The following is a 491,489-nucleotide window of genomic DNA, read 5'->3' on the forward strand; positions in this document are numbered from 1 at the left end:
GAATGAATGTGTAAGACGGTCCCAATTCCCTCCCTGCTTTTTGGATGCTCTTTCCTCTATTCTCATAGCTAAACTTGAGGGCATTGCTCTACAAACAGATTCCACCTGCTTTTTTTGGGGGGGTTGGGATTTCAACCTTTCAGATGTTTGCTCATGATGACAAAAATTGCTGCTTTATCCATACCTCACTCACATTTTAAGTCTCCTTGAAACCGGGTGTTTGATACAGGCTGTCACTGTCCAAGGGTTCAACATCCTCTTTCTGCAAGTATAAATCAAGGGAGGACAAGTGGCAGGTTCAGTGTTGAATGTGCAGTAGCAGAGATGGGTGTGAGGAAGGAGCAGAGCTGTGGCTGGTGATGCTGAGGCAGGTGAGGACAAAGCTGTCTCCAGGGCTGGGGGATCCCATTCCCAGAGTTTCTCAGTCTCCCTCCTTTATCCAACACTATTACAGCTCAAGTATAGCATTTCTTGGTAGTCTTTCTTTCCCCACATCCCCAGTGCATTTGCCTCTCCTGTTGCCTTTCTTGATCTCCTTTACTTATATCCCAATCCCCACGATGAGCTGGAAGCAGCCAGTGTCACGTGTGTACGGCACCGTGGTGTGGGAAATCAGCGCTCTGATAAGCTGAGAAAAGCAGGTACAAACAGACAAACAAAGCTGTTTATGCATTAGCTTTCCCACTGCCTGGAAAATGGCTTTCTGATATAAAATCCTGGGTTGTTATCCATTTATCTTACACCAGCACGCACACCCCACCTGAGAGTCGCTGTAAGAAGACACCATAAAAGACAGCTCTCTTCCTGCCTGGGAAATCAAGAGATTAACTTTCATTATTCCCATTAATAGGATGCTCTTGCTGTTTTCCGTGTAAGACACTGGAGGATTACCCAACACTGTTTCATTTAGAGCAGCTGTCACAATTAATCCTGTAGAGCCCGCACCCGCACCACCTGATAGTGGTTCCTCCCATCTCTGCAAAGCAAACTCAACCCTTTCCAGGGCATTTATGGGACACCTTTGAGGAAAACTTGTGTACGTTCACCTCAAGAACCTGACTCCCTCAATGTGAGAGCTGACATTTGCATGCAATGGCATAAGCCAGCAGAGCTCAAACCCCACTGGATGGAGTAGATGGATGTACCAGTGTCGGTACATGACGTGAGTGCTGCATCCCTCAGGTGCCCCAAGTGTGTATAAGAAATACCCCATTTCTTTAACAGAGTTGACTTGTCCAAGAGAAGCTTTAGTCTTTTTTTATCTTCTGTCTCTCCCCAGTGCTGATGGTGACTTTGCAGTTACCCACCTGACCAAGGCCCACCTCTTCTATGATGGGAGAATTAAGTGGATGCCTCCTGCTATCTATAAGAGCTCCTGCAGCATCGATGTTACCTTCTTCCCCTTTGACCAACAAAACTGCACGATGAAGTTTGGCTCCTGGACCTATGACAAAGCCAAGATAGACTTGGTGAGCATGCACAGTCATGTGGACCAGCTGGACTACTGGGAGAGCGGGGAATGGGTCATTATCAATGCTGTAGGCAATTACAACAGCAAGAAGTATGAATGTTGCACAGAGATCTACCCCGACATAACTTACTCCTTCATTATCCGGAGGCTGCCACTGTTCTACACAATCAATCTGATCATCCCCTGCCTGCTGATCTCCTGCCTGACTGTCCTGGTCTTCTACCTGCCATCTGAGTGTGGAGAGAAGATAACCTTGTGCATCTCTGTGCTGCTGTCCCTCACTGTGTTCCTGCTGCTCATTACAGAGATCATCCCATCTACCTCCTTGGTCATCCCTCTGATTGGAGAGTATCTTCTCTTCACCATGATATTCGTTACCTTGTCTATCATCATCACTGTCTTTGTGCTCAACGTGCACCATCGCTCCCCACGCACCCACACGATGCCTGACTGGGTGAGGAGGATCTTCCTTGACATAGTCCCACGCCTCCTCTTCATGAAGCGTCCCTCCACAGTGAAAGACAATTGCAAGAAGCTCATTGAATCCATGCACAAAATAACCAACACACCAAGGCTTTGGTCGGAGATCGACGTGGAACCCAACTTCACTACCTCATCTTCCCCCAGCCCTCAGAGTAATGAGCCATCACCCACCTCTTCCTTCTGTGCCCACCTCGAGGAGCCAGCCAAGCCTCAGCCTATGTGCAAGTCCCCTTCTGGGCAGTACTCTGTGCTGCACCCAGAGCCTGTACAGGTGACCTGCTCCTCCCCACAACCCTCCTGCCACCCCTTGAGTGACACCCACACCACGTCCGTCTTGAAAGGCAGATCACTGAGTGTTCAGCAGATGTACAGCCCCAATAAGGCAGAGGAAGGGAGCATCCGTTGTAGGTCCCGGAGCATCCAGTATTGCTACCTGCAAGAGGACTCTTCCCAGACCAATGGCCAATCCACTGCCTCTCCGGCATCCCAACGGTGCCACCTAAATGAAGAGAAGCCCCATCACAAGCTCCCTCAGTGCAAGTGTAAATGCAAAAAGAGCGAGGCTGCTGGCACATCAGCTCAAGGAGGCAAGACTCACAGCGCCAAAGAGCAGCACCTCGTGTTGATGTCCCCAGCCCTGAAGCTGGCAGTGGAAGGGGTCCACTACATTGCAGACCACCTGCGAGCAGAAGATGCGGATTTCTCAGTGAGTATGATTAAATACGGTTAGATATAAGGAAGAAGTTCTTCCCTGTGAGGGTGGTGAGGCACTGGGACACGTTGCTCCATCCCTGGCAGTGTTGAAGGCCAGGCTGGATGGGGCTTGGAGCAATCTGGTCTAGTGGAAGTCATCCCTGCCCATGGCAGGGGGTTGGAACTGGGTGATCTGAAGGTCCTTTCCAACCCAAACCATTTTATGATTCTATGCTAACTTAACCTGCTTTCCTGGGGTGAGTCAAAAATTACCTGCCAAGGAAGCCCCACCAAATGTGGGGCTCTACAAAGAGTATACTTCCTGATGCAGGCTCAGCCATACCTAATATTGAACACACTGGGCACCATAAGCACAGCTGGAGGGTTTGTCTTTGGGGTCTTGGCAAGCACATGGGGCAGGAGGGTTCAAGGCTTCTCTAGAACAACAAGGTTTTCCAGCAGAAAATAGGAGTAAAGTGGTTGTTTGGTAGGAAGGAAGCAGTTATGATTGCGAGCAAGACCTAAAAAGCAGGCATCTGGGGTGGGAATGCAGCAGATTTACTCTTTCCAGAGAAGGCTCTGGCAGATGGGGAGTTCACACTCTGTTTTTCAGTAAGCATTGACTCTGGTTACTGAGCCCAGGGAAGCAAATGCCCAAAATAGGATGTGGGAAGCGTGTAGTAGCAGGGGGACGTTGCAGGGTATGTTTAGCTCTGTGCGATGCCATTCCTCCTTAGTGGACTTCCGCTGGAGCAGTTGGCTCTGTGGGGGAAGGTGGGTGGACAGACAAATTTCGCACTTACTCAGGGGTAAATATGGCTACAAACAGAGAAGGAAAATAGAGGCTGAAGGGGTTTCTTTTCACGGACATCGTGATGCACGTACAAATACCACATCCTTCACACCTCCCCTGCAACACTATGGATACGGTGTGCTTGCTAATGATGGCCGTAAAGAAGGAAGCCTCAAAAGAACCTGAAGTTTGGGTTCTTACTAAAGAAAAGCCTAATGTAGCTTTTCCTAGAGGGATCTATCAGCAAAAAGGTACTTTTTCAGCTGTGCTTAGTTTGATTTTCTCAAGATTCAGAGTCAGGGCAAGTCACAGAGCTTTTATGCAAGGCTTCCTGGGCATGAAGAGTGTCTTTCTATTTGCATTTTTCACAGCACTGAGCACTTAGCAGCAGCAACAAAAGACTGAGTGCTACTGTCCATTTATATACTCTTTGGTATATAGTTGGAGAGGCCTCTGTCCTTTAATGTATTTCACTTCACAACATCCCTTTGAGGAAGTAACTGGTTCTTCCTCATGTTGAGGAGGGACAGCCAAAATACAGAGATGAGGTGACCCTTTCAAGGTCATAGCACAAATCTATGGCAGGATGGGCTGGGAATCCGCATCTTCATTAGCCGCTAGCCCAGCATTCTGTGCTAAAGCACTTCACAAGCACGTTAGGACTGCAGGAATTAAACTCTACTCTCTCCTCCTAGCAATAATCACAAGTAAACCCACGGAAGTCAGTTGATTTTTACTCACTTATTTCCCCATGGTGCAAATGGAAGATTATTACACCAATAATACTTCCCATTTCAACTGATTCTCTTTAAGCAAAGCTTGTTGATATCATCAAGAGTCATTGAACATCATGGGGTCTTTCCTTATAATCCATGATTGCAATTTTCTTTAAAATGAAAGCAGTCTTCAGAAGCCACGAATTTTCATCTTATACCTTCCATTACTCTTCCCTCTTGAAACGAAGCCATTATCCTGAAAAGAAAGCTATTTACAGCACTGAACATCAAAAGCAGAAGAAAAGGAGCTGTTCTGAGAGCTCTGACTGGCCTCTTACTCCTGCCAGCCCAGCCTGTAAGCAAAGGCTGGGCTGGCAAAGGCACCAGGAAAGCATCCAGCAATGAGCAGAAGGGGTCACCCCGATGCACCAGGCTCCTCGGGGAGAGCCTGCAAACCTGCCCACGGTTTTCTGCTCTCTCGCAGCAGTTGTAGTAGGCACAGTGGGCACAAGCTGGGTTTTCAGACTTGGGACCCCACTCCAAGGCGATGCTATTTTCGTTTCCCAGATCCAAGTGGGAAAGGGCATTTTTTCAGCAGGTGGAAATGACAAAGAAGCAGGAAACACAATGATCTGGAATTTAAATTTACTGCAAGGAGCAGAACGGACCTAATAAAATGAGAATTTATTGGGGAAAATATAAACCAGCACTCAGAAATGTGCTTTCATCTCAAAATCAAATTGTGGCACTTCTTCATGGAAGCCTTCAACAAAGCGATCAGCAGGCACCTCTGATGCAGCTGCAGCCCTGAGACGCAGCTCGCTGTCTCTTGGGTAATGTTTTCAGAGCCATGCACCTTCCCCGAATGACAAGAGAGCTTCTTTTGAAGTTCCATTGCCACGGGGGCAGTGCTTCTAAATTAAAAGTAAATAGCTCATTTAATGAAGTGCTTCAGCGAAGGGAAACCGGGCAATGCAAGAGGCAGTTGTTTGTTACAAAAAGAGATCTGCAAACAAACGCCAGCACAATGGTACACAGGGGAAAATGCAAGACCAGATTGTCCCAGCAAATGATAGAAATGCCATTAGGAATTAATTACAGACTGAGAAGCAAAACAAGTTGCATGTCTCACATTAGCCAGAATAACCAAACACCAATAGCACCGTCTGGAAAGCTGCCTTGTCCTCATGCCTGTGTGCATCTCTGGACTAATAAGAAGACTTTGAGGATAGCTTAAAAATAACATGGGAGAGAATATATCCGAGGGGGATGAAATATGGGATAATCTCACTGGTTTATTTTTAACAAAGCACAATAAAACCCCTTGGGACTGCTCTAATCTGTGTTACAGACTCTGGGTCCTGGGGATCGGATGTCACCTCAACCCTCCGCTCAAATGAAGGGGCAGAATGCTCTCTTCCCACTGCTCAGCCCTGCAAGGAGCTGGGCCAGGGAAAAGCAGCAGATTCCTTCACGTCTGGGGAGTTCAGGGTGGGGGAATCAGCTGGTTCCTGCCCCTGATCCTTTCTCAAATGTAGTTTTGAGTGAGCTTCTTATAAACTAATCAAAATCCAGCTCAGGAGTTGGAGTGGCAGATGTTGACGGCTGCATGGATGCTGGCAGAGAGGCCCCTGCGGATCGTGCTCCACATGAGGTTCTGGACCACAGGGAAATGCTGTCAGCAGGCAAAACACACCGCAGAAATCCTGATAATGCTCCTTTCTTCCTCCTCTTTGGTTCATTTTCATTGTCTCTCCATAATTTGCAATTTCACCCTCCTGTGCTCTCGGCCTGAAGCTGGATATTGATTTTGCAAACATCTGATGCACTCCTAAATGTCATTTCCAAGATGGGCTGGGTATTTCTGCATAAACCATTACTTGTGAAAGCAAATTTCTCTTGAACTTTTCAAGCTGTTCCTCTTCTCTCGTTCCCCACTTCCTTTTCTCAAAGAGAAACTCATCTAGTCTTATTGCTTTGCATGATTTAGCACTTATTTTTACTAGCACAAATACTCAGGAAAGCTCATTTTGCCAAAATGGGACACTATTTACTCAGTCCAGTTTCCCAGTTGGACATCAGACGGTAAATTCCTGATGTTCTTTACACACTGGTTGCATCATGAGATACTAATTCCATAAACACAGCCACCCAGAGCTTGCTTAGCTGCCCTTCTCATGTGGGATTTTAAACATCAGAGACTCCCTCCAGCGTTCAGCAAGTGATGAATACATCAGAAAACGCAAACAGCAAAGGGGAATTATGCACTGAAACCTTTTTCTTGAGATGAGAGAATTCCTTTTGATTTCAAGGGTGATTATTTCTTTTACTCACTCTATTATAGATGGATGTGCTAAGGGCTGTACAATCATTAAACAACATGGTTTTCACCAAGTAGATAACAAGCTTCAAGATGAAGCTCTATTTGCTTACCACTGTCTATTGAATAGCAAAGACCTGCTTAACTTGGTGCTGGTTTTCAAGGGAATAAAATGATCCATTGCATATATTTAACTTGATTCTTACACTTCTGGAAAATGTAGGTATTCCTGAAATTTAAGATGCTTTGTTCAGAGAACAAATTAGGGGAAAACTTGGTAAGTTCTCCTGTGTGTGCCTCGTTTCCCCATTTACAAAGCTGCTTACCAAGCCAAGGAGCTGGAGCAATCCCAGGTGATTTAAAGGCTCAACCAAGCAGTCCACATGGCAAGTAATAAGAGGTGTAGTTAAAGAGCTCATTCTGCTGGCCTTGCTTCAGCTATATGCTGCCTGCATTGAGGCACAGAGTGATGACAGGCACGTTGGAAGATTCATGGTCCATTTATGAAGGGTTCAGCACACCAAACTGAGGTAAATGCACTTCCCTTACCTGCAAGGAATAATTTTCTTCGCTTCATAAAATGCCACAACATTGGTCCTGGAAGCCAGGGTTGTATATTCTCTCCCTCTGACACATTGTGGTTTCTCTATACAAGAGATAGGAAAACATTTAGTGGTGCATCCGTGACTGACAGAGAAGGCTCATGTGAGTTTCCAGAGTCCCTGTGTTGTGCTCAGAGCTTGTTTGTTTGATGCTTGACAGATCATAATATTTTAGGAATGAAGTTGCCACTAGAGCTGGGAAAACATCGTCAGCTGCAAATGTCTATTTCACTGACAATTGGATTGTTTCCATTACCAAAATGGATTTTAAGCATAATCAGCACTTAGGAATCATAGAATGGGTAGGGCTGGAAAGGACCTTAAAATCATCCAGTTCCAACACTACATCCTTAAAAAAAAAACAACCCAAAATCAAACCAGGTCTCCCACAAATGAATCATAGAAGAGTTCCGGTTGGAAAGGACCTTAAGATCATCTAGTTCCAACCCCTCTGCCATGGGCAGGGTCACCTCACACTAAAGGATCATGTATTATACCTACTCTTCTGGGCTACTCCCTTATTATTATCTCTGAAACAAACCTGTTATCGATGGATGAAAAAGCCTGTACCATTGTTATTGTGCCCTGCTTCCACTCGTGCTGCAGCTCTGGGCAGGGGGAAGCCACTGTTTGCTCACGGTCACAGGCCAGTAGGTGCAATTGAGCAGCCCCAGCCTTGGCTTTGCTGTCTTCTCCTTACACCACACTCCTCTCCTGCTGCAATCACAGCCACCAAAGAGGTTGGAGCTAGCTCCTGCTGAGATAGCTTCCCAAAAGAACCAGGCAGTGTGCCAAAATTCAGCCCTCGGCTCTATTAATCACCAAGTGATCCATTGTAGGAGACTATAATGGGTACAGCCATATCAAAAATCCCTTTGCCGTCTGATCCGTCCTCATCCTGGGAAAGAAATTAATAACAGCAATGTAATGAAAGAAGTTTTCATATGTATGTGGTTTCTTGCTTGATGAGATAGCCATTTACAGTTCCTGCCTGATGGTATCAATAAGCACTAGACCTCCCCTCAGGGGAATTGCTGGAAAATCCTCCCACAGCAAGACGAAAGTGGCTAAAAAGCAGGGCGAGGATGACCTCTTCCTCTATTTGCTGGTTCTTTTTCACTGCTTACACACCCAAAGCTGTAAATCCCTTCGCAGAAAGGGTTTGGCTCCCTTAATCTGTAAGCAAATCTATTTAGGAGCATGGGGAAACGCAGTGATTTCTTTCCCCCTCATCCCACCCTCCCTAGCTTGAATCTCAGCCCCAATTACACACCCAGTTACAGCTGCTGCTCATGGAAAATGGGATAGTGAGTGTGGGGATGGGCTTGATTATCCACGGGTATATGTCCTCCCTGGGGGACCGTGAGCAGGGTTTGCAATTGCACATACACACCCACACAGCCTGGGAATCTGTCTCCCACATCAGTGATTGATGGAATAAATCTGTGCCATCATATAGGAGCACTAAATGTGAGACCTTCCCTCCTATTTCTGGACTTAAAATGAAAATATCCTATTTAGGAATAAAATCCTGAAAGTTTAATCTCAAATCAGCGTTAATAATTAACCTTTAATCTCTGTATTCCCAGGTGAAGGAAGACTGGAAGTATGTTGCAATGGTCATTGACAGGATCTTCCTTTGGATGTTCATCATCGTGTGTTTGCTGGGAACTGTTGGTCTCTTTCTCCCACCATGGCTGGCAGGAATGATCTAAATACAACCCCAGAAGGAAGAAAATATATCCCATTCTATGGATTTTAGTTACCTGGAAGGAGAGGAGCAAAGAAATGGAGGCAGCCCCTTTGAATAATTCACTGTGTGTCCACGCTTGAGTTGCTCCAGAGCTCTCTGGGAGTACTTCCCGAGGTCACATCGTTTTGCCAAGCCATTTTCATCTCCTCCATCTAATTTAGGGGAAAAATTCCTATTAAAGTCTGTACATAGCATGGTGGCATTTATTGGCATATACTCAGCAATGTAAGAACACGAGCTTGTTCCCTAAAGCAGCACATCAAGAGGCTTCGCATCGACAAACCGGCCCTCGGCAAATTAGCTCCAGTCATCTTCAGAGGTCTCGGTGTGCCCTGCCCTGTAATTCTGCCCTGTGAAGCTGAAGTGGTTCAGGACTGTGCGTCCCTGTATGAGTCATTTTATAAATAAAGCTCCAGGTTTGGGATACCTGTGCAGGATGTGGTCTGTGGTCAGCTGGGAAAGATGGACAGATTGGAAAGGCTGAAAGAATTGCTCGAGGCAGCTCAGCCCCATTGGGACTGCAACTGCACAGCAGTTGCAGGCTTTACAGCGACAGATTTTACCTTGGCCAATGCCCTGCAGAAGCCGTGGGGCTGTAGCTGTGTGAGAATGGTGCAAATGAAAGGAGGGTTTGGAGTTAAGATTCAGACCATGTTGCAAGCACATTTATGCTAGGAAATTTCCTGCATCCAAGTTATGGCTGCTGTAAAATAGCAGAGAGTCACCCTGAGATGTACAACCCTTGCTGTAGGTGGGGAATGGACTTAGACATGGTAAAGCCACAACAAAACTCCTGGCTGGTGTGTTAGCATAAGAAGGAAATGTGCTATTATACGGGGAAACCTAACAGGACACTTGGGAATTCAGAATGTCCCTTTGCAGAAATTACAGGTATTATGGCCTTAAATTTGATCAGTTGTTTCAGCTGCTCTTCCCAGCTTTATCCAACTAAATTAACCCGTTTGCACATCTTATCCTTGCTTTGGGAGCTGCAGCAAAAAGGCAGGGACAGAGGGAGGGGAGGATGCTGGAGCCCTGTCCTACCTTAGGGAGACATCAGTGCATGATGGCAAAGCTGAGCCAGATGTGTAGGAAAAAGGCTGGAGGACAAAGGGTGAGCATGGGCTTCATCCACCTTGTTTGTTCTCTCATTGCATTTACAATCACAGGAGAGTGACCCCACTGAAACAGACCTGAAGTCCACTCAGCTCAGCATCCCTTCTGTTTGGTACTTACATACCCACTGTTCCCATCCTTGTTGCTAGATGCCAAGCTAGAACAGCACAGCAGCACCTAGCCCAGCATCTCCCTTCAGAGATCTCATAGGCAGAAGAGGTTATAAACATTAGACCACACTGTGCAAGCAAAGGTAGATATATATATATATAAAAATATAAATACATATATAAAGCATGTATACATACTGGGAGCTGCCTTGACTGCATGACTCAAAGCCCAGGCTGAGAGCTAAGGGGCTTTAGGCTTCACCCAGTATCTTCTCCAAGGGAGACCTGCCCAGGCTCATGACAGTAATGTTGGAACAGAACCAATATGGCTTAAAGAGGCTTCTTTGAAATACAAGTTACAGTGCTCGGTCTGAACAGTACAAAATCAATGCAACCATCAGCCTGGCTGGCCTAAGCAGTACAACCGACCTCTGTGTTCCCAGACTCAGCCAAGTGTTTGGAATCCATACAGCTCACACTAAAACAGAGTAGCTGTGGTTTGGGCTAGTTCCATGAAGAGCTGGTGCTGGCACACAGAGGCAGGATGAGGAAGCCAGAGCTGGTGCTCCTCATTGCTTGTTTTCAGAATAAAGAGAGGCTCGGCCTTCAGAGATGCTAATTTATCCCTTTTCACAGTCGGTGAGTTTGCTTATGGCGATGAAAGGAAAACAACCAGCCAAACATCTTCAAGGTCTAGTGCATAAATGTACCAAGGCAGCTGCAGTCTGCGACGCGGGGCCGCATGCCACAGCGGGGCTGCGGTACAGTCTGTGCTGCAGACAGGATTCAGCAGCAGCCCAAATCTGTGCTCACATCTGCCAGCAAACATGGGCTTGGGTAGCAGTGGAGTGGTGGCCAAAGAGGAGCAGGGATGGGGACCCACAGAGGTGAGGGTGGCTGCATGGTAAGTGCTGCGGTTGGACCCCTGCCTTGCAGAAGAGAATGATTTGGGGGTAGTAGGAGAACTGATGAAGGCTTAAGGATAGATTTAAGAGTCAAATGTATAAGGTAACATATTGGGCTATCAAGCAGGGCTGTGCTTTGTTCACAGCAAAGGGACATCTCAAAACTTCACCTTTTCTGCATAAAGTTATTGCTGGTGTGAACTGCAGCATCTCAAGGGGAGCAGAGCAGCACCCCATGGCAAGGACATGAAACATCAGAACTGCCCTGCCACACTGGAGGAGGAGGAGAGAGCCACATACATCTGCTCCATTAGCACATCAGAAATAGCAGGTGTGATTAGGAGTGCTAAGGATATGGCTGTGTCCCTGAAGAGTGAGTGCCACTGTGGGATCACAGGGTTTTGGCTGGATAAGATGGGAACTGACAGCTCAAACCGGTTGCAAAGACATTTGGGAAGAAGCTTGGGTAATGCAGGTCACCGGCATCCTCTGCTGTGCTCTAGACCAGTACTAACATCATAGCATTTTTCATAGAGAGGAAACTCTGTTTCTTCTCATGTGGTGTTAGTATCCCCCCAGTTTAAAGTTTAAATAAAGCCTTACCTTCTGCTTCTGCTATGCCTCCTTGTAAAATCTGAGGGGAGAACACAGAAATCAATACCTACCGCTCTTTCTTAGCCAGGTTATTCCACCTTGGGCACTGTTAAGAAGGATGCTATCCCTCCATAGGATTCAGTGATGAGAAACTGGAATAAAACTGGGCCATGAACCAGAATATAACTGTAGAATGATGAATAATTCTGCTATTCCAAACCCATGAAACACAAAGAGAGGGGATTTTTAGCATATGAAAGACTCCAGGAAAATGTATGCAGCAGCACTGTTAACATTTGCAGTGCTCCCAGCTCAGAACTGATTCCCAGGACTTGGCTGAACAAGCTGACATCAGAAGAGTGAGGAAGCAAGACTGGGATGCAGCAGGAGCTCTAAAACTGTCTTGAAAAGACCCAGAGCAAAGTAACTGGTTTTTAAGGGTCCGGGAATGCAACTACTTGTGAAGGAGGGATTCTGTTCTCACCATAGTGTTTCATTCCCATCAGTACAGCTCCACTGGCCATGAATGGAAGAAGACCAAAGGCACAGAAACCTGACTGTAGTTATCTCACCACCTTCTTCCTGTTTCGCCCTACATCCTCTCTCCTCAGGTTCCTTTATGCTCCCTTTGCCTGGGTCATCTTCCCAACCATAGGGTACACAGGATGTTTTCCCTGCAGCTGCCTGGTAGGGTGATCCATGTAGTGCCCATTTCCCCATCATTTTCAGGCCTGTTTTCCACCACATCCTCTCATTCTCCAGTGAGCTGATCTGCATAGGTATCTGAGTATCACCTCCCTGTTGGATCCTGGAGACATGTATCAATACACTGGCCTCAGGGAACTACATAGAGACAGGCAGAAAGATGCATGTGTGAGATTCAAGATCCACACACAGGACTAAAGAAAATCCCTCTATAACAGCCCCACCTGCCTTGACAATGCCCATGGGCTCTTCCCAACTGCAGTGATGCCCATTTATGACACGATTTCTGACATCTATTAAACCTACCCAGGATGGGGTTTTTTTGTTTCCAGCCCTTTAAATCTGGTCAAACCAAGCTGCAGAACCCTGGGGAAAGACTTTTTCTAGCTGCTTGTTAGCAGTGTTGCTGGTTCATCCCTGTAGCTTACTCTTGAGACTCATTTAGGACCTTAAAATGATGCTTGTAGCAAAGTAAAGAATCTATCTCCGAAATGTCCTCAGCCTATGGCAGAATCCAGCTGCACTGGATCAGTCAAACTGCAGAAGGGATCAAAACCCCCTAATTCATCCCAGTTTAAGGACTGGAAAATAGAAGCTGTAAAGAAACTGAAGGCACGATGCCACATCCTGCACTGTGTGCAACAGAAAGTCTCTGTGACACTGATTATTTAAGGGCAGTTATAAGAATGAGCAAATCAGAACAGGGGATTTGAATGGGGACTGAACAGAAGGGGAGGGGAGATGGCATTAGTCTGCAAAGCTGAAGAAATGTTAGGAACTTGTGGGGTTTCACGGGGACTTGTTAAATCTGAGCACTGAGCTTCACTCAGGTTTATCCAGAAAACAGGTTTAAACCCAGAAAAACTGGGTGCAAACTTCCGTTTGTAGCAGTTAAAGCTTTGAGAACACAAAGTCCCTACTTAAAAAAGATCTGCAGGAGAGGGTTTTAGACTACATCGCTCATGTTCTTAACTGCAGTTTGCATTAGAAGGGATAAATAGGGCCAGAAAAGCACAGAGCATGCTAAAGAACAGCATGAGAGGGAAAACAGCGTGTACTCAGTGAAAAGTGAGGGGTATTAGCGTTCACAAATGGTTTCTGTACTCACTGACAGAAGAAGGAACTGCAGCTTGAGCTGGGCATCTCCATCTCCACCTTTACATCTGCATCTCCACCTTTAGGGCTGCTGCATTTCTCCAGTTGCTGAAATCTTTTTTTCTCGCTGTTTAATATCATCCTATGTTCATTGCTGGAATAGGACACTCTCAGTGCCTAAAATCTGTCTGCAGAAATGCTCCTTGGCTTCAAGGAACTGGGTCACAAAGCGCTTGCACACAGGCTCTGTGATGGACTAAGTAGCCATGACTTCAAGTAGATAAAACCACTCCTGGGACAAAGTTTAGGAACATAAATGGGCAAATCCCTTGTGCTAATCAATAGCCCTTCTGGGACCCAATTTTGTTACAGTCTGACCCTTCATGCTGTATCTGAAATAATCAGACAAAAGCAGAGCAAATACCACATGAAATTCCACCAAGTAGATGAAATCCCAAGGCAGGCAGTGAGGTGATGTTCGTAACTCTCAAAAGCAGTGGATAAAGAAAAATAAAGGAACCCTTTACTAGATCTGAAGAGGCAGAGCAGCAAGTTCGGAGCTGAGTATTTGGCTGCACTGATTTAAATCAGAAAGAAAGCAGAATTACCTGAGAAATACAGACATTCCACATTGCACTGCTTGCCTGCCCCAGTTTGTGAGGAAGGTGTTTCATAAGAACAGGTTTAGGTTCTGCTGTGCAGGGTACTCCTTTTACCCCCTCCCTTTTCCTTCCCACTGCTTTGCATCTGCCAGTTATCACTGCTATTGGGTTTTATATTCAGTGCTAAATTCAGAACTGTTCTGAATGCAGCTAGGGTAGGTTTATTTTCAGAATGCCTTCATTTTACAGAGAATGAACACCTTACAAATGACCTGTATAAACGGCAACATCTATCACCCCAGAACACATATGCAGGGTGTCTACCCTACCAAAAGCATCTCTTCCAAACGCCATGGTCCCAATGCGCTGTATACTTCAGCTCCTCCGACCTCTCCATTATCTTCTGGCTGGAGCTTTGCCTGCAGCAACACCTAAGCTAGAAAGAATTCTATTCTATGTGTCAAGGCAATTCTGGGAAGCTCCAAAGTGAACAGAAATGTTACTTCTATCAGAGTAGTATTTGTATGCATTTTCCTATACTTTCCAAAGGGAATTATGTCATACTGAAAACATTAATTCTTGGGAGTGTCTAGAGAATGAACATACATTAAGCCAAGGACTACTTTAAATACTTACAGGATGCAGTAATCACATTTTTATGTGACTTTGCTGATATGTTCCAAAGTTCCTTTAGCAAAATTCCTTAATTCTATGGGATTTTTCCATAATGACAAGAAAAAAAAAATCTGGATTCAATGTCTAAACAATCTAATTTTCCTAAGGTTGACCTCTTTCTCTTTGGGATTTATGTGACAATCTACTTTCTAAACGTGGCTGCATTTGCTATTAAGTCCATAACCATATGGACTGTTAAGTCCATAACCATATGAATACTTAGCTACGAGTCTGCATGGAGCTACAGAAATTGCACATCCAAACTATGTGCACGATGCTCCACTTTTTTGCCTCTGAACATCTCTGAAAAACCCAGAGTTTTGGCTTCATTCTGCTTTTGCAAACGATGGAATATTTTGTTCCTCCAGGTCTAAATCGGTTGTTTGGGAAGCAGGGGCAGTTTGCAAGCAGTTTAACCTAGGGATTGCGAAGGAGGAGGTACATTTATATCAGCCTCTGTATGGGTTGTTGTAGATACACATTAGGCTGTGGCTCAGGCAAGGAAAGGGGCGTAACACGGCAATTACCTCCATGTCACACAGATAAAAGTCAGGCTCAGAGCTATTCAATATTCTACCTGATGAAATGTAAAGCAGCTGCTCAGAGTGCAGGAGGGAGAGATGGAGAAGGGCAGTAGGTTAATCTCCAGCTCCTCTCAGAACACGACTCTGCTCTGCCTGATCTGAGGCTTTGCTTGACGGTTACCAAGCCCCAGAAAATGAGGCTTAACTGTATTGGTCACATCGCAGGAAGGTTATCACGCTGTCTGCAGCACTTGTGTATATAACACCCCTTCAAGGAAGCCACCAGTGTTTTGCCAATAGCAGAATCAGTCTAAATGATGCTAGGCTTTGTCACCTTGTGAATCAACAGACAATGCTGTTTTGCTCCAGTGGATTTGCATCTTTGGGCACGAGGTGCTGTTTTTCCCTGTGCTGGGGACCCAGAATAACAAATGACCAAAAGAAACCACAAGCAGACAAATGGGCAGAAATTATCTGTTATTTCTGAGCATTTCAATACATTATTTCTTATTTTCTTACAAGTCTGTCAGCCTCTGTCTGTGTCTTTGTCTTTGGGACATGCAATGTGAGCTTGAACTGCTGTTGTCCACACTGAAATTCAGACGGATGACTCCTTTGAACTGGTGGCTTTAGTGTTTGATGGGCTTGTCCATGTAGAAATGATGGGACATTGAAGAAACACAGACAACACATCTGGTGTCTTCAGGTTCCTGCTTCTCGTGGAGTGCATGGAGCTTTCACCCAGAGCTTTCCAGGTCTAAGCAATGTCTTCAGCTGCCTCCACACCAGCCGTCAGGGGATGAAATCTGTGTGTGGAAAGGAGATGAAGCCACTGAGCAAAAGAATAAATCAGTGTCGAGTACTGAGAAGAACTGGCATAGAATTAATTCTTTTCCCTTGTAAATCTTCATTTTGATGCAGGTGTTTTTCTTCATTGCCGAGGTCGTTGTACAATTGATATGTATGTGTAGGAACTGAGGTATTGCTCCTTTCTATCCACCTGGGGACATTAAGAACTGAAAGTACCCTCATGATCACTCTACTTGCTGACTGCTGCTGCAGTTATGTCTTCAGCTATGAAGGATGGCTGAGGAGCAGTCAATTGAATTGGCTTTTATCCCTATGAATTGCATGTGAATCAACCTGCTTGCTTTACAAAGGAGGCTTTCATAGGACTGGCAGTGCCTGAAGGACCAGCAAAGGGCTCTGCCTCGATAAAGAGAAGTTACCATCTATGAAACAGCAACTTTTGTACCAAGATAGTCAGGACTTACCTCTCCTTTCTGCTCCATAACATCCAGAGATATCACAACCCCCTGGATATCCAGGCTGCCCAGGCTGCCCTCTGACACCGGGAAAACCTTGAGGACCAGCATTCCCAGGATAACCCTTCGGACCTGGTTTTCCCAGCACAACTTCTCCTGGTGGGCCTGAAGAAGGAGAAGCACTGTGAGCTGTAGCACATCTGATTTAGCTGCTTCTGGGTAAAACCTCTTTGGTGTTTCCTCCATCCTACATGGTGGTTGAATTTCTGAGTGTTGAACCCCAGTAACTAAAAGGGCTTATTCTTGATCGTAAGGGTGCCCAGCTTGGCTAAAAATGGAACCTGGCTGTGAGAACCCAAAGTCCACTTACGAGCCAATGCTGAAAATCACCTTAACGCCAGGATCAATCCCAAAGTCATTGGTTTTTATGTATTTACACATAAACGTGTTTTCAGCTAGAAAAATTTAAATACAGAAGATTGTATTTGACCACATTCTCTTGGCATTGCCTGGCTTGATACCAGTGGCAAATCTCCCACTGATTCCAAGTAACAGGGATCAGGATGAAGGAGTACACCAAATCTTAGCAGATTACTCGAAACCCCTTTCACAAGCTGGATTTTCGGAGTTTCTTTTCCCTGATCATCTGGTCTTGCATACAAAAAGGCAGCAGAACTAAAACTCCCTGGATGTGTCTCATATCTTTAAAATACATCATTATCTGGGAATGGGTACCTGAGTGCAAAACTGCCTAGAGCAGAAAAGAACCAACCAGGATGGTGCCAACAGCGTTGGGGTGAGAAGGTCGGTCTGCCCCACCATAGTGGTCCTATGGCTGAATGATGCTTTGAATCTGACAGCTGGTGAGCTCCAGATGGTCCCAATGGGTCAATACAAAGAAGCTGTATTCACTCTACCTGTTCTGCCTCTGGGTCCTTGGATCCCTTCCTCACTGGCTCCAGACATCCCTTTTTCTCCTTTGGGCCCTGGGGCACCTAAATGCAGATAAAAGGTAAGTGTCTCTTCACTGTATTCTGTATTTCACCCTGAATTAATGCTCCTGCAGTCTCCCCACCGGGCTCTTTGGTGTTGAAGTGGAGTCACAACCCTTGGCAACACAGAGAAATATCCATTTCTTTTAATTTTGTGTGGGCATCTACTCTTGCTTCCAGAGTAGCTATTCGCCTGTGACCAACAGGGCTCCAGCTAGCACTGATTTGCAGCCTGATATGAGTGAGAATGGACCTTTGGCACAGAGAAATTCATAGCACTGGTGTTCGTGCACTGGCCTGAGTGTGAGGTCCACTGCCATGCTCTTGACATGGGTCAGACAAATCACAAAGCTGAACTGTCCCTTCAGCCAGGCACTGGTAAGTCAGGACTCCTGGTTTTGCATGAAATTGCTCCTGAAACCAGCACATCTCAGAGAAATGGGTGCATTTTGACAAAATACTGCTTTTCTTATTTTAAGATGGAACTATTTTGATCAGCCATGTCCTTAGGACTGTTTTTCAGTGAGATCTGTCTTCTCCCATCTCCTTGCTCGACAGGCTGGAAACATCTGCAGGTTCTTAATTCCCTTTGCTCTTCAGTGATGTTTTGATAAGTTCTGCAGATACCAGGTAAGACTGAACAGTGACAAAGTAAGGAGTTAAACAGGAGGCCTGTAGTTACTCAGAGGTGTTAGGATGCTGTTGTTTTCAGACAATTACTTGAGCCGCTGACAAACTTTATCTGCAAATCCAAGCAAAACGTATTCCCACCATTCACTCATTCATGTGCAATAACTGATGCCACTTCCTGAGATTACATTAATCTATTTCTTTAGTCATGTGTGAAGCTTTTGTTGTTGGAACTACTGCTCCAGAAACCTACTTCCACTTTCAGTATCACTTCAGTTGCCTTACGCCTTCCTTCAGTGATTTCTAAGACTCATCGTTCCTGCCCAGAGGTGGTCTGTTCTACCACCACATGTTCATCCAAATGGCTGCTTCTTTTGCTTTTCAGTACAGAAACCCTCCTGCCCTCTAAAGTGAAACTCTCCATCCCCCCAAACCTACATAGGGAAGCAACCTGGCCTTTCTGAAAGCAGAGCTTGCAGGAAGAGTGGGCTGCATCTGTCTTCTCCCTGCTCTTTGACCTATCTAACTTGGGGTTCTCTTCCTAGAAGAGAGAAGTCCAAAAGGACTTGTCTTTATACTTCACACTTTTAGTGCTTGAGACACTGTAATGTTTAGTACCAAAGTATAATAAAAAATGCTTACAAACGCTTCTATCCATACCTCTTTCTCCAGGATACCCATCTTTGCCTGGCTGTCCAGGGATGCCGTTTTCTCCTCTTTCTCCATTACTCCCAGGGGGACCTGGAGGACCTGGCGGTCCTGGCTCTCCTGCTTTTAACCTTTCTTCCCAAATAGGAACTGGCTTCCTTGCATGTTCATGAATGAATGAGTCAAATTTCAACACATGAGCTGAGAAGGCAAGACAGAAAATGAATATTTCCTTGGTTGGGAGATTCCAAAAAGAGACAGAAAGGTTGTCAAGGAATGTTGTCTGAAAAGGTACTTTAAAATGAACAGCTAGTGCTAAAAAGCTGTCAGTCCAAAGCCAGAAGCTGAAGAGGAAGATGGACAGCTGAGTCATGACTTTGCTGCCTGACCTTGGGCAAACTACTGCTTCTCCTTGTGCATCACAGCACAGGAGCTGTACCAAAAAGGCCTCATCTCAAGAGGAATCAGCACACAAATCACCAAAAGAATAACTTCCTTCAAATGGGTTTCAAGTTTTCCCATTTAAGAAATAAAGGGATCTTCACAAAGGATTTTCCAAAGAAGTATTTCACAGATCTCTGTGTTAATGCCACCTAATAAAACCAGCATAGCACCGGGAGCCTGCGGTGGGACATTTGTTATGTGCGGTGCTCAGGATGACACATGGATGGAGGAGCTCCCAAGGTCAATACTGCTTCATGCTGTCTCCCCTTTAGTTTTGTTCACTGCTGGAGAGGTATGAACACATTCAGGAGCTGGGCTGGTTATACTCACTTTGGATCATCCGCTCACAAGCCTGACTCACGAGCTGGTAAATTGTGGCCAAGGACTGTGGTTCCCCCTAAAGCAAAACATTGGTTTTTAATGAAAAAAGAAAAGGAAGCATTCATATCTTCAAACAAGGCTGGGGATCACCAGGCACGACTGCTTTCTGCCCATCCTTTCTCTCAGCTGGAGTTTCAGAGCTATTAATGACTGTGAAATGCAGCTTTATTTATTTAACATGAAGCTGGGAAGCCGTAAAATTGAAACTGGGAAACGTCAATAATTGCTTTTCTCCTGCACATCAAACAGCCCGCATTGACTCTCAATAACAACCAAAGCTACCAAACAAGGGGGAGGAAATTTCACTCTCATGTCTTATCAAAAGCAGATGCTAAGTCTATAACTCTACACTCTGTGATATGTAAAACATTTAATATGATCAGATATTACAACATCCTATCTTTGTCTAAATCTTTTATGAATATTGATTCTTATTCTGAATAAATCACATATAAAGGGGTTTGGAAGCTTTAGTGATGTAGGGAAAAGTGATAAAAATGCCAAAAGCTGCTTAAACTATCTGTGACAATTCATAATTTACACATTGCGTGCTTCCAAAACCAGCTATGAAATGCGCAGCTCTGGCTGGATCACTGGGCAGATTACACAGGCTTAAAACATTAGCTCTGCACAACACCCAAGGAGGGGGGGCAGGAAAATTGCACTGCAAAATGAACGAAAAGAAAAGGAAAAGCTGGTGGGAATGGAAGGAGAATATTGTGAAAAGTGCCAGTGCTGAGGCATTCCCTTGAGACAGAAGAACCTCACCCCTGCCTGAAGCCTAATTCACGAGTCAATCTCAGCAATGAGACTCAGACTCCTAGCAAGACACAAGGCTTCTTTTTAACCAGAGGTCAGGATGAGAAACCTTCTTTGTGCAATAAAATAACCTCCAAAGGCAGTGTGGATCTCCTGAGCATAAAGGCTCTGTGCTGGGGCACAGCAGAGGGTTATTGCCCAAGTCCCCACTTATGCAGCGCAGAACAGCTCAGTGAAGCCAAGTGGTTTTGTTTTTCCCTCTCAGCAAAGGATGGGTTTCCAGTTGGCATTTCTTCTTCATGACCACAACTGATACTAATGAGCTCCTGACTGCTGCAGGGTTATTTCCGTCCCAGCAGCACAGCCTATGCAGGTGAATGAAAGGGTAACAGGCCACAGGTACAGGAAGCTGTTCAACACTACAAAGGCTTGGTTTATATGTGTGAGCATAGCTTGCAAAACAGGTTACCCCATCCACACATTTGAGTGTAGGATACGGAAGCAGTGATGTCTAGAATGAGAATAACTCACTTTCTCTCCTCTTTCTCCTTTTGGACCAGGCAGCCCCTATGAGGAAAGAAAAGGGAAAAAGCTATCTAGGGAAAAGAAGAGCAGAAGAAAACAACGATAGAGTCAGTGGGATGTGGGTTGTATTGGTGGGACATGGAGCACAAAGTTTGTTCCCCACACTATCTTTCCCTTGACCTCATGACTGACTAGAAGAGCTTCAAGCTCATAGGAATATTTTAGGTTCAATTTAAAGAGCCCTACTGCTAAAGCAGCAGCTGGAGCAGTGGCAGAAAGCACCATGAACAGGGATGCAGAAATTCCTCAATCTTAGAACAGATTTCCCAACACAGGAGGTGGTTTTAATATCTGAGAAGAAGACACAACTGACATTTAGACCTGCAGTTGCTCCTATAAACCCATCATTGGCTACTCCAACTCAGGTCTGATTTCTTCTTTATTATAGGCTCTCACACCAGAAATCTATTTGGGTGTTGGATCTTATGTAGCTTTGGAATCTACAGAGAGCAAACAGGGGTGGGATTTGTTAAGCGCCTTATCAAGAGTTAAGCATCATAGCCTTTGCATATCCAGGTATCTGCTTAAGAAGGATGAGTGTGAATTCAAACTATTCTTTGGACTCTGAGGAAAAGCTGCTGTGGGAACAGCTTGTTCCACTCAATTGTTTCATGTCCTGGCCTTCTTTGAGACCTAAAACCAAACACTTACTGTTGGTCCAACATCACCCGGGGGTCCCTTCTCTCCACTGCTGCCTCGGGAGCCTGTCACTCCTTGGAAACCCTGCAGACACAGAAGTCTGGTTACTTCCTCACTTTCTTCTTCTTCTGCCTAAGGCTGACAACACCCTGCAGCTCCAGGGGCACCAGCACTTTGAGTTTAGAGGACTCTAGCAAGGGTGTTGGAGCCTCAAGGTTTATGGTGGTGCCTTGTCCAGGCATGAGTCCAGTTTTAGGAGTATATTGTAAATGACTCATAGTCACTTCATTTCCTATTGCTGCATCAGTTATGCTCAAGCCAGCACAGCTGAGTTTTGCCAACAAACTCCAATGTATTTTTTACCCTACAGGCTTTAGATTCTTCCCTGTATATTCATATTTAGACATAGCCTAGAGGATAAGCTTTTCCTTCAGTCTCCTAATACCATACTGTTCCATTCTTTATCCTTTAAGACCTGTGGTTGCCTCTAATACTTTACAGCAGTAACAGCAGCTTAGAGAGTAGGAAGTGCCTTCTTTGGGCATCTCTTTGTGAAGTTTCTGTGCTCTTTGGAGCCATAAAGGGAACAAAAAAAGGGCCAAAACCAACCAGCAGAAATACTTTCTTTTGCAATGTCCCAGCTATCACATTTAAGCTCAGTAGAGATGAGCAACTCTTTCGATTGCTGAAAATGAAAGGAGTTTTGAAGGCAGCACCAGAACAGCTTCAAGAGCCTGCTCTGAAGGCTGCAGAGCTGAGGTTCAACCCTGCCAGCCCCACATGTAGCCAGGATGAGCAAGTCAAAGGTAGGAGCTAAATTCAACCTTAGCTCCCCTAAATACCTAACCTAGAACAGCCACTGTGGGGTTTAATTCAAAGGCAGCAGCAAGCAATCTCCATCTTATACTCTTCATGCCTTCCAATTCCTTATCTTTGAGAATCAGTAACTATCAGGTCCACCACCCATCATCTACACCCGTATTTGGTTGTTTCCTATATAAAATGTTCCTGTTTCACAGCACTTGGCAGGTTTGTGGTGCCTTCAAATTAGCAGATGGATGTAAATCAACAGATCTAAAGGTTCTGTTATCCTGGGCACAACAGAGCCCTAGCAGCAGATACTGGAAACTGTGGGGGGGGGGGGGGAACCTTTCACACATGCCTGCATCCTCCAGCTCCTGCTGATTTCAGTCTAACAAGCTCATATATCTCAAACTCAACCAACACTTGAAAACAGTAGCACCAGGAAAGCAAAAATAGCAAATCAAGGATCTCTTTGCTGGGCCAAAACTTCCGTAGAACTTGGCAGGAGGAGGTTTTTCTTGTGCTGATGGTGGCAGAGAAATGGGACATCTGCTCAATGTGCCAGGAATTCCCTGTGATACCTCAAGAAGAGGTTTTGCCCTGGATGGCAGCTTCTCATCAGAAACCACAAGCTCCTGCTGAGGAAGAGGTTTCAATATACAGCACTCATAGCGAGTACTCACCCTTGGTCCAGGAGGTCCTGGAGGCCCAGCTGTGCCCTCTAGTCCCCTCACCCCCTGCAAAGCCAAATCCATTTATAAATGAGAGGGTTCAAAGGGACTTAGCAAGCACTGAGGTGGGTTTTCCGTGTGTTTCTTTTAACCTCTGCACTGAGTGCATGAAGTGTCTGCTTACAGCAGAATATGGGGCACCCATGCATGAAAACTGAGAGGTGAGGTGTTTTACCTTTGCACCTTGAAGACCATCCCTGCCTGGAGCTCCCTGCACACCGGGAATGCCCTGTAAATCAGAATTGCTGGGTAAAGTTGGCATCTGATTATCATGCCCTACTTCACCTTGTAACAGGGGACATAAGAAAAAAGATGGAAGAAGAAACAGCCATTCACTAAACAGAGCAATCACTGTTATCCCACCTTTAATTCCATTCCATCTAGCTTCCAGGTTGGTCTATCTTTCTAACACCAATTGACTCAGTTTCCCTTGGGAGAGTGATGACAGTTTCCAACCAGAAAACAGCAGCAATGGCTTAAATCTTAATCTTGCTTAAACTAGTCACTGGGAAAAATGGGGGAATTTTTGGAACAACTAGAAGGAATGGTGTCTACCTGCAGGCCAGGACTTCCAGTGTCTCCTTTCTCTCCTTTAATTCCTGGTGGTCCCTTGGATCAAACCAGAAGCACATAGTTAAACACATTGCAGCATCCTTTAAGGCAAACCACATCCTGCTGCTCCACATCCACATCTCAGCTTACTCCTGCTGTCTGTGATGTTACAGAGGAATTTACAGCCCCAGGATGTGCATGGGGGTTCTGGTGTCTCAGATGTGCACACAGCACATGCTTCTCCTGTACTCCTTGCCAAGCAACAATGAGCATTGCAAAGAAACATGCCTGAATACTCCATTGGGCTGTTTTCGTTTAAGACACGTTAGGGAGAGAGTGGACAAAAGAGTCTTTTGCCAGAATGACTTCGTGCAGAGCCTTGTCAGCATGAAAACCTCATCATCTCTCTCCAGTGCAGCTGCCCAGCTGTTAGCAAGGATGATGTGAATTCACAGCTCACGTTTTGGGGGCTCTGCTGAGACACCCGTTGCTGAGATGCTTTCTAACCGCAAAGAACGAGTGACAAACAAAGCAGTCACATACCACAGGACCCTGCACCGTGATTCCTTGGGAACCTGGAGAGCCTTGCTGGCCACTAGGACCCTCTGGCCCTACTTGTCCAGGTGGGCCTGGTTCACCCTGAAGCCAAAGACATGAAATCAAACATAAGGAAAGAAAGCAATGAGGGCCTGTTCTCCACATGGGCTGCATTGTGTGACCTGGGTCAGCATGAACCATCTACAGGATTCTAGATGAACTCAGGATAGTGAGGGAATCTGTAATAGCCTCAGGTGTCTCTGCATTTTAGGTCCAATGGTTTAGTGCATCTTTCAAGCTTGGAGGTGCTCAAGGCCAGGTTGAACGGGGCTTGGAGCAAGCTGCTCTGGTGGAAGGTGTCCCTGCCCGTGGCAGGGGTTGGAACAGGATGAGCTTTAAGGTCCATTCCAACCCAAACCATTCTGTGACTCATGGGATAAGACAGCAAAGCTGCAGATCGTGCTTTGCAAAGCACAATTCACCAAAACAGCAGGTTGTTCCCTTTGTTCAAGGTGGCCAGGGAGTGAAGGGAATTGTTCCTTAACCCATGGCTGAGATCTGCATCCATTCTTATTCCCTCCTCAGTCTGGAGACTCAGATCCAGCCATTCCTTATGCTCGCCTAGGGGCTGCTCCTGAAGGCTTTGTGTGGTTCTTGCTCTGCTTTGCTTCTCACACTGCTCTGCCCAGAGCAGTATCAATCTGTCTGCTTTGGAGGCAGCCAGAGCAAGCACAGCACAAAGGCTGACCTTTTCCCAGCAAGGCTGCTTACAGAGGACATTGCTGATCGCATACATTGCATTAACTCAGCGCAATCAGGCTCACCACCTCAATTTCCAAAACCCAACTGAGCATTTAAGTAACAATAAGTTAGTCCATCTTCCTCAATGCATTGGTACTTAAGGCTCTGTTTGGTGCAGTGAGGCAGTCTCCAGCCTGAGTCCAGCTCAGATCAGGAATGAGCACATCCAGCTGCACTAACAGAGGAGTCTGCGCTCCTGCAGCATCCCTTCAGCACAGCCTGAAGCAAACAAAGCCAGAGGTAACGCTGAGTACCAGCACTCACCTTGGGTCCTGGTTCCCCCTGCTCGCCTTGGGGTCCTCTCCTCCCAGGGCTGCCCTGCCAGCAGGACACAAAGCTGCTGTTAGAAGCATCATAGTCTTTATCGCAGTGTAACCAGGAGACTAGGGGCAGAAGTCGGTGCACTTTGCTGTGCACAGTGAAAGATGTTCCCTGCCCCAGAGAGCTTGGAGAGATGAAGACAAGCAGAAAATGAATCAAGTCACCCAGCAAATGTGGAAGAGGAGAGATGAAGTTTCTACCCGTTCAACCTCCTCTCTCTAACTCCCCCAGTGAACCCATGTTGCAACAGCATCATACATGAACATGGGAACGCGCTCAAGAAGAAGAGGTGTTCACATCCACAAACCTTTAGGACTATGATGGGTTTTATATCACCCAAAGAGAGCAGATGCATGCTGAGACGGGACAGCAACCAGCTCTGGGGAGACCTGGCTGAGCTCTGCATCTGCCTAACTGTATGATGGAGGGAAGAAACCAGTCTTCTGGCACTAACCATGATGTTATCTTTTGACATCTTAATCTGAAAGCTGCTATTCTGGAAGCTAAAAACCAATGGATTTGAATGAAGAGGCACAGGCAGGGAGCTTTGGGAAAGGTGCTATCAGAAACTCATTTCAGAAGTCAGCTGGACCTGGTCTAAACCACTCCTTAAGGACAGTGATAATCACAAGGTGGGACACAGTCTTGCTAAGTGGAGTTGTAAAAATAGCTTCTGTAACTGCAGGAAATTACCAAGGGTTTGGTGCTGTGAGGAGGAGGGTATGTGTCAAAACTGCATTTTCTCTAATGCTTCAGGAGCCCTGCTCTGCGGAGCTGTTTAAACCACAGGGCAATGCAAGCTGGTCATTATGCACGTAGGATGTGGAAGCAAAATGGGCTGGTGGAGTGTGCTGTTAATTAAACTTCCACCAGAACGAGCACTTAATTCCTCTGCAGCGAGGCTGCTGCCCCTTGCAAAGCCTGACACTGAATTCAATTACACCACAGCAAGGAGAGAGGTGATCTGAAACCCTTTCACTGGAGGATGGAGGCTAATGTGTATTTCATGGCTGTTTTCCAGGTGAAAAGCACCTGCACTGGTTGAAATGGGCTGCTCTGGTGGGCAGGGTTCAGCTGCCTTGTGCAAGTCAAATGTGTCAGACCTGCTTTGGGGACGGAGAAGATTGCGAAGTCTCCTCTTTCTCTATACACTGCCCACCCACAAAGACGCTTACAAGGCTCCCGTTTAACATAGAAACCAAATAGGAAGGTTTTATGGTGGTTTTTGTTGTGTTTACAAAGAGTTTCGGAGCCTCCAATCCATGAAATCTCTGCAGGCACTGGGGGTGACCCATCCTCTCCTAAGAGGATTAGTGCGGCACCAGGAGCTGCTCAGCCTGTTCCCAGCTGTAGCTGTTGCGTTGCCAACTTGCCATCTCCCCGTTTCATCAGCATCTGAAATCTGAAGGGCACCTCTCAGCCTTGCCCTGGTACAAGCAGGACATCCCTGAGATCAGATCAGGGGAAAAGGCCTCAAGTTGCACCAGGAGAGGCTTAGGAAATAAGGGATATTAGGAAAAATCTTTCCATTAAAAGGTTGTCCCGCACTGGAAGAGGCTGCCCAGCGCAGCAGTGGAATCACCATCCCTAAGGGTATTTAAAAGACGTGTAGATGTGGCACTTGGGGACATGGTTTAGTGGTGGCCTTGGCAGTGGTGGATTAATGACTGGACTCAATGATCTTTAAGGTCTTTTCCAACCTAACCGGTTCCATGATTCTATCACCTCATGGAGCTCCAGGATCATCATACTCATGCCTGGAACACCCAGACAACATGAACTCAAACCACTGTGTGCAGTACACAGCACGAAAGGGTGAACTTACGGGGGGCCCTGGAGGTCCTGGTAAGCCCGGACGGCCTGAAGTACAAGAGCAGGCAGGAGCTAAGGAAGGGCAGGTCTCCTCATCCCTCTGAAATGAAAGCAAACCGATGTGGCATGAGCAGCTCGTAGCAAGGGCAGGCTGGATTTACACAGGTAACGTTTGCAGTGCTTCCAAATTCAGTCTTTCAGCTGGAGAAAAGCAGAAATCTCTCCTCCACTGAGAGATTGTTGTGAGCAATGGAGTGATTGATCTTTCTGTCAAGGAATAAGTTCAGACAAAGAAATATGAACCAGCCCTGCCTGAAATTTAACATACGCTGGAAGGTGCTTGTCTCCCTGCTAAATATTTATCCTCCCCACAAAGCAAGTGTCTATATTGAGGAGAAAGTCAAAAGGATGAGCAGGAGGATGCTGTGACTCAGGGCTGAGGTGGCAGCAGAGCCATAGGACTGTCAGGGCTGTTGCCACAGGTGAGGTCAACTGCACCAGGAATTGGAGTTCTATTTCCTTCTGAAGCAAACACAGTTCTGTTCACTTCGAGAAACACACAGATGTTATTCCCAAAAGAAAAGGGGGTTAAAATGTTTTCCCTCTTGAGTCTATTTATTTGCAGTGTCACTTGAGTGCCATGGACTCGTTCCATCATCCTTCATGTCAATTAGTGGAGGGGTCCCTCTTGTCTTACCAGCGCAGGGAGATCGCAGCATCTGTCTTCCTCTGCCCCTGTGCTGCTGCAGGCGATCTGCAAAGACTGCAGCTGGAACTGTGGGAGAAAGAGAGTTTGACAGGGAAGCAGCATTGGCACAGATGGTCCATCACCAAATCTCATGGCATTCAAGTGCTACAAATAACCTTCAGTGATAATCCGACAGGTCTCTGCCATGTGATTCCCAACTGTAACTGTGCCCCACAAAAGCCAGAGCATCAAAGTACCCCCAGCCACTGAGTGCTTTACAAGCCTTCAGGTCTCAGTGCCTTGCTAAGCAGGACAACAGGACAGGCAGCCCCACGCCAGCAGAAGCCAAGCTTCCAATTTACACACAATCCTGCAGTAGCAGGCAGGTTCTCACGTAATTGGGCTCCAGCATCACCAAAGTGTGAAATCAAGCTTTGCTTCAGCCCCCTTAGGGACACAGAGGTAAGAGTCAATGTGGCAGCAGCAGCTCCCAGGACAGATGTGACCCCAACCTGTCTTTCTCAGCACATCCCTCACAACTGCCACATCTTCCTGTTCTGATTAACAAAGGACCAGACGCTGCACAAAGCCAAACCAAAATAATGAGGCAGAGATAGAACCTTTTACTTCCCTTGACACCATTTCCCATCTTTGCTTTTTAATTCCACTCCATGCATTTAACAGCGAGCAGCCCAGGGAGTGTGACATGCAGCATACAGATCCAGATAAGCCCATAAATCAAGCAGCATTTAAAGATAAATTAAATCAGGTTCTGTGATACCCAGTAATGAGACACTGCCTTCTCAAGGGCAGCAAAGCTGTGGAAGATGGGAAACTCTGCTGCACTTGAAAGGCAATGGGAGTAGGAACAGCATGAAGATCATTACTTAGCTAGATCTGTCTACTAAGCTGTTAGCAGGGAGAATTGGGAGGGACAAGGAAAGCAGATTCCTGCCTTGTTGGCCACAGGCTGGTGATCAAATTGCCATAGGATTTATCTAGGAAATAAGTAAACAGTGCTTGGATACCACTGTCCCCTGCTTTATTATGCAGCTGACCCCATATCTTACAGGCAATTCCTGTGTCCACGTTTTTCCCCAGTATATCCCAGCTTCTCTCTTTGCAGTTGGGGAGGTATATGGGACAAACTAGTTTTTACTGAGCTGCTCTGAGGCAAGGGAAGCTGTAAATAACTGATGTGCTGTTTTCCCCTGGACTTCTGGAGCTAAAAGCAGAGCCAGGGAGTAAAAGCTTCACATTAGTCATGAAGGATTTCCTACAGCCCCATTAGCACATTGTGAGTGATGAACTTGCCCCTTATTCTGCACATATTTAACACTCCTCTTTTGTGGAGTAAATAGGACAACAGGCTACCAGGTGATCTCATACCTGTATGCGATCTATATATACCATGTTGCTGTATAACAAGGGGTACCCTTTTGCCCTTAGGACAGTGCACTGGGCTACCACAGGGCATGACACTGACTTCACGCTTTCCCTTATTCTTACTCTCATATGGAATGCGATGCAGACCCTGCTGTGTGATGCAGCAGGGACATACCTGCAGGCTGGCACTGAGGGTTTGAGTTGTTTTTCAAGTAGCAGCTGACAAAAAAGCCTCTGACATTATTTTCCTACCATTTACATACAGATAAGCAAACCCAAACACGCTGTAGACTGAGGCACATCCAGCCCTGTTGCCTTTCCTGATAGCCCTCACTGGAGGCTGACATGCACAACCTTCCCTCGCAGAAGCAATTCCCAAACCCTCCTGTCTGCTTCAGCATCCCAGTGCAGGACCTGCGCTTCCCGCATCCCCAGAGGATGCAGCCAGCTGAAGGCACCTCCGGGGACACGCTCATGCTGCTGCCTGCAATCACAGCTCTCACACAGAGGTGGGAGGCGAAGGGGGAGATGCATGAGCTTGGCAAGCTCATTAAAATCACAGAGATCAGCAGGATCAGGACACAGTCGTGCGTCACAGCGGCGTTCGGAGGCATTCAGAGTCAGAATGATGCGAGATGGCACTCCTCCCCATCTGCCCACCTTAGCTCCAAGCTCCAAATCTAAGCCCTCCCCATCTCCAACACCACTGGGGACTCACCGGTGCGGACCCACTCCTGGGTCCTCTGGTCCTGGTCACTTTTCCCAGCATGATGAAGCCGGCGGTGGAGATGCTGCCCATGGTGTTGATGGGTTTCTCGGCTATTTTCTTGCAGTCCAGATACAGTTTGATCTTGAAGTGGCTCACGGACACATGTACCTGGGTGGTGGGTGGAAAGAGAAGGGTTGGAGCTTCATGAGGAGGTGAGGGAGTCTTTTACTAGACAGTGATGACTTCTGCCCTGTTTCCTGCCTGCTGCTGGTACTGGTGGTGTGGTTTTAATGAGCAGACAGATCAAGGGGGCTCGGGAACAAGTTTCAATATGTGCCACGTCTGCTGTGCAGCACTGCACTTTTCCCTGACATTCCCCTCACCTCTCCTTAGGAGAAGCCTTTCTGGAGCTGTAGTATTGAATAATTCAGTTTTCAGAACTAGATGAATAATGGAACTGTCTACAGATACTGAGAGAAAGTGCTTGCTGCTTATTTGGGTGGAATACCTTTGCTTCGAGGACACAGATGGCCAACCCCCCCCGTTATGGGTGATAAGGCGGCTTTATCTGAAGACTATATTCTTCATTCTATTCACCAAAATCCCAAATTCTAAAAAAGATGTATTTTTCAAATTTTCCTTATTATTAAGACCTAAGTTTTGGAGTTTCTGCGGGGAAAGGGAAGCAACCAACATACGGAAATCATATTTTGAACATGGGATGAACCTTCTAAACTTGAGCATATCAAATAGGGTTGCCGGTTCCCCAGCAATCTGGATGCAAAGCATCTCTGTATAATCACTCCTCACTTTGAGCTATTCACATCGATGGCATAACACTCCCAGCCTGGAGTGAGATCGTGAGCCACATTCCTCCCTCTCTTGATAAGGACCTTATGAAAGCTCCCATAGAATATCTTCTTCACTTCCTGCTGGTCGAAGGAGACTTCCTGTAGTTCAGCTTTGTAGTCATGGTTGAAATAGGTCAAGGATTTCTTACTGGCTACAGGGAAAAGAGGACAAATAACAGCTTAGAATTAAAAGGGAAACTTATTTCACCCACATACTAATAATAGTAAATAAATAAGCTTAATCACAGTGAAAGACTTCATATGTTATAATGAATTACTTCTATACAGTGGGAAAGAAAAGAAATTTGGAAAAATAATGTGTTACAAGTAAAATAAAAATGAAAGCATGTCTTTTCATCGCAGTAGGCAGTATTTAAAATGCAAGGCTGGTAGCAACAACAAAGCGTCCCCAAAAGCTTTTGCTGTATAACAAAACCATAAGAAGTTTCCAAGTGAATGCATGCAAATACCTGAATTGAACGTATTCAACAAGAAACCTTACGGTCAAGGTTAACACCGAGGAGAGGCTGGAAGTCCTCATCTGTTATTAGCCACACGGCAAAAGGCTCCTTGGGGGTCTCAGGCAGGAGACGCAGGAGGAAGCTGATGGTGTGCTCGGGTGGGATGGCAAAGAGGTGGATGTCACTGGAATGAGACAAGCCAAGCATCAGTGGCTTATAGCAGCAAAAGCCAACAGGCAGCATCCTACAGAGAGGCTCATCCATTGTGTTTCTTGGGCAGGGTGGCCTGGAAAGGCTTCACCCCTGGAAGATGAACATGATAACACCAGGAGAGAGCCTGGTCCCTATTTTGGCATCCTCTTGGGGCTGTTGAAGCCTGTGCTGAGCCCTCAAGGACATTCCTCTCATGCTGGGAGGGATACCCAGGTGGAGCAGTGGTGTCAGTCCATCACTGCCAGAGCTGCCTTGGGGAATGCTAAGACACAGTGAGTGCAGCCTTGATGCTTTTGAAAACAGAGCCCAGTGGTAGCTTACAAAACACCCCTGACAGGCTCCAAAACACTCCTCCAGGTCTCCCTCTTCAAGAAGGAGGAATAATCATCATGTATCATGCAGTAAACCTTTAAACCTTGGCAGAAATCAGTGTAAGTGCCCTTCAGGGGTAAGCACAGAGCCCACAGAAGGTGCCCTCTGTGTCCCCACATTCCTGCTGCAGAACATGGGCTCAGTGCTGGAGCTCAGGACCATGCAGTGATGCCCATCAGGAGCTACTGACACAACCCAGCTTCCTCCATAGCCGCTGCTGAACCCATCAGAGCACACTGGGCAGGAGCAGCAGTGAGAGGATGCAAGGCAACGAGGAAGGTCAAATTGGTTATGCCTGAAATACATCTGTAATCTGAAACAGGAGACATTTGCATGGGCATATACACAACTCATCAAGCATCTTTTCCAGGCTGATTCATAAGTAATGCTAGGTTCTTCTTCCTCTCTCTGTTTCTGAAGGAGTAATGTCCTTGGCAAGGCAGACGTACCAGCTAAACAAAAGGATTTGCCCATGATTTAGACCAAAGAGTTCTCTGAATCTCCCTCACTCTGTTTACTCTAAGGAGCTTTGCTTCTTTAACTAAGATTAAACCGAGCCAGTGCCTCAGTTATTAGGTTTTAATCAAAGTAGCCCTGAATGTCAGGAGTCACATCATTCCTGGTTTATAACAATTAAAATGAATGAGGTCGTGGGACTCTGTAGAGAGGCTTCATACACAACCAGACAGGGTCAAATCACAAACTGGAGTCAGTGGTTATTCCCTCTCATCAATGCAGACTCTGCTCCCACCTGGTCCTCAGGGTGAGCTGAGTGTCTCTGAACAGGGTGAAGGTACGGGAGCCACTGAATATGAATGGCTCCATAGCTACGCCTTTAACGGAGGCATATTCCTTCTCTACTAAGCCAAAAGCTTCCATCATATCAAATCCTGGAACAAAGGAAAACAGCAAAATAAGTGATTAGTAATTGAAGAGCAGGTAGAATTAGCCTTTAGCTAGCACTGAGCGGGCAATAGGAGAAAACACCATAGTGACACAGCAAGCCAGGCTGTGTACAGAGATCTGGAGTGTGCTCCGCAAGTGGTAGCCAAGGGAAATAGTTTGTGTCTGTGCCCTCTGTGTATATTTGCTGTAATCTCCCCCTCTGGGAGGAAAGATAAAGACTTTCACAACTGCATTTGCAAATCCTCAGAATGAGAAAGACGTTACTCAGACTATTCCTCCTTTTCAACCAGATGCAAAACTATCATCTTCAAAAGGCATGGATCCAGTCCAGTAATCGCTAGAAGGGAGAGAGAATCATTTTGCTCTGAAATGCCTTCTATGTAAAAGCCAGAAAAAATCAGAAAGAACTTCAATACATGAACGTTTCCATTTCTCCCTATTTTCACAAGACACCCAGGGGTGACCTGCCTTCTGTGGCCCACAGAGAGACTCTCGCCTGACATCTCTGACGTCCCTCCCTGGCTCACTGCAGCTTCATTTCACTCTCCAGCTCATCATTTAAACCTCGGAGTCATTTCCTCATTTCAGTTTCTTGTTCAGCAAGACAAGATCTTGCAATTGGAATTCTTTCTTTTTCTCCTGGTTTATCTGAGTTTGCAGCAGGCTGGGATGAGGATGATAGCTCATTCTTTACCAAACGGAAAAGCTACAACTTCATTTCAAAGCAGTGCTTTCAGTCTGGATTCCTTCACCCCTTTAATGCTCTGCAGTTTCTTGGCTTGAGGTTTTACTTTGCCTGGGGGTTGGTTCAGGGTGCTTTTTCCAGCAGTACCAGGGAGTTTGCCAAAAGAAATGACCTACTTGAGAGCCATTTATCTCCGATATGGAGCTGCTGGCACTGTACCTTCCTGTAAGGCATACAGGAAAGATTGTAGAGACTGAAAACAAGGCTTAACTTCCATTTATAAACATACTGTAGTATGATTGTATAGTACTGTGAATCTGCTATGTAACGGTTTCAGTGAGCTGCTAAGGAAATGGGCTATTCCTGCCACCTCTGTCAACATTTGTTGTGGCAGGAGAAATGGGAACTTGCTATCCCAGCAAAGCCCGTGCGGCCTTTGGGTACTAAAACCCAAAGAGTACTTTGGGTACCCTTTGGGTATTTAAACTTCCTGAAGAGGATGCAGAGGTGATGGTGGTGAGAGTTTTTCTTAAGGAGCCTCCAAGAGTTAGGAATTGAAATCCTCTTCAACAGCTGTTTGAAGCTTTGCTTCCTTAAGCCCTGAAGTGAAAACCCTGGCATTAAGTTCTAACAGCTGAGAGTACGAGCTGGTGCATACCTATTCAGTTAGTGCAGGATGTTGTTCTACGTGGTAAAGGACATGTTATTTCCCTTCCCAAGCTTCTCCCCTTTCCCTTAGGAAATTCCCTCCCAGTTCTCCCCTTGCTCAGCTCCTGCATGTTTCTCAGAAGCAAAGACCAGGTTGTGTTTTCAGATTCACAGCCCAGCACCACTGAGGCTTGACGTGCTACTGTACCTCGTATGGAGCCTTTGGTTGAGCTGATGGTGGGGCAGGCTGTGAGAAGGAAATAAAAGGGAAAAACTGTTAGGGAAATGGAGACAGTGAGGGATTATGGAAGCAAAATGAACACAGGTCCTCTAGGTAGAGCAATGGAAAAACATAGCCAAACTTAGACCATTCTACAGCTTAATTCAGAGCTTTAACCTTGTTTTTAGACATATGAGGAGGGCGAGACAATTTATGTGTATGCAAACATAAAGGTTGTTTCTTGGCTTGCCCATCACAAAACCAGAAGTACTGTCTTTCATCATCAAACATCTTCACGGTCGCTTTTGGCTGACTCACCTGGCACCTTACCATACAAAACACAAGGGAGCATCATGTTCTGCAAGTTCCTCTTTAAAAACAGACATCAAACCACTAATGTATTATTTTTAATAGTCCTTCTACTGCAATGTGTGCCTTAGTGGTGGTGTAAAATAAAGGAAGATTTCTGCAGCTCCGAATGTTGTACCTGAAACTCAAAATGCTCACAGCAAAACTGTCTGTCTTAACCTGAGAGTTTGGCTTTGGAACTCTTTAGGGAAACACAAAGAGTTTGGGCAAAGTTTTACAGTCTGAACGTCAGAAATTCCCTTGATGAATTCTCTAAGATCCCACAGGACAGAAAGCAAAGGCAGAGAAGAAAAGCCTGCGATGTGAAGCTGGAACATGAGGCGCTGTGGTTAAGAGCACTCTCCATTTATAAAGCTCAGGTAAAGGGGTGCTTTAGAAAGCAGTGCACGAATGCTACTTTCAATTATCTGCTAAGAAGCAAATCCCAGGCCATGGATGCCAGATGGAGCTGAGACAAAGGGAATGCTTGATGCAGAAGGAGAAATGTCCCTGAAAATCAAGGACACTCGACAAGATGGGCTACTTCATAAAAGGTTTTCTAGGTCATCAGTATAACAGAATCTTATAGATCATTATACTGAGGTTTCATTATAGCCTTGCTATTGCTATTCTTCAATCAACGGCATTTCATACCTCCTCAGAAAAGCAGAGCTTCCCATTGTCCACACCTAACTTCTGTAAAATGAGTAAAAACATTAAAGAGGGTGACTTACCCTCCCCAAGGCACCCGAGATTGCCAAGTCTGTAGGAGTTTCAATGCCGTTCTTCATTATCAAGACATACAACAAAGAAAGGGCACCCAAACCTATGACTTTGATGGCTATGGGACTGCTGAAGCCAGGAGTTAAACCACAAAGACTTACAGGTTGCCATGACCTCTGTTATTCAACCTGATGAATGATTTTATAGATAATTATACACCATGATTCCTTTAGAATTTGGTATAAAACCACTGAAGGAAATCAATAGAAATCATTTTAAAAATCAGTTACTAAAACTTAAGCCTCAAAAATCATCTTTGAGCTTGACTAGCCCCTGGTTGTGGAGCCATGTCCTGCATCCAGGATTGTCTGACTTATACCTGCAAGCTACGCACTGCTCTTTCTCTTCCCTTCAAGAAACAAGCCAGCTTTCCAAAGGTGAAGCACTGCCCGGAATTAAAGCATGACAAAGTAAAGAAATCCCCCCAGCATGATATAAGCAGGCTGTAAACTCGCCCATTTACCAGGTACGTGACTTTCTTGCTTGGGTCTGATTTTCTCCACCTGACCCCTGCCTAGGCCCCAGTATCCCTGGAAATTCTCACCTCCTTCCCAGGCTGGAGGCACTTGGAGTGCTCACAGCTCTTTGATCCGGCAATTCTCAGCTTAGAGGAAGAGTATCAGAGTGAGGGTAAGGATCACTGGCACTTTGCACTCCTGCTTTGAAGGCTGGGAATCCTCCTGCCTTGTTGTTCTCTTTGCTTTCCTCCCCACGTCCCAGCCAAATGCAATTATTAAGCGTATAATAAACATCCGTGGGTTGGAACTGGATGAACTTGGAGGTCCCTTCCAACGCAAACCATTCTATGAGTCTATGATGATTCAGACACCTGCAGCCTCGGACCATTTATCTCAATAATGTGGTTACATATAAACGTTGGAGTCTCACTGCACATCGAACAGTTTCCCAGTGTTATTACAGATTGTCTCCACATCCTCAAGAAAAGAGGTACTTTATAAAACACACAAAATTTAATATCTCTTCTATTGCTTCTTCAGCTGCCCCAGCCAAACAGCTATATTCAATTCTACAAGGTGACTCACCAACCTTATGGGAGGATTGTTTTCTTCTTCAAAGTTCACAGGACTTTTCCACTGTGATTTCCTCACTAAGCCACTTGAAAACTCAGTCTGATGCGTTCTCTATTGGGTATAAACTAAAGTTTTCCCATCCAATCTGCCTTATTCTTCCCTATTGGCTTCCCTCGATCAGTTTTGTTTAAAATCATTTCCAATATGCAGGGAAAGCCAGTGCTGCTGCAACGTCTGTATTCTAACATTTATTTCTTAACAACCTTTTATAACCCTGTTAATTCAACATTCCTCGCTAATCCATTTTGTACTTTGCTTTCAATCAGCTGTGAGAACATATGCTCATTAAATTTAATAAGGGACATTACAGGGACCTTTCCTAAACCAGGTCCTTATTCCCTTTGCTCCGTTTTGGTGAAGCTGTGCAGAACCTCTCTAAAAACGCTATCAGAAGTGAGGCTGATTTTAAGCAGTTGTGTGGTTTCTGGCTGTCCTTGGACAGTCCCCAAAGGCATCTGTCAGGAGATGACATACCCACTGCTGCCTCCTCTGCAGAGCCCACGGGCTGTGATTTGCCACTGAAAACACCCAACACAAAACCAAAGCAAGACTTTATAGGAGACCATTTACCCTCTGTTTTAGATGGAATGAATCCTCGTATTGAAGGGAATTTAGACAACACAGGAGCTGAAAGAGAAAGCAATGCATGCATAAGCTTGAAACTCAAGACTGCGATGCCTGGCTCAAGACCAGGATGTTACCAGCCCTTCCCAGTCATGCTGGAATTGCCACTAATGCACAAGAGTACAGAGACTGGGGTAGGGTTTTCCCTTTTCAAAGTTAGTCATCTACCCAGCTGAGCAAAACCCCAGCCTTGGCCACAGCTCAGGGCAAGCAACACATTGCTGCCCCAATAAGGATTGCCTCAACACCAATAGATGGAAGGTTATGAGGAACATGCCCATTGTGGCCAATATACTTACCTGTCCGTCCCGTTGTGGATGTGATCTCACTCTCTCCTGTGTAGTGGATGGCAGAAATGGTCACCCTGTAGGCTCGATCAGGCAGCAGCGGCTGCAGGGTCACGCTGCTGCTTTTGCCAGAAGCCATGATCTACAATGGGGTGAAGAAAGAACCCAACGTGTGGGCAGGCTTCCCCTTGTAGCTCTTACTCATAGCCCAGAGTTACATGGAGGGGTTCTTGTAGGGAGTCCTGGAAGCCTGGCTAGGCATTGCCATTGGACTAGCGATGTCCAGGGAAAGAACATTTCCCTACATAAAGACCCCAGTATTCCCCACACAAATGCAGTAAAAGTGCCTTATAACATAGTAATTAGCCTGAGTAGAAAATCAGTGTTCTAAAAGGTTAATTTTATCCTCCCTAAGTCAGAGGGACAGTAGGTTTATCCTCTACTCCTCTGCTTCCAAGAATCCCCCATCCCAGTTCAGGGAGGAAGGAAAGCTGTGTTATTAGCAGCTCTGATGGACACAAATAATCACAAGGCACCCTGGAGGATCTCTTCACAACGCAACACATCCGCAATTCAGGGGAAGAGATTTGGTGCTGTAGTCCTGCAAACCCACCATCCTGAAGGTAAACCCTACTGGAGCGAGCAGAGCTCCCCTGGCGTGAAAGCGTCCCCTTGTCCCTGTGGTCCAGTGCCTGTCATGTACAAAGGAGGTGGAGACTCACTGTTTGCTGAGCACCAGCATCAGACACAGGGTGGTAGGTGATTCTGTAGTGCTGTATGCGGCCCTCGGGGGGGGTCCAGTGCACCTGGAGGCTGGTGGGGGTCTCGGAGTCAATGAAGAGGTTGGTGGGTGGGCTCCGGGAATCTGCAGTGGGGATTAAAGATGAACAGCATTAAAGGCGGGTGACAACGCCTATGTATAGGGCCAGCAGCACTTGCTTCCAAGCCTATTTCTGAACACTTCAGTGCTCTGCTGGGCAGTTAACCCATGCTCAGAGCACAAGCTGTCACCTTGGGGACCAGGCAAGAGAGAAACCAATTCTGGAGGGATGCGCTTTGCCCAAGTACAGCACAGTACAACTCAAGCATTCAGCCATTCAAAGCCTAAGAGTCCTGGAAGTATGACAAAAAGATCCTTTTCTTTCCCTTTCTTTTTTGCTTTCTTTTACCTTTGCTTTTTTCTTTCTTTTTTTCCTTTAACAGACAAAACTAATGGATACCTTTCATAAAGACCCAAACTGCAACCAAATTTCATCAAGGATCTGGAGACACACTAAACAGCTTTATTGCCAGTTCAACCTGGATCACACAACAAAGTTAACCCATCATAATTTCTAATACTTTGCATATTTTCCTTTCTGTTTTACAGTGATGCTAAAGAAGCCCCAGAGCAGCCAGCACGCAAGAGTTTGCTCATCCCACAGCCTTGAGGAGGGCATCCAGAGCAATTTTAATTAACATGGAAGTCTTAGACAGAGAAAAAGAATCATTTTACTCAGAAGAGACTAAAAATGATGGATGAGCCCTGGAGACAGTCAAGGACACACACACAGGCTGTGAGATTTCTTACTGCAGTTTTACCTGTAAGGCTCTTCTGCCCACCCAGCAAAGTGTAGGGTGACCTGAGGGCACAGGTTGAACGGAGATCATTTGCATCTTCATCGATCTTCTTCCCTTTTCTGTATAAAATGAGCTTACTTTTCCTTAAGCTAAGGACTGCTAGCAGCTGAATCAGGCTGGGGCTGTTGCTGGGCGTCACCACAAGGTAAAGTGGAGAGGAAGACAAGTGTGGGAGGTAAAATCACTGCGACAGCGCTGTTATTAGTGCCCTGCTACACGTCTGCATCTCTGCCGGCTGCACTGGCTGTTTCCTTCAGCCGAGGTAAGGGAGGACTCAAAGTGAAGTTTAAAGGGGAAGTTAGGGGAAGTCTTCTGAGATGGGTTTATTCTGGAAAGCCCCAGGCCTGGCAGAAGTTGATGGCATGGATTTGACAGCTGTGGAAAGGTCACCTCCTGAAGCTGCCCAGGAGGATAGAAGCCTCTCTGACACAGAGGACACCATCTGTGTCTTCTATTACCTCTTGAACCTTCCATACGAGGAATCTGGCTTGCTCTCGGGTCTAACCAGCATTGCAGGCACATTGTCAAACAAGGGTAAAACCCTGGATCCCACTCCATCAAACACTCATCTGCAATGGTTATATAGGGCACGTTTTCCCCTCGCCACCATGGGTCGAAGCTTCTTTCCCCCATTTCAATCCCTTTTATTTGTAATATATGCTGTGCTAGGAAGAGTTCATTGAGGAGCTGGATAAACTTGAAGGCATTTATCAGCCTCAAGCTGCTGCTGACATAGCTTAGCTAGAGGAATGGGGCACATAAGCTCTTTGTAATCCACTTCAGTGCAAAGTCAGTCAGGGTGGCTCAGCCCAGCTTCACCAGCAGTTCCCATCCAACATCTGTTTTGTTCTTCACACTAAAGATGGTAGGTTTTGCCCAAAACAGTAAGGTTTGAAGTATAACCCTATCCCAGAACTTCCCAGAGTCCTGCCTAGTGCCACATCTTCCCATACATCCATTGCATAAGCCTAATCAATTCACTGGCATCCACAAGTGCCCAAGATCAGCACTGCTACCTGGAAACTCAGCCATCCCTTTTCCTGTGCTACTCCTTTCCTGTGGGCACTTTTTCCTTTAAACATTAAAACCAAAGAATCACCATCAAAGGCATTGATTGTAGATGCAAAAATTGGCCCTGGGGAGTGGCACTGATTCTATTGGGTGCCCATAGCATCTTAGAATAGTTAGGGTTGGAAATCCTCAAACCTGATTTCTGTGAGCCCTTTGCTTTCTTCACGCAGCAAGGCAAAGTCTGACATCCCCAAGGCATCCTTGTTCCTGAACAAGGACAGCAGCTGACAAGCAGAAGTCAAATTGCTTTCCATGTCCCACCGGGGTGCCAGCACAGCCAAGGACTGGCTTGTTCGAATGTGCCTGGAAGGGCACCATCGTGTGTCATTTGCAGTGGGCTGAGGGAGCAATTCTGTCATTTGTAATTCATGGCTTGAAACAGCCATTCATTTTCTAAAGCCTCTGAACAGCTCTGACTGTCCCTTTGTCATTATACACCTGTAGGATGCTTCCTCTTTTCTGTTTTTTACATCAGTATGTAGCTCCTAAGTCCTTACTTGAGGTGGCCTTCTGTAAAGAAATGCTATTGCTCCTCATTATTAATAAAACCTGAGCTCATTTCCAGATTGCCATTTATTCTGCACTTCATCCGCTCAGCACCACCCTAAATGGGTTTATTCTGCAAAGGAGGTTGAGAGATGGAGGGGGAGAGGACTGCTGCTGTTGAATAAATTGCATTCCATTCACAGTAAATGCATTCCATTCAGTGCCAACAAAGCCATTACACAGGCAATATTAATTAAGAGGACCTCTGGGAGTGCCACTTTTTAACCTCACATCCTGCCTGTACAAAGCAAGGTTTAGATAATGCTTCCAACGCAGTGTCTGCTGCAGGATTGTCTCTCATTTGTGTAAGTGCCCTCAGATGGAGCACAGCTCAGCAATGACGTAGCTGGAGAAATCCTCACCCTCCTTAAGAGATGATATTTGACTAACAGGAGACATTCATCATGCAGCGCAGTGACACGTTCAGCTGAACGCCCTGCAGAAAGCCAATTCATTTGCACCAGTGCACTACGCAGAAGGAAGGAGGGGAAAGCAATGTATTCTACATGAAACACATTGCAAGGGTGTCAGATGCCTGCGACAGGCACCAGCCTGCTTGTGCTTGCCCAGCCTTTTGTCAGGACCAATTCAGAACACTAAGACAGGAGGCTAAATATGTCTAGCTCTTCTCAGACATTCAGCTTTAGGTTTTCAGAGCTGGAGATGACCAGATCTGCGGTCTGTGATGGGTTCTGAGGTGTCTTATACCCTGTTTATTACCCTTAGGCTGTGGATACCAAGCGCTGGTTACTTACTGGTCCTGTGCTGCACAGAAACGGTGTCACTTCTGGCACCATCTTTGTAATAGGCCCAGATGGATATTTTATAGTCAGTGTTCTTCTGCAAGCCTGGCAGGACAGCAGTTGCCACATTTCCAGCAATGGAGAGCTGCAGCGGGGGAAGAAATGAGTCAGTCGAGCTCCCAGCCATCCCCAAGCTAGTCCATGCCATCCAAGTGTCTGGCTCACACATTACCCATAGGCACAAATGAGTTAGCACTGGGCTTCAGGGACAAAGCCTACTGTTGGGGGATGCACACATCAAAGCAAAGGCAAAATTCCAGCCCTGGTTAATGCAGAGAAGATACCCATTCATTGCATCCCAGTTGTAGTCAGCAGCTGCTTCAGTGCTCTGACACAAGGCAGTCAACCTGCCCAGAGCATGAAATCCCTTTGCTCAGTTCCCATCTTTTAGGTATGCTGAGGGCAGAAGCCCCAATACACCCCTATTCCAGCCCAGGTGTGAAACGCTGCATGAGACTTGTGTATTTAAACTTCTGCTTGCACTCATACTGAAAATAGGGGCTTGAGATGGAAGAAGTCACCTTGTCCATCCCGTCCCTCCCTGCACCAGCTCTGTCCCTGGTCATTCTGCGTGATCCTCACTTGAACCTCATCCTTCTTGAGGACCAGTATCCAGAAGGTGCTTACCAGCACTGAGGAAAGCAGAAGTTGGTTCTCCTCTCTTAGAAGCCAGGTTTAAACACTTGAGTATCATCTTTGACTTTTCCATAGCTCCTTGACATTGTGGGCTGGCGATCCTCTGCAACCCCAGATCTTTTTCTACCAAACTGCTTCTTAGCAATTTGTTCTGCATCCTGGATACCTGCAGTTAATTATTCCTGCCTAAGCTTAATACTTTCTGCTTGTCCCTATTGAATTTCATCCTTGAGATTTTCCAGAACACTTCTGCAATCTTCCAAGAGCCTGTAGGGCTCCATCCCCCCGTCCCTCCTGCTTCCAAGCACTCAAGGTGACTGCTCCACTGAACAGCGCCAGACCTGGGACAGAGCCTGTCTTAGTCCATAGGCTCCTTCAGCTGGGTGATGAGCTGTTTAACTGCTTGAGCGCAATAACCTGCATAGCTTTACACCACCCAAAGTCACTCAGGCGGGTTCAGAGCCATCAAGCAGGCACAAAGCCAACCCAGGCTCCCCAGTGCTGTGTGTGGGTCCATACCTCCTGAGGCTTCTCTCCACTGGCCGTGCTCCACTTGATCTGATAGACAACCACATCGGGGGCAGCGACAGCTTCCCATTGCAGTCGGAGGCTGTTCCCAGAGAGCTCGGTGACCTTCAGCGCCCGTGGTGGGGGGACCTTTACTGAGGGATGCAGAAGGAAAAGGAGCTGGAGCGCGGGCACTGACAGCGCCTTGTCAGAGCCAAGGTGGGGAGCAGATGGTTGGGGAGCAAAACATCAACTGGGCAGATGTCTGAGAGCAGCGTGTCTTTCACTTCCACACACCCATATGACAGCAGCCATCAGGACAGAGAGGGATAAATTATTTTTAAACCCCTAATTAAGAGGGATTATCTCATTTGAGGAGAGGACACGTTATCACGCCGATGTTGTAAAGGGGAGAGGGCGAGGAGGGCTCTCAAGGACACAGAGGTTAGCGATACATCACTCTTTGCTTCCTTCCTTTAGTCCTTCCACCTTGTTTTAAACATAACACAGTTGGATATACTCCACATGCAAAGAACAAGAGTCATTTGGGCTTTGTGCAAGGGTTTTGGCCATGACCTGCTGGGACTGGTGTTCAGAGCATTCCTGTTCAGACACACACAAGCCAGTTTTGTCACCTTTTACTGACACCAAAAGCATTTCCATTCCCTACTTACAGGTGGTAACATTGCCAGTAATGGGAAAGGAGTCCCCTTCATCATACGTAGATCTGACACTGATGAAGTATTGAGTGAGGGAGGACAAAGGACTCAGGACAGTGGATGTCACAGTGCCAGGAACCTCGACCTGCGGTGGAGGAGTTGTGTGAGTATTGTATGAAATGGGATGGGAGAGTTGGGCTTGTTCAGCCTGGAGAAGGGGAGGTTCTGGGGAGACCTTATTGCAGCCTTTTGATACTTAAAGGAGGCTTATAACAAAGATGGGCACAGACTTTTCAGGGCCTACTGTGATAGGACAAGGGGTAACAGTTTTAAAGTGAAAGAGAGTAGATTCAAACTAGATATAAGGAAGAATTTTTGACGATGAGGGTGATGAAGCACTGGCACAGGTTGCCCACGGAGATGATAAATGTCCCATCCCTGGGAACATTCGAGGCTGGGTTGGGTGAGGATCTGAGCATCCTGATGTAGTTGAAGATGTTCCTGCTCATTGCAGGGTTGCTGGACTAAATGACCTTTAAAGGTCCCTTCCAACCCAAACCATTCTATGATATGGAGAGGAGCTGCAGAGGGATTAGCACACGGATGGTGTGCTACACCATCAGAAGTGCCCATTTCAGAGTTTAGCCACTGCCAGCAGAAAATGCAGTCTCTCTGAACCACGCAGCTGAAGGAGAACAAGGCAGTATGGGACCTCCCAGTTTTCCTTCCACCAACCCCATGAGGACTCACCTCCGCAGCATTGCTCCCTCTGCTAGAAACATAGCTGACGTGGTGAGCTTTCACAGCCGGAGATGCAGCCTCCCAGCTGACCCGAACGGATGCGTGGCTCAGCTCCGAGAAGCTCAGGTACCTGGGAGGACTCAAGGCCACTGCAACAACAGTTAGTGACAGCATTCCGAGGTTTCACAGCCCACACAGTGGCAATGCTATCGCTTGCCTCCTTCTGCTCACTGCTGTTCCCACCTTGAATTAAGAGACTAACTCACCATGCAGGGAATTGTATTTATGTTGTTACTGTACACGCCTCTGGGTGTCATGAAAGGCTGCCTGGGCTTTAGGTGAAAACACAGCCACGTAATTCCCTTTTCCTCCCCAGGCAGCAAAGACCTCAGGGAACAGCTTTTTCAGGAGTCCTTTTTTACCAGGGGAAAATCATTCCTTACAGCTCACCATGTAATTAGAGATCCCCTCAGGGACCAATTTGAGGCAGGGAAGAGGCAGTGTGTTTACAAGCCCCATGCACAATATGGGAAGCACTCACTAACACATCTTTCCTGCCTTAATATTAACAACTCAGGAAGCAGCAGCAGCACTTACGGGTGGTTTCCTGGATGCTGGCTGGATCACTCGCATCCTCCCCATACATCGCATACACTGCGATGGAGTACTCCGTGCTGGGAGACAGCCCATCCAGCAGGACCTCCGGCTGGGACACCTTCACCTGTTAACAGAGAGATGGTCTGAGTACCCTTCAGCTCTAGGACACCTTGCCAATACCCTCAATAGACCAAGACATTACAGCAACAAGGTTATACTAAGGGACTTAGTATATGGGAGCTATAGGGATGCTGGGGAGGGACTCCTCATTAGGGACTGTAGTGACAGGACAAGGGGTAACGGGTTCAAACTGAAACAGGGGAAGTTTAGATTGGATCTAAGGAGGAAATTCTTTCCTGTGAGGGTGCTGAGGCACTGGAATGGGTTGCCCAGGGAGGTTGTGAATGCTCCATCCCTGACAGTATTCAAGGCCAGGTTGGACAAAGCCTTGGGTGAGATGGTTTAGTGTGAGGTGTCCCTGCCCATGGCAGGGGGGTTGGAACTGGATGATCTTAAGGTCCTTTCCAACCCTAACTATTCTATGATTCTATGACTTCTCTACTCTGGGACTTCACCACTTGAGTCGGTGATCTACAGTGGTCAGAGCCCTGCCTTTTCTCAAGGGACACATTGAGGGATATATGACCTTTTAAACTAAAAGAAGGGAAGATTCAGGCTGGACATAAGGAGAAACTTTTTGCAATGAGAGTGGTAAAATACACAATTTACAATGAGGATGGTTCTTATATTCAGGCGGCCCAGAGAGTTGGTGGATGCACCATCCCTGGAGCCAGTCAAAGCCAGGCTGGATGTGATTCTGAGCAACATCTTCTGAGTTGAAGGCGACCCTGCTCATTGCAGGGAGTTGGACTAGATGAGCTTTGAAGGTCCCTTCCAACCCAAACTATTCTGATTTTATGATTCTATGATTCTCCTACCCTGATCTTGCATAGACATGCAAGTCTCACACAAAACCGCTGCTGTCCGTTCTGGGTTGGATAAGGGGGCACACGAGGGATGCGATCCCACTTTGCTCAGACACATGGAGAAGAGGCCGAGCTGCCTGCTGCAAGCAGACCCATTGCAGCCGGGTTGCTGCCACCTGCCGCTGACACAGCCCTGCCACAGCTCTCCTGCTGCTCTCTGCTCGCTTAGAAACGCTCCCCAGAGACACTCAGGAGTCTGCACACAGCGGAGCACGGTTGTATGAGAGCCTGGGAGCATCTTAATGCTGGGTTTGCAGACATCCCATAGCCTTGGAGCATTGAGCTCTCACAGTGAGCAACTGCAGAAATGTTCTAATATAAACACAATTAATTAAAAGTATTAATAAATTAATAACAACAAACCATCACTAATTGGTCTGTTTTGAGAGCCGTCCTGTGATTGCTCCTATTGATGTGCATTCAGGGGTGGGAATCCAAGTCAAAGAGGCAATATGTCCCGTCCCCCCCCCCCCGTTATTTTGGATTCATATCTTCAGCCTACACATATTCCAGCTAATTCATTGAAATACACACGACAAATGGTTCTTAAGGGGTTTTAAGGGTTTTCCGTTCATCAAGTGTTGTTTCATCCTTATGCAGTGCCATGGGTCTGCTCTTAGAGGTCAGCCAAAACCACCCTAATGAATTTTCAGTTAACTTCTAAAGATAAGCACAGTAAAGGCATTTATGTACAGCCTCAGGGATAAAGCAATTGCATTTGGGGCTGCAAAGAAGAGAGTTCAGTGCCTGGGTTTCCAGGGCCCCATGAGACAGTCAGTTGTCTCCTATGCCTTTATTTCCCACGTGAAACGCTCACGTTGTATACCCCTTTGAGACACACCAGAAAATACAACCCTTCCATGAAAGACTTTGCTGGCAATAACAGTGACACATGATACCAATTCGCAGAGGTTAGAGCTAGAACTGAACGGCCCAGAGACAGAAAACATGATATTGTCACTGTTCTCATAAGCCCTACCTCTGTTGTATAGTCCTCTGCCCCATCAGGGGCTGCGGAGCAGAGCACCAGGTACTGCGTGGCTCCCTGGGCTGCCTTCCAGCTCAGTCTCATACTGTTGTGGCTCAGCTCAGAGACGCGTAGGGAGCGAGGGGAAGACAAAGGCACTGATAGAGAAACAAGGCAGAAAGATATCTTCAGTGTGAGGTCCGTGACAGCTCAAACCTCGGAGGAGACGTGGCTTTGCAACAGCTACCGCCGGTGGACATCTAATCCCCATCTAACACAGTGGAGCAGCCACTTGACAGAGAACAGGTTTAATTCACTCGGATTAACCCAAGGATAAAAAGGCAGCAAGGGGTTGCAAGGTTATTTCTAGCATGGGGAGTTACTGCCACATGAGTGGTCTCCTTTGCAAGGACCCCTGAAGGTCTCTGGTCCAACTTGCTTCTCAAAGAGCAGGTTGCTCAGGGACTTGTCTGGTCAAGTTCTGAACATCTCTACAGATGGAGATAGCTGTAGACAAACTGAACTTGAGCAAGGGGGAAGAATCCAATGTCAGGCTCCAGTATGAGGTGGCTGCAAGGAAAAAGCTTTGTTCACTTATACATGCAGCAGCATGTATAATTCTCTCTACTCACGACCTACATGTGGAGGTGACGCCTCTCAGCCCATCCCCAACAAGTGTATCATAAACAGGAATCACTGACACCACATACTCCGTGTGCGAGGTCAGATTGGAAAGCTGCAAAGAGGAGACTGCTCCTTCTAAAATCACCTGAAAGCAGAAAGAAAGGCTGTCAGGAAAGGGATGTTCTAGCCACTCTTCAGCAAAGCAATGGCCTTTCCTAGCAAGCATGGCTTCTCTGCAGCAGATCTGTACCCAGAAACAAGTAGTCTTGTTGCCTTCTGTATTTTGTGTAAGCTAGCATCTCCCCAGAATAGACAGCTAAGAGGCAATAAGCATTGCTGTCCCCTAAGGCTGGGATCTGTGCAAACACCATTCACAAGACTCTAACAGTGCTCTCTGAATGGAAATCCATCAACAATCTGGATTTGCTTTTCTATGTCATTATCTATCACAGGTGAGCATCCTTGGACAGCTCTGTGCACCTGAGTCCTCTGGCCCAAAACAGATGTTTTAAGGAGGGGATAACACTTCATGAGATTAAAACCATCATTGTCATAGCTTGCATTATTTCTAGCAAGATATTTACCCCGTTTCCTCTTGTGTCTGGTCATCCTATGAGCTGACCACATTTTAGGTGGTGTCCCACCAGAACCACACCTCCAGCCTCATCTTTTTGTCTACTCAAGCCTAAATTCCCAGGCACCACCTGGATGATACTGCAGTCCTAGGTGTCCAAAGCAAGGTCTCTCACCTCTTGGGACATGCCACCCTTAGAGGGATAATACACAACCCGGTAGTTCTTTGGTGGTCTCGGAGGAGGACTCCACGTCAGGTGCATGCTCTTGGAGGTCACAGCTGATATTTTAAGGTCAGTTGGGCTCAGCTGGGGGCCTGAATTCACAGGGCTCTCTTTCACAGCGCTGCCTAGGAGTTAAAACCACAGTTACTTTCTTATGCCCAGACTTCCCATGCCAAATGTACTTTCCAGCTCATAAATATGACTGAGGGTTTCCAACCCGTGTTAGTGTCTCCTTCCCTGTAGAGCATAGGAACTGTTCCAAACACATATTTTACAACTGGGCATCCAGAGAACACAACTACTCCATAGAGAACAGGCTGTGCATTTGCTGGGTGCTGGGAATACTTTTCCAACACAAGTCTGCACGTTTGCCTGCATCCAAAAGATGACCTAGCGTTGACAAATCATGAAAATGGTCAAAATCAACAAGCACAAGTTAGTTTGGTTTCATTTTTTTGAGCAGCCCATTTTTGCTTTAGCCTAATCTGCGCTTTGAAAAATGTCTGATTATACCAAACAAGCACAAATTAATAAGGATGAATCAATTTGTTTAGGTGAATCTCCAGAGCATTAAAATAAAAGCACGCTTGAAAATTAGACTGTTCTCATTCTCCTAAGGCCAAGCTCAGAGCAGAGGGAAATGGAAACGTGTACACAACATTCCTCCTGAGGATCTAAGCTAACATCTGGAGCGGTTCTTCACTCTCTTGTTCATCATACAGGCTGCTTTCCAGCAAAGGAAAGAAATGGGCTGTCTGGGTTTAACTTGAAAATGCCTTGGAGATCCATCATTCAGAGTGTAGAGAAAATAAATGTGTCTAGATGTTTTAGCATCTCCTCTCCCTACCTCCACTTTTCCTCCATACACACTCCCTAACATATTCTCAAATTAGCTCTTTCGCTTTTCCTGCCTCCTCTTTGTTGGAAGAAACTCAGAAAAGGAGATGGTTACAACATATTTCTCACACCATATGATAACGGAAGAGGGAAAAGAAGTCTCCTCATTCCCAGAGTGGTAGTTATTAGGTGATTATATCCACCAAGAGTTATCCAGACCCCTGTTAGTAGGAATGGCTGTTGCTTGTATTGGCCCACAGGCCAAAAGCAGGCAACTAAGCCAAGAGCATCAGAATGGAAACATCTACCAAGTAGCATCTCTATGTGATGTGTTAGAGACAGGGGGGAGTCAGCAGTGGATTGAGAGTGCAAGAACTGCACCCATAGGGTCTTATAGCAGACAAGGATCACAGAAGAAACTCCAACACATTGATGTGGCAAGGACCACTGTCAGGCAGCAAGAGGGCTGAGCAAGGAGATCAGCACTGGAGGAGAAAAGTCGGATGGTGCAGCCCACGGAGGGAAAGGGTCAACCCTGATGGCGAGGGAGGTGGATGGAGAGCAGAAGGAAGCTCAGCCCTCACTGAGGAGGTTTCACTTCACCTGCGTTTTCCCTGTTGCTCTTCTCTCTGATCCTGGTGCACAGGACCCGGGTGAGTTTGCCAACCAGCGAGCTCAGCAGCGGGAAGTCCAGCACGTTGTACACGGTGAGCTCCAGCGGCTCCGACGCCACTTGTCTCAGCTCTGCCTCGTCCGCGTTCTTCACCCCTGCAACCAGAGCAGAGCATGAGAACACTGCCCTGAGAGGAGCAGCCCTGCATCTGTGTGGCTTGTTCAGCGGCAGGATGGGTCCATTGCCATCCTGCTCTCCAAGCAGAGCCTCTCCATCATTCCACCTGGGTGTCTGAGAACAGTCTTGGCCTTTCCTGCAGCCACCGCCTCAGTTCAGCCTGGGTTGGGCTCTCAGTTCTGTGCACACAGAAGATCTTGTGTGGCCTGGAGACAGACCAGTGAACCCTTCTGGTTTTTTGCCTCCTCATCGCTTGCCAGCTTTGCTAGCAGGAAGGGAGGTGTTTGTCACCCTAAGAGGCATGTGGCATAAATAGGGGAAGGAATGGATGAATGAACAACTTTGTGTGGACGAGATGCCAGCACTCCCCCCAGAGCCTGTTGTTCCTCAGAACATCACACTGCGTTTTGAGAGAGTCAGGGGTAAGCAAAAAACAATCTGTTTAGCAGGACTTCACCATCACAGAGCATCTCCATCCTCATCCTTCTGCTCCTCACCCTCATTAACCCTCTGCAGACCAAACTCCACAGCATACAACTTATTTTGCTTCCCAATGCTAGGCTCAAGGCTGCCCTAACATTGCCAGATGAGCATCCCGCCTGGTTTAAGAAGCCCAAGACCATTATCTTACCAGCTTTGCTTGCCTCCATCCCATTGCTACAGAACCCTATGCAATAAACCCTTGGCTTGTGTGTTTTCAACATAAATTTGCACTTAAAGCTTTGGGGATTGTAATTTTAGGAGAGTTTTCTATGTAACTCTATTGCTCATGTATTTGTCCCTAGCAGACTCCTGTACTCATCAAGGACAGAGCTGCTCAAGGCCATCTTACTTCTAATTATTGCCACTGGATAGTGAAGAGCAGACAATGCTATTCAGAGAAATGGCAAGTTGTGAGAAGCAGTAATTGCAAAGGAGGTCTCCTGCTGTCCCAAATACAATGTTCTCTTGCCTAATTCCATAGCTGAAATTTAGCTGCTCTCATGGCACGGGTCTCTGAGGCTCACAAATGTCTTTAGATGAGAGGTGTGGAATCTCTCCTGTGAATTATGGTTTTTTCTAAGCAAACAAAATACCCTTTGAAGACACTACCTGTGCTGAATAAATGAGTTCATTATCAGCTTAGTTACACTGTAATAAAGTCCTACTCTCTGTCTTAGTTTTACTGCCTGAGGATGCTTCTATCAAAGATGAGGAAACATAAACTTCAATTTAAAGAAGATCAAAGGTATCATCCTATCACAGAACCACAGATGGGTTTGGGTGGGAAGAGACCTTAAAGCTCCTCCAGCTCCAACCCCTGCCACGGGCAGGGACCCCTTCCACTGGAGCAGCTTGCTCCAAGCCCCTGTGTCCAACCTGGCCTTGAACACTGCCAGGGATGGGGCAGCCACAGCTTCTCTGGGCACCCTGTGCCAGCGCCTCAGCCCCCTCACAGGGAAGAGCTTCTGCCTAAGAGCTCATCTCAGTCTCCCCTCTGGCAGGTTAAAGCCATTCCCTTTTTCCTATCACAAAGTAGATTGACTTTGTCCTATAGCTTATAGGCGGCTGTGATCTTACCAATGGCAAATATCTCTATGCCCAGGTTTTTCAAGGTCTGAGCAGCCAGGTTAGCATCATCCTGGGATTTTCCATCAGTCAAGAGTATCACCAACTTCTCAGCCTCCAGCCGGGCACCAGCATCTGGTTTCAGATTCTGCTCCAGGACGTGGGTCAGTGCCAGACCTGGAGAGGAGCAGAGATGGATGGTTATCCTTTTCTCTGCCCGCAATGGCCTCGGTCCCCATGGAGAACATCATCCCGTGGAAACAGCTTTCCCCACTGTAGCCACATGCAGCATTTAGCAGAGACCTGCGAGATGGAGTTACCTGTAAAGGTGTTGCCTCCTTTGTACCGCAAACTCCTCACAGCATCCAGAACCTGGTCCCTTGTAGAGTAAGTGCTCAGATCCCACTCTGTGCGGGGATCACTGCTGTACTGGGACAGCCCTGCGAAAGGCAAGAGCCGTCAGCTCACACAAGCCAAGGTAGGCTGCAAGAGGAGACCCACCTGGGGGATGTGGTGTTAGGGTTGCCATGAGAAGATGTCACAAATAAAGAAAGGGAGTGGGGATGAGCAGATCTGGTTTCTATCCCCACTTCTCTGCATGGTCCTTGTCATGCAGGCAGTTGGGTGGTGCATCAGACTGGGTACAGTGGTACTTGCCTATGTAGTAATGCTCTGAAATACTTTATAAGGTCTAAGGTCTTAATGTTAGGTGGGGTCAAACTAGTCAGCTGCAAGGAGTGGGAAGAAACTCAGAACTGGAAGCATCACTGTTCTTGGCTGAACACAAAGCATCTCCAGCACAGCATTGCCACTGCATCTGTCTATGCAGAGCTGTGAAGGCTGAGCACCTCCACAAAGGTAGGCAGCAAACCCCAAATGTAGCTCAGCATCAACACCCAGCTTGGTGCTGCCCAGATGTAGCTCTGTTCACTGTGCAGCTATTGCTAACAGCCACTAGAGGCCAGAGCTTGCTACCAGATGATGCTCTCAGGAGCAACAAGCAGGACCCCAACCTACAGGAATAAAAGCTCCTCAGAGAAGCACATAACCACAGGAACAGAGACCCCTTCAAACACGGACTTCCCAAGGTCAGGAAACAGGAAAGTCTCCTACCTACTCTTATCTTGTCTTGGCCAATAGTGAATGGGGAAATCAGATTGCTCAGAAACTCCTTAATGAGCTTGAAATTGTTGCGCCCGATGCTCCAGGATCCATCCACAAGCAGGACAATATCAGTCATGGCAGATGTGTCACAGTGAAACTGGGAACCTGGGAGGGGAGAAGGCTTGATGTTGAGAGAAGCAGTCGTAAAGGAGGAGAACCAGCTTCAGTTTTAAGACAAAAAGCAAATCTGCAGTGTAAGGCCCCGTCTGGGTGGTGGATTGGACCAGCTGCCACCCTGAGGCATCCCAGCATCTTGGGAAAACCACATGGCAAAGGGTAACCCATCTCAGTACCAAGAACTGGAAGGATGTGCAGCTGCATTCCTGCCAAGAACGGGTTAAAGCTGTCAGGAAGTGTGTGCCTAACCCAAGCACTACTCTGTGCTCGCTGTCAGCTCCATTACATCTCAGCCCCAGCCCAGTGCTTCCCTTTTATGTAGCCTAAGTCTCCAGGAATTGCAGGTGATTGCTTCATTCCATTCCATCACAACATCCCCCCGTGGGCTATAATTATTCTGTGGCTTTATATTAAATCCAATCTCTCTGTAAAAACCTGCTGGCATCACAGATACTCAAGCCCTGTTTTCTCCCCACCCCAGCCCTGCAGCTTAGCAAGGGATAAGACAGGACATGTCACTGGTCAAATGCATCTTCCTTGAGTATTTTTCAGATGGGGGATTTCCATCTTTGGGGAAGAGAAATGGATGATCCCATGTATTCAGTGGGCTCCAGAAAGGTCACTCTCCTGTCTTTTTTTCACAGCCATGGGTTCCTATTGGTGTTAAGAGGACAAATAAGGATGCTCTGGCTAGTCCCATTCCCACTGCTTCAACAGTGCTCTGAGCCATCTGCCTTGTTATAGTTTCAGCTGATGAATGTGAAGGATCATGATGGATCAGTTATCCAGTTATCAGTTGAAGAACAAGTCCAGAAGGAGGAACAGGTTGGGTAATGATTTTCCCCTTCCCTTCTGAAGGCTTGGAAAGGTCAATGGCTGGAGGGGGTCTGTTGATGTATATGGACTCTTATGTGGATCTGTCAGAAGCAGGGGGAGGTGGCAACAGGAAGGGAGAGAATGGTGGCAGACCAATAAGTTAAATCATCTGGAAGGACTTTTTGGCCTAGCTCCAGTTTGCCTTAAAGTCTGTGATGTTCTACAGAGCTCCAGACTTCTCCAGTGACTCCTGACAGCTCCCCAAGGCATGACCTGGTAACTGAAAGCACCACCAGCAGCACTGTACTACTAAAAATCCTGGTGCTAGAGAGGGGTGGAAAGCTGGCATTCAGTGAACACGAAGGATAACAGTAGGGAAGAAGGAGCAAGACACGTTTGAAACCCCTCTCACCTCTCCTCAATGAATCCTTTGTGGGTTTTTCTCTCCCCAGCGATTCCCGCTCCGGGCTCGCAGGAGTGCGCTGGGATGACTTTGTGGGGATTGGTGTTGCTCCTGTCGCACTGGCCTCCACACTGGGCTGGTTTCTTGGTGCTTCTCCCAAGCCCTTTGGCTGAATCCCCTTCTGCCTTTTCTTCTCAGCTCTGTCCTTTGCTGTGCTCCAAAGAGAAACATCCCACTGTCCCTCGTGCGTTATCCCCATGCAACCTGCTCCCCTCATCGGCTGGTTTAAGCCCCATTTGACAAAGGTGTAGGGGGTTCAGAGAGGATAAAGTCCTACAGACTTAATGCAAATAAATAGCTAGATAAAGGAGATCATCTTTGTTGATGCCTCTTAGAGGGCTGTACGTGAGTTAATACTAATATTAGAGTTAACATACACAGAGTAATAACATACACATAAAGTTAATAATAATATTAGTAGTGGATCACATCAAAAGTTTGTCCTTGCCATTATCCTTGATGATTAAAAATAATCCATGTTTATAAAGTAAAACAGGGGAAAACACACCGTGGCACCTAAAGCAAGTGTACTGTCAGTGCACCCACCTGGCTGTGCCAAGACTGTGGTCAGGGCTGGTGGGGTGGCCTCTGCCACCCCACTGTGCTCAGCTGCTGGGTTCCCCAAAGAGGTGAGGTTCTTTCCTGAGGCAGCTCCTGAGTTCCTTCTGTTATTTCTAGACTGGGAGGCGTTTTTGAGCTCCTCTACTGTAGGAAGACCAAAACCAGGGAGAGAATCAATACAGACTGGTCTGCTTCACAGCCCATTCCTCATCCCTTGCGTCTTCACCATCCCTCCCTTTCCAACCTTCCAACCAAAGCATTAACAGGCTCTGATTGCTGCACAGTCTACTCTGCACATGACACCAAGGGCCTCAGGAGCTCTCTGAATGGTAACTTGCAGCCCATTCTACTTACTCACAAATTTCCTCTTGGCAAACAGGGCTTCCTGGGAGCCATTGAGCACGTAGACCTGCAGTGTGTACTCCTTGGTAGGGCTCAGCCCCCCCACTGTGGCTTTGGGAGTCTTGGTTTTCAGCATGACTTCTTGCTCCGAGTCCCCTGGGGTGGGATGGAGGCACAGTTCAGAGCTTGTTAGTGCTTAAATTTAAGCTGACAGTAGTGAAAACGCTGCTGAAATGCAGGGAATGTCTGCCCAGGAACCTCAGTCTGCTCCCATTTGTTTTAATTTTGTGGAGCTCTGTTTTTTCCCAATCCAGAATTGGGAATATTGAGGAATTTTATTAAATCCATACTACATGGCCAAAGTGGAAAAAACAGCTCCCACCCAGCATTTGTTAGATTCTCACAGCATTGCTGAGTGAAAAAACAGGTCTTCAAAGGGTTAACACTGGGCACATGGTAGTATATATTGCTTATGAAAACATCCAACCAAGTGATGCATCCAAAGGAGCGTGACCAGCGGGTCAAAGGAGGTGATCCTGCCCCTCTACCCTGCTCTTGTGAGACCTCACCGCCAGCATTGTGTGCAGTTCTGGTGTCCTCAACATAAAAAGGACATGGAACTGTTGGAACAAGTCCAGAGGAGGCCCCGAGGATGATCAGGGACTGGAGCACCTCCTGTATGGAGACAGGCTGAGGAAGTTGGGGCTGTTCAGCCTGGAGAAGAGAAGGCTGCGTGGAGACCTCAGAGCAGCCTTCCAGTATCTGAAGGGGGCCTATAGGGATGCTGGGGAGGGACTCTTCATTAGGAACTGTAGTGACAGGACAAGGGGTAACGGGTTCAAACTGAAACAGGGGAAGTTTAGATTGGATCTAAGGAGGAAATTCTCTCCTGTGAGGGTGGTGAGGCACTGGAATGGGTTGCCCAGGGAGGTTGTGAATGCTCCATCCCTGGCAGTGTTCAAGGCCAGGTTGGACAAAGCCTTGGGTGAGATGGTTCAGTGTGAAGTGTCCCTGCCTATGGCAGGGGGGTTGGAACTGGATGATCTTAAGGTCCTTTCCAACCCAAACTGTTCTATGATTCTATGATGTGCCTGAGATCATATGTGACAGTGAGAAAGTGGTTTGGTGCCTCCAGAGGTCATCACCAGCAGCTGGGATTCATCCTCCTTATCCCAGCCACTCTCCCTGTGCTGTCCCTGCAAAACCCAGTGCTGGGACCTGTCCTGGGTCTGTGATGCCTTGACCAGGCAAAACTGGGGGCATTTCTGTGTTAGCAATGAACAAATGGAGTGCGGCAGCCCTGCAAAGCAGAAGCCAGCTACACAAAACCAATGGGGAGATTCAAACCCCTCTGATTAGGGAATATCTACAGAGACGGATGTGTTTCTGACCTGTCATCCCTGTGCTCATGCCTAGGGCTGGAGATGGAGCTCCCCAGCCGGATAAGAGGGAAAGCCTCAGGCATGTGCTCCAAGTGGGGATTCCCTGCATTCCCGGGATGCTCATTGCTCTCTGAGGCTCAGGGAAGAGCAGGGAAAGAATGAGAAACCTCCTGCTCCAGCCTGGAAACAGGTGGGGGCTGAGCTAAAAGCGGGTGGATGATCACAGGAGCTCTGCCGCACGCTCTCCTGCCTGGCAGCTCCTTCTCCAGCTGCTGGAAGGGCGGCAGTGATTGGAAACCGAATGCCAGCCAAGACTGAGGTTGCCTCCAACCACACTGCTCCTTGCCAAGGCACGTCGTGCCCTTCCATCACCATCGGGTTCAGTGTTCAAAGTCAGGGAGAGCTGGAGTTTGTCCAGGATAGGGAGTTAGGGTGAACCCCACACACATGGATCAAGGACTTCCCTTCCCCTGTCCCTGTAGGTAGGGGGATGGCTGAGAGGTCTCGTAGAACCAGGCACTGAGCCTTCCAACATCCTTCTTCTCACACAGTCCCAAAAGCAACACTTTCTGACTAAGCCTTTCCCTTGGGATGAAGAGAGCTGAATTTCATCTCTGTCTTGTGAATGAATGACAGAGGGGCTGTGCCTGTGGCATTCTGGACTGCTGTCGTGGTGGCCAGAAAGGCTTTGTGTCTGTACTGCCTGCATAGCCCAGTGGAAAGTTTTGATGTAGGTGATCAACGCTTGAAACCAGACCAACCAGTGAATAATTCCCACTGCCTTATCTCTATAACCTCAAGGTCCAAGTAATGCTCTTACTTAAGTCCTGTTGTCCACCAGTTAAAGGTGGAGCTCAGACCCCCTCTCATACACAAATCTCCACTGGGTCTGATGTCCAATGCATTAGCACATACCTGCCATGGGCTTTACCCGAACCTTGTAGCCACTGATGTTCCCTTCAGTCTCTTTCCATTTCATCTGGAGCCTGTCTTCTGAAAGGACAGTGAGTTTCAGCCGGCCTGACCCTGGGGAGGAGGAGAAGTGTCTGTGCTGTTATTACGGATGCAGTTCCTCCCTCTGGATATGCACCCAGATGCCATCTCCTCTATGGAACCCTTCACCATCCCATGCAAGTCGGTCCTGCAGCTCCCCTGCAGCTCTGCCATGAACCTACAGTGAACAATGGCAAATCGGCAGCCTCCACCCTGTGTGAAGAGGAAATGGGACCTCACCCTGGAAATGGGACCACTGCAAAGAGGGAAAGCAGCCTAGCGCAGAGGTGAGGGCTTCCTCTGCACCCCTCACATCTTGAAAGTCTCTCCTGAGAGCCTTCATTCAGAATAGTTTGCTTCAGCAGATGTGTTTAGTGTGAGCATCTGAAGTGGGAGGGCAGGAATAGATACAAGGGCTCAGGGAGGCTCTTCACTAGGTTTGGGCTGATGAGAATACAGGAATTCCCCAGGACGACAGATCACATAATTCTGCATAAGGATCAGTCCAGAGGCAGCCCCAAGGACCTGCTGGGGGTTAGAAAGGAAGAAGTAAGAAAGAAAACGTGATAGAGTGTAAATAACAGTTCCTAGCAGGCCCATAACTCACAGGCACCAGCATGGACCAGTTTGCTGCAGGGAGCAGTAAACTAAATGACAAATCCTATGGGAAAAAATGCTATCAGACAAGGAGGCAAAAAGAAGAAAGAGCACATTCCCTTCTCATCTCCAGACTTCACAGACAGCTATCGAACCCAGCTGATGTCTGAACTCATGTGTCACGCTCTGAAGCAATGATTCCTTGGTAAAATGCAGCTGTGCTCTTGTACCACTGTCACCACATGAAACTTCTCCACTTGACTGGGTAGAGAATGGCAACTCAGCACCTTTGCCTCCGCGCCTTCCTGACACAGCACCTTTCCAGCGGGCTGCCCCGATTTGCAATGAGCGAGCACATCCTTTGCCTGCAATGATAAACATCCGCACTCAAATGCCCCCCTCATCTGTAGTTGTTACCAATCTCTTTACCATTACTGATAAGAAAACAGCTTAGGGTGACCCAGGGTGCCCAGCTTGGTGCTGGCAAAGTGTTGCTCCTCAAGTCCCTAATCTGGCCTTGCATCGTGACCGTACATCTCCTGACATCTTCGCCATGAAGTCACAGGGAAGCAGTGGGCGCTGGAAGTGAGGGCTGCTTGTCTCAGCCCAACATCTGTGCCTTAACCTTTCCTTGCAGAGACTTCCTGCGGGCTGCCCTACAAGCAGATAACTATTTTGGGAGAACAAAGCTCAGATTCACATCTCATCCCAGGCAAATCTGAAGGGGAAGGAAGAAAACATTGGGAAGAGGGGTGAGGGGCAAAAACAAATCCCAGAATCATGCCAAAGAGCAATGGTAAAAGATCATGGAACAATGAAGGGAATTCATGGTCAGATTAAACATGGAGCTGTCTTCTTTTGGCCAAGTGTGGTCCAGCTCCTTGGCCATCACTCTAGGAGCTTAGAAGCTAAAAAGGCAAAAATGTCCCCAGACAGCTCAGAAAGGACAGCATCCTCTAAAGCACCATTATATGCTGGATGCAAATGAATCCCAGTGCCATGAAAGCTCCACTGTTTCCCTGCCCTGTGTTGGATGTGTGCTATTTGATGCTGTAACCTTGCTCTTTGGTCCACAGGGAGTTAAGCCCAGTTTTAACTGTGGCAGCTGGTGTGGAAGATGCACAGCATGGAGCCACATCTATCCAAGCTCTGAAGTGCCATCACCTCTCCAGAAAGGTTCAAACACAATACGAAAGTGGTCCTTCAACATCTTAGCTATAGGTATTTTCTGGCCATTCACGGTGCTTTTGGAGTGCTATATGCTACAGGAGGAATGTGCCTCGTGTGCTTTCTTGTCCAGATGTGACACCATGTATCATCATATACATCCAAAGCAATAGTTTCAGAGAGCAGGACATGATGTGGTGAGTAACAGCAGCAACACCCTTTTTATTCCTATTTCTCAAGTTCCATATCACATAAGCACCCTTCACTGCTTATACAGGCTGAAATGCACCCCTGGTGTGAGGGAGCGGCAAGCTGAACTGCTGTCAATGATGAGGATGGGCTTTACAGGGTGGGGAGGGATCAAGATAGTCTCCTCAAATGGCCCCCCTGATCTCCCATTGCTCTCTCTGTGGAGGAACAAGCTGTTTGGAGCTTCACCAACAGACACCAGCGCACAGCATCCCCTTGAAATCCCGTGTGTGATTGGGAGCGTCCCTCAAGCGCGGTGCCAGTGCCAACGGGAAGGGCTTGAGCCAGGGCTGGGCTAACCCTGGTGACAGCCAAACCGTAGGGAACTGCCCGGAGAGAGGAGAGACAGGCTCCTTACCTTGTCCCGCATGACCCCAGACACGGCTCACCACAGGCAGGCAGGCAAGAAAGAAACAAGTGTGAATCAGCATGGTGCCCAGGACCTACGAGAGGGCAAACGTCAGGAGGGACAAGCAGAAGTTACACTTCACTAGGTCTAAACAGCGTTTGCAGTCCTCACTTAAGAGATCTACAGCTCTACCCATCACTGACAGCACTGGAAGGGTGGATGGAGAAGCACACATGAATCCCCTGCAACCCCTATATATTATTTTATATTCCTGCTCTCTCCAATACAGCCTTGGACCACTAAGTACTAAACTGTGATTATAAACCTGAGAGAGAACAGTCTTTGGATGTCTTTTGATTCCTCTCAGCCTGCTTGGTCCTGGAGATGGACACAATGGGTGCTGGGTTCTGCTCTGATGATGGAGAGAAGTAACATTGGCCAAATCACTAGACAGACATAGATTTCAGACCAATTCTAGTTTAAATCATAAGAAGCAATTCTGATTGTCGTTACCAAAATCAATGCAGGTATGCAAACACACAGCACCCTTCTCACATCCCTGCAAGGCACACACTGATTATAAGGGGGAAAACATGTAGAGGAGCACTCTTTGGTGCTGTGCCACAGATCTAATGACCTTGCAGGCACTGTGATAAAGCAATCACGCAGCAGGAGGGATAACACAGACGGAGCAGAGTTTATGTGTCAACAGTTTAGAAACAAGGGGGTTATTTCTGATTTCACAGTGGGTTTCCTGAGCAGTTACATTCAGGACCTGTTGGGATGCTTTGGTTTTAACCTGTTCACCTGCACAGACTGGAAACAGATGTGGTTATGGACTTAATGATGGCAGAGGATCCGTTTGACTTTGAAGTAACCTCTGCAGCATCGATAAAGCTGGCAGCTAAGGATACCCAGCCTACGGACCTCACGGCCCTTCCGTTCCCTTTGCTGGCCTAGATTTCAGTTTGGGTCAGGGTAAAACCACCCCATTGGAAACAGTGCCCCCCCCCCCTTGTCACAATCTCAACACACCAGGTTTAAAGCATGCTGCTGGCCTTTCACAACGCATCATTGGCATCTGTCACTTTTGTGCTGCACGTTTCAGCCTCATTGCTTTTGGCAGAACCAGACCATACACCAGCTCCCTCCATCACCATCTGCAGCGACATTTCACTTCCATTCACTTTGATGGACAGGTATTTAGAGGCTTCTGGCAAATGCCTATTCCCCTTCAAACACGTCAGCTTTTTAGCTATTGCAAGGAAAACTAAATACGCACATGAGTGACCCAGCCGTGATCTCCTGGGGTTTAAATCAGCCCTGAATTGCTGTAAGAATGAATGGAAAATGCACAGGTTGTAACAGGGAGGTGGTAAGCACCCCGCTCAGTCTGTGCTAGTCTTCTTGATAGAAGATCAGGTTATACACAACAACTGCAGTGTAACTGAAGCCCTTAGCCATGGGAAACACTTGCTGTTCTTCCCCAGTTAATAAATGAAGTCATTGCTTATAATAAACAGCAAACCTGTTACAGGTGGGTTCAGGAATGGGACTGAGAGCAAAGCCTGCCCTGGCTGCAGAGGGACATGTGCCAAATGACAGCAAGAAGCCTGTGTTTTTGGAGAACTCCAAAGTTCATTCATTCCATTCCGCAATGCCAAGAACCGCTCCTGATATCCCCGCAACTTCCCCATGGCTCTGCAGGTTAATGGGGTGCCAAGCTCTGGCAAAAGCACTGGATTGTGCATGAGCCTTTCATGTTAATCAGGGCTGCGTGGATCTGAAGTCCAGTGAAATAAACACGTGGGCTTCTCCAGCCTGCACTACACCTGATTCAGCCAGGAGCTTCCACCCTGATGTGTCTATGAGGAGGAGTTCAGTATGAACCCGGATTGCATCCAGTAATTGCCCAAGGTGTGGACCTCTACTGTGACTAAAGCAAGGAGCAGGGACTTATCTCTTCTTCCCATCTCAAAGGCAAACCCGTTGCTGTTTTGCCTTTTCTCCAACTTCCCTTTTCCTACCCAAAAAGTGGGAATTACAGATGCACCTCTATGAAAAGGTGCAAGATACACGGCTGGAGGAGCTCTCTCATCCTGGCCCTGCAGACCTTCCCCTCCACAGGTTACCTTTGGGAGACCCAAGCCCTAACTCTGGGTCTCTGTGGTCCTTTCCCATCTATCTCTACCCTCACCAGTGCCACCATCCAGCCAGGCTGGGCTGTGGAACATGGAACCAAGGTGACCACAGTGGTACCAATGGGCCCACTGAGGACCCTCTCCCATTACTCCCCTAGGAAAGGAATTTGGAGATAGCAACACATGGAGCATGTGGTAATTCCATGAGCTGGAAAACTGGGGGGGGGGGGGGAAACACGGGATGGGACACATCACTTCCCACTTTGCCCCAGCTGTGTGTTAAAGGGGGATTCGGAGGTTAAAGCGGTCAGAGATCCCCTTGTTTGCACAGGGGATCTTTAAAAGTAGTCATTTTAATTAAAGAAAACAGAAAACCATGCAAAAAAAAAATAAAATCCCTTGTTTAAACCAGCACAATTCAAGTAGGGATTTGGGGGCACTGGGAATGATTCCCACCCTCCACAGCCACAGTCTGGGGACATCTCCTCACCCCAGAGGCCATCCCCATCTCCGCACAGAACTTAGGCACAAGTTTCACTTCCAGGCTGAGCCTTTTCAGCTCCCCACAGCCCAAGCAGCAACATTAGCGTGATGCAGACCCACACCACACCTCCAGGTGGGAAACCCACCCCAGACAACGGCCATAGCTACGAACCCTTCCAGGTACCATCCTCTCGGGCAGCGATATCCCACAGGTTTTATACCATTGACCACAAAATAGAAGAGAAAAACCCCAAACAAACTAAGGAGCAAAGTGCATTTCCCGCAGAAATCACCCCAAAAGCATTGCTAAAGCAGCCCTGGCAATATTTAGACCCGACCTGCAGCGAAGATGAGCCTTGAGGCTACTTCACCATAAGAACCCTGCCACCCCATGCAGCATCGCCTGCGCCGCCCCAAGCTCCAACTTCCCAACCCCTGCTCTGGCGATGCCCCAGACCAGCACATCCCTCCTGGGCATCCCTGCAAACCGAGCCCCAAAGGGGAATGAATGAGCCACAGACCTCAATGGGGCGGCTTTTCCCTGGAGTGAGCCGGGAAGGGCGGCGGATCCAGCTACATTCTGAAAGCCCGGGAGAAGCAGCCCTGGCGCCTCGTCTGCTGCTCGGCGTGATGAGAGATTTCACTTCCCAGCCGTCAGGAGGGGTAAGGAAGGGGAGGGAGAGCAGGGGGAGAGGGATGCTCCCACCTCCTTCTCACCACGCAGCAGAGAGCGCTGCTGGCCCCTATGTGCGGCTGAGTAAAGCGTGGCTGTAAAGCGGAGCGCTGCTGCTATGAAAAGCGGTGAGACGAGCTTTCAGAACTAACACTAAACGCACACTTAGGAAGCGGCAGGCATTGTTCCTAGAGCGCAGCAACAAGTCCTGGCTCCCTCCCACTGTCAGCCTCCCAGGGATGAAGTCAGCCCGGCCCCCAGCCACATCCACATCCCATCAGGCGCTGGAGAGCCCGGCCTTTGCACCGAAGGCAAATTGCATTTGTTGGAGGAAATTGAGCACATCTGTAAGGTTTGCAAGGCCAGAGGCTGATTCACGAACTGGAGCTCGATGGGGCTGCGGGATACAGCCCTGAGCGCTCCCAGCATGTGGTCCCCAGCCCCTAGGAGTGCTTTTGAGAGCGCCCAGCTCCATGCCAAAACCTTTTCAGGCAGACTTCATCCTCGTTGCCAGGAAGGGAACAAGTGGCAGAGGAATTTCTCATCACAGAGGCCAGATTTCCAGCTGCATCTCTGGGTCAGCATCAGTTTCCTATTGCAACAGAGCAAGCGGCAAGAACCCCCCAGTCGCCGTTCAATGGGAAGCACAAGGACCTCTGAAAGTATCAAATTAGATGGAAAAAAATCAATTACAGATTCCAAGCATTTTGCATAATAAGCAAACATTTGGTATTTGCTACAGTTTCGGTTTAGAATTCAGTATTTAAAAGCATCGCAAGTACAGACTAAACAATGCCAGCGAAAGGAAACACTTATGTCTTACTAAAAACAAAACATGGGAGCAGTTGGCACCCTGTACAGAGGGGGTTGTTGTGTAAACGTCTCAGATTACCTCTGCTGTGATTCCTACTCCATTGGAGAAGGTGCTGAGATTTGCTACAGTTTGCTTGGGAGCTAAGAGGAGGTGAGAAGGAAATAGAAGAGATCAAGGAGAACACTTTCCTTCCAAGGAATTCAGATCCAGAGCTAAGATTCACACCCTGTTTGCATCAGAGAATTCTGGGGCTGTTGCCAGTGCTTATATTCAGGTTGCTGCGTTCCAGCTTACCTGTCCCAAGGTGCCTGCACTATGCTATAGAATCATAGAATAGTTCAGGTTGGAAAGGACCTTAAGATCATCCAGTTCCAGCACCCCTGCCATGGGCAGGGACACCTCACACTAAACCATGGCACCCAAGGCTCTGTCCAACCTGGCCTTGAACACTGCCAGGGATGGAGCATTCACAACCTCCCTGGGCAACCCATTCCAGTGCCTCAGCACCCTCACAGGAAAGGATTTCCTCCTTAGATCCAATCTAAACTTCCCCTGTTTCAGTTTGAACCCGTTACCGCTTGTCCTGTCACTACAGTCCCTAATGAAGAGTCCCTCCCCAGCATCTCTATAGCCCCCCTTCAGATACTGGAAGGCTGCTATGAGGTCTCCACGCAGCTTCTCTTCTCCAGGCTCAACAGTCCCAACTTTCTCAGCCTGTCTTCATACAGGAGGTGCTCCAGTCCCTGATCATCCTCGTGGCCTCCTCTGGACTTGTTCCAACAGTTCCATGTCCTTTTTATGTTGAGGACACCAGAACTGCACACAGTGCTCCAGGTGAGGTCTCACGAGAGCAGAGTAGAGGGGCAGGATCACCTCCTTCGACCTGCTGGTCACGCTCCTTTGGATGCAGCCCAGGATATGGTTGGTTTTTGGGCTGCAGGCGTACACTCCCTGCTCATGTTCTTTTTCTCATCGCCCAACATCCCCAAGTCCTTCTCCGCAGGGCTGCTCTGGATCTCTTCTTTATACAGTCTCATGGCTTTGACTTAGCTCAAGCCCAACACTCCGGGTTAAACCATCACAGACACCCAAACCCTCCCTGAGCAGCAGCACAGGACAGAGCTTAAAGGCAGATGGATGCTCCTTCACCTTGTGACTGAATGGCTGGAAATAACTCTGTGTGGAATGACAAGGGCTTAAAGCACTGTCTGGTTTCACTTTGGGGCTGGAAGGACCCCAGTGGATTATCAGTGCAAGCATCTCGCTTGGACCATGTGCTCCAAGTAGTCCCATCAATCTCCTTTGCACCGGCGATGGGGGAGCACGCGTCCCTTTATGCCATGGAAAAGCAGGCAGCCAGCAGTAATGCAATCCTGAATCCACAACTGACACCCGGTTTTCCAAGGAAGTCAGCTCCTGCTTGAACACAAATCACAATTACTGCTTTTTTTTTTAATGATTTGGGACTTTTATGGCTTTAAGACTTGGTTGCTGGCCAGAAGAGCTGTACTGAAGGACCTGCCCCAAGCAGGAGTGCTGGAAATCATCCTGCTGCATGTCCAGCGTTGCAGGCTGATTGCAAGCAGGATGCTCTGTGAACTGGAAAGCAAGACGCCACCCCAGTTTCTTGTTATTACTTGTTATTCCATGTTCAGTTCACTTTGCCATGTTATTACCTGTTATCTTCTGTTTAGTTCACTTTCAGGGTAGTCTGCATATGAACATAGAATCATAGAATAGTTAGGGTTGTAAAGGAACTTAAGATCATCCAGTTCCAACCCCCCTGCCACGGGCAGGGACACCTCACACTAAACCATCTCACCCAAGGCTCTGTCCAGCCTGGCCTTGAACACTGCCAGGGATGGAGCATTCACAACCTCCCTGGGCAACCCATTCCAGTGCCTCAGCACCCTCACAGGAAAGAATTTCCTCCTTAGATCCAATCTAAACTTCCCCTGTTTCAGTTTGAACCCGTTACCCCTTGTCCTGTCACTACAGCCCCTAATGAAGAGTCCCTCCCCAGCATCCCTATAGGCCCCCTTCAGATGCTGGAAGGCTCCTTCATTGCTTGCAAGTGCAGCCATCCTGGGAGCAGCAGGGACCAGGAGCACTGGATTTTGGTGGCTTTCACTCATTTCTGTTCCCTCGCAGAGTCAAACCCCGTCCATGACACGTTTCCTCTTGGGCAGACATTGGTTAGGGTCTCTCCTTTCCCATCACTTGGTTGGTAGCAGCCTGTGATGCCTGGGACGCCTGCTGAGGTGAAGCTGGTTAATGAACTGAAGCATCATTAGGGGATGGGGGCACAGAAAGCACAATCAAAGTCCCACCTTTCCAAGAACCAGCTGGGAAGAGCAATCAGTGCTGGCTGCGAGCATGGCTAAGCCAAGAGACTTAAGCCCTCGACTGTCTTTACAAGGAAGCATCCATTACTGGGGTCATTTCCTTATTTGCCTGACAGTCACAGGCACAGCTTATGGGGCCATCTGGAGAGCACGTTGTGCTCTTGGTAGACTGCACAGGCAGCTCAGGGCTGCTGAGACATACTCACTGCTTGAGACCAAGCTTCTTGCTGCTCCCCAGCTTGTGCCACCCGCCTGGCAGCTTGGGTGGGTGAATGGCTTGCTCTCAGGCTTGGTTTCCTGATGTGCTGCCTGCTCCCATTGGCATGAAAAAGACCTCAGGGTCAGGTAAAGCCAAATATTTCAACATCAAAATCTGAGACTTGCCCATTAGAAGGAGTTTATTTGCAAATACATTCAAGTGCCCGGCTGCCATTTCACAGCGCGTGGTCCCTCCCCACAGTCCCTCCTTGCTCAGTGGAGCCTCCTGCCCTTCCAGGGGTGGGACAAAAGACTCCTGTGCTCATTCAATGGCTTCCATGACTTCCATCACGAGGGTTCGTGGTCCTGTCATGATGAGGCTGCTGATGGTCGGATAGTCCAGATGCAGCACGTACATCCCATTCACTGAGAACACAAACTGGCACACCTGCAGGGAGAGGAAGGGCTGGTTGCTTTCATCTGATGTCTTCATGGCACCTCCTGCCTGTGACCGACTACAGCCAGAGGCTGCAACACAACTTGCTATAAAAGCCTGTAAACCCTAAAGCGCTCCCACTCCATAAGCCACACTAATAATCACTGTGCTACAAGCACTATATCATAAAAGAAAGGCCAAAGGGATTTAGACTGTGAGCTAACAGAGAAAGAGACTCATTTGTGAGCAGTGGTTCACTTCACAGATGGAAATAAGGCACAATATTAACATCGAGCAATTTGGGAGCAAATGAGATTAGGTAAGGAGAAATTAACTGGGCTCTTGAGTAAATGAAGCAAATTCATCCACCCCCTTCCAATCCTGCCTGAAGCAAACAAGGAGTCACACTGCCTCTGAAGAATCCCATTATTCCAAATAGCTGTGTGACTTCAGGCTTACATCAGCTTGTAGAAATTACTCCTACACTGTTGGGGGTTTTATAGGGAACTGTGAAGCTCCACACTTCTTTCATTCATGCTTAAAACTCAACCCACAAAACCCAAACGTGCCTGGGTCTAAAATGAGCTTCAAGACCTCAATTCATTTCACCTGGGTTGGAAATACTGGAAGTTATTTAATGAATCAAAGCAAGGCATCAGCTTCAGGTTATTGAGCATTTATGTACATGGAAAAGAGCTCCATGAAGAACTACATCTAGCAGAGAAACACAAAACATTGCATCTCTGCTGGGACAGCAGGTGACTGGGGGTAAAGCTCTGCTCCTTCTGCTTCACTGGGGTTATGGGTGGTTACTGGGAATCCTCTGCTTTGTTTTTAGCAGCTCCAAAGCCTACCACAGGGACAGCTTAGTTTTGACAGGGTGTTTTCAGCTTCAGCTGCCCACAGGCACATCCAGCACTGAGCAACCACAGGCAGGGCACTTTGCCTGCAGAGAGCATCCTCCCCTCCGCCTCTCACAGCACTGCCAGAGCTCCATGTGCCGACTCAATCGGACTCATCTCCACTGCAGGAGGGGGGATTATCACAGAGGACATGTTTGTGTTCAGCCCCAAAGGCTCCAACATGACTTAAGTCCTGCCTCCTGTTCAAGCACCATGAGTAGCGAGTACCTTCATCCCCGCAGCCGCGGCGGGTCCTCCTGGGTCCACTGCCTGGATGTGGCAAGGTCTTCCTCCTCGGACCACGAACCCCCAGCCCACTGCATCGCCCACAATCTACAAGCAGAAGAAAAGGGGTTTAAAAACCAAGGGGCAGGGTGAAGAGAGGAGACACAACAGTTTCTAGTGAGATGGAGATGGTCCTAACCTGTCATGGGTGGGAGAGAAGGGGCTGTGCACCCAGTGAGATGCAGAACCATAGATTAATTGCTCTCTGCAAAGCCTTCTGATTAACCTTTCCTGCCAGCAAGTGCAGAAGAGTGAAGCACAGGCAGCGTGAAGCTGAAGTGCAAGGCATGTACCAAGAGCACATTGAGAACATTTCCACAGCATGCACAAGGTGCCTTTTCCTTGGCACAGGGCAGCATTTCCAGGGTGGAAGTAGCCTGTTTCCTGTAATGCCATGGCCATCTGATGGGGCTAAAAGATAAAAGGAATTCCCCAAGGCCTTTGCACATCACCCATATAAATAAATAACAGCAACTGCACAGCTAAGCAGAAGGAAACGAGCCATGAAAGGCCCAGGCTGGCAGAGTTGAAGGGCAGGGCAAGAGCACTGAGGAGGAGAACGGACAGCACGTCCTCATACATGCCACACTGATCACCAGCTTTACTTTTCTTGCTCCTTCCCATCAATTCCCGCAGCACAGTTAATGTGGGAACCTGATCCACAGCTCCTCTGTAACCCTACTTGTGCCAAATCACTATGGCAAGGCAGCCCTCACATTTCCTACCCTGGACACTGGGATATTCCCCTTGTCAAAAGCAGGCAGGAAAGGGCTGAGGAATTCTGCATGAAACCAGACAAACACAATAGGATCTGCAGGGCAGAAACTGTCTTATTACATCCACACCCAGCGCCCACCAGCCCTGCCTTAACTGGTCCTACAGCTTTAGGAATCAATAGAGAAGCAACAGCCCCAGGCTCAGGCTGTCGGCAGCATCCTGGAGGTTCTGAAGCGTGGTTATTTTGTCCATGAAAAACACCCATCATAAGAAAGGCAGGAGTGGCCTTTGAGTGCTCCCCGATCAGTGCTTCTCCATCAGATGCTGATGGATCATGGCAACACACCTGATCTGCAGCAGGAACATTAAAGCTGTGCATCAATCTGGGTGACACAGAGGATGTCAAAGTCCCAGCTCTCACAAGACTTGTCAATGCTACAGTTTGCATGGAACTGGATGAAACACAAACGGGAGGTTTTCTGTCCAGGAAACATTCTCTTTCCCCATCTCCCCCTTACAATATACATGAAGCTAAAGCGGGGGCTCCACATGTTTTTACCCACAGGGCTACCTGAAGACACCAACCCAGTGAGGCTCACCAAGGATGCTGTGATGATGTGAAGTGCAATCAGAGTTTCAGCACACAGAGGTCAGAGCAGCAGAGAGAAAGCTATCAAAGAGACATCACTGAGCTCAGTGCTGCTGCATTAGCAATACCATCCGCAAGGGTCACTTACAGTCAGTGTTTTCTTGATGTAGGGGGCCCCAGGGGACAGGAGCTCTTCGTTGGTGACAGGTCTCTTTAACACTAGAGCAGAAGGTGACAGATCCTATCACAATCAAGGGTTTCATACAATCAAGTGCATAACAAGCAGCCTGGGGGTTAACACGGGCTGGAGAGCAAATGTTAGAACCAGCCACAGTGACTGCACACAGGAACCTTTGCATTCATCTCAATGTGCTCCAAAACACTCGCACAACATTCCACATCCAGCCTCAGAGGTGAGGCTGAACCTCTCTGCTTGCAAGCCACCACGCCAACAGTGACTGCATTTGGATCCGAGGCTCAAGCTAGCCTGTGCCATGAAGGAATAGGTGTGCAAGGATGGGGCAATGCAGGAGTCCACACCTGATTTGGGGTTGCACTCAGCCACAGGAGGGAACACCAGTGTTGGAGTAGTGCTGAAGTAGGGGTTGGAGTTTCCTGCAAGGGAAGTGATGCTGCTCCTTCGAACCGCTGAGACAATCTTGATCTCCTTGTTGGTCTGCACTGAAAGAGGAAGAAATAACAATGACCAAAGGAAGGAACAGAATGGATTCAAATAAGAAACTTCCCCCATGAGCCTGACCCACACCTGAAACGTGGGCACACTCTGAAGGTGGTATCTGGGCTTAGAAAGAATAGAACTAGCTTCAACAATCAAGAAGGGTAAGTACTTTTCCTGGGATGGGGAGCTGTGACGGAGACCACCACCGCTCATAACATCCACTATAAACCATTGCAATGGGTGGGCACCCCACGGGATGCCTGGAGGACTGCTGCCCCTCAGCTCTGGGATGCTCTACTGCAGTCCTTGCTTTGGCACCCCTCCGCAAACACATCCCAGTTACCAGAGAGAAAGCTGGTGTTGCCGGGCTCCGGGTTGAGCTTGCGAAGGCAGAAGGGGCTGTCCGGGCTCTCAGAGAGGGCACGAGAAGAGTTCTCATTGAGTAACTCTGTGAGACGGCGTCGCCGCCGAAAGTTGATCCAGAACTGGTAGAGGAGGTCACTGTCAAAGAAGTGATGCCTGTTGGAGACTAGGAGAGAACAGGGGAGGGAGAGGCTGAGGGGCTGTGAAACATACACAGTAAATACACCGAGGGACCCCGGTGAATTGCTTTTAATGCCCCTGTGTTCTACTGCAGGTTTCCTGCCTGTTTGAGGATGCTACCTGCAGGAACAGCAGGGCCACGTCCCCAAGAGATGCCACCTCCCAGGGGTGCACCACTGAATCACAGCCCTTCACGTGCCCCTGTCCCAAGACATCCCGAGCACTCCCTGCCTTCTAAATGGGAAGGTTAATTCCTGCAGATGGGTGTGATCCCCAGCAAATGGAGCTGGGGATATCATCCATGTCGTATCCATCCATATCATATCCATCCATGTCATATCCATCCTCACAACCCAGCCCTCCAAACCCAGGGACGGGTCCCAGCCCCGCAGCCAGCGGCTTTGAAGGAGTGAAGTGCAATAGCTCAGATTTCAACTTAAAGCCTTCGTGGGTGGCGGCAGATTGCTCCGATTTCAAAGGTCACCAGCTCCAAACATAGAACTAAAAGGCCCCATTGCCATCTCTAAGTGGGCACTTGACCAGCACTTGTTGCATGACATGAATGGGGATTTGTTCCTAGAACAGCTTTGACAAAATACGCTCATCTCTTGCTTTCCATCCCGGCTCCGGCCCATGGAGCTCACCGTGCTGGATGATCCCATGCTCCAGCAGCACCCGTCCCAGCTCCACCGCTTCCTTTCGGTTCTCTGCTTCTCCCTCCTGGACCAGCCAGTCGATCATCTCGCAGCCCAGGAAAGTCCTCTGGTACTTCACCGAGTTCTCCTCTCTCACCTTCAGGAATGACTCTTCCACACTCACCAGCCTGGCACAGAGGTGGGACAAGGCTCCCGTGATGCTCTATAGCCCTTGTCACCCCACAGGGGAGCTGCAGGCAGATGAAGCAAGGCCAAGGGAAGCAGGCAAAGCACTACAGCCAAAACATTGCTGCCTGGGAGCAGTGGGGAGCGAGGGAGAAGTGCAGAGCTGCAGTGTAAATCTTCATCCCAACAGAAGAAACAGCTTCAGCTGAACCAGTTCGGCTGCGGCCCTCAGCTAAAGACCGCAGGAAAGCAAACAACTGACTGCGTGCAACAATCCGAATGGATGGAGGAGGTGCGTTCCACAGGTTCGGTTTGCAGAGCATGGGAGAGCTGAATCCAGTGTGTCCACGAGAGGGAGCAGCGGGCTCGGCCGTGGGATGCGCTTGGATGTTCCCCGGTCCCGCGCGGCAGCTGCACAGCGAAGCAAAGCACAAGGGATGCACATCTGCAGAGGGGCAGGGAGAGACCAGCATTCACCAGGAACAATCCACACAAAGAAAGCATTCCCAGGAGCACCGGGAACGGCCACGGGACATGTCCATCCCAGCAAACTGCAGGCTGCACCCTAGTACTTCCCTGTATCAGATCCCAGAACTGGGTTGGAGCTCTCTAAAGCATCCCTGAGTTCAGAGCACGGCTCCTGCCCCAGCCCCAAGAAGCTGGCTGTCCTGGAGCTGTGACAAGGCTCAGGAAACAGCACTTCCCAATGCTATGGCATGGGGTACAGAGAAGGAAGAGAAAAGCCAGCTGTAGCTGTGGCTCCCATCTGCAGAGCATCAGCAGCAAGCGCAGCCAGCACAGCACATTCCCAGAGCTCACTGCTCAGGGTTGTGTTGCAGGGGAAGGGCTCACATACTTCTCATAAAGACTCTGTCCTCTCAGGAACACCTTCACATCCTTCGTGAGAGGGAAGGTCCCGTCATCCTTGCGGAAGCGGTACAGCAGCTTCGCATCCTTGTAATCCGAGTGCTCGTCGCAGACTGAAAGGAGTTCAGAGCAGGGAGAAGAGGTGGTGTTAAAAGGTGGAAGTTTGCATCTTCTTAACTCTGAAACCCACGATTCAGGTGTCACTGCAATTGGGAACTGAAAGCAAAAACCTTACGGGACAGTGCTCATAGGAAACCAAAGTGCTTTTGTTGTTTGAAGAGTAATAAGAGATAGAACAAGAGATTCAACCTCATCAGACCTTTCAGAGGCAGCACAATGATCCTCAGGAGATGATTACCATCTCCTGGATCCCAGCAAAGAAGAGGGCAAACAGTTTAGACAGCCCATTACAGAGCACTTAATGCTGCAGGTAACCAGCAGCCCTGCCTTGCAGGACTAACAAAACCAATGGGTCACAAGGCAAGCTGGAAAGTCAACTTGTGTGTCCTGCCAGGGCTTATCACTGAAGCAGGAGGAATGTGTCTGTGATAAGCAATCAAAGCAGCACTGGCACCCAGTCTGCACAGCTTTAATTATCTAATGGATTGATTGGAAACTGTGGGCTGGAGAGATGGGGAAACAACCAGGTTTGGGTGTTAATGGTTAACTGAGAACTCCCTGCTTCGGCTTTGTGCTTTCCTGATAAAGCACAGCAGCCCTTTATTTTTATCCAAGGCAGTTTAATGTAAAGGGCATTAACCTCGGCAAGCAGCAGATGGTAACAGAGTGCCTGCATTGCAGTGGTCAGAGGCAGCTATTTCTAGAGAAGAGGCTGCATTTGGTATGGTTGTCATCTGCCTCTGTCTCCCCAACTGCATCCTCTGCAACTACCGCCCAATCCAGGCTCATATCCCAAAGCTCAGCTCTAACCCTTCCCAACGAGGGCAGTGCTGTCCCAGCCCTGTTTGATAATCCAGGACTTTTGTTCCTGATTAAGCCTGACGATCACATGGAGAGCAGCAGTTCTTTGCCAATCTGAAGCCCTTGTTTCCTGTTGTTATATCAGGAGCAAGGGCTGGACCTTGGGAATCGCTCCGGAGCTCAGTGACAAGCACACACCACAGCACGTGGCCCAAGTTAATCCAAAACTGCCGAAAGTTCCAAATAATCTTTGAAAGGAAAAAAATGGCATCACACCCTTAAATCCCAAGTGAGGCATCCCTATAGGATTGCTGCAGCCCCACGTTTATAGGCACCGGATTACTTTTTGCTTCGAGCGATGTGGATTCCACACCCTTGCTTGTCCCACCTTAGCATGGATGGGGAAACTGAGCATCATTGGACTCTCATGGTAAAAAGAAACTGATTTCCCTGCAGATTTAAAGCATGTGTTATAACTCAGCTTCCCCTTCCACCCATTTCACTGGTGCAGAGCCCAAGTCCCTTTTCTTGGGGCACGGAACTGGAACATCCCCTAAAGCAACACAGATCCAACCCCATACAGCCTCCTGTCTGCCCATCATCTCCCAAGCTCTTCAGGAGCCTTCACCCAATAGAAGGGTCATGAACATGACCTGACCATGCCTCCATATCCCAATGGACAGACATGGTGATCAGATACACGGCGTCACACGATACATGATCAGATACATCAGACACCCACACACCGTGATGGATGATGTAATGGTCCATCAGCTTCTGCATGAGGCGGATGCCCGTCTCTCGGTCCGGTGCTTCCTTGTGGTCTATGAGCCAGTCTGTGAGCTCCTTTGCCACGAAGCAGTTTGGGTACGTCCGGAGGTGGTAACGTCGGTCCTTTATGAGCTTCCCATCATGAAGGCGAAGCCTAGAGAGAAACATTGAGCACAGGTGGTGATACAGAGGAATTTGGGTCTAACAGCCAAGGCTCTGATCATTGGGAACTTCTGGCCAGCACCCAGTGACTTATAAATGCAACCAAACCTCCTGGCTTTGCAAGACTGCCTCAGTCTTAGGAGCCCCTCCATCATCCCCTTGTATCTTATCACTACGCAGGTCTTAGTCTGGACCGTACATGTCTTTTTGTTCTAAATGAGCCTCTAAAATATACATGGCAGCTAACTGAAACAGAAGAAGAGCCAAAATGCAGGAAAATTAAACAGTAGACGTATATTTGTCATCTTGGCACAATTCTGCATCTAGGTCTCCTTTCCCATCACCATGAAAGCAGGAACGAAGATGCCCCCAGGATAAAGTCTTAGACACAGCTCAGGGTGGGAGCAGCAATGGGAGCTCTCATTTCTTCTGCATGCACCAGGCAGATCCCATGCACTACTACTGATCCATCTACCCACTAATCCAACAGCGGGCAACAGTCCTGACATTTTCTGCTTCAAACTGGGACAGACTGGGTCAGAGTTTACCAAAGCAACCGCCATCCTGTCCTGAAAACCTTGATGTTCTGGCAAGCCTGTGGCCATGATGGAAAGATACATACGGGTGAAGGTTACTCAGGTGAGCATGGCTTTGGCTTTTAAAAGAACCTTTACAACTGAGCAAGCCACAAGGCACAGAGCTCTGCTGTGTTCAAGCCAAAGCCAACCCAACTTGGAAGGAGATCTGTCCAGGAGCCAAACTTTTGCCCTGTAGTCATGACTGTTCCCAAACACTAACCCTGGATAGTGCTCAGTGCATGCAGCAGGCTCAGAGATACCCATGGAACATCTCTGTGACTCCAGCACGTTTCTGGCTTCAGATTATTCATTTCAATTCAGTTTTGCCCTGGGCCAGTCTACTTTACAAAGGCAGCAATCACTGCAGCCTCGCTTCATACGGAGCCTCAAGTCATAGAATCATAGAATAGTTAGGGTTGGAAAGGACCTTTAGATCATCTAGCCTCTATTCTTTTTGAAGGAGTTACGTGGACAACAGTTTCAGGCACCATGAGAGGTTTTAAACACCCTAAAAATCTATCAGATAACAACAGATAATCCGTTATTGCAGGGGTTACAAATAGTAGGGTCTCAAATGTCGTTTGTTTGGTGAAGAGTTAGTAACTTGTTGTTATAATTAATGCTTAGGCTACTACGAGCCAATATAACCCTAAACAGGCAATTTCAGACCTCCCTGGTAACTAAAATCCTAACCCAAAGGCTGAGGCAGAACCAGCTCCTGGCCTTGCCTTTGCCAGACCTCCCTCCAATACTGATGTTCATATCCAATATTTCACTCTCTTTTCCTGGAAGCCTCATTCCCACAATTCCACACATGGATTTTACCTGAAGCGAGCAGCCCACAGGCAGCTGCCTGCTATTTTTAGGGATTTTAGCTTTTTTCCCTTCCTTTATTTCATGGTCCCCTGTCAAAATGTAATCAGACACAGCCAGCAGCAACTGCAACAGGGAGGCTCCCACCCTTCCATTCCCCAGCTACGGGAGAAGACAAAGTCATTTATTACATCCTTTATTTCCTTTGTGATCACAAGCCAGATGCCACCTTAGAGGCGTGTTTGGTAGAGATAAGACATGTAGCAAGAGCACTCTATGCCTATCAAGAGTCTGCAGAACTCTATAAAGACTATATATGTACATACATATGTATATACACACACGCATACTCGTATCCTCACCCACAATAGCACACAGAGCATAATCACAAGAAGCCTGAATAGAAACTGGTTGAGAAAACGCTATTTCCCCTGTAGGGTTTTTTTTTCCACCACGTTTCAGAACACTGCATAAAATGCACAGATCTTGTTGGGGTGGCAGAAAGAACAGAAAAGAAAACTGATTTTCAGTAAATAATGCTACTAAAACCCAGGATTATTGTTGGTTTAGATGCACGTATTCTGAAGCTATTCCTTTGGGAACAATTGCAGGACAGGGATGAAACACTCAAGCACCTCTGGAGCAGCAGTGCTATGGTCCTTGATGGGCTGCTCTGAGTTAGAGCCCTCTTGCTGCAGAGCTGGGGCAGGGAAGATGCAAAGCTCCAGTGTCCTTATGGGCTTTTCCCTCTCCTCTTGTTTACTGATTCCCATCCACTACAAGGAGGCCAGTTTATCCTTCAGACACTGAAGGACATAATGCTGGCTGTGGAACTGACACCCTCTACAAACCAGCCCCTATGATGCTGCAAAAGCAAAGCCGGTGAAAACCAGGGGTTCATAATTGTGCTTGCAGATTGAGAAGATACAAGGATGCACAATGCAATATTATGAGGGTTCCAGAGGCCAAAACCTATCTCATGTACACAGGAGTCCTTCAAAGGGGGAGAGGGAATAAGAAAGGCAGAATAATTCAAGGACAAAATGCTCGCTGGAACAGGAGAATTGACTCTTGCGAAACACTCCTCGCTTGGCAGCAGTGAGCTGCTTTCACATGCACTGGATAACCAAACCGTTCCCCTGTCAAGGCCACTCCAAGGACGTCATTACTCATCCTGCGTAACCTTGTTGAAAGGGAGAATCACAGCAGTGTAAATAGAAGAGGAGATCCAAACAAAGTAAAACGAATCACAAACCCCCAGGGAATGGAGTTGAAATCACTGCAGCCCTTTCAGGCACAACTGCCCTTCTCCTGTGGTAGAGCAACATCTTCCCAGCAGTGTTATGGGTGTCCACTGCTGGAAAGCAACCCAAGGAGCTCCTCTCTTGGCCTATTCCCATCATGTAGTTTCAGAACAGTCTGAATTGGAGCATTTGCCAACGCAAAGGGATTTCTTGTATTGGGAATTTGCTATTTTACTCTATTGTAACTGCACACAGCCAGAGCAACCCCTGAAGCAACAGCTACTCTGCACCAAGAACACACACATGGCTGCTTGGAGCAGGAATGTCTCCCTAGGATGCTCTCCATCACCTCCTCCCCATGTAAACAGACCCTGAGCATCTCAAATGCCAAGGTGGGATATTTCAAGGATATTAACTGCACCCTCCCCCAGCAGTTAAGAGCAAACAAACGGCCCTGGAAAGATGCAGGACCCAAAGGGCCTTTTCTATTCCTTTCTTTACAGCAAAATAACCCCAAACAACCCACCCACCAAACAATTCAGTGCTGAGTGAAAGGCAGCAACAGCCACAGCAGCCTGTCTGCACAATACCTGCTTGGAGGGCACATTCAAGCTGCAAATAGGCTCAGCAATGCCCAGTTTGATGCACTCCCAGTCTGCAAAAGCACCAGTATATTCTAGGGGAGAAGAGGGAGCTTTGCAGACCTTTGCAACCCAAAGTGCTTCAGAGAAGTTTTGCTTTCCTGCTTGTATCTAAATGCATGTGTAGGAAAACAAGACAAATCTGAGCAAGAAATCCCAGCAAGCAGCAGTCTCCTTCCCTGTCCTCACTGTCCCCAGCACTGAAAAGTTAATAATGAGCTTTTTAAGGTCATTCTGATCATAAAGTCTTGGCTTCTGAGTATCATCCATCAGGTGACTGCCACATGGAGCAGCGTCCCACGACTCCTGCAGGAAGACATCCGCACTTCAAGAGATCCAAGCTCACCAAAGAACCACCAGATCCATCGTGGACCAAAGGCTTTTGGCCGGGAACGCAACCTTTGCCATGGTCAATCGCATACTTTTAAGTGAGAGCATCAAAGCATCAAAGCGTAAGCACTGTATTTACCAGTGTCCCTGAGCATCCAAATACAACACTGGGCACCTTTGACACTTGCAGACAGCGGCTGAGATCAGAGTTCTGTTCTTCCCAGGAGAAAACTTCCTTCTGCTCTCACGTTTTCTGCCCAAGACATACATTTACCAAGTATATTTTCTGTTTAAGAGTGATTAATGCAGCTCCACAGAGCTATTAGACAGCAGCTGCTTCACTTGACCATGAGGGATATACCCAGCAGAGAATACACAGAGCAACTCAGGTTACAGCAGGGTATGAATTCAAAGCTCCAGAGTATCTCGGTGCAGATAAGCCATTTGTTGCAATTAGGAGCAATTAATTACAGAATGCCACCCAGGAACACACAACAACCCCCAGTAAAACCAGTGTGATCTTCATGGGAGTTTATAGGTCTGAAAGAAAAACACCAGCAGGAGATGACTGGAAGAATGAGCCCAAAACAACAGCCCTATGAAAGCCAAGACCAAACTATCAGTGGCAATTATCTCCATCTATCTGTTGGGGAGAAACTCAAGCCCCAAACCTCCTCTTCCCCACTCCGCTCCATGGACCAGAAAGCAGCATCCCCATGGATGTGAAGGGACCCTGGCCAACCAGCATCCCAAAGCACAGTCTCTCCTCGGTTCCTTTAGGCTCTGTTTTGTTCCCAGCCATCCCCACAGAGCATTCCCTTGCTTGTGCAGCTATTTCTGGCTGGGAAACGCATCCTGACACTGAACACTCATCCTTCTGGCCAAAGCAAACTCAAAGGGATTTGCAAACTTGCTGGGAAGCCAAAGAACTGTAAAGATGAAGCAAAGGTTTGTTTGATTGAACACACCAGAGGGGAGGCAGGGCAGGAAGCAGAGGACAGGGAACAACAAATGTTTGAGGGTTTATGTGGCTACAACAGCATTACTTGCTGACCGAGGTTTGCAGAGCCAGGGCAGATGGTGAGGCTCTTTTACAGGCTTCTTTATTCCTTACCTGGGGAAGGAAAGGGGAGCACAACACCGAGGTTCAGCCTTGCCCTGTCTGCTGCTGTCTGAGTCATCGCACAGCCTCTCTGCCTCAGTTTCCCCTACTGGGCATCCAGGGACATTCAAATCACAAACTCCTCACCCACCAGGCTCTAAGATCCCCGAAACACAACAGAGTCAAGCACTCAGCATGCTCGGCATCACTCAATTCTCCTTCCAGCCAGAGGAGCTGCAAGGGAAGCAGGAACCCAGCAGCAAGTTGGTGTCCATCCCTTCACCTCCCTCCTTCCAGTCTTCCTGCACTGGGAACAGGCTCCTGCCCAGACCAAAGCAGATGTGGCTGCCCTGTGCCCAGCCACAGGACCCACCCCTCCATCACTGTGAGCACTGGGTGCTCTGGGGTCCTTCCATGGCATGCAGACCCAAACAGAGCTGAAGGTGAGAGCTGGGTGACATCCATCTGCTCCTCTCCATGCAACCAAGAGCTTGAGTGTTTCAGGAGCAGGTCAGGGGCACGAAGCAGTTGAGGCTGCCCCAGGGCAGATCAGGTCTGCTCCTGGTGCTCTGGTGTTTGCAAAACAGCACCAGTCTCACAGCATCACGGCTGTAGCACACACCAGCCTCTGAGGTGAGGGATCTCGCCTCACCTCTCCACTTGTAGGTGCTTCCTACCCCTCCTACCACCCTCCCAGCAGACATAACCTGCATTGGGTTCACCCTGGGGTAGCAAACTGAACCGCTCGCTCCTATTCAAGCTTGCAACAGGCTTGGTCTGAAAACTCCTAGATTTTGGGAGCTCCCCAACAAGGAAGCCCCAGGGCATTCCAGATGCGATGGGGGAAGGATGGGTACCCCCAAAACTACACACATTGTGTGTTTTCTGCTCAACTTCACCCCAGTCACACTGATGGAAAGATATTGCCTTCCCTCACAGATCTCGCCTTCCTTCAGGCTTTAGCATCCTTTTTACAGGCTCAGGATGCATTCACACTAAGGAGTGAAGTTTCCAGACAAATACTGGGAGGGGAAAAAATGAATTATTGTTGTTTCTCAGAAGCGTGTAACATTAGCACCATGCTTATGAGAACTACCATAGTGTGCAGGATGCTGGGAGAGCTCTGTTCACAACCACATTTATTATACCCACTTCTCCTCCCTGCAGCCACAGCCACCAAAGGATGGGAAAATCCTAATTTCACCTCTCTTGCACTGTAACTAAAGCGATGCACATCACCCACATCAGCTGCTGCATCTCCTCAGCAGTTAAATAGAAGGATATATAGGGAAGTTAAGTTCATTCTCAAAGCCTCACTTATAATGTAGGCTCCAAATCCTGCGAAGGCAGAAAGCTGATGCAGCCTCCAGCCCCAACACAGCTTTCCCAGTCGCTGCATGAGGAAAACACTTAATTTTGGGAGCTAGGACAGTAATATTAGTGAAAGGCAACAAGCTGGAAGTGTGGCTAAACCATCACTGTATCCTGACAATCCAGCCGCTTTGGACATCAGCTGTGTTTTCAAGATGGGGCCTTAATCCTTAGTTGGATGTTATCAATCCCAGTACAAATAACAAAGCTAAAGCTAACATGACTCACTGAGAATGGACAGCAGAGTGGCACTGAGCTAATATTAGGAGTCTGATGCTGTCACACTTGGGCTCTGGGCTCTCTACGTTATTCAAGGATATAGTTCCTGTTTCCCATCCACATCTCAAACCAAAGCAGGGCGGCACCAGATGCAAACAAGCAAACCCTGCTCAAGAGCTAGAAAAGCCCATAGGTGTATGCTTAGAAGCAAGGGGGGGTTCTGACCCCAGGTACACAAGGAATGTTTTCCCAGCCACAAAGGTTTTCTTGCATAGAATATATTCCTATATTCATAAGAAACAAACCCCCAGAAGCAGCACAAGAACTGGGGCTATAAATATATGGAAGTTGGGTGCCACCGCATCAGGTTCTGCACTTGAGGAAAGATGCAAAGGGAACAAAAACCCCATTGCCATCAGAACCCTGCTGGTAGTCCCCTGGAGGTGAAGGGCAGGAGATGCCCTGAAAGGAGCAGCGGGATGAGGAAACACGGGAAAGGACCTGGTTCACCACTGGGTTGGTGGGTGAAGGATCAGCGGATACTGGGGAGAGGGGGAGACACCAGCGATGGGGGGAAGAGGTTGCTCAAGGATAAAGCTTTGAGCCTCCTGCTAAAGGGGTGCAGCCCTGCCCCAGCCTGGAGAGCCCCATCACCTCCTACCTCAGCTGCTCTCCAGCAATCATCACCTCTGCCCTGTAGTGCTGCTCCGTGGCTTTCTTCTTCAGGCTGCTGCTGAGGCTCTCCATGCCGGGCTGGAGCGGGGGACATGCGCCGGGGGCCCCGCGCATCCCATGGGATGCGGGATGAGGAGATGCGGTCCCCCAGCGTGGTGCCCAGCCCGGCTGGCAAGGTGCAGCCTGCAGCTGCTGGCTCCAGCTCCCTGCTTCTCCTTCCCTGTCTGTGGTCTCTGGAGGAGGAGCCTGCTGCAATCTGATCCCGGCTTTCCTGGTTTCTCACCCCCTCGCATCCAGCCGGGCTGCAGCCGGGAGCAGGGAAGGTGCAGGTCTGCTTCCAGGGCACGGGGTCCTTTTGCTTGCTCTGTCTTGATGACTCCAGCAGTCTCTGGCCATGCACAGGCTGTGCGATGAGTGGTTTGATTACCAGTAAGGTGGACAAAGCACTTCCTTAGGCTGTGCCTTCCCCATGAAGGGTTCAAGATGTGCCATTCCCCAATGCAAGCCATGGGGCTTGTTCCCATCCTCTTCCCTAAGGGCTTTCCATCGCTCCCAAAGCGAGCTGCATCCAACACCATGGCCAACACTTGCTGAAAAGGGTGCTTGGAGCAGTTTGAGCCCTTCCTCGTTGAGGAGCCATGGCAGGGGCTGGATGGAGAAGCACAGGCTGTGAGCAGCAAGAGCTGGCCCTCATGAATCTGGTTCCAAGCTGTTTGCATGGTGCTACAGCCTTCAAAACCTACCTCCAGGCACTTACACCTGCCCCAGGTGCTCCCAGCCGTTTCCATGATGTGAGATGCCAGAGCAGACCTGAAGGTGATGGCGTTCAGCAAAGCAGTAGGCAGAGGAATGGGGATGTGGAGATGGTTAATTACATCCATCATTACCATTGGATGCATGTGCAATTGCATTTCCATTAGTTAAAGTAGGAGTGAAAAATACTGCCTGGCATAGAGACCTAAACATCAAACATACAAAAGAGGGGGGAAACCCACCAAAAGAGGCCCTGAGGAAGAAGAGGGCGAGGGAAGGAAAGGAAATTCTATCAGCTAAGGAGATTCTGCTTCAATTTGAAGCCGAATAAAGCAGCAGTAAAGTAAATGCTGGCTTTATTTAGATCATCTTTAGCAGCAATTCATCAGCAAACAGCTACTTAGCCAGTAGCTCAGCAGCACAAACAGACACTTCCAGGCTTACAATCCCCTTATGCCATAGCACTGCTCAACCAAACCAGCTCAGGAGCACAGTGGGAAGCAGTAAGCTGGTACCTGGGACCACACGGCCTTGGCACCCCCAAACCAGCTCAGTGTCCTACAGCACAGGCCTTCCCAGAGAGGGTACCATTGCTCACCTTAATAGGTGGGCATAAGAGACATAACCATAAAAGCATAACCGTAAGAGACATCAGTACTATTGTCAGCAAGCGGGCATCCAGGGTGTGCACTGCCCACCTCCAGAGAGCCGAGTACAAAGCAGAGCCGGAGCAAACAGATAGAAAGTGGGAAAAGAGCTGGGGGCAAAGCAAGAAGGAATCATGGAATGGTTTGGAATGGAAGGGACCTTAAAGCTCAGCCAGTTCCAGCCCCCTGCCATGGGCAGGGACCCCTTCCACTGGAGCAGCTTGCTCCAAGCCCCTGTGTCCAACCTGGCCTTGAACACTGCCAGGGATGGGGCAGCCACAGCTTCTCTGGGCACCCTGTGCCAGCGCCTCAGCACCCTCACAGGGAAGAGCTTCTGCCTCAGAGCTCAGCTCAGTCTCCCCTCTGGCAGGTTCAAGCCATTCCCCTTGGCCTGCCCCTACAGGCCCTTGGCCAAAGCCCCTCTCCAGGTTTCCGGCAGCCCCTTTAGGCACTGGAGCTGCTCTAAGGTCTTCCCTTACAGAGCCTCCTCTTCTCCAGGAGAAACAAGGAACAGGCAACACGGGATAAAGGCACTGCTGTAGCTGGAGGTACCTTGTTCTTCCTCTGGCCAGCATCACCACTTGCTCTGTGCTGACGGAGCAGCAGCAGCAATGTAGTTATTGGGGCTGAACCCATCCCGGTCTCAGTGCTCCTGTCCAAGCCAAACAGGCACTGCAGCTGTGTGGAAGCAGCAGCGGTGGGCTGCACCAACAAGGCTGCTTCTATCCAGGCTGCCCCGGGTCCTGCTGATCACGCTGTGCTATAAATGCAGGAGAACAGGCTCCCCTTGTGCGCCCAGGCAGCCTGGGGCAGCTCTTGGAATGCCTCTGCTCCCACGTTGCCGATGCTGGTCTGTCCGTGCCAGGTCTTTAAGGTGCTCCCAGGACTTGTCCCTGCTCCCCGCTGCAGAATCCTTCATTCCTAATGGGAACATGTGCCAACTCCTCCAGCCCTGCCCATCCCATCGCTCCCCATCGCAGCACAGAACAGGGCACTGTCATCACCCGCATTGCTGAAGCCCCTCATCCCTCATTCCCCATCACTCCACAACGCTGACAGCATGGCAGGGTTGGGAAAAACAATCCCTATCCCTAGGTAGGCCTCTCCCACTGCCATACATGCAGGGATTAATTAGGTTTACTTATCAGCTAGATGTACAGATGGAAAATGCTATTCACAGCATGGCATTGGGGTCACTGCATCTGGGTCTTCTCTACCGAGGAGCTGCAGTGTCTGAACTTCCCTGTTTCAATAGATTAGTGATTTGATTCATGAAATGCTCAGAAAAGACAGAGGCACCTCTGTGGACAGCCAAGTGAAAATGGTTAAAGGATTTCTTTATCCGTCTCCTTTCTTCCCTAGCAGGGCAGGGAGGGAATTAGATGAGTTGGGTTTTAAGTTATAAATACATAAGAGGTACAGAGCTATTAGTAAAGTGCTCCCTTCCTGCAGCAGCAAGTCAGGAGAGGGCACAGAGAACACCACGAGCTGTCACAGCCATCCCTGTCAGCTACTGCAATATGCGCCTTAGTCCTTCCCTTCTCCACTCTCCTGTCCTCCCCACGGCACCTCAAGCTCTGCATCGCAAGCAGGGAGCTGGAGGAATCTCCCATGCAGGGCAGGAGGGTTTGGCAACAGGCTGAGCTTGTGATTTTCCCTGCTTGGAGCCAGCGAACAGGATGCCACCAGCTTGGCTCTAGCCACCAGTCACCGCCTCTCGCCCCACACATGGAACGCGATTGGGCTTCGAAACACAAACCAATCCCCACAGCCAACATCAACACAATCAAACCCCCATTTCACAGGGTCTGTGTTTCCTCTGAGCATGAAACGTCCCCGTGCTGGCCACAGGAAACATTCCCTGGGGTCGCTGCTTGTCCCTAGCAAGGTGTGCTCCCCTTGGAGCTCAGCCAGCCTTGTGTAGGAGCCGGGCTCTCCCTGCTGCTTACAGCAAATAGGTTTCTATTTGGCTGCAAAGCTCAGAGTCCAGCCCCGGGGCTGTTTGCTCTTAACTCACTGATGGCAGCACAGCAAGTGCTGGAGGCCACCTCACACCCAACACCTCCATGGAAACCTCACATCGGGGATAGAGGGGGGGGTCCTGCGTGGAGATGTCACATCCAACAGCACCCAGGGGAATGGTCTTGTCGTTAAAGCCAGCCTTGAGCTGCTGCACCCCATGGATGTGTGCTGCACCATAGAAACTCCTTAGTTTCTGTGTTGGAAGCTGGTAATGGGATGGGACAGCAGCATTCCTAGAGCCCCAGAAGTTTGGGCAGATTTATTACCTTCGAGTGGCAGCAAATGAGCACGTTATTCAGCAATTCCTCATTAGCCAGTTATAAACCTGAGCTGGAGCTCTCATGTCATTGAGTGTCCTTCATTTTGTTCCAGAAAATAAAGGGGGATGTTAGAGCAATGTGGATCGCTTCTTCCCAAGGAAAAGAAGCGCTGCTAATCCCAAGCAATCAAATGCAAGTCGAAATAATTTGGCTGGCTTCAAAACAGCAAATAGAGGGATCTTTGCTTCCCTTAATGTTAAACAATTACAGCTCGGTTGTGGTTCGCCAAAACTACAAAGAATAGAACTTGAACTTGCAATAAAGCACCCCAAACCCCTGAAAAAGGAGATTCTCCCACAACTGCACTGCTCCAGGAGCTGCAGCCTATAAAATCACAGCCAAGTACTCACCTTCATGGTGAACGAATGAAAGTTCTCATTGGGAAATAAACCCAAACAAAGAACAAAGAACAGCAGCAACAAAAGAAACTCTCTCATGCCACAAGCCAGGGAACCTGCGTCATCCTCACTTCCCCATTCCTCAACAGCTATTAGAAGGAACATGAGAGACTTGGAATAGGCCTTAACTGGCAGCTCCTGTAGCAGTGTTTGGGTGAGACTTTGAAGGCCAGAGGAGTTTGATTCCTTCTGTTCACCGTCAGGGTGAGGCTCTTCACTGTGGTCTTAAGATCAAAGTAAGGTGGCAATTCTAAACCCACATCTCTCCCAGAGCAGAAACCCTGAACCTTCAGAGGTGGGAAAGTCTCCAGTCCCATGCTGCAATCGTGCTAATTGCATTACAATCAGCCTGCGCTGACACAGCCAAAGGAACTGCTCCTGGCAGGGCGAGTGCGATCCTACCACTATCCATTAAAGAGCTGGCTCTTGCTATTCCCCATCTGTATCAAGAGTGATGGAGACGCCAGCCCTGTCCTGGCTCTGCACCATGGGTCTGATGCCTTCTTGTTGTAGAGAAAGGGCTGTTACACTGGTTTGATGGCAAAGGGCTTTCAACCTGCCATAGAACCTGCATTTGGTACAGCTTTAAACTGCCTCCATCCAGCCTGGTGTGCAGAGGAGGGAGAGCTGTAGTCCTACAGCAGCAAGTAAAATCAAAGGACTATGTGTGTGTGGATGGAGAAGAGGAACTCGTGTCGTGTAGGCTTAACACAGCATGAAAGTCAAAGGCAGAGAACAGGATGGGGCTGGAGATAAGCAGGTACAGGAGCAGGAACACATTTCTAACGCTGCATCCAGGTATTCAAGCCTTCCTTAAGCTGGGCTCCTTCAGCAGCCATGCACGGTAATACCATCCCCTCTAGAGGAAGGAAGGAGAAGTGAGGCTCTTCCCCAGCAGCATCCCTCTGAGCACACGTTCCAAAAGGAGCCGGTAGATGCCCCAGTCCTTCATCAGAACCAGCGCAAAATCTGCACTGGGACTGATCAGGAGGAGCTTCATCCCAAGGAACGCATCCTGCAGAACCCAGATTGTTAGGAATGCACAAGCAAATGGATAAGAGGGAGCACGCTTGGGCAGGGCTTAAAGGGAAAGACAAAACTCGGTTTACAAAGCGTGGAGAGCTGATAGCACTGGATTTTCCTGCTTGAGCAGCGGGCATGGTTCCCTCTTGGCAGCCATGTAACCGGACTCGGTCTCTCCCACTTGCTCTCGGTGATTACAAGGAGGCTTCTCCTCCGATGTCTTCAGTGTTTATTTAATGTTTTCCAGTTTTACCCAGTTTAAATGCTGCCATTGTGGCAGTGCTGGTGAAATTCGGACATAAAGCATCCTTTGGGGATAGAAAACCACAGTGGTTTCATCTATCCTAACCCTAACACCAGCAGAGGAAGCTGCTTTCTTTTCCTGCATCACTGATGAGATGCAATTCTTGCTGACAGAGCACAAAGAGCTGGAGCCAAGGCAAGCAGGCAACATGCCTCGGCCTCCTTGTGAATGAGTGACTTAACAGATGATGAATGATTGCACTGCACGAACATCGGAGCTTTGGGCTTTACAGCTTCCCAACAGGACAAGCCAACCCCAGCTCACCTTCCCTTTCAGTTTTCACCCAATGGCTGCAATCTGGAGATGGACTTTTGCCGAGGGTTCGTAGTGATAGGACAAGGTCTGGTCTAGACTTCACTTTTTCGCTCAGCTTTTGCTAATGGCGCTCAGCTTGAAATTCAGAATGCACGTTACTGCTTTCCATAGTATTCTGTGTATTTCTAGGCCACTGGCCTCTACATGCTGTCAGAACAGAGGCCAAAACCTCCCTCCAGAACCAGATGCTGAAAGCTTTGCATTCAACTCACAGAGCAGCCCATCAGGGGGGTGCTATGATGAGAACAGACACAGCGTTATCAGTGGAGCGATGCTACTCAAGCCAAATGTCTACTTCTTGTGTGTAAGCCTCAGTAAAATCACTTCTACAAGGCAAACAGGATTCAGTCCTGCTGACCAAGAACATACTGGAAGATACTTCAAGTTTACACAAAGCTCAGTGCAGTCAATCCTCTGGAGTACTCACGTGGCTGCTTGGCTGACGAAGGGAACTGGAACCTGATGTTCAGCACCACCACCAGCTGAATGATTCATCACAGGAATCACTCTTCTTGGAAAGGGAAACTGCTTTAAAAGTGACCTTTTCTCCTGTGCTAAGTGCCTTCATAAACAAGTAAAGACCTCAGAGCACATAAATCTACTTGAAACCCCTAATTTCTGTATTTTAGTTCGCTTTAAATAAAGGAGGCAACCAATGTTGTCTTAAAACTGTTCCCAACTCAAACAGATCTCAAATCAGCATTTAGAGTATGAAATGCCAATGAAATATAAAGATGATACATGTGGTTTGGGTTCTGCTGTCAACACCATCAGTTTCCTTTCTTTCTTATTATGTCAGTGAAGAATATGCACATCAGGATGTACATTTGTGCTGTTATTGTCAGTCACTCTCCTCCAACATGACAATTCCAATACTTTCCTACTTTCTTCATTCTGAAGCATCCCAGTTTGAGTTTACTCCGTGCTGCTAACCACAGCAAGAACTAACTTACTTCATTCAACAGGCCACATAAGCTACAACACCACATGTGGGTTTCAAGTTAACTGAAGTCTCCTGAATAAGGGCTGAACACCGTTGTGCTCCGTTTCTCTTTGCTTTATTATAATGCTCTTTAAAAGCTGACACTGCAGTTCAAGTCTGGTACCACTCTACAGACCAATGAGTAGTGTTCACTGAAACGGCCATTCCTGTGAAAGTCACAAAAACACAGCAGGAAGATTAAAGATACAGTATTCCATACTGACCAAGCTTCCATGGGTGTGACAATGACAGAGGGCTCTACCAGAGGTCACTAAAGCCACTACAGTCAAACCCTAAGAATGGACATTGAAATGCTGCTTGATGCCTGTTTAAATCCCTGCTCAAGCCTTTCTTTCAGTACTGCCAAAGCAAGGTGGGAGCTAAAACACCTCTGTAGGCCACTGCTCTCCAAGAGGACAACTGTATCTTTAAATGTATCCTGGATTCAGCAAGAAAGGATTTACCTACGCTTGTTAAATTATTGCACAGATCATTACACTGATAAATACATTATGAATCCATGGAATGTTACACAGTCTGGCCTGGAAAAATCAAAGCAGCAGAATCATCCTGGAGGTATCAACCGTGAGGGAGAGCTGGCCAAAGACTTCTTGAAATGCAGTAATTCTTAACAGGTTTCAAGAGAGAAATGAAACAAGTTTAAAGTAATCCCTAACTCTTGGGATGAGGCTCCTGGCTTGGGGACATTCTCCAAGACTTTCCCTGCTCTGCAAGCAGCACTTGGTTTGAATGTCATGAAGTTTCTCTTATATCAGACCACCTGCAGGAATCCAACTACTCTGTATTTCCCAAAGTTGAAGCCATACTAAGGAATAAACCAGTCTGAAACACCAGAGAAGCTAAACCAAGCACCACAATGTCCGATTGTCGCAGTGCTCATTTCACCTACTGCAATTTGCTTGTAGGACTTACAATTGGTAATGCACAGTGGGGGACTGGAAAGAAAACGGGAGTAAAGTCCAGTAAAACAGAGGCTTTACAAACAAAAATGCCTCATTTCACCCTCTCCTCTGGAAGACACGGGAAAATACTCAGACAGGTCATAAAAAAATACCCATCTGCCTGTGAAACTGAGACCAGCTGGGGTAATAGCTTTGCAGCTGCAGTTATGTTTTATACCATTTTACTGGTTTTTACTATCTTCCAGTACCACCTTTCTGGGTTTTGTGGCATTTTGTTGCCTCTCTACAGCACCGCAAGAAGAGAGACAGCAACTGCTCTGCCCCTGTCTCCTCAACACGAAGACAAATCATTACCCAAAGCTTCTGCCTGAGTAGGGCTCTGGCTGTTTAGGTTCATTCAGTACATAAAGTTTCAAGAGACACAAAACTAAAACCAGAGGAACCAATGGCTCATGCCAATCCCAGCTGCAAGTGATGAAAATCAACCAGCTCCCCCTTAGGCAGGCCACGCAGCTGAGCAGAACGCACGCATACACATCGCAGTTACTGGATGCTGATTCACTGTTGATTGAATGGGCTGAAATAAAGCTTACCCCGCCATGAGCTATTTCAGGAGGTTTATGAAAGTGTAATAGCCATACACAGGAAGCTGGATCAGCTTCACATCACTCCAGACAGACAGCAGCAGTGCAACCCATTGGATAGGTTTTGCCATCACCGCAACACTTCACAAAGACAAACCGTTGGCCAAGGACCAGGCAGTGCCACTTCCCACCATGCGGCACTTGCTCCGAGCACATGCATTACAGCTTCAGACTGGGCAGCACACAAATGACAAGTAGGCAACAGAGGTGTATGCATCAAAATACAAGGTTACGTTTGACATGCAGTTAAGCTATGACAAAGGTATACTCGGAACTGGAGGAAAAGAAGAACAAAAGCCTTGTTTTCCAAGTCAGGCTGTAAACATCTGCACTGGTACCCACAAGCAGCATTGTAAACTGAGAGCTCTCACTTCCAAAGGGTCAGCGTGGTGGTGAGAACATGCCTCGGATGGCTCAGCCTGGAGCAGTGCCTGGGTCCTGCAGAGACCACGCTGTCAGGAGAAGCAAGGGGAATAAAGAGACATGCCAAGTCTCACAGGACAGGGCTAGAGAAGACTAGAAAAATACTTTGCTCACCATCTGAAAGATCCTACTAATAGAAATACAGAATGAGGCTATAAATAGAGCTACTCCTACTTAGACTGAAGCCTTTAAAATCTGCTACTTTTGAAGCGATTCATAATTTCCCTTCCTTTCAAATCTCTTCACATTACTGCAGGCTCAAAAACATCCAAGAAGAGGAAAAAAAGAGATGAAGCAGTACTTAAGGAAACTTTGACAACTTAAGTTGTTTGCTTGAACAAATTAACTCATTTTAAGAAGAAAAGGCTTTTTTAGGCATCTATCAAGATCCACAGTAGAGAACTCCATGCTGGTATCAAAGCAGACTAGGCAATGACATAATGATTTGAAGTTTCCAAGTGAGCTGCTTGTTTCTGGGCTGGGTGTACATTTACAACCCACCCCAAAAATAAAATGGGATACATAGGACATCTTTGTCCTTATAGTCACAGTTCTTCTGTAGAAGTTATGGCTCGTTTCATGCAAAGCAGTTTGTGGGGTCAAAACAGAGACATAACTGAATCTTCTATTCCATTCCTTAATGCTGACAAGGAGTTTCTGGAGTTCCCAAAATAGGGTTTCTTTAACAAGATCCAGGAAGAAAATGTGGAGAAATCCAAGACAGAAACTGAGATAGTTTGACATATTAAAGATTCATTTGGAAAACATCTGCTTAACTTAAACTTTACTATTGAAGCCAGACATCTACTCATCTTGAAGGGGCTTGCTGCCAGCCTCTCTCCTCAACGTCTTCATATTTTCCATCTATTTTTTATTACGGGAATCTCTTCTATAGATCTGTTTCACTGCCAAGTTGCCAAACAGACGTCCAAAAGGCTGTGAGCAGCAGAATGATTTCTATTTTATCTCTTTTGATAAAAATGATGGGGAGAAGGAAGAAAGACAAGAATAAAAACCAGACTATATAAAATAGTCAAACTGGGGGAAGGAGAACACCACAGACTGGCATTTTGTCTGTGTAGAAGAGCTGCACTGCACAAAGTCTTGACCCATTGAACAAGAAGGGCAGGTAGAGCCATTCTGGATATCCCTTGATAGCTCAGGTCAGAACTATGAGTTTATACAAGGAATTATCTAGCTCTAGATTCCTTATTAAGGGGAGAAAATAAGATTTAAAAGGCTAAAAAAGAACCCTCAAAGTTTAAAAACAAAGCTCCAATAGAAAATAATCTTAATGGCCATCTTGAATTGCCAGACTAAATATAGTCACAGCAATCCGTAAGGCATTTGAACTACATCTATTCAACTGCAGCTTGTTATTTAATGGATATCTTTTCAAGACAAACCCTGTCCTTCCTTTGCATTGAACACCTCAGGTCATCTCAAGTTACATGAGGACTGGATGAACACCTATTAACCTATACATGCAAGGCTGTGCCATGAAGATGTGCTTGCACTGCTTTCTTCCCTTTGAACATTCATGTTAAGAAAGTCACTGTACCCAGCTTTGACAGCGCAAGGAGGATACAGTCAGCACTGGGCTTAAAAAAGGGAGAGCCACCTTTATGCAATAAAAGATTCAGATGCTACTTCTGTTTTTCTAAACCAGGACAGAAGAAAGGAGAATGAACAGGAAGCACAAAAGTAACAGATCAGTAAAGGTCAACCACAATACTCCAGCTGCATGTAAAACCTTCTCCCCTCCATCAGCCAGCACAGCCTCCCTTTGCTAGCTGTGCAAAACAGGGTTAACAGAGTTCTACCAGTTCTGGTTATCCCACCCATCACCAGCTGAAGATGCCTTTTTTGTTGCCTTAGGAGGTTTTCTGGTCTTGCTCTCTCCTCCTGCGTTTTCCCAGTTGGTTTCCCAGTTTTCCCAACTATCGCTGTTACTGTTCTTGTTGTTGGAGACTGTTCCTGAGCCCCACACGTCCCAGCTATCGGAGCTCTTCTTCTCTGTGGAATTGTCCACATAGGTCCAGCTCTCACTGCTTGGAGATTTATGAGCTTTTGGTGGATCTGAGTTGCCGAAGGTCTCCCAGAAGCTCTGATCTACAGCATTGTTCTGGTAGCTCTCCCCACCACTGTTCTGGTAGCTGCCTCCCTCTGGGGGTCTGTTATGGGGGAAAGAACACCAAGAAGGTAGAAATAAATCAGTTATGACAACCATAATAAATGACCACAAACAAAGCAAACTCTAATGCTCCTGCCCTTTGCTTAAACAAAACTAGAACTAAATATATTGCTCTGAATAGCATAAGCTTTTATTCTAATTCATAGATTTTTAACAGCCTTAGTAAGTGCAGGATAAGGGGATATGCACTTGGAGTAACTTTAAAACCAAGCCAGGCACTATTTGGTTCTCAGTTTAACAACTGTCATGAATTTGGACTGAATTCCTCCCATATCACAGGCAGAAGGACCACTAGCAAAGACAGAATCACCTCTTCCCATGTAAAAATTACGTGCTATTACTGTATTGCAGAGAATATATAGGTGATAAAATTACATGTTTAAAGAGACAATAATAATACCTGTCAGCATTATCATCTGGTTTGCCGGAAAAGAAAGTGGTGACATCTCGCCATCCCTTACTCCCAACTCCCTGAACCTAGAGAAGAAAAAGGACATTCCATTCATTCAGAGTGAACCAACACCTCTTCCAAGCCCGACAGCAGAAGCCACACCACATTCCTCCACTTGTTCAGATAAAGAGAACACACTGCACCAGTAAATTTCACTCACAAGTCACTACTGCTCTTGGTGGGCAGTTTTGTGATTGACGTAAAGAACATACACTTGACAGAAATGGGATGCTGGAAGACGTGAGAAGTTGGTCAAGTTCAGCTTTGTCACCCATCACTGTCAGTAGCAGTCAACAGAATTCTCTCCTAGACTTCCCTGTCAAAAATGCTGGAATTATTCCATACATAAAATTAAACTTAATGACAGCACCAGTGTATTGATGTTAAGATTCATGTAACTAGTATGTATATTTCTACTGTGCTACAAAACCATTTTCATCCTGTTCCAGTGGTATTGTTTCACTGCCCACGTAAAATAGGCCAAAAACTGTGCTCTAGAATAAACAGAACTGCTAGGAGAATCCTTTGGGGGTTATTATAATGGACTGGCATTGGACTAGAAACACAAATTCTGAAGTGACAGCCATGGAAGTTACTCTTCTAAGTCACAGATACAGAGGACGAGTCCCAGCATTCAGACTAAAAGTTACTTTAAAAAGAACAGGTAACATCACTTATTGCATTCAAATATTTCCAACATTTAAAGCATTACGATAGAGCTTCCAGTGCTGACTTAGAAATTAGAAGTGTTAGAAGTACAGACCCTCCTAAGTAACACCATACAAGTCACCAAAACAGCTATTAGCTTGTGCAGGACTTCTGCACCTCACAGCTGGAGAGAGCACTTACCCCATTACCAAGCAATGACAGCAAAAGATGACAAAGAAAAAAGGTAGAGCACATTAGTAAGTTTAACTGTACAAATACAACACAAGCTGTCTCCATATCCTCCAGCAGACATTTTCGGTTGGTGTCTGGGACATTGGCTGCCTTGTAACTCCACATCATGCTCTTGGGGAAGCTACTACAAGGACTACATCATACCTGGAACAGCTTTATAACACCCCAGCAGAAGTACTGAATGTTACACTTCCAATATATCTGTATTTAACAAAGCAGAGACTAAAGCTGCATTGTTAAGAATATGGAGACTGGCTTCGTGCGTGTGGCCTCCTTAAAAGCAGGGAGGCCACTTCGTACCTTGCTGGCCAACTGGGATACCCCCACGGTGACCTCCTCAAATATTTTCCCCTCTTTCACCTATGTGAATCAAAGTATTAGTAATTAGTCATAAACCAAAGGTATTACTGAAACCTTAAGACAAACTTAGTTGTGCTTAACAGCTATAACAGAAAGTGTAAAGACAAAACAAACCAAACTGAAAGTGACTCAAAATATAGGAAAACTAATAAAGTTAAGGAAATTACATATGAAGTCCATTGACCTATGATGGAGTGAACCTCAGTCTTCTGAAGTTTTTGAAGGGAATTATATAGAGAGTTTGAAGAAGGTGCCACTACACTAATTCTGACCATAAAAACACCAGTACAAAAGTATCTGTAAATGTGGCATGTTATAAATATATTAAATAAAAAGATTTAGTTTTGAGAGACTAAAACCCTGTTATATCCATTATATCCTCTATTTTTTTATACATGCTTATTCAGATATTAAAACGCTGATCAACCAGAGTACAACTGAACTATTTGCTGTTTCCTCTTTGCTACTGTGCTGGTGTATGTAGGACAGAATGACACACTGGCAATCCAGGCACTTGTGACAGGAGGAAAAAGATCCCGCCCTAAGTGAGCATAACCATGTTCTGCAAGTAATTTACTAGTTCCAAAGTTACCTTTTCCTGTGCAGGTTTGAGAACATTTTCATTTAATGTCTGACCTAACTCTGATGCCTATTTAAAAGCAAAACAAAAACAAAGTCAGTTATAGTTTCCTTAAAAAAAACCCCAACCAAGCACCAAAAACCACAGCCAACATCTTCTGCAGGCTCATTTCTCAGCAGTATCTCCAAAAACACATGAAGGCTGCAAGAGGTTTGATTCAAACAAGCAGAATGAGCTGAAAAGCACACACAGTACAGTGCTGCAGGAAACAGTAACAGAAAATACATGAAAACCAGATGTACACAGCAATAGGTTGTTGGAGATGCTCAGAGCCCAAGCAAAGTCTGACCTTGCACTGGAAGCAGAAGCAATGGTTCAACCAGCAACAGCCTCAGAGATGGGGCCCTTGCTAATCCCTGCAGCTGAGTATTTGGAAGAACTGACCTCATCCACCCTCATTTTTCCTTACTAATGGGATTACTTGAAGAACTAGATCTTTTGGGCCAATTTTTCCTCCATTCTTGTGTCTTCTAATGCTGTATTGTCATCTTTAATAACAGCCCCATTGTTTCTAAGCAGTACAGAAGAGCCAAGGCTGTGACAGAAGATTTTTGCAATCTTTACTTAATGATCCAGGTTTGCAAGGAGAGAAAAAACGATGAACTTCAGAAACCTATTGCAATGCAGAACAAGATGTGTAAGGATACTGTACTTACACTGACAAGGACAGCAGGGATTGCAAGTGCTTCATATGAAATCATTCCTTTCCCTACTACCATAATAAGCCTTTGACTGATGGAAGCTTTTCTTCAGAATTGCCATATTACACTGCTTACCTTCTGAATTAGCTCAATTGATTCAAAAGGGCCAGTATCCTTGCCTAAACATTAGCAGAGGCTGATGAGGTTTTGTTTCCTAAGGGTTTATATCTTATTGCTATCATTGCTTAGGGTGCGTGAGCCTTCCTGTTCTTCCTTGGAATGGAGCACCTTGAACATCTTCCCTCCATAGACTCCATGGTGTCTAAGAAGCCTTTCTCTTTGCCACAGAGCTTCTAGGATCTCCCCTCTAGTCAACCTCCATTATCGCCAGCACTTCTACTCCTTACCAGTTCAAAAGTCATTTGAGAAGACAAAGGCAAAAGGTAACCCCACTTCCCCCTAGTAAGGAATGCAAATGCAAATCACATAAGGCTTGTTTCCATTGGAAGGGAAGTGCTAGAAAGGCTGGGAAGTGCTTAGCAAAAACAAGGGCATTTTTGACCTTTGAAAAATCCTTCACTCTGTTAAACCTGGCAAACTGTTTATGTTATGAAGAGTGTAATATACCAAGACTAAGAGCTAAGAGGAGTCATTGCTAGAATTAGGAAGACCTCTTTTACTATCCCATTTACTGAACCACATAATTTTATAAATATGGAAAGATCTGGGTACAATTGTGTTTCCATCTGTACCACTTCTTCACCTTTACTACTACCGAATTCAGGATAGCATCCTAACCACCATTACAAACACTGCGTTAACAGGACACTTAGTAAAGAGTCTGGCTTCACACATCACCCCAGGGGAGTTCTTGGTATCCTGCATTCCTGGATGTGACATGCAAACAGAAATCCTGAAATCCTATCCAGTTTAGCCTATTTTAAGTCAGACTGAAGAACTATTACTGTATGAAACACACAACATTGTTCTGAACAGGTTGGACTTAAGGCAAGAAAAGAAAAGACAGCTCAAGAGCAAATGCACATATTCAGCACAAACAGTGACAAGGAGCCCATGCACAAGAATATATGTGAGGGTGTTACCGGCTCTGGCTGCTGCTTGTAGCCCCAAAACTTTACCCAGACAGCAAAAGAGAAAGAGCAAGGAAGGTAGAAGCAGCTTTTAGCAAAAACTTGGCAGCAATTTTTCAGGCAAGTTAAGTAGCACAAACCTTTTCCACCTTCAACATCTACTGACAAGACAAAGAGTGAATGTGTTTGCTCACTGGACATCCAACAGACTTTTAAACAATTATTACATCAAAAAGATGTTCAATCTCTTCTACAGGGCAAAGGATCAGATGTTTCAGGAACAACGTTTAGGCATCAGTAACACAGCTTAGGGTCTAAAGCACTGTGTTGCTGTGGTCCTTGTCAGTACATGTGATGAGCTTTCACACCTAATATTGTATTTAGGTTTGCTCATAACACTAAAGAAAGAAGAGGTAGCTAGAAGGGAAGCTGCTGCAAGGAGTGAAAGAGGAAGATCTGTATAACACTTGTTTTTTTACATAAGCCAAGCAGCGAATACTTCAAAGCTTTTAAGTGGCAAGTCTGGGTGTTTTCACAGACAGTTTTGTTGCAAAACATTCAACTTTGCTATCTGGAGTATTAACACAATACTGCAAACATCTGTCTGAGCACCAATACCTGCATTTCACACTGGTTTTGAGCAATACCATCCTACACAGAGCAGAAAGCATGCCAGGCTAATGCTCTACAAGTTAATTTCATAACAATATTAAGCAGTTCATATTTATTATACATTGTTAGACTTTAGCAATGGCTTGCATTATGTCACTAAGAAACCTACTTCAAGTTAGGGAACATTTAAGGTTCACAAACATAAAATACGGGTATTTGAAGCTTGCAAGCATGCAAGAATTAAAGCGTTTCATTGTACTGCCTCTCCAGTACACCCAACAGTTACACACAGCAGAGCAGCACTGTTTATTTCTTGCTTAATTTGATCACTGCAGTTCCCATGCAATTCCCATGGAAATCAAAACGAGAGCCTAAAATTACTGTACACTACAAAGGAAAAACACAGTGGTCTGTTCAGGATCAAATCCAAATCAATCAGTGCAGGCAAGTACGTGACATTTAAAGCCAGTTACAGTCAATAAGAAAGAGCAAAATCTATAATCACCTTTTGACTTGCTTGAGATCCAAATCTGGTCGCCTGTGAAAAGGAGAAAATATATTCAAGTTTACTAGGAATAAACCCCTTGCTTTTTAAATACACACATGTAGAAATGCTGCATGAGCCTCTCCAAGATGAATGGAGCTTTGCCAGAATTTCACAGCAAACAGAGGAGATCCATATGACGACCTCTGGCATTCGAGATTGCTCTGGGGAAGCATGGGTCTTTCTCAACTTACAACAGGGGGAAGAAAAAGCTCTTCAACACAGACTACACATCTCTTTCCACCATCATCCAGTGGATGAATTAACACAAATATCCATCCAGAAGCATGAGAAACAGTTAAGGCAAAGATCTGCACTCAATATGCAACCATTTTATATGCCACAGGCAAAGATATACAAAGAGCAGAATTCAGTTTGCACCGATAGTACTTTTAAAGGCACAACACTACTAAAACACTATCAGAACCTCTGAGTTTACAAGGATTACACTGAAATACACTGTTTACTTACACCCTCTTTAGCAGCAGAGGCAATTTTGCTTGCTCCAGTTGTAAAACTGCTCCACCCCTTTAAAGAAAGCGAGAATGCTGTAAGTTATATGTATAACTTAAATATATATACATATATATTATATATATAATGTAGTGAATAACCAGGTGCTCAGTATTACATGTTGAATGAAGTCAAAATGTTCTGCAATACACCTTGCCCTGTAGTCAGAAGAACTACTCACCAGGAACAGCAAAAATTATACTCTCACTTAACTGTAACACAGCAGCGAACTTCCATTATTTGTGCAAATCAACTGCAATTTGAACAGATCTGACTGCTTCAGATGATACTCTTCTGTAAATGGCTACATGAAAAAAATTCAGCCTCACTATAATCAAGGCCTTAAAATCACACTGTAATATGCACCTGTGGTCACAAGAGGGCATTTGAATCATAAGTTTCAAGGAGATTCTAGGCTCAAGTAACAGTTGACAGTAACTGGGGTAACAGTGACATCTCTCCTTTGCTGTCTTAGCACAGCTGGGATACGTTATAAACGTGGTTTCTAATCTGAATTCTCTGGTCTACAATCTATCACATAACTAGAAAATGAGCAGACCAGTACAAAGCATCCTATGGAATCACCTGGAATACTGGTCAAAGGCTCAGGCATTACCTTTGTCTATTGTGTTCTAGAGAAATTACTGTATTTTTTAAAACAACAGTGGAACCTAGTGTACGTATTTAGACAGATGAGGCTCCACAGAAACCTACTGGCCAAAAACCCTGGTAGAAAACCTTACTGTATTCCAAAGTGATTCCAAATCCCAAATAGTGGTTAACACTGCCACTCTGCAGCCTATCAAAGCCCCCTGTGTCCCTGACTCCCTCTGACTTTATCCTCATTTTCCTTCAACAATGCATCTTTCTCTATCTCTACTTCAATCATGACAACTGTTCAACCATATGCTGTTACCTCTTCACATGCTGTCACAGGCATTTCAAATGTTTTCATCACTGCTCAAAGTTCTTGGCACCCCTCTACACACACATTTCAGTCATTTTCCACTGAACATACCTAATATGGCTAATCTATTTAGACCGCTGCCACCCTAACTGCTATTCCCAACAGGTAATTACTTTTATCTCTCCAAGCCTTGTGGAGTATTAGTTCTTAATCCATTTCTATAGCCTCATTTATTTATTTGTATGACTAATACCAGACACAATTCCTAAGGTTTGCTCAAGTTTCTCCCTTCATTTTGCCCTTTAAAGTCCACCACATCACCTTCACTCTTTGAGGAAGCAACCAATACTCTGCATCTCTCCGTTATCTACCTGCAGCTTTCAGTTTCTCTTCTCCATTTATATCCTCTCATAACAGGGGACAGAAGAAAATAGTAACTGAGGTCACTTAAAGCAATTCCTTACCGAGTACAGTGAGGACATAGCATTGTTCAGGAAGTCATCCTCTTTTTTTGGAGGGTTTACTGTGTTGCCGAACCCAACATAGCGATTCTCTTGGCCACTAGCACAAGGAAATGAATAAACAATGTCTGTATTAGCATGCATTCATTAAAACCATTAAAAGAAAACTGAAAAGCATGAAAGAATGGCAATTGTTTAACAGGCTTTAAAATACACCTGGAAAAAAAAAGTCTTATAGTACCTAGCACTCAAAATACAAACCCACTCACTTCAAAGATGTAACAACAAGAAGGACCCACTGGGAATCCTTGCAAGTTAAAGTGTCCCCTAAGCAAGTTAATGTGGCTCAATAACTCCCCAGGTTTAGTATCAGAAGTCTGAGTAAATCCTATTAAAGTGATACATGAAAATGGGAAAAGGAAAGAAAGAAGAAAACGGGGTTAGCTTTACAAATACTCCTGTTTAACTCAATAATATACTGAATACACTAAGAATTTCCTAGTTTGGAGCCCACCACAGTAACGTTTTGAGTTACAAGCTCTTTCTTCAATGCTATCAGAACATTCTTGTTATACAAATGTATGAAGAGGCACTTTCCTTCCTTTTATACTTTATCATATATGACCAACATATTTTTAATAGCAAACAAGATGTGTTAACTAGTGAATGAGGATCACAGCTGTGTAGCTGCAGTACAACATTCAAGTCTTTGTTATGCTGGAGGGCCAGGCACCCAAAAAGTGAATAAATATTGCATTACCCTTGGTAGGAATTGACATCATCATTTAACCAGTCTTCAAAAGCCTTGTCAGAAGAGGCAGTCGCAGTCTGAGATTGTCCAGCATAACTACTGAAAGATTTAAGAATCAAACTGAGTAAAGCAAAACTCCCTAGCTCAGTAGTGCAGCCTGACACAGATCACCATCATCCAGGGGCAAAACTGATTATTTCTTTCATCTATCAAGTAGCGAACTCTAATGCAACCAGTAAAAGCCATTGGAGTATTGAATGAATAAAGCAACAGTAAACCTGGACACAGACAACACCACTCAGACTACAGGCAGCCCTTGGACATGCTGGATGATGGCCAGGCATGAAGCACTTATCCACTTGATTTCCAACTGCTTTTATGTTAACTTGATTCTTTAGTACAGCAAATAACAAAGACTACATGCAAAAGCAGAACAACAAAAGAGCTCTGGTCCAGCTTTGATGCTCCTATCAGTAATGAGCAGCATAAGGAAAGCTCTGCTACATGATATTCCTTAACTTCAGCAGAAGAAATGCTTGTTCAGACAACACCATCAACCGAGTAAAAGCAGCAGACATTCAAACATCAGAATAATTTTGATCCTGCTGTGGCTATGCCAATATGAGATAACAAGAATACACACCGATGAGGAGAAAGAGATGTTTTAGGCTGAGGTGGGGTCCAGTTCCTTGCAGGAGAAGTTTCAATCGACCATTCCTTGCCTTCAGCTACTGTAGCTACCTAGAATAAGTAGGAAAATGATCAAGAATGCTAGGTCAGAGTTTTCATACAAGTTATACACTGGTCCTGGAAAGCAGACAAGGACAAGACATTTTTCACATCTCCTGCCATAGATCCATTCATTTGTTTTCACAAGAAACCAATTTGCTTCTGCATCTGTAGAAAAGCTGAATTAAACATTAATTTTATTTCAGGCAACTTCTTCAAACAATTGTGGTTTGAAGAGGAAATATTAGATTAATAAAGAGAGGTAAGCACTAATCCCAGAATGACTGGAAGAGGTGGATTTACCCTAGCATATGTCAGCTAAAACACATACACACTTCTAAGTGTTCTCACTGCCTCCTTTAAAGAAAGGCCCTGAACATCATCTCTTCAGCCCATACTGCTTCTCCAATCCCAGTTATAACTTCAGCAAGTTCATATAAAACTTCCAAAGGCCTTGCCACAAAAACACTAGAGTTCCTCTTTTTACATACTAAAGAGCCTACAGCACACAACTTAGGAATTCTTGCCCTTCATCAAGCTACTCCACTTCAGCCAACCGTCTCCTGTTCATAGGAACTTCTAAAGATGCAGAGACAACACACACAACTTTAAAGCTGCAGGGATACCCCAGCAAGCACAGAATGTACCTTCTTACCACTTCCATGGCAGGGTCAGCATAAAAATAGAGTTACCTTTGTAAGTCTCTTTGTAAGCTGTTTGTAATTTTGGTTTTGGAAATTCTAAACCTCTACAAAATGATAATTCCACTACAATTACCGATTTATTTGGTTATGAGCCTGCTAGGGTTTGCCATGTTTGTTACTACATTTACCATTTTGTTACTACATGCACAAAAGATTTATCAGCAGCCACTTCAGGTAAAACCATACTGCTCAAGCAGTAAACTCCCTGCTGGGGGTTGGATTCACTGCAACAAACTGCAGCAGTGAAAAACTGAACCATCTCAGCTAAATGCAGAAAAGAAAGTTTCTAATTGAAGCTCTTACAAGAGCTGGGAAGAAGCACTTCAAGACTTCTTCATTTCAAGAACCACTGCAGAGGCTGCTACTTTCCCTCCTCCCTCTTCAAAAACAAGCACTTACAAAGTACTTGGATATTTGCAGTGCACAACTGGACTGACCTGATCCCTAAAGAGAGCTGCAGCTTTGCTGTTGTACTTCTCTTGCATTGTCCAGCAGGGATCATAGTCATCCTGAGACTCCAGGAACTCTCGGAATTTGCTATTACCTCCAGCCTTCATCTTCTCCAGCTCAATATCCTTCCACTTGTCCATGGTTACAGAACGTACAAAACTAAAAAGTCAGAAGGGAGTGGTAGAAGTGAGACATCATCCTGAGGAAGACTGTTTTAACACGTGTATCTTAATCAATTTCTTTCTTGCAGTCACTAAAGAAACACCTTTAGAATGTCCTGATCTCGGCAATTTCATTTTTTCTTTCATGAAACATATGGAATAGTTCCAAGCTCCCATTTCCTGAGCAATTTCTACTTACTAATGAGCTTCAAATCCCCCCTTGAAAAGCAAAGCACATACTTCTGAAAGCAAAGCATGGCCTTCTTTCTTTAGTGACTTCCCTTCTGGATTTTCTTTCCCTTTCTCATTTGAGTAACTACCCCATGCTCTGCCCCTATTGCGTCTATACACTGTGAGTCTGCAACACATCAACAGTTCTTATTCCGCAGATTCCCATCTCAGTTGATTTTATACACTTGTATACCCTTACAGACCCATTCTATAAACACACTGTGACTTTTTGTACTCAACTCCCAAGCACCTCTAACACTGCTTCACTTTTAATCTATAAAGGCTATACAAGATTAAAAGAATAGAGTATAAGGACTAGTGCACTATTACCAAACCTCAAGCTGAAGCTAGAAACATTGCTTTCTAGAACAGGGCATGACATAGCTGTAGTGGTGGAGCACACACCCCAACTGATTATAGACAAGGCACCGAGAGTAAAGCTTGCTTTGGAGAGGAGCATGAAACAAAACTGCCAGTGAAATGTTGGATTTGAGACACCCTATACCCTTTCTGTTCACAGCCGTAGTGCATCCTGAGGGAACACAAGTCAGTCCATGTCTGGTTGAAAGGCTCACCTGAGGTGAACTCCCAAGCCTCGGTGTTTTCCTGAGCACTCCAGACAGATCCAAATTCCATAGGTCACACTCACCCACTGGGGGTTAAAGGCACCACACTCAAAACAGACCTGTGAGAGAGCCAATAGTTACCTCTAACACTCGCCCATCAACTCCTCCATGTGAAGTTTACACAGTGGAGCTCAAAAAGTCCATCAGGAAAGCATTACACACAGAAAATCATTTCAGAAAGGAGAATTCTTAGTGCTTGGAAACACCTTCCCTGACAGCATAAGCTTCCTTCAAGTATTTATTTATGCTGCATAGAAATACTCATTAACTTGCCTGACTTGAATTACAAAAATTACTGTGCCAGTATTAAAAACCAGGGAGGAAATACAGATGAGCAAAGTGAAGTGAATGAGCAAAGAATTCAACTGTATTTCATTTCCATATTGCCTTGAAGGAGGAGAATGCGACCAAACTGAATTCTTGAGGTTTCCTTGGCAAAAGAAAGATGCAACATTTAAAGTTCAGAACATTTATTCAGTCATGCTGCAGTTTGGCATCTAAACAGAGGTTTTTCTTAAAAATAGCTCTATTGCTCATACAGAGCAAGAAAGTTCTTACGACTGGAATCATCATTTAACGTTTAATGCATTGATACAACTAAAACTGAACCTGCCCATGGGCTATCACAGTGAAGGAAGTGTATAATCAACTACTTGAAATAGACCATTTTAATTAAGCTGTGCCCAAGGTGTCACTTGTTCAACAGACTCCAGGGGTTACAGCATTACTAGAGCATCTGAAAGATCTGTGCCAAATTCACAGTGATTTATGAGTGACAGCTACTGGAACTACAACAAATTGGTGACATCCAACTTGTTACCAGTAGTTAGCCATACTAGTGCTATCAAGACTGCAGCATACATCTGGAGCAGGTAAAAAGAAAATCTATAAAACAAATGTAAAGAAGATTATGCTTTTCTCACATTGTTCTCATCTTGTGCTCTGACTTCCTTCAGAACTTTTCTTGTTCTTGGACTCGCCATGATTCTACAAAGGGAGAAAAAGAAACCCAAATAACTAAGTCATCATCAAGGATTTGACACTGACAAGATGGTTAGTACCTTACAAGTATATCTCTATGAAAAAGAACTAACAGAAAAGGGGATGGGGGTGGCAAACATAGAAACTCTTCTAGGGAATATGTTGTATCAAAATGGATTCTTACTTGATGCTGCTCCCAGACCCATCAGGTTACCAACTGAATTCTAAGAAAATAAGGCAATTATTGGGACCTTTTACACAAAACAGAATTCCAGTTGCAGCAGCCAGGTCTCACTGGCAGAACACATCATCTTACTCTGAATTTATAAAGCACGGATGGCAGCAGCAGGCAGAAGTGTCAAGCCACAGATAAAAGACTGCATTGAGACAAAAAACGTGATTCACACGCAATACACAGCCTGGAAAACTGAAAGTACACAAACCACTCATGATTAAAGGAAATACAGTGTAGAGTGCAGCATAAGGCTGCAATTCAGGTAAGAAATGAATTAATACTTCCAACTAATTTGACAGTACAATACGGAATCACAGATCCACAGACTGGTTTGGGTTGGAAGGGACCTTAAAGCTCATTCAGTTCCAATGCCCTGCAGTGGGCAGGGACACCTTCCACTGGACAGTATTTAGATTAATTTGATGTAAGTATCTTCTTCCTTTTTACTTCCAGTCCACCTCTTCATTTCTACCCCAGAAAACAAACTTCTAAGACACAGAAGTCACCCAGCTGACTAGAAACAGCACCAACTACTAAATGTCAGCTTATTCATCAGTCAAGATACCAAACAAAAAATAGCAGGTTGATGTTTACACCAAATACTGTTCTGAGAGGCAGAAATGCCTTTCTGAAAGCCTTTAGCACTTGCTCACTCTGCTGTTTGACTAAACAGTCACAAGTCCTGCAATTATCAAGAGGATTCATAATCTTGCAATAATTTTGGGAGGTAAATGATTAAGCACTGAATACAACTGCTGTAACCCAGCAGGGGATGGTGGGAGAACATACCTTTAATTAGGAAAGGAAGGCTGTTTTAGGAAGAGAATTGCTACAGATAAGAAAACATTCCATTTGTAGGAATGTGACCAGTTCTTTGACAATTCTAAAGCAGAATTCCCAGGAAACACAACCACAGCAGTACATAAAGAAAATTATATGTACCACCAGCTCAGCCAATGCGATTCAGAAGGGAATCAACATTGTACCTACGTATTATCACTGTTAGAAGCTAAAGTTATTTGCTGCCTTTCATTCAAAGCACTTCCTCCTTCCTGAATATCTTGTTGACAACTACTTCATTCTGTATTATTTAAGAGAGAGTGTTTTCACTGATGTTTAGAATATGCTTCCTTTCAATCTTAGTTCATTTGTGTTAGACAGAAACAGTTAAGTGCTGTAGACTGAAAAGGTTACTGTAATTAAAGGTGAGTAAAACCTCCCAGTCATCCTGTACCACATTAAAACTGAACAGAATTATTTTTATCAGGAATCAAATGGAATTTGGGCAACTTCCAGAAAAAGGGAACAAAAGCGTGGCAAGAAACCCTTTGTATCATGTATCACTTTCTCCCACAGCATTCCAATACTTTATTTTTACATAACTTATTCATGTGCATATAAGGAGGGAGACCACACTACACATAAAATGTGTTTGCTCAGACCCTACACAGACCACAGACACACATTAATTGTAGTCCACATCTTCAACTCCTATATCTGTCACTGTCAATATAAGGGAAAAATCTTCCCCAGCAGTACAGAAATGAAGGAAATAACTCAGCATTAGCAGCCAGAGACACAACTGTGAACACTTCGGACCCTCCTCTCTGCCACATTTGTTACATTCTCTTTGCATGCCAACTCCCCTTCCTCAGGGCTGTGTGTCCCCAGCAGCTTGTAAACTACAGCCAAGTTCCAAGGCCCCTCTCTTTGGCTGGCTGCTCACTCCCCTTTCCACTATCTTTCCTTTACCATTCTTCCTCCTTTTCCACAGGTTTGCATTCAGGATAATAGAGGCAGACCATATGCAAAGGCCTTCTAGCCTCACTGGCACAAGATCATGGCTACAGCTGAACAAGAAAACCTTTTCCACTCCAATTCCGCATGAGCCAGGAATTCCATCCTACAACAGCCAATACCCACATCACTTCAGTGCTTACAGACACCCCGAGTTCCAGATGTCCTGACTTCAAGCTGACAAAGGAAGCGATTCCCTTTGGGCCTGCAGTAACTGCTTATTTTGATAAAGCCTTTTACAAGAAAGACATTAGCCAACTGAACACGAAACCCATTCCAGATGCACCAAGGTCCCTGATCAAACCACATCTGTCTGGTGGGAAGGCAGAGCTTCACCCACACCACGTCATCCAAGAAAAGGAAGGGGTACCTACAGCCACCAGCTTCTCTCCACCACCAAAGCATTTGGAAATGAAGGAAGGAAAGGAAGGACAAGGACAAAGTCACATTCTAACCTTTCTGACAGGTTTCTTTACACGTGCAGAGCGTATTTTCGACTATATTTGCCCACAAACTTGTAAGTGATCAGTCCATCACAGTTTACCACCCAAAATCTGAGCCCTTGCAGCTGACTGGGCACACAGCCACCGTGCTGTTTAAGTTTCAGGGGTAAATACTTACACAACAACTATTCGGAGACCTTAAACATCCATCGTTTATATCTGATGTAAACGGACATCAACAGCAGAGAAAATGTTCAGCTTAGGAAGAAGTTTTCACTGAAGAATATCAATATTTTGAAATCAAGATAAACATTTTCAAGTGTTCCTGGGTGGAAACTTACAGCTTCACACATCACACCGGTGGAAACTGACCTCTCACACTCCCACTTCCTCAACCATCAGTTTCCAGAGAAAAAACTAGACGCGCCCAGGACAAGCTTCCATGTTAGGAATGCTAAAAGCAGGCAAAAAGGCAGAAGTGGCACTTTTAAGTGGAAATGAGGTAGAAAAGGCCTTTGCTCCCCTGCTTCAACAGGAAGCTCCCACGGCAGGAGATCCACGCCGCCAGCCTGCGGAGAGCTCCGCATGCCGGGCATGAAGATGAAGCGGGTGACGTGGGCTGTGCGGCTCCCTCTGCACTCACCACGGCAGAGCAAGGCCGCAGAGGCCTCGACCCAAACGCCGCCACTCCACTCACCTCCACGCGAGCAGGGAACGTTCAAGCTCAAATACACACCAGAGACCAGTATCTTTTATAGCCACGCAGGTGCGGACACGAACACGCAGAGCCGCCTTACCGAGAGTCGCACGGGGAGCACACAAGGGATGTTTCACGCACACCCGCGACACCGGGATCCGAGCCGAGTCCTGGGGGCCTCCCTCAGCACATGGCCGGGCGCCCTGCTAGCACACCGGCCTCTGCTTCTATAGAGCAGCGGACACAAAGATGGACAGAACGGGACCGACGGGGAAAGGCGGCGGTGGAGCCGCTCGGGCCTCGCCTCGCCTCGCCCCGCCCCGCCAGCCAGGCACCGGCAGCTCCCGCCTCCCCCCCCGGGGCCCGTCCCGTGTGCCAGCCCGCGGGGGCCCGGCGCTGAGGCGAGGCTGGCGCGGAGGACACCGGCCCCGGAGCCACCCCAAGGGAGCGGCGGGGCCCCGGGAACGCACCCTCGCTCCTGACGCGGCGCCGTCCGCCGGCTCCGGTCCCGGTTCCGCCCCGCGCCTCACGCACGGCGCAGCCGCGGCCGGCGACGTTGCAGGGCTGCGGGGGATTGTGGGTGCCGGGGTTAACCCCCTGCGGCCCGGCCCGGCCCGGACCCCTTCCACTGGAGCAGCTTGCTCCGAGCCCCTGTGTCCAACCTGGCCTTGAACACTGCCAGGGATGGGGCAGCCACAGCTTCTCTGGGCACCCTGTGCCAGCGCCTCAGCACCCTCACAGGGAACAGCTTCTGCCTCAGAGCTCATCTCAGTCTCCCCTCTGGCAGGTTCAAGCCGTTCCCCTTGGCCTGTTCCCGCAGGCCATTGTAAAATCACTGTTCTAGCTCTGAACGAAGGTTGCCCATAAAGGTGAATTACATCAAATTACGGGGTCTTTTCCAGTCCGTTCTTCCCATGAGCTGACGGGGTTTGCAGCCGAGGCCATGGGCTGCTTTGACTCTGAGCAAGCCGGTTGGGCGCTGGTCTGAAACCACAGCCTATTCCAGGGACAACACTCATCCATCGTTCCCTAGGGATGCATCCCGATGGGGTGAAAGGGCTGGAAAGGGGACCCGGCGCTGCTCTACAGGGCTTGGCGGCGTACACCAAGGGAGCGCATTTGTTCTAATATCTTTTTAGTCATCAACTGAGACCCAGAGCAAGGCTTTGGCGTTTACATATGAATCCCACAGCGACAATATTCTGCTCACTTCAGTGCAACTCCTAGTCTGAGCTTCGCTCTTATTAAGTAGGCTATTATCTTACTATCAGCACAGGGAGATTAACAGGACCCATTTTCATTACCATTAATGGTAGCTACAGGCATAACCCCCTTGCATCAAGGGGAAGATAATGGGCCTTTAAATGTGCGAAGGACAGAGGGAAGGGAATGAACTATAAAGCAAACACAGCTTAAATCATTTGCTTTTCCTGTTAAGGAGAAAGTGGTCTCTTCTGATAAGCACCATTATTTCCTGGTAAACACAAGCCAGTGGGCAATGAGGTTCCCATTATAGAGATGCCGTGTTACAGTGTCTAATGAGAAAACTAATCTCCTTTTCTGTATATATTGATAGTGCAGTGATTGGCGTTAATGGCTGTTCTGCAGCGGGTCTAGAAGGGTTCGTGTTGCATGTTGTGCTCTCAGCCTTGGGAGCAGTGTCAGGAGCGTATTTCATCCATTGGGGTCAGGGCCAGGAGGCTGCTTCCTCCCGTGGTCTTAATATACCCAACATGCATGTTCACACTCTGAAGCGTGGCAGCTTCGCCTGGGATCAGGATTGCTGTCACCAAAGAGATGCGAAATAGTGCTTCTGTTTTCACTATAATTTACCCGAAATCAGGAGTTATCATTAAGATGTACAAACACCAGCAAAACCCTACATGAGTGGAGGCTGCAGGATGGGACAATCTGGCTTTCAATAGGAATGAAGGGAAGCCGCAAACATTTGCCTTTCTTAGCAAGCACATAAATACATGCCATTCCCAGGCAAGTCCAGTTTGCTTGGCTCCCGGAATTTGGGATAGGTGCATATCTCTCTTCCCATCTCTGCAATGTGTGACAAATGTTTATCTGGCACAGACAATGCCAACAAGAAACATCGACCGACCACCATTCTATTCCCTACTTCTTTCCTTTCTCTAGTTATGAATTTATTACAGCTCAAAACTAAATTACATCTAATTTTAGCACAATTGCCATTGTTAGAATTGTTATGCCCACTCTCAAGCACATATGAAATGTGAAGATAAGGGTAAACCAATAAAACATAAGGCAGGAACAGTCTCTTTGGGCTGTTTTCCGTCTTGAGATTTTCCAGATAGAGTTCTACTTGGCTATGTGAGTGTTTAACCACAGTCAGCCACGCAGCCGCCCTCTCACTCCCCCCGGGTCCCAGAGGGATGGGGAGGAGAATCGAAAGAATGTAACTCCCACGGGTTGAGATAAGAGCAGCCCAGTAACCAAGGTATAACACAAACCACTGCTGCTACCACCAATCATAATAATGATAAGGGAAATAACAAGGGAAGAGAATACAACCGCTCACCACCCGCCAACCGATACCCAGCCCGACCGAGCAGTAACTTTCCGGGTAACTGTCCCCGGTTTATATAGTGGGCATGACATGCTGTGGTATGGAATACCCCCTTGGCTAGTTTGGGTCAGGTGTCCTGTCTCTGCTTCCTCCCGGCTTCCCCTCCTCCCTGGCAGAGCATGAGGCTCACAAAGTCCTTGGTCGGAGTAAACCTTACTGAGCAGCAACTAAAACCATTGGTGTTATCAGCGCTGTTCCCCAAAACCACAGCACTGCACCGGCTACTAAGGAGAAAAATGACTGCTACTGCTGAACCCAGGACAGTATGGAAGGATAATGCTCCAACATGGAAGGGGTGGTCCAGTTTGAGAGCACAGAAAACAACCAGAGCCCAATTCTGCACAGATTTCATGAACATGTACGTTGTAATTGCAGTGAAAAAGGCTGATGGCAAGCGAAAGCCTATTAAGATAACCTACCTAGTGTGTGATTTGGCTTATAAGTTAATGATTTGGAATGACAGCTTTGAAACTTCTTAGGTAAAAATACCCTGCAGCAGGATTTAAACCAAAGAACATTCTTTTGCACTTGTAACTCTTCTACAGATTTCCCAAACCCTTTCTAACCTATTAATATGAGTTGATTTTGGCTATTAAATAGTCTAATAAATAAAGTGGCATTACCACTCAGTTTCAATTGACAAAAGTACCTGAAAACCTCTCATGAGCTTCAAATAGTAAAGGAGAAAGAGAAACAACAACCCCTATTTTGACTTGCTTATTGACACGTATGTGGGCTGAATACATCACTCAGTTCTAGCAGCGCTTGTCATGGACTGAGGAGCTGTTGGGTTTTATTGCCTTCTTCCTTCCCAACACAGCTGAGATTAGCCACTACATCAGAGTAATGTGCAAGATGTCACAAGGCTTAAATTGAGGGGGAACAAAAGGAAATGTAAAGACTCTTGTTAGATAAATCTATTTGATAAATCTATTTAATAAATCTGAAGAGTGAGGAGCAAGGAATGGACCTGTTTGCATGATAAATGTCACCATTCAAGTTCCGCGTTGTCATTACCTATGATATATGTAACTGTAACCATGTGAATAATAATAACGCCCCCCAACTCAGCCCTTTTAGCTCCATGAATAGAATAGTCCTGTTAAGTGATGGGAATGTGATAACACCCTTTGCTTGGAGGGGTTTGTGGTGTCTCTGTGTCGCATGCTCTGAGTAGCAGCCTGTGTAAGCAGGTTGTCACCCAAGCCACCAAAGGCTCCATCTCATTCTCAACTTCATGGCCTTGAGAACTCAGAATGACTCCAGGGTTTGTCTTATTCTTGTAAATCTCAAGAGAAGCTCATTCCTACCGATGTTATGTCACATAAAATCATCATTAGGAAAGTAATACGTGAAATATCTCCTGCCATGGCATGAAACATCACTTGTTACTAAATGTTTCTCTTTTATTTTGCTGAATAAATAAGATTCATTTTTATCAAATACAGCATCCAAGTCTATTGGTATTCATTGCATTTGGCAGCCACAGCACAGCAGCACTACCCAGCTGCAATGAGTATTGCCATTAGGTTGTAGAAATACCACATGTACTTCATAAAGTAATCTTATCCCTCTTGTTGCACAAGGGAACATTACTTTTTGCTTCCTTTTCAGCTGAGAAACCCCTGTGTAAGGGCTTTTCTGATACACGTCTGCAGTTAACGTGGCACTAGCCGAATCTGAAACTACATCTAATTACCTGTAGAGGTAATTATGAGTCATTACCAGTGAGACACACAGCCCTACTGGTGTTCAAGAAGGAGAAACTAGGAGGGAGTTTAGTTCTACAGCTTACAACAAGGAGTCCTGCCTACGCTATGGATTCAGTGGCACTGATTTTCTCATCCAGCCCTTCAAAGCACAGACAGGATCAGGACAGTAATCAACCCCTGTCCTTCCACTGCATATTGATAGGAAAATCACTGCTGGTTTGAGCTCCTCTCTGCAGCTGGGAGGGCACTTTGATGCGTTTCTAATGTCAATCAGGTTATGAAGACATCCTTTTGCTATGTTTCTCCACTTCATAGCTGGAAAATCTTAAGCAGATGCTTGTATTTAGAGACCCCATCAAACCTTCTACCTAGTCTTTTTGTTAGGAATGAGATAAAATGTGGGAAGGTTTTATATGAGACAGCAGGAAGCTTTTCTTGTGGTATTTAACCAGCAAGCAGACAAGCAAAAGCTTTCATTCAACAAGCAGCGGTTACTACACACAGCTTTAATTCTGTGTTAATGTCTCATACATGTGTAGCACATCACGGTTTGTACCATTGTCAATCAAAGCCATCAGAAGTGGCCACCTAGCATGATCTGGGCAGGGTGAAAAAGCCTGGAAGTGCTGCCAGCTGCCTGTGTGTACCCTGTGGATACTCAGGATGAACTTTGGGAGCCTGCTTCAAGTGGCTTATCTCCAAAGCAGTTGTCTTTCTAAAGTAAATGGGTGCAACAAACGCTCCTGCAGCCTGGTGGCATCTGACACTGCTGACTTCTTAATGCCCATTAGCCCGCACTGGCTGGGATTAAAAAAGGCATCACTGAAAACGTGGCAGAGAAGCAGCTCTGGTTTGTGTGTGCACGGTTATGAGTAGCTTCTGACTACACGTTTCATACCTGCATTGGGGCTGTCCTTGTATACGCTGGCTCCCGACACCATATACTCATGCATACACTGCTGTGGGTGTCCTTCAGAAGACACTCTAAAAGAAACTTGCTATTGATTCCTTCTCCATCACATCACGTGAGACTTGTTAAATTGACTTGAGGGAGTTCATAATCATTTGAGAGGAAAAAAAGGTTCCTAAGGCAATGGGGAAGCAGCTTGTCCAATTGAGAGCACCCTGAGCCATGAATTGGAGACTGCTCTCACCCTTGGGGCTCTTTTCTTTTTGGCCCTATCATTTGAGAAATGCAACTGTTGCATGGAAACCTTGAATAATCACTTGGTATCAATACCCAGGGACCTTGGCAGCTGCCTTGAATTGCTCCATGGTCACACTGCCTAGTGGAATTGCAGCTGGAAATGCGGCTGCAGTCATGCCAGCTACTCGGATTGCATGGGCTGAGATGCTGGGGTGTCAGCTGTGACAGCCCGCTTGTCCTCTGTGTTAACCCTTCGGGCTCTCCCTCCTCTCCATCCAGGTTATTCCTATGAAAGCACCCAGGAACACTGACATGCAATCCCCAGAGCTGCTATGGCCCTGATTTGAGCAGCTCTTCCCAAAGTAGTTCAGTAGCTTCATGTTCTGGGTCTCCATGTTGTAAATAAGACAGACAGAGGAGGAGGGGAGGCTCTTTGGTGCCCAGGGGAGGTGTTGGTCCATGGCGCGAGGAACCCTCCTCAGACTCACAATAGTGCTGGTGGCTTCCAGGCTGTTTCTGTCTCAGTGCTTTTCCTTTATAGTCACAGAGGAGTAGAAAAGGAGCTCTTTGCAAAGCTGCTCGTGGATGTTATGGCAGGATTGCCAAGGCATCTTTGTAAAGCTGTGGAAGTGTGAATTTGAACCTTGACTCCACAGTGAACGGGTACCTATGTGTTTGATGCAGAGGGAGGAACGATATCAGTCGTGTTTCCTTCCTGCAAGCCCTCAATCACACAAACAAGGTCTCTGTATCAGAGATGTGGACAAATTGTTCACCTTGCTGTTACCCTGATGCGGCAGAGAGCTCAGTGGCTGCGTTCCACCTCTGCCATCCTCCACGAGCTCATCAGAGAGCACTGAGAATGTACTGTGCGGCTCAGCAAGTTAATATGAGGGAATTACAAATGAGGAATGCAGATGATGGTGGCGGACAAAAGCCTGATTAGGAGCTGCCTCCCTGCAGCATCCCAAAGCTTCCCAGGGATCAGAGAGACAGTGACATGTTTCACACACCAGTTCTGATAAATTTTACAGGTTGCCCTGGGCTGTGGGGAACCATTTCAAAGCACAGAAGCCACTGAGGTTGCTTCTTCTCTTGTGTGATGATGAGAACAATTTTAAAGGCACTGCTCTTTGCTCTCTCAGGGCTGTTCTTCTCTGCAATGTATTCACCAGGCTGCAAAAGGAGGGGAGGAGCAGAGTGTGGTTCCTTTGGACATTGCTTGCTGAGGGTGTTCCAGCTCAGTTTGGGCTCCTGTGCCTCTCTGGTCCCGCTGGAGAGAAGAAGGACATGTCTGTGCTATTGCCATCTCCCTTAGGTCTCCTACTCTGATAGCCTTGGCTTCGCTGGCTTTGGTCCCAGAGCAGCTAAGCTGTGTAACAACTCTCTAGTTATTAGCTTGGGGTAATGAAAGGTTTAAACAATGACAAGTTTAAAATTAGAAGGTCAAAACCTTGCCCTTTTTCCCTTCTCTCTCTCTCTTTCTAGCTAGTTCAGTAACCCTTTCCTATAGAAAAAGTCTTCAGTGAGACATGGGAATATCACAGAGTCCAGTTCTTATAGCCAGGCCTGGCTGCCCCAGGTGAGCAGTGGCAGCCTCTGCTCACCAGCAGCGAGGTCCTGTCACTGTGTCCAGCATTGCTCTGTCGAGGAGGCAGAGCAGAAGCTACTGCCCTTTCCTCCTCCCACCCAGGAAGATGCTGTACCCTGATCCGTTTGCACCCATCACATTTTAAGGACCCACAGCTCAGCCACCTCTTAGGTGAAGATGTTCCAACTGGTTGTGCTGAAGGTGGCCCCTGTTATTCCCACTGTGCACCATGGAAGGCTGCCGTCAGTTGCATGACAGCGGGTGGCAAAGGGGTTTACTTCTAATTCATGTTAGAGAAATAGGATGTGACATAGGATGTGATGTGCCACCTTGGGAGGCTGCTGTCTGCACTGGGTGAGAGGAGCAGGCAGATGGTTAGCTCTAAGGCCATAATGAAGTGCAATGGACACACTTTGCCTTTTGGAAGTGGCATTGATAAGGTTGGAGTGTTCTGACACTGCTGCAGTTGCTCAGACCAATCTAAAGGCATCGTGACCCAGGTGAGGTTATTAAATGGAATATAAGTGCACCCCACATGTATCATGGGCTCTAGGACCATCAACAGCTTCCAGCAGCTGTGACAATGACAGGGTTTGGGCTGTGAAGAGATGTGTCCCCAGCTCATGCTTTTAGCCCCTATTGCTCATCTTCATCTGTCAGAGGGAGGAGGCTGCAGAGATGAGAAATAAGGAGCTGTGGTGAGACACTGGTGTTTTGCCTCAAGGTTGCAAACTTTGTTTCTTGGTTTCTTCTGAAGTAAACCTGTGTCTTCTGGAAGGAATTTGGATGCAACCAGCCAGGAACGAGTGATAACAAGGTTAATCTCCCATAACAGTGCAGTTGGATCCATGAAGCCCCATCAGCACAAGGAACTTGGATGGGAAGAGGTTCCTAATTCAAGCACGGGCTGAGAACAAGGATGTTCAGTGTCTGGAGCATCATTTGAACTCTCAGGGTAGATGCAGCACTCATTCAGGAATGTGGATGGCCAGGACTTCATACTGTGTTTAGGAGATGCTGGTGGCTGCTGTGGCAGTGCCAAGCCAAGTGCTGCTCTGTGGGGGTGCATGAGGGTTACTGTTGATACATAGCACATCAGTGATGGCACTGCATTTTGGCAGCCTCTGGGCTGCCTCATCCCATGGTGCCTTGTTAATCTACCTCTAATTAAAAAAACCTAACTTAATTCGGATCTAAGACCCATATGCTTTATTCGCTTAGGTCCAAATTCAGCTAAGTTGTTATTTCATCTCACAGAGCCTGCAGATGTTTTAATTAGCCTACAAAGAGCAACCAAAACCCCAAACCTGTTGTGAGATGGAAACTCAATCCACCTCCACTGGTGTCCATAACCAAAAGAGACTGGAGACCAACACTGATGCACGTGTCCAGCGTTCAATGTGAGTAGCCCCAAGTGGGGCTGCTTGGTTACATGAAGGCAGATCCTCTCCTGCTACCCCAACACAGACAAGGAATCATCTGAATGAAGATCATAAGATCAGGCTCTGGGAGTTTTAAGTTTCTCTTTGAAATACAGTCTATGTTATCCCTGTGGTTTCACCCCTCTCGGTAAGCTGAGGAGGGTCAGTGTGTATTCTGCTGGCTGCACATGGAGTCCCAGCCAGCACAGGGTTACCTTCTGCTTCTCTTATCAAGATGAAAGTGCAGGTGGAAAGAGCCCTGTTTAAGTCAAGCTCAGCCTTTCACAGTGATACCTTCTGCTGTTTCACCGTGTCTCCTTTGTGGTACAGCTGACTTGGAAAACAGCCGTGCTTACGGGAGGCTTTCAGAAGCAGGAGGCAGCACAAGCGATGCAGGAAACCTTCCGAAAAGGCACAAAGGGCCGGTACTAACCCGCACTGCTGCATCCCAGCCAGCCCCCGCTGTTCGCAGCAGCTTCCAGAGCTGGAAACAGCAACCAGCAGGACCCAGCCTGCTTTGTTTGAGCTCCTCTTGTAATTCTGATGTCGGGTGGATTGACCCTCCAGTGCAGAGTGAGGCCTCCCTATGCAGGTTGTAAAAGGAATGTTTCATCTGCATTCATGACAAACTAAGCTGCTGCCTCCACCATCCAAACCCATCTTCCTGGGAGCGCAGTTACTGCCAAAGCTTCTTCAGCCCACAGTTTTCCCAGTGGAGTAAATTGATTTCTTCTCTGGGTGTATTCCTTTCACCTGTAATAAAGGGTGGTTTATTGTATCTGACTGCATTAACTGGTGCCCTGGTTGTGCACAGCGCACAGGGCAGAGAATCGATGTACTTTGCCATTGAAAACCGGTCGGATTTGTGGGCAATGCGGAGTCTGTCTCCTAATCTCAAGCATTCAGTTTGCTTGTTTGTTTGTTCTGTTTCCCCCCGTGGCTGATTTGAATATCAATGATGCTGTTAATACAAGGCTTTTAACATTCATAGCGCTTTAGGATAAATCCTGCTGCCCCGCGGTGTAGGCAGGGATGCTTTCCTCGGTCATTTCAGCTCCCGTCTCCTCCTCGCACCTCTGAAGTTAGCAGTGTGACACACTTGTTTAAAAGGGAAGTGGAACTGGTCACTCACGGGGCGAAGCTGCACCCCTTTGGAGGCAGAATCGTAGGATCACAGCACGGTTTGGATTGGAAGGGACCTTAAAGCTTCATGTGTTGCGCTTAAACATGAGTCGGGACAGATCGAGACAGATCACAGCACATGGTGTGGTTCCTGCCCCTTGGCTGGCCAGAAGCGAGTAGGGCAGGAAGTGAGCTCTATCGAATGGGCCCTGCTTCTCCTCCTGGAGAGAAGGAGGCAATGCCAGTGGCTCGGGTGTGTAAAGGAGGCGGCTGTGTGCTCATGGATTTACTCTGCAGGTCACAGCTGAAGTAGATGGACATGCTTTCCTACAGATGAGGTGCTTGGGGACGGCTTCATAGATGGTGCTCAGGTAGAAGCTCTTCTTGGAAGAAGAGATGCTCCCCTACATCCCTGCTATTCAGCCATGGTTCATTCACAAGCCTGGACGTACACTTCAAAACACCCACAAATGTGCGTTGTAAAGAACTCCTTGTCTTATCCCCCTTTCCAAGTTTATCTTCCATGTGTGACAAATTTGATGGGAAGAATCATTGCATTTTAGATCAATTTTAGGTAATTTTTAGTGAACATGCCAGCACCTGCACGGGGAGGAAGGTGATGGGCATTATGTGGAAGGGGGAGAGGAGCTCCCCATTCCCATCGCTTGGGATGCCCCATAGGCTCTGTGTCCCGTAGACAGCCCCCATCCCTCCAGGGAAGGCGAGGGAAAACCAGGCTTGCCTGCCTCAGCCTCTCGGGGGGGGCCTCGCCGGGAGCATCCCATTGGCACCCCGGGAGCATCCCTCCGCGCCTGCGAGGGCAGCGAGCCCCCGCCCCGCCATCCCTGCCCGACTTCGGCAGCGCAGCCGCGCCGGAGCGTTGCCCTTTTAAGCTGTGGCCCCATCGCCTCCTCCCCGGCTCCCGGAGGGGCTCCGGATCCTCCGCGACCTCCCTCCTCCTCCTCCTCCTCCTCTCCTCCTCCTCCTCCCCCCGCGGCAGCTGCGGGCCGGGGCTGGGGCGCGGGAGCCGGGAGCCCCGGGGCGAGCCGGGCTGGCCCTGCCCGCGCTGCTCGGGGACCATGGGATGCTGCACCGGGCGCTGCACCCTCATCTTCCTCTGCGCTTTGCAGCTGGTAAGTGGAGGCGCTCCGCGTTAGAGGGGAACGGGGGAGAACGGGGGGTTCGGAACAAAAGCCCCCTCGGGGATGGTAAAGGCTCCGGTAAAGGCTTCGGTTCTTCGTTACTTCATCCCGGAGGAGGAAGGTGGAGGGATGTCGGGCTGCGCTCTGAGGACGCGGGGCAGTTTTGGTGCCTAAAACTCGGAGAAACGCTTGGGGAAGGAAAGAGAAAGAGAAGTTTTCAATTCGTAAGTTCGAGGTTATAAAATAAAACTTTTAAGCAAATTAAATGATCCCTGCTGGAAGGGAATCCCGGCGGTGCTAGAGCAAACCAAACTTCGGAGGTAGCGAAACCCACCGGTACCTTCAGCCCTGGTCATGGCCAGCTGCAATAAAGGACTGCCCGCTCTGTGTATCCCCATCCCCCGGGGGCAGCCTCCGAGTCCTGTCCCCTGTGTCCCCCCGGCTCCCCGCTGTGTGTCCCTGTTCCCCGGGGCTCTCCTCCGCGTCGCCCCTCCCCGGCTCGCCGCTGTCTCCTCGCACTGGAGGGGTTTGTGTTGGTTTGGAGGGATTATTCCCTCCTTTCGGGATAAAGCGCTCATAAACACACAGGGATTAATACCGGAACAAAGTCCCGGTGCGCGCCGGGCGCGGGTCCTCGGGGCATCTCTTTTTTTGGGGGGGGGGGAACAAAGCTGCCGGTGCCGGAGCACCCCGCGGGGCTTGGGGGGGACCCTTCTGGTCTCAGCTGCTGGGCTGAGCGCTCCTCCAGCCTTAAAAAGGAAATGACAGCGCTAAGTCTCGGCGCTTCGTTTGCTTCTTCCACATTCGCTCGCTTTTGGGAGGAAAGGGCAGGCTGCTCCCTGTGAAGTTGTGCTCAGCAGCGAGCCCGGTGCCAAGGGGTGAGGCTGGTTTAAACTCTTTGTTTTGGAGCTGCTGGCGCTGGCACCCGAGCGTTTTCCGCATAGGGATGGTGAGCAAACACAGCGCTCGAAGCGGGAGAGGGAAAACGGGAACCTGCGAGTTTTCCATGTCAACAACCATCAGCCGAAACGTGAGGGGGAAGAGGGTGGGAATGCGACCCGGGGACCTCCGACCAGCCCGGCTGGAAGATGCAAATGGAAGATGTGAGTCGTGGTTAAACGAAATCCAGACTGGTTCTTGCACAGAGTCTCTCTGGGCATATTTATGAGCAGGATGAATGGCCGGGGAGTGCATTGAGCCTCCTGGATTAGTTCTCCTGATTTTTCACCCGTGATCACAGAAGAAAGATGCTGTTCCCTGTTGTACATGGGAAACTGGCATCTCTGCACTTGCTGTCTCTTAAACCCATCGTGGTGGCATCCTGCTTTAAAGCGCACACACACTGGGAGAGAGGGGGGGGGGGGGGGAAAGAATAAGAAAGAGAAAAAGCCAAGAGCTGCCGGTGCTGTTGGGGTTTCTGACGAGCGTGGGAGTTTGCTCGTATCCAAGATACGGGGACAAAGAACCCCCAGCATCTTATTTTCCTTAGGACCCTCCTCCTGGAAGAAAAGAATCAGTTTGGCTCATTCTGAAGCGAGTTGGGATGCCGAGGCCGCAGCGATTTCCCAGGGCACTTGCTGGGTGAATGGGTAGAGCTGGAAAAATGTGAACTATGGGGAAGGGAATTCCTGGAGCAGCGCTTTGCTCCGATGGGCGTGAGGTCAGGAGGCACTGGATGCTTCCCAGCCAGTGCTGGGGTGAGGGTGGGATCCAGCCTGGCGCTCTTCTGTTATGGTTTAATTCTAAGCAAACTTTGCCTGTAAATCATCACATCACATCCACAGCAGCCCAGGGACCTGCAGGGCTCGCTGCTGCTCAGGGTGGGTCCTGTTGAGACAAAACACTGAAGCGATCAGGCCAAGAGCATCAATAAATTATCACGACGTGAACTTCCTTTGTTCCTCTCGTGTCTGCTCGGCTCCATTTGATACTTTGAACCCGTCACAGTCTCCCCTGCTTGTTGCCGAGCTCCAGGTCTCCCACTGCCAAAGTCCCAGGGGTGAAATCCCGGCTCCCCTCTGCCTTAAAGAGGGGAGAGGATTTCAGAGCTGGGATTTCCCACTTGAGTTTTGTTCCCAGTTCAGTCTTTCCCCTGTGTTTCTTTCCATGTTCTCATGCCTGTTCCTCGAGGCTTCACTGGGGCTTTTCATAACGGTGAATGGAAACATGAAAAACACCCCCAAAATTATCACAGTAGGAATTAACAGTCGTAGTGCTTTGCAGAGATTGCTTTATTATTAGTGGCGAGTAGGTGAGTGTGTGGGGAAGTGTTCACAGCCTAAATGGGACAAAAAAAAAGGTGGAAAACAAACATATTCATCATTGCTCCCAAAGAAAAAGTTTGTGATCCAGCCGGAGAGCAGGGGCACCGTGTGAATTGAAGGAGCTGCTACACAGCACGAATACCAAGTAGAGCCTCAGCCCCCATGGGCTGAGCGCTGGTGGCGCAGGCAGAGCAGCAGAGAATGCATCTGTCTGAAGGAAATCAGGGCTGACTCCCCCGTGGGTTGCTAATCAAGGGGGGAGGGAAGGCTGGAGCTGGAATAAATAATTTGCCATGTTCCAGTTTTAGGTTATTGTTTCCTTGAAGCGTCCACATTGGGCTCTTGTTTTGCTGATGAGCGCTGCGGGGAGGTGGCGAGAGGGCTCGGCTCTCCCTCCCCCTGATCCCAGTGGAGGTCACTATTCCTGATCCTTCCCTTGTCCCCAATTCACCCGTCTTCAGTAGAAGTTTGAGTGGAAGTTGCCCAAGGTCAGGGCTGCCCTGCAGATGAGCTCATCCCCAGCACAAAGGAGGACCCTCAGTAAGGTGATGGGTGGTTGTAGCGCAGTTGTGCACCCAAGGGTGCTGTTACCTCCCAGTTCCTGCTTTGCCCCAACGCTTCTGCTGGTTTTACAAGAGCCTGCAGGGACAGGCCAAGGGGAATGGCTTGAACCTGCCAGAGGGGAGACTGAGCTGAGCTCTTAGGCAGAAGCTCTTCCCTGTGAGGGTGCTGAGGCGCTGGCACAGGGTGCCCAGAGAAGCTGTGGCTGCCCCATCCCTGGCAGTGCTCAAGGGCAGGTTGGACACAGGGGCTCGGAGCAAGCTGCTCCAGTGGAAGGGGTCCCTGCCCGTGGCAGGGGTTGGAGCTGGAGGAGCTTTAAGGTCCTTTAAACCCAAACCATTCCATGATTCAGGCGCTGGTGTTAACCATAGCTGATTCCCAGCCCTTGCTCATCCCTTTTGGCAGCTTTGTAGTAAGAAACATGAGCAGAACTTCCCCGAATCCTAGTCTTCCCTAGGAAAGCACTCAGGAATCTCTAAAAGACCTCTCCAGAAAGGGTTAAGAAATGTCTCCTATAGAAATCAGGTTGAAAAAGCCTCGTCAAGGGCAGGATTTCTGCACCCCAGTGGTATGACAGCGACTGTCACACCCAGCAGGGCTGTGAACTGGATGGGTCGTGGTGAGAAACCACAGCTGAGGGCTGGCTCTGAGGCAGGCAGATATGAAATAATCATTGATTTGCTTCTTTCCTGTCTGCTGGTGTGAGGCTGCACCCACACGGTGCCTGTGCTTGTGTCTGTGTCTGTGCTGGAGCAGTGGCTGCACCAAAGGCAGTGTGTGCATATTATTTCCACGGAGCATGGAAAAACTCCCTCCCTCCCTGTGCCCTGTCCCAATAAATCAAACAACTGCAGTTTCTTTACATTCAGCCCGCTGATGGAGCGCTCAGATGCCAAGCAAAGCCTGGAGACAATTTTACAGATACATTATAAATCCCCCTAGAATAAGAGCTTCTAATGGAAAAAGTGACCAATCCTTCAACCCAGCGCAGAACACGGCGCCCTGAGACGGGGCTGCACATCGGGGCTAACCCAAAGTAACCATATACCTTTATTTATGTATTTCCTGGTCCTCCTTTCTCCCTCTCTCCCTTCTCAGCGATGTCTTTTTAAGCTCTTACAGAAGGGGGTGACCAGTGCTGGGAAGTATTTGGAACCAGCATTGATGCTTCTCTAACGACTCTCTTGCAGCTAAAGCGGCTGTGTTAGTTCGAGCGAGGTATAAAGTGATGGAAGGCAGGCAGGGTGAGGGCAGAAAGGGAAGGATTGCATGGCAAGGCAACACCTGGGCAAAACCCAGGAGTATCTAAAATAGGTGGGTTCAATTGGATGGGCACACGCGGGCTGCAAGAGAGAGGCTGGAAGAGCATCTTCCTGTCCAAGGAGCATTCATAGAGTCACAGAATGGGTTGAGTTGGAAGGGGCTTTAAAACTTATCCACTTCCCACAGGCAGGGACCCCTTCCACTAGAGCAGTTTGCTTCAAGCCCCTGTGTCCTTGAACACTGCCAGGGATGGGGCAGCCACAGTTTCTCTGAGCACGCTGTGCCTGTAAAGACGACTTGCTTGGCTTCCTCTTCTCCATTGCCAGGACTTTCATAGCTGGAGGCAGGCTGGACAGAGCAGGGCCCATCTCTCCCCTCCCCTGCAGCTGTCTCCGGAGCCGGGGCAGTTTGATGGGTGTCCATAGGGGGCATTGAGCTCACACAGCTGAGCACAAAGCATTGGAGGAGGAGGAGCAGGTGCCAGGGGGATGCGCTGTGTCCCTTTGCTCATCGCCCTGCTCAGGACCCCTCCAACGTTACCTTGTGCTCTCCCCAGCTGTGTATCTTCCCTATGGTCTCTGCTTAAAGTATAACCCCTCTAGGGAAGGCTCTGTCTCTCGTGCACCTAGTGGTGGCTTGAACCTTTCCTGAAGTCTTGAACAATATTCCAGGCTAAATAATACCATAAGTGTGCAGACTCCCCTTGACAGATGCTGTCTTCTCCGTGTCTGTTCCAGACAAAGGAAAATTAAAGCTGTGCCAATAATAGTGCTCTTCAGCATTTTCCACTGGAGCTGACTTTCAGTGCAAACCTGGGGATTTGACTAAATGAATATTTTCAGGAGAAGTATCTGCTTTCCATAGACAATTCCGAGTTTTTCTCCCAAGTTCTGGCCAGAATATTTTGGCCAAGAGTCAAAAATGTGCTGGCAAATGTGCACGGTGCTGGCAAAGACTTTCCAGTTTGGAGCTGTGGTGCTTTCCTTCCAAAAAGTGGGATTTTTGCATGAGATTTTCCTTGGTTTTTCACTCTTTTCCCTGAGCAGCTGCAGTCAGTGCTGCTGCAGCCCAGTGGTCTAAGCCCAAGAGCAGCACAAGGGAAAGAGGAGCTTGGGGAACACGTTTCAGACGTGCCCCATTGAAGATTGTGCCCACATCCATGTTTCCCATTGCAGTGGCTGAGATTGCAGATGACTCACAGGAACCACATTGCTTTGTGTCCTCTAACCAAACCCATTCCGACCAGGAATGAAGCTTGGCACAAGCTAAGCCCAAAAGCAGCTGAGGGCAGGGTGGTGTTGAACTCAACTCTCCTTGGAAAGCCAGGGCTTTATTTCAGCTGACACAGCAAGTTTTCCTGACCACTCTCTGATTTCTCCCAGCTCTGCTCCTTTGCCTTTCCCTTTTCCCTCTCTCCAAGCACCAGAGCCATGCAAGAGGAGAAGGAGCAGGTTTTTCCCCTATGGAGAACCTCTCCCCCTGGCTGGTGTGGGGTTAAGGGAGCTGACGTTGCTCCATTGTATGCTAATAATACACGGAAACTCGGATCTTGTTGGCTGGGGTGCAAAATGGAGTTCTTCCAAGAATCTGCTCCAGGGGCCCTCAAGTAGGAACTCTTGGAAAACAAACTGGATAACAAAGGCCAGATTGTGAGTGCTTTTCCTCCAGGAAAACCCTGGAATAGCCCATTGCATTTCAAGCCCTTAAGAAAATGCATACGATCCAGCGAGCAATAAGTGCCTCAGCTGTAGCCTTCCCTTTGCCCATTAACCAGACATTGGGTTTGGGGTCAGTAGAACTGAACCTTTCTTATCAAAAGAAAACCCCAAACAACAAAAACCAGAGTTTATTTGTGATTTAATGCCCTTTTGCAGTGGGGTTCCCCTTGTCCCCACTCCTCCTGGGCTGCAGTAGATGTGATGAGCTCACCGAACTGCGCAGGTTGTGTCTCTGTGTTTAAGTTTAGCAGAGAGTTTCCAACAACGTGGAAACTTTTGTCTCCAAAGTTCTTCTCCCATTCCCCATCTCCAGAACACAAGAAGGGAAAAACAGGACATTTCTGGGCCAAAAATGAGAATACTTTGGTGTTTAGCAATGTTTGCTGAAGGTGATGGGGAGGTTTTTGTGCCAAACCCCAATATCCTGAGCTTTTTAGGAGTATAAAAGGTGAAAAGTGTTACTATAAAGTAGTTGCTTTGGTGTTGGTTTTCTCTTTGGAGTTGTATGCTCTGGAAGTTCTCATCTCTGATGCCATTGTGTCTCCCCTAAGCCCAGCTTGTGTTGGGATTTGAGGGGAGAGGTGCTCAAAGGGAAAGCACAAGCTTGGATGGTGTTGCTGCAGGGTAGTTGAGTTGACCCATCCCACTCATAGACCAGTGGGTTTGGGTATTTTTGTTGTAGAAGGAAACTCAGTGAATAAATACCCTGCAGAATTGCCACTCGGAGGTATTTCATTATCATTCCAGATCCTAATGTTACCTTAAAGTACATGAGGTTTCAGAATACGAGTAAATGACTTCTGCTTCCCTTGCTTATTGAGCTTTGATAAGTATTTTATTGTCTTCTTGCTATGGATAATAGCAGGGGTTACAAAAGCAAGGAGTAATAGTAGTTAAAAAGCAGGGAATCAGTAGTAGTAAAGTAATGATAGCAAAGTAAGTAGTAATAGTAGGGATGAGCAAAAACTGAGTGACTGAAGTACCTGTCAGACATCTCTGAGCTGGGATTTCAACACAAGTGCTGCCTCCCACCAGCACGTTGGGTTTGTGGTACATGTTGAACACAGCAAAGCCAATGGTGATGTTGCTCTGGCTTCTCCCCGGGGGAGCTGAGCTCTGGGCCCACATCTGAACGTCCTTGTGAAGTGAAGAACAGCAGATTTATTTAGCTGCATGTTCCGAGGTTTCACAGACCAAAGAGGATGGGACAACATCAGTAGCTTCTCCTTTGACTTCGCTGTAGGTCATTAACATCCGCTGTGTTTTCCAAGGGATGCTTTCTGGTCTCACTTCCACAAGGACTTCATTGCCATTTTCCTGCTGTCCGGGGCTTGTTCTCAGAACAGCTGCTTCCACGTCAGGACATCGAACACAAACATGTTTATCCGGGAGGCGCACATCCCAGATTTTCTCTCAAAGGTGAGGATTCATGGAAACGAGGAGAGCGGCTTTCCTGGTCCCTCTTCATGCTTCACCCTGGGTATTGTTTGGGTGAATCAAGGTCCAGTAACTGAGATGCTGGATTCCCTGGCACCTTCCAGATGAAATGAGGGTGGTGGAAGCAGTGACCTCCGCTGCCATCTGCCACGGCTGACTGAAAATATACTGTGGGAACCAAGGCAACAGCTTGTCTTCCTCACCTGCTTGGAGAAGGCAAACACAAGGAGTTGCTGTGCCAGCTTCCTTTGCCACCTTTCAGTGACTGTCCAGCCCTGCAGGCAGCTTCCACTGGCTCTCCAGGCCACCAAAATACCTCTTTTCTTCCCTCTTTTGTTTTCCCCCCTCATTTTTCCATCCAGAACCATCATTGCACCAATGGAGCCAGCACACAGATCTCCACCCAGGCCTTGATTCTCAAAGTGTCTGAGCACAAGTTCCTACCACTGCACAGTGATGGGGGGCTGAAGCCTAAGTGTGTGCATAGGATCCAGCCTTCATGCCCTTTCTGCCCTTTGGGGCAGCCCCTCACCACACAGAGGAGACAAGGATGCAGCCGAGGATCCCACTGATGAGATCCCTGGGGATGGGATGCCATGGGATGAGCCAGGGCCCCTCATCCCAGCTCGCTCCATCCCACACCCGCAGAGCTGCCCATGAGCTCAGTCTCACAGGTTTAAGAGGACACTGCTCTGCAACAGGGTCTGTTTTCCAGTTTTCCAAGTCTCTTTCCCTGTCATTGTGCCATCCCTGGAAGGTCAGTCCGGGATGGCACAGGACAGACTCCTTCATTAATGAGCACTTGGGCAATCAGTCACCTGGTCAAAGATAGGAAAGATGAAGAATTGGATATTACTGAAGATACTTGGGTTACAATTCTCCTCAAGAGCTAAATACACTTCATAACAGATGAATCCGGGTGCTCAGGTGAATGCACAGTTACAGCAAATACACAAAGCCTGGGAAGATGCCTCCTGTGATCCCTCTCTGGGTAACAGGGACCTGTCCTGTGTCTGACAACAGTCTTGGACCCATTAAAGCATCCGGTGCTGAATTCTGTTTTCCAAGTGCTATTCTCTGGAGGTGGTTTGTCTGAAAGCACCGTTTCACCTGCACAGGGAAGGTGGCACAGAGGACACTAACGAAGAGGATGGAGCATTTTATTACCACATAGAACTTACAAAATACGGAGTGTAACCTTGTGCGGAGTGCTCTGTATGGTGTGTTCATCCATCACGGATAAACAGCCTCCCACGGTTAACAGTTTGTCACTGTCTGTCTTCAGCTCCACCTGAAAATTATCTGTATAGTAGCCAGCTTAATACTACTGCTATGGTCCAGATACTCAGGAGTGTCCGACTCCATAGTGCACGGTTTGGGAGCATCCTTTCCTCCTTTCTGAGATGCTGGACTCTTGATACTCCATTGCGAGGGAAATGGTCCCACTTTGGTGGGAGCACCACTTCCAAATGCTCCCGAGGACCAGGATGTAACCATGGACACTTAGAAACCTTGTCTGCTCCCTGAGAAGGAATTATTGAATGAAGCTGAATGGAGGAAAAGGTCCTGAATCAAAGACCCACCTAAACAGGACATGAAAGAGTTGGCCTGGCCTGACTGACTTTGGCCTTCACGTAGAGACCTTTAAACCAGCTAACAGGCTCACAGAGGTAAGGTCTAGGTCCATAGGTGAATTAACATTGTGGAGAATGACCAAGACCTAAGTCTTGAGCAGACTATTGCATCTCTTCAGAACACAAAACACCTTGGAGATTCTGGACCAAACGCATCTTGTTCAACTACAGCACACATCTTGTGCAGCTCTTCCGTTGGAGGACAGTGAAGAGAATATCGAGATCTCTGGCCAGATTTGAAGGCTGAATTTAGGTAACTTGCAATATGACCTGAACTACTGGCTGCAGAGCCAAATCAAAGCCAGTTCCTCATTCCCCATGGCTACTGGTAATCCGTTAGCAGCAGATTTCCCTGTGGGAGATGGGAATGGGTTCTGACAGGCACCTGGCCCTGGCCAGCTCCAGCAGACAACGTGCTTTTTGTGATCTCCTTGTGGGAAAGGCAATGCACCTGCTTCTATGGTGGATGTACAGAATTAGGGGAGAAATCTGATTATCCTCTTTACTCAGAAATGCTAAATATGTGCAGAATACAGCCTGGCTGATTAGCTGGGAGCTTGCTGGCTGTGGAGCAGGGTGAGGGTGTTGGGAGAAGCGTGGTGGAAGTTTGCAGTCCCTTTGCTTTCCGAGCATGTGGAGAGAAGTGAGCACGGAGGCTTGGAGATGGGATTGCCAGCTCTAAACCACGTTATAAAGCTGGGGAAGGGCAATTCCTTCTCAAATGTCTGCTGCTTTTTAGGCTTCTGGGTTTTCAAGTTTCCCATCTCATTATCCTGAGAGGAGACATTGGAGGGAGGGATGGGTCTGCCTCGCTGCGCAAACAGCTGGTGTGAGCCCTGCATCTTCTCCGAGGTATCTGTTCTGAACGCTCTTTATCTTGGCTTTGTGCTGACACAGGCAGATTCTCAAATGCTCTCAGAAGCCTGAGGAGATGGGGATGGTGGTTGGTGCTGTGAATGGCGCTGCTTTGTTTGCACTTAATGGGCTAGAAGAGGTCCTCTAGCCCCAAAATCTGCGCTGCTTTTCCCAGAGATTCAGAGGATGTCAGGCAGATGCTGGCCAGGTGGAGGGTGGTTCATGCATCTCGAGGTACTAATCCCCCGGTGGGATTACATGCACCCACCAAGCAAACCAGGACCCTGTGCAGGAGGGCTGCAGGAGCCACATCCGTGTGAGGTGTGTTCTGGGGTCCTACAGACTACACAAGCCATCAGAGCAGAGCTGAAACCTGGATCTTCTGGATGTAATGAGCGCCCACAATGCACCTTCATCCCTCGCTCCTTGTAGCCATCCTTCCTTATGTCTTTAAATAACCCAGTGTGGCTTTTAGTCCTGACCTTTTCTAACAGGTTGACTTTCCTGCTCTGAAGCCCCTGGCCATGCTCAGTGTGCTCAGGATCAGTCCTGCTGTTAGTTGAAAACATTAGCAATGAGAAGCTACAGAAGCGTTTGGGCTTCCAAGGCTGCCACTGAAACAGCTTAAAACCGAGTTGTGTGACAGCCTGAAAGAATAGATAGGATGTTATAAAAACTCTGCTATGGCTTCAGACAATAAAGACTGTGTCTCCTCTCTGACGAATAATAGCTCTTTGTTTTATTCCTTAGATGACAGGGCTGTTAGAAGTGCTGAGAACTATTCCAGTGCTAAATATATGGCTGTGTAATAAAGGCTCTGCAATCTATGAACTGGGACTCAATGGATACTTGAGTGAATCGTCTCAAGTACAATGAGTTTCTGAGGCAGCTCATGGTGACAGGAGGTGGAGGGGCACTGAGCTCCACTGCAGGTCACTTAGCCAGAGGATGCTTGCCGTGCATGAGATGCAACCCGGGGTTCACGGCTGCCAGGTCTTTATCTTGTGGTGGCTTCCATGGCCATGTAAAGTTCTTCTCTCCCAGATTTGGAAAGTGACTTGCAAACAAAGGGCGTTTCAGATGGAGCTCCAGTGTTTGGTGGTGAAACACTGCACAGATTGGCCAGCAGGGATCCTGGAAACCCAATCCTGGCAGACTCGATGGGAATGAAGCACTAAACCCTCATTCAGCTGATACCCAGGGCTGAAATCTCAATGGGGGTTTGCTGCACCCCATCAGAAATAGTGATAGTCTGGAGCCTGCTATGATAAGAAGGAAAATGCTGCTTCTTACAGCTGCAGCGTGGCCATGCTCGTGGAAGAGGTGACGCAGAGATATGGTTATCACTGGTCTGGAGTTCACCTCGGTCTTCCCAGGTTTAACTTCTCTGAAATGACTAAATGAAGCAGTAAGGATCTGAATTTCCATACCATGGATTAGCACTTTTCTATTTTAGCTAATCCTTGCAGACTGCAAGCAAGGAGATCAAAAGGCTTGGAAAAAACTGGTCAGAAAGTTTAGATAGGGAGAAGCCAATGATACCATCACTCCAGGGATGAGGAATCATCTCACAGCTCTAACAAGAGTGATAGAAGCAGGGAGGCAGGCCTTTGGTGACACAAGCTAATAAAGGGCAAGTCTTTGTCCCCTTCTGTAGCTGGAGGGGATACAAGAGTTCAGGAGTGCCCCATGTCTGAGCTGCTGCCCGTTGGTTCAGGCTCCAGTCCCTTCGAGGTCACCAAACTCTTCCACAGTGGAGATGTGGCCACTAAAGGCTTGCTGCAAATGAACTTTGTTCTCCAGAGCTGCTGAAGTGGCTTTAAAAGGGGGGGGGGGGGGGGAAGGAAGGTGAAAAAGAGAAGGGGAAAAAGAGAAGGAAAAGAGAAATTCAGCTTTGCTGTTGAATAAACCATGAGGCATTGAAGTCAGCAGGGGAGGGGCTGGGGCAGCACTGAAATGAAGGGGACACAAATGTCACACAAAAAATGAAGCTCAGGAGGGGCCTGGCCATTGTGTGAGGCTCTTGGAAACTCACTTGGAGAGTGGGTTGGTGGGAGGCCAGAAGATGCGTGCCCTGAGAGAGACTCCACTGGCCTGAAAAGGCAAACAAATTGGGTAGCGCAACGGAGGGGAGAAATCATGCTCCTAAACTCAACAATGGCCGAGTGACACTGGGTAAACAGTTACATATAATAACGGCACTGTTTGGCTCAGGCATCCTAATTGGGAGGCTGGGCAGCATCCGAGGAGATCTCTGCCTTGCACATTTTCCCTTTATAATGAGGAAGATTTTCCCTCCCCTCTGAAAGCCTCCCCCCCGGTCCCATTTAACAGCAAACTCAAAGGCCTGGTTTCATTCCGCTTTCCCACAGCAAACTCATCCTGGCAGGAGCTGCATTAAGGAGGACAAGCAGAAGATGATAATAAATTGGGGACTTGCTCCTATTTCACCTTGTGACAAATCTATCCCGTGGGGGACATGGGGAGGGCGATAAGAGCATGGACAGGGCTGCCGCTTTGCTTTTGACGCTTGGTCATGTGGAAAATAACCCCATTCTAGCCCTCACTCAAAAGGGCTTTCCTTTAAAACTAGTGCTTTTTAAAAGGCTCTGAACTCTTATTTACACTGCTGGAAAGGCAGCAGCTCGCCTCCATCAAAGGGAACGTCACGGGTCTCATTTCATCATCCAACTGGAGAGCAAAGGCAAAGGGGATGACACACAAAAAGGGACACGGTCAATGCCATTAACACAAGTGGGAGAGCTTGTTAAACCTTCGCTTTTCTTTGGCATGATACTGCATTGCTGATAAATCCCCGATGAGAATCTTTGGTTTCATGGAACTCCTCTCAAGTGCAGCGATGTAGGGGATGGGGAGCATGGAAAACCCCAGGGCTTAGGGACTTCTACCCCAGCTCACTCTCACACTTTGAAGCTGAGAGTCCCTGCCTTCAAGCACTTATTTCCAGCACTCAGTCTGGTTTGTAGATGGGCTCTTACCCTTGAATGACCACCCACAGCAGATTGCACTTCATGAACCGTCAAATGTGCATCTAAACCTTTCACCGTCTCCATCCAGAGGTATTTACTTCTCTAATCTGTTTGAGCACTTCACGTGTCCCTGTTTTCTTGCTTTTATTGATATAAGAAAACCAGAGCTGGCTGCCTCCCCACAGTGCTCATGGGGAGGTTACAGCTGATGAAGACACCCAAGGGTGGGCACCCTTCCTCGCTTGGGAGAGCAGAGGGAGCTGTGCTGCTGTGGCTGTGCCAAGGGGCCGGTGACAGCTCAGGAGTCACCTTGGGTCACACAGAGTTGGCTTTGCCTCCTAAAGTGGCTGCAAGAGTGAAACATCCCCAGCTTGCACATCTGGAGGGGGGCCCCGTGTGTTACCTGTGATTTCTGAGGTAATGAATGGATTATTTAAGTCCAACTGATTTGCTTCCAACGGAGCAGAATCAGAAGATGAGACTCAATAGTGATGGACTCATTTTTTAGCCCCTTTGAGGCAGGGAAGGTTTTTGTGGGAATTGGGGTTATTGGAAAATGCCTGCGATCCCCTGAAATCCGTATTAGTACCAAAACAGTCAACACTGGTTGTGCTGCCGTGTGTGTGAGCTGGGTGTCAGTGCACTGATGTGCGGATGCCTCCATGTTATGGCCATGGGATCTTCCCTCCTGCTCCATCAGAGCCAGGTTTTACAGAGCCCTTCCTCATGTGGCTGAGCTGGACATACACTGTGCCTCAAGCCAGCAGATGCTCCAGCACTTCACTGAATGAGGGTTTATGTCTTTCTGAAGGAGATGCTGCTGCTCATGGCATTACAGTGGGGCAGAATATTCATGTGTAGACACCAGCAGATGGAAAAGGAAAGGGAAATGCATCCCTTTGGCTCCGTATGTTTCTCCCCCTGACCTCCCCTCAACAACTTCACAGCTAGGGATGAGGAAGCAGAAGTGCTAAGAGCACTTCTCTGTGTCCTGGTGGGGGAGATAAAGTCTTGCTCTATGGAAAAGGAGCTTCTTTGTACAGGAATTACCAGTGGCAATTTCTGGGTGGCCCCTGCTGCAGGACGATTACCAATGGGCTTTCCTTGTAGCAGCAAAGCTGCAGCAAGACCATGGCAGATCCCCGTTTCCTAGATTATTAATAATAACAAGATCGTTTTCTCTCTCCCTGATTTCTCCCCCATCCTGTGCTCCCCTTTTCAATGCATTCTCTTCTCTGGCTGCAGACTCGGCACTGCCACCAGCCTGATTTGTAATGTAAATGGGCACCCGGTGGAACCGCGACCCGCGAGAGCACCGCAGGGCTCTAATTAGAATTGCCATTAAACTCCTTCTGTTTCCGAAGATCCAATCTGGCCCTGCAGCAGGAGCAGGGGGGAAGCAAAGCACTGCTACGGCTCAGCTGCAGTGTCAGGGAGCGGGGACTCAGCAGCTGAGCACAAACTGAAACGGGGTTCCTATGGAGGAAGCTTTGAGTTGTTCCAGCCCTGGCATCCTTCCTCACCCCTGTTGTATGGGCTTCTGTCCGAGGATCCGGCTGGCGCAAGTGTTCTACACGTGATCGATTTGTGACCTCTTTAAGGGGATCAGCTGCTTGAGCTCCCCGTGCAAGGTGCGGGAAGGAGCCGGGGGAGCAGGATGGGGCTGGTGGAAGGTGCAGAGCAAAGGGACATCAAGCAAAGGGAAGAGCAGGGAGGGACCCCACAATAGATCAGCAACACAGAGAGCATGTGTCCATACGTTCCGGGGGTCATCCTGCTGGGCCGAGTGCCGTGCTGACACACAGACCTAAGCGTGCTACAAGGCCACCAGGAAAGCTTCATCCTCATCTTCCCCTGAACAAGGAAAGCCAGCTTCAGGTGGCTTTCTGCAGTCGCTTGGCCTTCAAAGAGGCATTTCTGTAGCTCAGGGTGCAGTCGACCCTTTGCGAACAGAAAGCAACCGCATGTGCCAGGCACGAATTAGACTTGCAGGAGGTACCAAATGTGACCAGGGGTTCATCAAACTGAAGGCAGGGGATGTTCCTGGTGTCACTTGGACACATTGGGTCTTTCTTGGGCTGTGTGTGGACAGGAAAAAGCTAACGCTGAGCTTTTCAAGCCTGAAGCAAGAGCTCCTTCCCTGCTTGGGAAGCTGCCAGTAGCATGTTCAAGGCCATAATTCAACTCTGGGTAACCAGAGGCAAAGCAAAATTGCAGTTTGCAGTAAGTGCCAATAAAAGAGCCATAACTTTGTCTAAACTGGGTGAGTGCAGCTCGTGTCTCGTGGGCTCTATGCACCCTGTGAGCTTTGGTCCAAGCCCTGAATGATTTTAAGTCTTCTTAATGCACTTGGGAGTTCATGGGAATCTCTGAGCTGCTCCCAAACTGCTGCTCCCACATCCAGAGGGCTCCATCAGGAGGAGACAGGCTGGGCAGAGGTGGTGGCTCTTTTAGCTAGGCAGATGATGCTTATGACAGCACATTCAGCAGGTCTATAGGATTTATTTCCTATATCCAGCAACCCCCTGGCTAATTCTAATGTATTTGTGCTTTTTCCTTGCATCCTTGTCATGTGAATGAGCCCAAACTTTGGACACTTTCCTGGCTGCAAAGTGGCAGGGATCAAAGGATAGAATGAATGCCCTGTTGGTAGGAAATAAATCTATTAGAAAATTAAATTCCTTCTGATGTTCACCACTGCTCTGCCTCACAGCCTTTTATAGTGTTTAGATGGCTTCATAAATGGTGGCAGGTCTCCTGAGGGAAATGGCTGGTGAGTTAATGGCACATCTTTAATATACCTCACTCAACAGGGAAATGGGAGAATGTCCCCCCCAGTGCTAACACTGCCACACCAGGATGCTGTGTGTGGAGAGAAACAAGGATGTTTGCCCACAGTCATCAGTGTGAGATGGGTTAAGACAGAGCAGCAAGTCCTCCAACAGGCAAGGGACTGACTCAAGTGTGGAGCCTGAGCTTGGAATAAAGCTGTGCTTTATGGAGCATCTGGTGGATACAAATGTCAGGCACTTGTTGAAGAAACTCATTATGTCTGTTGCAAATACAGTTGTGCCCCTTCGTCCCAGTGCCCCCCTCTCTCTGTTACAAAGCAGGAGAGCCAAAGCTGAGCTGTGAGACTGAGGGAGGAGAGAAAAGCTGAGAGGGGAAAGGGGGAGCATCATAGGCACAACACATTAATTATGTTTGGGGAACTTACATTTGAGTGTTGACACAGGTTACAAATAAGACAAGTTTGGCATTCCTGTCAGAGTGCTTTTCTGCCTGACTCACAAAGGCACCTGCTTATTAGTTTAACCTGATTGCTAATCTCAGCAATCAGCAATCACAGCAGCACGCAGTACTCAGATGCTGTCAGGAGACACAGGCAGGAGCGAAGGGACCGGAGCATCTCCATGGCTGATGCTGCTGCACGGGCACTTGTCTGTGTCCCTGAGCTCTGAGCCCTGAGGTGGATGTGATCCAGGAAAAGCAAACAGGCCAGAGGCTGTGTACAGGCACAGGCACATAACTGACCCTGACTTAGGCAATACAGGGTGATAACTGTACTGAAACATTCCTCCTCAGAAGCAGGCTCTTTCCTGGGAGCTGTGTTCTGAGCACCATTCAGAAAGTCAGTGCTGGGCAGCCTTTGGTTAGAGGCTATAGGGCAGGAGAGGAGCTGCCCCACTTGTATGGGATGTGCCATTTGACAGGGACCATGGACTCCCAACCCAACACTTGGAGTACGAAGGTACAAGAGGTCTGTGTGTTAGACTGCTTGTGCACACCCCATGTCTTCAGCTGAGTGAGGCTGGTGGCTATATGTGATGTACCAGGAAACCTCAGTCCTGCTGAAGCTGGAGCCTCGACTCCAGACACAGACAAACAGACTTCTGCACTGCTTCAGTGCCAGTCTCATCCCTTCTGTTCAGCAATGATTGTGCCTTTCCTGGAATGCTAAGCAGCATTCGGGCGTGTGGGACTGAGTCATGACATATCTTTGCAGCTAGGATGCTTCCAAAAAGCATCAGCAGCAGAAAGCAAAGGGATCAAGCTCAAAGCAGTGGCACTCCTGGGAGCATCGTTGCCAACACACAGAATGATGCCAGGAGGGGAGAATCCAGAGCACAAAGGAGGCAGACCTGGGGGGATGAGGAGGTGACGGCTCAGTGTCACTGTGTAACATCAGGATGCCTTGGGCTCCAACAGAGAAGTTGTGCCTAACCACACGGAAGAGTTAAGTCTGCCCAGGCTCTTCCCAGGATGGTACTGGGCTGGAAGCAGTGCTGATCCTTACCTATGGCATGGTGCAGTCTGAAAGCTGTGTTTGCTGCAGCGTAACACCCTGCAGCAGGGAGCAAGCTGATATAGGGCTCACGCCATCAACAGGGGCTTCTCCAGCTGCGTTTCGGGGGCCTTTGGTGGGCACTGGTCTTCCAGGCCATGCAGTGCCCAGAGTTTGCTCCTGAAACATAAATGATTTAAAGAGATGAGGTCTGCTCTTGGAGGCCTCTCCAGTGTCTGTGTGAATAGAAGGGGTTTCAGCAGCTTCTGGGGAGAAACCAGATGAAACTGAGTAGAGAATGGGGCTTATTGTATCCAGTGGCCAGAGTGACCAGAGATGTCTGAGAGACAAAGTGACAAACAGAGACCTCCTGTGTAATTAGTCTCTTGACCTCTGTGCTTCGTTGAGGGATGCTGGGAAAGGAGCTGTGGATCACAAGGCCCCAAGGAAGGTTTCCTTGACAACACTTACTGAAGAAAAATGAGATCTCATGAATGCAATGGGTACTGGCATGTGAGGTGCTGACTCTGGAGGAGACCAGGACATGGCACCTCACACAATGAGCCCTTCGGGTGGGTGGGGGGTGAAGTAGCGGTTCAGCAAACTGCTTTTCCAGATCAGCTTAATTAAAAAGCTATTACAGCCATTGACATTTACTTAGAAATGCAGCCACTGTGGTAAGAGGGGACTCGCTCTTGAATAACTTTTCTACCACAAAAGCTTCTCCACCTTGAATAAGCACTGGCACAGGAGGGAATTTGCTGCTTAGTGCTGGTAGTTTCACCACATTGCAGCTTGGGTTTAGGATTCTTTACTTTGTTCCACCATTTACAAATGCAAAGCAATGGTATAGAAAGACTCTGAATAATACATCATAATCACCATAATCTATCTATTTATAATATGTCATAATATTACCAATAATGCCAACCCAGTAATAATAATAAACAGAGCATGCGGGTGGTGGGTATGGCCAAACTTTAACTGTATGGAAGAACCAAAAGCAAAGGTATTTGTGTTCAAAACCTAAATAGATACAGTTTTTAAATGATGCACTTGAGACTTTTTCATTTCTTCCTGCTGTTTCAACCAGCGGGATTTAAACTTCATCCTTAGATGATGTCTCATAGGAATAAGAGCACTGTGACTGTCCTGAGCTCAAGCCAGCATCCATTGCACGGCCAAAATACCTCGGGAAATGAATGCAAGCTTTTCCTCAAGAAAAGCCCCGTGACCTCTTTCAGGGAAAGTCTTGGCTGCTCCGATGGTGTTTGCACAGGACACAGACAAAGAGCATCTTCTTAAAAAGCAAAGCCAGTTGGCAGGAAATCAAACGCTGAATCAAGGCACCGGGAAGCAGCATCATGGGAGCGTGGTGGTGACCAAGGGCTGGAGCTGAGGCTCTTCCTCAGTTCAGGCTACAGAGGCAGTAAATACAGGGAGTTAAGCTGCACATCTTGTCCGTGCTGTGTATGCCACTGAACAAGGGCAGTGCAGGAGCTGGAGCAGTGAGGGTATGTGTCCTTAGAGCAGGGACAGGCAAGGAAGAGCAAAAGAGTTTTCAAGTTGGGTTTTTATAGGCCAAGTGGAAAATTGCATCAGTTTTGGGGTAAAAGAGTTTTTCTTATTCTTCTTTCTTTTTTTTTGCAATAGGTGCAGCCTTTCCCATTTACTCCTTTTATTCCACCCTTGAAAACTTGTTTCTAAGGAATCCCTTATTAAAGCTGAGCTTGGAAAGGGTAAAAGCAGGCTTGCTTGCACATGGATGTGTGTGTGCAGGTAGGCAGGACATCTTCTTTGCCTATCTGTACCTGTGCCTGGGCTTTCTGAGCATCCGTCCTGCATCTGTCCAAGGCGTGTCAATATCTAGAGTGATATTTGTTATTCTGTGTCCCAATTGATTTCAGAACTGCAGTGAAAGACACAGATCCAAACCAAATAAGATTAAAGGCTTTGAAAGCTTAATAAACTAAGAAGAGCAAATCTAGCTGATAACATGGCCTTGATAGTGGGCTGTAAAGGACAGGGAGGTAAAGAACTGCAGGCAGCAGACTTGTTTGTTAGCATCCCTCTTCCTTAGCAGTATGGAGGCACAAGGGCAATGGGTTGAACTCTTCCACTTAGCAGCATGATAGGAGACAAAGATGAGGGGATAGAAAACACTTGAGGGGCCAGAATTCACACAAACACCCTAGTTGAATCCACTCAGAATGTCCTGCTGGGGACAACAGTGACACTGTCCTTCCAGAGCCATGGGAAACACAACTGGGATGGTTTGAACCCCCCAACAAGAAACTGTTCCACATCCACAAGACCTCACTTGGAGTATTTGAGACCTCTCTTGGAGTATTTGAGACCTCACTGGGAGTATTGTGTGCAGTTCTGGTGCCCTCAACATAAAAAGGACATGGAACTGTTGGAACAAGTCCAGAGGAGGCCACGAGGATGATCAGGGGCTGGAGCATCTCCTGTATGAAGATAGGCTGAGAAAGTTGGGGCTGTTCAGCCTGCAGAAGAGAAGGCTGCGTGGAGACCTCAGAGCAGCTTCCAGTATCTGAAGGGGCCTATAGGGATGCTGGGGAGGGACTCTCCATTAGGGACTGTAGTGACAGGACAAGGGGTAACGGGTTCAAACTGAAACAGGGGAAGTTTAGATTGGATCTAAGGAGGAAATTCTTTCCTGTGAGGGTGGTGAGGCACTGGAATGGGTTGCCTAGGGAGGTTGTGAATGCTCCATCCCTGGCAGTGTTCAAGGCCAGGCTGGACAGAGCCTTGGGTGATATGGTTTAGTGTGAGGTGTCCCTGCCCATGGCAGGGGGGTTGGAACTGGATGATCTTAAGGTCCTTTCCAACCCAAACTATTCTATGATTCTATGATTCAATTTTGAGATTTTTTTCTAAGACCATTTACCTATTCTGCAATGGGCTCCATCAGGCAACGCTCCCCCCCAGGTACAGCTTCCCCCTGTGGTGAAGTTTTAATGGTGTAAAGACGTTGAGCACGTCCTGCCATGTTGGCTTACAAAGCCTTTCCTTGCTCACTGTGAGCTAAGCGATACACTCTGTCAGCTGCAGAACATCATCTCTGCCTTTCTTATCTTTCCCAGCCATATAAGTGAATGATGGCCCAACAGAGAGCTTTGCCTTGTTCAGTTTGCCTGGCTAACAATTGTTTCACATGGTTCTTTGCTATTGTGGTTTCACTCAGATCAGCAGAAACGTGGTTTATTTCAAGAGAGGGAAGTCTGCCACAACTATTATGAGCTTAGTACCGCAACAAATCATTTCAAGAATGAAAGGTAAAAATGTTCTATGGGCTGGAGAAGCAAAAGGAGCAGAAGGAATCCTGGTTTTAATGAGAATAGTCATAAAGAAGAAAAATGTGTCCTCCCTGATGGAAAGGACCTGTCAGGTTTGGATGGGTTGAAACCTGTGCCACAATCTGTGAAATTTCTCTTTACAACCAATCTCTCTAGACTATAATAGGCTTTCTCAATGGAATGGTGTGAATCATCATAAAGAATGCTACAGCACAGGGATTACTCTGCAGAGACTTTGCAGCAGCAGCAAGAGATGGCATTTCCCTGCTCAACAAGAGGGATCCAAGAGAGGTTCAGTACGAGGGTGCAGATGTATCAATACCCATCAGCAGGGCAAGCCCTGCCCCTGCCGTTTCTGAGCCAGACTGAAGGCATCAGAACTGAAGAGTACCACCACATTCTTCACATCCCAGCCCCAAACTGAGGAGGCTCTGGTGGCAAATATCCATTTGTGAGAGGAAAACACTTCTCACATACATGGATGCCCTGATTGTGGAATGGGAAAACACATGGCAGAAGGCATGGGTAGGAAGGATCTGTCTTTCTCCTTCTTTTCAGGGCCTAAAGGCCAGAAGCAAAGCTGAGCACAGACAACCACAGGGTGTTATCTCTGTGGAACACCCCCATTGTGTTCCCCCAGCTAACTGATGCTTGTGGTGCTGGCTTTTGGGCACAGACTCCTATGTTAACATAACACACAAAGCCAATTAGATGCCTGATGGGATGAAGCGGTCGCAGCCAAGTGACCCATTGCCAGCCAGTCAGGAGGCAAAATGTCCAGATATCATTAAGGTATGTGCCTTAATCCCCTCCTGAGAGATTAAGCATTTAACCTATTACTGCTGTTTCTGATGAGATACAGCAGCTCTCCTGTGCTCAGGGGGTAGAGCAGTTCGGGTGGTGAAATGAGCAGTGCTTACCCCATTCCAGCCTCACATGTGGATGTGCAGCACATCTCACAGCATCCTCCAGCTGGTTCAAATGGCTCAGAACAGGGCAGTGTGTGTTGCTTCAAAGGGAAAACTAATTCCTTTGCAGAAGAGATGCGGTGACTGCCTCCGTTCCCTCCTTGCTCTCTCTGCCTCCCTTTGCCTGTGAAGATGGATGTCAGAGAGGGAAAGCTGTGTCCCACTGCCCTGATTGATCTCCCTTAGCCCAGGCTGCTATAGATGTCTTTGAAATACAGATTCTGGTTGAAATTCCAATGTGTTGTTGAGAATTGCAACACCTTCCTAGCCCAAAAGAGGATTGAAGGTGATTTCCCCACTGATTTAGGAAGAAGGAGGAATAATGGTCATTTAATAGATGTGACTTCCCTCATCATGTGGCTTGACTGGGACCTGCAACCACTCGCATCCATAAATGCTTTAGGCCATTACAGAAGCTCCAGTGCTTGCTCCCTGGCTGCCCTTTAAAAGCCAAGCCAGCGAAAGATGTCCCACAGCTGATTGCACACAGCAGAGTGGGATCACCCATGGTTAATGTCTAATTAGTAGTTAAATTAATATTGACTATCGATGGTAAATGGTAATGATTTCTGTAGGTGAAAATAAATATGAAATGTCATAACGCAATCTCAGCGTAGGACTACTGCCCTGCTCATTGCAGGGGGTTGGAACTGGATGACCTTTAAAAGTCTCTTCCAACCCAAACTGTTCTGTGATTCTATGCTTCTCTGATAATTAAACACACTTTAAATCTTACCCTGGCAAAGAACTCCCCTGCTGTGCCTTAGCACTGGCTGGTCAATGAAGTTTGCTTGTCTGTACTGTGCTAGTGAAGACAAGCAAAAGGAGATCTCTGTGTGTAAGGCTGGGCACTGGGGAAAACCTACAGGAATGGTTTTGCCCCCTCTACTCCCTGTTCCTCTTATAGACATGGTATTTAAAGGCCGTGGGGATGTAAAGGCTACAATGAAATTCCGTGTTTCTTATGCTGTTTCAGCTGTGTGTGTAACACAGCGGTTTAGATCCAGTGCCCAGGTGTTGCCTGATGCGCCGATGATGGCTACAGCTGAAACCCACATCTTTATGCAAATGGGATTTCAAAATCAGGGCCAGCACTTTAACAGCAATGGAGTTTTATTTCTAGAACATGGTATTAGGCTGGAATCGTGTTATTAGTGCTGGAGAACAAAACGGCCTGTCCTGGAAAACTGATGTGTGTGCAGAATTTCTTTACTGGATGGCAGCACTTTCTGTGGGGTGAAGGTGGAGGAGAGAGTTTCCTCCTTGCTCTGACTTTGATGGATGTATGCTGGAGAGCAGAAACATGAGAGGTGTCAGGAATGATGGAGCGATGCTGAAGGCTCTGACAAATGAGCTCTTGAAAGTCCTATTGCTGCTATTTCAGTGTTATCAACCCTCTGCTCACCTCTGCCCACTGCCAGGGCCACCTCCCCATTGCAAAGTGCACAGGACACTGGAACTAAGTTAGATGCCTTAGCATCCCTGTTGGAGGAGAGCGGATGAGTACAAAGTGGAAGGGGGGGACATGTACACGCATGTTCTGTCCTACTGACCTGGTTCATAGGCAGTAAATTGCTTTGGAATGGAGTGACATCTTCAGTTGCTGCAGTGATTTGCTCAGGAAGCTTGTCACAACCTTGAGAATAAACAGCATGAGTCCAGAAGCTGTAAATCTCCTTTTCCTTCTCCCTTCCAGCTTGCTGCATTAGAGAGGCAAGTGTTCGATTTCCTGGGATACCAGTGGGCCCCTATCCTAGCCAACTTCCTCCACATCATCATCGTTATCCTCGGCCTGTTTGGCACTATTCAATACAGACCTCGCTACATCGTGGTGGTAAGTAACGCCTGTTCTGTTCAGAGCCATTCACACAGCCTTCACTGATGGGATACAGCATGTGATGAGGAACTGAGTAAAGCCCTTGGGAAACCAGGCACGATCACTGCAAACAGCAGCAGGAGGTGCCTGGCTGTGCTCAGGAACACACTGTTCATTCACTGCGCTGCACTTCCACTGTAGTTACATCTAACATGGAAAATTATTAGTGGTACCAAAGTAACACCAAGACACTGCTAGATGCTGCACAAATGCATGGCAGGAGCTCTTCCATGCCCTCCAAATCGCCAGCCCTGCATCTGTAATCAGGCAAAGGACCATCTGATACAGGAAGCAAATAAAAGAGCAGGATTGCAGTGCTGGCTCAGGGCATCTAACAACCCCCAGCTAGATCGCATATAGGTAAACTAATTCCAGTGACTTCCTGATGTTTACTGCTTCTCTCTGTCCCCCCGCTTCCTTTTTAGTATGCCATCTGGACTGCGGTTTGGGTCACTTGGAACATCTTCATCATCTGTTTTTACTTAGAAGTGGGAGGGCTCTCAAAGGTGAGTAGATACGATGTGGATGAGTGGCCTGGGTTAGCATCAAGGGCAATGAAGTTTGGCTGTGAGGTAGTGGAGGGGTGGTGCATCTCCTCTGGATGCGGCCTCCGAGGTGATGTGATTCCCCTGTCTTAATTCTTCCTTCTTAAATCCAGAGGTATTTATGCATGGCTGTTGGCTAGGGGTGCTGTGTGTTAATCTGTGAAGCTCTTTGAAGACTGGCTAAGCCAGGTATTGCTGTCTGCTTAATGAGGGCTGAGCCAGAAATAATACAAATGGGAGGCAGACCCTAAATTAAGCAAGCAATGAATTACCCAGTGTTGCTGGAGCTTAGCAGACTCGGAGTGATTACAGGCTACAGGTTCATTTTGGAGCACTCTACATCTGGCCTAAATTCCAAGGTCATAAATCTAAGTTGTAGTCATAATTGGAACTGCACTATGGGTTTTTTTTTATCAGGCAGACAGCAAGTCATGAGTGACAGCATAAATCCTTTGCAGATAAGAAAATGTAACTTCCTAATTCCTCAATTAATCTCCATTTCCCCTCTCAATTATCCATGGGAAGTTTGAGGGAGTTCTTGCCCAAAACAGTGATTGCTGATGGTCTAAAAGCTCAGCCTGAGAGCATCTCGGTGGTGGCTGTGACCAGCTGAGAAAGAACTTTATGTAACTATTGAAACCCTCCCTTTTGCTTGATAGCCTGCTCTGGGAGCTCCTCTGACACCCATGGTTTGCTTCCAGCCAGCTGATCACTTGTGTTCCCTAACCCCAACCTACCCTACAACACATTGGTTGCTGTTCTGCCCTTCAAACAGCACAGCAAACCCCACTTTCTCTACTACAGAGGAGCTTCAACTCATAACCTCACTGTGTGCTGTGGCTTGTTTTAGCAAAGCCAGCACATCACAGAATCATTATTTAGCCCCACCGGATGACACTTGTGACTGGGGACTGTTTTGTGCAATAGAATTGGGCCGCAGTGTACATTGTTATTGTCTCAGTGGGTTCCCCTCTAGAGCTGCAATGAGAAATTCATGCTGTTAGTTTGGTGGCAGCTGGCAAAGACAACAGAGCAGTTGTGTTTTACAGCCTGGCCTCTGTTCTACTGAGTTACTTTCATTTAGAAAGGCTGTCTTGTAGCATGATGCTGCTTTCTCTTCACCCCTTTAAATGAAGATATTTGGGTCTTTTTAATGGCAAAACAAAACCTGACTTCTACATGAGAACAAAAGATGCACCTGAAACAGGAATTCAGGTTTCTGTAGGACAGCTGGTGCTTTGCAAGCTGGGCTCAGGGGTAGCATTGCCACATCTCTGGGAACCTGATCCAAAGGCAGAGTCTTATTGATCTTGGTCTTGGGATCAGACCCCAGAAGGACGCTTGGGCTTGGATGAGCAAGTGTTGGGCAGGCTCTTGGAGGGAGCAAGGGCAGAGTAGTATGAGCCAGGGGGTTACAGCAGCAGTGCTGCAGAGGAGAGGAACCTCTGTGTGCCCTCGGGGGCCGTGGGATGAAGCTGTCCTTTGGCTCCTAATAGGAACTCAGAGTCAAAGCTTGTGATTAACCTGGCAGTGAGCAGGCAGATCGCACATGTTAGAAGAGCAGCTTTGGTGGAGTGAGGCTGGTGGAGCTGGTCAGGTAACACTAACTCATAAGCTGTTAGACTAGTGAATACGCTGTGGAGAGGTTTGGACAGGGCTGTATTCTCATGCTAGTCCCTTAAGGGGCTGATGGCTCTGAGGAAGGTCTTTGGTTGCTGTTTCCTCTGTGCTTCCTGGTGAGCCTATGGGGGAGTAGCATTCCCACCAGCCCTGCGCCCACCCCTGTGTACTCCTGACAAGGGCAGCCTGCTGGGGAGGTCTCCGTCAGCAGCCAGCTAATTCACAATGACAAATGCAGGCATGGCAGTGAGCTAGAAAGAATGGAGTTTGTTAACTTGGCTGGTGACAGCCCAGTGCAGCCGGGACAGGTCAGAACTCAGGCTGGGGGGGAGAAAGGATTCAAGTTAAAAACCACTTGTTATAACTATCACGAGTTACTGTAATCGAAAGGGAAAATGCTCTGTGAATCTCTGTGAATCCAGGCTGAGAAAGTTGGGGCTGTTCAGGCTGGAGAAGAGAAGGCTGCGTGGAGACCTCAGAGCAGCCTTCCAGTGTCTGAAGGGGGCCTATAGGGATGCTGGGGAGGGACTCTTCATTAGGGACTGTAGTGACAGGACAAGGGGTAACGGGTTAAAACTTAAACAGGGGAAGTTTAGATTGGATGTACGGAGGAAATTTTTCCTGTTAGGGTGCTGAGGCACTGGAATGGGTTGCCCAGGGAGGTTGTGAATGCTCCGTCCCTGGCAATGTTCAAGGCCAGGCTGGATGAAGCCTTGGGTGCTATGGCTTAGTGTGAGGTGTCCCTGCCCATGGCAGGGGGGTTGGAACTGGATGATCTTAAGGTCCTTTCCAAGCCTGACTATTCTATAATTCTCTGATTCTATGAATCTGCTCTCTACTTCCTGAAAGAGCTAAACTGACCTGATTTCTATCTTTCTATCCTATCACTTTTAGCTTGCAATCTTTTCCTAGTAGGGAGTATGAAGTTTGGCACAGCAGATCTTCATTAGGTGGCCAAAGACAAATGGATCAGCCTAAGTGTCTAAGCAAGCACCTCCCTGTTGCTGCAAGGGCCTCCCTAAGCACGTAGCCTATTGTCAGCTTTCCTGTGAGTGCTTTGCCAATGATCAGGCAAGAGCTACAGCAATCTGGATCTGAAGGGCTGCTGCTCAGCACTGGCAGAGGGATGGGGATGTGCCTCCAAATGGCTCTTGGCAGTGTTTCCTTGCTCTGCTCATGCTTCCGAGCACACTTGCAGTATGTGGGGGAAATGCAGGCTCTCTGGAAGTGCTGTACCACTGCTCCATGCTGGGGCTCACAGCTGAACTTCCACGTTGCTCCTCCCCTGCTCTATTCCTGTTCCCTTTTTATCCATCTGGCCATTTGGTGAGCTGAATTGTCGGGAGCTCTCTCTGAAGTTTCTAGGCTGTGCTTGAAATAACACGTTAAGCTTCCCCTGTCTACTCGAGTGTGAAACAGTCCCCCCTGCACCCCCCAGCCTGAGTTCATTATTAAAATCCTACTGTTAAGACATATGAGCATCTGTCTGTCCAGCTGCCACGCGACTGCCTCCGCATCGTGGACTTGAGAAACGTTCCGAGAGGTTTGTGTTGTGTATTTCAATGTATTCCTTTGTCCTTTCCTTCTGGAATTATTCATCTTGGAATGGTGATTTGGATTTTTTTACCCTTCCTTTATATTCTCTCTTGTCTACACAGTGCTTTGATCTGAATCCAGAGCCATGGTGGTGGTCAAAATCCTCTCTTGAGATGGAAGCAGCCCTTATTAGTCAAGTGAGGGGTTGTTTGTATTCCAGAGGATATGGACGGGATCTTGGGATGACTTTGTACCTGGAGAAAGTACTCTGATAAATGCATGTGTAGTTACAACTGTCCCTCAACTCCATCTAAATTTAGGCACTGGAAGCCTGGGATTTGGCCTTTAAATGCCATGGCCTTGTCACTGAGCCTGCTGAGACAAAGGAATCACTGCTCTGTTGTCTCAGGCAGTACAGCTATTCAACACATGGCTGAAAGATAAATGTTTTCTTTCCTATTATGATAAGAAATGTTTCCAACTGAAAAGATTTCAGATGATTTTGCTGTCAGGCTCTGGGGGCACCCATACAGGGTTCAGTTTGTTTCCAGAGCTCTTATAGTGCTGGCTTGCTTTATATAACTAAGGCAGTTCAGGGCGAGGTGGTTCAGAAGGCTGTTAACACCAAGAAACAAACCCATCTCTGATGGTGCCCCTTAGAAAATCATTTCAGAACAGCTTTCAGAGAGCTGTTTTAGCAAAGGAACACAACTGGCTCTGTGGGTGTCAGAGGTAGGTGTGAGTTTCCTCCTGGGACACAGTGGGATGAGGCTGGGAGTGGAAAATAGGCTCTGTAAAATGCAGGTATTCCAGTTTTAGTGCTGCTGTCTTCCTTCCCATGTTGCTGGCAAATGGATGGCAACCAGGTGCTACAGCAGTTCAGAGGGATATGTGATTTCAACATGCTCCCGAGAAGGAGCTCATAGTCCTCTTTGCTCATGTTTCTCTTCAGGCTGAAGGTTAAGGAGGAAGTGATAGCCCTGCAAATAGCCTGCCAAGAAACCAGAGGGAGCACAGCTACACAGGGATCACACTCTCCCAGCCGCAGGGCTTGCTCACTTCTGGGACTGATTAACATCTCCCAAGCCTCCGCCTGCTTTGGGGAGGATTTAGTGGGCTTGGGCTTCAAATGTGTTGCAGAAAGGTGTTGGGAAACTGCTGTTCCCTGAACTTCCTTCCAACGGGTTCTTTTCTCCTGATCTCAGTGTGTCTATTCCATAGTTTCAGTTTTCAACCATCTCCAACAAAGGAAGCTGGCAAACCATAGGAGATATCTGGGCATTGTTTTCCCAGTCTCCCAGCAAACACTGAGGAGGAACTGGAGGTCCATGAAGTGATCTCCCTGAATGCTCTTTTATTGTAACCCATCAGCACAGGTATCCCCTGAGGACATCCAGCCAGGAATGGCATTGCTTGCCTTGTTGAGACACTTCCATCCATGTGCCTGCAGTCTTCCAGCCACATGCTTGTTCAGGACAGTGTCTCTGTGGGCCTGAGGGCATCCACAACGCAGTGTGCAATCAGTGTTCATTTTACATCTGTGAGATGGATGGCTCATGGGTGTGAATCCAAATGTGCTCAGTTTTTCCATTCTATTCTGAAGTATATATATATATATACAAAGTTTGTGCAGAGCTGGAGCATGATTGTAGGTAAAAAGCCATAAGTGCTGGTTGGGACCTACTGTTCCTCCACTTGTCCACCTCCAGCCCAGCACTTGCTTTGCTTTTCCAGGCTTAACTCCCAAGCAAGTTCAGCTCCTGCAGCAAAGATAACCCAGAGCCAATTCCATAAAGACTGGCAAAAGGGAAGTTCAGGAAGGAAAACAGCCTGTTTCTTACTTTGCCAAATACACATGGATGCCTCTGTGAGGAGTCGAGAAGGCACCGAAGGGTTTCTGTGCATAAGTGAAGCAGAAGGTTTGGGAAGGCACCATCTGTGAGCTGGGAGAGGGAAGCCCTGGGGACTGAGGTTAAGAGTAGATGCTGCAGTGACCTGTGGAACAGCTTGCTTTCTGTGCTAATTGGGGGAAGCCCCAGGCAAAGAGACAGGAATTGAGTCTCCCATAACCCAATTGGCTTGTGAGAGGGAGAAGAACACAGCAGACTGGGGAGCTGGCTGGCTCCAGGAGGAAAAGCTTTTGCTGGGGAAGATCCATGTGTCTCAGAACATGCAGACTTGGGAGAGAAAGAATGAGCTCTGCAGAAAAGATGGCATTTGGTGGGTATGTGAGAGATCTGTGGGCCAGGGAAGAGCGATGCCAGCAGAGGGGGCAAGCCAAAGGCTCCTCTGCCAAAACCGGGAGAAGGTGGAAGGGGAAGCTGTCTCCAGAAATGAAGCTGGTGCAGCACCTTGCACTGTGTGCATTGTCCTGTAGCTGCTAAGCTAATAATGATCCCCTTTAAAATGCACACAGCTCCCTTTAAACTCCCAACTGCTAACAGAGTTCTCACTATTGTCTTTGCTAATTCAGGCTGCCTTTGCACTGGTGCCGCACTTCATCTCTGTGCCCTCCTCCGTGTAAAGCACATCCCATCTGCTGTGCTGATTGTGTCAGGAGTTTGGCAGCTGCCTTCTCACTTAATTGTCCACATTGCTTAGCATGTGCTTCCTGCAGCAGATCTGAATCACAGCTCTGCAAAGTGGTTTGGAGTAGCTGTGGTGGAGCAGAGGCACCTACACAATGTGCATAAGGAGGGGCAGTTGGTTGCTAGTCACAGGTTTTCTGCCCTTGTAACTCAAGCTTGTCCCTGGATACCAACGTGGACTGAGCAGAGTGCATCTGCAGGACTACCTGGAGAGGTTCCCTGTGCTGGCTGCAGAGCCAAGTCCTCTGCAGGGGGTAATTTGGAGCAGGAGCCTGGATCAGATGCTCTGAATCTGTTTCTCCCTCTTGATTCTACTGGGAGCTGCCACATGAGGTTTCTTTCCCATGTTAGGAAGTGTGAATACCCCAGGTTCTGACTGCTGCTGGGCTGGGAGATGCTTCTTACCACCCCTGGCAGTGCTCAAGGCCAGGCTGGATGGGGCTTGGAGCAATGGTTAGAGAGGGTGTGTATATCCAGTACCTATTTGTACTCTGTAAAGACACATAGAATTTTATAACCTATCCTTCAGAATCAACCTTCCAACCCCTGGCTTTGCTTTGTGGACAAAAGGGGTCCTTGATTCCACATCAAAGTGACCCAAGAGAACTACTGAGGCACCCAGCTCTTAGCACTCCTCTGTGAAGTGGTGCAGCCGAGCTGTTCAGCCTGTTTGTCTTTTACTGTCTGCAGGGAGGGCTCTGCCGTGTCCTGTAAGCTCACAAAAGCTCTCCCAGGTATTCCAGCCAGTCCTGCTCTTTTCTCAGGTGTGAGGAGTGTTGTCATTTTCCAATGACCTGCTTGCAAGCCAAACTCCTGTGGCATTTCACTGTGTAACCCCCGTGTTGGCATGGTTTAACTTATTCAACTGGCAGAGATGAGAAGAGCAACACAAAGAGCCTCTCCCTGGGTAGGGATGACAAGGAACAGCTGGGGAAATAGTTACAAGAAGCTGCAATCATCACCTTGAGGTCTGCCCTGCTGGGTAATGTGACCTGAGGCTGACTGTGTAAGATCAACAGGAGATGCAGAAGCACCATATGTGATGAGTGTGGAAGGAAACTGGGCAGAAATGGTACAGGAACTTGTTAGATGTGCTAAAAGCTAAGAACAGAGGAAGATCTGTTGGGTTTTGAAACTCATTTTGGGGTTATTAAGTTCATGTTCTTGAGTTCAGTGTTGAACCTGTGCTGGGAAGAGCATACCCACTGCACATGATTCTGTGACAAGACACTTAATGCTGCCTTCTTGACCTTTTTCTTCCAGATTTAAACTACCATACCCAAAACTTGCAGGTGTAGGATCACTAGCAAAGTGGTTCCAATGATTTAATATGACCTCCATCTGACAGCATGTCCGATGCTCTTGTAGTAAATGGAGATCTCTTTGCAACTCTTCTCTTCAGGACAGTGAACTATTGACATTCAACATTTCCCGGCACCAGTCATGGTGGAGTGAAAATGGTCCTGGCTGCGTAAAGAAGGAGGCTTCAATGTCTGGCATCAAAGGGCTGGATGGCCATTCCTACATCTCTGTGATAGGCTGTGCCTTGGAGTACCGCTACATCGAGGTGATGCACAGCTCCTTCCAGATCCTGATCGCGGTGAGTACATCACTGAGAGCACTGCTGGGTACCACTTGTGCAGGAGATGCTGTCTGGCTGGGGGTATTTTTATCCAGGCACAGAGGCTGGCCCATATTTTCCACCCCATTTTGTATCATCTGATTGCAAAACCCTCTGTAAATGTTCTTTTTGTTTGTTCTCCTGTTCTCTCTTATGAACAATATTGCTGGAAAGAACTGGAAATGGATACCAGCAACCTAACACCTGAAGTAATGCACCGCATGCAACCTTACAGTAACAAATCACTCTGTATCCCTGCTGTGTGGGAGTTCATGTTTTGAGGACAGAGACCCTTCTGAAGAAGGATTTCTCTTACTCCACGTGATGAGTGGCAGAGCACATACATGCACATTTGCTGTGAAGAAATAAAAAGGAGAAGTTCCTTGTCTCCAGAGAATGAAAGAAACTCTAAGGCAGCAGAAAGCAGTGCATTTTCTGCTGACACCTCAGATAGATGCACTAAATGTTTTCATCAACTTCCTTCATCAGTCTTCCAGAGGGTTTCTTAAGTGCTCTGCAGTAATTCAATGTCCTTAACGTTCACTGTTCAGTAAGTGCTTCTCACTTGTCTGTGAAATTAACTGAAACAGAATGGCCATTGTCCCCCTTCCTGGGTGCTCCTGCATTCTGTAGCTGCATTAGAGTCAGCAGCCCGTGTCCTCCTAATCTGCTTTGGTTTGTTACTTTGTGGTGAATGACTTTAAGTACAAACGGACGTGGACTGGTGAAACGTTCACATTTGAGCTTTGGCTTAAAAAGGAAGGGTGACTTGCACTGATGAAATGCTGAAGGATAACAAATAGAGGAATTCCAAGCTTTCTGGAGTGCCAAGTACTTCTTTGCACGTTTTTAGTACAGCTTTCCACTGTCTTGATCCTGCATTTCCTATTAGCTGGAGTGATCTGTGACCCAGTGAACTGCAGGGAGAGGGGGAAGACTGCAACCCCTTTCTTGCCATGTCACACACGAGGCAGACAGAGAAGCTCCTGTTTCCTGAGTTGGACGGGCTCCCTGGCGTGTGTGCTGGCTGTTAATGTTTGGATAGTTCTCCTGCAGGGAAAATGATCTGCACTAAACTGTCAAGAGCCACTTCGATGCATGTGTATGAGAAAGGCGCTTTTTACAAAGGCCTGTAGTGACAGGACCAAGGGGGAATGGCTTTAACCTGCCAGAGGGGAGATTGAGGTGAGCTCTTAGGCAGAAGCTCTTCCCTGTGAGGGTGCTGAGGTGCTGGCACAGGGTGCCCAGAGAAGCTGTGGTTGCCCCATCCCTGGCAGTGTTCAAGGCCAGGCTGGACACAGGGGCTTGGAGCAAGCTGCTCCAGTGGAAGGGGTCCCTGTCCGTGGCAGGGGTTGGAGCTGGATGAGCTTTAAGGTCTCTTCCAACCCAAACCACTGTGATTCTATCTAGAATAATAGAGCCTGTTGTCTTGTCTAGAGGTCAAGACTTTGAAAGTGCAGAAGTATGTCACTGTTAGCATTCTTCTGAACTACCTGAGCGCAATGGCAGAGCCCTTGTGCCCTAGGCTAGCGGTTCAGACAGCAAATGGTCCTGAGTTTGTTTAGAACAAACCTCTGTTTTATGGCAGGTTACTAACTAAAGCACACGGCCCTGAGCTAAGTGCTCACACTGATATATAGAAGCATCTCTGGGAATGTTTTCTCCTTTGCTTCTTCCCAAAGGCACATGACAATATTCTTTGTGCATCTGCAAAACAACACAAAGGGCCAGATGGGGAGACAGAGGAGGGAGCTATAAGATAAAACAGGATCTAGGTAAATATTTTCTCTCTCCTTCTAAGACTTAAGTTCCAAGTGGATTTTTGAATCCCAAAACAAGGGAATAAGACTAAAATACTTGTATGCAAGAAAGCCAGATGGGCTGAGCTGTGCTGAGTGAACTCAATTTCTACCTGCAGGAAACATATTGAAACCCCAGGTCTGCAACTCCTGCTGGCTCTGAAATGCTCAGAACAGCAGGAGTTAGTGGGAGAAATAGAGCTTTTCCTCCCTGCTTTGCTGAGGTAAGGAGCAGACAAACCTCCCTGCCTTCTCACTCAGACCTTGCCTGGGAAGAAGTCAGCCAGTTCTCTCCCTTTTTAGTCTCTGAGGGTCAAACTCTTTGATCCCTGCCAGTATCTCTTTCAGTTCTCTTTATCCCACGTTAAGGCAGATTTCATTACAGGCTGCTGTCCTCCCCGGAGCGCCTGGCGGGTGCTGTGCTGCAGACAGGCAGGGACACCAGATCGATAGTACAGAAACCACAACCACCAACCTGAAGGCTCAAGGGATGCAGAAAGGGACATGACCTACTTCCCTCCTTGTCTGCCATGCATTTGAGACTGGAATAGTCAGTTCCCTGTTAAGAAGGGCAAGGGACAGGCAAAATGGTGCTTTATGTAGTTTTAGTTTGCTTTGCCTCATGGTTTTAGGGGTCGTTGGTTGGTGTATGTGTGTGGTGGGGGGGGTGTTATTTTATTCCAGATATGGCAGTGTGAAATGCATGCTCTTTATGCAGTGCCCAGCTGTGGACATTGTGGTTGTTTTCTGGGATGCCAGTTCCTTGAGGCTTTTGAGGAACTGGAGTGTGCCATATTGTGTACTTGGGGTAAGGCTCACTGAATTCCATCCTGCATGCCAGAGGAGAAGGAAAGCAAACCTGAACCCATATGGTGAGCGCAGCATTGGCTGTCATCCTGACTCCTGCTGACTGTAGTATCCTGCTCCTGGGCATATATTTGAAGATACATAAGGTCTCCGTCTGCTTTTGCTCAGAGCTTGTCTGTACTCCTTGCAGGCAAAAGCAACCCTTTAATCTGGAATGTGATCAAACTTGGGCATATCAGTCACCGTGCATGATACAAGTAGCTGCAGGGCCAAGGATGAAAATCTCTCTCCGTGCTTTAGCACAGAGATTGTTGGAGGAAAAAGCTTATTGTAACAACATCTTATAGTCTATACTGGTACAGAAATGTCACTGTAAAACTAATCCTCCCAACCCAATTAGGAAATGCAACAGCAGCTACTCTGTCAAGAGAAGAAATCTGCTTTGTTTTTAGCCCAGCAAGGATTCATCCTGCAGCTCCCTGACTTGCCAGCCAGCTGGGAGAGGAGTGATTTCTAGCTCTGCAATACCTGGCATAGCTCTGGGCTGTCCATATGGTAGTTCTGGGAGTGGGGAGGGTTGGGCATTTCCTGAGGCTCTATTGAATGGGATGGAAATTGGAAATGTCTTTCCAACAGAGAGAACTCATTGCCTGCCTGTCTGCTGTTTTCAGTCAGACTGACAGGTTGGAAGGTTCCCAGGGAGGCGGCAGCACAAGCCTTGACAGCAGATGTTATGTGAGAAGCAATGTGCAAGTGATGCTTTGCTGTTGGCAGAGGCTAGATTTTCAGTGGTGGTAATTGCATCCGAAGAGTAAAGAAGGTCAAGGAATCAAAGGATTCTGATTGCCTCTTTTTAGCTATCTGGTCACAGGAGCTCTCTCATAAGCTGGCTTTTTGCTTTCTTGCAGCAGAGATCTCTTCATTTTCCCCCTCTCACAGTGATCAGAGCACACACACTTCATTAGCACTGAGTAGAAGTGAAACCTAGAATATACCTGCCCTGAAGGAGGAGACTCTGCACATATTCTCTGTGGTGGAAAAACCACTGGCAGAGAGAAAGATCACAGAATCTTCGCTAGGACAGATGCAGACTAAAACTGAGATCTTACACGAGCAGCAGCACCTCCTGCTAAGCTTTGCCTTCCCATCCTTCGTGTACTATGCATGCTTGCAGCCAGTTGGTCCCTTTCTGTAGATCCTGCTGTAATTCAGTCTTTCTGGCTCCAGCACTTCAGTGATGCTGCTCTATAAACACTTTTCAACTCGCTATTAAGAAGTTAACTTCAGATGACTGAGGGACACAGGGATTTATAGACTTATTTCCTCATTCCCTTTGAGCACACTTGTCTCTTCCTGTCTTTCCTGCTGTTTATTCGCCTGCAGAATGCTTGGGACATCCCAGCTTTGTCCTTTATTGTTCATGTGTGTTCCCAGGCTGTCTGAGAGACTGACTGAACACACCTGCCTACAACATGTGTTCCTAATAAAACCCTAAATCGGATACTTCTGCAGCCTGGAGGAAGCTGGTACTGAACATGCAGAACAAGTAAAGAAACAGCAGCACAGGCTAAATCCCAAGAACATTCTTTGGGGAATTAGAGCAATAGCTTAGTGTCATTTTACATCACTGACGTTTTCCCTCCTCTTCCACCTCCCCTACAGAGCTTTGCAAAATCTAAGAGTTATTGCTATTTCCCTGGGAGAGCAGAGCTTAAAACCTTCTTTCATACAGAAATCAGCAACCAAGTGGCACTTTGAGCAGGAGTGAAGTGACTGCTAAATTCTTGGCCTCTGAAGCTTTCAGTTCTACCTTAATAACTGCTAAACCTGGTGATGTTGGGGGCTTGATACATCTTCATCAAGGATGCAGTCAGAAGGGAGCTGCTGGTGCCTCTTGGAGCCTGCCCATCCCGCATTCTAGCAACTCTTCCAGTGAAAATGAGTGGACAACAGGAGCAGCATTTCTCCTCTGCAGCTCTATTCATAACTCATGCAGAAGATGAGACCTGGGGAGTGCCAGGAGTTCATTTCATCCCTGAGGTCGTAGGTTTAGTTATGATTTAGGTCAGCCCCTATAACAATGCAATTCATGTTTATGTTGTACGCCTCCTCCCTCTTTGCCACTGAAATTCTCCTATTCCGGCCAGGTCACAAGAGCACCAAAACTTCTTTGAATAAGAAGTGCTATTAAATAAACAAGTTTGTATTGATGAAGCACATGTGAAAAAGGAATGGATTAGAAAGAGAAATAAAAAAGAACATTTTGGGTGCCTGTTATAGAGTATAATAACAGTCAATGGATTTAGGGCTAACACTTTGCATGGCTGTTAAGCCAAAGTTCCTACTCTGAGGCATGATGGAAAACCTGGGCAAAGAGAAAACCTTCCTGGATTTCCCTTGGAATCGGGGCACATCTTCAAGACAGAAGCAATGGGGAGCAGGCTCGGGGGCTGTGTCAGCACCATGGCCAGATCTGCCCAACCCTCCCAGCCTGCCACAACTGCAGGGAATGGGAACTCTTCCCGGGATTTCTGTCAGCCAGGCACAAGCGATGGCAGAGAAGAGAAAGCTCTCATTGTTCTGATGGGTTTTCTTGTTTTTTTTTTTAATCTGAGCAATGATTCTACCCAAGGCCAGGTTGGAAACAGGGGCTTGGAGCAAGCTGCTCTAGTGGAAGGTGTCCCTGCACTTGGCAGAGGGTTCGAACTGGATGAGCTTTAAGGTCCCTTCAACCCAAACCATTCTATGATTATACTCAGTGGCCATTGCAGGTGGCCTTCTGGTTGGCATCACACCCAGAAGGACTTATCTTTACATGCTGACTGCTGTACCTCATAGGAACTCAGCATGAAGCAGCCCTGGTTTCATGAATGCACAGCAGGGAAATGAGTGGGCCCATAGAGCCACCTCTCCTCCACTGAGGATGTGATTCCATGAGGCTCACCCAAAAGGAAAGGCAAGTGCCAGCTTGGTTTCCACATGACTATAGAAAGCAGTAAAGGAAATACAAGGTTTAGTGATGCTACGAAACCATTTCATTTCCTCCCAACAAGGTGTGTGTTGCCAGGGAGAGCTGGAGAACTCACAAATGCCTTTATAACTCCCCAGCACAAATCTCATTATCTGCCTTTTGCTTTCTGGTGTGATGTATTTTTACTGTCATACTAAAAATGAATGGACTCTACTTTTCAAGCCCCACCATGCATCATTCTGTCTTCCCTCGGAGTGAGTCACTGCATGTTACATTCTAACTCTTGTTCAGAAGAACTGAGCTCACAGTGGAAAACAATTAAGTCTCACAATAACTTCCCTAATGCAGTTACTGTCAACCGAGATCTCGCTAAGTGGGGTGCTATGTAAAGATGTGAAATGAAGGATGGAGAGGATATTTGATTAACAGGAAGAAGGAGAAGCAAAAGAAATCCCTGCTGGATCTAGAATGCTTAACTCCCATAGTACCACAAGTTTGTTTCTCTATTCAGGCTGAGTAACAACTTGCTACTGAAATGGAATGAGGCAGTTCGGATGCTTCAGAGCTTCTACAAAACTACCAGTTAAGGACAGACCCAGCAGGCTACTTTAAATTGCTTTTTTTAAATGTTCACTCTAGTTTTCTGCTCTAAAGACTGCTCTGAGCAAGGGGTTGACATGAGGGCCACACCATGGCTGTTATTAGAGGCACCCTGTTGTTTTACTGCTCCTACCCTGTTTCTAGCTGCTTCCCAGGAGGTTGCAATGTACTGCTAACCTACGCAATCTATGACTTAAGACCACTGCTATCGTTTTGCCTGGTTCTCACTGTGCTTTGGCCCATTTACTTTGCAGGCCCAATGCTTGATTAGTCCATGCAGAAGTGTTTATTCTCCAAAATAGAACCTTAGAAACTGGAAACCTAGAGTAAGACTGGGATTTCTTTCCAATGAAGTTTTGATTTCTAAGCCTAAGTTACTACAGACTTCAGTGTCTCTGAACACTGCTGCCATACATCACCATTTTTATGATTAACCACATTTCTATCTTAGCGTGCATACCCCTTGTAGCAAGAATACAGAGCTGAGGAGTGCTTGTCCCTGGACCTTGGCTAATAAAACCTACCCCTGTATGTGTCTGTCCTGTACGTAAGCATCTATCTAACATGTTACACAAGATTTTGTCCTGTATCCCCATCACCTCTTACAGAGAGTAAACTTAGTTTCAGTGTCAGCAAAGCCAGCCCATATTCTTGGCCAATCCTTCCAGCCACAACAGGCTGCTCCTCTGAAGGTGAGGGCGGCTCTTGCAGCATGCAGTGTGCTCCCAGCAGTGTCCTCCCTTAAGCCTACACCTGCCTTAGAGCAAACAGGACTTGGCTCCACCATTAAAGTAATGCTGCTAAGCTAAGGGCGAATATTGGCTGTTGAAGTCTTGCCCAGTTGGTTTTGACTGGCCTCAAAAGACTGAAATGATTTCTTCTCTCTCTTTTCCAGCTGGTGGGCTTTGTCTACGCCTGTTACGTTGTTAGTGTTTTCACAGAAGAAGAAGACAGCTGTAAGTATTCCCCACCAGATCCCTTGGCAAAGGTTTTATTCAATTCTATCTCTCTCAGATGTTTGTCTCTGAGGACTGAGTTGCCACCAGACTTCTTTCCATCTCTGCATCTACGTGATATGGCACTACCTATCTTTCAAGGATTAACTGGTTTTACCATGAGATTTTTTCTCTCCATGTCATGGGTTAGATGCTGCAATTGTCCTCCACTTTCAGCACCAAAAAAGCTTAGTTTTGGCTTCTTATTCAGGCTCAGCTTTAGAGAAACTGGGCAGCTTCTGTTCTCAAACTTATATAGTTTAAGAATAGTGCCACTATTACTGTTGAAATTAAGAGTACCTACAACAAAGAATACAGCTTCAGTAGGCACCTGCTGAGTATCATATGCCACAAGCTGCAGATGAAGCAGAGCATGAGATTTCTTGCCAAGGACCAAGCTGACCACTTAATTTCAAAGCAGAGGAAGTCCTGTATTTGAATTAGAAGGAGGAGGAAGGAGCTGACTCCGCTGGGCTGGGTGTACGCACCTCTTAAGTGTCTCACATTCACTATGACGTGTCAGAGAAGAGCAAAGAGAGGAATCACTTGGGTCTATGCAGACATCCATAACCTGGTCCTGGATTCCCTTGCCCTTCTAAAACTCCCTTTGAGACCAATAATTTCAGAAACAAAAGAATGGATGCATAGGGTTCAAACAAACATGAAGTCTGGTTTTCTTTAGCAATGTGGTGGGTCTAGGCCAGTTTACCCCAGGTAAGGATCTGATCCAAAGGCTTTCAATCCAAGTATAACTTCTTGAAGACATTCATTAAGTTTGTGCAAACAGCTTTGGTGTTTTAAAGAGCAGCTGGCATGGATGTTAGCTGAAAAACAAGAGCTTTGGGCTGAATGTCTGAAAGTATGTGAAGAAATGTTGATTTCAGAGGGGCGAGATGAGCTGCATTGCTTATCTGACTGGTCCTCAGGTTTTTCTCTTCCTGAATTCATTCTGCTGGCTCTATGTATCATTTCTTTAGAGCTTGGCAGTGCACTTAGCAAAGGTGTTACATTGCAAGTAGTATTTTTTAAATAGCTCTATAGCTGTTCTATTAGCTAACATATATTAGCTCAAAGAGTTCTGAGCCCCTCTTGAATAGCAATAACATGACAGAGCTCATTCTTCCAGTAGGGCTCTGTTAGGAGAGGCAGCCTCATGGAAGGAAGCAGTATCTAGAAACACAGAAGCTGTTCCTTTCAGGATGCTTATTTCTTCCCCCCACTAACAAATTCCTTTTCCCTCCCAGCTTCCTAGCTTGGAGTTAAAATGCCAGCTTGAATAATTAACAATGACAAAGCATCAATATTTCACACTCACAGTGGTGGATCCTTCCAGTGACCCGAATAAATTTGAGCTGGGTTTTAATTTTCTCTTCCATTTGTGGTTTCCTTTAAACATCACTTTGCTGTGCAGCAGGCAGGAATTCTAAGTGCTGAGACACATTCATCAGGAAGCTCAGGCTAACGTGATTCTCATAAGAAAACACAGCAATCGGGATCTCTTCATGCTGAACTGCGGGCAAGAATTCGTTAGGTGTGCTAATGCACTGTAATATATTGCAGCAATGAACCCCAGTTAAGATCTTTTGGAAGTGACTTGGATTTTGAGTGCTTCCGTAGTTGAGTGCTCAGATGACAGGAGTTTCGTTTGTTTAAGGTATTAGCCCGTTACTGAAAACGGCAGTTCTTTAAGGTTCCCTCATTCAGACATCCCACAACAGAGGTAATACAGTTAATACATAGTTAATAACTGGGGTTTTATAACTGGACACTCTCTTGGTTTTAAAATACTCAAATGTTTTCAAAGTGGCTGAGAAAAGGTGACAAGTCTCACTGGAACTACTGGGGAATTATCCCCCCAGTTAGCTTAAAAGCTGTATAGATTTCCCCCATTAAGAAGAAGTTCTTTACTGTGAGGGTGGTGAGGCACTGGAATGGGTTGCCCAGGGAAGCTGTGAATGCTCCATCCCTGGTGTTGTTCAAGGCCAGGTTGGAGAGAGCCTTGGGAGCTATGGCTTAGTGTGAGGTGTCCCTGCCCGTGGCAGGGGGATTGGAACTGGAGGATCTTAAGGTCCTTTCCAACCCTGACTATTCTATGATTCTATGGTTAACTGCCAGTTGTCCCAAAATCACAGCATCAGCATCCAGCTGTCCATCAAGAAGGCATTTAGGAGAATATGCTGTTCTTGGGCTTCTAAATATGTTTCAAGGGTTGGGTTTGGTTTTTCATTTTCTATATGTATAGTAATTATTTTTTTCTATTGTTTGGTCACTGAAAAATACCCAAACTCTTCAGCTGGAATTTGAAAACACAGTGCCACCTGCAGGAAAGAAACCCCAACAGGCATTTATGTAGTTAATGTGACTCCAGTTATTTTTAAATGGCACTGGGACGGGATGGCCTTCACACTCCCAAACAAAATGCACTAACTTGGCACCCAAAAGGGGTCTAAGCTGGATCTATTTGAAAGGGTTTTGCTAGGTCAGTCTCAAACCACACCACCTCACACCCCTGTAGCCCTGGCTATGTTGCCCAGCTCAGTAACATAGACTTGGCCTAATTTCAAGGGAACTAAGAGATTTGGGAAATTCTTCTCTGGTTACTAAGGGAATTGTCATTTAAACCTTTCCTCCTCTAGTGACATTGCTCTTCTGTGAATAGTGGAGAAGGGAAGCATTGTTCCTACTTCTGTACAATTAAAACCAATGAAATTGGCAGAGAGGACATGAAAAATAGCAGAGCTAAGGATAATGAGGGATTTGCAGTTTTCCAACACTGCCGTTGCCTGGATTGCAGGGAAGACAAGTGGGGCAAGCAAATTCCCACTTCACTGTAGAACCTTCACAGGGGTTGCTGTGCTGCCAGCTTCTCCCTGGCATTCACTCCCAAGTCATTCCTCAGCTCCCTTCCTTCAGCCCATCACTGAGGGGCTTTGTTTGCCTGGTTCTCATGTGAAGTCACAGCATGGTGGTGATGCCCAGAGAGGCTGAGGGAGCCCCTCTGGTTTCTCTGGAATCTTTTGTTAGCTCTGCTTCAAGTCTCATGTTAGCTGAAGCTCCTCTTTGGCACACTTGCCCATCCCAGAAGAGAGGTCTGCAAAGGCGGAGATTCCCCCCAGGCAATCCATAGCTGTACACTCATTCCTCTGTTCTCTCACTGATTTTTGTGTTATACCATGACATGCACCGACTTCTCCTTTCGTTTCCTTTCAACTTTCTGGCCATGTTTGTTTGTTTATTTGAGTTCTGATTTTTTTTCAGTTGATTTCATTGGTGGATTTGATCCATTTCCTCTCTACCATGTCAATGAAAAACCCACCAACCTTTTGTTCAAGCAGACATACCTGTAAGTATCACCTCCTGTGCTTCCGTGCCTCTTAGTTTGATGGCTCAATGGTGCTACAGGCTTGGGGTTTTTCCTCCTTGCAGGTTGATTTCTCCAGCAGGCTTTTCAGGCATGGAAGGAATGACCAATTGGACACCAGAAGGGGTGAAAATGCCTCTGCTGAGCCCCAGGTTGCCAGGGTGAAGCTGGTGTTTCTGCACTTGGCTTGTGGCAGTGGTGTTTGATAGGAAAGCAGTGAGAACAACTATAGGATGTTATTGCATACAAACTACCAGATGCCTTTTCCTTGAAGAAAGCTAAGAGAGGCTTTTCAGCAGTGAATGGTGCCTGAGCAGGTAAAGGAGCTGTAAGGAAGGAAGAGTCAGCCTCAGTAGATGCTGAAAGTAATCCATAGCAATAGCAGAACGTGATTTTCAGTCTCAGTGTTAAACCGGAGTCTGGCAGACAGAAAAGATCTTTACTGGGGTAAAATCTATGCACCGTCTAGTTATTTAGGCTGTATTTAAGCTCTCTGCACAGTCATAACTGAACTCAGACCTATACATCCATGCAATTTTGATCACTTGCCCTCTTTTTTGTCATCCTCCCGTAATCTCATGGCAGCACCACAGACTTTGACTGTCTTGAGTACAAGATCTCCCAGTATCTGCCTGTGCTTCCAGGGAACATGTGGGGTACAAAGCTGATACACACCAGTGAACTGAATTAAACAGAGCATTAGATGGTCTGTATGCAGGGTGCCTCAGATATACTTTTTGTTTAAATTCGGTTGCCCACAAGAACAGAGGGTTCCATGTGTGGGGCACAATTCCCTACAAATTCAGGTGAGATCAGGAAGTCGAAAGGGGAATTGTCTGCAGCAGAGATTCAGCGCTGAATTCCACCTTTTGCCCTCCAATAATCCCTCCCCCTGCTGAAGACACAAGATCTCACTTTCACACTGTCCACTTCAGAGCTGGTTCTTTAGGACATTCTCAAACATAAAGGTCAGCATTACCTGTCTAAAGCGGTATTCAATCTGCTGTGTTGATACTCTTTACCTGCAAGAATGCGGTTGAGCATGCAAGCATTTTTAAAGCAGCTGCTAAAGGAGGTTGTTTTGGGGCAATAATGTTACCAGAGTCCTGCCAAAAAGAAGGATATAAGGACATGGGAGAAAAGTGGGGCTCAGGGAAGAAAAACTGTCCTCAAATAGATCTGTAGATGTGTCCCTCTAACACCTAATGGACTCACTCCCCAGTTTGTCACTGCAGCACAAGAGGAGCACAGCTTTTGCAAAGCAGTTAAATTCCCTGTAACTTTGGGGGTTCTATAGCATTATGCTACAGGAGACTAAAGATTTATTTCCCTCTCGTTTTGTCACAGTGGGATAGAATTTTCCATAGCCTGCAGAAGCTGTGGAGTTAGAAGCAGCTCCCTGATTTATTAACGTAATGTAGCAGCATGCTGAAGAACCATCACACTTATATAGCATGGGGTTTGAGCTGCTGCTTCCTTAAAATGACCCATTCTGGTGTGAAAGAAGCTGGTACTTAATGAACGAAGATTTCTCTATGGAGAGGCTGTAATAGGAACAGAAACTATCAACATGAAACTTCAAAGGTCTCAGTAAGACTGTAAGACACTAAAGTACACGAGTGATTGTGTTGTTCTTCAGACCATCACTTATCTACTGGCAGCCTCTGCCAGCACAATGTCATATTTCTTCCTGGCTAACAGGAGGTGAAAGCAGCTGCTGAGCAGCAGATAAGGTGACCCTCTATAAATCTCACAGCAGTCAAAGAGCAACTTTGGTGTATTTATTTCAGCCCAGCTCTTGCCTTTCTTCCACGTGTATGAATGGGAGCGAGAGGAGGATTTTGAACGCACAATGCCACCGAGTTTTGCAGTGCGGGGCATTGAGGTCAAGCTTCAATTTATCAAAGAGCTCTAGCTCACGAATCTGGGCTTTGTGGTTTGAATTCCTTCTCGTTGAGGGAAATATGAATAAACCCAAATCTGTTCTGCAGCTACTAACTTGGAGCTCACTGCAATCACTGACTTTCATTTTAGGATGGCATCACCCACTGTGCAGTCAGCTGCTCTCCCAGTGACGCACTTGCCTTGCTGCCACAACAACAGGATCACTTTCCTTCATTCCCTAATGGAATTATCCTATCACTCCAGTTTTATCTGTCCTTCTTGATGAGAGCATGCCCTCCCTCTCCTTGCAATGTGCCCTATCCCTTGTCCTGGCTTACATTTTTCCCTAGTCTCTCCAACAATATGGATGTTCATAGATCTAAAAGCCTCACAGAGGACACTGATCTAAACCCATGAACACAGCTTAAGACCAAGACCACTCTCCATAACTTCTGGATCAAGCACACAACCTATGAGTGAGAGAACTTTTAATATACTGTGGCAGTTCAAAGATACTAAAGGGAAACTGCTGCGTTCCTACTTCAGTGGTTATCAGCTCCTAAACTCAGTATTCAAAATGTACACCCCATTTCTGGCCTCCAGCTTCCATCTGCTGCACTGAAAGAGGTTTTAAAATACCTGTGCTACTTCTACCAGGAGGAGAAAAACATGTCCCCAAACTCCTACTGATAACTGGATTGTGGGCTGGAAGTACCTATTATCTCCCAGTTTTACCATGGTAATCCACTGACCTCCTTGATTTCAGTTGCAAGGCTCCAGCTGGTGGAAAACCTCAAGAATTACAAAGTCAGGTGGTGGTTTTCCTTTGCTAAAAGCCAGCCACAACAAAAATCAACCAACAGGTTTGTAGTGTTGTTGCAACGGCATGATTTAGATGTCCTTCATCACCATTAGCACCTCCAGCACTCATACAGCAACAACAGTGTTTATACATACTGTTATTTCTATTGTAAATTCCACAACTGCTTCTGTTCTACATTTCATTGACTCCAGAGGGTTTGGTTGTGACAGTTCCTATTTAAGTCACAAGGTCAAATAACAGAGACTCGAAATTATCAGCAAAAAAAATTGCTCTGCAAGTTTTACCATGTAATAGAATTACCTTAATCTCAGTGCTGCTGCCCAGCCAAGGCACTGCAGTAATCATTTACTAATAATGCATTAGGAATCTTGATAGAAGCTACGTTAAAGTCTTCACTGCATGAGTTTGTGGGTCAAAGCGCGGGCTAAAGGATAATAAATCACATCTTGCAAGCCAAAAGTACTCTCCTGAGGCCAAAAGAGAATGTTTCCAATGAGTTCTCAGGAAGGAAAGGCTGAGCTCTTACCCCTCCCTTAGCTAAAGCCCAAGTTCAGGCCCTGACTGCTTGCATCACTGCCTCTCTTAGGCTACACAGGACAGGCTATCAGCTTTGGGTTGCTTTTCTTCACCTGCACTAGAAGAATCGACAGGTTTCTACATCATTTGAGGGGAGGAAGCTTTTCTTGTATTCAGAACTGTGGAAGGGTTAACCAAGAAAACTTTGAAGTGTCTGACTAAAGCTGTTATCTCCCAGTATCCAGCAGGTACTTGCCAAGATAGAAGAAGGCCCAGAACATCAAGATCATTTGTCAGCACTTCCTGCCTCCTGCATCCATTCAGGCTTTTGACATCATTCTCTGATTGGTTTCAGAGAGAAGCCCTGTGCAATCTCAATTATAAAGCAGAATAGCCCCAAAGCATGATTCTGTACGTGATTTAGTGCTAAATCAAGAACCTGCCAGATGACAGGAGGTAGTCTCTGTTTATTTAAGAGGTAGAGATGAGCAATAGCTCTTCCTGCTGTTTAAGACTCTCTATAAGGCCAAGCAGTGAACTGCACAGTTGTGAGGCTCCAGTCCGTAACACTCGGACCCAACACCTCAAATACTACATTAATGGCTTAAAAGCTTTGAATTTAGTTGCATAGCCAGATTTCACCAACTTCCCGTTCCTCAGATCTGCCAGTGGAAAGGGCAAGATGGTAACAAAGGGTGTGACTTTTATCAGCTGTAGACTTCAGTATTGACAGGGCAGCAACAGGAGATGTGGGTTAATTCAATGATCTCAGGCTCCAGTTGGCAATTGCTCACTTTAATACTCCCTGATCAATTCTGTTGTGGGGCAGTCTGGTAGCCATAGGCAGCATTAAAGGAATACACCCCATACAACAGGGATCTAGTTATGGATTAAAAGTAGGCTCTTCAATAGACCAAAGAACAGGCAGACAAATAACATTCTTACATTCAAAATCCAGTCTGAAACACTAGGGGAGAGAAAGGGGGACCTCCTTTAGGATTAGTTTTCCTCCACTCCTTGTGAACTTTGATGATTAGAATACTTTACAAAGGAAATTTATACCTGAATAGGAAAAATCCAGCCTGTTTGAGGAGAGAAAACACACAAAGTGATTCTGATTTTCTTTCTAGGTAGACATTTGCCCAAACAAACAATTTGCTGAATACCAACATGAGTTTGCAAACTCTTTTGACCAACCTGAAGCTGCATCTTTAAGAGGTGATGTTTCAGCTGAAAACATTCACTCATCTTCACTGCTGGCTACAGAAGTAGATCTGCTCATACTGCTGCACCTACACAAGAAGCATTATCACTGCAACTCCAAGCAGCTGCTTGATTCTAGAGACAAACCATAGCTTTTAAAATTCCTAACCAAATTTTAGGTAGCTCTGAATGCTGAGGGTACATATATCTAACACTTTAGCTCCTATCTATTCCTTAGTCTAACTGCAGTACATTCAGGTCTGGTGTAGCATTCTTCCCAGACTTGAAGAGTACTTAACCACATTACTTCTGAGCTCTCAATCCTACTCCTCATCTGTAGTCGATCATATTTAAAATCAAGACAGGAAAAAAAGTGTCTTAATTATTTTGACACCATTTCTATGGCCTTAAGTAATCAACTTAGTACTTGCTCCATACTGATTCCCTGTCTTCACTTTTTTCCCTTCCCTACAGGCCTGCGTAAGTAAAGAGGATCCAGAGGATGGATAAACCTTGCACTCCAAAGGTGCTGCAGGAAACAATGCCCTGTGGCCTGGATCTTTGGCAGAGGAAATGCAGGATGGTGAACTCCATTCCATTTGTTTTCCTTGTCTTCTTTCCAACTGCAATGAATGTACATTGAAGAATGGCCATGAGGTTGGGGCTTAATTCTCCAAGTGCCCTGATGAACCATTCCTACCATAGTCTGGTGGTACCAGCTGACAAACAGCACAGGCCTGAAGACCTCTAGCAGAACATGTTCACCAAGAGCCTCTCTCAAGAGATACAGGTGGAGTTGGAGCTGCTTCCTTGTGCCATGGATCCATAAAGGAGGAAGCACTGCATAATACCCTGGGACATTTCATATGTTCTGTAGTTAGTTTCTTCCCCTTGTTCTGAAAAGAGCCTAAAACCCCTAACACAACTTCATGTTCTCCCTGCCTGGCTAGAACTAGGTGGGGGCTATTTACATTTGAGTTCTTTAGGCTTTTTGGGGTTTAAGTTATAGATGAGAACTCTTCCCTTCTCCCCTGCCCCACCCAGGACTCTCTTCCTCATTCTCTATTCTTTAGACATGGTCAGCACCTTAGCAGTAGGTATTTGTCCTGGATTCCAGTGTTCAGTGACTTAACTCCTATAATGCTGAACAGCTAAAAACTAGTACAACCACCAAATCTTTACTCAGCATGGAGCTTCGCCCCATTTCAACATGCCAAGCCATTCTCAGAGCAACTGTAACGTACTCTGGGTCTGCTCATCTACATAAAATTAACACTGGCATAGCCATATACACAGCTGAAGCCTGCTGCAGGACACTGGAAGAGGCCTAGTTCTTCATGGATCATAGATTTTTGTACCTGCCTTCTTCACCAAGCAGCCGCTCTTATTCCAGGCACAAGACTGGCACCATCCTGATGGGTTTTCTTGTGACAGGATAATTTTGAGGGGAGGGAATGGGCTGAGGGAAAGGGGGAATATAAGTGTAATTAAGTTGCATTAATGAGCTGCAGCAATTAATAAAACAATAAACAATGCAGTTTTGTTAGCTCCATCTCCCAGCATGCAAGGCATCAAGCAGAGACTGAGCACTTGTCACCATCTGTGGCATTCTTTGGCTGGTACATTCCAAGTACCATTGTAATTCTTTGTCGTGCCTGATCTATTTGAGATTGCTTGGCATGAGTGGTGCTTTTCAGAAGAGCTAGGGAGAGGAGTGATAAGAGAATTAAAAGAAATAAAACCATTAAGTACTAAGGTGAAGATGCACCTTTCTTGCAAAATGAGCCCTGGAAGCAAAATCCTCTTTTATAAACCCAAGAGTAGAAGCACTGAGAGAACTGTTTTTGCTCATGTGCAAGTTTCCTTCCAGATACCCACTGCAACCATGACATCCTGAGTTCTAATCAGGTGAAGCTGCAAGTAATTATCTCTTCTGGAGGTATTTTTCCTTCCTTCAGACAGTAGAAGCAATAGATTTTGTTGCTGTGACAAACTTCCTCCTGGCCTGCTTGTGCCAGACCTACCCTAAGTGCTGTGAGGTCATGCGATGACCCTGTTCTGGGAAGGGAGAGACTCACATCTCCAGTGTGCTATGAGGACAAGGAGCAGCCGAAGGCTTGCTCCGGGGGTTCCCTTATCTCGATGTTCGGAGTGCCCTCTATTGGGGATAGGCAGCACTTGAGATACTTCTAGCCAAAACCACATTTCTGAGGGGAAATCTTCTCATAGAAAAAGGCTCCATCCTTCCAGATGTGGAAAAGTCACAATTTTCAAAAGTGTTATATGAAAGAATCACCAGAAACAGCTGGTACATTCAAAGCCTTGGAGCCCTGGTGATGCTCAGGCAAGATTCCAGCCACACTGAGCTAAATATTAGGAGGAAATAACACTATTCCAACACTGAGCTGGTTTTGGTTTCCCTTATCAGATTAGCACCTCTGCTTAAACTGTTTTTGTTATTTAGAGGCAAAATAAAGCCAGTGAGAGCATACACCCAGGCACAATACCTAGTCTGGCACAGTGATGCCATTCTGTTTGCTATGAAAGCTGCTGCCTGGCAAAGACTCACAAATTAATTCCTCCAAGAGTTGGAGAGTTCAATTTCTCTCCTCTTTGCCAAGAGCTGCGTTAATATTACCTTCTTTTGAAGGCAAGATATGTCCTTCCACATAGCCCAAGGATAACTAACACCTTAAAGGTACTCAGCAACAAGCCTATAACCCTGTTGGGTATCCAGGCCTGGAACAAAAGTAGTAATTCAAGAGGCAGTGTTCCAGTCTCCACAGTTGTGTTTAAGGGCTATGTACCAAAAGTCTGCATGGAGTTCAGATGCAGAATTATTCCCCACTTATACAGTTTCATGTACTCCTGCACCCTTACACCTTCTTTTGCACTTCAGGTAACCTGGAGGACCCAGATGCTGCCTTGTGAAATCCATAAGAAGCTAATGGATGGTAGGAATAGTTCTCTCACTCATGCCCATCTAATACTGAAGGACAGGAGCAATCTACAACTTGATGCTGCTGTAACATTTCAGGACACCATCACACTCCCTCCCCAGTAGGGCATTATGTTAAAATCAGATACTCAGAGCTCTGAGAAACAAAAGAACAACTTTATTCCATGAAACAGTTAATTTTAAAAACCTTATTTCTTTTCCCCTGAAGTTAAACTATAAATTGACAAAACTTCCTCTTTTTGATTATATGATAGAATGTTCTATTTCAAACAAGAATTATCAGTTTAGCCAGCAACTAGATGTCCTAAAAAGGTAAGTTTCCACAGTTACCTTCTATAAGAATAGTACCCACCAGACAGGAAAGAGCTCCAAGAAGCTCCCAGGAGATCATCTGGTGACCCTGACCATCAAAGAGGCTGTCATCTTCTGTCTGGGGCAGTCAGCTGAGAGTAAAGAGGTTGAAAAGGCCAGGCTTTTCACTTACAGTTACACAGATTTGAGTATTACTGAAGCATTCTGTCAACTATTGACAGTTCAACAAGGGGGGGAAGACAGCAAAGAGCTCAGAAGGAAAAGCTAAATTCTCCTTCCCACACAATACATGGATACTAGAATACTCATGAGCAATGGAACACATTTTGTATAAAGGTGCAGCTGTTTGACTCAGACTGACTGAAGGAAGCCACCAAAGCTAGCAAAATAACCTCTGAACGACTGCTTAAGTGAATGAAAAAGAACCAGAGTCTACTGAAAACAGCCTTTGATTTCAACACAGAGCAGGGATTCATGTGAGAATGCAAGAATTTGGAGAAGGAGAATCCAACAACAAAAGCTTCTTTTTGGAAGACAAATGGAACCAGCAGAGTTTTTCTGGAGCAGTCCTACAACAGGATTAGCACAACTACAGCAAATGAGCAGCTCTTACTAGAAACACTGTGCACACATAGGAGGCACATTTGGTAATGTTTTACACTTATGCCAATCTACCCTGCAAATAGGATTGCTCCAGCATCAAACTATTTGCTTAGTTCCTTCCTCTGCTACATTATGAATGGGTCATATGGACTTCTCTTTCCCCTTTGGTACATCATGGTTCAGGACATGAAAGTCCTCACTCTATCCTGGATGACTGCTCTGCAGATAGGACACAACCTCAGATTGAAGGCACATTCCCTACATGCTACCAGATGGCCACAAGGAACAAACACAACTGAGACATCTCTGTCCAGGCACACTTTGCACATCCTCTCCTCTCGCAGGCGTTGGAGCTGTTCTTCCATGCTCGGCCGAGACTCATCTTTCCCCAGAAAAAGAAAGAAAAGCCCAAGCTTTAGTATTTTAACAGCCCCAAAGGGACTGTCCTGACATCTTAGGCAGTCATGCTGCAAGTGGCTCAGCACTTCATTCAGAGACTGACTTAAGATGGCAGAAGTACCTCTCACACAAGCTTTGTTTAAGCTGTAAAGCTACAGCTATTCTAGAGTCTGCTTTACCTACACATGATCTGTCCCTGCTCAGTCCAGCAATATGTTTTACCACTGTGTGTAAATTATCCTAAATTACCCTGATAAACTTAAGTTTTAATATGACTTTCCATCACAGTGGAACTCTAAACCCTGAATAAGGGTCTCTGCTCAGTTACCATTCAAGTTCACACACATTTCCCTTCAGCATTAAAACCAAATATAATGATCACTAATACCACTGTTAGAAAACCCATCCCAGTTGTGCCTAGGCTCAATTTCACCACCACTGTCAGCCCAGTGCACCTGATTCTCTCTGTTGCACAGACTGCATTTCTTCTCTTGAACTTGATGCTGCAGCCTCCCCCTGCGCAGCACCTGTATAACAAGGAAAGAAGATGTCAGTGCTGTTTACAAAGAGGAAATACTCTTGACTTCAGTAGCCCCTTTACTCTGTTAACTTCACACAGAGCCTGGTGAAGATGTTCTCTGTGGTGCTTCCATCACTATGCACACTTAACCTCCCTACCAAGACATGTCCACATCCCATTGTTTCCTCAAAGTTGGTTTATCTGTCAGACAGCAGGAGCCATCAGCTGCTCATTACTGCTCCAGTGCTACTATTTAATCCCAATTCTAGTTTGTGGAAATTTGTCTGGGGGTTTATTTTTCCTTTAGCTAAAGAAATAGCAGACCACGATAGAGACAGGAGCTTTGCAAAGCAGACTTTCTACCAGAGAAAGCCTGTGTGCAACTGCATCTTCAAATAAACTTCACTTGGCTGACTCCACAACACAGGTAAGACAGACACAGATAAGGAGAATATATACTATTTAAACAAATATTGCTATTTTTGATTAAGTCACTGATTCAGTTTTAAATAGGCTTGGAATACTTATCCAGGAGGTCTTGCTTCAGCCAATTGCATCAGGTGTGAAATTGCACACAAGCCTCCTCTCTTGTCTGCTACAGCAAGCCTAAGGGCAGCAGAAAACATTGAGGCTATCTATACCATAGCCCACTGCAGGCAGATATAGTTACTGATAACTCCAGTAATCACAGCTCCCTCAGGTTTCTTTAAAGCAGAACCTCATTCCCAGCCTCTCAAACAAAGGCAGGCCTTTACTCTTAATTCCAGTTTAGGAAGAGAGGAGGCAGACCCACAAGACACACAAGGTGAAGTGAAATAGAGGTTAAGCACCCCCCAGGTATGTGGGTATGAGGCATACCTCTGCTCTCTGCACTGCTGCTCTCCCTGACTGCCTGAAGCACATCAGCAATCAGCTCAGACTCGGAGATGTAGGAAGCCCCAGTCATCACGCGTTTATTCTGTATCGCCTTACACACGCTTATGAGGTCAAAGCCCATCTCAATGACATGACACATTATGACAAACTCATCCAGGCAGTGAAGAGCCTGATTCATCAAGCTCCTCAGAGTTTCTGTAAAGCAGTGAACAGATACTTTACCAAAAAGGCTGAACTGTGGGGAAAAAGTAGCTGAAGCTTGAGGCTGTTTTAAATCAAATGGCATTAATATGATCTAGAACATTCCTCAAGCTATCTATATAGCTAGAGCAACATCCAGATTTAGTTTTTACTTCCAAACACAACTCACAAGAAAGTCAAAAGGAGTTTCAAAGGCAAGAGACTAGTTTTGGATGGTTTATTCCACTGTACCAATGAACCAAGTCTCCCGTGTTTAGCCCCTGTCTAGAAGCCTTATCTTTGTTTTCACATCCCAGAAGTCTCAAAGTTGCTTTCATGAAGATGAAGTGGAACATCCCAATTGAAGTATCTCCTACCTCATATCTGGCTCAACCATTCATCAGTAGAGACAAAAGCACGAAATTCAACTGTCAGTCCATTCAAAGGACTCAGTCTTAAGCTCATCCTCTTGGATAGGTTTTCAAGGGGATGAGGAATATCAGTTTTCCACAGTTATGGAAGCCAAATTTCACCTACTTCAATTCCCAGGAACAACTGATGAATGCAAATAATCCCCAGGATCAATACTTTCACAAACAACCAGACCCCAGCTGTTCCCTGGTCTCCTAACAAGGATGTTTAAAATGCTGTGGTGTGAAAGACTACAGATAGACACAACATCAAGAGCATGTACAAGTCGGGAAGGTTAGGCAAGCACCCAAAAATCCTATGACTATCTAGAAAAAACATTGCTTGTCTTAGACTAAGAGGTCTCACAAGAACAAGCAGCTTTACTTTTGTGCTAGAGACCATTTCCTAAGAAATAAAGTGAAACAGCTTCTAGAACATCAAAACATCTTACAAACACCATGTATACAGAACACACGGGGGGGGGGGGGGAAGGGGGGTAGAAGCAGCAGGACTACAGCACTCTGAACAGAAGACACCACCATGCCATTACAGCACTGACCTCGTGAAGCAGGTGGATTTTGTCCAGTCTGACCCCTGGAATCTCTCTGAAAATGATGATCACAAAAGAAGCATGGGTTTAGAACTCCCCCTATTTACCAAATCCCCATATCCACTACACACAAAAGTCTTGACTCACTGGAACTTGGGTGTTAGAGAGGGACTCCTGAACACTGCTAACAAAGTCTCTCCCCCTTGACTGCAATAAGAATTCACACCTATAAGCAGAAAGATTGAAACACATTAGTACAGTATATCTCAAGCAACAGGAGTTTGAATTTTAGAAGCAAAGGGCTCTATCAGGTTATGAGCAAGCTGCTATATTCATTAATGATGGTGTATTATGGGTTTTCCCCACTCCATACATAAAGAGCAACAGTAAGAGGCTCATGATTTCCCCCCTCCTTATGAAGGAAGAAATCAGTGTGAAACACATGGCATATCTTTTGGTCTTGCAACAAGAGACATTGTCAGCCAAACCTGACTTACCCTGGAAACAATTTGGCATGCTCCCACCAAGGATCACTTTCAATCTGCCAGTTCCTCACACCTCCATTACAGTAAAAGCACCTCACTATACCACCTTGTCCTGAAAGAGACATTAAGAGATTATTTGACATCCGAGATGCTGTATGCTCTACTAGCCCTAGATGAGAGCCTGGGGAGACATTCAACACAAAACACAGGCTACTGGACAGAACAGATGAGCACATGACACTTCAACACTGTGCAAGTTGATAGGGCAGGAAATCTGATGAGAGTTTGAACTCCCAGAGCTGCAGCTGGTTGAGATGATTCTAGAGCTGGGTCACAAGCTAACAGGCAGCCTGCATGTGAGCCCCACAACTCCCATGTATGCATACAGCTATCCAATCCCTTCTTGCCTGCATTTAGAAATGTAATTAATTATACCTATACTCATTTTCTCACCACAATCTGCCATAACCAGCAGCCGGCATAGCCAGAAGCCATTAAAGCCACAGTTAAGCACTACCTACAAATGCCCTGCCTTGAGGGCAATGGAACAACAGCATTAGTAAAATCCACCGAGTTTAGGTCACAGACATGGTGTTCCAAACACTCCCATCTCAGATCAGTTTGGCTTAACCCAAGTGCTCAGTTCCAGAGTTCTCCTGCTCAAGTGACCACAGGGGAGTGCCATGTCACACTGCTGCTGTCTAATGAGCCCCCAGGGTCAGGCTTGTTGTGCTTCAACAAGAGTGCAAGGAGTCCAGGAGGAGGAGGCTGGTTTTTGCCAAGGCATCTTTAGTTTATGCACCCTGCCCGTCACTTCCTTCCACATCTCGGACTGATGCGTAAATACAAACAGATTCTTCTATACAGAAGTCACACAGAACTATCACTATATCAGCAGCTTTCAAAGAACTGAAGGGTTCCCCTAATATTTAATTACAATCAAGTATTAAATGTCCTGTAAATATTTCCTCTGACTGGTCAGTGCAAGGACAACCACTTCTACACATTATCTAAGCAGCAAAGCCTTCCCAAGGGTAAAAACAATGATATATTGATATTCAGATGCATATGATAAGTATTGCCTGTTTTCCTCATAAAAAAGGATCTTTGTTATTTCTATAAGTCCAGAGTCCTTACAGCCAGCGACAGCCAAACAGACTGACTACATTCAGGTTTAGGTTTTTAAGAGAAGGCTTCAGTTAAAGACAATGCTTACACAAAACATGCCAAGCGAGTGCTTCAAGTCCTTTTAGAAGTGCAAGTAACAAATAGGCTCAAAAACAACACTTTTTCTGCCAGTAAAGAACTGTTTAAAACATCCCACTTCTTCTACTCCCACTAGTTAGGGAATTGACTTATTAGTGGGCCCCTCAGTACCCAAACAGGAGTTAACATAGTAGTGAATTCTACACAGGCAACAAGTGAAGCAGCATAGGTTGAAGGAAGGACGGGCTTTCTAACTATGCTACACATACTTGCAAGTATTTGTATGAACAATAAAACACAGCAATACCTTTAAAAGTTAACTTGGATCAAAGTTGAACACATTTCCCCAGAGCACCTACCTGTGAAAAAGAATCCTGCTCTAGCTAGTGCCTGATAATGCATGGCAGGGTATCGTGGGCAGTTCTGAAATGTCAATAGTCTCGCCTCCTCTGTTACCATCGCTGGGTATTCTGGCTCATGGGGCACGGCTGCCTCTTCACTGTCCATCCCCTGCAATAGGCTGACGACCTGCCCATCCACAGTGTCAACGACTTCCTGAAGAGGAAGCATCTCTTGGTTCCCAACAGCCTCACCACGAATGAACTTACAGGATGGAAGAATTTCCGGTTGCTCTGCTGCTGGGCAATCACCAGGCGCCCAGTCCCTTCAGAATACCACTACAGCAAAAACACCGTACTTCATCTCCTGGCCCAAGATAGAAAAAGCCAGCCTTGCCAAATCTCGAGGGGATACAGGTGAGGTTGCTGGCCACCGCCGAAAAGTCCTCAGTCTTCTTGCTTCATTCCTCATGCTTCTTTTAAACAGATGGCAAGAAGGAGCCCTGGGGGTCTGTCTCCTTTGCTGGTCTCCTGTCCTCCATGTTCTTGTTCTGAAAGAGAGGAGACAAGCCAGAGCTGTCAGCTGGATTCCCGGTGTCAGGCAACACTCATGCTGTGCTATTTGTTTCTCATCCCCACGCATATTCCAGAAAGCTCCTGGTCTTGACAAAGCTGAGCTTGTTTGGGAATTGCAGCCCAATGAGAGCTCTGGTGCTTCTGTACTTTGCTGCTGAACTTTTGCTGAGCCCTCACTAGTGTCTGAGGGGAAGAGACCAGAGGTTTCCGAGCCCCTCTGCCAGCTCACAGGGGAGATGCTTGCAGGAACAGAGAGGGCAGAACCTGTGCTTCCCACCCCCCCCCCCCCCCCCCCCCCAGCTGAGCCAATCCAATTTCTGGCGCCTATCTGCATGATAAATCCCCAGCCCTTTTGCCTTTAACATTAGAAAAGGCTTTGCCGCCGCCACACCCCCCCCCCCCCCAGCCAATTTTAAGAAGACATGCCATAACAAAGCAGGAAACAGCCACACCCAAACATCACATCTCAATGGTCAGCTTAAAGACAAGCACTACACAGAGTAGCAGTACATTTTTCATAATCTTGTGATCATTAAACAGTGAGTATATAGAAACAGCTCTATAGGGAAAGAAATTCTCCAGGATGCAATCTGAAATAATTCTGTTTAGTTTCTATGAGGAGGTGTCCTTAAATCAAGGATAAGACATTTCCTGCCTGTGCTGGTTCTGTTCAAGAGAGTGAATTAAAGAAGTTACTGACTGCAGTTATCCAGCTCTCATTCTACTCAAGGTAACAGCCAAGTAAACCAAGTTGTAACTACTGCTTCTAGTCCTTTCTAGGTCTGGTAAATACACTTTCACAAGGCCATACAATTACACAACAGTTAGGATCACTTTAAACTAATGACTCCAAAGGAATTCCTCTGCAGTGAAGTCACTGCACATGTGATTAAGTGGTAGATGCAAACAAACCCAGTTTTTTAAGTATGAGCCCTGAAAAAAATCCCTTTACCACTCAACTCAATAGGTCAACTCACCCAAAGGAAGCACTAACTATGTACTGGCTATAGAGCTAAGTACTATAAGCACACAGACCCAAAATATCACACAGGCAAACATACATCTACACAAACAATATGTACACACTCTTAAGATGTTTTTCAAGGCTGGTACACCACATAATTAATAGGTAACTACCTATAACTAACTCTACAGAATAGGCACACTGTAAAAATCTATATAGCAACTACTCTGCAGTAATCACAGTCAGAGCTATTAAGCGGCTCTCAGGCCAGTAGCATCTCTGAAGTACTATTTCTCTTAGTTAAGTACTACAGTACATCTAGGGAAGGGGAAAAAAGCTCCCACAGCATTTTAGGTTGCAAGGCCTGAAGCCAGGGTTACCAAATCCACCCTCTACAGGTACTACTACATGGTTAGCAAGATGTTAAAAAGTGAGCTTGTTCAACCACATGCCTCTCACACTAAAAGGCAGCAAGGAAAGGTTCATTAGCAACTAGAATTTCCTTCTATCATCAGAGCCACAGTAATAGGAATAGAAGACTCTAAAAGTTTCAGAAACCATGCTTTAATACACTAGTTACTCAAGAGCTACGGCAGTGGCACAGAAACATACAGAAAAGAAAGTCTCTGATACACAGCAGAATTTGCAAGCTAAGCAAGCTTAGGAACATGCAATATTTCAGCCTGCACTGCAGATTTTGCTCTCAGAACACAGAAGCAGAGAGACTTCATCAGGTACAGCTTCAGATCATTAGTGCTGCTCTCACAGGCCCTAATAAAACCAAAGCTGTTAAACTGTAACAACTACTGCTTTCCACCTCAGCAACTGAGTTCTTAGTCCCCTACCACTTATTAAATGGACATCAGAGCAAGCTTCACAGCAAAAACACAACGGAAGAAGTCTTCCAACTTAAAAGCTTAACACCTGAACCAAGTGTTCTTAAAGTAAGAAATGCAGCACAAGGGAAGGATATCTTTATGAAAAAACACATGATAGTTTGCTTGCAATGAAAGTATTCACATGCTCTATAGAACATGCATTAACTTGGCTAACAGAGCTCTCCAAACCAAACTAATAGTTTAAGCAGATACACTGCTTCTAGAAGCCAATATTCTTCTATAATCCATTACTCACACCTACATAGGAATACATCATCAAAGCACCACAAGAGCTAATACCAACAAACCCCTAAGATTAAGGCAATGAAAAAAAAATGCTAAAAATATTTACCTGAAATATGCAAAAAATAAAGGCACAAAATGCTTCCAAGTAGCAAATCGCTTCCAAGCGGCAAACTGCTTCCAAGCTCTCCTCTCAACCAAAAGGCACTATTCCTCAAAGAAGCAGAACCTCCTCTAGAACACAAAGGAACCCAACTGACCCAGAGGCTATTTCTAGTGCTTCGTTTTCCCCAATTGGTTGGGGCTGTGCTGAAATTGTCCGTTGGCTGAGGAGCCCAGATGTCATCATTAGCAGTGGGGGTCACCAGGAAGTATCTTGGATCAATTCTGTTGCCTTCCTTTTGGGAAGAGGTGCTCTTTTGCAGCTTCATAACTTGAAATCATTCTATTCCTTTGTCTCCCTGGGGTCCCAATTTGGAATGAAGGATTTCAAGGTTAGATCTGAAAGTTGTAATTGCTTAAAAGTATGTTTTCCTTTACCACTTCTCTGCCTGAGAAGATTCATGCATCTTCTACATGCTTGACAAAAAACAAGTTTGCTTTGCTACTGTAAGAACACAGGTGGTTTGTGTTTGCAAGAAGTGATAAATAAGGGCTTTTCTTTAAAGCAAGAAGCTCCAGGGCTGGTTTCTCACAGACAAACCTGTATCAACGTTTTAATTAAAAACAAATACTGAAACTTGTTTAATTAACTCTGTTTTAACAGAAATCCCTGAGCAGCAGAGGGCAGTGCTCATATACAGAACTTGGTCTTGTAACAAATGAGTGTGGTTCTTTATTGCCTGTAATGAGTTTTTATATTTAATTGTCCATTATCTCCTGCTCCACAGATCCTGTGCTTTATAATGTTATATTGTTTTTTTCAGGAATGGATCTGAAAAATACAAGATACAGAGTTAAAATCTCTCTTATAGAGGCTGTTTGGGGTCTCTGCTGAGGGGTTCTTGTGAATCACCTCTTAGTAGATAAGAGTGATTGATAGTTCTGATCTTATGAAGCATTTTACAAGCAATACTGCTTATAACCATTTGGGAATCAGGAAGCATCAACCAGGAGCTCAGGACTGATGAGTAATGATGATCAACAGCACCATCATGATGCTCCTGCATGAGAAATGTAGTAACTTTGACATTGCTGAGCTCCTTTCAGTCATAACTAGAAACTAACACTAAATAGTGAGTTGAAACTCTAAGGAGAAAGGAATGTAAATGTTATTAATCAATGTTTGCTAATATCAGCATGATTCGGAAGGAAAGTGATCAATATATACAAGGAGTACAGCTGGGGGCAGCATTATAAAGAGCTTTAAAGGGTTGAAGTAACTGAAGTCCCTGGAAAAGCTCCAGCAGAGTTCAGCATCTCTAAGCTTGAGGCTCTACACAGCTGTAAGGGGATGAAGCTGCCGTGTGGTTTAGCTCAAGGAACACTATTATGCTTTCATCAATAAACTAAGAGTAAATAAAAAATTCCTGAGGAAAGGGGCTTTTATAACGGGGGGGGGGGGGGGGGGGGATAAAAAAAAGGTGTCAGTTGGCATTATCGAAGAAGCGAAGAGGCTAGAAATGCAAATAAAGATGCCATAGCTTGCCACTGCTGCAACTGATGTGTAAGGGGATTGGATATCAAGGACACTTATGGCATTATTCCTGTTCCTACTTGCTCAGAACCACTGTCAGGACAAGGATCTGTCTTTGAGAATAAAACATTCAGGCCTGATGACAGAATTGCTCTCAGACTGCAACAGAGCAGACAAAATCATTACATCTGTAGCCACAGAAGTAGGTGACTGCTGCTGTTTCTCCATCTAAGGCCTTGCTTTTCCTCTTCTGGCTGCCTGTTCCTTGTCTGTTGTCCTTCATCTTCCTTCACGCTGACTGGCAGCAGCACAACGCCTGCACTCTGCAGCCTTGCTAAGAGCTGCTGGCACTGTCCTCTTCAACAATAAAACCTGTAAGAGTGCCTCCGTGAGAGCTGCCTTCAGTGCAGCCCTGAGGGAGCAGAGCACATCGCTCTCCACTGACACAAAACTCCAGGGCACCCATAAACTCATCCCTGTGGGCAGTGATCCAACCCAGTGAATAATGATGACACACTAAAAAGTGACTGGTCACACCAGAGATGAACACAGAGTCATTCCCTTAGGGCAAGGAAGCCTCATTTTGCTTTTTCATCCTGCTCAAGGTTTTTTTACTGCAAGGGATACTGCTGTACATCTAAACGGCTCTTCCCTACCTATCAACATTTTACTCCTTGTGCTTTGCTCAGTGGATTTGTCAATAACAGTGACAAATTTAACATATTAATAATGATTTATTGCTCCAACCATTGGCAATCATTAAATCAGGAAGCCTGAAAAATGTTGCTATGAAGTAAATACACATACTATTCATATATACTGCCAGAACTGATGCACAGGTGAGTAACAGATCTATGTTTTGTAAGGTGATGTCCTAAGGATTCAAATCTTTCAATCTCCTCCCCTAATTTTTTCTTCTGACCTCCATTACCACAGCATTTGGTTTATGTATTGTGATAGGAATAGCATTTGGTTGCCTTGTGGTGGTTTATGTATTGTAATAGGAACAGCTAAATGTAGCTGGCAACATGATTCATGAAAGCGCTTAAAATCAAATACTATTAATATACCAGCCCACAGGAGCAGAACACAGCACACATCAAAAGAAATATCTGCAAAGCATAGCAGATATGCAAAAAATCAATAGAAGAACCACCCTTAAAATCCTGCTGTGATTTGAGAAAAAGCAAAGTAACATTCTGGTTCTTTGGAAGGAGGAAAATGAAAGTGTTTCTGCCACAAGGCATTACTGTGCTTTAGATTGTTCATGACTTCACAATTTCAGTGTCCAGCTTATTATACAAAATCTTTCTGCTACAGAAGGTAGAGTGGGTTGAAAAGTGGTCAATACTTTTTTAAAATGCAACTGTTTGTAGTAAACAAGTTTCATTTTATTGGCTTTATTTCATATGGCTTTTGGAGCTGAAAAATCTGAGAGTTTCTTATTCAAGGGTCATTTTTTCTCTTTGTTTTTTTACCCCTTCTTGCCCTTGCCAGTGAACATCATGGGGAAAAGACTAACAGATGTTCCACCATTCAGCCATTAATTACCTTTAAAGAAGGATTTGTCAGGCATTGTTATGACTCTAGTGGAGCTCATCCCACTTTTTAATTGCTAGAAAATCAGCCATCAAGAAACATGGAACATCTGATTTTTCCAACAAAATTCTGCTACAGTTTGAAATGTGTTTCATTGCAGAGGGATGTGCCTGGCTGCCTGAGTATTGCTTGGACAAAAGGCAAAGATCTGTTCTTGAGCTACTCACGTTAGAAATCATGTGTTTTCTCCATGCAAATTGACTCAGAATAGGTTTAGTTTGTCTCTGTATCAATAATCAACAGTCAGATTGACAGATGAGGAAGAAAGACAACAGTGAAGGACACTGCAAAGCGCTGAAGTGAAAAATGGGTGACTGTATTCTAATGAGTAGCAAAGACAGACTTACAAAGACCTTACAACTTAATGGAAACTACATGATAGCAGCAAGAAAGAGTTGCCAATGATGAAGATCAAGAAGGAGACATGGGAGAGTCCTTGTGATCAGTCGTTGCTCTGCTGAGGTCCTTGTTACAGCTTTTCAATGAAGTTGTCTTGCAAAGCACAGCAGGCACAGTGATGGTATCAGCTGGTATCTGTGCACAAGCCATGCTCTCTGCATATGATTTCACTTCTTATGTTTTCACAATGTGTCAGTGATATGAAAAAAAGGAGAGAAGAAGAGACACTATGTGTGTCTGCTTTTGTTTTTCACCCTGAAATGATGGAAATCAATGTTGGCTCCTTGCTTTGGTTACATTCCACGGAGGTGTGAGGTGCAGCAGGGAGATGGTTCCAGCATGGCAATGTTTGATTTTACTCCCTTGCTCATAACAGAGGGCTGCATAAAATCCCTGTAAAATCTAAATTAAAACCCAAAACAAAGAGTATTCTGTAATTTACACATGAAATCTATCCTCCTGAAATTTCAGAGTGCGTTAGCAAAGGAAGAAAAAGATGCCCATAACTTTTTCTTATACTAGATCATACCACCTTATTTCTCTCAACAAAGCCAAAACCAAACAAAAACCTGTGTTATCCCCTAGGTTACAGAGTCACACTCCAAGAGTATCTTCAGTTGATATAATTCTGAATATTGCCTTATCTATATGTCATCTTACTGGGTTTGTGTCTAAAAGATTGTGCTCTTGTCAGTGGACAGACATGATCATTTTTCAAGTTACCAGGAAGAAGCAGTAACTCACGTTGTCCTAATGCAAAACATATTCCCCAAACCATAGCCTTAGGCATACATATATTTATGTGCCTGACACGCTCTGTCTTTGACTCTAAAATAATGGGTACAGCCTAATAGCTGTACCCTACACCTTAGGATGCTGAAGCAAATCCAGTTCTAGCATTCTGCCCACATACACTCATGGCTTGGATGATTCATAGTCACATAGTTTCTATATCAAGACTAGTGAACATACACAATCACATGGACTTCAGAGCAGTGCCCATCACCCAAGAACCCAGGACAAGCCTTTCCCTTCCAGACAGATCTGCCACTCCTTAGGCATGTTGCTCAGCTTTTAGCTTTTTTCTCTCATTTGTTTTGGAAGCACTGCTCTATGTCAGCCTTTAAGCTCATTCAGGGACTCTCAAGAGGACACATCTGCTTTGTCCATAGCTATAGCGTACGGCAAACAGAATTAAGATAACACAAACCAATTATTACTTGCTACCTAAGCCACACAGAGCATCCCAGGTGCTGAGGATTAATGCATTCTTCTTTCTTCCTTCTCTCTGGATGACTGAGCAGGAAAAGGACAAAAGTAAACAATCCATTTCACATATTTTATTAGAATAGTAAATACAAACTCAAACCAACAAGCTCCAAACACGTGAACACAGGGAAGACTCTGCTTTTAACTGCATCTAAAGGACAGGATGATTGCATTGTTTAGTACCTTTTGTGAGGATGAGAATTTGCCACTTTTACCCCCCAAATTAAGCACTGAGATGTTCTGAGTAAGATTTTGTAACTTCTGGAACTACTGTCTGGTATGGCAGAGTCTTAACTACTTTGGTCAGGACTCTAATTACTTGTGAATGCAATAATGAGACTGGATACAAGCAGCACACAAGTTGGTACTAAACCTAGTTTGGGTCTCAACTTATTACCTCAGGTAACCACACAATATATTATACACATGTTGAAAGCCTGATTTTGATTCATCTTTCTCTCAAATATGTTTGTATATTGCTCATTCCTAGGAACTGGAACTAGTGCATGTTTGTGTCAAGAAACTAAACCAAGAGGTATGTTCAAAGACAAAAGGACTTACCAAACTAAATCTCTGCAGGTATTTTGATACCTTCAAGAAACATTCAGGTTTCCAGCCAGTTTAAGGACAATTATTTCCATTCTCCAAGCAGATGTCAGACACCTATGTAACATGTTAAAAGATAATCTCAGTGCTATACTATTGATGCAAATGATGTTGCAAATCCTTTTACTGCATCAGTTTCCAAAGGAGTCAAAAGAAATTATGTTCTACAAATTGCACTGAGCTGCTGTGATCCAGTACCAGTGTTGTGCAGAAGTACCGCAGTGGTATTTTCTTGAGTTGTGGTATAAGAGGCTCCCAGTGCACCAAACTGTCATTGAGCAGGGAACTAGCACGTACTGTGCTTGTAAGTCAGCAGGACAGCGAGGCCTCTGGGTGTTACCATAATACAAGCAAAACAACCTTGACTTCTGTTTCAACACCAAACATTTCCTTAGGCACAAGTTCTTCCCTGGGAGGGTGCTGAGGCGCTGGCACAGGGTGCCCAGAGAAGCTGTGGCTGCCCCATCCCTGGCAGTGTTCAAGGCCAGGTTGGACACAGGGGCTTGGAGCAAGCTGCTCTACTGGAAAGTGTCCCTGCCCGTGGCAGGGGTTGGAGCTGAATGGGCTTTAAGGTCCCTTCAATGCAAACCAGGCTGGGATCCTATGATTCTATGAAAAAAAATCCCTAACAAGCCACTGTGTACAGGGGCAGAAATACAACCAGTAATGAGGCAGAACTCGAAGGCTAGAAATGAAAGGGAATTGCTTTCATTTAATCTGATCTCTCCTTAAGGCCGCCCTCTCCAAGTGTTACAGACTGAATTTGGGCGTTAAGCAGCCCTGCACGGTTACACCTCGGGCATCCACCGCTGGTTCATTTCCTCCCTCCCTCCCTCAGAGGGGCACACATGAAACCGACCAGACTCCCCGAAACTTACAAGGCTACTTCATGGCCCTGCCGAAATCAACACGAGCTCTGCTAACGGGTCCAAGATAACACTTAAACACCGGCTATACGGAGGGTAAAAGGCGTTAGCCTCACAAAGCGCCGCCAGCACCCAGGCTGCTTGAGACCCTCTGCCAGAGGATCCCAGCCGCAGCCACCGCGGGCCTAGGGCCCCCCATCCGCGCCGCCTTCGGGCTGTGAGGGGAAGACCGGCCTCCCTCACCGCCTGCGGCCATGGGCGAGCCCTCACGGCGAGCTCCCGGGCTGAGGAACCCGACCCAGCCCCTCAAGGGCCGAACGAAGTGCCATGACAGCCAAAGGGCCCGCCCGGCCCCTCAGCCCGCCGCTCGCTCGCGCATGCGCCCGGCCGTGCTTTCCCGGCGCGCCCCGCGCGCTCTCGGCGCTGACGTCACCGCAGCCCGGCGCCCGCCGCCATTGGACTTGGAGGCTCCGGCTCTCGCTGCGGCCTCGAAGGCGGCGGCGGCGGGGGGCAAGGCCCCGGGTGGCGCGGCCCCGGGGGCATGTGAAGAGACGGGGCCCGGCTGGGTGTAGGCGAGAGGAGGCGCGGTGACCGGCGCCATCCCCCGGGCACGCTGAGGAGGCGCCGAGCGGCGGCAAGCGAGCCCGCGGCCCCTTTCCCTTCCCCCTCGGCCCCTTCCCCTCCTCGGCCGCCGCCTCAGGGGTGAGGCACCGCGGCCCCTCCGCCAGGCCCCGGAGCTCCGCGCCGAGCGGCCCTGCCTTCACCCCCGTCGCCCTCCGGCCCTGTGTGCTGAACCACGGCGGCCCTGTACATGAATTATGTCTGCCACAAGCGTTGACCCTCAGGTAAGTGGCGAGGCGCGGCGCGGGGCCTGCCGCCTCCCCGCCCGGCGGCGGGGGCTTTCCCGTGCAGGCCGGTGCCTGCGTATGGTCCGGGCGAGGCTTTTCTTCTGCCTCTCGGCTTCGCTGGACCTGAAGCTTCCTCTTAAAAGTTCCTCCACGGGCGCAGCGCGTTCCCACAGCCTTTAGGGAGCCGTGGCCATTTGTAAGTGCGGAAAGATGCGTGGAACACACTCCCGTTTAAACAAGTCCTGATTTGCTGTGAGCCGTTTTTATGAGCGTCCGACCTCAAAAGCTCTGTGTTTGGTGGTGGTGATACAAGCGTTTTTCTGAAATAAACTTTTATTTGTCTTCTTTTTTTTCTTTTCTCCAATCATGTGCCATGGCTTCCCAGAGACCGAAAGGACAGGATAATAAAGGTGAGGATCCCGCTGAGATGTGGTCGTTCCAGTTGTTACTGTAATAGATGAATTATGCAGGTGCCTGTAGGTGAGCAGTAAGGTCCATATGGATAACATCTGGAACAAGGAAAGCTGTGCTTTGTTTCAAAACCAACATGAACTGTTACTCATACAAGCTTGATTGCCTCCTACTTGCTGCTCCTGAGCTAACAGTGGGAAGGACTTTGTGTTGGTGCTAAACATCATAATGCTGCTTATTTCCTTAAAATAAAACAGATTTCTCCATAGACTCACAAGGACATGCATATTAAATACATAGTTTTACATACTTTTGCATAGTTTCTTCCTGCTGTATGAATACAGTTGTATTACTGGTGTGCTGTTCACTGATAGATGTGCTAGTCATATATAAGAGTAAAAACTTAATAATTTAGGAAATCTAAAGTAATTAATTTTGATAAGATAATAAGCTTATAACAATAAATGCTTCATTTTAAATTAAATTTAATAACAGGTCATCTAAGAGACCTGTTGTCTAAAAGACACACAGGTTAACCTGTGTTAACCCAAGTGTTAGCTGTTGCTAATGGGTATGTGACTTTCTAGACTTAGCAACTAACAGTATTCAACTCCTAAATGCTTTTTAACATGCCTTAACCTGCATTAAAAATCCATCTGCCACCAGTTACAGAAAGTTTGACCCTATTGCCTGTGTTTGTAAATACTCTTTGACCTCTGCTTACCCTGACAAACTTTGTAGCAATATTATGGTCAATTCCCAGACTTGTTTCTTGTCAGTTCCCAAGCTGCAGTGTCCTGTTTAGTTCAGCTGCTCTGTGAAATAGGTAAATAAAGCAACTGTCATATAATGTGTTTGACCTGATTTTCTTAAGTAAAGCAAGCAAAAGAAATGAAGTGATGCAACAACAGTTTTGTGTATCAGCAATGGCTTTGCATGCTACTCATGCTGAAGTAGACGGGTATCTCTGTTCTGCACATGAGAAAGCAGAGATACAGATTTTCCTGAAGATGTCAGGGTGCTGAGGCACTTAACCATTATTTCATAATTAAATGTAACCTCACCTCATCTTATTTTACCCAACTTCACTTAAGCAGTGACTGACACATGCTGGTAGAGCTGTGAATTATTTGCTGACAGTTCCAGTTGTGGACCGTAACAATAGATGTTATTTCCCAATAATCTTCACAAGATTCTTGTCAATAATGATTTCTTTTGTTCAGAGTCAGTTCACACGAGTTGTCTATTCACTTCTGACTGCAGAATTTTATTTAGTTCTAAATTTACTCAAATTTGTAAGCAATAATATAAAGAGCAACTGTTTGAAGGGGAAATGTCATTCTTTGGTCTTTTTATGAGCCTTCATGCTGTGAAGAAGAAATATGGCTTTTCATAAAATAACACAGGGTGGAACTCTTTACTGCAATGCTATAAACAGTGTTATAACATGTTGTAACCTTTTTCTTCTAGTACAAAATGGTTCGTTACATCAGAAGGATACAGTTCATGACAACGATTTTGAACCTTACCTTTCTGGGCAGTCAAATCAGGTTAGTGTATTTTTAACTCCGTTCTTTTTTTTTTTTTTCTTAGGCATGCTGCTGGCACTCAATTCATGGGATTGTGTGGAGGGAGCAAATTCCTTAAATAGAAATGGAAAAAGAAATGACAAGCATGTTGTGTTACTTGGTAATAAAACTAGCATTTGTGCTCACAAAGCTAATAGTACTTGGCATATCCAGATGGCCGCAAGTGAAAATGGAAGTTAATGCTCCAAGTAGTGTCTGTTAATTGTTGGTTATTGATACAGTTGGACTGTGACAGACTATTTGATCTTACATTCATTTGATAGATGAATTGCATGTGGGAGTCTGAAGGTTCTGCTTTTGGGCTCTCCTGATTTGTATAAGTCTAGAAATCAGTGCAGTTGCAGTTTGTGTTCTAGGGAGGTTGTAGAGTGGTCCCAGTTGCTTTTTACACTTCAGCAAATGTTGTTACTTCATGTCCTCTTAAGAATTAAAGATGTGTTATTTTAAGAGTAAGGTATTGTGTAGTAAACTCAGTATAATCCAACTCATTATCATGTACATTAAATCAACAACCATGACTTAAATAGCATTGTAATGGAAAATATCTTCCAACTGAAACAATTTTTGACTTAACATTCACATCTTTAAAGTGAACAAAATGTAAAGAAGCTGGAGATGCAAAAAGCTTTCTTTTACGTATATGAAATACCATTTCAGAGAGAGACCTACCAGAAGTGCCTTTTCTTGGCACGAAGTCAAAGTATTATGCTTTGAAAGGGACACTTATAATTCAGCCTGATGCTGAGAGATGCCAGTATTAATATTGGTGGCATCACTGAACCTGCTTGCAAAAGAAAATTATATGGTAAAAGAGTCATGTGGTGTGCTGTTCTGTTTCATTGGTGGAAACTGATTTAATCCTGAAGATAAACACCAGAGCAAACAGGATCAGTTGGTGTTCTGTGGACTGATTATCTTCAAGGTGTGCTAAACATTTCTGTTAGGGCAATTGGATAGATGGAGCTGGGTGACAAGTTTGTCTTGGATCATAGCAGGGTACAGACTTTAGCGCAATATCTTACTTGGGCTTGTTTCCATGGTGTAAGCAATGTAAACACAGCACTGTGGAAGCTGGGACACATGCGTGTGACAGCATGATCTGTCCTCTATGCTGGATGGGTTCTGGCTCCCAAGCTGAGCTTCATAGTCATCTGCAGCATAAAGTGATCTCCAGACGCAGTTAAAATGAATGGGAAGCATTCCCTCTTCTCTGGAATTAATGTGCTGTAGCAGGTTTAAAAGCATGATATTTATGGGGAAAAAAAAGAGTGTAAAGTTTTCTACTGCAAAACTACTTTTGAAAGAAATTGATGTTTCCACCTTTCTGTAATTGAAATTCTACTTCATCACATGTGAATTGTTTTTAATTACTTAAAACCAAGATACGTTTTCCTGAAGTGAAACGTACTGAACCTCAAACGTCATATAGGAAAAATGTAGAACCATCAATTACAGTTTAATTCTAGGAAATCTGTCTTGTCAACAAGCCCAATTACTAGATTTAAATGGAAAAATTGCTCTGACTCTAAGAAATTCTGTAATTCTAATGAAGTTTTCTTACATGAAAGTGTAGCTCCACTGACCGCTGCATTTGTGTTGCAGTCAGGCACTGGCATAGAAACAATATCATAGAACACATGCTACAAGAAACAATTGTGTAGGTTGTCTTCCAAGTGGAAAGTGACAGTTGCATTAATTGGGACTGTGAGATTTTGTACTGAAGACAGCCATGGTTCTGAACAAAGCCTGATCTAGTTACTCAGTCATTTATTCAGCCCTTTAAAACGACTAGAAAATTGAAGTGACTTACAAAAAAAGATCGGAAAGCAGCTGGTTATTAAAAGAAAGTACATAAGAAATTAAAAAGGTCCGTAAGAACGTGTTTGACATCAAAGATCAAATGTAAGCTGGTAATCTTGTGTTAATTTCAATTTTTAGAAATAAAGGTTAGTCTCTAGAATGAGTATTGAACTTGTTATATAATGCAATAAAATGTAATATTCCTCTATCTTTCTGTTGGAAACTGCTCCTCAATAGTGATGATGCCTTTTCTTTCCCTAAAAGCTCTAGTATTTAAGGAGCAGTAGTTAATACAGATCTAAAAGCAATTTTAAGTGTGGAGGGAACAGAGTGGAGTATTTGTATACAAAGTTCTACTCAAAACAGGACAGGCATCCTGCATGTAACATCATCCAGAACCCAAAGGTTGCTGATAAGGAACAGGGAATTACTAGTGAGTAGCATACTTTGGGAGAAAGGAGGATTCCCTTCCTGGTAACAGAATGGTTGGGGTGGCTTGTTGTGTTGTCTCCCTTTAATTAAGCAACGGCAGAAAAGCAGAAGGGTGCAGGAAGGTCAAGGATAAGTTTGTTGAAGGAAATGTTCTGCTGTTGCAGTGAAGGAGTTTTGTCGGGTTTCTTTTTACACACTCTGGCATAAAGCCAGTCAGAAGAGATGGACTGTTCTGTAAGGATGTCTGCTGCGACTTTCCTTTAATCCTGTTAGAATCCTTGTGGAAACTTTACAGGCTGTGTGACAGGAGGTGACAGTCTCAGGAATCATGTAGAATTCTTTGCAGAAATACTGCAGGAGAAAACACCTGCCTTCTTGAAGCTTGTTCTTTTGGGTCTTAAATCTATAGAATATATGAGCATAAAATCCCCAAAACTACTTATGTCTCCTATCACCTGTATTTCTTTTTACATCTTTCTGATATTAATCAAGACATAACATGTAACAATCTCTAAAGTCTTTCAGGGAAGTGTTTTCCTATGCTAAATATGGATTATTTAACTTGGGACTGCCAGAAAATTGAATGTGTTTCAAAGGATCTTCTCATAGAAAGGTGGATTTTATACCTCTTGTTAAGGATAGAATTTGCACGTAAATAAAGGCACGTGAACAGTGGCAGAGATTGTTTCTTTGAATCAATAACTGGATTCGGGCTGTTTAAATCTCAGGGTTTTGCGGTGCTGTCTGTGGTGGAGGCAGTTGATGGTGTCATTCTGGATATGGAAAGTAAAGATCTTGATCTGGTCTGGCTTTAGGGTGTCACGGAAGGGAGTCTGAGAAATGAGCAGTGGAAATGACTCAGTTGGGTATTGTGCTGGTCTGCAGCAAGGAGGGGTTTTTACTTCATTTTTTTGAAGGAGTTGAGAAATAATCTGGGTTGGTTTTTTTTTTTTTTGGAAAAAAAATCAACGTTCCAATGCAGTTTTCCTGATTTGGCGGTGATACCCCCCCCCCCCCCCCAGTGTTTGAAGTTTTGCAGCTTGAAAGAAATCTTAGTTCCTCCTCTTCAAATAATCCTTTCTCCATGAGTAAGGAAAGGGTAGCTGCTGTTTGACTCACAGGGGTTGTTGACCTTCCCTCCTCCTCACTGGTAATTACAGTTAGAGTGTCAGTTTGGAAGGTCTCCAATATATATGTGCTTCAGGTTTATTTAAAGAGGAACAAACCCCATTTTAGGATATTCTGTATTTGTTCTTTTGCATAGTTGAATATAAAAAACATATGGAATGCTTCAAAAATCAGGTGTCAGCAGAAGATGCAGAGAGGAAAGAAAAGCTGCTCAGCTTGGTGTAAGAAACAGTTGAAAGGGAGGAAATGCTGGAATTGCAGAGGGGGATTTGCTGGTTTATAACTGCTCAAGTCTCTTATTTCATAGGGTGGAAAAGATGGGCTCTTTGAAAGGACAGTCAGGAACAGTTTTGCATGTTTATAACTTTACTGCTGAGGGAGGAAGAGACTTTTGCAAAAGGCTGAATGGGGCCTTCCTCGAACAGTTTGGGTGGCATAGAGCACATGCTGTAATTCACATGTATTTGTTTCTAGTCACCTTAAGTTTAGTCTGTAGTTGTTTGGTCTGCTTAGTGTGTGATCTCACTGTGATCCTGTCTCTGTCAGAAGTAGCCTTTGCATGGTTTACTTAAGGAATGTTTCACTTGCTGGGATCTGTTGCCCCCTAAAAATAATCCCATAATGTGGCCTGTAATAATATTTTCTGTTACATGCGTTGTCATATTAAAGTAATTTAGTCTAGAGCTTCTTCCATGTGGCAGTATAGGAATGCTGGGTATCCTTAGCTCTTTGAAACACCAAATACAGTGTTATAGAAGTTTCTTGAAATATTTTGGAGTATTGGTAGATTTAACAATTCTAGAAGCAGCCACTAAACAACCTTAGTAATGTCACAAAGTTTACATGGTGCTAGACTCTCAAGCACTAACCTCATTGGGGTGTGTTATAAATGCCCAGATACTGCAGCTTTCCTGGAGTGTGAGCTAAGATCTGTAATTAGAAAATAAATTACCTCAACTCTATTTTCTGTTTGGTGATGAAGAGTGTTGTGGCTGTTTATAAATAAAGGGGGGTTATATCTGAAGTTACCTTTGTTTTTTTTTCTTTAACAGAACAGTAGCTATCCATCAATGACTGATCCTTATCTGTCCAGTTATTATCCACCATCTATTGGGTTCCCCTATTCTCTCAGTGAAGCACCATGGTCTACAGGAGGAGACCCTCCTATCCCATATCTCACCACCTATGGACAGCTCAGTAATGGAGATCATCATTTTATGCATGATGCTGTTTTTGGACAGCCTGGGGGTCTGGGAAACAATATCTATCAGCACCGGTTTAACTTCTTCCCTGAAAATCCTGCCTTCTCAGCTTGGGGAACAAGCGGATCTCAAGGACAGCAGACTCAAAGCTCAGCCTATGGGAGCAGTTACAGCTACCCACCTAGTTCACTGGGTGGTACCATTGTGGATGGGCAAACAGGATTTCATAATGACACGTTAAATAAAGCTCCTGGAATGAACAGTATTGAACAGGGAATGGTTGGACTTAAGATTGGTGGCGACGTTACAACTTCAGCAGTGAAAACAGTAGGTTCTGTTGTCAACAGTGCCGGGATGACTGGTGCCCTCTCTGGTAACGGTGGATCTAATGTAAACTTGCCAGTATCTAAACCAACCTCTTGGGCTGCTATTGCCAGCAAGCCTGCAAAACCACAGCCTAAAATGAAAACAAAAACTGGACCTGTAATCGGAGGAGCGTTGCCTCCTCCACCTATAAAGCATAATATGGACATAGGTACTTGGGACAATAAGGGTCCTGTGGCAAAAGTTCCTGCCCCCCAACAGATACCTTCTCCTCAGTCTGTTCCACAGCCGCAGCAACCGATTGTTCAGCCTGTTCCAACTCAGCCTCCTCCATTGACTCAGCCACAGTATCAGACCCCTCAGCAGCCACCCCAGAATCGCTGGGTAGCTCCTCGCAACAGGAATGCAGCTTTTGGCCAAAGTGGAGGAACTGGTAATGACAGCAGCTCAGCTGGGAGCACCCAGCCTAACCCTGTTCCAAGTGGTGAGTCCCATCCTGTGCTTGAAAAACTGAAAGCTGCTCACAGCTATAACCCTAAAGATTTTGAATGGAACCTTAAAAATGGACGTGTGTTCATAATAAAGAGCTATTCAGAGGATGATATTCATCGTTCCATTAAGTATTCTATTTGGTGTAGTACGGAACATGGCAACAAACGCCTGGACAGTGCTTTTCGGTCCATGAATAGCAAGGGTCCAGTCTACTTGCTGTTCAGTGTCAATGGCAGTGGACACTTCTGTGGAGTAGCAGAGATGAAATCACCTGTGGACTATGGCACCAGTGCAGGTGTCTGGTCTCAGGACAAGTGGAAGGGGAAATTTGATGTCAAGTGGATCTTTGTGAAGGATGTGCCCAACAACCAGCTCCGACACATCAGGCTGGAGAACAATGACAACAAACCTGTTACAAACTCCCGTGACACACAGGAGGTGCCCTTAGAAAAAGCAAAACAAGTGCTTAAAATTATTGCTACTTACAAGCACACGACCTCCATCTTTGATGACTTTTCTCATTATGAGAAGCGCCAGGAAGAGGAGGAGGTGGTGCGGAAGGTAAACTTCTTAAAAAGTTTCTTTTATACACAGATATGGGGCAAATGAAATGTGAAGGCTGTTATGGTGGCAAAAATGTAAGTAGGAATTCAGACTGCTTTTAATACATCTCAGCTCGATGGCTTTATGTGCGTTTAACACCACAAGAAACAAACTGATGCTTATTTGTCTGTAACAGTTTCGTAGTGAAGGAGTTTCAAAGCAGTAATGCAGTTAAGGGCTGTTAACATCTGGGTTTTTGGGGTTGAATTTATTTTTTTATCTTGAAATGGTTAATAAACTAGGAAATAGTTTGTTTCACAACTGGATCCTGCCAGATTGTCATTTAGTTTTTTGTCTTAAATATGAAGTGTTTTCACAGTGTTTTGACTGGAACTAGGCTGTCAGAATTGATACCTGTATTGGTTATTTGCAATTTGCTTCAGTGATTTGATGATTTACGATACCTTTAAGAGCAAGAAACCTGATCTGTTCAGTTGATCTCTCTGAAAAAAAAGGAGTTGCATAAAACTGCAGTAGTGCTAGACAGATTGTGTTTCTGCTTTTGAACTAATGTATATTATTATTTGGGTAAATAAACGTTTTCATTTCCCAGGTCCAGTATGTCTGCTAATTCTTGAAGTTTAGACTGAAGACGCAGTAAGAGAAATTTGGGTAGTAACTGGGAAACTGTAGTAAAAACTTCATATATACTTTCATGGCTCTTAAATCTGCCATCTGTCCCTATCCATCCCGTGACCTCAGTTTCAAGAATGCCTTTCTCTAATTAGGCAGTCTAGAAGTAATGGAGTGACAAAATAATAGGTGTTGGGATGTGTAGCTACTAGCTAAGTAACACTTTGAGTTGCTTTATTTGACAGGCTAATTTAGTGCAGTTCACAGTGCTTAAGCAAAGACTTAATGCATGTTGCTGGAGCTGAAATTGAAGTTGCCATTTGGAAGGTTTTATTGCCATTTAGAAGTGCAGATAAATTGCTTTAAAGTGTCTATGTAGAACATACCCTTAAATTACGAGAGACGAGGAGATCAGTGTCTTAGGTACATTTTAGCTCAGTTCTCCCAGCTCTAAGATTTGCTGTGCATAGAGTACCTCATCAGGGCAGGAGAGATTCAGATTTGTAGCTTTTCTTGAGTACTCCCTGTGGGCTTCCACCAGCTAAAACCTAAAAGCCTTTGCTTCTGTACTTCATTCCTTCAGTAGACAATGTGTAATGCAACCTGTATGAGAGAGGTGTTCCCTTCTGCAGGTGAGAATCTCAAGCCAAGGCCTGGGTTCCTTTGTCGAATGGTTACAGTGTGTGTGGTGTGGTTGTTTTGGGTTTTTTAATGCTGAGTCTCCCTGTGATTTGCTGCCAAGTCTGGAGGGGAGAGTAATGTGCATGTTTAAGGAGTGAGAGTACTGAGAAGGTGAGAGCAGATCTAGTCTTGAACAGTTAACCCCAAATTGCCTTTGTAGTAGCTCTGGGCTGATGTTCAGCTATTGGGCTGGTCCTGTTTTGAGTTGTTCCAACATACACAACGATTTCCCACTTTCAGTTCAAATGCTGATGCAATGCTCTTAGCCAGCTCACTCCTTTATCACAGGAGCAGCTTTTCAAAATGCATTTTTTCTGCCTTGTTAAAACTGAGGCTCTACCGTGTGTGACTTGTTCAGAAAATCAACTGTGAATAATATAACATTTCTTAGATCCCTCCCAACAGCTTAGAAAATAGAGCAATATGCTGGTGATTGAAGTACACTGAGGAGGGTCATAGTGCCAGAGAGGTGAAGCAGCTCAACACTGAGGGAATGTAAAATAAGATGCTGGTTGACAGGTTGCAGTCTATGAAACTATTGTCTGGAGAGATAATATTTTCTGCTTCATCAACTAAATGAGTTTTAGAGTCCAGCTGATGACTAAAAGAGGTTTTCTACAGGATATTCACATGCTTAAATTCCTTCTTGGTGAGAAGTTTGTGCTGTGAAGTTGAAACCTTCCTCTTATGCAAAGTGCGCCTTGCTATGACAATAACTTTAAGGTATTTTATGACCTAAGTGACATTTTCAGATGGTTAACTCTAGAGATGCCATCTGAACTGGGCTTTAAGTTGCTGTGGTCTTTTATTAATTATGCTCTGGTTAGCTGTAAAGTTACTTGTTGAAATTTTGTTCTTCCCTTTCACCACTTGTGATTACAAAGGGCCAGAATTCTTCAAAACCTGCCCATGGAGAGCTTGAATGCTTTGATTTTATTTATACACACTCAGTAGGAAGAATAACTTTATGTAATCTGTACAGTGTGAGCCAACAACTGGTCAGTTCTCCTCTTGAAATGGTTATTTGTTGCTAACCAGTGTTTCCTTAACTAATGTGAGCAGAGTGAACTCCAGTGAGTGCCCTCTGAGTTCACTCATCTGGGAACCTCTGTTAACACCAGGTCGTGAAATGAGGATTTGGCAGGAATAACGCTGGAGGAAATTCATTCAAGTGCCAAAGATTCATCAGTGTTAAGAGCATTGTGGGAAGATTTGGTCGTGTTGGGATGTTAAATCCAGCTTTTGATTCGATGTCTTAATAAACTATTTGAGCCCACTCTGGTGACCCAGAACCTGGGAAGAGAGTGATAGAAGGATATTGTGTCTGGAGTGAAATAGCAAATAGTGGCATGAAATCTCTGCTGACCCTCCTCAGGCAGTTTCCAGGGCCACTGCAGCGTCCACAAAGTGAGCAACCTCTGTGATAAAAGCTCGTGCTCTTCAAACATAAAACAGGTTGCAAGGTGTGTGAGAAAGCTTTAAAAAGAAAACACAGTACAGTGTGTCGTTGATTCCACACATTCCCTAGAGGCATGCTTGGAAAAGAAATTTGTTGCAGGTTTTGGTGGCTTTAGTTGTGTCTCCTGTGGTGGGACAGATGGGCTGATGGACTGTCCACAGCTCATCTGCATAGGTCTGTATTTAACTGGTCACAGCTACAGGACTGGGCTGCTGCTGCCACCTCTGGTCTGTGGCAAGGCACCTGCTGTTCCAAGTTCTACACGTGGTGTACTATTGGAAGAGCTGCACGATCTTATCTTGGAAAGCTCTTGACTCACCACGTTTGGCATTTTTCCTTTTGGGTGATTAAATATTGTAAAGTGTTAGCTAGTGTGTGTTGGCACTTAGAAATACTCATTTTCTTCTGGTATTGAGTTTTCAGTGTGCTTTCTGTGAACACGTTCACTGCTGCAGAACTTGTAAGGGTAGAGTATGTCCTTCATCCAAAACTGGAGTTAAAAACCATTTCTGTCTTCAGGTTAATAGTAATTGTGTTTCCTGATATAAATAAACCACTTTTGTGTCAGAAGATGAATGCTTTCATCCCACTGACCTTAACAAATAAAGTTTAGTAGGAAGGTTAACCACTACCTCAGACTGAGGTGAAGGGCAGGGGAGTTTGACAGGGATGAGTGTCTCCAAAATGGAAGCTGCTGCAGGCTGTGTAAAAACCCATTTTTCCTGTGTGTGAAGACTACACACACTAATGTCATGAAGGAGAAGTGTGCAGCACTGAGATGCCAGAATTCCCCTGGAGAAGAGAAACTGTGAAGGCTCAGGATGGATCTGCAGAACCAAAATGAACATGGCTTTGCTAGTTGCTTATAAAACTGTTGTTGCTTGCAGTAGTGCTAAATAGCAGTAAGGGAGAGAATGAGAGTTGCAGCTTCTGAAAAGCAGCTGTGCTCAAGAGCACGAGGAGTTGTTGCATCAGTTTCCTCCCTGTCAGTTTATATGTGTTCAGACACTTTAAAAGGAAGACTCGGATTAGCCCCTTGAGAGTGAAACAGGGAGCAAGGCAGGAGGAACTGCTCGGTAACCGGCTCAGTAAATAGCAGTTTTTACTGAGTTACAAAGCCTGAGCTGAGTCTCTGAATGCCATGAACATACCTTCTAGGTACCAGGTAGAATTCTCAGTGCCAGTCTGTCTGCTGGGTATGTGGGACTAGTCCAGAAGAGTGGAAAACTTGGATTTTTTTTTAAAGAAAGTAGAATTCTGCAAATGACTACACAGAAATGTTAATGGAGGTGGCAGTTGGAAAGAATGGGCTGATGGGCAGTGAAGCAGAGGAACGTTTGCCACCTTAGAAATGGAAGTAGGATGGAGCAAGTACTTTGTTAGCCTGAAAATGGGGTTGGTACAAGGCAGCCATAAGCTCTTTTTCACTAAGAACATACACCTCCTACTATGTTCTGATACTCTGTCACTAAGATAGGACTCTTACTGGCAGCTCATCATAAGTCAGTAGTTATAGGAGGAATGTAGATTTTCAAAGCAAATTATAGCACTTTACATGGTCTATTTGTTGATTTGGTGAAACAACCATTTCATTCTATCTTAAATCAAGGATTAAGAATTTATGCTAGGCTTTGGTGACTTAATATTTCAGTTTTCATAATAAAATTACTATTATTCTGCTGGAGGCAGAAATCAGTATATTCTATTATTAACCATTCTGATGTTACGGTGTGGCCAGCTGAAGCGGCAAACACAGCCTCTTACCTGTATCATGTTTGGTATATTTGCAGCTAAGCTTTCCACTGCCACAGAAACAATTTGGAAATGAATCTTATACAGAAAGATTCCAAGTAAAACCTGAAGGTGGTAGTTTAGGAGTCAACTGTGGTTTATGCCTTGGCTGTTCCACAATTTTCTTCCTTGAAATAGGATTTGGTGCCATGCTGGTGCATTCCAGTGCAGTGTACAGAGTGGCTTTCGCACTATACAGTGTGTTCGGAGCACCATTGGGATGATGTGGAAAGCAGTGAGGCTGAACCCTTTCTAATCAGTCTGCCTGGTGTCTTAGCTAGAAAACACACTGGCTAAAGACAGGGCAGCGTAATTTACTGAGCTTGTCTTGGTGCCTTCTGCTATTTATGGGGCTCCTGACACAGTTATCGTGTCCCTCCTGTTTTGGTAATGTGTTGCTCAACCCATCAGTGTAAGCCCTGTGCAGGGGCTGCTACAACTGAGCAGGGGCATGGCTGCTTGCTGCTGGTAGCACAGCTCGCTCAGGTGAAGACTTACCACAGGGAGGGGAGCCCTGCCTGTATCCCTGAGGTGAGGTTCATCTGTCTTCAGGTTTTGCGGTTAGCAGGACCTTTGAGAGACTTCCAAGAGCTTCCTGCCTTCCATACTGGAATGCTTTTAGGGTTCAGTTTAGCTGTGCTGGTTTTTGTCAGCCCACGAAAAAGCACATCACTTTTCTTCACATCCACCTGATGCACTTTTGTTTTTTTCCCTTGTCTTAAGTGTTCTGCAGAGCCTCTCAGAATAGGTAGGGAGAATTAGGAACAGAATTTCTAGAGAGCTCAAATCTCTGCTATTATTGGATGGGACTAAACTCCAATGTCATACGGGTGCTTCAAAATCACAGCAGTTCTGTGGAGTTCACCAGTCTACCATCTCCTTTCTGCTGGTGCATTGCTTGTAAACTGCTGCTGCAGTAATTAGTCCAAAAAGTAGAAAATTGCAGTTCCCGTTCCATTTAGGAGTGCTGCTGTTCCACGCCTTTCGTACTGTGACCTTCATGTGCTGTCAGTTTGAAGTGTCTATGCAGGTATTCCTTCAGCTGTTCTGCTTGAAGCTGCACTTAATATTAAAGTTATCAAGTCCCAGGGTGTGTCAGGTATATGCAATGTATTTCTAAAACATAGCAGCAATGATTTAAAGTGTATAATTATATATATTATAATTATCTGAGATCATGTTAGTGCTGTTACACTAAGAGCTTTTTCCTTGCTCATTTGACTCAAATCTTAACTTCTAACTTTTCTTCTCTTTGCAGGAACGTCAGAATCGAAACAAACAATAAGAATAAACACATACAATTTGCTATATATACTAGAACTTGAGACTAAATTCAACTATGAGAAACAAAATTAAGTCTACTGGTGCTGTATCCTGGCATCAGGACAACTAAAGCTTTCAGCTCCAATATATCTTCTCGTGCAGGGGAAATTAAGTTGTCGCATCTTTAAGTACATTGTAGTTTATTTTTGCCCAAGTGGATCTGCATTAATTTGTATCTTTTTTTTTCTATGTAAAATTCTGTAGAAATCATGAATAAAAGTGTGTCTGTTTTTATTTTTTTAAGTTGGTAAAAACAGTTGTATGAACCTAATGTGGACCTAAACATGAGCATACTCAAGTGTCAATGCTTCCCAAAGACTTCATTTTGGCACAAATTATGTTCCTAGCCAGATATAGAGATTATGGAGAATACATGACAAATCTGCCTTTATCCTCCTCCTCCCAAACCCTCTTTTTCTTCATGGCAGAAGAAACCATGCATTGATTTTTGTCATTGAAAAGGAAACTTTTTAGGATACTGCACTCCTGAACTGTGACCTGAAAGGCCGCCCTTTCAGCTCACTCTGTGCAGCAGCTCTGCCTCTTTCTTTACCTGTACAATTACACTTGGACAAATGGCTATTGCACCACGTTGGTTTTTTTTTCTTGTCTAGTAGCAAATTCAAATTGTCAGTGAAATTGTTTCTCTGGAAAAGATTTGCCTTCCCCGTTCTGTTAACCAGTGCTTCAGTGTGCATTCGTTCTACCGTATCCTGCCGAGGGGGAGCGCGGCGCTTTCTCTCCGCCATCCTTCTGCTTTACGGTTTTTGTAGCTTAATGAGATAATAATGTGATGCTCTCAACATTGCAGGGGGTTTGGACAATGTGTTGAAACCTGTTTCAGCTTTCAGGTGTTCTTAGTTAATTGCAGATCATTTTTAATCCTTCCCTTCATTATTCCCTCCCACCCTCCCCAAATCCTAACGCCATTTAAAGGGGTTTTTTTATACCAATAATGCTGAGCTTTAACGTAGGAACTAATAGTACGGATACTATGATGGATTATGCCTCAGATGTTTAAAATTGACAGTGTGTATGTCTAATTTTTTTTTTATTTTTTATTTTTTTTCTGTTGGATGAGTAAAAAAACCTGTTTTAAGAAACTGAATTTGCTGTCATGTTTTTGTGGAGTGAGGGGACCGTCGGAGAACCTGTCACCAACTGGAGTTCCAGTTAAGCATGGAAATGGTGCTCATGTCCGCTGCTCTAGCACACTGAATCTGCACGTGTTTATTGTAGAGGATCTTTTACTATATTAGAAAGCAAGTATCTTCTGAATACTATTTACTCCAAAAGGACCTCCAATTTAAATGAAAGTTTAATCTGTATCATTTAGACTTGTATTTAGAACGTATAACTCTGTCTCTGGACTGTTACTGCCTATAAGGGGTAATGGACAGCATCAGATTAACTTTTTCCTCTAGGAGAATACAAGCCTTAATAAACAATACATATTTAGCAAGTTTGATGTCATTTTCATTTTTTCCCCTACTTTCACATGTCTCCTTGTGTTATAATTGCCCTTTATGGCGACTCCTGAATTAAGCTTAATTTGAGAGGTGTTCTGATTGAATAACTGAGGTGTTTGCTGTCAGAGCACGTGGTGACTGCGGGAGGGTTTCACTGGATGCTGCAGAGGATGTTTAAGCTGCTCTGAATGTTGAACGTGTGTGCAGTGCCCATCACTTGTGTTCTCGTTTCTCTTTGTATGGTAGAGGAGCTGAAAGAGTTGGAAGTTGTGCTGTAGCCCTCAGGAGGAGGTAGCACAGACAGGGGTCACCGGGCTGAGAAAAGAACTTCCCAAATAGAAGTAAAGCTTTGAATTGTTCTTTTTTTATGGGGCTTGGCTGCATTTCCCAGCTATAACTTTAGTAATTTGACTTTTTTAACTGACTTTTTGAAGCAATGGCATAAACACGCTATAAACCATCTAATAAAAGGACCTGCTGTTGGTTTCAGTTGGCATGTTGGGAAACTTAACAACTGATGATTCCACAGCCAAACCATTCAGCTCCATCTGGATGCTGAAGAGAAAAGATAGTTATACAAATCTTATTTCTTACTTCTTTAATTTCCTTCCAGATCTAAAGGCTTTGCTGTGTTATTCCCATAGACTTCAGGTAACTATTCCCTAAAAAAAACCCCCAAAACCTCCAAACAAATCATCAACCAACAGCAAACCCCAACCAACTGAGAGCCTTTAGGTGAAACCGGTTCGGCTGTATTGTGAAGCAGCTCTGTGATGTGTTTCAACCTGCTTTGTGGGTAGCAGGAAAAATTGGGAACAGCTTCAGCATGAGGAGGTTTCTGGGGCTGGGTTGAGCAGCACCAGCTGAGGTAAGTGAGGAGAAGGTTTAACAGTGAGTAAAACAATCCTGTTCATTAGGACCGCATTGAGTGTTAAGGTAACTGCGCTGCTGGTTGTTCAGATTGTCAGTGAGCTGTCAACTCAGTTTGAAGAGATGCCTTATTTCTTTGTTCTGCAGTGTTAAATGACACTGTGAGGGGGAAGAAGCATTCCTCTGGTGCCTGTTGTAGAATAACTTCATGCCTTAGGTCTTACTTACTCCTTATTTAATCCAACAACTTGCCTGTCTGCTTTTGGAATTGATGCTTAAATTCCCTCCTTAAATGAGTTTGTGCTGTTTAATGTTTCTGGAATTGGTGTGTGTTGGACAGTATCCCTGGTGCCTTCTGCTTCAAGCCAAATGTAGCTACAGGGTTCAGTGAAATGATTTCTGCTTGGTGATGGCAACGCCTTGAAGCTGTGAATGTTCCTATGGGAAAACCACCACATTCCTTTGCCTGTAGTCAAACCAAAAGTAATGGTACTAAATGCTTCATCTTTATGGAGATTGATAGTTGCTGTGAAGGATGCTTTTAAGTGACGAGCTTGTAGACAGACTGATCAAGTTAAATCTACACCGAGATGTAAGGATGGAAATGGGCAAAAATAAGCAAGCTCATGGTCAGAATTACTGCTCTGCTGTAACATGATCAAGGTCAGACTTTGGTTTTTACCTCATTCTTGAGAGATGGACATGGGACGTAACATTCAAAATCCTAATGTTTTCCTTTCACTCCCCAGAGTTCTGTTAATATTAAAGATGTGTTTCATCACAAAATACTTGATTTTTGATTGGAGAATTTAGGCAAAGATATTGATGGATTTGCTTAAAGATATCAGCTCTGTGAAAAGAAGACTTTTAAACAGAGGAAGTTTAGATCGGATATAAGGAAGAAGTTCTTTACTGTGAGGGTGGTGAGGCACTGGAATGGGTTGCCCAGGGAGGTTGTGAATGCTCCATCCCTGGCAGTGTTCAAGACCAGTTTGGACGAGGCCTTGGGTGAGATGGTTTAGTGTGAGGTGTCCCTGCCCATGGCAGGGGGGTTGGAACTGGATGATCTTAAGGTCCTTTCCACCCGGAACTCTTCTATGATTCCATGATTCTATTTCTTAGCATTAGGCTGACCACAGAGTGCTAGAGAGCATGGACAAGTTGTGACAGGACATGTTTTTGCTTTGCCTCTTTAATTACAAGTGATTTTACATGGGTCAGGCAAGATGGAAATTCCAGTAAATGTGGGCATTAAAGAACTTGTAGGCAGACACTACAGAGCTATCAAAAGACAAATGACTGTTGTAGTGTTAATGCTCTTTCTGTGTGCACCTGTGGAGAGAAGTAGTTGAAAAGAGGCAGGGAAGCTTAGCTGGAATAGGAGATAAATGCAGAAACAAAGCACAAATAACAGTAAATGAGGGGAAGGGGTGTTTTGATCTAACGCTCCTTTTCCTGGTCTCAGTTCCTTTGCGTTCAATCTGTTTCACTTGGAAAGAGCTCTGTTTTTTTGCTGACAACAGCGCTCAACATCTGCTCATTTGAGGAGAAAGCTGTTTGCTGGTTAAGGGAAGTGCAGGGTTTTAATTGGGTTTGTGATACTGCCCAAGAACAGCCCAAGGCTGGTTCTGTGATAGCCACCTCGGCTGCAGCCTGCCTGGTCCATGCTCCCTTTGAGGAAGAGCAGCTCTTGTTGGGCCTATTCTTAGAATGAAGGGAGTTGGAATGATTTAACTGGGGTGGGACTTGGCAGAGGGAGATGCTGCATCTCACCAGTGCCATGGTTCACTGCAGTGGGTTGTTTCATAGCTGACAGTGTTCTCACCGTGCTGTGCACAGCTCCGGGCACTTTGAACCTGTGTTAGGGTGAATGGGATTGTTCCATGTGGGAATGTTCCCGGTCCCACAGGTTGCCTGTCTCCAGAACACTTAAGCTGAAGTTATAATTGACCTGCATATTGCGTGTGCAGTGATGCATTGTGGATGTGATGTGTGACAATCTAATATTCTTCATTTCCTAACGAAAGCATGGGCAGGGCTTTAGGAATTCCGAGAACACCTTTTGTTCCCTGGTATGATCCTGGATTAATTCCCTTATTTTACGTAGGATCATAATTTCAAGGCACCTTTGTAAATCCCGTGGGAAAGCCTGCATAAAAAAAGTGCTGACTTGACTTCTGCATCAGCTTCGTGCTTCCTGGCTCATCCCTGATCCCCCTTTTGTTCACATACCAGAGGTGAGTTACTGGAAGACCTCGGAGGCGAGCGTTCTTCTGCATGCAGGATGTTCTAGAACTGGCTTCTACCCTGTCTTTTACTGAATCTCCTTTAATTTGGAGGGCGTAGGAGGGTTTATGCCATCTGTCTGTTTATAAGTTATTCAAGGAATTATTTTTACCTGGGATGTCTCCATGACAACAGACGGTTGGTGAAGTCTTCACCAAATGCCTTTCTAATGTTGTCCAACTGCTGCTAAATCAGTGGGATCTGGTGCTTTGCTGTGGCTTCAGTAATGAAGACAGTGTGAAAGAGGTGTCCAATGCTTGTTCTGCCAAGTTCTCCAGGTATTTTTAGCGTATTAATGCAGTGTGTTGGGCACTAATACATACTGCAAGCAACCTTGATTCCATTCGCCCTGCACCATTCTGTGCGGGAGGAATAGGAAGAAAGTAAATTTAATCAGTAAATGATATCTCTATACATATGTTATTAGGGAGCTTTTGCTATCATTTATGTCTCCTGTCTAGTGCCTCCGTTAAGGAGGGCTGGAGCAGCTCTGCTCTGGAGCCAGGCTGAGAGCTGGGCTGGGTCAGCCTGGAGAAGAGAAGGCTCCTGAAGGGGAGACCTGAGAGCAGCTCCAGTGCCTAAAGGGGCTGCAGGAAACCTGGAGAGGGGCTTGGGACAAGGGCCTGTAGGGGCAGAACAAGGGGAATGGCTTGAACCTGTCAGAGGGGAGACTGAGATGAGCTCTGAGGCAGAAGCTCTTCCCTGTGAGGGTGCTGAGGCGCTGGCACAGGGTGCCCAGAGAAGCTGTGGCTGCCCCATCCCTGGCAGTGTTCAAGGCCAGGTTGGACACAGGGGCTTGGAGCAAGCTGCTCCAGTGGAAGGGGTCCCTGCCCGTGGCAGGGGTTGGAGCTGGAGGAGCTTTAAGGTCCCTTCCAACCCAAACCATTCTGTGCTGTATGAGTGCTGCTTCACTACACTCCCATTTACAGTCCTGTAGCTGCCACAGTTTTGACGTCAGCGCTCAGCTCCTGTGGATGTACAAGTTGTCACTTAAGTTGGTCATTGATAACCCCTAAGAGCTCTGCATCTCCCTCAGCATCAGTGGTCCGCAAACCCTCTTAAGTTTGAGGCCGCTGTAGGAGGTGCTGTGGGTGCTGTGGGCACCCCTGTACCAACACCCTTTAGGTGAAACCCTGGGGAGCCCAACATGGACACTCCTGCAGCTGAGGGCACATTGCTGAGGCCCTGTGGAGTGCTGAGGGGTCGTTACAAGGGGCGGGGATCATTAGGTTAACGAAGCAGCTTCATTGCCTACACCTGGCTGGAGACTCCCCAGGGTTGCAGTTTTGCCACCACAGCAGCTTCCTCATCACTGCCTTTGGGGTGAAACGTCGGCGTGGTCAGCACAGGAACAGGGAATTCTGGAAGTTCTGGGATTTACGGAGACATTGGCTCTCTTGCCCCGTTGGTGAGTATGGAATTCCTTTTTTAACATAGATTTTCGTTTAAATCTGTAAAACGTTGGCAATGTAATTATGTGAGTGCACATAGTCTGGTGTTTAGGGGGAAGAGCCCTTCAGAGGCCCATAACAAACCGGTGCTTCTGGAGCCTCACAATCCACAGCAAAGGCTTTTGGCCACATCTAAATAAGCTGATTATCAGGAGCCCTTGGAAACATGAGAAAGGCTGAGGTGGTTTGGTCTTTTGGTCTATAATAACCTTCTTTTGTAAGCACTTTGGTGGCATTTATGGCTTTTTTGTTGGTTGTTTTGTATGGGTAGGACCTGTTTAAATGAGGTTATAGCAGTGTGCAGTCCTTGGATTCTTGGTTCATGTGTGTGGATGGTTCATTCGCTTGTCATCAAGGTTTGGGGCTTTTTGGTCCAAAAGCTCTGTCTTTTCCTCCCACTGCCCCTTCAGAACTAGGGGGTGGTGGGCAGGAGGTCAGGAGGAGAAGCAGAAGAGCAATTTTATGAGATGGGGGAAAAGATAACTCCAAAAGATTTCCTGATGCTGAGCAAAGAGCAACACTAATGAGCCCCTGTGGGAAATGTGATCTGCTCATATTGAGTCAGGTATGGATGGGAGGAAGAGGAGGGATTTTATGAGCTAGGTATCAGTTCAGATTCTTCCTTAACTTATTGACCCTGCTGAGGATGGGAAAACACAGGATGTGCCCATTCAGTTATTTCAAAGCATGTGAGAGTGGGAGATAAATCCTCAAAGGAGAGTATCCATAAAAGCCTGTTAGGGTGATCTTTAGACAGGTTTTTAAATTACTAGTATTAATCTGTATGGGTTTATTTTAAATAATAAATAAGACCAAAGATGTGAACCTGCACATCACAAATTGCACAGGGGTTCCCCCTTTCAAAACCTTCCTGGGGAATGGCTTGAACCTGCCAGAGGGGAGACTGAGATGGGCTCTTAGGCAGAAGCTCTTCCCTGTGAGGGTGCTGAGGCGCTGGCACAGGGTGCCCAGAGAAGCTGTGGCTGCCCCATCCCTGGCAGTGTTCAAGGGCAGGTTGGACACAGGGGCTTGGAGCAAGCTGCTCCAGTGGAAGGGGTCCCTGCCTGTGGCCCCGAATGGGCTTTAAGGTCCCTTCCAACCCAAACCAGGCTGTGAGTCTGTGAAACTGGAGCGGGTTGTGAGGCGCAACCACCCTCAGAAACATACACAAAGTTATCATTACTCTGCTAGAAATGACCTGGGTTATGACTTGAGGGAGCCTGCAGTCTGATTCCCAGCACCTCCTGACAGACTGATGCTCTAGGAGCTAAGTGGCCTATAGAGGTAACGAGTGAAAAGATAGAAGGTGTTTAGGCAGCAGTGCTTTTGTGCCTTCAGTCGTTGGGCAGATGCAGTTTTCATTCCGAGATACTCCAGGCTTTGGTGTCATTCACAGTGAAAAGCTGGTAGAAAAGCTTGCTCTGCAAGTGGGGCACGTGAAATGTGAGCAAAGCGGGGGGAAGGTGGCAAATGGGAGAGTAATCCTGTGATGTTTCTGCTCTTAAATGCTGTTCCAAGTGTGAGAGTGTGGTTATGATAGATAGAAATAAAGGAGGGGAGAGAAAAGAGGGCATGCACGGCGTGTGTGGTCATCAGCCTCACCAGCACACCTGCAGTGAGAAACTCACCTGGGCTTTCCCGAGGGGCTGGTGGCTATTACAGCATGCCTCGGTTGTCGCTCGCCTAGTGGTAAAGAAGCAGTTTGAGTTATTCCCTGGACCCCAGCTGTGCATTGGTCAGTCTGGTGAGGTTTATCCATAGGCAGAAAGCTGCTTGAACCCAGTGACTGCAGGAAATGATCTGTCTGTTTGAAAGATGAGCTGCAAGAGCCATCGCGTCGCATGGAGAGGCGATGTAGGGGCAGCACAGCTCGGATGCCTCTGCCCCCAGGACGTGTTGTACAAATAAGAGCTCCTATTTGTAGGAGGTTAAAATAGGAGGGGACAAATAGGAGGTTAAAATGGATTTCCTTGTGGATCTAATGTCCCCATTTCCAATGCAGTTGGTTCTGCAGCTTTCTCAGGCTTCGTTCTACAAATCACTTCTCCTCCTGAGTTGAATAAGAGCATTCTGCACATAATAAGCCATTAGTTTTTCAAAGAAATCACACTCTGGAATAAACACCAGGATTTCTTCACTAGGTAGCAGCTTTTGTGTATATGGGTGTGTATATTATGTATAGATATGTGTATACATACATATTTGTAAGCTTCGAAGCAAGGTACAGTATGATAGAGTGCTTTTTCTTCATACAGCTGGGAAGGTGGTAACTATTGGTGTGTCTGAGCTGAAGGGAACTGGCACGGCCCCAGACACTGCTGATTTCAGTAGCTGACAGTATTCCCCTGTTTCTTATGAGAAATGCATTAGAGGTCTTAATGATGATAACAAAGAGAGAAGTGGGATGATTCAAAATGAAATCAAATAGGTCTGGAAGGCGCGGCGTGCATCAGAGACTGTTCCAGAGATAAAAAACAGGGAAACCAACCCCTTTGCCACAGTTTTAGTGAGAGCACAGCCCATGGGGGTAATCACAGCTCATCCATGAGAAGGGGCTTCTGCAAGGATGGGGTTTCCTTCCTGCAGCATCTTGCAGATAAGCAAAACCATGATGGGTTTGCAAAGCTCTGCAGTTCCTATCAGTGCTTCTACAGTGGAAAAGGTGAGGATTTGATGTGGTGTTATCGTTAGTACTAAAGTTGGCTTGAGGCGCTGCAGCTCTCTGGCACCAAGGGCTGCTCCCCTGCCCATACTTTTCTTCATTGAACCCTAATTGTGACAGCTAAAATGCTTTATTTCAGTGACTGGATTTGTACCCGGGCTGCAGTTAGCGCTGCTTAGTGATGGGTGAAGGATCAGTATTAGTAAAGCTGGAGAAAATACAATAGCAAACTGCGTGCCAAACACCCCGCTGCAGAGGTCCTGATGTCTCAGTGGTGCTGATTTGGTCGTTGCTGGTACAGTTGATGGTGTTGCCATGTCAATGGTGATCAGTCAGATGAGCCAAAGGGAGCTTGTCTGTGCTGTGACTCCTTCTGCAGGTCCAGCTGCACATTTAGGATGCCTTTGTGGAGAAGTTTGACACAGGGCAAGGCCTCTGCGTCAATTTAAACTCGTAGATATATATGGATCACTGGGATGCGGCATGATGTAACTGGTGAATTGTTCCAAGAGTTCTCAGCACCCTTGGAAACGAGAAGTTTCAACTTCACAACTATGTGAGAATACATTGATGTGCTTCACTTGGCTGCCATGGGAAGATGTGACTTTCAGAAGGCAGGAACCTCCTCTGCCTCTGATGTACCCGGAGCTGAGAATCACTCTGCCTTGTGAGTACAAGCAGTGGAATCAAGGACTGCAGCTAAACCCCTCATCTTTACTCCAGCATGGCTGAGACTGGAGTTCTCTGTTATGTCCAGGTTACAAAGCCCTGGCAAGGGGGATGCTTTTTAGGTGCCGTTTGCTCCCATATTCAAAGCTCTTACCCGAGATAACAGGTACTAAATGAGGACTTTCTGTTCCTCACCTGCCATTCCCTTTCCCCTGCAGAATGTGTGGAGGGAAGGATATGGGGAATGTAACTCCCAGTTAGCACCATCTGGTACAGCGTGTGCTTGGGCTCCCCGGGATGCGATCGCAGCGTGTAGCTGCTCCATCCCTGCGTGGAGGGGGCCCAGGCGTGCTGCTGGCACTGCGTGTTCTGAAAGGAGTTTCTTATTTGGTTCAAAAGAGGAAAAACCCACAATTATTAGAGCAGAAAAACAAGGGAGAGAATGCAAAAAGCAGAATTCTAGCAGCTCTGCTTGAAGAAAAGAGAGAGTTGTTTGTTTGGGGCAAGAGGGGTCGTGGAATGTGATGTTCTAAGCTGAAATACAGCCCCCTGCCCATAGGAGCTCTGTGTCTTACCTTCCTACCTGTTCTGCTCCAGACAAGCCAGCTGTGTTGCTCCATCCCAGGAACCATCTCCTTCTGGCATAGAAGGTTTTCGTTATTACCTTCCTGCTTGCATCTTTGTTTCTGGGCAATTTCCAGAGCATTAAGCCACAGCACACCCACTTATTCCAGGACTCCCCATCTCAGTCATTAGCTTCTTTTGCAAAGCCTTGACCACTGCGTGCTGCAAACCTAATTGTGCTCTGCCTGTCGCCTCCACTTTGACTGCTGTAGCAGTTACAGCCTCAAAGAGCTCCATCAGATTAACCACAACTGTTCCTAGCTGAAACCACCTTGGTCCTTATTACTCAAGCTGTGCTTTCGCATTTGATCTTTTAAATGCTTTGTGATGCTTACCCCACCCTGGACGTGGAGCTAATTGGAATGTAACTTCCTACAGCATTCCTACATCTTTTCCTGCAATAGTGCCAAAAGCTTTTCTGTCTCTGGCATCTGCACCTGCGTTTAGCTGTGAAGTGAGAGCCTGCCAGGAGGGGAAGTTTTGCATCAGGGTTTTGGTCCTGTGAATGTCTGGCTTTGGCTGGCCATTACTTGTTGGCTGCGCTAGGAAAGGGGGAGCCTTTGGTGTGAGGGGTTTGTGCTGCCAGCAGACCCAGCCTGCAGCAGAAGGCTGCCAGGCAGCACCATGGAACAGCCCCTGTGTCTCCTGCTTCCACTGGCTGGTTTCCAGTGGTGCTTTAGCTACATCCCAGTTTTGAATGGTGTCTGTGTGGGTTTGCCCCCCCCCCCCCCCCCCCTTGTTTTATTTCCAGGCACTCTGGTGTCAACTCACGTCTTGTGCTCTGAGCCTGTAAGCTTGGTTGCCCCTGGAATTGGCATCAACCTCTCCTGCTGCAAGACCCCGTGCAATGTGTTTTATGAGGGTACCAGGCCCTAAAAGGGAGCTTACCTCTCTAAAAGGGATACTGCCCATTTACCAGCATGTGATGCAAGTCCTCACTCCTGTGAGCTGATGTACGAGCTTTGACAGATTCTCACGTGCACATCCCCCTCCTTTCCCCTGCTTCTAATTATTTTCTTATCTAAATGCAAGAGGTTTGACAAATCACATCAGGTGACTTGTGTAGATCTCATTTAAATCTCACTCCTCATTTAAAGATGCTGTCCCAGGAGCAAGCTTCTTGGGTCATGGAACAGCTAAAATCAAGCTCGGCACTTGCAAGCAAGCTTATGAACACTGCAGGGCAGGTTGGACAGGGCTTGGAGCAAGCTGCTCTTGTGGAAGGTGTACCTGCCCTGGCAGGGGGTTGGAACTGGATGAACTTTAAGGTCCCTTCCAACCCAAACCAGTCTGGGATGATGAATTTTGGCATATGAACGTTTCTAAACCAGTTGGCATTCCCATATGGGAAGGGATACCGGCTTTCCTGGTATGGGGTGGTGGGGTTACCACTGTGCAGTGGAGTGTTAGGGAGCATCCGGTCTCCCTGGAGGCTGGGTACCACGGTGAGCTCGGGAGGGGTGAGGCTGGGGAAGGGGAGGCTTGTGCTGCCTCTGGGGATGGAGATGCTCCTTTGTGGGTCCCAGTTGGGAAGCCTGTGGAGATGAGCAAAAGGAGGGAGAGCTCTTTGCTCAGCTAAGGGTGAGTTAGGTGAAGACTGTAACCTTCCACCCTTATGGGGAGAAAGGGCTTCAGGTGGTCTGCTTTGTCACAGCACTAACTCGCAGAGGCAGGAAACACCCTTTGCACCCTTCCAGCTGTGTCGTTTTAGATACAGGCTCCCGGCCAGCATCCAGAGCATCCATGGAAGTGGTGGCCCTGGCATCCAGCCTTGTTGCCACTGAGATAAAGGACCTGTGCATGAGCAGGCTCGTGGTTTGTATCCGGACAGGGACCGGGGTGCGCAGGGAAGGAATCGGAGCCCGTACCTTCCGACAGGAGTAACCCACCGCCTGCTCCGCGCCTCGCAGCTCGCTCCCTGAGGCTCCTGCGGGCTCTTGCTGTGATGGGGAGCGAGTGCCACCTTGTGCACAGCAGCAGTCCCTGCCCAGCAGCCTCCTGCACCTCGCAGAGGGGACGTCGAGCTCTAGGAGGCAGAAGGGACGGGAAACGGGCTGGCCGCGGGATGCCCGGCTGCGTTTCCTCTGTGAGACCGGGGGGGGGGTTCAGAGCTGGGTCAGCAATGGGGCAAGGATGATGGGCTAAAAAGCTGGAGTGAAAGAGCCGGGTAGAGCATCACCTCTGGTTGTTTCTGTGAATGGCGGCTCTCGGCACTGGGGAAGCGGGGCTGCGCTGGCAGGAGGAGGCAGAATTCCCTCCTTAGAATGAAATTTAATTCAAGCCACAGTCTTGAACCCAAATTGGCTGCTCAGGGCTTGCATAAACCCCAGGTACTGAGCCATTCATCGGTGGTTAAGTGGCGGAAACACCACCCGGTTTACCGGCACTGCCTGCAGCATCCTGTCCTCTCTGACTGCCGGTCCCGGCATGGGCAGGATGCCCCTTAAGGAGAAGTGGCAGCGGCGCCATCCTGCGGCCACCTCGGCCTTTGCAAGAGCGGCCTTAACCCTCCATCGTTCACCCCGCTTCTGCGGGAGCTGAGCCCTGCAGCAGGGGAGCCTGCCCAAGCATCCCTGACCTCCTGGTGCCAAAGCTCCAGCGGCCAGGCGGGGAAAGCTGTGCTTGAGGTGGGGTGAATTGTCCTCAGAGCCTAAAAAAGCCTCTTCCTCCCTCCCGGGACCGTGGGGCAGAGTGTAGCGTCCTGATTCAAACACTCGTGTTTGAATCCTGCCCTGTCTGGCTCTGCAAGTCCCCTGGGCTTGTTCTTTTCGGGGGGGACAAGAAAGCTGTGGATACAGCTGTATGATATGTGTGTATAATCCTACGTGCATCGGATTGTCACTGTTTTCCTTTGTTTCTGCAAACATGCCCGGGAAGGTGGTCAGGGAGCTCTTAGGAGGTGGAAGAAAAGAGCAGTCCCTCTGGACTGTCTCCAGGGGGTATTACACCTCAGTGATGCGCTCGGTTTCAAGCTGGTTTGGGGCAAGCTGTGTGAGGAGGTAATCCCAAATAGGATTATTTCCATAGGGTTGGTAATGGCACATCCCATTTCTGGAGAAAGATGACGCCTTGAATTTGATCGCTGCTTTTGGGATGCTTCAAGTTTGTTCTTATATGAGGATGACAAGCTCGGGCCTTTATAGTCACTCTGCTCTGTCATTGCCACTGAACAGTGGTGCCATTCCAGTTCTTTCTGGTGGCATAGATAAACCCTTTGGGTTTAGGAAAATACATGAAGATGGTTGGGGGCTTTTCCATCCTTCCAGGTGGAATAGATGGGTGATGGCACCTTCTGTGTAAGGCTGGAGGGACCAGTTCTGCCTTGAGCCCCCTGCTTGGTGCTTCCCCAGTGCCTCCCCTACAGAGGTTTCTCCTCCCTCCTGTGTTGTTCCAGTGCTTCTCTACTCTTTCCACCAGAAGGCTCTTTTCCTAATACCTCAATCATTCCTGCAAGTCAGGCCCGTTATTACCTACACAGCTATGGAAACCAGGGGGTTCCCTCCCCTTAGAGCAGCTTTTGACTGTTACCCCCTTTCCCCAAACCCCTTTCTTACCTTTACCCACCCATATCATCAAACCTTCACATGTGGTGATTTGAGGGCAAAGATGCTTGGTTTTTAACCTGTCCCTAAGGACTGATGTCAGGGCTTGTATAGGCTGAGGCACTCGTATGCAAAGCCTGAGCAGTTGTTCTGTGAATACAGAGTGGAAACGGGTGCTTTGTGTACATCTACAGGGAGGAGTGCTTTGGGGTTGAAGGTAAACCTTCCTTCTCACCCCAACTTGGCCCTGGATGTGCTTTTCCCTGTGGGGGGAACTGTGTAACTCTCCTAAGTGTGGGGCAACTGTACAGGGGAATGCGATAGTAATTTGTCCTCTGTGGTGACTCCATCATGGAATGGCCTGATCCAGACCTCCTGTTGCACAGACCAGCTCGTATTCCCCAAGTCTTTTCCTGCAGGAAAGTGGACAGGGCACAGGGGTACATCTGAGCATGGATAAATCCTCCTGTACGGAAAGGAGGTGGTTCCTGTGGCTGGGGATAACTCGGTGTCGGTGCTGTCCAAGCTGTGTGACTGATGGTGTTGCTCTGGGGGCTCTTTTCATCTCGCAGGATGAAGGAGGCAGGCTCCGAGCCAGCCGGGAATGGCTGTAGGATCACCGGCAACCCTGGGTAAGGAGCTGGCTTTGACTCGGAAGTGGGACCATATCCCCGAGAACATGGGATCCCACCACTGAGCAGAAAACAGGATGGAGGAGGCAGAGTGCTTTATGGACCTACCTGGGCCTCTGCACAATAACCCGCTGCTCCTGGGTGGTTGAGCCTTGACGTACCCAAGCAAATAGGGGTCAGTATATGAGCAGAAACCACAGTGAAACCACAGCTCCATCACTTGCTTTTCGATCTGCCCCCCGCAGCTGATGGGACTCTTGCTGGCTCATGCTCTTGTCTCCCTTGATTTCAGACTGGTGTGGAAGGCTCAGTGCAGTACCCAAGAGCCCATGACTGTGCTTGGTGGGGTGTGTTTGAACCAGCTCCACCTTGGCCCTGCTGTAGCCATTGGCTTGTGCACGCACAGCGGGGAGTGCGTTGGGGCAGTTCTGCAGCCCGGGGATGGGGACTGCTATTACCAGGCACGGTGGAGCGATGCATGCATCAGAGGGGGCTTTGTGTTTGGGAAGAGGGGAAGATCTAAGTGATCTATATCCTAAATCCCTTCTAGGGTAAGGAGAAGGGACACACGGGAAGCCCAAGGGAGGAGAGAACGTTTGAGAATCTAGGCAGTCCTGTTTGCTGAGGAGGCTGTGTGATTCCCTCCCCTGCGAACCTGGAGAGGGATCTGGTCCAGGATGAGCATCTGGCTTGTGCCATCTTGGCATGATCAATCTCAGTTCTCAATGCCCATCATTCCCCAATCTGGGGACCAGGCCAGGCCTGGCCCATCAGGCTCCGTGCAGCCCCCCAGTTACCTGTGTTCCATCAGAGCCGTCCTTGGCCTCTCGGTGGTCCCTGGAGGAAGCCAGCAGCTTTTCCGCACTGCAGATTACCTTGGATGGACTTGCTCCCTTCTGTCTCTTAATGCCAGCTTTAGGTTTACTGGGGTCTGGCTCCCTGCACTTAGCTCCTCATCCCTCACTGCCTCCTTTGCAAAGAACCGCGGAGCAGAACTGCCCCATGGCTGGAACCCTGCCCCTACAGGGTCACATGGAAGCAATCAGGGTGGGTGTCCCTTCCCCTGCAGTGAATCCAGTCACCGCAGAGCCCCTCACTTATGGTGGGGGCAAATGAGGTCAAAATGTGTCCTGTGACCTTGCAGCGCTTGACAGACGTGCGAGCGAGTGGGCCTCCAACACCGTGGTGCTTGCGCTGATCTACAGGGAAAGGGAGAAATCCAGCTTCTCTTAAGGATCTCTGCACCTCCAGAGCCCTCCTGATGGAGCTGGGCCCTCCTGCACTGCGCAGCCTCTTGCCCTGTGCGCTTCTGCAGTTACACAGCACCTGCCCTTGCCGGAGCAACGCTCAGGATCAGGTCCTCAGGAGAGGAATGGATTGCTGTACCGCTCGATGGAGCCGTATGGGCATCGTGCGCTTCCACACTCCTGCCTCTTGCCAAGGCTGGAGGCACTACCCATTCGCAACTGCTTGGCTGTGCGATGCCTCTGCTGCAGAACAGCCTCGAGAGCCGAGGGCACGAACAGCACTGCTGTCCTCCGAGGCTGTGTCCTCCGCTTCTTCCCTCGCCTTGTCCCGCTTCCCCCAGGAGCCCTACCTGTAGCATGAAATCAAGTAATCCCGCAACGTACAGTAAGGTTTTTCCTTTCCCCCTCTCCTACACAAGGAAAGTGCTCTCCTACTGGCATCTCCACTGCAGACAAGGTTGCGTGTCCCATGTCAGGCACTGCAGGCATGGAGGATGGAGGTGCCTATGGACTCTTTTCCTCGGCCAGACGCAATGCTGATAAAAGTGGAGCAGAGATGAAGAGGGGAGGGGGTGCAGAGAGTTGCGCGTATGCGGCTGGATCCAGCTCTATGGCTTTTTGCAGCCAGATAATTAAGTCTTCCCTCGCCCAAGCACAGCTCTCAGGAGGCTCAAACTCAGGGGTCGGTGTGTCTATAGGAAGCTGAAAACACGAGTCTTAGAACAGAGATTTATTGAGGTCTAGAGCCTAGGCTGAGAACCGCTGTGGGCTACTGCAGTCTCGCTGGAGACTGCACAAGGGGATGCGTGCCACCATGTGGCTGCAGTGGCAGGGCTGGAGGTGCCACCATGGCCCCGTGCCTTGCCGGACCCCTCCGGCTGTTGGAAAACAGCGGGATCATAATTCAGTTCAGGGACTGGTTGAGTTGCAAAGGAGCTTTGAGGGCTGTGAGAGCAAGATAGGACCATGGCCCCATTACTGCGGCTCCATGGCCAAGCCCCTGCACAAGGGATGAGCAGTGCAGGGATGCAGGAGAGGGGCTGTGGGGGCAAAAAATAAAACCATAAAGCCGAAATGGAACAAAAAAACCCAAACAAAAATAAAGCAAAAAGCACCCCCCTCCCCAAAACGGTCCAAAGGGCTGTTTGTCCAGGGAGCTTCTGAGCAGTGTAGGAGCCCAGCGCTCCTTTCATAGCGTTGGGAAGGGAGAATGGAGGCTTCCTTTCTCTCCGGGCATCCCTGTGCATGGGATGGGGGTCCCTTGCTCTACCCCCCCTCCCCCCAACCCCTTCGCCCCCTGGGGCTCTCTCTGCCCGCGGCCCCCCCGGCCCTGCCCGCATTGTCCTGCCGCTCCTCCTGCCCTTTGTCCGCCGGGGGCCCCCCGAGCCCCAGCGGGCCCCCCCCCCCCCCCAGCGCCCCGTTAACGCGAGGGGCAGCTGCCCCGCCGGGCGCTGTCGGCATTGTTACTCCCATTTGTCAAAAGGCCGAGGATGCTCCATAGATCGCTCCGTGGCTGTTGTTAAGTGTAATTAGAGGGTTTATGTCCCCAATTTCCATGAAAATGAAGCTGTGAGGCTCCTCTCTTGGCATTCACCGCGTGCCTTAATTGTATGGACATTAAATCAAGGTCCGCTGTGAACACGCAGAGAGGGGCTCGGGCTGTCCCCGCTCGGAGCGGGGCAGGCGGCGAGCGGGGAGGCGAGGGGGGGGGAGAAAGAGAGAGGCTGTCAGTGCAGGGCCCACCCCGCCGGGATCACCGGGATCACCGGGATCCGGGAGCGCCGTCCTCCATCCCGCCGCCCGGGCCCCTCCGCTGCGGCGGCCGCGAAGGGGGAATTGGGGGGGATTTGGGGTGCTACAGCCGGGTACCGCTGTCACCCTCCTTCTCCTCGCCCTGCCGGGGTCAGCATCGCCCCCCGGGTCTTTCCCCCCCCCCCCTTCCCCCCCGACCCCGGCTCCAGTGCCGCTGCATCGCACCCGGCCAGATGCTGAGCGGCGAGGGTAGCCCTGGGGAGGAGGGACGGACAGACGGACACAGCCCGGAGTCCGGCGGGAAAAAGGCGGCTGGTAATCATAATTATTATTAATGATAATTAATAATAATAGAAGCCGATAGCGCCGAGCGCAGCTCGCAACAAACCTCCGGCTGCCGGTGCCGAGCGACGCGTCCCGGAGCGGAGCCGCAGCCAAGAGACCCGGAGATGCTACCCCGCTAACCCCTCCGATCCGGGAGCGGGACCCCCGGCAGGGGTTGTGGGGTCCCCCGTCCCCGCCATGCCCCGAAGCGACGTGAAAGCACCTCTCGGCGCTTCGCTTTGCTCGCAAGGCAAAGGAGCCGGTTTGTCTGCTCTTGAAGGGAACCCGGCGGAGGTGGAACGAGCGATTCCCATTGCTCCGCCGCGGTTCGGAAAAACGATCGCTCCACTTAAATGAAAAATAGGTGATAATAATAGGAAAAGGAAAAATAACATTGAGGGATTGCAAAGGGGTAAAGCGATTAAACCGGTTTCGTTGGTCGCCGTCGCACTGAGAAGCGCCTTATGAATTTAGGAAGACAGCGCGTCTGAAAAAGCCTCACCGCCTCCCGCCCTCCCGTCCTCTTTTTTTTTTTTTTTTTTTTCTGGTCCAAAACAATAAAAAAATAGGAAAAGCTAAAAATAAGAAAAGATTAAAATCACAAGCCCGTTACGGTCGCTTGCACAAGGGGACAGAACAATTCCTGCTGCTCCTCCAGGTCCGTGGGCCCGAGCCCCGCGGCCGCAGCTCGGAGCGGATTTACCCATCCCGCGGCTCCGGCGCTGCCGCCTCCCTCGGATCCGGCCGCAAACGCCCTCCCGTGGCTCCGGACGCTTGTTTTTGTGTAGGCAAGCTGGAGATGAATAAGAAAGGCGCCTATTCCCTCATTAGCTTTGGATTTCAGACTTTTTTTCCTCCTTTCTTTTTTTTTTTCCTTTCCCTTTTCTCACTCCTCTCTCTCTCTCTCTCTTTTTATTTTTTATCCTCCTCCTCTCTTCTCCTGCCCTGGAACAATGCAGAAGGACCCCATCAGAGTGAAAACCAGGCTCCTGCTAGGCTTTAAAAGCAAGATGAACTTGGTGCACCACCCATCTTTCTCTTCTCTTCTCCAAAGCTCTTTAAAGGGGTTATGAGGCGTCTCTCTCAATTTATCCCTTTTCTCTTGATCTTCCTAGCAGAGGGGTTTGGGGTCTAGTCCTGGCTGTTTCAGCTGATCTCATCCAGTCTAAGGGATTAGAGCTTCTTCTCCGCATCCCGGCTCTCGGCACATCTGCTGATTGGGTTCAGCACAAGAGGATTACATTGGGACCCAATGACGTCACCGCTAGGACATAAGTTCTCCTCCATTAACCAAATCCTCATCAGCAAGATGTCCTTGAAACTGGAGGAGTAACATTCAGGACTCCATCGCCAGCCCGTCCCCACCTTCCTCCCGGGCGGGCTGCTGGGGCGTTGGGAACAAATATTGTTTAAGCTTTGAGCACTTGCAGCTGCATCAATAACGTTCCGCTGCGGGCTGGAGCACCGGGGCCTTATAGGAGAGCACGCACCCTATAAATAGGGCTCTGCACCTAAACTGTTAATCAGAGAAGCTTTATATATTCCATTGCTTTTCCCTTTTTTTTTTTCCTCTTTTTTTTTTTTTTTTTTGGTTGGGAAGGGAGGGGGTGGAGGGGTGGGGGGGGAGGGGAAAGCTGCATCCTACAGTTCCATTTCCCAGCTCCAAAAGACATCATGGTTAATTTTCTTTAAAGCTGACATGGATTTAATTTTAAAACAGGGTTGGTTTTTTTTCCTTGCTTTTTTTTTTTTTCCCCTTTTTAAAGAAATGTGTAGGATTTCACCCCCGTTCTCTCCGAGAAGAGACAATGTGTCCTGAGTTATATAAAGTAAGAGCTTCCCTTTAAATATACAACCTGAATTTTATATCGCAGGGTTTAATGCTTGATTTTGCTTAATATTACACGAGCAGACTCGCAGGAGTGAGGACCTGAAAGGAAATGGCTTTGACTTTCAATTGCCGAACTCAGAGAGTCTATGTGTGATTTTGTTGCTTTAAGTGAAGACTTCCTGAAAAAAACCCAAATCACCCCTAGATTTGCTGCCCTCACCCTGCTCTAACCCGCCGCATCCTGCACTCACAGTTTAGCTGCTGTCTTGCTACATCCTTCCACCACATCCATTTTGGAGCTGGAAATGAGGACGGAGCCAGAGCTGCTGCCGCTCCGCTCGGTTTAAACTTCCAGCCCTCAGCGCGGGGCGGCCGTTACAATGGGAATGGGCACTGGGGCTTATTTACTTCTATCTGAGGTCACCAAATTTCACCTCTGGGGACAGAAAACGTGTTTCACACCAGGCAGGCGATGCCCAGCTTGGAGAGCTCTTGCGTAGGAGCCTTGCGTGTGTTTCGTTTTCACTAAGCGAGCTGCTGCTTCACTGTTAATTCTCCATTCCTCCCGCTCCAGCCACACACCAACCCCCCTAAAAAATGTGGATACACACATGCTGATTTTTGGGATGGGAGGTGCAGGGCTGTGTGTTTCTACACCCCTTTATTCCCCGTCTAGAGTAACTTTTATGGCCAGCAGTGCTATGCGCATTCACTGGAATAGCTTTCAGGCGAGGATTTATTTGCCTGGGTGTATTTCCATTCACTGTGGTATTTTCCTTCATCTTAGGAAAGGGGCAAGGCAGGGGGAGGAGGGATACAATTGTTTTGATGGAAGGTGTCTTGCTCTGGCTCTGGAAGTCTCTCTCTGCCCCAGCAGCATGAGCATTTCCAGGACAGATGGGTCGTAACCGCTGGAAGAGAGATATATTCCCTTTCATCCTGTACGAAAGCAATTGTTTTAAGGATGGCGTCTCCCTCTCCGAGAGCTGGGCCAGGCCTCTAAACAGCACCTCATGGGCCACAAAATACTCTGTGGCAAGGTGAAATATCACCTTCTGAGCTCTGGAGCTGTGTTTAAAAGGCAGCTCCAGCCCTGAGAGCCTCTGTCTCTGTTAGTATGCGTTTTCCTTTTCCTCTTTTATAGTGCTGCAGCTCACGCCATAAGCATCAAAGCGGGGAAAATCAGCATTTGACAGTAAGCAGTGGAGGGAATTTTCCCTTAGCTTTTCCTCTCCTGAAACTTAAGGGAAAAAAAAAAAATAGAAATAAATCTGCTTATTTAGAGCCTGTTCCATATTGACCTATTTACTCCCACAGACCAAAGCTCTCAATCTTTTATCGATTTAAAAGAAAACAACCTAAACAAATTAACACGGAGGAAAACGCTTTCCTTATCCCGAGGGATTCCCGGTTGCTCTGGGCCTAACCCCGGTGCGGGGAGGCCCGGGCCTGGACCTGCAGCCGGCTCTGAGGATGCTCCTGCCCTGGGTCTTGGGGGCAGCTCGGGGGATGCCCGAGGCCTCCCCTCGGTGCTCGGTGCCCGGTTCCCTGCCGGTCCCGGCTCCGCTGTCCATGGTATTGAAGGAGCGGAGCCGGCAGCGGCGCTGCGCATGGGTCAGCTCGGGTGGGGGTCACACACATACGCATACACAGGGGTGAGTTTCCCCCCCTTAAAGCAGAAGGTGTTTTGTTTTCCTCCCTGCCCCTTCCCAAGGGGTCTTTATGCAGCCGAAGGGCCCTATGGGGGGAGGTTGGTCAGTCAGGGTGTCTGTCTCTCTGTCACCCGTGCGGGCACAACGCACCCCCTCTGTCAATCATCGCTGAGAGCCCAGGGGTTTGGGTTTATCCCCCTCCCTGCAGTGAAGCAGGGATGGGTATTCTGCACCCCCATCAATGCGAAGCCCCATGGTAGTGACTTAGCCGCAGCGTACGGCAGCGGGTTCCTGCTCTGCTCCTTTATTTCTCCTTTAAACCGATCCTCACCATCAGTTCAGCACCTCTAAAGTTTGCCATTGAACACCCCCATCGACTCACCCCCCCCTCCCACCGCCCTGCACTCCCAGTTCCTGCTGTAACAGCAGTCTGGGCTTTGGCTGTGATTTCATTAACCCTTCCAGTGAGACATTTTATCTTCAGCACGGCCCTTCCTGCATCTCTAACGCAGCATTTCTATACCCCAGAAGAAAATCGTCAGATGATTTGCAAAGGGCCATTTTTTGCTCTCTTGTTTCTTTCTTCTTCTCCCCCTCTTTCCCTCTCTGCCTTTTTAAACCTACCACCTACTGTTCCCCGAACAAAGAAATCCCAGAGACAAGCAACATGCCTCCACTTTCCTTCCATTTCCAAACCCCGGCTCCGCCATGTGTAGATGACCACATTAGAAAAATACACAAGATTGAACCCGAAATCAACTGCGGCACAACAAACCATAGCAAAACCTACGCTCAGCCCTGTCCCGGCCAACGTGACACACACGTACACACACACCCGCACGCACCCTCACTGCGGAGCACTCACGAACACCCCCAAAATCCAGCCTTCTCCTCATTTCTGCTCAATAAGTCAATCACCAACCAGCCTTTGTCTGCCACGTCCTGTCTGCCCCCAGGACGTGGCCCAGGTACCGGCCCCGGCCCCATCCCGGGCATCGCCTCCGCATCCCGGAGGAGAAAGCAAAACCTCTTTAAAATGAAGCCCGGATCTCTTTCAAATCGCAGAGAAAGGTTTGGCACATTCTAGGCCTCTGGTTTCTGCCCCAGAAATCTCACTGCAGAGGAAAGAGATCAACAGAGTTCAGTCCCTGTTATAATTTCACACATTCTTCTACGTATTTCCCCCCCCCCCCCTTTTTTTTTCTTCTCTTAGAAAGCAATTCATTGTCTTAGAAAGTAATTACACTTACAAGAGGTTGGGGAATGAGATTTTTCTATCAAGTCTCGTCTCCCTCTTTTCCTCTCTCTGTCTCCTTTTGGTCTTCTTGGCTGCTGCAGGGCTTTCTAATTGGTTTTTTTTTTCCTCATATCTGTAATAAAAAAATATAAATGCCCCCCCTTTCCCTCCCCTCTTCCCCTCGAAATCTACAATTTGCTGATTTGCAAAGCCTCTTCCTAGGTGGAGGAAAGCCGCCCGCTCTCCCCACGACTCGCTTTCCTGGCCTCCCAGCTCCTTGAGAAAGGAGGAGGGCCTTGTGCATTACAATTCCATTCAATCTCATTCATTCTTGCCTCTTTCTAACGGTCTTTGGGCAGCAAATCCACACCAACGGGGGGTCCGCGCCCCCTCCTCACCCAATCCCCCCCCCCCCCCCAAGCCTTAAACACACACAATAGCCGTCAGCGAACGGCACAGCAGCAACTTTGAAACATTCAGGCTTGTGAAGTGAAGAATGCCCGCAGCTCCCCGGCCCCCTCCCCCTCCGCTCCTTCCTGGGCTTGACATTTGAAACAACATCGAATGATCTTAATTTTATAAAGGGGGAGGGGGGTGGGGTGGGGGGAAAACCCCAGATTTCAACAAAATAAAAGCCCTCACTTGGGTCACACACACGGTTCCGCAGGGCAGAATCCCGGTGTCAAGCGGTTCCTCGGCGGGAGAGGATTGCTCCATCACGTAGCTAATTACCTGCTTCCCCTCTCAGTGCTCCACGCTGGAGAAAGGCTCTTTTTTTCCTTCTCCCCCCTTTCCCTTGGGATGTTTCTGTGGTTGTATCAATCACCACGATGGTTTCCAGCCTCATTTTTCCCAGTCACCTGGTGGAAGGCACAGCTGACGGCTGGGAGGTGATGGGGGGACGGGGACGGGGGGTCCTGGTTGGTTTGTGCCTGCGGTGCAGTGCGGATCCACATCCTCAGCATAGGGGGACTGGGAGCTTGCTTGGGGGTCACCCCCATCCTGGTGTAAAGGGGGTGTGATTGTGGTGAGGGTGCATCCTGGTGGGGATGGGGGATATGAGCATCGAGCCACCATCTCACGATCTTTAAGGTCTTTCCAACCCAAACCATTCTATGTTTCTATGGCCTCCCTCCTGAGAAATACTGCCCCTTGCCAGGGGCTTGCTCCCACTGCCCCATTCCCATCTCCATCCCTACCAGCTGCTGTGTGGTGCCAGGGCCAGCCTTGGACAGGCTTTTCCTGATACCCCCACACCATTACCTTTGGCTTTGAAGCCTACGTGTTTTCTCCTCTTCCCCTTTTCTAAGTGAAGAAGGTCATTTTTGCTGTCTATAAGCCTCTGCTCATCCCTTTTGTCCCTTAGGAGCATCCCTGATCCCTCCAATGCTCTCCCAAGCCTCAGAACATTGTCCCAGGATGGGTTTTGTCTGGGAATGAAAAGTCCCTGTGTGTGGATCCCACTGCTGGTCTCACCGTAGTTATGGTGCCGTTGGTTAAGGGCTCAGCTGAGGGCTTTGGTGGTGGTGTTGGGGTCCCTGCTCTCAGCACCCCCAGCACCCCTGGGTCTCCAGGCACTGCTGGCTCTCCTGACCAAGGCCAGAGCTGCTGTCCCATCCTTGATGGAGGGGGACAAGCTCAGGGGTGCTTCTGTCCCTTGGGGTCAGCCTGGCTCCTCTAGCACCTGCTGAGATGGAGGTTCCCTATCCAGAAGGAATGGGGACTGGGGCAGCGCAGGCACCTCCTGGTTTGGTTTTCTGCAAGGGGAAAAGGAATAGGATAAGGAAGGGAGAAGGGAAAGGAAGCCGGGTGAAGGTTCTGCTGTCTCTGCTCGCTCCTGCACTGGGATCTTGCAGCAACAGCAAGCAGGAGGGGGAGGCCACGGCTTCACTGTACGTATTTGAGGGAAAAGTCCAGTCCTAGAGGCAGCCCGTGGCTACTGCAATGCCTTTAATACAATTAAAAATCAATGGCACTCTGTGCACGCACGCAAATAAACATCACCCCTCTGCATCCCTGCTTCCCTGCCCACCCCCTCTCAAAGCCGGTGGGGAAGGCATCTTCTCCAGAGCCTGTTCATTACCGCTCTACTTAGGTGGGGAATTGCTTAACCGGTCTTTCTCCAGTAAATCATATTAACTCCAAGCACTGCTATTTATAAAATGTTCCACAGCCCAAGAGTACGGCATCCAGATCACTCCAAGAAAATGAGGCGATTAGGCGTGCATAATCCAAGCCCAGCGCGCCTCCGTACAAAGCCCCGCAGCCGGCCTGCCTTCAGCTATTCACTGACATGAAAGACATCACCGGGTTCATTGGAAGCTCATCTCAGGCCCGAGTCCCAGCCAGAGCCAGGGAAATAACCTTTTGCAGGACGCAGCATTCCCGGATGGCTTCTTGTGGCTGGGGAATGAAGCCCAACTTGGGAATGCCTCCCCTCCGCAGCCCTGTTTCGCGCAGAAGGGCCCCTCCAGCCATATAGAATGCAGCACTCCAGGCTTCTCCCCCCCTCCTCCTTTTGCGACCCATTAAACGTCTTCTATACATTTCCTCTTCATCTTGTCAAGGCCAGTTGCTCTATGACTGCTGGTTTCCCAGGCAAATCACACCAATTTCTGAGTTGATGTTGAAGGTCCACATTGGCTCAGCAGGGGTCCCAGCGAAGCACTCATCCATGGAGCCGGGGGTCAGGCTCTGCCCTGCTTCGCCAGCTGAATTATTATGATGTGTTTTTTTTTTTCCCTTGAAAGTCTTGTTGCTCTTTGAACATTTACAGATCTGTTGGCAATGGGGATAACAACAATAACCAAAGGAAGGGCGTCCTCGCTGCAGACGTGCCTCTGAGCCTCGCTCGTAGCGAGGATGCTGAGCAGGATGCATCTTTACTTCAGCCTCTTAAAGCAAAGAGGCTCCTTTTAGGAGGACACTAATGGCGTGCACATGTGCAACCTCCAGCACCTAACCCCAGGCAAGAGAGCACCCTGTGCTCCTTGGGGTCTGCCCATGCACATCCAGGGTTGCATTCCCACTTTAAAAGCGTTATTTGCTGAAGAGCATCCAAATGCCTCACCCTTACGCAGGCACACGTTTGGCTGTGGGCACAGGCAGGAGCACATCCCCGCACACCCCAGCACTGGATGCTCAGCGATGTGATGCTGCAGAGGTTAAAAAGAAACCTGGCTCCTCTTTACACTCTTGTGCTCTTTTTCCCCTTTCTCCCTTCCCCTTTGGTAGCTTTAGCATTTTTAATTAAATTAGAAGCCTCAATAATGTTTTCCTAACTACAGGTCCCCTCTTCCTTGTGGAGCAGCGTGCGGAAAGGTACAATTTTGCAAACAGTTTCTTTAAGAGCTGGGCCTGAAGTACCATCAGCTCTGTGTGTGAATAGAAAAAGAAACACCTCCACAAAAGCAGGGATTGTTAATGGAGGACAATCCAAAGGGGGCCCACTAAGGCCTGTCCTTTACAATAACGACGGAGGGCGATGATTTGAATGCAGGGGGCCCTACTTTCAAATCTGGACAAAACCAAAATGGTAATAAGGGTTGAATCCCTCACTGGTCAAAGCAGTGGGCAGCAACTGGTCTCTTTAACTGCCCCCACCCCCTCCTTCCCCCAAATCAGACCCCAAACAAGAGGAACTCTCCTCCTCCTCCTCCTCTTTAACTTTATTTCCTTGATTAGCTCTAAAAAATTAATCACCCGGGTGCACTTGGGGGAAACCTTTTAGGGGCTGTTTGCAAGGAGAGGGCTCCTCTTCTGCAGGCGGGGAGGGACGTGCCTCGCTGCGGGCAGGTAAGCACCGAGGGGCTTCTCTTTCTTACCACGCTCGGAGGCTTTCCAAGGGCTTCCCGGGATTCCCATCCGCGGCAGCAGCCGGGATGCGGCTCGGTGGGGCCCTTCCCATCCATGCGGGATGCTCGGCGGAGGTGCTTGGGCCTCCCCGGTGCCCTGCCTCCAGATGTTGCATCCTTTTGTGGGGTCAGTTCGTTTTATAACACCGCTTGGCTCTTCCTTGTCTTGGAGCCAATTAAACCCTCGCATCCGAGGCGATGGGGAGGGATGCGGGGGGAATTAATAATCACAGAGCTGGGTTTAAATCACCACTTATTTAATGGGATTCCTGCAAAAATATCGCTGTAGGCTCTGGAAAAGCGGGCGCAGGGCACTGAGGGCCACGGGAGGGGGGTCTGGCTGGGAATGGGACCTGGATGCCGGGCAGAGGGTGTGAGGAGTGTCCCCTTGCTGGGGACATCAATGGCTGGTGCTGTCCCCTCTCCCAGACCCCCTTCATCCCTCTGGCTTCGCTTTCCCCTGCAAATCCCGCACTCATTTATCCCAGCCAGGGGGTGCAGGGGGATGTTCAGTGTCCCCCCCATATCCCAGCACAGCTTCAGGTCCAGGCATGGATCCACCTTGTGGGGATGAAACGGGGACGAGTGTCCCCACAGCATGGGTGGGTGCAGCCAAAGCCTATGTCCCACTCATGGAACACTGCCCACTTGTTAGAGACAGTGATTTGTGTGGCCGTACCGAATGTAACAGGGATTATTTATGTGCATAGGTCTCTCTAATGCAGATATAATGGGGTAGCACATGTATTTATGTAGTGTGTGCTCGGCCCGTGCACCTCACATAGCCCAGCCGGTGCGTGGAACATGTACCCATCTTATGGCCATAATGTGTGGGATGTATGTTTAAGATCCCGGAGCTCTGGTGGGTACCAGGCGGTCAGTCCTGCTGCTGCCTGTTGGTCCCCACTGCTATTCATCCATCCAAGCCTTGGAAGCCCCATCTGATCCCATTTTCCCCCTCAGTTTCCACCCCTGCGTTTGGAAAGCAGCATGGCTTTAGGTGCTGACACCGAGTAGGAGATGGGAAGCACCTTCTCCTAGGAAAAAAACCCACACAGAATGTTTGGGTTTATCATTTGTTCTTATTTAACTTGTTTGCTTTTAGGGAATACATTTATCCCAACCAAGCCCAGGAATGTGCTGCAGGCCGGGGGGGTTTTGGGGAGATGATTTTACTCTAAGGAATGGGGCTGAAGGGTCAAGTATTGTCAGTAGGTTTTCCACCCTCTCTTAGAAAACCAGCCCATCTCCCTGAGGAAGGTCCCAGGGATGGGGACAGGCTCCTGCCTGCTCCCAGCGCTCTGCTCACCAATGGAGGGGCCGAACACCCCTTTGTGTGTAAGACCCAGACATCACTGTGGTCCCTTCTCCTTTCCTGTTACTTACCAGAAGTGCCTTGAGAAGGGAAAAAGATCCAGTGCCAGCCTCAGGTCCCACCTCTCCTTAGATATTTGCCCTAAAAATATTGGATTAAGGTGGAGGCAGGAGCCTGTTTGATTTCAGAGACATTTACAAGGAAACTCAGCATCCTTACTGCATCCACAGCCCCAGTGCTGAGGCTTCAGTAGGGAAAACCCAGCTGTAAATACCTGCAAATACCCGTCTTCTGACATCTCTGCCTTTGGTTCTTGCACATGAATTCATAAGGGGGGGGGGGGGGGGGTTAAACTGCTGAATCTCTGCTGCTGCAGCATCAGGTCCCCATTATCTCCAATGGGATGCAGTTTTGAGGGGGTATCTATACTTAGTGTGCCTCAAACCAGCACTTTGGTGCCAGCCCAAACCATCGGTCCTGACTATTTGAGATTCTGGGTACAGGTTTTGTTGGTTGTGCTGAGTTTGATGTAGTAGTTTCCAGAGGGAGGAGGGTGCTTTTAAACCCAGTCCTAGGGATGGGAAAGGACACACATTCATGGAGCTGTGTTGGTCCCTTTTTCCCCATGAGATGCAGTGCTAAACCCCCTTTAGTGCTGAGATTCCAGGTGGAAGGAATAGCACCAAATGACTCTTTGCTTGGGGAGAATTCATGTAATGAAAAAATGAGTGAGCTCAGACAGAACAAGACCACATTTAACAAAGCCTGCTTAAAAACAAAGAGGAAATGTATGAATGTAATAACTAAATTGCTGTTATAGGCATCAAAGCACTCAGGTGCTTTGTGGTCACTTTATTTCCATCAGTCTTTTTTAAAGAGCGCAATACACAAACTAAAATATCCCTCCCCATCCCACCTCCCTCATTTCACTCATTCATTTTGGAGCTCATCTGTTAAGGAGTTCTGACATCGGATTGAAGGGACAGGGGAATGCAATTGCAATGCAGCCTAATTCTAATACGTGATGGTGGAATTGCTCTTTCCAGCCTCCAGCTCTGGGCCTGGCCTGTGTGGTGTAGGAACAGGAGCCCTGTGGCTGCTGAGGGTCCCTTTGGTGTCCCCATCCCATCCCATCCTGGGGAGTCCATGGGGTGACCAATCAGCCCTTGGCCAACACATTGAGGGTGCCCCAGTGCAAACAGCCACATCCCAGCTCCCCAAACGCAGGCACAGAGACATTTCTCCCCACTCCAGATCTCTGGGAGCCACCTCTGCCTGTCCCTGCCTATTCCTGCCTGCCCTGTTCTGCTCATCCCCTGCCTGCTCTTGCTCCGCCTGTCCCTGTCCTGCCTGTTTGTGTCCTTGTCCTGCCTGCCCCTGCCTGCAGGCTCTCCCCTGCTCCTGGGGCAGTGGGAACAGCAGAGGGTGGATCTGGAGGGCGAGTGGGTGCCCTTTAGGATGGATCCACTGCAGAGCCTGGCCAGGGAGCATCTGGGGGAAGGGGGATGCTTTCAAGGGGATGCAGCCTCTCCCCATGGCCCATAAAATGCCATTTGGGCACTTGCATCCCAGATGCTTTTTCCTCTGAGCACGCACCCAGTGGCAACTCGCTGGTGTCCCCAGTGACAGCCCTGGGTGCCACAGGCAGTGGCTGGTGTGCTCCGAGCTCTCTCCTCCAAAGACACTCTTTGTCCATGCAGGCAGGGAGCAAGTGCCACAGCCAGGGATTATGTGTGCTGCAAGTAGACACATCCAATGGATTATTTCTCCACCTCTGCCTTTGATCTCTGGAAAACCAGACAGCTTTATAAACACCATTCCTCTGTTTCCAGCCATCTTGCATGTCCTGTACAATTAATGTACAGCAGTGATCCATTTCTTTCCTTCTTCCAGTTCACTCCAGAACAAACAGGCTCTCCTGTCCATACCGTCCCACTGAGATTTATTTCTTCTTTCTCCTCCTGTCACCATCGACACAGTAAAATAACAAAATAAGGATTTTGCTGGATAATATTGGAAAAATTATGGATGAAGTGCAAACCCAAACCCAGTTTCTATTATTCATTTGTAAACCTGGCAAAGCTCGCACATAGAAATGGATGCTTTATGCTAATTATTTAGGAAAGGGTTATTTCAGCAAGGCAGGAAATCTCTGGAGTTTCTGCATTTGTTTTGCACTTAAAAGAACTCGGTGCAAATGTAATCAGCACATTAAAGTGCAGCATCCATCAGAGGGCAGGGAGGGAGGAAGCGTGTCCTGCCCACTCTGTGCCATCTACCAGCTGACTTCGGAGCACTTCATTCATGTGGAGGTCTGGGTTTGGGGTATTACGACTGTTACTACTACTAGTACCATTACAATTATTGTTATTATTATTGTCATTATCATTCCCTCTCTTCCCCTCCCCATTGCCCAAATTCTCAGCCTCTCCCAAGGCACTCAGGCAAAATCCATAGGGATAAAGCCCTGACTTTGCTGTTAGAGCTGTGGACCATTGCCTCTGTGCTGGAGGTAGCAGGGGGTAGTGGGGAGAGGGATGGGGACCCACACCAGATTCCAGCACTGAGGAGACTTCTGCTTCTCATGTTGTGGATGTGGTAGAAAGCAAAGGGAAAGGAGTTTTCCTAGGAGAGGAGATGGGTTGGGGTGGGGGATGAGGAGATCTTGAGTGGTTTCTGTCCAAGTCACTCCTGTTACATACAAATAAACCACAGAAAACGCTGTCCCTCCTCTTGCTCTGCACAATGCATGAGAAGGGGCAATAGGGAGGTTGCTGGGGCAGGGAGCTTGTGTAGGACCTGCGGGGTTTCTCCCACCCTGTCCCCTGCCCACCTACACCCTGCCTGTCCCCTACAGCATCTCTCATTCTCCCTCAAAAAGCAAGGTCAGCAGAAACCTTGTCCTGCTTCTTTCTCCTCTTGCTCTCTCTTTCCCTTGTGTTGTTCTCTGCTCCTCCTTTACTTCCCTCTGTCAATCCTTGCCCTCTCTCCCTCTGCACACCCTTTCTGTGAGCAAGCTGTTCTGTGTGAGCATGGAGGTGAAAATCCAGCTGGAGACAATAAAATCCACAGGCTTGGCTATTTCTACCCCTAAAGGTTGCTCGTCAGTGAGACACGAGAGGGAACCAGGCACCGTAAAGCCTAAGCCAGGACTTTTTAGTCCTCAGGACAGACACCATTTCATATGCTGTGTGCTCGTGCAGAATCAGCACAAGGCAGGGACCATACTGTTACTTCCCCAATATTTCCACTCCCCTGGCTCCTACATTGCCACCGTTTCATCTTTACTAGGGACACATATATTTTTACATCCCTCTTTTTCTTCCCATGCAGCTATCTGACTTGCTTTTTGGGGTTTATAGTTTTAGACATCCTGGTTATTATTCATAGTATTAATAACAGGTATCATCCTGCTATAGCAGTTAAATAATTCAGGATCTCATTCCAGTTTGGTTAGTCCCATATGGCAGGAATGCACCTCATAATGTGAAGAACTAAACATGTACATCGCTGGGCACTAAGTGTTAGGTTTAGCTTTCCATAAACTTAAATATGTGCATTTCTTTCCCAGTTGGATCCTCCACAGACCCATAAAGCAAGCGACACAGTGATCTGCTCTTAAGATGCAGTAAGAGCTTGGAGAAATTTGTTGAGTGCTACTTCTGTAGGCTCTTGTTACCATGAATCACTGATGAGATTCATTGTTTGCCTTCACATCCACTTCTCTGGGCTTTCCCAAGCCCAGGGTAGCCTCTCACTGGAAACAGGGAGCCTGTTTGTGCTATTGGGGTTTTGAGATGCTGCTGAAAAAGGATCCTTACCCTCACTCTCCACCAGCTGATCTGTTGCAAAATGCTCCTCATGCTACCCTGACCCCCCCTCACCTGCCCAAGAGTCTGGGGCGGATGGCTGGACCAATGCGCACCCCAGATGGTGCAGCACATGGATGTTAAACTCATGAAGTAGTAGAGCCCAGCCTGCCTGAGAAAGCATCTCCCCACTCATCCATCCTTCGCTGACTCCCCACTTGGCAACAGATGTGGTTTCATTATGGCACAAGGAGTTCCCAAGGCTCAGAGAGGCTGGCATCGGTAGAGACCCTTCGCTGCATTGAATCACAGCCATGTGCAGATGCCAAGTGGAATTTTCTCCCCCTCAGATAAAGAAGAGAGGCTGAAGATTGTGAAAAGAAAACCAACTACATTTGAAGGGTGTTTTCCGTGCCTGTGTTAGGGCTGTGTTAGGTTTAGCTGGGACAGCCAGAGCTCTGCATCTTGGCATGTCCCCACCACCCTTCTGATGAAGGGAGATAGGCTGGGTTTTCAGCCTCTTCAGTTTGCTCCTTCCCCATGGCATGACAGCTCTATTCCAGCAGAAAGCTCATTATTTAATGGCCTGATTTCATTCTTGGACTTATTCTTCTCGTCAGATTCTGTTCTTTCTGTGCTCGATAATTCACTTGTATCTTAGCAGAGCCAAATCCTGAGCAGTGCAGAGCTGGCCATGGCCATCACTCATGACCTCTCAGACTGAGGGGCTCAATACAACCACCACTGAAAACAATGTTAATCACTCCCTATCACTTTGCTGTCACTTAGCTCAGATCATAGTTACAGCAAACCCAAGAAAAGGTTAAAAACCTCCCATAAGTAAATGTAGATATCCAGTGATGCAGGTAAACCAGTGAAGGTGACACACAGACCACGCCAGTATCTCTGAGGTGCTTGATCCAAAGACTGGAAGCTTCTAACCAGGACACAAATGGGAACGTGATGGCTATCCATGCTTTTAATAACTTTCTCTATCTTGATGATGTAAACCTCTAAAAGGTTAAGATATAAGTTATTGATTGGAGTCAGGGTAAATAGTAAAGGAAAAGAGAAGTTCCCTCACTAACAGGTGAACTGGGTTGTGTTTTTTTTTCCCTTTACTCTCTTTCTCCCATGTGTGTCTGAAGGACAAACTTTGTCCATACACCAAAGTTCAGTAAAACTGGACTAAAACCCTATGGAAGTGAAATTCTCTGTACAAATTTCTAAGACCTGGTCAAATAGTTTTAAAAGTCAGCATTAGGAAAATGAAACCAAACTGCTGACAACCTAGAACATATATAAATATAAATATATATATATATATATATATATGAAATTGGGTGGTATAGATACAAGGTCATAAATGCTGGGACCATTAAAATAAATAGCAGAGCTCTTGAGTTAACGAAAAGCCAGTTAGGCCAATAACCACCTAAAAACCCACACAGAAAAAACCATCCATCTCCTCAGTTCACCAAATGATGCAGTTCACAGCTTCACCAGATTTTAGGGCCAGTTCCTGTTGGAGTGGGCAGTAAACAAGTGAATCAGATGGTCACTGGCTGGATTTCTCAGCTGTGTATAAGAGTTCAACAATGGGGGCATCCCAGGCTAATTGCTGAGCATCCATGGGAATGCAGGGACACTGTTTGGATGCAATATGTGTGTGGGTATAGTCATACACCTGACACCATCAGTCTGAGCTGATGGGTTGCATACAAAGGAGATACCAATATAGGAGAAAAGATATTCCTGCACCAACCCTGAAGGCAGAGCTTGAAATCTCTCCTACATAGTTAATATCCAGTGCTGGCCTAAGGGCTGGAGCCTTTCTGCTCAGCCTAAGTCTGAGCTCATGTATTCAAATGACAAGAGGTCAGTCAAGAATGCCTCTTGTCCCTTCTTTTATTTCACTCCAACCTCCCTCTGCACATGTGTTTATCCAGAGAAGAGCTCATACCCAGATTCACTATTCACCTGGTGAATATGGTGTGATGTCCATCTTAGCCACCCCATGCTCCATGTATGAGTTACTGAGAGCCTTGAATTTCACCCGAGTATATTCAGGGATGGAAGAAAGGCTGCAGTTTGCATTTTAAATCCTGAAAACATATTTTAAGGGCTCTGCTTCTGTCTGTTCTCCAGTTCCTGAGAAAAACTCTGCTAAGGAAAGATTTTGGTAGAAACCCAAAACTGACATTCGCCTGCCTTTTCCAGGTAATGCATATGCATGCATGCAAAACTCAGGCATTGGTTGTTTCTGCCTCAGGATTAAAAGCTATGGCATGAACAGAAATAGAAGCCCATCTTTACAAAATTGCTTTTAAAAATTCCATATGCCAGTTGCATACCCTGCAAAGATGGAGAGCTTGAGTAGTGGTAAGGAAACGGGGCTGCCAGCCAGGAGCATGAGCAATAAGCTCAGCTTCCCAACAGGTCTGTTCTTTGTCTTTGGGTCATTTTGCCTTCCCAAGCCTGTTTTCCCATCTCTAGAAGGGAGAACATTAATGCTAAGTCTTGATTTGTGTCTCAGAATAGTCCTCAACAGGAACTCTTTCTCTGTGACCAGGAGCTTGAACCCACATTTTCCCAAATATCCTGAATTCCTATGAATGTTCCTTTATGTTTGGCATGTGCAAGAAATACAGGGATGTCTCCCAGTTCAAACCCAGGCGGGTCTTAATGGCCTATTGGGATACCGGAAGTTATGTCAGAAGATGTATAGGACAGTAAAAAAGTGGGATTATGTTGGAAGGGAAGTAAAATTGCCCTAAATCCTTCTGGTATTTAGCAAAAAAGCTGCTCTGACTTTGCTTGTTGTTGGGAAAACAGCAGACCAAGTCCTGCGTGTTCTTCATCCTGCTCTGAATGACTTCTGGGTAGAATAAATCTTTTCTGCTTTTAAAATGAATGAGAGCTTCACAATTCCAGAGCCATTTGAATCTACAGTGAAATAACGCCTGGAAATAATCCGGGCTCCGATTTGTATTCCCAGTGTTTTCCTGCAGCTGAGGAACACAAAGTTACACTTCCTCCCGTGGCTCCGTGGGGCACATCCAGCCCCGTCACTCCACAAAGCTGATTTGAATGTAAAAGCAGGACCCGAAGGAGTGATCCGGAGCAGAGGATGCGACCTGGCTCTCCCGAGAAGCTGGAAACAGAGCATCCTCCTCAAGGTCACACCCCATGGGAGGCTTTTCCCTTCCTTTGGATGCCGAAGGGGATGGAGCGCCGGCTCCCTCTGCCTCTCCGCACTCTTTGTTTATCACAAAGATGAGCTTTCCCGGGAATGCTGCAAGCAGCGCTCCAGGAGATGTTCCACAGCGACAAGGTTTAGGGGTTTTGTCAATGCCATTGGAGAAATACCCAACAAAAACAAGCAATCAAATCACATGAACTAAACAAGACACAGGAACATTGCAGATAAAATGCTGGAATCGCTTGGGAAGGGAAATTTCCAGTCAGGAGAATGGAAAGAGTGGAATGGTTTTGTCGTGCCTGTCCCTGAGTGGTGTTGCACTGCTTTGGAGTGTGCATTTTCCTTCTTTCCAGGCATTTACCACGGAAGGGATTTCTCCAGGTTGTTTAGGAAGATCTGGGCATTGCCATTTTCTCTCCCTTCAAAGCTCCTATTGGAATTGTCAGGACCCTTCCCGTTGATTTTCCCAGCCCTTCATTAATCCATTTGCTTTAGTTTTGTTTGAAGGAAAACCAAGGCATTTCTAGCAAAATTCCCCAGCCTGCTTTTGTAGCTGCTTTTAATCTGAGAAAACAGTTTGAAGCAGTGCATTTTTAGCCTGGAAATTTGCATTAGCTTTAAATGTGTTTGTGTGATGCTTAATTGTGGAAGTTTTCTATTTCCCAGAACTTTCATGATGCTTAAAGTCAATCAAAGGGAATTATCTTAGGGAGGGGTGGTTGAAAATACCCTCAGTAGGAACCATTTGAAATAGGTTTAGTCTTTACTGAACGATTTTGGTTGATCTGGGTTGGAGCTTCCTTCTCCTTGTGATTAACTGGGGCATCGCTGTTGTCTGAATGGAGATACCGACCAGTGCCTTGTTGTTAAAGTCAGTTTGGAGGATGAATGTCCAGACCCCAAATTGCTAATGTGAAGCTGTGCTGTCCTGTGAAACAAAACAGAGATGATGCTAGCAGGCAGCTAAGAGAGCGAATACCTGTCCGAGATGCTCTCTGAACAAAGGTGAGGGGGATGGAAACGTGACCGCACAGAAACTGAGCGTGAGGCTGTGATATTTGCTGCTATATTTGTGTTTTCAGACTTGGGTTAAGGTTTTGTGTGGATTGTGAGCAGGCTCAGTGGAAGCCAGGTTCCAGCAAGACAGGGGCTGAGCCTTTGGGTAGAAAGGGGCAAATAGAAGAGAGCGGCTCAGGGAGTTTTACATCATTAAGTCATGAAAGGAAAATGCACATAAAAAAGGCGTTTACATTACCTTCCATTGGGATGATTTCTATTTTATTTATGGACGTTGATGAAAATGGGTTCTATATTTTTTTCCTTTAAAGGAAAAAAAACACCTCAATAAAACCAAACAGAAATTAGAGCAGATTTGAGCAAAGAAATCAGCACCTGAAAACTCAGCTGAACTTCTCCATTCCCCCTCCTGTCCTAATTTTGCATAAGCTGGATCCATTTTCCCCCACTGCAATCAGCTGTGAAGGAGAACTTCCATTGATTTCAAGAGGAACAAGTTAAAACATGTTATATTTAAATATTTGAATCCTCAGCTGTGCTACCCAGGCATGTCAATCTGTCTTAGCACTTTATTTCAGGTTATTATATTAACAAAATTCAATGATATGCTATAACAAAATTGCATTACATGATATCTCTGCGTTCTGAGCTATCACGCTCTGTACGCGCTGGCATTCCTTCTCCGTGTGGGAGTGATCGGATGTGAGCTCCTTCCATAAATTCACTTTGAATGGGTTTAATTTTTAATTCTTTAGGAAAAGAAAATAATACTGGAACAGCAACCAACCAAACGCACGCGTTTCTTAGATGCTGAAAAACGATTCTCTCAGGTTTGTATCTCAAATAACGCAGAAAGAAGGAACAAATACTCTGGGGCTGGCTGTAGGCTGTCATATATTACAGCAAACAGCACTGAGGGATGCTACAGCCAAAAGAGAACCCAAATTAGTGACCTATATTAGGAATAAGCTGGTCATGCACCACAAGCGTGATTCTGTAATTAAAACCCTCCCTGGTACAAGCACAATTGATGCAGAGTGCGTGCGTCGAGGCATACAAAGCAAAACAACTTCACTGGGAGAGTTAACTTCTTCACTGCAGTTCCAATGAAAGATTGCAAATACAGGCTGGAATGTTTAGGGGAGCATCGGTTGTTCATAGCCCTGGGATATGAATCTGGATGTACTCGTGGATGCAGGGAAGGAAAAGCGAGGAAGGGAACAAACACAAACCATCTGCAAATGTGGAGCTAAATCTCTCTATTATTGAGAGGCAGAGAGCCCGTTGCTGCACACCAGCCTCTCCCAGTTTCAGATCTGTACCCCAGCTTAGAAACCCTCTTTTCCTATGCTAGGGCAGACTGTACACGGCGCGGTTTTGACTGTCGGAGCAGTGTGCCCCGGGCTGCGCTCGCCTCTGCTCGGGGTGAATTCCAGCGCTGCTCTGGCATCAGGCTCCTTTGCTGAGTCAGGTTGTGCCGCACGCCCCAGCTCCGCGCTGCATCTGCTGGGAGAGGGCAAGAAAAAAGAGGGCATTTTTAACTACTTCATGCATGAGGTCACCCTGCAGCGACCCACTGCGCCGCAATGGAGCCCGCACCGGGGGACGGTCACTCCAGGAGCTGCCTCTGTGGATGGAGTCTTTCTTCTCCAACAGACGGTTTAACCCTTTCAGCTTTCTGACAGCTGAATAAATAGGCAAATGAAGCAGGGCTTAATCTAGTGTCCACCCCCTCCAAAGGCCCTGCATTAAAGAACTTGAGGAACTAATTGCTTCTGTGGTGCTATTGCTGCCCTGCGACTGCTGAAAGGCTCCTGGAGGTTTGCCTTCGGTCTGTGCTCAAAGTGCCAGCCTTATTTTGTTAGAATTTGCTATATTTCCATATTAAAACAGCCAGGCCAGGGGGGAAAATACGCAAGAAGAAAAGGAAAAGAAACAGAGAGACTCATTAAAACTGCATCATGTCACCCAGCTGAACTTCCCATCCCTCCACTTCCCCCTTCAATCAGCAGCAAGGATAACAATTAGATGTGATCGCTATTCCTAATAGGCAGCAGTTAGCGCTTGCTGCTCCAGCTCAGGCTAAAGCAGAAGAACCTCAGCTCATCCCTGCGAGTTCATGACTTATAAGGCTCTGATTGCCAAATAAACCTCACCCAGGCAGGATAGGAACCACAGGGCTTTATCCTCTCCATCCTTGCTCTGGTTTCTGTTCCCGCTCAGCACAGCAGCAGCAGTGGCGAGTGGTAGAGCCCAGCCTGGCCTGGGCTGGGGCTGCAGCTTCGGGTCGTGCCCTGGGAGCTGAGGGACCAGCGCTCGGCATCACTCAGCCAGAAAATTTGGTATTAGGAGCAGGAGAAAAGGTCACCTTGGAGGATCAGAGATGGAGAGTTAAAAGAAAAGGGCTGGGAATGGGAGAGAGGGAGGAGGAATGGGGGAGGCTGAGGAGGAAAGGGGGGAAGGGGACCTAGGATTTCTAAGCAGGCCTGACCCGGGAGGATAAAATATCCTGTTTTCATTGGTTCAAATGAACCATTAGGGAGAGAGTAATTTGTTGACCTTTTTGCTGCCTTATCATGAGATGAGCAGCCTTAACATGGGCTTCACGTTTGCCTTCACCCCACCGTAAATCACAGAAGAATCGATTTTCTTCTTTTAATTTTTATTTTTTGGCCTCTCAAAATATATACATAAAATAACACCAACAGCCAGGAAACCTGCTCCTGTTCTGAGATGATTTAGCAGAGCAAGGTCAGGTGGATATGTGCATTGGTTAGACCCTGCGGATGGCATCCTTCACCTTCCGTGTTTTTGTTCTCTTTTGGCTAAGCAAGTGGGAACCAGGGCTGTGCAAAAGCTCTGCTTCCTTTGGGAATTAAAACTGGAGGGCAGTGATTTTCCTCTTGTTTCCATCAGCCTGGCTTGGCAGTGGTTCCAGTGAAGTCAGTTTATGCTCTCCTAAAGCCAGTCTCTTTCCCCAGCTCCTGCAGATAGTCTGGCATGATTTTGGCTTAAGAAAGGCAGGACCAACGTGAGTGTTTGGTTGAAATGACAGTTTCAGAGTTCGCTGTGGACCTTCCATGCAAGGTTGCCATCTGTGCAAGGAAATGGAGCTCGCAGAGTTTGGAATACATCAGCTTGCTGGGGGTGTACCCAGGGGCTGGTTGTTGCTGAGCCCAAACCCCACTCTGATCCTGGCTTTTCACTCTAAACCTTCATTTTCAGGCTTTGGAGGCTTCAGAAAAATCTGGACACTGAAAACCAACCACAGCCATACCCAGTATATTGCAGTAGACCCAAGTATTTGCCTGCAAGAAATATAGAGAGGAGCTTTGGGCAAGGGCCTGTAGAGACAGGCCAAGGGGAATGGTTTTAACTTGCCAGAGGGGAGACTGAGATGAGCTCTTGGGCAGAAGCTCTTCCCTGTGAGGGTGCTGAGGCGCTGGCACAGGGTGCCCAGAGAAGCTGTGGCTGCCCCATCCCTGGCAGTGTTCAAGGCCAGGTTGGACACAGGGGCTTGGAGCAAGCTGCTCCAGTGGAAGGGGTCCCTGCCCGTGGCAGGGGTTGGAGCTGGATGAGCTTTAAGGTCTCTTCCAGCCCAAACCGGTCTGGGATTCTATGATTTTCAAAAAGCATTGGCAGTTTTTGTGCTTTGGCATAGGAAGAGACCACCAAAACCTTCCCCTACACTGCAGGCTGGGTTTAGATTATCAGTCCAAGGGGGTTTTGCGTTTGCTGTGTAGTAGCTGTTAGGTATGAGATGGGATCCTGCCAGATAATTCCTGCATATTGGGGAAGTTCAGGCTCGGCTGCAGCTCCTCAGCCCTGGCTCCCGTCCAGCTGAGCCAGTTCAATGGTTCCAGTGTGTCTATAGTGTTTTGTTCATCTTCATTTGTGATAGTTCCTTGTCCCTCTGGCACCACTGGAAAAAATTGACCAGCTCCAAACAGAAAATGACTTGAAATTGTAGGTTAGCCCCGATGTTTTACTCTGCAACGCAGGTATGTTTTGTGCTTCCATTGAGTCTCTTATTATAGGAGATTTAGATATGGAGCAAAAGCATCTGGCCTTCAAAGAACTCTGAAATTGCCATGGGATGTTATGATAATGCTGCTTTTATGTGACTGATCTTTTCCATTTGTCCTTTGCTCTCTAGGTAACAGCTTGGAAAATGTCACCTTTTGGTTGGTAAAGGGAATGCTATTCTGTGTAAGGGTTTGCGATAGGAACTTTTATTATAATCATTCTACATGAGATGCAGATCTTTGAGCAGGCAGCAAATTCTTGTCGAATGAACCCAAATCAGGAAGGTCAAATGTTCTCATGGAGAAGGCGAGATAAGGACGACTCCTGTGCCTGGTCTTGAATATAGCATCTCCTTTGATTGTTCAGAAAGATAGTTAAAATTACTCCTAGCAGCAGGCTGGGTAACAATATCCCCGTGTGTGCCAGGCTAAAAATAACCATTGGAACTGCATTTGTACTACGCCGTCAAGTATGTGATCGCTGGGAGAGGTTTCAGAACTTAACTTGCTTCTTTGCTTTCTGCCTTACATTAATTGCACTGTTCCTACATATCTTTAACACTCTGGATGTCAGGTTTTCTTCCTCAATTGCATGTTCACCTTGGGTTTGGGGAGGTGTTGCTAGAGTTTTAGTGGTAATGTAGCTGTTACGAAGGTGGATTTAATTACATGAAAAGTTTGGAGAAGTTGCTGTTAAAATGGATTATATATATGGATAAAGAACAAATGCGTAGAAATAGGGTTTCATAAAACCCTATAGTAGATCTGTATTTTAACCAGAATTCAGTGAAAAATCAATTATAAGCTTTATTTTAAAGCTGTTCCTATGCGGTGCTTGCGAAGTAAACACGACAACATGCTGTTATATGGAATCAAAAGGTGTATTAGTTAATCCAGCTCCTAAGCCAAAGTGGTAAGTGAATGAAACAGGTGTTTAAAGGGGAAATAAAAGGAAACACAGAGGAAATTAAGTGGGAAAAAAATCCCTTGTAACAAGCTTTCCTTTCTGTATTTGGTTTTGTTGTTCAACTGATAGCATCCTTGTATTGAGCTTCAAAGTAAGACTGTGTGCATATGGATGGGAAGGAGCACTCCTCAGGGCTGGAGGACGCCGTGTCTGTGACGATGTTTGAACTTCATCCCCCTTCACACTCAGGAGCAAGGTCTTCACTGTGCAATGGTACAGCACTGCCAGTGTGGATTGTTCTTGGGGATGGAAATCTGGGCCTTTCTGATACCCTCATGGGCCTTTCATCTTCCTTCACGGAGTCCCAGTAAACCAGGACTCCTGCTAAGGGACAGAGACATCCAGAGCTCAAGATGCTGCCGTGGTAAAAGCCACCAATAGTTCCAGGAGTGTGTAGGTTGGATCAAGGCTCTGGCCAAGTTTCTGCTAGAGGTGCAGATGTAATCAGAGGGACTCTGGAGCAGTGTAAATCTGGGTAGGATGGGGAGGAGAATCTGGATCTCCTGAGTCCCAGGGTATTTTGCGCCCATGGCACAGTCCCATCCCATCTGGTTGCTCTCTTTGAAGCACAGCTACCCCAGAAGAGAGCAGGTTGGAAGATTTGTAAAGGTGCAACCGAAGCTCGGTGGAAACTGGGGCAGTTGATGCCTTTGGAAGATCTCCATCCACATCCCCCCCACCGCATCTTGTATGTGTGCCTGCTGCCTACTCATAACCTACTGTGGATGCACTCACTGTTGTGGGGACAGGCTTTTGCTTTCATTTCTTTCCTGTTTCTCAAAAAAAACCCTCTCAGTAACATGCCCATAGAGAGAATTTGCATTCCAGAAGGTTGTGAAATTTACTGTTGAGGATTTTTTATTAAGCACCTTGAAATCTGTGTAGTAAATACAGACTGTTAACAGCGAAGAGAAAGCAAAACATGCTGTTTGTAAGGCCAGCAGCAAGATGGGAGAGCCTATGGGAGAAGAGGAGATGTTGGTGTCCCTGTTTGCTATTGGGGAAACTGAGGCACGAACTGTGATGGCACAGGGAGAAGTCCTAAATTGGGATGAGGACAGGACTGGGACCTCGTGGGGGAGCCTCGGGGTGTGTGAGGTGCTGTGGGCTCTGCCACAGCCCTTTGGCACTGCTATGGCTGAGGTATCGCCTGCATCAGCACATCCATGCAGCATCCAGAGTCCTTTCCCTACGGAGCTGCCTGCATCACGGGATCACCTTCATTCCTGGATCTTAACAAATACCTGAATCACAGCAGGTGCTGTTCACACCTTTCCTCCTAAAATGCAGCTGAAAAAGGAATTCCAGGTTTCATGAAGCCCAAAGTAGAGGGGAAAGAGTCTGGCTCCATCCACCCCAATCCCACCCCACTGCCTGTGGAAAACAGCCAGAGGGGCCTGGCAAAAGCTATATTTCAATGACAAGAATGGAAGGAACATGTGTACACAGTTGTTTTCCCTGACTGGGGTCTGTGTATTTCCTGGGAAGGTTAATAAATGGTATGCAAATCCTCTTAAATGGCCGTGTTTACACCAGAGCTTAGTGGCTCCAGCCATGTCCTTTACTTTTAACTCCCGAAGTTTTAGTGCAGAAAGAATTTGCTATCCCAGGCTCTTTACAGCTCTCCCAGGTTGGGTCCATGCTTTTGTTCAGGTGTGTTCTTGGCAACAGAAAGGACATCATCATCATCATCAGAGGAAAAAAATCAGCGAAATTTGCCTTCTTAAGGGGAAAAAAAAGGGGAGGAAAAAAGATGTTCTGCTTAAAGACAGGAGGTTACTGTAGTGTAAAATGAACGATTAATAAGGATAAGAAAAACCCAGTTCAACAGGGCAAATGCTCAATAACAGCTCGTTTAATCACTGGCAGATTAGCTGCAAATGCAAAGTGTCTGCTGCAGCGCTGTGCTGGCACGGGCTGGAAAGCTCTGGCTATTTCTTGAATGGCAGCAGAACCTTTCCCTGTGCATTTAGTTCAAAATCCGGTCCTTAAATGTTGTGTTTGAGTTCTTTTTTTAAGGTAATTTTCCTCCTCTCCTGCCCTCAATGGAGTTTACACCACGGAGCATGCTGTGAGTTGTGTCACCTTTGCAAACACTGCTGGGCTGCACTTGTATCTGTGGGGGAGAATCAGATTTCCTAAGGTACCAGCTCATCTTTGGCAACCACTGACTTCTCGCTCTTGGTTTCATCTTCTGGCAGCACTGATGCTGTCCTTGTGTAATTGTCCTCATGAGAACCAAGTACACCAGAGCAAGTGCATTGAGTTGTTTCCATGAGGAGAGCTATCTAGCTTTGACAAAGACCCTGATGTAAGATCTTCTCTGGAGCAGCACAATCACTGCAAACAGAGGATCTGTTTCATGAAGGTGCTTTTTAAAAATGGAATTATTTCTCTTGCTAACTGGCCAAAGGATCTTTTGCTGTATACAGTTCGCATTCAGGATTTGCATTTGTGATGAACATAGGAGGAGTGTCTTTCTAATGGAAAGTGGGCACTTTGAGGTGGAAGGAAAGGTTTAAGAAAGGTCTTTGCAGCTTTACAGGGTGGTGATGTGCGTTCACAGCTTTCCAAACAGGGGGAGACAGTCAATGGTATCTCCATGCCTTAGATTTACAAGGCCAAACAGGGCAGGCTTTCCCAGTCTATTCTATAAGAGAAGGAGCTGTTTCCCTGCATCATCCAAGTAGCCCTTCTCTGCACCTGCTTCAGCTTCAGTTCACCTTGCTTAGGCATGGACTACCACATCTGGGTTAATGTAGGACCTGAATAAAGGTACTGGTGTAAAAAAAAAGGCAGGTTTTGGCCATGTAAAGGTGCAGAATTGGTACTAAAACTGATACAGAGAGCAGGGCAGGGAAAGAATCTACTTGTTATTCCCAGTGGCCTGTGTGAGCAACAGGAACACCGTGGCTGCTCTTTGTCGTGTCTGTTGTGGGACTGGCCTTGTGGCATTGCTCCCCACGTGCGGGGAAGTTCTGTGACAACAGGGTAAGGAAGAGGCAATTTCCCTGGTAACACATTAAACATTTGGTTTCTGCTCAAATTCCCAGCATAAAGAAAAAGCACTGCTCGAGAAAGGCCGGGTGAGCAGAGCGCAGATGTAAATCCTACTGCACAGTAATGTTAATAATGATTCTAGTTTGCATTAGTAGTTCTGGTAAGCAGCAGCCAGAGATTTCAAATAGCAGGGACTGTTTGTCAGTAAGGCATGCTTTCTAACCACACTCATCCTCTTTTCCCTCCTTGAATACGTTTGACCATCTCTCTCGGCAATCCTGCTTCACGTTGCAGTTCTGCAGACCCCCTCTCACGTTGCCAAAGAGACAGAAACAAAGTGGTGTGTGCCGGAATTTGATCATTTGAGCTGGTTTTAAGCTCATTTCAATTAACTCAGTGCACTACGGGAGGTAAGCGCCCCTGCCTGGAGTCACCTTCGCTGATCGTAAAGGATGTGAGATGCATGAAGTTCACCGTGGATTCGCATTTATTGCCGATACCTACACAGTGATGAGAGGCTGATAATGCACACTCTGTCATTAGCTTTAGCACTTTATGTATATATTTGGCTGCCGTGGCAGAAGTGTTCTCGTGGCTGTTGTAAGTGAGGCATCACCTGTGTAACAGATTTTCTGGCGCTTCCACTTTCTTCTCAAACTCAGAGGAAGAGGTGTGAGCGCGACGGGCTCCGAAGGTGGTGGGAAGGCTGAGGGAGAGGTAGGAGAATCACAGTAGCTATCAGAAAGTCTTATGCAGACTGCAAGCGTTTGTGTTCCCTGTTTGCAGCTGGGGCTGTACCACAAAATCTGCTGGTAGGTGCACAACAGCATCAGCCCTCAGCCCCTGGGGATTTCCAAAGCCCCTAATGGCTTTTAAGAGCACAAGTCTATGGCCTTTGGTATCATAGAATCAGAGAATAGTTGAGGTTGGAAAGGGCCTTAAAGTCATCAAGTTCCAACCCCCAGTATCTGCAGAAACCTTTTCCTGGCAGCAGCCTGGGTCTGAGGAGACATCAGCATAAACAGCTCTATAGAGTCATAGAATCACAGGATGGTTTGGGTTGAAGGGACCTTAAAGCTCCTCCAGCTCCAACCCCTGCCACGGGCAGGGACCCCTTCCACTGGAGCAGCTTGCTCCAAGCCCCTGTGTCCAACCTGGCCTTGAGCACTGCCAGGGATGGGGCAGCCACAGCTTCTCTGTGCCAGCGCCTCAGCACCCTCACAGGGAAGAACTTGTGCCTAAGAGCTCATCTCAATCTACCTATAGATAATCTAAGTCTAGCTAATGGAAATCAAACCCAACATGTGCAAGGGCATCAGGAGCTTCACAGCTGTGCTGTTTCCTAAAGCTTGATTGCTTTTAGTCCTGAACAAGAGGTTGAGCTACCTTATAGCCCACCACAGCCAAATACCTGCTTTTTAAAACCACTCTGCAAGGAAGCTCTGCTCCTGCACGTGTTAGGTAGTTAGAGCCCCCCAAGCATTGGCAATTTTAGAGATGATCTCTATTTTAGAGATCAAAGCTCGTGACAGGATGCAATTATGTTTAGAAGAGACAGGTGATCAGGGATTAAAACTTTGCATAGGAAAGACGAGCTTGGCATAGGAAATACAGAGGAATGCTGAGATTTCTTCTTTGGCTGTGGGTCACGAGTGGAGGAGTGTGATTATGAAGATATCACCTGTGTTCCCAGAGAGGGAATGTTCATTGCAGGTTGTTCAGCTGTACTGGATGCACTGAGTTCCCATTTTTCCTATCCCATCCAGGGCTTTTTAAAAACCAAAAAATGTAATATGATAAATAAACACTTCTTTTTCCTGGAATATCCTTTTTTTTTTAATTATTATTATTTTGAAAAATATAGGTACAGGCTCTCTGTTCCCCTGGGGCTGCTGTTTGTTCCGGTGTAGGCTTTTGCTGGTGTTAGAAGAGACAGGGCTGTTATGAGCAAGGGCAATGGGTGTTGCTGGGCCCTGGGAAAGCAGCTTTGCTTTTCGCCATTGTGGGGAACGTAGCCCAGCTGTACAGCAACTATGACAAACCCTACAGATGATGCCACTGATGTACATTTCTGATCTCTCCTGTGTACATCAGTGCAGTCTATCTGTGTCCTCTTTTCCATGTGTGTTTTCTGTGTCTCTCTGACTCTCTGACACCAGACCTATGCTATTAATGTTGGGCTCTCTCTGGTGAGGAATAGGGAGTGGGATCAATAACCAATATGTATTTCATAAACACTTTAGCCAAGGTCAGTAAAACAAACACAGGAACAGATACACTGTGCCCTCTTGCTAAGCCCGTAGGCCCCTGGGGAATATTCATTGCTATTGGGGTGCAGGTGTTATTTCTGCTTTTCTGTTTTAATTCGGTTGGTCCCTGAAGAATCCTTATGGGCTTTGGAGACCTTCTGGCCACACCTTTTATCAGCTAACACCATCCATCTGTGGCACTGTGCTGGCCTTTCCTGTGACCTATCTTCTGTGTGACCTTGCTTTTGCCCCACCACTAATCTGTGGAGTCAGTTCTGGCCCCTCAGCTATTTAACCCTTTGGGATGGTAGATGTGATTTTGCTTGCACCACAATGGAAGTGGGAAACCAGCTGTGCCAGCAGCTCCTGCTGCCGCAGAGATGTCCACAAGCAAGGGAGGCAGGTGGGCACGTTTAACTAATGAGTTTTGCTGGAGCAGTTGGGTCACTCATTGCATACAGGGGCTGGGGAATCATTGGGAACACTTGGGTGTGATGCCGGGTGCCTTACACAGGTGGGACCACTCAAGTTTAGTGATGCAGTCAGGTTTATAAAGCCAGTAAGAGGAAAGGGGGCTTCTCTTCTGTGATCCTTGAGTCACTGCGTCTTTGTCCTCATGCAAGCCAGAAGGTAACAGCTCCATCTTTGATTCTTTTTCCCTTAAGCTCTTCTCTTTAGAGAAATTGTTGGTTGGGCTTGTTTTCTAGGCATTGATGCAGTCAAAATATGGACTGAATATTAGGATTAGTTTGGTTACTTGAAAAACTGCCATTCTGAATAAGAGAGAGTGTATCTGCACGTTGGGGATTAGGCCTGGTGCTGCTTTGCTCAGATTAAAAGCCCTGTTTCTCTTCCTGTCAAGCACTGTAAGGAAGGAACTTCATCTCAGTAAACCATCCAGTTTAAGTATTTGAACACTAAGTGGAAGTTTCTGGTGATCAAAGTAATTTCCTTGAATAATGTATTCATACATAAACCTAAAAGAAATGTCATAATTGCAATAAGGTGTCTCTGGGGAGTTTGGTTATCATGATATAATCACATCTCTGGAGAGGGAGAGGCACGAGGCATAGCCTTGTGCTTAATAACACCCCAAGGGTGTGATTATCTTATAGCAATTGCACCCTCATTGTGCCATGTGGCCTGAAGAGCTGCAACAGGGATAGGAAGCCATGAAAGGTTTGTGGAGGCAACAAAAACAGGAAAACCTTGGGTATTTGGACACCAATTTGTGCACTTTTAGAGGGAAAAGGAAAAAAGCTGGGAGCAACATGGTAAACAGCAGAGAGTGAAGCTGTTTCCTCGCAGAGCAAGAAAGAATGGGATGCAGTGCCTGTCCTCAGCCATCTGCTATGCCTTGTCCTGCCTTTCCTCTTCTAGTTATCTATTTCTCAATCCACCAAGTGGAATTAACATGGTAGGGCTTGTGGTGATGCTGCTCTGAGCTGATGGTGTGTTGGCAAAGAGGCACGTACCTGGGTTTGGGATGTGGATTGCTGCCTTCTATGGAGAGAAGGATAAGGGATGGAGGATGGGGAGCTCTGCACAAGCCTCCTCTCTTCCCCCCCAGTCCGTCTGCTCCAGGGCAGTGGGAGAAGGGAGGGTATAAGGCTGGTGCCTTGGTGGGATACTGTGGTAAATGCTAGCTGTGATGTTTGTGTAGGAGGCTCGGGACCTTGCTCCTCAGTGTGGATGTGTCAGTGTGTCTGTAAGTTGGATATAGGGGAGAGGCTTCCTTTCAACAGCTTGTATGGCTTCAAGACACATTATCTCCTATGCAGCCTCTCTGCTGGCTTCCATGGGGATGTGATGGAAGCATGGTGTTCTCTGCTTGCCCTGCTGCTGTTGCTTCCTGTCTGCAGATGCAGGGCATGATACAAGGCCTTCAGACAGTATTACCTAGGCTGTTGTTGAACAATGAGACAATTGGGTGCAATAGTAAAAGTTCACTGAGGTTTGGTTGTTTGTAAGCATAAGGACAAGAGGAAAGAGTGATGAGTTCCCAGCTCTATTCCTTTGGAAGGAGTCTGCTCATGCTGCTTTTAGAGGTGATTTCTGAGATCCACTCCCACATTTTCTTCTAAAATGAAGCCCTGAAGGTGTGCTGTGCTTGTCAGGAAAAAGAACAGCCAGAAATGAAGAATACCTGGGGTTTATGGTAGATATTTCCCTTAATTCTTAGGCACAGCCCACCTAAAATATAACCATATGGGCCTGTGCTGTAGAATCTGATTGGAGGCATCTACTATTCATAAGGGAGAGTCAACATCTTGCTTCTCTAAGTCTTTCTTTGTCCCTGTAATTGAAAAGAGCCACAAATTGACTCTCATTTGATAACGTAGCAATAAAGCGGTTACCCAGAAAATGGGGTTTTTAGCTCTTCGCCTTGCTCTCCCTGCCCCAGCTCAATAAGCATAACCTTTGTGTGCAAAAAACAGGCACCTCCTGTATTCACAGGATGCTGCAGGAAATGTATCACCTTTATAGCTGTTAAACCCCCTCCAAACTGCTTAAATCTATCGCATGCTCTCTAAGGTTTGCAAATTCAGACTTGTCTGGGAGAGAAATCATGAATTTACTTTTTGTTTAACTGAAAGCTTAAATGGGCATGCAGGTACAGAGAGAAAAGATACTTCATTGTGTGCTTTGTGGCTTGCAGATGTGGGGAGGAAGGAGGAGAAGGGCCCGAATTCCAGCAGTGCCACAGTGCAGCATTGCTGGGCCATTTCTGATCGTGGCCTTATAAGGGGTTGTCACAAAATCACTGTTTTCTGTGGCATGATGTGCCCTGTCAGTGCTTTACTCTGATTTTAGTGGCTGTGGAAAATAAGGGAGGATTTTTGGTGGCTAATAAAGCACCTTGAATCACCTGGGGTGGCAGGTTTGTGGTTTTAAAGCCACACTGAAATCTGCTGGTGCTGGGTGTGCTTGGGATCACTGAGTGTTTGCTTTGGGCACTTGATTCAGTAGGTGAGGGCTGCCTGTTCCCCAGCTCCACACTTCATCCCGCTCTGTAACTGGGAACTCTGGGAATTTTTCAGGCACTTCTGAGATTTTCCACGCATCTCCCAGGGCTGATGAAAGGTTGGTGATGGGCTTGGTAGGGCTTTGCTGTCGGGTATCAGATCAGACCTTGAGTGATGGGCAGAGAAGGTTTTTCACTTTTAAGTGGTTACTTCTGCGTTTTGGGTACTGTGGGAGCCTTTTAATTTGCCTTTGGGAAGAACAATCCATAAAGAAACCTAGTACAAAGTCCTGGAGAGAGAGGAGAATAAACCAAAGCAAACTGGAGAGGCTGGGTGCTTATTGCCTAGTCAACTTATTAGTTTTCTTCTACAATGGATTTGGAATGGGAAAGCCCCAAGGTGGAAGTAGCATGCTTTCTGTTTTTATAGAGTCTGGGCAATTTCCACAAATTGAAAAATCATTTTTAGCTTTCAGAACATGTCAGGATGGTGAAATGAGTAAATCCTGTCTATTTTTTGATGACATTTACTCATTCTTGCACATGGTAGGCTTATTTTTGCTTACTGTTAGATGATGTCTGTGAGTTCCGAGATGGGTTGTTCATTGTTAGTATAACAATGTGTATTTGATCTGAGGAGGAAAACGTGTGTCAGTGTAGATCCAGCACACAGGGAAGCGAGGGAAGGGCTGGTCACGCTGACCACTCTTGACAATGTCTCTTTAAGAAAGCTCTGTACTCTCTTGCAATGTTAAAGTTGCTAAGGTAACTGTGAATGTTTTTAGAGCACAGCAAAGTAAATAGGTACATGACCTGTATAAATTCTCAGTGCATAAATTACTAGAGCCCTAAAGCTTGAGTAACTTATACACTTCCTTATTTCTAAAGGACTTTTTAGCTTCTCTGCATGTCTAATGCATGAGAATTTGATGCGCTCTGTTCATGCTGCAACGCATTCATGACAAAACCTGGGGCGCTGCTTTCTCCTATGGTTTGGGTGCAAAGAGGAGCCAATCTGGCTTAATTGATTGTGATGGGCCCTCAAGGAGACAAACAGTGGCTCAGTGGTCTTTGCACCCCAGCAAGCCTTGCCAGCTCATTACTGCGTGAAAGGGTCTTAGTGTTTGGCAGGCAAAGAAGTTGGGGCTCTCCCTGGAAACGTGTATCTTCTGCTGGCAGCTTTGCTTGATCATGTCCCTGGGTGCAAATCCAGGAGTAGTTTGAAGTAGGCTGGTTGGGTTCAGAAATGATAAGTCCAAGGTATCTTAGAAAGCCCTACAGCACATGTACAGGTCTAGTCTGCATCGCTCACAGCAGCATCATTCAATGGCAGCTCCGCACGGTACCTCTTGTATACTCCTTGGGTTGCAAGAGGCCAGACTCTCTTAGAAAAACTGAAGCTGAACAGCTTCTGCTTTGATGCCAAATTCTACAGCCCGCATCCTTGTCTTTTGTCCTCTTTTGCTATTGTATTTTTGCAGCATCCCTGAATGCAGACTTGCTGGAGGGGATAACGCAGCGCAGTTAATTTTATGCCTGTGCACACTGTTGCTGTGTCTGCACACAAATTGGATGCGTGGCTTCAGAGTGGTGCTGAATGTCTGGGTCCTGCTCTCTTATGATAAAAGGTGTCCTGCTCCTGATGGAGGTTTCTCGTATGGAAATACGTCCGTATACACAGTGTAACACGTGCAAAGTGATTTTTCAAGCTGTGTTAGGCCTGCTGCACATATGCTGCAGAAATAGCTTGACCACTTGCAGCAAACCTGAATGTGCCGAGATCTGTGTGTGCACAGGGGCCACTTGCCTGCAATTTCTGGATGCCCATGGGACCAAAATTGTACTCTATCCAGACAAAATGTTCCAGAGATAGCATGGAATGGGGGCATAGCCTTAGTTTGGTGGGACTTACTGCCGATTTCAATTGGGAGGTATTATCTTATTGATATTATCTCATTTCTAGAAATATCTGATGGTAACATCAGACTACCCACATGTGCCTACCAACATCCAGAACGGAGCTCTGTGGTGAGGTCATGGAGCACTGCGGGGAATGAGGGACTGGCAGTGCCAGTTCCATGGGCTCCTTGTCAACAATACCATCTGCTGGGTGGATCACTGCTTGGAAAGGGGTGGGAGGACGTGGCATCTGACCATGACGTGCAAGACTTATTTTCATACTTACCTGTGAATGCAGAAGGTCCTCTGCATAAAGAAATGCTTTGGCAAGGTGGCATCTTACCCCCCCCCCCTTGTTCATTTCAATGCTATCAGTTACTAAGGATCTGGCTGGGATTACTTAGATCTCCAAAGTGGAATCAGCTTGTGCTGAAACAGTCTCAGGGGATGGCAAATTGGAGAAATAATTTAACTTGCTCTTTTCCTTTGGTTCCCGAGTCCTTTCTTCTTTCTCAACCAAAGAAACATCTCGGGAGACTTCTCGTATGGCGTAGGAGGATGTGAGCAGGCTGATGCTGATGGACCTAGGTGGTGCCTGAAGGCAGGGAACTTGGAAGGGCAGCTCCTTCCCAAGCACCAGGACTCAATGTATGGGCAGGTTCACTCTTGCCAATGACACACAAGGTCCCAAATTAGGTCTTTCATCCTCAGGCTGCTGATTCTTCCTTGCATATCGTGGCTTTACAATGACCACAGGCTGGGAGATATGAGTTGAGAGCACGTCCCTGCAGAGATACTGGGAGCTGAGTTTAGGCTAGGTATCTAAGTAAAAACCATTTCAGGAACAGGAAATTGAAGGAACTGCTGTGGAGAGAACTCTTGATGCCACAACTGGAAACTGATTTGGTGTTTGCTCACATTGTGCATTGTCTTGTTTGTAAGACAGAATTAAGTTGATGTGCAAAAGTCCCATCTGTGCTAGCAGGGATGGAGCGGATAAGTTCTGGTCCAATTATACTGAGCCTCAGTGGAAGCTATTGGAGAAGTTATGAAGAGATTTTTTTCCTTCAGGAGGTGGGAACACTCCTTCCCTCAGCTTCAAAGGAGAGTTGCTGTCTTATGACCCCTGCTGCAATGAAAAGTTACTTCATTTCTTCAGGGCAGGAGCTTTGCAACCAGATCCCTTTAAAGCAAGAAAGTTCATCAGTTGATGTGTTGCTTTCTCCCCAAACCCTGTAGGCTGCTTTCTGGTCCCATGGGGACCATCTGTGGGTCTCCCATCCGTGGTGGGTGATGGAGCTGGGCTGGTGCAAGTGGATGGGGAGGCTGTGCGGCTTATTTGTTCTTCCCTTTACATGGTGCACTGTTTTCAGGAGGAGATGGACTGTGCTGGCGCAGGGCCAGAGGCAGCCCTGTCCTTGCCAGGAAGCCAGATGCATGGTCACATTGCCTGGCTCTCCCTGGCAAGGCCGGGAAAGCTTCAGCAGGTGTGATCAAACAGCATGCGGGAGCCGCAGGTTCAGAGCAGGCTGCCTCCGAGGTACCGCTAGCTCTGTCTTCATGCCGAGAAAGCCCCTGCACAGCAAATGTCACTGCATTAAAAGCAGAAAAAGCCCTTGGAGCGGGTGTCTGTCCTCCCCAGTGAGCCTGGTGCATCCTCCATTGGGTTTGCTGTGCTGTGGCTTTGGAGCAAGGAGCAGCAGCAGGATGAAGAGGCTCTTTTTCCCCTGCCCTCCTCCCCTGCAAAGCCTTCCACCTCCTCAGCAATGCTGCGGAGAGAGCAGAGACTCACAGTCAGCAGCCTGCAGTGACAGATGGCAGGTCATAAGCCCTCTCGCTAATCTAACACTGCAAAAGAAAATAGGGCTGGGGGTGATTCAGCTGCTAGGCCTCAAAGTGAGGGGATGACGGGATAGCACGCTCCTCTGACATGTCCTTGAAGGATGCTGCATCCCAGAGGACCGCAGGAACAAAAGTAAAGTGGCGATGAAGCAAAAAATCTGTTTGCAGAATAAGGCAAGTTTTTGCTAAAAATGGATAATGTGCTCAGAGTCATTCTGAGTAATTGGATTTCTATTAGTAAGATGCAAATATTACTAATAGAATTCTCTAGCAGGAATAATTTGCACTCTGGATCTGAAGCAACCCAGGCATCGTTGTCTTCCCATCCTTAATTGTCCACTGACCAGAGCTGTCTGCACCCTAAATGTATTTATCTATCAAGCTGTCTCTTTGTATATGGGGATCTGAGAGCAAGCTGAATCCATTTAATTCAGCACAGCATTCTGGAAACATTCATGTGGCAAGAGGAATTTCTTGGCATTTATAAGCTGCGACTTGCATTTAAAGCTAATATGGGTTGTTTTTTTTTTTCCCAAGGAAGAATACAGGCTGCATCCCAAGCTGCCTGCTCCTGCTGGCAAGCACCCATCTTGCTGAAGTGGCAAAGCAAGTCACACTGTGTTGGAGACCAATGTCAGAGACTGTTGGTTGCCTCCATCCTACCATGAAATGGGTTTAAGGCTGGGAGATGGGAGTTACTGATTTGTAGGAAAACCTTGCAGAGGGCAGGGAGGATGTTAATGCTACAGATGCTTCTGGGGTGGATGGCCCTGTTGAAACTGGTGGGGCTCTTTGCTTTGTGAGGCCACACATTAAGGAGAGGACAAATCAGACGTCTAAGTGTTTGGGAGTAGGGACTATGGGCCAGATTTGCAGCTATAAGGTGCCAAAGCTCTGCTGAAATGGATAGAACTATGGACATTATGGTCCCGCCTACTTAATGTGCAATGCAAGATGTGTCCTGTTTGATGTCTGGCTGGCAGCTGTCAGGGCAGGTACCACTATCCCTGCTCAGTAACTGCTGATGTCACCCAAAATACAAATAAAAACCAGTTTCTTTAAAAAACTGATTCCTGAAGAGAGGATTTTAGGTTTCTTTTAATGCCTTTTCACTGGAATGAAGAGATGTACCTGTACACGATGTTCTTTGTGTTTTCTGAGCAGGAAAATGCCCCACTTGCTTTAAAAGAGCTTTTGCAAAAAGTGGTCTGGGGTTTTGCAAGCTACAATTCAATCATTTGTAAGTGGAATGCTTCAGCTGTTGCTCCCGAGCAACTTTTCAGTCTTGGAAAACATTTTAAAGTGATAGGAAATGAGGAAGTTCTACAAAATCATTTTGCTGGAAGAGAAACTTGTGGGCTGGTAGCGGGCTTGAGATCAATTCTGATGTTTAATATAACAACAAGCTGGAATTAACAGAGTTCTGGTCATTCCTGGCTGCTCTTGGCTTCCTTCTTGGAGGAGGAAGGGAAAAGAGACTTTAGAGAGAAGACGCCTCCCATTTGCAGGCTTCTGTATCCTTGTATTGTTATAATATGGAAAAAGGGATATAGAGAAGGAAAATGTTCTTGTCACAATGCATAACTGGAACATAATAGAATATAATATTGCAATCAAAACATAACATTGGCTCTTCAAACCTGTAGGAGTATTTCAAGTGCTGATGTGGCCCAAGTTCGTGCTGTTTTGAAGGTCTGCTCTGAAGTTTGTCCTCACGCAGAGGGCTTTACACAAAGAAATGATGCTTAAAAACTACCATGAAAGTAGGTGCTTCTATTCCAGTGATGTTGAAACGAATATAAATGTTCACTTGAAGGTTTGGGATGAAACTCAAGCCAAATGGTGTTTGCAGTGATTGAGAAGGCAATCCATCAGGATGTCAGATGGAGAGAAGAGCTGGCCCCTTATTTTCTTTGTCCTTGAAATTCAACTCTTTGGCAACTTCATATAGTCAAAACTAGAGGCAGGAGGTCATATGTGACACACCAGCTTCTCTATCTTTTGGGTGTGAAACGAGTGGTGTGACCACTGACAAGTAACCGTACGAGTGGAGGGGAAGGTCTGAGGACACAGTGGCTTCTCCCACCTCCAGGAACACTTGTGAGTTGTGCAACTCTATTTCACATCCGAGATCAATCCAGACCAAGGATCCTGTACAACACTGCTAATGATCAGCTTATTGATCTGATGGGAAAGGTCCATTTAAAGGTACAAAACCCTGAATGGATGACTAAATGTAATGATTCTTATGACTGCTTCTTGGAGCAGATTTAGCCTTTCTGAAATCCAATATAAATCAACCTTTGCACCTGAGAGCTATATAAATACAACCCTTTACTGCTCTGGCCTTTGCATTGTAGTTTGATACTGGCTGGAGACACCTTAGAAAAGGGTTTCACCATTTTTTTTGTCTAGGCAGATAGCAGCAATGATGGTTGAGGTGGGCAAGGAGCAGTATTTTATCTCAAAGATGTACTTTGCAAGAAGGTACAAGTTATAGGAATAGATACCATCAAATGGCCTATTTTCTTAATGTTAGTGATGTTGAGGCTTTGGTTTATGTAGCCAGTGTCTTGCCAAGAACCTGTTGTCCTGTTTGGGAGTCCTGGGAGAGTAAGCACAAACTATTCCCATCTGCTCAAAAGTCCAGAGGACTGGTTTCAGTTACAGCTTGTTTTTGGAAGATCAGGTGCCATTATCACCAGTGAAAACCTGACCTGGGAAAATAGGTACATATGCAGAAGGTAAATCTGTGTACTTTGGCATGCCTGCTCTGCTGAATACTGAAACATATGGGATAAATATATAGGGGTTTAACAGAAAATAAAGCAAATATGGAAGGGAGATGAACCAAAAAGGTGTTAAACACAGGGTCCTGTATTAGAGTCCTAGTGTAAGTGTAGCCAAGGCACTGGAGGTGAAAGAGTTGCTGGCTTCAGTTATATGATGATAACAATAAGTGGAAGCAGTGGCAAAGCTGAAGAAAAGAGCTTGGACGAGGGAACTCTCGCTGTGTAAGTTGGTCTGTGTAATTCCCACAGCTCTCCTTATCTCCCTGTGCCTCTGGTTGGCATATCAGCCAGACAAAGAGCTTAACACAACTTGGCATAGTGACTGGGGAAATTGTTTAAAATTTCCAGCAACTGGAACAATTAAGTAAGCTTTCGAATGAGGGAGAATGGTTGTCCCCTTAGGATTCCTATCGCTGAAGGATAACATGTCCAGGCTTTGTCCACCAAGAGATGTCACTTCATTTACAGAGATCTTCACAATGTTGAGGTATATTGGATATTGGTTATTACATAGGAAAGACTATCAGGAATCATCTCAGCTGGGCTAATTGTTCCCAGGTTCAGAGCTGATGGAATTTTAATTTCAGTAGTGGTGAAGTTTCCCAGAATTATAAGAGAGGATGACAAAGCCATGGTTTTCAGAAGCAGTAAAAATGTCCTGGATTTAGGGGATTTATTAAGACTTCAGTCAAATGCATCCCTGAATAAGACAGCTCCCTAAACTGGGACTTGCTGCTGCCAGCTGCCCCTTTTGGGGTGGAGATGGGATGGGAAACCAGTGTGTTCTCCAAGAGGTGACTGTCACAAGGGCTCGATCCCCAAACAGTCGTGTTGACATCCCATTCTGCAGTGTTTGTTTTTATAGCTAGCAAAACCAGTGTTGCCCTATTTTGTGTCGCTCCTGATCTTTACACCCTTTCTAGGGTGCTTCTCTTCCCTTCCGTTTTTCTGTATTGAAACCACATGGAGGATGTCATTCCTTCACATCCTTTGGATGGGGAAGGGAGAAAAGGGGAAAGAGGTGGGGGGGAAAGCAACAAGATGACTTTGTGGTACTGTATAAATAGTTGCTTTATTATCATAAAAAAAAAAATGCACTCTAAAGATTGTTGGGATCAAAACATACCAAAGAAAATGTAAAACAAAATTAAAATGAAGTCAGCATTCACATTGTCAGCAGTTATTTTGTCATTGCAAAGCATCTCCTCAAAGGAATATTGTGCAGCACAGCAGCAACCGAATGAAGCAAGCGGCTCCGGCGTTTACTTAAAAGGGAAGTGCAGGGACATCTTCAAACCACAGTAATGGATCCCTGGGGTTCCTCTAAAGTCTGATAGTGGCACTGACATTTCCTGTGAAGTTGGAGGCTGGCAGGTTGTGAGAACTTGCTGGTTTTTAACCGCATCAAGCGTTGCTGTAGTTTGTTGAACGTATAAAATCACTTCTCCACCTCCTCCTTTAAAAAAAACATATCCAGATATCAATAAAGAACTCGAGAGAGGAAAACACTGTAATTATAGCCAAAAAGCTGGCACAATGCCTGCTGTATAAACCCGTTATTTTGGTAGCTTAGAATTTGGTACTGGAATAATTCTCTGGGTGGAAACTTGGCAAACATGATCTCAGCCTGTGAGCTAATCTTTTCTTTTCTCCTCCTGTAATAACATTCCCCCCCCCCCCACCTTCTCTACAGATTTAGCCATTTTAAAATTGTGCATCCTATTACTGAGATTGTGTATGCACAAATGACCTACGTTATGGGTCTCTGGGGTGATGTGAATGTAGACAAGAGATCTGCATGTTAGATTAAAACCCCTTCTCTGGAAAATTGGTACCCTGTAGATTCAAATACAATTAGCCTTGATCTGAACTGCTGCCACGGTGGGAACTGGCTATAGCTAAGGCTGTATGGGAAGACTGAGGCCAGGAGACCCTGGGCAGTGTTTGGGCATTAGGTTTGTGGTTTGGTGTGTGATAGGGAATGCTGCTGGTTCAACTCCTTATTTCAGTCTCAATAGCCTTGCTGCTATTTGTGTGCTAGAGCCCACTGGTCTTGAAGTAAATGCCTAAATACTTGCATAGATTTAAGGATCTGGGTCCTTTGTGAAATGGAGATTGCTCTATCTCCATAGCATTGTAAGAGGCTTCATGAGCCATACACAAATAACTGGTTTTATTGCTAACTCTTATTTTTAAGAGCACTGAGGCACCCAAACACCTCTATGAAGCTGTAAAGAGCTCAGATAACGCAGGGCTCTAGGAACATTTCTCTATTTTGACCTACATCTTCAATTTTTACAGTGTGTTTGCATCCCAGGTTCTGGGAGCTGAGGATGCTATGGGAAGAGAGCAGGGCTTGGACTGAAATTCTCATCAGCCTGCCATAAACATCTTTGTAAATGAACATAACAAGATCAAATCTATTCCTGCCATTGTCACTGCTACTCCCATAGCAGAGAGACTGTCCAATGTGTTGTCGCTGCCTCAGTGGGAGCCCGGGGGGCAAAACTGGCCCAGTGGTGCTTCAAAACTGCAGTGTAATTAGTTCCACTTCCCTGCAGCGGAGAAGGGGAGGGCTGCAGCCGCCTTTGGAATCTCCTCAGCACAAAGTGGGATGTGCAGTTTGCTGATGTGCTCATTTTGGAGAAACCAGTCCCTTGATGAGGGATTTTGTTTGGGGTCTTGAAGTGGGGGGAAATGTTCTGTTGGAGTTGAAGCAGGCTGAGGCCAGGGATGCTCTGTACCTGCTTGTGCTTTGGCAATAAACCTGCTTTTAGCTTTTAACCTTTCCACCTGCAGACACATAGGTTTTTCCTCCAGCCTATGCATGGGACTAACTTTGGGGTTTTTGCTCTTGCTCCCAAGGTGGTGCTGAGTACAACTGCAAGAAGCAGGGTGCCTTGGTGAATAGGTGCGAGCAGCGCTGGTGCTGGCCATCAACCTTCTGTTTCTTGCCTTGTCCTGTATTAAAGCTAAGTGTGATTCAGGGTGAAGAACCTAACACTGATGGCATCTATCTGATCTGAAAGATGATGATTTTTAGGTAGTATTGATTACTATGACATTAGTGGAGTAAATGAACTCTTGGTGCTTTGCATTGTCCCTCTGTGGTGGTCCCTTTTGGGTCTTGCTGAGTGCTAAAGGCAGTGCTCCATGTGCTTTGGCTATTGTGGATAAGACATAGCAGATTCTGAGGCAGGAACAGCGCCTTAAACACTTAACCTGTTTGAGTTCTGGCTGACAAAGGAGAAAAGACTTTGCAAACAAAAGGCCAATACTAAAGGTACTGGTGGCAGGGGAGTTAGAAGCCAGATCCAAAGCTTGGATCCACTGAGCCTACAGAAAAGAGTTCCTTTGGAGGGGCTTTGCATCAGGCTGACTCCCGTCTCCACCATGATGTGACTGCAATCCCGCGCTGCTGTTGACCTCGAGGATGCTGAGGTGCCGAGGCATGGCGCGGTGTGCCGAGGCACGGCACAGTGTGCTGAGGCATGGTGCGGTGTGCCGTGTGTGGAGGGCAAATCCCAGCTCCGTGCCGCAGGGCTGGGACCAGCAGCTGCTCCCTCCAGGCTGCCATGTTGCTTGCTTGGGTGGTGTGTGGGATATCAGATGTCGGGAGAAGGAGAGGCGGCCATGAAGGGTAAGGAGAGATCGTGAGGGGAGATCAGGAGAGGATAGGGCAGGCAGCCATGAGGGGTGAGTGGAACTTGTGAGGGGACAAAGGGGTGGCTGTGAGGGGACAAGAGAGGTGGCCATGAGAGAAGATGATGAGGGGAGAGGTGGGGCGGTCATGAGGTGTGAGGTGAGGTCTTGAGGTAACAAGAGAGGCAGCCATGAGGGGTGAGGGGACAGGAGGAACAGCCCTGAGAGCTGAGGCGAGACCATGAAAAGGCAGGAGGGAAGGGTGGCCGTGAGGGGACAGAGGGGCGGCCATGAGGGGAAATCATGAGGGGACAGAGGGGTGGCCGTGAGGGGACATCATGTGGGGACAGAGGGGCGGCCATGAGGGGACATTGTGAGGGGACAGAGGGGCAGCCATGAGGGGAAATCATGAGGGGACAGAGGGGCAGCCATGAAGGGACATAATGAGGGGACAGAGGGGCGGCCATTAGGGGACATCATGAAGGGACAGAGGGGCAGCCATGAAGGGACATCATGAGGGGACAGAAGGGCGGCCATGAGGGGACAGAAGGGTGGCCATTAGGGGACATAATGAGAGGACAGAGGGGTGGTCATTAGGGGACATCATGAAGGGACAGAGGGGCGGCCATGAGGGGACATCGTGAGGGGACAGAGGGGCGGCCATGAGGGGGAATCATGAGGGGACAGAGGGGTGGCCATGAGGGGAAATCATGAGAGGACAGAGGGGTGGCCATGAGGGGACATAATGAGGGGACAGAGGGGCGGCCATTAGGGGACATCATGAAGGGACAGAGGGGCGGCCATGAGGGGACAGAAGGGCGGCCGTGAGGGGACATCGTGAGGGGACAGAGGGGCGGCCATTAGGGGACATAATGAGGGGACAGAGGGGCTGCTATGAAGGGACATCATGAGGGGACAGAAGGGCGGCCATTAGGGGACATAATGAGGGGACAGAGGGGCAGCCATGAAGGGACATCATGAGGGGACAGAGGGGCGGCCATGAGGGTGAGGGAAGATCATGAGGCAAGAGCAGGGGCAGCCATGGGCTGTGAGGGGTGGCCATGAGGAGCGGCCTTGAGGGAAGATGAGGGGTGGTCATGAGGGGTAGGGGCAGCAGCTGTACAGTGTGGGGCCACTATGAGGGGGCAGATGAGGGGGGGCTGTGACTGGCAATCATGAGGGGAGATCAGTTTACCCTTAGTGACATGATTTAATGATTGGTTTGGTAATCTTGAGATGATGGTTACGCTTGGTGATCTTAAAAGGTCTTTTCCAACCTAGCTGACTCTGTGGTTCCATGTTGGCTAGTGCAGTCAGGTGCGGTCAGCAGGGTTTTTCAGCTCCAGCAAAGAAAATGGGGCAAGTTTAGAAGAGGTTGTCTCATGGGAGGCAGAAGATGTACAATGATAGCGCATCTGTTCAGCGAGTGGGATGCTGTTCTGTATGGGGCTGGAAACCCCAGTCACCATTTTGGTACAGAGCTGACAGGTTCGTCCCAATTCTCAATGCAGGGCTTGGGAATGACGGCTTGAGAGGGCTTTGGTTCTTGAGAAGGCTTTGGTTCTTGAGAAACCACCCAAACCCTCCCTGTTGCACCCCAGCTGTGACCAGCAACTTAGCCCTGAGCCCCAAGGGAGCGGGCAGTGAAAGGCATTTAAATGCGAGGCTGATGAGCTTCCCTGGTGGTACCTGGGTGCAGCGTCCCTGCAAGTGTTCATGGATCCCATTAATCACGCGGTGTGCCCCAAAGACCTCATGCTCAAAATGAAGGACTGAAAGGGAAGGGAACCCTTTGCTGCTTTCTTTTGCCTTGTCCAGAGTTTGCTTTTAACCTATGGAGAGTTCCTGTTCATGCTGCAAAATTTCTTGGGGATAGAGAAAAGAGTGCTATGGGAACAAAACCGGAGTATTAACTCTCCTCTGCAAACCCAGTTCTGCCTCCCATGAGGGGAAGGTGTTTTGGTGAGGTCTTGGTCCCTGAGAAAATGGATTTACATCCCTCATCCCTGCTTAATCCTATGGAGAAGAAGGAAATAAAAGCCCCAACCCTCAAATATTTTATCTTGTTCTGCAGGACCCTAGCAGATCTCTCCCCAGGGACCATAAATTCTTGCCTGACTGTCACTGCTGCTCCTGAACTCTGATGTGGCTCATGGGGAGAGTGAGCTTTGTTCCTCCACAGCACAGAGGACATGCCACAGATAATTTAAGGGACCATTTTTCTTCTGATATGACGTTAAATATTCTTTACTTAAGGAAGGAAAAAACCAACCCACATCCACACCACTTGGCGCAAAGTAATATATCCAGAGGAAGGGCAGATGCTGTTTAATGAAAGACACTGTGCTTGCCTCTGCTCTGTGTCTAACCTCCTGAATCTTCTCCTTGGCAGCAGCAGAGAGCCAGCCTGCTCGCACCTCTGCTGCGAGGGGATGAGACAGGCCAAGAACAAGCTCAGTGCTGGTCCAACACTCTTTAAGGACAACATTTGTACCTGCAATTTGATTGCAGGAAAAAGGAAATTGTGATTTCATTGAAGGTGGCTGGAATGATGATTTTTATGTCTAACATCTTCAGGCATCTTCCCCACCTTGGGTTAAATTGTGTATTTGAACCCCAGGCTGAAGTTGGGACTGCAGGAGGCTGGAGCCCTTTGAAGGATGTGTCCTCTGCATCTTGCTCTGGTTTCTACTTGGAGGGTGCAATTAAGTTTGGAGAGGGGTTTTTAATAGTGTTAGAGACCTGATGCCTGGGCAGGGGGGGAAGTCCTCTTGCTTTTAGAGTAGAGATGTGACCAAGAAAGCAGTAAAATTGCATAGAACTCCTCTGCTGGTATATTCATGCAATCAGAGCGGTCTGAGTTGCAAGGGGTCTTAAAGCTTATCTAGTTCCAACCCCCTGCCACAGGCAGGGACATCATCCACTAGACCAGGTTGCTCCAAGCCCCATATATTGATTTGGTCTTTTCAATGGAGAAGCATGTAATGAACTGTCCACAGTGAATACAGCAATGAAAAGCAGAAGGTATAAAGGAAAAAAAAAGCCTGATTTCTGACTCACTTTCTCACCTCTGGTTTGGGGGGAATGACAGGGATTTGTCCCCCCACTCTACTTCTTCTCTCTGCTTTTCCTGCCACAGAAACAAAATTAGGGGAAGTAATATATAGGGAAATGACAACCAGAAAAACATTATGGAAAGGAGTGAGTCAGAAATGGAGTAACACAATCCAATTGTTTTTCAAAGATCCTAAAAATATTGCTTATGATTCAAGCAACTGAAACTTAAGGACACCTTGAACTTGGAGAAAACAGGTTATTTTCTTGTCCTTCACACAGTCATATCCTAAACAAACCCTCTTGAAAACCTATTTCTCTAACCTTTGTTTCTTTAATGGGCTACTTTAAGTTTGCCACCTGCTTATCTCATTCCTTCTTTGAGCTTGTGAAAGGCACCTCCACTTGTTCCTACAGCTTCCCTCCCGTGTGAAGGTATATATAGGTTTTACCATGTGAGCAGAGAATTTTGGAAGCAAGACTTGACAAATCTTGTGATTTCCAGGTGAAATGGGAAGTATTTTCTTACAAATTTAACTGCTGTATTGAGACTTTAAATGTTTCTTTTTTACTTTGTTTTTTTTGTTTTCTTAATCTTTTGGTTGTTTTTGCCTAACATCTTATCTATCATTTCCAAGCAATTTGATTCGGGTCTCAGAACTTGAGTACTTCTGGTTCAGGAGTGGATGATGACTTGCAGATTCCAGGTTTTGTTTGGCAACTTCTTATTCCTTGTAACAGTTTAACTTCAGAGAGCCAGGAAGTCAAATTTAGAGCAGCACAAAAAGAGTTTCATAAGTGGCATGAACTCAGTCAATGCAAAACCATCTTTGCTCCTATAATGTAAATGCAGAAGCATGCCTATAGATTTAACTATGAATATTCCAAAGAGGTGTTAGCAGCACTACAGCCTCAAAACTGTCAAACTGCTTTTTCCGCCTTTTTCCCCTGACTTTCATGTGATTTTCTATGAATGACATAGTATGTGCTTGTGTGGTTTTATACTTATGTCATGATGTGGGTGCATCAAGCATCTGCCTTGTGTGGCTCCCATCTACACCATGTTAATTATACTGCTCTGGTGACATAATAAACACTGTGCTAGTTGCGAATAGGTTATTTACGATGCCACCTGAACTCTAAGTAATTATAGCTGTGTAATTTAGCTTCCCCTTATTTCATTTTATATATAATGCAATATTTCAAAATATTCCCGTGCACATCTATCTTTAGCTCTGTGTTTGAATGAATAAATTGTGATTCTCTTTCAAAGGTAATATATCAGCAATGCCCTTAAGGGAGGGCGCTGTAGCTCTGTCAGGAACAATCCATAAACTAATTCACACATAAACAGAGACAATGGATACTTAGAATGAAAGCATACCTTCATTCACAGAAAATAATACTGTACTTACCTGTCTCAGTGTATTTAAATCTAATCTTCTACTGTCAAAGCACTAAAGGAGGGTTTAAAATACATCTCAGCCTAATGGTTTTTAATAGAGGACTTGTAATTTAAGCTGTTGGGACAAAATTAGTATCAGGCAACAACTATCTCACAGCAAATAGAATGAAAGTATTCGTGTTTTCAGCGAGAGAAGTGACTTCTATCAGAGCGTTGTTTGAGGCTGTTGGTATTTGTTTATGGGCTGTAAAGGTTCAAAGCCTGATACTTGGGAAACCAGACCTTGCATTATTCAAGTTATTAAATGATCCAGAGTTAGTGCTGCTGGAGTGTGAGAGGCCCTGACAGAGCTGGTGTGAGCAGGGTACTGGGTGGCTCAGGATGCATCTCAGGTGGGATTAGCAGCGCTGAGCATTGCCAGCAGTACTGTGAAGGTGCTGGTCCCTTTATTACCGTTCCTGGCTCGACAGGAGTGTCTGAGCTCTGTTCCTTGCTCAGGCGCTCCACAGCCATTGACTTTTGGACCAATCGTTCCAACCTCCCTTTGCCTCAGTTTCCTCACCTGTAAATTCAGTGAAATCATACTTTTTAAATGGATGAAGCTACCTCATTCACTATTCAAACTAAGACAGTTGCCCCTCTAGAAGATTCTGAACAAGCAGTTATAGACTTAAGTGATGCTTTCGTATTAGGAGTCAGGAGTCAGTGGCCTTATATTTGAACTTTTGTTTTGCAAAGTGCTTTAAGATTCTTCTGTGAAAGGCAGTGTATTATCTTGGTATATCCTTGAAAACCCATCCAGTATGATTCTGCCCTCTTTTTATTTCCTTAGAGCCTTGTGGGCTCATTCTTCTACTTCCTTAACACAAAGCCATGGCTAATGACAGTGGCCTTGAATGGGTGAGTAATGCTGCTGGCCCCCATTCTGCAAGAGCCCTCACACCAGGGGCTCCTGCAGCACCAAAGATGTGTGCACGTTTATGTCAATTAAAAGAGAGTCAGAATCTCCTATTTTTTTAATTAAAAATGAGGATTCCAACTTTACATGGGATTTGTGGTGGCTCCAATTCCCAGTTGGCATGTGTTGAAGCAGCACCCAGGAGATTCGAGGTTTCCATGACATCATACTGTAACTGTGAGCCTATCAGTTAATTAAATACTATATCCATGTATTCTAGTTAATTGATGCTTCCTTTACATGGTTTATTGTGCTGCAAACTGGTATTGCTTCTGTCTCACTGAGCAAACACAGAGAGGGAGAGAGAGAAAGAGGTGGTGGGATGCTCCGGCTCGCGGCTGGGAAGAGGGAGCTGCTGGCACACGCTCTGTGCCCAGGGGCATCCTCGAGGAGAGCCCAGCATCACCTACACACTGGGGGTTTGAGGAGGCTCTGCGGGTCAGATGGAGATCTTTTATGAATGAGCTGAGCCTTGGGAATGAATCACAGGCACAAGCAAGCTGTGCCTTTTTCCAGGTCCAGCTTTGTCTGGGGACTCTGTGGTCCTGGCTGCGCAGAGGAGGGTGCTTTGTTGTACTTATGCAGTGCACACATGTGGCATCATCTCTGGGATAAGTGTCCTGCAGGAACATGACTGTGTGCAGGCCAGGCTCAGGATGTAGCTGGACCTCCTGCACATCAGTTTTGAGGGAGTGGGAAAACATAGAAACATCATCTTTGTATTCTTAGCAAATAGAAGTATTTTAAGTCAGGAATCCAGCTTGGTTGGGAGTTGGTAACATAATGTGATCTGGCAGCGGGGTCTGACCACTGACCTGCAGCAGCACACCTCAGCCTCCTACAGCTTTCCTAAAGGGTGTTAGACCCCTCAAGTCAAAGCAAGCCCAGGTTGGCTGCCGTGGTCAAGGCAGGGCATGTCACCATGCTTGCCTAGAGAGATGAGCATGGTGTTAAATGATGTGCCTAGAGCATGACCATTGACAGCAACACTGTGTGGAGTGGAAAGATGATAAAAATTCCTGGTGACCACAAAGATGTTACCTGGCACCTGCCCTTTTCCCCTGCCCAGGGAAAGTCCAGGGCTGCCTTATCCCACTTGTGTGCATTGCAGCACACTCTCCTGCCTGTTCTCCTCAAGCTTGAGACTCAGCTACCACTGCAATGAGGAAAGGAATTGGTTTTGTGTTTTTTTTTTTTTAAGGGACTTCAACTTGCAATGTTATTTCAGCAGCTCTTTACGAAGAGTTGAGTTGGTTTGTAGTCCAGGGCTGTGACATTTTCTGGTCTCTTGTTCCAACTTTCTGAGTACTGGAGTGATTTGTGTGCCTGTGTGTGGGAAGGAAAAGGGGATTTGTTCAAAGCTGAAGCAGAACCGAGAGTGCTTAATCCACAGAAGATGAAACAAAACCCAGTTTTAGCTCAGAGTCCAGACATGAAGCTCTTAGACACAATGGTATGCTGCTGTGCCTTGCTGTGTCCATGCTGATAGTGAAGATGCTAAAACATGAGACACTGTCAAGGCTGCAGTGGGAAAATTTCTTCACTCTAACTCCCAAAGAAGAGCTATTCCAAAGGTGTCACATTAGAACATGTAAAGGGAAAAGTGTCATACCCTATATGCAAACCAAACATTGGCTGCCTTCTCTCCATCTTTCTTTGTTCTCTTACATTCTTGCATGTCTTCTTTCTCACCTAATGTATAATTTCTCCTCTTGTAAAAGAAGCTGAGATACTTCATGTGTAATAGTAGCACTTGTAAGGATGAACTTGTAAGGTTTCCATGTTTATCCTGTCTTGGCAACTTCGAGGCTGAGTTTTTCCAGACTTACAGTTCTTGTCCACTTGCAGCTCTGTACTTCTGGTGAGGGGAAGAATCATAGAATAGTTAGGGTTGGAAAGGACCTTAAGATCATCCAGTTCCAACCCCTTTGTCATGGGCAGGGACACCTTCCACTAAATCATGTCACCCAAGGCTCTGTCCAACCTGGCCTTGAACATCATGAACAAGAAGTATCATGAGAGTTTCCTTCCCCAAAATGTTTTCTTGTTGGTGCTGGTCTGGTCTTCTCCCCAAAGGCAAAGTGGCCCAGCCCTGTGAACAGACACTATAGAAGAAGCCAGTTCAGATGAACGAGGGTGAATGCAACAAATTTCCCTACTGTTTCAGTAATGCCCCTCCTGATTATCACCCCTCTGACCCTACCACCACAAAGTGCTGCAGTGGGGGTGAGCTATGGAAAATGGTGCTGTCTTCTATTAAAGACAGGTATTCTTTTTTCTGTAATTCTTTTCAACATTGCCTTTGGAGGCCCCTCTATGTGGCTCCTTTCACTTCTAATTACTGCACTAGGAGATTACAGTGTGGTGCTGGCGACAGAGAGAGAGAGGAAGGGGGAGGAATGGGATGGTGGAGAGGGAAAGATTTCTGCGGTAATTTGCATTTAAAGCTGGCACTCAGCATTATATCTCCCTGTTCACCCATTGTCTATAAACATTTTAGCTCTTCCTTCTGCCTCATCAGAATGAATTAAGCATTTTCATTGCACCACCAGCCTAATTAGAGTCATTTACTATGTTGACACAAAGGGTTTTTTTATGAGCATCTCAGCTTTAATACACTACAGCAACATTGGAAACCTCCGATCAAAAGGTAAATGTTTGGGGGTCAGAGATATTTTTCAACATTCTCCCAAGAATACAAACAAGTTCCAGGAGAGGTGACGTGCATGCTCACAGCTCTGCGAGCTTGCACCGGTGCACTCGTGTGCTGCTTCTGCCTCCCAGTTGCACTTGTTGGAAGCAGTTGGCTCAGCACCGGAGTGGCTTTGTGTTCTCCAAGTGCTGAGGATCTGTTGGGTGGGTGGGTGAAGTGAAGTGAGAGGGCAGATATTTGCATCAGTGGATGGCAGAGAATGGGCCACTGACTCTGAGAAGCCAGTGTAAGTTGAGCATGTTTTACTTACAGTGCATGTCAGGGCTTCCTTGGAGCTGGGGTCTCCACATGGACAACATATGCACTGAGGTGTGAAGGTTTTGGATGCATCTTAGTGTCTTGTAGGCTGCAATTTCAACTGAGGCAAAGCACAACCTCTTGTACTCACTGTCAGGACAAGATAGCAGCATACAGAGTACTCTGTTTTATGGGTACCCCCAGGCACACCAGAAACTAAGATTACTGTGTCCTTACTTAAAGCCAGAGGCACTGCTTTTGACTCTCCCTAGCCTGATTTTCGAATGTGTTTGTATTATGTCGCTCAGAACCAAACCCAAGAGAGCAGAAATTGGTTTCAAGTTGACTTCAAAGAGTTCCTTGTTCTGTCCTTTCCCAGTACATGTTCTCCCTGTGCCACTTCTCTCATGCAGGAAAAGTTTCTGGTTTTGCCTGATTTTAAGGGATTTGGAAACCTTAATACAGAGACTCCTGGAGTGGGGATTTATCAGTCAGGTCTGAGGAAAGTATTCTCTAGTCATTGTCTCTGGGCAGATTGCTCTTAATACCTGACCATATGCGTGCAGAAGTTGTACAGATTTGTGCAATATAACTGGTTCAACCATACAGTATATCATAATCCATACAGTATATCATTATTTCTGAGTGTGGTCATCAATCACAGGAACAGAGATGTTCAAGGGCATGACATGTGCAGGACAACACAGAAAATCCTTCCATACCTGCATTTTCACTTGCTTCCAACTTGTCAGCATCATGTTTGATGGCTCTCCAGCAGCCCCCTGGGTCAAAGCTGACCTCAGGTGTGCTCTTGTCTGAAGTTTCCATTCACTCTGTATTGGAGCAATGCCATCAAGCACGCAATCACAGATACAGCTGACTACAAAATTTGTTGCCGAGGATCCTGTGGAGTGCAGGTACTGGTGAAATGTTGTGGGACACTGGCTATTTATTCCAAGTTAGAAAGGATGGTTCTCAAATGGCTTTTCATTGGCTGCTTTGACCTTTTCCACGTCATTTGGGTGAGACCAGCCCCAAGATTCTTGAGACCATCTACCGGCAACTTTACCCAATGTGAAAGATTTTTTTCTCCTTGTTGCAACCAGTTATGAATCTAGAAGGGGATGCTCCCTCTTATGCTACAATAGTTCAGTTGCTTTAAGAGCTTTTGGAGATGGAAGTGGCCACAATATTCTCAGAGCTGTGTCATAACAACATTACCTTTGTGTTGGGTGAGTTAGTCACACCTCCCACATCTACTACAGGTCTTAGGAGTTTGTGTATGCATATACAATTGTAAATCTATTTTGCTAGCTGCAAAAGTCATATTTGCAAGTCTGTAATCCTTAGGTGCAGCTTTAGAGCCCTTTTAGAAATTTGTGTGGCATTTCACACCTTTATCAGGGCTGATTTCTTCTTGGATTCCTCTTATGAAGACGTACCTGCCCAAGGCAAGGATGCCATGCTCTTGGTAAAGAAGCTGGATATGCACAGAAATCTTTGCTGTAGGCTTGATCCACAAAAGTTCTGAACAGGAAATGTCCCCAGGTGATCTGGTTGTTCAGACTTCTTGCAGGTGCCAGTGCTCCTATTGCAAGGAAATCTGAATAGCCATTTTACAAGAAATTGTGCAGATTGAGAAAGCTGTTTGCCGTCTTCGTAATAAAACAATGGTTTATAAAGTCATATTTGAAAAGTTGTTCCCACTGCCTCTGGTCCTGGCACTGGGCACCACTGGCTCCGTCCTCTTTACACCCTCCTTGCAGGTATTTATATCCATTAACAAGGTCCCTCCAGGCTGACCAGTAACAGCTCTGACAGCCTTTCCTTATGTGAGGGATGCTCCAGTGTCTTCATCATCCGTGTGGCCCTTTATTGAACTCTCTCTTCTATGTTCATGTCTTTTTACTGGGAAGCCTGATCTGCAGGCACTGAAATGATGTTCCAAGCTGGAGAATAGCTTGAATAGCTGAGGTTCCTCCAGAAATCATCACAACCATGGTCCACATCAGGAGATCTCTGGATAATGTCTCTTTCAGAGGAGCTCCCTGTTCTGTGGTGTGCAGGTCTGAGTGGGAGCTGTGAGTCCCTCCCTGAGTCTTGCTGTGCAATGTAGGCATTGCATTGTAACAGCTGATGATATCAGCTACCCTGTGTTTCATTCTGTCTAAATATAATGTGTAGTAGATGTTAATTTGGGCTCGGGATGAGAACTTAAGATTCCTAGACTTTAAGTCTAGAAAAAGCTTTGGGATTTCCCCCCTCCTATTTGAAACTATTCTTAAATGCAGTGTTTGCTTGATCTATAGGAATGGCAGCAGTTTCTTAATGGCTTTAATGCTTTAGGTATGTGGTAGTGTTCATTTACTTAGTGGTAGGTGCTTTTTTTTTTTTGGAAAGGGAAGCAGAATGTTCTAAGCTTGCAGAATCCTTATGCCACTAGATCCTACATAAGTCCTTGCACTGCATCTCCCTGTCCCATGCAGGGACTTGATCCTGCTGCCATGCATACTGCTCCACACGGTCAGTGCTATCCCCATGAGCTGTGCAGCACAGCATGAAACAAGGGGCACCTACAAGGTAGACCTCTAAGTTAAAAGAGTGTGAATTTATGCTTCTTTCTCTCCTTTTTGCGAGAGCTGTTAATATCTTACTGTGTAAACCCCATTTCTCCCCTCTTTGAGTGCCATGGTGGAGCTTTTATCATGTTCCCATGTGTGTGTATGTGTCCATGGGTAGGAACACATAAGCTGGCCGCAAGCTTGTTCTCTTCTGGGAAATTACTTATTTCCATAATCCTGCCAGGCCTAGATAAAGCCTGATGTTTCCCCTGAACTCCTTAAACCAGTTGCTCTGCTTAGATGTTTGTGTCCTGCTCTTCCCAAGTTAAAGCTAAATTTCAGCCAGAGTGAACAGTTCCTACAACACAGAAGAGCAGTAGGATGGAAGGAAAAGCTGGAGGAAAAGCCAGATCTTATAAATATATCCCTGGGATCACCAAAGCCTCGGGCATCTCTAGCTACATCTGCATCTAGTAATTATTCTATAGGCTATAAGGAACCGCGAAGTGTTGCTTTAGTTTACGTATTTTCTGGCTTCTCTACATTTGTTTCTTAGTCAGAGACTAATGGATAAAGCACTGAACTGGAACCCAGGAGACCTAATTTATTTCAGGCTATGCTACCAGCCTGCTGGGGAGCCCTGAATCGAGCCTTTTCCTTCCCTTTGCTGTTTCTTCCCCTCCATAAAGCAGGGGTAGCAATAGTGAACTTGTTTGTGAAGTTTCTGATAAAATAGTAAGATTGAGTATTAATGATGTAGCTCATTGCTGTGAAAAACTGATTTTAGATACCAAATTCTTAGCTACCATGTTATTTAAGTGCTAGTAGTAGGGGTAGAAACTGCTTTTTCCTATGCTATTTTTCTAACCAGTCTGCTTTGAATGTCCGTGGACCCAAAACTTGGTGCCAGGATTAATGTGTCCAATAGAGCCTGGAGGATGGGGAAGATGGAGGGAGCAAAGACTGGGGCTGAAGAGGAGGGGAATGTGTTAGAGGGGGAATATTGGATGGGAAAATAGAGCAGAGTGGGCAGATTGGAGAGCGACAGATTGTGAAAGCGGGGGAGAGAGAGAGGGGAGAAGAGATCCTATTAGGAATACCATGTGTGTGCATCATAGAGGGGTCTGCACGCAGGGAGGAAGGAACGTCTACTGTAATGTTATTCAATCACATGTATCGTGTATTAGATAACTCCTCTGGTTGGTTAGCATTGCGAGGGCTGCAAACGTGTTCTGCTTTAATCCCAGACACATCATGGGTTTAATCTCAAACACATCGGGCTTTTCCTGAAGGGTTTGGGGAGGGAGGGGGGTGTTTTTCAAGAACAGATAGATGCGAAAGTTGAGTATCTCTGCAGCTTTGGGGTACTCCTGATGGTTTGGAGGGGGTTGATTAGCCATCAGGTCTCTGGAACTGAATGAGGAGGGATTTTCTGCCTGGGAAAATGGCTACTGCTGTGACACAGTGTGCACAGGTTGACTTGGTGTGTGTGGGGGAAGAGATTTTTTGGGAAATAACCTCCTGGAAAATATGGCATTTCAAAAAGCGGATTAGAAAGCCCCAAACCCTCCTCCTAAATTGTTGGAAAAATCAAACCTAAAGGGTCTGAATTAAACAGGCGAAACAGAAGGAATGTTGAAATCGGGCTCAAAAACTCAGTATTGACACCATCAGCCTTAATTTACCCCAGAGTGCAGGAATAAAAATTCATAGAGACATGATGAAAGGCTGAGAGTATCAGACAGGAATCCAGAGACTTAACCCTGAATTTACTGCTCCTGCGATGGGTTTGCACTCAGAGTCTTTTCCATTGTGCAGATGCAGATTCCCAGGTTGTATTTCCATGATTTCTTTTAAACAGTTGATAGAATTTGCTGTATATCTTCGAGCCAGGATTGATGCTGTTTCCTGTCATTTATCTGTGTGTGTGTATACATGCGCGCAGATGCCTTTGAGCATTTTTAATCTCCGTATCATTCACAGTATAAGCACAATAATCATGTAGTTCTTACTCTTGTGTAGGTTTGGAGCTAAAATGCTTTTCACAGCTCAGGGATGCAAATTTTACCCAAAATAACATGATTCAAAAACTCGAAAAAAAAAATCCTCCTCCAAATAGAGAAAGAGAATTTGATTCACATGGAAGGGAGATGAAGAGAACTGGCAAATTATGGGCAGGTTCTGGGCAAGCTTCCTCCATCTGAATTTCTTAATGCATCTTAATCCTGACCTGCAACACCCTGCCTGGCTAATGCTGTGGCCTCTCATGACCGGGACTTGCAGACTGATGAGTTGCATGGCACAGGGGTGGATTTCTCCCTTTTTTTGTCCTTTTTTCCCCCCTGTTCTGTAGGTTGCTGACTCCATTTCATTTGTGACCCAGTTAGAATTTGAATCCAATTCTCTACATTTTTTGCAAGAACGGAATTATTCTCCTTTTCTTTGTGTGTGCGTGTGCATCAATGTTTGCATATTGCCCCCTGTGAAGAGATTTCCACTGCACATAGATGAAAATGGATTATTTTGAGAAAGATCCCCCGATATATATTTCTTTTGATTGAATGTGGCATTTTAACATGTTCCCCTTCCTTCTGCTGCTCTTTTAATTCATAAATAGGCAATTATTTGTTGGGGTTCTTCAGATTTGGGTAAATGAAACGCGTTACCCCGCAGAGCTCAGTGTTGCTATGCAGAGTTCTGATTTTGATGGCAGAAACCTAAAGCTCTGTAAAGAAGGGTGGCATCTCGGCAATCCAGGAAGGTGAACACCAAATCCTGCCTGGGATTCCATCCTTCCCACAGCGTTAGCCACTGCAGGGTGAAACCCCAGTAACTGGCAGAGTCCAGATGGGTGCTGGACGTTGGGATGCAAATAAGAAGATTAAAAGTTGGGATAATGGCATTAATAGAGGGATGATGTGCATGAAGCGTGTGTGCAGAGAAATGCTTGTAGCGCTCCCAGAATACAACTGGCACAGGAAAGCATCGTAATTCCCTGTTTTCCACAATTTAGGGGCATGCTGGAAAAGCAGCTATGTGTTTTTATAATTGTGGATGTCTAGAAATACATAAATATATGCATCAGCCAGCAAAATAATAAGGAACCCTGTAGGTTCATGGAGTTTATATAATGGAAATTAGATTTTAGTTTGCAGTTAAATTCAGTTATGCTTTGTCTCACTTCATTCCTCTTCCACCACTTTTCCCCCTTTTTCTTTCTGCAAGTATCTAAATTGCGCATACAATATTGGAAGTCAGTGTTGTCCCTTCCCTGCTGTAGGCTCTGCCTTTTTCTGCTCCTTTTTGCTTCAGTTGCTCACAAAGAGATGAGCCCAAATGCTGGGTGATTATGTTCAGGTTTCCCACTCTACCCATCAGATATATAACTTAGAACTATGAATAACTCCCCTCCAGGAGAGCCATAACTATCATGTAAATGCATCTTTCTCTGACACACTTCTATATACATAATACAGGAACCTGAGAGAGTTTTCAAAGCAAGCCAAAGAACACAGTGAAAATGAATGTATATTCCTAGGTTTGGGGTGTAAAGGCTGAATTCACAAACATGGAAATATTTTTTGGCCAGCAATTTTTCATTTATTTTTAATTGAATTCCATGTTTTAGTTTTCAGGCACATCCTGACAAATGATCTTTATGAAATATGCAGTCCTCTTCGCAGCCCTATTGCATCACTGCGGTGCTGGGAGAAAGACATCTCTTTAAATTGAAACCCGTTTGTAATGAATTGTTGTTTTATTTTAGAATCTGCCCAGTTTTCCCTGGAACATTCGCTCCGAGTCATCTGTCTGAAGGAATCCTGAGCTAACAAATCCCAATCAAAATATTCAGCAGCCCTTGACCCTGCTCACAGCAACTCCCTGTGTTCTAAAACAAAGGGCTGCGGTGGTGGGGGGAGAATCCCACTGTGAGGTAGAAAAATCAGTGTTATTGCTTAGGTGTGGATTTAGAATTAAATTGCATATGAGATTTAAAAACTTGATGGGATTCTGTGACCTTCTGGCTCACCTGCACCTGTAGTGGAAGACAGTGACCCTACAAGAACGTGATTTACTGGTGGAATAAAGCGAGCTGTAAAATCTGAGTAGGGTGGGTTATAGTCAGTAAAAAGCATAAAGAAAAGAAAAAAAACCCATATTTAAACCCTAATCACCAGTGCAAGGAAATAGAAAGGAGGAAAGAGGGAGATGAAGGGGAGAACAAGAGCATCCCCAGTGGCAAAATGGTTAAAAAGAGACGACTAAAATCCAGCAAAAAATCAAGCAGTCAAGTAGTTAATTGACTTTGCTTTAATCAGCCCAATGAATATTCATTAGTGTGCTGGTCCTAATCATGGGGGCCATGTTGTCCGCATTTAGCAAGCGCACGCTCAGCATCATGCATGCCTCAACAGCTTCCCTTCCTCTCTGCACTGACATTAAATTTAGAGGCTTTGCGCCTTCCCGCTCGCAGGGAGCAGGGATTGGCCCAGCTGCTCCGCTCGGATGCCATAGCAACCCCTGGCTCGTTGCCTTGGCAACAGGGTTTTTTTTTCTTCCTGTAAGGGCCTGAGCCAGTAATCCATAGGCTTAACGTGGAAAATATGCCTTTGTGGGGCATGTGGATATAGATATATAGATGTAAGGCAGAGATTGAATGGGCGGAAGGCATGCGTGCCTTCTATTGTGCGGCTTTAATGACGGGAATGGGTTGGAGGATCTCCTCCTCGTCATCATGAGCTGTGTTTTGGGTTAGGGGTTTTATATCATTTATTTCATTTTATTTTTTAATGCAAAATGCACCAGCTGTCTGTGCAGTTCATTTCTTTCAGGTCCCTTCCAACCCAAACCATTCTGTAGTTTCCAGACCCATCCAAAGGGAAGAGAAATATTTATCTTCACCATAATTTCTCCCCTATTCCCCATCCCAGAAAGCAGGAGCAACTGCTTTAAGAGATATAAGACCCTATCATTCACATTGAGGTGAAGTTCCTCCTCCTGAAGGAGGTGGGTCTGGAAATGAGCTGCCCCATAAATCAATGGAGAAGTGCAGGTATGAAACTGGAGTCATGCAGCGGTGAGTGCGGCTGATGCTCCTCACATTTGCGGCTGCTTTTCCCTTCTTCCGAGCAGGGGGAGGCTCCTGCAGGAGATTGGTTCAGCCAATGCAACTCCAATCCTGCTCTAGTCTGTTAATATTCCAGATGTTGCTGGGGAAAAGATGATGTCCTGATCCTGGTGGTTTAGGGAGTAGCTTGTGTTTCTACCTTCCTGAAAACTAAACATGAAATAGCAGCAAATTCCTCAGCTGGGTCAGACCCAGCCTTAAAAATAGACTTTAAAGGGGAAAAAAAGACATTCACTAATATATTCAGAATGCCTGCAAGAAATTTTGGAGCTGGGAAATCCAAATGGTTAATGTTGGCTGGTAAATAAAGCTCATCCCTTAAATCAAAATCATAAAGTCCTGCCCCAGTGAGGCATCATCTCCAATGGAACAAAACAGCTGCAGGGCAAAACGAGCAAAACCACCCCGTCCTCTTTGGACTGGGAGTAAGGTGCCCTGTGAAATGCTCAATGTGAAGATGAAAGCTGCATAGGAATCCAGAAATAGTGCTGCAGCAGATGAAGCAATAGGTGCTTTCAAAAAAGCATTAGTAATTTCCTAATATTCCCTTCTATCATGCCTCTTTTTAATAGCTCTTAAGATAGAGCAGAAGTGGCTACAAGTGAAAAACTAATTCAGAAGCTGTGAGAGGAATTGGGTTTGGTTTCTATGAGGGTTTTTTTTTTTAATGCTTCTATTATCATTACCCTAAATTATTCAAAAGTGTCATTTTGAGCTCACGGTGCAGGCATATGGTTCAATAAAAGCACTTGAAGAAGGATCCTCCTTATTTCAAAGAAGGGGAGCAGTGTCCTCGCTCCTGCTGGCTGTAATGGGAAAGGTTCTGCATTGTGCCATGGGGGGAGCCCAGCATAGGAGAGGGGTCTGGTTTTATTGGCCCATCAGGAAAATATTTTGCAGTGATGCTCAAAATTTAGGGATATTTGGGGCTAGTTTCCATGGCAGTTGTAGGGCACTATAGGAAGGAGCAAATTTAATCTGCCCCCAGTTCCCATGTACTGAATGGCACCAAAATCCTACTAGAAGTCTGTGTGAGCTTAGGGCTCAGGATGGCTTGTTGTGTGTTGGCTAGTGGTCCAAAGATTAGTTCTGGCCAATGTGGGTGGGAAATTGCTTCTCAACATCTGCATCTGCACATAAGAAGACAAGGTTAATCAGCCTCCGATTCCCCCCTCAAACAGAACTACTGTGGTTTTGAACATTTCTAAGTGTGAAAGGAAGAAATCTGCCACCCACGACCAAATGTCAAAATTGAAGGCTGGTAGCTTGATCTCTGAGGTCTTCAGCAGCTCCCATCTGGCTCGGCAGCCCTGCTGCCATCTTGAGCACTGATCACTGGGGGTCATTTGGCAGGAAGAGGTGGAGGTTGTGCAGGGAAGAGGGGTTTAGGATGTATTTTGGGTTATTGGGTTTTTTCTTAATAAAATGAAATCCACCAGTAATTATAGCTGCAAGAGATGAGAGAGAGGAATTGCAAAATGCATGAATCAAGAAAGAGATGATTTAAAGTGGCCTATCAGAGTCACTGATGGTAAAGATCATCTTATCCCAAGAAGCATCGAGGCAGAAGGACTCAGGATGTGAGAGTGGCAGAGCACTGATGTAAGACAAAGAGCTCCCAGGGAGGGTGAAAAGTAGGTTACAAAAATGTTTACAGTGAATTTCCAGGGGAAGTTTTTAATCTTGATAAACCCGTTTTTCTAAAAAGGCTGTTTTGGGAAACATCTCAGATGTATTTAAGAAATCCAGACCATAATACTCTAGAGAAAATAATTCATGTGGCACTACTGGGCAGTATTCACTAAAAAAAAAAAACAGAAGAGATCATAAGGGGAATACTCTTATTTCTGTGATCATATTTTGTTGATTCAAATCTCTCTGAATGCAGTCTCTCTGCTTCCATCTGCCTAAACTTTGAGAGCTGTAGGTGGTCCATTGAAAAGACATAATCAGTTAATTTTAAGTGGGGAGCATACAAATAGTGTTGTGCCACTGCCCCTTAGGCTAGTAGTGCCATGGGTTTGGTGGCTTCTCTTGGTGCTTTCCTAGGGTTTGAACATAGTCATTTGTACCAGTACAAAATATAAGAAGGGTGGAGGTGAAAGACAGGACCGTTAAGCTTGGAAATAGAAGGCAATGAGAAACTCACAAGGGAAAGCAGCACGTGCTGCTCATAGGACCCACCTCAACTCCTTCACTCTGTGTTCAGAAATGGTTGAGTAGTTTGCCATAATATTGATGGAACTGGAGGAGATTTCCTGGATTCACATAAGTGATCATCCTGGAAGGTGTGCTGATGGTACCTGGAAGTTCATCTTTTGTTAACCTTGCATTGCTTTAATTGTCCAGTTGGGGAGCTGAAAATATACACTGAATATGGTGATAAACACCCCAGGTGAATGAGAGATGTTCTGGGACCAAATGTGTCCAAAATGTGGCAAATAGTGAGGAAGGAAGGGGTGAAAGAAGAGGAACAACGCTGTAAGCGAATAGAGATCAGTGTTAATGTTGTCCAGCAACAATGAGGATATACCTCTGACCTGTATAAGTTTGATCAGCTGTAATACTATGCAAAAATCAAACCATAAAACACACAGATTTTTAAAGATGCCATGCTGATACAATTTCTTCTTTTGATTTGTTCTTACAATATTCTCCTTTTGTTCCTCTAGCTGCACAAAACCCAATGAAGCAGTCCCTGTTGGGACAAAAGAAATCCCACACCTAACCAGCCAAAATCCAAGGTAAGCATTGGCTATTTTTACTTCCATTCTTAAGTTGTCAGTAACTCAGGTTTCTTTAAATGAGTTCTAACCTTGGAGCATGACAGTGTTGCGTCTGCTGAGCCACAGAGCTAGTGCCTGCACTTTGTATTAGTGATTCAAACTCAGGGTAACATTTCTCCTTAGGTACACCCGTTACAGGTAAGCACACCACATAGGGGCCAGATATGACTGCTCCTTCTGCACAAAGGCTGCTTAGAAAAGCACAAGGCATCACTGCTGGTACCATTTCACGCCCTGTGCCTCCAATAAGGCTGAAGGCAGAGCAGGCAGGAGTGGGAGGTCAAGGGGCAGGCTTGGCTCGGTGCATCACACAGCCTCCCTTCAAATCTTACCTGCCCAACCTGCGATGCTTTTGCAGCGAGGCAATGCACAAACCAGTCCCCCTCTGCGATTAAAGATGGAAAAATCCCTTCTTTCATGCAATTGTGTCTTTTTTTCCATCTCTATTTTTGTCATTGGCTGACAGGGTGGGGGAAAAAAAGAAGGAAAAGATGGGTAGGGAGGCACCAGGGAGAGGAAAATTACCACCAGATCAGGCAGTTGAAGTGAGGAGGGAAGAAAAGGAGGGAGAAGGGGAAAACATGTTAATTCCTGAAGCTGCCCACCAAACAGAGCTCAGGCTTCTTTACAGGTGCTTGAGCTTGTGAGTGTGTGTCAGGATAAAGCCCAGACTTGAGCAGGTTTCTCTTCCAAGGAGGGCTCATCCCCTAACTTCAGTCAGCAGCATCAGGCAAGGTGCTTCTGAAAACACAGCAAGCCATGGTTGTGAGCGTCAGGTGGCTGCACCACTGGATGTTTTACCCTAAAATCCTTTGGGGCATCATCTGGATGGGCCGTTGCTATTGTGCCTATTGTGTTTGGTGGTTTCCTGCCGCAACTCGAAGGAGGTTTAGTGCTTCTCCTAGATTTACTGATTTAGGATGTTCTGTAGAGGTTGAGATTTCAGAGAAGGTTGAGGTTTGCCTTGGAAGGGTTGGCTTTTTCCATGAGAACCCAGTTACTCTGCAGCAAAGCTGCGAAGTCTTGAATCGGGAAGAACACGTTTGCATTAAATTGTTCTGCAAAACAATGGTTTTGGAAAACAAAACAGCAGCAACCAGAAAGAAAACCCCAACAAACAAGATAATATTTATTTCTGCCATGGCAGCTTTGTGAACTGCAAATGGGCTGTTTTGTTTTGCTGGGCTTGTACGCAGAAAGTGATTGTACCCAGTTGCAGACAAAGAATATATGTCTGGGCCTTGGAAGGGGGAAGAGGAGGGTGGGAAGATCTATGTCTGCAGAATCACTGATGCAGGAAGATGCAAGTGCTGTGTTGTGTCTAGTTGCATCATGTGTGAATCCATCAGCGACTTAAAGAAACAGCAAACTCGGTGCAACCTCTTGCTGTGGTTTTCCCATCTGCTCTCTGAGCTGTTGGTGATGGATGTTCAGCTTTGCCATCTCTGCCCTCGAGAAGTCCTTTGTGGGAGCTTGTGGTGATTTTCCTTAGCTGGAAAAATACCCAGGAATATCAGCAAACATCTGTGAAGAAACCTGTGTCTAATTGTTACAGCACACACTGCACTGTCATGATGTCAATGAACAGCAACATTTGTTGATGAGTTTTATTAGGATGTCTTTTAATGGTTTTGTTGTATCTTAACTTTACACACTAGTAAGATAATTATGGGTTGAAAAGCACCTGCTTCACCTTCTAGTTCAGACCTTTGGGTGCAAATGTGGGAATTGAGCCTGTAATGTGTTGATTATGAGGTCAAAGCTACTCAGTGAAGCTGCTGATGGAGGTTAGTCTTAGAGTTGTTTTCCTAAACAGTCGTGCATGGCTTAGTGTTTCACTCTAACTCAAATCATTCTCTCTTATGTTGCTCATAGACTCTTAGGAGAGCTGTCTGCCTCCACAAGGAATCTGTCAGCCTGCTACCAACAAGCTCATATCCATATCTTGACCCACTCAGGAACTGACCGTTTTCATTCGTAGCTTAGCTCTTTCTTTAGTTCTGTGCCATCCGGAGCAGAATGTAGGTGTCTCTGCTTATCAGTTTCCATACTATTTTTCAAGGCTGCTAGCCAATTTCATCTAGTTTTGTCAGAGGTAGAAGTTTTGATGTTTCATGCCTACAAGTTTTCCAGCATGGGCAGTGAGGGAGAGGGGAGACTTCATTGCTGCTCTACCTGAAGAGAACTGCGCACTTTAAACCTCTATTAGACCCCATCCCAGCAGTAGTTATTTGAAAAATCAGGCAGAAACACCATTGCTTCATTTATTTGCTATTTGCTCACTTACCCACTGAAGGATTTGTTTTTTCCAATGAGACATGGAACACCGACCATCAACATGATGTTTCTGGACAGCGTTGGCTCTGTGGTGTGCTGCGCTGGTCTCACATGTGTGGTAGGAGCTGGGTCAGAAAGCTGGGTACTTTCTGCCTGTCCCAGGCCCCCCTTTCCCTGGCAATACAACATTATTTGTAATGATTACAAAAGCCTTTTTTAATAGGCATTTAATACAGCCTTAATTACTGTGGATGGTTTCAGTATTAGTCACACTGGTTCCACACTGATTTTGGTCATTGTGCAGGAGCACCTATGATTTCACTGACCTGCAGTGAGAGTAAGGACAGTGCAGAACCCTCCAAAACTGGGCCCATCCTGACTTTGCTCCGTAGCACTTTCAGGAGTAGTTCATTAACATGAGACAACAGCATTACATTGATGGGCAAGCTTTGCACTGCTGAACTTTACACTAATGCCTGCATGAGAATGACTTGGGTAAGACAAGAAAGAAGCTGAAAAACTGTTCACTGCTACTACAGAGATCCTATAGCGGTTACACATCGACTCCATTGAGCTATCATTTGTGCACATGAGTATATTACTATAGAAGGACCGTTGTATTAGCAAAGGCTATCCTCAATGGTGGTAATTTGGTTTTGTCATGGTAATACAATGCCAATACACTGCAGACACAAAAGTGAGTTCTGCATGGCTTGGCAAAGAGATTTTCTCATAGCTGCTGGGTGAGTCCATTGGTTTCTCAATGTTCCTAAACAGGAATGGGTCAATGGTAATTTTTAGGAAGGCAGATGCCCCTTGCTGAGCTTGTCTGACTATAAAGTGCCGCACAAGACATGCGACGTACATAGCATCCTCAGCCCCTCCATGTAACTTGCAGGCTGTTAAACCTGCACAGCGGGAATGAGGACTCTCTTAATCCACTGAATTTGCTGTTTAGCATGACCTGAATAATCTGGTAGGGCTAACGTGATCTTCAGCTCTAGCACTCAACTGCCTGTTATCCTCCTTGAAGCTGCAGGGTATCAAAAATATCTGACTGGTTTGGATGGAAGAGAGTTGCTTGGATGGTGTGTGTAATTTGTTTTTCAGTGACATTGTTCCAGGCTCTGCTATTCTCGATGCCAGTAAGTGTCTGTTTTTGTGTGAACTTTTAGGTAGAATCTCAGTCATGTTACTTCCATTGACCACAGCTGCCTGTTCATCGTTACTTCCTTTGTGTTTTGTCTTTGGTGGGGAATGAAAAGCAGAGGAGAGCAGAATCAGTGTAGGAAAGGTAAAAATGTGTCAGCAGCTGCCCAGCAGGAAGCAGACTCTTTTCTTCAGGCTGCCGGATATGTGAAGGTAGAGCCTTGATGGGTGTAAATTGTCATAGATGAGAAACTATTCTTATTCATTCAAATTTATAGAAGCTATGTTGATGTTTCAATTCTTACCCCTATTCAGCAGCCCCATGACCAGCAGCAGCACAAAACCAGTGGGATGATGATGAGGAGGAATTGGACCACAATGTCTTTTTCCCATGGCTGGTGATGCTGGCGGTCAGTATTTGGTTACATCTTTCCGAACACAGTAACTGGCTGAGCCTGTGTATTTTTCCTTTCACATCTCTCTTAAAGAAATATTCTTGTGGGGAAGGGAAGTACATTTTTGGGAAGGTTCTCCTTCTTTTTCCAGAGCTCTATGACTCTGCTTTGTAATCTACACAGTCCTTCTCATCACTAATGTTAAGAGCTTCTCAGGGGTTATGAGAAAAGGATGTTGATAAGGCAAACTTTCAAACCTGGCATCCTTAAGAGGGCATCCAAATGCTGCACTGTACAAAGGGATTGAAATTAGCTCTAAATGCAGTTGACTTTGCCAGCTTTCTGAAAGAGAGAAATATATTTTAAAAGGATATGTTTCATGTAATCATGCTGGGTTTATCAAGTGCAGAAAGATGTCTCCTAACAATACCCAGGAAGATTACAATTGTCAATCAGAGCAGAGGTCCTGTTCCTGCCTCTTTGCCTCCCTCCCCTGCTGCTCTGCTTTTCCTGGGCATAGCAGCACTGCACAAAGCAGAGAGTGTAAAGAACTATTTAACCACCAAAAGACAGTGCCAGCCAAGCATGGCACTGAATTTCAACCCCTGAACGTGCCAGTAATGAAGTTTTTGAAGGGAGGAGCATGCACCAAAAGCAAGAGTGGAAGCCATCCTGTGTGGTCCTGTGGGTGGTACGTGCTCTCCTTCTGGGGCTTCTCAACAGCACGAGGGCTGCTGCAAAGTGGCCAAAGCTCTTCTTGAAGCTTGAAGGGCTCCTGGAGCTTTTCAGTTCATTGCAGGATCCGCAGAAACCCTCAGCATCCTCCTCCTCTTGGCACCGCAGGGTCGATAAAATCAGATCAAGGCTTAGCATTTCTAAACAAAAGGGAGTGGTTAAATGGGCTTTTAAACACTGGAACCTGTCCAGCTTGTTGGGAGGCAAAGCCTGGAGAGGCGGGGGTGAAGAGAAAGCGCAAGGTGCCAAACTCGGAGTAGAGTGGCACTTGTGAGCAAAGTTGTTGGAAAGTCATTTTGTTGCTTGTGTTGTGCAGCGTGTGTGTGTGTGTGCAGAACAGATTGGCAGACGCCTGTGCCCACGAAGCCGGGCTGGGGGCCGGGGGGGAGGCTGCTTTGGAAAGGTGCCAGTTGTTCCATGGGCTTTCTGCCATCAGGAATTTCCCCCCCCCCCCTTCCTTTCCCTCCCCATCCCGGCCCCCAAACGCACATGAGCAGGCTGGCAGGAAGAGCATGCTGAAAAGGATCTGACAGTTTGAACAACACTCGATGACTTAGTTTGTTTTCCCTGACTTTGCGCCAGCAAGCAGGTCCATGGATGAAAGACTTTATTAGGCTTTTAGAGCCACTGACACAGGTCTTTCTTTGACCTGAGGTACTTGAGAAGAAATGAAAACAACGTGTAACTTTCATGGAGTTGAAAGACTGCCCAAATCGAAGAATACGGTTTACAAGGGATCCAAAGCATCACAAAACGCTTCCCAGGGTGAAGCACGGCAGAGTGGAGCGGGGGGAGAGCCCTGGGCAGAGGGAGCAGACGTGCGCTCGCTGCTCGTGCCGAGGAGGAAGCTGAGCCAGCTCAGGGGGGTATCACGAGATGATCGTGTCCAGATGAAGGTGCGATAACAAATCACCAGCTTTCTGGGCTCAATGTAGGGAAGCGATGGAACTGAGGGGGCTGGAGCACCTCCCACATGAACACAGGCTGAGGACACTGGGGCTGTTCAGCCCGGAGAGGAGAAGCTGCGTGGAGACCTCAGAGCAGCTTCCAGTGTCTGAAGGGAGCTACAAGGATGCTGGAGAGGAACTCTTCATCAGGGACTATAGTGGTAGGACAAAGGGTGATGGGGTTAAACAAGGGAGATTAGATTGGATATGAGGTAGAAGCTCTTCCCTGGGAGGATGGTGAGGTTCTGGCACAGGGTGCCCAGAGAAGCTGTGGCTGCCCCATCCCTGGCAGTGTTCAAGGCCAGGTTGGACATAGGGGCTTGGAGCAAGCTGCTCTAGTGGGAATTGTCCCTGCCCATGGCAGGGGTTTGGAACTGGATGAGCTTTAAGGGCCCTAGAACTCGATGATTTCCAGGAGCCCGTAACCATGGAAGCAGTGCCAGTACTGCCCAGGTACCAACACAGGGCTGGGTGCTCAGCACTGCAGCATCTGTTCCACCCCTCTCTGCCTAGACCTGTGAGGAGAGACATGGAAGAACAGCCATGAACTGTTAGCAGTGGTAGCATCCACAAGGAAAATGTAGGACAGTTGGATCCTCCTCCTCCCGCAGTGATGCTGGTGAGTCTTAAAGGGGTCAGAGCTGGTTCCAGTTATTTCCTAAATTATCCCCAATTCAGTCCTCAGGGGTAGAGAGAGGATTTCTCATTAACTTTCTCTATGCCTACTTTGCTCCTCAAGGAGCTCGGTTGAGGGATTTTAACAAGAAAACCAGGAATTAGGCTTTGGTTGTAAGAAGTAAAAACAAACAAGCCCCTCAGTGAGGAAATAGAAGGCATCAAAGAAACTGTAGGTGCCAAAGAAGGACTGCTGCAGTGGATGGTAGAAGGAAGTAACTGTGTGAAGGAGTTTCCCACTTGGAAAAGTAAGAAAAAAAGGGTGATTCATCCTTTTTCTAAAACCTCATAGAAGGAGAAAGATGTCAGGCCAGCTTTGTAGAACTGAAATAGTTTCTCAAAACCGGAGACCAGATGACTGAGAAAGGAGTGATACAGATGCTGGCTTATCAGCCTTGGAAAAGAATCACAGAAACTGAAACTGCATCTATTTAAGCCTCAGTAGGCTGTGGAATGAGGTTTTATGGTTACAAGCCATGACAGAGAACTTTTTCTGGAGCTCACCAAACGCCTGATCCTTCCTCAGACTGAAACCAAATGCTACAGCCAGTGGACCCAGCACCTCTGGGATGGGCTGGAGTTGTCATATGAGGGCATCATCTCGGAAAACTCCAGGGACCAGCAATGTTTTCCTTGCAGAGCTAATAGCACCTTCTGCTCCCTTAAAACCAAGGTCCTGTTGGTAGCACAGAGGGATGAGGACTTTGACAAGGCCCTGTTCAGCTGTCGCCATGGTGGATGTGACAACAGCCACCTCTGCACAGCCACCACTGCCTTCAGTCACTTTAGCACAGCTTTGCCCTCTCCAGTTTGCTTGTAGGTAGGATTTCCAGCAGGCTGATATGGTGCTGTGGCTCTGTAGAAGGCTAAGTTGAGTATCTACTGACCTGCAAGCCAGGGAGCTTGGGTTTGCACCCTTAAATGCATCATCTGCATGGATGTGCCTCACTGGAGTGGCTGCTGCTCACCGGGGTCTGTGTCCCATGTGGAAGCAACATATGAACCATCTTTCCAGAGGTCTGATGGTCACAGTTTGTTTGTGAGCAGGCAGCCTGGAGGAGGCTGACTCAAACATGGAATTTGCTCCCATCCCTTTTGTTTCGGTCCCGGCAGCGCCTTTGTGTGCGCCTGTGCAGGAGTGCAAGGATGTGTCTGTGTTTCTTGTTTCCTTTCTATAGGACTGAATGTTCTGAACGATCATGTTATTGTATGTGTCTGATGAGCCATATGGAAGCTGGGAGGCTTCGGGAGTGTTTTGGGAATATAATGCCAGGAACTGATAATCTCAGCAGCTCTTCCTCCTTATTATCGCATTGCTTTTGCTGCCATACCCACTTGAAGCTATTTAAGCCCCTTCCCTGAGAAGCTGGTATTTCCCCACCGCAGCCTTCATTCTCCATGGGGTAGAAAGGCTTTGGGAAGTGTCTTTTGAGGCTCATTGCAACCCTGTAATGCTTTGCAGAGCCTGTTCTGTTGTCAGGCTGCCTGCGAAGGGCTTGTAGCATGAAATAACTCAGCCTCTGATGGGAAAGAGTCAGGGTTTGCAGTACTATTAGGCAGACAAAAGGTAAATTAGCCCCACTCTGTGAAACAGCCCTGACACAGGGTGGTGCTGCTCTGTCAACAGCATTATTTCACAAACTGGTTTTCTACGGTCTTTGATTCCAACAAGGCAACTTGCAAAACACACAAAGGATCAGATTGTATCTCCTAGTGCTGGCTGGCATTTCCTTCCAGTGGGACACCGGTGGCTGCTGCTTTCTCTCTTTCCACACCTTTGCCTCTCCTGACCTCCTTCCAGAAAACCCACTGGCAGTGGTTTGACAGTTGCGGTAGCGAGTCGGGCAGTGGGCACTCTTCCATACTGTGTGTTTTTCTCCTCCTGTGCTCGAAGAGCCTGTTCTTCCCCTGCACCTGTGGAGCTTGTTAATCTCTGCAGAAGATTCAGTTCTTTGACTGCCATCCAAGCCTGCACCATCTGAAGCGAGCTGCATCCTCCTGCCCTTTGAATGATCCTGATCTTATCCTTCACTCTGGCTCAGCCCTGCACAAGCAAGGGACAAAACTGGGGTTGGATCATGTAGAAGGGGTGCACAGATTGAAAAATCATAATCTTCCTTGCTGTGCATCCAGTTGACGTGACACTTGGTGAAGATGGGACTTAATGTCTCCCCTCCATGGACATGACCTGTTGATATGGCTATATAGGAGAGCCTTGAAGTACCAAAAATTATGATCCCTGTGTGACTAATGAAGAGCTAAGCTACCACAGGGATAATAGTGCTGTCTCTTCCAAGAGTTCTTATCGATGTGGGCTCTCACAGCCCCTGTTTTTGACCAAAACATGTCAGCTCTTTTCAAGGGATGGGCTCTTCAATGTCCACTGCAGCCTCGGATCAGTCTGGAGCAGTTCAGGATCATTTCTGTTTATCAAATGACTTTTTTTCATGCAAAGGGCAAAGTGAGACCCATGCTTAAAGTTTGCCTCTCCTTTAATAAGTAAATCAACTTAACTGGAAAGGCTTTAATTACCGCCCAGTTCTTGCAGCACTGGGGGTGTCTAACCTGGATTAAGTGCTCCTTGAATCCTTTTAGCTACTTGAGTTGTCTTAACCCCTGTGATATATTTTGTGATCCCTGCAGCCTGTGTGCTGTGCTGGGTTTAAATGCCAGGCAGTTTTAGCATTGTGTGTTATGCACCCAGCTCATCCCTCTATGGGCTGTTCATTTCCATATGAAATATTTCTTTAAATAGCAACAATCTCAGGGGCTGATTTTATTGTCCTTGCTGCGGCTGATCTCAGTCATCATGCCCTTTTGAACATCCTGACTTATTGTTCATTTCTGGTGATCTTTCATGGCCCCGTCATTGCTTCTTACCCATCTATTTTTCATACCAGAAGTCTTACTCTAAATCTGGTCCCCAACCTCTGCCACGTTCTGCTGGTGGCACGTATCTCTGAGCATGGATTTTGCTCTACCTTGAGAATTCTGGTCTTTATGATATGTCTCACCTTCCCCAAACCTCTCTCCAAAGGAGTAAAGGGGCACATGTGTTACTTTTTGGCTGTTTTGGAAAAAAGGGGAAGAAAAACCCTGTCCCATTAGATGAGGTGGTGGGGAATACCATGAGATACCCATGCAGATGACCTTGGCAGAGATGCCTGCATATACCTAGAGCAGCCTTGGTGTGCTGGGAATCAAACCATTGCTGGAAGGGACTGAGTGTAGCGAGTGGTGGGGGACAGTTCAGAAGCAACACATAGCACTTCCTAAGATAAAAAGACCACTCAGTGAAGGGGGTATTTTAGTCGAGTACTTCTTGGTGTTTCTAGGAGGACTGGTGTTAAAAAGGTTTGCAAATGAGCAGGTTTGCTTCTTCAGTAAGTCCATTTGAACGTATTTCTGATAATTAAACCATTTTGTGTATGTTGCCCTGTTTCAATTTTCTTTAAAACTTGAATTTCCCTTATAGGAAATTAATGTGCCTGATTACCTGTGAATAGCTTTTCTGTTAGTCCTAGCAAAGTTGTCCATATACACACATACATATTTGTGTGCTGATCTTTGGTGTTCTTTTAATGTCTTCCAGGAGATTTCCATTCCCCACATCAAGTCTTCCTAAATTGTCTCTTTAATCCCCAGGTTTTTAGTGCTTGGCAATGCTACTTGTTCTGAAGTGCTGTGATGGGAAGGTGGAGGTTTTTTTTTTTCCCTCTCATTAGCTGCTTTTAACATTCACCTCCTTTGTTTGTGTATCTTCTTTAGATTCCCTTCCCTTTGTGGGCAGGGCTTTGCTCTTCTGAGGTGTTAATAAGCCTCTGGCAGAGACGACATCTGTGGCAGAGGACATTAAGTTCTGAAAAACATACTTCTTGTGTTATGAGGCCCGTTACCTCATCTGAGCAGCAACTACAGCTTTTAAAGAGCAAGGACAAAGGAAACACTGGCTTAGGGCTGCTTCATGGTGGGTGTGTTTTTTTTCCTATATCAAGACTCCAGCTCAAAGTGTTTGTATGGGAGAGGGGAGAAGAGACTGCCGAGGGGAAGAACATGAGAGGAAAACTTGTGAAGGGGAAAGGAAAAAGAGAAGAGGCTATTTAAAAATACTGTGCATTGCTTAAACCAACACCTAGCAAAGGATAAAGGCTTTACAGTGTCTATACGTGATCCATCCATCTGTTCATCCCTTTTATCCAATCCTATAGTCATGGGTATCATAAGAAGGAATAAGAGCAGTTAAAGCCTCCCCATCACAGGCATGTCAGATGTTCCACACTGAACAAGATCAAACCAGGGATTTGCAGCCAGTGGGATGCAAAAAGGTGTCATGGGGGGATAAGTGCTCTTCCCTTACCACAGGGACAAATGGGAAGGGATCAGTTTCAGCAGGGTGGGAAGGAGAGTGCAGGCTCCACTTGCACAAGGGGGTGTTAATGGCTGCGTTAACACCCTGTTGCTACCAGGTGTAACTGTCTCAAGGGCTGCAAACTGAGTGCATCAGGACCTTATGCTTCCTTCTTAACTGTGTATCTTGATATGACTTGTCTGCTAAATGTTTTGGGTCAGAAAGAGGTGCTAATTCAGACTCTAAGTGATTGCAGTCCAAAATAGTTTTGAATTGGAATCAAATAAAACAGTTTCCTCTCCTCCTCTTCCCATTCCACCTTCCTTTAAATTTCCTGTGGTTTACCTGGGAACATTATTTTTTGCAATGTTTTCATTAATTTCACATTGTTCCTCAGGATGTTGTAATGGAAACATGACAGTATGCTTTCTGGACTGTGAAAGTCAGTCTGACATGACATTCTAGCTGACATATTCCAGTCTATCTTTAAGGTATCAATTACTTAGCTGCTAGCTGAGCACATTGTTGCCTGTCAGAGGGTTCTGTTATAGCATTTTCATAGCTGTTGGTGTCTTGAAAGCTGACTAAAGCAAAAAGGTTCATTGCACAGGGTGCAGATCTTGATCTTTCCATATCCAGTTGCACAGGAGAGAAGTCCTTGCACAATCTGGGGGGCTGACTGATGGCAGTTATGTTGTTGTGCCTGATCCATGTCATGCCTATGCCTTTGTGCAGCTCTCAGCAGCAGTGGGGGGCTTAGACTGTGCTGCCTCAATGCTGCTTCTTCACCTCATCAAAATCCCTCCCCATTGCATGGGATCGACCTGGCAGCCCTGAATTTGTGCCCTTAAGCAGGCAAAGCCCTTTAGCTGGGGGCTGCTCTTGTCTCCCCAAGGACAACTCTCCTATAGTCTGTTCTCAACTCCTGAAAGGCATCCAAACCCCTGTGTGAAAACTGAAATGAAAAACTGGCTGGCACATGTTTTCACGGTGGAAGTAGGTGACTTCTGCGCCTGCAGATTGACGGTATCGCTGCTGCTGGCATGACAAGCCTCTGCGTGTTGTAACCCTGGCACCAATCAGTGCCACGGATGTGAGCTAGCCTCCTCTTTCATTACTCTCAGTAGCTCCTTCCCTTCCCTGCTTAGGAAAGGGAGCTATTTATGGACCTGGACAAGGTGACCTCCATATGGCAGATTCTGCCACTCACCGTGGGGACTCGAGCTAGGCACATGCTCCTCGGGCAAGGCAGAGAGACACTCGCAAGCAGTGGGCACATCCAAGTGTATGTTGCTTTCAAAGCAGCAGAACGTTTGTTTAAGAAGAGATAGTAAGAAAATGTAAAATAGACTCGGGAAGCAAGGGCTCCTGACTTCCCTGTGGATTTAGGGAAAACAATGCATTGCTGCAGATTGCGTGTTTAATACTGAGTTATCTGGAATACTATGAAAAAAATGAATACTTTATATATTTATACATGTATTTATATATATATACAAAAATTATATTACATGCACATATAACCCTGGAAGGCAAGAACTTAATTCCCGTGTGAGGATAGCTTTCTCCCCGTAGCATCAATCCTTGCTTTATTCCTACCCTGGAGAGCTGCACAAAAGCAGACTTCATTGGGCAAAGCTGTGCTGTGTAAGCAAGGTGACCCAAATTCTTTAGGAAAAGGAGAGGCTGAGAGGAAGGCTGAGGCAGGAAGAGGAGCCAGGAGGAAGGGTGCAGAATCCCTCTGGATGCAGAGAGACGGTGTCATGAGGCTGTGTTTCTGCATCCCATCTGTTTGATTTGATCAGGCATCAGTGGAGTTACACAGTGACCAAAGTCAGGGGAGAGGAGCTCTGTTCCCTGCGGATTCAGACAGGTAAAAGTGCAGATTCCCACCATTCTTTGCCTTCTGTGTCCTAGAAAATGTAGGTTTTCACGCTAAATTCCACTCTTCGGCATGAAAGTAGTGCAGCCCTATGTGTAGAAATATACTTACACAGGCTTAGGCACCAGCCAGTATGTTTGTTTTTCAATTGCATCTAAATAATTGTCAGTATTACAGTAACAAAACTGCAGTTTTAGTGAAGGATCAATTATATGGGAGCGCAGATTCCCCTGCAGCCCTGCTCTCTAGCAGTGGCACCCAGGCTTCCCCTAGTGCAATACCTTCTGCAGAACCCTCTGGGGGAAGTAGTAGGCTTTCAACAGAGACAGTACATGCTGAAAGATCCTGGTTGCACAAAATGGCTTTAAAAATACATATGTGATCTGTAAGGCGAAGAGGAGCATACTCTGCCCTGCGTACCATTGCCTCCCATTGGGTTTCCTTGAGGCAGTGCAGTTCTCCGCACACAGCTTCCCAAGTGGAATGCGCTGTTTGGGTTGTTGCAGGACATATGCAGTGTACAGAAAGACAAGATCTTGTCTTGCTATTTGTGGCAATTTATATTTGGAGCTGCTTGAATAATTCATGGCAGATCTTAACTATTTCTTTTTATGCAATACTTATTCAAAGGTATTTTTCCTCATTATCTATTTTCACTTACAAATTTTTGGGCATATGGTAAAACAGGTAAACCAGTAAGAATCACCTCCATTTAATGCTGAGCAAGGAACTTTATTGCAATGAGCGACCCAGTAGCAGCTCAACAGTTTCAGTTTTATTGGGCATCTGAAGACATGTATTGTACCGTCTTCTCTCTCCCTTTCTGCTCATCTCCTCACTAATGCGCTCATCAAAAGCAGGTATCCTGCCCATAAATCCCTTCTTCAGGCAGTGATGAAAGCAAACAGGATGGATGTGTATTCTGCAGCCAGCAGCAACCCGCGGGTATAGATGTGCGCAGTTTCATACGTTAAAAGTATTTCAGAGTTAGTTTTAAAGGCTCTGTTAAAATCTCTTTCTGTTGATGCGTAAGTTAATATTCTGCATGTGTTTACAAATCTGAATACCTTATTTCACATGTGAGGGGGTGTCTTCGGATGCTATTCCAGCTCTCTTTGTGCAGATGAATGTGAAAACCCACCTTTGGCTGATCGCAAGCATCGCTCTGTGTTCCTGCCAGTCAGGTCTTGTTTCCTGGGGTGCCCACCCCATGCTAGGTTCAGTAAAACAGCAAACAAGGCAGATTTCCTTCCTGGGGGGGCTGCAAGCCCTGTGATGTTTGAGCCTCCCAATGCACATTCTAGATGCTTCATTAGAGCAGCCACATTTGGAAACTGTTCTCTAGGGACACAATCCAGTGTTGGTTGAAAGGAGGAAAACAAAACCCTCCCATTGACATCAATTTTAGGAGGCTTTGGATCAGCCCTGAAATGTTTTTCTATGCAGCATGTTTTTGTTTTCCTCTTTTGAATGACCTTTTTATTTTTTCCTCCCCTCCTCAGTCATTCCTTCATCCCTTCCCCTTTCAAAATCAAAGTTGGGACATGATTCTGCTTTTCCAGGATGAGCAGGTTCAGTCTGTAATGGGAATTTCTGGTAGCGTACAAATATATCTGGAGCGCATGAACTGTCCTGTGTGACCAGCTGCCTCTCACTCGCTTACATAATTTAGGGTTTTTTGGTTGTTTCTTCTTTTTTTTCCATCAGGATTTATATCTAAAAGCACCTCTCCTAAACTCTAGATGCTTCCTAACCCTGCCCGGCAGCCTGCCAGTTCCAACCAGCCAAAAATATATCACCTTACTTGGCTTGTGGGCATTTTTGTATCTTTAAAAGTTAATCCAGCTCTAAGCTGGATTAATAATGGAACATCCCTTTAACCAAAGGCATGTAAGGTCAAGGCAAAGCTATGTGGCTATTCCAGGCTGGTAACCACAGAAGTGATTTTTTTTTTTTGTCCTATATATGATCTGATATGGATTTATTTCCATGATATTTTTCCTGCTGGATGAAGGAGGAGCAGAGGAGTGAGGACAGGGCTAGACTTAAGGAAGAACAGGCACCCTGAAGGTCAGCGGTGCTGTAGACATTGGATGAACTGATACCTAAGGGGAAGAAAGACCAGAAAAGCATCAGCCTTTCAGTGTGGGAGAGTCTGGGGACAAGCTGAACTCGTTGCAGGGATTAAAGAGGCAGCCTGGCATGAGGATGCTTTTTGAGATGCTGGAGTGACAGCAAGCACACTCATTCGCGTGGTTCGTGTCGTCACCAGGGTTCTTTGATGTGCTTCTAAGCCCCGGCTGTCTGTCATTTATTCGGCAGCATTATATAATGCGCTGTTAGGATCACTGACTGTGCACCCTTGGAGCAGCAAAACGCTTCTCCCTTTTACCCCCAGAATAGGGGAGACACGTGGAGTATCCTCAAATACTCCCCTTCTCCCGCTTTCAGTTTAGAGCCTTGAAAAGTAAAATCAGGAGATGGAGAGCCTGGGTTTTGCTTCAGCAAAGGGCTGTTTGTATCAGTGGGAGCCAGTCGTATTGCCCCAGGGTTGGAAGTGATGTGAGAGCAGTGCTGGGCCTTTTAAACCCCCCCCCCCCCCCCCCGAAAAAACAATGGTGGTGTATTTGTAGCAATGTGGTGTCCTTGTGAAGCACACATTGGGGTTGGATCCAGCAGTACAGGCATTAAACCACATTGGGCCTGAGCTGCCATTCCTGAAGGCAATAGCAAATTCAGGCAGCTTGAAGTCTGTGGTTTGGGGGCTGTTATTTTTCTCTTGAAACATTATTCTCTTCCTTTTCCTCTCTTGAAGCCCAGAAATCAATGCTGTTAAAAGATCCCCAATGGATAGGTTTCTGAAGTGTTCTCTTTATTGTCTGTTTTAGTGCTTTTTCCCCCATTTCTCCTGCTCTCTGACAGGAGTTGCTAGGGTGGTTGCATCTCATCACTGAGGGATATGGGGCAAACCATCCTGGCTTCTTTCCGAGTGTGCTCATTGCATTGGCTGTGGTCATGGTCCAGAGTTAAGGGCTGTGTCTAGCCCCAGGGTAGTGGGTGCTTTAGGGCTCCAGGTGGTTGGAGGACTTCAACTCAGTGGGCAGATGTAAATCAGAGCTCAGTTGGTTTTAGTCTTTGGGGGGGGAGGGAGACTGATTTGGTCTTGCTTTCTAAACCAAAAGCCATTTAATTAATTCCCTTTGAGTCTTCCTGCAGAGCCCTCTGCCATTTTGTGCTTTAATAAGGCCATAAAGAGCAAATTGTATAGCAGAAACAGGCTATAAATGTCTTATATTGGGGGATGTGACCTTCCTGATGCTTCTAGGAGCTGGGACAGCAGCGGCTAGATGCAGGGTCCTGCTGCATCAACCCTCTAGACCCTGCCCTTTGTCAAAGAACAAAACTTGGATTTAAGTGTAAAATACCTTGTAATTTGGACGGCTCTGATGGAATCGTGCTGCAAATGCATGCAGGAAACATTCGTCTGTCTCTATATACGTAGATACAGTTATTGCTGCTGAAGCATGTTTATTGAACGTCTCAGCATGTTTATCAATGATGGATGAATCATTGATATTTTTAATACCCATTCCCAAAAATACTACGCCAAATGTGTTAGGCAGCGAGATCACGAACAGAGCCATGCAGAGATCTAACCAGGCCAAATGCTTCTTTCTTACCTATAAAAACCCATGTTATAAGATACATTAGCTGTAAATTCCTAACAGATGGGGCTATAACAAGCTGTTAGAGAGCATCTCCTTTGCTGTGGGGATGCACTGCTAAAATAATGCCACGTGGCTGTCTGAGCCCTAACGAAACAGAGACGAGCTGGAGGAGGAGGCTGTCATCTGTCTAGGTGTTGATGTCCTGCTCATCACAGAGAGATCTAGTCAAGCAGTTGACCCTCTGTTAAACTCACTCAGCTCTTCTGCATATTTACAGAGGCAGGAATGCTATGAGGAGAGTTTCCTCTTGTTAGACATGCGCCTTTGCTGTCCTGAACATTTCACAAGTGATTTGGAGATGGTCTAGAGATCACAGGGCAGGAGAGATCTTAGGTCATTGGTGGCAGATTATGGAGTGTGTTCTGTTGAGGGTTCTTTCCTCTCTCCCACTTTTTCAGGTGCCAGAGTCCTGTGGAGAGCGAATGGGATTTTATACACGCTGTGACTGAACTATCATGCATTCTGCATGCACACGCAGAGCTGTGGTGTAGTGTGTGCATACTTATGGGAATGTATACGAGTGCAACAAAATGTACACAAGCATATATAGATGCATTTATGTATTTGTATGATGAGCAAACCTATTTCAGTGTAGGAAGAATTGAGGGATAGGTCCTTTTCCCAGGAAAGGAGCTTGATCTGCAACTCTTCAACATGACTAAATAACTGAAAAAACAACCATTAGAGCTGCTTTTATTCAGAGGTGACATATTTCATTAACCCTGAGTAGCCCCTTAAAACAATTCCACTACTCACTCTGCCTTAGGAAAACACTCACACCTATGCTGCATTTGAAAAGGCAATAGATGTGTTTCCCTGTTTTTATAGCATACGTTGGCCTTAATCTTGTGCTATTGTCCCCTTCCCCAAACAAACTGGTCTTCTTATGCCCTGTAAGTCATTGCTCCATAATCCCATGATTAAAAGAAGGATTACCTCTACTGTAACACATGCAGGATGCATCTTTGCATGATGCTCATGTTGGGCTAATTACCTGGATGGAGGTCTTAGTTGCCCCAGGTAGGAGGGACACAGAGGACTCCCCAAGTTCCCTTGACCTCTGCTTTGGCAGTCTGAAGGATTTTGGTCTACTATTTTTCGGGCTGTTTGCCCTCAAACTGAATGAGGATCATGAGTAAATTTAAATGCTCACTAAAATCGCATAAAAATATTATTTGCTTATATTTTATTAACCAAATCCATTAAGCTACCATCCTGAAGTCAACAGTGCATCATTTTTTAAAGGTGTGGATTTGAAGCTTGGCCCCAGCTGCTGGGTTTGGGCTCTGCTGTATCAGTGGGTTGAACTTGCTCTTCACTGCATTTAGCACTGGTGCAGATACAGGAAGGCTGGGAAATGGGCCCCCTCTGTGTGACTTGTGAATAATTCAGGTGCCTCCAAATCCCACAAGGGAATATCTCTTTTTCCTTTTTTTAACTAACACCTAATCAGCCCTTGGCACACAATGCCACGAGAGTTTAATGAGATGCCAAAAAGAGCCATCTCTAAACAGCTGCAGATTGAGCCCCTGTGTGTAAAATACATCATTTGGTGTATGAGTGTGTTTATGTGTATATACAAAGAGCACAAACGTAATAAAAGATTTGGGGACGATATTCTTGTGGATGCTTATAAAAAGGGGGATTCAAATGAATTTGGTACGACGTAGCTGATAGGCTTTTCTGAAAGGCATCTTCTGAATCTTCAAGATGTCCTTGTTTATTTTCTTTGATTGTGCTTTGATTTAAAATTCTAGGCTCATTAAATGCCATAAAAAGAAACATTTACATAATTTACAAGCTCTTTATATGAACATTTTAATAAAAGAACACACCTTTAAATCAAATCACAAAGGCATATGACATCTTTGAAGGAGAAACTTATATTCCCAAACACAATAAACAGTCTTCTATTACTATGTTAATTTGGAAAACAGGTCATGGGAAATTAAATTGCTTAAAATAGGTCACCAATTATAACTCTGCATTCTATTAAAGCAAATGCATCTCTGAAATCTTTATTAGTTTATTTTAATTAAAGGCAGAAAAATATTCAGTGTTAAATTATTGCCATTTGTATGTTTTACATTGATATGGACCCACATTTATTATGCAGCGTAAAATGCTGCACATCTTTGTCATTATGACGCTTGTATTGTTCTTAGTTACTTTACCCATAAAGTAAGCCTATCATAATGTTGTGTTTCAAATATAAACGGAGGGGATCCAAATGAAGTAATGGTGCAAATTTAGCTTATTCATTTATAAAAGGAAACACAAACCCAAGCACTGTGTTTGAAAATAGTTACTGACCTTAAAATAGTGTGGGAAAGGCCTGAATTCCATTTGTGTCAGGTGCTCACACACAGTATTGCAGTTCATATGTTCCTAAATTAGATACATTGGGGTATATTCCCCATTGATGTTCTCTCATCAATTCATTAATAGCAATGGTAATCATTGTACAAGCCTATGGTGAGAGCCAGAATCTACCCCTCATGCCTGTGTTTGCAAACACCATTCCCAGATTATGGCTGCAGCCTTCAACAGAGGTTGAAATGAATGAGTTGAGTGTCTTAATCCCCTGGGTCATGCTGCAACCCCATAATCAGCGTAAGTGCAAGCACACTTATTCCTGCACAGACTGAGCTGAGAGGTGCTAGGGCAGGCTTAAATATAATCTATTCCTTTGGGCTGAAAGAGGCTTCTAAGGTGGGTTTATCATCAATAAACACCAGAAGCATGTAGAGGAGACTTTCACCAGTAGAGCTTATAGGATCATGTTTAGGAACTGTTCATGAATGCACTATTGCATGAATTCACTTTATGTTCTCATGTTGAATATGGTTGCCTAGCCTGACTGGAGAAGGTCACCAGGGTTCCCCAAAGCTGTTTAGAACTGTTTTTTCAAGACACCATAGTGGAATTTTATGCATAATCCTTCCAAATCAGGCTGATAGTCTTGGACACTCCAAAGAATTAACAAAGAAATATAAATGCTCCTTGGTTCAAATTCAGTCTCCTTTCATGCTCAGTGGTCTCCAGACCCCAAGAGTCCTCTCCTTGCTTGTGGGGCTGTTTATGAGCCCTTCTGTCAGCTCCTAGCTAGCTGGTGGGAGGGCAGCAGCTGGAAAGGGTCTTCTTCAAGGTAAGGTCAGACCTGCACCTTCATTCTTTGCTCCAATTCTTGTCTTCTGCAGGAGGAGGAGTAGGCATTTTTGTTGCTCATTCCTTCTGTGAAGGCAGAAAGCAGAACAGGATGGCAGTTTTGGTTTCTTGCCAATGGAGTCACCTATAGATTTCTTGTGAGTTATTTCTTTCTTCTCTTAGCTGCTCAAAGCACGTCCTTAAAAGAGGCTCAAGAGATCTTTAAGTCTAAACAATAAAAGACCTATTACTTACCTAGGAGACCAACAACAGCTCTCAAGGGTAAACCCACATTAATTATGTATTTGAGCATTTGTATGTTATGCATTTAGATAGCACGGGTGTTATTTACTGAATAGCTGGTAATGGCTGGGAATCGGTTGTGATGATCTAGGGTAAATACGAATGTCTGAGGGTTGCAGTGAAGCAGCAGGACACAGAAGCTGGTGATGGAGCACCAGATATCTCACCTCCATTGCCTGGCTGGGCTGTGCCTACTGCTGATGTTTAGTCAGTCTCGGGGGGATGTAAACTTGAGCAGTGCTAACAGAAAGAGGTGTGCTTTTGCTGTTAAGGTCCTCAGAGTGTTTTGTAGCCGGAATCTCACCTTTCAGGCCCTTTAAGCTGTATTTAGTTTGGTGTTCACAAAGGGGAGGAATGCTTGTCGGTGTGTGAATCCTTAGAAAATGGGAGCTCCTGGAAATTTAGATGTAAAGTTGCCTACATTGCCTTAAAATCACAAAACAAACCACATATGGTATTCCTGTCTGAATGCAGTGCTTCCTCTCTGTAGAAATGCATGAAGGTTTCACAAAGGATTTCAGAATTTCACAAAGGGTTGCTACCAAATATTGCCATCTCCTTCACCAAAGGAAGGCAAAGAAACCAGTGTCAGCACGTCAGATTTGTGGCAGAGCCACAAACAGAACCTAACCCCCAGCCTGGTGCCATTGACTGTGTTCCTGCTGTCACAAATCTGGATTCAGCAGAGACTCTTGTAGAGAAACCATCCCTCTGCGAATCCATCTCTCTCAGGGGACTGGCTGGTAGGAAGGGAGGTTTAGTTTGGTCAATCCTCCCTCCCTTCATTTTGCACTAAGAGGTGTTTCCAAAAGAGATGTTCACTTGCTGAATGACTCTGTTTTCCTAATGCTTATTCAAATGCAGTGTTGTAAATATGAATTAGATGGGTTTATGAGGGTAACTCTTATTAGTGACTATGCAGCTGTTAGATCAGATAGCACTAAAATAGAACAAGCAAATCTACAAAAATTAAGAGCCATCAAGCACTTTTGTCAAAGCTTGTCTGGAATGAAATTTGCTGAGGCTACATGAAAGTGCATTATTACTTCCCTGGAATAGTGTATATGTATTTCTTCCCACCTTTCTTACAGCTGGAAGCAGTTCCTTGTTTTCAATGAAGATATAACTTAAGTTACATTTATTATTGATAACATTTATCAACTCTATTTCTCTCTGTGGACTTGATACTCCTTCTGTTAGAACCAGTGAGCATTTACACTTCGATTTGCAGTTTTGACTCTGATTGAGGAATTTGCACAGACATAAGGGGCCTCATATCACAGGCGGTGCTTGGTACGACTTAAGAGTAATGGGTTGCACGATTGGGTCCAAAGATGAGATGTGTCTCTAAAGTCCTCAATCAAGAAAATGCTTCTTTCTGAGAGGCACTGGAACATATGTCAGCATGTCACTGCAATCAGTGGGATTTAAACGTGCTTAAACTTAAGAATCATCTCAAATATGGATGGTTTTCAGCCTGTTCTTAAATGATTTCTTGAACTGCCGTTTGGATCTGCTGATTTTTACACTGAACTCATAAAAAAATGTTATATATTCAATACAAAATACTGTCAGTTGAATGTGTTCACCAAGTCTCCAGCTTCAGTTCTGTATTTCGGGTTTTGTTTGTCTTAACTTTCAGGGTATCAGCTTTGAATTTGGTTTTAAGTCTTCGTCTCGGCACTTCAAAATGAAAAAGTTTAAATTATACAACTGTGCAAACAGCATTACTCTAATCTGCATAAAGATGGGTGCAGAAGAGCTGTGGTATTAGCAATTCATTAATATGCAATGAAAAGCTTATTTGCACTTTGTCTAAAAGTAACAGTAACTTCAGCTTCACTCTCATTTGCATAAATGATACAGCACAAGACTAAACCACTCCAATAATAGTCCTTAATAGGATAATCATTTAAAGATTTTATGTATAGGCTACTGAAGTGTCCATTTAGGCACATTGAAGTTAACACAGAGCATGCAGGCAGGCGGATCATGTTAAGGAATGCCCTAATTTGCTGAATCCTTTTTCTCAGGCAGAGTTTACAGAGGCCGTTTTTCATGAGCAACCGTAGCCACTTAAATCATAATATTTCATTATAAACATGAAAGGCTTCTGTATGGTGGGGATCATAAAAAGGCATCAAAGCTGCTTCATGCTTGTATTTGCCGTCAGCTTGGACCACTGATGGGCTGGGGAAGCATCATCCCTAATTTTCAGTCATGAGAATTTTAAGTGTATTTATAGCTTCATACCAGCAAAGCTCAACATGTAATGGTGCTGCTAAACCGCGTGAACAACCAAAATAGTCTTCCCTAGAGGTACGCTTGCCCTCTAGAATATAAATCCTCACCTCTACTAGTTAAACAGTCTTTGCTCACCACAATCCTGCTGCTGAGAGTTGCAGTGTGGATTTGGTTAAAGCAGCCTCCGAAAGCTGCTCCTCTTAGGCTTCTCCAAAGAGATTTTGGTGTGTCTTAACTTGTGCTCGCAATCCTTTGGAGGTTTTGGGGATGGGATGCACTGGGCTGCCAGCACGGCCAGGATTATCAATCAAAATTTCAATTTCACCAGAACACTTAACCAGTCAGTGTTTAAGGAAAACATGCTTAATTTCAGCTTTAAACCTGGCCTTAAACCCAGCTGGCTTCATCAGGTATGTTTGTTTGCTGAATGCAAAGCCCATCCCTGCTCTGTGCTGGGTGGGGAGAGGATGCTCAGGGTTGAAACGGGCTTTAGACAGGCAGCGGCTGCAGAGGGGTGGATCAGGTACCTTCCCTTTTCGTTTAGTTTTCAGCAGAAATACCTTTGCTTTCCAAGGCACAGACCAACTGCTCCCCGATGGCGTTTTGCAGCTTAACCTGTGAATTGCCTGCTACAAAACTCCTTGCCTTTTCCTCTGGTGCTGGCCCCTGTGGTAGGTGCACAGTGGGATCACAGCCCTTCTGCACTTGCTCTGTTAGCGTGAAAACAAAGATCCTTTGAAACGAGACGTGGGTAACAAAAGGAATCACACTGATCTCAGTGCTGTTTCCCGAGTGCATTTAAATGGTGAAACTTGAAGGAACAAAGCTGAAGGTGTTGCCTGTTGCAGGAGGGGAAGACAACTGTGAAAAGCTCATTTTAAAAGTGTAGCAGCTCCATCTCCCTCCTCTCCTTCCCCTGCCTTGGTCTAGCAATATTTCAGCTTCAGAGCTTGATCTGGAACAGCCCTGGCCGCTCATTAATGTCAGAGGCTTTGGAGCTGCTGATGGGTACTGTTACATCCTTTTAGGCAAGGTTTTCCTGTCGGAAGGGATTTTTAGTGGCACGAAGCCATTGATTTCTGTGTGTTTGGCAGCTGAGTTGCATGCGAGAGCCTAATCAAGCCTAAACATCTCTAACTTTTTGTAATACTCGCAACCCCTCTGCAGATGAACTCTGATCTGAAATATTCATTTTGGTGGCACATCTTAATTGCCTTGCAATTATTTCTGAAGTAACTCAGAGTGCTTCTCCTTTGCTGCCTCTACATTTCCCATCGACTCTTACAGCATTCTTTAAATCATATGGTGCTCAGATACCATGGTGATGGTTGACATTATTATGGGTGACCTCTTTCTTTTGGCCTCGGACAGCAATAGCTGACAATAGAGAAGAGCTTTTGCTGTTCCTGTGTTAGGATTTGTGGGTGTTTTACAGTTCACACATGAGATGGTGGGTGCAGATTAAACCAGGGATTTGAAATCATAAAGCAGGAAGAATAAAGTAAGTCAAATGTGCAAATGCCAGTATCGGAGGCTCAGCTGATTTCTTGACGCTGCCATCAGCAATCCCTGACATCACGAATTCCAGTTACAGGGAAAACAGATGACACCATTTTTGCAGGGGTGGAATATGTATCTGCTGAGAAAGCAATGTGATTTTCTGCCTTGGCTTTGTGTGTGTGCACAAGCACGTACTGGGTGGGGAAGGGTTAGACAGTAAAATCTTTTGCTTCCGTAGCATAAATGTCTTGATTTAGTCTTGTAGGAAAAAGCCAAGGTAGGAAATTCAGCCTGCGAGCATGCTCTCATAGGGGTGTCTGTCAATTCATTTTTCAGCATAATATACGTATGTATACACACAAACACAGAGCGATGTTTCCCTTTGGACTCCAACGTTATCACTACTGTATGCACAACAGCCCTGGTCAAGCACAGGAGAATCAGCTGTCAAATTCTACAGTGTGGATGGATCTATAAACCCAGAAATCTTTATTAAAAAAAACAAGCAAAACAAAAAGAATCTGAGTCAAATTCCTGATGATTTTATTTGACCACGAGTAAGGTTTGGAATTTGCAGCCTGCACCTTGGACACTGGGAGCTGGAAGAGCAACTGCTAAGCTGGCAACCCAGCCGCAGCTCCACTCCTGCGCTGAATGTTTAAACATCCTCAAAACAGAATGAATTTTTCATCTATCACTTCGGCAAACAATCTGGCTCCTGTGTGCTGAGGGGATGAACAGCCAGGCGTGTGGGATCTTAATGGGAAAAGACAAGGAAGCATGAAGTGGTGCTTTTTAAAGAGTGTGAGAGGAGCCCATCTCGCTTGCGTTTCAGGATGTCAAGAATTGCATTTCACAACAGCGCGACTTAATAAGCGTTCCCTTTGCCTTCTGTGATGTCTCCTGCGCCGACAAAGGGCTTTTTGCTCAGTGTAGTTTTAGGCTGGAGGAATTTGATTTGGGTTTTGGAAGCTCTCACCTGATTTAGAGAGGCTGTGACAATGTCTACTGAGCTACCGCTTCCCTGGCTGATATTGCATGTGCTGCAGGAGGTGCTGATCGAGCATGTCAGCACACACCTTCCCTTCTGCAAGGCAGTGATGGAGGTGTCCAAAAGATGGACCATCTCCCAGCTCCCTTCTGTTGCAGAAACACAGGCAACAGAGAATATTTATAGACCCGAAAACCGCTCTTTACAGTTCCCACCCCATTTCTTGCTTCTTTTTAACTGTTTTTCTCTGTATTGGTGACTAACTATCTGCTTGGCTTACTATTTGTAGCACTCTGATTGTTGTAAAAATAGCAAATTTCCGATTTTATTTCTTCTATTTTTCTATTTCTGTTTTATTTTTGTGCTCTCAAGGTTTTAAAATTCATTTTCTATTTAAAGAAAAGTTGTTAGAGCAATGTGACTCTGCAGATCTGATCCTTTTGTTGTCCTGATTCAGAAGTCCTACACATGCTCAATGGTTCATATTTAAGAAGGCTTGTTACGAGATCAGTTATAGAGACTAAAAGCAAGGAAGCTGCTGATCACTGGTAATACATTTGAGGTAGGACAAATGTGCCATTCAAACTATGCTACTACTAACAGTAACAATAACAAGTTATCTAGGGAAAAACGTGTGGGATAGAATTAACAGAAAATGAGTTATTCTTGCATTAAATTTTAGCAAAAAGTAACTTTAAGGATGCAAAAATATTTCAGCATATACACACAGTGTCTGCTGCTATATCCCTGGGAGTTTTGCTTTGGCAAGGAAGGCTTGACAAGTTCAGGTGATTTTGATGATGGAGATGTAGTCTCTGGCTTGTCTGATCTGGAGAAGGTGCTTGGATGCAGTGTGTGCGGATTAAACACCAAATGATGTAGGCAAGGATTTGGTCAAAGACCCGTGAAAAGTTTGCATATTACAGGACCATGGTTTCATGCTAATCTCCAAACAAGCGAGAAAGCGATGGGGCTGGAAGAATCCTGTTGGTACAGAGCAGGCTGTGACCAGCACTTGGTGGATACCAGAGCAGCAACACTGACTCATTTCATTAACAGCAGCCTCTCTGGCTGCTGAGGCTGATGCCAGTACCTGCAAAGAGCTGCTTGGGGTAATAAAAGTTAATGGCACATGTGGTTGTGCAGGATGGGGCTTCTGGAGCAGCTTTTCTTGGGAAAGCTCTCTTTATGCATGTACTTATGCTCTCACCATTTCAGTCTCAATGCCTGGAAAAGAATTTATGTATTAGAACTACATGCTGTAAAAATAAACCCTAAAAAATCAAGTGCGAGGTATTAGCATCCCCTCGTAATCTCATTTTTATGGTTACACAAATATATGCTGCTAGTCTTCAAGTGCAGCCAGTGCGCTGCAAAGCAAGGAGAGGGATACCCCTGGTATGTAAGAGCTTGGCCAGAATTAGGCAATGGCTTTGCCCACCCGCAGCACCCTTGGTGATTTCCTCCAGTACTGAGTACAGTCATCGGTATGTGCAGTGCATTAGTTAATTACAACAGCACAGAGATTCATTGCAAATTGTTCCTAGTTAAAACTGAAAATTCACTGGAACAAGGAGTGCTAATTATATTCCACTTGTTACTGCTGTGTCTAGTTAATATTCCAGCAGCTGCTTTGGCAAGATAATGATGGCTCCAGCAGAAATTACTGAACAAATAGATTTTTAAATCAGTAACAACATATTTACCAGGACTTTTTTTTCCCTCTTCATACACAAAGTTAAGCCCTGCCAGAGTTGAGCATTCATAGTCACTGAAAAGTAGAGATAAAAAAAAAATCAACATTGCCATTATTGTGTTAATTTGGCACAATTCAGGGAAAAAAAAAAGCTAAGCAAGAAAATATTATTGATAAATAAATGTTTCTGTCCTTTATAGGGATCTAGTGCTCTTCTCAGGTTCATAAAAGCTGTGTGGGTTTTGGTTGGCCATATTCAGATAAATGCTCAGCATTGCTTAAGACAGCACTGGGGATGCAGCTGGAGCCCTGCACTGGACCACTGCAGTACGATGGGGATTTTGCTGTTGCTCACCCCGGGCTGCTCCTGGTTCATCACTGCTGAGATGTGCAAATGGATTTTAAAATTGCAATAGTGGCGTCATGTGTCTCTTACTGCTCTTAGAAATGGAGTTTAGGCATTCAGGAGGGACTCAGGTTTACGATGCCTGCTTCTAGCACAAGGTTTCTTGAGTAACGTACAGCAAAGTCTTTCTTTTCCTGTGGACATTTAAAGCCCTCAGACTCGCTGCACAAATCATAGTGCGGATCTTGCTCTTCCTCTGCTGCCTGAGTAATGAAGTTAAATGTCGGTGAGACCTTGTGAGGCAGAGAAATATTTCTATTGAAGCTGTGGAACCATGTCATGGTAAAGGCAGGAGCTGCTTTCTTTGCTCTGGAGGACCAGTGGAGGTTGTTTGGGCTCTGCTTTCATAGAACCATAGAATCCCAGACTGGTTTGGGTTGAAGGGACCTTAAAGCTCATCCAGTTCCAACCCCTGCCACGGGCAGGGACACCTTCCACTGGAGCAGTTTGCTCCAAGCCATGTCCAGCCTGGCCTTGAGCACTGCCAGGGATGGGGCAGCCACAGCTTCTCTGGGCACCCTGTGCCAGCGCCTCAGCACCCTGACAGGGAAGAGCTTCTGCCTGAGAGCTCATCTCAGTCTCCCCTCTGGCAGGTTAAAGCCATTCCCCCTTGTCCTATCTTAACCCACAGCACATGAAACTCAGGGAGACTCTTCAGGCAAAAGTTTCATCTTGCATCTAACACACCAGCACTTGTGACCTGAAACTAATCCATTCTGTGCCTGAAACAGACAGTGTTTTGGGACTTTCAGGTCTCAACATCTCAGCCTGTACAGGTGTTCAGAGCCTCCTGCAACTGGACTCAGAGCCTGTCCCCGTGCTGCAGCTTGGACCAGCACCGCAACCAAGCAGTGATGCACAGCTGCGTTCCAGCAGGACACGTGCACATGATCAGCCAGCTTCTGTGCCTGGTTATACCCAAGACAACTCATCCCTAACGTTTCCAGGTTTTCATCAATAGAAGAGCATCTGCCTTACAGAGGCGTGTAAGGCACCAGCACCTTCATCCTGCCCTCTGGGTAGCAGAGGCTCAGCGAGGTGGAGGGAACCACCTAAGCTTACACTGAGGTTGTCACCTAACCAAGGGTAGAGCTCAGGCTTTGTCACCCTTCCCATCTTGTGTCCTTCTCTCCAGGCACTTACAATAGCCTGACTCTATGAAAAGATGCAGGACATTTTTTAATGAGTCGTGAACAAGAAGTTCAGCTGGTGCTGAATGTTTCAAATCAGAGGCAAAACAAACATGCTGGAGTGTCTGGGGTTCTTTTTAATGGATAGCACAGCTTCTGGTTTATTATTACTGCTATTACAGTTTGCAGCTGCAAAATGATCTGAAATTTCAATAGCAGCATGCCTCTTCATGCTGCTACAGGAACGTATATGCTCAGTTTGTATGAATTGACGTGCCCCTCTCATCCAACCAGGCTGGAGCTCTGGATCACACCATTTTCTAATTCATCTACCAAAAAGGGGAAGAGAGAGGCTTTAACACCTCAGCTAACAAGGGGGAATGTTTAGCAGTGCTACCACTGAGCAAGCTTCTCCTTTTCAAGGGAGAGCATGCAGCAGGGCTGCCTTGCTGGAATTGCTTCCATTTTCAATTAGTTTTCTTCAGAGAGAGGATTTTCTTCCCACTTAGTCACAACACCGGGATGTGTTAAATAAATTCACTCCAGGTTCTTCCCTGTCTGGCAAAATAATTTGTGAATCAAGGTGGGGGGAGAAAAAAAGATCTAGTTAGCAGCAATTGAACATACAAAGTGGGGTAACCAGTAGCTCTCTGCTGCTGAGCCAACATTGATATATGTCCTACGGTGTCTTGTGGGAGGTTTCTAATTGCAATATGAGTTTTGTGGAGTAACCTACTGGGAGAAGGGGAGAACGCAATTGCTTATCAGTTTATCATTACAACCTTTTATTAAGGTTTTTTTTTAATTAAAATGGAGCGACAAATGTACACTCTTATCCCTATAAGCAATCTTATCTAGTGTGACTGCTGCTATATTAGTGAACTAAATCCTCTTGATTACACTGGATGTGATCTTATGAAGTATGACAGCTTTACATATTAATAATAGGAACTGTCTGAATAGGCTGGCGCATGACCCTCTTCTCTGCGCCTCTCCACCAGCACAGTTTTAATCTATTTATCTCAGTCGCTTCCCAAGATAAGCTGTCATCCTTGCAAGAAAGTGCAGTTGTCCCCATGTCACAGATGGGGACAGGAAGCACAGAGTCCAAGGAAGACCTTGGACCAAATTCCCAGCTCCAGCACTTTGATGAGAGCCTCTTTGTCCCAGAGGCTCCAGATCAATCCCTCCCTTCTTTAGAGGTGCAGAGCAGGAGGGACCTATTTTATTCTCTTGATCTCAAACTCAACCTCCTGGTGTTGCCAGCACCTAATTTCTACTTGTATGGGATGAGCAACTGCTTTTGTTTAGTCACTTGTGCAGCACCAGGAGTAGGAGACTGTTCTGGGTGACTTGTGTGTGCAAAGTTCCACCTAAAATGGGTGTGCAAGTGACTTTGTGGGTCCAGGTAGTTCCATGCTCTTTATTAAACTGATTTTGACTAGCATTGCTCTGACTGAGAAGAAAATGAAGCTTTGTGGCATGATGGGAGTGATGAAGGAGGGAGAGGGCTCTTGTTTGCTAGCTCATCTGCTTGCCTGTTTCTCTCAGTCTGAATAAGGATTCCCTTTAGTCCAAGGGAAACCAGAGACACCAGTGAATGAAAGGGAGGCATGGGATGTGTGATGCAGTTTAACTGTTTTAGGGCCCTCAAATCATCAATGAGGCTAGAAGTGATGTCTGAAATGCTGCACCCACCATCAAGCCAAAGAGAGTCTCAGGCACTTACAGGCTTCTGTGATTGTGTCTAAATTGGGGTCTGAATGTCTCTTCCCACTCACAGCTCCATGTTGCAGCATTGTTCCATTAATACTCTATTCCTGTATCATAGAAAGTCTGGGGGAGGTTGTGCTCTGGTTTACCCTTACAGATAGTGGTGCCGTGCTCTGTAACATCCATTCACTTCTTACCTTTGCATTTTAGAAGGGCTTTTCATTAGTATTTCTACATTAATTTCATTCTGTTATTTCAAATTTCACCTACTTAACAGGAATGACCTGCTTTAATAATATTTCATTAACTACAAGCAATTAAAAGAAATAGCCTTGTTTCCTTAGAAATTCCCTAGATATTACAGCAGTATTCCATACATGTTTATGTGGGGTTTATGATCCCTTTCAACCAGGCTAGTTCAGAGGACCTGGAAGATCAGCTCTGGCCTTTGTAGGGTAAAGTAGACGAGCAGTGAGGTTTGCTTTCTGCACATGCAAAAAGATGCATGAGGAAATGTGCCAAATAGTCCAGAGGAGAAAAATTACATCCAGGGATACTGGAAGCACTGCTGCCCAATGGCTTGTCCAGGTCTTGGTGGGGGTTTTGGTTGTTGCAGCTTGACCATGGTAGTTGTAACCTACTCACACCAATGATGCATCTTGCAAGTTGCTGAACATTTGGACACCTGGGAAGTGTAACTGCTTAGGTAATGGTCTAATAGATGGTTTTAGAGAGAATTCAGTTGTGGGAAAGTGGCTATTAAATAAATCTAACAATAAACCCTCTATACTCAGATTTGAACATAAATCTCTCTCTATCTGTGACAGAAAGTATCAGCATCTGAAGGTCATTATAAATAATCAAGTTCAAAGAAATGTTTTTAATACTTGAGATAAAGTTGATTGAGAACTGAGACTGCCTCCTCCCATGATTCCTCCTCTGCTTTAACAAATAACCACCGAGCACTGAATCTAAAGGGCCTCAGATGCCCCAGCTGAATGTTTGATGTGAATAATGGTTATGGCCTCACGTAATACACAAGGATCATAAACAGTTAATCTTCACCAAAAGGGAGAGTGAAATATTGTTCGATATCATTTTTAATAAAGAGAATAAATTAGGCTTTAAATATCATAACACATCTTTAAATGCTGGTTACAGCTCCTGCACGCAGAGCGAATTAGCAACTGAATAAGTGTGTCAGGGGTTATCGGCTGAATTATTACCTCCCAGTCCACTTTGCATTATGCTGGCCGTTGTGTCCATGGCAGCTAGCAAGCTGGCCACCTGCTTCCGATGCCTGTCCAGATAACCAGCTTTGTCTGATGAATTAAAATGGTGCCTTTAATCTTGTAGTTAATTCCTAATTCCACTAGTAACAGCAGTCACGTGAGGGGTGAGCGCATTGTTCTCCTCTATTTACTTATTGATATTTTAGGGTTTGATGATGTCCAATCTCCCCGCAATGGCAAATTTAACTCTTCGGGTCTGGCCTGGGAATGTAAGAGCCGCAGTGTTTTATTATTCACCGTAAACCCAGTGTTGGCAAACAAAAAAGGAAGGGGTTAAAATGAAATGCAGTGCGCACGTCCCTTCCCTCTGGCTGTGCATCAGATTGAATTCTAAGAAAGATTGATGGTGGGCTTTAAAATTAATTGCAAGTACAATTGTTATTATTAATACACATGCATATAGATCTAATAATGCTATGCAAGTCTTAGAAATAGCCATGCTATGAGAAGGTAAATTAGAAGTAAATGTATAGTTTGGTTGTATTTATCAAATAATGCCCACCTTTGTTATAATGCTGCTTTCAAGAGCAAGAAATAGTCGTTAGAGCAGTTGATGTGAGGAGGCTGATTATGTTGGGGGTTTGGGCAATCCATGAGAAACATCTATTAGCAGTTCCCACAACAGCAATTGTGGGAAGTGATGTTGTTGCTCCTTGCATGGGGTCGTATTTGTCGTACACTTTGATCTATCCTGCTGCTTTAGGACCTCCGCAGACCCAGTGAGAAAACTCTGTCAGCATTGACTTGCAGTGCCTTGGTTTCCCTCTTTGTATTTCATGATCTCACCTTGAAGATCAGTAGCCAACAAGCCACATGATAACTAATACATAACTCTAATGTTAAAACTATCAAGATATTCCACCCTTTCGTTTCTAAGCAGAGGGACAAATGCTGCTACTAGATATGCTGGTGTAAATCCATGATGTCCCTGTGGAAGCCATTGGTAGTGTGATTCATCGCTAAGACCAAGACTTTTATAAAAGGCAGCATGGTGCAAAGCCCCCAGCATGGCTCGGTGAGCTGCTGGGAGCATTGCTGTCAAGCCCAAGCAGCATTGTAGCTCAAGCATCAAAGTGTGAACCCAGCTATGCTTCTGGGACTCAAGCTTCTGCTCAGCATTTCTCTGTACTGTTCAGATGCAGTCAGTTGGCACTCAGACAGGGATCCTTGCACCAGGTCCGTGACTTGCTCCAACACCAGCATCCTCCCTGTTCTGTCCTCTGGGAAGAAGCCCATGAATGAGGAGTGGTTCCACCATCACTCAAGTTGTTCTGGCACTGAAGGCAAATCAGTTCCTGTATTTCTAATTCCTGTCCATCACATGCGTTATTAATTACAGCACCTAAAGCACATTTCCAGAAATATACTCATTTCTCTGTTGAAAAAAAACCAAAAGCCTACATTTTGCTCTGCATGGTTAAAAATGGGGCCGAACTTGAGCAAATCAGGAAAAAAATAGAACCGGAACAGTTTTCTTTGTTGAGAATTATTTGATCTTTTTATTTTTGAGGGGGAGGGGGGAAATCATAAACTTTGCATTTCAATGGATTTTTTATAAATCCATCTGTGCGCGCACACACACACACAAAAAAGACTTTTCTGTTCTGTACAAGGCACAATTTAAGGCATCTTTCAGAAATAAAAGGCAGAACAAATGTTATTGTTATTCCCAATATACAGATGTTTATTCTTATCTCTCCCCCCCCCCCCCCCCCCCCCTTCCTTTCTTTATTTCTACTACTGTCTTTTCGGTGACATCATAAGTAGGACTTGTCTCTTTATCGTCTTGCAAAGACTTTTGTTTTCTGGGACAGGAGCCTATTATGTCGTCACACGCTGGAACAGGAATAATCTCCCCCCTTGCTTGGAAGTCTTAATAGAAGACAATGAAAGAAACCATATTGTTTTCTGCTGGCACTAAATAAAGGAAGCAAGGGAATCTGAAGGGGGGGGGGAAATTACATGAGAGAAGCAGTCACTCTGGCAGTTTGCTTTCTAAATTAATGTTTGGGGTAAAGAGGGAGAGGGTTTCCACACTGAATAGACAAGGAAGGACATCTTAATTACTAGGTCAGACACCAGGCTGAATGGCACGTCAGGTGAGAGGACCTGATCCTGGAAGGAGCTGGGCACATGTATGGAAATGATCTCTGCTCCTTACCTGGCAGTATCCGGCTGCTGTGGTTTGCCTGTGACACAAGGTGACATTTTGCTGATGCTGAGTTCATGCCACCCCAGCTGTCTGGATGCTGAAGCACTTGAACTGCTTCAGTACTGGCCTGTCCTTTCCAGCTGTGCTGTACCTCCTCACAGCTGGATGAGTGGGCTTTCAGAAGCACAGAGGTTCTGTTGCTTTGCAAGTCCCTTCCTGAAGCAAGAGAGCTGGCACAGCCTTGCCCTTTGCTTTTCCCTCAAAAGCCAGTGTCCAAGGGAACATCTGGAAAAATAAGAACTAGTTTGCCCATACCTTTCTCATCATCACAGGCACATGCCTTCATCAGAATCTAACTGTATTGTTACTGCAGGACCTAAACCTTCACTCTAGTTTCTGGGATGCTCTCCCCTTTGTCTTTCCTTAAAGCAATAAAGGGAGAGCTCAAACCCCCAGGGTAGGAACAAGCCCTGGAAGATGAACCAGCCCCAAAGGGCAATGTCCACCTAAAGGCTTATTACCATATGCATGTGTAAGTTATGATTATGAGCATCTCAGTCTCCTTCTAGCTTGCTCTACCTTCTCCTTTCTCCCTCTTGTTGGACAGAAATGATTCAGAAAAGAGGGTGATGCTGCAGGGGGAGAATACTTTGAATAGGCAGGATTTTGGCTTCCTGTGGTCAAAGAGACTGGAACAACTGGAAAAAAAAAAAAAAGCAATTTTTCTTTCTTTTTCTTTTTTCTTTTCCTTTATTTTCTTTTTTCCTTCTCACATCTGTATATTAGGAGACAAGCAGGTAATCCCCTTACTTACTGTAACATTGTGCAGCAAAGAAGGCAATATAATAATATCATATGGGAATTCAGTGCTCTTCACACCGTGGCTGCCTCTTTGGGAGTTACCATGACTAATGTGTTATCCCTTTTTATCTCTGATTTTCAGACATATTGAAGTGCTTGAAAAGGAAGATAATGTATACAAAATAAATGTATATTAAGCTAATACTGTGGCACAGGAGTGAGCCTTGAATCCCATTGGTTAAATAAAAGCTATAGGAAGAAAGTTTGCATGGAAAGGGGACAAATTCTCTAGGATGGGCTTTGCTCCAGCTGGAGAGACCTCAGTGTGAGCAGGGCACCTGCTGGGAAGGAAAGAGATCTATTCTCTATTTCTGTTCCTGCCATCGACCTGCTCTATGACCTTAACTCAATGCTTTGTTTTCTCACTCTTTAGCTAAAAATATCAGCTCACCTAAAAAGCAGCTTTTGCTTCTTGTTCTTTTGGAGCATGGCTTTGCCAACAGCCCTCAGAGCTCTCTACTCCCATGTACACCCCTCAGCAATAATGAAATCCCCTGGTTTCACCAAGTCTGGGGCTTCTGCATGGGACAGGCGAGATAGTGCTTGTGTTCTCCTCATTGCCTATAAGGGTCGGAACACAGCAGCACAGAGTGGTGTCACCCCCTCACTGGCAATTCTGGTACAAAAGGGAAACCTGCAACTCCCAAAGCATTACTTACTTCTTTTTTTAATCTAATGAATCACTTGTATCTATAGAGTGCATTGAAAATATCCTCCTGGGCAGCCCCATCAGCACTGAGACTCATCCCTTGGAGAAAAGCAATCCCAGAGGAATTTGTAAGGTGGTATATAAATAACGTAGCCCTGATGCATGAGCAACGTTTTTCATTGAGGTCAATATTTTGCACTAAGTTTGCTGTGTGTGTTCCTGTATCAAATAATGTTTTCATGCCTAGCTCTCAGAGAAAGCAAGGTCTTTCATCTTAGAAAGGTAATCTCTTCTCAATTGGCCTTAGCTCTGCTACGACTGTGAACAGTAACAGATGCAAACCTTATGACTCGGAGCATGTTGTGTGGGTTGCACAAAGCCACAGTGCACATTTCTGGCTGGGAGATGGTCACAGATGCTTTTCCAGAGGCAAAACTGCATGGAATGAGGACTCTGTATTTATTCACAAACTGCATTCCTCCTCTCTCCCTCCTCCTCTCCAGCAAGTGATGTTTTTCATCCTCTTTGCATCTCCAACCTGAATTCTGAACACTGCTCAAGGGGCTGGCTTCCAGTTGCAGTTCTGGGCAGCTTTCTTGCTCCTGTGGTGCCATTGCTTCCGACTGTTTCTTACCCCAGCACTCAGATACTTGGCTTCTCATAGTAATGATACAGGAAAGGCACTGTTCCTTCAGACCCAGAAAGGGTACCAATCCTTGTGGCGTTTCAATAAACACGGGGGGGGTGTGAAGCAAGTCTGTCCAGCTCTGCCATCTCAGGAGCTGAAAAGTTATCAGATAAGTGGCAAATCCCACACAAGGAGAAGAAGGCATTCAGAGAATTTGGTCACAAAGTCCAGTGATACAAAAGCATGGATGCATTTAGTAATCTGTGTGCAGTGTTCATCAGACATCTCCAGCAGAGCACGTCACAGGCTTGTCCCTTTAGCAGGTAAAGCCCACTCATTACTTTGTACGTGCACACACATTGCAAGTAGTGACAGCAGAAGTGACCCGAATCATGCTTAAAACAAGTCCTTTATAGTTGGTGGCACAAATACAAAAGTCAGTCATTGACTTTTGGATACGTTTTCTTACAAAAGAAGTCTGCATACCCTGTGTGAACCCTGCCTTGTCTTATTAACTCTGCAATACCCACACCGGTTTGCAGTTTTAAGCATTTATGGTCTAGGTCAGACCTACAGAAGAGTACAGCTCTAGAGCTGAGGTGTTCATAACAATCTGATCCCTTCAGAGGCGTTTCTGGCATCCAACACAACCCTTAGTGAGGCTCCCACTGTGTAACCAGCACCCAGCCTGCTGAGTGCTGCTGAAAAGCTGGAGCTGCTGATACACACCACGTTTATTTGAACACCTGGCAGTCTATGACTCTTAATTTTTATACAGGCTCTCTGGCACTCCATCAGTGTCCTCATCCGTTTTGTCTTTTCAGTTTACTAACCATGCGTCTGCGTCTCCATCCTCTTTCCATCTGTAAAACCTGCCCCTCAGGGACAGCTTCTTACACACAGCAAAGTCCTGGGTCAAAACACCCTGAAATGATATATGTTGGCCAGAAAGAAAGTTAAAGTCAGTTTGGATTCAGAATAGATAGAAGGTGTTTTGCTGGACCTTTGTAGGAAGTGTCATATTTAGCCTGACTGAGGTTTGAGATTTATTTGCCTTTTTTGAAGCGGTTCAGTCACTCATTTCTGTCAACTACCAACTGTGTCCTTAATTCCACTGAAGTAGAAAAGATGTTGCTAAGATCAGCTTTTGGTCTGTGTCATTAAAGCTTTTCTAAAAGCAATTAAATTGCATACTATTGTGAGGAAAGGTGGAGAGCTGAAATCACCCCGTAGCGTTGTCGTGGCAGAATGATTAATGAGTGCCGTTTTCTCCCCTCTGCCTCTTTAAAGTGGGGCTGACTTTTGAAAGGGTGGGTTTTAGGCTGGGGAAAAAATACTGTTGAAGGTCTCGGTGCTGGCAGTGGCATTAGCATCTTGTTAAATTGCTGATAGCATTTCAGCCAGGCTCTTCTCTTGATTCTCTTTTGGTCAGCAGAGGAATGAGCATGAGGTGCAAGGTTCGGGTGATGCTGGTGGGTGATGGAGATGTGGGTACCTGCAAATCCCACCTCAGTGCCTCCGAGTGCTGGCTGTCACCTCACACCCCTGTGATCACATATTACCCAGATAAAACTGATATTACCCAAAAACTGAAATAAGGGTGAGACTGGAATAACTGCTTTGTAGATCTTGTGCTTCTTTTCTCCTCAGATATACATTTTCTCAGTTAAATTTAGCTAATATGAGCAAGCTGCGTATCTTAAAATACTGGTGAATACAAACTAAATTGTAGATCAGGGAGACATTGATCTCCCAGTTCAATTTAAAACTTGCTGCCTTGACTTCTTTAGTTTTACCTTCTAAACCACAAGCTCACTCTTCTTGCACTCCAGCCTCATATTCAGATCAGGGGCTAAACCAAGATCTGAGCTCAAATAAATAATCTCCATTCTTGAAGATGTGATCCATTGGAGTCTGTGACATTTAACTTTTCCTTATGGTAACTAAGGAAACTCCCACAGGCTGATGTCCTACCAACTGCCTTTTGTGCTCGCACAGCGACAGCCTTGGCTCTGGGATAAGAACATTCCACCCTCGTCTTCAACTTCAGAGCCAGCTTGGGTGGCTTTCAGGGCAGCGCATGGTTTCCAGATGCGTCTGTTCTAATCTGAACAACTAGCAGGGACTGACATTTGATTTGAAATCGGGTGTTTGTGGAAAAGAAGAGCAGAAAAATCACTGTCCAAGATTAGCTCTGGAGCAGAGTCACAACCTTCTTATATCTCAGCTCAATCTGCCTGGAAAAAGTGGTGATGGGTTTCTACTCCTGCTTCTTCCCAGGAAGCCAATTTGTGGATAAGTTATGCACTGGGATCAGGACATAACCCTTGGCTACTGCTTCAGACATTTATCCTCTCCCAGATCAAGTGATGCTACTTGAAGACATTAACTTCCCCCAGCTGTCTATTACCAGCCCTGTGGGTAGGAGTGATGGTGTGTGCACTCCCTAACTCACTTTGGGCAAAATCAGCCAGGTTAGTTTAAGCTTGCCAGTCACTGCAGGTAGGAGATGGATGACCACCTGGAATTGATTAGGGAGCACTCACAATGCTCCTGGCTGTTGACAGGAAGGAAGGAAGAGCTGGAGGCTGGTAAAATCTTCAATCAGTTCTGCAGTTTGCAGAGAAATCTCTTTTTACGCTCTTGTGCTCTCAGCTGCTTTGGAAACCTTCTATGAGGACAAGTTGCTGCATGGAGCTGAGTGCACAAACACAGCCTTGTGATGGCCAGTGGCTGCAGAGAGATGGATGGGGCTTTCCAGGAAACCTCCCTGCAGTGTACGCTTCTCAGAATCGTTTTACCTTCTCTCTCTTTTGATTTTGTTCTTGAAACCAGAACATCTCAAGGACAGCCTCTGACATGAGAATGAAGAGGCATTTTTTTTTGTGGGGGGAGTATGGACAGTGCTATCAGGAGATAAAATCGGGTTAATGACAAGTATTCTGCTGTGAGTGGTGATGGCCAAAAGAAGCTAGTCATGGGAGAGCAAGGACACACAAAATATCTATTAGTGGAAGATCAGAGGAAAAAAAAAGCTTAGAGAAGAAAACCTTTGTCTGGAAATAATACATGGGCCTATGGATGAAGGTTGGTCTCCAGAGTTAAATGTGCAGGTGGCTGATGGGGATTATCAAAACCAGGAGAAAGATACCAAAAAAGATGGAGAAAATCATTGCCAGTTAATGGTAGAGATTTATGGATGTGTTATGAATCACATTGACCTTATGGAAGCACCTTTCTCCCTCCCCAGCACCTCCTTTGCCCTTCCCCTTATGTCCTTTCATTATTAAAAATGCATGTTTCTGTCCTCAATTTCATACATGGGAACACAGTGACAATCAGTCCCATTAGTCTTTGGAGCACCAAAGATACCAGGCTGAAGGTTTGAGCAATGAGCAGAGGATGCCAGCATCCATTCTTTGTCCAGGTTGCAGCCATCACTGCAATCCTAGAAATGTGGTCCATGAGCAGCAGCTCTCCCCGGGGTTTTCTCAGGCTCTTGCTTAGTTCATGGTCCTAAGGAATGTAAAAACCCAGCCTAAAATACAGCCCAGTGCGGGAGAGCAGGAGTTTATGTGATTCTGGAGGGATGCCAGCTCAGGAGCTGTTATCCCTTGCCCATCACTCCATTTGCAGATGCCTTTCCCAAACGTCAGGGTGGTTGACAGTCCTGAAAAACAAGGGGCAGAGGAGATGATCCCTGCTAGAAATAGGGAGAACAGAAAATATGAGAGCAGGTTCATAATGGCAAGAAGTAGGAGGGAGGCAGGAATAAGGAATTGCCTAGGATCTCCCAGAGACGTAGGGAAGTACAGCAGAAAACTCTCCTCCAGCAGCTGCTTTCCTTCAGGCAGGTAAAATATGGGGAATCTCCTCTTACAACACATGTTTTTGAATTGCCTGTTGAGTACATTGTGGTTTTCCACCCCCGTTACTCCATTGGTAGCTATCACTCATAACACAAATATACAAAATAAATTAATTAAAATAAACCACCACCCTTGTAATGATTTTTCCCTGCTTAAGTTTTCAATTACATCAGCTATCTCATACTCATTAGAAAGACATGAGCCCATATTCATTAAATGCAAAACTAACTTTCCAACAGCAAAAAGGCTTGGGTGAAGAGGGTAATGATTTAATTTTCTTCATTTCAGAGAATTACATCTTTTATCCTGGGGCAATACGTCTGTAAATGCAGACAAAGTGCTGCTTCAGACTCCGTTTAAATTCCTAATTTGGTGAAGCTACTCAGTAGGAAAGCCTGAGTAAGGTCCAGGCCCCTATTTTGTCTTTTACACTCAACCAAAGCAAAGTAAAGGCTTAAATTATTAAGGATTAGAGACAGTATTTTCAGAAGCAACCATCTTCAGATGAGTATTTGTCTACATTCCTCTATATTCATCCCTACAAATATTAACCTCTTCTCTGCCTTAAAATTCATAGAATCATAGAATAGTTAGGATTGGAAAGGACCTTAAGATCATCTATTTTCAACCTCCTTGCCACAGGGAGCCTCACTCTAGACCATGTTGCCCAATACTCTGTTCAAATATTGATGTCTGGTGCAAAGCTCAAAACTGGTGGCATTTACACATTGAAGAGTTTCCAGAATCACAGTTTGCCCATATGCACCTTCAGGTGCGCAGATACTGATAAAACATGCAGTAAAAATCCATCTCTGGGTGTGTAGATGTGGTTTGTCCCTGTCTGTTGGAGAGGAAAGGACTTCATCTGTATGTAGAACTCCTACAATTGTAATAGGGATTTCTTCAACTTTCCTAAGGACAAAATTAAACCTCTCCTTTGAGCAGCTCCTCCGATCAGGTTTTTCTCACCTGATATCCCCTGTAGCTCTCCAGGTTTTTTTCCATTCCCTGGCCAAACTAATGAAAGAGCTGCATTTTTATCAGCTGCTCTCTCCACCCCAGAGAGCTGCATTGCACTGGAGGGAGAAGCAATTTCTATATACAGTGCTACTTAGAGCCTTGCTACAACATGTGATGTGGGGGCACCACCTGAACGCAAGCTCAGGACAGCAGCACAAGCTGTCTTTCAACACACCTCTATATTGCGGTAACATTCTGAACAACATCTAAGTGCAGATATTGCTTTCAAGCTAAGTTTTCCTCTCTTGAAGCTTCCCACTCTTTAATAAAGGAGCAGCGTCTTGGTTCTCATCTCTTTTTTGCTGGTGGTGGCTCTGCAGGCAGAGCGATGGAGGGCGCACAATGTTCTGAGCAGCAGCTCCAAAGAGATGTGAGTTTCCTTCTAAAATCTGGGTCCACGTTAATGCATAAAGATCAGCTCCAGCTCCAAAATAGCTTCATGAAAGTGATCAAGCTCCGGCTGTGAAGTCAGCCACCCAGCGTGGACTGAGCTGGAGGGTTATGTGCAGCATTTGATCATTTGGCCTTTTTCTTATGTAGTCATAGAGATAAAACACCATCACACCTCTCTAAGCTTATCAGAGGGCAAACTGCCAGGCAGGCAGGGCAGGATTTGCTTGGGTTTGCAGAAACTTTTGCAAACAAGAGGATTAAAACCTTGTTCGCATCTCAAGTGTGTGGCCCAGGCTTCATCCATTCAGAGCTGTTAAAGCTGCAGCTTAAACAAGGTGATTTCTATGCAGAAGTGACTTCTTCAAAGCAGACTGGGACACCCCCCAAGGAGCAACCCTCTGATATGATTTCCTAAATGAGTATTTTGAGGTTGTGTTTTGGCAGGATCGTGTTCAGATTTAGAGGTCAGATTCTGAGTTTCAGGGAACTGCCCAGGTTTGGTTCTCTGTGGAGGGGGATTTGCTCAGTGGAGGATGTTTCCCACATGTGGAGGAGGATGAAGGATGTCCTGAGGGGCAGAGAAATAGCTTGAGATTCCTCAGGGCTCAAGTCCCTGCTCTGACATAGCCTCCCCAGTGGCCTCATTTCCCCTGTGGACATCCAGATTGCAGCTCTCCCTTGGGATATTGGAAAACACCTTCCTGAAAGGCTTTGTTAGAGAAAATTTTAGGGCTTTATACTGGTTTGTGCTCTCCTGTCTAATAAGAATGACAACCACTGCCTTCCTTCCCTAGACACAAGCCATTCTCCCTAGCAGTTTACAAACCTCCTCCTTTCACTCCTTATTATGGCTTTATGCAGCACTGTGTGTGTAAGTTTGCAGCTCCCTCAGCATCTCCTGATTTATTCGGGAGAGGACAAGAGTGCAGTGGGGAGGGCGGGATGGAGGGAGGACCACAAGCCGCAAATCTCATTCTAGCCTCTTGCTGGCGGCATCCCCTGACTTCCACATCACAGCAATCTTGACATAACCTTGGAGGAGAGTCAAGAAATCCCAAGGCAGCTCACAAACACCGGGAGAGAAGGAAGGGGTGAGGGGAGGGTGGGAGATGCAGCCTCACAGCTCCATGCTCTGCCTCTCTGCGTTGGAGATGTTCATCCTGGGTTTGAGAAATGAAGCGGTGCTGGGAAGGTGGGGAAGCAGCAGTCGTGACTCCTTTAGAAGTTATTTCCTGTGATTCAGGGTAGTTGGTTGTCATTTATTGTAGCCTAAAGCATGAAATGAATTTTGGCACATAGGCCTGCGACTGGAGCAGAGAGGGAGGCAGGATTTCCAGGGAAGTCCTGCAGGACCAGAGCAAAGCAGCTTCCAAATGACTGCCAAAGTCTGAATTGTGCTGTTTAGTTCCAGGTAACTTCATTTCCTTCAGCAGACTGGCTCCTGGGCTAACTTCTAAATAACACCTGAGATATTTCAGAATATAAACTGTAAGTGCTGGATCTTGCATCCGATAACAAACAGGAAAGCTGCCATCCAGCTCTGGAAACCCAAAGGGTATCCCCAGATGTCAGCTGGACCCCACAATTCTGCAGGGTATCCCAAATTAATGCAGTGGCACAAGCACAGGAGCTACGCGAACATGTTGCATTGTCACTTTGGGAAAGTTTTGCAGACACATCTTTCTTTCAGACTCATCCAAAGTCTCAGCGCTCTACGTGATTTTAAGTAGTGATTTTTCTGTTAAAAAGAAACTTTGCTCTCAAAATAATTAGCACATCATCAGTTGGAAATAAGCCTCATTTTCAATAAAAGGATGGGTTTATGAGGTTATTTTAAAGTAGCACAACAATATATGCTAGAGGGAAAAAATGCTCAAATTATTTACATGGTTTGCACTATTCTCCTGAAGAGCATCATCAAAAACATGGTTTTAAAAATTACATTATTAATGGAGGGGGGTTTAAGGGTATTTTTTTGAAGGTTTTGGAGAGCTGGTTTAATACTGAAAATGACCTCAAACATCTCACAGAGTATTTGTCATTTCACTGGGTTTCAGTTCATGTGCAGAGCTTGGACCTGTGTAATTGCTTTCCCAGGGTGGGCAAGCATCTCCTCATGAAAGCGGATCCAGGGCACTCAGACTTCAATAATGTGGGGAATCAACCATCTGGCCCCAAACAAATGGACTTATCCCTTATCCCCCAGCCCTCCGTGGGTGCTGTTTTGCTCCTGCGAGTAGCCCAAACGCATCTACTTGTGCACGCAGGGAGATGCTCGGTGTGTAAGGAGATCACACTGCACTTGGAGATGGAAACTGTGTGAGGGACAGTGCTAAACCAGACAGCATTTCATGCTGTGGTTTATACCCACCAGCAGGGTCTGGAGCCTTCAGCATAAGGTTTGCTGGTGAAAACGGATCATTTCAAAGCTGAAAGCGTTTCCCCTGGTTTATAAACCAAAACTCCCCCGTGTATGCCTGGGATGGATGCAGGGCTTTGGGGGGCACCTCCATCTGCACCCCTCTACAGCAAGGGACAGGCAAGATGGGGGTAAGCTCAGGGCTGAGCTCTGCGCCGAAGCCTGACCCTTTGTTTCGGCGGTGTCTCTGTTGGTGACAGATGGTGATGCTGTCCTGGTGAATTTGTTACCTTCTCGATGACATGCAATATGTCTGCATCCTGACAGTGAGAGGAGAGACTCCAGCTGTCCCTCCAGTAATTGACAGCAAGGAGCTGTTTTCACTTTTGACAGAGCTAAGAAGCATTAGCATCATATTGGCTACTAGGAGGGGTTTTATTATTATGTTTATCATCCGAGGAAAGTCATTGTGATGTGGGACTGGGTGGGTTTTATTTTACTACTTCACTTCTGCAGCCGCCTGGCCCTCGCATTGCAAACTGTCGCATGCTCCAGCGGAAAAGAAAGGGAAGGACATGCGGGCTCCAGCCACCTCATCCCAAAATGAGCCCCGTTCCTCTCACACTGATTCGACAAAATCCCACCCCTTTTCTTCAGAAGCAGTGGGGGAGAAGGATTATGTTAGGATAATGAAAGTGGAGATATAAGATTGCCGAGGTTAGTCAGGGAGAGGTCCTGTCCTGTTTCTTGCATGCCTCATGCCTGCTGAAGTCACTACTCGCTGTTGTAGTATGGGTCAGATCCTCTGCTCTTTGGAAAAGGGAAAGGCAATAATCTTGCTTTTCCATGGGTTTTAGGCTCTGCTGGCTGGCATTCTGGATGATTTATGTCTGGTTTGCTTCTCTTTCACTCTTCCTAGCTCACACACGTACTCCTCACTAGCAATAAAGGGCACCTCTTCCCTACCTTTATGGACTCTGCAGCAGTCTTCAGTCTATAATAAGTCCTTAATAAGATTGGGGAAGTAAAATCAACTCTGAGCACATAAGTCACAAAGACATCCATACAACAAAGATTCCTCCCTAAATTAGATTTGAGCTGACCTAAAACAAAGGTTGGGTCTCATTGCAGATCTAGTAATAGCAAAGCTACTGAGACAAACAGTGACTCCAGAAAGAGCTGAATATTTCCTGTTGATCCTACCAGTTGTAGTTTGCTGTGTGAAAACCACACACTGTAACCCTGCTGAAGTGATGGCAGAGGAAATGAGTCATTGCCATGAAATTTATTCAGGGTATTCATACAATTATATCTATTGTCCCCTTGGTGTCTTCCGGACAGAGATACAAGGGTCTGCCATGCTTTTGGGGCACTCTTCTGGGTACCCCTAGCACCTACAGCAGTGGGACGCTGTTCCTGTACCGGAGGGTGCCAGTATCAGAGACTTGTGTCCACAAGCAGGTCCTCTATGAAAACAAATCCACAGAGTAAAAACAATGCAAAAAGTATTTGTCAACTGATTTGTTATTAACTTGGGCATTGTAACAGCAGCTGCTACAATACTTGGCCAGTTTCTTCAAATGAGGATTGATTTTTAAGTTTCATTGAATACCTTTGTTGAAAGGTCCTGTTCCCAGCTAGCTTTAAATATGCAAAGGTAGCACTGTGCTGCGAGGTTGTTTGTGCTGACTAAATTCTGAATGTATTGATCTGAAAGCATGGCACTGACCTAAGAAATTAGCTGGCTTGGGAGCCAGCATCAAGCTCCTAAACTCGTATCAATGTTGACATGAGCGCGTGACAAAAACCCAAGCCAAGTTAGTGCTATGCAGAAAGCCCGATTGCTGGTCCTGATCTGAGGCCAAGTGCTTGCCTCATACCTTGGACCAGAGTTTGAAGGGGAGCAGGTTTTACCACCCAGCTTCTTCATTCAGTAATTCCTGAGATCCAAAGCTTGATGCAAAAGAAATGCACTTACCCATATCTGTGCCTGCATGGATGCATGAGTGCTGCTTTGCATTTGGGTTTAGGGGTCAGGACCGGGATCCACTCAGGGATGCAGAGCCCCTGGGAATCCTGCTGCCTTAAGAGGAAAGTAGTTGGATGCTATGGAAGACCCATTCTGTCTGTTACATGCCTTTATGAGCTGGTATGAAATTATTCCTGCTCCTTTCAAGACCATTATATGTGCTGCACCTTCCTGATTTCAGTTGTGAAAGATAGTAAGGGCTAGGGCACAGGACTGAGAGCAAGGGGGGAATCTGCTGCATAACCACTGTTTGTCAGAAACAGGAGTAATTGTGGCTCTTTGTTGTGATTTATTGAGGTACCAAAGGTTAATAACAATGCCACTCAGTCAGTTTATTCTATTCATTTTCATGTCATTGCAAGGTATCAGGCACGGTGCGTGTTGCAGCTGGGGCAAGGGCTGTGTCTCTCCCAGAAAGATGCTCCTTTCTTCCTCCTGACCACCAAAGCCCCTTGCTGGGGTCGGGAGTCTTGGAGCCAAGCTGGAATATGTCCACACAGGGTGGTCATTGTGGTAATGAAGGAATGTCTCACTCTCTGCATCTCAGAGGCCTGAGTTTTAAGGCAAATGATGGAAGGAGCTAGCACGAGTAGAAGTTCACATGGGACCAACGTATCAGAGCAGTCTTTTGCTGGAAGCACGTAGGAGTAAGGGTAAGGGTGGGCAATAAGGGGGTGGGAAGCAGCCTGCGACAGCAGATATCCCCATGGGATGCCCGAGGGATGGACCAAACTTCTGTGGGAAGAGGTGGATAACGCAAAGGAGCCGTCTGTCATGCAAATGTAGCGGCAAGAGAAGTATTCCTGGGTGAGCTCCCCTGTTGGCTCTGGGGGAGTGGGGAAGGCTTTAAAGTGGGATGCTGCTGCTCCAGCCCCTGGGGCTTTGCAGGGGAAGCCTCTTGCAAGGGGAGCAGGAGGGATTGGAAAGGGAGCAGAGTGGGTTGGGGGATTACTGTGTTGATTTGATTAGGATTTGGCAAAAACAAAAACCCAGCACTGAGAAGTCTGAAAGTGAAGGAGTCTGACACTTCAAACTAGGGAAATTCTTTGTCTGTTGATAAGGCTACATGAATTTGTATTTGTGGTGTAGGGATTTCAAACCCATTCCAAGCTGAGCCTTCATTTATCAGCAGCTTTCAGTGAAACCTTCTTGTTCTTATCACAATCTTTTATTGCAAACAGCTATTTTAGGTAATTGTAGTATCTTCTCTGGGCTTGCAGAAAGAAGTCATCAAGGCTTGGAAACTTAATGGCAGTGTGATTCCCTGCTTTTCAGTGCTTCCCCCAGCACTGAGTACCAGCATCCACATGTGGTTCGGCTGCACACACAACCGTGCAGCTCCCCTCAGCTTGGGATACATCTGGGACAGATCCATCCTGCAGTTAACCTGCACCCACATGCTTGCAGTCATTATATCTCCACCACTCAAAGCCCCCAGACGAATGGGTGCATGGGGCCGCTCTTTGTATGAGAGAGGGTTAAAGAAAACCCAGCATCTTGCTACAGATCATCCCTCCCTTCCACCCACTTCGATGCTGGCAGTCTCTCTCTGTTCTTTCATCCAAGTGGGCATCAGCACCAGCCCCATATTCATAAGTGTCAAGAGGTGTTGATGCACACTGCATACGGCAGTCGGCTGCTTTTGCCCACCCCGGAGACTAAATGCCTCGCACCTCCACTCAGCTGCGGGGACTTGGCTGGCTTTCAGGTTTTAATTTTTAGAAGGACTTTGAATCTTTTCCAGCTCCCTCTCTGCTGTTTTTCACTTGCTCAGTGAGGTACCTGGGCTGCTTTGTTCTCAGAAATGCACTGGGAAATCAGCAGTCACGAGCCACGGCAAACGCTGCTTTTCTGTGTTGTTTTGACCAACATCAGCTCCTGTTACAAGACATGAGATGGACAGCAGTGCCTCAAAGTGCTACAGAGGTGTCCATCTAATTCCTCATGCTACAGTTTAAAAGAGATGGTGTGGATGGAGCTAGCTAGAAAACAGCAAAGAGAACGGCAAGCCTTCACCCACCGTGGTCAAAGTCCTAAGGCTGATGGTGGAGCATCCAGCTCCCACGTCAGCTCAGACCCCTGCTGTTCAAGAGAGGTGGTCTCACTCAGAAATCTGCCTGCTGCAGGTTTGCAAAAGGTTCCTATGACAATATTTGGTGTTGAAAGGATTTTTGGTGTGGGTGAAAGTTTCTTCAGATATTTTTCCTGACTACTTTGAAAGTTCCTGAATGTTTTCTTGATGTTTTCTAACCCTTTTGGGACAGGCCATCAGGGTGCATGTTTGCTGATCTCTGACAGTCATGACAGCAGCCCATGGAGGAATACTGGAGTCAGTTAGTTCTGCTGGCTTGGGACTGAGAGCAGAGCAGTAAGAGCTGAATGCAGACCCAAAACTCAGCCAGGAGCAGTTTGGCATAGAGCCCAGTGAAGAGATCTGTGTTTTTACAGGTATCTAAGGTAGTTTATTTAAATCCTGATCTGCAACCCCACAGCAGAACCATAAATTCATGCTGTTGCAGGATCCCAGCCATCAGGTCTATAGCGACCTTCTATAATGGCACTTAACCAACCTTGACACACTGGGTGGAATCCAGTTCCCTGAATGTAGGTGTCTCTTGACATTGGCAGTGCCCTGATGTGTCACCAGCTGCAGTACTGATGGGTGGAGGTTACTCAAGGCTTCTCTGTCATATCTGCCAGTCCTTTGAGGATGACTTGGTTATGCTGCAGAGTCTGAAATAGCCCTAAACATTCATGTTGGGAAGGCTGAATGCAACTGAAGGAGCACAGGGGACCATGGGGCAGCAGGGACAGAGGTTGAGGAGAGGAAGGTCCTTGGGGTTAGAGCATACTGCTTGCTTTGCTTTGGTGTGGCTGTGTTGGTCTCCTCCACCATCATCCTCACGCTTGAGGCATCAGCCTTTCAATCCTGAACGCCTCTCACTGTCACATCAGCCATTTGGGCCCCACTGCTGCATCTTCTGTTAATCCTTTGGTGTTTGAAACCCCCTCATCTCCATTTCCAAAGCTGTGAAACTTTTTCCATCAGATACCCCCATTTATCCCCCCAAAAGGAGAAATCCTTTTCCCTTAACCTCATGGCAACTCCCTGTAACACGTCTGTGGACATATGTCTGCCTTTCCTTTAGTAGGGAAGCAAATAATTTCTCTCTCCCCCCTCCAGGTCCCATAGCCTTTGGATTTGCACAAGCCCTTGGGCTGGAGCAGGATGAGCCCCACTGACCCCAGCTCAGCTCATGAATAGCTGGGCTCCTCCCATCCCTCCCCCATCTTGTACCATCAAGGTCTTTCTTCTCCGTACCAAGGTTAGGCTCTATATGTCTTAACCATATGCCCCCAGTGAGGAATTCATTAGCATTCATTATGCATTCATAAGAAACAAACGGGCAGAGGAGTGGGAGGTATTGCAATTCCTCTCAGCTGCTCCTTCACACCCGGCCTAGAGGGGGGGTCCCACGGAGCTGGGCCCCCGCCAGCCCCACCACCCCTGCATGCCTGACCACCCTCGCATGCCCACCCTTGCACGCGCTTCTCGCACCATAGGGTGATTTACAAGTCCTCAGCTGACGAGCCCCATCCACCCCTGTGAGTTCCCTATCGGTTCATTTAACTCTACAACGTAAGCTGATTATGGAGGGAAACGGCTGAAGCCTCAACCTGTCTTCTTTCTCTTTTTTCTCTCTTTTTTCCATACCCCCTCCCTGGTAGCACCTTGCTTTCTTCCCATGCTTCACTTCCCGTTTGTCCCCCATGCAGGGAAGGCAGGCGGCTATGGGCATCACTGTACCCCAGGTCCTGAGACACCCCCATGCAGAGGGAATGCAAGAAAATCTTGATGGTTTTAAACAGTATCCAGTGGTTTTCACTATTTCAGAGACACAGGGAGGGAGTCAGCTCAATCCTTAACTGTAATTAGCATCTGGGTGAGAGTCTGGGTCAAAACAGTGTCAAAAACATTGTAATAGGGTGATGTCCTTGGGCATGGTGCAGTGCAGGACAGCCTGTCACCCAGCTCTCATCTCTCACTGATGCAAAGATGCCCTTGCTTCAAAAGCACCAGTGCTGTAGCAACAGCAGTTGTGGGTTATTTCATCCCTTCTTTTCACTTAGGAATGACAAAAGGATTTCAGGCTACCTGTGAGAATGTGTCATGAAGACACAGGTAATAGGCAGGAGAATAGTGAAATGAGCTCTGATTTGTGTCTAAGGAGCTCCAGGATTGGGTCCAGCATCTCTCAGCAGGTCTGACTTAAATGTGGTGTGGAACATCCACCCAACATGGGAAAAACTGAAGGGCTTTAAAAGCCTGCAGGGAAACACAGTGTACTCTGCCTCTGTTCCGGATTTGGGCTCCCAGCTCGCTTGGGAGGAGGCTTTTGAACGTTCCTAGGTGTCAGTTTGTCAGTAGAGAGTCCTGTGAATCAGTTTCAGTCTCCTTTGTCAAAGCCCAGCCCCTGGAGCAGCAGAATTCTGCTAACGCTGCCAGCTGCTACTCCAGCAATGGTTTCCGCAAATCTACCGAGCAAATCCAGAAATCCAACCCAGAGAAAAAATATCTAAGTCTTATCTGATGTGTTCAGAGAGAAATTCTGGCTGCCTTTGCCACCCGAGCATCATCTGGGGCCCCTCCATGGCGAATGACGGCTCCTGGCTAGAGCCGTCGCTGCTCTTTGCTGCTCTGCCGTGAAGCCCGACTTGCCTCCTGGTGGAAGGTCTCATTACAGCAAGGACGGTTTCCAGCTCCAGGAGCTGTCACAGCAAGCAGGACGTGAGCTGCAAACACCTTCAGATGAGCCTGGGCGGGAGGTGGGTGACCGGCATGGTGCTAAACCAGAGCCAAGAAGTCCTCGTGGGCCCATCCCCACGCACACCACCGCAGCAGCACTTGATGCAGGAAGGAGATACCCATGTCACGTACACCAGCACAGGGATCTCTTAACCCAGCAGAACCCAAAAGCAAAGCAAGAGAATAATAGAAGAACCCACAGCCCTAGGAAGAAGTGCATGTCTGCTACACCAGCGATGCTGCTGCTCTCCCCATGAGCTCTCCTCTAGAGAATAGACTGTTATAGAATATCTCTTGCAACAGAAACAAAACTACTTATGTGTTTTTATCCTTCTGAGTGAGAGTAGTGCCAAGCACACAGGTTCTGAGGAAGACTACAGCAATGCAGCTCAGTGCCGAGCTCGATTTAGAGGTACCTCATGCAGAGGTTCTCACAACAGTCAGCCCGGTGCGAGCATATTGAAGTACATTTTATTCTGTGGTCAGAGCAGAGGTTTTCCTTCCTGAACCACAGTGACACAGGCACAGCCCTTCTGGCTTTCTTATTGGTGATTCTCTTCTCTTTGCCAAATCACTCTTCCCCTGTCCAGCACCTTTCAAAGGCCTTAGACATCACCACCATGTACACCACTGTCCTTCAAAGTGGTCCATAGCTGTAAGCCAGAAACACGTTAGGTATCTGAGCAGTGCTTGTGCTTTAAAGATGCCTGTGCCTTTGGGGAGCACAAGCTGCTCTCTCCCTGCAGTCAGGTGTTTTCTTGCTTGCCTGATTTCGTTTTTTCATGGAATCCCAGCCTGGTTTGGGTTGGAAGGGACCTTAAAGCTCATCCAGTTCCAACCCCTGCCATGGACAGGGGCACCTTCCACTGGACCTGGTTGCTCCAAGCCCCTGTGTCCAACCTGGCCTTGAACACTGCCAGGGATGGGGCAGCCACAGCTTCTCTGGGCACCCTGTGCCAGCGCCTCAGCACCCTCACAGGGAAGAACTGCTGCCTAAGAGCTCATCTAAACCTTATATTTTCATGAAACAAGCTTAATTTTTGACCTGGAAGGAACTTTAAATGGTTGGTAACTGCTCATACTTCTAAAACTCCAAGCAGCACACCGCTCTGGCTGTATACTGACTCTCCACCCCAAAAGGGCAGCAAGGCAGGGAGCAAGCATTTACCTCGCAAGGAGCAGAGCCACTCTCCAAACAAACACGGAATCAGAGCTGTGTGGCCCCCTCATTAGCAGTCTAACATCAAGGACTTTCATGCAGCAAAATTAACTATTTTTTGTGGGATGTTTAACAAAAGAAGAGATACTAATGAGGTTAGTTAAAGGGTGGCCCTCTTTCATTAGCTCTGCTGGGCTAAGTCTGCCAGTGAGGAACTATCAAGAAGATTGCTTTTTTTAATTACTCTGTTAATTGATATAAAACAAAAAGGACGCAGATTAGTTGCATGCAATTAGCAAATTAATTCTTGGCAATTACAGACTTAATAATGGAGTACTTTTACTGCTGTGTGTTGGATTCTATGGCCTATATTCATTGCCTCGATGAGCTGAATAATTCATTTTTTATTTATTTTTCAAAAGGAACAAGAGTTAAATGTAGCCATGCAGGCATTTCTTTGGAGTTCTCTCAATAGCAGGATGAGGAAGATAAAGCACATTTTTCACCTCTGACAAAGCGGGGCCTCGTAGCATCTCTTTTGCCTTGTTAACACTGAAGCCTAAGGTGATGTGTAACAGCATTGCTATTCTGGCTCCTGGGCTTCTGACTTCAGTGACGCAAGAAGTTAGGCACAAGCTTCTGTTTCTTTCTGAATGGGGCTGTTGGGCAGCAACGTTGGAAATCAGGTCTTTAGGGTCTGAGCTCAGTCTAAGACTCTTCCCAGGCTGCAGCATTCTGGCAGATCAAGTAGGCTGAAAAAATACCCCTATTCTCCTTGAAAAGTCACAGTTTTGGGGTGATTGCTGTTGAATGATTACAGCAAATTCCCTTGGCAATACATGGCTATCATCTGGATGCTTTTTTTCCTGGGCACTGCAGGAGGAGGAGGGCTGGTGGGTGGCGAGATGTCTGATTGTTCCTGTCTATTGGTCCTGGGTGAATATATGCTGGTATATATCCTCTGAATCAGCACTGGAACTAAAATGCCACAGTGTTTGACCCCAGACTGGGTGAGTTTTATGCTAGTTAGCATTCACACCAAAGGTTGCTGCTCTACAAAACCCCTGTCAGGTTGCAGTACTTTGGAAGAGGAGAAAGCAAAGCAGGTGGGAATACCTGCTTCTGAGCTGGACATTTCCATGAAGCACAGTGGCAGCAAGCCAGTTATCCATGCCCACGAGACTCTTCTTGGCCTCAGCTTTCCTCCATCTCTCTCTCTGTTTTCTGCCCCCTGCAGCTTTCCTGTCCAAGAGAACTTGCAGAGAAGTCAATGATTGTGTCCATTGTTTTGCTTGTATCGTATTCCATTTTTCCTGTGTGTCTTTGCAAGCTGGTAACAGGCAAGCAGGGATCGGGGAGAGAGAAAGGTCTTGGCAGTAAGACACACAGAAATAGTGGCACACACTATATGGAAGTGCTTAAATCCACAAATGTTTAGAGGAGAAGAAAGATTTTCTCTCTGACTTTGCTAGGGATCACCCTTTGGTCTGTATTTGGAGAGCACCTAGCATAGCAATGGGCCAAGGTGGGGGTTCCTGCTTCTTTTTTCAGTCCAATTAGGATTAGCATTAATAATTCCTAATCTGGGTTGTAAAATGCCAGCGAGGCTGCCTGTGCAGCACAGGTTACAGAGAGGTGTGAACAAAGGGGTTTGCAGCCAGTGTGGTTAATTTAGAAACTGAAGCAGTGGCTGTATGTTCCATGTTACCCACTGGCTCCAGTCTTTTCTGGCTATATAATATGATGCAGTTCCTCTGGTGAGATCAAAAATGTCCTCTCTGGCAGTTGAGAAAGTAAATTCTGCTGGGCAATTGCTTTGATTCTGATTATTAAAATAGGGAAAATAGTCAATGAAGATGTTATTTGTGCATCTATTTCTCCCTATACAAGCCCATGTCTGGTAAGTGAGGGGAGATGAAATCCTTTGAGGAGAAAGGACACGCATCTCTCATGGGAGCAAAGAGCCTTGCAAGGTTTCCCTGCAAACCATGAAGCTTTCTGCATCCATGCATCTCCCTTTAGCTATTTCAGAGCTTCTTGGGTTGAAACCTGCCTTTAAGTCTTTATTTGGAGAATAGGGGTTTAATTCCATTGTTACTTTTAAACTCATATTAACAGAGGGTTTTCTCTTTACCTCATTCCTTTTTCTGTTAGCTGCTCTCAGGAGCTTTTCAGCAAGAATATTGAATTTTCATGCATATAAACCAGCCTGTTTCCACCTCATTTCTTCTAAAAACCTTTTGACTACTTTTTAAACCTCAAAATATTGGACACACTGTAAATGACTCTCAGGCAAGTGAGGAGATCACCTGATGCATCCAGTGATTTGCTTCACATAAATTCTCAGTATTGACAGGGAGAGAGAAACCTGTGAAAGGAATAGATCAAACTCACTCATAAAGGACTCTTAAACAAGAAAACAACCCAGCAGCCAATAATTAAATGGATTTTATTACGATTTTCCAAGCCCACAGCTCATTTCCAAAGCCTCACTTTCAAGTACCTGTTCCTCAGAGTTATTTAGCCATGTACTGCTGATTAGTTCAAACTTAAAGCACTGGTACCATGAGCGTTAACATACAAGATAGATATGGTTTAATGTTACTGTGCCAGTGAGCACCATGGCTTCTTCGGAAGCTTCTCTGTGTTTCCAAACAGCTATAAAAATCAGAAAGTAAAAGCCTGTATAAAGAAGTCAGGGACTCCACACCCAAGTGCTAAGTGTTTGCGTGGCTGCAGATCTTGTATTGTCTCTATGTTAGTTGTGGCAGCTCTGAAGCTGGGCAGTCGGAATGGGCTGAAGCGTCCCAGGGGTCAGGAAGTGTCAGCCCCATCCCTGGCAGTGTTCAAGGCCAGGTTGGACACAGGGGCTTGGAGCAACCTGCTCTAGCAGAAGGTGTCCGTGCCTGTTGCAGGTGGTTGGAACTGGGTGAGCTTTAAGATCCAAACCCAAACCGTTATAGGATTCTATGAAGTATGTGACTGCAGCCTGAGGATCTAGATCTTGCCCCATTTCCCACCCCAGCCAGTCTCTCTGACCCAGAGCAGGTTGTGACCCTCACGGTTTTGGTTTTCCCTGATGTAGTATCCCAAAGCAGAGGCTTTCAGTGTGCCCATAAACACGCTCCACTGAAAACTGAGCTCCTCATCGACGAGCAGGGAGAGCAGAAGCAGGACTGGGCTGAGGCTGGGTTTTGAGGAAGCAGCCATGCAGGAAGGCAGTTTGCTGCTTGTGCTTTCATTTGGAGGTGTTTTCACTTTCCTCCCCTCACGTGTCTTTAGTTCCCAGCAAAGCCCAGCTATTGTTTAGGGATGTATTCCTTTCCACTTACGCAGGCTTTCAAGGGGAATTATTCCTTGTAACTGTCCTCCTTTCACTCACCATCCCTTTCCTGCAAAAACATGTGCATTGCTTGAAATCCGCTCTCTTTTTTTTCTTTCAAATGAGACATCTTGTTTATTTTTCCCCCTTTTCCCCCCGCTTTGTGCGGCTGCTTCTCCTGCTGGTGCTGCATTAGTGGTTGCCAGAGAAATGGGTTTCTTTCACTTTTATTGTAATTTTATTGATTTTTTTCCCCCCTTTATGGGCTCCCAACCCTTTGCTTCTACCAAATAAGGCGCTAGGCATTAACAACATACCACATACAACTTAGAGTTAGAATAATGAGGGCACGCTCATGTCAAACACAGTCAGTTAGAACATGAGGAGACCCAAGCCACGAAACAGAAGCCAGTAGGATTATCTGTCTGACCTCTCCCTCTCTTCCCACTCATTGAGGACCTCTTTTCTCACACTTCTGGGGGGTTTCTGCTTTCCCCTGCTCCCTGCCTCCGTAACCAGCAGTCCTGCCTGCTCCCCATTCCGTATGTAAATGGGTTGTGATTTGTTGGGCTCAATCACTGCTTCCCCTCTGGAGGCTCTGGGAAGGAAAGCCATGAGCATTGACTGCAAGGAGTTTGCACCATCTCCTCTTTGGACATGGTGCAGGAACTTATATGAGTTTCTTGTATAACTCCCTCCCATACGGTGCTGACAGTCCTTCAGGAGAACTGTAATGGTTGTTTCCAGCGCACCTCTTCAGAACTGGAGGAGTTTCTTTCCTCTCCAGCTCAGGGTACCTTGGAGCCATGCCCCCACTTTCCCTGACCGCTTTTTTTTCCACTCCCTCTTGTGAAAGGCAATCCCCATGCATGCAGATACCCCGTATGATGATATAGGAGGGTATGATCTGCCCCATCACAATTCTTCTGGTCCTGATTCTCTGAGGTGATGTTCTGCCATGGATCCTATTGGCTTCAGAACTTCATGGGCTGAGATCTTCTAAAATCCTGATATTTAGGGACTGACTTCTGAGCTCACTGAGCTTTCAGAGACCCCCAGGGCACATCAGGGACATTGGCTAGCAGGAAGGGGAGAGGGGTGGCCATGAAAGGGCAGCCATGGGGCATGAGGGGTAGCCATGAGATCTTGAGGGGAGAGGAGGGGTGGCCATGAAGGGTAGGGGTGGCAGCTGTATAGTGTGGGACCACTATGAGGGGGCAGATGAGGGATGGCTGTGACTGAAGATGATGAAGGGCAGCCATGAGGGGAGATCAGTTTGCCCTTAGGGTTTAAACATGGTTTAGTGGTGGGCTTGACAGGCCTTGGGTAACGGTTGGGCTTGATGATCTTAAAGGTCTTTTCCAACCTAGCTGATTCTATGAGTCACAGGAGCTATGGCATGTAGACTGGAAGCAACTTACTACAATGTTTGGTATTAATTTAAATGAGAAACACAAAGCTCAGTTAAGGTTTTCCATGGATGGTGTTGCCTTTCTACTGAGCTGCTGATCCCTTCTGCCACTCTCCCCTCTCACCTCCTGTCTCCTGACACATCATCAATGTGTGCACCAGGGTAGGAATTGCATCTGTTAGTGCCATATATTAGGGCAAAACTCTTCTGTCAGTCATTTTTTGCTTTTTAAGCTAAGAAAAACACTTGTGGAACAGAGTTCTGCTCTGGGGCTGGGTCTCCTCAGCACTGTCATAGTAACAATTATTCATATGTTGGGTTTTTCCAGGCATATCTTTTTCACTGACTGCAGCAGGGCTGAGAAACCAAACCTCAATCCAGCCTTCAAAGTATCAGCATCTTTTTTTGCAGATCTTTTATTTCTCCACATACACAGACCTTCAGGGACAGCAAAACGCATTTGCCAGTTGATAAAGATATACATTAGTCTTCATAAGCATAGGTTCAAGAAGTTGTGTCAGATCCTCCAAGTTTTTTCTTACACCTACGACCATATTTCATCAATAAATTTTCTATCTAGACAGTACACAAAACTAAAATTGGACCAGCAGCTGACAGCCTGGGGACTGAGCTGGGGACTGTCAGAGCTGGCAGTGTTTGTTAATTGAGTTAAAAGACAGACATCCTTTTTCTTAACTGGGAGTGTCTGACACGTTTTCTGGGGTCAGGCAAAACAGGATCTCCCACAGCCACTTACCAAAGGGTCTCTTTTTAAGCAGCGAGGCAGGCTTGGATGCAGGTACCCAAAAGCTTCCATGGATCAGGCTGTGTTATTTGCTTTTTCACAGTCAATAGGCAATCGTAGATGACAACAAAATATTGGATCTCACCTGCAGTGCAGGATAGCCTTTTCCTTCAATGTGCCTGCACTGGGAGAGAAACTTCCATAAGTTGTGCAAATCACTGCCAGTCAAATGAGAACTTTGCTGTGGCATGAAACGCAAAGTGGCACCTTAGACACAACTAATGGAGCTATCACGGTCCTAAAAGTAACTCTCAGGTCACCTTAGAGGGATTTGTTTCTTCACACTCAGCCTCCCTTGCCTGAAAGGGGCATTTTTCATTGCTTGTCTCTTAGTCCTCATTTGGACTCGTTGTTAATCATTGGGTGGCGGGACTTCCAGGCATGTAAGAGCTTGCTCGGAGAAAGCTTGGATCGTGCATCATTTCAGGTGAGGGTAATTCTGAGCTCACTGTGGCCTTGAATATACTGCAGATAAAAACACTGGATTTGGGGATCTGCTCTTGGGAGAGGATGGAGTCTGGCCACAGTCTTACATCAACCAACAGTGCTTAATCAGCCACCAAATTTGTCTAACAATGGTGGATGTGGCTTGACTCGCTCACAGCCCATCTTTAACATGCCAGAAGCCCCTTCATGAAGAGAAGAATCTGATTGTGGAAATGGAAGCGGAAACATCATTACGTTTTCAAAGTAATGAGCTAGGCCCCCACCCTGTAGCTAATTAAAACTGTGGAAGTCTTATTTCAGCAGTAATCAACCTAAATCTTAGCTACAAGTATAGCAAATATTTTTTTTTCAGTGTGTGTGGCTTTGCTTTTATGTTAGTGAGCAGGGTAGGGGAGAGTGTGTTTTCCTCCACGGCAGGAGAAGCTGTTTTGAGCTTATTCCTTGACTGTGGTGATGCTGTTCTTACAGGGGCAAACACAGTCCTTCTGCTCTTATTTAGGCACAGCTACAAAACATGGAGCTATTTCAGTGCGTCGGGGTTTCACCCTCATCTAGGATGGGCAGATAATTTAAAACTAAAAATCAAGAAGATAGAAAAATAGGTAACTCGTCTCTCTTGAGCCTCAAAAATGGGTTTGTTCAAATTGTAGGTACGCTGTTTCTTACTTCATCTGTGCTGCCTGTTTTCCCCAGCTGAGCCACGTTAATGCAGAGATTGAGATCTCCTTCCCAGCATTTCTAAATGGAGAGAGGAAACCTCCTGAGGCACATGGGAGGTGAAGATGTGTAAGAAAAGCCTCAATTTAATGTTCTAATAAGACCTAGGCATCCAGATTTCTTAGACAGCTTTGCAATGTCAGACATGAAGCACAAAGGGATCTTCTCCCTAGCTCAAGGGTATGATACACTCTGTGGACCAGGCACAGAAGAACTGCTCCAGTCTTCCCCACTCTCAGCAAATTATGGTTTTCTTCCTCAAAGGCTCTTAATTTTATTGATATCATGAAATATGGAGCTGTGGAAAAGAAATCCTGATCCTTTAGCAAGCTGCAGTGCTGGCAAATAGTGCATGTGCAAATAGGGAAGAGATAGAGACCTTTTTCTGTCAGCTTTTTGGGGGGAAAAAAGGCACGTTCAAAGCACTAAGCACACAGATGTGTGCACACACGAACCCTCCACCCCCTGCTCATGTATTCACCAGGGGTTCAAATTAAACTCCAAATCGTGCAAGCATGATCTGCACAGATTAGAAGCGGGCTTAGATTGCAATTAAGTCAAGGCAAGTCAAGAGCTTAGATAACAATTATCATTTTTTCCTATTTGGAAGAACCAATTGGGGAAAACAACCACCAGAAACAGATTAAAATACACTATACCTGTGCACATGCACTAATAAATTGTCATTAAACAGCTCCATCCTTATAGTACAAATGCAGATGCTATGAACTGTTTGTAATTAGCAATGCGATTTACTAAAGCCACCCTATCTTGGCTTGGTGCTGTTCCACAGTCAAATGCAGGTCGGGATTTTGCAGCCAACCATTTTTTAATCACTGGAGCACTTCATTTTTAGTAAATCCAGCCCTCATTTTTGTTATCCCCTGCTGGGCTTTACTTGGAAAAAAAAGTTTAATTTGGTTGAGATCCCCTCAAAATCATCTCTGCTTAATGCCTTCCAGCCTTCGGCACTCCGCCTGCATGCTCTATAGGGCACATCCGAGCAAGCAGCCATCAGCAGCTATACCTGAGCCTTGCATGAAGTGTCAGGTTTGTGCTTTGAGACTTCTCATGTGCTTTTGAAAAGTGTGTAGCAGGATGCAGCCCACACACACGCACACACAAAGAGAGATATGGGAGAAAAATAGTGTTCATTACCGGAGAGAAGTAAGTAAATGATGAGATGATTTAGAGATCCTGAACATAAAATGCATGATCCGAAGGTTCAGAAATGGACTGCTCCTAGACTATTAGGAGTTGAAGGTCATGCCACATGTCATTGGAAAGGTAATTTTCTCTAGATTTTGAAATAGGATCTCAGATTTGACCTATGCTCTCTGTGTCAAGAACGTCTGGGCATTCTTAATACATCTGTTCCTGTTACTTTTTTCCTTGTTCCTTTGTTCCTTCTGCTAAAGGACAGACTCTGCTTTTGAAGAAAGACAAAAAGAACTCCTAATTTTCAGTTTTAACGTTGTTATGGACTTGTCTGTGACCACGGACATGTCATTTCATGCATTTTAGTCCCCTCCACCTTGTCGGTAAGATGGATTTGGTATAGAAATGCCTAGATAGCTCCTGCTTAAGTCTCAGTATTTGATTAATTAATGCTTGTAAGTTGTTTTGTGATCCTCACATAAAAGGAGTTATTCACAATGCATTCAGAAGTGCTTCCATTGGTTTAACAGGTTTGAGAATGAGATTTGTCTCCTATAAATAAAACAACTTTTTTCATAGCAGTAGGAATTGAAGTGTGATTCCACAGGGTGCAAAAGAGTGTGAATAATTTGAAATACTTTTATCTTTTTCTCTTAAAACTTCTTCTCTTGTCAAGCTCAGGAAGAAATACAGATGTTTAGCACATCTGGAAGGCAGGCCATCATTTTCTGAAGTCAAGCATTCAAATATATAGTTCTCTTTGAAAACCAAGGTGCCTACGTGCTTCATTTTCCTTCAACTTTAGACCGGGAAAAGTGAGATTTATCTGTACAGACTAAAAGGAGAGAGGAGGAACAGAAAACAGAAAAGCTTCCAGACAGTTCCTGCAGACACCTTTCCTCAATATTTAGAGACACCCTCTCCATGTAACTCACAATTTCTGCTTCTGTGCCAAAAATCAGCTCTTGAGCATACGTGGGTTCCTGATTTATAGTGAAATCTTCAGAAACTAGATGGCAAAGTTGCTCCAAGGCTTGAATGAAAATCCTTTACCTTCCAAAAGATCTCTATTCACACCATCAGCAATGCTGTGGTGTAAAGAGGGTGAAACCCAAGAGTAACAGCAGTGTTTCAAGAGGGGAAACTCACTCTGTTGGTGTTGGGCATTCACACCATGATGGCTGAATGAAACCAGGAGAGCTCTGTGCTGCTGGTCAGACCTAAAAGCATCAGTGCTTCATTCTGCTTTCGCATCAGCCTGGCCAGGGTGGTGTCTGAACCAGCATGAGACTGGAGATGTGCCGAACAGAGCCACCCCTCCTCCAGGGATGCTCTCTCGATGGCCTGGCTGGCTGCAGCCGTGGTTGTCACTGGGCTCCTCCCCTTGGCTGCTGCCCCCTCATTTCTTGTTTCTGTTCATCTTTTCCTTATAAATGGAGGCACACTAATGAGCTCGATAGCCAGGATGTGTGTCAGAAAACACATAAAAGGATTTAAATCCCTTTTCCTCCTTCAGGAAAGCTTTTCCCTGCAATGGAAAAGGGGTTTTTGCTTCTGTCTGCCCCAGTGATGCAGGAGAGCAGGGGATTCAGTTGTGATATGCTCTATTTGCAGGCATGGACTTGGGGTTCACATCAAATTCCTGGCTAAACCTCCTGTCTAAGGTGAACTTAAAAACAAAGTCATCTTGCAAATGGTTCCCCCAGCAGGTTGAGACATGCTCTTGAGGATAATGTTAACTCCCTGCAGCCTCAGAGAGACAGGGAGAAAGCAGCTTATTTCCATATCTTAATTAAAATTTCCATTAATCCCATCTGAGGCCTCATAACTTCAAAAACTTGGACACCCCCCCCCCCCCCCCCAAACATTTATTTCTGATAAATATTTTAGACTAATTGTTCGAAGGTAGCAGACATCTCTTGCTGGTGAATAGCAATGAGCCATTGGGCTTGCCTACTATTTAAAGGCAAACAGTGAGGGTTTTGCTTGTCCTCTGAACATCTTAAATGCCAAAGATAGGAGACACGGGGAGCAAATGCACTGGGCCGAGCTGTACACCTCGCATGGGATTGCTGTGATTGCAGTTCTGCAGTTTGGAGGCTGCTTTTGTGTCTTGCAGGCACTTGCCTGCAGACTCGGAGCTCTGGTGCTTCCTGGGCAGGGAGAGCTGCAGGGCAAAGCTCAGGGCAGCAACTCAATGACGCCGTGTCTTTATTTTCCAGGACAGGAGGGTGTTTGTTGAGAATCAGGGACTTGAAAGCAAAACACACCATTTCCTCAACCAAACTGAGCTTAGAGGACCTGCTTTTTGAAGGGAGGCATGGGATCTGTGATGTGCATCAAGATGGAGATGCTTATGTCCGTGGACGAGTTGACATTCATGATGGGACCTGGCACTGCCTTCCTCTTCTGTCCCATCCCAGGGTTCAAGGGCTCCTAGTTTTCCTTACATGCAAAGCCTCCGTGCATGGAAAGCCACTGTTCCCTTGGATATTTACCAGGAACCCATACAAGATCAACAACTTTCCCTCTGTGGAGGGAGACAGGGCTTCTCCTTCTTTAAACCAAGATTCCATCAATACTTTTATACCCTCTGCCTTTCTTCAACCAGTCTTTTCATCTTCCCCAAGCCTTCCTAAGGAAACAGAAAAGCACAAGTAATGGCAGCTTCGATCACCTGCCTGGACACAGGAGATGACTGAGAAATAGCAGCAACATTTAGAATAGGTAAAAGAAAAGATAGAGTAAAAGATTTGCTTTTGCCATTTAAAATCAGGCTTCTTCCCTATTCCCAGCCTGACTGGTTTTGAAGTCTGAGCAGAAGAGGCTGCAGTAGCATTGTTGGTGTTTTATCAGCACTGCTTTCAAACTAAAGTCAAAAACACAGCACTGCACCAGCTACTAAGAAGGAGAAAAATAACTGCTACAGCTGAACCCAGGACAGCATCCAAACCATCCCAGTAATGCAAAGAGATTTTTAGCATCATTGATGAGGCAGAGAGAAGCAGGTGAGGGAAGCAGAGGGCTTGGAGGCCTGGGGATGATCACCAAGAGTCTTGACTGTCCCTTTTGCATGGTGCTAAGATCACCAAAGTCCACCTCTTACATCCCAACTTCCCCCCTCTCCCTTTCCTCACTGCCCAAAAGTGGGACACTGGTTTGGGATAAGAAAATAATGATTTAGTCTTTTTAGCAGGCAGGTAGGTTTGGGGAATGCACAGAAGTGGGAATCAGTCATGTTGGGTTTGAGCTTTTTCTCACATACAACTCAGCCTTGTAGACAGCTTAACAAATGAATTTAATAATCTTCCACTTAATTTTAAATGCGATTAATTTAATCCATAAAATGAAGCATTTATTACTGTTTGAATGCATGTAACAGTAAGCAAAATGTGTTCAGGTTTCTGTTGGGCACCAGGGTGTATTTGGAGAGGGCTCTCCATCCCACGGTGCTGTGTTGCATAGAATTAAATGTGTTTAATGGCTTTTCAGACACATAGGTGAGGAACCAGGTAGCTAAGCTGCAGTGGGAGGGATGGGGTGGACAGCAGAGCAGGTCAGTAGGGTCTTCTGCTGGGGTAAGGCTGGGAATTTGTGTGTCACCTCCTATATAGCACGGCTGTCAGGGTATGGAAATGTGAAAGGGAAGAGCTCCTCTCCGGCTTTGCACTTCTCATGTAAGTGGCAGCCAAGGAGAAGAGAAGGCATAATTAAACTGTGATGCTGAGCCCCAGTGTCCCGGTGGTAACATCCTCTAAATGAACTGAACATCGAGAGCGGCAAACTGCAAGGGACACAGTGACAGATTCTCTGTGGTCGTAGATCACCTCTGAGTGACAGAAAATTGGACACAGATCACGAGGAAGGCAGGAGAGAGCGTTAGGGAGGAAAGGGAAAAAGCAACCATTCCTAAAACGAGCCTAAAATCTGCCTGGTTGCTAGGGAAGTGGGACTCCTGGTAAGTAATTTCAATTTGTACCTATATTTATAACAGTATGAAGATACGTTTTATAATCTGTGTAATAAAGAACCTCATCAGCAACTTCTCAAAGAAACTTGTTATTATGGAGAATGACACTCTAATTGCCTCCAGACATTTAGCTTGTCTAGTGAGTGAAGTAACCTGATAAGCTATTGAGCTATTAAGTGATGTAGAATCAATTAATGTAGTTAGATAAGAAAGTAATACCCTACCCAGGTAAACTAAGTAGTACGTGTCAAACTAGTCACTATTAATTCAGGTCCAGAAAAGCATAGTAAATCTGTTTAAATCCCAGTAACCTCCACAAAATTGAGGAGATTGTATTTTGACCAAAGAAAACCAGTTTTCCAAATAACACTTATTCATTACTAGGCTCATTTTTCCAAGAATATTTTCCATACAGTGCTGAGGTGCTGGCACAGGGTCCCAGAGAAGCTGTGGCTGCCCCATCCCTGGCAGTGTTCAAGGCCAGGTTGGACACAGGGGCTTGGAGCAAGCTGCTCCAGTGGAAGGGGTCCCTGCCTGTGGCATGGGGGTGGACCTAGATGAGCTTTAAGGTCCCGTCAACCCAAACCAGTCTGATTCTATGATAAACAACTAAACAGCAGCACTGCAGAGATGGTAAAATTGTAAGCACTGATTTCTTCAGTCTCGGAACAAGAGAGAGACATGGGGAAAACACCTTGAATTTCCCTGCATGGGAATGCACACAGGACTCAGATAACTGGGTGTGCCTGTGTCACCTCTTGCACGTGCAGGCTTGCATGCACAGCGGTGGAGAACAGTGCGCACATAACCATAGGTGTCTCCATATCCTTTTAGCTTAACAACAGAATAGATTTGTGTGGGGTGGTGCAGCTAGCGCAGCTGATGTACGGACAAGGTGACAGATGGGGAAGGGTCACAGTGCCTTGTGTAGATACAAGCAAGAAATTTGTGAGGGCCGAGTTCTAGTTCCAGTTAATCTTGTCCCTGTCTGATCTAGCTTCAGGTGTGATTATCTGGAGTGTGTTAGAGCAGAGGAAAGGAGAATGGGTGAGAAATTATCACCCTGTCTTGTCTCGCTGCTGCTGCTGCAGGTTTCCTATCCTGATATATTGTCTCTCTAGTTGGGGAGTGCAGAGGGAGGTTAATGAATCTTAAAACATTTGTAAGTGGCACAACGTAGCTCCAAGCAAGCTGGGAGATGAAGAAAAGCACCACAAGGCTCCAGGTCTGTGTCGCTGTGCTAATGTGGTGCTCAACAAGAGCTAATTAGCCCTACCTGGGAGCACACAGCACCATGGGGACACAGCAGCAATACCAGCTCCGGGGCTGGCATCGCTGCCACCAGCTCCAGTGCCTCTGCATCTCCCTTTTGGGGGTTCCCTTCCATCTCCTGTATTTTCCAAAAGAGATGTTTTCAGCTTTGAAATTACAATCTCATCTAGGTCTTGCTGTAAGGGTTTTTTCTCATTTTGTCTTCAGCCTGTCTAGTTATCTGCAGTATTTTATATATTTTGGAGACCCTGGAGTGTATAGACCAGGGGTTTAGACTGAGTCCAGAGACATTTTGAGACTTCGGCCCAAAATCAAGTCCTGTCTTGTTTGTACAGGCTCTTTACTCTGCTGAGGGACTCAAGCTGTATGTCAGAGGTAGGGGGAACACCTCCAGAACCTGATGGGACGGTTGGCATTAATATAACCTGCCATGGTTAGGTATCAAACCTGTTTAAAGCTCTTAGAAAATCCTTGGAGGGACCATTTGCAGCTTTGGAAACTCAGGGTTCTTTGGAAATCTGGACTGAAACTGAGGAGGAAATGGCAAACTCTTGCTGGAAGATTTATTGTGCATTGCATTGTGGATGATCTTAGAAGAAAATTTTGGAAAAAAAACCCATAACATCCCTAAAATGCCTTCCAGCCCCATGGTAAGCTTGGTATTTCATCTGTAAAGGGCCACAGCAGTTCCCCGAGATGGCAGGGCAACCACAAAAGACATGACTGTGTTAAATGCAGAAACAGAAGAATCTCAATAGTGAATGTTTTAGTGCTTTAGCTCTAGTGTTTAGATGTGGCACAGGATTTGAAGTCTTGTTTCTGATCTCTTTCAAACAAGAACAACTCCGAGGCGTCGCAACTGATTTGCTTAATGTGCTGTTCAGCATTCACGGTGTAAATGGAATTGTGGATTGTTAGCCTCTCTGCCTTTGTATTTGAGTGTTTTCATTCTAATACAGCCAGCAGAGCAACCTTCCCTAACCACATTGTTCTCACAAGTAATGTTGATGCTTTGCACTCTAACTCAATTGATGTCATTGCGGCTCCTGACAAGAAGGTGCCTGTTAGAGTGAACAGGTTGAGACCGGGTAAGAGGGGAGTGACAAATCAGAAATATCTCATTTTTCATCAATGTTCTTTATTTGATATTTTTTTCCACCGATTTCCCGTTACTCAGTTCCTTCACTTCCGATAAAGATGGGTTTGCAGTTGCTTTACTTTTGTGCTACCCCTCTTTGAAGCTGCACAGGAGCTAACCCAGTTATGATGCGAAGGGTTAACCGATGTACAGGGGGGTTAGGGTTAAGCCACTTGCTTAAGGATGTTACTACTTACTCATGCTTACTCAACAAATGCGTGCTCAACACTTATCATGCTTGCCGGAACAGGGTGGGAGGACAAAGGCTATTGATAAGAGGAAGGAATAGTAGCTCCTGTTCTCTGGACCCCTAAACCAGCTGAAATCAGCTTTGTGGTTTGGACAGTGACTAAATCACCAGGGAACATGCGCAATGACTGGAGATGAAAAGTTCAGGGAAGACTCGTTTACTTCCTCTTGAGACCCCCGCCCAGGACCACCAGGAGACACTAAACAAGCAAGGACCTTTTACCTCATTATAATGGGAAGCAGGGATAGGCCATGAATATGTATAGGTGTGTTGCATAACCTCATGAATATGTAATAGTTTAGAGGATAAATGTGAAGGAGAACAACGCCGAGGTGCTCATGCCTTTGGAGGAGCAATCCCCCATGTGCCTCAGCGCTGAATAAAGCATACCTACTTTGCAACTTTAACGAGTTGTGGAGTCTACCCGCATATCAGTTGCATCCTGAGCTTTGTGCTATCACAGCTGAAGCTGCTGAGGACCTGACTTGGATTTGTCTGTACCTTTGCATACAGTGTAGAGATGTCCATCATGAAGGCTTCTTGCAGATGAGCATCAGCCCCATGATGCTCATGTGTCTGCACAGCCTTTGTGTGCACTGGGAGAGAGCCCAGCTTGCGCCATGCCTGCAGATTGTCCACACAGCTGGAAACCAGCATCTTCTGGGGTGGGTGGGCTTTCTCCAAGTCATCTCTGGACCCATATGGAGCCACTGCAGATTTGAGATATATATAGATATTTATATACACACATATTTAAATATGCTTATATTTTATATATATCTAAATTTATGTATTTATTTACTCCTGGAGAAATTCTGGCTGGACACAAGAGGACAGTTGTTCACAATAAGAACAATCATCCATTGGAATAATCTCCCCGGGGAAGTGGTGGACTCCGCAACTTTGGACACTTTAACATTCAGCTGGACAGGGTGCTGGGACATCTAGTTTAGGTCATGCTTTGCCTAGAAAGGTTGGACCAGATGATCCTTGAGGTCCCTTCAGCCTGGTATTCTATGATTTTATGGTTCTATAAAATAAATATTACTGGTTTTCACTACATTCATTGGGCATGAAATAACAGAGGAACATGCAGCACCTTGATAGCTGTGGACTTCTGACAAGTAGTTAAAGGCAGGAGTTGTTTCAGAAGTCTGAGTCTTTAAGGCCTTGTGGAGCTGGAGGTTTAGTGCTGCTGTGCAAAGAGGGATTTCAAGGTGTGTCTCTGGTGCAAACATTAACAAAGAGCTGACGCCTGGGTCTCTGTGGGTTGGATCTTGGCAGCAAACCAGCATGGGCGCAGCAGAGACCATCAGGGACCAAAGCCTTGGCGAAGGGGATGGTCAGAGTGACCCATCAAGAGCTGAGAAATCGAAGAAGAGGATTTGTGTGAGGAAGACTGAGTAGAGGATTTTGGTTGTCATCAAAGTCAATTTGTCACTACTAGACCTCAGCAAAGTTTTCAGTGATCTTTTCCTAGAGAAAGGGAAAAGCAAGGCTCTGCTCTAGGATCTTTCATATATGAGTAATTGTCGTGACCTGCGTGGTTTTCCATCCTTCCCAGAGTTTGATGTTTCATACGTAGACAGTTGCCAGGGGAAATTTTGCTTGCACCGTAATTTTCCATTTGCTGCTCCAATTCAGACAGAGGAGAGCAAACTGTTCTTTCTGCAGCTCAGGAGATAATTTTGCAGTCAGTGTGAACACCGAGAACCTTCTCATTTTTTTCCCTCTAATAGCAGTTTGGCAAATTAAAGTGTTCTTCAGTTAGTGAAAACACCTAAGAACCATGTAAAAGAGTACACAGCAATAGAGATGGTCTGGGATTAGATATTCTCAGTGATTAGGGGTATTGAATGTTTTCATCTTGTCTACGTTGAAACAGAAGTGTCAAATGTGAGTAAAGAGGGAAGAAACTCACACACACACACACACAGACACACATTTTCTAAGTACTTTAATTTACACAGATTCCTTTGCCATGTTTTCCTACATGTAAGACAAGGGCCCTCAAGATACATTCTGAAATCTAGCTACTACTGAGAGGAGGTCAAATGGGACACAAACACCTCCCCAAACACTAAAAAGAGAAAGTATTTACGCTTCATAGGGTAGAAGTTAGGTAGACATGATTGCATTTCTTGCCTTTCAAATAATTGCCATTTTAAGCCAACAACCCCAATGATGGGACAGCAAGTAGGAAGGAAGGATTTTCCCAATGAATGATCCTTAATTAGTTTTAAAAAACTGGTACATTTTGAGCCATTCACTCAGATTGGTTTATCCACAGTAAAGAATAGCAATAAACTCTCCCCCTCTACCTATGTCTGGCACATACACAAGCGCATGCAAGCCCAGGTTAGCAAAACCACACTTTCTTTTGTTCTCTTTGTTCCCTTTGTTCACTATGCAATAATGAAAAATGACAGCCATATTTATTGTAACATTCCTCCAGGAATGCAGAGATAATTACCTGCCCTTAGCATGGGAGAGGAGAATGAGCATGAGCTCCATCACCTTCCAGCTCCCTGGAATCCAACTGACGTATTGGAATGAAATGCCAAGTGGAGGATGTAGGGAGCAGAGGAGATCTGCTACCTTGTGAGGTTGTTTTTAGGGTCCAGTTTTTGTCTTTTGCAAACTTAACACCTGAGAAGAGATCAAGCACCTCTGTTAAAAGGAGACTGCTTTGAATTCCACCTATATCCTCACCCATTTCTAAAGAAAAGGCTTCCACTGTTCACTTAAAATAGGCTTAACTTCATTGATATGGTTGTTTTCATGCGGAGTCTTGCAGGGTCTGCCCAGACAGACCTGCCTTCAGCCCAGGCTGTTTTAGCAGTGAGTGAGTCATTCTGCTTTCCATTAAAGAAATCCCAAACTTTGCTCTATGTGCTATGAAGAGGGGTTGTGATGTTTCTGAAAAGTTCTACGTTAATAAGCATTGGAACTGAAAACCTTGAATCTGACAACAATAAAAGCACACAGTTACCTGAATGGACATTATTGAGATAGGTTGTCCTTGCTGAAAAAGAGTAAAAGTGATAGAGTTCCCCATAATTTTCTGCACTGGATCTTAGACATGGGGAAATGCTCATCCAGGTGCCTCCCTGTGGGTTTTATGACTCTTATCTAATATGGAATCCCTGGCAGTGTTCAAGGGCAGGTTGGATGGGATTTGGAGCAAGCTGCTCTAGTGGAAGGTGTCCCTGCCCATGGCAGGGTTTGGAACTCGAGGAGCTTTAAGGTCCCTTCCAGCCCAAACCAGTCTGTGATTCTATGATGTGTGCCTCTTTAATTAGAGTTTAAAACCAAGACCTATTTAGCCCTGAATAAGAAAAATCTTTTCATATCTTAATATTTTTGTCCTCTGCATTTATTTCCTCACTAGCTGGGATTTTTCAGGCTGATTATTTTTTGAGGTATTAAAAATATAATCCATCTGATATATTAAAATATAATTAAAGTTGTTATCGTATTTTCAGCAGCGTGTTATGCCTACAGAGAATTTACAAGTGCAAATACATTTTGCATCAGCTACACTAGTGAGGGAGACCAAGTTACCACTGCTAACACTTTTTACTGATACGAGAATGGAAGCAAAAATAAAGGAGAAGGATTTCTGATGCTTCCAGGTGTTACACCTCCACATCATTTTCCTTCTGATCCAGAACACCTCCCAGTGGTTCAACAAAAGGAGATAAGAATTAAGTTAATAGCCTGGATTGCCATGTTTTTCAGGTTCTAATAAAGAAGTTCTGGCATGGCAGTGTAATGGGAATGCTGCTGGCCCAGGGTTGCAGGGCAGTAGCTGTTTTGCCTGTCTAATCCCCTGCCTGTGGGAGAACAGCATAGCTGTTCTGATGTGCATAGCTCTGGCAGAGCAGGTTCTTTTGGTGGGGTCTTGTGGAGCTGGGGGTTGGTTGCAGTGTAGCCCTGCAAGTGGGAATGCATGGATTAGTGGGGCTGTGCACCCAAGGGAGTCCGTCTGGAGACGTTTCTGTGCTCAGAAGGACCTCTTCGCCCTTGCTACATGACTCAACTGATACCCATGACTGCATAGCACAGCCAGCATGCTGGTGGCATCTGGATATGGTCATCCACTACTGAGAGGAATGGGGAGGAAATGGGAGGAATCATGCTTCACAAGTGGGTCTTGACCTGGAGGTATCTTGATACAAACAAGACTGAGTGGCTAAAAGGGCTTTCTTGGTGGAAAGCCCTCACCCTCTCTAGCCCATACCCAGAACAGGTTGCACTGGGGGTGCTGCAAACCCATTTATTGCTCAGCTGCTGACAGAGACATGAAGGGTTCAGAACTGAGGGTTCGGTGGTTGAAGGATGAATTGTCAGGTGCCACCACAAGCAGTACCGGTGCTGGCAAAGAGTTAAACCATTGTGGGAAAATCTGCTCACAGGAGAGTTAGCAACAGGAAAGTAATTGAAAATAAATATAAGGAAACTGCCCAAGTGTTTTAGGAACCTAATTCTCTTTATTCCTCCTCTCCTTTTTCTCTCTGAACCCCCAGGAACTTATGTTCCTATAGCTCACATTTTCAACAGTCTTTAAATAAGTGTTTAATGGGATTTATGAAAACACCTGAGCAGGTTAGATAGGTTATAATTCCTGCTGATTTCTCTGACCTCTCTGGAGCTGGGACACAGGCTCCTATATTGCACAGGCTTATTTGGAAATATTATTCAAAGTATGCTGGAAAATGTTATATTAGATTTGTGGTTTAGGTTCTGGGAGGTGCCATCAGAGCTGAACTGATGCATAGAAATATAAATAAACATAAGGATGTCTCAGTACCTGCCTCTGTCTGTGTATGTGTGTGCATGGTCTTTAATGGTGACTGAAAACCCACTGCCTGCTCTTTGGTTTTCCATTTTAGCTGGCCTATTATCAGAGATTTCTGGAGTGTGAGTTTCGTAAGTAGAGGTTATCATACATTGCAGGCCATCTCTCCTGCTGGGGAGCAAAATGAAGGTTTGATAATGAGATCGCCCAAAGGCAGATAAGAGCTTGAGCTTGCTGAACAGTCCCTCAAGGTTTCCTGTGATGGCAAAGAGGAGGGTATGCAATTTATTATCCTTCTCTCCTTGTACCTTCCCATTGTCTGAGAAGTCAGAGCACCAAAGTATGCCTGTTCAAAATAAATAAATTAATAATCAGAGCAGGAGAGCGGGCATGTTGTTTTGCTCTAAGAAGAAGGGCCGTGATTTGCTTTAGCACCATGAAGGAAGTCTCTGAACTCCAAATCCCGAAATTCCAGTTAAAGGGCAGCTCTCTCCCGCTCTCCTCCCTCCTCCTCCCTGCAAGGATGGGTATTCTAAAATTGAGTCAAGTGGTTTATCTTGATAGAGGATGGAGGATGGCTCCATAACCGCTGCCGATAACCTCTCCATCTCCAATTCTATTTGCTCTTCCTTCATGCTAAATGCTACAAAGTGCATTACAGTAAAGTGAAAGGTCAGATTTAAGCCGTAAAACACAGAAGATTCGGAGCTGAAGTTGCCACATCATTAAGTCACAGCATCTTCATGCTTATGTTTTCTAGCACATATGGTATATAAAATCACCTAGTGTTTCACAACCCTCTTAAATAATTAGGCACAACAGGGTTTGCTGGGTGACCACCTGGATGAAGTCAAAACAGTGGCATCTGCATCAACCAGATGGGAGTCTGCTCTTTGCTGCCATCAGGAAATGGACAGCCAACTTCCACTCGAGTGAACCAAAAGCTGCCTTCTTCCAGACAAGAAAGGGAAAGGGCAGTTTAGCAGAGAGCAATAAATTTGTCTTTCAATTTTCAGGTTACTGAGCCTCTACTGAGACCAAAAGGAAGAGATCCTGTTCCCCAGCCTGAGAAGCAGCAGGAAGAGGTAAGGTAAGATTGTACATAATCACCAAACCATGTACCTGGCAGTGGTTGAACAAAGGCTTCTGGTTTTATTTGTTTCTGTCATTTAAAAGAAAAAAGGACGGGAGGATGAATATTAGCAATTTAGTGTGAGGCTCCATTAGATCAAATCAGCACCGATGATAGTCACTTATTTCCTCCATTTCATAATGATTTACTCTATAAATTAATGTCCGCCTATTTAAACAGGCTCCGTGATTCAGCTCCGGGTACCATGGCAATATGTGACAGGGAATAGGGCTGAACCCACCAGTCATATGGCTCTCCGTGCTGTCATTATGCTGGATGTGCGCCGGTAATGGGGGGCTACGTGAGAACGTAGACAGATATTATGCAAACATATACTGACTTAAGTATCAATCTGTCACTGGTGTAACTCATTGTAATGGCTCCACCAAAGTCATTACAGAGTAATATGCATTACAGCATGTTAAACATCTATCATGGGTGGAGGTTCAGAGAAGCCACGAGAAGCTGTAAGAAGCTACCAGCATCCAGATCTGGAAGATGCTCAGATGTAAGGTTTTCAGCTCAGCAAGTCCTGAGCAAAATGTTCCTTTTTTCCTCATTTTCTATGCCTAAAAGATGAATCTGAAAAAAGGGTCTCACAGCTTTAAGAAGTTAAAAAAGGAAAATCCTCTTGAGCTTGTGTGCATGAAGCACACGGAGTAAACTGCAGCAGTTAAATTCAGATCTCTCCCTTTCATAAACATACACACACACAAATAAGGTTTGATGGTGGGACAGCTTTAGCCTGTCTGTGCTAAACAGTGGTTTTAGAATATGATCCCTTCTCTTGTTACCCTTAGAAATCACTTAGCCTGATTTTGCGGTACAGAAGCAGGAGGTTATAACCTGCATGTCCCTCTTCAGCTGAGCCATGTCTTCTCCCCCAACACACCTGGATAATAAATTAACACATCCACAACCCAGATCAGTCCTTTCTGCAACACCAAATTAGCCTGGTTAATAACCACCAGTTTTCAGTCCCAGGTTTTGCAGTGGTCATTCCTCTTTCTGGTGAGCAAGATCCTGTTCAGGGTAAGGTACCTCTTGGATAATGCTGGTACCTCAGGTTAAGCTCTTCCCCAAAACTGCATTTGTTGGTTGCCATTCAAAGAGTGATGCTGCAGCCCTGGCTCAGTGCTCAAAGGCAGAGAGGGTGTCTGGCACGGGCAGGTGGGGATATTTCATTGTTCAGTGCAGACTTGGCTGTTTTGCTAGCATAATATACATTCTCCAGCCAATCCAATGGATTAGAAAAGTACTCTGTTTAAAGGTTAAATAGTTGGTGCTCCATCAACATGTATGGGAGGTGACACACAAATCCAGTGTGATCCAAAGTGATTGGCTCAGTCTCCAGCCAGCTGGGTGGTGTAGCCAACGGTAAATGCAAGTGCAGAGATTTCTAGATTGCCTTTACCCACTGCTTACTGCTCACCCTGGGCACTCAGCAGTGCATTTACTCACTTTTTTGTGTACTAAAGCAGTACTGATACAGCTCACAGCATCCTCAAGCAGTTGTATAGAGGGTCAGGAAAGAGGCTTAATAGACAGAAGGTGCCTGAATGCAGTGTTACAGTAAGTAACCGGCTCTCTAAAGAGAGAGACTGGTAAAAGAAAAAGCCCAGGGAACAAACACTGGATCTGTTGTGCTGTTACCATTTAACCTGCATTCACTGCCAATTGAAATGCACTTTACATTACTTCAGTCAGATACTTCAAAGGAAATCCTGGAGATGGGAGCACTTAAGCAAGAGCACTTCTGGTGGTAATGTGTGTATTTGAAAGCCTGGCAATTGGGAAGGTTGTGAATGCAGCAGCGTAGCCAAATATAGCTGTAGCTTGTTATATGTAAACGGCAAGACTCATTCTGATATTCCTGCTCCTATTCTGCCCTTCCTTCCTGCAAAACAGTGTGATTCCTCCATCTGTCAGCAACTCCAGTATTTGTGTTTGCCTGTAACAATGCTCGCCTGTGCACATTACCCCACACGGCAGCTCGGTGAGAATAGCTGATGTAGTACCAGGTTATAAAAAGCCCAAAGGAAGCATTCAGGAAAGGCTCTTTGAGGGAAGAATTGCTACTTCTGCAGTGCTGCCTGAGCCTCCCGGACTCCGGGGAAAGGCAGGAGTGTCAGGCAAAGCCATGCACGCAGCTGAGGGCAGGCAGAGGATAAAGGGGGCTGGTGCCAACCTTAGGCTTGTTGGGTCGAGCATAACCAAGGTGATTATCAGGTAATGGTGTAAAGCTAGAGCAGGTAAAACGCTTGTGTGGAGGCTCTCAGCTCAATGCAGTTAAATCCTCCTGAATGAGAGTACCCACGTGGAGGCCTGTGCTTTAATCTGTGTGCTGGGTGTTGGGTCCTTGTAGCTCCACCATGTCCTGCAATGTGAGATGTGGGGTTTTCCACCCTCAGACTTTTGTGTCCTGACTCTTGCACCTGGACCATAGAGCAGGCAGTACCTGCATCTGCAATGAACAGACTATTGCAGTTTGCTGAGACATAACATCTCCCATTTCTCATCACACAGTGGTGCGTTCTGAGACTGGTGTGTGTGGTCAGGTGTGCCTGTGAATGTGTAAGGTGATACTGGTGAGTCTCAAAGAACTCCTGGTTATTTAAACATTATTATAGGGTAAATCTGATGCAGCTCATTGTGAGATGTATAAGACACAGGTCCAAGCGCAACATAGAAAGTGCATCATATGAGAGGGCAGTCTGAAGGACTGGAAAATCCCAGTGACACAGGGGAAACTGTATCAGCCAAGGTTTTCTGGTTAGCTTTCTTGCAGAAATGCTGTTGCTGCGATGCGTTTGGGCACAATCTAATCTCTGCCTTTGTTGTCATGGTGGATGAGAGTTTAAAACATGAATTCCTTTTGGATTCTTGGCAAGAAATGTCTCTTTATGGAATGTGCTCCTGAAAAGTGGTTGAGAATACCTGACTGTAGAATAAGGGAGTGTGATGTCTTGGACCTGGGGACAAGAGCCACATCTGCTCTTTTCCCCGGCACAAATGGCAAGACTGTGAGAACACACTGACCTTTATTCAGCGCAATTAAATGCCATACAAATAAATAGCTAATTCTGTTTAGCAGCATTGCTGCTTTTATCTCCCTGTAGCCATAACCAGGTGAAATTCCCCTTTGCTGACCTGACCATGTGTTGACACATTCTGCTGACCATGTGTTGACACATTTAGGGCTGTGGCATGCAAAGGAAAGGTCCTGTTTGCTCAGGATGTCTTCTCCTTGCTCCAAACTCTTACCTGTGATTTGGAAAGGCAGCTGAAGGGCAGGCATTGCTCCCTTTCCCAAGGGCAAGGAGTGGGGAGGGTGGGAGGAAAGGTTGTGCACCCCCACAGTGTCTGGGATGGTTCCTGCTTTGCAGGTGGATTATTGGAGCAGTGATTGTCCAGAGAATGCACACAATGAACCTCATCCAAATAAGGGACATGTTCAGAGAGCAACATCTATTGCAAGCAATCTAATCAGTAGCTCCACATATTAATTTTGCTTGACTTGCAAAGACAGTTGTAAAGACTCTGTGACAGTATCTACTGATAGTATCTAAGGGTTTGGACATATAATGATGTCTGGTTTGTACCATTCACACATTCATTTGTGCATGCAAATGGCAATTTCACAAATGCATTCAGCACAAATTTGGACAGATTTTTATGTGAACTTCAAGAGGCAAAATGCATATTCCCATCAGGAAATTTCAGGGCAAACCATAAATTCCCAATAAAAACAACTAAAAAGGTAGTCCTAGATTTGAGATAGTTGTTTCTAAAGATCAGGATAATATCTCCATTCCTACATTCCTCACAGAGTTCCTACATGAGGTGCTAATATTTCTGGAGTCATTAGTAGATGCAAGCTGCATCTTGGGGGTTGAGAGCTTGAAATCTGGTGTTAGAGGGATGCTGAGCTCCCCCAGCTGCATCCAGGCAGCGTAACAGGGCATGAAATTCCCAGTTCTGCATTACTGAAAATTGGGAACTGCAAATTAGCACATTTTGGTGAACTTTCTGCTTGTGACTCAACACTTTCCTCTGTAAAGTGGCAATAATGTCACCCTTCTCCTAAATTAATGCTGAACTGATGAATGCCGTAGACAAGCCTGAGAGGAAATTAGTCATTGCCTCCGGAGCAGTGTTTGAGTAGTTTTCTGGAAATAAAACATCAAACAGGTGCTCTTTAAAGGAACTCTGTGCCCATGGATACTTTGGAAAAAGCTGGTATGTGAACACGTAGCTTAAAGATCATAAAACCACGTATATCCCCAAAGGGATCAAATTAAACTTGTCCGGGTAAATTCAATTTGACATTTCCAGGCGATGTATTACACAAAGGTTGCATGTATAACACCTTCATGCTCCATTGTCTCCCTGAATCCTAGATTTTTAGTGTCATAACACCAGAAAGGACAGTCTCCTGGTGGTGTTATGTTGCTCCAGGGACAGCTGCCCATCTTCATGGTCTTCCCTCCTCCTCCTCCTTAGACCAAGCAAACTCTTGGAAGAGTTTCCTATTAAAACTAATCAAAAGGACACCCTTGACCCTAACCATGCCCAGTGCTGTGATCAGCATTAAGCTCATTCACTAGGTTTATTTTCTTCCCTCTTTCCACATCCTCAGCTTCAAAGATTCAGTTCATCTTTATCTCAGACCAAAGGGCTGCATTAAGCCTGGCTTGCCTAGGGCCGGCCCAGCCATGAGTCTTCTTGCTAGGTGACTCTGAAGGCTGTGGTTTGAGCATGGCCAATGTAGGAACCATCAGACGGATGTGCTGCTCTTCCCACTGCCCTCTTCCTCCTTGTTCTCATCTCCAAAGCAACAAAACTCTTGAATTGATTTTATTTTTAATTTAATAAAATGAAATTAATGCTTCAAGTAGGAAACATTTGAGGACAAGTTTCAGCTCAGGGCACTTTATTATGGCTGAGTTTTAATCCTGGGTGCAAAAGAAGGATTATGCCGAGGACACTGACATCACCTTAAATATAGCATCATGAATATGCCACTGTAATAAATCCTTTCAGCTTTTAATTTCAATTCAAGAAAAATGTTGGTTGAAAATATCTTCTTTCCCAGTAACATTCCATTGTCTGAATGTGCCCACGCTCCCAGGCACCATCTGACCCAGCACTGTCAGTCAGGAGGGTGAGGAGGTGCCATCACAGCACACGTCAAGAAAGCCTTTTGCAGATGCAGATCTAACAGCAAGATGCTGATCTTACCTGTTGCAGCCACCATCTGGGGAGAAGGGGTGATAAAGCATCTTGTTAAGCTGTAAGAGAAAGAGTTTGACCAGTAAAACCTGAGCTCACACCAGGAAAATATCCCCCTTACAGCTGCTTTGGGGAGACATCAGGAAGGTGGAGGTGGCCTCAGTGTATTGCTGCCAGGCTGTGCTCAGCAGGAGTTCTCTCCTGCCGCTCAGGAAGGGGGGTGGGACCCAGCAAAGCATCCAGGAAGGGGAAATGTGATTTCTAGCTGAAGCATCAGCAGATGTTTTAAAAGGTCTCCTGAGAGTCTGCAACTCTCGGGAAGAGCCGAGAGTAATAAAATGGAATAAAATCGATTATGAAGCCAAGTTCCTCTCCTGACTGCCACACCCAGAGGAAAAGGAGCGCTGGTTCTCACAGGCAGAAGGGATTCTGCAGCCAGGTCTGGATGCTTTCCTCCCTCAAAGGCAAGAGGTTGGGAATGGTCCAGCCCAATTTGAGGTCTGATGAGCTAGTCGAGTGGAAGGTGACCCTGCCCATGGCAGGGGGTTGGAACTAGATGATGTTTCAACCCAAACCAGTTTATGATTCTATGACACTCACCAGTAGGAGATGTGCTTTACTGGGTGTAAGAAACATCCTCCCAACCATTCCAGTACTGCTTGGCACTCCTGTGGTTACCCAGGGGGTTTGTCTCTTTTAAGATAGGATTTAAGATAAGATTCTATGATAAGATTCTTTAAGATAAGATTCTATGATTCTATATTTTGGGACTGTGGATACATTCAGAGGTTTTCATGGTGACTGGAGTGAAGACAATCTCTAGGTTTCTTGCAGAAAACTCAGACGTTGAGAAACTGGCCTATAAATAGCACAGTTTAGTGCTCACAGAGTATTTTCTGGTTGGTTTTTATGAATTGGCATTACAGCTATCATAAATGGAGCGCTATAGAGCCAGTTACTATGGTACATAGATCTCACCAGTTCTAGCCTGCGAGTGATGTGCTAGTAGTATCCTCTCTGGCAAGAGATGTGAAATGTTACAACACTCCTTTTGCTAGCAAAGAAAAAAATCCCAGCTATGATATCATCCATCTTTTCCTGCATATGGAGTATTATCACCAAGTGTCGATGAGAACACCTGAAGCTTTTAAGGCTGGCCTGATAACACCCCTCCCATCCAAGATATGTGCAAGACAAACACGTGGAACAGCACCGCTGAGCTCCGCTTTGGCAACCAGCGTTAATGGTGCGGTTTGGTGCAAAAAGCGCAATTCACAGCATTTGTGGGTGAACGTATGCAAATCAGCACATAAATCAGGCTGATGAAGCTGCAGCAGCCACCACACACCAAAAATAAGTGTCTCTTTTCCCTTTAGGCTAACACTAGCACTAGCTGAAGGAACAGCTGGGTGAGCCTGATGAGGCCCAAGAAGGCCATTAGAGTCTCCATCCATGGTTTCCAGCACAGTGGTCTGAATGCAAAACCCTCTCTGCAAATTTGTGGTCCTGCTAATTTGTTATTTTGGATGTAGTTAGTTTGATCAGCATTGTGCTGTTGCGTATGTTTTCCCAAAAGGGTCTGTTGCCTACATGGTGGAGAAAAAGTGACTTTTTGCGTTACAATTCTAAGTTTGAAATGAACATTTGCAGTCGTTTAAAACAGGCTTAGTTTAGAGTTGATAAAACCTTTGGTTCAGGCTGATCTGTCTCCTTTAAGGCTGTCTGGAATGGAATAAAAGGAATTAAAATGCAGAGAAAATTATTTAGAAGAGAAAATGCAACTTTGCAATTTCACTTGGCTCCAGGGATCAGGTTTTAAGGAATGATGAGCAGTTTGGGTGTCTTTTGTCTTGGGAGCCTGAGGTTGGGCTCATTAAACAGAAACAATCTTCAGAAAATACTGAACACCCACCTTTGGAGAGCCCATTCTCTGCAGGTAGCTAAAGATAGGCCCTAAACTTACTGGTCTGTTTGAAAGGCTCAGCTTTTAAAACCAAGTACAATAAAATGTGATACTCCACATGCAGGAAAGCCAAAAGATGCTTTAACAAAGATAGTACCAATGTAAAGGCTGCAGTGGTGCTCATGTTAGGAGATGAGGTGGAAATAAACATTATTCTGAGCTAGTGACAGTAAACACATAGAAGTGGCAGAACAATTTATGCTCCATCCCCGGCGGTGTTCAAGGTCAGGTTGGACAGAGCCTTGGGTGGCATGGTTTGGTGTGAGGAGCCTCTGCCCATGGCAGGGGGATGGAACTGGATGACCTTAAGGTCCTTTCCAACCCAAACTATTCTATGATTCTATGATTTGAACAAGAGTGAAATGTGGTCAGTCTTCATCAGTTCTGTAGTCAAAAAACAATGAGGTCTCCACGATCCTGGGACTTGTGGCTGCTAGTTTGAAAGAGCACACATTTGAGGACTTCTGTTTGTATTTTTAAAGGGATCTGGCTGGTTGACTTCCTTTCAGGATGATCATTTTGATCATGTTGGATTGAACATCCCTGGCAATGTTCAAGGCCAGGTTGGACAGGGCTCTGAGCAACCTGCTCTAGTGGAAGGTGTCCCTGCCTGTGGCAGGGGGTTGGAACTGAATGAGCTTTAAGGTCCCTCTCAACACAAACCAGTCTATAAGTCTATGATTCTGCTACGTTAGGAAAGACAAATTCAGGAATTTGAAAGCTTGGGTATGCACCTCATCTTTTAATTCAAATTTAAATAAATAAATAAGAATAAAAGCAGTGATTTGGTGTCACTCCCAGAGCTGGATAAAAAGCTGAACCTAACTAAAACCCAGTGATGGTGATAAATAAGCCAGGAGTTTAAAATTAATCCCATTATTGTGCTCTAAAGCATTATTAATAGGTGTAGAGGTTTTGGCAAATCCTGATATTTTAATACTATCCTTTCTTCTAAATATTTCATAGCCAGGTTTTATTTCTTGTATTAAATAGTCACTTTAGAAGAAAGATAAACTCTCTGTTAGTGAAGTTCAGGAACACACAACTCACAGGAACTAGCTATGAAGACTTTTTAAAGTATCTATAGGAATCAGAAGCCGTAGGAAAGGAAGGAAGAGGAATTGCTGTGCGTGAGTGGTCCATTGGACTGGGCATCACTTCATCCTCCCATGTCTGTGCTGGCCCCAGCACATGGCTACACATTACTGCAGTGTGATAATATTGTGTTTTCAAGATGTTAATATCATGCTGATCAATTCAGAACCACAGAAACCCATACTCTGCAATCCCTATGCACGCAGAATAATAACCACACTTTGCAAGTAGTTCCATTCATTCCAGTGGGACTCTCTTGTAATCAATATATTTGTTTCCAAATTATAGTGTTATTGGTCCAACTTGATCTTTATTCCCGTTAACCAATTGCATGTGCAGAAGGCCTGGAAACGATGCCACAGCGAGGGCTGCTCTCGTCCCACTCCCATTGTTCGAGGACTCCATTCCTCAGAGTTATTGTTCAAGCTGCCAGTTATCTTCGAGTGCTCCCAGCAGATGTTGGGGGGAGGGAGCAATGTATTTATGGGTTTTTAAAGAAGTTTGCCTCTTTAAGGACCAGCCCCGACGAGGGTTTAATTCAGTTTGCTCCCCCCCGCACTGTGTTTTGTCTCTTTTTAAGTCAGAAAATATTTAGAGAGGAAAATGTGTTTTCTTGCTGTTCCAAATAATAATAATTTGCCAGTGGAAATTTATTACTGACTTCAAAGGGAGCCCTAAATTTGCTGATAGTAAATGAGGGGCAATCCTGCTTTTACTAGGCAGTGTAGCTGTTCTTGCAGGGTTTCCTGAGCGCTGATTTGAATGCAGAGCTGTCCACAATATAGTATTTCCATTCTGTGAACATCCTTCAGAGTTCAGCATTTATTTTGGGGCTGGTTTTTAAAGACATAGGATTGTATCAGAATACTAGTTTTCAAATCACAGCCCTGATAAGAAGGTTTCTTATAACTGGGACTGTTCGACTACCTTAATAACCAGAAGAATCTTCTGGGCTATAACTTGATCTCTGGGGTGGTGGTCTTAGTTATTAAAGGTGGAATGCTGAAGCTCCTTCTCAAGAAGAGCTTTTTGCTCTACATCTTCTGCTTGATGATCTGTTCAATGGAGTAGTACAGGTCTCTCTTTTCTGCTCTCTCTCGTGTGCACATGAGGTACAAACAGGGAAGCCCATAGGAAAGCTGGTTGGTATGGACTTGTCTCTGTGGGACACTTTTTGCCTTAATGACCCATCCTGGTTTGATGACATTCCGTGAAGAAGACAATGTCCCAGCCACTTCTGCTTCAGTGAAGGTGAAACTCTAGAGCACCTTAATAACTGAAGCCAAGAGGATCCACACAGAGAGCTCATCTCCTCCTCTTGGAAGTTCACATCCCATCCAGAAGGACCTTCTTGGCTTAGCTCCCTGCTTAGCCCTAACCCTATTGCTGAACATTTAACCAGAAATTAAACAAAGCACAAAAATGAAGCCATGCCATGCCTTGATGAGGGATTAGAAATGTTAACTGCCCAGTGCCTTTTCCTGCAGGGGCATGCAGCCCCTATACCTTTAATTAGAGTAGCCTGTGGTACTTGCCATAAAGCTGATAAGTAATAAATAGCTGCCTTTGTCACATGCAAGTTCAGCATTGTGAAACGGCACACGGACGGCTTTAAAAAGCCTTTGATTAAACCCAGCACTACAGTAAATCTACAAACACAGAGGAAAGAAAAGAAGCTATTTAGTCTGTGCCAGTTCCCGGCATTAAGTATGCAAATTTCTCGGTGTCTTCAGCTCCCAAGAACAGCAGGCGCTGAATGCAGCAGCAGCGGCAAGCGGCACGACATCATTCATTTCAATCATTAAAACAAAAGCGGGATAAATCGCTACCTAATTTGTAAAATATGCTTATCATATAGGCTCTTTGGTCTTTAAGAAAAGCACCAGCTGAATGAGAATCACTGCATTATTTGGGGAAAAAATGAAGAAAAAAATGCTTGAATCAGTGCTGGTTTTCCCCCTTCTCCCGGTGATTGTTCTTTTCTTTCTTTTTCCTTCCCTTCCCCTTTTTTCCCTTTCCCTTCCCAATTCCAGGTGAAACCTGAAGCCTTCCCTCAGGTTCTCACCTCAGTCCATCAAAAAACAGTCTATTTTACTGAACAGGCACAACTTGACATTCCCAGGTCTGTCTTCTCTCTCCTTCCAAAACCCAGGAGGGTGACACCAACGAAGGCCCAGCCAGGACCTCAGTGCTGAGCATCTCTCACCACCCTGCTGCCACCCTTGTGCATCACCAACAATCTACACTCCTCCTTGCATGGCAAAATACATCTCCGAAGAGCCTGGTCCTGCATCCTGCTGGGAGGTGCCTGTTGAGGGGTCCCAGCTGGGTGTTCATCACCCCTATGCAGAGGGATAAGGCTGTGTCTGTCCTCTTTCCTGTCCTCAGTGCTCAGCCCAGACACCATCATTCTTTTCATAAAGAGCAGTAGTGAGGATTGTTGTTGCACGGGGGGAGCATCATTCCTGGATCCCTGAAAAGGTTAAATTCTACCCCATCTGAATGATGGTCTGCAGGTAACTTATTTTTCCAGTTAGACTGCTCCTTTTACATGAACCAATTCACCAGCTTCCCCGCAGCTCGTGGCTACTTGTAGTGCAGAGGACATGAGCGCTCTCACTAAGGCTGCCCCTATAGCATGCTGCTGCCTACGTGGCTCCTCTGCCTCCACTCCATGACGTGCGTGTGATGAGCAGCAGGGCCAACAACCCTGCTCTTGTATGGAAAGTGTCCTTCGATGATTTCCCAGCTGTTCAGCCATTCGGCTGTTAAAGGATAGTGCCTCTGGCAGTACAGCTCCCCACTGTTGTTATGCTGGGGCGTCAGCAGATGGAGCATATCATGGTTATTGAAGTTGGATACAGTGACTGTTAGAAGCCTCTCATTGCCTGGCATATGCAAATAGATCCCAAGCATCTGGTTGTGTCTTGGGCTGGCCCCATTAAAGAATATTAAAAGAAACCTTTTGGTTAGGGAGACCCACTGGCTGCAGCTTGGATGTCACCGTGCAACAGTGACCGTGCAGTTCATGGTGTGGCAGATTAGCCAGGGAAGGAGGAGTTTGCACAAGGAGTAGGTCTACAACTGGCCATGCTAAATGCCCACCCGAGGGCAGACCTGGGTGCTGATGGGCTTAGGTGGATGCAATAGCACAGCCACAGCCAAGGACAGCACCCACATGGTGCCTGGGGGTTGTTATCGGAACAGGGGTTTGGATTAAATAATTGGTGTGCTTTGGGTACTTGTGCCACCTTTTACTTCGCTTTGGTATCAACTTAGTTCATTTGTTGGCAGAGCATCCTAGAAAGGGGAATTAAATGTTAACATCTCTCCAATGTTCTTCAGGGTGGCCACGTGTCACCCGCACAGTCATCATCATAGATGAACAATCCAAGTGCGTAAAACCCCAGCCCAAATGTGTGGTTTGCTTCCGAGGGTAAACTCCATGTACTCCACTGTTTACTCTGAGAGTAAACTCTACTGTACATAGAGCTAATGGTCGTGCTCCAATTTCTACTAATTTCATGCAACCTTCTACAGCCAGGCCTTAGAACTCTGCAGTTGAGTCTTGAGAAAGGATTTTCAGCCTCAGTGCTCGTAGGATGGTGACTTCTAATGTTTCTGTAATGAACAGCATTGGAGATGTTTTGCATTAAACATCACCATTGCAAACCACCTAAAAACACAGCTTGATGCTGGAACATTGCACTCTGATATGTGATAAGGGACAACTGAGATTAAACTGATTAAACAACTGATATTGTGATGTACAGGTATCCCCAGTGTCAGTGCCACAATGTGGCAGATGCAGCAGAGTAAAACCCAACTCTTCCTTCATGGGGCAGGTTGAGGATATGTTTTCTTTCCCTTCCCTTTCCTGGCAATGCCTGGCATTGCAGAACAGCTACCCAGAGAGTTCTCTTTGCTTCTCCTCTGGAGATGAAACCTGTTCTCCTCTCCTTCCGTCTGCTCTGCTTTGTCCTGGCTCTGTGGAGGGTGTGAGTGGAACCACAGCATCCCAGTGCACCATGCAGAGAAGGGATGGCTCAGGCTCCAGTGCGGCACATCAGATCACCCCTCCTCAGCCTGGCAGTCTCCTGGCACTCTCTACCATGCAAATGCCTTTCCTAGCTCCTGCATCCTCTGCTTCATCCTTGGCTCCTTTTGCAACATCAGAGAAACATAAAATGGGGGAAGGGAGAGAAATAACATCCTGAATATTGTGCCTTCTAATTAGGCTGGCAGTAATCAAACAGCTTTTCTGGAGCACACTGTGTTAGGCTTGCTGGCGTGGGGCTTCCCAGCCACGTGGGTTATTTCTAGGGGAAAAGCAAGCTCCATCCCTGTGGAAGAACCCATGGTCTCCTGGGGCCACAGAGCAGCTTTGACCAATCCAAAAGGACCTGGAGAAAGAAGCTGGAATCCAGATTCCGTCTCCATCTTCCGTTACAGTGTCCTTACCGTAAAGGGACTTGTAGAAACTTCAGTAGCACAAGCTGTTCCTGCGATGTTGTTGTATAAATATGTTTTATGTATAAATATGCATCTGAATCCGTGTTTGGACTCAAACCTGTCTGTTCATCCAGCTGTCGAGTAACCTCTGCAAACAGCAGGGTCCTTCGTGACAGATTGAAACCAAGAAAACCGCTGCCTCTTCTGCAAAACATATTTAATTTGTTAAAGAGATGGGAACTTTGTTGAATTAATAAGATGGGAGAGAAAAGGGAGCTGCTCTCCGAAGAGCTGGAGCCTGGTTACAAGTGCAGTTTGCAGCTTGCTGGTAATCCTGCAATTAAAGCTACAGTAGCAGCGTATCACAGAATTGGGATTTGCATAATTTGAAATTTGAGGAAAATCTCTAAATACTTTAATTTTGATAGAAACTGTTTCCACTGCTGACATGTGTCTACACCTATAATTTTGGTTGATAAATTGCTGTAATTTCTCTTCCATTTCATGTTCTTTCTAACATTAATTGTCAGTTGTAGAGTAAAACAGTAGAAAGAGAGAGAGAGGGAGAGAATAATGTCATTGTGCTTTTGTGGTGTGAATAGCCTTCTGAGGAATGATTATCTTCCACACAGATGCAAATAAAAGAAGAGAGAGAGACCCCTTGTCTTGCACAAAACTACTGCAATGGGCATGAGTGTTTCGCTGCGAGATAGGGAAGCAAGGGGTTAAAGTCATGTAAAGGACTGGATGTGGCTATTTCCCAGGCTGCTGGGAGGAAAGACAAGACTTTCCATTGGGATGTGACCTGGGGAGGATGCATGGATGCACAACTGGGCAGGAGGAGGCCCAAGCTGCAGGGTCCCAAGGGTTGAATCCCTTGGTCCATCCACCTCCTGCCTCAAGCAGGACCATTACAGAGCCATCAGCTGCAATGGACTCACCTGGTTGGGTTCCCCAGCCAGGCAGTGGGAAAGAGGTTGCCCAGATTAAGGGGGACAAAGCAAGTGGCAAGTCCCTGCATGGTGTTGCCTTGTAGAGCCTCATCCACCTGGGGTCTGCTCCCATCCCACCTCCCCAGACACCACTTTTCAAGCTACTTTTAAATAAAACACCCTTTCAAACAGAGGGCTACCGGTACTAAATTATGCCATTAATTTATTATTCATGATGAAAAATTATTCTAATAAACGGTGAAAAATTATTCTAATAACATTCTATCCTATTAATATTCTGCAGCCGAGCAGTTAAACTCACTTCCTGTGGCTGCTCCCCTCCTTAGCGCTGATCTATTTCTCACAGAGTTTACTGAGATGAAAATCTGCTTCTTTGGAAATGTGCTGCATTTAACAAAACCAGTGGGGGGAGATGAGCTGTGAGCAGGGAGAGAACCAGGCACCGAGTTTTCCCTGCTGCTGACAGAGCAGGGGCTTGCACAGTGTGGTGTGAGCAGAGCAAAACCGTACAGCAGCAGGCAGATGGTCCAGCCCTGCGTCATTTGGGTGCTGTCACCCTGTGGGCCATTAACTTTTAGCACCCACTATTGCTAACTATGTGTCTCCTTGATTTCTCAGCGCAGGGAAGTTGCTCTTTGCCTGTCCCTTTCCCTTGGCTGGCATTCTGCATGCTCCACTTCTGCATTTACCTTGAGACCCTGAGCTCATGTCACTTCTCATGCCTGTTCCTCACTTCAGAAGCCTCCCTAAAGCCCAAGGAGCTGCATCGTTATAGCCTGGACATTTACCTCCATGGGGACAAGTAGAGCTTGTAGCCAAATCAAGGATGAGGCTGGGAACCCTGCTGTCACTCAGACCTCAGGGCCAGTCCCGGCAGCATCCTGCCCCCCCCTCCTCTCTGCAGCCTCCCCCTGTGCTGGCACCATGCTCTTGCCAGGCTTCATGCCAGGGATATTTTCCTAATGGTTCCTCTGCCTGCTCTGCTTGCTGCTCTCCTCGCCTGCCAGCTGGCTGGGGTGGTCCTCGCTGTTGCAGGCAGCTGGGGAGGGGTTTCATGGGTATGCAGGGCTTGGGAGCCCTGTGTACAGGTGGCAGAGCATCCCAGCATGTCCTCTGCAAGGTACCAGGGGAGCCCACAGCTCTCCAGCAGGATCCAGGGCTCTGGCTGCGTCCTCCCTCAGGAAAAAGGGATGTGATGGGGGAATTCCTGGTCCCCAGAGCTTGCAAGTCTGCATAGCCATCAGAGATGCGTCGAGGAAGCCTCTTACAGAGGCATTGCAGAGAGGTGTCTTAAGGCTGTGCATAACTCAGGGTTTCTCTTGCAACTGGATGCACTGATTGAATGATTTTGGAGAGTGGACAGCAGATGAGCAAGTACCACTACGGTGCCCAATCACCTGGCTTTGCTTTCCCAGTCATCCATATGATTTAGAGGAAAAAAAAGCTTTGCAAACGAGCAGCATGTCCATGTCTGTGGTGGGTCTGCTGGCCAGAGGTGTTGCTTTCCCCAAAGTTTCTCTGATCATCCTTGGTTCTGTCTACACATCTACCCCATGCCCAGAGCCAGCTCATCTTCTGACCTTTTCTTTTGCCCATCTTTTACCTGATTATCTCTGCACACTTAATAACTCCTTGCACAAGTAGATCAGCTTCTACCTGCACCTCCCCAGCTGGCATGGGTGGTTAAGCCAATTGCTCAGCAAATGAGATGCACAAGTGTGTGTTAAATGTTCCTCTGACTCTAAGTCCTAATAAAAAGCTAACCTCCAGGTGACATTGTTACAGCTTTAACAAGTAGAGTGCCTTAGTAAAAGGACTTCATCTCAAAGGACTTTCACTGGAGCCATCTTCTTCTTTGTGTGTTCCTCCCTCGCAGCGTGGGTAATTAAAGGACCAGTCACAGCTCAGAAGATTCCTTAGCGTTTGAGGATATCTTTCACTCTGTTTTTTCCCCTCTTCTCTGATGGCATGTTAGATCAAGCCATTAAGCAGCATCCTCTGTTTCTCCTGAGAATATTCATCAATAATAATGAAGAGTACTTGCTCCAGGGCTGCCCCCTCCTTGCCCAGGAATATCACTGGTACATGATACAACCCTGTTGGAATAACTCCGGCACTTGTTTTTGTTTCTGAGATTCATTTAATGTGTGATTTTATTCCTCTCTGGGACTGTGGAGGCCCTGCTTTGTTCTGGGTTTGGAAGCAGACAGTCAGCCGAAGCTGAGATTTTATCTCATCCAGTGGGGAAAAGGGTTTACATCAAAGTAATGCACAAGTGCAAAGTCCTTAATGCCGACTGACAGCACCGCTGTACAACAGCCTTATCTTAATTACACAAGGACCAGCTGTACCAGGCATTTCTCTGCTTGTCCCAGCACAGTATACTTATTTAGTGGGCTTGCATGACAGCAGAACAAAACCAAAGTACTTGAAACTGTTTCTTGGTATTGAGTTATGATATTTAGGACACTAAACGCAGATGGCAATCTCAGAGCAATGCACTGTGCAGCCTGTAAAGGGGTTTCTCTGAGTGATTGTCCTGCTCCTGTTCAACAGGTGATGGATGAAACCTTGAAATAATGATTCAGTAAGTAAAATAAAGGATTGGATTCAGGAGATGTGGACAGTGCTCCAGAATCAAGAATAGGAGCACACATCTATTGCTTCTTTGAGCACCAAAAAAGCATGCCTGTTGCATAAGGGATTTTCAAGGAAGTAACTACATCAATTGCTCAAAGGAAAATTACAGTAGACAGTACCTCAAGCTCCATTTGCCTCATACCACTTACTTCTTCCTTCTCCAAGAAGTTAATCAAGAGGTTTAATTCATGTTGGTAAGGTTTTTCAGCTGACCTAGAATACATGTAGCTGCCTGATCCTGCCCTACTCCATTGTGGGGATGGTTGATGTTACTCATGGACTTGAAGGGATGAGGGGTGCAATCACTCATCAAACCCAGTCGAAACCTGCTTGTGTATGTAACTAAGCAGCTCATGTTCCTGAGTTCCCGTGTTCATCCCAGACCCTGTTTGCCCACAGTATTGCACAAGCTGCTCTTTGCTGTAATTGTGCTCTTGCAAACAAGTGACTCCATCACTCCCAGCCAAGCTTGATAACCGGGATCAAGCATTTGGAGCTCTCTGAGCTTTTCTCAGGTTGCTGGCTTGGCATTATTATTGTTCAAGCATGATTTTAACTTTTGCAAGGTGAGCACTTGTCCCCAAGATGATTATCACAGCAGTGAAGGGCAGAACCCCCCCTCTGGAGTCAGAGACTCCCTGGCTGCTCTCGAGAGCCTCTGTGCATCCCTCCGTGCTGGACCACTTTCATGCAGCACGGCGCCTCTTGATGTGGGGATGTTTATCTCCTCTCAGTGCTTACCCATTGGTGTGTCTCTCAGCTAAAGTGCTTTTAGTCCGATTGTGAAACCCACTGTAGTCGTGTCTTTGTTAAGAAGATAAGCTACAGCGGGAAAGCAGCAGCAGCAAAAAATTCCTCCAGCGTGTTATATCTTTTTCTCCCAAGGAATATCGCTCAACTTGGACAGCTACTGTAATGCTAATATACAAGTCGAAACTCCAAGGAGCAAAATAGAAACATCCAACCATATTAAAGAAGTTTTTGTGTGTGTTTGAAAGCTCACAAACAAATCTAGATATTAAATTGATGTCCTGGCACTTGTGCAGTGTAATGGGCAGATTCAATTAACAGAAGGAAATACGTCCAGCTTGTAGTGTGGGCTAAGCAGCAGTAAAATCCATTTTTCAGGAGTTTCAAAGGCTGGTGCGGAGCTCCAGAAGGCAGAAACCCAAAATATGTGTATTAAGAAAAGACCCTAGAGGTTCAACAGTGACATTTGAACCAAACTGCTGCACTTTCGTGATGAGGAACTGTCAGGACATTTTGAGCAAAACTCTGTAAATAATCCATTTATATGTATAGGTATAACATGTTGGATACGTATAAATAACTGCATATGCTTATGAATATATTGCATATTGAATATATTCATATATTGAATATATTGTATATATTCACTTTATATTCAGTATGTTGACTATATTCAATACATTGCACATATTCAATGTCATTGATTACTTGAGAAAGATGCAGAGGTTTATTTGAGAGAGGTGCCAGGGTATACTGCAAAAAAAAACCAAACACAGAACAAGCAAAGTTATAGCCATTAGTGTGGTCGGATACCCAGTGTAACAGTAGTGTGTGGTTTTCTATATATCATTAAGTTAGGGAACTGTATACACATATATATATCTGTGAATGTATGTGACTGTGTGTATATAGTGTGTATATATGTATCTATACACATGAATACACAAACATACACTCAGATACATGTGTGATGGATTCTTGGCAGAATACTGCAGATGTAACTAGGCCAAAACTCCTGGTTTGGGAGTCCTAGATTTGTCATTGTTGTTTTCTGTAAGTGAAAACCTCATACGGTGCTACTCAATGCGCAAGACAGAAATCAGAGTTTATCCAGCCAGCCCAGTGTAGGACCAGGAATGGCAGCTCAAACTTCCCTACTTTCCTCTGGTCATACCCAACAAGTTTTAGAAATCAAAGGGTTGGGGTGTCCCCACCTTCCTTTACCCTTTAATCCTATTCCAGCAAAGTGTCTGCAGTTGTGATGCCATTGAAATCAACTGCAAAACTCCTGGGTGAATAGAAAAAGGGTTTTCCACTGAAAAAAAAAACCATGATATTTTAAGGGACCTGTATGAGCTTTTGGTCACTAGTTTGCTGGGTCAAATCTAGAAATCACGAGTAGCAAATCCTGCTTCCAGCCACAGACTCAACCTGCTTCTGGTTAATCCCTAACAACTTCTGCACACGCTGCATCTAGATGGATGCTCTGCCATCCAACCAGCTTCTAACACTTGTGTGTGGGATTTTTACTGCCTCTTTTCTTTCCCCCTTTGCTTTTTGTTGTTGCTGGAAACAGGTGATCATAAAATGCTCCACTGTCTTCAGGCAGCAAACTGAGAACAGATAATTTTCTCCTGTTACACTGAGCCACAGATTTATTTCCCTGAAGAAACCCAAGTGTGACTGCAAAGATAAAAGGGAAAAAAAAAAACAACAGAGGGATAAGCAGCATGGTGGTGATGATTAAGGTGCCCTTCCAGGAAATAAATAAATAAGCCCAACCTCCTGGCATCTTTGTGTAGGTCTGCACTGCGCCCTGTGTTGTTACCCCGGCTCTCTGTATAATCAGGACAGGGAAGAGCTGAGCAGAGTGAGGACCTCCCATTTCAGAGCCTCAGTGCTAGAGACAATATATACCCAGCTGACAGGATGGATGTGCTTTTTATTTAAAACACAGACAAACATGCACACCGAGGGGAAGAAACCCTGCAAAGCCAAATTTGCTGCTAAATCTGTTTACGTTTTGCGAGGTTCAAGATCACCTTGAACCATCTTTGCTTTCGCTTTTCCTTTTCCCTTTGAAGTTGCAAGTTCTACATAAGCCCTTCAGGAAAATGAAAAAGAGAAATTACAAGGAAAAGAAGCGGATGAAAAGCTATTTGTGAAATATAGTTTTTAATACTGACATTTTTAAAAGGTTGAAATGTTATGGCGTCTTTTGCAAAGTTGTGCCATTTCAACAAGATAACATGCCTTTTCCTGTTAAAGAAAAGACCCTCTTTTTCCCTCGTACCTTTGAACACTTTCTCATTTTGCAATAATATCCTTCAGCTATGTGGCTCTCTGTTCTTTTTCAAATGGAGGACAACATCTCTTCTAATTGTGCTTATGATACCAATTAGCATTGGGGGTTTCTGCTTTTATTAATAAACAGCCTTTCTAAGAGCACCGTGGCTGTCCTAAATATTTTTTCTCCGATATGGGAGTCAGGAAGGACTCGTAATTAATTCCTCTTTCAGTGAGAAAGCAAAGCTATTTTAAATTGCGTGCCTGATTGAATTACCAAAGTATTAGACAACTAACAGTCTTTCTTCTTATTTTCATGTTCTTTACCATGCAGATTCAGTTTAATGCTGTTTTCCCCTTCATCCTTTTCATGTGTCCTAATTGTTAGTTAAGTAGTGTCAGGGCTCTGTGTTATCGGCCAAGGCAGGTGTCAGGTTTAATATTATTAAAGATGCAATTACTCCTTTCTCAAGCACAAGCTTGTCAGTTTGGCTCATCAATGTATATATCAATACATTTTTAAGTGGGAAAAAAATATCTCTGTTTCCCATCCATAATTATCCCCTTGGTATCTTGCCCCTTGTTTTGGAAATGTCTCTAACTGTAACACACAAGAGTCCTGGGGAATGTGATGAGGTCTGACAGCCTGAAGTAGCTGCACAGCCAAATTCTCCAACTCGGAATTGTAGAACCATCTAGGTTGGAAAAGACCCTTAAGATCATCCCCAGACCCAGCCTGAGAGGTTCCAAAGCTGCTCTCTGCTGCGTCATCTCCCAGGCCTGCCGTGTTGAATGAGGGCATCTGTGAAAGCTTGGGAGAGAAAAACAGTATCTGGGGAGTTGGGTGATCTCTTGACATTGCACCTGGATCGTGTAAGGGAGCTGGGAAAGTTGTAAGGGAAAATGTTGGTTTACGGTGCCCATGGCCATTAAAGAGACAGGAATGAAGGGCTGGGAGTTTGTATGCTGCTGAGCCATGATCCAAGTATCTAATCTGGAAGCAGTGCAGGGGAAACCCTCTGAGTTATGTGGCTCCAACAACTGAATTCCTCCTCTGTCCTTGAAAGCCAATGGGCTCAAAATGCCACCATCCACAGCTCTCATTTATTACCCATCCCCACTTGCATCTTGACTGGTCATTTCAGCACAAGGATGATGCACGTTGCCAAGCCAGTGTCCATTGACTCTGGAACTTTGAAGACATTCTTTGCTGTGAGACCTAATCTGCAGCCAGAGAGTTTCTGAGCAAACCCAGCTGAGAGTTCTCCAGTTTAGAAAAATGCATAAAAAGCAATGGGCTGTTTTACTGAAATGTAAATGTTTATGGGAAATCCATGTTCCTTTGCTGTTTTCTCTCAGAATGTCGTACTCAAAAAGCACTTCCACAAAAGGAAACTTTGCAAATACTTAGCCAAATGTGTGAAACAATAGCTAATGCCCCTCTGCTCCCCCAGCTCTTTCTGATTTCCATTGGGGAAAACTAAAGTTTTCCTCACCTTTGAAATTTTCCACCCTTGAATTCTAGCTCTGAAATTTGCTGTCACGAGGCAGTCGTGTTATTGTTCTGCTGTAGGACTCTTTGTGTTATATTGGCAATAGCATTAGATTGTTGCATTTTGATACAGCTGAATAGGTAATCAGCCTATGCTGTTTACTCCACCGTGGCAATGCCACGGCAGGTTTTGGTGCTGCAGCTGGAAATCAGCTCATCCGCTTGACTGTGTTGCACATCAGCTGCTTTCGGGCTGGCAGCAGAATGGGAAGAGAGGGGCTCAGGTTTGGGATCATTACTCAGTGATTTCCAGCTATCTTTGATTAATGACAGCTCTCTGGTGGGTCACACATGTCCTTGCATGGGGTCTCCATGCTCATGTGAGTGTGCCAGGTCGCTTTCAGCATCCATGGGATCCTCCGGCTGCCAGCTCAGCGGTGCATGGCTGGAGACTGACAACTAATGGTTAGTTTGCAAATAGCTGCATAAAAGATCAGAGGATAATGTGCGAGGGGAGGGCAAAGGAGAAGGAAGAAGGAAAATTACTGGTAGTGCTTAAAGAAAATTGATTCCCATTTCATTTTTATTTAGTTCGATATTAATTCTCAGCAATAGGGTTTTTAATGCAGAATTTCACCCGGCTTTCATGCAGTATCAGGGTCTGGTGATACGATGGAAACTGTGACTATAATTAAGAGGGCCACATACTCATCTCAAACTTAATTTCTCCAGGCTTAATTCTCTTCCCAACCCAGGACAAATCAGAAATAATTTCATTTCCATTAATGCATTTCCCAGCCATGTGAATCTGATGGAGCAGAGCAGCCCCTCAAGTCCTCCATCCCCTGCTAAAGAGAAGACTTCACATGTGCTACAGCATTCCTGAGAATAGTAAATATGAGACTGTTAGATCAAAGTGATGGAGCTTTTGAGGTTTAAGGTTTTGAGAGAGACAATAAGGGGGAGAAGAGAGAGCACGACACTTTTAAAGAAACAGGGCAACTTGGGAAAATTTACCTTCATGCAAGTACAAACTGATCAATTCTCATATTGTTATAGACAAGAAGGGAAGAAAAGGGAGGTCTCTACAGGTCCTTGAACACTGCCCAGGACGTGAGAGCATCTGTGTGCCCTCACAAGCTGGCCAGATCCTTTAAGCCTGTCACTTACCGCCCTTTCCTGGGGATGCTGCAGGAAAAGATCCTACAGGTATCAGGTCACATCTGGGCACCTGCATCTGTGGGTGGTAATAAGGAAAAGTGTGGAGTCTCCAGCAAAATACCTGTAAAATGGGGCTTTTGGAAGAGCATAGGTCATTTTGGTCAGGAGGAACAAAAAGCCCTGAGTCTCTGTGTCCAGGGAAGGTAATGGAGAGGTTACAAAAAGGGAAGACCCTCTGAGCTGCATCAGAGGCTGAGAAGAACCCTGTCAGTGCTGCAAAGAGAAAGATGAGGAGGGGGTTCTGAGGCACAGAAAGCATTCAGCTCTGTGGGAGCTACCTGGCTCCATCCTTTCCTCACCTTCAAAATTCATCACCCTTGAATTCTAGCTCTGAAAGTTGCTGTCACGAGGCAGTTGTGTTACTATAACGCAAAGACCCTTTGCGTTATATTGGCAATAGCATTTGATTGTTGCACTTTGATATAACTGAATAGGTAATCAGACCACTCTTTATTATAGCCTGAGGATATGCCTTTGATTTGTAGAGGTTGGCCATTTCTTATCTGAGTTTGAAAATGGGATTATTTAAATGTCTATTGATGTTTTTCATGTGGTCTAACTGCGCAGTTCAACATGGTAATTCAACTCATAGCTATACCAGATTGTTATCTAATCTGATAAGATATGAACAGCACAAAGCCGAGATGATGAAACAATCGGGATTGTTGACTCACTGGGGTCCTTCTAAATCCAGTCTGCTTTCATACTTAATTATCCTGTCAAGTTCCTGCAATCTTAGCTCCTCCAGCACTGTGATGGCGAGAGCGGTGGTAGTGACAGCACTTGGTGAATACGTAAGTTGATCAAAATAATTTCAGCCGATACAATGGCTATTTATGCCTCAACTGCAATATGAAAAGCTACTGATTCAAATACCCTAGACTGCAAAATGGCCCTTTTAAGCACTTCTAGGATCACTGAAAGCCGTTATTAAAGGTCTCTGGAAGTTAATGTTTTGCTAACATGAGCTGCTACCTGACTATCACATACCAGAGGGGGAAAAAGAGCAAGTGAATATTCAGCCTCATTTTCTTCCTAAACTGGGCTTTTCATGCTACCTACACCAGGCACTTTACCTGACCCTGGAAACTTTGCTGGAAACCTACAGCCCATTCTTCCTGATACTGCTTACATCATACTTTAGTCTTATTATGACTGCCACTTTTATTAAAGGATAATTAAGCTGTATTAATCACGCCTAAAAGGTAGCTTCTAAAGGCTTCCCCCACCACTTGCAAATAGGTCATATTTTCAGTCTTTTTTCTTGATCATCTATGGGAGTGATCATGAGAGTAAGCGTGGTATGACAAGAGATAATGGCAGAGGTAGTGGTGCCTATAGCAGATACTTGGGTTATTCACGAAAACAAGCATTAAGGAACAAGCAGAAGTCGTAGAAGTATTTAATGGTCTGAATTGAAATCATATTAATGTAAGTTTTACAGGGGTCTTTGCTGTTAATGTGAAGTCAGCATTTTGCTGTCATAGAATCATAGAATAGTTAGTGTTGGGAAGGAGCTTAAGATCATTTAGTTCCAACCCCCCCGGCCATGAGCAGGGGCACCTCACACTAAACCATCGCAGAGTAATCTGGGTATGGAGACCCATTGATGGTGATGTTTTAAATGGTCAGAGAAGGAAAAAAAGGGCCCATAAGTGTGGATGGAAATCCCAAAGATCAAAATAGCACTGTGTCAAGCATCTTGTACTGATTACCTCACTGGCAGATTCACCTGCGGATGTATCTGGAGCAATTGTTAAGAGCTTTGTTACGCTATAGAGCAGCCAGTCAAGCATCCTTGTATTTAAAATCGACACTAAAAATACCCAGATATTGAAAGATGCTGCTTTATCTACTAGGTGTGTTTTAAAAGGAAAACCACTGCTCCAGTTAAAAGCCTTATCAACCGTGAGACTGAGTGATTTAGATCAAAGCTGTTAGTGCTCCCTCTGAGAGGCAGCACCAGGTAAAACCACCCGCTTCTCAGAGCGCTGAGCACTTCACTATGAAGATCAGTACTGCCATGCTTCTCAACATCTAGACTGTGGAAACTTCTGGCCACAAATGGTACAGGAGCCTTAATCCACGAGCCTTTCATGTTGGTCCCCTCGAAAATTGTAGCTATTATGTTTAAATTAATAATGCTATTTTCTGCTGAAATTGCAGAGTGCTGGGTGAGAGAGCCTTGCCCTGCCCCAGTATGCACGGGGTGACAGGAGGACCTGCCCTGGTCTTTCAGAAAGGCTGTAATTAGCATGGAAAGAAAAGACCAACTGTTGTTTGAAAATGTTAATGCTAAAGGTCTCATTTAAGCCAGCGTCTCTTGTATAAGCCCATGTTCCTCATATAAACTTATATAAAAAGAAGTAATTTTCCTGCTCTTTTTCCTTCCCCCTGTGGGGAACTGTACTTTTCAGTGGCTCTTGGCCCTCCCTGGCTCCATCCACACCATTTCTCCAGCTTCCCTAGCCCATTTCCAAGCAGAAGTGATGCCAGGAGCCTTTCTCAACCCCTGCTGCTGACCATCTCTCTCCCATCCCCTCCTCAGTCACAGTTCATCCTTTCACAAGCCACTTCAGCAGTGAAGGGTGCAGCTTAAAGCCAAACCAATCCCACGGGAAAAATCAATGGAGATTGATCAAGAGCTGCCCAGTAAAAAAATAAGATGATGGGAAACCCTCTTGCCTGTGCACACACTGAAGCTGTGGCCACCCCTTTGCTTGAGACTGTCACTATTGATGGGAATGCAACCGTATGTTTGTCCCTAAACATGTGTTCAACCCAACAGGCAGACAGACAGCAGGGCAGACAGATGCTGTGGCTGCGGAAGAGGGTGTTTTCTCTGTGCTGTCTCTGGGAATTACAGCCTAAGAAACCCAGTTACATGCACGTATATGACAAGCTTTTGAAATTGGATGACTAAAGGTGTGTGAGAGGGCAGGGTTAGAGACATGCTTTTCTGTGCTTGTCCATATTGTTTATGTTTGAAAGCCAGGGATTGTTCATTGCAGGACCCAGGTCCTTAAATATTTTCTGATGCAGCAGAACTAAGCAAGCTCATACCCCGGAGCATCCATCCTTTACACATGCAGGCAAACAGAGAGCCTCAGACCTTGAGATACACATTAGTGTTTGGCTTGACCAAACCTTGCTCGTTTGGGAACATTCTGAGTATATGGTTTCCTTTTAGTAAATCTAAGCCCTCTCCTCGTCAGACTCTTCCACCCAAGAGCTCCTTTGTGCAGCTGCTGCCTCCAAGGGCTGCTGTCACATTCCCCCTGTGCACATGGACCTGGCGGTGACCCTCATTCCCAACCACACCTGGGCTTGCTGATGAGGTTCAGAATGCCTTAAAACAGGTTAATTTGTAGGAAAGTGACAGAAATAAATTGCTGGCACTTTTGTGTGCTGATAAGTTTAACCTTTTTTTTTCCCCAAGCAGCTAAATTGCCAATCATCCGGAACCACACTGGAGTTCACCCATTACATAAAGGAAGCTGTTAGTCTCATTTAAAACAATATTGACCTTTTTCCCATCCTTTCCATTTTGACTAAATTACAGGATACATATTTGAAATGTGGCTTTTGTCTGACTGTAACCAGGTGACCCTGGTTTTTCCTCCTCCTTTTTTCTCCTCCCTTACAGCTTTCAACCTTTCCTTTCTACTTCTAACACAGTTCTTCATTTAACCACCGAGGCTTTCAAATCCAGAGATATTCAGAGTTTGCATGATATGTATAATTTCCAGTTACAAAAATCCACCCCTGGAAACTAAAGGAGATGGTGGTGCACCCTGGAATACACGGAGTGGGGGGAGCAGGGGCCATTTTGAAAACTTGAGAAGTGGCTCTGCTCTTCCAAATTCAGAGCAGTGAGGGTGTATGACCTTCAGTTTCACTCTAGTTTCATCTGCAACATTACCAATAGGTTCTCTTCTGGGAGCAAAATTATTCTTGCTAGGAAAGAATGTGTTATTTTCCCTTGATTTTATCTTTGAATCAGGCTGTGAGTATGTATGGCTCCATGTAAAACCAGCATAACCCATTCTGAGATTCTTTCCTGCACATATTTTAGTCCATTTAGGGCATTGTACTGACCTCCAAAGTCAGCTTCTGAGGACACTGCAATACAAGAGTGAGGCCCAAGTTGTTTTTCTTTTACCCAAACCCTCTGATAGCAGTGTGGCCTTATAGGTAGATTCTATTTGTGTTTCCTTTGTTGTTTCCTTAAGAAACACAAAGAGACAAAGTCTCCCTGCTCCAGCGTCCTTCCTTCCTTCCCAGTTAGTGCCTAGTGACTGCTTGGCATTGACGGTGTTTCCATAGACTAAGCTGAAGCCTCAGCTGGGGTAAATCCCTGCATCTGCATTGCAACAAAGGATGGAGGCTTAGTTCCATCGACTGAGGATCTGAACCATTCATCAGTGTGCTCATGGCATTTGTTTCTTGTATTAACTTTTCCTGGATAAAAACTAAAAATGTTCCCATGTACGTTCTGCTGGCTCTTGGCTCACACAGAAATGTATTTTCTAATGCCAAACTTAAATTAATACCAGCAGTTATCTAATCCAGATGTTTGTTGGTTCCTTATATATTATTTTTCTACATCACTGAAGTGTGGGGTTTTTCCCTCAGTCAATCCTACCTTAGCTGTTCCAGTGCTTTTTGCAAGAATCCTGAGATGAAGGAAGCTTTGGGAAGCTTTAGGATTCCCTGGCCAGGGAAGCATTTATACTTCCATTAAACTTAGAAAATACAGGCCTCTTCTGTGGGAGCATTTATCCTGCAGGTTTGATTCCACAATATTGAGAGCCAAAAAAGAACATGGTCTTGTCCAGCTTTAACCCCTTCAGTATTTGAATCAGTGATATTGAAAATGGCTTGAAATGTTTCAACATCTTCCCTAGGAAAGAGACATTTAGAAGCAAACTGCCAACAGAGAAAATCATTCCTTCAGGTTGGTTACTGGGACCATGTTCAACCCATCTGCGGGAATATTTGGGTTGCATTGCTGGGCTTTGATCAACTCTCCTGCCAATACCAACATCTTAATAGGCTGTGAAGGGACAACTTCTTCCAACCACCATGTCTAGGTTTTGTGACCAGGTCTGGGGAAAAGAGAGGAACCAAGTCGACTTGGTTGCTACATGGGCTGCAGGCAAATAAGTTCTCAGGTTAACCGGTGTGTGCTTCTGTGGCATATCCATGCCTCTGCTCCTCCTCCTCTGCTTCCTGGGCAAGGAGCAGCCCAAACCTTCCTCCACAGGGCAGAAGCATTACATTTTCCCTTTGGGCTGGCAGAGCTGCAGAGATGCTACAGGTTGGGCAGAGAAGAGATTCAGAGCAGCCCTGCGGAGAAGGACTTGGGGGTGTTGGTTGATGAGAAAATGAACATGGGCCGGGAGTGTGCTCTTGCAGCCCAGAAAGCAACCGTATCCTGGGCTGCATCAAAAGGAGCGTGACCAGCAGGTCCAAAGAGGTAATCCTGCCCCTCTACTCTGCTCTCGTGAGACCTCACCTGGAGCATTGTGTGCAGTTCTGGTGTCCTCAACATAAAAAGGACATGGAACTGTTGGAACAAGTCCAGAGGAGGCCACGAGGATGCTCAGGGGACTGGAGCACCTCCCGTGTGAAGACAGGCTGAGAAAGTTGGGGCTGTTCAGCCCAGAGAAGAGAAGGCTGTGTGGAGACCTCAGAGCAGCTTCCAGTATCTGAAGGGGGCCTATAGGGATGCTGGGGAGGGACTCTTCATTAGGGACTGTAGTGACAGGACAAGGGGTAACGGGTTCAAACTGAAACAGGGGAAGTTTAGATTGGATCTAAGGAGGAAATTCTTTCCTGTGAGGGTGGTGAGGCACTGGAATGGGTTGCCCAGGGAGGTTGTGAATGCTCCATCCCTGGCAGTGTTCAAAACCAGGCTGGATGAGGCCTTGGGTGAGATGATTTAGCATAAGGTGTCCCTGCCCACGGCAGGGGGGTTGGAACTGGATGATCTTAAGTTCCTTTCCAACCCTAATTATTCTATGATTCTATGCTGCCTTGGCAAAGGTTTTGGGGTTTGCATTTAATTCTAGTAACGCTGGTAGAGCAATTTCTTATCTTTCAGTTCAACTTTAGAGCATCCAAACATTCATTTAGAAGCACACAATGCGAAGATGTGCATGCTGGACTTATACAGTGATAGGAGTAAGGTAATCCTACCTGCTGTATGCAGCCTGTAGATTATCTGGTTTTACTCAGCATTAGTATGCGCCTGCGTGTAAAATTGCCCCACACAATTATTCAATCTCATGGCAACTATTCAGTTTGCAAAGCAAAAATAATCATGTGATTACCCTGTAATTAGCTGATAGTTACTAATCAATTACATCTGCAGAGTTTGCCTTCCACTGAGGAGGTGCGTTGTGGTTTACAGGGAAGGTACGATGCCTGCCCCGAGCAGCTTACAGGCCTCCAGCCTTGCTTTGCTGCATGGCTGAGCAGTTCCTGTGCCTCAAAGAAGGAATATGGGACTAAACTCCTCATTAGAGCTGAATGGCAGGAGCTGGGCATCTCATGTACCAGCTCTAGCGTTGGCAGGGTCTGGGTAGGATGTGCACAGTCTCATTGTGAGGGGGTTAATACTGAACAGGTTGGCTGCAAAAGTGCGTTTGAATGAGGCTGAAGTGAAGAAAGCAAATGTATTCCCCAAACATTTGTATATTCCTGTTATCTTTTGTCTTCTCCAGGCTTAGCATCAGGGCTGCTTCATTCAGGGGGGGCTGTTTGACACCCCTGCAATGAAAATAAGCACGGAGTGATGTGTATTCTACAGGTTATTTTTTTTACCTTGGTATCCCTGTTTTCCTGAAGGGATGAGCATTACAGTCTACACACAACCAGAAAGGAATTTCTCCTATGTATGCTGGCAGTGCAGCTTTGCTCTTCTGGCATGCAGCTGGGAACAAGGCACTGGGTTTACCTGTCCCTTCCCCACTGAGCAACAGTGTCCAAGGCTGGAATATTCACAATCACTGAGAAAATGGGATTAGCAAATACCTTTGAACAACCACAGAAATCTGGTAAAGACCCAGATCTCTGGATGTGCACTCAGAAAACTCTCCCAGAACATCTTCGGCTCGAGCTTGGATGTTCATTGGGCACACCGAGGCACGGATGGTTTTGTGATATAAGGAGCAGTGCTGGGAAAACGGACGGGAGACGTGAAGCTCCCGGCAGGTTTGAAGAGCAGTTTGATAAATATTTCTGCTGTGAAAGGAGGAAGTAAGACATGACAAGAATAAAGATGTGTCTGTGAGAAATTAGGCAGGAATTTGAAGGGAAGGCTGGAAAGCTCAGTGCTGCGGGAGAGAAGCTTATTTTTGGGAGAGATGGGGGAAAAGAGTAGAAATATGATGGAAGAGGGAGCAAGAGACCTGCTCAAGGGAGCAAGAGGTGAGAAGCTTGTGGACCTTTGGGTAGGAAACTGTGTAGTCGGGTGCAAAACCATGTCACCTGCTCAGCCAGTCATGAAGGCTGGCAGGACTGTGCTGTGGTCCCACGGCTCTGATCCCTTGTGACTGCTTCCAGGGTGGCTCTGCCGGTGCTAAGGACCACAGTCCGGCCGGGAAGAGCCTTTCCTCTGAGGAGCAGGGCTGGATGCATGCACCTGCACGGCGTGGGGGAAATTCCTCCTCCTCTCCAGTGCTTTTCTCCCTCCCTTTCTATCATCCGAACCACCTATTAAGAAAGATCCCGACAACACCATTAAAATGTCTTGCGTCGATTGCAAACTCATTGTTCGCTGGAAGCTAATCAGAGCCCGGGTAAACACAACGGCCCCTTCTCCCCCAGCCTGACGTTTCATTTACACAAGAGCTCAAGCCCTCGCACCGGCGCTCTGCCATGCAGCCGTCAGGCATTGATTGTGCTATTCAGCAGGATGGCTCAATAATTACAGCCCCGGATCTCCAAACCACACCAAAGAGCAGGCTTACCACTGCTAGCCTTTGTTGCTAATTGTCCTTCAGGATACTTGAGATGAATTACCGTGGCTTACATTTTCCTGGGTTGTTTTTTTCCCTTTCTCTTCTATTGGGTTAAAATAAAGAGAAATCTTTCCATTTAGCGGAGCTGGACGGATCAGACAAGTGTAGCGTCGACTGTTGACAGCACTTCATAAGCAAACCCTCTGACTGCAAACTGTCTCATTGATATGTTCAGCTTGACACCTCGGATTGATTTTTGATTGTTTTACAAAGCTCGCTTGTGCGTGTTTTCATTATCAAGGCTGGGCGGTTTTCATACTAACACTTACGAAATGTTAGAGCTATTAATATAATTTGATATCATCTAGGCTGCATCTAATTGTAACAAGTAATCCAACAAATTAAGCCTCTTTCACCAAAGCTCTCCAGAATGGATTGCACTTCTGATTACTCTTTCGGTTTGGTTTGGTTGGGGGCGCTTGAAACAGTAGCAAAATTATTTGAGCTCTGACTTTTTAATCCTGCTACTTGTGGAGGCAGGATTAGGGATGGGAGTTTTAAATTCAAGACAGGAGAATGCGATCCGTGCTAAACCCAGGCTTATCCCAGTGACTTTATCAGGCAGGGGATGAGCATGTGTAAACTGTGCCAGGCTGAAGTTTGGGAGGTGATGCTCAGGGAAAGAACATTGCCAACCATTCTCCACGCACACGGACCGGTTGGATTGATGCTTGGCCTTCCTATATTAAATCTGCAGTCCCCAGCCGTCTGTGTAGTCTCACCCCTGTGATCCTATTCCCCATGCACAACCTCCAGGCTCTGATCCACCCTTCCCCTTGCTCCTTCTCATCTTTTTCCAACAATGAAACCTCACTGGAAGCCTCTCTGATCCTCCAGAAACCCCATAAGGTGGGTGTGATGTTGCTTGGTCTTTCCCATGCAATTACTGTGCTTCTGCTGATGACTCCAATGAGAGTTTTTGCCCAGGAAAGGCCTGGAGTCAGTCCTAACTCCCCCAGAAATTTAGGAGGAACCTTCCTTCCTTCTAAGACAGATTGAAGATACAGGTTATGGTTGAGTAATATGACTGCTGCAGGTAGCTAGCCCACAGAGAGAATGAACTCTTTCTGCTAGTCCTGTATAGCAATTATCCCTTGAAAAAAATACTGCCTGCCCTGCCTTTGCCTTTTTTTAAATGTGGTATGTAAAAAGCAGGAATGAAACCATTTATGTTGAATTTCAGAAGGAGGCCCCCAGTCCCTACGTGGAACAGTAGCTGATTTTGCACCCATACTTGCTTTATCTCTGCACGCAGCCAGTGTGATCACCCACACAGGGAGCCGAGCCGTGCACAGTGACCAGGCATCCTCTATTCCACAAGATTGTCCCTTTTTTCCTCCAATCACTGGAGAAAAAACAATCATTTCCTATCCCCTTTTCCCCCATTTTTCCCCCAACAAATGAAAATTTAATATTCCTTAGTGCCATTCATCATTGTTCTTAACACAAGATACAATTACCCATCTCCATCAGCTGGGCAGGGGCTGGGAATTTCCACTCATGAACACATGCCCATCTTAGTTTTCTTTATATAAAAAAAACATGGCCCTAAATAGTGTGTAAGCACTCTCCTGCGACTATACACCCTCTTCATAACCCTTCCACTCGAACAAAGTGATTGTCTGAACTGAAATCGCTTCACTGAGATGATTAAATTAGTTCCTACATGCCAGAGATGCACAGAGGTCTTGACATTTATATTTGGGTACTAGAGTCTGACATTCAAATGTATTCATGTTTGAAAACAGCACAATTTTAAAAAGAGCATAAAATCCATTAATATACTGGGGAGAGAGGGCGATGCTTTAATTTGTTTGGGGCGGTGCGAAGCGATCATTTCCAGGGGCTGTAGCAAGGGCAGACTGTGCTGGCTGTCTGGTGCAGGCAGGCAGATGTGCTCTGCCCAGCATCCCTCAGATAACCCAATACCAGTATGCTGGGGTGGACTATTAAACCCACAGACACCAGGGCAAAATCAACCTTCCTCTTCACATGGATGAGAGGTCTCCAATTGCAGTAGGTTTGTCTTGATGTTATACAATCCACTATGTTATTGGAGTGCACCCAGGGCTGGGATGGCAAACCAACAAGCACACACAGGCTAAATCTCCAAAAAGGCAAATCTAACCATTAATGACATTGTTAATGAGCCCAGCAAGTGAAAAATGCAGGCAGCTTATTCCAAATTCACCCAGCACCCCCAAAAAGATTTTCTGAACCTGACATTAAGCCCTGTATTACGTGACGAGGATGCTGTAGGCTGATGGTTGCCATTTAGAAACCAAAATTATCTGGTTTTATAAATTACTTTTGGTCCAATGATACACTTATTTAAGATGTATATTAAAGGCTTTTATCAGAATCCAAATCCCATTGTTTTATCACAGCTTGGATACTCAAGCAGACTCTTTTCTGCCTGGAAATAGGATTTTTAACTTTAACACAGAGCAGCATCACCACTCTTCAATGTTATTTTGAGTGAGTGAATGCAAACAACATTGTGCAATTTACAGAAGCGGCTTCATTCGTGATATGACATTAGCATCTGGTACCTAAAGGAAACATTCTTCAGCGACTAAAACAAAAAAAGTCTGATTGATAAATTCCTGAGAGCAAATTCCCACTGCGCCAGCAGTGAGACAGCCCTGTAGTGTCATTCTTTTGCATCAAAACATAACTCTCTGTTGGGATAATCATGTTTTCCCAGGATATCCCTCAAATGTACAGGGAAAAAAAAAGAGCTTTAAAGATCTGGGCAGGAGCAGATGAGTGTGTATGACCTAGTGAATGAGCCTGGGATAAATGTGCATGCTCACATTTTGCTGGTGTGTGTCTGCACATATTTATTATTCTCATCTGCAGTATTGATGACCGAGGACCAATCTCACTGCACATGTGCCTTTCTCCCCACATCCCTTTCCCTTGACTGAAAAAAAACCCACTTGGATATATTTTGTTGCTGTTTTGTTTGTAAGCAGTGAGGAGAATGCTCCCGTGTTAATCCCAGTGCATTTTCCCAGGTGGGGAAAAAAATAAAGGCTCGAATCAAACCAGCAAAGAGAAATCAGGGCAGGCCCCTGCAATCAATAGTGAACAGGGCTGGGAGACGTTTCAGCTGTTGGGAGCAGGTCAGTGGAAGGGGATATATTCTCAGTGCTAAATATGAGGGGTTTATTATGCAGGGGAAACCCTCATTTTAAAGGGGCAGGATAAATCCGCATTCAGGATCACGATTAGTCTTCAAAACAGTGGAAATTACTCACATGGGGAGGACAACTGGGATCTCTGCTTTGGAAAAACAACTCTTAATTAATTGGGGAAAAAAATTGGCACAAGAATAAGTGTGAATATACATATGTATACATGGGTGTGTGTGCATATACATAATACACTTATTTATTATGCACGTGCTGGAGTGTGTATATGAGTGTGTGTACGTATGATAAGAAAAATGAGCCATAGCAAAAATGAGGGGACAATTATTCTGATCCTTTGTAACCCATCTGAGCTCTACAAATTATCATTGTGAGCAGTCTGAAAACAGAAAACTAAGCAGAATAGACTATAGGGAGGCATATTTAAAATATGAATTAAGGAATAAAATGCACAGAGACAGAATGCCACGTTTTGTTATGTCATTCCCTGCCTGCCTTTCTTCAGGAGAGAGATTTCAGATTAAATACAAAACTTCTACTTTTAAATAAACAATGAAAACTGAATAAATTGTTAATATTATATATATATTTCCTTTCTTTTATTTTTTAAAGTAATGCAGTACTGTGCAACAGCACAAAAAAAGAAAAAGGAGGGCATTAGGTATTAGGATTCCAAACGGGATAGTACATCTTTAATGATACATATGATAATTAAAGAATACAATAAACACAATTAGCATATGTTTTAAACAGTTTATTAGTGAAGCTTACCATAAAATCAGAATATATAGAGCTCCAGGGTTTGTTGGGATAACAGCTTCTAATCCTTAGAGTCATAAAATCCCTGGCTTGGAAGAAATGGGCATCTTTAAAATGATTGAATCAGCAGGCCTCGAGTGAAAACACACAAATTAGCAAACTCCAGCAGTTGGGCACCGCGCGATGCTGCAACGCGCCGAGGTGAAGTCAGCGCTGACACTGCCCCAGCAGCTCTGATGGAGCACAGCGGGGATGTGGTGCTGCTGTGGACATCCGAGGAGATAATTACTTTAACTCCTTCTAGACCAGGGACACCCAAATGATAAAATAATAATCACAAATAAAGAAGGGAATAAAGAAAGAGCCTCTATTTTGCAAACAAGAGGAGAAATGAATGAATAAATGAGTGATGGGCATAAAAGAGATCCCGGGCTCAAGAGCAAAGGGTACTTGCTTGGTCTGCCCTGCCTCCCAGCCCTCTGATGGCATTCCCGATGGCGTGATGGGGAGCAGCAGGAAGGTGCTCCCACCCCGGGGTGTGCGGGCGAGCTGGAGCCCAAGGGACTCACCACAGGATTTACTGGCAGTTTAGAAGTGGAATACTTGGATTAAGAGGTCTGGCCAGGGCTCTACAGTGCCCTTGCTCTGCGGACAATAATACTCAGGGCAGCAGCACTTTGTACTTCGCAGTCTCGCCTTTTTTCTGTTCCTGATGTCCACATCCTCCTTTATCTCTCCCTTTCTTTCTTCTTGACTTTAGGGCACTATGAGCAGCCAGGATTTTTTTTCTGCTAATGATTAACATATAAGCTCTTTACATCCATCAGCCCACCTTAGAGATAATGTCTTCCCTCTTTTGTTATATGTTTGCTTGTTTGGAGGGGGTGAGAATGGGTTTAATCATGAAGCTCTATATTTTAGGTGTCTATGAGCAGCAGGGAAGGCTTCAGATGAGACTTGGTGTGGGCTGAGAGGAACGAAGCTCTGCTGAGGTTTTTTGAAGAGAAGGGGCAAACTGTCAACCTTATAATGAATCCTCATCAGATGTGATGACTTCTCAGCTCTGCACCAAGGGAGAAGAATAGCAGTCAAGCAGTGTTTGAACACATTCTTATGGGGAAATTGAAGTGTTTGGATCCTGAAATTAGATCTGAAGACAGCCAAACATCTCCATCAAAATGGGAGCTTCTCTCAAATGAAGGCATTTCAGGTTTGCTTGGTCCCAGTCTAATCTGAACAAATTCAATCACAGCTCAGCACAGAGAGAGCGTTTTGCTTTCTCTGCTGCAATGGCAGAATTGGTGGGCACAGCACTGCTTTGCATGAAAGAGGCTGCCTGCTAATTTGGGTGGTTGGGAACAAATTCTTCTGAGTCATCTTAAGCATGCAAGGAATACTGAAAACACACGGCATGCGTGCATGCATGGAGACAACACATTGCTTTACATTTACCCCATAGCTTGGAATTTGTGCTCATATTGTTTCTGCCTGAGACCTCAAGTCCAGGAGATGGGTGCTCTATGTAGTAACAATGCAAATGCACAGCATAAGCCAGGTTTTGTCCCCTAGATATTAGTCTGGTTTTGCCCCATAGTACTCTAAATACAAAGGAAATGAGCTGGAGGAGAAATGAAGGTCCAAAAAGATGAAGTGACTTCCCCAAGGTCAAACAGCAGGACGATGGCAAAGGCAGGAGCATAAACATGAATTATATTGTCACTCTGCTAGAGGAAAAGGTTGAGATGCAGCTCTTTTTTTTCCTGTAGTTTAGACCCAGCTTGACGTATTTGACCTCTGTTCAGCTGGCCAAGGTCCAGAGAAAGAAATATGAAAACTAGGATTCTCTGTCTGCTCTGGGGAAAGACAGGGAGGTAAACTGATGTGTGACTTGTGTTAACTCAACAGCATTGCCTGCTGGGGTTGGTCAAGGTCTAGTCAACTGCATGCCAGCAGTTGCATGCCAGCAAGGGGTTGGTCAGGGTCTAGTCAACTGGTTTTACTATTGACTTCATTGGGTTTGAGTTGCATTTTAAGGGACAAAGAAATCTGGTCCAGCAACCTGGGAAGAGGGGTGGGAATGTAATTGCATCCATGTTTTATTGTGATGTTTCCCTATTAGCATTGCCACTCTGATTCATAGCTGGTGGGGCTCACCAGACATGAGAGTCAACACAGCACAAGGTGGCTTGATCGCAAGCCCTGAATTTTAGCTCCATCTCCAGTTTTTTAGCAGAGGAATTCAACACCTAATGGAGCATTCACAGAGAATTGACAGGGAAGCACAGAGCGTGGTTATTCCAGCTTGTAAAACCCTCACCCAGGGCTTGCTCTTATCTGGAACAAGGTTCTGCAGACCTTCATCCCTGCCTTTTGGGAAAGAGTTTATTGTCTGGGGGGGTGTAATGTTGTATGCAGCTCCCTGGTTATGGCACATAAAGCACACTGGCACACAAGTATGAAAGAATAAATAAGAAAAAATAAATAAGTGTTAAGGAATAAATAAAGAGTAATATGGAGCTGGATGGGGCTTTGAGCAGCCTTGTCTAATGTTAAGGTCTCTTCCAACTCAAACCATTCTATGATTCTATAATGCTATGATTCTGTGTATAATATACACCCCAAATGAAACCCAAAAGGAGCTGGCCATGCTGGAGGGCTCCACACTCTGCTCCCTCATGCCTCTTGCCCACCTGTGTCCCCTGCAATGGGTAACAGGCATGAGGATCCAATTGGAAATATCCAGGAGCAGAATACCTTCCAAAAATGAACAGTTAGAGCAGTAAGAATGAATCTTGATTAAATCAGGAGCAAAATTGGGTGTTGGTTACCCCTCTCTGCTCTTTCCATTTTAGACAGCCACGACATTTTCTAAACTTAAGATTTTAAAGGAAACATTTTAAATAACGTGTGCACTGATCTCTTTTTCATTCAGGTGTGAGCATTAAAGCACTTTGCTCTTTTTAACCAGCTAAACACTTGGCACATCACTTTTGCATTCTTATTATAAGGTAAATTTAGCATATGAAGAATATTTTCCTGTTCCCTTTCCATTAGCGTTTTATATTTATTAGTGAGAAACTCGGAAATGGTAGATAGTGGATTCAACTAAAAGCTAATCCTGCACTGGATATTTGACTAAGATATTGACTTTAAACTGCGTTAGTTATTTTTATAGGTGTTCTAAAAATAATACCATAGGGTTTATTAACTAACTCATATCCCACATAATTCGATATTTGAGCGTTGGGGGCTCATCTCTATGTTAAAACAGTGCAAAAATATACACAGAAATCTTTCAAGACTTCTTTGGAATAACAATTAAAAGATCAGGAATTTACTATGTGTCTCCACTACGCCTCAAATTGAAATACTGACAGTGGTGGGTAGCCTGTACACCGACATCTATCAGCTCAGTTCCTCTGCACAGACTTTTAGGATGCTCTAGCACGGATTAATGTCTCTCAGCAAAAGAACGTGCTATAAAAAAACAAGGGATGCAGCTGATAAAATTAATGAAACAAATCATTGTTGAAAAGCATTTGGTGAGGTGTGAATTTGAAAGCTACTTTCCTAATACAATATTTGTAAAATAAACAGAAATTAATAGCCATTCATATTAACATAATTATCTTAACTGAGAACGTGGAACTGTTGCCTGTTTTGTTCTTTTCAACTGCAGCATCTTGCTACAACTGTTTTCGTAGCTGGGGAATAATCTGCTTGTGTATACTGTAATGACACAAGAAATAAAACGTAATAAAAGGAATAAAACCTGAATTCCCATCTCAGCAAAAAGTAATTCCACAATCCATATATTTTTTGGTGGCTTTCCTCCAAATGAGGTGAATGCTTCTGCATGGCTTTAATTCCTAGACCCACATGAGAAACTCATTCTGCTTAATACAAAAAGCTTTCCCCAGATCTTAAAACAGCTCTGAGTGTTCCCGAATTTCCTGAAGCCTTGGAGGGTGATGAGAGTAGATACAAACAGGCACTTCCCCCCTCCTATCCGGCTGCAGCATTGGTTTCCCATGGGATAGCCCCTTCTCCAGCCATTCCCACTCAGGACGATGGGTTTCTAGGTGGGCATCCTGACTTCTGTATACCCATCAGAAGCAAACTTTAGAGCTTCACAGCTCTGTGCAGAGCTGCCATTCAGACCAGCTAATGTGTGAAAAATATGACGTTTTCCATGAGAAATGGCTTGGTTTTAGTTCTGTAGCTTCCTGGTGAAACCAGGCATGATCAGTGAAAATACGGATACCCCACAAAGTTAAACCACAGACAGAAAAAAAGGGAATTTCTTCTTTTAATCACTAAAGCATCCTAATAATTTGTTAGGCTGTAATTTGTTGAATCCAACAACATGGTGCCAGATGGTGCCGATGGGTGAAGGGATGAGAGGTCTTGGGCAGCCCAGGCGGCAGGACAAGCTGAATCCACCCCTTTGAGTTTCAGACATCTCGGTGCTAAAAACAGAGAGCAGCCAGCTTTATCACGAGGAAGCCGCAGCAAGATGGGAGAGTTTTAGCTTTGGCTTCAGTAAGACTTCAGCTCTAATTTGCAGTTTGCTAGGGCCCGCATTAGTGTTTGCACGCCTGCCCACACAAAGAGGGTAGCATATGTTTTAAATGGGATCCTTTCTTTGAAGCAAAATGAAGTGCTAAAGATTTTCATAGCAATATCTCCTTTTAAAAACCTTTCCCCATTCATCTCATGCAGATGTGAGTTAGTGTCTGTCCTCTGCATTGCCACTAATCATTGTGTAAAGTGTCCATCAGGTTCAGTCTGTAGGGACTGGAGTTATTAGAATAACTCAGTTTTGAACTCCTTGACTCAACAACCTCATTAATTTGGCCTTAATCAATATAATTCATCCAGCCTGGAAAAAGAATATGGTTTACCTTGACATTTCTTAACCACTTCTATTATTACTATTGAAATCTTTAATGCTGCTTTGAGCAAAAAGAAAGCTCTGAAACATTTTGGTTTGGAAGTGTGGAAGGGAAACTTTTTTTAGTCTCTTTTCCAGCCTGCCACGCTGCCATATTTACCACCATGCTAGCAGTTGTCAGAGATTATCTGGCTGAGTCACAGCTTTTATGGGCTCGACTCCGGTACTAGAGACGCGAAGCAGCTCCTCTGCAACCCAAGGTTTATGTTGGCATAAGTGAGATCAGAATTCGCCCTTCTGTTTACCATTTAGCTGAATCACCCCATCACAGACCAACTGTCATCTGTCACTCCATACTTTTAATGGTACATTGCACTGATGTTGTCTATTTTTTCCCTTTCCTAGCAGCCCTGTCACTCTGGTATGTGCTAATCGCTTCTTCCAAGCTTCTGTTGGATTTCTTAATGATAATGCCACTGCAGTTTGGGTTTTTTTTTAAAGGAAGAAAAAAAGGCAAGAGAGACTCTGGGGAGCTGGAGACAGAATTGGCTTTGCCCTATAACTAAGGCTGCGGGCTAAATGGACCTCAGTCGTTTGGAAAGTGCCTGCCGGGATGTTTTCTCTTCACAGTCTCGGGCATTGCTTTAGCTGAGGAGTGAAGGAGAAACCTCTCCCGCCATCAGAATGGGGCTGCATCCCTCGCACAAAGTGCACGGCAGAGAATTAATTCATTTTAAAATCACATTCTGTTCCTAATACCAAAGCCTCGCTGCTGCTCCGTTCCTATGGCCAGTGGACCAGAAATCTTTACCCAGCCCTCAGCTTCCTTGGGGCCATGGTGGTGACAGCACTTCAATGCTTATTAACCCCTGCAGTGCCAAAGGACTCGTGTGGCCCTGGCAAGAGACTTTGCACAGCGTCTAGCACCCTGTTCACATCCCCAGATGGAGAGGTGCTTCTCTAACATCTGCAAGATGAATCATCTATTCTGTGTTGCAATAAACAAAACAGGGAGAGTGATGCCTTGCAAAAGGCAATTCAGCTGTGGGAGGAACTGCCCACCCAGGGCAATGAGAAATATTTCAAGATATTATTCCCTGCCTTCACAGAGGTGTGTGTGGTTGTGGGTGCGGGGGGAACTGAAGCTACAACAGTCACCAGGGAGGTTTTCTACCCGTTTGTATACACTTCGATTGTTCCTCTAATAATTTTAGCCTTTTTTGTTTAGCTTTATTCTTGCAAACATCTACAACAAATTCTGAAGTTTGTTCGTGGCCTTTCCAAAATTACCCATCTGTGAAACAAACATTCACATTAACACCGAGCAGTGAATTTAGTGTGAACTATCACTTTGCTATTGCGGGTAGCGCCTGCGAATGTTATCCCATGTGGGGGTCCACACGTTTTTATCTTGGCAAAGGTTTTTGTCCCTGCAAAATGCAAGTTAACATATGCAACGTTTTGATGAGTCCAAGTTGAGGGTAAAAACTGCTTCACTAGTTCAACTGCTATATGTATGCAACATACAGTATATACATAAGTTGTAGAGGTCCATCTGGTAAGAGAAATAATACTGTGTCATTGCATAATATGTGTCTGGGTGTGCGTGTATTTCTCTGTACTCCTTCTTTGTCATGATTCCACGGTTTAATCTAAATACATGTTTCACCTCTCTCCATATTTCAGGTTTATTACAGAGTATGAAAATCAGGAAGCTTTTTGTTCACTTCATACATCTTTTCCAACAAAGCCAGAAATCAGAACCCAGCACAGACTCCAGAGTGATTATTGTTACACATGATCTATGGAGCAGATAAATTACAGCTTGATTTTTATAAGGTATGTTGAGCCTGCAGGCTTCAGCAGAAACAAAAACAAAACAGAACACAAAACCTTGGTTTAACTAGTAATTTGAGGAAATATGACAAACCTGACATGGAAGTCACAGAGCAAATAAATATGCACATCCATCATTTTGTAAAATAATGCCTTTGCTAGAGAGACCTCTGCTTGCTGCAGTCTGCAGTGTGGAATTTCTTTGTGGTTTACTACCCTCAGATCCTGCTACATGAAGAATCAAGTTAGTTAGAGTTGAAAGAAACAATTATATGTACAAGAAAACCAGCGCTGTACAGTAAAATAACGCAAATATCAATCTGTGTGAATCAAAACTAAGGTGGTTTTAGGACATATTATAATATTCCTGGAATGTTTAGATGTGGTTTTTCTTCATAATATGATTGCTAAAATACCAATTGGAGAGTCTTTCCTTTTATTGTGAAATAATCTAGTTCCTAGAAATAAAATCACCTGGTGGTTATTGCAGATATAAAATCCTACTTCATACAAAATACAACAAAAGGCAGTTTCAGAGCTATCTTCTGAGCACAATAGTTATGTTGGTGCACTGGAAAGGAATTATGTACGCAATTCTCTCCTCAGGAATCAGCTTGTGGTAACTACTATCTTTTTGCAGCTTGCCAATACTTGGAAGGTTTTGTGCGAAACTGAGGAACACCATCGGTGCCCTCTGTGTGAGATTTGCCTCTCCAACAGCCCCATCCCTGTGGAGCCACGGAACTGCAGTTATCACTGAGCCTGGGTTCACAGCACAGCAAAAGGCACCCGCTCAAAGAGGAGGCTGTAGTGTGGCCATTGATGGGGATGTCACCTTTGATATTAGGATGAGGGGTTTACTCAGAGTTTAAGGGTTAAGTCTAGCTGTTTATGTCAAACTAGCTGTTGAATACAGCACAAAACAGAACTAAATGCTCCGCTCCTAAGGAAGTGTCTTCATCAAGGCCATTACCCCTTTCATGCTCCTGGTCCATTGAATCATGGTTTGGGCTCATCTTCTAGGTTTTGGTCCATGGGTATGATCCTATCTTTTGGTCTGACACTGCAGTTCCTGCTCAGGCAAGCCTTACTTGAGCCACTTGGAGTGCAGTGCATGTGAACAATCCATCATCTACTCCACTGCATCTTCCAAACTGCATCTTGCAATATAAAAGCAAAATGCATGTTTACTATTCTCAGCATTGCAAAGCCAAAATAACTGTTTTGTGCTTCATCCATAAAATTGCCAGCTAAATATTCATTCTGGAATCGTTACTCCAGGTGTTTGTCAAAGAAGATGTACAAAGCAGACAGAACATGTTTAGCATTTCGTATACCAGGTTGAGCTCCGGGAATGACAGGTTGAAAAATCTTGTTTGGACTCACAGACTGAAACCGTTTAATATAGAAGTCACTGGTGAACTATAAATATGGAAAGCCAATGTGCCATACTTTTATAGAATCCCCATTCTGCATGTCTTTGAAACATATTAGTGGTTCAGAGAAACCATAGATGCTAAACTCGCCAATTTTTGCCTTGAACATCTACAATTCCTCAATGGGTGAACCTTCAGAAGCCCAAATGCCTCCACAATACGCAATTCATTTGACTGTGCGCTTATATTAACTTACCCAGCGAAAGCCAACTGTGTTCATTTAGGCTAGGAATTACCCAATTTGTTCACATAATCTCAGCAATTACATGTTCATCTTGTTTAAATATCAGACCTATAGTGTCATTTACGTAGTATCTGATCTTTTTACTTAACCTCAAAGATATTAATCTTTATTAAAGGGGATGAGAGGCAAAGAGGGGGAAGAGATGCTGGTGACAGATATTCTGACAGCTAGGAAAAGTCATTTGTAAAGTGAACATCAGTAAACATTAGGGGTGACATATTGATATCAGCAGCAAGTAAACGGATGGCCGTGCTAGGATGAGGTATTACACCTTAAATTGTGGCAACCATTTTTTTCCCCCCAAGGTTGATCTTTTCTATTTTTTAAAGAGAAATTTACTATTATGCCTCCTACCTCGCCTATGGTAAAATGCCAGAAATTTGACTGAGATTTACTTAACATGACAGCAATGCCCAAGAAAGATGATTACGAAATGTCATGTCTATCTACCCTCATGTGAATCACTTATTTGACATGTTCGTGTCTAAGCTTCGTAGCAGTTTGCAGCATGGTTTCTGGTGCTCTAAGGCAATTTGAAATCTTTGTGGGGAAAACATGAGCTGGCCAATGGCAGTTCATTAAAATAAAGGAATAATAAAGCTGGGATTTGTTCCTCTCCATCCCAAGGGTGTCAGGCCAGAAGTAGGCATAAAGAGCCCTTACAAAATCAGACCAAGAGCGTATGCTTCTGGTCAGGCTGCCAGAAGGCTATTGCTGGTGGGATGCTCTTGCCATCTCAGCTGAAGTATAGGCACACCAAAGAGAAAACACTGATGTTTAACAGTGCTTGAACACAGAAAAGAACCTTGTAAAACTGTCTTTTTAATTCTTCTAGGAATCTGTAAAACGGCACACAAATCTGAAAGAGGGAAGAGCGTGGCTTCTCCCACTTTGCTATAGAACTGGCTTCTTCTTTCCCTGCTTTGTCCAGTTTCTGGAGGGGAGATGTGAAACCCAGCTGTGTGCAAACAAACCAGGAGCCACGAGTATGAGCTCCTGTAGTGGGGAGCCCATTTAAATCTGCTTTGCTGAGCCTTGGGAGTGACCTAAAGAAAGCAAAATGGAAAGCAAGGTAGAGGCTTTTTGCACAAAATGGAACAGTAGTCATGAATAATTCATGGCTCTCTACCTTCTTTGCCATTTTACTTCGTCTTTTTCAGTAGTTATTGCCTTCCAGGCCAAAAGTGTGTCTGTAGATTGATAATTCATGTGTGGTTGCTGTAATGCAGCAACTTGAAGAGTCAAGAATTAACGTGTGTGCTGGGGATGCAACTGGCCACCAGACCCAGCTTTCTTCAGTGGTCCCTCCACAGAACCAGGCTCTGGGACCCTCTTAGCAAGGAGAAGGCTCTTTTTCCTCATCCCCTTCTAAATATTTCTGCCAGCCCTGTTTAAACACAGCAAGTTAATAATAAAGGAGAGGGCTTAAGTCCTGAGCACAATGACATAAATACGTCTAATAGAATTATACACCTTGGCATCTGTTTTAGCACCAGAGATTCAGCCAACCTGCACAGATGCGATATATGTATGAATTTTGAGGTGTAAACACTACAGTCACAAGCCACAGCCACAATATTGAGTCAAGGCTTATTTTGTTGACTGTTCTGTGTTATCCATATAGTCATAACCTCAGTTACAAGGTTTCCATGATGAGACTAATAGCAGCTCTATAAAATGTTAAGTTCTTTCTTGCAGATACTTCTTTAGATGCCCAGTTGCCAGCTCACACACCGGCCTTCTCTTCAGTCACAGTTTAACTCCCAGAAAACCTGCAGGAGCAACAAAAACAGCTCTAAATATATCCTGTGGGCTATGAAAAGAGAGGGGTTTTTTAGTGTATGGTGGAAGATTAAAGCCATTCTAAATGAAAGTAGACTGTGTAACTGGATACAAGATTTCTAAATAGGAGGCACATGTCAGCAGGCATTACAATGGTGTCTTTAGGTGAGCCTTTGATATAGACTGCTGAATAGTTCAGTGAGATAGATGCGACCATGAGAGAGTTTCACAGCCTTCATTTGTTTTCCAGCTAAAATAAATCTGAACAGAATAGGCTTAAATTACCTGTGATTTTTCTGTCTTTAAAAGGACACATGAAAGCTCATGAGATCACTGCGCTCCCTGGAAAAAAAAAAGGGGGGGGGGGGGGGGGGGGAGAGCAAAAAAAATGGAAAACTATGAAAGATTCATTTTAATGGAATCCAGGTTTAGCTGTTTCATATTTAATAATGTTTAATATTTCATTTACTACTGGGGACTCACCTTTTTCAGAAGAATGTACGATTCGAGGCACCATCGTGCATTAAGATTTTATGTCTGACTGTAGCAATATTGTAAGGGTTGGCATTGGAGCTGCCTAAGCCTGATGCAGAGAGCCTGGAAGCAACAAGGTTTCCTTCTTTTTTCCTACAGCCAAAATAGGAGCCGAAGCCCCAGAAAGTGATGGGGTGTAGCTGTGAATCCTAGCAACAGGCGGAGAGAGAACTGTACGTTTCTTCACATCCTCCAAGTGTTGGTGCCTTCTGGTACATCATTTACAGGAAGCAACAGACACCTTGGAAAGGCCCCTCATGCCTTTGCACCAAGGAAGGGCAAGGAAGGATGGAGTTTTTCCAGTGGGGAGGGTGAGTTATTGCAGTTTGGGTGGGGGAAGCAAAGAACACAACACTCCAGAGCTCATCCTGTTGTTGTTATTGCACTTCCCTGCATCACAACACACTGCCTATTGGTGCAGGGTCTTTTTTTTTCTTCTAATCTTTTTTAAGCCCCTCTTAGCGATAACGTGGGCTCTTCTTTCAGAGTGAATGCTGAAAATTTACACTCAGAAGTGTGAGCACAGGGTTTTCTGCAAGAAAAAGCCATAATTCTGCAGTCTGCATTGAAAGCTGGAGCGTTAAAAGCTAGCGCCTGCGTTTTGCAGCAAGGAAACTGAGACCTGAGCACATATTTCCTGGAAGGAGAGGCTTCTTTTAAATATGCAGCAGGTCTTGTCTTGCCAATATTAAACTAGCTTTTCTTCCTGGAGAGTCTGTCAATACAGTTTGACCTCTCTCTATGGATATTCTTCAGAGCCTGAAGCGCTCAGATAATCTAAAAAGGTCCCCTGACACCATCCTAGGATGGTGGTTTTCAGTTAACTGGCTTCCACAGAACGTGGGACAAAGAGCAAGATGGGATCTCCATCTCCCTAGTCCCATCACCCCATGCAGGAATGTAAGTTTTCCCAGCTGATGCCAGTTTGTTAGGATTTGCCACCAGTTTTCCTATTGGGAGAAGCTTGTAGGAGTTCTGCCTGGATGCAGATTGTGGGAAGAGAAGAGCTGGGATTCAGGGTATTTCGTTGTGCAACACAGACTGCTGCTTCTGTTGAAAGGTTAATTCTGTAGTAAGTAGCACTGGTGGGTTGTTGCCTTGGACTGGATCAGCTGCTGTGAAGACGAAGCACAGACGCAGACAGAAGGTTGCAGCAGAAGAGAAGGATTTGGCTCCCAGCTAGCACCAAAGCTGAAGAAGGGTCCTATGAGACCTTCTGTCTTGTGGGACGTGTTCAAAACGCATTCCCCTCCCAGAGCTGCTCCCTTCAAGGTTTTCTATAAGATTTATTGCTAGGAGAGGGCAAGCTTCTTATTTTTTTTGCTGGCAATTTCAGTTTCAGATCTCATCGAGGGGCTCTGGCATTTGCATTACTTCCCACGGAAACTGAATCAATGTTTGACATCATGGAACAGAATCTCGGGCGTGATTTAGCGTTCGTAAGCCACCAGTCATCAGCACTCTGTCATTCCCCTATGCCTGACATCTTAATATAGTCTGCCCCATGCACACACATGTTCATCAGCAGCAAATTCTTATGCTCTCACCATACATGGGCTGTTTAACATGGGCTTGCACATACGGACATCCAAAAGACACTGGTCCAATATGATCAATTTTCAGTGCTCAAAATGCATTTTCCTTTTAGGTAAGAAGGGAATTTTAAGTCCTTTTAAATAATTGAAGACACCACTGATACAATCAAAAGTCAAGCTCCCCAAGATGAAAATGTCTAGATGATGAATAAGTTAATGGAACTAAAATCCCAGTCGTAGCTGATTAGGGGACTGGGAGAGTTTATCAGAGATGGGAATGTACAAGCCCAGTCGCAGCCTGACCTTGTAACAAATGAGAGCTGAAAAGCAATTAATTGAGAAATTATCAGGGAAAAGCGAAGTTGTATGGTTGGTTAGGTAAAGCAATATGTCAATGGGCCAAGGATTGATTTGGCTGGAATACCTCAAGGTCTCTGTTCTGATGATTCAGGACTTGAAGGAACTGGCCCGAGCCAAGCAATAAAAATAAAACAGGGTTGGGAGAGGGAGTCATCAGTCAATGCAGTGGATCAGTGTTCATGTATTATTTAGCTGATAGTTAAGGGAAGCTATCAAAGAGCAGTCCTTAAACCCAACCTTTTTCCCCCAGGGGAGAGGGTGTGAAGGGAGAGAAGAGAAAATGATTCATGGTGCCAGTGTTCACTGTGCTCAGCTAAAACACCGGGCTGGAGGTGGTCCTGGGAACAAGAGTTGTCCTGGGTGTGTAAGTCTTGCTGTGGACTGCAGTGAGGAGGTCACAAAGACCCCCACTGACTCTCACTCCATCTCCCCTTGCACAGCCCCTGAATCTCAGAAGCCATCACTGCACCAGTTCTTTCCCTTGGCTTTTCCTTCCTCCCTTTGTCTGCTACCCGACTTCCCAATGCGCATTAGGGCACAGGCAAATCTAGATGCTCTGCTTCAGTTTGACAGTGGGCATCATTTGTGCCATGATATTTTCTTCCTTCCTGCTGCCTACAGGCTGCACAGGACTTCTACACAGCAGATACCAGCACATCTCCCAGACCACCAAACTAACAGTGACCTCATACCCCCTTGTATCTTGATTTTATCAACTCATCCACACATCAGCCTCCCATGTCCTCCACATTTGGGAAGCTATTGCTGAAACCAGGACTTCAGCGTGTTGATCTAAGCTGCAAAATGTGTCTGGGAACACAGTTCCTCTCCTTCACAAGATGCTTTAGGATCTGAATATGAAACAACCTGAATGAGAACATAGTATCCTGTGGCACAGGAGAACAGCAAAGCAAAACAAATGATATATAAAGTCTTCTAGAAAGATCAGTGGGTTGGGTGAGAATAGCTGTCTCTTTGCTCGTCTTGTGACAATTCACTAAATAGCACTAAACTACGTCTCTCTCTTCCTGAAGACAGCAGAAAACCCCCGCAGAACCAGCCAGCACATGTTTTGTGGCAGGATCAGGGCCTCAGACACCACAAACTGTTCCTTTTTGGGATCAAGATCCTGAGATGCTGCAGAAAACCGGGGCTGGAGGGTTGTTGGAAAACTACAGCTTGCTTTCCCATCAGGACAATATTTTAAGCTCTGTTTTTTTTGGGGGGGAGAAAGGGTTTCTAAATATCTCAGACTTGATACTGGGTCTTTTTGTCATTTCCTTGACAAAACCTAACCGACAGCCGCCTCCGTGGCTGAAAATAGGAATGCCGTTAACATCAGAGCTATAGCAGGGCAAAAACAGAGGTTTGGCAGATAAATATAAAACGTCCAGTGATGCAGATATAGGGTGGGCCATTTAATGTTAAGTCTAAGGAATGCTGCCTAGAGATAACACAGTAAGGAAAGGTTATAGCGCAGACAGAAACTTGCATAACCCCATCACAGCAGAGATGAGTTGCACGGGGCTCTGTTCTTTGTGCTGTGAGGATGCCGGTGGGGAGGGTGGACCTGGTTTGGTTTTGGGTGCCTTGTGAAGGGGAGCCCCATATGGGGAATTGAAGGAATGGAAGGAAATTAAACTGCTCCCCATGGGAAAACAGATTCCTTGCTGAGACTGGTCCCTGACTGCAGGGAATGGGCAGAGCCCAAGAACACTGGAGGCAGGGAGCTAAAAACCCCACTAATCAAAATTAGAGCAAAGCTGTGATTTCAGCTTGTTAAATCTCAGTGTGTAATAAATACAAGAAACTCCAGTATGTCACTGCAAATAGCCACTGCTGCTGTAAACAGGGTTTTTAGGGGAAAATTTCAGCAGCAACATGGAGATAAAGGAAGGACTTTATCCCACTGCCTATGGACATATCTCAACATGTGCTCATTCCTGGGACTCGCAGCGTGTCACGTTCCATGTAATACATTTTCTGTTTGTCCTGACCTGAGAGCTTTGCATTCAAGGAGCAGATCCCCCAAGTGAATTCATCAGGAGGAATAAAAACCAATGCACAAGCCTGGAGTTGCTGGGCCAGCAGATCCATCCTGCAGTTGTCAGTGTGCTGAATTTCAGGGTAGCATAAGCACAGTCTCCCTTACTTAAGGACCAGAAGGAAGCAGTGGTATTTTTCCAGCCTGTGTTACTGAAATGAGAAAGAAAGGATAAACATGAAGTGTGAACAGCAGCAAACAAGCCTAGGGAGCAGTGCTCAGCAAGGGGGTCATGAAACAGAATACCTTTTGTGACTAAAGCAAAAAGGGTTAAATGGTTTCTCTCATTCCAGCACATCCTCATGGTGTTGCACAGATGCGATCTGCTTGGGGGATGTGGAGACACCTGGGATCCTTAATCCGGTCAGATGCAATGGGACACATGACCATCACGTTCTTTCATCTTTCCTGGCTTTGGGAGGTATGTGAAGCTTGGCTGTGTAGAAATGTTTCCTTGGATTTGTACCATTTTATGCCCAGATAGCGTTCAATCTAACGATCAACTTGGGAGAAAGCTGTGCCTTTTCTAGAGTGACTTACTACCTTACTTTCCTCAGCATTCCCACATAGGTAAGACAGGCTCAAAGCCAGTGCTTACTATTAACACTGGAACAGTCTGAGAAGGGAAAATGGGTTCGGTCCGTGATGAGCAGCATTGTCTGTTCTCCTTTGTTTCCTTTTGGGGATTGCATCATTCCTCTCCTCTGAGGCTGAGCTGCTGCAGAGTCACAGCACAGCATCAGGGAGCTGATGAGGTGGTAGTGGAAGTGCTGGCATGTCCTGGCTCTTATCACATATTATCACCTTATGAGAATGATCAAAGCTGATTCCAAATGAATCCTCTTTGGGGAAGGTCCTTGGGCAGCCCTCTGCTCTGCAAACTCCTAAGGTATTGCTTCTGCAGACGCAACAATCACCAGTAGTAAAATCGGTGAAATCCAAAATGTGGCATTATATTCCTTTGTGCAGCTACCTAGGTGTTATCACAGAGACATTACACGTTCCTGTTGTTATGGTAGGAATCACAAAACATTTGTCGATATATATAAAAGCTCTGTCTGAAAGTATTCTGTGATCCCTGATGGTTTGTGTGTACACTTCCTAGTTGGTGGAATGATCTTACTAATATGAGTTGGTGCAATTTGCAAGATGTTCTTTTAACTAAATTGTACTGATACCTGAAATCCTTTTGTGCTTCAAATACCACTAGAAATAAGACCACAAAGTCAATGCAGAAGTGTACTCTGGTACAGAGATTCATGGCTTTTGGAGCATCCTGCCCCCCAGGAGGTGTGCTGGGCTGCACTCTGATCTCCCAGAGCTGGGAGGAAATTCATATGTGTGATGTCTTTATTCTTTCTTGTTTATTCTTTGTTCTTTATTGTTTTCACTGATGGTCAAGGGCTCTCATTGTGAAGGCTGAGATGTGCCAATGTATCACAGTGTGGAAGGGCAGGAAAATGTCCAGTCTGGAGTCTGATGTAGTTTCCATTATAAACTAAATGGAGAAAGCTCATGAAACCCATGGGACACTTCACACCAGTAGTAGACTTCTGTGTACTTGTGTATGTGTGAGATAGCCAAGGGGGGGAAGGATGCTCCATACTACTGGTGAGGTGTTCCGAGCTCTCACATAGCTTTCTTACACAGGTTCAGACAAGCCATTCAGCTCTTATTTTTCCTCCAAGTCTTGTAAGATGTGGAATCACCCTCATATTGCATCTACCTCATACAGCATCTACCATAGCCCCAGTGGAGGGTGGAATGTTAATCCCAGGCACTGCTGGAGTGGGGGTCTCTGGCACCACTGCTGTATTTGCCCTCCACGTTTGGAACAACAGATCAATTTATGTCTGTGATTCTCTGAGGAGAGGAGAATCATTCCAGCAGGTTGGCTCTAGGTGTCAGAGGGGATCGTCCTCTCAAAACACTGTGAACTAGACCCTAACAGAGGTTGGTGTGAGAGACAGTCTTCATTAAATCTGTAAATCTCCCAGCTGGGCTGGCTGTTGTTGTTGCGAAGGGTTAACAGACGCTGCAAAACATTTCTAGGATGAAGTGCTAAGATTTAGTATACTGAATTAATTCTTAAATTAGAACAGGGGATTTGCACATGATTTCTAAGGGAAATTATCTTCTGGGTAAAATTAATACAGGAGATGCTTCAACATCTGGGATGGCATTATTATGAGCAATGATTATCCAGACGTCGCCAAAAGAAAGAGAGCACAGTAGACTCTTTCTTTCCCTAACCAAAATAAGCTGCTCACCCTGAAGGAAGAAGACTATTTGCAGAAGCACTGGCTTATTTGGAAATGCAAAAGCAGTCAATTCTACATGAAGAAGAAAGCAGCATGGCTGGGAAGCAGAACTGCAGGCAGCGAAGGTACCCTTTTATACATGGAGCTCTGGGCATCTGCTTGCCTTGCCTTCGAGCTCTTCATCAAAAAAGGGTGCTTAATGCAGTGCTACAGCTGTCCAGGTGTTTAATGCTCAGAGGCTGAAGAGGAAACACACTGGCAGACGTGACCTGGAAAACCTTCAAAAGGGATGGTTGGTCCATCCGCTCCCTGCACCCAGAGACCACAACATGCACCCTAATGCCTGCTTTTGCCTTGCCTAGTTTAAATAGGGTAGAGAGTAAAACCAAAGCAGGACCTGCCTGAGTTGTTTTGTCAAAACAGTCACCCACCAGGAGGAGCTTATAAATATTTATTTGGCTTCAGAGTATTTCATTTTGTCAAGCAAGGAGGAGGGTGCTTGAGTGGGAACAAGAAGACCGGGGGCACGTTGGCCCCTGCTCCTTTCACGGGAAAAAAAACACCGATGTTTAATTTAAAAGGACATAAATATAAGAGAAATACCTCTTTTCACTTTCATGTCAGTAGCTGGCTATTAAATTACTTCACAAGTGCTACGTGTGGGACTAGGCGAGTGCATGGTTATTTCTGTCTTCTAAACCAGAGTGCAAGTCTCAGCGTAATTACTTTGGATCCAAGTGTAATTACCAACTGATCTGCAGGAACATACACAGTAGTGACATCCGTTCGAGGCAGCATGAGAGCCTGATGATAACACAGCGTCATTAACACAGCTTAGCACTTCCACACGTGGCCACAGGCCATGGTTTTTCCTCAGGAAAGGGCTCAGTGATGGAGCCTGGAGAGCTCATCAGGAGTCACCTGAGATCCTGCCCCCGGTCATCACGCCTGCATCTGAGGGTATGTGTGAACAAATCAGTGCAGACAACAGCGAGCATGATATCCTAATCATGGGGAATTAAGCCAGAACAGGCTTCTTGACCTCCTTGTTTGGGTATTTCTGCAACTTTTGTTTTCCAAAGCATTGAACCCCCTGAGAAGAAGGAAGGTGCTGAGTCCTGCTGCCACCCCTGGGGTCATTACCCTTCCATTCAGCTTTTCTCTGCTTTACTCTCCTTCACTGTAACAGCACCGTGCTCAGATTTTGGAGTATTTTCTCTTGAGCTCACACCTCATCTGTCTCCTTTTGGAAGACAGCGGTACAGGGATTTTCTTTTCTTTATTCTTTTCCCTTTCTTCTTTCCAAGGCTGCAAGCATCACAGTAAACAACCCATTTATTCTGATGGTCTTGAAAGCTCTCTCTACACCTCCAAGAAGGTCAGAGAAACACTTCAGAAAGGGAAAAGGAGGAAAAAATCCTCCTTTTAGAAAATTGCCTGGTTTGCTACCGCACCTTCCTAGCGACACAGCAAAGACAATGCAAGCAGTGTTAGAATGTGTTATACCACTGTTAGAAATTAAGACTTATTAAAGAAAAACAAGATACATTTTCTTTTCAAGTTAGTGTTTTCCAGTACCTTCAGTTGCATCAATTTTCATAAATAGAAAATAAAAGAGGACAAAACACAGCTTGCATAATTTTCTATAAGTAAGGGACAAAAGATTATACAAATAAGCAAGAAAATACCTCCCAGCTCCTGTGGGTAACAATACATTCACCCATAACTCAGGTTCAGTGATGCTGAAGTGAGATTGACAGGGTAAGTAACCTCTGAAGGAGGCTTTCCTTCTGGGGCAGTCCTGCTAAACCAGGCTTGATGCTTTGAATGAGCTCAGTTGCATAGAGAGGTCTTTTTTCCCCCTCTTAGTTCTGCTGGTTTTATCAGAGCAGCTCTGCAGATGTCAGGGAGATGCATTTTGTTTTCAGTTACGTGAGCATAAATCACAACTGATCTACTGAACTCGGAGATACCAACTTTACTGTGATATCCGTGACATTAAGAGTTCAGTGCCATGGTATTATGACAGCTTAAAGCCCCTCCATAAGGAAACAAAGTCAGGCTTAGCGCTGTCCTGGAAAACATTACAAAGCATGTTTGTTATTGCAAAGAAGACAGCATTTGCCTTGGCTGTAAAAAAAGAAAACCAGCTCTGTAACAGCTAAGATTTCATCTCTACCATTTATCCAGTGTGATTTCCAAGCCTCTTGCACAGATACCCTGCTGCTAACATAGCAGTCAAGATCAGAGCACTTAATCAATCATTCGCTGAGGACAAATATGCGTAATCTAAATTAGAACAAACCGAGGCATATTTTATATGACAGCCGTACAGATCTTTTAAGAAAAAGCATTGGCAAGAAAATGGCATGAAAACAAAATTGTCTTGTGTTTATGCTTAAAGTGGTAGATTTCCTAAAAGCTTCTGTGGAAAGAGGTAGCCTTGAATACACAGGGGCAAATGCTGCTCTCGCTGCTTTCACTTCCACATTCCCATTAATAAACCCGAGTTGTGTTTGCCCCCTCTGGCTCTGAGGCAGACAGCCTGCTGCAGACCTCCATATGATGTAGAGTCCTTCTTGAAAACCTTTCATATTTTATGATCACTGCCAATTCTCTTATGATCAGTGTTGGTTCAGGCTCTCATGAATCAAAAATCAGCTTGTGGCATGCATCTTAGAGCAACCTATTTGTCTGCAGGTAGCAAAGGAAAGTGGCACTTTGAAGAATCAAAACCTTCTGCCTTCAGAACAGAGCACAGGCTGCACAGGAGGCTGGAGCACGAGCTGGCATCTTAGACCTCCTCTTCAGGCTCAGCCCTAGGCATGCTGGGTGACCTTGTGTTCTCCCATTTTCCTCTGGCTGAGATATTATTTATCCATGATAATAAAATACAGGATGCTTCAACTGCAGCTCATGGTTTAATCTATTGTGGCAACTTGCACAAGCTCCCTTGGAAAATAAGCTAGAATCAGAGGCATTAAAAGGAGTGAAAAACTCAACATCTTTAACTGAAGCCACACACCTTCCACCACAGGCCAGGCCCTTGTTACCCTGGCTCTGCAGGAGGATATCTCCATAGAGGAGCATCCTGGAGGTGGCCTTTGAGAATAGATGACAGCTACTGCACAGCACACAGTGCCCATCCATTTTGGATGCTCTTCTACAGACCCAGCAAGCAGCAGGAAGGCTCCAGCCCAGCCACACCACCAATACAGCACCAGCACTGCCTCCTGAAAGGAGGATTTTTGCCAAAATGCTGAAGATGTCTGTGCAAACATCCCTTTCCCACATCCCTCTGCAGAGCCAGCTCTAAATAGCTGCTCAGACTTGGTTCTGCCTCAGCTTCCCTGGAAGGAGCAAACGCTCCTACAGCAGTTCACACATCACCAGGACCTCCCATGGGGAATGGATTGAGTTTACCCCCATGTCTGGGGATTTTAAAATGAGCATTTCAGTCCCTGCATGAAAGCTGGTCTGATCCGGGGTGCAGCAGTGCTCATTTCCTCTCCTCCAGCTCTTGTGAGGTTTTTCAGGGACATCTGTCAAGATGTCTGATTCTTCTCCCAGCCAGCATGCCAAGGGGGGGCACTGCCATCAGTGCCGTTGGCATGGGTGGGTTTGATCAAATGGGTCAGGGAGATGATGGTAGAATCAATGACCCAACATTGTCGAATTAAAGGCAACAGTGAATACCCAAGAAACACCTGGAAAAACAGAGTCAGGGCAATACTGAGGACTTTGGAAATCTTTATCTCCAGTGTCTAAGCAGGAATTTATATGCCTACTCACTCATTTCTGCATCCAGAGGTCAGATATGGATTTTCCTAAGATCTTTAAGCAGGAGAACTGAGTTTCAGCTTCAAGGATCGGAGCTGCGTGTGAAGCTTTTTTACGCTTAAGGACAAGACAGAGCCTTCATTTTGGTCTAAGTCCATCTCAGTGCAGAGAGAAACCCTTGCTCCTCTGAAGCCTTCCAGAGTCAAACCCCAAACTGCTGATACCTTCCTGTTAGCACAAACACTCTCTATAAAATGCAGAAATCCTGTCTTTTGTCTCCAGTAGGCGGAAGAACCCATCCCAAGCCCATCTCTTTTCAAGTGCTGACTTCTTCCTTGTTTGCATCAGTTTCAGTCCGCCAGCTCTTGACAGCTCCAATCAAACGTCTGCCCAAACCTAGATGGTCCAAGCAACTGGCACAGTTGAGGCACGGTTAGAGATGTTGGAGGGATATGGTTTGCATCACATCTTGGATGCACCACCCTGATTCATCAGGTACCATGACAGCCCAGTGGACTGGGGGTTACAGGAGTCCAAACTGACACCATCTCCCTGGGAAACAGAGAATAATCCCCATGTTCTTGTCGCCTTATTGTCCTCCCTCCACCTCATGAAGCATTCATGCAGGCTGGAAACAACTGCCCAAAGCAGAGAGGAAATAAAGGCTCTGCAGGTACCAAAAGCAGCGCTCCCACTTTTCAGTATGCATCCCATTTCCAGAAATCACTCTGAATTACATTCAAACTCAGATGCTCAGTTAATTCCCCCTCAAATGCCTGCTAAAGCACCTCAGTGCTGGGCCTTGGTTTTTTAACTTAGTTTTATTTTCTGTAACTTCTCAAGTATTGACTCAGTCACTTGAATGGGAGGCTGCTGTGTGAAGGTTCTCAAGGATGGACTGGAGCATCTAAATGGAGGCCTCCAAACATGAGTGTTTTTCCCTTAACCTTCCTGCACCATTGGGAATAATAATTCCTCGCGGGCTGTTGCACAGCTTGATTCATTAAGGCTTATGAAGTGCTTTTAGCTCCGGCTCTGGAAGGCTCTGCACAAGTTATTTTGGACTGCTCAGGTGTTAGGAGAGGCGCTGCAGAAGGAATACAGATAAATCACGAGGAGGAACTGCCCCTTTCCTCCATCCACCCCCTGCCCCCCACTGTTCTCCATCACTGTTGGTGTCAAGCAGTTAATTTACAAGCCCAGCGCTTTACAAAGCCCCTGGAGCACCAATTGTCCCTTTCTCATGCAACATCAGCTCCTCAAAAAAGCCAGCTGAGACTCCAGGGGTCACCCCGCTCCTGCCCTTCCCAAGGCAGCCCCTATCCTAATCCGCCTGGATATTCATTTTCGGACAAGTCAGATCCAGCATCATCCCCTTGCAGAATGGTGCTGAGAGCACTGGAATAACCCCAGGGAGGTCTGAAGTGTGCCTGGCCAGAGAGGCAATATTCAATTGGAGACGGTGACCCAGACACCCCACTCACCCGTGAAGGCAGCAACATCAGAGCCCAGTGGGGACAAGGGAATGCTCAGCCTGGCAGGACAACCCAGGAGAGCGATAGGGAAAGAAACAGGTTTGTGGCTTGGGAAGGTAAAGGCAATGGATCTCACATGGCTTTCTTTCCTCCCTCCCTCGCTCCGTCTCCCTCCCCTCTCCAGTCTGTTGCACGGGAGCTGTCGGCCGTGCTGTTCCAGTTCAGGGGCTCCTGCAACAGAAAAGATCAGCTGTTGGAGAACCCATGGAAAGCCCTGGGGGAGAGCCATGGCCGCAAGGTAATCAGCAGGCAAAGTTATTACCATTATGCTGCTAATTAATTCCCAGCTCATTACGTTTCCTGTGGCTAATTTGTACTCGCCGCTGATTTGATTAAACTCATCTCTATGCTAATAAATGTGTTTTCCATTTGTTTTAGCGACTGGAGGAAGAGAGCCCGGTATTTACATATTTTGACGTTTATCAAATAAAACGCGGCGCCTGAATTAATTCTGCTCTGATTTATAAGGGAAGGGGGGGAAGGGGAGCGAGGGGATGCTGAGGGTCAGACATACATTACATGTGAGTAGTGGGGTGCAGTAGGAGCAGGGGCTGTGTGGAGGGGCGATGCTCCCTGGCGTTTAATCCCCATCCTGCCCAGGGATGGCTCCTATAAGGTGGAAGCCACCTCATCATCCCCTCTTCTGCTGTTTATTTCCCCTTCCCAGCTAACTTTGAGGATGTGGGGCTTGGATTTGTGCGTGCATCCTGTGGTGCCCCAGCACCTCGTCAGGTGGATTTTTCTTTGTCTTTCAGAAATTGCTCTAAATGTTGATTAGATTTACACTGCAGTGACTTTGTTTTGCAGTTCCCTTTGGCAGGACTTGCTACGGTGATACTGGACAGCTTAGATTCCTACTCGAATAGGGAGGAACAGACACTTTGCAATGCTATTATAGATAGATAGATATACATATATATCTTAGGCAGTATTTTGCCCTTTCTCCACCTTGTAAACAGCAGAGCAGGAAGCTCTCTCTAGCCCTCAAGCTTTTTAAGCTCAAGACTAAATCTTCAGGGCAGATCTTCAGCAAGGGAAACTATTCAAAACTGCCATCCTGCTTCCTGTAATGAATTGCTGCAGTATCAGTGTTCTCTTCATATAGGGCAAATCCTAATAAAAAACAAGTGTAGGTCAGTGGGATCTGCGCTTTTCCATCAGTTCAGAGTTTGTGAAATCCAGCCTTTCCTTTTTCCAAGGAAAACGGGCAGTTGTCACCAAACACATCCCCTACCTGTACATGTGTGTTCATGTCTGTTGGCACACATGTACATGTATCACACAGGATGGAAGCTGGAGACCCTCCATACAGCACAGATGAGGGAGGGCTGGGGTGGAGGCAAAGCAGGGAAATGCTCCTCTTTTGGGCCTGCCAGATCAGCAGGGATGCCTGGGAGCCCAGGGCAGGGCTGATCCATCCCAGTCTGCCTCCCTGCTTTGTTCTGGAAGTTTGGCTCAACCGGAGAGGGATTTTTTCCCTCTCCTTGCCTGCTTTCAGCTGCTTTCCCTGGTTTCTCTCCCAGGTTTGCACATCACACCAGTGGCCCCCTGGCAGCCCACAGCTTTCATTCACACTCCCAGCTAAAGTTTCCCAGCAAAGAGGAGCCCCAACAATGCCACTTCTCACTCTGGCAGTAAGACACCTTCCACCACCGCTGCTTCACCCCAGGCAATCTGGAAACAGCTTGATTGCTTAAGTAACAATTAACAGCCTTGTCTTTTGGGAGCGCTTCTGGTGCGCCAGGCGCATCCCCTGCTCCAGAGCCTGCGCGTTCCTGCCGTGGTACCCAAACCATGGACATCCCCCAGCTCCTTCACACTCCTCATCCTTCTGTGTGGGAGGAGGGGGTTGGCTGTACCCATTATGATGCTTTCCCTCCTCTTGCACTTGCTTTGAGGCTGCAGGAATGTGCCCGTGCTGCTGCTTTAGATGCATAGGACAAGGCTGTCCCACTGGCAATGCCACATGGACCCCTCATAGGGCTGGATCCAGACCACAGCAGCAGCTCCCAGGGTTGGTTCTAAACCAGGATCTCAAAGAGGACCTGCAAGAGCCCTGTCTGGAGTGATGGGGTGATGCCTGACCCTGAGCACCACCCAGGTATGGCACAGTCTTGTCTCCCTATCACTAGAACCAGCTAAGCCACACAGCCGAGCGATTGCTGGACTTTTCCTATAAAAGGTTTTAAGCCTTTGCAAAAACCGGGAAGTATTACCAAGAAAAAAACCCTGCCTTGTTTCACATTAACAGCCTTTGCTTTGCCTGGCTAAGGTGGGACAATAGCCACACGCTGCATGGTATCAATGTCACAAAGAACGGACCCAAAAGGCTTCGGCTCAGGACAAATAAAAGTAACATTGATTCCTTTTTATTTTTCTCTCTTTTTTTCCCCTCCTTTTCCAGCTGGTATCAATACATTAAACAGCCACACTGGAAAAGTGAAATTGATTCAAGACCTTCAGCGCTCCCTGCCAAAAAAGCCTCCTGCAAGGATCTATTCTGTATTGAATTACAGTCTGGAAAAGTTCAATAGGTTATTGTACAAACAGAGAGCAAAAGCCCATCAACAATGGAGCCAAAGTGATTGTGCAGCTCCTTTGTGCTCGCCAGCCCCGCGCCCCTCGCAAGCTCGGATGTTAAATCAGTTTAATTAAAATGGTGGGCTTCAAATGCTTCACAGTTTTTTAATGCACGGCCCTGTGTAAAGACATGTAGGCTGAGGTTTAAAGCTGCCTTCCTGCGCTGGCAGCCTCTCCATCCCTTTTTTGGTCCCTAAATGGCAGTGAATCTGTAGAGCTGCTGACACTTTGGGCAGGTGCTGGGTCTGATGTCCAGAGCAGAATGGAACAGTCCAGAACCTGCCTGTGCCCCTGCAGCCTGTCCTGCAAAGGAGAAGGGTCCCCGGGCTGGTCACATCTCCCTTTTGCTGTTGGTGACGTGGCTGTGGACACGCATGGGGTGAGCATCCGAGGTGTGCTACCCTTTGGCCAGCCCCAGGCTATCTTTGCAGGCTGGAGCTGTGCTTTGGGGCACTATGTGTGCAGGGGATTCGACTGTGGGACCCGCCAGCACTGGTATCCTCCCCAAGGGACTGAGGGCTCTCCATGAAGGGGGAGGTCCCTGATGCTGCAGCAGGTCTGTCTCAGGTCCCACTGGAGGGGCAGGAGGCACTCACAGCGTTGTTTCTAAATCCCCCTCTCCATCTCTAATTAAGATTCAAATTGAGTATAGAAATCATGTGTAAGTAAGATGCTAATTATTAAAGTCATTGATCTCCCAGACAATAAAGCAGCCTCTCTTTTCTGGCCTGCCCATATTTTGAGGCAGCTCTGAGCCCCTGCAGGAGTAAACACCCAGGATACGTGGAAGGCACATTTGAGAAGCGTGTGAATGATTGATTTTGCAGGGAGGTGAAGTCCCCATCTTGCTTTGAACAAAACCTCTTTACAGCAGCCCCAGCCCCAGCCAACCCTGGCCACACATCTGGCGCTCTTGATAACTCAGCTCCCCATAATGACATGCATTAAACTTTCTTCCCCCGCCTCACTGGACATCTCCCTGATGCTCTTGCCCATGCTGCACCATTGCATTTATTTTCTCATTGGAGTGAACAGGATTTACTACTTTGTGTGCGCTTGGTGGTTTCTTGTGCTGATTCCTCTCTGGCTCAGGGCCACACAAGAGGAGGGGGTCAGTGTTTCCTGGACAGATACAAGGTGTTTGGGGTACGTGGTCCCTAAGAGCACATATAGACAATAGGTGTGCATGGTTTTGTAAGCACACACAGGACTGGAGACACAGGACCCACGGTCCCTGAGCTTGCAGAGCTTGTGACAAGCACCCCAGAAGGCAATGACCCATCTGACTGCTGTGCCCTATGGAGGGGCTGTTGCACGGGCAACAGAAACTGATGGTGGGCAGATGTTTCAGAGCTCCTGCTCCAACTGGACATCCTGCAGTCCTTCTCTAGCCATAAAAACAGCCTTAGGAACAGGGTGTGTGTTTGGAGGGACCGGGGCTCTGCAGCATCCTTGTGAGAATGCAGTCTGTCTGTCCATCCTCTCCATTCCAAAGCCATCCCCACTGTCACGGGCTTCAGGAGCCAGGCTCAGTGGGTTTGTTCATGAGCCATAGCGCAAACCCTCAGGGCAGGATGTATCAAGGTTTCATTCCCTTGCCCCCAAACTAGGCTACCTTTTCTGGCTGAACATCCTCCCTAGGAGTCATGGGGCTTGGGGAAAAGGTGCGTATATATGAAAGAATGAATGAGTAATTACAGGGAATGATCTGGAAAGGAGAGCAGAAGCAGTGTAGGGCCAGGCTGCAAGGTAGGGAGGCTAAGCCACAAGCTGAGAGGGTGAATGAAGGTGGCCAGTGCTTTAGTAGCTGCAGCAAGGGCAGACTAGAGAAGGAAAAGACTTGGGCTGCAGCAGAGAGGGATGCCAGCCTGGAAACACAAAGTGCAGTACCACACTGCACCAAAACGCTGGAATTAACATCAAAGCAATCCTGGAGCAAATGAGATTACAGTATGCATGTTAATGAGGCAGCAGTGCTAATCAGCGAGGATGCCGCGCTAGGAGGCCGGCACTGCCAGTTTGGGATTGTGGTTGTCAGGCTGGACAGAGGCTTCCATTTGGAATAAGGATTCTGCTTGGTTTAAAAACCATCAGTATTTTTGTGGGGTTTCTGGCAATCTCGGGTCAGATTTGATTCTGTCAAGGAGATGTCTGGCCCTCCAGGGTGCAGAGAAGAACTTGGAAACGTGATTGAGGTGGTCCCCAGAGCCAAACTGAAAACCTTTCCAAAGCCAAAGAGTGGATGAAAGTTGCCCAAAAATGTATTTTACTCTATTTTTAAACCTCATTATTTTTAAGCCAACCTGACCAGTCTGCAGAGGGCAGGATCCATCGCTTTGCACACAACAGGCAGTGCATTCATGTGTTAAGATTTCCTAAGGAACACGAAGCCACTCAAGGCGCGAGGGGTCCAGCTCTGCTCACGTTTGGTGCCACAATGCTGATGTCAGAGTTATACTTCACTACTGAGCTCCAAAACTGGAGCTTTTGAAAGTCAAGAGCCCTAAAAACAGCATTTCCTTGGGAATCATGTGGCTTCAGGCAAAAAGCTATAAAAGGGGCAGCCCCACCGCAGGGAGGTTTGAGGAAAGGGATGGCAAGAAGGTCAAGGTAAGAAGGACATCATGAAGAAAGAAAGGATTGAGATAAAGAAAGGCAGATAAGCTTCTCACAAGAATTAAAAGGGCAGGACCCACAGCAGAGGATAGGTATGAGCCTCTGCTACCACCATTCTGCCTGAAACCTGGGATGCTCCCAGAGACCAGGGAGCAGATTCATCTTGGTCAGAGAAGCTTTGGAGCAGAGTCAGGAAAAGGCAAAACCTTTCTGGAGCTTTTCATCTGTCTCTGTAGCAAAGTAACCCCTTGGGAGCCAGAGGAAGGTGGAGAAACGGCCACCCCAGGGGATGGGAATGCTGCAGCGTGTGCTATGAAGGTGCAAATCACCCTGGGAAATCAGCCCCAGCCTCCTCAAGGCTTCTCTCAAGCCCTTTTTATGGGGAATGTCACTCTGATCAAGGAAACTAGCCTTGTTTTGATCTGTTTTTCAAACAGCCTTTCTTCTTGATTGGAGAAATTGGCTTAAATGGGTCTCTTTCCCTTTTCTTAAGCAAGGCTGCAATTCATTTCTGCCTCCTTCTCTTTTCACCGATAATCTTATTTGCTGGGATTGTGAATAAAGCAGAATTCAGGATATTTGTTTGTAGAGCAGAATGAGATGTTTTACGTGCAAGTTTGCCATGTAAACGTGTATCTTCTGCAGGTGGCTCTGAGTGATGTGTAGCAGTGGGTGCCAGGAGAGCTGATACTCAGTTCCCAGCTCTTATCCAGCTCTAAGAACATCTCTCCTTTTGCTTCAGAGAGGGTGATGCTGTGGCTCAGCTCCACAGAAATCACTCATGCCTTGATGCAGAGGTGCTGCAGGAGCGGGATCCCAAAGCTGCATTTCCCTCACTGCATCTCCCAAGCAAACAGATCTGGGCAGAGCCATGGAGTAACCAGACGCAGCCCTGCGAAGGTGCAGATGTACCTCCCTTCTGCTGCAGATTTACATGGCTGGGGAAAGAAGCTGTTCAGTACTGCTTTCCATGCCAGGGAAATCATTAACAAATTAATCATTTACTAATTAAACGGCATGATACCCATGTAAAGGGAGTGTGATTATCCTCTTTTGTGAGTCAGGAAGCTAAATGGCGCTTCTGATTTTAAACCAAAATTGCCCTTCTTGCAACCCTGCAGCTTCTGCAGCCACAACCTTTGCTCCATGGCCAAAACAGCATCTTCAGAGCACCCATCTCTGCTCACCGGTGGGAGAAACCACCCCAATTTGCACTGATTCAGGCACCACTGCTGCCTGATGGCTGTTTGTGGGCTCTTTTGGGAAAGGGTTGGAGGCTTGGCTGGGTGTTTTCCCATGTCTTTTCAATGTAGTATGGATTCTGGAGGGCTGGAAGAGCCAGACAAGGAGATGCGGCTGCATCCTTGCTGGGCATCACGGAGGCTTGCTGGGTGCACGCACACCCTTCACCACCCTCTGGATGAATCGCAGCCTGCAAAAGGTATCTGCAGAGTCAGGAGAAGTGAGGGGGAAATGAGAGCCAAAATCTGATCTGCTTCTTTGCATTCTTCTGTTTTTAGTTAGACCGCACATGTGAGATTAAACCTCTGCTTTATCCCAAATGAGGAGCATCTGGCAACAGGCAGGAGAGAGGAAACTTCATCTGTGGTTGATGAGCATAAAAAGTGAGCAGGAGTGAAACCGGGAAGGCAGAGCAGTGGCACTGCTGGTCAGTGAAGACCATGGCAGTACCCTTCTCATTGCACTATGAGATGCTCATTGCACTAGGGATGCTGCTAAAGAAATTCTATAGTCAAAATGCCAAGTGATTGCGTTGCAGGGATGTTTGTCCTTGCTAAGACCTCTTGTACCACAATGTCCTGAGTGAAGTGCTCAGAAAGAGCAGAAACTCCCCAGAACTGAAGTTAAAATGCCTCCCTTCATGTGGTGGTCTCGGGGTGTCCAGCACACGGACAGCCCCAGCCCTGTGCACCTACATGGAGTTGTCATAGGTATTTATTTTTACTAAGTGCAGCTCTCTATTATTGCCTCCTCTGGAGCTGCAGTGCAATGAAAATTCATTCCCTACGGCCTTGCCCAATAACTTTTGGAACAATATGTTGCCCACTTTTCTTTACTTTGTGCTCTGGTTTCATACACTCAGTCAATTGCGGATGTCATACAATAAAGTGGCCCTACTTGTCAGAGAGAGAAAAGCGTGCTGGACTTTGCTGTGCACTTGTTTGCTTTGTGTTGTATACACAGAATAAAAGTTAATTCAGGAGCAGCTAGGAGAAAAAACACTGCGAGCAGGAGCACAGAGATACAATGGTCTGAACTCTAAAGCCTTGCTGATTCCAGGGAAGTAAGAGACATCCAAGACAGTTCCTTTTCCCGTCATAACTCAGTACAAATAAATAGAAGAAGGTGAATGGAAATGGAGTAAATTATTTCATTGCCTGGAGGGACAAATGAGCAGAAACAACTGGGCTGGCTTTTCCAGGCTTTCAACACTTCGGCCTGCTTTAAAAAAATACCATATTCAGTCCCTTGCTATTGAACCTCATGGTAGCCATCCATCCAAGGTTACAACAGCCAGGCAGCCCAGCATCGTTTTCCAGTTTGATTTTGCAGGGATAAGGTGACACGGGGGTAATGTCCAAGAGCCTCCTCTTCCTCACCCTCATGGGGACACAAAAAGCTCTTTATCCTTCGGGCACAAGAGCAAAGTGCAGCTCGAGATGCCCTTAAGGAGCCGGATTTGCGCTTTGGCTGCGTTGGGAGGCTCTGCCGCAGCCCAGCGCTGACGCACACCCAGGACTAGCCCCATTTTTCTAAGTCAAAGCACATCTCTAATTCAAACACAAAGTGAAAGGATGCTGGAAAGCCACTGGCCTTTATGGTTTATTAAGCTCCTTGTGCACGCATCATTTTAGCCCTGGTTTCTTTAGACTAGACCATTTCACCACTGTGCTGCACTCCACAAAACCCACCGAGCCACCTTCCCTCCTTCAAAATGATGGAAGAAGTCTGGGGAAAATCCTGCTTTTGTGGCTGAAAGATGATGTGACTCTATTTTTCTTCTTAAAAATAAGAATAACAGTCACATTTCTGAACAGCTCTTTATTAAACTGTCCAAACACATCATCTGCACTGGAGGATGTAAGGGCTGACACCAGACAAAACCATCAGATTGCTCCGAGAAAAATGCATTGGCTTGTCTTGACAATTTAGGACTCTGTGGAATACCCTGTTCATATTTGCTGTTGATTTTAAGACTGAAATTTGCAGTATGAAAACAGACATGTCCAAGAAAGCATTGCTCAGCTTAAACTTAAAAGGACAGAGATGCAAGATTACAGCAGAGAGATGCAGCTCCTGGCTCTGAGCCCTTTCTTAGGAACCAGCTTTCACTTTGCCTTGGGCTTTTGGTCTATCAGCATCTAATGAAAGATGACAGTGCAGGCTCCCTTAGGGGCTAACGTGGGCAATTTCAGTTCTGGCATTTTAATTTATCTGTAACCAGCAGTTTTCAAAAGGGTAGAGCTAAAAAAGAACTTGGCTTGGTCACACACACACAGACAAAAAAGGGGGAGTTGTGACATAAAATGCATGAGGAGGTTTGCTGCGTTTTAACTCCTTGGGATCCTGTGATGCAGAGCAGAGCCTGTAGCCGTGGCCATCGCCTCTTAGCACGTTGGCTTGGTGCTATTAACCCTATACACCAGGTAGCTGTTTTTTCTTTAGGTGAAGTGGATTCCTCTGTGGTTTATGGCTGTTGGGTTTAGGGCTGGGCACATCTTCTATATTCCTGACAGTTAAGGTCCCGACTTTTCCCTTTTATTAATCCCCAAAGTTGCATTCAGACACTGTAATGGCGAAAGGTTGGCTTAGGATCAGCAGCAGCCATAAATCCAGAATTAAAGGCTGCAGGTTCATCTCTAGCCCATCCCATGGTGTCTAAGTGCTGCAGGGGGGGGTCAGAACCTGCTGTGAGCAGGCCTGAGCACTGATACACTCATTGCATGCATGAGCTGATGCTCACTGCAGCATCATGGGCAGCCCGGGATGCTCATCCCATGCCCCAGGGATAGAGGAGCATCTCACTCCTTGATCCAGTCTTCCCATGGCATCTTTCTTGCCAGGTTTCCTGCCATCCCACATGCCTGGGAGCGCAGTTATCATGGCAAGCTCCGTGCTGACACAGCCCAACACTGCAGCCCTGCTGATGAGAGCACCTGGCACCAGCTCACATCCGAACCTCATCAGTAGCTTTTGACACTGCTGTTTATTTGTTCCTTGGCATGTTCAATACTCCCCCAGGCACCTGGCTAGCCCCAAGTCACCCAACAGCATCAGCGAGTTCCTAACGGCTGGGTCCAGTCCAGCCTCTGCCTGACCTGGGTTGGGGTTGCAAAGCCTTATTCAGGATTGAATGGGTTAATTCTTTCCAAGTATATATTTTTTTAACTTCTTTCCAGGGAAGAATTTCACTTTGCCTTTTTTTTTCCCTCCCTGCTGCCTCTAGAGGACCAGGCGATTCAAGGCACAACTCTAGCAGATGGTTTTGGTGATGTAAAGCGCAAGGGGATCGCTCCCAAGAGCTGCAGAGGCAGTTAAGTCAGAAATGAACTGATGCATGCAGTGTGCCACAGCCCCCATCCCACCCGGACGCAGACACTGTCATAGAATCATAGAATCAAGTATGTTGGAAAAGACCTTTAAGATCAAGTCCAACCTTTACCCCAGGCAGCCTGTGCTGTCACCACGGCCCCTGCAGTGATTTATACACAGAGCATCTGATCCAAAACCTGCTGGAAGGGGCAATGAGTCCCTGCCTAAGAACCCCCAGGTGGGTGAAACCCAAATCAGACCTCTCTTTGGTGACCCTGCCACTGCTGCAATCACTGCATGACCCACTGTGGGAGCTGCACCCGGTGCTGGGCAATGCAACCGGTGATCGTGCTGCAGAGCAGGAGATTATTATGGGTTTTATGTTTACATATTCTAATGTAAAACCTTAACCTTCTGTCCACGGCAAATATTGCCAAAGTTGTTAGAGACTGAGAAAAGCAAATCCATATTTTGTCAATATTAGACTGCTGATAAACAAAATTTGAGAACTAAATGCATTCTGTGCTTAGCAAGTGAAAATTAATGTCTGATAGGTGAGAACTGACTTTCTCTTAACATGTCCCTTGCTTTCGTGAGATAATCTGGAGCTATATTAGGAAATACAAACATTTTGAAGAAGAAAATACATAATTTATAGAGAAGCAGCTCTGAATTAGCCAGAGCATTGCACTAAGCTTTACCACGGTCCATCCGTCTCTCACCCCGGATCTCAGCTGTGCCCAGTGGATCCGCTCCATCTCCCTGATGAAACCCTCTGCCAGAAACAGTTAAACACAAGAAACCAGAAACGATCCATAAATTAGGTCTGGCTATAGGTTCAAAATCGTAAGTTATGGCCTATTGACCTCCTACTCTGAGGGGAAATCAGAAGCATTTTTCTAAAGAGCCACCACTGGAGGAAGGGAGGTTTAATATATGGCACAGCCGAGCACTGATGCAAATAAATACAGCGCTGTGTAATTGCAGGGGAAATCAATAAATAGGAGGGTGGTTAAAATAAGGATATGCATAGTGAGGTGTCTGCTGTGTGTGTGAATGGCTGTTGCCTGAGAAGGGGAGGAAGAGCTTTTTCCTGTGTAGATCCTCTAAACACGACAAAGGCGACGGCTCCTCCGCTGCCCCTTTTAGGAGGAGCAAGTTGCAGCTATTGTGTTCCTCCTCGCAGCTCTCTGCAGTCGTCATTATTAGCATAATTAATAAGTGCAGTTTGCTCATTGAAGGCTCCCATCGACATTTGCCACTCAGGCACCGCCGTGTCAGAGCAAGGCACAAAAAATCCCTGTGACAAGGGTTCGGTGAGTTAAGGTTTTATTGACGAGCACCACAAAGAGCTGAAGCCCAGAGCAAGTCCCTTTTCACTTTAATATTTAAACCTCTTTTAAGAGGGCGTCAATAGTAACTCTGGTAATTGATGCTGACAGTTGACAGTCTGGCCATGAAAAAGACAAGGGTTATAATTAAAACCCCCTAATAATAGCAAATGTGATGTGCTGGCCACCACAGTGAAGGACACTGGGATGGGGGCAGCGGTCTCCTGCATCCCTGATGCCATCGAAGCAGAGCTGGTGATGCTGCCCAGGAATGGATCAACTGATCCAGGCAAAGCCCTGGACGTCCTGGATGAGAAACCCATCCCTGCTCAGCCTCGAGACCGGACAATGCTTTTAATACCTAAATACCATTTGTAGCTAGTTAACCTCAGGATTTCCAGCATTAAAGATATTTCCCACAGGAACCAGGGAGCACTGGAGGAATGGATAAATGCAAAGTTCATGGAAGTGGATGGGAAAGAGCACACAGCCCTTTGCAAATCCTAAAGTACAGGGAAAATACCCAGTGAGTGCACTCAAAGTAGTTATTTATTGGATAAAGCTTCCTGATTTTCATTTATCTTACCCTGTGAAATTAATCTATTGTTTCTGGTTAAAACTTGGGTTAAAAGCAGCCAGAACCTGAAGCAATGTGAGTTCCAATGCAATGTGCTAAGTAACCTGAGCATCGTTATTGTTGTTGCTCAGTCTGTAATACAGCCAGGAGGAACTGCATAGTAGATCACCATCTTCATTGTTTAAATGCAGGTACAGAGCAGTTTTCCTGGCTTTGAGTTCTTCCAATATACAGAAAATGGCATAAAACCAAACCAGACAGGTACATGTGGTTATTAAAGCTGAATCAGTATTTTGAGTTTTGATTATTTTGTTAGCATTTTGAAATTAAAAGCTGAGAAACAACTGAAATATCTTTTGCACATTCAAATACCGAGCTGGGTTCACTACAGGGAAAAATATATCACAAATAGAAATCTGGGACTTCTAAGAAGTGAAGTTTAATAAAAGCCCATCAGTAACAACACTTCTCTTTCTCTCCCCATCAGGCTGAATGGCTGCATAGACAGAAATCATTGTGAACAAACCCATGGCACTTCAGCTAAACCATTCCAGGTACTTCCCCTCTTACATTCAGCCTTTAAGCACAGCAAAAATCCTTCTTAGCCACCCTCTCCCAGCAAACCCTCTCCTGCTCCATAGCTATTTAAGCAGGATGTCCCAGCCAGCCCCTTTTTCTGATGTTCTGGATGGGTTTATTCTGTGCTTTGGGCTTCTCCAGGCAGTTCTTGCAGAGGAAGATGCACAACACAGGAACTGGGATTAAAGAGACAGTGAGAAGTCCTCATTGCTGCCGTGCGGCAGAGAGCTGGGTACGGATTTAGTGCTAACAACAGCGAGCTTTGTAGCAATTAAAGCTGATCAAAACCCACCAAATGCCAGAGAAAATAAGGGAGGAGGTTGGAAATCATCACAGTGTTAGGTGTGTAAAAAGAAAATGAAATCAATATTCTTATTGTTCCCTGTAAGAGTCTCACAAGGAGGGAAGAGCCATGCCCCAGTCTCAGGGCTGCCTGCAAAGCGGAAGGCGAGTGGTCAGATCCTTATCAAAAATGGCAATGGGAGGCTCTTCTTTGAAAGGCCTACTTAAAATTAAGCTCTCCTGAGTGATTTCTGCTCTTGTATTTAAAAGGTGACCACCACGAACTAGCTGGCAGTGAATGACTGTGCTTTCAATAATTCTATTACTTTCTATAACAAATAATGCTAAGTGAAAGCTGTCCCTGTGTGCACACGTATGTGTGTGTGCGCACACGTGTGTGTGAGCAGGTTTCATGCCAAGGAAAAAGGCTGCTGGTGAAGATTTAGTGGTAAATGCATCAGCTTCCTCTTAAAGAGTTATTCTTACCCACAAATAAAATACCCTGTGTACTGTAAACTGCTTCTCTGTACTGTAACGCATTTGTTACCACTATGGCTCTTATTTAAGCATCTGACTAAAGTAATTGTTTTATACATTAACTATACTCCCTGATGGTTGCTCTATTATCTTCCTTTTTTTTTTTCCAAAATGGTGCTTGAAGATATTAGCAGCTTGATTACTCGTTTTATTAACAATTTCAACACGGTGTCAGTGCTGATTTGGGAAGCAGGGTGGTATTGTCAGTGCGAGGTTGAGTTTTGTGGTGCTTTGTTACTGAGCTTACTGCTCTACGCCGACCGCCCTTACCCCAACAAGCCAGGCTCTGGAGGAGCCTCAGTTTCTATCCAAGATGCAGGCTGACAGTTCATAAGATTCAGACACTTTGCTGCAGATAAAGCATTTGCATTCAGCTGGCCATCAGGGCCAAAGCCATGCGAAAGCGATTTGTGAGGAACAAGCATGGAAATGATGGCTTAGGAAAGGGAGATGCACAAAATCTCTGCAAGGCAGTGACATGCGTTCCCGGTAACCACCGTGTGCGCAAGTGTGTGTGTGTGTGTGTTTGCACATCCCTGGGTAGAAGCTCAGAAAGGCAGGACCAAACCGTGCATGTCAGGGCCTTTTATACCGGAGCAATCCCCAGGAAGGGGAGGAAGATGCTGGATCAGGCTCTGCAAAGGGGCAGGCGAGGGTGCTGCAGTGCAAAGCACTCCCCTGCCTTTGCTCATGCGTCACGTCTGTCACCGAAAGGAAAATCAGAGTCTGGTGCCAGTTATTAAATATCTTCATTATAAGGGCATTCCTTCCAGCTGACTTTCAATTTTGTTGTATCTGGGGGCCCCGTGTTAATAACTGCATGCTAAGGACAAGTGTTCTCAGAAAACACTGACTGTTTAAGTTCTTACACATAATATGCAGCTTCCTGCTTCTGACTGATAGATATATTGTGCAGCCAAGCCACCATAAAGGCAATAAATATATGTACTGTTATGGGTCATGAGTCTAAAAATTAAATCGAATGCAGAAATTGAGTCTTGACAGAATCTGAAGGGATAATGCCTTAGCTTCTCCAATTACGCAGTTCAACATTTGGATAAATCATATGAAACTAAGTATTTAGCCCCATTTTTCATAATCACTATTAATGAGAACAAAATGGGAGCTGAGGGCAGAGGGAGAGAGTTCTGACAAGATAAATAGCATATGGGGTGTGTTGTCAGCCACAGAAAATCAAGGCTGTTTAAGCCCCCTAAACAGGAGGAAGGAAAAATGCAGTAAAAATATACATAGAGAGAACAGTGATCGTGTGTTCTTATCAGTGACAGTCTCTGTGTCAGGGCTCCTGAGATCTGGCTGCCCAAACACCACTTAGGGCACACAGGCATCATCTAGAGCTCCCCGGGATGGTGTGAATGACTGATACCCAGAGCACACCATTTAAATACTGCCTTTTTTCACTCTGTAACAGCACTTAAAACCTTGCTAAAAAGCTTCAGTTAAAAGAACACTGATTTTTCCCCCTGGACCGATCCCTGTGGGGCCAGGACAGGAGGTTACATACACCTTCAGTGGCCATCCCTTTGTTTCAAGGCAATAAAAACATAGAAGGAATTGTGTCATTTATACCATGGGTTTCTGTGCAGGGCTTAAAGGAGGGGAAGGTATAAATTCTGTGGTTATTTTCTGTCATCTTCTCTGCCTTTCCTGCTTTTCATGTTGAAATCACTTTAAGCATCTGCGGCAGAATTATTCTTAGAGAGTCTCTCATGAAATTAGATGTCTCTGAATTGAATTCATTTCCACTCCATTTTGTCAGATGCTAACACAGGGAGAGCCAGATCCTGCTCTGACTGGCTTTGGGACATCATCCCCCTTTTTGCCCACAGAAGCTGGGGCTTCACACTGGTACCACCCTGAGCTCATGCCCTGTGTTTCGGTACCACAGGGAGCATCCGCTGCTCTTGCTGGGATGCAGACAGTAGATGAAGTGTTAGGATGTTATAAATCCTAACAACTCACTAGGAACCAAATGATGTCAGATCATTCCTACAATATGAAGTACATGGTCACCTTTTGCACTGCATTACTTACAAGATCCCCACTACAGTCAACAGCAGTTTGTGATATCAGACACACGTACGACCCCTCTGCCGCTCTGAAGACGAGCGCTGCGCTGTAAACCTCTGCATTAAGCTATAAATACCCCCAGCAATCCAGGGCCGAAGGGACCATTTCGGTATCTCATGCAACATTAGCAGCTCACAGATTAAGCACGTGGGGCCTGGGAGATTATCTCCTTGAATCAATATGGAGCAGGGAAGCAAACAAACAGCTGGCTGGCTTCCCCCCCAAATAAAAGCGTTTGATGGTGGCAAGCTTCAAAGCAACCGGTTGACACGAAATGGGTTGGGTGCTCTCCCCTGCCGTGCCCGAGGAGCAGAGGGGAGTGTGGAAATAAAGAAGCATCCAAATATTACTGCTTCCTCCTCCCCCCCCCCCGACAAACCACCTCCCAGAGAAAAGCAGAGAAGCAACAGCAACCGCCCCAGAACATACGGTGGAATCAAGCGCAGGATCCCCCGTAGGTTTGGGATATACAAGTAAATACTAATCTGGGGGGGATATTGGGGGCTGAGATCAAAAGAGCTGCTCCCGTTTCTATAGGGAAAAGGAGTGCTTTGATGTCACAGCGTCTTCTCTGCGCCACCTAATGAACTGAAATTGTGACACAGTGACATCCTGCGAGGCCTGAAAGCACTCAGCGCAATGACACGTCTTTGGGGCTTGCTGCTCTCTTTATCCATCAGCTCCCTTTGCGAGGCAGCGAGGGAAGAGTCCTGCTGGAGAGGGTGGAATAACAGCGGAGGAGATGGAGGGGGATTGGGGTGCGAGAGGGGAGCGTTTCTCCCATGGTTACACACAAGGGAGAGGAAAAGGGGACTCACTCCATTGCAAGCCTGGCCAGGGAGTATCAGATCGAGATGCAAACTGGAGGGAAGCAGCACAGTGGGGTGTGCATGAGGCAGGGACCACATCCTCACACATCGTGCCTATCCAAGGCCAGAGCGGAGTCATCCTAGTGCTGCACTTCACAACATCCTCATGTGAGGATGGACATGAAAAGGGTTTCAGGAAGATGCAGGATCAGGGGCAGGATGAGCTTTTCTCCCAAGTCCTATGGAGACAGAGCCCCCTCTGTCTCACATCAGGCCAGGACAATACCCAGCAGGCAGGAAAACCATGGCAATAGGCGTCTTCCTCACACAGGCTTCTCAGCCTGGTTTTGGCCAAACAATGGGCTGGAATGTTTCATACAGGCTCCCAAAAGAAACCCACAGAAACAGAACCCTGTGTGCCCACCCCGAGAAGGGAAAGGGAGAGCAGGGAAGACCCCACATGTGATGGTCGCAGCTACCTAAACCCCTGTCCCAAAGGGCAAATGCTCTGGTGAGGACATCAGAGAGAATGGGAATGAAATAAATCCTAATAAACTGTGCAGCAAAGCTCTTAGTGCAGCCAGGGAGGGAGAAAGGGGGATGGAGAGATTGGGATTTTTAAGGATGGCTTAATGGATGGGAAAGGGGTTGGTGGTCGGCTTTCACGTCTACCTGCTTGCAAAGCAGAAAGGCTCTGCTGATTTTGGATGGATCTCCAGCCTCCAGCCAGGGGGTGGGTGACCTGCCATTCCCTACAGAGCATGGGATGGTTTATTGGTCTTTTCTGGAAGCATCTCTACCCAACCCATGGCTCCTGGCAAGGACACAAAGCCCAGCAGACCCCAGGGTCAAGCTGCACACAGTCACTCAGCCAGTGCAGGGTTAAATCCAGTTAATCCTAGGGATTTATTCCAGATTAACCCTGGGAATTGAGAGCAGTGCTTGGCCCTGTGTGACAGGGTCGGGTTTGCAATGGCAGAAGGAACCAAGCATTACCCGCTTGGGTTGGGGCACAGATCTGGGTGGGAGAGTTGCTGAGGCCAGAAGTTAGGGGATGTAATACAGGGAGACAGAGCTGCTGAAGCAGGCTGGGAAAAGGAACTGTATTCAATCATCTGCTTTACTTAGTTCATAGCCGAGGAAATTCATCTATTCCTTGGACCCATTTGTGCTGTGTTGTCACGAGGCAAAGAAACTGTCAGAGAGAATAAAAAGGGTGATGCCGAGCTGCAAACTGCCTTAAAATGCTGCACCCAGGTAGGAAGAATAAAGCCATGATTTAGGGAAAAGAGCTCCACGGCTTTCCCAAAGCCAAGGATGTGGTTTGATCTCTCTTCAGCGGGATTAGGAAGGCATTAACAGGAATGACAACTTGATGGGGTTTAGCAAAGCGTCGTGACACTGTGACACCAGCTTTCCCTAAAACACTGCGTTTAGGTGCACGTACACAGAAAGACACGTACATACGTGTCAGTAGGCACAGGAGGGAAGACTGTAGGAACGCAGGTGTCATTGGAAAAGCGTGAGCATGGGGTTGAACTGTCCCAGGAAGGGCTACAGAAACGAACCTGAATAATTCCATCAACACGAAGGAGTTTGCTGTCGGGATGTTGCTGCTGGGGGTACACAGCAACAGGGCTCGGGCCCCCTGCCACCCCCTAAATCACAGTGAGAAATGCAGGGTGGTTCCCAGCACACATCCACCCCGTGGAAAACAGTTTCTGGAGTGCGGGATCTGTCTCATGGAGCTTCTTTTACATGAAAACCCCACTGCAACAGTGAGAGGATTTGATTGCACCGAAGAGACTGGGGCTGGATGCAGCTCCCAGTGCTGCTGGGTAGAAATAGTCAATAATAATAGTGGTAGTAATAATAGTAGTAGTAGTAGCAATAGTAATAATAAATAATAATAACATAACCACAATAATCATAATTATAACAATAATAATAATAGTGCAGTGGGAAAAGGCTCATCTCGAGCTGATCATTGAGGCAGATTAATGCAACTGTGATGTAGCCTTGGGGTGGGCTTGGGGAGGTTTTGGGCTGGGGAAATCCCATATCTTTGAGGCATCACACAGCACCTTAGTGAGACCCACGGGTAATTTGCTCAGAGAGCCTGCTCAAGAGGTGCCTTAACAGCCATTTTACCATCTTCCTCTTATGCAAAGCCTACTGAGTTAGATTAAATAAATGCTGCTTTTAGAGAACCAAGGGTGATGTATGGGCTGTCTTAAGGATGCGGGTGTTTACTGCAACTTTCCTTAGCCCGTAGCTGTATTTGACTGGTAAAGTGTGAGTTAACCCCCATCCAGTTAATCCATGAATATCTTGAAGGAACTCAGTTATTTCACGTTAGAGTCGGGCTGATACGACCATTCCCTGAGCTGGGCAGCGGGATGGACCAGAGGCACACAGATCTTTCTGTGAGCTTCCCTTGCTGTGTGATGATGGATAAATTGAGGCCGTGATACTTGAATTAAAAAGTTCAAAAACCAGGATGTAAGAGGAAGATGGAAATGACAGGAAGCAGGTTGCATCATTGGAGTCTGCCAAGTCAATGACTCAGGCTTGTTTCAGAAACCCTGAGCATGATTTAGGCTTCCTTGCCGGGATATGTCAGGGTCGGAATCCTGTCCATAACCCCTGCTTTGCTGCATGGAGAACATGGGAAGCTGCAGCCTTCCCCAGCCAGCACCAAATGATGGTCATGACCATGACAAGTAGATACGCTGCACCTGACACGAGTGGGATATGGATGCAAATGGAAATCAGGACCTGTATTGCTCCAGGCCCTGGCGTGGTGCTTCCCTGCACAGGGGAGCCAGGAAGAAATGCTGGTGGGGGATCAGTTCTGGGAATGGAATTGGGTGTGCTGCACCCTGCCTGCCATCAGCCTGTGCAAAGCCTGCGGTCAGCCCGCTGCCTGCCGGATCCCTGCCCGATCCCTGCCCGCACTCAGCCCGCACCCTCTCTAGATGCTGCCCGCACTTATCCCGTCCTTATCCCGCTCTCATCCCGTCCCCATCCCGCCCCGTGCTCCCCCCTCCGCCCCGGGCAGGCTCGGGCTGGTGCTGCCCCCTGCCGGCGCCACCCGCACCCTGCAGCGGGCCCGGGCCGCGGTTGCCGCGGTAACGGCGGTGGCGGGGGGGGGCAGCGGCCTGGGCGAGGGGGACACGACCGGGGGGGACCGATCCTGGCTCCGCCGCTGGGGCTCATCCGGAGGTCGGGGCAGAGCCATGGCGGGAGCGGGGCAGCAGAGCGGGGTTTACGGCTCTGTCTGGACGGGAGAAGCGGCTCGGAGCATCCCCGCTCCCCGCCATAGGAATTCCCTCTGCACCGGGGATGCGGAATCATCCCAGTGCCGCCTCCTGGGCGCTGGGAGCCCGCTGTCCCCCGGCCGATGCGCTGCGAGCGGCTGCTCCGTGCCCTGGCGCAAAGCGGGTGCCTGCGCCAGCATCCCCCTTCCCGCAGCCTGATCAGGATTCACCTCGCATCCAGGCGGAGCAGGGCCGCGTCTCCCGGCATGCACCCGCCCGAAACTGCAGCCCCGTGGCTCGCTGCAGCGGCCATCTGGTCGGAAAACAAGAGGCCAAACGGCTTCAGCATCGCGACATGTGTCCGCCAGCGGGGAGGAAAAGAGGGGGGACACGCAGAAATGCCGGGGAGAAGGACGGCGCTTGGCGCGGTGGGACGTGCGGGAGGGACGTGAGATGCGGTTGCAGCAGCATCCCCTGCGCTGCGGGATGCTGCTGGGGATGCGCCCTCCTCCCATCACTCATCCCAGAGAAGCGTTGCGGCTCTCAAGGATTTCCCCCTCATAAATTAGTATCTTCCAGCTGTTTCCTTCCACATAAAAATCTCTATTTCTTCTCTTAGTGCTTTATATAAACAAACATGAGAGCGGCTCGGTCTAAATAAAGTTATTTGTCTACGTAAATTAATATATCATATTCTCTCCTGAAATATAGAGAGCTATTTGTCTCCAGAGAAATCATGTTGAGTGACATAGTATAACCCTATTCATTTGCATATGCAGATATGTCTAATTATTCAACTTGCAATTAAAGGCTTGTGTGTCAGCAAATGAGACTAATTAGAATCACAGAATCATAGAATTGGTTAGGTTGGAAAAGACCTTTAAGATCATTGAGTCCAACCATTAACCCAGCACTGCCAAATCTACCATTAAACCGTGTCCCCAAGAGCCACATCTACACGTCCTTTAAATACCCCAAGGGACAGTAATGCCACCACTGCCCTGGGCAGCCTGTTCCAATGCTTGGGGAAGAAATGTTCCTAATATCCAATCTAATCCTCCCCTGGTGCAACTTGAGGCTGTCTCCTCTTGTCCCTTCACCTTCTCTGGATCCCCTGCAGCACCTCAATGTCTTTTCTTGTAGTGAAGGACCCAAAATTGAACACAGCATTCGAGGAGCAGCCTCACCAGTGCCCAGTACAGGGGAACCATCACTGCCCTCGTCCTGGTGGCCACATTATTGCTGATACAGGCCAGGATGCTGTTGGCCATCTGGTCACACTGACAGCTCATATCCAGCCAGTGTTAATCAATACCTCCAGGTCCAAATATTCCCCAGTCCCTTGTGTCTCTCCCTCCTGTAACTGTCCCAGGTTAACTTATCCAGCTCAAATCAGGCCAGGTGAATCCTGGAAATGTCTGAATTAGAAACAAAACTATTTGCTTTTGGAAATCACTGAAACAAGACCTTTTAGCTTCGAAACTTCAGGCTCGACTTGTTCTATTACACTGGAAGCGATCCTCAACTCGTTCATCACAGTGTTATTCACCGAATGATATGAACAACATTTATCATGGTCACTCACAACGATATTTTCCCAATCTGCACATTACAAATCAAAACAAATGCGTGTGCAGATCACTGGTTTATTTCCAAAACCACATTAATCCCAGCAGAGCCACGGCCAATTTTTCACAGGTTAATGCAGAGTTACAAGCAGGAATTATATTTAGGAAAAGTCAAAATTGCCTCATTTTGACGATTTTCAACCCAATACCTTTTTCTTTTCTGATTTCAGGCCTCCAGCGAGGGGGTTCCTCTGTGTAACTTTAGCCATTGAAACTGCAGACTAGATCCAATGACCCATGTGGACAAATGGCATATCCCTCCCTCACATTCCTGATGACTGCCTTCCAATGAGAGAAGCTGTTGTCTGGATGCACCCCAATTTTATTTAGAAATAACCTGGGATTTAAAACAAAAGAAAGGGAAATAAAACAGCATCATTGATGCAAAACAATGGCCTGTGCCATTCTTCTGTTTTCTTTCAGTGAAAGGAAAAGGAAAAGAAAGACAATTATTTCTAGGTAATCCAAATATGTTGGAAGTTTCTTCTATCTCTCTATGGGGGGAGAGAAACAGGAGGAGAGTAAGTGAGGGGGAGAAAATCCCTCTGCAGAAGCAGCCTTCTGAAAGTGTGTTTTAGAATCAGCATTCTGCATATTCTATCTGTTCCAAAACTTCTAAGGGTGAAAAAGCACCAGCACAAAACTATTGGAGCACTTTATCGGTCCACAAATCTGGGTGAGAGAACTAGGGATCTTCACCTCTCCGAGAACCCGGCATCCCTCTTAGGACCCTAAATAAGAGCTTTACTCTCATGGGAGCTCAAACTCATTTGCTCTCATCGTGGTGCTTATGGCACCTTTCAAAGCCCGGTGGCTCTGGGCACTTGGAGGCTAGAAACGTCCTTTTTGTTCCATGCTTCTTCATTACCCAGGTCAGTGGGATCTCATCCATCACTCCGTCTCTTAATGCTTTTACAGTAATAGCTGCCCTTTTCCCTCTTTAACACATACCCTGTAAATGGAAATCAGGCCACAAACAGAGCTGTTGGTCCTGGCCAGGCTCCTGTTGCCTTTTGCATCCTGCATCCAGCTGAAACACAGTGGGGTTAAATCATGTTTAGCACCTAGGGATCAGCGACAGGAGTAAATAAGTATTCCATAACCTTCCCCAAAAAGCATAACAAAATAATAACAGGAAAATGAGGTTAAGTGGAACCATCTCAATAATGTTATAGCCCTGCTTTCAATCAATGAACGCTGGGAAATTCAATGTCTTCAGAGGCAGTGAGTCCATTTTCGCTCTCTCCGCTGCCGAACTTCTCCTCACAAAGCAATGAGTTAAAGTCTTAGAGCAGATCCATAATACATCTGAAAGGGACTTTTTGTGTTTCATATTCACTGGAATGGGTGACTTTGCTGGGTTTGGTTATCGAGAGGAATAATAGTTTTCAGTTTCATTGAAGCAGAAGATATAATTCTATTATCTCTTTTTTTCTTTTTTTTTTTGGATAAAATAATCTGGAAGAAGCAGAGCAAAATGGGAGAAGAAATAATTCCATAGACCCTGTTAATTATGTATCCATTGTATAAAATAGCAATAAGAGCATCATAAGTTTTCATTGAATAGGGAGGGCGATATTTGCAATCTTGTCCTGTCAAGTAAGAAATGGCTTTAAAAACTCTGCTTATTCTATTTCAATAATTCTAACTAATTTTGGAGCAATCAACATTAAATTTTGGTGCCTATTAAGTAGGAATCTGACACTTTTGCCATTTTGGATCCATTTGCGCATTGCTCCACACACAATAAACCTGAGTTCTGGCCCTGCAACTTCAGGGATTTAGAAGTTAGATGCCTGCTCTAAATTAGGTGCCTGAGCAATACAGCTTAGGGACGGGGACCTCAGGCTCGTACTCACTGCACAGCTTTGCCACCAAGCCACTCTGGTTCCCAGCCCTGGTGCAGCACAACTGCATCACCATATTTTAAATGGATATAATTGAAGGAGGTGCCATTCTGTTCACCCTGCAGGGAGCAGCCGATCCAGCACTGATCCTCATTGCAGAGTTCAGGCTGGAAATTAACTAAGTCCAAGAAATTGCCAGTGTTTCATCTGAAATGCAAAGCCCAGTGAGCTCTTCAGGCAGCAGGTTCAGGGAGCAGATGGGCTGTTTTCTTCTCTGCTTTCCCGCATAACACACCCATCGTGAAGATGCTCTCAATGATCAAGCCTAGCCGGTGCACTGGGTAGCTCGGAGACACCTCAGCTTGTCCCCATCTCATGCGCCTGTCAAGGAATGCCGTGCCTCACGTTATGGGAACCCCCCCTGCAGACAGAGAGAGCTGTTTTCCCATTCCAACGAAACCTAACAGCAAAGCCATGCTGCCAAACGCAGAGCAAGAAGGTTTGAGCCTTGCAGAGGTGCAGTGCTGGGAAGGAAGCACGGACAACATGATAAAGAGCTTGAGAAGAAGGAGAAAAGCTGCTGCTGCTGCAGCTTTAAATTAAAATGCTGCATCAGCCAGTCCCTCAGGACTTGATAGAAATCTAATTAGTCAGACAATCTGGCACCAAATGTCCTAATTTCCCCAATCCATGTGGGATTTGTGCATTCTCTTATTCACTGCAGTTCTAAATTTCAACCGGAGCCTTTCTAACCCCTCTCTTTCTCCTGGGCCGACATGGGACTCGGGAGAAGGTGATCCCTATCAAAACCTAATTGTTTTTCATAAACCTTTAATTAATTAGACTCCAGTTCATGAAAGACACTTAAAATATTAACAGTTTGTTTAGAGACAAGCGCTGGGCGAGGATTGCTGCTGGATTTTCACAAGGAACCCAAGTGTAATTAATGTGCATGGGCTTACTCTCAGACTGTGAGGTCCGGAGTCCTCCCTGGAATGTGCTGGGAGCAGAGGGAGGACCATGGCCAAGGCCAGCATGCAGCCAGCCCAGGATGGAGCATGGGTCCCCTGCAGCCAAGGGCTAAGGGCAGCAAGCCCTGGGGTGGTGTGTACTTAAGAAGAGCTCCACAAAGCAGTGGAGTCCCCCCAGGTTGGGTCTATGGGGCACACTGAGAACAGCAAACTCATAATGCAATTAGCCCTCTCCTAGGGGACCACAAGCTCTGGGAGCAAGGTGCTGAGCATCCCTGAATCCCCCTGGCACCCTTGGAGTGAGGATCTCCGCTCACACAGGATTAAGCCATTTGGGAGTAACAGATTTGGGTTTTTTCTTCCTATGACCTGTCGTGTCAAAGCCTTTTCTTAAAGCCTCTTAATCCCCAGATTATCACCACAAAAGTTCCTCAGCCCCATCCCAGATAAGGCAGGGTCCATTGTGGAGATGCACACTGGAGGAGTTTCAATCTGCAAATTATTGGCATGCAAGACCACGAGGGGCTGCTTTGCTGCGTTGCCCATTGCGTCAAGGGGAATTGAATATGTATAAAGAAGACTTCAAATGGGCCATGCACTGTGCTCCTCCCCTGCATGTGCAATTCCCAAGTGGCCAAGGGGCCCTGATGAAAGGAAACAACCCTGCCATGCAGATACCACATACATGTGGAGTCTCCCAGCAGCCATGCAGCCCTCATGGAAAGGTGAGCCCAGCTAGGGAGAAGGGATTGGTTCCCTTTTCCAAACACCCCATTTCATCCCAATGGGACCCATGATTTGATTTTTAAGGGAGGAATGACAAGAACAGGAAGGCAGAGCTGGTGATGGAAACTCTGTTTCTCTCCCAAATCCCGGGGGAGGACAGCAAACAGATAAAGTCCGTGCTAGGGATCCTTCGCTGACACAAAGTATGCCATGTGGAGCGCAGGCTTATGCTGTATACAAAACTAATTAGCAGTTACCTTCCGGATGAAGGAACAACTCAAGCATCTGTTTCACTGAAGTGGTTGTAGGAAAAGAGACAGCCCTCATTGGAACAGCCTTATGGGTTTGCAAATGTCATTGCTTGGGTCTGGGGGCTCCCCAGATCAGAGCCCCGGAGAGACCATCCCCTCCACAGGCTGGTGATGAGTGAAGCAGGATGTGCCCTCTCTTCTCCCCTGCCGTGTTTGTACAAGCACCTCGTTGCACCTCCCTGCAAAGGCCACCGAACAAAAATTAACAGGGAGATGCTGTATAAACATGTGTTGATTGGGAGCATCACAAGTGTGAGCAGGGAGGGCTCTCAGCAGAGCCCATGGCACTGAGCTCCTGCTCAGCATGTGGGAGGTAGGTTACATATCCACATATTTATATATACTCATGCACACTGCAAGATGACCAGCTCCACCAGCTCTCCCTAGCCTAGATACTGCTATATAAAGCCAAATCCTGGCTATCACTCACAGAGATGCTGAGCCCCACTTGTTCCTACTGAGATCCCAGCTCTGGGTCAAGCTCCCAGCATCCATCAGGACAGATCAGTCTCAGCCCTCAGCAGCAATTTGGAGACCTTCTCTGTCAGCAGATGGGGCTGAGGATAGCCCAGGACATGGCTTGGCTCTCAGTGTGTAACCTCTCATTGCTTGCTAAGTGAGGGTGTCACCCAGTCGCTGGGGATCTGGCTCAGGATCTGCAGACCTGGACTCAGCTCCGGCTCTGTTGCAGCGTTCCCTATGACCTTGGGCCAGCTGCTTGGGTTTCCTCCATACCTGTTTCCCATCTGCTGGAAAATGACTGAGTATATTAAAGGGTTTGTATGAAAATAAGTAAACTGCGAGGCTATTCTTAGCACTGAGAGGGCCTAAATATTCCTATTTTCTGTAACAGCTCAAGAACTCCAGCATTAGGCACAAAAAGTGTTGGGAAAACAGCGCATTGCCTTTCAGGGGCCTCCTCTTAAAGGAGGGAGATGTGTCTTCCCTTGGAGCCAGCTCTTCATGCATTTTATGAAATGGCAATGCCCACATTTTCCCTAACAGCCCTCATTCCAGCACATGAAATGGCCCCAAGTAGCCTTTGGCTCATGGAAACCTTCCAGTGTGCTTAATATTACTTGCAATGCCCATATTAATCATAGCACGCAGGTGCCAGAGCCACCGGAGGGAAGGAGAAGGGACAGGCCAGGTAATTTATCGCTCTACAGCCCCAGCATGAGCTGTTGCATTAGTTCAAAATGACTTTGCTTTCAGGTTCCCCAAGTTCCCAGGATACAGGAGAGGAGAGGGGGTTATCCATGAATCATCCGTCATCTCCCCAGCTTTCGGCTACAACCTTGTTGTGACGTGTGGAAAAAACTGGGATTATAAATAAAGTGTGGGGGTGGGGAAGTGACTAATTGAGTGCAGTAATTAAACACAGCCCCCAAAAAAGCTGAGCGTGTGGCTTCAGCCATCAGCACCCTGAGCGTGGGGCGAGAATGCCCCCAGGATTTGCTCAGTGGAAGGAGCAGCATCATCTGGTACGATGCAACAGAGCAGTCAGTGCATGGGCAGAATACTGGGGTTTGATATGCACAGGCTTAGGTGATGGAACTGAAGCAGGGAAGTAGCTCTTGTTGCCTCAACTCCAAAACTGGATTGGATATAAAGAAGAAGTTCTTTCCTGTGAGGGTGGTGAGGCACTGGAATGGGTTGCCCAGAGAGGTTGTGAATGCTCCATCCCTGGCAGTGTTCAAGGCCAGGTTGGACAGAGCCTTGGGTGCCATGGTTTAGTGTGAGGTGTCCCTGCCCATGGCAGCGGGGTTGGAACTTGATGCTCTTAAGGTCCTTTCCAACCCTAACTATTCTAGGATTGTATGAAAATAAAGGAGTGAGGAATTGCAGTGCAAGGACTGATATCTGCAGGCAAAGCCAGAGCTCTGAGCATTCCCCTGGGCCATGAGATCTGCAGGCACAACCACCAGCTTCCCCCAGACATGTGAAGGCACCAAATAAAACTGGTACCCAGCCTGGAAAACTTCTGCTCCAGCTAATAATACTCAAAGGATAAAACACCAGCGTCAATATATCCCAGGTGTCAAATGAAACCATTTGTACACACTTGCTCCTTTGCTGGTTCAATTAATAAAGGCAGCCAAAGAAATACCGAGCACATTTCCTGTCAGAAAGCTCCCCAAACTTAGTGACATTTGGAATAACACAAGACAGCTGCGCTGTGAGATAAGTTAAATGATGTATTCAGAAATAGCTCCGTTCGGAAGGTTGCATCTTTCATAGCAGCCTGGCGCCGAAATCTGTGTTGTGTTCTTCCAATGTGGAATAACTCTTCTTCCCGGTTTACATATATTGATGAATACACTTGAAAGATGGCCGGATCCTGTGCAGCACAGTGCTTCCTTTTCTGACACATGGATCCATCTGCCAACATCACAGACCTAATTAGTACTCTCCTCTTTCCATTCACCGGCTAGGAAGCATGTGGCATCTTTCCACAAGCCTATAAATCCTCACCCTACACAGACATACACCATATTGTGATGGGTGGGTTATAACCTCCGTGAAACTGGCAGTTGCAGTTGCCTTTCCACTGAGGCTTAATGTCACGAGAGCCAAAACAAGAGAGACCATCACCCAAAACACCGGCTGGCACAGCGGGGTGAGGGATGCAAGCTCCGAGATTCCCAGCTCTCAGCTACCATGTCCCCATGCCCTAAGAGCCACACACACTGCTCCTGGGTCGATACAGTTGTTTATTGGGCTGTTGTTGAAACCAGATTTGTGTAATGGGTCATAAAGGCAGATGTGATTTGTGCAGCTTAATATAATGCAGCAAATGCAAGAGCTAGGAGAAAGGAATGGCAGGGATATGATGCCTGGAGACCCAGCTCTGAGAAAGGGGGATTAGAATATCCCTTAAATAAAACAGGAGGAGGGTAGAGGCATATCTGCCTTCAGCTCTCCTCCAAACAGAGCAGCACATCCCCTCCCAAGTGCGGTCAGCCCCGCAGGTCACAAATATTGTGTGAATATGCACTAGAGGTTATTGTTCTTCCCATGCTGGGGAGAGTTATTTGGAAGTCTCCTGCTGGTGTTAAATTAAATTACCCATATAAATAGCACCGGAGGTGACGGACAATAGATCCCACTGGTTTGCAAGCAGCCTGCTCTATAATAGGCTGAAAGGTAGAACTATTGTAACATGCCCTGAGAGGCACCTATTTAACTTAGATCTCATCGAGCTTCCACCTGGTGTAAGTTACTTTACAGACCTCCCCCTGCAACATTATCCAACTTCTGCTGTGCAAGAGCCGAGCCTACCGAATACCTACGGAGTTAGGAGCAAAGTGAATTAATTACTCTTATTTTTGGGTTTCCACTCATTTTGCTAAAATCCCATTTCAGCAGAGTCTATATTCAGATTTCTGACTTTAAATAATGCTCCTTATGGAAAAATTAAATTGCCTGCTCAACAATTACTTTCTTTTTAACATCCTTGTTACTTTGCAAGGTTACTCCCTACCGCTCCTTTTTAAGGTGTTAAAACAAGGGAGAGAATTAACATTCCCCAGGGAAAGCAACAAAATTCACATCCCAGCAAGCAGCACCTCAGGGAGCAGCAATGCCAGATATGTACCTATGATGTAAAATGCTTGAAACGGATCATGAGCAATAGAGAGAGCGTTTGCATTGCTAGAAACACAGCAACAGCAAAAGGCTCAGCAGTTTGATGTTCTGTCAGGGTTATGGGTGTCATTACTCACCAAATAAAGGCACAGACAGGAGGAGAAGAAAACCGGAGGCTCTGCTTTTTAAAAGCAGAATCTAAGCCAAATTAACCCTGGCAGAAGCCCACTAAAGTTGACGGTGCTACCGGGCAGCCAAAGTTAACCTGGCTCTTTTGCTTTGTTTTCCACTTATTTTAGAGGAGACAGACTGTTTGCTGGCTGAGAAGGAGTGTGAGGACTAATAGTCAATTCAAGGCTGTAAAGTGCTGCATTGCTGTGAAGTATTTAATTTAGAAGCTTGTTGTGCTTCTGGGGATGTAGCCTAAGCTGTCTGCACAAAAGCAGGTAAAGTGCAGCCCAGAACTTGCAGCAAGGTAAAAAATTAGCTACAAGGAAATGAAACAACAACGAAAACCTATCAGAGAGTGTGAAATTCACCTGGATCCCTCCTAAAGGGTTTGCACATTTGTGTGATTAGAGTGATATTTATAGGAAAATCTTGTCACTTCTCCTCACACTCGGTGGGGCTGTAAAGCGCATCACTGCTGCTCTCAGGCTTTGGTAGAGCTGCTGAGAAGAGGAGAATGTGCACAGGAGGGACTAAACCTGACACTCAGAAGGGTCTCCCAGCCCAAAGTCCTCCCTTTGTGGCTGTGGGTTTTAATCACAGTGAGATGCCAATGTCCATGTGCCAAGGGATTGCACGAGGGGCACCTTGCTGGAACAAGCCAAAACGCTTTTGGGTGCCGGTCCAGAGGCTTTGTCCACTGTCATGGGAGGGAGCTGGTAAATGAGGACACTCATTTTCCCTCTGGCCATGGTTTGCAGCTCCAAAGCACTGCAGAGGGGCCAGGGAAGCATCCCCTTTCTCACCTAAAGGGTCTTGAATCATGCACAAGAGCAGGATTTCCTGCTGGCACCAACCCATAAGAAAGCAGCTGGCATTAAAATAAGCAAGCAAACAAGCAAAGAAGGCTCCATTAAAACTTGACATCCTCAATGACAGGATCTTGTTCAGATGTCAACTTAAAAATCTCAGTGATCTCCAAAAGAGTTATAAACCCCAGTCATTGCCATTGCATTCCACAAGCACTTTGCATGCTGCCGAGGCACGAGTGGTCCCATGAATATCTGGGGAATCAGTGGAAAACCAGAGGGAGTGGGAGAAGAGGCAAAGAGGAGAAGATCCCAAGTCTGTGCTGGCAATGTTCCTGCTCATCTAAATTACTACTTGATTTCTGAGCACACCGCGACGTGGCACTGACAGATCCATTTCTTTTGCAGGGCTGCCCAGCTTTAGACATTTCAGGCTGAAACCTCACCTAACCTGTTTTCCCCAGCAGGAGCTCCACAGGCAGAAAAGGGGATATTTCTTTTTCCAGCTGTCACAGGGATGTGTTGGGCAGGTAATAGATATAAATTGATACATAAAAAAATACAGGCATGCAGCCAGAGCCCTGAACCAAAGAGAAAAGCCTAAACAAGTGCACTGAAGTATAAGGTTAAACGGAGAGGAAAAAGCCATTAGGGACAGGTAGAGCTTTGGAAAAGAGTAGAAATAGTTCTTAGGGAGAAAGGGGTGGTGAAATATATCTTAAAGACAAAGAAACAGATGTCAGAAAACCATGGAGAGCTTCAGACAATACAAATTACTTTCCCTGGTCAAAATTGAGCCTGGCTGAGATCTCTGGTCCTGCAGTAGGATGGGATTCCTGTGCTCTCCCTTGCAAGGCCTGGCTGCCTGAACACAAACAGCAATGATGCCACCACAAAAATAATAAACCAGCAATCGTTGTGTTGGCTTGTCACATATTACAGCTAATTATTTAATTACTCTAATTTAAAGTTTTACTAGATTCAGCATCAAAGCATAAAAATCTAGTGATTGCGGTGTCAGAAAGGAATAATATAATTAACGTATTTAGTAGTAACATATTAAACTGTTGATTGCACTGCATTAATCAGCAGAGATGGTATGATACATGGGAAGCTATGTGAAATATATGTCTGGATGGGGCTGTGCTGTCTTCCTCCCCATGCCATCACTTATACACCCATGGGGTGGGTTAGGAGCAGAGTATGAGGACAGATGTGGACCCAATGCTGCTGCGTCTGTGGGGGAAGCTGTGGTTGAGCTGAGAGCATCACTGCAGAGGCACAAGGCTTTGCACCACAACCAGGCCCAAGGCACAGATGACAGATCTGGGGTCATGCCTGCCCCCCATGTCAGGAAGGTTCTTTGCCCTAGGGATGAGCTGGAGTGCACCTGAAGCTGCTCAGATTTACAAAGACCTCAGCTTTGTGTTGTTCCTCCCACATAGACTGAAGCGTTTCAATGAGTTATCCACAACCAGATTCAGAAGCAGCTGGGTAGTCATATTCTTGAAGCAATAGACCCTTTATTTTGACAGTGCCCTCCAAAACTGCCTTGCTGGCCAGCAGGCAATTAGAAGTAGAGAAACTCTTTCTGCCTGACATAACCCAATAGCGTTCAGCTCGAACTCCACTGCTCCAGAGCCAAACAGCCAACAGAGGGAGCACAAATTCCTGAGCAGGGCTGCATGCCTGGGCTCTGCCATCCCCTCGGCTGTGTTCCACTGCTGATCATGCTGGCACACAAACGAGGAGGCAGCAAAAGGCATCAATCAGCCTTGGAGGAATAATGTGCTCTGAAGCCCCTTCCCCTGCAACAGGACACGGAGCAGCTCTGCTCAACTCCATCTAAGAGCCGCGATCTGAAAATACAAAGGTGAAGCAAGACATCGCTGAAGAAAAGGGCACGCTGGAAAGAAAGGATGAGATCAGGGTTTAAGTTTTTAATCTGAAGTTCTTCTACAAAATACTTCCGTGGTCACAAAGGGAAAGACATAAAGATGGAAAAGATGTTCAGTGAAACGTACAGGTGAAACCAGACACATCTAATAATAAATTAGACCAATTCATTCTTTCAGATTCATTTCTGTCTGGAAAGAAACACTCCATATTCCTTTTTCTTCCTCAGTGGCCTGCTTGCCCTTCTCATGAGACCTATCACGTTTTCCAGCATCATGCCCATAGCAGAGATGCTCCATGTACCCGCCTGGTTTCGATCCCTACAGCTATCCAAAAGCAGTTTGCCCTTCAGCCACCCCTCCATCAGTGTGTCTTATGGGAGAGCTGTTTCTCTATCCCAGCTGGAAACACCATTATACTATAGCTTTATCTAAAAGCTGTAGATTGTTGTTAGTATTCACAGACAGTACCAGGTTTGAACTTCTCAGTGTGCTGCTCAGAGACAATCCAGTGCCTGGGCTGCGATGCTCAGCGACGAAGGAGCTTTGCAGGGTTTTATACCAGCAATGAGTGATGGATGGGGAGAGCAGAAGGGCACAGCTAGCTGATCCGGGCTGCTAAATTCAGGACTGCCCCAGCTGTGTGTGACTTCTGATCCTCACGTAAATGAAGCGTTGCTGCAAGACGAGCACAAACTCTATTCTTCAAATTAGAAGAAAATTTACTTAGGGTGGTGGGGTTTTTTCCTCCCAAAATAACAGAATTCGTATATATTATATGAAAAATTACATTTTCGTTTTCCACCTCAGTGCATCCGATGATTGTGGTGTGATTATTAAACACTTCATAAATAATAATGTGACATTTTTAGATTGTGCTTCTGATTAAGCAGCCATTCTTCTCTCCCTGACTGCAGCCACGGGCAGATGAGATTGCTGCAGACGCGGCAATCTTTGCGGCTCCTTCCCTGGGGATCAGGGATCAGAAGTCACCCCTGTAACCCAATTAAATCCAAGAGGATATGAGCTGATCACTTTCAGGCCAGCTCCAGAGCTCACAGCCATGGATGGGGAATCTTGGCATGAACTTCTCTGAACTGCAGAGCTGACCCATGAGCACAGCTTGATGCTTTTTCTAGGGAGGCTATTTTACACAGTGAGTCACTTTCTCTGCAGTGGGTAATGATTTTACTCAATTATGTATAATAAGAGCAAACAAGCAGCTCCAGATGAAGACAGAACTGAATCCAGGGAACTGATATAAGAGGAGACAGGTTTCAACGAGAAACAAAACAAGTGAACCTGAGAGATAAACACTCTCTCAATGAGGAAGCGGAGTCCTTTGAGGATCAACACATGGCAGAGACCCTCCTCAAAAAGTTTACAGCCCCTTTTTTACAGCAAAATAGCATTTAGTAAAGTTATCTATTACATAAAGAGCCCAAATCCAGTGGCATTTATCCCCTGGTTATTCCAGTGCCTACGATGCAGCCGTGCCTCTCAGAGCTGTCACGTAGAGTAGCACAGATGTCAGTGAAAGGGACAATCTCCTAACCCAAATTCTCTCTTGCCTAGTATAGCATTCGGATGAGTTAATCCCAGTCAGAAAACCCAAATGCTTTCTCTTTCTTTTTTTCCTTTCTGAGCACAATCACCATTTCAGAAAAAATGACCAAAGAAAGCAGCCCCTTTCCATAAACCCTCCCAACCATCTGTCTGGATATTACTGACCTTTCATATTATGCAGGCAGGAGGTGGAAAGGACGGGATAAGAAGAGGGGGGAGGTGTGGAAAAATGTCATTGCTGTAACAATGGCTTATTGCATTTGGATAATCTCTCTTCTTGTAGCGCTGCTAACATGGTAATCTTTCTCCACCTACTGTATGTCAATAATGCAATAACCTGCCTCTCCCCCTGCATCAATAACGCACCAGCCGCTCGCCGCTCTCAGCGGCACTGATGAATTCTAGAATTGCAACAGCTCAGATGGTCCATGCTAGCTTGTCCCTGCCTCCCACCCTCATTACATTTTAATTTCACTTTAAAGACAGTTGCTATCAGCATTGCTTGGCTTCAGCCCCTGCAAAATAAGATTGGGCTGCAGTTGAACTCAGGAGGTTCCGCGGCTTAGCTCAATGCCAGGATGTTTCTTATCAATCAGTGCCATTTCTTTGTATATTCTCCTTTGGAAAAATTAAGGCAAGATTTGCCAGACACTCCAATGGCCAACAGCTCAATGTGTGCTGCAAAGAAGCTGCTCTAAACTCAGCACTTGTGAAAATCTTTTACTTCTGCTTCAGTGTGTGGATGGCCGGTCACACTTAGCTCAGTGTCCCCATTGCAGCCTTCAGAGCTGTGCCAGTTACACCAGTCCACCAGTTATTGATGAATCAGTGTTGGTTTAAAGCATGAACATATACAAGTGCTCTCCATGGCCATGTTAAGCAAATTATGGCTTAAAAAGAGAATGATATAATAACACCAGCTAAAAAAATAGTTAAAGCCAAGTGACAGGTCGACAAAAAAAAAATAAGAGATCTGAAAGCATAATGAGGTAAGCTTAATATCAGAGAGCATATGGTAAAAAGATCTTGCAAGAGAATCCTTCATACTACAGTGGGCCTCACACACTGATTAATATCACCTCCTCTGTATAGTCTAGCATGGAGGCATACAAGAAGCAGCTGATAATATTCAGAAACGCCGCTCCTCATAATGATGGAAGATGAGGTTTTGTGAGTTATGTTGAGAATTATTGGCAAAGGTTAGGTGATTTCCCACTGGTGCTAGAGGGAAAACATTGCCTGCAAATTACCAGCATTTGTCAGTACTAATACCACATCCCCCAGCCACCTAAACTGTCAACATTAATAGGTGTCTATAGAGCAAAGAGGGGTGATGATAGTCAGACTTGATCAGACCCTGAAATGAGAAGAGGAGCACGATACAGAGAATAAAGAAATAGAAATGTGCTCACAGTGCCTCTTGCCTTGGCTCCCAGCATCCTACCCATAGCTGGGTGGGTGGCGCTGCTCACCACGCTCTGCCAGTTATCACATTTGCTTCCCCATTCGCTCCCCTGCCCATCTCTCTTTCATTCAATGGGTAGATTTCATCAAGCCTCTTCTATCCTCTCCCATTCCAGTCACTGCTCTGTTTTCACCTATCATTAGCACAGTGTTTCTTTTTCTGAGAAGTAAATGCAAGCTTCAAGATGCAAATGTAAAATGCTTTCCTAAGAAAAACATGTGAGATGCAAGGCAGGAAAGGGTTTCTGGTGCCTGGGTACTGCCAAGGTTGGCCATTCTCCTGCTTGCTTGGGCAAGCAGCACCCTGGATCCACTGGCAAGGAACTCACAACAGCGAAGTTAGAAACAAGGTCCTTGCCAGGCTTCTAGTAACTTCTCTCCCACCTGGGCACAGCAGCAGCAGTATCTATCCTCTGCAATACCTTACCCCCTATTTAAGCCTTGAAAGCTTTCAGTATTATTTAGACTGCAAGGTTTGGGTGAGTCTGGAGAGCAGCCCAACATGCAGCCCTCAACCTGGTCGGTGTTGGTTTTGTCTGAGGAGGCTGCTGAGGGTTAGGGTTAGGGTTAGGGTTACTCCTGCCACTCCTAGCAGGATGGGCCTCATAGTCACAGGTGCTCAACAATTAATCAGTGTTCTGCTAAAGAGTTACTAAAGCATCTTCCCTCCTTGCTTTCCCACTGTGTGTGTCATGGTAAAGGACCTGCCATCCACTCCTCCAGCACTTGAAATCCAGCTCTAGTGACCTGTCCTTTGTTTCAAGATGGCAAAACCAAACCATGACTTCATTCCTTACGTCCTCACCTTCCCGGCTGCACAGCCCATGCAACCAGGGACATGGATCAGCTTTGTCCCTAAGTTAATGCACAGCCTGACGTGTGCTTTGGTACCCCTACCAAGGAGAGCATATAAAATACAGACATCTGCTCTCCTGAGCCTTTCAGCGCCAGAGGTAGCATTAATTTAGGTCGTTCACAACCAGAGATAAAAATGATTTCCATTCAACTCCTCCTTCTGTCAAACTGAATAAAATATAGCTCACTTCTTCACCTCGCCTGGCCCCTTGGTGATTAACATTAGCAAATGCAATCAGCGCATGGCCACGTCACCACTCTCCATTAATGCAAACTTGGGGGAGGGCCTTGTCTACTAGCAGCACAAAAAGAGAGCCTTACCTTTTAATGTGATCATTCTTCACATGGCTGCTGGTGATAAAAGAAGCCATCAGAACAGATGGACAGGCCAGCCCAGACAGAGATAGGAGATTTCTGCTGATTTCTCAGGGAAAGAGGAAGAAAAAAGCATGCAATGAGCACTATGCACATCCTCAGCAGTTACCACTCATGGAGCAGGGCTCCTGAGGGTCATAAGCTAAGCTCTCCTAACTCCATTCTTGTGTGTGCTACTGCAACCCCATCTGCTGCCACCCTCTCCCCACCGCAACACTGAGGCACTCTGTGAGTTTCCCAAGCAGGTCCCCCAGCACATCCTGTTGAGTACATGGCACTTGGAAAGAGGCACAGGAAAAGGTCACTGCTGGCACAGTGAATGCTGTTAAATTTTGCAGTCTGGCTCACTTGCATGCCCCACCAGCAGCCAAAGCTATTTTGCCTGGAGGCAGGATTATTAGTACTTCAGACTAGTATTTATAGCAGCTTTTCCCACTGTTGCAGATGGCAAATACACCATGATGTGCAGATCAAAGGACCAGTTTCATTTCCCCCTCTACTCACTAGCAGTGAGGAGCAGGCTTGCCACAAGCATTCCTTGCCACAGTCTCTGCTCAGGCAGCTTTGAATCACTGATTCTGGCCAAACCCCTCTGTTTAAAGGGTCAAACCCCTAAAATCACCAAAGATTTTGCACTCAAGGACTGTTTGGTCTTTGGGTTGTAAAAAACCCTGATGCTGTCATCACTGAGCTGTGAAAATCAAGGAAGCGCCGGCTTTAAGGTTAAATATCCTAACCCTGCCTGTGATCCCAGGGTTCTGGGGCACACACCATCCACACAGGCAAACATCTGGATAATCGAAGGGTTAATAACATGGTCTTAAACCTCATTCACCTTCCATAGAATCGGGTGAAGTGGTAGAAGGCTGGCTGCCCTTGGAGCTGGACTGTGGGTGTCTGCGTGTGCAGCAGCGTGGCTTGATGAGCCTCATGTGGAATCTCAGCCCATATTGTGAAGACCTTTTTTTCCTTAAAAATACCTTCTGTGATCCACACTTGGGTACCAGAAGTTGTTGTTTTAAGGCAGTTGAATTTATTATTCTTTTCAGATAACATTAAATGCTCAAATACATTTATTTTTCCTCTTTTTTTCTTCCCCCTTCTTTCACTACACCCCTCCTCTTCAGCAAATAGGACTCCCTTCTGATCACTAATAACATGGGCTTTCATACCCTCTTGGAACACGTGAAATTTCTTTGACGTCTTAACTTTGCACAAATAGATTTTAATGAGGGAATATCACCTTGCCTTGAGCTAACTCTCTTCCTTTGCTCTTCCAAGGCTTTTGTAGTCACTTCCTTACAACTCACAGAACATGAAAGTTCAGCAAAGTGTTTGAACACCGCATACCATTTCCCCAGGAACTTTGTTTATTCACTGCAGACCATCACAGGAGGGACACGCTTTCAAACAAACGATGTAAATCAGGCAAAGGAAGAGCAACTTCTGCACCCCTCCGTTGTCCTGACATGGTCTTTCATGTCCGCTTGGAGGATTGCATACAAAAGCACTTCCCATTGGGTGACAACCAGGGTGATGTTACTAATATAAATAAGGCTCTGAAGTGATGGCGAACTCACAAGAGCTGTGGAAAGCCTTAAGTATAACTTGAGTAACATTCATGTGTTGACGAGATTAGGGGAGCACAACAGATGTGAAAGAGAATATCCAGCTACTTGCCAAAGGATGTATCAGTTCATGTTCAGATTCACCATACATTTAAAGAAGACAACAGCCAGAGAAGAGAAGAGAATTAGAAGAGAGCATGAATCTGGAATTAGGAAACACTGATCCTGTTGTCAAATTCCTCTCCCAGAGCACAAAGCTGAGACAACAGACTGAGAAGCCACACATTCCCCATGCTGTCATTCCCAGAAAGGTTCCCAGCATGGAGAGACACCAAGGGATGGACTTGTCTCAGAACAGTTGTCCTCGGGGCTGGAGCAGTGTCACTGTGAGACATGGCACAGCACTGGGGTCCTGGGCCGACATTCACTGAACCCATGAGTGGGATTCAGCTGTCCTCTTGCAAACTCTTCCCTTTGCTGATAATTTACTGTAATTAAACCATATGTAAAATTCTTTCACTCTGTCAGAAGCAGGGACCTTCTGCTGCCCATATGCCAGAAAGACAAATGAAGGGCAAAGCTCACATGAAGGAGGCAAAGTTTTGCTTCTTGATTAAGGCACAGGAAAGATACCTGCCATAAATGTGTCTGCTGGTGCTCAGATGATGCTTTGATGTACAAGCAAGTCAAGTGAGTCACAAGAACAGTCAGAAATAGTCAGTGACCGCAGACTCTGTGTTTCCATTTCCCCTATGGGTGTTGTCAGCACCAAGACTTACCTCTGCACAGATTATTGCTGCTCAGAACCCGTACCATGCTAGGGCTTGCTCATTCCTGAGGCTTACACTTGTGTGTAAAGGGACAGCAGCTGGGGGAAGCTGGGAAAGAGCCAGACTCTTGGTATCCACTGCAAGGACAAGAGGCACAAGAAAATCTGTTTAAATATATGGAGGAAAAAATGAGGGTAAAGTATGGAAACAGCTGCTCAGAGGGATTGTGGAGTCTCCATCCTTGGAGACATCCAAGCAGGCATGGTCCTCAGGACTACGTGGCCCTGCTTGAGCAAGGGGTTTGGACTAAACGATCTCCACAGGCCTTTGCCAGCTCAACCCTTCTGTGAGCCTGTGAGATGAACTCGTGGTGCTGTCAAACATGAGGGAAGGAGCCTAAATTCCAAACGCTTCAAAGTGTCAAAGCTGAAATTATTCCCATTTCTTCAACTGCAGCAGAAAGGTGGCTCCTCAGCTTAGAGACAATTTGTTCCTGCCCACTTGCCAGACAGCAGAGATGAGCATTCGCTGTTGTTGATGTAACTGCAATTCAACAAGTGCAATAACAAACCAATCAAATAAGCTCAAACCTTTCACTGCTGCAGGAAATCCTTAGTTGAGGGGTTTTTTACAATTGTAAATATATAAATAAGAGCCAGAATGCAGAGTTCAGGGCAACAGAACCAGAAAGCTGATTCAGCAGAACAAGGCGTAGTCATAAAAGATTTATTACGCTTTATCAGCAATATCCACAGTCTTTCTGTGATTAGAGTTGCATTGTGTGTAATTATCTTATAGAAATTCTGCTCTTTGATGTGCTTTATCCACCATGCTGAAATACAGTTCAATTCTAGTGGGTTTTCATGGTTGACTGGAATTTACATTAATTCCTCTGGGCCTGCAGGGCCAGCCTGGTCTGTCACTAGCAAGCTCTTCATAAATATTCATTCAGATATATATATATAAAAAAATCTGTAAAGTCTTAGACATTCAGGCCCCAAAACCTAAGAGAAGACAAAGGGTCTGACTTCCAAGGAGAGATCTTTGATTAGTATTCCATAGTCCAGCTTCTGTTCCATTTCCCATGAATTAGGAAGCAAGTGAAATGTTTACAGCGATTTGCAAGCAGAGGTTACACTGTGCTTTGCACTCCAAATGCCCAAGCAAATTGAGGAAATGATTCCACCTCAGTTCATTAAACTTGATTTTTCTCAATCAGAAAAAATGCTCTCTTTTTTTTCTGTTGCTTTTTAAGGTTCACTGATTTTTCCCTTACCCCCTATGCCCACAAAGGGTTCCTATCAGCCAGAAAAACTACAGGTGCTTTGCAGGCCAACCTGTGTAAGATGCAAATGCTTAAAACTACCTTGGTTGTGTACTTGATTGTGCTTTTGTGGATTTCAGCATGGGGGATGTAATCACCTTCAATGGGAGCAGAGTCAATCTTCTGAATAATCCCATAATCCTTGGGAGATGCTCAGTGCTGTGCAGGAAGAAAAAAGGAAGGGAGAGCAATGGGGGACAGAGGTTTACGGAGTTTGGTTTTTTTTATAAGCAAAGCTCATTTTGCTCCCATGTTTGATAACTAAGTGGAAGTTACTCTGATTAAGTATGTCCAAATAACTCTCACAACTGTAGCTCTGTGCCGTTTCAGGTGGCAGGTACAGTTAAAGGGAATGCAGAAGACATCATTATGTCTGTTTTGCAAGAATCTCACCTCTGCCACTCAGCTACAGGGGTTGTTCTGTGCATACAGTTTGGTTTTTGGTTCAGTCACTGGTATTAGAAGAGATAGAATTTAAACACTTTTTAATTCAGAGGTGCAAACAAGCACAGAATCCATCACTGTGGATTGGAGGGCCAGGCCACCCATGGGTCTGATCTCACCCCAGACATAGAGAAGCCATAAGAAACCAGTGAGTGTGGTCCACAGAAACCAAACTGCATCAACAAAGGCCAGACCTTGTTTCTGCAGGAGCCTCCCTCATTCCCTTCAGCAGGACCAGGGGTAGGTCCCCATCTACAGCACTGTAGGCTTCTTAACCTACAGCGTGATTCTCCTTGCCCAGTGTAACTCCAGCACCTTCAAGTGTTACAGCTTGAGAGCTTATTCCACAGTCAAATCTCACCATCAGGAACATACACCCAACCTTTTCTATTTAACTGCAGGGAATGCTTCATCCTCTACCCACTGATTTCCAAGGTGTACATTGAATTAGATTAGATTCCAGGTCAGTTCAAGGAGGGAATTACATCCTCCATTACCAACTTGACCTGCTCCTCACCTCTTTCCAGCCAAGTCTTCTGGGTTCATTATGTTCTTCTTTTCAATTCTCCCTATGACAGGTTTCCTGAAGAACAGAAAAGCATCAACACAGGTAATTAATTGGTGGTGGTGGTGTTCACAAGCTCCTGACTTCCTTGTGGGAGGGGGAATTATAAATCCCATTTCCTAACTGTGCTTCTTGACAGATGAGATGTGATGGCAGAAAAAACAGCCCAGACTCTCCACTCCTCTGCGGTTTCTCATCTGAATGGAAGTGGGTTTGAGGAGGTTTGACAGAGCTGTGCAGGTAGGTTTGGGGTGAACACACATCAGCAAAACCCCTCTGTGTTGTTGAGAGGAGCAGAAGAGATGAAATCACTACATTTGAGTGAGAATTGAAACAAGTTAAGAGCTGTATGCTTATTAGCTCCTCACAGCAAAATAATCTGCCATTGAAAGCAGACAGGGAAGAATATCAGAACGACTGTAATGGAACACAGATTGGTTTAATAGTATCAGAAACTCTTTTGAAGGCAGCTGTGTAGCTTAGAGCAGGTGGATGTGACAAAACAGGGAGGCCTATCTCTAGGTAGAGACTTTGTTAAAGAGAAAAAAGGGGGGGGGGAGAAGGGAGAAATTGGAATTCTGTTGTCAAGAAACATCACGCTTTAATTTCATGCCACATTATGACAATCTGGTCTGTAAGGCACTCCCAGTGTGTGGCTGCAGAGCTGCTGTATTACAGCTTCTGCTCGCAAAGCTCATAGGCCCGGGAGACCTGCAGCCCTCAGCTAATTGTAAACCCGATTAAATAGCAGTGTGAAGAAGTTTGATTAATTCAATCTATCTCCATGCATCAAGACCAGGACCAGACGTGGCACAAGCCCCAAATCTTGGGAGTGTGGAGTTCTTTGTTCTTCACGTTTAAAATACAAATTCAAATGAAATAGAGGAAAATAATGAAATTAGAGCATTACGAAGCAATGAAACACAAGTGGCAATTCTACTTTTCTTCCTAGAAAATCCCCAACCTTTCTGCCTTTAAAAAATAATGCATCAAAAAGAAACCCATTTCAATTAGCATCTTTATGTGCTTACCCAGATAAATTACCATACTAATAAACTTCTGATAGACTTTCAGGGGCTGCTTAACCAAGGGCTTCTGATGCAGCTGAATTCGTGGTCTCCTGGACAGGATGGATTTGAGCTTGTTTAATTTTAGTTGTTTCAATGGCAAGGAAACTGCCAGTTGTTCTTTCTCTTCTAAGCAAGCGCATGTGAGACAGAGGACGTAAAGAGGGACTATTCCTGTTAGCTTGCTTGCCCTGACTGACCTTTGGAAACCACAGCATGCAATGCACTCTGCACAGAGGAGGGCAATTTTGTGCCATTCCCCATTCAATTCAATTATTTTACACAACTGATCAATGCTTAGGAGCCTGCCTTCCACTTCCTGAAGTACTGTGAGACTGGCAAACAGTATATCCAACTCAGGAAGTTGTGTGTTTATGAGCAATTTTGACCAAGGAAAGTGTGGATATTCTTAGGGGACATTTTTACTTTGCATGTTTGTATTTGGAGACAACCTCAGCTGCACATGCTTGAAGTCCTTGGGTCTTTTTCACCAGTAGGCAGTCTTCATACTTCATACATTTGCAGTATTAAAAGAATGGAAGGATTTTCCTTTGCTCAATTTGCAAAGCAAAGAGAGAGAACTCATCAGGTTGCTCTTTGCAGTTTCTTTTAGTCTCTCACTACCAACAGAAACTAATCATTGAATGGTTTGGGTTGGAAGGGACCTTAAAGATCATCTAGTTCCAACCTCAATATACAGGAATAATACAAGAAAGAGTTCAGGAGAGAGTGTGATATTCATTTCTATATCTTATGAGGTGATCTGTATACATGTGTCTGATGCTCCTTTCCACTCTGTTACAGCCTACTGCACATGAAGCAGCTTAGTTCCTACCGCATCCCATATTAACAGTATGACTTGTAATAACACCACTAACACAGCAGTACAAAGAGTAATATTAGATTATTCCTGTTATTCATCACTATCACGGTTGGACAGAATCCTCTTAAATCTACCTAAAGTGGCTTCCCATGGCTGCTAGTGCTACCACCAAAAAATGATGTATTATGCATACATGTATAGCTTGTGAGCTACCCACCAGCTGCTTTTTGTGTACCATTATAAATTACCTGCATGACCCTCCTGAACTGAACGTGATTTCATGGCAGAAGCTGAGCCACTGTAGTACTCAGAAGCCTCCTCCCTCCTCTTCCTTTTCTCCCCCACTAGCAAAGGTAGAGGACTTCCCAGGCCCCACCACACTCCTGGAATGCATCCTCTCAAAAAACCCATTGAACCTCGAATTATTATTCCATGGTGAGAAAAGCAGCGAGCAGTAGAAAATGACAGTTTACCTAAATGGAGGTGAAAATGCACTTTCTCCTGTACTTAAAAGAAATAACAGCTTTCAGCAAAGATCTAAATCCTAGCAACAAGCACTACATAAATGCAAAAAGGTCATCTCTTTGTTAGAGAAAGGTTACTTTGCCAAAGACATACTTTAAAAAAGAATAATCTACTAAAGGAAATGAAGCTTGGTAACATTCCTGTTGTATTTGCACATGTAGAGAACAGATCTGTGCACTCACTTTCAGTGCAAGAATGCGAAGGAAGGTTGATTATAATGAGCAGCTTTCTTCTTTGAGAGATACAAGGAAGAGAATCAAAGACGTGTTTCAAACAAAGGGCTATTTAAAAGCAGAATTTGGGCTCTGCTGAGCAAAGCACGAGTTGTCAGCTGTGAAGTCAACAGCAGGGTGGGCCTTTACCAACCTTGCTAGAAACAATGAGCACTCCTACACCCCTGATGCAACTTGTTCCTTGCTCTCTCCCTGCCAGACCAGTGTCTGCCTTGAAACAATGCTTGGGGTAAAATTCTGGTTCCAGTTGAGACCACAGCAAAACCCCCTTTGCCTCCAAAAGAGAGAGAGGACCCCAAAATTCAGGAGCTGGGAGGCTCCAAAGGCAAGAACCTCCTGTTTGAACAGACAAGCAGGCAGGGGTACGGAGAGAAACAAAGGCACAGAGGGCTGATCTGTGTAAATCCTTATTAAGCAGGAGAGTACATAAGAACGTTTAATTTTACTCCTAGTCAATAAAGTCAGAGGCTCTGCAAGCCAAGCTGGGTAAGCTGCTGTTCAGAAAGAATCATTGCAAGGAACAGGGAAGAATAGGATGGTAAAGCTAAACGTTGAGGGGAGAAAGGACGGAATCCATAGCCAAAACTCACTTAGAAATAGCCATCAAGTCTTGGTGCTGCAAAGGACACCAAAGAGAATACAATAAATTATGGGCTGCACAAAACAATGACTCCAAAATACTTGGGCCTCACGCAGAAGGATGTTGATGGAGAAACTGAACCAAAAAAAAAGTGCCCACAGGCATTTATTACCCTGGTCTAGATCCATCTAATTCTTAAGTGATGCAGTACAACATCACCTTTCCTTGACCAAATTCCATCTCCAAGATAACAACTGATTAGAAACAACCATGTTTAAATAGGTGTGTACAGTGGTCTAGGCTTCTTCTCTGGGTCTTTTCTTGCTTTTGGGTGAAGCTCAGTTGGAGCCTCCTGTTGATTTTACTGGGAGCAAGGATTAGATTGTCTTCTCAGGAAATACAAACAGTTAAGAAATGGAGAACAGAAATCTCTGGTTAATAAAAAGCTAAGCCTAGGAAAATAAAAACACAATTCTATGTCACCTTGAAAAGATCAACATCATTTGTCATGTGGTGTTTATTCAGCACAACAACAACTGCATTTGTGCTTTTAAAGAGAAATGAAAGGAGAAAGTAGCAGGAGGGGGGAGCGGGGGAAGATCTGAGCACAGGAATGTACTGCCACTCCAGCCTGCTATCATTAAACCACATCAGAACTTCATAATCATGGTGTTTAATTAAACAACAGAGGCATGGGTTTATGCATTAATAATGAGGCCTGGCACTTTAGCATGTCAGGCTAAATACAGTTTTAAATTAATAATGTAGCACCGCAGTATTAGTGAGAAAATGAAATCTTATTAACAACTTAATAAAGTCCCTTATTTGCTAAAGTTCCAGCTCTCAGGGAACAGTGTTATAGCAAAGCATTTGCGTCCCTTAAGGGGGCAGATGGGAGGAGGTGCTGCTTCCTCACACCCTCTGTAGTTCCATTATATATATAGCTCATGTAGTCACTAAATATTGCCTCGTGTCTGCCAAATAATGCCGTATGTTGCTTCTAAACCTAGGTGTGACGTGCTAGATAATCTGTACCTGCTCTTTTTATCCACCCAGGAAGGACATTTACTCACTTCTTTCTATTACTGCACCACCCTAGCAGGCAGCACTGTGCAACATGTATAAGACTCTGCACTATCAGTGCTTTACCATCATATGTATATGAACCTTTCAGGCCCCAGAACTGTGAAGGCTGCTATTTTTGAAGCACAGAAAGCAGCTGAGAGCATCAGGAGTAACAGAAAGCCATTGATATACTGTGGTTTACAGGGTTACCAGCCCTCCAGTGATCCCCAATAACTGTCTCTATAAGCATTCTTGGACCACTTTTCGATTGAGGGTGGTTCATTTTCAGAGCAGCCTGAGTGTGCACAGGATTAGGTACTCCAGCTCTGCTGATAGACAAGCTCTTGTTATACCACAGAAGCTCTAGCACTTTATAACCAGGGTTGCACGAGCCTTTGGCTTCCTGACTCCCACTGATTTCAAGAACCTGGGCCACCTCAGCCATGCGATGATCAGTAAGAGACTAAAGACTGGAGCCCCATCTGTTCAGCCCTCCAGCAGAACCCGAAGCCCAAAGACAGGTTTTCCACTTGTCTATGTGTTTGGCACAGATTTATCTACCAAATTTCCTTAAATACAGACAAACAGACGTGTGGCAGACTCATGTATGTGGCAGACACACAGATACTTTGCAGCCTTTGGAGAAGACCTTTGCAAGCCCCCTTCTCAGGGTAATAACTCCCTTAATAAAAGGGTAGTCTTCCATATTAAATGCCTCCAAACTCTCATCTGCATTTCCCATGTGTGTCCTGCAGCAGGGACAATACTGATCTTGCGGAAGCTGGATGGGAGATTCTTGTTGTGCCCTTTTTCCACTCAGTTACTGCCCAGCTCTCTGGAATGAGGGGGGGCAGAATGAGAACTGCAGCTCCCACAGCAGAGCTCAAAGTGGGCAGCAGGTTTCCTTGCAAAGCTTGTGTGCTTTAGGAGGTCTGATCTACACGCAAAGGTGGCCTATGCGCTCCCCTCCTGCTTCAGAGACCCAAGGACATGGGTTTCACTTGGGAACCACAGAGTTCATGGGGAGGAGCAGCTTGTGCAATGTTTGTGCGAACAAAACATCTAGAACATCAAAATCATCTTGGTGTGCCTTGTCTTCCATCTCCTGCACTAAATAATAAATAGAAACCTAATGGAACTGACTGTAACTGCAGGATGCAGTGTGAGCGAAGCCAGAGTAGACCTGCATCTTCCCCCTTACTTCATCATCAGTGAGTAAATGGGTCACTGGTGAACGGGGTCTAAGCAAGTCTCCATCCCTTTTATTCTGTCTCCATACTCAACCTTTCGTAGTGGGATGTGGCTCAAACTCACATGCTTCTGCTACAAAACACTAAATATTACAAATTATTCCATCTAAACCCCTCATGTTTCCACTCTGAGCTCAAGCAAACTTGAGGAAACAAAGTTTTTCACTCTTGAAATCTTTCATTTGCTTTTTAATTGTGCAGGGGATGTCTTGGGAGCTGCTCCTTTTCTCCCCCTTTTTTTTTTAATTTTCTATTTATTAATATTTAATCTCGGCACGGTGCAGAAGAAAATCATTTCTGCAATAACATCAGAATGGGAGGGTTAGAAATCAATAGCCAAGCTCTCACAAGACACATTCAATCCCTTCTTAATCCATTTCCGACTGCTCCCCTGTCTTATTAGAACAGCCAGGTTTTCCCTCACTCATTAGGATGGGATATTCACATTGCAGGAGGGAACTGAAAGCACCTAGAGAAGCAGAAACCTCCTGAAAGGCAGGAAAGAGAACAGAACATTTGACTTTGAGAGAAGTCCATACTTTATTCGGAACCCAAATCCCTGCTCTAAAACCCTTCTGATAGAAAGCCTGGCCCCATGTCTGTGAACTGGGACACATCCTTCATCCACCATCAGCCCTGGCCCACACTGGGACATTTTTCCAGTTCAGTTTCCTTCAAGGCCATCTGTCACATCCAGATCTCCCTAATGCATGGGTCAGTTCTGCAGAGGGGAAGAGCCAAACAGGCATACTCGATGGGAGAAGGCAGTGTCTTACAAACTTGGTTAGCAGAAGAATCCCCTGCACTTTCCCTAATGCCTCTAAGACTTGAAGAGATAACAACAGGGACTCAGCATTATGCTTGAGCACAGAAACCAAAGCCATGCTTGCCAGCCTGCACCAAGCTGACCATGCACTTACGGTCACACTGTGCATCCCACTAACCACACCATGACTACACAGTCATTTGGCTCTGAACAATCCACCCCTTCCTTCTGAATCCTACTGCTTTCATCAACACTTTCTTCTTAGCAAACAAAGCACTTACATGCTGGTGTCATGCAGCTCCCTGTGCCAGGTGAAGAGTCACCACGGTGACTTTAAGAGAGTTCTGAAGAACACTCAACCTTTCTCCTAGCTTAGAAAGGGACTGTGCTCATCATTTGGTTTGAGTTCAATGAAGGAAAGCAATGCTTCTGCTTGGACCCTAAAAGGGCAGCTGGGGTCCTTGTCACTCAGCCTTCTCTTTAGCAGGTTTTATGTTCTGGGATTTAGTCCTGCATAAGAGTATTCAAACTGTCCCTGAAAATAAGTGCTTCCTCCTCTTTGTGCAGGGCTCAGCATCCACGCACCCCTTCCCTTGGCAAAAGCAGTGATGAAAGCTGGTCAGCAAGTTTGTAGAGCGTGTAGCCAGAGCTAAGGGCCCTCTGTGCGTTCCTGGCTGCCATAGAAAACTTTGTCCTAGTGCTAAAGTAGTCTCAAGGGACTGGGAAGATAAAATATGAGAAGAAGACTGGGACTTGGGAGACTCAAGAACTGTATATCCAGATTCTGTATCCAGAATCCCATCACACTGGAGCTCAATGGGAGGGAGGATGATGCCTTCTCGCCCTTGCAAGAGGCAGGGCCGCTGTGGCCCTGTGCCCAGGCAGCACATCCGAGGCTCCTTCAGTGTGACACCGTCCCTCCTCCAGCGCTGTTCTAAGCCCCCTCACCTCTACCTGTTGGCAGTGGGGCTGCCCCCCGGAGCTCTGCCGGGCTGCCTCCGAGCCTGCAATAAGAGACTTTGCCAGCAGAGGATGCTGCAGACCAGGTAATGCCGCCTTCCAGGCGCCGGAGCCCGTAGGTACCGAGTTTCTGCCTGGAAAAAGAGATGTTTCAGGCACCTCTGCCAGTGCTTTTGACCAGCTTAGTGCTGGTTGGTTGGTTGTTGAGGGCTGTGGGTGTGCAAGGACTGCTAAAGAAATCCATTCAAGCAGGACACCACTGGAAAGCTCTGCTTACTGTGTTAAAAACACAGTCCCGCAAATCCCCATCTTACTGCTGCCACCTAGTGAAGGGGAAAAAGTATGACTGTGAGTAATACAACGTAATCTAGAGGGTTGGGCTTATTAAACACTTACTTTGAATAAACGGCTTCAAAATAACCTTCAAAGTTGCACGAAGATCTGCTCCTTCCCTGTTGGAAGGGTCCTTCACAAAGCGCCCTGCTGGTCCTTGAAGGGACAGCTACTGACAGGGGCCTTACTTCAGCATCGCTCGTGTCTGAAGGGCAACACAATACTGACCATTTTGTTGCACAGAAACTCTTACAAGCTGTAGGAATTGGGGTGGTCTCTGCAGGATCAGACATAAAGGAAGCTTTCACTGTCTTTTACATTATCATGCATACATAATCAGTACAGCAACTATAGCAGGGGGGGACCATAAGCATCGACTTTTTACACAGCCACCTAACTTCTCAGGCAGGTTTTGCAGTCAGGATCAAATTCCTTGTTGGTACCTGAGTGGGCCTCAGGTAGGACTGAGGACAGAAGTCTTCTACCCAAAGTTCTGCACCTTAACCATGAAATCTTCCTGCCCTAAGATAAAAATAGTGTGTTCCTGCATCACTCAGGGGTCCTTTGAGGAAAGCCTCAGCTGTGTGACAGGCAAGTGACAGACAAGCAGTCAGCAGAAATGCTAACACTTCAGCAGCTCCAGTTCTTCCTGCACTCCTATCATGCTTCCAGGCAACAGCCATGACCCTCTGGCTATCCCAGACCTATTTATATTTGGCCAGACACCTGCCAGACTGAGCTCTGCCTGCTTTTCCCTGCCTTGGGTTTCTGTCCTTTACCTACCCACCATTCCCAAAGAGCCAGAGCCAGCATTACCATAGCTTGTGCTTCTTCTACCTGGTTGTACCTGCTGATCTTCTACCATCACACTCAAGGGAGGAAGTATTCACCCCCTGTTTCCAGCAGTTCCAGCTGAGCTTTCAATAGAATAACCCCACTCTCCGACCACTGTTTTTACTCAGCAGCCGATGATCCATTCACACATTTTGATGCTCAAACTCCTCTTTACTTTCCACTCTCCTTTATCTAGGTAAAAGGCTCAAAGACTTGCTTGCTGCAGTGACAAAGCCGGGCTTGCTGCAGTGACAGCGAACACCAAGGCTTATAGTTTGAGGTCAGGTATCCAAAAAGCAGCCCGTAAGCTCCCTCTGGTCTTACTCTGTTCGTGATGCACCAGCGGTTTGCCTGCCTCTGTCGCGATACCGAGGAGGGGCGGTGGGTGCCTCCTGAACGCGGGGGCTCCGAGGGAGGTGGTCGCTAGGTGTCAGCATGCGACCGCCGCAACGCCACCGGCCCGGCCAAACCTGTCAAACCAGAGCACGTTGGGCTCTCCTAAACCTCCTTCCTGCTCCTCTTTCCGTAAGGTTTGGTTCGGCTCCACCCTGAAGATCTAAACCCTGCTGGCGGGGATGGAGATGCACTCCCCATGCGGCCCCCTCCTCTGATGGAAAAAAATCCATTTGTGGATTGCTCCCTCGGTTGTTTGCTGTTATGCAGCAAAACAACGGAGTGTGGCAGTCTTTGCCACTGATTTTCTGATACACACCAATAATTAGCCCACTACAAACCCTGGAGTCTTTTATGTACATCATAGAATCACAGCCTGGTTTGGGTTGGAAGGGACCTTAAAGTTCATCCAGCTCCGACCCCTCCTATGAGCAGGGACACCTTCCACTAGAGCAGCTTGCTCCAAGCCCCTGTGTCCAACCTGCCTTTGAACACTGCCAGGGATGGGGCAGCCACAGCTTCTCTGGGCACCCTGTGCCAGTGCCTCAGCACCCTCACAGGGAAGAGCTTCTGCCTAAGAGCTCATCTCAGTCTCCACTGCAGCATGAGGGAAGGCTGAATGAATTCCTGTCTGAACAACTGACATTGCAAACACGCATTGTTTGATCCAAATGCATGGCTTTAAGACTAGAACTGAAATTGAAGGAAATAGATCATTATGTGAATCCTTTTCTCCCTTTCTTTACATCAAAGCTAAAATAAACTGTATTTGAGCTCTTCCTGCAGTAACACATTCACTTCTTTTTCCTGGAAGGATGAGAGCAGTTTCCAGCTGAATCTGGAAGCTGCATCCTTCCAGATGCACACACATAACACAGGGGAACAGCCTCATTCCAGGCAGCAGCTCTGCAACCACGGGCGAGGGTGAATGTGTCAGTGTAGATCTCTACACTCTTGGCACTGATGTGGAGAAGGAAGAGAGACAAGCTCGTCATTTCACGTTAGTGCACTGGGTGAAGGAGGTGATGGGAAGAGGACAACCTCACTACGCCTTGTAGAGGGCCTGCTAAAAACTAAACTCATTTTGGAAAAAGCTCTGTGTCACCTTCACTAGAAGGTGACACAAAGCTTTTTACTGCCACAAATAAGCTACCAGGTACATCTGCATCAACTAGTTGCCTCCGCCTATGGGCAACATCCATCTGCTCACATCTAGATGTCACTACACAGGATTCATCCCATCCTTTCAAAGCAGACACTCGAGGGGCTGGGACCAGGCACACGCTTGGAGAAAGACTGATATGCCCTTATACTATTTTATACCAAACCCAGTAGTCTCAGAAGCCTAGAAAATAAAGAGACTGGGACTTCTTTCTCTTGCGATTAAAGATTAGGCCCTTTCTGTCATCTCAGTGCAGGAATCCAGGACAAAGCATCCTGATTATCCTTCTCTATGCAGCTCTCACCTTTGCCAGTGGCTGCCTTGGATTCTCCTTGAGCTTTCTCTGTGGGGCAGACACTTCACCAGTCATGGCAAGGATTCTCCACTGCGGTGACTTCACACATGCACTGCAAGCCATGGTGTGGAGTGATGTGTTTCCTTCCTAGGCTCAGCACTCACTGGTACCCACAGCTGGGATGGACAGAATCCCTTCAGAGCTGGACTGGCTCACCAAGGTCCACATTTCATTTTCTGGCACACAGAAAGCAAAGTCTGAAGGGAACGGAAACAGATGGGACATTTGCCTCGGAAATCTCTTGGCACAACAAGTCACCCCCACCCAAACCAGTATGACCTGACCAGCCATGCCCACACTGACCCGGCCTGGTGCACCTTGGTCTCCCCCAGCTCCAGTCGGGTAATACCCCCCGTGCTGCACTGTTCTTGTTGCCGGTTCCTCCTCTGCCACCTCATCCCAGCCAGCAAACACAACTTCTACCCGCGCAAGTTATCGCTCCCGTTCCCGCTCGCTTTTCACCGCTGCTTTGTCCTGCCGCTCCTCAGGCTGCGTCTCCCCTCCCCTCCAGTGCCCACTGAGGGGAACGGGCCCATCCATAAGGCGTGGAGCCGCGGTGAGGGGCGGCCGCTCCCAAGGCGGGCACGGTCCGAGCGGTCCCGCTCTCCCCTCTCTTCCCTCCGCCGCCTCAGGCGCTGCCCGCCGCCCCGCCCACTCGCCGCTGCGGCCTCTCTGATTGGCCAGCGGGGGAACCTCAGCGGGCCGCTCTTCACCACATAAGGAGCGGCGGGGCCGGCGCGGCCCTCACTGCCCGCCCCCAGCCCGGGCGCAGCGCGGCTCGGCGGGGCCGCCTCGTCCTCCTCAGCGGCCGCGGCTCCGCTCCCCGCCAGGCCATGGCCGAGCTCAAGTCGTTGGGCGGAGAAGCGTACCTGGCGCTGCCGCCGGGGTACGGCCCGTCCGCCTTCGCCTATGGGGCTGTGCGCGGCGGCACGGAGGGCCCGCGGGGAGCCTACCCGGGGGGCGGCGGAGCGGACTTCCATCCCGGAGCGCTGGGCAAGTCGGCGGAGAGCAGCGGCGAGCAGAGCGGCGACGAGGAGGACGGCTTCGAGGCCGGGGTGAAGGGCGGCGCGGGCTTCGAGCGAGAGGGCAAGCTGAAAGGGGGAGCCCTGGGTAAGAAGCCGAAAGAGCAGCGCTCGCTGCGCCTCAGCATCAACGCGCGGGAGCGGCGGAGGATGCACGACCTGAACGACGCGCTGGATGGGCTGCGCTCCGTCATCCCTTATGCCCACAGCCCCTCGGTGCGGAAACTCTCCAAAATCGCCACCCTGCTCCTGGCCAAGAACTACATCCTCATGCAGGCGCAGGCCCTGGAGGAGATGCGGCGGCTGGTGGCCTACCTGAACCAGGGCCAGGCGCTGAGCGCCCCGCTGCCCGCCACCCTCAACCCCTTCGCACAGTCGGCCGTGTACCCCTTCGGCGGAGCGGCCTTGCCCGGCTGCCCCGAGAAATGCACTGCCTTCACAGGAGCCGCCTCCCTCTGCAAACACTGTAACGACAAGCCTTGACTTCTGCCTTCTGCGGGCTTTCGGGGGGTTATTTTATTTATCTTTATTTTTTGGGTTTTTTTTTTTTCTGTGCGCTTTTCTTTCCACCGCCATCAGCCCCGGCTTCCCACCATCAGTTAAGTCTGGGTTTTCTTTCTGTTCGCTTCTCTTAAAACACCCCTGTCCCCACGCCCCATCTGGAGATGTCTGGCAGTTTATGTGGACCCCAAAAGCACCCGCTTACAACTTTTAGCTCCCCTTCCACACATGCAACTCCCATCTGTAGAGTTATTTCCTTCCCAGCCTGTTAGTGGACTGTGAGCGTGATGTTGCTTTTCTGCTTGCTCTGATCTGCAAAGTTTTTGAGCAGTTTTTAAACTAAACTATAGGAAAACAGGGAGAGAGATTGATCTGGAAATGGAAACCCCAGCGAGTTCTCTTTGGTCTTGATCAGCTTGTGTTTAAAACATAGCTTAAAAGGAGGGAGGGAAGCAAAATCCAGCTGCAAAACTATGCAACGGTTCAGAATCATGGGGGTGGGGGGATGTAGCCAGCTCGGCTTGGACTGCACCCAGAAAGCCAAATGGAAATGTCATTTGGTCAGCTTTTGGGAGGGGGGGGGAAAGTTTGGTGCTCTTGGTAAAACTGTACATGCTTCAAAATAAGATGCTTTTTTCTTCTTTTTTCTTTTTTCTCTTAAAAAGAAAAAACCAGCCTGTTTTTGAACTGAGAGGAACCTGTGATTGTATCTACTGCTTGCTCTTTGCCTGTTTCTCATCTTGGTGAAGTTTTCCAGGTGATTTTCCAAAGTCATTGCTCATCATGATAAACAAAAGCAAAAGGTCACTTAACGTATTTATATGTATTTATAATAAATAAAAGACATGAATAACCACTTTCTCTGTCCTACATGTCTCTAAAGCCAGCTGGCAGTCAAAGCAAAACCTCTGCTGAAGGAAGGTAAAGTGGAGGCAGTCCTTTGCAGAGGAGCAGCGTGGTGAAGTTAGGTGAATGATGGGAGTACTTGGAAAAAGCTTGTGAACATTCAGCTCCTCATCGGCAAGGATTTGTTTTTTCTCCAGTTTCGCATGAATCGTGAGCACGTAAATGTTGTTTATGCCTGACAGAGCTAAGTAGAAAGAGATTCAGCTTCTGTATTTTGATGCTTGTGGGAGAACGCTGTGCCCTGAAAGTGGTGTTTGAAAGGGGGTATTATAGCATCAATCTTAGCTCTGTGGACACCCATGTAAGTCGTGGCTGGGGAGGAAATTGCTTAAAGACTGTGCTTATCTCTTTAGCTTGTTTTCTGTTATTCCCACAGCGTGACCCTAGACTTGTGTGTGGGGTTCGGGCCACTTAGTATCACGACTAAACTAATGTCTAGCCAAGTATTGACTGTGTTAGTACAAGTTACACAGTGAATCCCTCGCTGGCGAAGTTACGGATGTTGCTTGTGCTGGTTTAATTTGATTTTCTGGTTTATGATGTCTAACGCTTTGGTGCCTTGTATGCTTCACTAATCACTATATAATAATAGTAATAATTAAGGTGCATCCAGTGATTTCTGTTCAGATTGGAATACCCACCCAATGTCAGAGCAACCGCATAAACTGGTACAGTCGCAGCCTGAGGGGCTGGAGCTGTCCGTGGCCATTTGTGTTAGGAGCAGGGTGTAACTATTTAGGGTTATTAAACCAATTTCCATGCCTGTCGCTAGTGTTATGCTAATGTGAAAAGGACTGCCATCCCTCTAAAGCTGCTTGTCCGTGGCACTTAATTTTAATTAATACATTTCCAAAAGATTTTTTGTTTGGAAAACCAAGTGCGTGATCAAGCCTCGTTCATAAAGACAGATGCTTAAAACTGGTTCCTGCATGTTTCCAGTTTTATATCTTAATTTCATTTTTTACAGCATAGTTTTACAAACAGTTTATTTGTAGTGCTTTTCATTTATTCCATAAAAGCAAATCTTGAAAATACTCTTTCAAAGGCATCTGAGGAAGCAGAAGCCGACCAAAACCACTGCTGAAGCAGAAATGGCTGGAAACTGCAAATCAGCAGAGGTCATTTGCTGACTGAGTTGCTGCTACATAATATTTGGGAGGAAAAAAAAAAGGTCAGTTTAGCAGAGAATGGTGAGGTTTCGGTAAATATGTATTACTTCTGGTTAAAATTATAGAAGATTGAGCACTTGGGAAGAGTTAAGTGAAGATTAGTTTAATTGTTCATTTCTCACCAAAACTGAAATAGTTGGAGAATAAAGTATTTAACAGCTTAATATTAAATAGGAGTTGAGTTTGGGTAAAGACTTGCACTAGTAATAATGGAATTTAGAATTGCTTCTTTCTCAAAACAGTATGGCAACAAATGTGGCTTGCTGATTTTAGAGCCTAAAAAAAGTCTTCACAGCCTTAGAGACAAGCTATTTCTGGAACAATGGTTTTTAGTATCATGAGGGTTTAATTTTTCCCCTATAATTTACATGAGTAAAAAGCTTCCTCATATTACTGTATCTACCTAGAATCCTAAAAATACGCCGTTGGAGAGTCCTTGGAGTATGTGAGAGCCCACTTTAAATTAAAAAATCTCAGGAGGCTGAACAAGGAATTTCAAATGTAGGAGATAAAACCTGCATTAAAGAGAACTTTGATAGGAAAAATAGCAAGCTTGAGTGTCTAAGTATCATTAAAAGGCTAGGTGTTAAAAAAGAAATGTAGAATGTAGCAAAGCAATGCTAGAGAAACTTGTAAATCATGGTTAAAGTCGACCTTAAAGTACAGGGGAGTTAATTCAAAAGCAACAAATCCAATCGTAACCTTTGCTGTGATGAACATGTTAATATCAAAATAAAACTTGCCTGACTTCTCAGTTAATCTGAAAGTTCGGAGCTATGAGTTGCTTCTACCCACCACAGACCTGCGGGATGTTAACTCTTCTCACTCAGTTGAATCCCATGCTGAGCCCGTTGCATTTCCCTTTGACAGGGAGAATCTGTGTCGATGTGATTTATGCTTTGTGCTGAGCTGCTGGTAAAACTACTGCCAAGGGAATGCCTAATACTGCTGGAAAGATGATTTTGTTGGGAGGGTATGAACCAGCACCTGATTATTGTGTGTGTGAAGCACGGTTTCTAACCTTGCAGATGTGCATGGTTATCCTGAGGATGAGATCCTGTAACTCGTTATTGGCTTTTCCCCTTCTCTGGCATATGAAAAACAGCTTACTTTGTGTACCATGTAAGGTTTTAAGTGTCTGCTTCCTGCTGATGTTTCAGAGAATATAAAGGGAAGACTTCAAAATGCTGAAGGTCTTTTTATTTCTGCTTAAGTGTTCTTGTTATGATGCCTGCTTTTTTTCTTTTTCCAAGAAGGATTTATGGTATGTGCTCAGATGGAATTGAAATACAGATCATGTGTTCTAACGTACTCTTTATCCTGGTATGTTCATACTCTGAAGAAAGCATAATGCCAACTTCAATTAAAGATAATATATTGTTTTCTAACCTCACTTAGTTTTTCTTTGAACTGCAAGAACGATCAGCATGAGGTGTTATAAGGAGGAGATGCAAAGAGAAAATGCTCCACTGTATATTAGTAATTTTTAAGCTGCATAATTCTACTCACTAACCAAAAGTAAGGTTTTACTAACCAGTATATATAACCTTACTAATCGGGAGCTGGAAACTGTTGTCAGTTTGCACTGTGTCAGTCAAGATTTAACATGAGCAGCCTTGAGCTTGCAAGGTAAAATCTTGTTTAACCAAATAGAGAGAAGCAACAGGTTTGAAGATGGAGGGCCAGGAAGGTGACTGTCTACTTCAGACACCAGCAAAACCTTAGATCAGTTGGAGTTCTTCAAAAGAAGCCAAGAGCCATGTGGTTTTCCTTGTTCTTTAACCGGTACTCTGACGTGCTGCCGCTGTATCTGACTATTGCTGCATGCTGAGCTTGTTTCTGAGCCTTTAGAAACTGGTCAATGTTCTCAGATAATTTTTTGAAGTTGTTCTTTGCATATATCCATAATTTCCATTTTAAAATCATAGTTGGCATTTTACAAGGGTAAAATGTACGTAGGATCTGATCCTGCGGCCGATTTACTAATTGGCAGCATTTCTGGCGCTATTAGTGGCAGCAAGATGGGGCCTGATGCTTCAGGGCACAGTGGTGGTTTCTGAAACCAACATAATGCTGCCTTTAAGAGGCTCCAGAGGACCAGAAAAATCTGTACAAGCTTTATCCCTTTACTGTATTAGCCTTGTAAGATAACTGTAAGCATAGGGCATGATGGATAAAGACCTCACTTAAAAGCTCTCAAGGTTCTTGAGACCAAACCTGCTTATTGCCAGCAGGTCAGCAGCAAGGGAGCCATCCTGTGTGTCCCACAAGGCTGTGTTCTCACCAGTGGCAGGTTTCTAGTTGTTTTCCACAACTCGGATTATTTAGCTTACTATTTAGGAGAACAAACCCAAGCATTCGACATTGCACATATCCCCTCCTGTTCCTACAGCATGTGTTCAAACAAGTGTATTTCCTTAAAGCTAGAGGTTGGACTTTGCAGTGTTACGGACATTTATTTATATCTGTGCTCGTTGTCTGCCGTGTGAATTGTCGGCAGAGAAATCACTGCTCTGGTCTCAAACAAGTGAAACCACATTTAAAGAATACTAGGATATACCACCCATATTTTGAATTGTCAAAACCACTTTTACTTTGTTATCTTGCATTTGATAGAATTCTGATTAGTGTTGCACAGGAGAAAAGTTGGGGTTTTTGTTTTCGCTAATCCTGATTAAGGCTAGAAAACACTCTTGATTACAGTAATTTTAATAATGTAAATTTGTGATTTGTTCTTTAGTCTTTAATCCCCTTTGGCATTTCGTTCAAAGGGAGATGAAAAATCCAGGGATTTATAACATTGAAATCGGTCATTCCAGGAATGCTTCTCGGGCAGTTTTCCTTCTACCTGAAATAAAAAATACCTAATGGATAACAAAATATTTTGCTATGAAATTAGAAATGTTTGCATGAGGTTTTTCTTTAGAAAACAGCTTAATGTCAAGCATTTTTTTTTTTTTAGACTAAAGTGTATGTGTGTAAGAAAATAGAAGCAATTATCAAAACAAAGAATGTATTTGAAATCTTTGGCATTTATTCAGATGATTTGAAGTAGGATTTTCACTATGAAATTATCTTTTCATAGTCAAAATTCACATTAATTCTTTTACCCATTACCTCAAATAGTTACTTCTATTTGTATTTATGAATACATAGAGTTTTAAAACAATCCAGTTCATTTTAGTGCTCTTAGCTTCATTTAAGAGTGAAATTTCAGTTGATGTTTATTCCTGAAATGCTGAACCGTTTCGAGCATAGCTCTCAGTTTCTTTCAGGCCAAATAGATTGAGATGAAGTGTTAGTGCTAAATTAATTTGTAGAGATATTTAGCCAAGTTATTTCAGATATAAAAAATGTGTGGTTTTATTTTGTTGCTATACTTAAGTTGGTGAAATTTGCAGAAGATAAATGTGTGATGTCTTACACAACAGAGAAGGAGAACATGATGGGTTTTGAGCTCCCTGCCTCAGTGAAACAGTTAAAAATACATAATTTCATTATTATTTAACATTACTTTAATTTTCAGGTCTTTATTTTCATCAGTGATTCATCTTCATTGAAATCTGTTTTGTTAATGCCATTTATATCTGCTTTATTTCTATTTCCCTGTGCTAACACTAATGTTTTGTGTGTTTATGTACATCGATACGGACTTGTACTATGAATATAACCCAACCTCCCTCAGCTGCCACTGGGGAAAAAAAAGCTCTCTGCTCTTTTGCCTTAAGTATTTCAAAGGGAAAAACATGGCTGAGCAAAGAACCATCACCCCAGTTTTTCCTCCAAGCCCACTTTTGTCTAAAGTAATGAGGCCATAGTCAGTTGGCTCCAAGGAGCGTTGTGATTTAGTGTGACGTACAGTGAATCATTGCAGATCCATTCGGACTGCATTCGTTATTTTAATGAGACAGAGGCAAATCTGGTTTTTTGGCCGCAAACCTTAAGATGCAAGCATAATGTGAAATGTTTGTTGATTGCCACAAGGCAACTGACATTATAGATTTTTATCGCCATCATTATGGGGTTTAAAACTCACCACTTCCCAATATGTTTAGCCCTTTCCCCCCTCCCCTGCAAATGACAGGACAGTTACAGTGCTGACATTAAAAAGCAAAAAGCTCATCTATTTATTTCCTGCACTTATTAAAAGCTTATGTTGCATCTTAGGGTCTTCACTGAGTCGTTTCATTCCCGCTTTCCCAGAGGAGCAGGAAAACCCCGACCGCAACCCAAAAAAGGTCACATTCAATTGGGCGACAGCAGCACTAGGTCCCCACCAGCCTTTGCTTGATGTAGTATGAGAAATGACACTGAGGCGGGCATATCTCTGCACAAACAGTAATCACAGTAATGGTGTTCATCGGAATTTACTAGTGCTCAACTTTTCTGGAGTCTGGAGTAGTGTTTCCTCTTCTGTGGTACCAGTAAAGAATTTATGGTGCTTGTAGTTGCCTTCAGGCAAGCGGCAGCCAATTCGTAAGAGAAAAGCTTCCAAAATGAGGCTACACTGGTAAATGTGGGGGTGTGTGCAGGTGTGTTTGTGTAAAATGCACATCCATGGGCAGGATATGTGGTTGCGTATTTGTCTTCGGGTGTATTGCACCTGTGCCTGAAGGAATGTTTCTATCATTGATTTACCTGATTTGTCTCCTTTCCATCAGTTGGTGGTGGTTTCTGTCTGCATAAAACTTTGTGCATCATTTAGCATGAGGTGTCCCTGCCCATGGCAGGGGGGTTGGAAGTAGGTTATCTTAAGTTCCTTTCCAACCCTAACTATTCTATGATTTGATGGTAGCACAGACAGTGTCATTGCACAAAGACCTCTGCTCTCCTGGAAAATGGCTTTGACCTGTTCAACCTGACAAACCTATGAATAATACTGTTCATCCTTTCGGTTTACCCCTAAAATACCCAGAAATGATGTTTTCAGACAAGACAGGGTGTTGGTTTCTCATTCTGCCTCTGGCAGCTTTGCAGTGAGCACAGCAGAGGACCAGGTACCTCTTTGCTTTTCCTACTTTCCAAATGCATGCATCTTATTTTTATTGATATGCTAAAAGTAAATGTCATGCCTGGCGCTCCTCACAGAGGTGTCATGAAGAAATCCTTATGCCTCCTATTTGAGAACTGAATTACCTTAAGTGTGTTTTATCTCCTGGCAACTTCAGTGTAAAGCAAAGCACGCAGCTGACAGCCATAGTGGGTGCGCTCCGTGTTTACAGCAGAACTGGGGCTGTAGGGGAAAAAGATGAGAATCTCTTGCCAAATGTTAAAATGGCTGCTGACTGGGAGGCCTCTGGCTCAGTTTTGCATCCTTTCCAGTGTCCAAGACAATAGAATTTTACTTCTAGCAAGTTTTCCCCCTTTGGCTTCTTCCCCTTTCTTGCCTCAATCTGTTTCTTGGAAGATTTGAGGACAGGAAACACTTTAGTTACAGGAGCTCTATTACTTCTAACAGTCCTTTTTGCAATTGAATGTGGCACTGTATAAAATAATCTTGGTACGAGGAGATTGCACAGCATAGGTAAGCTTATTCCTGTGTGACCTGACTCCTCTTTCAGGTGCTTGCTTGTAGCAGCTCTAAAATACCCTTTTTTCTTGGGGTCTGGGGGAGGCTGTGCAGCAAAGAGCATCTTTTCTCAAGTGTTTCTTTGCAGACATTTGGGGGTCTGTTTTATGTCACCATAACCAAAATCCCTTTTCAGGCAGGAGATTTTCCTCTCCTTTGTGAGCTCTTGTTTGCACTTGTTAAGACCAGACTGCTTGTTGATCTTGCAAATCATCTCCCCTGTAAATGCTTCTGCCCTCGGTGGGATTCCGATCCAGCCTCAGACAGAATGGTTTCTATATCAATATGTGAGAAATGAATTCTCCATCACATAGAGCATTCACATCGAGATTTTTACTGGGTTTTGGTTTTGGAGTTGAACCAAATTTGGAAGCAGCATCTGATCGTTTTAATGAAATTCTGCTGCTTTTGACTTCCTCCTGCAGTTGCCTTGCCCTGAGGCACAGGACAGATCAAGGCGTTTGCCCGTGGACACACACTGACTTGAGCGAGTGGCTCTCAGGGTTTGAATTCAGTTGATCGAAGCTTGCTGCTTTCCTAAATCAGCTGCACATCACGCTGCCTCCTCGGCAGCATTCGTGCTGACATTTCTCTCTCTCTCAGCATACTTGGGGGCTCTGGGAAGATTGAGCCTTTATTGTGGCAGTGGTGTCACCCAAGTCACCTCCTGGCTCCTTCTGGAGCAGTGATAGCCAATGGGAAAGGAGGTGTAGCTTCATCTTGGCTATTTTCTAGCAGTCTCCTGCTGCTACAATAGCCTGAGGCGACTTGAACCTACCCTGGGGACCAGCCAGTCCCCAGCTGCTTCCAGAGTGGAGAAGCATAAAGGTGGCTTCAAGCCACCTTTGTTCTCCAATCCTCGTCTTGCACTGAGCACAGACGAGCCTCAGGGGAGAAACTGGGCCAGAGCTTATGAAATGCTTTGCTATAGAAACATGCCCTCACTGCAAAATGCAGCTTTGTGGTTCTCTGAGCTCCTGTCTCAACACCCTTCGCTTCTTGCCTTGCAACAGGGGAAGATGGCTTTCTCTGTCAGTGTCACCATCTAAGCCATAGGGTCCTACCTCAGAGAGAGTCCTGCACAAACCCGGTGATCCCAGGGAGCAAGACTGATACATGGCGGGAGGAGGAGGTATTACCACTGTCTGCACAACTCGTTGTTTTTATTTTTCCAAGGAAAATGGGCACTTTTAACAGGGATTCTTTTTATTCATACACTCGCATCCCTACTTCAGCCAGCCTGTGGTTTTGAGCCAGCCCAGGTTTGCTCTCACCCATCTTGAGGTGATTATACTTACACACCTGTAATTCCCAGTTAAACACCCAACTTTCGGTTTTCATACCATGGAGTTAATCCATTTCCAACACTAATGTTGCCCAGTATTACTCTCCTGACGTCAGGGACCCTTCTCATTTTCAAATGAGACAAGTGCCAGCCTCATGAAATTCACTTTTTGTGATCAGCATTATTTGGGCAGTCAACTTCTGGCACTTCATTTCTATTCTCTGGCCCTTCCCATAAATTCCTGTGTAATGCCCAACATTGCTGACAGCACGCATGCATTTCTGCTGGCTGAAACACTTTTAGTGGCTGTTTTTAGTTGCCTGACATGAAATAACTGTTTTCACCTACCCAATGGCATTGAAGACTCTGCTAGGCAATGACATGAGGAGTGATGTGGTCAAAAGGAGACAACCCAGGTGACCAGGTAAGGCACAGAAGATACTTCATTCAACCCTGACATGTCTGCTCATTTGCTGAACATCACAGGTATGTTCCACAGCATAACTCTCATCAGGTCCTGCAACTGGAGCAACGCTCATCTTTTGCACTTTAATATCATCTAAAAGCTTCTAAAAGCTCCTCCAAGCAGCTGCAGGTTTAGGTTTGGCCAGCAGAAGGTGGCACAGCCTCAGTGACGTGAGGGACGTCTGGCTCAAAGAAGAATGCCCCATAACCAATATGATCATGGCAAAGGCTGATTTTTCTTGTCACAAATCTTCTGATGACTCTGGAATGACTTTCACCCTGTTTGCTACTGGCCTACATTTCATTAGCTACATTATCTGAGCTGCCAGCCTGAAACACTCTATTTGAGTTAGACCAAAAGCTTATTCTGGTCTCGATGTCAGTTCGGATGTGGTTTTACCCTGAATTTCATTTAGTTCAGGTGTTAAAATCAGAGACCAGTACACCCCAAATAGAAGGCACAGGATAGTGGAGTTTAACCCAAATATGATTAACATTGAGGTAAAAACATGTATAGCTTGAGGTAGACTGAAGACCCTCCGTTCACATAAACTTGGCCATCACAACTCAGTGATCTTGCTTTCTAGTATCTCTGTAGATGGCCACGGACAGAGCAGACAAAGTCTCGTCATTCATTCAGGAGTTGAGAAGTGGAAATTCCATCTTTCCTCTTCATTTTCTCTGGGAAAATCTTCTGACTAATTTATGGAGTAGTTAATCTGGTTTCGCATGTGCATGGGTAAATGAGCATGTCGTGTGTCTTTGCGTGCAGGAGCAAGAATTATTTCCTGATGGCAAGATAATGGAAACATATTGGGGGTGAGAGAAGGCTTTCATTAGAGAAGCACAGCTTCACAAGGATGGTTCTTGCATATGAATCGTGACTCATCTGCTCCAGCCTGAGAAACTCACTGGGAGTCAGATTATTGTGCTTAACTCAACAGCTAAAAGTCAGACAGCTAATTAAGCCTGCGCTGCCTCCATCCTGAAGAATAATAGATAACGGTTTCCCAAGGGTAATTCGTGTCACTGTAGAATAGGTGGACAAGTTGCCTTCTGGGGATGCTTATCTCTTGACATTGACTGCAGAAGCTACACAGGTAACTTAAAATAGATGCCTGTTTTTCAGACACATAAACACAGTGAGAGCAGCCCTCGTCTTACTGCCTTGTGCTAGAATTAGGACTTAAAACAAGAGCTTAAAAGGTTGCAGTTTCCTGGCAGTCAGAATAACCTGGCCCCAGTAAGAAGCAGCCCATCAGCAGTCAGAATAACCCAAGGCAATGTGAAATTAAAAGCAGGTTTAACTAAAGCTGCCGAGGGAAAGTGTTTATGTCTGTGGGAAGCAAGTGTGGTCACTAAATAATACGGCATAATAACAATGAAAGAGATAAATGAATAGGGGTAAATGAAGCAAATCATACTGGCAAACCTCAGAGTTAGGATCTTAAAGTTGACGGTTGCAGACAGTGCAGGACATGCAGTGTTAATCCTACTGACTTCAGGATCATAGAATTGTTGAGGTCGAAAAACACCTTTAAGATCAAGTCCAACCATCAACCCAGCACTGCCAAGTCCACCACTAACCCATGTCCCTTAGTGCCACATCTACATGTGTCTTAAATACCTCCAGGGATGGAGACTCCACCACTGCCCTGGGCAGCCTGTCCCAGTGCTAGACAATCCTTTTGGGGGAAGAAATTTTTCTTAATATCCAATCTAAACCTCCCTCATGCCGTTTTCTTTCTCCCTATTGCTTGTTACCTGGGAGAAGAGACTGACACCCAGGCAAACTGAATCTATCACACAATGTATTTGAGTGGATGAGGTCAAATTTGTACCTCTTTGTTGCCCAGCAACTGTAGCTGAGCATAGTGATGTTATTTGCTATAAGAAGGTGTTGCACAGACACACGTTCAAAAACAAGCCAGCCTGAACCTAGTGAAAAGTCCTGATCCTATAGTTGTGAACTGGAAGAAAGCTCTTCACATGCAAGGTGGCATTTTGCACCTGAGAACACAGCAAATACTAATGCATTTCTGAAATGCATAGTACAGCACTGCATTATATGCTTACATCTGAGTAATGTAATGTGAAAGTGGCCTAATGCAGTATGTTATTTGTCCTGATATAGTCTGGAGCTTCCGTGAACAGATACTAAGGAAGCTGTGAAGCTGTCATGCTTTGTAGAGGCTACTCAGAGGCTGGAGATTGAGTAGCTATGATTCTAGAATGCAATTGTGCTTTTAAAGCATCTCATTTCCATGGGTGGAGCCTTCACAGACACCCAGAAGATTGTTTAACTGATGTCCATAACTCTTCCCCGGTTTAAGTAGGGCAGCAGAGAGGGCACTGATCCATGATGCACTGCCATTTGCTCTCAAGGCTTGACAGCAGCATTCCATATGTATCTACTGGAAAATAGTCTTAATTTCCCCTCCAACACAGCAATTTGCCAGCCAAGAGATCTGCAGACTCTGGATCCAGTGATGGAGTGAGGGTGGGAAGAGTCATCCCTGTTAACCCGTGACTGCTGCATTTGTCATCCTTACAAGGACGTTAGACACAGTGAAATGAGTTCTGGTGGAAGCCTGTGCCTCCCAGAAGCGGGCAAATGGTCGGTTAAGAGAAAGCAAATGAAAGGTAAGATTAATAGCATTTAGCATGGCAGATAGACTAGCAGTTTGCTAATTAAAGATGTTAGAACATAGAAGCAGCCAAGGATCAGTGGCTTTTAATGAGGATGTTGTAGGGTGATTTAGGTCTAATTTTCTGCTTAATAAGGCTGGTTTAAAAAGTAATTTTGTTGGGATGTGACTCTCCTAAACCTGTTCATTATCAGTGATGGGACTTCACTTCAACACTCCAGGAAATGTTGTGTTTAATTAATATTGTGTCGGCAAGTGGATATGCTGACAGATGAGAAAAAAATTGATGAAGAACTTTCAAGGACATTGACTTCATTACACAGCTTCATTATAGCCTGAATAACTGGCTAAATATGTCACTGGAAAGATAACGTGCCACTTTTAACTCTTCTCTGTGTGTTGCTCGTGTAAGTAAGCAAAGTGTGTTTTCAAACTAGCCACTATTGGAACAAAACCAGCATCATGGGACCAGTTCTGCAATGTTTTCTCATTGCATTCCTTGGTCTCTAACTGATGGTGAGCTGTTTAAAGCGAAATACAGTAGGTTACTTACACGCATTCATCAGCATTTTTACTTGAACAGAATAAGACTTTAGTAAGTGACAGTCTTCACTATTGGGTAGTTTAATACAGCACCCTGAGAAAAGAGTAGAAACTGATTTAAAGGAGTTCTATTTCTCTGGGCAAAATAACATCCTGATGTATAGTGATGGATTGATCAGTGTCTCTATGTAGTTGTTGATGGAGATGCTTTTATACCTGTTTGGTCAGTTTGTCAGCAGTCTGTTTAAGCCCATGATCATGTACACACACATACATTCAACTTACACACACGGGAAGCAAAATTAAACATCCCAAAGGTTCTGAATACTTTGCCTCTACGTGGAAGGGGATCCGTTTTAGCAGTCTGAGTGAATCACAACAGGGTTACACCTAGGCAGGAGAGAGCGTCTGTACCCTGCTATGAGAGCAGAGGGAGACAGGTCATTACTGGCACTTTACTTGAGCCAGGAATGCTTTTAGTATCTGCCATGCAATAATTTGGTACCTGGGAAGCATCTCAAACAAATCTTCTCATCTCAGTTCAGAAGAACTACACAGGAAATACAGCAAAGATGATTTGTTTCAGGCTAGGTGATGTGACCCAAGTGTGACCTTAAAGACTTTGGGTCAGGATCCTCTGATTCCAAGTATTATCAGGCTTTTTGCAGCAAGATAAAAAGGCTTCAAAGCTGATCTTTTAAACAAGGACTGGGAGAGGAAAAGAAAAGCACTAAGTACAGGGTCTGGAGCAGTGTTTACCTGGAGGACACAGAAAAGCATCCAAAAGGTGTCTGACAAGCTTCCTAGAGAAAAACAGGTCAAGCAGCAAACAGCTGACTTCTGGGTTTCAGTTGCTCCTTGTTTGAGAAATAAGGCTCTTTAAAGAAGGAAAGGAAGAAAAACAAAGATCAACCTTTGAAGCCAAAAGCAAAAGGAGAAAAGAATGTTTTCAGTCTTACTCATTAGGGATATTAGCCAAGAGAAGAGGGCCAGACAGTGGAAAGGGAAGAGGCGCTGACTGGAGGCGACAGCTGGAGTTTATGTGATGCGTCAGTTCTCTTTAACACCTCCATTTTGTGCTGCTGTCACCTTCAGATGAGGACTTTTACAGAATGGGACTCACAAAAAGCATTCTCCTGTATCAGCCCTGTTACACACCGGAGAGCTTTGTCCCCATAGCACTGTTTGCGCTTACATTCATAGATGCAGAGAGAGACCCGCACAGGAGAGCGTGTCTGTGTCTGTGCAGCCATGGCTATGTGTGTAACTTGGCCCTCACCCAACACCTTTGAACTTTACCCATGTGCCAGCAACCATTAATAATGACTCATTATTTTTTTACCCTTGGTAATAAGGAAAGCAGCACTCGGCCCAACTGTTCAATGAAAGAGTAACAGATAGCGTCCTGTCATCACCGCAAAGCTGAATCCGCTCCAGCACCTTATGTCTAGAGAAACTCAGTCAGATACCATCCCAGGTTTGGAGAAGAGGAAGGGACTAATGAAAGCTGTCAATCTCCACCCAGGTTGGCTGTGTCAGTACATGTGGAATGACCTCCCTAATGGGTAATTGCAGGATTAGAAGCTCAGAGTTTAAGTATCTCGCAGGGACATCTGTCAGTGGAACAAGTCATCGCCTGGCAGTGGTACGATGCTCTTAGACACTTAATAGGGATCGGCCCACAGGGGAGAAGGTGCCTGGGAGCTGTAACACTGGTTAAGCCTGTGAACCACGCACATCCCGGGAAAGTGGCTGTAACTGTCCACTTGCAGGCACAGCTTCTGCATGTGAGCATGGGAGGATGGTGTGCAGAGCCCACCTGTGCTGGGTGCGCATCACCCTTCCCATGCGTGCCTTGGGAAGGCAGGGACTTTGTTCCATAGGGGTAGCAAGCGCTACTCATTAAATGTGCCACTACAGATGCCATCATCTGTGGTGGAATCACACCTACTGTGTAGGACAGCAAAGGCCAAACAAGTCCTAGATGAAAGCTTGTCTCTAATGGATGACCACCTTAAACACCACAACTTCTTTCTCCTGAGACAGGATGGAGTCAGGGTCATGCAACTTTGGTAGCAGAAATGTTCTGAGTTGGTCATCTTTCAGCTTTTTTGGGTGGCATGACAAGCACAAACCCATAGGCATAGAGATCACCCAGTCCATTCCTTCATACTAATCCCCATAAATAAGCTATTGGCCAATAAGGGATTAAACAGTTTATAAATGAGGCTCGGGGCACTTACTGGTTTCTGCTGATGGTGTCTTCAGTGATCTCCTGCATTCAGGCACGTTGTCTTCATGGTGCCATCTCAGAGGGGAGAGCTGACATGGCCAGGGCCAGCAGGGAGATCAGCGACAGTGCAGGGCATCATCTTCTGACTGCCTGGACCACGTAGGTATGAACTGAGTAATGAAGCAGGGCATATATTTGGAAGCAAAGGGTGGTAACAGCCCACGTGTGTGAGCAGCACACGTATGTCAGCATCCCACGTGTGTCAGTAACACATACACTTGTTCACAAGAAGAGCCTGTTGCTCTTGTGTGCTTTCAGGAGTATCTCAACTGAGCATTCACCTTCGGGGCTGGAGCAGAGAGCCCCTCAGCACAACGCTCTGTAAATATTTAGATGGACTTTTGAAACCAAATGTCATTAGAAATCGGGCTGTTGCATAATCCAGTGCAATGCACAATGTGTAACTGTCAGATATCCAAGGATGTAATATTTTGTAACAAGCCAAAATCAGAAGTGTGCTCTCATTAACATCCCAAATGCACTAAGTGTTTGGTAAACACTGGAAGATACATTTCTTGCCCCAGAGAGCATACGGTCTGAAATATTAATATTGAGTCTAGATAAATCAATGTTTGCTTACTAAAATCATGGGCTGAATACTTTATAGCACCCGCACAGCTGCGGGGATACTGCAAGCAATGTCTCCCTGTGCTGCCACAGAACACAGCACGGGTCTGTATGCAAAGCTTCACCTTACTGTGCAGCTTTAAAGCTGTGGCAATAACGTCACTTAACAACATCTCCTGTCACTAATAGTAAAGGTAAAAGAAATCGGACGTTTTCTGCAGAGCCCCAGTTGGTTTCTTTCAGGCAAGGACCATGTACACTAATACAAATCATATTTCATGTTACTCACAGGACATAGAGATAATCAGAAAGCTATCTTCATAAACAGAGGGTTATTCATAATCCCTCACATGGCATTTCAATTATCAGTCTGATGACGATGTGACATTATGGATGAGGTTGTGATTAAATTTTCTTGTGTAATGACCCTAAGTAAATCTTTGCAATTTTCATTTTGCAGAGATTTAATATAGATTGGTGGCCTGTTGTTTGGCCCCTCTTTAATCCAGAATCGCTCATTAAATTGGGACCAGTAAACATCTGATGATTGCATTTCATGGGCTGAGCTATGAATTTAACATATTAAATCTACATTCCAGATGGATATAAGCATCTGTTCTCATTATGGTTATTGGTGTTAATCTGAAACCCTGACCTGTTTCTCCTGATGTTACTCATATTAAATTCCATCCCAAATTCTAACAAATATTGGCAGGAGGGCAGGAGGTAGCTAAAATGCCTTCACGTGCACATAATCCAATGACAGATTAAGAGCCGAAATTAGGGGACAAATAATAGGAACTTGTTTCTTGTTCTCAGAAGGCGGCTTTCATCGATGCAGCAGGTAAAACAACTCCTTTTGTTTTCCAGCACTGAAAAAAGGACCCTGGAAAACCCCAGGAGCCAATTCGATTTGACCATGTCCTTGCTAATCACCGGGCTTGAGCTGCATCCTTTACAGAGCGGCACATCCCTAATTTGTAAATCTGATTTGTCACTAAATCTCTGCAGACTTTGACCCAGCATCTTACAGGCACTTGTCTGGCAGTAGCCAGGCTCCTCTGCTTCAGAGCCAGTCAGCTGAAAGTCAAATTAATCGGTGACTTCCAAAGGCCATTAGGAAGGTCTGTGTTACAGGGCTGCCCAGAGCTTCTCTGCACTGAATGATTCATGTTTATTGCAGCCGGGGCATTTATTTATTAGATTGCTCGGTGTAATGGGAAATTTAAAACGACACACATTGTATTAGAGGGAGGCTTAGCAAAATATTATCTCCCTGTTACTGTAAATCAAACAATTCTCAATGTCAGTTCAGATCACCTTTGCTCAGCAGAAGTTTTTCCAGAGGGTTTGTTTAGTTCCTTAGGGGGTTTTAGCTTTACCTTAAGCAAGCATATGCCCTCTTCCCAGCCTGCTGTGTGAGATAGGCTCAGTGCCACGGACTGCGTAGGGATGCTGACTGTAATCCCGGATTTGCTTGGGTCTTCACACCCAGGTTGTGTGTGAAAAGGACGAGACAATGCAGCCCCATGGTAAAAAAAAAGGATGAGCCAAGAGGCTGGATATAGATTTTGGCTTGAAAAGGAAGAATCCATTCAACATTTTAAATGGATTTAAAGGATCCAGATGCCTCATTAACTGATGCCCCAGGGTATCCTGGTTTATTGCTTGGGGGCGGGGGAAAGGAGGATCCAGCCTCTGGGGTGGTGGGAGAAGGAAAAGCAGCCCGGGAAACTGTAAATACCAAACAAGCCTGGCTGAGTCTAGTAAAGATGGGCTGCAGCAAAAAACCTGGACTAAACCCATCACTGGAGTTTACCCTCCTGTAGCACTTTCCCCTGGTCAAGGCTCTCTGCATGCAGACTGTAAGTGACTAATAGCAGGAATAAGGGTTAAGGGGAGAGCTTTGTGGGGGTTTTTGGCACTAAATATTCACCTGCAATATATAAACACTGTCCCCGCAGGGCAACGTGCTGGAAAATACACAAAAGCTCTGGTTATTGCTTAAGAAGTGGGATGCAGCGTTTCCTGATGGCTGCACTTGTCTGTAAAATCTCCCTGTGATTTGAACAGGTTGGAAAGTGAAGAAACACAAACATTTTATTTCTAATATGAACAGAAGTTTGTGAGTAAAACACGGGAAATGGAGATTTAAGCATGTGACAGGTATTAGAGAAAGAAAACTCTGGTGCAGCTTCCCATAGTCATTTCATAATGGGGGAAAAAATCAGATCTCTTAAATACTACCTCCAAGACCATAAAAAGAAAGGGGCAAAAAGGATTGCAGGGTTCAGTGGGTGAAAATACCCACTAAGGTGTGCATCTACCATCGCTCACGGTTGTAATAGGGCACAAGCAAAAAGCCAGCCCTGCCATTAGTGATTAAGCCTGCATCATTCACGGCAGAGCCGCTGTGCCTATGCAATGAGGCTAATTGTCTCCAAAGTCCTGTCTGGTTTAGAAGAGTCCGGTGCAGCGGGTGTACAGTGGCGTTGGCCATGCTTCAGTCAGAGCAGTTTGACTTCAGCCCCTCTCCCTGATGCAGGCTCTGGAACTGGTGGGAAGGGTTGCTACTGCTTATCAGCATCTGCAGCTCCTGACAGCCGCAGCCACGGGAAGGATGGAGCACGGTGTTGGGATGACGGCAGTGGGAACACAAGTACAGCATGGAGAACGCTGCCTGAAACGATCTACCAATTCAGGTTTATTATTATTTATTATTGGTAATTTATTTATTCATATTTATTATTCGTATCCAGGTATAGTTACACTAGGATTTTGCCTGGTTGCTCCCAGGACAGGTCCAACAGCAGCACTATCAGTGTGTGAGCATCGCCAAGAGGGTCACCAGGACCAGCCTGCCAGAGCAGGGAGTAGAAAGCAGCAAGGGACAGGAGCCCTGGAGGAGCTTTTCTGGTTTAGGGGCCATAGCAAGCATGCACAGGCCACCTGAGTTTAGCTGCAAGACGAGGTGATGTTTAATTTCGGTTGTTATATCGCCCGCTGGTTGCAGACCAGTGCTATGTGAATGCAGGAGCAGACACATAAGCGGTTGATATCTCTCATCACCTAAAGACTTCCACAGCATAACCATGGAACAAGTGGGCCTAGAGAAAATCAGAATTAAAAATACGCTTCCTAAGAACAGATTTACATTGGAGAAATCTTATTGCTGCCTTCCAGTACTTTAAGGGAATTAGCAAGAAGTCTGGAGATGGACTTTTTACAAGGGCCTGAAGTGATAGAACAAGGGGAATGGCTTTAACCTGTCCAAGGGGAGACTGAGATGAGCTCTTAGGCAGAAGCTCTTCCCTGTGAGGGTGCTGAGGCACTGGCACAGGGTGCCCAGAGAAGCTGTGGCTGCCCCATCCCTGGCAGTGCTCAAGGCCAGGTTGGACACAGGGGCTTGGAGCAAGCTGCTCCAGTGGAAGGGGTCCCTGCCTGTGGCAGCGGTTGGAGCTGGATGAGCTTTAGGATTCCTTCAACCCAAGCCAGTTTGTGAGTCTATGAGTTTAAGTAGAGAAAGGAACTCTCTATGCCAGGGAAGGCACTCCCTGAAATTCCCCCCACCTCCAAAATGAGGATTTTTAAGAAGGGCTAATGCTGAATGATGGCTCCGGGGAACCATCCTGTAGCTTCCAGCACAATGGACCAAAGATTTTAATTGCTTGTTAACTACTATTGTCGCACACAAGCTAGCAAAGCTGAAACCATCTGACATAAATCACATCTATCAGCCCAATAAATCTTCTCTCAAAATGACAGCTTTGCAGACAGCACTAAATTAGAGCGGCCGTTGCACAGACCTGTACTTACAACTGCCGCCTGCAAACCGGTGACAGATCTGTTGAGACCAAAACACTTGGCATTCTGCTAATGTCTGTCATTACCGTGATTGATAGAGCCCCTCTATCACACTCTGCAGTTGTCTCCATTTGCAAAGCTTTATTAAATTACCACGTCTCCCAACTGTTATCCGCATCAGTACAAGGAAATGACCAAGAGCAGTCAGGGACATCTTGAGGTTTTTCAGCTCCAAAGACCTGGGGAGGTGGAAAGGGTGAAAGCTGAGGCTTTGCTGGCTTTTCTCTAGCTGAAACACCGAGTACAAGATTATCTTTGTGCTTGACACTCCACACTGGGCAGTGGAGGGGTTGCTCCTGATAAAAGAAATAAGTTACATTGACAACTCTCTCTCTACCGCTCCAGGCTTGGCAGGACCAAGGGACTTTCTGCTTCTTTCAATGTGTTCTAATTATGAAGGTTGAAGGATTTATTCTGCAAGCCCTGGTGCTCTCGGGGCCGGGGTTATCTTAATGACTCTCCTGCAAGTGTTCCCCTTGACCTACCTTCAGTGCAGTAACAGGTGCCATTACAATATATTCCGCCCCTATGAAAGTCCTGTCGTCTCGGAGCCTTTAGGAGGAAGAATATACAGATATATTGTTTCTATAAATCCCCTGGTATTATCTTTTATCGGTAGTAATAAATGTCCATATTAATTAACTTAATGGTTTTAACTGCAGTAATGACTTTGTATTAAACTAGTCCGCTTTCATGTCCCATATAAAAGCTGCAATAATAAAATTCATCTACAGTATTCTTTTTTTTTTCAACTTCTATTGTGCTGAAACAAAGCAAACCCATTGCTGGAATATTCCAGCCACCAAGGCCAGCCCATGAATCAAGCCTGGTGTAAATCACTTCCACTTTAAAATGAAAGTCTCTTCAAACGTGGAAAGTTCTGAGCAAGTTGCAGATGGAATAGAAACCAAACGGGGCAACCACTTTGCTCTTTATCCTGTGTTTTGCTGATAAACAGCAAATCTGGTCCTCAAACTTCTTTCATCCATTGCTGTGAATATTCAGGGTGTTCCTATAAATATATGAGAGAAATTCATGGGGTTTTGCAATCATTTTGGAACACATCAGTGCCGGAGGAGGTGTTGGCTACCAGTAATGGGGCAGGAAGTACTGCATGTGATGAGAGGAGCAAAGGAATAGCAAAGAAATGCCTTCAAAATCTTGGTTTTATTCTCCAGGCTGAAATGTCTTTACATTAAATGTGAACTGGAAAGGTGGAAAATGGTGATTAGCAGTAGTGGGGGGGGGCGGTGGTCTTCATAGAAAGCTTACCTCCATAAACTGACATCTCTAAATAGTTTTTACTGGTTCTACCAGAGCTCTATTAGAGATAGTTTCAGTGACTGGTTTTGCTGTGGATTTCAAGCATCATGACTGTCTTCTGTGACAGTCTGTGTGAAATGGCCCTGTTTTATAACTGTCTGTCGCAAATGTTTTCCCCAGCTTTAAAACACTCCCATGGATGTGTTTGTTCAGGGTTCCTAAATCCTCCTGAGAAAGACCTCTCCTGGCATCCCAACTCCACCTACACAATTCCTTTCAAGCAATCTGAAATTGGAGATAAAGCCCTAAATTACAGCTTCTTGAAGGTGCTGCTTTCCAGAGGTAGTTTATCTCTTGCATTCGATTTGGGAGATAAATAGGGGATGGACCGGAGAGAGGTCAAGAAGTGGAACCCAGCACCCATTCACAGGGATTTCCTTCATGTCTGAGTTGCACTGGAGAATGACTAAGGCTGTGTGTAATCAGGTTTGGATTTTGCACCATAACAGTAATGGGTCTTTGCAAATTACAACTTTTCCCCAAGCTTCTTCACGTTTTCTAACAAAAGCACATTGCTGACACCAGCTGGTTAAAGCAAAAGTGGAAGCCAGGGCTCAGTGGAAGGTTTCTAGTCTGGTCCATAATCCCAAGTATTTAACAGTGCAAATTAATCTCTAAATTCTTTCCAGGAAGAAATTATTAGATTGAATTGGCCTTTACAAGCAACAAAGCGAATGGAGAAGCACCTACGAGCCCTTTGCATGGCCACCAAAACACAGGTTCCGTTCCGCCTGCTCTAACTACTGAGCCAAGCTGCTCTCTGTAAAGATGGTTTTGAGCTTTTCTGAGCAGCTTAAAGCAAATTCACTCTGGCTGCAGAACATCTTCTCCAATCCCATAGAACCATAGCATCCCAGACTGGTTTTGGTTAGAAGGGACCTTAAAGCTCATCCAGTTCCAATCCATGTCACGGGCAGGGACACCTTCCACTAGAGCAGCTTGCTCCAAGCCCCTGTGTCCAACCTGGCCTTGAACACTTCACTTCCTTGAACATTCCTCTGAGAAAAAGGCCAGAAAACATTGAGGTTCTCGATAGCTTCTTTGGCTTTTGACTCTTTTTGGCCTCAAGAGCTGAAGCTGTGACTGTGGTAGCAAATCCACGCTATGGTTGTGCCCTGCAGTCTGAGGCAGCCAGGCTGGGTGGGTGGGTATCACCCCAAAGCCAGCTCTGAGCCATGCTGCCGTGCTTGGGCTGCACTAGCGCGCCTGGAGCCTTGCTTGACGGCTCCTCGGGGAGTGCTGGTTATCCTACAAGCTTTATGTAAATATTTGTAAGTGGCACATCTGTCTGCATTACAGCCGTGCCCTCCTGGATTGCTAATTGTAGGTTTTAATTCAGCTCTGACGACCGGTTTACATAAATTAGGGAGCTGGCAATAAGCAAGCTTTGAGGAGATGGGATATTCAGTGAGAGCTGATTTTTTCTCTCTGGAATGCTTCTCCTCCCAAGCTAGTGCTTCTTCCCTTAACTTGAATTATTGAGGGGGGGATAACAGAGTAATTCATCTCTGCTTGTTGAAGGCGTGCAGCACTGTTTTGTCTTTACCCCAGTGCTGGTGTGCCCAGCTCACACCAGTAGCTTAATTGACTTTAATTTGCTATATTAAAAGAAAAGGATTTGGCATTTAATTTCTATGGCATAGCCATCGGCAAAAGCCAGAGCCAGCATGCCTTGGCATTGCTCCGCTGGCTTGCTGAGGTGAGGCTCTGCCTGATACAAGCACGATGTGCATGTTGCCCAGCCAGTCGGTGCTGGATGAAGGATGCACCAACCAACAGGTACTTAAATGATCAATAAAAGTCTTTCCGCTCTTCTTCAGCTGCATGGGCTACAGGACTGGGGTACCCAAGCCAGCTCTGGTCATTGAATAAAGCCCAGCCAAGCCGGTTCGACGTAACTACAAAAGGGACTGGGACTATCCCTAAAGGTTTTAACATCCCCATTTGTTTTCCTGGCTATTGCTTGTGCTGGAAGAGTTAGCACTCCCTCATGCATGTTCTTGATGTGGAAAACTTGAAATTCAGGAATGTCACTCTCTGTCCTCTCTGAGTGAGACTGCCAGCTCCTAAAGGCACTGAGTGATGCTTGCGTCTTCCTTCTGTAAAATACCTCCCATGCATTGAGCCTTCTAGTATGGTTCTAGATATAGGTATAGTATAGTACAGTATAGTATAGTATAGTATAGTATAGTATAGTATAGTATAGTATAGAACATCTTCATCCCCATCTTTGCTTCCTCTGTATCTTTTCCCACACCCCAGACTGAGCCCTAAAAGAGAATATTGTCTTAACCCATCACTGATGCAATGGACCAGAACAGGACTGCAGCCAGTTGAATTTTTGACCCTTTCTTCCCAACATGTACACTAAAAAGAGTGAATTTCATCCACTTGGGTGACAATTCAGCTGCACCCAGCTTGGTCCAGAGCTCAATAAAGCTGGCAGGACTCTTTCCACCACTTCTCGCTGGAGCAGGACTGCCTCCATGAGCACTGCAAGCGGGTGCCACAGTTCCTGAAGCACAATCGTGGTACCTCACTACATCCAGCAACCAAACTTTCTAGAACAAAAGCTTTAGGGTTATTTTTCTCTCTGGCTGGCTGCTACTTTTTATGGAATCACTCAGGGGCCAGGTTGCAGTTCTGTAATTGTACAGGGCTGTCATCCTCATAAATATTAAACACCACTTCCAAGTGAAACTACGGCTCCTTTTATTGCACAAAGCGATGGATATCCCAGCTGAAACCATTCTGCCTCCTTGCTGGTGCCTGCTGAAAAGTGACTGTGGTTCAAAATATTTATCGATGCTTTGTTGTATTGGGAGAATGCTCAGTGACAGATGGACACTCTCTTTAAAACCTCAACGTATGCAAATCTCCATACAAAAGAGCCCAGGATGTTTTTAATATCACACTCTTGCCTCAGGACATGTTTTTAAATCCCCACTTACCAAGAGCCCTGGCTTTTTATCAGTCAAACGCCTTAAGCACTATGTCAATGTGGACATCTGGCCGCGTGGTTAAAAAATTTCCTATTTGCTAAAATATTTAGTGATGTGACAGGGGTTTTAACTGGGGACATCGGGTCTAATGGCATATGTTCCAACCCAACTGCTCAGAGAGGGAAAGCTAACAAGGTAGCTGTTCGGGGCAGTTTGCTGTTTGGTGTGTAGTAAGCCCAAATAAAAAGGAAGAGAGAAGACCGAACCGAGGCGTTATTCCTGAGTAGTGCAGGGATGTTAAGAGTTGTGTTTAAAGACATCGATGGAGTTCATTGGGATTGTCCCGATTCCTCTCCATTTGGATGTGTGAGAGAAAGTCTCTCAAGGATGTGTGTGGGTTTGAAGAGCTTCTCCCTTGTTTTCAAGCTGTTGAGGAGGCTGGCTTGACCTCTTCCCATGTGGAAGCCTGAGCAGCACTAACAAAGGGTTTGGGACTGGTGGGGATGGGTGGGAGAAGATTACTAAGGAGTGAATGAATGAAAGTAATAGACAGAAAAGTGTCATGAGTCTTTCAAACCTCTCACATTTAACACTGAGCTACTCAGCAGTGGCAATTCCCACCCAACACCATCTGGAGAGCAAGTCTTCAAGCTGCTCATAGGTTTTGGTGCCCCAGACCATGGCAAGGAGTTACGATCCCAGCTATGCCAAGCATCCACCTTTCATCCAGCTATCCCTAGCAAATCCTCCTGGAAGGACATTGTCAAGTTGAGAATTGAACAGAAGGTGTTGAGCAAAACAACTGTTGAGCAGTGACAGGGCTCTTCACTGGGACTCTGATGAGGCAATGAGTGCTAACGCAGTGCCCCAGCCTGGTACCAGAGGACCTTTAGCTTCCAGAACAACCCTATTTTAGCTGTAAAAATCAGATATGCAAAAGTGATTTCCAGCCCGCTCTGCATGGATATGCCATGGTTTTGTAAAAGCAGGAGAGTCAGCTAATTGTTACTCACCTGCTAGAGCTATTCTACTCTCAATTAACACCCCTATTATTAGGGAGCTGCCACATGTGAATTGAAACATTAGCCATGTTTGCCTTTTGCATGGGCAACCAGGCAGCCTGAATTGCTTAGAGAAATCGAGGCTTCCTCACCTCAGTGCTAATGCTAAATCCAAGGATAGTCATTTAACACTGCCATTAACCATTTTGTTGCTGTCAAAAGGGAGTTGATGTGACGCTGCTGCTGTTACAAAATGAGCTCACGAAGGCATAAAGTAACGTGGATCGTGTCACCATTGTCATGTTTGATGGCAGAGACTGAAGAATCACTTCATTTGAGGGCAAAAGTTTCCTTTTCCTTCATTCAGGAAGAAAAATGAACCAGAAGGACCAGCCCACTGTCTGACCCTTTGTCTTGTATGTATGTGATACCTGCATTTTATGTCACTGCATTATTCATGTTTACATCTGATTAACTAAGACCCGTTGGGGTTTAATGGTATTCAGTGAGGCTGCAGATATGTCAGTGTGCCACAGCGTTTCAGGTCAATATGTTAGAATAAATGAGGCCACTTTTCCTTAGAATAAAATTGCTGCCTTTTGTACTGACTGGTGAACGCTGCATCACACCGCTGCTCTTGAAAAATGAACGAGAAGACAAATTTGGTGGAAGAGCTGCATATTACAACGCAATGTGACGACGTAAGGCAAATGAACAGTAAAATCAAGGAGTTTCAGCTCATTCATGCCGAAAAGAGCAAGCTATGTCAAAGCCAAGCTCCATCCACATCGGTATCCTGTCTCCAGTGGTGACCAGAACTCTGCTGAAGGTCCAACAACCCCTGAAATGCTGATGTGATAAAGTCAGGTACGCAAAGTTGGTGCACCACCACCCAAAATAGGTTTGAATCCTGAAGCACAAGGTTCTTCTCTCTTCCAAAGTGCTGCTTATGGTGATAATTGAAGGGGGAAAAGGTGATTTAAATAGAGTTTATTAAAACTGGTTTTACCTGGGAGGTGCTTAGATGTTACAGGGAAGCCTAAAAGGTCTGGGAGGAGATACCTGGACCCATACCTAACACTTCTTGTGACCGTAGAGAAGGGAGGGATTCTGCACTGATGAACCAGCAGAGACATCTGCCTGGAGAGCCAGTCCCTGTTCCCTGTGGTATCTGTGGTCCTCCAGGCACCTTCTGGTTTTGGTGCCTATCACTGCAGACTTCCCAGCTCTGCATCTGCTCTCCCTCAGAGAGAAAGGTTTTGGCTTCCCCCCTTTTCCTTTCTGGAAAGAGACAAAATGTCAGGACTAGATCCAGGGTACATCGAAGGGATGAGGCACCGTTGTGGGCACCAAGTGCTACGTTTGCTGCTTATTTTCCAAACTAGAAGGCGATAAAGCTCTCTTAAAGTTCCAGATTTGCAGCAAACCCCTAAATGACTTCATTTCTAAAGCAAAAAGTTGTTTTCTCCAGCGCACATCCCTTCCTTTGTGTCATGTGCTTGCCTTTGCTGCATCTCTCCCGAGAGCAGCTGGTCACTCTATTTCTATAAAGTATTAATACCCCACCAGTGATATTTATGTACCCAGATCTATTTTTTTTTTTTTTTACCTTTAGATGTTCAACAGCATGAATATTCTTATTTTTTATTTAAAACTAATTTGGAGTTCTCACTCTCTAAGGGGTTTCTAATCACCAAAAAGTGCCGGAGGCTAAAACTGATTGACAGGAAAACGTTGTGGCTTCTGAAAAGTAAATTGGCTATTGACAGAGCAGTATACAAAGGAAAATGCTAAATGCTTATTATTTATGAGCTATTAGGGAAAATGTTATTAGCATCTGTTTCCCACATGGGCAAAAACACCTGTCAGACATCAGGCAACTATAAAACGATGCACAGTTAATAGTTACTTTGTTTTAAAAGTCATTAAAATTGAATGTCAGCTAAAACTTAGGAAAACATTCTTCTTCAAACAACTTTTAATCTCGCTGTTCAAAACCAAACCAAAACTAAAAAGGAAGACCTTGCCACGTTTTAATTTCCGGGAGCAGAAAGGAAGAAGATGTTTGATTTGGAAATGAGGGGATGACTTCTGGTACACAACGAACAAGGTATGAGGAATAAAAAAAGCAGAGGAAAAAAGGGATAAGTTGGCTGCCCTCGTGGAGCTGTACAACAGAGGGAATGCAGGGCAAGGTCAGGCATTGATACGGGTTCCCAGTCTCAAGGATGTCTGGATTTCACCTAAACCTGTAAATAGGGTAGGTCTGTCTTTCCTCTGTCATGATGCTCTTCCAATGCAGAGGTAAGCATAGAGCAGCACTGGCCTGACTCCAAAGCCAGCTTTGGCATCAGCCACAGACCAGGATGTTGATGTCCTCTGCCTGGGTGTAAGAACTGTTGGGGGGCCTTCCTGCAGCAATAGCAATTAGCTTAATGAGTTGCACCTAATGGGCAGACTAATGGTAGACTCTTCTAGGCGGGAGAAGCATCATCATCATGCCCATCCCTCACAGTACTCAAGGCCAGGCTGGACAGGGCTTGGAGCAACCTGCTCTAGTGGAAGGTGTCCCTGCCTGTGGCAGGGTGGATGGAACTGGGTGAGCTTTAAGGTCCCTTCCAACCCTAATCATTCTGTGGTTCTGTGATCATCAGGTCTGAATCACAGCCACCATAAGTCAGGACCACACTCTGCTCTGCACAGGATGGGTCTCATCTGGGTTGGACTTTCTTGTTGTGGATACAAATAAAAAGGGAAATTGTGGCCAAAATGTTCCCCAGACACCAGCCAGGCTCCTTTTCCCCTGTCTACATTGGAGCTGAACAGGGATTTGACTGTATTTTCCAGCTGTTGCTGGAATTTTCTGGAGTTGCAAAAGAGCTGCATCTAAAAACACCCCGAGCATCTCTCTGCCTTACAGCAAGAAAGGGGATAAGGCTGGGACAATCCAGGCATTTCATGCTCAGTATATTTGGGTTTAGTCTATCAAGACTGACCCTACATCAGGATTTGTTTTTATTAGATTGAAGAAAGTGAAGACTCATTAGGGGGTTTTCCACTGAGGGGAATCCAGCCAGCATTAAAATAACTGGAAAACAAGGGGGGTTAATTCTTAGTTTTACAAAAGCCAGATCATCTTCTGCTGTTCTATGTGCTACCAAGGTTTATTTACCCATGGAGCCATTTTCCCTTTAAAAATTCAGATATGATTTTTCAAGCAGCCTTATTCAGGAGGCAAACCTGCTCTCTGTGTTTATACACAGCTGAGCACACCAGCAGCATCTTAAAACCAAAGGCTTTTTATGACACACGATGTGATGGCACCTTCCCCTCCAGCTTGGTCGCGACTTTAGTACAGGTTGTGAAACCAAACCCAGGGGGTCTTGAACGGATGTAGCTCCTAAAGGTGAAAATACAAGTAAAATGTGTTGTTTTCAGTGTCTGAGCAAGTGTAACAGCAAAATGTACACACATAAGCCTTTGGGGTGAGCAGAAACGTGACTTACCTTCCTGCAGTTGCACAGAATAACTGCTGTTACGACGTAAATAAATCATTTGTGTCTGTACAATTTGTGTTCTCACCTGGGTGGGAATTTCATACCTGGAATTTCACTTTGGGAAACAGAAAAAGACAGATGATCTTTAAAACAACCCCTCACCCCAAAGTCACCCTGGTTTTACTCGCAGTGAATGGGATCGTACCGATCCAGGACACAAGGACAAACTCCGTGTGACACCAGTAAAAACGCCAAAGAAATATAATATAAAATATTGCTTGTCCATTTAAATTATTTAATGTTATTAACATTAATTACCATACTTGGACACCCTGAATGATTCACACGTTTTCCCTCCCCCAACTTCTCCTCCACTTGTTTCCTCCCTTTATTCCCTTAGAGCAGCAAAAGGGATTTGGCAGATGGTACCTCGCCATCCCAGTCCACTTTGCTCCAAACCTGTTTTTTTCTGCATCTCCTTCTTTTGCAGCACAGCCACTAAGTCCAGTTTGGTGCATACATGTGTGTCCAGTTTCCAGCTATACCCATAGGCATACTGGGGAGGTCTGGAAGGGTTTGGCCCATGCCAAGGTCCAGGGTGTGCTCAATTAGTGCTGTTGGGTGTCAGGGACTCAGATCTCTCTGCATCCTCTCCAATAAGGCTAAAGAGATACTGGGGATGTTCAGCACTCTGGTGCAATAAAAGGGTCATATTTTAGTATGGATAGTAGTATAAATTATCTTCACTTGGTGAAACTATTGGCTTTTATGAGTAAGTTTTAATGTAGTTTCTCCTGTAGCCCATAAATTGAGACAACATCTGGTCTGCTAGAGGGAAACAGTGTCCTCATCGCATGATGGACCGAGGGATCAGCCTGTGCTTCTGATGGAGTCAGCCATCCTTTATACACTGGCAAGGTAACAGCAAAGTAAAGGATGCTTCACCCAAGACCTCCTGGAAACGGCCAGGAAGGGAGGCATAAGATGTTCTTAGTTCATTATTTAATCAGTTTCTGGGGTTGGTTAAAGACATGATGACATTTTAGCAGCACAGGACAAAGCAGTGACTTTCCAACCAGCACCATTACCCAGTAGAAGCAGATGTGCTTCCCAAAGCTGTATTAGCCCAATCCAGACCCCAAGTACCTTCAGAAAGACTTAGGGATGCCTCTTGCCCTTCCCACCTTCTCCCTCAGCACTCCCAGCAGCAGCGACCGCCTCTGCCTTGTCCAACCCTGCAGGCAGGAGCCCTCCTGGGTGGGTACTTCAATATCGGGCTGGAGCAGTCTTTGAAGTGCCATTTTCCCTTTGAAATGTAATGTCTCACTCATCTAATCCTCATCACATTTGGGAAGCTTCTCTTCAGGCTTTCAGATCCCGATGTCAGGGGAGTAGAGACTATTTTTGAAAAGGGCCGGTTTGAAGTTTTTTATTCTTAAAATGTAAATGCTTTTTTGATCTAAAATGTAGAGTAACCCTTTTAGTGGTTGTTTCTGGTTGGGTTGAGGTTTCATTGGTTTGGAGGGGGTTTCTTTGCTTGAGACTGTAAATAGCTCTCAGACACCCTTGGATCTGTTTTCCTAAACTTTCCCTTGATGCTCATTGTATAGTCCCTACATTCCAAACCTCCAAATTGCTTTACAAGCATATGCGTGGGATCACTCCAAGAAGAGCTGTGCTTACAGCCAACAGAAACCAACACTGTGCCCATTCCAGTCCCAGGGAGTAAATCCTAATCAGACCGAAATCTGCTGTAATTTATTCCATTTGGCTCATTGAAACGATCCTCTCCAACCCCTGTGCCTGTCTCAGGAGTGATGAGTACTTTCTTCCCAAGGAACCACCGGGATGGATGGGAGCTGTGATTGAGCAGCTCTAAAATCCCCCAGGCCCACATTTTCCCTCTGACAGACATGAATGTAGAACATCAAGCACAGCATGGGGTGGTTTCTACACCACCTTGGGTACAGAGATGTGGTTTGCTTGGACCTTGCTTTATACATGGATCCTGCAAACACAGCGGCTGCTCCTCACCCATCCAGGAGCCGGGAGCCATGCTCGAGGCATGGCAGCAGCAGGGATTTAACTTTGAAACGACTTGCACTCAGCCTGTTTTTCCCTACTCTAACCTTTCCTCCTCCCAGTCTTGAAAGTTAGAAACATCTTTTGTATTCCAGAGGCCAAAGGGCCAAACTTGCCTTTAATTAAAATGCATATTCTTTAATTAAAAGCCCCATAACACATGAAGGGCATTCATTGAAATACGATGTGTGACACAGTCATTACCCTGCTGTTAATTACTAATTAATGAAGCTATTTCAATTAATAGCTTCCCCACTGTCACTCTGGCTTTGACAGGGCTCCGTGCTGAGAAGCCGTAGTGGAATCACAGGCGATCGTAACTCCTGGAACAGCACCAAAAGGCATCAGCTGAATATTCATGTCGGACGCCGTTAACACTTTTCAATTAAACATAATAAAGTAAAAGCTCCGTCAAAAGTGTATATCAAACATGCGTCAGCCTTTCCCTCTCCCCCTGTTCTCTTCCAGCTTGTCAAAAATCAGTAGAAAGCAGTAGGGGGAGGGAAAAAAATGAGTCTTTTTCTTTCCTTTTGACACTTGAGGCTGCAGCATCATTTATCAAGCAACTGGTGCTGCAGCACGGGGGGAAGATTTACACCGAGCCCAGGCTGCAGTTGGAGCACACGCACTTGCAGGTGGCTCTTCTCGTTCTGAGGGCCAAGAAATTCATCCCTCTCCTGATTTATCTCCCTTTCCTACAGTAAAACTGCATGGGGATAGGTCCTCAGGAGTCTTCCCAGCCTTTTTGGGGGAAGCTCAGTAGCAACGCGTTTAATTTCTATGGTTAAAGGTATCACTTCCCGACTGCAAGTTGCAATTACAGAGCTGTGTCGCTGAAGAGGTTCCTGTTAAAAGCTGGTATAAGGAACAGTGGGGAAAGAAGCTGGTTTTGCAGTCGAGTGTGAGTTACATCAGTGCTAAAAGATGCAGAGCTGCAATGTGCTCTCTCGGGCGCCATCTGCTTGAGGTTTCCCGTTCGAAACACTTTGAGAACGAGACCGAGAGAAATTCCTGTGCAGCGCATCCATCCTGAACCCCAAATGGTAGGGTTGAAGAGCTGGATTTGTCATGCAGACCCTGGGGAGGAGGGGGGGAATCTCTTAGAGAGGAAACATTAGTTACAGAAAGCTGGAAATTGGGAGAAAAGGATGATATTGTCCACCTATCCCCGTTGTTTAGGTGCATAGAGTTATAGAGAAGACTCATATGATTTGTTGTAGAAAGCAAAACAGACAGTGACCTGGTGTGGGATACTTCTGCTATGGGGATAGGGAAGAGAGATGGAGATCTCCATGATTCCTATGGAAAAAAAAAGAGGAAAGCGAGAGGGACCACAAGGAGAGGTTTCAATCCACGTCTCAACTTGAAGTTCCTGTCTGAAGCCAAGCAAGACAATACTCATTATGTTGCCTGTTGGAAATGCATTGCTGAGGCATTAGCTAACAGCACATCATTGAGGGCACTAATAAACAGATCATGTGTTTTGTGTTCAGCATCTCCTGCTCCGAATGCTGGTAACCATCTTGGGTGAGTGGAACTCCATCCTTCCCAGTATAACCTTTCAGCTGCTGCCAGGTTTTCCCACCCCTTTACAGAGCCAGGCAATGCCCAGTTTCCTGCCCCATCCTTACAGAGAGGCTTTCTCGGACACTTCAGGATTTCCTGCTCTGGTCCTAGGCTGAGACTGGAAGCAAAAATCACACCAGCTCTTGAAAACAAACATTTCAGACACACAGGAAACCGTGGCTACATCGCCCAGCGCCTTCCTCCATTTCCAGAGCAGTATATAAAAGCAAAGACCCTTTTTTTCTCTGAAGGAGTAGCCAGATATGCTGAGAATAGGGCAGGATGATTTTACTCACCATCCTGAAGGTACTAGTCCCCACCTTGCTTCTAACTCACTCTGCTTCACAGCAGTTGCTTGCAAGCCTCGGACCATGCAAGAGTAGAGTCAATGCCTAGAGTAGAACCCCCAGGGATGGGCAGACAGTCCTTCTGAATTATTTCTTTTGCCTCCTGCTAAAATCTGGGATGTTTTTATTCCTTTCTTCTTTTTCCTTACAGCCATTCCCAGCCCAAGCCCTGCTAAAGCCGAGTGCAAGTGGAACCCAGCTGATGTGCTGAAGCATAACTGAGGAGCAATACTTTTTGTCCAGCTGGTTGACATCTAAAGGCTGGTCTCTGAGGTCTCAATTAGGATTTGGGCTGCCTCACCTCCACCTCTCCTGGGAAAAGGTTTTGCCTCTTCTGCTCAATTATACACAGTGTCTTCCACATGCAAGACAGACCGGGAGGGAGGGAGCTTGAGCTCTGCTTCAGTTGTTAACATCTGAAGCATAATTCAGAGCCACACATTGCTGTAAAGGCTTCACAGATTGCTCTTATAACATAATAGGCCCTTGATCTGCTATGTTTGTGATAGGTTTTGAGCCAAATTACTTAATTGGATAGACCCCTATTTTATCTAAATGCTGTGGCCCTGTCTCAGGCAGCAAGCGATGCAACACAGAGATCTGTGCCTGATTTCACTGGTGCTGGTGGTGACTTCTGTGTCGTTCTCACATGTGGCTGGTTTTATTCCTTATTATTAACAAGGTAAAGAAGGGCAGAATTCACACAAGTCACCCTTCATACATTACACTGCCTGCAAAAGAAAAAGGTGGTTTGGGATGTATTGAGAGAAGTATTGGCTGAGATCAGAGATGTCCTTCCCTGGAAATATTAATCCACCAAACACGGCTGAATCTCCTGGAATAATCCTCTCTAATGCACGTTCAGGAAATCAATTCAGTGCTTTATTCTTTAATCCAGAAACCTCCAAGGAGGAGGAGGAGGAGGAGGGAGAGGATGAACTGACACCATCGGGAGTGGACAAAAATTGGCACTGCGTGTAAGGAAAAGAGAGAAAACAGTGTCTTTGCTAGAGCGATGACATGTTCTTACCAGCCCAATGGTAAAGATTCACCTATAAACACTGAAGCCCTGAGCAATGCCTAAATGTGCTGTTTCTTACTCATGCTGTAGCTTTTGGCTCTGCATTAAACCTGCCAGAAAAGGTACTAAAGCAAAACCCTTCTTGGTTTCCATCATCTGGGACACTCCTGGAGGCAGATGCCTTATTGGAGCTGTCAGGCTTAAACCCCTCTCAATCCAAACAGCAAAACTAATCACTGGTACCCCAAATTCCGTTACCTTGGTGTTACATCTACAAGCCAGATATTCGTGTGTCTACTCGGCGTGTGTTTTAAGTGTGACAGCACACGCAGGTACAACCCACACAGGCAGGTCTCAGCCAGGCTACCCATGGCAAATTCGGCATATAATTGCATGTGTATTAGCACGGCTGGTTCTCAAACAACAGTGAATCTGGTTCAGTTTCCATCCTGAACAGCTTTATCCAGATCCTTTAAACCTGTGGCTAATACATCTGAATGATGGCTCTTTCAGGCATGGTTTCTATCCTAAACCCTTTAAAATACAGCTGGTTCCAGGCACGTTTATCTTTCAGCTCTCCCATTTGTCAACCCCAAGCTATTCCCATTTCCATAACCTGCCAGGAAGAGTTTGCCCATCTCAAGCCTCTGTCTCTGCTTTTGGATTTCAGTAACTTTATCCTAACTTGAATCAAAATTACACAGTGCACTTCTGAAGTGATCCAAAGGTGCCGAGAGAGATCACTTTGGCATTTGGCAGAGCTCAGAGGATGAAGAGCTGCATCCAGAGTTTGGCAACAGAAAGACTAAAGCTTTTCACTTCACTCATCACAGAGACACGAGCCAGGGAAAAAAATCAGATTTGGAGGTGAATCAAAATTTCCCCATGGTTTTTAATCCTGAAAAATGCTTTGTTTGAATAAGAAATGAGTTAAATTTGGATTTGATACTCTCCGCTGACTCCAGGCACAACGTTCTCCCTCTGGAAAGGTTTGTCCTGGTCCCTGGATCCAAACCTTTCTCTCCAGGTACAGAACAGCCCGTCCCCACTGGTGCTGGCTCTCCTGGAAGGGCAGCCCAGGGCAGTGCAGACATTTCTCAGGTCACCCACTTTGTGTGTCCTACTTAGAGGTTTCTGTAATGGAAATTGCAAGGACGGAGGTTTTTTGCTGAGCTTTTGCTGCTCCAGATGGCTCCTGCAGTGGGAACTGCAGCCTCCAGCCCTTCGCAAAGTGCAATTGTGCCCCAGATGGGCTGGAATACAATGAGATACAACAGATCACGACCAGTTACTCATCTGAAGATCTCCTCTCTGAGATCTGATTATGCTCTTGCTGGTAATATACTTGTTTAGGGGGGTATTTTGTTGAATAACCAGTAAATACCCAGGTCTGGGGTGCAGAAGAAGAGGGTACATCCTCCCTTGTCACCTCCCCCAAGCCTGCTAAAGGGCTAGGAGAGGAATGGACTATAGGGTGGAGAAGACAGAGGGAGGATGCTGGGGTGGACCTGACAAGTAGGTTCATAGAACCATAGAATCCCAGACTGGTTTGGGTTGGAAAGGACCCTAAAGCTCATTCAGTTCCAACCCCCTGCCACGGGCAGGGACACCTTCCACTAGAGTAGGTTGATCCAAGCCCCATCCAACCTGGCCTTGAGCACTGCCAGGGATGGGGCAGGTTGGTTTTAGCAGCAAAACCACATGAAGGCAACTGCAGCTGGGAAAAACGTGACACCAGGGTTATGGGGTCATAGAAACCAAAGAGCAAAGTCCTAGAACCACCCATGTACAGCCGAGGTTCACACCCGCTCCAGGCACCTGAAGGGACGAGGATGAATCTCATGAAAGCATCCGCCTCACTTGTAACTCAGGCACACAGGAGAGATTGTAAATGAGGGAGTTTGTCTGAGACTTGTTAAGAAGGGGGAATAAAACCCAACATGAAAGGAACTTAACAGCTGCAACGAGCCTAAATGGTTGCACAAGAAACTCCCCTGTCAACCGCAAACAGTTTGTGTTTAATGAGGCTGCAGGACGTGCGCGAGTAGGTTGCTAATTTCTTTGCACAAAGTCCTACCCGTGATTATTACACGTGTACCTTCCCATTGCCTCCCATGGAAGTGGGATTTTTTGGAGCTGAACTGAAAAATGATCTATTAAAGAATAATTAATGCCAAAGCACCAGGAGATCACACCCAGTGCTGTGTCTGGAAGAGCAAAAGTAAGTCCCTAGTAGATCAGTAGATGCGCAGAACAGGGGAAAGCAATTTGGGAAGGGATTCAAGGGATCAGCTGAAGCTTTTCTGGCAGCCACTTCCTGAGGCAAATCATTAATTTTTGTTAATCCTGTGCAAAAATCTGGTGATTTGGGAGCAAAATTTCACAAGTATTTCAGTAGTGCTTTAGGGTGCCAAATCCTATTACTGGATAATGGGACTTTAGCATTCCAGGAGCTGAGAGACTTTGGAAGATGTGGGTTTATGGGGGAGGGTTCTTCTCTTTTCATTATTGGATTAAAACCTACCTCACCCTTAATCCTGCGCCAGGAACTGTGTAAGCAGGGAGCTAAACCTGTCTGGAGACCAACTGGAGCATAAAACCCCAGTTACCGTTCCTATAGCTGATGGCCATGCTGTGTTTGTTATTCCTGTGACTCTTTGCTGATGGAGCTCGGCTGTCCTGGCTCACACCGTGTCCCCAGCACTGCTGTGGGGCCATCAGATGGGGCAGCCTGGCCTAAGGTGATGCCTGAGAGCCCCAAGGGTCTCCCTGCACAGAGACACCCCCAAAAACTATAGCCCAGGAGCACCCTTGTTTCGGTAGAGGGGAAAAAGCTCTTCCTTATAACCAAGTTGTGCTAACGGAACTAAGATTGTTTTCCATGTGTTTTCAGGCCACCTGCACTGAGGACACTTAGAAACAAACCCAGGGAAGTTGGTTGGAAGAAATAAAACAGGGAATTAAAAAGGGAAGAGAGCTTCAAGCTGCTGGCATGAGCTTGATACCCTGGACCGCAGCTCTCTGCCATCCCCCCCCCAACATAACCCCCATTTTTAATTACAAGCAGTCAAACTGTAACGACCTTAATGGACATCTTAATTATTGCATTAAAGTTTGAAATGGAAAAGTCCTCATTATGTGCCATGCAGTAGGTCACAGCTGCAGTAAATGGTGATATTTTGCTTGTTACGATGCTGGGTGCCCTTTGCAGAGCGGTGGTGTCTTTGGGGCACGTCCCAGCCCTGGGGAGCTGGCAGGTGGATGTTAGAGCAGGTCTCTGCTGGGAGAGCATCTGCTTGTGTTTTCAAGGCGAAAGGACCAGCGAGAAGTGCTCTTTGCTATTTCTTTCCTCCTCCAAATTGTGCTATTTTCCTCCTGTTTTGCTTTCCATCTGCTTGAATGTGTTTATTGATTTTGTGTTACGCAAAGTGCAATAAAACAGAATCCTTCCAATGCCAGCTATTGAATATGCCCCAAACTATTTAAATGCAAACCGATCCATCAGTCCCAACCCACAGCAGCAATACAACATAACTGTGATTAACCAGCCTTTAAGCCCAGTACCAGATTCCCAGTCCCTACTGCACAGTACCTGTCCCTGCTTGCCCAGGGCAGGCTGGAAAGCTGGCATCCAGCCTGGCAGACAGGGTAGTTATCCTGGGAGCTGGATAATTTGTGGAATGTGGCAGAGCTTATTCTTCTATCTCAGGCTTTACACAGTGGTAGGATCCCATGAAGAGCAACAGGGCTGGGTTTGAGGTGGGTCTGTGGCTTCTTAGAGCTTTTCAGGCCAAAATAGCTCAAGGGTGTATATCAGAGGCTGCCCATTCCTTGATAAGAGGAGCAAAGGGACAGGAAAAGATGAGGGTAATTTGCATTCTGCTAAATGCTTCACCATCATTTTCACACCACAAAGATTCATGTTGCTTTATTCTGAACAAATTGAGGAGAAAATGAGTGAACTCTGCAGTGCTTAGAGATATTTTCTTGATCTCATGACCTTGCAGATGAGGTTTGGAAACTCCTTTAGTGGCTATTTACCTTTTTAACAGGTACTCCCAAACTTTTGTTCCCTTCCATACTAACTGTACAATTGCCGCATAATAAGGGAACATGGATGCTGGGGCAGCAGGTCCTGGAACTCCCCAGCACTGGCTCCATTGGTGACAGCCACCAGCCAGGGCTCTGATACTGCCCAGCTGTGCCAGGTAAACCATCCATACCATCCGCACTGCCCGTGCCAGCTGTGCCAGCTGTGCTCAGCAGCTCTCAGCAGCCCGGAACTGCTACATCCCAAATCTAACAGCTCCCTCTGTTGGCATCTGTTCGAACAGATGCAAGAGCGAGGATGCAAAGGGATCGATCTACTCCTATCAGCGCAATCTCCGGACGGAAGGTGATGTCTCTCGGAGGATCTCCCACCTAACCGAAGCCTTGCTTCATTTGTGTCGCTACTCAAACAACTGATAATGGACCATGTCTCCTGATGCTGCATGACCACAGCTCTGCTGAACAGTACGGTGCAGATGGATGTGCTCTGAGGCCCAATGTACAAACACACACAAGGATGCTGTGAAAATCTGCCAACCCTGATATTCTCCCAGGAGAACCTCCCCGTCCTCCCGAACCAGCCCTGAGGAGTTAATCACATTAAATGCACTTGAGCTCTGTCTGGCCCTGGCTGATCACGCAGATTAGCATCTCTGCATACACAGGGAATTCAGACAGTGTGAAAATGATTCACTGCCTTTATTCTGTTAGATCCTTCCCTAACAAAACCTCTCAGGCAGCAAGCCTTGGCAAGGTTGCTTAAACAGATAATAGCACGGCTGTGTAAAATGGTTTCAATACTTCTCCAGAGGCACAAACATAATGAAACCTCAAAAGTACTTCAGATACTTAACTTGCTTACAGAGAGAGGTAACCTGGACTGCCCGCCAAAGCGTTAGCTGAGTTTGCAGAGAAGGCACAGCAGCAGCGTTGACTTCGCATTGAAAACGAGTTCCGAATTTCCCAGCTTGCAGAGCCAAGGGGTGGCCAAGCTGCCTGCTTTGAATGAGAGTGATTTAAACGCATCAACTCTTCCCCAAGAGATGGTGCAAGCAGCAGAGAGAACCAGAATCCCCTCCCTGTGCTCCTGACCTACAACAATGAACACCCAGGTTGGACAAGGTTCAAGACCAGGTTGGACGAGGCCTTGGGTGCCATGGTTTAGTGTGAGTGTCCCTGCCCGTGGCAGGGGGGTTGGAACTGGATGATCTTCAGGTCCTTTCCAACCCTAAATATTCCATGATTCTATGTTGAAAAGAAACCCACACCTCTTTTTTCCCTACGATGTCTCTATAGAAAGGCCATGCGAACCATCTGCTCAGCCTGGATGAGGGACACGGCTGGCAGAGATGTCTCTGGCTTGCATTTGCTCTGTCTGCCCTCCCTATTTTACCTACTGATATTAAGAGGCTTCCCAGCAGCATTCGTGTGTCCTGGCTCTGCGGCACCTCAGATACAGAACTGTAGCAACGAGTCTTTTAGAGACAAAAAAGCACAGAAGGAGGAAAAGAACCACTTTCTTATCAACCCAGCCCCCGTCAGGTCACAGGGATCCCATATTCTCTTGCAGACATCAGCCAGTCGCATCTTTATCTCTTAATATCCCCAGTAAGTAACCCAGCTTAGTGGCACCCGTTAATGGCTCTGCAATTCAAAGTTGGTTGGTATTTGCACTATAAACTCAGCCATTCAGAGACTTCACATGGGTCCAACACACCCTCCAAGAAGAAATTTGGCCAAAACAAAAGGAAAAGCAGGGGGTAACCTAAAGCTTTTCCTGCACCATGAGGGCCCTTG

At 46.0% G+C, this 491,489-nt stretch overlaps 8 protein-coding genes and 2 long non-coding RNA genes across 24 annotated transcripts in view; 4 read left to right on the forward strand and 6 right to left on the reverse strand.

Moving 5' to 3' along the window:
• Positions 1-9,253, forward strand: part of CHRNA4 (cholinergic receptor nicotinic alpha 4 subunit) — a 21,793-nt gene extending 12,540 nt beyond the window's left edge. Inside the window, exons 5-6 of the mRNA XM_061441489.1 lie at positions 1,280-2,660; positions 8,668-9,253. Of these exons, the coding sequence (XP_061297473.1) occupies positions 1,280-2,660; positions 8,668-8,793 (1,507 nt within the window). The 3' untranslated portion in view covers positions 8,794-9,253. The remainder of the gene's footprint in view (positions 1-1,279; positions 2,661-8,667) is intronic.
• A 6,364-nt stretch (positions 9,254-15,617) lies between these two features.
• On the reverse strand, positions 15,618-62,682 carry COL20A1 (collagen type XX alpha 1 chain). Its single transcript, XM_061441325.1, has 40 exons — positions 62,405-62,682; positions 59,269-59,353; positions 56,820-56,930; positions 54,535-54,678; positions 54,166-54,324; positions 53,569-53,769; positions 52,173-52,328; positions 51,380-51,499; positions 51,072-51,236; positions 49,325-49,489; positions 47,837-48,009; positions 47,103-47,232; positions 46,476-46,621; positions 44,511-44,634; positions 43,923-44,062; positions 43,188-43,317; positions 42,526-42,668; positions 41,323-41,455; positions 38,053-38,195; positions 37,343-37,472; positions 36,990-37,046; positions 34,186-34,224; positions 32,490-32,628; positions 31,195-31,337; positions 30,735-30,844; positions 29,851-30,009; positions 27,756-27,833; positions 27,072-27,158; positions 25,190-25,243; positions 24,131-24,226; positions 23,591-23,644; positions 23,211-23,264; positions 22,988-23,041; positions 21,513-21,584; positions 20,808-20,843; positions 19,467-19,533; positions 18,705-18,893; positions 17,340-17,417; positions 16,432-16,587; positions 15,618-15,963 (listed from the first exon to the last, which is right to left on the reverse strand). The coding sequence occupies exons 2-40, from the start codon at positions 59,339-59,341 to the stop codon at positions 15,950-15,952; spliced, it is 4,422 nt and encodes a 1,473-aa protein (XP_061297309.1). The 5' UTR covers positions 59,342-59,353; positions 62,405-62,682; the 3' UTR covers positions 15,618-15,949.
• Positions 62,683-66,073: 3,391 nt separating this feature from the next.
• Positions 66,074-80,849, reverse strand: LOC133262390 (DEP domain-containing mTOR-interacting protein-like). Of its 3 annotated transcripts, none has more exons than XM_061441513.1 (9): positions 80,566-80,845; positions 73,420-73,598; positions 71,742-71,865; positions 70,709-70,887; positions 69,865-70,050; positions 69,383-69,523; positions 68,991-69,061; positions 67,480-67,584; positions 66,074-66,361 (listed from the first exon to the last, which is right to left on the reverse strand). In XM_061441513.1, exons 1-9 carry the CDS (start codon positions 80,691-80,693, stop codon positions 66,236-66,238), a joined length of 1,239 nt encoding a protein of 412 aa, XP_061297497.1. In that variant the 5' UTR covers positions 80,694-80,845; the 3' UTR covers positions 66,074-66,235. The 3 variants fall into 3 exon arrangements, with proteins under 3 accessions (XP_061297497.1, XP_061297498.1, XP_061297499.1); XM_061441514.1 differs by lacking the exon at positions 80,566-80,845 and adding an exon at positions 78,688-78,963; XM_061441515.1 differs by lacking the exon at positions 67,480-67,584 and having other exon boundaries at positions 80,566-80,849.
• Positions 80,850-87,403: 6,554 nt separating this feature from the next.
• Positions 87,404-369,517, reverse strand: ARFGAP1 (ADP ribosylation factor GTPase activating protein 1). Of its 7 annotated transcripts, XM_061441701.1 has the most exons (14): positions 369,512-369,517; positions 103,223-103,286; positions 102,249-102,358; positions 101,269-101,440; positions 100,042-100,139; positions 99,408-99,497; positions 98,651-98,747; positions 97,238-97,294; positions 96,728-96,760; positions 95,623-95,652; positions 93,831-93,887; positions 93,179-93,238; positions 91,928-92,004; positions 87,404-91,507 (listed from the first exon to the last, which is right to left on the reverse strand). In XM_061441701.1, the coding sequence occupies exons 2-14, from the start codon at positions 103,280-103,282 to the stop codon at positions 91,153-91,155; spliced, it is 1,296 nt and encodes a 431-aa protein (XP_061297685.1). In that variant the 5' UTR covers positions 103,283-103,286; positions 369,512-369,517; the 3' UTR covers positions 87,404-91,152. The 7 variants fall into 7 exon arrangements, with proteins under 7 accessions (XP_061297685.1, XP_061297686.1, XP_061297687.1 ...); XM_061441702.1 differs by lacking the exons at positions 95,623-95,652; positions 369,512-369,517; XM_061441703.1 differs by lacking the exons at positions 93,179-93,238; positions 369,512-369,517 and having other exon boundaries at positions 91,928-91,998.
• On the forward strand, positions 116,878-164,758 carry NKAIN4 (sodium/potassium transporting ATPase interacting 4). Of its 4 annotated transcripts, none has more exons than XR_009741323.1 (8): positions 116,878-117,174; positions 140,175-140,312; positions 140,780-140,860; positions 148,046-148,243; positions 155,337-155,397; positions 158,695-158,779; positions 163,155-163,238; positions 163,698-164,758. XR_009741323.1 is itself a non-coding variant. In XM_061441710.1 (7 exons), exons 1-7 carry the CDS (start codon positions 117,121-117,123, stop codon positions 163,705-163,707), a joined length of 627 nt encoding a protein of 208 aa, XP_061297694.1. In that variant the 5' UTR covers positions 116,880-117,120; the 3' UTR covers positions 163,708-164,758. The 4 variants fall into 4 exon arrangements, 2 of the variants coding, with proteins under 2 accessions (XP_061297695.1, XP_061297694.1); XR_009741324.1 differs by having other exon boundaries at positions 116,879-117,174; positions 163,151-163,238; XM_061441710.1 differs by lacking the exon at positions 163,155-163,238 and having other exon boundaries at positions 116,880-117,174.
• On the reverse strand, positions 166,928-172,549 carry BIRC7 (baculoviral IAP repeat containing 7). Its single transcript, XM_061442052.1, is given in 9 exon segments — positions 166,928-167,479; positions 167,952-168,023; positions 168,875-169,087; positions 169,959-170,088; positions 170,181-170,259; positions 170,531-170,630; positions 172,084-172,378; positions 172,410-172,456; positions 172,459-172,549. Coding segments are annotated over 9 exon segments (1,215 nt in total). The 5' UTR covers positions 172,535-172,549; the 3' UTR covers positions 166,928-167,276.
• LOC133262487 (uncharacterized) lies at positions 177,803-181,177 on the reverse strand. Its single transcript, XR_009741325.1, has 3 exons — positions 181,111-181,177; positions 180,218-180,289; positions 177,803-178,530 (listed from the first exon to the last, which is right to left on the reverse strand). It is a non-coding gene; the product is annotated as an uncharacterized LOC133262487 (long non-coding RNA).
• Positions 181,506-197,216, forward strand: YTHDF1 (YTH N6-methyladenosine RNA binding protein F1). 4 transcript variants are annotated; one of them, XM_061441696.1, is made up of 5 exons: positions 181,506-181,943; positions 182,332-182,356; positions 183,828-183,907; positions 188,359-189,885; positions 195,690-197,216. In XM_061441696.1, the coding sequence occupies exons 1-5, from the start codon at positions 181,917-181,919 to the stop codon at positions 195,714-195,716; spliced, it is 1,686 nt and encodes a 561-aa protein (XP_061297680.1). In that variant the 5' UTR covers positions 181,506-181,916; the 3' UTR covers positions 195,717-197,216. The 4 variants fall into 4 exon arrangements, with proteins under 4 accessions (XP_061297680.1, XP_061297679.1, XP_061297681.1 ...); XM_061441695.1 differs by lacking the exon at positions 195,690-197,216 and having other exon boundaries at positions 188,359-190,051; XM_061441697.1 differs by lacking the exons at positions 182,332-182,356; positions 195,690-197,216 and having other exon boundaries at positions 188,359-190,051.
• A 51,920-nt stretch (positions 369,518-421,437) lies between the features above and the next one.
• LOC133262545 (uncharacterized) lies at positions 421,438-436,585 on the reverse strand. The gene is made up of 3 exons (XR_009741347.1): positions 436,519-436,585; positions 435,961-436,063; positions 421,438-421,776 (listed from the first exon to the last, which is right to left on the reverse strand). It is a non-coding gene; the product is annotated as an uncharacterized LOC133262545 (long non-coding RNA).
• Positions 436,586-451,809: 15,224 nt separating this feature from the next.
• BHLHE23 (basic helix-loop-helix family member e23) lies at positions 451,810-453,411 on the forward strand. Its single transcript, XM_061441708.1, has one exon. It carries the CDS (start codon positions 451,865-451,867, stop codon positions 452,534-452,536), a length of 672 nt encoding a protein of 223 aa, XP_061297692.1. The 5' UTR covers positions 451,810-451,864; the 3' UTR covers positions 452,537-453,411.
• Positions 453,412-491,489: the final 38,078 nt, after the last annotated feature.

This window comes from Pezoporus flaviventris, unplaced genomic scaffold, assembly GCF_033815535.1.
Source record: "Pezoporus flaviventris isolate CSIRO_AGI_PZ_B2104156 unplaced genomic scaffold, CSIRO_AGI_Pfla_v1 ptg000213l, whole genome shotgun sequence".
Lineage (NCBI taxonomy): Eukaryota > Metazoa > Chordata > Aves > Psittaciformes > Psittacidae > Pezoporus > Pezoporus flaviventris.

Excerpts from the sequence above, each read along its gene's own strand:
- COL20A1 (XM_061441325.1), bottom strand. The coding sequence starts at position 59,341 with ATGCTGATTCACACTTGTTTCTTTCTTGCCTGCCTGCCTGTGGTGAGC. Across the intron at positions 44,063-44,510 it reads CAGCATCCAGGAAACCACCC|TGGCCTTGAGTCCTCCCAGG; the intron begins GTAAGTGCTGCT and ends CTGTTGTTGCAG. Across the intron at positions 43,318-43,922 it reads GAGGGAGCAATGCTGCGGAG|GTCGAGGTTCCTGGCACTGT; the intron begins GTGAGTCCTCAT and ends CCTCCACCGCAG.
- LOC133262390 (XM_061441513.1), bottom strand. The coding sequence starts at position 80,693 with ATGCGCGGGGCCCCCGGCGCATGTCCCCCGCTCCAGCCCGGCATGGAG. Across the intron at positions 71,866-73,419 it reads CCATTACATCATCCATCACG|TCTGCGACGAGCACTCGGAT; the intron begins GTGTGTGGGTGT and ends AACTCCTTTCAG. Across the intron at positions 70,888-71,741 it reads GGACAGAGTCTTTATGAGAA|GCTGGTGAGTGTGGAAGAGT; the intron begins GTATGTGAGCCC and ends CCTCTGTGCCAG.
- ARFGAP1 (XM_061441701.1), bottom strand. The coding sequence starts at position 103,282 with ATGGCGAGTCCAAGAACAAGAAAAGTTCTGAAGGAAGTCAGAGCACAA. Across the intron at positions 101,441-102,248 it reads GGCTTGGGAGTTCACCTCAG|TTTTGTACGTTCTGTAACCA; the intron begins GTGAGCCTTTCA and ends CTGACTTTTTAG. Across the intron at positions 99,498-100,041 it reads ACATCTCTTTCTCCTCATCG|TAGTTATGCTGGACAATCTC; the intron begins GTGTGTATTCTT and ends TAAATCTTTCAG.
- NKAIN4 (XM_061441710.1), top strand. The coding sequence starts at position 117,121 with ATGGGATGCTGCACCGGGCGCTGCACCCTCATCTTCCTCTGCGCTTTG. Across the intron at positions 117,175-140,174 it reads TCCTCTGCGCTTTGCAGCTG|CTTGCTGCATTAGAGAGGCA; the intron begins GTAAGTGGAGGC and ends TCTCCCTTCCAG. Across the intron at positions 140,313-140,779 it reads GACCTCGCTACATCGTGGTG|TATGCCATCTGGACTGCGGT; the intron begins GTAAGTAACGCC and ends CTTCCTTTTTAG.
- YTHDF1 (XM_061441694.1), top strand. The coding sequence starts at position 183,740 with ATGGCTTTTCATAAAATAACACAGGGTGGAACTCTTTACTGCAATGCT. Across the intron at positions 183,908-188,358 it reads TTTCTGGGCAGTCAAATCAG|AACAGTAGCTATCCATCAAT; the intron begins GTTAGTGTATTT and ends TTTCTTTAACAG.
- BHLHE23 (XM_061441708.1), top strand. The coding sequence starts at position 451,865 with ATGGCCGAGCTCAAGTCGTTGGGCGGAGAAGCGTACCTGGCGCTGCCG.